The 576716-nt window shown below is 44.7% G+C and overlaps 9 protein-coding genes, 4 non-coding genes and 1 pseudogene across 17 annotated transcripts; 7 read left to right on the top strand and 7 right to left on the bottom strand.

Moving 5' to 3' along the window:
• The first annotated feature begins 17266 nt into the window (after positions 1 to 17266).
• On the top strand, positions 17267 to 48938 carry ATG16L1 (autophagy related 16 like 1). Of its 2 annotated transcripts, XM_049769308.1 has the most exons (19): positions 17267 to 17521; positions 23035 to 23128; positions 29214 to 29319; positions 31130 to 31203; positions 31409 to 31660; positions 33526 to 33591; positions 37650 to 37736; positions 38366 to 38422; positions 38650 to 38700; positions 39276 to 39378; positions 42006 to 42111; positions 43248 to 43318; positions 43879 to 43950; positions 45871 to 45991; positions 46208 to 46313; positions 47313 to 47462; positions 47676 to 47723; positions 48143 to 48244; positions 48450 to 48938. In XM_049769308.1, exons 1-19 carry the CDS (start codon positions 17407 to 17409, stop codon positions 48541 to 48543), a joined length of 1875 nt encoding a protein of 624 aa, XP_049625265.1. In that variant the 5' UTR covers positions 17267 to 17406; the 3' UTR covers positions 48544 to 48938. The 2 variants fall into 2 exon arrangements, with proteins under 2 accessions (XP_049625265.1, XP_049625266.1); XM_049769309.1 differs by lacking the exon at positions 38650 to 38700.
• LOC126002753 (small Cajal body-specific RNA 6) lies at positions 40012 to 40270 on the top strand. The gene has a single exon (XR_007493396.1). It is a non-coding gene; the product is annotated as a small Cajal body-specific RNA 6 (non-coding RNA).
• Positions 48939 to 53996: 5058 nt separating the features above from the next.
• Positions 53997 to 77360, top strand: SAG (S-antigen visual arrestin). Its single transcript, XM_049769325.1, has 15 exons — positions 53997 to 54071; positions 55396 to 55456; positions 58243 to 58287; positions 58911 to 59104; positions 60213 to 60272; positions 60809 to 60885; positions 62244 to 62379; positions 63461 to 63545; positions 66448 to 66520; positions 69597 to 69734; positions 71375 to 71452; positions 72916 to 72939; positions 74915 to 74970; positions 75993 to 76002; positions 77255 to 77360. Exons 1-15 carry the CDS (start codon positions 53997 to 53999, stop codon positions 77358 to 77360), a joined length of 1218 nt encoding a protein of 405 aa, XP_049625282.1.
• Positions 77361 to 93991: 16631 nt separating this feature from the next.
• Positions 93992 to 163965, top strand: DGKD (diacylglycerol kinase delta). Its single transcript, XM_049769352.1, has 30 exons — positions 93992 to 94161; positions 121334 to 121444; positions 123296 to 123376; positions 146053 to 146157; positions 146370 to 146502; positions 146973 to 147079; positions 147335 to 147460; positions 147724 to 147826; positions 148177 to 148339; positions 149664 to 149772; positions 151130 to 151269; positions 151379 to 151463; positions 152186 to 152280; positions 152379 to 152478; positions 152555 to 152828; positions 153446 to 153589; positions 154086 to 154214; positions 155112 to 155208; positions 155863 to 155973; positions 156205 to 156301; positions 156388 to 156495; positions 156716 to 156829; positions 157256 to 157390; positions 157829 to 157980; positions 158821 to 158932; positions 159312 to 159404; positions 159830 to 159949; positions 161661 to 161778; positions 162428 to 162558; positions 162873 to 163965. Exons 1-30 carry the CDS (start codon positions 94006 to 94008, stop codon positions 162960 to 162962), a joined length of 3639 nt encoding a protein of 1212 aa, XP_049625309.1. The 5' UTR covers positions 93992 to 94005; the 3' UTR covers positions 162963 to 163965.
• A 3471-nt stretch (positions 163966 to 167436) lies between these two features.
• USP40 (ubiquitin specific peptidase 40) lies at positions 167437 to 240103 on the bottom strand. The gene is made up of 32 exons (XM_049769354.1): positions 240037 to 240103; positions 238573 to 238820; positions 234338 to 234405; positions 233157 to 233270; positions 230520 to 230684; positions 227257 to 227403; positions 226181 to 226324; positions 223251 to 223379; positions 220713 to 220796; positions 218994 to 219101; positions 216426 to 216726; positions 213846 to 213927; positions 211960 to 212131; positions 211074 to 211158; positions 209868 to 209938; positions 209039 to 209337; positions 207348 to 207471; positions 205880 to 205937; positions 200776 to 200829; positions 200144 to 200232; positions 195404 to 195490; positions 190872 to 190908; positions 188752 to 188816; positions 186390 to 186464; positions 180776 to 180899; positions 177518 to 177615; positions 176045 to 176160; positions 171058 to 171123; positions 169878 to 170085; positions 169562 to 169657; positions 168831 to 168919; positions 167437 to 167693 (listed from the first exon to the last, which is right to left on the bottom strand). Exons 2-32 carry the CDS (start codon positions 238799 to 238801, stop codon positions 167591 to 167593), a joined length of 3687 nt encoding a protein of 1228 aa, XP_049625311.1. The 5' UTR covers positions 238802 to 238820; positions 240037 to 240103; the 3' UTR covers positions 167437 to 167590.
• On the bottom strand, positions 178221 to 178339 carry LOC126002738 (uncharacterized; annotated as a pseudogene).
• Positions 240104 to 245015: 4912 nt separating the features above from the next.
• Positions 245016 to 329436, top strand: LOC126002074 (UDP-glucuronosyltransferase 1A1-like). 4 transcript variants are annotated; one of them, XM_049769314.1, is made up of 6 exons: positions 286011 to 286804; positions 320208 to 320274; positions 323387 to 323518; positions 324497 to 324584; positions 325257 to 325476; positions 328476 to 329436. In XM_049769314.1, the coding sequence occupies exons 1-6, from the start codon at positions 286011 to 286013 to the stop codon at positions 328771 to 328773; spliced, it is 1599 nt and encodes a 532-aa protein (XP_049625271.1). In that variant the 3' UTR covers positions 328774 to 329436. The 4 variants fall into 4 exon arrangements, with proteins under 4 accessions (XP_049625269.1, XP_049625270.1, XP_049625271.1 ...); XM_049769312.1 differs by lacking the exons at positions 286011 to 286804; positions 320208 to 320274 and adding an exon at positions 245016 to 245991; XM_049769313.1 differs by lacking the exons at positions 286011 to 286804; positions 320208 to 320274 and adding an exon at positions 254463 to 255329.
• On the bottom strand, positions 290017 to 290123 carry LOC126002143 (U6 spliceosomal RNA). The gene has a single exon (XR_007492918.1). It is a non-coding gene; the product is annotated as a U6 spliceosomal RNA (small nuclear RNA).
• LOC126002090 (dnaJ homolog subfamily B member 6-like) lies at positions 311478 to 312226 on the bottom strand. The gene is given in 2 exon segments (XM_049769331.1): positions 311478 to 311753; positions 311755 to 312226. Coding segments are annotated over 2 exon segments (747 nt in total). The 5' UTR covers position 312226.
• Positions 329437 to 335905: 6469 nt separating the features above from the next.
• Positions 335906 to 383475, top strand: MROH2A (maestro heat like repeat family member 2A). The gene is given in 45 exon segments (XM_049768906.1): positions 335906 to 335990; positions 336179 to 336360; positions 339860 to 339991; positions 340156 to 340318; positions 341676 to 341774; positions 342283 to 342434; positions 343054 to 343197; positions 344762 to 344854; positions 345008 to 345086; positions 345199 to 345243; positions 345246 to 345311; positions 347383 to 347472; positions 347971 to 348023; positions 348025 to 348090; positions 348410 to 348519; positions 350116 to 350185; positions 350188 to 350290; positions 351120 to 351160; positions 351602 to 351743; positions 351824 to 351876; positions 352211 to 352318; positions 356866 to 356985; positions 357368 to 357490; positions 358951 to 359103; positions 360118 to 360240; positions 363674 to 363753; positions 365356 to 365464; positions 366830 to 366925; positions 369193 to 369297; positions 371334 to 371457; positions 371895 to 372013; positions 372397 to 372549; positions 372851 to 373005; positions 374547 to 374706; positions 374797 to 374934; positions 374936 to 374994; positions 375786 to 375932; positions 376146 to 376260; positions 377317 to 377463; positions 377754 to 377936; positions 379454 to 379609; positions 380850 to 380981; positions 382587 to 382689; positions 382872 to 382937; positions 383354 to 383475. Coding segments are annotated over 45 exon segments (5064 nt in total).
• A 4296-nt stretch (positions 383476 to 387771) lies between these two features.
• On the bottom strand, positions 387772 to 395865 carry HJURP (Holliday junction recognition protein). Its single transcript, XM_049768905.1, has 8 exons — positions 395773 to 395865; positions 395583 to 395649; positions 394272 to 394327; positions 393606 to 393684; positions 392908 to 392957; positions 391654 to 391773; positions 390494 to 390572; positions 387772 to 389087 (listed from the first exon to the last, which is right to left on the bottom strand). Exons 1-8 carry the CDS (start codon positions 395863 to 395865, stop codon positions 387772 to 387774), a joined length of 1860 nt encoding a protein of 619 aa, XP_049624862.1.
• Positions 395866 to 407230: 11365 nt separating this feature from the next.
• Positions 407231 to 407337, bottom strand: LOC126002128 (U6 spliceosomal RNA). Its single transcript, XR_007492903.1, has one exon. It is a non-coding gene; the product is annotated as a U6 spliceosomal RNA (small nuclear RNA).
• A 32839-nt stretch (positions 407338 to 440176) lies between these two features.
• Positions 440177 to 509527, top strand: TRPM8 (transient receptor potential cation channel subfamily M member 8). Its single transcript, XM_049769300.1, has 25 exons — positions 440177 to 440293; positions 443946 to 444019; positions 446825 to 446981; positions 447614 to 447791; positions 449065 to 449237; positions 452241 to 452415; positions 453723 to 453790; positions 456604 to 456801; positions 462961 to 463063; positions 464088 to 464206; positions 468591 to 468881; positions 471831 to 471926; positions 472769 to 472898; positions 474586 to 474731; positions 475135 to 475247; positions 476410 to 476626; positions 482404 to 482495; positions 483552 to 483693; positions 484964 to 485135; positions 490785 to 490962; positions 494087 to 494277; positions 498515 to 498614; positions 499478 to 499511; positions 503805 to 503894; positions 509400 to 509527. Exons 1-24 carry the CDS (start codon positions 440177 to 440179, stop codon positions 503853 to 503855), a joined length of 3315 nt encoding a protein of 1104 aa, XP_049625257.1. The 3' UTR covers positions 503856 to 503894; positions 509400 to 509527.
• Positions 509528 to 540417: 30890 nt separating this feature from the next.
• LOC126002165 (U6 spliceosomal RNA) lies at positions 540418 to 540524 on the bottom strand. Its single transcript, XR_007492938.1, has one exon. It is a non-coding gene; the product is annotated as a U6 spliceosomal RNA (small nuclear RNA).
• Between the last annotated feature and the right edge of the window lie 36192 nt (positions 540525 to 576716).

Genomic DNA, 576716 nt, shown 5'->3' with positions numbered 1-576716 from the left:
GACCAGTTCACATCTGGGAAGGGTCTATGGTGGGTAACAAAAGAGTTGCCTCAGGGGAGAGCAGAACAGAGACTCAGAAACAGAAGCAACAGGAAGAAGATGCAGCAGGGAGAGAGATCAGAGACAGCATGGATGCAGAAGCTATTTAGCTTAGAAACCACACAAGGTGGTTAGGGCCTTATAATAAAGCTTCATGTCTCCTGAAACCTGACTGCTGTGGATCATTTCTTCGCCATCACCCTGATACCCTCAGACCCGCTTGCCGAAAGGAGCTGCAGGCGCCAACTCTATGCACCACCAAGGACTTCATAATTAATATTTAATACAATAGTGGTTCAAAAGAACTGGAGGGATGTGTGATAGAAAAACAGCCTATTGATGCCACAAAGGTTTAAAAATCTAGCACTCTGACAGACAGATGTTGGAGGCAAAACACCACCTATTCTCTTTAGGCTATATCCTGCAAAGTTTGTTCTGCAAGGCCCAAGTGTGGGGCCAATGTTTTAAAGCAATCACAGAAACTTCAGTGCCAGAGTAAAAAATTCCTTCAAATTTTCTGCCCTGAATCCAAGGGTTAACATTGAATTTTCTTCTTTAAGCTTAGCAGTAAAAGCTATTAAAGGATTTGCAGAAGCATCAGAGTTTGTATTTCTGAAAACCCCTTCTCTTATGTATTCTGATTTGCCAGGCATAACATAAGTAATACAATTTGAGCCATATTTTTTTTACCCTTTTTTTTTTTTTTTTTTGGTTTTTGGTTTTTGGGCCACACCCGGCGGTGCTCAGGGGTTACTCCTGGCTGTCTGCTCAGAAGTAGCTCCTGGCAGGCACGGGGGACCATATGTGCAATTGCCTCTACTCCTGCCCTTTACTGGGAGAGAATTCCGGCCAGCAGCTTTCTCTCAAACAGGACAGAAGGCAGAAGGCAACTACAAATAATTCGCGAGTGTTAAGCTCTTTTGTGAACACCTAAAAAATTAAGCTGTAGAAGTTAGTAAAACGCTCAGGGTGACGTGTGCCAGTCGAGAGACTTTATTGAGGGGAGAGCAGGGTTTTTATTCCCTGCTCCAGTGGGAGGAGTAGTAACATAGGATTGAAACATAAACCAATCAGATTTGTACAAGTACAACAATTTTAACCAATGGGAGCACATTTTGATGGCGGGAAGGATAAGGAGGAACCTGGCAGGATGGGGGGAGGGGAAGCAAATTCTTAAACAAATAGCTAATTGATATTTATGCAAATACAATTTTTTGTTTAGCCTAAATTCCATTTAGATCTTTCTTTTGTGCAAGCAATAAGGATCACAATTTAAACTTTACAAAAACATATCTATAACTACATGCTTGAGAGCAGGCACAAAAACAGATTCCATGGAAAGGTTAAGGAATCTGGTTAAGCCAGATTCTGTGTGCTGAGCTAAATTTATTTGCAGAGTTTCCTGTTGGCTCGGGGCTATGCAAACTTCGTGGCTATCAGGCAGGCGGTGGAAAATTCATCCAGAGTTCTTTTGTGGGGTGCACGGTCACCCACACATATGGGACACCGGGATTCAAACCAACCACCTTTGGTCCTAGATCGGCTGCTTGCAAGGCAAACACCGCTGTGCTATCTCTCCAGGCCCATTTTTTACCATTTTTAAAAGTCTAAACTGTGCAGGGCTGGAGAGATAGCACAGTGGCAGGGCATTTGCCTTGCACGCAACTGATCCAGGACTGATGGTGGTTCAAATCCCGGCATCCCAGATGGTCCTCCAAGACTGCCAGGAGGAATTTCTGAGTGTAGAGCCAGGAGTAAATCCTGAACGCTGACGACTGTGACCCAACAAAACAAAACAAAACAAAACAAAACAAAACAAAAGTCTAAACTGTGGGCACAGAAATAAGAACTATTATTTCTCCAATGTGGTCAAAATCTTATAATTCCCAGATGAACAGAAATATCTTTTATGAGTCAGACTGCTTCTCTCCATAATCAAGCCCACATTTTCTAAAGGAAATCCCAGATTTTTTTTATTTATTTATTTTTTTTGGTTTTTGGGTCACACCTGGCAGCACTCAGGTGTTACTCCTGGTTCTTCGCTAAGAAATTGCTCCTGGCAGGTTCGGGGATATGAGATGCCAGGATTTGAACCATCGTCCTTCTTCATGCAAGGCAAATGCCCTACCTCCATGCTATCTCTCCGGCCCCAATCCCAGATCTTTTTATGCCAGATCTTATTTCAGAAGGGAACTGAACTGGTATTGTGGTTAATTCTTTAGGGCAGTGAAATCAAGAGCACAGCTTCCTGAAGTTGGCAGACTTTAATGAATTTATTCTGTGGAGTTCTCTTGGGCCAGGTTGGGAAGCTAAATTATTGATGAAAAAGTTCCCTGATTTGGGGGCTGGAATGATAGTGCAGTGATAGGGCATTTTCTTTGTACGTGGCTGACCCAGGATGGACCTTGATTTGATTCCCGGCATCCCATATGGTCCCCCAAGCCAGCAGTGATTTCTGAGCACAGAGCCAGGAGTAACCCCTGAGTGTCACTGGGTGTGGCCCCAAAACAAAACAAGGAAAAGTTCCCTGATTTTGTGGGGCCTAGTATTGGCCCCTGGCCCAGTTTCCTGAAACTGTATAATTAAGTCTTGGCCTGGAGGGGATTGGTCTGGGGCCACAGCAGAAAACAGTGTTATTCTACAGTTTCCACATAAATGTCCCATTTTTGTCACAGTTAAAGCATCTGACCTGAACTCATGGGGCTGGGTTAGGACTCCTTCCCCAGTTGCTCAAGTCACAATAATAAGAGAAACAATCTCTAGCCCAATGGAATCCTTAGCAAAACCTAGGGCAAAGTCCAGGTGGTCTCCTTGGATGGAGTCCACCATGTCCCTAACAGGATAATTGTAACTATTCTGTTTCCCCAGAGTTTACCTCTAGATAGCATAGATTTATAAAGGGATGGTAGAAATTCATGCCTCAATATTCCTACAAGCATGTAAAAATCCCATGACATTTTATGTCTCCCTAATGAGATGTAATATAGCCTGATAATTTTCATTGGCATTTTCTTTTTTTTTTTTTTTTTTTTTTTTTTTTTGGTTTTGGACCACACCCAGTAACACTCACGGGTTACTCCTGGCTATGTGCTCAGAAGTCGCTCCTGGCTTGGGGGACCATATGGGACGCTGGGGGATCGAACCTCAGTCCATCCTAGGCTAGTGCTACCTCTAGCGCCACTGCACCGGCCTCATTGGCATTTTCAAAGGCTAACATTTTCATCTTTACCTGTTATGCTCTTGTGTATTTAATCTGCCTCCGGGTAGCCTCTCTCAGTTTCCCCAGAAATTCTGCATATGGCTCGGAAACTCCCTGAAAAATCTTTGTATAGATACCCTTAAATTTGGCATCAGCCTCAATTTTTTCCCACGCCTTCAACATGAGCTCTCTGATGAGTTCCCAAATAGCACAAAGTAATTTTTTCTGCTTGCTTGTTTCTGAGAACCCCCTTCCCCTATTAATAGTTCATAAGACAACAGAACTCCTGCAACTATCTTTCTAGAATGATACAGGCTTTTAAAGATACTGATTAAGCATAGTTTTAGCTCCTTCATCAAACTACATTTTCCACTGTAAATGTTGGGAAGCATTCAGGCAGGTCTTATCCACAATAGTAAAGATCCGATGGGTCCAATACACACTGTCACTCCAGGTAGCAAGGAATTCAAATAGAAAAAGAGAAATTGGACCATATTCTGAGCATGCTTTTTTATTTATTTTTTGGGGGTCACACCCGGCATCGCTCAGGGGTTACTCCTGACTCTATGCTCAGAAATCGCTCCCGGCAGGCTCAGGGTACAATATGGGATGCAGGGATTTGAACAACCGACCTTCTGCATGCAAGGCAAACACCTTCTCTCCATGCTATCTCTCTGGCCCCGAGCAGGCTTTTTTTTGTTTTTGTTTTTGTTTTTGTTTGTTTGGTTTTTTTTTTTTTGGTTTTTGGGCCACACCCGTTTGACGCTCAGGGGTTACTCCTGGCTATGTGCTCAGAAATTGCCCCTGGCTTGGGGGGACCATATGGGACACCGGGGGATCGAACTGCGGTCCTTCCTTGGCTAGCGCTTGCAAGGCAGACACCTTACCTCCAGCGCCACCTACCCGGCCCCACCGAGCAGGCTTTTTTAAATCAACTGAGATATACCATATTTATCCCATAGGTTGAGGTTTGATTGTTTTCCTGATGGGAGGGAATTGGTTATGGGTCTGTACTAGTACCATACTCTCTGATAATATGTGGTGGGGCTGGGGTGGTATTTGTTCCACACTCTCTATATAGCGGGGGACAGGGTGAGTGAAAGCCTTACAAATCCACTTTCTGACTCTGCATTTTATCTTGACTCTTGTGATAAAGTAAAAAATAAAACCTAGCAATATATGTGAGGAGAGGTCAGGGTCCCTCGACCCAAAGCCAAGCCACTGTCATAACCTTGAACCAAATAGGAGCTTAATTAAAAATCCACAGCAGAAAAATCTGTTTGAGCAACCATTAGACTACCCCAGGGAATATCTCACCAGTCAGAGACAGGGTCCCTGTTTTGGGCACCAGGTAAAACAGAAGCCTCATGCTGGGCCCAATCCAAGGGACTGGGGAGTTGCGAATCTGGAAGCAAAGGCTGACACAGGAAAGAATTCATGCATGGTTAAGAAAATAAAGCAGGTTCAGGAACTTCCACAGCAAGCCTTCTGCTGCTAGCAAGCAGATAGCTCAGTCGTGAAAAAGTTAAAACTGCAAGCAGTTTCTCTCTGAGACCCATGGAATTTATTGGGGACCCAAATACCACACCCTGGGTGGAGAACAGGTGGTCTAAGGCACCTATCCAAAAGATGCTTCAACCTAGAAGAAATGAATATCAAAAGAAACAATCCCATTTACATTAGTACCACACAAACTCAAATATCTTGGAGTAAACTTAACTACAGATGTGAATGACTTATACAAAGAAAACTACAAAACCCTGCTTCAAGAAATAAAAGAAGATACGTGGAAATGGAAGCATATACCCTGCTCATGGATTGGAAGGATTAACATTATCAAAATGGCAATACTCCCCAAGGCATTGTACAGATTTAATGCAATCCCTCTAAGGATACTAAGGATACCCATAGCATTCTTCAAAGAAGTGGATCAAACTCTCCTTAAATTCATCTGGAACGATAAACACCCAAGAAAAGCTATAGCAACACTTGGGAAAAGGAATATGGGAGGCATCACTTTAAATTGTATTACAAAGCAATAGTCATTAAAACAGCATGGTATTAGAATAAAGACGGACCCTCAAATTAGTGGGATAAAATAGAATAATATCGAATATTATGCAGCCGTTAGGAGAGATGAAGTCATGAAATTTTCCTATACATGGATGTACATGGAATCTTGAGTGAAATTAGTCAGAGGGAGAGAGAGAGTCACACAGAATAGACTTACTCATCTATGGGTTTTAAGAAAAATTAAAGACATTGAAATAATTCCCAGAGATGAGAGCTAGAAGGACCAGCTCAAGATATGAAGCTCACCACAAAGAGTGATGAGTGCAGTTAGAGAAAAAACTATGCCGAGAACTGTCATAACAATGTCAGTGAGTGAGGGATGTAGAAAGCCTGTCTTGAATACAGGCTGGGAGGTGAGGGAGAAAAGAGATGAAGGCATCCCTGAGAGGAAGGTTGCATGGGTGAGGGGGGGGGGTTTCTTGTTATGACCGAAACCCAACTACAATTATGTTTGTAATCATGATGTTTAAATAAAGAGATTATTTAATTAAAAAAATAGATGCTTCAATCCAAAAGTGTTTTCATCCAGTAAATAACTAGCATCACCAAAGAAAAAATATTCTGAATAGAATGGAAACTGGTTAATGCAACATCAAGCTGCCAAGACACTGAATCATTCTAACTTCATAACTCCTGGAGCACATGGCCACCACATTTCTCAGTACTATCAACCCAGTATGATCTCAGCAAATCTGATGGAAAAGTTGCATAGATCACCAAAATCAATGAATGAAAACAATAACACAGTAAACTCAGCTAGTCCCGATAATGACCAGTAAACAGTTCAGAAATGTAACAGTAACCACAAATGGACTTTTTATTGATCTAGAGTTTGATAATTCCATTTGCCTTTGTGTTGTTAATGAATATATCAAGTAAAATTTTTGTGCCTACTAATGGGGTAAGCAGGGATGGTGGGCAAATAACTTGGGACAATGCAGGGTCATAGAACTAGTGTTAGAATACTGAATTCCTGAAATAACTGTATTATAAACAGTTTGGTAAGTCACAGTGTTATAAAAAAAATTTTAATGCATCTGGTAGGAATCCAAGACCAGTGAAAAACCGTGATTAGTATACAGAACCTCTCAGGATAATATTGGGGTGAGCTCTCAAATGAGAAGCATGCACTCTACCACCAAGTTATCTACCTTTCCTGGCTGGAAACTACTTACGTGAGTGAGTCTCCATCAAGGGGCTGGTTCTCTAAAGAGCTTCCTTAGTAGCCCAGGAAGATGGATGGTCTGGTGGCTAGGTCTGAGGCCCAGCTCCTGATCCTCAGCCCCTCTGGGTACCAAGCCCAGATCCTTTGCTTCCTGATGCTGTGTTTGAAACTTACTCCTTCCTTTTTTTCACTCAGGAAACGATCAAGCAACTCGCAACATATGAACAACAAGTTTTTCTGCCCATCCTCTCTTGCCGTTGGCATATGAGCCAACAATATGGTGTTAACAAAAAATATTCAAACTAGCTGCCTGGCATTTTTTTGGATTCTGGTTCATAAAGTAGCATCATGAGCAGGAAAATCTTCCCACAGTCCCAGGGGTGTAGAACCATTTAGAAAGGATTCTAAATATAGACTCCCCAATGAAGAGGCCTTGTTTGATGTCATGCTGTAATTTCTTGCTCACAGTGTGTTTTGGTGCTGGAATAAAAATGCTTAATGAAGTCAGAATGCCAAACATAAGGAAACCTTTGCTCTCCGCTCAGGGACAACACCTTCTTGCTATTCCATTGGTTGGGCATCTCAGCAGCAGAGTCCAAACAGCAAAACAAAAATCTTATCTCATAAGGCAAACCCTCAACTCTGCTCACATTCCAGCCACTGCTCTTGCTCTATTCTCTTTTTTTATTTAATTGATTTTCCCTGAATATGTCAAGAGAGGTTTCCTACTGTTCCCCTGAAATCTCTCTAATTGGACATAGGAATACGTGAAAATATGTGCCTGGAGAAATATTTTGCATAATGTGATTACTAATCCTGGATGACATATTATAAGGTTCCAATTTTTCTTGTCAATAAATACCACCAAATCTGCTTATTATGGGGAATAAATTTGAACTGCAAGCTGTTCCATGTCATTCTCTCAAAACATTTGCTTCTAACTTAAGTATCAAATCTTAGTAACCCATTAGTGACTATAAAATTGGACCTGGTACCATGAAATCTATGCATTTCAAATCTCAGTGCACACAAAAATCTCCCAAGAAAGCCATTTAGAAATATAAGTCCTGGAGTCATGCACAGAAAATTTGATTCAGTAACTCTTGGAGGCTGAGGGGGAGGTGGCAAACTCCAGAAATGTGTCTACTGTACAATTCCCTGGAACTTCTGGTGGTGTATATTGGTGGTCGTGTGTTCCTTTTCCCTTTTCTCTGACTTGTGCTTGCCCCTTCCAGGCCATGACCAAAACCCACTTCTTAGCCCTATTATCTGCAGAGACCTGGTGTCTGGAATAGTGGGATGTGTGTTTACTTCTTGAACAGCTCTGAACCTCCCCACATAACAACTGAGTAACACGTAAAATGAAATCACTGAACCCAGCAGGGAAGCACATAGTTTCTAATACCAGATACCTTTGTGCCAAATACAAATGCACTTATTTTAGCTGGAAATTCACTTATCCTGGCTGCTGCATCTCCATTAAGTGGGGCCTTTGTATATATAGAGGAAGAAACTGAAAGTTATTAGTATGGAAGAACACAATTTCAAAATGGAGGTGAAAGTGCTAATCCACTGAAACTTACCCCTCATCTAACTGCAACTCACCTCCCCACTACTAGCTAATCAGGATAGAAATGGCAGTTCATCTCTTACTCTTTCTTATTCTGCAAAGAAGAAGAGATAATCATCCACAAAACTCTTCTCTTCACCACAGGGAACTTAGTGAAGCTTAAAATGATTCCCTCTTCCCTCCTCTTGCCCCTTCCTGCCTAATAAACACCAATACATGGCACTTTTTACTGCTTCTCAGAGCACCTTTCTACATGCCAGATTTTCTACATGTCAGATGGACTGCTGGCTGTTTCATGAATCATTCAATAAAAGTCAGTTCAATCTTTACAGTCAGCTCAGCTGGGTTTTTGTTATTTGACAGGTTCAGGGAGGTGGGAGCCCTTGGCAAAGATGACACAGAGAGATGGAGAGTGATGAGTCCAAGTTGAGCCTCCAATTTTCTAAATCATTTCTCTCCCATCCTTTGTCAAGAGTTCCATTAGGTTGCCAGGATATGTGGAGGTGGGCTAAGTATTTTACATTAAAAATAAATAAATAAATAAACAAATTACCTCTTGGAATTTATTTTTCATACATAAAGAGATTACTCTGTATTCACAGAACAGTAGCTATACAGGAAATGAGTAAGAGTCTAAGAAAAGTCGGCCTCAGGTCTGCCTTCAGACCTGGAACAATGCTTCCATCTTATGGTTAGGTAGAAAAATGAAAATGCAAGTAGAGTCTGCAACTATTCAAACTTGATGTTATTGGCCCAAAGACTCCCACTAACACGGCCTCCTGTATTTAGGACCCAGCTTGGGAGTATCAGAAAAGTGATGCCCTCCTGTCTAACTATAGAAATCTACAAACTGGGGGTCGGAGAGATAGCGTGGAGGTAAGGCGCTTGCCTTGCATGCAGCAGGACGGCGGTTCAAATCCCAACAACGGCGGTTCGAATCCCAACATCCCATATAGTTCTCTGAGCCTGCCAGGAGCAATTTCTGAGTATAGAGCCAGGAGTAACCCCTGAGCGCTGCCCAGTGTAATCACAAAAAAAAAAAAAAAAAAAAAAGAAAGAAATCTACAAACTGGGGGGTTGGAGAGATAGCATAAAGGTAGGCTCTTGCCTTGCATGCGGAAGGACGGTGGTTCGAATCCTGGCATTCCATATTCCCCGAGCCTGCCAGGAGCGATTTCTGAGCATAGAGCCAGGAATAACCCCTGAGCGCTGCCCAGTGTGACCCAAAAAACAAACAAACAAACAAACAAAATAACAAAAAAGAAATCTACAAACTGACTTTCACACCTTTTCATGGTGTGTTACTCTGCTTAATTTGTGGTAAAAGTACCAAGGTGTGGGTGGGTAGCTTGAACCATAGGCATTTTTTTTTCTGGAAGGTGGAAGTTCAAGATCAAGTCAGAGTTGACTCCATTTATTTATGTATGTATTTATTTATTTTTAGAGTTGACTTCATTCTGGGAATGCCCACTTCCTGTTTGCAGACAGCCATGTTTCTCTGAGTCATCATAGAGATAGTTGTTGGAGGGAGAGATCCCTTACTTCCTCTGCTGAGAAAAGCAACAATCCTATGAAATTAGAGCCCTACCCTCATGTCTTAGTTCCTCTTCATCTCCTAAAAGACCTATCTTTAAATACCATATTGTGAAAGAGATTCAAGATATGAATTTGAGAGTGGTGCAGAAGATGGAAACCCAGTTGAGTCCATGGCAGATGGAGTCAGGAAAGCGTTTTTCTAGGAAAGAAGCTCTTGAAAAGGGCCGTAGAGATAGCACAGTGGTAGGGCGTTTGCCTTGCAAGCAGCCAACCCAGGACCAAAGGTGGTTCGAATCCCAGCATTCCATATGATCCCCCATGCCTGTCAGGAGCGATTTCTGAGAAGATAGCCAGGAGTAACCCCTGAGTACTGCTGGGTGTGGCCCAAAAACAAAAACAAAAACAAAACTTAACAAACAAACAAAAAAACTAAACAAAAAAGCAAAAACAAAAACAAAAAAACCTGAAGCTCTTAAAAGATGCAGATAGGCTAGTTCTCCTAACTGAAAGCTGAATATCCTATCTGAGAAGGTCCCCTTCTTGTCCTTAGGTGGGAAACCAAATGGTGTATCAGGAAGTCAACCTGAGGAGCCCTAAGCTGTCCCCTGGTAACACAGAGATGGTCCTGTTTGTATTCAAACACAAAGGATACACACACACACACACACACACACACACACACACACACACACACACACTATTGCTTACTGACTGACTGCCTCCCCAGCATCACTGGGAGAGGAGGCAGCTCCTTCCCAAGGCCAGTACTGCTGTGAACCTTCTGCAGCCAATTCCACTCCAACCAGATCTGAGTGCTACAGTGGTGCTGAAGGGAACATGTGCCCTTGCTCCAGAGTCCACAGGAGCTGACCCCTACTACCTGGAAGGTTTACCCCCAGATAGATAGCATCTTACTTAGCTTGCTCTCTTCAGGTCTTTGTTAAAACCTTAGCTTCCGGTGCTGGAGCGATAGCACAATGGGTAGGGCATTTGCCTTGCATGCAGCAGACTCAGGTTTGATCCCCAGAATCCCATATGGCCCCCTGAACCTGCCAGGAGCAATTTCTGAGTGCAGAGCCAGAAATAACTCCTGGGCACTGCTTGGTTTTCCCCCTGCAAACAAACAAACAAACAAACAAACAAAAAACCCACCATACCTTTCCCATGAGGTCCATCTTGACTGGCCTGTGCATGCACCAGACCATTTCAACCCACTGAACTTCACCATCCCTGTTATTTACTTTTGCCCAGAGCACTCTTCACACAACCTTGACCCACTTCAGAAATAAGTTCCGTCTTGTAAGTCCTGTCTCACCTAGTGAGAAGGAAAACTCTCTAAGGACAGGTAAGCCAGACTAACTTTGGCGACAAGATCAGTGTTCAGTCTATTTCTGGCACTTAGTAAAGGTAGGCTGAATTCATTAGATCAAAGGGGCTCTCACAGTGTATTAGGATCGTTTGCCCCAGAACTATAAACCTAAGAAACAGCTGGGTTGTGTGGTATGGTCCAAAAGAGGGCAGCATTTTCTTAGGCAGATAGGATTGGCCAGTTCCCACCTAAGTCGGCTTTATGCAAATAAGATTCCAGCCCTGCAGTTCTAACTGGTAGAAACAAGATTGACAAGTGGGGATTGGTGGAAACAACATTGACAAGTGGTGATTGGTTCAGTCCAGGTCTTAATCAGGAGGGTGTCTGGGTGCCTGTGTCTGGACTTGATCCGCAGCATATTCTGGAAGACAAAGTTTCCATATATTTTTTTATTTTTAATATGATTCCTTCTCACTTCCTAATCTCCACCTCTGTTTATTTGCCATTGTGTCAGACCTCTTGGCCCCGCAGGCAAGAACTGTGCGCTTCCTTTGCTCTGCCTTGGTCATCACTGTCCACTCCAGCAGGATAGCAGGGCTGTCCGGGGAGGAGCCTTGCATCAATTCTCTGTTACAAAATTCAGGGAGTAAAAATAAATTTAAAAAAATTCAGGGAGTTCTGAAAGAATTTCAGTGAAATTCTTTTTTTTTTTTTGGGGGGGGGGGGGCACACCCGGCGGTGCTCAGGGGTTACTCCTGGCTGTCTGCTCAGAAATAGCTCCTGGCAGGCACGGGGGACCATATGGGACACCAGGATTCAAACCAACCACCTTAGGTCCTGATTGGCTGCTTGCAAGGCAAACACCGCTGTGCTATCTCTCCAGCCCCTCTGTGAAATTCTTAATTAGGGATGCTGAAGAGATTGAGATTCAGTACATGCTGGACAAAGCATTTTTCCACTGGAAAAAAGTAGGTTCAGGCCAACATGTTGGAATGCCCAAGAACTCAAGGCCACAGAGAGAAGCCAGCCCTGGTCAGACTCTTAAGATGCCGTGTCCAGGCTGGTATTTTCCTTGAGGTATTAATCTCCTGAAGCAGAGGACCTGAACATTTGCATTTGCAGAGTAAGTCCAATGAATTGCTCCTTCGATTTCAGGTTTTTTCCAAGACAAAAACCATCAAGTTGACACCTCAGCAAAGAAGTGGTTTGCAAGCTACATCCAATGTTTCTTTCATCACAATCCCTTACCACGTCTGTGTGCTTTCTTTGTGGTTCAGCTACAAGAGAATGTAGAATTGGTTAAATTTTGTATAGTGCTATTAATATCTCATGAGTCATTTCAGCAGTACTTTTTGAAATGGTGCCCCTTCGCCTTCCATTTAGAAGAGAAGAAAATAGTTCTAACATATGGCAACAGTGTTTACCAATATCCCCAGTCCAGTTTTATATTTTTGATGGTCACTTTGGATCTATTATAATTAGATGTTGGGATTTTTTGTCTTGCCAGTAGGTACTATTATTTAGAATAGAGATGGTTTTGGGGCCGGGTAGGTGGCGCTGGAGGTAAGGTGTCTGCCTTGCAAGCGCTAGCCAAGGAAGGACCGCGGTTCGATCCCCCGGCGTCCCATATGGTCCACCCAAGCCAGGGTCGATTTCTGAGCACATAGCCAGGAGTAACCCCTGAGCGTCAAACGGGTGTGGCCCAAAAACCAAAAAAAAAAAAAAAGAATAGAGATGGTTTTACCCTAAAGCTCAGAAGATAGGTGTAGATATCCTCTCCAAGAAGTTTTTAAGAACAGATTTCTGGTTAATCCCCAAAATTGCACAGTGAGGAAGGCAGAGAGCTGTCTTTTCTCCATATGTCAAGATTTTAATGAGAAAATTCTGGTTCCATGACCATGTTTGTGTGTGTATGTGTGTTGTTGTTTGTTATTTGTGTGTGTGTGTGTGTGTGTATTTGAAAGGTACTACCATTGGTGGGGGGTTGGCGCTGATGACATCTAGTGATGTTCAGGAATAATTCCTAGCCCTGAGCTTAGGGACAACTCCTGGTAGGACAGGAAACTCTTTGTAATGAGAGTTGGCCACATGCATGACAAACATCTTAACTCCTGTATCATCTTGATGGCCCCTAGATTGACCTTTTAATGAGACAGAGAATGGTCTGTGGATCTCCATGAATATCCTGTGTCAGGGTGCAAAAGAAATTATTCCCATATTCCCTTGGGTTCTTCAGAGGCTGGATACATAAATAAGCATTAGACAGACTGATGAGAGAAAATGTAAGAAAGAATAGTTCCTATTTATTTGGGTGAAGACCCAGAAAAATGATGGTCACTCACCCTTTTGACTCTAAAGGCCAGATTTAGGTAAAGGCAGCTAGAACAGAGAAATGCCTAGAAGAAGGGGAGGGTCTCTCAGAGAGGTTATGGAAGAAGGGTGTGCAGATCTCAGATCCTCAAAGGGAGAGACTTATATGGCAATAACTCTCCCAAAGGTAATCTACCTTCATGAGACATTTTGGGTGGCATCTCAAATTTCCTAACTGAAAAAGAAAAGAACCTCTCTCTTCTAGATGCAATTGAGCCAATCCTGTGCAGGACCTTGTGCAGAATCCTGTGCAGGGCAATGACTGGGACCAATTTGTTGCATGAAGGAGGCAGGAAAATTTGTAAATATAAATGGGTGAGTGTGTGTATAACATGTTAATGAAAGAATGACTGGAGGTGTTTGTGTAGGATCAGAGTGCTCCATAAACCACTTCTTCTGAGAACTGTCTATCCCTTTCTCCTGGAGTGGACCATTCTAGAAGATTGACCCAGCCCTTTGCATCCTTATTAGATCAAGGTGCATGTTTTTCCATCAGAACCTCTACCAGGAATTGATCTACCAAAGCGTTGGTCTGAGGCTTGCTTGTTCTCAGGAGCTGTGGAAAGTGCCAACTCTCCACCATCAGGATGGGGTGTGGGGAACAAAAAAGCTGGGCCATGAGGTAAGAGGAAAATACAGCAGTATTTCCAGAAGAAGCAGATGCAAAGGAATGAGTGTTCAGTAAATCTCAGCTGTTGTTCCCAGGCGGAAGTGCCTAGGAAATACTTAATGGTTTCTTTAAAGAGCAAAGAAGCCAGTGAAACAGTGAAACCCACACACTTTCTCTAGGCAGAACTCTTTTTTTTTTAATTTTTATTTTTAATTATGAGAACAAGGGTGCAAAGTAAGAGGACAAGGTAAAGTTACAGTGGAAGGACAATCACCCATAACATAATTCTCAGAAGTCCCCTTGCTGATATATTAACTTTGAAATTTCAGCCAAAGAACATTAAGATAAATAAGACAGAATCCATGTACAATTACTTTGTCCCTCAAGTCCCCAGATTGTAACACATTATAATATTTCTTAACAGTACACAAGGCAATCTAAAGCCATAAAACTTATGTAACTCCTTAAACATTACAGGCATAGTATTTTCTTACATTTCCATATACATGCATATTAGCTTAAGTTAACCTCAAATTTTAAGTGAGTTCTTTTTAAGGATTAGAGTCAAAGGAGCACAGTAAGAATGGTGTTAGAGTGGCTAGGCAGAATTCTTAACTCCTGGCAACTTAGAAGAGGCACTGAACTCTCTAGCCACCATACTTGACTACCAGTATATTAAAAAAAAAAAAAAAAAAAAACCTCAAAAGAAAACAGTTTACTAAAATGCCTATATTGAGATATCAGAATAATACTCCAGATCTATACTTTTTTATCTTTATTTAAACACCGTGATTACAAATATGATAGCAGTTGTATGATTTCAGTCATGTAAAGAACACCCCCCTTCACCAGTGCAACATTCCCACCACCAATGTCCCAAATATCCCTCACACCACCCCACCTCACCCACACTTGCACTCAAGACAGGCTTTCTAATTCCCTAATTCATTCACATTGTTAGGATAGTTCTCGATGTATTTGATGCTATCCTTTTTAAAGTATGAAATATGAGTGTATATATATGTAGGTGGAGAGAATGACTTGGATGTGGTTTAGTATGGTGCACAGAGCTTGTTTATAATAAGAGGTTTCTTTCAGACCTGTTGCCTTTCTCTCAGAAAAGAATTTCGGGAGATGAGGCCGGAGTAGTGGCGCAGAGGTAGGGTGCTTGCCTTGCATGCAGCTGATTTAGGATGAACCGCAGTTTGATCCTCTGCTGTCCCATATGGTCCCCCAAGCCAGGAGCGACTTCTGAGCGCATAGCCAGGAGTAATCCCTGAGTGTCATCAGGTGTGGCCCAATCCCCCCCTCCCCCCCCCCAAAAAAAAAAAAAAAGAATGTCAGGAGGAAATTAGTAGTGAAGTAAAAGGTTTTATTTAGAAATTCTGAGTAAGGATGGAGAAAGAGAATATAGGTTTCTTCAAAGGCAGAGAGCCCCAATATACATCCCAATTTTTAAAATATGAAAGTCCACATCTCAAGAGAGGGAAACGTGGGTGACAGGTGCTCAGGCTCCATGTACATGGGCTGGCAACACATTCTAGTGTTTCCTTTATCCCATGTTGACTTCTCTCAGCCTGTCCCACGTGGGTCCATTGCTAGGGTGGTTGCCAAGGGGAAGAGGCCTTAATTCCTGCAGGAATTTCTCTCAGTAGGGGGTCCAACCTTCTCTGGACCCATAGTGGTACCAGGTAAGGGTCTTATCAGACCTTAGCTACTATGTCCACAGGTGCATCCTGATAGTATTGCCTTTAGCACCTTAAGGCAAAAAGGGTAGTTTCCTCAAATCCCATATCTTGGTTTTATTATATCCCAAAACTCCATTGCTATGGAAGGGGTGGCCCTTCCCAACCTGCCTGCCACTTCACAGGTACATGCAAAACTGCAACTGTGATCACTGCTCACAGGGAAAGGTGACCCAAAACAGGGACATTAGATAAGAGTTGCAAAGGGTTGTTATATGAAGGTTGTGAGAAAGTTTCTACCCAATAGAGAATGGACACCAAGAATCCAGGTGATGGAGATGGAGTGATAGCACAGTGGGTAGGGCATTTGTCTTGCATGAAGCTGACCTGGGTTCAATCCCTCACATCCCATATGATCCCCTGAACACTGCCAGGAATGACCCCTGAGTACAGAGCCAGACGTATACCCTGGGCACCACTGGGTGTGCCCCCCCCCCCAAAAAAAAAAAACCAACAAAAAAGAATCCAGGAGATATCCTATACTAGAGTGATGACCAGGCCCTGTGGATTGAGGGGAGGATGAGTGGCCCAGATGGCTGCAGTATATGGCAGATGCAGCTAAGGGAGGTTGACCCAGCAGTGAGTGACTCCTCAGTCTAGAAATGAAATTCTTGAACTTTCACTAGCAGTTACCAAGGAAAATGCAGGAGATATCATTTTTACACACAGATGAACACTGTCTACTAACTTATGGTGATCTTTTGGGGCAGTATATACAATGAGTTATCACTGTTTTTATTATTTGGTTTGGGGGCTACACTAGATGGTTCTCTTGGTTTGCTCAGACAGACACCATATGGGGTGCAGAGATAGCTGAGCCAGCTGTGTGAAAAGCAAATAAATGCCTTAGGCACTGTATTATCTCCCCAGCCCAATTTCATCTCTCATCGCTGGGCACAGATATGGTGACAAAGATTTGTGTGCATGGACATCTGCCCAAATACTTTTTGGTAGAAGTCCCTGTAGGTGAAGTGGTGATTGTGTCAATCTCATCACTATCCCTTCTGTGTAAGTTAACCTTCAGGTGCCAAGACCTCCCTGATCCTTTTGAGTCTGTCCAAGGATGTCAGATCTAGAGGCACTCTTCTTGGTGACATTCAGAGCCCACTTCATTGCTTTTCAGGGCGAGGAAGGTATTATCTCCTTTTTTGATCCCGGGAAATCCTCTTCACAGGTTCTGATCCCTCAGCACCTAACGCCCTGAGGGGGTCTCCCATTTCCCTTCCGGAAACCAGGCCACGCTCAGGAATCCCTCCACACTGCAGAGAAGCTCTTTCTTGAATCCATTTCCATCCATCATGCTGCAAAACCCAAAAAGATCTTTTCAGTCCCCGCTAGACAGATGAGTAAGAGGTCAACTCCCTGCACAAAGCAGACCCCCACTCATGGGCTCGTAAACGAAAGCCAGGACGCGGAAAGAGCGAAAAACTGAGTAGGCCCCGCGCTATCCTTCCAGCGTCTCCTAGCGGAAGCTCTATCTCAAGCACACTTCCTGATTCCGGGCTACCGTCTGCGCCTAGCGGAGCCTTCTGCGTCTGCGCGCGCCGAGACGTCGGGCGCGGAGGCGGGTCTTCCGGGCTCGTTGCGCCATTTCCGGTCGGAGCCGGAAGCGCGCCCCGGATGGGCTCGGGGACGGCCTGAGAACGCGGAGCTGCGGGACTCGCCCGCTCTTTCCCGCGCGCCCGCCGGGGCTCATGTGGCTGCGGCTGCGGCTGCGGCTGCTGCTGCGGGGCGCGCTCGCCGGCCCGCGCTCGGATCGGCGGCGGCGTTGAGGCGCAGCGGGCAGCGACATGTCGTCGGGCCTCCGCGCCGCCGATTTCCCTCGGTGGAAGCTGCACATCGCGGAGGAGTTGCGGCGGCGGGACCGGCTGCAGCGCCAGGCGTTCGAGGAGATCATCCTGCAGTGTGAGCGGCGGGCGGGCGCCCCGGGGGAGAGCCCAGATCGCAGAGGCTCGCCCCGTCGCTTTGGCCCCAAAGGCCCCGGCTCACTCGGGGCTCCGCACTGCAGGGAGCACTCCCGACGGTGCTCGGGGAGCCATATGGGGGTGCAGTGTTCTAGCCGCACCAGGCTTTGCTGGAGCTTGCTTTTGCTTTCTCTCCTTTCCTTCCTTTTTTTCATGCATTTCCCCCTTCTTTCCTTCCTTTCCTTCCTTCCATGCATTTTCCCCTTCCTTTCCTTCCATGCATTTTCCCTTCCTTTCCTTCCTTCCATGCATTTTCTCCTTCCTTTCCTTCCATGCATTTTCTCCTTTCCTTTCCTCCATGCATTATCCCCTTCTTTCCTTCCTTCCTCCCATGTATTTTACCCCTTTCCTTCCTTTTCTCCATGCATTTTTCCCTTCTTTCCTTCCTTCCCTCCATGCATTTCCCCTTACTTTCCTTCCTTCCATGCATTTCCCCTTCCTTTCCTTCCATGCATTTTCCTTTCTTTTCTTCCTTTCCTCCATGCATTTTCCTTTCTTTTCTTCCTTTCCTCCATGCATTTCCCCCTTCTTTCCTTCCCTCCTTCCATGCATTTTCCCCTTCCTTTCCTTCCATGCATTTTCCCTTTTCTTCCTTTCCTCCATGCATTTCCCCCTTCTTTCCTTCCTTCCTTCCTTCCATGCATTTTCCCCTTCCTTTCCTCCAGGCAATTTCCCCTTCTTTCCTTCCCTCCTTCCATGCATTTTCCACTTCCTTTCCTTCCTCCCATGCATTTTACCCCTTTCCTTCCTTCCCTCCATGCATTTCCCCTTCTTTCCTTCCCTCCATGCATTTTCCCTTTACTTTCCTTCCTTCCATGCATTTCCCCTTACTTTCCTTCCTTCCATGCATTTTCCCTTTTCTTCCTTTCCTCCATGCATTTTCCACTTCCTTTCCTTCCTCCCATGCATTTTACCCTTCTTTCTTTCCTTCCTTCCCTCCATGCATTTTACCTTTCCTTTCCTTCCTCCCTTCCATGCATTTTACCCTTCCTTTCCTTCCTTTCTTTCATGCATTTCCCCTTCCTTCCTCCCTCCCTTCCTTCCTTCCTTCCTTCCTTCCTTCCTTCCTTCCTTCCTTCCTTCCTTCCTTCCCCCCCTCCCTCCCAGGGCTTCTTATTCAAACCCAAGTTAGTCGCGTGCACAGCAAAAAGCCCCTTCACCTTTGTACTCTTTATCTCCCCCTGTGTCCTTTTACTATCATTTTATATGGAAATGATATTTTAAAATGGAAATGCCCTCTTCCCTCCATTGCAGGTTTAGGATAAAAGATGGCCCCTGAGATGCATCTAAACGAGCAGTTCTCCCCCTTGCTTCTCTCTCTCTCTCTCTCTCTCTCTCTCTCTCTCTCTCTCTCTCTCTCTCTCCCTCTCCCTCTCTCCCTCTCTCCCTCCTTCCCTTCCTCCCTCCCTCCTCTCCCTCCCTCCTCTCCCCCCCTCCTCTTCCCCCCTCCACCCACCCATATCACCATTTCTAAGGGAAAGGTTGTCCTCTGGCATCCTTCCTGATGAGATTTGCAGTCTGGCAGGTCTCACCAGTTACTCTAATAAGAGGCTGAGGACTGATCCAGCTCTTTATTCGAGTGCAGTGCCGACTGCTCGAAGGTGGTTGGTTCCCAGACTTATAAATAAATTAAAAAAACACACACACTTCTGTTAGTGCCATCTGGGGAGCTTAAAAATGATAAATAAATCAAAACTGAAAGCACATAACAGTGGGAGAAGGCCTGAGAACCTAAGGTTCTCCATGTTGGCCTCACAGTTAATCACCTTAAAAGAGACAAAGGAACAGTCCTACCCCAGGAGATGTGGTAGATGGCATTGTTAGGACTGTGGTCTGACTCCTAGCCACGTCTTTAAGAAGAGTAAAGGGACATTATAGATCTTTAGAGCTCTCTACCAGGGGTCCCATAAGTAACAGCAAGGGAGCTGTGAGGTGTAGCTGTTAAGTGGTTTTCTTTTTTTTCCTGTTCCCCCAAAAGTGCCAGCATGATTCAGGATTGAATGTTCTGGAAACTACTGGGTGGGTATGTGTGATTTATTCCTTTTTTTCCCAGAAGTTCTTTGTTGTCCTTTTTCCACACTGGGACCTGTAGTTTGAGTGAAGTTGCATTCTGGGTGGCAGCAGGTGACTGGCTCAGCCTGCATGCCAAGCCCAATGTTTCTTCTGCATGGTATTGTTACTGGGGTCCCCAAGATTCTATGCCTTTGCTCTCAGAGCTCATTCTCTTAGAGAAGCCATGGGGCACAGTACACCCTCTCTACCCTCTCTTTGGGAAAGGAATCCCTCAGAGGCATCGGGTATTTATTGGAAGCTCATTCTTTCAGAGTAATCTGTATGAAGTCTCCTGTGGCCTGATGCCATGCTTTACCAGCTTTTTCTCTGTCTTCCCAAGTCTGGTTTGCTGCATCTATAAAATGGGGTGATGCTTGTTCTGCCTGCTTCATAATAGCAAGGATGTGTGCATCATGTCTCTAAAAGCCCTCAGTGTAATTACTTGTAAATAGAAGATGCTGTCTTGGAGTGTTTTTCTGCACTTTGAAAATTGCTATATTGAGGGGCTGGAGGATGGAAAGTCAGAAAGGAATCAGGCAGAGACTGAAACAATGGTGTTCTACCCATGAATGGAGAGATGTAGACAGAGGGTGAAGGGGACCACCTCTGGCTGAGAATTGGCACTTGGAAAGATCATTATATGTGGACAATCCAACACCCACTCCTCCTTCCTGTCATCTCAGACATTGACTTCTGACCCTCCACAAGCACAGAGAGGCCTAATAGTTCCTGCCTGCAGCCAGGAGAGGAAAGAAAAGGCTCCAGGGACAGGGTGCTTGGCCACCCTTCAGTGATGGGAGCCATTAGGGTACCTTGGACCCTTGAGACCTCATTCTTCCCCTGGGCCCCTGCTCTGGGATCACTATTTGAAGCCTGTTGTTAGGATCCTTGTTGCATGCCAAGTGCTGGTGCCTGGTCTCTTGAGAATAAATTGACTGGATGACACAGGTGTTTCTGTGTGCAGCTCCAAGTTCCTACTTTAAGAATTGGGGAGTAGTAGTGTGAAATCATCCCATGCACCATATCTCCCAATTCCTGGTGAACGGGTCTGAAGCAGGTAGCTCCAAAGAATTAATAAACCTAGCCAGTCAAGGAGAGAATCATGGAGTTGGTTTGCTTCTAGCCTTGTGGTTCCTTGCACGCCAAGCCAAAAATGGAAACCTACTTTTATTCTACTAGTACAAATTCAACCACATGAAGTTTTAGGTGGACTTCTACAAGTCAAAGGAGTTGGTGAAAAGAAAAAGGAAGTTCGGGAATGCCTTTGTTTTAGGTAAAAGCAGGATGTGACATAACATAGCAGGTCTCCAGGAGGAAAGATGATCCTTCAGAAGTTTGTTCTGGGGCCAGAGCAATAGTATAGCCGGGTAAGGCTGTTGCCTTGTAAGCCGCTAACCCAGGTTGCATCCCTGGAACTCTGTATTGTCTCCTGAGTGCAGAGCCAGGAGTATCCCTGAGTACTGCTGGGTGTGGCATAAAACCATGAATTAAAAAGAAAATGTTGGGGCCGGAGAGGTGGAGTTAGAGGTAAGGTGTCTGCCTTGCAAGCGCTAGCCAAGGATGGATTGCGGTTTGATCCCCCGGTGTCCCATATGGTCCCCCCCCCCCCAAGCCAGGGGCAATTTCTGAGCACTTAGCCTGGAGTAACCCCTGGGCATCAACGGGTGTGGCCCAAAAACCAAAAAAAAAAAAATGTTCTAGAACAGCTCCAGGATTCATTATGCCCCATCGCCCATAGAGACCCAGGTTTCCACAGTTCATTTCTTAGTTGCACGCCACTTACTGATCCCTGGATGCCTACTTTTTGTTTGTTTGTTTTGAGTGTGGAGATGCAGTTCAGGCCAGGTAGCTTCTCCTGTGCGTTCTGTCCTCTCTGGCCTGTATCTGTCTTTGTGTGTGGTTTTTGGGTCACATCCGGCAGTTATTCCTGGCTCCACGCTCAGAAATTGCTCCTGGCAGGCACGGGGGACCATATGGGACACCGGGATTTGAACCAATGACCTGCATGAAAGGCAAACGCCTTACCTCCATGCTCTCTCTCCGGCCCCTGTATCTATCATTTTTAACTGACTTTGAATCTTGTGTTGTCCCGAATTCTATTCATTTCAGAAGGTTCTTGCTTTCTTCAACTCTGCTCCAGCAACTCTGCTGTTTCCTTTTGCCTAAGCAAGGGATCTCAGGGTGATCTCTGATCTAATAGATGCTTGTATTGGGGCCTGATTTTACTTACTTTTTGTTTGTTTTTGGTTTGGTGGTCATACTCATGTTGCTCAGAGATTCCCCTGGCAGTGCTCAGGTGACCATATGCAGTGCCTGGTATCTACTACGTGTATGACAAACTTTTTACCCCTGTGCATCTCTCTGGCCCCAAAAATCTGCTTTTAAAAATCTGTTCCCCCGGGGCAGGAGAGATAGCACGGAGGTAAGGCGTTTGCCTTGCATGCAGAAGGTCGGTAGTTCGAATCCCATATGGTCCCCAAGCCTGCCAGGAGCGATTTCTGAGCATAGAGCCAGGAGTAACTCCTGAGCGCCGCCGGGTGTGACCCAAAAACCAAAAACCAAAAAAAAAAAAAAAAAAAAAAAATCTGTTCTCCCATCATAAACAGATGGTGAGGTATGTTGTGTCCCATGGCTGGTGAGGGAAGGTCTACCTTCGTGCTCGCCTGTACTGGCACTATCTTTCATTTCTAGCTGCTTCCTGGCAGCTCTGCTTGCATTTCCTTCCCAGCCCTCTACCTGTGAAAGTGTCTTGAGTCCTTCTCTTTCCTACTCAGACCCCCTTCCCCTGATACCCTAGAGGGGAAAATGAGGTTTTCTCACTTTTATTTTGTTTGGATTCTGGCCACATCTGGCAGTGGTAGGGGATTACTATGGGCCCTGCACTCAGGGATCACTTCTGGAAGGTTCAAAGGACTATATGGGGTGTTGGAAACTGAACCAGGGGAAGCTGTGTGCAAGGCAAACACCCTCCAGGCTGAACTATTGCTTCAGCTCCAAGTTTTCCCCCATTTAGTAACAAGGTTATTAAAGTTCTCTGGTATTAGAGATGCACAGCTTTTCACTTTTTCAGTGTGCTTCTGTATTCCTTTTTTCTTTTTCTTTTACTCCAACAGCAATAGGGAGTTGCAAAGTAGACAGTTGCAAGAGCCTGAGGTGGGAGGGGTGGGGGGAAGCACATCCTCACCGATCTCTGCCCAGACTGGCTCAGGGTGTATGTCTGAGTGTGTGACTAGGGTCCTACTATAAGTGATAGAGCATGGCCCCTAGAACTGGATATCAGATAAAAGGGACACTGCCCAAATGTTTTGGTTTTTTTCTTCTTATCCAAGTAACATACAAGGTACCAAATAATAATGAAGTACACCCAGCTCTAGTGATTTCCTCCCTTTGTTTTGTTGACAGATAACAAGTTGTTGGAAAAGTCCGATCTTCATTCAGTGTTGGCCCATAAGCTACAAGCTGACAAGCATGACCTACCAAATAGACATGATACAAGGTATTCTGAAACCTTCCTGTTTTTGTTCCTCAGTTGAAATTTTTTCAGGGGTTGAGGGGAGCTTGGGGATGCTGTTGGGTGGAATCCCCCCAGTTCTAAACCCAGCAGTGCTTGGTGGACTATGTGGTGCCAGGAATTAAGTATCTTGCAAGGGGCTGGAGCGATAGTATAGCAGGTTGGGCCTTTGCCTTTCATTTGGCTGTGTTTCGATCCCTGGTATCCCATATGGTTCCCTGAGCCTGCCAGTAGTGCTCCCTGAGTACAGTGCCAGGAATAGGCCCTGAGAATTGCTGAGTGTGGCCCAAAAATAAACAAACAAAAACCCTGGGCCTTGGAGCTGTCTCCATCTCATTACCCTTTCTCATTTAGAAGCAGATGGTATTGTGCTCTCAGTTTTGTTTTTGTTTTTAGCTGGGGAGGGCATCTTTTAAGTCAGAATTCGGAAAGCTGGGCCTGAGAGATATCAGCGGTAGGGTGTTTGACTTGTACTCGGCCAACCCAGGACAAATGGTGTTTCGATTCCTGGCATCCCATATGGTTCCTTGAGCCTGCCAGTAGCGGCTTCTGAGCAAAGAGCTAGGAGTAACCCCTGAGCGCTGCTGGTTGTGACCCAAAAACCAAAAAAAAAAAAAAAAAAGCCAAGATAGCTAATGGGTGTAAAGGTGCTGCCAATTGCAAGGTGAAGGAACTGCTTATGGTTCCATTACAAACTGTTCCTCTCCAGTTGACAAGGGTCTGCTTTTTCTTTTTTTTTTGTGGGGGGGGGCATACCCGTTTCATGCTCAGAGGTTACTCCTGGCTAAGCACTCAGAAATTGCCCCTGGCTTGGGGGGACCTTATGGGACGCCAGGGGATCTAACCGCGGTCCTTCCTTGGCTAGCGCTTGCAAGGCAGACATCTTACCTCTAGCGCCACCTCACCGGCCCCAATTTTTCTTTTCTTTTTTTGGGGAGGTGGGGGCACACCTGACCTCGCTCAGTGTTTACTCCTGATTCTGCACTCAGAAATCACTCTTAGGGGCCCGGAGAGATAGCACAGCAGTGTTTGCCTTGCAAGCAGCCGATCCAGGACCAAAGGTGGTTGGTTCAAATCCCGGTGTCCCATATGGTCCCCCGTGCCTGCCAGGAGCTATTTCTGAGCAGACAGCCAGGAGTAACCCCTGAGCACCGCTGGGTGTGGCCCAAAAACCAAAAAAAAAAAAAAAATCTTAGCTGACTGACTCAGGGGAACAAATGGGATGCTGGGAATTAAACCCAGGTCTGTCCTGGGTAGGGCAAACCCAGGCAAACCCCCTACCACTGTGTTATTTCTCCAGGCCCAAGGGTCTGCTTTTTCTGAGCCTTGGGACAAGAAAGCATTCTTGGGCCCGGAGAGATAGCACAGCGGTGTTTGCCTTGCAAGCAGCCGATCCAGGACCAAAGGTGGTTGGTTCAAATCCCGGTGTCCCATATGGTCCCCCGTGCCTGCCAGGAGCTATTTCTGAGCAGACAGCCAGGAGTAACCCTGAGCACCGCTGGGTGTGGCCCAAAAACCAAAAAAAAAAAAAAAAAAAATCTTAGCTGACTGACTCAGGGGAACAAATGGGATGCTGGGAATTAAACCCAGGTCTGTCCTGGGTAGGGCAAACCCAGGCAAACCCCCTACCACTGTGTTATTTCTCCAGGCCCAAGGGTCTGCTTTTTCTGAGCCTTGGGACAAGAAAGCATTCTTGGGCCCGGAGAGATAGCACAGCGGTGTTTGCCTTGCAAGCAGCCGATCCAGGACCAAAGGTGGTTGGTTCGAATCCCGGTGTCCCATATGGTCCCCCGTGCCTGCCAGGAGCTATTTCTGAGCAGACAGCCAGGAGGAACCCCTGAGCACCGCCGGGTGTGGCCCAAAAACCAAAAAAAAAAAAAAAAAAAAAAAGCATTCTTGAGCAGCTTTGCACAGATCTTAATAAGCTTCACTTTTCATCTAATAAGGGGTCTGTTTTTCCCTTTTCAGTGGACTCTTTGTTTTAAGGATATTTTAGTAGATGATAAACTAGCTGGTTGCAGCAAGGTGTTTTGTTTTGTTTTGTTTTGTTTTGTTTCCTCTTTGAGGAACGATCATTGAAAAAGGGCTGGGAGTAGAGCTGACTGGTAGAACATACACTCTGTATATACCAGGTCCACGAGTTCAACCTTAGTTCATTTTGCAGCACCACAAAGAAGTTCAGAGGGAAACTTGCATTTATTTGATAAGGTTTGAGTATCGACGATGCTTGTATCAATGAGGCTGAGTTGGTGTATTTACTTAGGTCATTTATATAAATGATATTTCTCTATTTGAGAGTCAAGGTTCAAAAAAATAATGTAAACCGATTTGAATGGAATTATCCTAGATTCTTAGCCCTCTTTCCATCCTCTTCTCATGTTTACATATTTAAATAGCCTCTGTTGTTGCTCTGAAATCTATACAGTCTTTTGCACATTGCATTTTACAGGTTCTAAAAATAATACGGCTGATAGAAGTAATAGGATTTGTAGCTATTTAAAAGAACATCCAGGGGCCGGAGAGATAGCATGGAGATAAGGCGTTTGCCTTTCATGCAGAAAGTCATTGGTTCAAATCCCCACATCCCATATGGTCCCCCAAGCTTGTCAGGAGCGATTTCTGAGCATGGAGCCAGGAGTAACCCCTGAGCGCTGCCGGGTGTGTGGACACCCCCACCCCTCCAAAAAAAAAAGAACATCCAAATCTAGATGTAGCTTAATTTCCTTCTACAACTGAGTAGCTGGCAGCCATGTAAATTTCCTTGATTGGGTGGGGGGGTTCCTCAGCTAGTTGGGGAAGGTGGGACACAGGCCTGAGCCAGCTCCCACCCTGTTTTAATGCCAGTTGAAGAGTGCCTGTCTTCCTGGCTGGCAGTGCTGGAACTCTCATCTGGGATTCGTGACTCTGGCACTTTATCTCGCCAGATGAAGGTGTCCAAGATGAAGGATTTGATACCACAGAGGTGACCAACTCTGGGGGAGATGGATCTAGCAGGATGAGGGGTCTCACAATGCTAGGCATCTTCCTATGCCTTCCTAATCTTAGCCCACATTTTTGGGGAATGGGAACTTGAATGGCACAAGATCATTTACTGTGATGTTTTTGTGATAATCTGGTGGTGCTCAGGGCCTGGGCTACATTGCCAGCATTGATCAAAGGACCATGTGGATTGAACCCAGATCTGCTTCTTGCATGCACTCTAGCCCTTTGAGCTGTATTCTGGCTCGTAGCATGCTTTTTAAACATTTTAGCTGCAGAAGTTGTCTGATCTCTCTCTTTTTTTTTTGGTTTGGTTTTTGGGTCACACCTGGCAGCGCTCAGGGTTTACTCCTGGCTCCATGCTCAGAAATCCGCCCCCGGCAGGCTCTGGGGACCATATGGGATGCCAGGATTCGAACCACCTCCTTTTCAATGCAAAGCAAACGCCTTACCCTGTGCTATCTCTCCAGCCCATCTGATCTCTTTTTTAATCCTTTGTCTTTTTTAGTTGTTGACAAGACTGCTGGCAGTTCTTGGGGTGTCCTGCAGGGCTAATAATTGATTTCAGGGCCTGCTTTTCCAAATTGAAAGCCACAGCCCTGACCCTAATCTGTCCCCTCTTAAGTAGTTGTATTATTTTTTGGGCTTTGATCACTTCTGGTAAGGTTCTAGGGATCATGTGGGGTACTAGGAATTGAACCTAGGGTGGCCATGTGCATGTCCTCTTTCCAGCCCCTTTCAAGTATTTTGATCCCCTTGCAGTGGTCCTCAAACTACGGCCCACGGGCCACATATTGTATTTATTTCCATTTTGTTTCTTCACTTCTAAATAAGATATATGCAGTGTGTATAGAAATTTGTTCATAATTTTTGTTTTTACTATAATCTGGCCCTCCAACAGTCTGAAGGACAGTGAACTGGCCCCCTGTTTAAAAAGTTTGAGGACCCCTGGTTTAATGGTTAAGGACCCTGGATTTGATCTCTAATACTCCTCAGTACCACCCGGAATGACCCCTCTGACACCAAGGAAAACTTCAGCAGAAAATAGTTGATTCCACTTCTTTGTGCTTCCTGGCCTGACGCACCTGGGAAAATACTAGAAATGCATTATTTTGGTCAACCCAGAATCAGAACGGGTGGGGCCCAGGAAACTGGTGACTCCTTTAGGGGCTTGGAGATATGGTATAGCAGTTAAGTTTGGGCATAGAGCCAGGAGTAAGCAGAGTACCTCCAGGTATGCTCTCTTCTCAGATTCAAGAAACACTTTGGGGGCCGGGCGGTGGCGCTGGAGGTAAGGTGCCTGCCTTACCTGCGCTAGCCTAGGAGACGGACCGCGGTTCGATCCCCCGGCGTCCCATATGGTCCCCCAAGCCAGGAGCGACTTCTGAGCGCATAGCCAGGAGTAACCCCTGAGCGTCACCGGGTGTGGCCCAAAAACCAAAAAAAAAAAAAAAAGAAAAAAAAAAGAAACACTTTGGGTCACTGTTTACTTCCCAGCCCTAACCAACTACAAACACTCCCACTCAACTCTGTGGGCCTGACCGTAGCTGTTCTGGCTCTGTTGAGCCCCTTGTCTGCCTTGTCAGGGAGTTCGATTCCAGAAAAAAAGTGAGAAGTGAGAAGTGGGTGGAAGCTGTGGGCAGTGGAGGAAGCACCTTCCCTGAGATCTTCAGGCTTCTTCAGCAGGGCAGTTCCTTAGAAGAGGAGGCCAGTTCCTCTTTCTGTATACTCCACGTAGCTCTGCATTAGATCTGACTTCCAGTCCTCCGGACTAGTAAAGTTGCTTCTTTATACATCTCAACTTCTCCTTTGTGACCTAAGATTGGGATAACAACAGGTTTCCTGGGATGGTGAGGTGTTGGTCTGCACTTTGAACACATATTCACAATGATTCATGACTGGAACAGATCTGTCTTCTTGCTTATAATTACAAAGGGCTGGGGTGGGGAGGGTTTACATCCCTTCCTTCAAATACTGGTATCTTAATTCTCTTCTCCCCCAACCTCAGCCTTCCCCCCCCCCCCCAAGTTGGGACTAAACCCTGCAGAGTTTGGAGTCAGGAGTTTTACTTGGCCACCCATGGGCCTGGCCTGTTGTTGTCTGCCTGCCCTGAGCTCTGTGCTCTCCATGGGGAAGTGGTTTCAGCCACTTACTCTTATTCTTATTGTTGACATCTGAGGGGATTCTCCTGAACCTTAAACTCGAAGTTGTCTCTACCCCATATCATGGTGGAAATAGCCTGCCAGTACCTGGTCCATGAGGTGGCATGGCCAGGACACTGTTTACAAACATAGACTTGTGCAGGAGTCCCCAGGGCTGCCTCTCATTCCTTGCTCTGAGTAGTATCTCCAGGAGCATAGGAAAGTGTCACAGAGCTCAACCCAGTGGTCTCCCTGTTCACAGTAGTGCCCACTGCACCATGTTGATTGATCCTGTTTTCTCTGCTCCAAACCTTCCAGCAACTTCCAGTCATGTCTTGGAAGAACCTTGAGCTTCAGAGCCACCACACGGTTTCCCACCTTCTCCAGCCATCTCCTTAACCCACTGCACCCCAAAACTCCAGGCCTTTTTCTCCCCCTCACCTTGCCAGCACCTGGAGGTCCCTCTTCTGAGAAGGGTCTGAGGCTGTGCCCTGCCCCTTTCCCTCCATGAGGTTCCATGTGGCTCTCGGTGAAGGGTCTGGATGTTCCATAGAGCCAGACTCTGAGCACTCAGCTCCTAACCTCAGATAACTAATGCTGCCTGCAGCAGCTGCCTAAGCTAAACCTGGAGTCCTTTGTTTCTTCTGTCCCCAGATAGTGCTAGCACAGAGTTGGTGCTTTTCTGCCAAATGAGCAGACCTGGTGGACTTGGGGCCCCTGAGCAGCACTCTGGAGCCCTTTCCATTCCTTAATGTGTCTTGGGGGCCTGCTCTTTACATTGAGTTAGTAGTGGCCACTTAAACTCCATTGGCCTAGAGAAACCAAGCTTACCTACCAGGTTCCTTATGTCCACGTTTGAAATTCTGAAGTTCCTGCCCCATTCTCTAACCCAAAGATCTTGGGGTCTTATCCTCTGTTCCCTCTTTTCACTCGCCTGATCTGGGGGCCAGTCCTGGACATGATGGAGCACGGAGTGAGAGTCAACTGCAAGAAATGGCCCAGCTGAGGATCAAGCACCAGGAGGAGCTGACGGAGCTGCACAAGAAACGTGGGGAGGTAAGATGCAGATGATTCCTCTGTAGACCTCACTTGGTCATGACCAAAGGCAGAGTCAGCCTCCTGGGGGAAGAACCAGCCACAAACACCTCAAAAGGAGGGTGAGTCAGTGGATAGAGCCTGCTCTACACTGCCTGGTGTGGCAAGGCACATGTGTGTGTCTGGAGAAAACACTACCAGCATACACATGCTCTCATGGAGAACTCACTGTCAAGTTGCTAGAAAACCACCCACTCCTTCCTGGATCTCCAGAGCGGCACATTCCAGGAAACCCAGACCTGGCTGTATTTGTTTACCCCAGTATGCCAGTTGCATTGTACGTTGCTGCCACTTGAGCTAGTTTGGTTGTTTTGCAAAGGAAGGAACCAGACTCCACTAGACCATCGTTTCTTAGCAGGTCTCCAGGATATTCAGAGGAGACTAAGAGAAAATCACGCAAATGGGAGAGGAGGGGCGCACAGAAGGAAGGGAGATGTGACCGAGGAAAGAAAACAGGAGGATGGCTTGAATGACACTGCCCTAGATACCCTTTGCCCCACGGGTGCATGAGGCACACTCATGCCAGCCCTCAGGTGCCCACAGCTCCTTTCTGTCACCCAATGAGGCACAACCCCAAAGGGCCCTTTTTTGTTTGTTTAGAGAATTATTAATTAGATAATTATCTTGGAACATACCTTTTTTAAAATGTCCAGGTTGTTTATTTTCTGGCGTATAAGATGACTCCCTAATTTTACAGTTAAAACATAGGTTTAGGGGCCCGGAGAGATAGCACAGCGGCGTTTGCGTTGCAAGCAGCTGATCCAGGACCAAAGGTGGTTGGTTCGAATCCCTGTGTCCCATATGGTTCCCCGTGCCTGCCAGGAGCTATTTCTGCTCATGAGCAGACAGCCAGGAGTAACCCCTGAGCACTGCCAGGTGTGACCCCAAAAAAAACAAAACATAGGTTTAGGCCTATATTTGCTGTATAAGACTGAATGTTCCTGTGCTGCAACTGTATCTTCCACAGTGAGCCAATCACAACAAGCAAAGGTCCAAAGGTTATACTGTAATAGACGTCCTCTCTGACTCTGGCCAATCTGAGCAGGCTTTTTACAGGAGGGGGAAGGTTGGATAATCCCGGTGGGCTTTTACATATCAAAAGAGATCTAAGGAGAAGAGGAAGATGGGGAATGCCTTTGTTTTAATAGCTGGTGCCATCTTACAGTAGTCCATTGTGTAGATATACCATGGTTTTTTCAGCCACTCATTTGTCATCAGGCATCTTGGTTGTTTCCAGATTCTGGCTTTTGTAAATAGTGCTACAATGGACATAGGAACGAGTAGGGCTTTGTTGCGCAAGAAATTGGGTTCCTAGGCTAAGAAGAACCCCGTCTTTCTTTTTTTTTAATTGCTTTATTTAAGCACTGTGGTCACAAAATCATCCATTGTTGGGTTTCAGTCGCACAGTGTACATGTGCCATCCTTCGCCAGTGTGCCCTTCCTGCCACTGATTTCTCCCGTTTCCTTCTCACCCCACCTGTCTCTAGGGTATGCATTTGCTTCTCTATCTTTTTTCCCCTCTCTTCTCTCTGTCTCTCTTCTCCATCCTTTCCTTTAGACACTGTGTTCTGCACTATTGTCAATGGAGAGGTGCCTTGCATGTTACCCTTTAGCACCCAGTTCTTGTCCAGAGCAATCAGTTTCAACTACTACTGTCCTAATAGACCCTTCTCTACTCTGAATGCACTCACTAGTCTTTGTGGCAAGCTTTCTACCCTGGGCTGGACCTCCTGGCCCTTTCCCTTGATAACTGGATCTCCCTTACCGGCAGCTGGCCCAGTTGGTGATCGACCTGAACAACCAGATGCAACAGAAGGACCGAGAGATGCAGGCAAATGAGGCCAAGTGAGAAGTTTGCTGGTACCTTTGCTGGGCATGGCTCTTCATTGGAGATTGCTGGGGTCCTGGGGAGATGAGTTAATAATGGTGATGTCTCCGCCTGGCACCTTGTGTGATGTGCTGGCTGAGGTTCCTTGTGCTGGAATGCCCAGTGGTCCTTTGCCTCTGGTACACTCTCCTGGGTACCATATCCCATCCCGTGTTCTCTCAGAATCGCAGAGTGTTTGCAAAACATCTCCGACCTGGAGAGTGAGTGTCTGGAGCTGCGAAGTAAGCTACAGGACCTGGAGCGAGCCAACCAGACCCTGAAGGATGAGTATGATGCCCTGCAAATCACCTTCACTGCTCTGGAGGAGAAATTGAGGAAGACTTCTGAAGAGAACCAGGAACTGGTTACTCGGTGGATGGCTGAGAAAGCCCAGGAGGCCAATCGCCTAAATGCTGAGAATGAGAAGGATTCCAGGTGAGAGCGCTGGGCAAAGTGGGTGTTGACTTGCCTTGCTCATGCCCAGGAAGTTAGATATCAGACGAGGAAGATACGAGGCTGCCAGCTAAGAACTATGGTTATGGCAGAGGGGCTAGAACCATAAGCAGAGTTTGAAATAGTGCTAGAATGAAAGCTGTATCTGGAAAGAAAGAGGGTGGTAGACTACACATCTTCCTCAAATTTTATAAAGTTCATAATTTTATATGTCTGTTGAGGAGACAGGCTAGCCTCAGTGAATTCATCAAGTGGGTTCTTTTTGGGTCAATAAAAATGTAGTGTTGGTCCCAGAGTGAACATTTTGAGCACTTGAATGAACTATGTCACATTAGCTGGTAAGAAACTATATGATCACTTCTGGGCCTGAATGATGGCACAAGGGGTAAAGTGTCTGCCTTGCCCATGCTAGCCTAGGACAGACTGGTTCGATCCCCCGGTGTCCCATATAGCCCCCCAAGCCAGGAGCGATTTCTGAGCACATAGCCAAGAGAGTAACCCCTAAGTGTCACCAGGTGTGGCCCAGAAACCAAAAAAAGAAAAAGTAACTATATGACCACTTCAGTATATCCCCAAAAGGCTATTTATTCATGTAGTTTCTGATCCTGATTAAACTCCATAAAGCTGGGAGTAGCTGGCTGTGCTTCATAGAGGACTCCCCCACCCACTTATACACCCTGACCCCCTTATATGCCCCGAGTCTGTGTCCAGATTGGGAAGGATTGTGCATTGTGGAAGGGCCCAGTAGTGCCCCCCCCCCCCATGTCACCATGAGCTGGAGCAAGAGGAGAAAGGGCCCTAGCTTTGTCACTTCTGGGGGATACAGTGCAGCACCTGGAAGGTAAGGGGGTCAGGGGTCCCAGGATTCTTCAACTCAGAACTGGCAGAGATTCTGGTGTAGTTCATCCAAAAGAATGGATCGATCAGAATTGGGGGATCTTACAGAATTAGTTCCTCCAGGAATCAACTCTATGCTCAGAGTTGGTGTCTATTAGTGTTAGGCTCATAGCAGTAAGGGAAAGAGTCAGCAAAGGCAGAAGGAGCAATTCAGCAGAGGGCAGTGGCGGTAGTCTCCTTCGGCCCTCCCCCCCCCCAGCACTTCAGCCCAGGACACGTACGCATGCAAGCACATAAGCCTAAATGCCATCCAGTATGTTAAGGACCTTTGAAGGAAAAAAAATATGGATGCAGAGGTGACTGAAATGGGTTCCAGGGTCCAGGAGGGTGCGTGCCTTGAGCATGGCCAATTCAGTTTTGATCCCAACCATCCTCTGGTCCCTTAACAATGCCCCCAACCCCGCAGGAGTGATTCCTTCGTGCAGAAGCAGGAGTAAGTCCTGAATACCACCAGTGTAGCCCCTAAACAAAAATGACTAGTACTGCTTTGGGGATAGTGAAGTTATGGGGGGTTGTTTACTTTTTTGGTACTTTGCTATGTTCTGAATTGTTCTTTGTTATCTTGTTTAATCTCAGAACTGTCCTCATCATGTTTCCTTCTATTTCTCTTTGCTGGCAATGCTGGGCTTATGTAGGCAGGGCACCTACATAAGCACAGAGGCCACCTGGTGACCAGCAGTCTTGGTGACGCCACTGGTTGAGGGGCTCTCAGGAGTATGTGGTTAGCCTGGGTTAGAGGGGCCAGAAGAACCCCAGGAAGCCAGATGGAGGACCAACCCCAGCCTTGCCCTTCATTTCCATGCTCCGCAGTCTTGGCTTCAAAGTCCTTTATGCCAGCTGGGTTCTTCCTGGTGTTGCAGGCTTGGGCAGGGCCTGTGGGCTGTTTGTGCCCAGGGTGGTCTTTTATCTCTGTGCACCGAGTTTCCTGCCACTACATGCTGCTTTTTCAGGAGGCGGCAAGCCCGGCTGCAGAAGGAGCTTGCAGAAGCAGCAAAGGAGCCGCTGCCAGTTGAACAGTAAGTCTGGCAAGTCCAAGCAACTATATTCTGGAGTATTGGGCTTTTGAAAATAGGTTTCTGGGTGGGTTGGTTTTGAGTGAGAGATGGAGGGTTTGGCACCATACTTGAGTATGCTCTGGGCTTACTCCTGTTATTGTTTAGGGGGACTATATGTGGTGCCAGAGGTCAAACTGCAAGGCAAAGAAATTTCCCTTAAGTTTTGAGGCCATACCAGTAGTTCTCAGGGGTAATTCTTGGGGATCCTGCAGTTCCTGGGATTGAACTTCAAGTGACAATGTGTAAGGCAAGTGCTTTCTTTACCTCCTGTACTGTTCCCCCCTCCCCCTTTTTTTGAGATGGAGATAATTAGGTGACACCCAGTGGTGTGCAGGAGGGACTATATGATGACAGGGATCAAAGCTGGGGCTTCTGTATAGACAAAATTTGAACTCCAGTCTTGAACAATCTTCTTCACCTTTAAAATAATTACAGGTTTTGGTATTTTATTGATTTTTACAAAATATATTTTGGTGTTTGGGTCATACCTAGTGGTGCTCAGGGCTTCTAACTGCACTCAGGGATCCCTGGGGTGCTCGGGGAACCAGGTGGGACGCCAGGGATTGAACCTGGGTTGGCTATATGCAAGGCAAATGCCCTATCCACTAGACTCTCCAGCCCCAAGTTTTTATTTTCCTAATGGCAGTATTTGAATTGTGAAGAGAAAGGTAAAAGAAATTTTTTTTTTGGTTTAGATTCACATCTGAGGTGCTCAGGGACTACTCAAGGCTGAATGTTGCGCCCAGGGCTTAGGGAATCAAGTGGTGTCAATGATCCAGCTCGGGTTCTTGTGCATGCCCAGTATCCACCCATTTGCTCTGAGTAGGTCTTCAATGTTCTCGCTTAACTGGTGGTGGTTGCATTGCTGGCCATGAGCTGCTGCATTCTGCTCTGAATGGAGCTCCTGCTGTTGGGCAAACTTTGGGATCAGAGGTGAACCCTGGAATTGCTTGGTTCTAACAGAATTGATTTCTTTTGTAGCTTTCTTAATTTGGCAGTGACTTCGAGGAGCTTTGTTAAGATTGGGAGCGCTAACTTGAGAGTGATGGCTGGGGGATTGGGTACGTTCAAAGGTGCTCAGGCATCAATTTCTGAGGTATTCAGGGAATCCCTGTGGTTCCAGGGATCGACCTGGGTTGCCTTATGCAGTTCAGAGATTTCTATTAAGGTCTTCTCAGCTTTTCTCTGCCTTTGAGGAGGTCTCGATCCTGATTTCAGGGTGCCCATGAGGACTGTCACTTTGAAATTCTCAGAGGTTCTTCCTGGGCTGTTGAGTGTGGATGAGTTTCTCCCATCTCCCCGTTATGCTGGTTGTGCCCTAGGAGGAGGCAGAGGCCAGTGTTTGGAAAGACCTGAGCAGAAACCATGGGTTCAAAATAGTGTTTGGTGGCACCTGTTCATCAAATTCAAGAAACTGTAGCCAGAGGGTTTGGATCCCCAAGTGACCACTGTCATACAGAGTCGGGTCTTGGGAGGGCCATGTTTGTCAGGGTGGGTTTAGTTGGCATCCAGCTGGTCTGGTCCGCCACAGGTGCCTTCTCTTTGCAAGGTTTCAACTGCTTGTGGTGGCGAATGTGCCAGGACACTTACAGTAGCCCTGCTGTTTGCTTGGAGATTTTGGCAGTGCTGCTGGGTGGCATATCCATCCACTGCTATCTGTAGGCCTGTGAGGGGCCTTGGGTACCCACCTGTGCCTGGCTCCACGTGTACATAATTTCTCAGCTCCTCTACCATTAGAGTGTAGGATTGGGTATTAGGTGTGGCCCCAGCACCTCCTTTTCCTCTGCTGCTCATTTCCCCCATGGAGCTTCTTTCTCGGACTCCAGCCTGCCTGATGCATTTCTGTTCTTTGATGTCACTTTGTCCTGTTTCATCATCAGTTTCTGCACATATTGCCCTGTCACACACGCTTCAAGATCCCTTCTGGGCCTTCCCTCTTTTGTACTTTCTTTTTTTTGGAGCACACCCGGCAGCACTTAGGGTTACTCCTGGCTCTAAACTTAGAAATCGCCCCTGGCAGGCATGGGGGACCATATGGGATGCCGGGATTCGAACCACCGTCCTTCTGCATGGGAGGTAAACGCCTTATCTCCATGCTATCTCGCTGGCCCCTCTTGTACTTTCTCTCAAGGCTCCCCTGAGAGGAAGTTCTGGAGTGAACAAACACCTCAACCGTGATAAGTTGCCAGACCTAGGATTTTCCCAGATCTGGTTGGGCCTTGGCAATTGCCCAAGTTACACAGTGACCAGAAAATTCTCTCAGCATTTACTCAGGCTTTGGTGTACTATTATTGCCCCTGCTTGAATGTAGATGGCTCCAAACTAGTACCAAGGAAAAGCCCAGCCTTGTTCTTCTCCTCAGGCCTACCATTTGCTGCCAAGACAGAACCCTTAAACTATGCCCAAAGAAATCTTTGTAACATATTGTTACATAATCTAGGTCATTCATCATGGAAGACTTAGACTTTCCAAGTTATTTTAAGTCTGAACATTGATTACATCTTCCATTTTTACTTCTTGGTGAGGAGAGGTGGGTGTTGGGCGTTATCTGGTGTGTTAAACACATGCCTCTATGCTCAGAAATGAGACTTGGTAGGTGCTGCTGGGGATCATGGGTGCTGGGAGTGAACCAGTCAGCTGTAATCCAACGTAAACTTCTTAATGCTGTACTATTGCTCCAGCCCCATCTTGAGTATTTCATTTCAGTGACTTGTTATCAAAGTCATTAAGACCAAAATAATTCTCTGCTTAAGGAAGAGATCAGGAGGCTTTGCACCTGATAAACACCTGGAAAGGAACCCTATGCCATGAAATCTGTTCATGCCCTGGGTATCACACACCAAGTGTGTGAACATCAGCATGAGAGACCCAGAGTTAGAAATTTCTTGTATCTCGACGTTCTTCCCTGACTGTCAGTAGTGAAGAAGTATTTAAAGCTGGGCTACTAGGGGCCAGAATGATGTACAGTGGGTAGGACACTGCCTTTCACAAGGCCAACCCAAGTTTGATGCCCAACATTCCATCTGGTCCCCCTGAGGACTGCCAGGAGTGATCCCTGAACATTGCTAGGTATGGCCCAAAAGCTAAACAACAAAAAATCGGGCTGTTAGTGCAGTTGCAGTCTCTCTGTCCCCATGTAGTCCCTCATTGCCTGACTGCCCCTGCACGGCTGTCTCCTACATTATGTAGCAGCTATACCTTGTCCTAGGGGAGTGGAGATGCTGTTTCCTAGAGAGACCCTGTTGCAGTCTAGCAGGTGTGACTATCCCCATGTGGCCAGCCTCGCTGGTGTTGCACAGAGCTATGCTGGTACTGGGTTTTGTGGACATGGAGAAACTAGCTTTTCCCTTCATGTGGCATGGTTGCTGCATTTCTCTTGGAAAAGATCAGAAGTGAGTAGAGAGCCAGGGAGAGGCTAATGGTCTGGAGCTCAGACCTTGTGTGCTCTGATCCTAGCATCACATAGTCCTCTGGTAGGTCGTGGTGCCCCACACCCCCACCCCAGAAAGCGAACAGAGGATGAAAACTTTAAACTGAATGAGTTCACTCCTTCGTGTCACTGTAGCAGCCGCTGTGGACATGCACTACGTCAAGCTCGCCACCATAAGTCTAGCTTCTGGACTTCCAAAGAGTCCCTTTTTGTTTGCTCCTTTGTGGTTTTTAGTTTGGTTTGGTTTTGGGACCATATCCAACAGTGCTCGGGGTTGACTCCTGGTGGTGCTTAAGGGACCATATGGGATGCCAGGGATTGAACCCAGTCAGCCTCATGCAAGGCAAATGCCCTACCCTCTGTGCTATTGCTCTGGCCCCTGGTTTTGTTTTGAGGTCATCACCTCTGCTCAGGGATCACTCCTGGCGGTGCAGGGGAACCCTGTATGGTGGCAGCAGGCAGGAAGGCTTGCTTTTGATGTTTTATGGTGGATCTTAGTGTTTGGGGATAACTGGGAGAAGGGGAGCACAGGCCTCTCTCCGCTCCTCGGACTGGAATCAAAGGCTTGGCTTCTTGCACTTTTTCCCAGGGATGATGACATTGAGGTTATTGTCGACGAGACCTCAGACCACGCCGAGGACACGTCGCCCGTGCGTGCGGTCTGCAGAACGGCCACGTGAGTGAGCGGGCTGGGCCGGAGAGGGAGTGCCCAGGGCTCCTGGTGTCCCACTTTCTCAGCTCCCTTAGGGGCAAGCTGTCCCTTATGGCTTCTCAGGAGGCAGTAATTAGCTTGCTAGTGCAGGACTGGGGAGATTGGGGCCGGCTGGTCCTAGCTGTTGGCAGCAGCTCCTTCCATTATCTGAGGCTTCTTAAACTGAGGGGTTGAGACCCAATATAGGATGGTTGAACTTAATTAGGGGGTGATCCTAAAATTTTGGTTAAGAAATCATGGATTTTTAAGTGGTTTATTATAAGTAAATGATCAAATTGCCTATCTCATATTAGATATATCCGTCTACCCAAGCAAGGTGGTATAAATTTTTCTCTGGCAAGTGGGGAAAGTTTAAGAAGCCTCCCTGGCCTAAAGCAGCATTTCCAGGAAACCACTTTTTTTCGAGGGCCGATGGGTCCTCCCCATGCCTTCCCCCTGTTTTCTGTACTGTAGTCTATAGTGATGGGTTTCTTGGCAGAGGTTTGAGACCTCTGGGAAAGTTGCACCCCATGATATCTTTGTGGTCTGTTGTATTGAATGACTGTTTGGGCCAAATGTTCTTAAGGCTTAAACCTATCCTCCCTCCTCTTTAGTAAGCGACTCTCGCAGCCTGCTGGAGGCCTTCTGGATTCTATCACTAATATCTTTGGGTAGGTTAGAAACCTTTCACCTTTCCTTGTTAATAATGTGTGTAAATGAATTTGACAGTATATATTGATCATGATTTTTTAATCACTTAAATGTTCCCTGGCATCTCACTGGTGCAGAGTATACCAATGCCTTGATTTCAGCTTTTCATTTATTTAGCTTCTCCTTTTTCCCCTCACTGTCCTGTCTCTTACTCCTGCCGTCTGCTGGTTCTGGCCTCCCCCTTTAGTCTGTCTGAGTCTCCCCTTTCTGGACATCATCATTCTTCCGATGCTGCCAGGTGAAATTCTATTCTCTCCACCCAGCATGCTAAATGGGGTCCTTGGTAATCCTGCTGATCGCCGCTTCTCCTCCAATGGGCAGCCGTATCCCAGCTAACCAGGATGCTTTGCATGTTCCTAGGAATGAGTTCGCCCAGCACCTGGGCTTGCAGGTGGAGCTCTGTGCGCGCAATCACACCCTCTTTGTTCACTCTTGACATTTGTGCCACTTTGCCTGGACTGCAAGCCTTTGCTGAGGATGATTAAAACAGAGCCCAGAAATCGCCTGAAACTAATTAACCAAAAGTGCCAGCGCACTCCCTGCCAGCTCGCAGCGAGCCTTCTTGAGACCATTTCCTAGAAGCTTACTGCCCTGGGATGACAATTGTCATGTTGAGTTCTTGGAAGTTCAGGAGTGCGTGTTATGTCGGGGAGGCTGATCTTGGGTCCTCCCCACAGCTGCCATTTCAGGGCATTGCTTCTGACTGATGCAGTGATCTGGTTGAAAGGGTCTAGAAGAGGCTCCTGACCACAGTGGTCTCTGATTTTCCTAGGCGTCCTATAAGCACTAACGTGGTCTCTCGTTACTTCTCAGGAGGCGCTCTGTCTCTTCCTTCCCCACCCCCCAGGACAACATGGAACCTCATCCTGGTTCCAGTAAAGAAGTGAGGGTCCCAACCACTGCAGTCACTGTCTTTGTAAGTACAGCTGACCCCAGCCTCCTTCAGCTTGGTGGGGGACCTTCATAGGCAGGGCGCCTTTCCTAGCCATGTCTGTGCTGCTCTGTATAAGCATGATATGGCACCTCAGGGCTCCCTGGGGATGAAGCTGGTACAGATCTAAAGAAGTAGATGAGAAGGGTATGAGCTGTAGGAGCAGAGTCCGAAGGACGGTGGGGCAGCCTTTGATCTGTTCAACTCCCATCTGCTGCTGAGAATGCAGGAATGTGTGGATTAGAGTTTGGCACTGGATCCTCCTGTCACAGGGAAACCTGTGTGTGTGGAGGGAGTGGGAATTGAGTCAAGGAGCTGTGAGCACTTGGCTCCTGGAAATCAGGTAGGGAAAAGGATATGTAGTACCAGATAGGTGGATATGCACAAAGGGCAGATGAAATTCTCTTCCTCTCTTGCCCCTTTAACTGATAGGTGAACTAGCCAAGAGACCAGTGTACCAATGGGTATAGAACCAGGGAGAAGCTTCAGCAGTTCCTTAAGTGAGGACTGGAGGTGCACTTGATGGCCTCTGGAAGAGATGTTGGAGGAGGGCAGAGGTCCCTTGTATTCATGCCTCCCTTCCCACCTGTGACTCTCAAGGCCTGGGCAACTGGTGGAGGTCAATGATGATTGGTAAAAGGTCTGATTGCACCTAAATCACGATCCCTGCCCTCGGCTCCCAGCCACCCCTGCACTCCCCATGCATCCGAGCTGTGCTTGAGGGGCAGTGGAGTGGCTGACAGTGTGGGACTGTGTCGGTGAGTTCTCCTGCGAGTGCCCGGGGCCCGGCCGGCAATGTCCAACAGAGCCCATACAAGGAGTCTGACGAGTGCAGTCGGCGTGATGGTGCCTGATCTCAAGTTTTCAATCTGAGCCTCCATGGCCCACGGCTTGGGAAGAGGGGGCAGCCGGTAGCTGGAAACAAAGAGCTGGCTGCCCGGCAGATAGCTACTCTAAGTGGCGTTGGGGTGGGTGCCAGGGTTGCCAGGTGGTGTTGCTTGTCCATGTGCCGGTATGGCTTCACCTGGGCAGGGATAAATGCAGTGACTGGCCTGATGGTGCAACTCTGCTCATGTGTCGTCCCCCCCCCCCACTCTTTTGTTATCTAAATTTTGCACAAGCAGAGAGCAAAGTGCCCAATTCGATTGCTCAAGCAGGCTGCTTCTGTTGGACTACATCTGCCCTTTTGTCCTCCACCCCCACCAAAAAAAACACTATAGTTGGAGTAGTTGAAAACAAATTCTAGGGCCAGAGTGATAGCATAGCAGTAAGGCATTTGCCTTTCAAGTACCCAACACAGGACGGACCCCGATTGGAATCCTGGCATTCTATATGGTCCGCCAAGCCTGCCAGGAGCAACTTCTGAGCACAGAGCCAGGAGTAACCCCTTAGTGCCTCTGGGTGTGGCTCAAAAAACAAAAAGAAAAGAAATTCTTTTTTTTTGGGGGGGGCCCACACCCGGCAGTGTTCAGGAGTTACTCCTGGCTGTCTGCTCAGAAATAACTCCTGGCAGGCACGGGGGACCATATGGGACACCGGGATTCGAACCAACCACCTTTGGTCCTGGATCGGCTGCTTGCAAGGCAAACGCTGCTATGCTATCTCTCCGGGCCCAGAAGAGAAATTCTAAACCTGAGAGATGGGTGGGTATTAGCAGACTTGGCAGGGGGCGAGATACGTGATATATTCCCATTTCTGACCTTGGAGGAGATGATGCTTATCTCATTTCCTTTCTCCTGGCTTCCAGTGGTGTTCTCTCAGATCTTTGTTCCTACGTGGTTGCCAAACTCAGGAATGTCCTTGTGAAGGACTCCTCTGATGGCACTTGTCACTCAAACAGGCACAGTCCTAGGGTACATGCTCACAGAAGGGCTAAGGATACCCTCACCTGTAAGAAACACACTCTGCCATTGACATGCTCCTGGAAGTCTTTTTTCATAGACTAGCAAGCTAGGAAATTAGGACATTTGGCAGAGAGCAATTGAAATGTACCTTTCGTGTTAGGCTGTGTGCAGCAGGAAGACCAGTAAACGCTCTTTAATGGGAAAAATCTTGCTGTGTCACTAGATTCGCCTTAACATGCCACTGGGACCCAGAGAGTTTGTTTGTTGTGCTTTTAAGCAATTCAAGAGTTGAAACGGGCAAGAGAGATAATATAGCGGTAGGGTGTTTGCCTTGCATGTGCCCAACCCAGGACAGAAAAAGAGTAGGAGGAACATAGTTGAGGTTGTAATTTCAGTAGAAGAAATTAAGGCAAAGAGTTTGAATATTTTAGAGAAGATTTCAGGGACCAGAGAGGGATAAAGCACTTGCTTTGTATGCAGCACCAGTTTGGTGTGATCTCAGTACCCAATATAATTCCCCCATTCCTCACCAAGAGTGATCCCTGAGCACAGAACTAGGAGCAAGCCCTGAATATTGTCAGATGATATCCAAAAACAACAAATAAAAAGACATGTTGGACAGTCGACTTTCAAGACTGAGTTCAGAGCCAGGCCAGCTCAGGCACCGACCCCTGTCTACAAGGACTGGATCAAAACCACAATTGGGGCTCATTTTCAGCAGATGTCTGGTGGGAACCCTGGAGCTCATAGCAAATGCTTGTCTTGCAGGATGCTCACGATGGGGAGGTCAACGCCGTGCAGTTCAGCCCAGGGTCCCGGCTCCTGGCCACTGGAGGCATGGACCGCAGGGTGAAGCTGTGGGAGGTGATTGGAGGTGAGAAGTGCTGATGACTTACGGGTGAGCTTGTTCCTAGGCCCCTTCCCTTTCACATTGTTCATCTGCTCTGAGAAATGCACTGTGTCCAGGCTTCTTGTACCTCTGCAGAGGTGTAGAGAATGCCTTGCTGTATTATCGAGGTGTTTGCATTTTTTTTTTCAAATATACTCCAAACAAAAATCTTCCTGTTGCGAGGCTCTAGGAAACTACTCATGGGCCATCATTGAAGCATTTGACAATGTTGTGGTCTATGAGAGGTGTGAATGTAGGGATGCCCAAATTTGAGAACCTATGAGAAAGTGGGTGCCTGTCAGGCAGGGTGCTCAGATACCTGGGAATGGCTCAAAGGATTGGAGTTCATGTGGGGACTGCAGGTATGATTCCCAGCATTGTGTGGTCCTCAGAGGAAAAAACAAGAATTGATTTTTCTTTTTGTGTGTGTGTTTGGGCCATACCTGACAGTGCTCAGGGGTTTCTCCTGGCTCTGCACTCAGAAATCACTACTGGCAGGCTCAGGGGATCATGTGGGATGCCAGGGTTTAAACCCGGGTTGGCCAACAACATGCAAGGTAAACACCCTCCCTGCTCTTTTATTACTCTGGCCCCAAGACTTGAATTTTCTTGTCTTGTTTCAAAAATAACCTCAGGTAGTCAAAAAGAAGAGGAAATTTAAGGGTTAAGGTTTGCTTTGCCTGAGGCAACTCTGCATCCATGAGTTCCCTTCCTCCTTTACTTAGCTTTTCTTTTTATTGTTTTTGAGCCACACCCAGCAGTGCTCAGGGGTTACTCTCTTGGCTCTGTGCTCAGAAATTGCTCCTGGCTGGCTTGGGGTCCATATGGGATGCCAGGAATCGTCAGTCCCAGGTGGGCCGCGTGCAGGACAAACATCCTACCCCTGTGCTATCTCTCCGGTCCCCTTTTTTAATTTTTATTCAATCTCTGGTACTAGGAAATGCCTGGGGCTTTTGTTCTTGCCTGTGTATATGTGGAACAGATGCTACTGTCAGCACATCACAGACTAGACCCTCTGCCCTTTCTTCCCCACAGAGGTAGTTCAGAGGATGTAGTCTGCTCCTGTGGTCAGTGAGGGGCACCACTTGAACCTCCTGTTCTCCCTTTCTCTCTTTATCCAGAGAAGTGCGAGTTGAAAGGATCTCTCTCCGGCAGTAACGCAGGAATCACCAGCATTGAATTTGATAGTGCTGTGAGTATTCATCTCCAGAAATAGGTGGGTAGGGGGCTTTCAGAAGCCTCTATAGACAGCTTTCCCTGGAAATTGGCCAGTTGATTCCATCGCTTCTGCGGGGCACTGTTTAAAGTGTGATCCAGATTCAGGGAGATTATGGGGTCTTGGACTTTCTGGTTTGTCTTTGGGAAACCTGAGGGCTGGGTGGATGTACAAGGCTTGTGAGGTGGCTGCTGGTTTTCATTGAATAGCTAAGTTTAGACCATCTATGCACACACATGTATGTGTGTGTATATATATGTTCCAGTCCTCAGGGACATTCATTTGAAATGGTAACTTGGAAGCCTGTACTGTCAATCCTTATTTATCTGTTTTGGCTTGGTTTGGGGCCACAATCCAACAGTACTCAGGGCTTACTGCTGGCTCTGCACTCAGGGATCACTCCTGTCAGGGAGCAAGGACCAGGGATTGAATCTAAATCGGCTGAGTGCATGGCAAGGACCCTACCCATTGTGCTATTGCTCTTGTGTTTCCGGTCCCTTCTGGACTAAATTATCTTTCCTCCTTTCCTCCCACAGGGATCTTACCTCCTAGCAGCTTCCAATGACTTTGCCAGCCGGATCTGGACCGTGGATGACTATCGGTTACGGGTAAGACCCGGGGAATTCCCGTAATGCCTGCCCTTCACTTCCTCCTTCCTATCATATTTCTGCTATGTTCACAGTTGTTCTCTAACTTGCAGCACCAATCCTCACATTTCTGTATAATGCCAGTGGACCTGATTTTTTTCTTTCTTTTTCTTTTTTTTTTTTTTTTTTGGTTTTTGGTTTTTGGGCCACACCCGGCGTTGCTCAGGGGTTACTCCTGGCTGTCTGCTTAGAAATAGCTCCTGGCAGGCACGGGGGACCATATGGGACACCGGGATTCAAACCAACCACCTTTGGTTCTGCATCGGCTGCTTGCAAGGCAAACGCCGCTGTGCTATCTCTCCGGGCCCCTGATTTTTTTTTCTATTGTTTGTTTTGTTTTGTTGTTTTTTTGGGATCACTCCTGGTGGGCTCTGGTGACTATATGGATTGAACTTGGGTTGGTCACATGCAAGGTAAATGTCCTGTCCATTGTGCTATTGCTCTGGTCCCCATATATAGGGTCCAAGGATGTGTTGCTTTAAGAGCCTTGTAGTTCGTAGTACCACTAGACCACCCAAGCTGCGCTCAGAGACCTCTAGGGCCAAACCCAAGATGCTGGGGACTGTGGTGCCTGGAATCTAACGGGATTTACCGTTTTCAGGACACATACCCTTATCATTATACAGTCTCTCCACTCCCCTATGAGTTGTTAAACTAAGGCCACAGTGGAGGGAGTAGTGTATAAATGTGGCTGTGGCCAGCCTCATGCACCCGAGAGGCTGGCTCGGCCTAGGGAAACAACCAGATAAGTTAACTATCTATATTCTTTTGTTGTTGTTTTAAATAAATTTTTTAATTGAATCACTCTGAGATACACAGTTACAAAGTTGTTGTGTCATACAATGTTCAACACCTTTCATCTGTACACATTTTCTGTCAGTGTTCGTGTTTCCCTCCTGTCCTCCCTCCCTTTCTTCCTTCTCCCCCTTGACTCCTCTCCCTCTCTCACAAGATAACTATTTCCTTTCAGTACCCAGTTCTTGTCCAGAGTAATCATTTTTTATATGATGAGTACATATTATGAGATGATGAGTACAATCATTCTGTGTCTATTTCTCTCCCTCTGATTCATTTTACCTAACATAATATGTTCCATATACATCCATGTACAGGCATATTTTATGGCTCATTTTTTTCCTAACAGCTGCATAGCATTCCATTGTGTAGTTGTACCACAGTTTCTTTATTCACTCATATTCTCAAACACTTGAGTTTTTTCCAGATTCTGGCTATTGTAAATAGTTCTGCATTGAATATATGAAGCACAGATGTCTTTTGTGCATTGTATTTTTGGGCCCCTAAACTATATTCCCAAGAATAGTAATGTTGGGTCATATGGAAGCTTAATTTCTAGGGTTTTTGTGTTTATGGGAATCATACCCACCAGCACTAGGGTTACTCTTGGCAGGCTTGGGATCATAAGAGATGCCAGGGATTGAACCTGGGTTGGCTGCATGCAAGGCAAATGAATGTGCTATCACACTGTGCTATCACTTGTTCTTTTTGCTGTGTACCAGTCTCTGTGGTGTGAGATACCTCGTTGTTTTGATCTACATCTCCCTGATAATTAATGATATGGAACATTTTTTTAAGTGCCTTTTGGCCATTTGCATTTCTTCTTTGAGGAAGTTTCTGTCCATATCTTCTCCCTACTTTATGATGAGGCTAGATAAAGTTTTCTTGTTAAGCTCTACCAGTGCCTCATAATGTCTTAGACATTAACCCCTTAACAGATGGGTGTTTTGTGAATAGTTTCTCCCAATCTGTGGTTGCCAGATGTCTAGGCTATGCCTGCTGTGTGTGTGAGGAGGCTGGAGCTGCATGGCAGTTCCTCTTCCCTCCCCCCCCCCCACTACATGCTCACCCCAAGTTCTTTCCCAGCATACACTCACGGGCCACAGCGGCAAAGTGCTCTCTGCCAAGTTCCTGCTGGACAACGCACGGATCGTATCCGGAAGCCACGATCGCACCCTCAAACTCTGGGACCTCCGCAGCAAAGTCTGTGAGGAGATTCAGTGTCTCAGCCCATATGACATGGCCCAGGAGGGGTGAGGGTGGGGTTTGTAACCTTGGCGGGTATTGGTTTGGGCCTGCTGCAGCAGAAATGGTCACCTCTGATCAGCAGTGGAGTTCATTTTCTGTATTGGGGAATGTTGGCACCCACAGGCAGCTGTGAGGGACCCTTCTCAGTTCCTGATTTGAGGCTTCTTTCCTTCAGGCATAAAGACGGTGTTTGCTGGTTCCAGCTGCAACGACATTGTGTGCACAGAACAGTGTGTCATGAGCGGACATTTTGACAAGAAGATACGGTTCTGGGACATCCGGTGTGTATGAAACCTGAGATCTCAGTGGGAGGCCAGCACTGATCATTTGTTCCCAGTGGGCTGGTATTCTCGACTGTGAAGTGACATCGGAGTCCAGCAGCCATTTGGGAGCATGTGTTGGAACCGTCTGAGGCATACAAGATGTCTGAGGCATACAAGATGCTGATGGCTAGAGTGACCGCCCTGCTGACTCGGGGGGGAGTGATAGTGTTTGCACATGGGTTGCTCTAGGGGTAAAGAAAGGAGAAGGGCTGTTGCTAGGTGCAGACCAGGGGGTTGTGGAGTGGCCTTGATGTCTAATTTGGGTGTGGAGGGTGAGGGCAGAGATGGACAGTAGTTTGGGACTCTAATATAGACGCCTGGAATATAGCAGGGGTTTGTTGCTTTTGTTTTGGGGCCATACCTGGCAGTGTGCAGGACTTACTTCTGGCTCTAGCTCAGAAATATTCCTGACCATAGGGAACCATATGGGATGTTGGGGGTCAAATTCAGGTCAGCCACTTGCAAGGCAAAAGTCTACTTGCTGTGCTATTTCGCATAGCAGGTTTTTTTTAAGTTGAGCCATTCTCTGCAGTGCATGGGGATGAGAGCTATTCCCAGTTCAGTTCTCTGGCTTCACTCTTAGAGCAGTTCTGGAAATTGAACCTAAAGCTCCCACATGCAACCCAGCACCCTGGTACCAGTGCCTGGCACTTCGGTAGAGCATGTGAGACCAGGCTTCAGTGAGGCCTCAGGCTGTTTTTCTCCATGTTGTGGAACTGTAGGAATGTCCTAGGAGGGGCCAGAAGCTGGGGTGGGTGGTAGAGGAAAGGAGGGAGAAGGCCCCTAGTTGGGAGATGGGTGGTGATCCGGGAGACGGTAGGGGTGCAGAAAGCTAGGGGTGGAACTTCCATGGGTACCCCAGGAAGCTTGAGCACCCACACAAGTTTCATTCATGGGGAGTTCATGTCCAGCTTGGGAGGGGAGTGTACCGGTCAGATGGTATCATGGTCCCTCCAGGTCAGAGAGTATTGTCCGGGAGATGGAGCTGCAGGGGAGGGTCACAGCCCTAGACCTGAACCCAGAACGGACGGAGCTTCTAACCTGCTCCCGGGATGACCTGTTGAAGATCATCGACCTGCGCGTCAATGCCGTGCGTCAGACGTTCAGGTGACCATGCTCCCCAGAACCCCCACTGTGTTCACTAGCACCCCTACTGTTCTTGCTTTCTACCCTGCTCCTGTATTCCCCTGCACCTTCCATCATACTCCCTGCTTCACACCTAATGTGCTCCCTGATACTCCCTGCACTGTGCTTCATGCTCCCCATTGGGCAGAGCCATGCTTATTTGTCCCAGAATGATGGGGTCCTTGCCTATTGCAGTGCTCCAGGGTTCAAGTGCGGCTCAGATTGGACTCGAGTGGTGTTCAGGTGAGTCCTCATGCCCCCCCCCCCACTTTCCGGGGTGTGCAGCCTGACATCTGGGCACTGTGCCTCCCTTTCCCACTTCCCTTGGGGATGACATGAAGGAGAACATGTCCCTCCAAACAGTGCTTGGCTGATTGGTCATCCTGGGAGAATAGCCTGTGCACTGGCCTCCAATGGGATACTCTGGGAAAGGCACAGAGCTGTGTGTACCCTGCCTGTGCCCCATATCCTTGCAGTGTGGCTCTTCAGCTGTCCCCCCAGGTGACCTCCCCCACCTGTGCTGTGACTGGTAGAGAGTTAGAGAAAGGAGCCAATCACTGAGGGTCATGCTGGCAGAGATAGCACTGGGGCCGGGATATGGGGAGATATGGGGCCGGGAGGGAGGGGTAAGCTGATGTGTCTCCCCTGCATTGCACCCTCAGCCCTGATGGCAGATACGTGGTAGCGGGCTCGGCTGAGGGCGCCCTGTATGTATGGAATGTGGCCTCGGGGAAGGTGGAGAAGGTTCTCTGCAAGCACCACAGGTAACGAGTCCTGGCCCTGCTCTTTTGGGAGCCCTAATAGGGATAGAGCTGGGGCTCTGTATAGTGGAGTGCACAGTGGTTAGGTAAATCACCTTCTGTGACTCTCCAGGGGGTTGGGTTCCTTCTCCCCAAGTGGCTCTCCTTGATCTGGTAGGGTTTGCCCCTCTCCCCTGAGCACCGCTACCCTCTGCCTGCTCCTTTGCAGCTCGTCCATCAATGCTGTGGCCTGGGCCCCCTCCGGATCCCACGTGATCAGTGTGGACAAAGGCAGCAAGGCTGTGCTGTGGTCGGACTACTGACATCTGGCAAGGGGCTCCCTGAGGTGATGCTGCCACAGCCTGTCGGAGTAGGCCCTGGGCCCAGCAGAGGTGGCCCCACAGAGGCCCTGGCCCCCACGCAGATGGACACACTACTGGCTCTGGCCTTCCTTACCTCAGCCAGGGGCGCCAGGCTCCACTGGTTCCTCCCAGGATGCCAGTGCCAAAAGCTCCCCTGTCTGGATGTCGCTTCACTGTGTTCTCTCCATGTCTGGTCCCTGCCTGGTGTTCCTTGTTCCTCCCAGCCCCACCTCTTTGCCTCACACATGCTCCAGTCTGCATTGAGTTTGGTCGTTCCGAGTTAGAGGCTGTATGTGTCCCATTGCCAGAGATGAGGGGTGCTGTCCCATGTCTCCTCTCAGCCCACGATTGGGGCTATGCCATGCTGTCCCTTGCTGTGACAGTTGCCACTGGTAAGCTCTTGCCCCGAATGTATTGCTTGGGGAGCCGTTCGGACTATCCCCCCCTCGGTGCTGGGCCAGGAGCCGTCGGGGACACAAAGCTGTACCTGCCATTTACCCCCATTTCCATTTCATATCTCTGGGCAGCAGGAGTTCCAGTACTTGTGTTTCTCTTCTTTTTTTTTGTTTTTTGTTTTGTTTGGTTTTTGGGTCACACCCGGCAGTGCTCAGGGGTTACTCCTGGCTGTCTGCTCAGAAATAGCTCCTGGCAGGCACAGGGGACCATATGGGACACCGGGATTCGAACCAACCACCTTAGGTCCTAGATCGGCTGCTTGCAAGGCAAACGCCGCTGTGCTATCTCTCCGGGCCCGTGTTTCTCTTCTTGATTTGCACTTTATTTGTTTTTCTTCCCATCTTGTTCTCTGGATTCATGGGGCTGTAAGTGCTAGCATGGGGGAAGAAGGCAGAAGCTGTGTCTTTCCTTAGACAAGGGGTGTCCCCTGCCTGCCCACCTCTCCCCCCTGGTTTGCCATCCAGAGAACTTGAGTTAAGGGGAGTTGAACTTCACAGGCCGGGGCGCATCTCTTATTTATTTAATTATGTTGCCCAACTGAACTTGATTGTAAATAAAACAGATCTGTTATATACTTTTCAAATGCCTGCCTTGTGCTGGTAGCTTTCTTCTCAAGGGGAAATGGTGTTTTGATTTGTTTTTCTTTTTTTCTGATATCCAATTCACTGTTAAAGAACAGCTATGGGGCGCATAGAGATAGCATAGTAGTAAGACTTTGTCTTGCACACAGCTGATCCAGGACAGATGGTGGTTCGAATCCTGGTATCCCATATGGTTCTCCGTGCCTGCCAGGAGCGATTTCTGAGTTCAGAGCCAGGAGTAGCTCCTGAGTCAAAAAACCAAGGGGAAAAAATTAGCTAAGGGGTCAGAGAGATGCTACAGGCAGCAGGGCTCAGGAGTGGAGAAGTTTAGGCCAACCTGATTTCCAGACTGAGCAGGCAGTCTCGGAGAGAATAGAGTGAATCTGTGTGGTGAGAATGAGTTCTGATCTGGAAACCTGCCTGACCTCAGCACAGTGCCAGGCTCTGACCTTGGGTAGCTCTGGCTGGCCACAGCTGCTGGTTTCTACCAATGCCTATGTCCTGCCTGGTTCTTCCTTTCGAGACTCCAGCCTCCAAATGCTTGCTCCTGTTATTACCAATGAACATTCATGTCCCGAGAGTTAGAACTATGGCAGCCCAGTGCTGAGTCATGCCCAGGTTACCATGTCCTGTCAAGGAGGAAAGAAGATAACAGCTGAGGGTGCCTCCTAGGGGACTTGTTTATCTAGCAATCTCCTTTCCAGCCTGGGCCATCCCCAGGTAGCCAGTTAGATGGTGAAATGGCTGCGGAATGAAGGAAAAAGGAAGCAATTCTGACCCCACGCACACTCGCAACCTTTACCCATGTGTGAGCGGCCATGGCTAGAGGAACTAAGAGAAACCAGTGGAGAGCCTCTGGGTCATGGCCCCATAGTTCCAGAACTTGCCACAAGACCTGCGGTAGAAGGAACCACGAGGATAGGATCCACACATCGCTGAGACAGAACATTGTGTCAGTCCAGAACTACCTCCTTGAGGCTATTCAGTGAACTTGTCCACTTCCTTCATGGGTCTCAAGTTCTGGGCACAGAGTTTCTGCCTCACAAGGACCCACTGAGGCATAAGACCATTTGTGTGCAAACATTCTCTTGCTTTCAGCCATGTCTCATAGGATGTTTTTCTGAACCAGGATCTGGTTAGCTTCACTCCAGCTTACACCACCCAGAAATTCTTTTTTTTTTTTTTTTTTTTTGGTTTTGGTTTTGGTTTTTGGGTCATACCCGGTGGTGCTCAGGGGCTACTCCTGGCTGTCTGCTCAGAAATAGCTCCTGGCAGGCACGGGGGACCATATGGGACACCGGGATTCGAACCAACCACCTTTGGTCCTGGATCGGTTGCTTGCAAGGCAAACGCCGTTGTGCTATCTCTCTGGGCCCACCACCCAGAAATTTTGGTTATTCTGAGCACTGGACTGAGCCTTCCAGTGCTGGGCTGGATAGAAGAGGGGACCTGATCCACAGCCATCGGGTGATGATGTGCATTTGATTAGCCAGCAGCCATCTTCAGCCTATAAACATCGTGGTGACATTTTCAGGGCAAGGGCAGAGGCAGTGACAACCCCCCCCCCCCAAGGTGGGGTCACAGATGCATTCTTGGTGAGACCTGCATTTTCCATAATGCTTTTCTCAGTTATAGGGGCTTTAATCCTGGTTTGCCTGCCCTTGTCCTGTTGGTCCAGTGAAATTCATGAGCGCCTGGGACACTTGTGAGCTAGGCCAGAAGGAAGATGGACCGGGCCATGAGCTCTGGCTGGGTTTTACCCTATAACACACTGACAAGACCGGAGGGGTCTTGACTGTGTGTTCTGTTATCTCTTGTGAGGCCAGCAGGGGGCACTGAAAAGCAAGCCGATCATGGTGCATAGCAGCAGTGATCAGGCATAATGAAATGTGAGGGTCCTGGAGGGAGGCAGCTGAGGAAGGAGCATTTCCTGGGTGTCAGGGTGCACCTGTGTCTTCCAGCCAGAGAAGTTCTCAGGGCCACGGCACTGCTGGGAGACAGAAGCAGCAAGGCCCAGTGATCCTAGAGAATTGCAGCCATTATTTATCCACATCTCGTTCCTTCTGAGCAGATGAGGGCAATAGAATAGAAAGTGCTTGCCAGATTCTATCCCTGGCATTCCATATGGTCCCCTGAGCACTACCCAGAGTGATTCCTGAGCATGGAACCAGGAGCAACCCCAATTCCTGGACACCACCAGTTGTGGGGCCACTTAAATAAAGACATGGGGGAAAAAAAGAAAAGGGCTGGTGCGGTGTTGCAAGCAACAGGGCGTTTGCCTTGTATGTGCTAACCTAGGATGGACCGCACTTCGATCCCCGGCATCCCATACGGTCACCCAACAGGAGTAATTTCTGAGTCCATAGCTAGGAGTAACCCCTGAGCATCACTGGGTCCGTGACCCAAAAGCAAAAAAATAAATAATAATAAATAAAAACATGGATCTGGGCTGCAGAATTAGGACATTTGCCTAACGTGGCCAACCCTTCATTCAATATGGTCCCCAGCCACCACCAAGAGTAATTCCTGAGTGTTATCCCAGTGTGACACCACCACCACCAACCACCCACAAAGTACAAAGGAGTGAAAAGGGGAACGGGAAGGCAGGGACAGTTCAGATCCTGAGAGCTGGAATAGAGTCTCCGTGCTCTGATGGAGGGTGGGAAATCCTGAGGGTCTAGAAGAGTTCCTGTTGCTGACTTCAAAAGAGCCCCAAAGAGTGGGAGGCACCTGTTCTTGGGTCATAGGTGGAGAGAACCCAGCTTTCCTTGATTTGGGGGGAAATAGGTCACACCTGGGCTTGCTCTTTGCTCTACCTTCAGGAATTACTCTGAGTAGTACTCTGGAGACCATATGAGATGCCGGGTTGAACCCAGATCAGCATGTGCAAGGCAAAAAAGCCCTCCCAGCTGTACTCTCAATCTAGCCCCTCTTTGTTCCATTATAACCTCACCCCAAGGTCACACCGTGACCTCTGATTCACGATTGAGCCCTGAGAAATCTCCTGTGAGCTAATCCTTCTATTTCCAGAGCCTAAAGCGGGTTAGGGTGGAGAAGGAGCTAGAGTTTAGCTCAGTCCTTCCACACATCCCTCCCAGCTCCAGCCTCCTCTTCCCTCTGGGAGGAGTTGATGCCCTTGCTTAATGCTCAGAATTGCTGAACCCACCACTCACCCCCACCACACCCACACTCACTAATCCAATTTCCACTTTGCTCCTTAAATGACACTGGGCTTCGGGGCACCTCCACACCCAGATTGCCCACAGTTTCCCTGCCACAATCTCACTGGGTCATTGGAGAGACAGTGTCCAGCGGCTCAGAGCAAAGCAGACCACTCACATTGGCTGGTGGCCCAAGGTATGTCTGTGAGCTGCCAGCGCAAGCTCAGAACCAGGGGAGAGGGGGCCAGAGGGATAGCACAGCAGTAGGGCATTTGCCTTGGATGCAGCCGACCTAGGACAGACTCGGGTTTGATTTCTGGCATCCCATATAGTCCCTTACACCTGCCAGGAGCACTTTCAGAGCGCAGAGCCAGGAGTAACCCCTGCGCACCGCTGGGTGTGGCCCCAAATTAAAAGGGAACAAGGAGAGAGCAGGCTCCAACACTGCTAATAGCCATGCAACCCAGGTCTGTCCTTTCCATGCAGTTTACATGAGGCTCCCTATCACAGGATGCTCCTCAGTGGTCCATGCAGGGTGACAGGGGTGCTTCTTGGTACGAACCACGCTACGGATGGAACTTTTCAGGATTTGCTTTCTATGAAGTATGAGATGGCCACAGTGCAGTGTCCTGGCACTTTTTGGTTGATTGCTATGACTTCGTGAGAATTTGACTTTCACTTACAGTGACAGGGACACCACACCTAAGCTTATCCAGGAATTAAAGCTTCTAACTGGGGTCTGACTGGATACCTGGTGGTAGGTAAAAATGTTGGACGCTTATAAGGAAGACCCATACTACAGCTCTGAAGGCTGCTAGAGTAGCAATAGCTTTACCTATAGGAGACTCAGGTTCTAGCTGGGCTCTATGTAGGTAGGTCCCTGAAGATGTCTAGGCATGACCCCCCCTTGCCATGCACAGAGCCAGGAGTAGCCCCTTAAACATTGTTGGATATGGCCTCAACCTTTCCTCCCCACCCACCCCCCAAAAAAGAAAAGAAAAAGGAAACCCACCAAAAAAAAATCAGACCACAATCAAGTCCCCAATAGACTAAGGCCATATTTGATCAAATAGACATTGAAGAAAGTTATTGAAGGAAAGATGAGGCAGATGAAGAGCATCTTGTGAATGGATTTTACATCCAGAATGTTCTTGACTTAGTAGGATCTGTTTATCAGCACATCACAGGGCACGAGACATTGCCAGGGTCAGGGGCCATGGCAGCGAGCATGAAGCCCACTAAGATGGTGTCCGATTATGTCATCTACAAGAAGGTCTCCCGGGACAAGTCGGTAAGTGGCACTGGGGCTTGCAGACACCATTGTTTAGATATGAATCTAGGGGTGGAGCAATAATACAGCAAGGAGGGTGTTTGCCTTGCACATGGCTAACCCAGGCTCCATCCCTGGCTTCCCAGATGGTTCCCCGAACCCTCCAGGAGCACTGACAGATTTTCTCACCTCTGCTAAAAAATAATAGACATGAATCTGGGACTGAAGAAATAGAACAGGGGCCGGGCGGTGGCGCTGGAGGTAAGGTGCCTGCCTTGCCTGCGCTAGCCTAGGACGGACCGCGGTTCGATCCCCCGGCGTCCCATATGGTCCCCCAAGAAGCCAGGAGCAACTTCTGAGCGCATAGCCAGGAGTAACCCCTGAGCGTCAAAGGGTGTGGCCCAAAAACCAAAAAAAAAAAAAAAAAAAGAGAACAGCGGGTAAGGCACTTGCCTTGCACAGTCAACCCGGGTCCTATCCCTAGCACTACATAAGGTCCCCCAAGATCTGCCAGGAGTGATCATTAAGTACAGAGTAATAGTACAATTGGTAGAGCACTTGCTTTGTATGCAGATGGCCTGGGTTCAATCTCTGGCATCCCATATAGTCCACCAAACACTGCCAGGAGTGATTCCTGAGGGCAGAGCCAGTTGACTAAGCAACTCTGAACTGACCTCCAGCCAGCTTTGTGCAACAGGGGCGAATTGGGTTCCATAACTTGCCTGAAGGGGGCAGCGAAGAGCTTTCCCTACTGGGAAATGGCTAGAGGACTCTAGCAGAGACTGCCCAGCCTGCCCTCTGCTTCTGAGAGTGAGTGTAGAAGCTCAAGGGAAACCATAGGGATACCCCCCCAAAGTTCTGCCTCTTTGTCCAGGCTGGAAACGATGTCAGCCATGGGCAGAAGGAGAAGGAGAAGGGAGAAGGAGGGTGAAGAAGCCTCACTTAGTGGGAGTCCCTGGTGTGTTCTTTTTTTTTTGTTTTGTTTTGTTTTTGGGCCACACCCGTTTGCCGCTCAGGGGTTACTCCTGGCTATGTGCTCAGAAATCGCCCTTGGCTTGGGGGGACCATATGGGACGCCGGGGGATCGAACCTCGGTCTGTCCTACGCTAGCGCTTGCAAGGCAGACACCTTACCTCTAGCGCCACCTTCCCGGCTTTTGCATTCAGCAGGTGAACAGCAGACTGGCCAGCACCAGAAAGGGCTGGCAGAGGCGGGAGGAAACCGGCCTTCCACAGTGGCAACAGGAGTTGGGGTCTGAGTGGAAGGGGGAGAAAAACACCCCCAAATGTATCTAGAGCAAGTCTCGGGTTTTGTGTCCTGAACCAACCACCCCATTCTCCCATAGGTGACCATTTACCTAGGAAAGAGGGATTATATTGACCATGTGGACAAGGTTGAACCCGTAGGTAAGTGGAGTCTGGAGAGAGATATTTTTTCTTTTTCCGTTTAAAACTTTTAACACTGGGGCCGGAGAGATGGCACAGCGGTAAGGCCTGGGTTCAATTTCTGGCACCCAGATGGTCCCCCAAGCCTGCCAGAAGCGATTTCTGAGCACAGAGTCGTAACTCCCAAAACAAACAAAAACTGTTTAAACACCATCATTTACAGAGTTACTATAATACAGTCACTTCAGATCTTCAGTGGTCTAACACTCACTCCACCAACGAATGTCTCAAGCAAGCTTAGCAAGCATAGAATAATTTACTTTCTACTGCTTGTTAAAACATAGGTTTCAGGGGCCGGAGAGACAGCATGGAGGTAGGGTGTTTGCTTTTCGTGCAGAAGGACGGTGGTTCAAATCCCGGCATCCCATATGGTCCCCCAAGCCTGCCGGGGGCGATTTCTGAGTGTAGAGACAGGAGTAGCACCTGAGCGCTGCTGGGTGTGACCCAAAACCAAAAACAACAACAACAACATAGGTTTCATACTGGTGTTACTGAAGCTATTGTTCGAGGACTTGCTGAGCTGTTAGATGCAAGTTGAGCCTTCTGTGCTACTGTTTTCTCTCATTGTACTTAGTAGGCTTCTGTTTTGAGGCCCTTCTTTCCCATCTAGTTTTCTGTGTTTCTTTTGAGCTTTCAGTCCTGTAAACTTTGACAATGCCATGTGGCTGCCTATGAGGCCACACACTCCCACTGCTGTATCACTAGTCTTGTATTTCGGGTCTTGGATCTACCAGGTCTAAGCAGCTGCAGGCTTCTCTCCACAATCAGTCCTGGGGCTGCTTAAATGTGAGCAGAAGCATGTGTGGTTGGTGGAGCTCTGGCTCCTCCATCAGATCTGTGACTGTGCCTACTCTATCCCAGGAAGGTCCCAGTGGTCTAGACCTGGAGACCTGACCTATGAGGTTTGGCATGGCTGTGGCTTCTATGGGGAACTTATTTTTCTCTGTACTCATCCTCACATAAGTGATCAGACTTCTGCTAGATTTGTGTTTATTTTTATTTGGGGAGACCCTCATTCAGCAGGACACAGGGTCTGTGCTGTGTCAAGAATTGAACCATGGGGGCCAGAGAGATAGCACAGTGGTAGGGCATTTGCCTTGCATGTAGCGTCCCATATGGTCCCCCAAGCCAGGAGCGACTTCTGAGCGCATAGCCAGGAGTAACCCCTGAGCGTTACCGGGTGTGGCCCAAAAACCAAAAACTAAAATAATAATAATAATAATAATAATACCTTTGCTGGCACTGGAAAGATGGGCCAGCAGTTAGTACTTATGTGTGACCAGCCCAGTGGGGTGCCAGGGATTGAGCACAGTTTGGCCATTAGAAAGGCCAGAGCCTCCATTCTGTACTGTCTCTCTGGCCCAGAAAATTTTAACTGAATTAGAAAATAAGCCACGGTCTGCAAATAGGTCACAACAGGTTAAGTGCTTGCTTTGCATGCTGGAGTCACAGGTTCAATCCCTAGCACTTTATCACTTTTTCTCCAGCACTTCCAGGTGTGACCCTTCCCCCCCCCCCCCACACACACACAAAAAACTAACAAACAGGATGAGAGATAGCTCAGCAGGGAACCTTGCATGTGGCCGAACCAGATTTCATCCCAAGCATCCCATATGATCCCCGGAGCAACACCAGGAATGATTCCTGAGCACAGAGCCAAGAGTAACCCCCCTGAACACTGCCAGGTGTGGTCCCAAAATAAACAAACAGAAACATGTGCAGCACAAGCATACACAAACACAAAACAAGAACAAAACAAGCTAACAATCCGGATGAGAGCTAGTACCACTAGTGGGTAGGGTGTTTGTCTTGCATGCAGCCTAAGCAGATTCAATCTCCAGCATTTCTTAAATTAACTCAGTGCCAACGTTCTACAGAAGTAGGGAAGAAAGAATTACATTTCTAGCCAGCTCAGCTAGACCATAAAGAGGAATGTGGAAATTGCCTCAATGCCCAGGAGCTGGGAGTTCAAGAATTAATAAATTAGACCCAGAGAGATACATAGAGTGCAGGGGTTAAAGCATTTACCTTGTATGAGACTGACCTGGGTTCCATTCCTGACACTTTATAGGGTTCCCTGAGCCCCATGGGAGTAATTCCTGAGCACAGAGCCAGGAGAAAGCCCTGAGGTGTAGCCCAAACCCTCCTAATCCCCATGAAAAATGCTTCAGTGATCCGCATGTGCCTTGTTTCTTTGTTTATTAGATTTAGTCACAGCTGGCAGTGCTCAGAGTTTACTCCTGACTCCACTCAAGGATCATCCCTGTTGGACTTGGGGGACATTATAGGGTGCTGGGGATTGAACCTAGTTGACCACATGCAAGGCAAGCACCCTACCTGCTGTGTTTTGGTACAGACTCTAGGATCTATTTTTTGTTTTTGTTTTTAGATTTTGGGCCACACCGGCCCACACGGTGCTCAGGGGTTACTCCTGGCTGTCTGCTCTGAAATAGCTCCTGGCAGGCACGGGGGACCATATGGGACACCAGGATTCGAACCCACCACCTTTGGTCCTGGATCGGCTGCTTGCAAGGCAAATGCCGCTGTGCTATCTCTCCGGGCCCCGACTCTAGGATCTTAACAGTGGGCATGTTTATTTGGGTGGTGGGAATGTGGGTGACTCTGTTTTCCCTATCTATCTCCTTCTCCTTCCCCCGTAACTGTGGATTCTCATGTGTGCTGACATCTCTGCTTTAGTGAGACTCTGGGCTCCTTCACCTCTTCTCCTCTTGCTCTTTCTGATACAGATGGTGTTGTACTGGTGGACCCTGAACTTGTGAAGGGAAAGAAAGGTAAGGCAAGTACCCTGTCCTCAGTACAGCGGCAGGAAGGAGTATGTGAGTGTGAGTAAATGTGTAAGAAAGTTTGTGAGTGCATGTGAGAAAGTGAAGTATTTGAGAAAAAAGGGCCCAGAGTGATAGCACAGTGGTAGGGTGTTTGCTTTGCATGTGACCAACTCAGGACAGACCCGGGTTTGATCCCCAGCATCCCATATGGTCCCCCAAACCTGCCAGAAGTGATTGCTGAGCAGAGAGCCAGGAGTAACCCCTGAGCATCCCTGGGTATGCCCCCCCAAAAAAGGAAAAGTAGAGAGAGAAAGAGAGGAACAGCCCTTCCCACTCCTTCATGACCATAGGGTTCCTGGAAGCTGCTCCATAAGGAGTTCATGGTCCCTGTTCTCAGGGGATCCAGGATGTCAAGATCCAGGGTTTCAGGAGAAATGTGATCTGAGGGGACCCAGAGATCTGAAGTCTCAGGGGATTTGGGGTCTCAGGACCGAGTGTCCAGGGCTTTGCCTTACCACAGTCTGACATATTGCTTGGTGTGACCCCTCTAGTGCCCCATGACATGGCCAGAGTTGAGGCTGCCTCCACTCTGACCACATTCCCCTTACCCACACCTCCTTCACCCACAGTGTACGTCTCCCTGACCTGTGCCTTCCGCTATGGCCAGGAGGACATCGATGTGATTGGTTTGACCTTTCGTCGTGACCTCTACTTCTCCCGGGTGCAGGTGTTTCCACCGGTGGGGGCCACCAGCGCACCCAGCAAACTGCAGGAGAGCCTGCTGAAGAAGCTGGGGGACCACACGTACCCCTTCGTGCTCACAGTGGGTGACCCTTGATACCTAGCATCTGAGACTTGGCAAAGGGCAGAGGGGATGGGCCCTGAGAAGCCATTTGTGGGCCCCGGAGGGAGATTGCAGGCAGTGAAGGCAGGCTGGTCTGTTGTGAAGCCCCAGAAAGGGTTGCTGAGCCTTTGAAGGGCCAGCTTAATCTTGGGGTTTAGGTTAGCAAATTCCCTTCATCCAGCCACCTAATTACACACATACTTTGATTCCAATAGTCCAACATCAATAAAAAAAAAAAAAAAGAATCTGGGGGCTGGCGAGGTGGCGCTAGAGGTAGGATGTTTGCCTTGGAAGCGCTAGCCAAGGAAAGAACCGTGGTTCAATCCCCCCTGCGTCCCATATGGTCCCCCTAAGCCAGGGGCAATTTCTGAGTGCTTAGCCAGGAGTAACCCCTGAGCATCAAACGGGTGTGGCCCGAAAAAAAAAAAAAAAAGAATCTGGCAGGGGCTGGAGCAATAGCATAGCAAGGAGGGCACTTGCCTTGCACATGGCTGACCCAAGTTCAATCTCCGGCATCCCATATGGTCCCCTGAGCCCTCCAGAAGTGATTTCTGAGTGAAGAGTCAGAAGTAACCCCTGGGGCTAGTCAGAGTGATAGCACAGCAGCTAGGACATTTGCCATGCAATGAACCCGACCAGCATTTAATTCCCTTCATCCCGTATGGTCTCCCAAGTCTGTCAGGAGCGATTTCTGATTGCAGAGCCAGGAGTAACCCCTGATCCCACTGAGTGTAGCACAAAAACAAAACAAAACAAAACAAAAACTCAAAGCAGGAAAGGGTGCCCAGTGGGACAGGGCTGGGGATGGGGAACAGGGAGAGTCTTTATTTCTCCACTTGGGGCAGTGTCTGTATCCTGGGGTTGGGGCAGGGAGGGGCTCTGAAGACCACCCCCAGAGGTGGAAGGAAGCAGAGCCTGGAGATGTCCAGAGACAGTGACTAACTGACTACATGGCTTCTGTCTAGCTTTTCTAAATTTTGCAAGCTCCATCAGGCCATAGTGGGAATATGGGGAAGCCTTGGGGGAGTCTCATATGTGTTTTTCTCACCTGCCATGAATCCATTTGTCCTGTTTGTCCTTCCTGCAGTTTCCAGACTATTTGCCCTGTTCGGTGATGCTACAGCCAGCACCCCAGGATTCGGGGAAGGTGTGTGTGCCCTGCGGTGGCCCAGCATTTCCACAGACAGCAAAAGGCCCAGCACAGCCCAACACATTAGGAGTGCTTGGCCACTCTCATGCAGCTAGGCAGGGTTGGAGGGGCTGGCGGAAGACTTTCTCAGGAGTCTCATAGGCTAACAAAGACATAAAAACAAGGGGAGGGGCTGCCCAGATATGACTTGGGGAAACTCCCCAACCCCAAAATTTTGATTTTCAACTCTTTTTGTTTTTCAAAAGTTGCGGTTACTGTAAACATTCATCCACAGTGCAACCCAGCCTTGTGTGGTTGCTGGGATGAGCCCTTGGGTTCCTTGGTTCAAGCATGAAGGAGTACCTTGCCGCTCTAGGAGAAGGAACTTAGAAGTGGGCACAGCCACTATGAAGTCCTCATTCTTGTGCTGATACCATCACATCCTTGTTGGTGGAGCTTTAGGTGGTGCCCCAGTGTTCAGAGTTCAGAGGAAGAGGGTGTCCTATGAGTCAACCCCATGCTGGGAGGTGACACTCATGTGTTCTGCTCCACAGTGCTGTGGGGTTGACTTTGAGGTCAAGGCATACGTCTCAGAAGGTACCGGTGATGAGGAAGACAAAGTCCCCAAGAAGTGAGTGATGGTGGGAATGGGGTTCCAGGGAGCCATGGGGGTGAGGAGAGCTCACTGCTCACTTCAGTTCTGAGCAACACCATTTCCTGAGGGCCCCAGCCCTGGCACGGAGGACAGAGGCTCTTGTGAATAAAGGCAGTGACTGATGGTGGAGTGGGAAGAAGGAATGAGTGAAGGGGAGTCAGTACCTCAGGGTTCCCACTTTTTCTCCTTTTAGAATTTATATGGGGCAGGAGCCATAGTATAGTGGGGAGGGTGGTTGCCTTGTATGCAGCTGACACGGGTTCAATCCCAGCATCATATAGGGTCCCCTGTGCCCTGCCAGGAGTGCTTCCTGAGCACAGCTGGGTGTGAATCCCATCAATTTAGGATTTCTTTCTGGGGACTGGAGAGAGAGTGCAGGAATTAAGTACCTGTTTTGCATCCCACCAAACCTGGTGTGAATGAATCCTCAGCACCATATATGGTCCCCCAACACTGCTGCGATCACTCCTGAGCACAGAGCCAGGAACACCCCTGAGCACTGCTGGGTATGACCCACCCCAGCCTTTTAAATTTGTATTGAATAAGATAAATAATGTAAGAATTTCCATTTTACTTATTTTTAATAGTCCCAGGGGTCATATTGGGGAGGCCTGGATCACTGGAAGTCCCAGGGCCCTGCTGTTCTGCAGGTGGAGCCAGGCAATGCCAAGCACACACTCCAGCTCCCGAGTGTCTCCCCGGCTCATGTCCGCAGCTTTGCCTACTGCTGAGGGCACACAAGGGGCATCATGCTGTAGGTGGAGATGAGTCGCACACCCAGCTTATCTTACTGCCCTATACTCTTCCCAGGGTTCAGTTTCCTCTTTGGGGGGGGGGGGTTGGTAACACCCGATGGTGCTTAGGGGTTACTCCTGACTCTGCATTCAGAAATTGCTTCTGGCAGGCTCAGAACCATATGGGATGCTGGGAATCGAACCAGGGTCAGTCCTGAGTCGGCCTGTGCAAGGCAAAAAATGCCCTACTGCTGGGCTATCACTCTAGTCCCAGTTTCCTCTTGATTCTGACATCATCAAGGCTTCCCTTGCCTCCGTGTCCACACCCATGGACACTTCCAGGAGAAACCAGCCCCCGAAGTGATGGGGAGTCATAGTCATGGGAAGTCTGGCACCCCCATCTTCAGCCCCTCCAGCACACAGTTCCTCCTGACACTCATTGTCAGGAGCACTCGATGTCTTGTTCCATGGCAGCAACCAGGTCCCTGGGGCCTTCCCTAGACTAACCTCCTGCTGCCGGATATATGGGTGTGGGGGGGGGGGGCTTCCTGAGCACGTGTAGTGAGTCTGAAGATCCCCATGCACTGTGTGACACGACAGGAGCTCAGTGCGTCTGCTGATCCGAAAAGTGCAACATGCGCCGCTGGAGATGGGCCCCCAGCCCCGTGCAGAGGCCGCCTGGCAGTTCTTCATGTGCGACAAGCCCCTGCAGCTCTCCGTCTCCCTCAGCAAGGAGGTAACCCCAAGTACTCCGCACTCTGAATTCCCACATCCTGAATCTGCATCCTGAATCTCTGCACCCCAAATCTTTACACCCCGAATCTCTGTATCCTAAATTCCCCGCACCCCAATAGCCCTATGTCCCAACATTCCCTGAACCCTCAGGAACCACGAACATCCCCTTGCTTGCCCTGATCCCCCTGAGGCCTGAGCTCCTAGGACCTTGAATACCCCCCACCATACCCAGACGCCCCCTCCCCCCAGGGCCTCGTTTCTGGGCTCTATAGTAGAGTCTTTGATGGGCAGCTCTTACTCTCCTCCCACTCACCCTCAGGAGAAACTCCTGTCTGGAGATAGTTGTTGGCTTGAGTGATGGGGGGCAGAGTGGGCTCACCCCATCCTGCCTCATGGCTTTTCATGAGGTGTGGCACCAGTGAGGTGACTTCACATTTTATGGAATTGATGGGGTGGAGCCTGTGACTTGCAGGTGTCACTGTTGGAACTTCCCTGATGGCTTTCTTGGGATCCCCAAAGTCCCTGAAAAGTACGTACAATTGTAGATGGTGCCTGTAACCTGTGTGTATATACACATATAAGCAGAAGTCTATTGCTTGTGTGTATATGTGTAAGTGGTTCTTGAGGCCTGTGAGTGTATACATGTGGGAAGAAGCCCCTAGCCTACATGTGTATAGGCATGTAGGTGGTCCCTAAAGCCTGTGTGTGTGTGTGTGTGTGTGTGTGTGTGTGTGTGTGTGTGTGTGTGTGTATGTGTGTGCATGTGGGGGGCCCTGCTACCAGGGCTCAGGCATCTGGAAAATCAGTGCAGAAGTGGTGAACATCTGAGAGATTTCCATCCACTTCCTGCCTACCCAGTATCTGTGATTCTCCAGAGATACCCCCAATAGAATCCGTGAGGCCTCAGGACACAGGAGCTGGCCCAGGAGCTCTGTACACACCGTCCTTGCTATCCTAGTGTTCCTCAGACAGAATGTTCCAAACCTTTCCCCTGAGGCCCCAGGCTGCTTTTTTATCTTCCTCTGCATGTGGCCATGGCCCTGCACTGTCCCATTGGCTAATATGTCTGCCGACCCTTTCAGATCTATTTCCATGGGGAGCCCATTCCTGTGACAGTGACAGTGACGAACAACACTGAGAAGACAGTGAAGAAGATTAAAGCATTCGGTAGGAAACCCCTCAACTTGGGGGCTACCAACTGTGGGGCTTAAGACTCCCTCAGAATTGTGGGTGGAAGACCCCTCAGAGCTGGAGACAAGGGACCCCTTTGCATCGGGGGCATGAGACTCACCAGTTCTGAGGCAGGGTACCCCCTCAGCTCTGGGGTAAGAGACTCCCTCTTAACTGAAGGCAGAACCAGGGACACAGTTGAGAGTCCAGGAGGCTCAGAGGTTCAAAGGATTGGCTCAGACCCAGGATCTCAGGCTTTGCATGTGGGAGCATAAATTTTGGTGTGCCCCCCCAATGGTCCTCTGGAGCTCACCAGAAGTGACCCCTGAACCTTGGTAGGTGTGGCATGTTACAGGAACTTACCCAAACTGGAGAATCTTAGGACAGTCTCAGTCTGGCCATATTCCAGCTCCCTCTCCTGGGGGTCCACCCCTCTGTGGTTGTGTCAGGGACAATAGGACCTTGGATAAGGGAAGGTTTCAGCAACCCAGGGTCATGCTCAAGCCATCTTTGGGGCTAGCACCCCAATAGGAAGGGGTCACGGCATCCACAGTAGGCCCTTGCAAGAAGTTCAGAGCCAGACCTCAGGAGTGACTGGACATCTTCCTTTTTCAACTTCGGTGTCATTTCTGTTGGCCTAGGGCAGGACTGTGGGTTTTCTGGGGGGCCCAGTATCATGTGAACCCTCTCAATCCTCATTGGCCTCCACTGTTAGCTCTAGGCCTGCCTTCCTGAGTGTGTGGCCCCTAGGGTGGGTCTGTCAGTGAGGGTAATACCAACCCCAGGATGGGACATTCGGCTGTGTCCAAGCTGGCAGGAAGATATCATCCTGACATTGGTCAAAGAGAAGGTGGCGCTTAAGTCAACACCAACTCGGATGTTCATGACAGGCCCTTAGGCTGACACAGAGTTCCTTGGTGTGACCACTGCCTATTCACCTTCCCAGGCACAGACAAACCAGTTCCAGAAAAAGAAAACAGAAAAAAATCATGTCCATCCACCCTCAGGCTCTCCTAGATAAGGTGCCTGAACTTGCATGTGTTACACTGAGGAACCACTATTTGCTCCATGGCTGTATCCTGTTGGCTCGGCTTTGTACCTTCAGGGCCTGGCAACAGTAGAAATGGCCAACATGGAGTTCCAGACTGGCAAGGCTCCTAAGGGAATGTCAGATACTTAATTTCTAGTTCCTTCTCAAGGGTTTTGAAGGCTGCTGAATTTCCTGAAGATGCTAATACCACCCTCCTTGCTGGGCACAGCTAAGCACATCCCACAAAGGGATTTTTTTTTGTGTGTGTGAGTTTGTTTGCCTTTTGGACCACATCCAAGCAGTCTTCAGGCCTTACTCCCTAGCTCAGCACTCAGGGATTATTCTTTTTGTTTGTTTTGTGTTGTTTGTTTTTTGGGGGCCACACCCCAAGGTAGTACTCGGGGCTCACTCCTGGCTCTGTGTTCAGAAATCGCCCCTGGCAGGGTTGGGGGGAACCATATGGAATGCAGGGAACAAACCCAGGTCCTTCCCGGGTCGGCAATGTGCAAGGCAAATGTCCTACCACTGTGCTATCATTCTGGCCTCCACAGGGATTCTTCTTGATAGGGTTCAGGGAACCCTATGTGTTGGGAGGCTGATCTATCCCAACTTTGGGGGCTTTGTAATTCCCAGGTAAAAGGGTTTGAGAATGGGAGAGTGAAACCCAGAGCAGGAGAGGGTAGGGGGAACAAATGGGATGCCGGGAATCAAACCCAGTCTGTCTTGGGTCAGCTGTGTGCAAGGCAAACACCTTACGGTTGTGCTCTGTCTGGTCCAGGGCAGGCTCTTTTTAGGACTTTTCCCCAGCCTTATATAGCTCCATCCAACTGCCCTGAGGTGGCAGTTCACAGGGCAAGCCTGTTAACTGACAGACTTTAGTTAAAGCAGGAAGAGAGGCTTATGGTAAAGGGTCATTGGGCTGAATTCCTACAATATAGGATTCCAGGGATTGAACCTGTCGTATTAGACTGCATGAAAGGCAAATGCCCTACCCACTACACTATCACTCCATCCTGATTTTTACTTTTTTATGCTCAAATTTGCTTTCAACCAAGATTAAAAAATTATCTCTCTGGGGCCGGAGTGAGCACAGCAGTAGGGGATTTGCCTTGCACGAGCCTGACACAGGATGGACCCGGGTTTGATTCCCGGCATTCCATAGGGTCCCCTAAGTCTCTAGGAGCGATTTCGGAGCAAAAAACCAGGAGTAACCATCTCTCACATCATCACCATATTCATGTGAACATAAGGCAGTTATTGTCTCTATTAGTTGATAGTGAGATGGGGGGTAGGTCAGAGGAGCTGAACGGCCTCACCACATGGCAGCAGCCTAAGTGAGGCCCCAGCTCCTAACTCTGGCTCCAGAGCCACTGCCCTGTGGTGATGGGCCAACATTGCCCCCATTTCCCTGAGCTCCCCATCCATAGAGAAGACAGAGAGAGGAGACTGGAGGGAGTTGGGAACAGAGAACAAGTGGGGGTCCTGGCACCCCAGAAGAGCATGGACCTTGACAGAGACTGGGGTGCTATGGGCTCAGGAATAAGCTTGTGCCACAAGCTATAGTTGTTTTGTTTGTTTTGGTTTGGGGGCCACACCTGGCAGTACTCAGGGCTTACTCCTGGCTCTGCACTCAGGAATCACTCCTGGTGGTGCTCAGGGGGACCAAATGGGATTCCAACCTGGGTTGGCCACATGTTGGCTCCACCAGCAGCAGTTTTAAGGGGCAACCTGGGTGAGCAGTTGACACCGTGCTGGGATAGAACAGATGTCATCTTAGATCTGGAGACTACTAGAGACCTTCCCTGACAGAGCAGAGTCCTGGGAGGTGGGGGGAAGGGTGCCCAACTGAGTGTCTCCTCCCTCCCACAGTGGAACAGGTGGCCAACGTGGTTCTCTACTCCAGTGACTATTACGTCAAGCCTGTGGCTGCAGAGGAGACACAGTGAGTATCTGCTAGACTTTTTTTTTTTTTTTTTTGGTTTTTGGGCCACACCCATTAGATGCTCAGGGGTTACTCCTGGCTATGTGCTCAGAAATCGCCCCTGGCTTGGGGAGACCATATGGGACGCCGGGGGATCGAACCGCGGTCCGTTCCTTGGCTAGCGCTTGTAAGGCAGACACCTTACCTCTAGCGCCACCTTCCCGGCCCAGACTTTTTTTTTTTATATCTTTTGTTTTGTTTTGTTTTGTTTTGGGGCCACACGCAGGTTGCTCAGGGGTTACTCCTGGCACTGCACTCAGAAATCACTCTAGGCAGGCTTGGAGGACCATATGGAATGTTGGGACTCAAACCCAGGTCCATCCATGGTCAGCCACACGCAAGGCAAACGCCCTACCACTGTGCTATCTCTCCAGCAATCTGCTGGACTTTTGCTCTCAGGGCAAATTCACCTCCTGCTCCTCTCCAAGAAGTAGGACATGGTCCAGGTGAGCTCTTAGGAACTTTGCACCCACCTTTGTTTGCTCCTGGTATCAGTTGGCTGCTAGAGGAGGGTTCTGGTCCAGCTCTTGCTCACCAGGATGTGAAAATGCACCCAACAAGGGGGTCTATAGAGAAGCAAAGGTAAGACTGGCCCAGTGACCCAGGTTCCATTGGCACACAAACAATACTGACATTTTATTCTAGAACTTTCTGTGGTTCAGGGTCCTCCTGTGTCTGCCCCAGGAGCAGAAGAGAATTAAATGACCTTTCAAAGTAGGCCACCAGGACTCAATCTTTTGCTCTGTAGTTAGTACCATAAGCAGAGTCAGAAGAAGCTGGGTTCTTGCTTCTTCCTTCTAGGGAGAGGGACTGGCCAGTATCCCAAGGGCAGAGCTCAGCTTCCTTCCCTGACCTCCCAGGAGAGGCTTTCCTCTAGCCTCTACTCTACCTTCTGCAAATACTATTTTGGGGATTAAAAGAAGGGGGACAAACTGATTCAACAAGATAAGATTACCTCAGGGTGACTATTACTCAAAATAGAACGAGGTTTAGGAATGAATAGAAATCTGGAGCCCCAGGGCCGGAGAGATAGCTTTGAGGTAAGGCGTTTGCATGCTGAAGGACCGTGGTTCGAATCCCTGCATCCCATATGGTCCCCTGAGCCTGCCAGGAGCGATTTCTGAGCATAGAGCCAGGAGTAACCTCTGAGTGCTGCTGGTTATGACACCAAAACTAACTAACTAACTAACTAAATATATAAATAAATAAATAAATAAATAAATAAATAAATAAATAAATAAATAAATAAATAAATAAAAATCTGGAGCCCCACAGGTAGCCCCTCTGCAGCTAGACTCAGACTCTGCTGTCCTTCTAGGGGACATTTCTATGCTCTGGCAGGGTGGGAGGTTCCTAACTCAATTTTGGTATATGCTTAATTGTGGTTAAAAAATGTTTCCGGGGGCTAGTGATTTAGTGCAGCACACATCTGCCCTAGGTTCAATCTTGTCATCCCCTGAGCACTGTCATTTTAGTACTGTCCTTAGTACAGAGTCAGGAGTAACCACTGAGTGCTGCCAAGTGTGGCACAAAAAACAAACAAAAGAAGTTTGTGTTAGTTTTTGCCTCCCCAGCTCTGCCCATTGCCTTTAGTTCTCCAGGCTATGGACACTTTTTAGGCACTTTTTAGAGCTTGTTAAGTCACTTGAAGCCATTCTCGAGCCTCTCTGAGGTGACAGGGTGGCATGCTAGTTTCAGCATGTAGGTGTAAGACTAGAAGCCCCTTGGAAGGTGGCAGAGCACAGACTGTGGTCCCCACACTTATAGTACCCAGACTGCTGGGGAACTTATCAGATCAGTTCAGGTGTAGTTCCCACCTTCCCAGACAGGCAGACCAGGCAGGCACAGACCAAGGTGCCCCATGGCCTTGGCACTGACCTTGGCAGGCTCTGCCACAGATCATCTGCCTCCCACCATCTCTTCAGCACCCAATTTCTGTCTCACTAAGATTCCTCCCTTGGATGTGACCTCCTCAGGGCCATGGCAGAACTCTGGTTACATGTACTGCAATGGTCAAGGTGGACGGCTCCCTAGAAGTAGGGCCAGGGGTCATGAGAGAGAACAGTGTATGCATGTCAAAGTCTGGCTTGTCCCAGAATCTGGATTCAGGGTCCTGCCCTCACCCTGCTTGCTGTTGGCCAAATTGATAATGGGGTTTGCTAGACCTTAGGAACATAGTTTGAAGGCCCGCCAGAGCTCTGCAGGGAGAGAAGACATGCAAGAGTGCCACCAAGACATACCTTTCCAGCTGCAGAGTTGGGGGTTCTGAGAACACCTAACTGGGACTGGGCTGTGAGTAAACAGCACAGTCAACTTTCCAGACTCAGGTGCTGTGGGGTAAGTTGAGAAAGTGCCCAGGCTAAACCTAGACCAGAGCCCAGAGTCACTGAGGATACAGCTAGGATCCTGTACCCAATACGGGGAAAGCCAAGTGAGCTGGGGTAGGGGAACGGGGGTCCTGTGAGTATGGCCCTGAGTTCAATCTATCCTATAGTTTGATTCAAAGATGAAACACCTCTACCCTGTGTCCCCATGGATCCCCCAAGATAGCCCTCTACTTGCCCCTTCCTAGCTGGGACTGGAAACTGGGGATGGTGTCTGACCGTCGGGCCAGTGGGTCACAGGTTAACCCTACAGAAAATTCTAGAAGTCCCACAGAATATCCTAGAAGCAGTCCAGAGTGATAGCACAGTGGTAGGACATTAGTCTTGCACTCTGCTGACCCAGGATGGACCTGGATTCAATCCCCGGCTTTCCATATGATCCCTAGAGCCAACCAGGAGTGATTTCTGAGTACAAAGCCAGGAGTGACCCATGAATGTCGCTGAATGAGGCCCAACAGTCCCCCCAATAAAAAAAATAAGAATACTCTGGAAGCTCAGAGATTTGGCACAGGCTAAAAGACTGGAGGATAGTTCCTGAGGTTGTTTCCAGCCTCTGGAGGTTCTGTGAGCACTGGGTGCTCATGGTCCCAAGATCCTAGAAGGTGGGGAGAGGGATTGAGGCAGCTTACACAGTGCTATGTCTCTTCTTGCAGAGAGAAAGTGCCACCCAACAGCTCACTCACTACCACCCTGATACTGGTGCCCTTGCTAGCCAACAACAGGGAGAGAAGGGGCATCGCCCTGGATGGGAAGATCAAGCATGAAGACACAAACCTGGCCTCTAGCACCATGTGAGTCCTTGTGTGCCTTGGGTTGGGGGCCATACTCTGTTGCCCCTTGGCACCTTTCTTCATGCTCCTAGGGCCATTGGGCTGGTGTCTGGGCATGAGCAGGACCCCAAGACACACTGGTGGGTAGTGGCCATGGACAGCATGGAACCACCCCCTTTTAAGTTGCTCCAGCCATGAGGGAGCCTCATTGGGTCTCTTCCATGCAGCAAGGTGAAAGGCCCTGCTCAGAGATGTCAGGGCCATGTGGGACCCTAAAGACAGGCAATGTGACCAGGGTCACGTAAAACCCAGGGACAGACAATGTTACTCAAGGCCACATGGGACCCTGGGGATGGGCGTATGACTATGGGCAATGTGATTCATTTCCTATTGGGTGGTGGGTGCTGAACAGAGCAGGAAAGGCCAGCTCCAAGGCTGCCTGCTGGCTATGTTGATGTTTTCTCTAGAGTTTTCTAGAAGGTTCATTTCTAGTTCATCTAGAGTTCTCCAGAAGGTTCTCTCTAGTTCATCAGGTCTCAGGGAAGGAACCTGGTGTATGTGGGGTGGGGGTGGGTCCAGGCAAGATAAGCCCAAATGTTGGGGTCAGAATGATAGCACAGCAGTAGATAAGGCATTTAGTTGTGTTGCATGCAGCCAACCTCATTCAATCCCTGGCACCCCATATGGTCCCCTTAGTGCAGAATGAGTGCAAAGCCAGTGTGGCCCCCAAACAAACAAACAAAAAAGCGCAAGTGTTGCTTTGGGAATCTACCAGAGCTTGGGGTGATTGGTGGCTGGTGAGACCCAAGGAAGAGTCGAGGAACCAATTTCTGCCAGAGAAACAGACAAGAGGCAAAGCAGGAAGGGAACCTCCTATCTCAAGCATGAAAAGCTTCCATCTTTGGCAACTTGGCTAAGCACCCCACTTCCTCTGGTAGCTGCTCTCTTATAATTTCTTTTTCTTTTTCTTTCTTTCTTTCTTTCTTTCTTTCTTTCTTTCTTTCTTTCTTTCTTTCTTTCTTTCTTTCTTTCTTTCTTTCTTTCTTTCTTTCTTTCTTTCTTTCTTTCTTTCTTTCTTCTTCCCTCCCTCCCTCCCTCCTTCTCTCTCTTTCTCTCTTTCTTTCTTTCTTCTCTCTTTCTTTCTTTCTCTCTTTCTTTCTTTTCTTTCTTTCTTTTTTTCTTTCTTTCTTTCTTTCTTTCTTTCTTTCTTTCTTCTTTCTTTCTCTCTTTCTCTCTTTCTCTCTTTCTCTCTTTCTCTCTTTCTCTCTTTCTCTCTTTCTTTCTTTCTTTCTTTCTTTCTTTCTTTCTTTCTTTCTTTCTTTCTTTCTTTCTTTCTTTCTTTCTTTCTTTCTTTCTTTCTTTCTTTCTTTCTTTCTTTCTTTCTTTCTTTCTTTCTTTCTTTCTTTGTTTTTGGGCTACATCCAGCAGTGGCACTCAGGTGTTACTCCTGGCTCTGCGCTCAGAAATTGTTCCTGGCAAGCATGGGGAACCATATGGGATGCCTAGATCCATCCCAGGTCAGTTGCATGCAAGCCAAATGTCCTACTGCTATGCTATCACTTGGTCCCTGTTGGGGAGCTTCTGAGGGCCACACTGCCTTGCTGGGGGACTCTGACTCCTGCTCTAAGCCACACTCACCCCTTTTCTTTCTGCTGGCACAGCCTGAAGGAGGGCATTGATCGTACCGTCCTGGGAATCCTGGTGTCATACCAGATCAAGGTGAAGCTCACAGTGTCTGGGTGAGTGTCCTGGCCATGGTGCCAATGCTTTGTGATGGCGGGTCACAAAGCAAGAGGTTCCCAGTTCTCCTGAGCCACATGGAATATGGAGGAGGCCTCGGGTGGCCTCTGGGCTAGTTAGCACCTCCTGGGGCCAGAGGGAAGGTGGACACCAAATGTGCTGTCAGTGGGGCAGATGTGCAGAAAAGGAGTAGAGAGAGTGTAGGTCAGGGCAGGCCCTATGTTCATTGGCCCCAATTCCATCCCTGCCACCACTGGGTTCATTCAGCATTGCTCATGAAATCTTGGGGGATCCCTACCACTGTCAGGATGGCCCTCATGACCCCCAGCACCACCTGCCTGAGGAGCAGCCTTCATGCATGGCAGTGAACCAACTGGTTAAGCTTAGGAGCCTCCCAGTCCCCATAAAGAAGAAGAGAAGTGAACTCAGGATACCCCCCTCAGGAACTCACTCTTCCCAGAGCTCAGCCAGTTCCCAATTCCCTGTTCAGAATGGGGTGCTTTTCCTGTCCCTTAATCACACCAGGGGAAAGCTTCAGTTTTCTTTGCCTTTGCAGATCCCACTGCCCTCCCATCCCTTTGTCCTGCCCATGGTTGCATGGGACACAAGTATTCCTCTTAGCAAACAGAGGCCCTGTGGTTGAGGGTACAGCTGCGACTTTACCCCCAATTGTGCTGCTTGCGATTTCCCATGGTGCATCTTTTGTCTTCTTGAAGTGGGGATTTCACAAGAACTTTGGGAAAACTTTGGGTTTTGGTTTTGGCTTTTGGTTTTACTCAGGGCTTAGTTCTTCCTGATTCTTTGATCAAGAATCATTCCTGGCAGGGCTTTGGACCATCTCAGGTACCAAACAACATCTGAGGGATCAAACAACCCATTGTGCTATATCTCTGGGTCATTTCTGGTCACAAGCATTCTTTTTTTTTTTATTTTATTTTTTTTGGGCCACATCCGGTGACCCTCAGGGCTCCTCCTAGCTATGTGCTCAGAAATTGCTCCTGGCTTGGGGGACCATATGGGATGCTGGGGAATCGAACTGCAGTCAATCCTAGGTCAGCGCGTACAAGGCAAACACCCTATCACCTGTGCCACCACTCTGGCCCTTACAGTCATTCTTATTTTGAGGGGCTGCCACACCTGGCAATGCACAGGGGTTTTTCCTGGTAGGGCTTAAGGGACCATATGGGGGGCTGGGGATCAAATCCAGGTCGGCCGTGTGCAAGGCAAGCATCCTCAGCACTACACTCTCTCCTGCCTCAAGTACAGTTCTGAACATTGAGGCAGTGGACAAGTGTTGGTTCTTTAACAAGTTCGGAGGAAGGAGAAAATCCTGGGAGGGGGTTGTTGAGGGGTGTGGAAGCAACAAAATGCCTGATTGCACTGTGGGCTGCAAACTCTGAAGCAGGAGTTTGGGGGTGTCCGTGCTGGGATAGTCACCCCGCTCTCTGCTTCTATTTCCTAGCTTCCTGGGAGAGCTCACCTCCAGGTAAGCCTTGCCACCTGTCTTTGCTGCTGCTAAGTGGCTAATCCTGAGGGTTCTGAAGCAGAGCCAGGAGAAAGTTCCTGGCAGAACTTGGAGGTCTTCGAGAGCCTTTTGGATGCATCATGCAGACTTTACTGATGTTGTGAAACCAGGGATGTCATTTTGAAACCTACCTGGACTGAAGCCTACACACATATATACTCATGCATGAATACACATACACATACACACACACACACACACACACACACATGCACACATTTAGGAAACTTCCATGTCCCATGGCACTGTCTCTGGTCCTGTGTGGAGTGAATGTGTGATTCCCTTACTTCTTTTTGTTTTTGGTTTTTGGGTCACATCCAGCAGTGCTCAGGGGTTACTCCTGGCTCTGCACTCAGAAATCGCCCCTGGCAGGCTCAGGAGACCATGGGGATGCCAGGGATTGATCCTTGGTCCATCTCAGATCAGCGCATGCATGGCAAATGCCCTATCACTGTGTTATTGCTCCGGCCCCTTTTTATTTTTTGGGGGGTGCACACCTGGTGATATTCAGAGATTACTCCTGACTCTATACTTAAGAATCACTCCTGGGCTGGAGAGATAGCACAGTGGTAGGGAGTTTGCCTTTCACGCAGACAATCCAGGACAGAGGAATCCCGGCATCCCATATGGTCCCTGTGCCTGCCAGGACTGACATCTGAGTGCAGAGCCATGAGTAACCCCTGAGCACCACCGGGTGTATCCCAAAAACAAAACAAAACAAAAAATGAATCCCTCCTGGCAGTGCTCAGGGGACCATCTGGGATGCTGACAATAAAGCCCAGTTTGGCTGCGTTGAAGCAAGTGCCCTCCATGCTGTCTTATCTCTCTGGCCTGCAGATGACATCATTTCTAGGGCAACATTTTTCATCCAACACTTAAAATGCTTGCTGACCTCAAAATAGTTGGCTCCATGACTGATATATTTGTTTCAAGTGCCCATTGGACTTTATTGATAGTTTCTGTGACCCTGTTCTGCTCTTACTCAAGCAAGCAGGTCAGAGGTGCTCCTTTACTCTGGTCTTGCCGACCCTTTGTGTTTTACATCCCATTCATCTCTGCCTATCCTGCTAGGAGGGCCAGCCTCTAGTCTTTTGTTTTATGAGCACAAGCGTGTCTGGTTGGTTGAGACATTTCCAGAGGAGGTGACCAGAATGCCCGAGCACTGCTTGAGGATTCGGAATCAAAGCATGCAGGCCACAAAGGAGACAATTACTTAGCACTGGTCTTGCATGTCTAAGATTCTAGCTTCTCTCTCTCTCTCTCTCTCTCTCTCTCTCTCTCTCTCTCTCTCTCTCTCTCTCTCTCTCTTACACACATACACACATATCTTTGCAAAAATTCTTTTACAAAATGATCATCTGTACAGGAGCTCACTTCTCCCCCTATAATATCATGTCACTACAGAGAATAATGGGGTGGGCGTGGTAACAGGGAACAGAAATGTCCCAGCCATCTGAGCCAGACCTAAGGGAAGTTTCTGGACTACCATGTCCAAAGAATAGGTAAAATTCCAGTATGAAGGACTGGAGCCATAGTACACTGTGGAGGGCACTTGCCTCCACAGTGTAGATTCGACCTCTGGCTTCCCATCCAGTTCCCTGAGCAATGCCAGGAAGGATTCCTGAGTGCAGAGCCAGTAGTAAGCCCTGATAATTGTCAGGTGGAGCCCCAAACCTGTCCCCACCCCCAAAATGTCCACCTCAGAGGCTAGGGAGGTGGTGCAAAGGGTGGGAGTACATGCACATTTGATCCCCACACTACATGGTCCCCTGAGCATCACTGGTTCAGCCAAAGCAAACATAAAATTTCCACCTGCCCATTTCCTCTGTTCATCTCGCTGCGGCTCCTCACAGCTCAGGCCCAGGAACTCTGTAACTTTGGAACTCTGTAACTGTGAATGTCTTCTCAGGGTCTGAACCTGCTTTTTTCTTTCTAGTGAGGTGGCAACGGAGGTGCCCTTCCGCCTCATGCACCCTCAGCCTGAGGCCTCAGGTTAGTCACCCCCATTTTGGTTTTCCCTTGTTGATGGCACTTGCAGTTGTTTGAAGCTGGTGGTTTTGGTCCATCTGATTCTCCCCAGGGTCCTTACCCACAACTACTAGGCAAATTATGGAGGAAGTGAATCCATGCTTGGGGATCAGGGATATTTTGCCCCTTTAGATTCTTTCCAACTTATTTTAAGGAGGCCGGAGTGATAGCGCAGCATTAGGGTGTTTGCCTTGCAACGTATGGCCAACCCAGGACAGACCTGTGTTCAATCCCTGGCATCCCATATGGTCCCTCGAGCCTGCCAGAAGTGACTTCTGAGCACAGATCCAGGAGTAACCCTAGAGTGCCGCCAGGATTGACCCCACCCCCCCAAAATTCAAATCCAAATTATTTTAGGGCATCTCTGTCATAGGCAAAGATGGGTTTCAATGTAACAAAGTCATCATATAGAGGAGGCCTCTGCTTTTTATTTGGATGGAGGTGACTGGGATGAGAATGCAGAAAGTGCTAGGAAGGTCAGCAAGCTAGGATCCTCACCTCTGCTGTCCATCACGTATGGGTCTGGCACTGATATAAAAACAGATGAAAAGATGGTTCTGTTGGGCTGAAAGGATAGATAGTGCAGCAGGTCAGACATTTATATAAGGCTAACCCAGGTTCAATCTATGGGGTAACGGCTTCCCAGTAAGAATGGGGAGTTGGGGCCCGGAGAGATAGCACAGCGGCGTTTGCCTTGCAAGCAGTCGATCCAGGACCAAAGATGGTTGGTTCGAATTCCAGTGTCCCATATGGTCTCCCGTGCCTGCCAGGAGCTATTTCTGAGCAGATAGCCAGGAGTAACCCCTGAGCAACACCGGGTGTGGCCCAAAAACAAAAACAAAAAAAAAGAATGGGGAATTGGATGTGCTCAGCTTAGCCTTGTCACACTCCCCTGCTGCAAAGTCATCTGGACCAGGAACTGTTCTCCTGACGTTTTTGCTAACAGTGCCTCTCTGTTCCCTGCCTTCCTGCTTCATGACTAACAGGGAAGGAAAGGTGAGTGTCGCCCACCCAGGGCTTCCTATGCTCAACAACTCCCTCTTCACAAACAAACCACCAGATTGTTTCATTGTACCTACTGCATGCTGCCAGCACGGATTCAGACCCTGCTTTTCCTGGCGCACACTAACGCACACTCGGCATAGTACACACTTCTGTACACGCACACATTCACATCTGCTCTGCAACACATCTCACGAGGGCACATTTGTGTACACAATGAGCCCGTGTCTACTCACATGCACACTGCAATGCACGATGCACCACAATGTACCACAAATACCTACAGGCACGCCATAATGCAGCAGGCACACTCGTGCACACATGTACATCACAGTGGAACACACGCATCACAAACACATGTACAGTCACTCCTACGCACACCACGATGCGCCACGCACACTCATATATACATCCCAGAGTGCAGCACTCACATTGAGGCGACCGTAGTGTGACATTCACACACATACATGCTCCTGCATGTATGCATACCACAAGCACATGCACACTTTTACATGCATGGGCACCCCATATTCAATGTGCACGTAGGTAAGTGTAGATTTAAATAATTAACGATGAAACTGGATGGAAACGGATGGATAGAGGGATTCTTCTCTGCCATCCCAGGCCACGTGGCTCTGCAACCCCCATCCAGCTGGCGGGTCCCAAGTTTAGGTGAATGGCGGAATCAGACTCATCCAGAGACAAGCATCAGGAAGCATCAACTTTATTCATGCCCTATTCACCACATGTGTGGTCTATATCATAACCTATTAAGCATTTGCTATTCTAAGCTAGCCCTGCATCTTCACTCCTTTCAGCCATCTTCCCTTTGACCTCCATGCTGGCCAAAGACCAAAAGGCAGAGGGCCCAGCCCCTGGGTCAAAGGCCTTATATAACCTTTCAAGACCACTCCCCGGAATGGGAGGGTCTCAGGTAGGTACACCTAAATCCAGGGTGGAGTTACAGATAAGGACACCCCCACAGGCACATGAGCATACTGCGCACATTGTTCTCCTGGATATGTGTGTCTGCTTTGGTTTCTTTCCCTCTCCTTTCCTCGTGGTTGTTTGTGGAAAAGGCTCCCAGAAACTCTCCCAGAAAAAGTAGTGTGACCCTAGTCTCCCTCCTAGCATAAAATCCTGATGGTTTCTTTGGTGTGAAGGGAAGACAAGGACTTGTCTCCTGAAACCATTTCATCTCAAGCTTCAAAGACTCAGCTAAGAGCAAAATGTTCTTTGTTCTTAGATTTAAGGAGGAAAATCTGGTGTTTGAAGAGTTTGGCCGCCAGAACCTCAAAGACCCCCTGGAGCCTGAGGACGGGAAGAAAGACCAAGAGGCTGTGGATGAGTGAGGTGGCCACAGATGGGGTGGGGGTTGCAGCCAGAGGGGACCCCTGAAAACTCTTAGTCATGCTACACACCCACTGTGGGCTTTCACAGCAATAAAACTCATCCTTTCTGCACTGCTGCCATGATTCTGGAGCATTGGAGAGGCTAGGTGATATCGTTGACACAGAGGTAGCAACTATGAAGGTCTCATTTGGGTGGGGTGGGGGAAGCTTATTTCCAGAAAGGTGATGAGCATCCAAGTCAGGATGCTTATTTTGGGAGGTGAGAAGGACCCCCAAATCAGGATGCTCACCTGGGAAAGCTGAGAAGTTGCCCCAAATTAGGATGATCACGTGGGGGAGGCGAGAAGGTCCCCCAAATCAGGGTGCTCAGTTGGGAAGACTTGGTGTGTCCAGAGCTTTCTTTAGTCACAGGACTGTTGTGTCAAATAAATAACGATGGGGCTGGATGGCGATGGATGGCGATGGATTTCTCTCTGCCATCCCAGGCCACGTGGCTCCGCAACTCCATCCAACCGGCGAGTCCCAGGCCCAGTTGAAAGACGGAAATCAGACTCATACAGAGACAGGCATCAGGAAGCATTAACTTTATTCATTTATTCATTATTTATTCACCACATGTGTGTGGCCTATCTCATAACCTTTTAAGCATTCAGCCATTCTAGGCTAGCCCTACCTCTTAACCCTTTCAGCCATCTTCCCTTTGGGCTCCATGCTGGTCCAAGACCAGAACACAGAGACCCCAAAGCCAGCAAGCTCAGCAGGGCCGAAAGGGCCGAATTCCCTCGGTTCAAGGCTTATCTAACTTTTCTAAGACCCCTCCCAGGAATGGGCCGGGTCTTGCAGGTAAGGTCACACCTAATATCCGGTTCCCAAGACCCTTCCCAGAAATGGGTGGGTCTTAGGTATCTACACCAAATCCAGGGTACACCAACACAGGACAAGCTCTGTCCTTGAACATGTATGAGGGGATGTTTCTCATGAACTAACCCTCTGTACCCCTTCCCCTCACCACCACCACCCCAGCTGTCAACAAGGCAGAGAACTTTTTTTTTTTTTGGGTGGTGAGAGGGTCACATCTACCTGTGCTCAGGACTTAATCCTGGCACTAAACTCAGGGGTCATTCCTGGTAGGGCTTGGGGAAACCTATGGGGTACCAGGGATTAAATCTAGTTCAGTTGTGTGGAAGGCAGGTGCTTTGCCAACTATACTATCTCTCCAACCCCGTGAAAACATTTTTAACTCACTCAACTCTGGGACCCAAATCCCTGTTTGAACTCTGAGCTGTTGTTTATTCTACTGTATGCAATGGTGAGAATAGAAGTGACTGCTGAAAGGGGAGAAGGAATATTTTGCAAGAAACTTCTTTGGCTCAGAGGACCAAATAACAAAGTCTCTGAGCTACCTCTTCTGGACCAAAGTTTGAATGTACCTGGGGTCCCTGCTGCAAGGGCTCAGTTCTGGGATTTCAGGCCTGGGCTCCCTCCAGCTGGCAGCAGCTGGATCTGTACCCCACAATCTTAATTAGGGTTTGGCCTGCCCTTGAAATGCAGGATGTTCTAGATGGGGACCCACAGGCCTTCTTGGCTAGGAATTTATTGAGGGCAGGTGTAGAGGTTGGGGGAGAAGTGGGAATGTCAGAAGAGGCTCCTGATGGTGGTGCCAGCACCCTAACCCTCATGATTTCCCTTCCTGACTGCTAGGAGGCTGCTGGGGTGTGAGCAGGATTTGAACCCCTCTTGTAGGCAGCAAGAATAAAGGAAGCCATCACAGGAAGGAGCTGTTTGGTACAACATGGAGGATTGAGAGCTAGGGAGAGGTGTGGTTTCCACACACACAAACCCCCAGCAGCTGGGTCTCAGGCTGGCTGAGAGCCATTGGGAAAACCAGAGCTGGTGACACAAAAGCACAGAGCTGATGGGGGTGCCATGGGGGGCTAGGAGTTCTAATGATTTACAGGGATTGGATATTGGGGTGATGGTGTCACAACAGCACCCCACAAGCCGGCAGGCCCCAGAGGGCAGAGCACATGTGATATTGCCCTCATTTTCTCTGTCCTTAGAAAACCACTTTTAGCAGGGCCCAAGGGGAAAGGGACAGTTGATCTGTAATCCCTCACCTGCCCTCAGGGCACCACTGTGGGTTTTCAGCTGGTTTCTGAATGGCCCAGGCTGGGGTCCACCTGTGATACTGCTGCTGATTGTCCCTATACCTTGGACCCTGGACATGTGAGGTGAGGGTTGGGGCCTTTGGGTCGGGGCCTTTGTGAGTTTGGGAGAAACTGAGGAGCTAGAGGCTCATTTCTAGACACAAAGACAGACTTTGGGGGGGGGGGTCTGCATAGGGACATAGGCATAGGCACAATGTGGAGCTGAGTCTTTACCCCAGTGGGCCTGTTTGTCACCCATGCTGGAGGGCAGGAGACCAGGATAGGTCACTCAGAACTTCAGAGCAGTCTGCATGGTCCCTGGAAGCCTGAGGTTTGGGAGCTCCACTCTGGGGCATCTGCAGACCTTGATCTGCCCCTGTCATCCATCGTGAGGAGATGCCAGCCTAGAGAGCTCATTGCCCTTATAGGAAATCACACAGCACAGAGTCAGAAGGAAACTCAGGGGCTGGAGTGATAGCACAGCGGTAAGGCATTTGCTTGCATGCTGCCAACAAAGGACAGACCCTGGTTCGAATCCAGACATCCCATATGGTCTCGCGAGCATGCCAGGAGTGACTTCTGAGTGCAGAGCCAGGAGTAACCTTTGAGTGCTGCTGGGTGTGACCCAAAAACAAAACAAAAACAAAAAAAAAAAAAAGAAGGAAACTCAGGCTTCATAGCTTTCATTGCTGTTCATGCATTTTGAGTTCACACATGACCACTCTTAGTTCTTGGTTGTTTTTTGATTTTTGTTTTTTTTCCTGGAGGGGGAATCTCCAGCAGAGCTGTGGAGAACACAGGGTGGGATTCACAGGACCACTTCTGGTGATGTAGCAGGCGTAGACCTGGCTCTGAGGTTCTTTGTTTGTTTGTTTGTTTTTCGTTTTTAGGTCACACCCGGTGACACTCAGCGGTTACTCCTGGCTATGTGCTCAGAAGTCACTCCTGGCTTGGGGGATCATTGGGATGCCGGGGGATCAAACCGCGGTCCATCCAAGGCTAGCGCAGGCAAGGCAGGCACCTTACCTCTAGCCTGGCTCTGAAGTTCTTTTTGGGGCACACACTAGCAGAGCTGCAAGGACCATGTGAGACAGGGCTGAAACCCAGGGTCCTCAGGTACAGAGGATAACACCACTCTTCTGCCCTTAAGTTCTAATTTTTCTTGTGATTTTCTTTGCTTGCTTGTTTTTAGTTTTTGGGCCACACTTGGCTGCACTCAGAGGTTATTTCTGGCTTTGTGCTCAGAAATTACTCCTGACAGGAGACCATATGGGAGACCAGGGAATCAAAGGTGGGCTGGCTGCATGCAAGGCAAATGCCTTATCCACTGTGCTATTGCGCTGGCCCTGGGCTTTTGTATTTTAAGGGAAATCAGGGTTTTGTTTTAGAATTCTGAGGAAGAGTGGGGATTCTGAGAGAGCACAAAAGCAAGTGAGTGAGAGCATAAGAGAGAGAGAGAGAGAATGAAAGAGTGTATGGGTTTATCCAAAGGCAGGATTAAAATATGAAAGTATAGGGACTGGGAGAGATAGCATGGAGGTAAGGTATTTGCCTTTCATGCAGAAGGTCATTGGTTCAAATCCCGGCAACCCATATGGTCCCCCCTGACTACCAGGAGCGATTTCTGAGCGTGGAGTCAGGAGTAACCCCTGAGCACTGCCGGTGTGACCCAAAACAAAACAAAAAAAAAATGAAAGTAGGGCCGGGTAGGTGGCGCTGGAGGTAAGGTGTCTGCCTTGCAAGCGCTAGCCAAGGAAGGACCGCGGTTCGATCCCCCGGCGTCCCATATGGTCCCCCCAAGCCAGGGGCGATTTCTGAGCACATAGCCAGGAGTAACCCCTGAGCGTCAAATGGGTGTGGCCCAAAAACCAAAAAAAAAAAAAAAAAAAAAATGAAAGTATAATCTGAAAAGGGAAGATGCAGGAAGCATGTGCCTGCAAACACCATACATATGGGCTGGCAGCACACCTGTGTACAGAACCGACACATGGCCCCAGGGAGCATGTGTGCCTTAGTTTTGTTTTTTGAGCCACATGGGGTGGAGCTGGTGGTGCTGAGGATTGTGCAGTGCCAGGGATGGAGTCCAGGCCTCTCAGCATGGAATCCTGATGAGACTTTGCTTGTGCTCAGCCAGAGGCCCCTACCTTTGGCCCCTTAATTGTTTCTTTGAGTTATGACATTTTAATTCAATTGGGGGGGGGTCGGTGGGTGGGAACTCACTGATGCTCAGAGCTAACTTATGCCAGTGCTTGGGGATCATTCCTGACTGTACTCAGAGGATCATAGACAGTGCCAGGGATCAAATCAGGATTGGCCACAGTCAAGGAAGCAGCTTATTTCCCTGCTGTCTCTCTAGCCCTTAAAAAAAAAATTTTTTTTTTGGTTTTTGGGCCACACCCAGCGGTGCTCAGGGGTGACTCCTGGCTGTCTGCTCAGAAATAGCTTCTGGCAGGCACAGGGGACCATATGGGACACCGGGATTCGAACCAACCACCTTTGGTCCTGGATCAGCTGCTTGCAAGGCAAACACCGCTATGCTATGCTATCTATGCTATCTATCTATGCTATGCTATCTCTCCAGGCCCGCCCTTAAATTTTTTGTTTGTTTGCTTTTGGGCCAGGAGTTCAGGAGTTACTTATTCTTGGCTCTGCACTCAGTAATCACTTCTATCACTTCTGGTGGGTTCAGGAGACCATATGGAATGCCAGAGATTGAACCCAGTTGGCTGCATGCAAGCAAGCACAGGTGCTTTGGCCTCAATTGGGTCTTTTTGGGAAAGGATTGTAGATTTACTTGTCCTTTGAGAAGCAATACAGGCAGACTCTATTTCTTTCTCCAATATGTCTCTCCAAGTGCACATCCCAGAAACTTACATACAGTAGGGACACTAATTGGTTTGAGTAGGATTTACAGCTTCTTCACAGAGTTGCTGGTATGTGTGTGTCTATGTGTATACACATACATACATGCATGTGCATGCATACTTGTTTCCTTTCTCTTTAATTTTTTTTGTTTTGTTTTGTTTTTTTTGGGCCACACCCGGCGATGCTCAGGGGTTACTCCTGGCTGTCTGCTCAGAAATAGCTCCTGGCAGGCACGGGGGACCATATGGGACACCGGGATTTGAACCAACCACCTTTGGTCCTGGATCGGCTGCTTGCAAGGCAAACGCCGCTGTGCTATCTCTCCGGGCCCTCTCTTTAATTTTTGATTTTCATTTTTTTTGGGGGGAGAGTGGGTTACACTGGCGGCACTAAGGGGTTACACCTGGCAGGCTCGGGGGACCATATGGGATGCTGGGAATTGAACCGGGATCCATCCAGTGCTGGCCTTATACAGGCAAATGCCCTACTACTGTGCAATTGCTCTGACCCCTCTTCTTTAGTTTTTGAGCCACAGTCGGCAGTATTGAATAAAGTCCTCAGGTTCGAACACCAGAACACTGGAGAGACAGACATGGGTCTGATTTAATCTGAGGGAAAATAGCCACACCTGGAGGGGTGGGACCAGGTAGTCTCAATACCAATCTAAGGTGCTACACTCAAAGATGTTTCCAGCTGGGGCCTGCGAGATAGCATGGAGGTAAGGCGTTTGCCTTCCATGCAGAAGAACAGTGGTTCGAATCCCAGTATCCCATATGGTCTCCCGTGCCTGCCAGAGGCTATTTCTGAGCATAGAGCCATGAGTAACCCTGAGCACTACCGGGTGTAACCCAACCCCCCCCCCAAAAAAAAAATAGATGTTTCCAGCTAATGAGTAACAAGATGAGTAACAAGCACTGAGTGAGGTAGAAACAGATCAATCCTGGAGGCCTGAGCGACAGCACAGTGGTAGGGCGGTTGCTTTGCACATAACCAATTCAGTACAGACCTGGGTTCAATTCCCATCATCCCATATGATCCCCTGAGCCTGCCAGGAGCGATTTCTGAGCATAGAGCCAGGAGTAACCCCTGAGTGCCACCGGGTGTGCTCCCACCCCCCCAAAAAAACAAAAACAAAAACAAATCAATCCTAGTAATCTCACACGGAAGTACTCAGCAATCACTCCTGGCTCTGCACTCAGAAATTTTTCCTGGTGGTGCTTGGGGGGCCATATGGGATGCTGGGGATGGGAACCCAGGTCAGGTGTGTGCAAGGCAAATGCCCTGCCCACTCTACTATCTCTCTAGCCCTGGTTCCCTATACTTATTTCATGTATTGTGAGTTGACTCTTTTATCGTTTTCCATGGTTCTGCTTTCTGGTCCCTACTCAAAAGTTTACAATCCTTGAAGCATGGAGGAGGTGGAAGGGGGTGTTTGTAAATGATTGGGGGGGAGTTCCTGGGAGTGGTCCCAATGGCGGGGGACCCAATGGACAGCTGTGTATCCTGAGCAAAGATGAAATGATAGATGCAGCCCTTGTGGAGGGAACCCTCAAACCACTTTGTGTTCTGTTGACATCTTGTCCTGCAGCTGTTCTTTTGCTTCTCTCTTGGGGCCAAGAAGGATTAGGTTGGTGTGTGATTGCCACCTTGATTGCCCTGGAGCTGAAGGGACTGGGAGCAGCATGTGTGGGAGTTGATTCAGGCTGACTCATCTGCCCAGATGCCTGCAGGGAATGTGTGCACCCAGCAAAGTCATGGGGTGTTCATCAATGTTCTGCGCTGCCCTCCCCTTCCCGACAGAAAGGCCCAGAGCTCTTGCCAGCTAAGCTTCCTGTGCTTGAGAATCGACCACCGTTCCCATTGAGCCTCTTTATTCCATTATGATTTTCTAGTTTTATTTGGGAAATGACGAGGGAGAAAAAAGAGGGTGGAAGAAGGAAGAAGGGGGGAAGAGAGAGGGAGGGAGAGATATAGGTGAGAGAGGAGAGAGGGGAGAGAGAAAAGAGAGTGGAGAGAGAGAAGAGAGAGGGAGAGAAGAGAGGAGAGAGGGAAAGAAGAGAGGGGAGAGAGAAGAAAGAGGAGAGAGAAGGGAGAGAATAGAGGGGGGAGAGTGGAGTGAGAGTGGAGAGAGAGAGAGAGAGAGAAAGAGAGAGAGAGAAGAGAGAGAAGAGAGAAAGAGAGAGATGCAGATATGCAGACAATGAAGTCACTGGTGAGGTTAGATCCCAGCAAGTAGAACACTCACTAAGAAGCAACCACCAATTACTTTGAGAAAATAACTCACCTTATTTTTGGTGGGAAAGGAATATTTATATTAGGGGAGAGTAGGGTGTGAACTCTGTGTCAGCCGATCAGGTAGGATATGAGATGGTGTGTGCTTCTGTGTTTAGAGGAGACAGGGCATAGGGGATTAGGGAAAGCAGGGTGTGTGCTTGAGGTGTTAAAACAGGGTATGTGCTTAATGTGATTAGCAATAGTAGTGCTTTTTATTTCCCACATATTTTAGGATTTTAGAAAGTTGCAGAGTATGGAGAGCACCTCACTTTATTCCCCCCTTTTATTTTTGAGGGACACATCCAGCAGTGCTCAGGCTTATTCCTCAGTACTCAGGAATCACTCCTGCAGTGCTTGAGGGAGCAAATGGGATGCCAGGGATTGAACCTGGAACAGCTGCATGCAAGGCAAATGTACCATCACTCCAGCTCTTTATTTTCCTTTTTTTTGGGGGGGGCACACCCGTTTGATGCTCAGGGGTTACTCCTGTCTAAGTGCTCAGAAATTGCCCCTGGCTTGGGAGGACCATATGGGACGCCGGTGGATCAAACCTCAAACCTCGGTTCTTCCTTGGCTAGCACTTGCAAAGCAGACACCTTACCTCTAGCGCTACTTCACCAGCCCCTATTTTCCTTTTAAAACATCTTATATTATGGGGCCAGAGAGATAGCATGGAGGTAGGGCATTTGCCTTGCATCCAGAAGGATGGTGGTTCGAATCCTGGCATCCATATGGTTCTCCATGCCTGCCACGGGCGATTCTTGAGTGTAGAGCCAGGAGTGACCCCTGAGTGCTGCCAGGTGTGACCCAAAAACCAAAAAAAAAAAAAAATCTTACATTAGAAGTTAAAAAATGGAGGGAACCCCCCCCCCCCGCAAACAAACCAAACCAAACAAAAAGAAGTTAAAAAATATAGGGGCCAGAGAAATAGTACAGCAGCAGGGCATTTGCCTTGGATACAGCCAACCCAGGACAGACCCCTGGTTCAATTCCTGGCATCCCATATGGTCCCCCTGAGCCTCCCAGGAGCGATTTCTGAGTGAAGAGCAGGAGTAACCCAGATGAGTGCTGCTGGACTCAAGAATTAAAATAAAATAAAATAAAATAAAATAAAAGTTAAAAAATGTGGAGTAACTGGAGGGAGACTCAATGGGCTGAGCATATGGACCTTGGCCATGGGAGGCCTGGTTTGGTTCGGGGTACTGCATGGTCCCCCAAACACTGTGGGAGCAACTCCTGAGCACTTGGGCAGGTAGCAGTTCCTGAGCAGCACTAGATGTGACCCACTTTCCTCCACCCCCACCCACAGGTCTTGCACTGGGGGGTGGGTCACTGTCTACACTAAGAAGTCAACACTGATGTGTTCTGACTAGACAGAGGCTTTAGTCACATGCCTCAGTTACCTGCTGTCTTTACTTTGGTTCAGGATTCATGTGACACTTATTTGTCCTGTCCTAATTGGTGCCTCTTAGCTGTGATCATTTTATTCAGAACAGCAAAGCAATGACTCTTTAATATCTCTGCCTGTTAACAGCCTCTTTCTGTACACACACACACACACACACACACACACATACACACATGTGTGTGTATGTGTGTGTGTGTGTGTGAGAGAGAGAGAGAGAGAGAGAGAGAGAGAGAGAGAGAGAGAGAGAGAGAGAGAGAGAGAGAGAGAGAGAGAGAGAGAGAATTGGAGCCTGGGATCACACCCAGGAACTTGCAAGCCTAGTACTCTGCCACTTGGGCCTCATCCTGGCCCCAATGTCTGTGGCCTTTTGCTCTGACTGTGGTGGATTATGGAACCCAGATGTACCCTGAGCATACCCAGGTATGATCTCCAGTTTGGTTTATTCAAAACTGGGTTCATATCTTCATCTCCTCCCAGCTTGCTCCTGCTTGCTTTCCTGGGCAGAGGATGGGAAAGTATGGGAAAGTCACAAATAGTATTTCTGGTGGGAGTTGACACTCAGCACTTGCCTTGCATATCTGAGGCCTTGGCTTCCATCCCTGCACTACAATAAAAGTAAAATAAAACAGTGGGAAGGTATTTCAGGAAGCTAGTTCAAAGGTCTGGACTATGTGCTTTGGTTCAATCCCCAACACTGCCTGGTTCCCTGAGCACCATCAAGAATGACCCCAAAGTAATACACTAAAGTATCCCATGTACACTGTAAGGTGTAAGTAACTTCAACACAAGACATTTTTGCATTGGGCCCAGAGTGAGCTAAGGGTAAGGCTTGTATGCCTAGCTATGCATAGACATCTGAGTTCAGCACCCAGCCCTTGTGGCCCCCAGCACCACTGGGTCCGAGCAGCATCACCAAGTCCAAGTGTTATTTTAATATAAATAAATGAGTCCTACTGTTGGTAGGGGAATGGTGTGGCCTTTCTTGGCTTGGCTGGCTCCTGCAGCCCCTATGGCCTGTCGGGTCTGAAGGTTGCAGGGTGACACAGAGAAATTCCCAAAGAAGTTAGATGAAGTTCCAGGAGTCAGCCAACTTTATTTCATGGCCCTAACTGCCATATGCATTTCCTCACATGGCTTCAATGCTAAGCCTTTTCCAAGTAGCCACTTCTCTGCTCCTTCTCTGGCTCTCTCTGCCTTTGTCTTCCTTTCAGGTGCTCTCCAGGCTTCCTTGCTGACTGACCCCCTTAGCTTATTCTTATTTTTTTTTGGGGGGGGCACACCCAGCGATGCTCAGGGGTTACTCCTGACTGTCTGCTCAGAAATAGCTCCTGGCAGGCACGGGGGACCATATGGGACACCGGGATTCGAACCAACCACCTTTAGTCCTGGATCAGCTGCTTGCAAGGCAAACGCCGCTGTGCTATCTCTCTGGGGCCCCCCTTAGCTTATTCTAACTCTCCTTTTGTTGGGAAAAGGTCATACCCGATAGCACCAGGAGTAACCCCTGAGTGCCACCAGGTGTGACCCATAAACCAAAAAAAAAAAAGAAAAAGTAAAATGCTTGGTACCCAGGGCCGGCGAGGTGGCGCTAGAGGTAAGGTGTCTGCCTTGCAAGTGCTAGCCAAGGAAGGACCACGGTTCGATTCCCCCGGCATCCCATATGGTCCCCCCAAGCCAGGGGCAATTTCTGAGCACTTAGCCAGGAGTAACCCCTGAGCATCAAACGGGTGTGGCCCAAAAAACAAAAAACAAAATAAAAACAAAAAAAAAAGTGCTTGGTACCCCTTCATGAATAATGAGAGGCTGGAGTGATAGCATAGCAGTGTATGATGACACCCAGCTATTAAATCAACACAAAGGTGCTTCCCCATCTTCCTCATTCCCTTTATGTATAAAAGCCCACCTGGATAGGTACTTTTGTCTTTCTTTTGACCTTTGCCCTCCTGGTGAATTGGTATTGGTTTAATAAAAGTCAGGTTTTGGGGCCCGGAGAGATAGCACATCGGCGTTTGCCTTGCGAGCAGCCGATCCAGGATCAAAGGTGATTGGTTCGAATCCCGGTGTCCCATATGGGACAGTGCTCAGGGGTTATTTCTGGCTCCAGGCTCAGAAATTGCTCCTGGCAGGCACTGGGGACCATATGAGACATAGGGATTCGAACCGATGACCTCTTGCATGAAAGGCAAACGCCTTACCTCCATGTTATCTCTCCGGCCCCCCTCTCTATTTTTTTTAATATTGGGTCACACCTGGTTGTGCTCAGGGGTTACTCCTGGCTCTGTAATCACTCCTGATGGGCTCAAGGACCATATGGAATACCAGAAGTCAAAATCCAGGTCAGCCATATGCAAGGCAAACACCTTACCCACTGTGCACCCTCCTTGTAGATTCTGTAGTTTACTTTTTTTTTTTTGTAGGACATAGAAGTTTGGCTTTCTTTTTTTATTATTAAATATAATTTTTTTTTGCCAAGCACCTTTTTTATTAATAGGTATAATAAATAAATAAATAAGTACATAAACAGAAGCCTGGGCTCTTCCTCCTTCTTCCGACCACCAGGCACTGGTCACAACCTATTTACAGCTCCAGGGCTGAGGAATATGGCCCTAATACTGTCATTCATCCTCCTGCCACCTTGTCGCCTTGCCAAGGGGACCTTGAAAACAGGCCTTTACGTCCCCTACCTTTGTCAGGAGGCGCTTGTTTGCACCACTAGAAGTGCTGGCCCCCGATTGGGGAATCCTGACCACCCTAAATATAATTTTTATTTTAATAATAGTGGCTTACATATCATTGACAATAATATTTTAGGTACATATTAACAAAATCAGGGGAATTCCCATCACCAAATTGTCCTCCCTCCACCTCTGTTCCCCCTTCTTCCCATATCCTCTTTCCTTACCCCTGGGGCTGCTAAAATAAGTGGTCCCCTCTGTGCCTAGCTTACTACTTAGTGGTCTTACACCTATTTGGTCTGGTACCTCCCTTATTCCCCCCCCCCAATTGGGAGGCGGGACTAGATAGTCCAAGTTATGCGGTTTTGTTTGAAGAAGAGAAAAGTAATAACCTGGAGAAAAAAAAGAAAAAAAGAATCAGATACTCCGGAAATGGGCGGAGTCCTTCTAGAGGCTTTCATCCTTGGTTTGAGAGAAGGGGAAAAAGAAGGTGAAACACCACAACAGTACATAAAGAATTGTAAAATAAAATATCCAGTGTGCATTCCAAAAAAACAAACAAAACAAAACAAATGAAAAGGGTAAGCACCATATAAAAGCCATAGTATTGAGATAAAAAAAATGTGGCAGAGCACATAAGAAAAGAAGAAAATAAATAAATATAAATGGAGACATCCACTTCAATAGCCAAACCACAACAATGAAATCAACAAAAAAATAGAAAAGTAAATAATAATAATAAAATTGTTTTGTGCTTTTTTTTTTTCCCTCCTGCAGATGCACAGTAAATATTGGGGTCATTCGAAAAGGAATTTCCTTTGCCTAAGAGAATCAGGGTTTCTCCACCCTTGAAGTATATTGTCATGGGATTAACTATAGACTTCTTTCAGGTTCATTTACTCTCCCCTTGGTGCTTTTGTGGTGTATGGAAGACTGCTGCTCCGTCCTGGGTGTTAACATCAGACCTCTGTATCTAGAGGTCTCAGTATCTGCACAAGTCAAGGAGTTGAACTTATGATTATGTCTTTCTTTGTGGATCTAGAAGTGCTGTTCCCTCAGTGTCATTTTAATCCGTCTTCTTTGGTTGATGGTCCTGGTCTTTGCGCTGATCCTAGAAAGGGGCCTGGGATAGCGTCTTCCGTTATGTTTCCAGAGGTCCCCTTTCATTGCAATAGTCTCAGACAGACCTCTGGAACTAGGGATCATAGTTGTTATGCAGGTTGTAGCTCACACCCTAGACTAGGGATTTTTTTATTGGTCCCAGGATACATACAGTCTGGCCATAGTTCTGTCAGCCAATCATCTGTAAATCGAGATCTTGGCATTTGGACATACCAAGGGGTGACAAGTCTTCTGATTTTGTCTTATCCTTAGCTGGTGAGGTAGGATAACTTGCTCTTAGGTCAAGTTGTTCCCATTTTTCTCATTGTCAGGGTATCATATTAGGGCTGGCACTTGTTGGTGCCGAGCACTATTAAGGATGTCCCAGTTGGAATTTGTTTCCTGTGGCTGTTGTGAAGAAGTGTGTCGTTTCTATGTCTGTGGTCCAGGGTACAAGGCTGGACGGTTGGTGTCTAATCACCTGGGGTCTAAGTTGGGTCCACGTGACATATTTTCAAGGTGGGAGATACTCCTGTATTGTAAACAAGTATGAGTTCTTACCCCTAATAAATAAGAGCTCTTTTTTTGTTTTGTTTTGTTTTGTTTTGTTTTTTTAGGTTTATGGGCCACACCTGGAGGTGCTCTACAATCACTCCTAACAGGCTTAAGGACCTTACAGAATGCCGGTGATTGAATCTGGAACCCAAAAACCACCAAAAAAAAAAAATAGAGAGGAGGTATCTCTGCCATAGAGGTGGGCAAGAGGGAGGTTGGGAAGAAAATTAATGACATTGATGGCAAGAAATGTGCACTGTTGATGGATGTTGTACATTGTATGACTAAATCATGAACAACTTTGTAACTATCCCAGTTATTCCATTAAAAAGCCTATTTAAAAAAAAAAACCTCAGAGCTCAAGATCAAAGATAGCGTTGCGGTAGGGCATTTACCTTGCACACAGCTGACCCAGGATGGACGGTGGTTTGAATCCCAGCATCCCATATGGTCCCCAGTGCCTGCCAGGAGCGAATTCTGAATGCAGAGCCAGGAGTAACCCCTGAGTGCCTCAGGGTCTGACCCCCAAATCTAAAAAAAAACCCCCAAAAATCAAAAAACAAAACTCCTCAGAGCTCGGGGATACCCCAGCTGTTGCTGAAGTCCAGAGGCTGGCCCTGAGATAGCTCAGTAGCCTCCCCCACCCCCCATCCCCCACCTTGGCTCCTTCTCTCTTGTACTCTGCCTTTGATATGGTGTTGAGAGCAAACTATGAAATAAAGCTGGCTGACTCCTGGAATTTCATCTGATTGCTTTGTGAATCTTTCCACCCTCATTCTGCAACCTTCAGACCAGCCAGACCGACCGTAGGGGCTGTGGGAGCCGGGTTGAGCCCACTCTGCCCACACCAACACTAGGACTAATTAATTTATATTAAGACAACAAGGGAACATATAAAATTCATGGATTGAACTTGAGTTAGCCACCAACAAGGCAAGCACCCTCCCTTCTGTACTCTCTCACTGGCCCCCTCTCTTTCTTTGAGACCTCAGCTTCCTGTGAGTCTGAGGTATCAATGATTGGGGATCATAGCCTTAGTTCTGATTCTGCCTCTCTTGAACCTCCAACAAGAACCAGGCCTTCTCCAAAACCTCCTCTCCAGAGATAGGCCATCATGCTCACACTATGGGTGCAGATGTGAGATCTGGAACCCCAGGTCAAGGATTGGCATGTACCCAGGACTCAGGGCACAGGAATAGTTCTACCCCGTACCCTGCATGTCTGCAATGATGGAAATCTCAATATTTCTGGGGTTTTTTGGGTTTCTGGTGGTGTTCAGGCATGAGTCCTGGCTCTGTGCTCAGGTATCCTCCCTCGAGGGGCTTGGGCAGGAGTACATATGTAGCACAGAGGATCAAATTTAGTGTTGACTGCATGTAAGTTTAGTGTTTTATGTTCGGTTTCATCTCTGGTTCCCAAAATTTATATTTTGTCATCCAGTATGGTAGCTACAAAGCCACTTGTCATGTGTCTGTGGGAGGAAATGGAGGTTCAGTTCTGATGGGCTGCAACTGAAGTCAGCCCATGTGGCTCATGGGGGATGGCCTTGGGCAGGGCAAAGAGACCTTGGCTCTCTGGGCCAGTGTCTCTGTGCTGGACCATAAATCCATTGTTAGTCCATGTCTCCATTCTGTGGCCACCTGGGGCTCTCGAGAAAGCAGTGACAGGAGCCCATGCCAAGTGTACTCCGATCACACCAGGAGGGCTCTCTACAGCAGCACACAGAGAGGGGAAGGAAACCAAAGTGCTGCTCAAACTCAACTGATGTTACTGATCTCATTTTCAGAGGCCACCAGTGGGTTTCTTCCATGTTCATATCTATGTCTCCTTGTCCCTCCCAAAAGCTCAGGGCAGACACCAGCTCTGTGACCAGCCCAGACCATAGCCTTCCTATCTTGCAGAGTCAGCTGCAAGGGTCTCTCCTGTCAGACTCACCAAATCATTCTTTTTTTTTTTTTTTTGGTTTTTGGGCCATCCCCGGCGGTGCTCAGGGATTACTCCTGGCTGTCTGCTCAGAAATAGCTCCTGGCAGGCACGGGGGACCATATGGGACACCGGGATTCGAACCAACCACCTTTGGTCCTGAATCGGCTGCTTGCAAGGCAAACACCGCTGTGCTATCTCTCCGGGCCCACCAAATCATTCTTTATGGGCCTGCTGCACCAGGTGCTTCTCCTCTTGTTACCTTCCTGCCTTCAGGCTTCCTGTTTCCTTTTCTGGACACTTGTTCTTTCTTACCACCAACCTCTGTTCGCATCAGCTTGTCTCTATGACTACAATTCGCTTTAGGGACATTCCTGCTCATCTTTCCTCCCTGTGCATGCTTCCTCTAGGATGGCCTCCTTGCTGAGTCCCTCCACATACTTTATGTTGTTGTTTTTCCCCCTCCCTTCCTTCATGCCTATCTTCATGATACATTCTCCACAGTGTTTTTGTTTGTTGATTTTAATTTTTGTGTAGCACCTGTCATGCTCAGCTTATTCCTAGCTCTGCACGTAGGGAAGGAACACTCCTGGCCGTGTTCAGAGGAACCGCATGGGATGCTGAGGATGGAACCCGGGTCTACCTCATGCAAGGCAAGAACCCTACCCCTTGTACTGTCTCACTAACCTTCTTCAAAGTTTTGACGGGCAACTAACTTCTAAAGACTGCTTATTAGATGCTTTAAATGTTGACGACAGAAGTGGGGCAAGAGACATACGTTCCAGGCTTCCAGGAGCTCTGTTATAGGTGAAATATTTAAAAATGAACAGAAAAATCAGGGCCGAAGTGGTGGTGCCTTGTATGTGGCTGACCCAGGATGGACCTTGTTGGATTCCCGGTGTCTCAGGGTCCCCTAAGCCAGGGGTGATTTCTGAGCGCATAGCCACGAGTAATCTCTGAGCATCACCGGGTGTGGTCGAAAAACCAAAATAAATAAATAAAAACAGAAAAGACACAAGTTGTTTCTCAGGGAGAAAACAAAACAACAGGGGATGGAGGAAGGACAACCCTGGTGGGGTGGGAATGGCCCTGATGCATTGTCACTATGTACCTTAACTATTACTGTGAAAGATTTGTTATCCACTTTTGGCCACAATAAAAATTATTATTTTTATATTTTGTTTTTTGGCTCACACCCGGCAGCGCTCAGGGGTCACTTCTGGCTCTACATTCAAGAAATTGCTCCTGGCAGGCTTGTGGGACCATATGAGATGCCGGGATTCAAACCACCTCTGCATTCAAGGCAAAGGCCTTGCCTCTATGCTATCTCTCCGGCTTCCAAATAAAAATCATTAAAAAAAAAAAAAAAGGGCAAAAGGTATGAGGTTGGAAAAAAAAAAAGGAAAAGAAAACAAAAACAGGAGCTGAGAAAGGAGGGGGCGGAAAGGAGGCTGCGCTCGGCCAGCAGGGGGCGCGGAGGGGCGGGGCCGGGGGAACTGGGTGTCTTTCTCCCTCCGGGTCGGTCGGTGAGCGGTCCACGACCCGGCCCCGCCCACCCGAGAAGACCACGCCCCGCGCCCGCTCCCTCCCAACCAGACCCCGCCTCTCCAAAAACCACGCCCACAGGAGACCACGCCCACCAACAAACCACGCCCGGGCCACGCCCCCTGCCGCTGCGCGCGCGCTGGCCCGGCAGCATGGCGGCGGCGGCGGGTCCCCCTCCGCCGGGGCCGCCTGAGCCTTCGCCGCCGCCGCCGCCCGAGGAGTCGTCGGACAGCGAGCCGGAGGCGGAGCCCGGGGCCCCGCAGAAGCTCATCCGCAAGGTGTCCACGTCGGGCCAGATCCGCCAGAAGGTGAGCCCGGCTCGGCGCCCCTCGGCCCGGGGAGGCCCGCGGCCCGCTCCGGCTGTCCAGGCCCGGCCCGACCCGGCCCGACTCGGCCAGACCCGGCCCGGCCCGGCCCGATCTGGAGGGCTCCGGCGAACGGCGCGCCGGACTGGGTAACGGGCCGGGCCGAGCCGAGCCGGGCAGGGCTTTGGGGCTCACTCAGGTGGGCGCTGGCTCCTTCTGGGGGGGCCCCGAGGAAGCCCCCCCCAACACCTCTCTGGTGGGCTGGGGTTCGAGCAGCGCCGAAAAGGGGGCGTCCAGGCGCGCCCCAGATTCGTGCATTCCTCTCCTGAGCCCCTCACATTTTGGGGGGCCGTCGGGGTGGGTTTATCCAACCCCCCTTTACTTCATCACACATCCCCCCCCTAAAGCGAAGCGCTGCCGCAAGAGGAGAGGAGGGGGCTGTGTCCGCCCTGCGCCTTTTGTCCAACCAGGGTGGACCTGCGGATTGGGGCGCTCCCTTGGGGTGCTCCCGGCCGGCCTCCCCTTCTTGCACGGCTACATATGCATCTGTCCAGGTGGCTGTGGCAGGTCAGGGCAGGTGTCTGTGTGTGTCTCTGTCTGTCCGTCCAGGCAGCTGGGACAGCAGGCCGTGCCCTGTCCATGCCAGCTGGCACGGCCGTTGCATGCTGCGGCACTGTGCTGCCCCCGCAGACACGGACACGGACACACCGTGGTCCAGCTTGGCCCTTCCCCCGCTGAGAACCTTGTGGCTGGATCTGCGTCCAGCCTTGAAGCCCTTGCAAAGGGGGCGATTTGGGGTGACCAGCGTGTCTCCGGCAGGCATGCAGGGTCGTTGTCCAGTGAACCCCCCATGAGCATCTGAGCTCTTCTTCCCTCCTTTGTTCCACTGTGACAGCAGGAGAAACCGCTATGAGATGCAATGAATCGTTCCAGGCAGCCCAGGGCCAGGCACTTTAGGGAGTGGGGAGGAAGGAGGCACCTGATATAACTGTTGGGCAGGAGGAGAGGGGCTCTGGGATCACCCCTGGGATTGAGTGTTAAGGTGCTCTCCATTTTAGGGAGTTGGGCTCGTAGAGGTGAAGAGGTTGGCAGGCTGTCACAGGTTGGAAATAGGGGCCCCCTTCCCGGATTGGTGAATGGATGGGTCCCCAGGTTGGCCACACTTTCCCCACGCAGAAGATGAACCTAAAGTAGGGGCTGTGAGTACTCGGCATAGTCCCTGCACCCCAAGAGGCTAGAGTGAGGGGGGTCCCTTTTAGGGCAGGATGGAAGGAAGGTTTCCATATGGTGGGTTGTGTTGTGAACAGGTGTGAGTTTACCTAGGCAGGGCTGGAAAGGTGACTGGCATGGGCCAGAGCTTGGCATGGGCCTGCAGAGGGCTCATCTCTGCTATTTCTCAGCCTGACCCAGGGCTGGCCTGCATTGGGGGTGTGTGAGGAGATTGAGTGATCTACAGGTGCTTGAGACTTGCTCTCTGGGTGCCTCCCCTCCATAACAACAATAGTCGCTCTACCAGCTGTTCTAGTTGTTGGGGAGGATGTTAAAAATACACCCGGAGGCCCCAAGTTTCTGCAGAGCCTCAACATCTGCTGTGCAGCTCTCTTGGGGCGGTTTTCCTGGTGCGGGAAATGGGAGGCTCACCCCGAGTGGCGCAGCAGTTCCCCCTGCTCCCCCCCTTCTTTCTTTAGCAGATAAGCCATTCAGGAAATCCCAGTAGTCCATGTGATCATAATAGAAACACAGAATGGCATGGGCTGTCATTCTGGGACAAAAGTGAAAACACCGAACTGTGTGAAGGATTCATCAGGTAGTGGCCAGAGGCTAGCTTCATGACCTGAGTGCGTGCACGCAAAGCCAGTTCAGTCCCCATGTACCACATGCCCCAATACAGCCCTGCCAGGTGTGACCCCCAAACACCAAACAAAACCATGGGGATTTAAGCACGGGAGTGAGTGGTTGCACAGGTAATGGGGAAGTGAGACTGGGGACAGAGGGTAGTGAAACTATCAGAGATGAGGCAACAGCCGGAAACAACTGCCACCCTAAGTGGGGGACAGGGGCAGTTGTGGCTCAGACTCCAGGAAACACCAGGACAGCTGGTGGGGACAGAGCCCTGTGCCCCCACCCAACGCCTCTTAAACTTCCCAGGCTGCAGGGATGGAGCCGAAGACATGCAGAGTTTGAAATTCTTGTTCTGGGGAACTGCCTAAAAGTATGGAGAGGAAGTAAATCTCTATATGGCCTTGTCAGATGCATACTTCCTTCCCGGGAGCTTGCAGACACTTCCCCAGGAGCTTGTAGAATTGCAGACTCTGCCTGGCTCCCTCCCTGGCTCAGCATTTCTCTTCTGCTCCAGTGAGCAGACTCTGGAAAGGTGTAAGACTTGATGAAGGTTTAAGGAGAAGCCAGTCCAACTAAAACTTTATTTCCTGAGCTGCTTTTCATTCTGGATGGTTTTTTTGGTAGTGCTGGGTGTGGAGTCCAGGGCCTTGCATGTGCCAGGCAAGTGCTTTGGCCCCAGCCACGGCTATCTCCTTAACCTTTGCTGTGTGGAAGCCTGGAATGATCATTTATTAGGTCCCAGCACAAGTGCCTTCGTCCATACCTGCCTGCTCTTTCACTGTCCCCCAACTTGGTGAAGCTATATGGGAATCCAGAGCTTGAGTGAGATAGGAGAAAATGGGCAGAGTTGAGTTCAGCTACTTGGGAACTGGTGTCCTGGTGCTATAGAAGGTGCAGGGATCTGGGTAAAGAGCAGTTTAGCTCTCAGAGGCTTTTTCATTAAAATGAAGCTGAAGTTAAAACTTTTTTTTCAGTGACCCAAGCAATAACACAGCGTTAGGGCGTTTGCCTTGCACGCGCTGACCCAGGTTCAATCCCTGGTGTCCCATATGGTCCCCCTAGCCAGGAGCGATTTCTGAGTGCATAGCCAGGAGTAATCTCTGTGTGTCACCATGTGTGTCCCCAAAACCAAAAAAACTCTTCCCCCCCAAAAAATATGGACATTTTGGCTTTGTGCAGCAAAATAGTATCTTCCAGATTCAAGTGTAAACTGAGTGTTTTCCCCATCATGCTTTCTCTCTTTATACTTGGAGCTCTGATGCCAACAGTTTGAATGGACTCACTTTACCTTCTCCCAGGGTGATGGACTTGGGGGTTTTTCTATGCCCCAGCTCTGATAATTAGGACTGTGCGTGATGGGTGCGTCTGCGATATGTGTGGGCATGTTTAATTTCTTCTGGAATTAGTCCTGGAAAGAGGCACGTGGTGGCACTAAGTTGTTTATTTTATTTTATTTTTTAATTTTTAAATTTTGTTGGAGTGGCTACACCTAGCTATGCTCAGGGCTGACTTCTGCTTCAGTGCTCAGGGCTTGCTCCTGGTGGGGACCCTGTTCTGGGTCCTACATGTAAAGCAGAAACTCTGGCCCAGTGGTTGATTCGTTCAGGAACTGCCAGGCTCAGCAGTAGGAAAGGCCTCAGTGTCCTAAACCCTGGATACTGTGCCTATGGCTGTGGAGGGGTTGGTCTTGGTGTCAAGGCTCCATTCGGGTGTGGGGCCTTGTGGGGAATTGAGTTCAGGGCCTTGCACTTGCCTTGTGCTTGGCTTGCAAGATTGGCCCCTCTGTCCTCCTCTGGAGAAGACACACTGCCTTGGACTTGTTCCTCTCCCATTCCAGACCTATTTGCTTTCCTATGAGACAGGGAGGAGCTCTTGGGCCTGAATCTTCTGAGTCTTGGTGTCTGTATCTGTGGAGTAGCTTTGGTGGCCAGTGGAGACACAGGAATAATGAGAATGTACAGAATTCAGAGGGAAATGAAGGCACAACTCTTTGCCAGGTAACTGGAATGCCACACGGATTCAGCAAATGGTTGCTTTTAGGATTAGTTCTGCCTTTATGGTGAGCTGAGTTCTGTTCCTTATGTGTTAGTGACTTCATGCAACTCAAGCTGAGGGGCCTTTTTTTATCTTTATCTCCAGAAAACAAAGAGGTGCAAACTTGGTTCCAGGTGGGATTCTGGGGCCCATTTAGGGTGCTGAGGTTGACCATGGGCAAGGCAAGCACCCCATCTACTTGTTGTATCACCATTCTGACTCAGTAATGAACAATATTATTTTTTTTTTTTTTTTTGGGTCATACCCAATGGTGCTCAGGGGCAATTTCCTGTCTCTGCACTCAGGAATCACTCTAGGCAGGCGAGGGGGAATCGTATGGAATGTTGGGGATCAAACCTGAATTGACCGCATGCAAAGCAAATGCCCTATCTACTGTGCTATCGTTCCATCTGCAGTAATGAACATTTTTCTGTTGTTTTGGGGCCACACCTGGTGAACTTCTGGCAGTGCTTGGGAGGACCATTTGAGGTGCTGGGGATTGAACCTGGGTCAGCTTCATGCAAGGCAAGGGCCTTCCTTGCTTTAATTGTTGCTCTGGTCCTTGTCATGAACATTTGTGCCTGCTGAGTAATCCTGTACTGTAGTAGACTAATGTTGCCCCAGGAAAGAAGATGGTTAAATCAGTACATGCTCAGGGGAATGGCACCAGCCAAGCTTTATTTTCATATTTCGCTCATTTAGTAGAACTCAGCAAATTTTGGAGATGGAAATGGAAATATTATTGTGATTTGCTAGCCACTGGGAAGCTCCCCTCGTGGCTAGTAACCTGCACCCAGGCCTCCATGGAGCTGTTATCGTGCTCTCCGTGCAGTGATGTGTCTGTCTTGCTTGTGCTGCTCTGCATTGGATCACTGAGCCTTGGAGTAAGGCTCCGTTGAAGGACTGGGGCTCCAAGCCACAGGCAATGTCTGGTGGTCTCTGCTGGTACCAGTTAAGAGTGGGGATGATTAGAGGCCACCTCTGGAGGTGAGCATGACATTTGGGGTTGCTTTTGAGAATACTCTCAGCTAAATATAACGTCGTCTTCTAATCTGTGTTGTGGCCCCTTTGCTGCTGCACTGATCTGCTGTGGTGCTTCTTCACACTGGAGCTCTATGAGGCTGGTGCTCATTCACATGTTGCTCACTTTCCTGCTGCCTGACAGCTCCTCTGACCTAGAGCTCACTTGCCTATGCCTCATGCCTGGAATGCCTCAATCCTTGGTAGTAGCACAAACAGTTTGCTGGGGTCTGCAGCACTCTTGTGTGTGTTCCCCCTGGCTGCTGTGTGCTGACTGGGGTGGCAGATGGCAGAGATGCCCGAGACTCATTCAGTGCATGTGGGAATTGGGGATTATATTTTTGTTTTTGTTTGTTTATTTATTTATTTATTTGGTTTTTGGATCACACCCGCCAGCGCTCAGGGTTACTCCTGGCTGTAAGCTCAGAAATCACTCCTGGCAGGCGCAGGGAACCATATGGGATGCCGGGATTTGAACCACTGTCCTTCTGCATGCGAGGCAATGGGGATTATATATATATAAATAAATGCTCAGGTGTCACTCCTGGCTCCACACTCAGAAATCCCTCTTGGCAGACTCGGGCGACCATATGGGATGCCGGAATTCGAACCACCGACCTTCTATATGCAAGGCAAATGCCTTACCTACATGCTATCTCTCCGGCCCTGGGGATTATATTTTAAAATTATTTTTGAGATGCTTTGCGGGGGAAGGGTTCTTGGAGAAATGTGATGTTACTCCTGTCCATAACTCCCCTTGGTGCTGCTCTGAGCCTTGCTGAGCTGGAACAACCCTAGAAGTTTGAATTCCATTCCACCTGCTTTCCAAGACCCTGTGCTCTGGACTTGTGGGCCTGTTTCCCGTTGGGGTCAGCAGTTGTGATATCCATGAGGCACATCCATCCTGTGCCTCCTCATGTGACTTTCCTTGGAAGTGGTGTGTGCAGATGAGGATTGTCGGGGATCTTGAGCTGCACTTGCCCCAAGCACTCACGTGAACCCCAAATCTCACGTCTGAGGTAGGGCTGAAGCTTGGTCAGACACCGGAAAAAGCTTGGTCAGACACTGGAAGAAGCAGACCAGTTGACCAGAGACTGGGTTCCTGCATTCTTTTTTTTTTGGTCACACTGGCAGTGCTCAGGGGTTACTCCTGGCTCTACACTCAGAAATCACTCCTGGCATGCTCGGGGGACCATATGGGATGCCGGGATTCGAACCGCCGTCCTTCTGCATGCAAGGCAAATGCCCTACCTCCATGCTGTCTCTCCAGCCCCTGGGTTCCTGCATTCTTTTCCCTAAGGGGGATGAAGGACAGGGGTGGTGGCTGCCACCCCCCTCTGTACCTGTGGGAGCGAGGCTTGGGTGTCTCATTCACCCCTGTGTGCATGGCTGTGGCTGCAAGCGGAAGTTCACACAGGGCTGCTCTGAAGGGAAACGAGCGGGCGGGGATCCTTTGATGGGCTGGTATTTCTGTTTTCTTTTTTTTTGGGGGGGAGGGGTCACACCTGGCTGCACTCAGAGGTTATTCCTGGCTCTGTGCTCAGAAATCACTCCTGGCAGGCTCAGGGGATCATATGGGATGCCGGGGATCAAACTTGGGTTTTTCCCAGGTCTGGTGCAAGGCAAATGCTCTACTGCTGTGCTATCGCTCTGGCCCCAGGCTGGTATTTTATTTTATTTTATTTTATTTTATTTTATTTTATTTTATTTTATTTTATTTTATTTTGGTTTTTTGGGCCACACCCAAAAAGGGGGGTAACCCAGGGGTTACTCCTGGCTAAGCCCTCAGAAATTGTCCCTGACTTGGGGGGGACTCTATGGGACACCGGGGGATCGAACCGCGGTCCTTCCTTGGCTAGCGCTTGCAAGGCAGACACCTTACCTCTAGTGCCACCTCGCTGGCCCCCCAGGCTGGTATTTTTGACATCTTCCCCCATCTGGAGTCATAACCCTGGAGAACTAGGGTCTGCCTACCTCCTGATTGAAGAGCTTTTGGGCCTGCTCTGTAAGTCTAACAAGCCAGTGGAACACAGACCAGGAGCCTGGCTTAGCCCTGAGGCCACCCATCACTGGATAGGCGCCCCTTCTAGCCCCAAAACACCAATGAGGCTGAGGCAAAACCCAGAAAAGTCACAGAACTGACTACAGTTCTCAGATGCAGACATCCAGTTAGCTCTGTGTACTGTTATTATCACTTTGGGCTGTACCTGGAAGTGCTCAGGATGTACTTCTTACTTTGTCCTCAGGGAACACTCCTGGCAGGGCTTGGAGGACCCTTTGGGGTGCTGGGGATCAAACCCAGATCAGCTGTGTGCAAGTCAAGTACCTGACCTTAAGGCTCCTATTAATCTCTCCAGCCTGTGCCTATCATTATTTAAGGAAAAAAGGATCAGGTAGAGAAGTTTGCCCTCCAGGGAACTGTTGTCAGGAGAACTAATGAAAATATCCAAATGGAAAGAAGTTGAATAAAGTTCTGTATGCCAAGAACGGTAGGTTTGACTCAGCTGAAGAAAAAATAATAGTGGCGGGAAAGAATGCTCAGATGGAAGCCCGAGATGTTTAGGAAAAAAAAAAAGATAAATTCAGAGAAACCTGTTGGTTTAGGAGTTGGAGATTGTAGTAAGAAAGAAGGCCTCACTTATATTTCTAGTGCCACTCCAGGGAAGGAGAGCAGAGGAAATCATGTAGAAGCTGTGCTGGAAAAGGTATGGCCTGATGGGGTTGGAGAGATAGTACAGTTGGGTGGCTGCTTGCCTTCCATAGGGCTGATCTGGGTTTAATCTAGACATCCCATATGGTCCCTCAAGAACCACCAGGAATAGTTCCTGAGGGCAGAGCCAGGAGTAAGCCCTGAGCATCTCTGGGTGTGGCCCAAAAGCCAAAAATGAAAAGATAAGGTGAGTGTCCCAGAATTGCTGCCAGGCACGAGGTCCTGGAGCCCTGAGCAGTAAAAATGAGCCACGTGGGCCTTCGAGAGGAGCAAGCACTGGCTGCCAGTCATCCCCAGGGTGTGGCTCTCACCATTGCTTCCTCCCCTGCTTGGATAAAGGGACCAGTGGACACTCGGGTGCTGAGGTCTTTCTGCCCAGCAGCTCAAGTGGAAAGAAAGTTGTCTTCAGAGCACTGAACATAAATGCCATGTGGGAGACCTGTCCTCAGAAAGAACAGGTACTGTTTTTGGTTTGCTTTGGGGGTGAAGGAAAACCTGGGGTGCTGGTGGTGAGGAGTGCAGGAAGGGAGTGTGCATAGAGCAGGCCCCACTTGCGGCCTGGGCCCAGTCTGCCTTTGGGCCTTGTGTCCCTGATACTCTGACTTTACGCTAGCAGAGGCTGGCGAAGGGGTTGGTGTGTGTCCTCGTATTTTTGGGTGGGAGAAACAGTGCTGGACAAGGACAAGGGACCCTTATAATCTGTGTGGTAGCCCTCCAGTTGTGAAGGACCGTAAGAAAGCTCAAAGGCAGGAAAAATGAGAGAGATGTTCATTTGAATGGAGACCAGGAATCGGGGAGAAGAGGAGACGGGAGGCTGACAGGGCCCTGGTACAGACACTCAAGCTACTCCGAGCAATCACTTGGGTCTAGATCAGCATTTCTCATCCTTCTCCCACTGTCGCCCCCTCTGATTATTTCCTTTCTATGAGCTCTTGTCTTACTGGCTGGTCCCTCTACTTTCTTCCTTTTTTTTTTGTTTTGGGGTCACTCCCGGCAGCGCTCAGGGGTTACTCCTGGCTCTGCACTCAGAAATCGCTCCTGGAGCTGGAGAGATAGCACAGTGGTGTTTGCCTTGCAAGCAGCCGACCCAGGACCTAAGGTGTCCCATCTGGTCCCCCGTGCCTGTCAGGAGCTATTTCTGAACAGAGAGCCAGGAGTAACCCCTGAGCACCTGTGGCCCAAAACCAAAACCAAAACCAAAACCAAAACAAAAAAAAAAAAGAAATCTTGGGGTACCATATATGGGATGTCAGGAACTGAACCGGGGTTGACTGCATGCAAAGCAAACATCCTATCACTGTGCTATCACTCCAGCTCTCTTCCTTGTTTTTGGATTTTGATTTCTACCTGGAAGTACTTAGTATGAGACCAACTCCTGACTCTGCTCAGGGATCACTTCTGGCAGGAATTGGGGGATCCTTTGTGGTACCAAATGTGGATGGGCCAAGTGCAAAGCTTTGCTTTCTTACTTTTTCTCCAACCTCCTCACACTTTCACCTGGGAAATCTTAGGGACCTGTAGTCTCCAGTTGAGAAATTCTGGTCTAGATGATTTAAGGAAACCTCACAACAACAGAAACACTGGGCCAAGTATAATGTGTAGGGATCAACTGGTCGACCTAGTTTGATCCCTGGAACCACATATGTTCCCTTGAGTCCCTCTAGGATCGATCTCTGAGTACAGAGCCAGGAGCAAGCCCAGAGCACAGCTGGGTGTGGACCAGCCCTTTCCCCCCAATAAAACAACAGAATAACTCCCCTGCCAGCACTATAAGAGCCCTTTGCCCTCCATGGGGGCATGAGCCAGATTCTCATTATTGCCTGAAACTGGGCATAGTCTGAATCCTGTATAGATTATTTTTCCTGTATTGCATAACTTGTGATCAGTTATAAATGTGCAAGAGACCAACAACAATTATGCCAACAATGGGACTTCTTAATTGGTGGTGGTGGTGGTGGTGGTGTGGAGGTCTTCCAGGCAGGGCCAGAGAACCAGGGGCCTCTCATAGTGATTGTTGGCCAATTGGGCCAGATGGTCAGTCCTTGGGCCTAGTGCTGTGGTACTATGGTGCTGTTTGGGCCCTGCAATTTTGGGGGGGGGGTCCAGATAATTTCACGTTACACTGTGATGAATGTTGTTGAGCAGGTCTCGGAATATCTTATCACGTTATGCCTTTAGATCTTGCGCCACCAGGGACAGCAGGAGGGGGTGTGTGCGAGGTAGAGTGGCAGGTGTCTGTGCTGTGTTCCATCCACTGCCAGACAAAGCAGGCTTCAAGGCAAGATGGAGAGAGAACTGCACACACGAGGCTCGCCGTAGGAATGACTGTTTAAAATCAATATCTAGCTAATAATAGCTCTTCAAAGTCTGTGAAAGAAAAACGATACAACTGCCGTGGCAATAAAAAACCACCGCTGAGCAGGACATTTTAACACATCTGTTTCGTGCTGTTATACAATAAGCGCATCGGAAATATGTGCAGAAGTGTGTAGAGTGATGGCCCTGCGCAAGCACCTGTAGAGCGAGCAGACCCCAGAGCACCCAGCTCTCCGCACTGAGCAGACGTGGCCCAGATGCGTCGGTTCAGTCCTGCTGGCGGTCTCCAGCTGGCCCAGCGCTCAGATGGCATGGGCTGTGTTCTCTGACAGCAGTAAAAATCTCTGTGTGTACCTGGAAATTGGGTCTATTCCCAATTAACTGAGGTGGCAAAGAAAGCCAGGAAATTTTGGGGTTGAATCATAGCAAACCCAGGCCATCTGTAACGAGTGAGACACCACAGAAAGTTTATAGCTTGAAATATGGTTTTCTCGGAAGGAGAACAGACAGCCTGGAAATCTGTGCATGGTAAGGGATGGAGGGTTGCAGGGGAGAGAGAGGGAGGGAGGGTTTTTTTTTTCTGAAAGATATGCCAAATGCAGAAAGTCATTCTGTAAATTATGTAACCAAAATGAGGAACCCCAGAAGAACAAGATAACAGATAGCCAAGATAACAAATTGAGGAGGCAAACCATTACTGTTTCATTAGGAATGAAAAAGAGTATCATTGAGGATTCAACAGACATTTAAAGAGAAGTCAGTATGAGCAGCTTTCACCAATATATCTGGATTAAAAGAATTTTTTTTTGTTTTCATCTGGATCTTTATATGAAGAATTCCTGGAAAAAACATTTTAACATGGATCCAAACAGCAAGTACCAGTTCGCAGCAATAACTAATTTAATGAGGGGCTGGAGTGGTGGCGCAGGTGGTAGGGCATTTGCCTTACACACGTTGATCTAGGACGGACTATGGTTTGATCCCTCAGCATCCCTTATGGTCCCCCAAGCCAGGAGCAGTTTCTGAGCGCATAGCCACCTGAACGTTATACCCTGAGTGTCACCAGGTGTGACCCAAAAACCAAAACAAAAACCAAAAAAACCCCCAAAAACAAACAAATAAAAAACCCCCCCAAAAACCAAAAAACAAAAACCAAAAACAAATCCACCTAATTGAATGAAATTTACTTATTGATGGAGGAGAGGGGTCAGGCCAAACTCAGTGGTACTAGAGCTTATTCCTGGCTTTGTGCCCAGGAATCTGTCATGGTGGTTTCAGCAACCATACAGGATGCCTGGGTTCAGCCGAGGTTAACTACTTGTAAGACAACTATCTTTATCTCTGTACCGTCTCTACATCCTCTATCTAAAATGATTTAAATGAATTAAAAAAAATAATAAGGAAACTGCCAGGCTCAGATGACTTCGCCAGGGAATTCTACTAATTATGTAAAGCAAAACAATACCAAATTTCCACCAACTTTTCCTGGGAAAAGAAAAAAAAAAAAACAACCTTAAGTGACAGCAGGTAAAGCACTTGCTTCTCATGTGACTGGCTCTGTTTTGATCCCAGCACCATGTTTCCCCAAGCATAGGAGAACTGACCCCTGAGCATAGAGCCAGGGGTAGCCCTGAATATAGTTGGACATCACCCCAAACTCAAAAATAAATAAATAGATCCCTTTTATGAGACCAGCAAAACTTAAGAATCTAGAACCTGATTGGGTTCCGATTGGGAAAGGAAGCATCTGACCCAGGAACACTGAAGAACCCAGATGGAAAGTTCCGAAGGCAGCCATAGAGTCATCCCCGTTGGCGTAGAGCCCACTGTGGGAGGCCATCCAGTGTCCACTTCTGTTCAGGCTGGAATAGAGCAAGGGTCAGCGGATTTCCTGTGATGGACTGAAGAGCGAATACGTTTCTGGCTTTGTGGGCCACATTCAGTTTCTGTGGTGACTCCTGCCCTGTGGCACCAGCAGTCTAGAGCCTGAGCTGGCTGCCCTGGCTTAGCCTGTACTCCGGCACCCTGATGTACTCTCCCGGTGTCTGCACAAACCCAGTGGGCCTTGCGTCAGTGGCCTTTCTCTGGCTCTCCCCTGCAGATGGGGACCAGACACGTGCGTAGGCATCATCAATGCTTTCAGCCTGTTTGGAGATGTGCAAGAGAAGGGACACGGATGGGGAGGGTAGGGAAGGTCAGTTTTTGCAGATGGCAGGATTTTTTTTCTTTGGCTAAATTATAGAAAGCCAGTGAGGGAGGGAAGCACAGCACATGGTTGGCACACACACCTGTTGTATGATGTGGGAGAAAACATTCTGCCTTTTGTCTCTGCTTCCTGTCCAGAGATGCTGAGCGATGGAGTGTCATTTGGTCCCTAATGAACCCCTTTACACTAGGACGCTGTGTAGATGGAGCCTTCTGAGCTGAGGGTGAGCTCGAGCGGGTGATCAGAGATGGGAACTTTCTGGCCCTTTCTCCATTCCCCTGGGAGATGGAGTTACTCAAACTGTCCTTAGGAAATTTGGGGAGGGTTGGCATGCTGGGAGAGCTGGGGACTCCTGCCCACATGCTCTGTATGTGTCTTCCAGGAATCAGGGTGTGATGGAAAAGGGTAGGGCACCATCACTGTTGAGGCTTCCGGGGTCCATCACTGCTTAAGTTACCATGGTCCCAAGCTACATGGTCTACTGGGGGCTTCCAGGGTTCATCACTGCTGGGGGTCCCGGGGGTTACTCATTGCTGGGGGGTTCCAGGGATAAGTCACTGCTGGGGCATCCAGGTCAGTCCATGAGAGGGTGCCCAGGACATGGGTGAGAAGGAGTCTAGATTTTTGTTGGCTTAGGAAGGAGCTGCCATAGGCTTGTGCTGGATGTTGCAGCTGAGTCAATGCTGGTGAGGGTCACGGTGGTGGTTGAAAGAGCTGGGGGAACAGGGGAGCCGACCTCTGGGTGTGGTGTTCTGCTCTGTATCTTCACAGGCCCAGACTCCAGATGCCCCCCTTCAGGCTGCATTCAGTGAGGAGGAGGTTCCTCAGAGCGAGCATTTCCAGGCAAGGCCCTCAGAGCTGGGTAGAGGACATGTGGGGAGCACAGCCAGGTGGGCTGTGCTGATGGCATGATCAATCACCATTGGCATCGTCATCCATCATCATGGCCTCCTGGTTATTTTGTATTTCCTTTCCCAAGAGTTTCTCAAAAGGCTGTTTCATCTTGTTAGAGTGGAAAGAATGCTCAAGTGTTTGTTTGAATGTTACAAGGATTTCGGTGCAGTTTGTTCTTGAGTAATAGTGATTTATTAAAATTTAAAGTCCTGAGCTGAGTTTTAGGCCCTGACATTGCATATTAGAAATAATTACTTTTATGATCTCCTCTTGGAGTTCTAAGAATGCAGTGTTTCTCTCTCTCTCTCTCTCTCTCTCTCTCTCTCTCTCTCTCTCTCTCTCTCTCTCTCTCTCTCTCTCTCTCTCTCTCCTCTCTCTCTCCTCTCTCTCTCTCTTGCCACACCCAGCGGTGTGTGAGCAGAAGTTATTCCTGACAGGCATGGTTTATCATACGGGGATCATATGGTTCAATTCAGAGATCGAGTCTGGGTCGGCTGCGTGCAAGGCAAGCGCCCTACCCGCTGTGCTGTTGCTCCACCCCGTGTCTCTTTTCTTTTTGCAGTGTAGTTAGCATGGTTACAGTAATGTTAAGGCTTATAGGTTGCTTTTTGAATTACTATTGTTCTGATCACATGTTTACAGTATTGCTAACATTATTTGAATGTTCAGTCACTTTGCCCAAGATTCCCCCTTTCCCACAACGTCCAGTCTACTCTTTCTTCCCCTTAACCCACCTTCCTTTGCTTAGTAACCTCAGTTTTGTAATTCAGCATCAGGAGTTTGTTTATATTCAGATGAATGACAACTTCACTCCCTCTGATTTCACTCCTGTTCTGATGATGTTCTGTTCCATTCACATTGCACTGAACCGTGTGATCTCATTTCTTACCACTGCATGGTTTCCCCCATCTGTGGATTACAGAGTCTCTCCACTCACCTGTAGTTGGACATTGGAGCTATTTCCATATTCTGGCCTTTAGACTTAGTGCTGCAGTGAAACATAGTGCAGACATATTTTTAAAAAATTGTATAGGTAGGGGCCGGAGTGATAGCATGGAGGTAAGGCGTTTGCCTTTCATGCAGGAGGTCATCGGTTCGAATCCCGGCGTCCCATATGGTCCCCTGTGCCTGCCAGGAGCAATTTCTGAGCCTGGAGCCAGGAATAACCCCTGAGCACTGTCGGGTGTGACCCAAAAAAACCAAAAAAAAAAAAATTTTTATAGGTAGATGCCAAGAAGTGGGGTCACTGTCCTTTTTTGGAGGGGAAGTCCTCCATTTATTTTTTATGATCTAAAATAGAATACTGTGATTTACAAAATTGGTTCAGGCTTTTAGTGTTCAGACACCAATCCCACCACCAGAGCGACTTCCCTTCCACCAGTTTCCCAGTTTCCCACCCATCCCCAACCTTACAATGGTCTTACTAAAATCATTTCTTGAGGATTTACTGGGCTGGTTGATGCTAGCTGAACTTTCTGTGTTACTGTTTTTGCTCACTGAGCTTGGTGGGCTTCTACATGACTTTCCCATCAAATTGGAGTGCTGCTGGATTATCAGATGTATAACATTTGGAGGCGTTGTCATCCGTATTTTTTATTTATATATTTTTTTGAGAATTCTTCATACTGTTCCAGAGAGGTTGAACTGCCAACGTTCCCCAGCATTTGCTATGTTCTTCCCCTTTGCTTCTTGCCAGGCAAACAGTTCCACTCTGTTTTCTACAAAGAAAGGTCTTTTCTAACATGAAAATTTCAAGAGGAAATGATAGCATGCTGCATATCCTTACTGTTGAAGCGCAACAATCAGCATATTGCCAGATAGGCTTTCTGCACTGACTATAAATAAATAAGGACTAATAAGGCCTTTGAAAGTAGACTTAAAGGTCCTAATTGCCTCAGCTTTCATCTCCTAAAAATAAGGCCAATCTTTGGAGCCAGAGCCATAGTACACTGGGGAGGACACTTGCCTTGCTTGTGGCCTATCTGGATTCAATCTTTGGCATCCCATGTGATTGCTTGAGCACTTCCAGTAGTTTTTCCTGAGTACAGAAAACCTCTGAGCTTAGCCTGGTATAGCCCCCAATCAAAACAAATTAAGGCCATTTCCCCACAGAATAGTGCCACAATTACACCTAAGACAGTAATTCCAGTTTCCTAATATCTAATTTGTGCCACTTTCAGATTTTTTTTTCTAAATTCATAAGTAACTTTATAGATCCTCCCTTTTGAGAATTGGTGCCTCGTACCTGGTGGTTGTATGTATTATGGCGACTGGGGACAGAATCTAGGTCTGCTGTAGGCTAATGTGTTTTATGGGGCGGGAGGCAGCTCGAATTCTCATGGGGGAATAGCGCTCTAGTGGCTGCTGATCACTGCAGGGCTGGGCAGTGTCTTGTAAAACCCCCACACCTGCTCTTTCCCTTCTGCGGAGATGGAAGTGAGGATTTGCTACAAGTGAGGACTTGTAGGTTGGTGGTAGTGACCTTTTCTCTTAGAAAATAAATTTTTTTTTTGGGCCACACCCGGTGGTGCTAGGATTACTCCTAGCTCTGTGGTCAGAAGTCACTCCTGGCAGAATGGGGTGGGGGGAGGGGGAAGGACACACCATATGGGATGCAGCGAATCGAACCTGGGCCTGTTGGGGTTGGCTGTGTGCTCTTGCTCCAGCCCAGGAAAGAAATCTTTTTTTTTTGTTTTGTTTTTTTGGGTCACACCCGGCAGTGCTCAGGGGTTACTCCTGGCTGTCTGCTCAGAAATAGCTCCTGGCAGGCACGGGGGACCATATGGGACACCGGGATTCGAACCAACCGCCTTAGGTCCTGGATTGGCTGCTTGCAAGGCAAACACCGCTGTGCTGTCTCTCCGGCCCCGGAAAGAAATATTTATGTGATTCTGGTATATAGTATTGAAAGGAAAGAGGTAGAACAACTAAAGCATTACTAATAATAAGCCATACATGTGTTTTATTTTATTTATTTATTTTTTTGTTTTTTGGGCCACACCCAACAATGCTCAGGGATTACTCCTGGCTCTGTGTTCAGAAACCATTCCTGGCAGGCTCAGGGGGCCATATGGGATGCCGGAGATGGAACCTGGGTCTGTCCTGGGTCAGCCATGTACAAGGTAAATGTCTTACCACTGTGCTATGATGCTCAGGGGTTACTCCTGGCTATGTGGTCTGAAATCGCTCTTGGCTTGGGGGACTATATGGGACTCTGGGAATCAATCGAACACGGGAATCAAATCGAACACGGTCTGTCCCTGTGAAAGGCAAACGCCCTACCGCTGCGTTATGGCTCCGCCCCCTCTTACATATCTTAAAACAAATATGTAGGATTTTTCCTGAACCTCTCACCCCACCCACATTCCGCCCAGCTACCTAGCTTTCCCTCTGCTGTGTTCCCATTGCTTTTGGTGTGATCTTGCCATCAGAAGTGGGGAACCCCTGTGGGGTTCTCTGTGATGTGATCCTCATACAGACTGCAGGACCAGTGTTCCAAGGAGAGAACACCTCCTGTTTCTCATTGTTTGTCTCACAGTCACCTCAGGGTTGGTGGGTCTTCAGGGGATAGGGCACTTGCGGAGGGGCGGTTTTCAGCCTCCGTTTTGGGCAGAGGGTTTTCTCTGAGCCCCCATCCCACCCCTGCATTTCTGGCTGCTTTCTGATCAACTGCATTCTTTCCCAGATTGCCCCCACCCTTTCCCAGAGAACAACCCCTTTGGGCAGCTTCTGAGATCTATGAGGAGGGTGCCCGAGGGTGGGGTGTGTATGGGGAGATGAAGGTACCTGGGGCTGGGGTGTGGAGTGGGGATGAGGAAGGGGACTGCCTTATCTTTCCCTGGGGGGTCTGGGTGTGCTGCTTGGCCCTGCTGGTTGTGTTCCCCTTGCCCCTTCCTGTGGCTGGCGATACTATACTGTCCAAGTCTCATCCTGCTCTCTGTGGGCACCCTTCTGTGCTCTGAACTCCCATCCAGGGGTCCTCAAACTTTTTAAACGGGGCCAGTTCACTGTCCCTCAGACCATTGGAGGGTCTGACTATAGTAAAAACAAAACTTATGAACGAATTCTTTTTTTTTTTTTTTTTTTGGTTTTTGGGCCACACCCTGTGACGCTCAGGGGTTACTCCTGGCTATGCGCTCAGAAGTTGCTCCTGGCTTCTTGGGGGACCATATGGGATGCCGGGGGATCGAACCGCGGTCCGTCCTAGGCTAGCGCAGGCAAGGCAGGCACCTTACCTCCAGCGCCACCGCCCGGCCCTATGAACGAATTCTTATGCACACTGCATATATCTTATTTTGCAATGAAGAAACAAAACAGATACAAATATAATATGTGGCCCGCGGGCCATAGTTTGAGGACCACTGCGAGTGATTACACTTTCTTATTGGCAGGAAATCTCTCTGTAATGTAACTGTGAGGCAACTTTTCTTGGGTTGTTGTTTGTTTTTGGGTCACACCGCTACTCCTGGCTCTGCGTTCAGAAACCACTCCTGGCAGGCTCAGAGGACCCTATGGGATGCCGAGGATTGAACCTGGGCCTTGTGCAAGGTAGATACCTGACCCACTCTGCTATTGCTCTGGCCCCTGAGGCAACTTTCCAACAGTCTCTGTTGCTGTGAGGTTCCTGTACTGTCTTTCATGTCCGTCATGATCTGTAACGAACTTCCCACAACTCCTTTTCTGTTTAATTTTATTTTGTTTTTTCGGGCCACACCCATTTGATGCTCAGGGGTTACTCCTGGCTAAGTGCTCAGAAATTGCCCCTGGCTTGTGGGGACCATATGGGATGCGGGGGGGATTGAACTGCGGTCCTTCCTTGGCTGGCACTTGCAAGGCAGACACCTTACCTCTAGTGCCACCTCGCCGGCCCCTCCTTTTCTGTTTAAATTATTATTATTTTGGGGACCACACTTAACATTGCTGGGACTACTCCTGTCTGTGTACTATGGGCTGCTCCCAAAGGTACTCAGGGGCCCTGCAGTGCAGGGAAGGAACCTGGTCCTCCTGCACTCAGAACCCTGTGCTCTAATACTTAGCACTTGTGCCCTGATCCGTTCGTGTTATTCTGGAGTTCCCAGTTCTATGGTCTTGAGTCCAGTGCTCAAATTGTGTAGATGGCAGCACTGCCAGTTCACAAACCTTACATGCATGGACGCTGCACTTGCTGCCTGCCTCCTGATTGCCACAGTGTGCCCTTTGTGTCTGAGAAGCCTGATTTTGAGGTAAATGGAGGGTGCAGCAACATCAGCTCTAGAAAAGCCTCCCAGTATGTGGGCAAACCCCAGCTTCTCTTTCTTGTGTCTCTGATGGACATTTGTGTATCTTCTGTGTGGTTGCTGTGGCGAGTCTGGGCTGGACCCGTGTCCAAGCCTGTGCTTGCCTGAGTCTCCTGGTATACTACCGCCAGACTGCTCCTACCATGACAGGACTTGTCATAGGAAACATTCGAAGTGTGGGGAGGCTCCCTCGTCTGTTTATTCTCTGGTTTGGGGACCTAGGGGATGGGTAAGGTGGAGCTCCTTGTGGTACTGATTTGATTTCCTTAATGACTGACGCACCTTTTCCACTTGCTTATTGATTATTTGTCTTAGTAGAAATGATTTCAGGGATTGGAGAGATGGTGCAGTGGGTTGGTTGCCTGCCCTGCATGTAGCCACTCAGGGCCACCTGGTCATCTTGACCGTTTGGGATTAGTCACTGTTGTCATACACTTCAACTTTTCCCTTTCACCTTTTTTTTTTTTTTTGAGATTATTAGCACAAGTACCCTTAATTACATCAACCCTGACCCTCAGATGATTTTTGTTAAACTCTGGCTAATAAAAGTGGCAGGGAAGCAGCCAAAAAGAAGTCTGGCTGTCTCAGTAAGATCCAAGAAGCTGCTCAACACACCGGGCTGAAAAATGCACTCTTGACTCTATCTGGTTTCTTGTGTGAAACTGCCTGCCGAGACCCCCACAGAATTACCCTACCCCCACAGAGTCACAGAACTCACACAGTGGTTTCTCAAAGTTAGTCCTTTTCAAGAACGGGTGAGAGACATTTTGATGCTTAAAGGACTTAGGGAGATAGGGGATGGAGAGGCTGCCGGATTTCACTGCTGTGCTCATTCTCCTCCGATTCCTTCTGAGGTGGGAAGTGAGTGTGTGGTGGATGGTTGTAACCACAGTTGGGCAGCACTGGGGCTCAAGCAGAGCTGGGCTGGGCTAGTGTGTTCTGGCTGTCTCCTCCACTCCTGCCCCAGGTCTCTCTGCATCGCACTGAGGGATAAGCCTAATAGTCCGAGTATATTTTTACCATCCATTACTCATGATTGTCTAAGTGTATTTTTATGTCTGAAGCCCATGTAAGAGCTGGAATTTTTGCTGTTTATAGAAATTCCAGAGCAGCCACGCCCTCAAGCAGCGCATATGGTTTAACCATTTGGGAAAAGTTGGTGAGGTGTATGGACATTTTTTCAGAAAGCACTCTTTTTCTTTAGTTTGCTTTGTTTTGGGGTCACACCCGGCTGTTCCCAGGACTTACTCTTGGCTCTGCTCAGGAGTCATTCCTGGTGGGATCAGGGTACCATTTGAGGTGCTGGGGATCAAATCCGGGTTGGTTGCATGCAAGGCAAGTGTCCTACCTGCCATATACGATCTCTCTGGCTCCCTAGGTATGTGGTTTTGACTCCCCAAATCCACCTGCTGAGAATATATTTAATGGTGGATAAAGCACAGTCACCCCAATTTTTTAACTGTATTTATTGTAAAGTTGCAGACGTCTAACACTTTAACTCTATGATGGATAAGGGCTGTGGTGGAGATGGATCCAGTGCCCTCCTTCACCCTGCCAGGCACCCTCCTACGCCACCTGGGGCGCAGCTGAGCAGGCAGGTGCCCGAGCCTGGGCATCTTGGGAGAGGCAGAGACAGAGTCACAGAATACCACTCTGGTATGTGCAAGGCCCACTGCGTGCACCCACTGGAGTAAAGGTGAAGAAAGCTTCTTTTCTTTCTTCTTTTTTTCCTCCTTCTGTTTTTGGGCCACACCCAGTGGCACTCAGGGGTTACTCCTGGCTCAGAAATCCCTCCTGGCAGGCTCAGGGGACCATATGGGGTGCCAGGAATTGAACCCGGGTCCGTCCCAGGTCAGCTGTGTGCCAGGCACTGTGCTCTCTCTCTCTCTCTGGCCCCAGAAGGAAGCTTCTGGAATATATCAGGGATTAGGTGATATGTTGCGTTCTGTTTATTTTCAGTTTGTGCTCCTGCAATTTCTGAAAGTGAGCTTCGTTGGTTTGTAGGAAGGACCACAAAGGCAAAGTTGCCCTCTTGTGTTGCCCTCTTGCCCTTGGTGACATAGGGGCTATATTCTGGTGAGGCCTCTGTGCTCACTTCTGGAATGTCTCAACACCATCAGTACTGGACTCTTACCCTCAAAACGGATGAAATATGTGCAGCCACATGTACAAAAGGCCTGGCTGGCAAAGTAGGATTGATGTTTTAGAGGGCCCTGGTAGATGCATCCGTCATTCGGAACATTTAAGCATTCTCGCCTTCTTATGCTTTTTACTCTGTGGAGAAGAAATCTACAGTCTAATCTCTGCTCAAGGTCTCCATTGACATAAGATCTGTTTCAGCCTGACTTGTAAGCGATTGAAGTCTGGCCCCGGTCTGCTTCTCAGCTGCCCTTGTCATTGTGTTTGGGAATGACATGGAGACAGGTCCCGGGGAAGCGACAGGCAGAGTACGCGTGGACATGCCACAGCCCATTGTTGTTATTAATAATTTGTTTATTCCATAACCTCATCTTCCTGTTTATCTGCACCCTGAGCGTGCAGCGGAAGGATGTTAACTCAGAATGTTTGAGGCAGGTGCTAGCTGGATTCTGAGTGCTCGCAAGTGGGAAAACGGCCCAGATCAGGGCTGTACCATTGGTATTTGTTTGCTCCAAGTGTCTGTAACAGGCAGACAGTGGGCCCAGACCAGAATAATGGTGATCATGGCATTGATGGACAAGTGGAACTGCCAGGAAAGGCTCTTTGCTTTGGGACCCCCACGTTCAGCCAACACTCTGGTTTCTGGTATGCTCCTTCATTCTTGTCTGTGCTTCTTCTGTCATGGAAACTTACAAACTTTTTTTTTCTTCTTTTGGGTCACACCCGGCGGTGCTCAGGGGTTACTCCTGGCTCTATCTACACTCAGAAATCGCTCCTGGCAGGCTATGGGATGCTGGGATTAGAACCACTGTCTTTTTGCATGCAAGGCAAACGCCTTACCTCCATGCTATCTCTCCGGCCCCAGAAATTTCCAAACTTAGGCCACAGTTGTACACAGACGCACCGAGAGGCAGTGAATCCATTATCCTCTCACAACAGGCATTGGCGTGGCATCTCTCCCTTTCCGTCCCTCTGTTCTACCTTCCGTTCTTGCTTCTCAGAGAGAGAGCCTTGAAAGCAGATTCCTCTGTGAAAGGGTACCTTCACCAGTGTATGATTCTGTGCAAGTCAAGGGTCCTGTGTCATTCACCATTGTATTCCCAGCAGGGTTTGTGCTGGGAGTGCTCTATAAATAGTTGCTGAAGCCAAGAGCACATTTCATTCCATGGTCCCAGAGGGTGATGAGTTTGACTCCAGGTTCACTGGAACTGGACATGTCTCTGGGGTCTTAATTGAGTCTTCCTGTTGCTGTATCAAGCTTATTGCAGAGGGTAGTGGAGATGGGCTGGTGACCTTGTTGCATGCACCTACACCCCCAAATAGTGTGTGTGTGTGTATGTGTGTGTGTGTGTGTGTGTGTGTGTGTGTGTGTGTGTGTGTGTGAGAGAGAGAGAGAGAGAGAGAGAGTGAGTTATGAGAGATGAGAGAGAGTTATGATGCAGTCTTATTATTTTTTTTAAAAACTATTTTTTAGTTTTGGGTCAAACCCGGTGATGCTCAGGAGTTTTTCCTGTCTCTGTGCTCAGGAATTATTCCTGGTAGTTTGGGGAGACCCTGCAGGATGCTGGTGATCAGACCCGGTTCAGATATGTCCATGAAAGGCAAGATCCCTCCCCACTATGACATTTACAAGTGGAAAAAATAATACAGTATCTGAAGTTTTAAAATTTCAAAACAGAACGGAGACAAGGAGAGAATTAGTCAACTTGACAGGACTCTATCTTACTGCTTCCAACAGCAGCTTTTCCTTCTGTATCAATCCCTTACGTATGTCTTACATGGTTGGTTCAGTGACTCAAACACCTTGAACTTAGCAGCCCTCTTCACTTCCCTGGATCCAAGCCAGCTGAGCACACCGTGTTCCTTTGTGCCACTCCACCCTTGGAGAGGAGAGATCCACAGGCAGTCTTATGGGGGTCTCTACTGTGTGACTTGTTGCTGTTTGCGGTCTCTGTCTTCAGTTTTTGCCATTTTAATTAGAATGCTCTCGGTATGTGCCTGTTTGGGTGTATTTTGTTTAGAGCTTTAGAAGGTGCTTGGATCTTTTCACTCTAGGAAGTTTATGGTCCTTCTTTGTTGAAGTGAGAATTCTGCAGCCTGGGGCCGGAGAGATAGCAGGAGAGATAGCACAGCCTTAGAGCATTTGCCTTGCACACAGCTGATTCGAATAGATGGTGGTTAAATTCCAGCATCCCATATGGTCCCCTGTGCCTGCCAGGACCGACTTCAGAGCACAGAGTCAGGAGTAACCTCTGAGCGCTGCAGGATGTGACCCCTCCCCCAAAAAAGAATTCTGCAGCCTGTTCTGAACCCCCTATGATGCCAGTGTTGTTCTCTTGGTGCTTTTCCTCTGCTGGCATGCTCACCTGTGACTTCCTTCTTGCTGGATCTTCTGGGTAGTGTCCACACCGCTTTCCTTCCCTGTGCCTGGGCTGACTTCTTCCATGGCTGAGCCTGTCTGGTGAGTTTTGATGTTCACCTACTGTCCTGTCCAGCCCTTTGGCTGTGGACTTTATCAGACTTTTCCTTTGCCTCGTCCTCTGTCTTTGGTGAGACTTCACTTCTGAGTTGCTTTAGGGTTGGTGCTGTGGAAGCTCTAGGTGGCTGGCTAGCTCTGTGTGTTAGCCTTGTCTCAGTCCTTGAAGCCTTGGTTTGACCTGTGGAATGTCTGTTTGCCTGTCTGTCTCCAGTCCATTGGCTAGCTCAGCCTCTGTGTCTTATTTGTGGAAGCTCTGTTCATCAGGGTTTAGTCTTCAACTTTGGGTTATATTGTGATGGGACAGAGGTCGCCCTAGTGAGTGGGGTGCTTTCTGGCAGCGCATCTGGTACCCAGCTCTATCCCTTTCGAGATTTCTCTGGTCTCCACCCCCCGCCCCCTGAAACTTCCTGCCCTCTGAAAATAGTTAGGCAAAGAGAAAGGGGTTTAGGGCCTGACTTGAAGGAGCAGGCAGGGATGGGTGGGGACTGGCAGAGGGGTCAGTGAGCTTGGGAGAAGCTGTGGGGGTGCTGTGACCTTTTGGAAGATTTGGAAAGTTGGGAAGGGTGGGTTTTCTTGCTTCCTCTGGGAACTGCTGTCTGGCTGTGGGTAGGCTCTGGTAAGGCTGTCTGGACCCTCAGAGAGACCCTAGCTATGCTAGGCTGTGCTCTGCAGGTCTTCCCCGATCATTTTCTGGCCAACCCATATGCTGGGGTTTTTAGGCTTCAGTATATCCCTCATCCTGGCTCTAGTGTTGGGATCAGTGCATGATATCAGGATCTAGAGTTAGGATCAGTGCATGATATCTGCCTCTTCGGACAGGTTGATAGGCCAAGAGAGCAGGCACACTTGGGAGCATCAGGGAAATGGGGAAGGGCACGGGCCGTAGAGGTGCCTTAGAGAGTGGGAGTGGAGCTGCCTACGAGAGTTCTGGGTGTTAAGTCTTGTAGGGCTGGGACTCTGGGCACTAGCATTCAGAGAAGTAGCACTGAGAGTGACTGAGCAAGAAGCAACGAGCTCATCCAGGCCACCTTGGTAGACAGGGATGCATTTGGGGGACCCAAAAGTGTCAGCAGGACCTTGGGAGTTTTTGCCCATTGCCTTACCTGCTTAAACCTGTTGGCCTCAACCTGGCTGCCACAGCACCAGGGATCGAGTGCACAGTTGGAGGGAGTGAGGATTGCAGTTGCTCGACCCTACACAGCGGTAAAGGAAGGACACCTTTCTTTGACCAAGACTGAATCACAGGGCCTGGAAGAGGAATCTGGGCTGTGAAGCTGAGCCCCATGTGTAAGTAGCAAAGTGGGCAGGAAGCCAGGGCCTCCCCAACATTTCTAGTACCCCCACCTGTGTGGAAAGTTGAGGTGCACCAAAGAGAGGGTTCACTGGGGCAGTTCCATGAGAGCTGGGGCCTTTCTGGGTGGTCCTTTCTTGGGTCTCTCTTAGGGGCAGTGCTGGGAGGAGTCAGGGGGAAGTGAGAATCTCTGGGTCAGTGGTCAGGATGTTGGCCTTTTCTCACTTCCTTTCTGCCACCTGCAAAGGCAATAGGTTGTGTGTGGCCCCCACTTCCATTCTGGGGGTGTCGCTCTCAGGCCCCATCTACTGGCTCCTTTGTTCAGGTCTTGCCTGGTTCTCAGGGTATTCTAGATGCTGGTCCCACTGCTGAAAGCTCCCCAACCCTGAGGCTACAGAGTGGTTTCTCCAGCATGCATCTGCCACCTGCTAGAGCTTGCATTGCCTATGTTGTGTGTGGGGACTGGAGGTATTTCTGGGGTGACCTGGAGTCTGCTCCCCCCATCACCCCGTGCTTTGATATATGCAAGTGTCTATTTTTGGGCACCTGTTGGTAGTGGCTCTGGGGAGCAGCTAGGCATATTCCGCAGACCCAGATTCTCCGTTATTGATTGGTGTGGTGGGAGCAACCTGGGGTCACTGACACTTTGAGAGGGGTGCCCTGGTCCCTTGCAGATGAGGCCCCTGATGTTCTTGCCTCCGCGCTCAGGTTTTGAGCCCTTTGCAAGGGCCCAGGGCTGTGCCTCCTCCACAGCTGGCACTTGGGGTGGGCCGGAGGCACCCCACAGACTCCATCCCTGCTTCCTGAATCTCTGCACCCATGTATCCTCCCAGTCCTCACAGCTACCCATCTTCTGGGCCTGTCCTGAGCTGGCCTGTGGTGCGGGGAGGGGCCTGGCCAGCAAAGCCTGTTTCCTGTGGGTTCATTACCCGGCTGCCAGATGCCCGACGGCATAAGATCCCAGCCGCTCCCTTTTTGCCACTTTTTCCTTCTTTGCTTTTGGCTGGGAAAGCGTCTGCTTCAGGCAACCCCGTAGTCCCCCGGCAAGCATGTCCTGGCAGGAGAGGCCATTTCTGAGAAAGTCTCACGGAAGCGCCGGTCCCTCTCCTTTCCCCAGCCTTTTCCGCCGAAACCCACCAGAGGCTTTTTCTGTGCACTCTTGCTTCTATAAATAGAACGGCAGCTTGCGGTGGGGGCCTGAGATCACAGCGCTGGGCCAGCTGAGAGATTTCTGCATGTGCGGTGGCGTGGATCGTGCTGTCATTTTGCTTTTCTTTCATGTGTGAAGTGTGCAGTGGGCTATGCAAGAGAAAACAGTCTAGCAATTTACTTTCTAAAAAAAATGAGCTGACTTTTCTGGGTCCGGGCCTGGTTGGTTTTGCTGTCTTTTTCCCCCACTTCATAATTTGCATGCGGGACAAGATGGAAATGGGCTCTTCCCCTATTGAGGTAAGGCAGGAGAGTGAGGGTGAGGCCAGACACGCTGGATTCCTGCATCTGTGAGCAGACCTGGGAGGGCTGGGCAGAGGCACCCCATATGCCACCTATCATGGGCCTGGGGATCAATTCTGTGAGCATCCTGTGTCTCTGGGGCCTGGGCTTTCAGTTGACCCTGCCCTGGGGTCTCAGCCTGCATTTGTGGGGTAGGGTGGGGTTTCAGACAGTCTGTCATCATCGGTGCTGCCCCTTTCTGCCTCACCCCTGCTGCTCTAATGCATGTGGCTTCCTTTGAAAGGCCATTTCTCCTTGAGGTAGTGCTGTTGGCCTGCCCAGCCGGGGCCACATCCTGGGGGAGGGTTAAGAGGAGGAGGGGAGCCACCCTGCAGGTGGGTGGGCCAGGGCTTTTTTGGGTATCCTCTGTAGGACAGCCTGCCCCTTTCTGCCCCCATTGGGATGGGCTGACAGGATCAGGCACTCTGCTCCTGACTTGCTTCCTGATGTCGTTTTCTGGTTGGTGATTCCTGCTCCTCTGTGCCCAGGGCGCTCAAGTGTGCAAGCATCACTGCTGCAAGGTGTGGGTGCCCGTCAATCATGGCGGGCAGCATGGTGCTCACTTGCTTCTGCACCCAGGGTGCTCGTCCGTGCAGCCAGGAGGGACCATATGGAAGGTGGGCTCGGATCCGTCATGCATTGCCCTTGTCTGCGTGTCTGACTGAGGGTTCCACGTGCAGACTTCTGAGCTCTTGGTCCCACATGGCCTATAAGCGCCTTGTTGCCATGTAGTGTCCGTCATGGGGAAGGAGCTGTGTTCACTGTTCTCGGCCTTCCCAGCCCTGGAGTGCCCTACAAACTTCTCCTGTTCCTTCCCTCCCTTGTTGTGGAAATGGGGCCCACACAAGGAATTGCAATGCTCCCTGGGCGCATACGCGTGTTTGGTGGTGATGGTGCGGGCACCCAATGCCAGTCTCCAGGTGGCTTGGGCAGGTGAGGCAGTGTCATACTACACTGGCAGCCATGGGCCAGGGCCTGTCATCCAACTCTTGGTTCTCTGAAGAGGGCCCTGTGAGTGGAGGTCAGTTGGATGGAGGGGGGCACGGGAGGGGCTTTGAGGCTGGGCTGAGGGGCTCGGCATGGGGGTGGGGGATCGGGTGGGCACAGGCCTGGAATGTCACCGAACCTCCACAACGAAGTTCGTTCATTGATAGTTTTGGCAACAGGAACCTGAGAAATGGTCAGAGTCCAGAAAACACGCAGCCAGGTCAAGAACAGCTGAAAAATACCAGATGTTGCAGTCGGAGGATGTGCTGCCCCTCACGGCTCACCCAAGTCCTGTGAGCCTTGGGGACTCCTTTGCACCCCGCCTACCTCCAGGGTATCTCTAGGGCACACCTGGGCCACGTGACTACCCTGTCCCCACATTCCGCCCAGCCTACCTATTGCAGGGCAAGGTCCAGGAGCTTGTGGGACACTTGTTGCTGGCTGCCCTCTGATCAGCGGCCCACTCATGGGCACCTCTCTCTGCTTTCAGACCGTCCTCAAAGAGGGCATGCTGACCAAACAGAACAGCTCGTTCCAGCGCTCCAAAAGAAGGTACTTCAAGCTGCGAGGGCGAACCCTGTACTATGCCAAGACTGCCAAGGTGAGCTCAGGGCGAGGCAGGGCCAGGCTGCCCTGGGGCCAGGCTTTCTGGGTCTCTGGCGACAGACACACAGCTTCCTGTGAAACTTCCCCTTTTCCTTTCTCTGATGTCTGAAGTAGCCTGGGGTGGGGTTGGGGGGGCCAGGAAAATGTCAGAGATGGGAGATCTGAGAACCCCATTCTAAGCAGGGACTTTGTGGAGGGCTCTTGGGGAATGTGATAACTACTCCATGCACACAACTAGGTTTGCTAGAAACATTTAACCTCAAGTCCTGTGGAAGGAACTGATATGTGAAATGCTTTTAATCTCCAAGCTCTCCTGCTGTTAACCTTTGTCCTCCCTCCCTCCTTCCCTCTCTCTCTTTCTCCCTCCTTCTCATTGAGGGCTCAAACCCTAGGCATGTATGTATGTGCTAGAATGAAAGAGGGTCAGTGAAAGGCATCTACTCCTGTTTTTTCTCTTTTGTTTATTTATTTATTTTGGTTTTTGGGTCATACCCAGCAGCTCCTGGCAGGCTTCGGGAACCATATGGGATGCTGGAAATCAAACCACCTTTTCCTGGGTTGGCTGTGTGCAAGGCAGACACCCTCTTGCTGTGCTATCTCTCTGGCCCCCAGGCTCCTGTTTTTTAAGGCAGTGGCCAAGAGGATGGAGCACTGGTGTATTGGTAGAGCCAATTTTGGTATTTGGGTCCACAGTATTTCTGTACCAGTGCCGGTGCAGACACTGATATTGTATGCCCTGTCATTTGTGTTTTAAGAAGTATCCTGAGAGAGTTCATTGAAATGTGAAACTGAGCAGTGCAGCTTGAGAAAGGTTCTGAACATGTTTCTCAGTGGTAGGGGGGAGGAAGGAGAGAATGTAGTGTGTGTGAGATAGAGAAAGAAAGAATAAATGAATGAGAATGTGTGTGTGTGTGTGTGTGTGTGTGTGTGTTTGTGTGTCTGGGCCAGGCTGAGCCTCCCTGCTTCCCATGGAGTCCTCCAAGTAGGACAGCAGCAGTGAAGGGGCTCTGGGATTCGAGAGGCCTAATTCTCAACCTCCCTATAGTAGACAGGATTGGATTCCATCTGCTCTGCTCCCTTGTTTTCTTTTCCAGCTACAGCAGCTCTTGTCTTTGGGTCTCCTCCCCTACAGTCTCTCTAGCTGGGACCTTCCCCTTAAGGGCTCATTAGAGAGGCCCATAACAGGGTGTCGGTACTTAGAGTGTGCACTGTTCTCTCAGGTGGTCCCACTGTGAGGACAGAGGAATTCACTGAGAACCACTGGTATTACAGAAAGCACACACAAACACATACACACCCCGACATTGCAGAAATCATACACACATACACACACGAGATAGTAGCATGGGTAGCTTTGGGTTCTTTATCCCCATTGCAGAAATCACACACACACACACACACACACACACACACACACACACACACACACACAGAAATCACACACACACACACACAGAAATCACACACACAGAAATATCTCACACACACAGAAATATCACACACACACAGAAATCACACACACAGAAATATCTCACACACACAGAAATACACACACACACACACACACACACACACACACACACACACACACACACACACACACACACGAGATAGCAGTGTAGCTAGCTTTGGGTTCTTGGTTCCCTGAATGCAGTCACTGATGAGCTCCCAGAATAAACATCCTCTGTGCTCTTGGTTGGAGGCAGATGGTATCTTGGTTAAGTCAAGTGCTGCCTTTCTGGACTGGGGGTACAGAAGAGGGTGGGGGAAGGGCCAGGGCAGCGCTCTAGAAGGTGGCCCTCTCTAGGAACTTTGCCACCACTGATCAGTCCCTGTCTCTCTCTAGTCGATCATCTTTGACGAGATGGACCTGACAGATGCCAGTGTGGCCGAGTCTAGCACCAAGAATGTTAACAACAGCTTCACGGTAAGACTGTGACACTGCCTCTGGACTTGGTCCCTCCCTCCTTTCATGCCCAGAAAGTTTGGGGGACTGGAATATGTGCTTCTGGCCCATTGAGACTCTGATGCTGAACACCAAAGAAAGGGGATTTGGCCTATGAGCACAAGAACATGAGGAACCAAAAGCACTTTTTTGAAGGGATGGGGGAGGTTTGGGCCATATCCAGTGATGCACAGGATTTATTCCTGGTGGGGAACCTAAGTAGTGCCAGGGATTGAACCTGGGTTAGTCACATGTAAGGCAAATGCCTTACTCTCTGAACTATAACTTTAGATAACCTTTTTTGTTTTAAACATGTTGTAGTTTATATTTCTCTGTTTTTCATAATAATCATAGAAAATTAGAAAAATACTGAAAAGAATGTTGACAGCAATTAAAAAGCAAATATGAAGGGACCAAGGGACCAAAGGGATGGCACAAAAGGGGGGTGTTTACCTTGCACATAGATGCTCAAGCTTGATCCCCACCACACCATATGGCCCCCTGAGCCCCACCAAGAGTGATCCTGAGTGCAGAGCTAGGAGTAAGACCTGAGCACTGCTGGGTGTGGCCCAAACATCCACCCCAATCATTTGAATACTTAGAACAAAGTATTTATATTTTGACTACTTTTTTCCATTCGCACTTTTAAGGCCCTCTCCCTCCCCCATTCATGAGGTCACTGGTGTTTCCTGCAGAGTTGAGTTCAGAATACAGAGAGCCATGGTTTTACTGCTCACTTTCCTGGCTGCCTCTCTGATAGGTCTCACTCACACCTGTTCTCTACTTTCTTTTTCTTTTTTCTTTTTTGGCTTTTGGGCATACCTGGCAGTGCTCAGGGGTTACTCCTGGCTCTTTGCTCAGAAATTGCTCCTGACAGGCACGGGGGACCATATGAGATGTGGGGCTTCGAACCACCATCCGTCCTGGTTTGGTTACGTGCAAGGCAAACATCCTATCTGTGCTATCTCTCTGGCCCCCATCTCTACTTTTTTTTTTTTTTTTTTTTTTAAGCCAGGCAAATTGAGCAGTGAGGGGGTTATATACCAACTTTTGTGATACTAACATTACTAAGTTCTGATAAACCACTGCCATCGGACCAGCCACCATCTCTATTTATACTGAGTTTTTTTTTTCCCCTCTTTACTTGCAGTGGGCATTTTCCCTGTGTTAATTCACCCGAGTGTCTGTTATGTCCCTCACCCCTCACACCTCTTTTCAGGGTTCACACACACACACACACACACACACACACACACACACACACACACACACACACACACACACACACACACGGTCTCTGCTCCTGAACACTTGTTTTTGCATGCTCACTTGGCTGCGGTGCTCCTGGGGTGCGTGTGCAGTGTTCAGTGTTCAGTGGGAACTCACACCAGTTGTAGTGCTTGCACACATGATTGCAGTGTGCAGGAGACCACACACTTTGTTGTGGCAGGACCTCAGTTGGTTGGCATGTGGGGTGGTGCCTGAGATCGAACTCCTGGCCTTGTGTCTACCACTGAACCACCCCACCACCGTATTCCACATCTTGACTTTCTTTTTTATTTTTATTTTGTTTTTGGGCCACATCTGGAGGAGGTCAGGGGTTACTCCTCACTCTGTACTCAGAAATTAATCCTGGCAGGTTAGGGGAATCATATGGGGGAAGCTGGGGATAGAATCTGGGTCAGCCCTGTGCAAGGCAAATGCCCTACCTTCTGTGCTGTTGCTCCAGTCCCCTGACTTAACTATTTATCTGTCCATTCATTCACTTACCTGTTCCTTTATTTGCTGAGGTGCCAGGGGTGGAACCCAGGCCTCGAGTTGGAGTTGCTTTCTTTATTTGCTGAGTCATACTCTTGGCACCTTCTTTTTCTTGCATGACTGCAGAGCTCTCTGACTTTTGGGTAACTCTTGAACAAGGGTCACTCCTGGCTCTTGCACTCAGAAATTTCTCCTGGCAGGGTATTATCGGGAGGCCACATGGGATTTAAGGGATCAAACGCCCTACCTTCTGTGCTATTGCTCTGGCGTTGAATTCCATTAAAGCATTTGGACAGTCATTTAAATGATTTTGGTAATGTTACTTTTTGCAACCTGATTTTGGTGTTAGAATGTTCCCATCCTTGGGGCCAGAGAGATAGCATAGCGGTAGGGCGTTTGCCTTGCATGCAGGACCAACGGTGGTTCAAATCCCGGCATCCCATATGGTCCCCTGTGCCTGCCGGGAGCAATTTCTGAGCACAGAGCCAGGAGTAACCCCTCCTCTGTGTGTGTGTGTGTGTGTGTGTGTGTGTGTGTGTGTGTGTGTGTGTTTCATAACATTTTATGTATGCTGGGATCCTTTGTCAATACTTCACATTTTTTTTTTTTTTTTTTTTTTTTTTTTTTTTTTTTTTGGTTTTTGGGCCACACCCGTTTGATGCTCAGGGGTTACTCCTGGCTATGTGCTCAGAAATCGCCCCTGGCTTGGGGGGACCATATGGGACGCCGGGGGATCGAACCTCGGTCCTTCCTTGGCTAGCGCTTGCAAGGCAGACACCTTACCTCCAGCGCCACCTACCCAGCCCCTCGCATTTTTTTTTAAATGTTACTTAAACATTATCATTTGCAAAATGGTTCATAGTACAGTTGTTTTGGTCACCAAATGTTCCAATACTAACTCATCACCAGCATGATCTTCTTTCCACCCACTTACCTCCCAAGCCTTTCCCCCTTATCAGGTAGAAAATAATTTATTTTATATTGCATGTAGCAGTGAAATAAGTGGAATTATTTTTAAAAAGTTCAATAAAAGAAAATTTGTGAAAATTGTTGCATCTCACTATGATGTTATTAAAATCATTGAGGATTTGTTGCTAATTGACAGGAGTGTCCTATTGGTTTTTGTATGGTTTAGGGTTTGAGCCAACAATGGTTCTTGGCTCTGCTCTCAGAAATCACTCCTGGCAGGATTGGGGGACCATATGGGATGCCCGGGATTGAACCCAGGTCAGCTGCAAGCAAGGCAAACGCTCTACCTGTTGTGCTGTTGCTCTGGTTCCTGTTTTATTGTTTTTAAAAAATTTATTTAGGGGCCGGGAAGGTGGTGCTAGAAGTAAGGTATCTGCCTTGCGAGCGCTAGCCAAGGAAGGACCTCGGTTCGGTTCGATTCCTCAGCGTCCCATATAGTCCCCCCAAGCCAGGAGCGATTTCTGAGCGCATAGCCAGGAGTAACCTGAGCGTCAAATGGGTGTGGCCCAAAAACAAAAAAACAAACAAAAAAAATTTATTTAAACACTATGGTTTACAGTGTTGTTCATAATAGTTTTTTTTTAGTTACAAAGTTATTCATGATTAAGTTTCAGTTATATATTTTACTTATTCCAATATTATATAAATTATATATTTACTTATTCAAATAAAACTTAAAGACATAGGGACCAGAGAGATAGCACAGCAGTGAAGTGTTTGCCTTGTACGCAGCTGATCCAGGACAGACAGTGGTTCGAATCCTGGCATTCTATGTGGTCCCCCTGTGCCTGCCAGGAGCGATTTTAAAAACAAACCTTAAAGACATACATAGAGGGGCCGGTGAGGTGGCGCTAGAGGTAAGGTGTCTGCCTTGCAAGCGCTAGCCAAGGAAAGACCGTGGTTCGATTCCCCGGTGTCCCACATGGTCCCCCCAAGCTAGGGGCAATTTCTGAGCGCTTAGCCAGGAGTAACCCCTGAGCATCAAAGGGGTGTGGCCTGAAAAACCAAAAAAAAAAAAAAAAAAAAGACATACATAGAATGAAAAAGAAAATTAAAAAAAGTCACTTTGTGATACTTAATTGCTATGTTTTTAATCTTTCTTAGTCTAGTAGAGGACACTTGTGGACCATGAGAGATCTCCATACTCACTGCCACATGTTGGGGAGTTAGTCTTGCCCTTTAGGGAAGCTTTTTTGTTTGTTTGTTTTTGGCAGCGCTGGCAGCGCTCAGGGGTTACTCCTGGCTCTACACTCAGAAATCACTCTGGCAGGCTTGGAACCATATGAGATGCCAGGATTTGAACCACTGACCTTCTGCATGTAAGGCAAACTCTTTACCTCCATGCTATCTTTCTGGCCCCTAGGGAAGCTTTTTTAATGCTTCTTGCAAAACTAGTTTCAAGGCTGTGAATTTCATCAGAAGCTATTGCCAAATCTGAATGATAATCTAGCTGGATAGAGTATTCTTGGTGAGGTGTTCATTTCATTGAGTTTTTTATTATATCATTCTATATATTCTTCTGGCTCTAGAGTCTTATTTTGTAACCTGCTGTCTATGGACTTTTTTGTATGATTTCCTTTTTTGATCATTGCTGCTTTCAGTATTCTGTCTCTATCTTTAGGTTTTGTTATTTTTAGTATAGTGTGTCTTGGAATTTTCGTCATTGAGTTTATTTTCTCTGGGACCTTTTGGGTATCCTGGATCTCGGTGCCTGTAATCTTCAAATTCTTAATTTAATTTTTTTTTTTTTTTTTTTTTTTTTTTTGGTTTTTGGGCCACACCCAGCAGTGCTCAGGGGTTACTCCTGGCTGTCTGCTCAGAAATAGCTCCTGGCAGGCACGGGGGACCATATGGGACACCGGGATTTGAACCAACCACCTTTGGTCCTGGATCGGCTGCTTGCAAGGCAAACACCGCTGTGCTATCTCTCCGGGCCCTTAATTTAATTTTTAATGGTAAATTCTTAGCAGTGGTTTAGCTGTTGTTTCTTCATCACATTTGCCTTCTTGTTTATCAGGGATACCAATAATAATAATAATTATTATTTTTTTTCGGGCTACACCCATTTGATGCTCAGGAGTTACTCCTGGCTAAGCGCTCAGAAATTGCCCCTGGCTTGGGGGGACCATATGGGACGCCGGGGGATCGAACCGCGGTCCTTCCTTGGCTAGCGCTTGCAAGGCAGACACCTTACCTCTAGCGCCATCTCACCGGCCTCGATACCAATTATTTTTATATTGTTCCTCTTGAGCTCATCTCTTAGTTCTCTGGCTTGCTGTTCATTTTTTTTTTTCAGACTATTTCTCAACTTTTGCTGTTTTCTTCTCATCTTGGAGCTCCTTGATTTTTTGCTCACTAGCTGTTACCTTGTTATTCAGAGCTTTTTTTTTTTTTTTTGGGCCACACCTGGTGACGCTCAGAGGTTACTCCTGGCTATGTGCTCGAAATCGCTCCTGGATTGGGGGGGGGGGCACATGGGACGCCAGGGTTCAAACCAATGTTCGTCTTTGGTCAGCCTCATGCAAGCAAATGCCCTACCACTGCGCTGTCACTCCACCCCATTATTCAGAACTTCTATTGAGTTTTATTGATTGCTTTGTATTTTGTTTTTTGGGACCATACCTGACTGTGCTCAGGGGTTACTCTTGGCTCTGCATTCAGGAATCACTCTTGGCAGGCTTAGGGGACCATATGGGAGGCTGGTTATCAAACCCCATTTGAATGTGTGCAAGACAAACGCCCTCCTTGCTGTACTATCTCTTTGCTCTCCATTGAGTTTTATAAATATCACCTACCATGCTCATCATTTTTGCCATACCTTATTGTAGTTTTTTTCACTTACACTTATACTTTCTGTGCTCTGTGGACTACCGGTGCTATTGTTTCTTTGAGTCAATTGACCATCTCATGGTGTTACTAAAGACACTGTCTCAGGATTGACCGAGCTGGTTGGTGTCTGTGTCTTTGGTGACTGTGTTTTCACTCATGGAACTTGGCTGACTTCTCTGTGTTTTCCCCATTAGTTTACTGGTGTTCTTGCTTTTCTGGGGATGTGGGGTGAGTCTTTGTAGTTAGACCCCCTGTAAGATTCTGAGGAGTTAGAGTGGAGATTACTTTCTTATCCTTCATTAATGGCCTTGGCCCTTAATATGATGCAGAGAGACAGCTGGGACCCATCTGGCAAGTCCTCCCTTGCCAAAATAGATCCAGTGATAGCAGTCAGAGGAGACCTCACCTGGGATGGTAGAGCAGTGAGAAGGTTGGGTAGGAGTTGTGTTCTGGACCCTTAACATGGCGCAACCTGGTGTTGTAGGTGGTTCTTGGGAGCTTTTGTATCTGAACATGGGCTAGCCTGCTGCACCATGTCTCTGGAGAAAGTGCAGGGGAACCTCTGAGCTCTGTTCCTGGGCCTTCTGGCTGCCTGTGGGAGCCTGGGCTGTCTCATGAGTTCTTTTCCACCTGATAATATGAGAAAGGATAGAAAGATGGATACTCAGGCCCCCAAAACTGGGGATTCATTGTGGATCCAGGAGGTATTTCTGCTGACTTTGGAGCATGGGACAGTCTCTCTGGCCATATTTGGCTTCAGGACTGCAGGCATGGCCTCACACAGTGGGCGCTTTCATGCTTACTCTTAACATGCATGGATTGTTCCTGATCCATGTTTGTTACTGGCCATCTGGTAAACTGCAGGGATCTGCCACCTGCAGAGTCAATGAAGAGGCAAGAATGGGCCATATGAAGTTACTGCCCTTCCTGAGCACCTACTCATGCTGGTGGTGGCTGAGGTGGTCTAGGATTGCTTCCTGCAGCCAGCCTCCACGAGGCTTGGAGCTGGAGAAGCAGAAATGAATTAGCCTCGTGTTAGAAAAGACCCCGGTTTCATCCCAGCCCTAACTGGCCAAAGTACCACCCCTGGAGAAGGTTCCAGAGTCACACACATACAGGAGGTGGAAGAGGGTGTCATCCACCTGCTCCTCTTACTGGTCATGAGGGACGAGCCTCTTTGGAGTGCTTGCTGGATACTGCCTTGGCATCCCGACAGCTCTGAGGCATGAGGTGCTCACAGAGATGGGCAGTGCCCTCTGCTTCTCACTCTGAGCAAGTGTCTCTTCAGCCCCCCTACCCCAAGGCCAGGAAACTGCTGCATGGAGAGAAAACAGGGCCAAGGCAGCTGCTTGTCCGAGCTACTGCAGATCTCGAAGGTGTGTGTATTTTTGATGTCGAAGCACCTTGGAAACCAGAAGACTTTTGGTGTGTAATTGTACAGTTGCCCTTAGAGTTTACATCAGTGGGGCATTACGACAGGGATATTTTCCCTCTTCTCTGACAAACACTATTATTTTAGAGACTTTAGAATGACTTTTACTCTTTATTACTGTGAAAATGCCTGTTTGTCTGAGTTTGTTTCTTTGGTGATCACAGGTCAATTGTACTTACAGTTCTGGCAAAAGTTTCTTCACAAACTGGCCTTTCATGTATTATATTGTTAGGATTCAGAATCATCCCCCCTTTCCTTTTTTATTTATTTTTTTTGACTATCTAAACTTGCCCTCATTTGGATAGGTTTGCTTTTATTTATTTATTTTTTTGGTTTACGAGCACACCCAGCGGTGCTCAGAGGTTAATCCTGGCTCTGCGTTCAGAAATCATGCCTGGCAGGTTTGTAGGGGCCATATGAGATGCTGGGATTTGAACCAGGTCCATCCAGGATCGGCTCCATGCAAGGCTAATTCCCTACCTGCTCTGCTATTGCTCATGCTCATTTTATTTTCTTCTTTGGCTTATTTCATTAATACTATTTTAAGGAATATTTTTTTTTTTTTTTTTTGGTTTTTGGGCCACACCCGTTTGACGCTCAGGGGTTACTCCTGGCTATGTGCTCAGAAATCACCCCTGGCATGGGGGGACCATATGGGACGCCGGGGGATTGAACCGCGGTCCTTCCTTGGCTAGCGCTTGCAAGGCAGACACCTTACCTCCAGCGCCACCTACCCGGCCCCTATTTTAAGGAATATTTTATGGATTACAAAAGAAATGTGGGAGTTTTAAAATTCTAACTTAGAGGGGCCAGAGAGATAGCACAGTGGTAGGGCATTGGCCTTGCAAGCGGCCGACCCAGAACCAATGGTGGTTCGAATCCCAGCATCCCATATGGTCCCCCGAGCCTGGCAGGAGCGATTTCTGAGCAGAGAACCAGGAATAACCCGAATGCCTCTGGGTGTGGCCCCAAACCAAATAAATACATAAATATATATTTATTATGTTTATTACTATATCATATCATATATTATATATGATTAATATATTAAATATATTTATATATAAATAAAATATATTTTATATATAAATGTATATATATAAAACTTAAATTATGTTTTTTTTTTTTTTTTTTTTTTTTTTTTGGTTTTTGGGCCACACCCGGCGATGCTCAGGGGTTACTCCTGGCTGTCTGCTCAGAAATAGCTCCTGGCAGGCACCGGGGACCATATGGGACACCGGGATTCGAACCAACCACCTTAGGTCCTGGATCGGCTGCTTGCAGGGCAAACACCGCTGTGCTATCTCTCCGGGCCCTAAATTTTGAATTTCTTTTCATTAAGTTATAGAGTAATTGCCCATACCTGATCCCCTCTTTTTCACTGTGTGCCTTGCCATACTCCAGGCCCTGTCAGGTAAAAAGCATACAGCTCTTCCTTTCTTGGTCCTGGAGTCAGGAGCAATCCCTGAGCCTCTTTCCTTCTTCTTTCTGACTTTACCCATCTCCTGCTATTAACTATGGATCCTGAAAGTGGTGCATTTTTGGACTCTGTTTCCATCTGGGGCACTCTGGACCCTTCCCTCTGTGGGCCTGTGCTGGCCTGACTCTGGTGTTTGTGGCCGATGATGTGCTCTTTGGTGTGGCACCTGTGAATACCTTCGTACTCAGTGTTGCTTGAGATGGGTAATGCCCATCTCTCAGGCTGTTTTCTTCGCTCCCTAGGGCCACCTTGCCAGCAGAGCTGTGCTGGCTTTGCAATTCTTACGTCCCTAGCCGCACAGTCTTTTGTGCAGAAAGGACTTAAAGCTGCTTGGCGTGTTCTGGTTCCCACAGAGCAGGCCTGGTGCGGGGAGTGTGCAGGTGGTTAGGATATGGCCAGTGATAGAAGCTCTCATGCTGTTCACGGAGAGGTACTAGCTGCCTCCTTCTTGGGCATGAACTTGCTGTTCGTGACTGGTCTTGGTCTTGGTTCTCCTGCTCCTTGGAAAGTGTTTCTCTCTCCCTTGGTGATTCTGGCGTCTGTGCTGCATTTGTTCTTTGGTACAATGTATGTTTGCTTGCATTGATTACGTACATCTGTGGGCACCCAGGGGTACCCAAGAAGGGAAAGGCTCCATGCCATGCTTTCATTCTCCAGAGACCCCCATACAGGGAAGGGTCATGCTCCTGGAAAGGAGCCTCAAGGTTTGAGGGCAGGGGTGAGGTGGAGTGAGGATAGCGGCTCCTGGTGCACAGTGTCTGGGTGCCCCTGAGTGCACATGGGTGGCCACAGAGGGCAGTGGAAGCTGACCAGTGTGGGGTGGTTTCTCTGCTGGGCTCTAGAGGGTTGGCAGTGTGGGCTCCCTGGTGGGGGACCAGAGCCTGCTCAAGAGTGTGGGGCAAGTGTGGGTGGTCAGCATTGTACTCTGCGTGCCAGTTGTTCCCCTCTAAGCACCTGTGTGTCCTTGCGGGGGCTCCAGCCCCTTACTCCCCCCTCTGTTGTGAGGGGTCTCCTGCTGCCCACCAGTGGAACACTATGCAATGGGCTGTGGGCGCAGGCTTTTGTTGACATCTTTCAAGGCCGGTTTTCATCACTCTTAACTTTTGTCCTATTTTGTAAGGCCTTGATACTATTTCGTCAGCTTTAAATGTTATTTGAGGTTTCAAAATGCAGCAGAGAGCCAGCGAGATGGCTTAAAGGAAACAAGCACATACTTTCGCCCCAGCCCCTGGGGACCTCACTACACTGCCTGGTATGGCCGCTTAATAAAACAAACAAAAGACTCATAAAGTGAACAAACTGGGGGGGCCGGAGAGAAAGCATGGAGGTAAGACGTTTGCCTCTCATGCAGAAAGTCAGTTGTTTGAATCCCGGTGTCCCATATGGTCCCCTGAGCCTGCCAGGAGCGATTTCTGAGCGTAGAGCCAGAAGTAACCCCTGAGCACTGCCGGGTGTGACCCAAAACCAAAAACCAAAACAAAACAAAATGAACAAACTGGGACTGGAAAGATGGGACAGGCACTAAAGACCTTGCATGTGGGGCTGGAGAGATAGCATGGAGGTAGGGCATTTACCTTGCATGCAGAAGGACTGTGGTTTGAATCCCTGCATCCCATATGGTCCCCCAAGCCTGCCAGGAGCGATTTCTGAGCGTAGAGCCAGGAGGAACCCCTGAGAGCTGCTGGGTGTGACCCAAAAACCAAAAAAAAAAAGAAAAAGAAAGACCTTGTATTGGCCAAGGTCATTGTTTGATTTCAGGTATATCTTTTTTGTTTTGTTTTGTTTTGTTTTGTTTTGGGCCACATCGTTTGACGCTCTGGGGTTATTCCTGGCTATGCACTCAGAAATCTCTCCCGGCTTGGGGGACCATATGGGACGTCGGGGGATCGAACTGTGGTCTGTCCTAAGCTAGCACTTGCAAGGCAGATGCCTTACCTCTAGCGTCACCTCTTCAGCTTCATTTTATGGCCTCCTGGCACCTCTGGGAGTGATCCATGAATGCAGAGTCAGGATGAAGCCATGAGCATGGCTCTCCGGATGTGGCCCAAAAACAAAACCCAAAATCCCAGATAAAGCAGAAGCTCTGAGACCCCATACAGTGCCCTTCACTGCCCCCTGGCCTGTTGCTGGTGTGTCCCTGCTGCCTCTTGCCCGGGTGTCATGAGTTGTTGCTGTGACGTGGTCCTAGGCCTGGAGGGTCAGTTGGTGTTGGCAACAGCAGTTCCTGGGTGGGTGCTTGAGGGCAGCACTTGTTGCAGGCTGCAGGGGAGCGGTGACTGCTGTGGGCCAGTAGCTGGCATTGCTGAGGGGGGATGTGAAGCTTCTCAGTGACTGGGCCAGATACCCTCAAACCCTTCTCCTCTCTGCCAGCTCCTCCCAGCCACCCCACCTGCGGAGAGTCACTCTGCCTGACTGTTCCTTCATGGAGGCAGGTGGTGCCCTCAGCTGAGTGGCCTTGTTCCAGGAGAGGATGAGGTGGGCTTGTGAGCTGGAGGAGGGCTCCTGGGGGAACTAGGATCAGGTACTGTGGCCACAGAAGGTGATCTGCCACCCCAGGCCCTCTCTTCACAAGAGGGACACACCTAGGTTACAACAGTTGCCTAGGGTGGATCTCAGCAGGTGGTGGAGGGACCATTCCCTCAAGAGGCCTCAGACTTCAGGGTTTGTTGCAAGCCAGAGTGGTCACTGTTGCCCCCAGTACTGGGCATACTGGGTACAGGGAATGATTCGTGTAGAGCCTTGGGGCTGTGCAGTTGGCCTGGACCCTGACCTGTTCTCTGCACATCATGGGATAGCCCCTTCATCCTGTTGGGCAGCAGCATCTAGGCTGTGTGGAACTGTGGACAGGCCCCTTGAGCACACAGCAAGTGGGAGTGTCTGGATGCTGGTAAGTAGCTGGGAATGTGCTTCAGCAGCTCTGGCAATTGCAAAAATCTCGTGTTCCTAAAGCAAACTGGAATGAGGCAGCAAGTATGGTTCCCCCGTCCCTCTCTAGAGTGCTACAGAGAGAAGCACCCGGGGCTGAAGGATGTGTGAAACAGGAGCAGGAGTGCCCCCCTGTGGCCGGTCTGGTGTCACAGTGTTACCTTGTCCCCACCATTCTGAATTTCTCAGGCGGCTTATGTGCTTGTGCTGTCCATGTCTCCTGCCGACTGTCACAACCTCAGGACTCGAATGTCCCCTTCTCCCCTGTGAGATGAGCATAGTGTCCACTTCTTCAGGCCTGGAAAACACTGGCTCTGGTTCATTCCCTGGAAAAGTGTGCTTCTACCTCTACTGTCCCGGTGCCCCTTTTGTTCTGTCTGCGAGTTTCTCATTTTCTTCCTGGACCCTGTTAGGAATTCAGATGCAAGCGGAGGAGTGCATTTGTAGAGGAGAATCCTGGTTATCCATGGGGCCAGCAAGTGTCTGGATCACAGGTGGCCTGCCCGCCCTGGTTCCCTCCTGCTGCCCTCAGTGCTTAGAAGCTAGATCTCTCAGGCTGTGTCTCTGCTCTGCTGCTGCTTCAGCTCCAGCTGGAGGCCTGAGCCTTTCTTTCCCTGCCATACCTCCATGGAGCCCATTGAGTGCCCCAGTGGTCCTACCATCCAGAACCCTTGTAGGAGGTGGAATCACAGACCCTGAACTTGGCAGGTTGATGGAAAGGACCGGATATTGTGGGTTTTGATGAGTGTCATTTCATGGGCTGGTGGGATGGTGTTCATGCAGTGGCAGGGAATGGAGGAGCCCTCCTGAAGCTTCACGCCAGACCCAGGGGGGCTATTAGAATGGCCCATCCGCTCCATCTTCTGGGATTCTGTGACCTGGCTTGGGTAGGAGGGAGGGAGCCTCAGTTGGCTGATAAAGACTGTGTTGGCTGCCCTGGCTAGTGACTGTGCCACTCAGCCTGCTTCTTCTGCCATGTTTTTCAAGAGGGACACTTGCCCCAGTGCTTAGGGCCTGCCTAGGTATTTTGGAGATTTCATCTCGAGGCCTTGACTGTCCCAGGAACTCTGCTCACAGGTGCTGGGGCCACTCTCTGCGGGTGTGTCCTGATGCTTCCACCTGCCTGAGGATGAAAAGATCTTCTGGCCTGTGAAGTGTTTACAGGTGGGCAGTCAGCTTACAGGGGCATCATCCAGAGAGGAGGGAGAGAGAAGGAGGTGTTCTCTGCTGCAAGGCTCTGGCTGTGCTTTGCTAACGTCTCAAAACCCAGGTGTCTTCTCTGGGCTCTGAAAGTTAGGGCATGTATGCTTCTAGACCTGCTTCTCCAGACCTTGTGCTATGATCCTGCAGTCCTGCTCTGCTGGCATGGGTGAGACCTAGGCTTTCTCTCTGGATCACAGCAAGAATTGAGAAGTGGGGGTCATATGTTGGGCCCAGGAAAGAATGGATTGCTGAACGGGGCCATCACATTCAAGAGGCTAGCTTCTGTCTCTGCTACTGCATGGCTCTCGAGCATTGCTGGGTGTAACCCCTGAGCATCAAACCTGGATCACCCCTGAAAACCACTGATGTAGAACACTCTGCTTCTCCCAAAGCTATTGAGATATTATTCCCCCCCCACACCCCCCCCCCCCCGATCCACACCATTTTTGCTGCAGTCCTTTTGCTTCCAACCCTCCCCTTCCCTGCCTCCCTGGCTGTGGAAAAGGTCTCCAGGCTTCACTTCTGGCACTCTCTCCTGAGAGGGGTGCAGCTTCCAGACTGGGCTCTGTGACTTCCCTGGAGCACTGTGTGGCGTCTTTGCAGTACCCATAAATTTCATGGGGTTCCATGTTTTTGTTGTTGTTGGCTGTGTTGGGGAGGGGGGCAGGGAGAGCCACAGCCCTTCAGGCTTGGTTGCTTGTCTCTGAACCAGGTGGCACTTATGACCATCTTGGCTTTGGCTTAGCAAGAAACCAGTTTCCTAGCCTGTGCTTTTGTCCCTATGTTGCTGATTTTGTTTCGTGTGCCGTCAACACAGAGGAGGCCAGTTCTGCAGCTGCAGCTGCAGAAATGATGTCAGAAAAGAATGAATGTTATCAGAGTTAACAGTTAATAACTTAAAAACAAGCTCATGGGATTAAATTCATTGGTTTTATGATTTGCTACCTGAGGCACATTTGGCTTTCCCAGGCATTTTGTTTTCTTGTCTTAGCAGGGACTGTCTGGCATCAGCATGCAGGGTAAAGGGCCTTCTCGGTTGTTTCATCTTGTCTTCTCATCAGACTGGTGTTGGGCTGCACAGAAGGACCTCACTGGGCCCTGGCTGGCAGGGACCCTCCTGGAGGGCAACAACCTTCGTATGGGGTGTCCCAGGTCACTTTCCTTCGGTGTGTGAGTGTGGATTGTGTGGTTGTGTGTCTGTGCTTGCCTGTGAGATTGTGTGTGCATGATTGTGCACGTGTCTGTGTGATTTCTGTGTGCATGAAATGTGTTGACTGTGTGGTTGTGCCTGTGTGACTGAGATTGCGTGCTTGTGTATGTGATTGTAAGATTGAGTGTTTGTGTTGCAGTGTGCAATTGAGTGATTGTGTATGCATTTATGATTGAGCGTGCATATTTATGCATGCATATGCTGATTGTGTTGGATGCGTGCGTGCGTGTGTGTGTGTGTGTGTGCACGCATGTATGCGCTGCAGATATTTCCTGTGTTAGGCCACTGCAGGCCCTTTGGTGGGAAGAGCGAGCGGAAGCTCTCTATATATAACTACACGTTTCCTCACACAGATGCTTGCTTCCTCGTTTCTGGGGCTACTGGCCTGGCTCTTGGAAACAAGCCTCGTCCTCCTGGATGGGGCTCTCCTGCAAGCCCAGTAGGAAGCACTGTGGGATGCCCATAGCTCCTGCCTCTTGGCCTCTTGCCCGCCTTCTGTTCAGATACAGGTGTTCCCCAACAAGGTAGCCTCAGTGAAGAGACTGGAGCAGCCTTTGGATCCTGCTGGCAATGACTTTGGGGCTGCTCTAGTCTCATCTCATTCCCAGGAAACTAGAAGAAGCCGGCTTAGCCATATGGGTGGCTGTTCACTGAGTGTGGGGTCTGCTTGAGGATCTCAGGCTCCTCAGGCTTTTGAGGCCTCAAAGGTGGTATGCCAGGAGACTCGAATCAGTTCTCATGGGCGGTGCTGCGAGTAACACACTGGCCACGGATCATCTCTGTGTTGCGGGAGTATGTGGGTGTGGAGGCCTTGGGTGGTGCTATCCTGGGACAAGGGCTGTGGGGTTAAACTGTCACCCTTGTGTGTTGCTTGTCAACACTCGTCTCACACTAGTCGCACTCGTCACTGTCTGGTAGCTGGGACAGCAGTGGTTTTCGTAGCTCTTTGAGGAGAGACAGTTCTTTAGGAAAAGACATGCTTGAGAAGTGTGTGTGTGTGTGATTTGATCCAACTTGGCCACAGAGGCCAAGGAAATTGGGTCAGTTCTTTGCTATCAGATTCTTTGTAAATGTGCCAGGGATGTAGTTGATGTGTGACCAGACTAAGTTTGGTCTGGTTTTCCCCCTGGAAGTTAGGAAACAGAATCATTGTGTAAGACATGTGGGCTTTTTCCTGGTGAAGCCCTGCTCTGTGGTCCCAGAATGAGCTGGTTTTTCAGAGTGGCACAGTGGTTGGGGGGTTGTTTCCTAGATCCCTTGGATAGTGTGGGTGGAAATGAGGGACATGCCTGAGGTCCTGGGGCACCACCCCTACCCCCAGGAAACACATGCCTACTTCCTGTTCTGAGTGGAAATAGATTCAGAAGATCAGGGCAAAGATTGTCCTCTTTGCTGTCCTTCAGTGCTTGGGGGCTCACTTCCTGTGATTTTTGTGTCGGGGTGGGACCTGGGGTTCCTGTATGCAGAGCCTCTTCCCAGTTCTAGGATGGGTAAATTTTTCCTGGACGTGGTGCAGGGGTGGGGCGGGGTGGGGTGGGGGTGGAGGAGTCAGACTTGGGCCATTGAAGATGCAGACTGCACTCTGACCCTTGAGAGATCTTCCCTCATCACTAGGTGCTGAATGTTCTTTTTCTGAAGTGGGAGGGAACATATCCAGTGATGCTCTCTTAGGGCTTATTCTTCACTGTTGAGGGACCCATAGCCCTCGTCCTGATGGGATTGGGGGAACTATACACAGCACCACGGATTGAACGGGACTGTGTGCAAGGCAAGTTTGTTATGCCCTGTACTGACTTTGCCACTCCCAGATGCTGGTTTTGTAGGATGAAAAGGTTTTGATTTTTTTTTTTTGTATGGTGCCTTGCATTGTCGATGCTTTGGAAAATGCTGAAAACCAGAGGAAGAACGAAGTCCCTCAGATCCACGATGGCTTGCCTTGCTGCTGAATCTGATTCATGGATGTCCACACACCTTCGCAGTGACCTGCTTTTTTCTTCGATGTGGGTTTTCTCTGACTGCATAGCTGCTACCTGATGGCTAGCCCTGAGTTTACTACTCCTGTAGACAGCCTGGACATGGGTCATCAGTCGGGGTCTGAGGGCAGAGCCTGGAGCGACCCCTGTCAGACATTGCTGCTCTCAGCCCTGTACTCTGCTTCATGCCCAGGCTCTTCAGTGACCCCATGAGCTGTATCTTGGGCTGTAGAGGATCTTTCTCTGTGTCCTGCCCCATCCCCTGACTTGCTGGCTGCCATGGGGCTCAGGGACATTGGTACCTGTGGGTTTGTCCTTAGGAATGTCAAGAGGACACAGTGTCCTCTTTGGTTCTCCCACCCTAGCCCTGTAAGTTAGCCTGCGGGGCCTTTTTCAGGAATAATGCTCAGGGTTCAAGCTCTTTTTTTTTTTTTTTTTTTAATAACCGAGTCTGTAACTATTATTCCTTTTTTATATAAACCCTATTCCCCCAGCAGACTGGTTTCTGTTTTACGGTACATTTGCTCTCTTAAGTCCAGACATGAGTTTGAGGGTTCAAGCTCTTGATTCCCTTTGTCTAGAGCTCAGGCTCCAGAGCTGCCTCTGCCTCTGCCTGTGCATCTCTCGCACCCTCTGGGGAACTGGCTCTGCTGCTAGTGCACTTTCAGGTACCTTGTCCCTTTGGGGCCCCTCTTCTTCATAAGGCCTAGTGTGTATTCCTGCATGCTGTCACTTATATGTGTTTGGGACTAGGGTGGGTTCATTTGCACTCTAGTCCTGGCAGCACCTGTCCTGTGCCTTCTTGGGATGCTGAGGGTCCTGGTCTGTGCACATTCCCCTCAGCTCAGGTGCCACCACTGTGTCTCACCCATGCCTTGATGGTCGGATGATTTGCCATGGTACAACAGCAGTTGAGAAACCCAGAGAAGGACACATCGTCTTGGCCTTTTCCTCTGAATGTCAGTAAAGTTACTTCAGTTTTACAGAACTAGGGATCAGTTGCATAAACTAATCTGTAATTTCCTTCTACAAAGTATTCTGCTATGAACATTAGTTTCCATAAATGCATCTTCTTATCACACTCCTAAGGTCTGGCTGTCCACACCACAGCTTCTTTATTCATTTTTTAAATAATTTTTATTGTGACCGAAGTGAATAACAAATCTTTCACAGTAATATTTAAGGTACATAGTGACAATGGGGGCGTGTGTCTAAGCTCTGTGCTTAGAAATTGCTCCTGGGGCCCGGAGAGATAGCACAGCGGTGTTTGCCTTGCAATCAGCCGATCCAGGCCTAAGGTGGTTGGTTCGAATCCCGGTGTCCCATATGGTCCCCTGTGCCTGCCAGGAGCTATTTCTAAGCAGACAGCCAGGAGTAACCCCTGAGCACCGCTGGGTGTGGCCCCAAAACAAAAAAAACAAAACAAACAAACAAAAAAATTGCTCCTGGCAGGCACAGGGGACCATATGGGATGCTGGGATTTGAAACACCATTGGTCCTGGGTCGGCTGCGTGCATGGCCAAACCCTTACCGCTGTGCTATCTCTTCAGCCCCCTTCATAGCTTCTTCTTCTTCTTTTTTTTGGAGGGGTCACACCCGGCAGTGCTCAGGGGTTATTTCTGGCTCTACACTCAGAAATCACTCCTGGCAGGCTTGGGGGACCATATGGCATGCTGGGATTGAACCACCATCCTGCATGCAGGGCAACTGCCCTACCTCCATGCTCTCTCTCCTGCCTCCCCCCCACCCATAGCTGCTGCTTCTTTTTCTTTTTTTCTTTTTTTGGTTTTTTGAGCCACACCCATTTTGATGCTCAGGGGTTACTCCTGGCTAAGCGCTCAGAAATTGCCCCTGGCTTGGGGGGACCATATGGGACGCCGGGGGTTCGAACCGAGGTCCTTCCTTGGCTAGCGCTTGCAAGGCAGACACCTTACCTCTAGTGCCACCTCACCGGCCCCCTTCATAGCTTCTTAATCCATTTTTTTTTTTACCCTTACTTGTTACCCTTTTTGGGGTGGAGACATCCTGTTTTGCTGTAGTCTAGTAATGTGGTTATGATGGCACCAACACTTTTGGTTTTGGTGTGTGACTCAGTTCTTTACCTCCAAAGTGTCTTTAATATGGTCCCTGAAGCCCCCACACCCTCTACAGGTTGGTGACCTGAGTTTCATTATTCAAGGTTGAGGATGTGTGAAGGTACCCACTGGAAAGCAGGCGAGCATTTACTGGTAATGGGCCTTTGGGGCACTGGTTTGCCTTTTTACCCATTGTCTGCTGGGAAGTGACCTTCGGGTGTATGTACCCGGCACCTGAGGCTCCTTCTTGGTCCTGGGTGGGTCCCTTCTGCTTCCTTCTCTGAGCCCTGCCCCACAGAGTGTCTCCTGTGCGCTTCCTTGGGCATCTCCAGTCTATCCATGGTTGCCATGTGCTGTGCACACTTCCAGGCTTAAGGAAGATGCTGGACACATGGAGATGCTGAACAGAGAGAAAGATCCAGAGATTTGTCGGGTTGCGGTTTAGGGTTTCTGTTCCACCTCTGACAGCGCCTCCTGAGCCCCAGCCTGTGCAGTGGTTGGGTGGTACGTGGCTGGCTCTTGGGCCGCTGTCTGGAGGAGAATGTCTGTTGGGCGGGTGGGCTGGGCTATTTCTGTGTCTCATCTGCACAGTCAGTCAGGAAATTGCCGCTGCTCAGATCCCAGCCGTGGCGCAGGCTCTTGGGGGGCTTCCAGGTGGGCTGTGAGCAACAGCAGGCAGCTTTGGGTACGCATCAGAACAGCAGGACGTGAGTCAGAGGAAGTGCATCCAGATTGCGCTCGGCGCTCGTCCCGGGCCACCTCTCACAGTCAGCAGTGGAGCTATATTTAGCAGGAGCTCTGGCTCGGCCTCCTCTACCCTGCTCCCCTCTCAGTCTATGCCAGCCCATGGCCGCTCCCCTGTCCCCTGCTTTCATAGGCCAGCTTGGCTGGTTCCTGGTCCCAAGAGCAGCCGGTCAATTCTCTGAAGGGCAGTGGGGAGCAGGTAAGAGTCTAGTAGAGCGACTGAGTCCAGCGGGGCTCAGTAAGTGGGCAGATGGAGGTGAGGGGTGCGGGAGAGAAGGGGGGCTCCGCCGGCCAAGAGGACTCCGCAGCCAGAGGGCTTCCTGAGTCTGGCTGTGTGAACTGTGTTACCCCAGGACCTCAGAGAAGTCCTGAACCTGGGTCTGGCAGCCAGATGGGATTCATTCCTTGGGCCTGTATCTGTCAGTGTCTTCGGACTGTAGCACATACCCCTCACTTGCTCTTCCTCCCTGGTCCCATAGACCTAGGACATCATGGCTCCTGCTCCCCGCCCTCCCTCAGGTCCTCAGACCTTTCTGTGACTTCCCACTGGACATGGGTGACTGGGTCCCTGGTCTGTCCTTTCTAGGGCCAAATACCCTGCAGGAGGCTCTGTTATGTTCCAAGTCCCAGCAGTAGGAAGATACAACATGCTGTGTCTGTCTCTGAGTTGCTGGGACTTCCCCATGACTTTCCCCTCTGGGGCCACTCCACTCTGCACTGGTGGTCCGGGGGTATGTCCTGCCCTGTTTCTGGTGGGCACAGGCAGAGCAAGGCCATTCTCCTATTCTGCGTGGTGCAACCTGACCCCCACACCTCACCTTTTTTTCCCTTCCCTCAGCTACAGCTGTTGGGGTGTTAGGATATACACCCCTGGCTGTGGTGTTTGTGGCTTTCACACTCTGGTGGGATTCAGGATAGGGTAGCACTCACACCCTCGTGGTGACGCCTTCTCAGGCCCCTCACCCTTTTCTTAACTTTTCTTTCTGGCCTTGCGGAGTGTTGCTAGTGCCACCCTCTGTTGCCAGCAATGGTCATCTCTGCCCACCAGAATGGCTGTACAGCCCAAGGCAGATGTCGGTGGGGCTGCATGGTAGCTGCCTGGTAGAAGAAAAAGCAAAGCAGCTGGATAGACACAGCTGTTCCTCCCAGCCAGCCTGGCCTCTTGCAATTTGCCCTCCCTACTTCCCACCAGGGTGACTATGTGGTTGCCCCCTTTTCTCCAGCCCAGAAGCTGGAGGGTTAGAATGCCAGGTAGGTTCTGAGTTCTGGGGCCAGGGTGGTGGTGACCCTCAGAACCTGTCCACCCCGAGGACCATGCCTGGTGTACCTGGGTATACCCTGGCTGGTATAGCCCCACCCTTTAGCATTGGTTTCCCTTGTTCTGTGAGCCATTGGCACTTGGATCCAGGTCCTTGAGTGATCCCCTCTGTGGCTGTACTAGACCGTGTCACTGCCACTCCCACCTCTTTCCAGGGAGCCGGGTTTCCTGTTGCTGGTTGGATATGGGGGACACCCTGAGGGTGCTGGGGATCAAATCTGGGGCCCCTGCATTTCTTTGGGCCCTTTGCATTGTTGCTGGCTGCTGTGCCTCCCGCTCTTCTTTGTCTGGTGTCGCCAGGCTGATGAGAGGTAAAAGTCTGACAGGTGAACTAAGGTGCAGGATCCCCCATAGGAGCCCCTCATCTCCTCCGTAGACCCTGTCACAGGACCCTCTTCAGAACCCTTCATAGGCTACCCCCATCTGTCCTAGCAAGAATGCGATCGAGTCCTTTAAACGTGCTGTTCCTGGCTGGGGTCTCCCTTGTGTGTTTAAAACTGAGAGATGGGCACAAACCCAAAGTGAGTCACTCATTTGTTTTGGCGAATCCCAGGCAGAAGCAGCATGGTCGGTGCAAATTGGCACCAGCTCCCCTGAGGTGACTTGGCAGTGACTATCATGATGTCTGTGCTTACCTGCTGCCAGAGCAGAGCTGGTGTAGTAATCGCCAGTGAGAAGTGCGCTAAGCTTATCCCTGTGGCACCTCTTGAAACGGCAGACTTCAGTAATGAAAGTTCTAGGAGAGCCTGGAACTTCTGTACTGTAGTAGGTCTGTGCTTCTGTAGGAGGGCCGGGACAGTGTGTGTGTGTGTGTGTGTGTGTGTGTGTGTGTGTGTGTGTGTTGAGCTGCTTAGGAGTGCTGTGACACATAGCATGTGTGTATGTGTGTGTGCTGTGCTGCTGCAGCAGATCTCGGACACGCATGCAGTGGAAAGGAAGCTGACTGCAGACATCTGTTGGCTGAAAGTGGTCGGGTGAAGCCCATGCCCTTATTTTGGAGGTCTCCCGAGGACACAGGAAAGCAGGCAAAAGCATAGACTTCCTGTTCTTGTTCACACAGTGGATGTTTGGCCCACGAAGCCACTTTATATGATCTAATAAAAGGCCTTATAAAACAGTGTGCAGAAAGGGTTGTCGCTCGGAACTCTCACCACTGTGATGGGCTCTGCTCCTCTTCACTTGGCAGTCTTGCTGTGATGATAGGTGCATGCCCCTCCTTCGTGTCCCCGTCACTACCCAGATGGATATATGGTCACTCTGTGTTTAGTTTGTTTTGTGTTTCTTCTGGATGGGCAAGTTTCTTTCCCTTCCCACCTATTAACTTTCTGGTTAAATGATGCAAAATTCATGTGGGGGATGTGGTTTTCACTGGCTGATTATTGTGGGGTTTCTGATCTCACTGAGCAGAGGGACCACCATGCTGTACTGCTGAGGTTCCTGAGTTTTTACAGGGACATTGAGCTCTCCCAGTTGCTCACAGTGGCCGTCTGGATGCTGTTCGTGGCAGTAGCAACTGGGTCATCTTTTTCCTTTTTAAACTTTCCTGGGGCTTATTCCTGGCTTCAAGTAAGTAGTCAGTATGATGCTGTATTTTGATAACTGTATTAACTTACATTGAACATCCTTTTTATTTAAAAACTGCACTTTTGATAACTTATGTTCTGTTCAGCTGAGTACTTGAAAGTAGCAGTTATTTTTTTCTTACGTTGTAGTTCGAAGCACCTTGACTTACAGTACTTATGTATTCAGTGTTCCAGCACTGTGTCCTCCACCAGAGGATGTATTCTTCACCATTTTCTTCCTCTATCATCTTGGGGTTCCCTCCAAATTCTGGCACTGACCCCTGTGGCAGGTTATTTGACATTTATTACTCCCTTACAGAGTTTCTTTGATGCAACCTAGGAGAGAACATTCTGAATCTGCCCCCTCCTGGCTGATTTCCTCAGCAGACACGCTCCTGTTGTGTTCCGTAGCAGCAGTTTGCTTTGCTTCGTTCTGTCTTTTTTCAGAGCTGGCTTATAGTTTGTTGTGTCTCTAGATCACACTTCCTGTGGCAGCCTCTGTTCAGGGACACATTTTCCAATCTTGATTGTGTCCAACTCTTAGTGTTGCACTAAGCATAGAAGTGCAATTGGCTTTTTGAAATGGTGTTTTGGGGCCTTTGGATATTGCTAAGGAGTGAAGTTGCTAGTTTGCTAGCTTGTATTATTTAAAAAAATGGTGGGCCACAGCCCATGCTCAGGGGTTACCTCTGACTCTACACTCTAGAATCACTTCTGGCAGTGCTGGGAGATCATATGGAGTACTAAGGATAGAATCTGGGTTGGCTGCATGCAAGGCAAGCAAGCGCTTTACCCACTTTTCTGTCAATCTGGCCCAACTAGTTTGTGTTTTTAACAGAGAGAAAGAGTATGTGTAGGAGTGATAGAACAGAGGTAGGGCTTCCTTGCATGTGGCTGACCTGGGACGGACCTGGGTTTGATCCCTGGCATCCCATAGGGTCCCCAGAGCCTGCCAGGAGCAGCTATTTCTGAGAGCAGAGCCAAGAATAAACCCTGAGCTTTTTTTTTTACCCCAAAAAAGAGTATGTGTGAGAGTATACTTACTTATGTGGGGAGGGGGGGCAGCGAGCACTTACCCTGTGAGTGTGAGGCCTTGGCACTACCTCTAGCCTTGTAAGCAGTGAATATGAGTTGCTGCAAGGTTGTTATGTTCATGGTGCCCTTCTGTGCCCATCCTCAGGTCATCACCCCTTGTAGGAGGCTCATCCTGTGTGCGGACAACAGGAAAGAGATGGAGGATTGGATCGCAGCGCTCAAGACTGGCCAGAGCAGGGAGCACTTTGAGGTTCAGAAGGGGGAAACTCCCTTTACTTGCCCTGCTCCGAGTCCCCTGCCCATGTGTCCCCCATGCCTGTCCACCCCTTCACATCCACCTGCCAGTGCATGTTTTTAGCTTGTTCCTTATTAGGCTCTCTCTCTATCCTGGGCCTCCCCTCTCTCCTGTCAGATGTGGGGCCACTGACCTTTGCCCTTTGCGCTCTCTCCCCTCACCCCTAGCCTACCCAGTATACCATGGACCACTTCTCGGGCACGCACAACTGGTATGCCTGCTCCCACGCCAGGCCCACCCACTGCAACGTGTGCCGTGAGGCCCTGTCGGGGGTCACATCTCATGGGCTGTCTTGTGAAGGTAAGGGCGTGACTCTGGGGGCTTGGAGGGCCTGTTGGGTGAAGGGAAGTGGCAGTGAGGTACAGGAGGAGGACCTGGAAGATGGGGATGTGTCCTCTTGGGGTACTGTCTCTGGGGAACTAGGTCCCCAGCTCAGTCTAGCCAACCGTAGAGGCCCTTCTACCTGTGCACTGCATGAGCCTGCCAGGTCCTGCTCTCTCAGATTGTGAGAAGGGAAGTTTCTGTAGCTGGGCCCTGCCTGCCTCCTGAAGTAGATTGTCTCAGGCTTCTGTGCCGAGGCCTTGGCTGAGCTACCTGGCCCAGTGCAGCAGGTCTGGCTGCTCTCTAGCTCTTTCCAGAAAGCTGCTAGGTATTTCCAGCTTTATGTCAGTCCCGGGCTGGGTCTCTGCGGCCCTCCCAGACCAGAGGGTTGCCTCCTTTCCCTGAGCAGTGGGCCAGCTGCTCACACCAGCTGTCTCTTGTGTCTGCAGTGTGTAAGTTCAAGGCCCACAAGCGCTGTGCAGTGCGGGCCAGCAACGACTGCAAGTGGACCACACTGGCATCCATCGGGAAAGACATCATTGAGGACGAGGATGGGGTGCGCACATGATCCCTCCCCACCCCTCATTCCTAATCCTCTTCTGGGACATGGGCCCTGTGACCAGTCTCCTTGTCTGGTGAATGGCAGGACCACGCACCTGCCTGGGGGGTGGATAGGTCTGAGTGCTGGCCCCATATGGGGTGGGGCAGTGGGCTCAGGGAGACAGCCAAAGTCCTGGCTCTGGCTTGAGGTGGATTGGGGTCTGGGACCCCATGGGCCAGGGTTACCTTGAGCACTACCCGCCACCTGCAGATCTGCATGCCTCACCAGTGGCTGGAGGGAAACCTGCCTGTGAGCGCCAAGTGTGCGGTGTGCGAGAAGACGTGCGGCAGTGTGCTGCGCCTGCAGGACTGGCGCTGCCTCTGGTGCAAGGCCATGGTGAGTGGCTGCTTGCCTCTCCCCTCTCCCCTCCCACCTCAGCCACCTTCCTTGCCCTGCCCCTCTCACCCATCCTTTGCTGTTTGCCCTACCCCTACAGCCACCGGCTCCACTCTGTAGCCACCTGCCCCTCAGGTTGCATCACCACCCCTCCACCCCCCCAGCTGCCTGCTTTACCCCTTCCCCGTCCTTCTGGGCTGGCTATGGTCCATGGGTTCCAGGCTGTGGAGAGCTGAGCCCTCAGTATCTGGCTTCTCTTGCAGGTACACACAGCCTGTAAAGATGCCTTAGCCACCAAGTGCCCCCTGGGTCTCTGCAAAGTGTCCGTCATCCCTCCCACGGCACTCAACAGCATCGACTCAGATGGTGGGTGTGATCCCTTCTGCCTGAATCCTCAGTGTGCCCTCACCTGGCGAGGTGATGGCGGCACAGGCACATGTGGGCATGAGGAGGGGCTTCATACCTGGGGCCCTAGACCAGCTGGCTCCTGGCCGAGTGTCTGCCTCTACCTGGTCTTGAGCTGTGCTCGCCTGTCCAGGTGGCAGTGGGCAAAGCGGAGGGTGGGTACAGAGTGAGGGTACCGGCAGTGCCTTGGTGCTTGGTTCTCTGGGATTAGAGTTCTTGGGACTGGGAGTTGTCCCCTTCTCAGGCTCTTGCCTCACCCCCCCCCCCAACATTAATTTCACCTTCCTCTCTCTTTGTCCCCTACTGTCCAGGCTTTTGGAAGGCCTCGTGTCCTCCATCCTGCACGAGTCCCTTGTTGGTCTTTGTCAATTCCAAGAGTGGGGACAACCAAGGGGTGAAGTTCCTCCGGAGATTCAAGCAGCTACTGAACCCTGCCCAGGTCTTTGACCTCATGAATGGAGGCCCACACCTCGGGTAGGGAGTCCATGGGTCCCTGGTACTCTGTGGGTCCCCCTTCAGTTCCCCCAGCATCATCACAGGCCTTGAGGCTTACACTGTCAGCTCCTAGAGAAACAAAAATTGGATGGGTTTGAAAACATCCTATAGTAAAGGAGAGTTGCATTTTCTAACCACCATTGCCTGCACGTCTCCACCTCAGCTCTGTGTGACTTGGGCCCACACTCATTAAGGTAGTGACCCTCAGGATGAAAGGAGGGGTGTCTACATGCGGCACTTGTAGGCACGAAACTCAGGGTGCAGCCTGGCCTATAGGGCGGCCTCCTCATCTGCCAGCTGTGTGAGCATGTGTGTGGCCTCGCCACTTCTGGGCTTTTTTGAGTTTAGGCAGCATGTTTGCTTCCAGAGGGTTGCCCTCTGCCTGGCTCCTCCCTGGTGGTCCCCTCTAGAGGGAGAGGGGCTATAGAGACAGTTCACTGTCTGCAGGCAGATGAGTCTTCCCAGAGAGGCCCATGTGTGGGGTCCCCACATGTGGTAGGGCGCCACCGAGAGGAATCACAGACACCAGCTGTCTAGGCGGATTTCCTTGACTAGAACAGCAGTGCAGGTTCTGCACGCCTCAGCCCGCTCAGAGGGAGCTGTGTGGAGTGATGGCAGTGGTGCTGGGCTCCTGCCTGGACTCTGGGCAGGACTGTGGGCATCTGGATCTGCCATGGGGGACCTGGCAGACAGGCTTGCCTGGGGGCTGGGGAGAAACTAACTCTGATTCATCCCCCCATAGTGAATAGTGGTGGCAAAGGATGAGGGGGTGTAGGAAATCTGGGGGGGGCAAATTAATAATTCTTGCGTCTACAAGCAGTTCCCCACCCTGAGCCACCTCAGGGCCACCTTTTTCCTCTTTTCTGATATGGCTCTGACCTTCTCTTCCAGAGAACACAAGGAAGAGAGGGCAGCCTGCCCCTCCTCCCCCAGTGTCCCTGTTCCTGTCTGGGGTTCAGCTCAGCCCCCTGCTTGTGATCTTTTTAAGGGTCTCCCAGGCTGGAGACAAGGCCTTTGCTGTGCGTCCTCCCTTGGGGCCACATGGCAGGACACAGAACCTGAGAAGGGCCTTGTCAGATAGACTGAGGTATCAGTGTTTTCCCAAACCAGACTAAGAAGAGGGTGCGTGGGACTTCCAGGCAAAAGTAGGAGCAAGGCTGCAGGGGAAGCCTCCCTGCAGTGGGTTCCAACATTCACAGAGCTGAGAGATACCAGATGTGGGGAGTAGGGGGTCCCAATGATGGTCAGCACAGGAATATGGTTGGGCCCAGCCCTTATTCACAGCTCTGGCTCTTCTCTGTAGCTTGCGCCTGTTCCAGAAGTTTGACACCTTCCGGATTCTGGTATGCGGCGGGGACGGCAGCGTTGGCTGGGTCCTCTCTGAGATTGACAACCTCAACCTTCACAAACAGGTATTTAGTTCCCGGGGCCACCATGTCCCTAGTAGTGCCTCTCCCCAGACTGGGATGAGAATAGCCGGAAGCTGACCCCGGGGCCCAGGGAACCCTTGCACTAATGGGCACCTCCTGCATGTGCGAAGATGGAAATGAAGCTGTGAGGCTGAGTTCGGGTTAAATGAGCATCAAGGTTACTGGTATCTTGAAACAAGTACATAGACCAGGGCGAGGCCTGTGGCACTGCTAGAGTTCAGCTCTCACCACACTGGAAGGTTCTGGACACAGGACAAAGCCCAGGGCACAGCAGTCGACACTTAATCCTGCCTCAGGGGAGACTTGCATGTGTCTACATAGTGTCTTTCTGGGACCTTAGCAGCTGGGGGTTGATCCCTCTGGGACTGCATAGCTGGGGCTGGATGGTCCCACAGACTGGTCTGGGAGCCCCACACAGCACTTCCGGGTTCTGTGAGAAGGCCCCTGCTTTTGGTAGTGAGGAGGTAGTCTCGTTCCAAGTGACCATCTCCCTCTATGTGCTGCTCCTGTCTCCACCTTTTGTCCCGTGTCAAAGTTAGGAGTCTAGGGTGTCATGTTTCAGCCTGGGCTCCTTATCCTGTCCACGGCCTGCATGTCATTGAGCTGAGTGTGGATATTTTGTTTTAGCTTTTGGGTCACAGTTGGCTGTGCTTAGGGGTTACTTCTGGCTCTTCACTCAGGAGTCATTTATGGCAGCCTTGGGGAACCATACAGGATGCTGGGGACTGAACCCATGTTAGCTGTATGTAAGGGAAGCACTCTCCCGGTATAATCTCACTCTGGCCCCAGATTATTGCATTTGGCAGAGGAACCACCCCAAGAAGTTCTCCTGGCTCTGTACCCAGGCCCAGGGATGCTGGAGGTGCCACCAGGACCAGGTGGTACTGGGATGGTGAGCATGTGGTGCTCGGGATGGAACTTGGGCCTTGCACATGGCAGACACATGCTCGTCTACGTCAAGTGTGTCACAGCCATTAGATCCGAGTCTTTCTAGTATTTATTGGGGTGTTTAATCTTAAACCTCTGTTGCTAAGGGTTTTGGTTCAGATCTGCAGTGAATGGTCACATACTGACACTTTCCTAGCTTGACACTTTCCCTAGCTTGTGGCTAGGGAAGATCTTTGTGGGGGGGTGGTCGATTTGTGCTCTTAGTGTGAAGGGATCTGAGGTTGGACAGTGAGGCCTAGACTGGCCCAAATGATGTCAGAGCAGGCAGGATCTGTCTGTGTCTGGGCTATTTATAGGCTCACCTGCTCTCTCAGCTCCTCTGCCCACAGGTGACATGTTGCTTCACATGGGGTGACACTGTACCTCACACTGGGTCTGTTTTCTCTGGCAGTGTCAGCTTGGTGTGCTGCCACTAGGCACGGGGAATGACCTGGCCCGTGTGCTGGGCTGGGGCTCAGCCTGTGATGATGACACCCAGCTCCCCCAGATCTTGGAGAAGCTGGAACGAGCCAGCACCAAGATGCTGGACAGGTGAGTGGCCACAACTGGGCCCTGGGAGATGTGGGTGAAGGTGTGGGCGGTCATGGTGCTGTTCTTGCTATTCCTGAGCCCGGAACTACTGCCTTTACCTCTGCCTCAGGTGGAGTGTCATGGCCTATGAGACGAAGCTCTCGAGGCCGGCCACCGCCTCCACCTCTGCCACCGACTGGAACGAAGGCTCTGAGGTATGGTCCCGCCTGCAGGGATGCAACCCCTAAAATGTCCTGCTCCTTCCAGACAGGCTAGATGGGAAGCCCAGGGGCCTGGGGCTCTCTTGGGGCAACCCCAGGACTTTGGGGCAAAATTTTCTAAGGGCTCCACCCCCCAGCTGCAGGCCTGACCTCAGGAACTCTCCACACTTAGCTTGAGAACTTTTCTCTCTTCCTTGTGGGACTTCCTATTCACACTGTTGCCTACAAAGCCAGATTATGCCTTCCCATGCCACATCCAGGCTGGTGATGCTGACATAGCTAAGTCCCACCTGTAGCAGGCACTGAAGTTGCTGAGCTGGAAGCCAGCATATCTGGGGCAAAGTCAGGGAGCCAGGGCATGGCAGGCTACAGCCACCGAGCAAGATGCCAGGCTCTGGTGTGGAGAGCAGTTGTCCTGTTGGAGGATGGAGGCTGTTCTGGCACATGTGGCTTGTGGCCAGGCCTGGGGAGAAGGTGGGTAGGCGTGTCAGTGGCTGGGAAAGGGTGGCCCTGAGCTGGCTTCAGGACAGATGGAGTTGGTAACCTGGGTGTGCATGGTTCTGCATAAGCCACAGATCCGGGCTCGAAGTGAGGGGCCTGGGTTCTAGATGCACGGAGTAGTGACTGCAAGGGTGCTCATGCATAGTGAGTGGCGCCCGCTGAATGGCGGGTGCTGTGCCTGGCACCCTGACTTACCCTGGCTGGCCTGGTCACAGGTGCAGCAAATCCTTTTCTACGAGGACTCTGTCGCTGCTCACCTTTCCAAGATCCTCACATCTGATCAGCATTCAGTGGTCATCTCTTCGGCCAAGTGAGTTTTGTGACTGGGATCTCGGTGATCGTGCCATGGCTGGGTGCCTATCCCCGGCCAGAAGGGCCCCTGAGAACCTCCGGTGCCTATTCCCTTAGGGTGCTCTGTGAGACGGTCAAGGACTTCGTGGCACGAGTGGGCAAGGCTTATGAGAGGGCGACAGAGAGCTCAGAGGAGTCAGAGGACATGGCCAAGAAGGTGGGTCTCAGGGACTCCTGGGCAGGGCTGTGGGCAGAGTTGCATGCGAACCTCTGTCTCTTTGTCTTCTCTCCAGTGCTCTGTTCTGAAGGAGAAGCTGGATTCTCTGCTCAAGACCCTGGACGACGAGTCCCAGGCCACATCTTCTCTGCCCACACCACCCCCGACCATTGCAGAGGAGGTGGAGGACGGCGAAGGCACAGGTGGCAGCTGCAGCTCCGCTGGGGACCGGCCCCTCGGCTCGGCGTGCTCTGCCCGTCCGCAGATCTTCCGGCCCCGCGAACAGCTCATGTTGAGAGCCAACAGCCTGAAGAAGGCCATCCGCCAGATCATAGAGCACACAGAGCGAGGTACTGCTGCAAGTGTGCCACACTCATGGCCTGGCATCACACTTGCACCCTCATATACCCGGGCATGCACAGCCCAGCAGGTACACACACACACACACACACACACAGCTAGACAATGAAACATGCACCTAGGAATGCATAAAAATTACTTATATGTCCAGGCATGCACATGTACGTAGCCAGGCACATGGACACACACACAAATCATGCATACCTACATACACGCACACTTAGGCCATCCTTCCTGAGGCACGTGGGAGTCAGGGCCTCCATTGGATCCCTTTTATCACGTGTGTGTAGGCCTATCTCCCAGTACACCAGTTTCATGTCTGAAGGAAAACCCTGGGATCCTGGGTGGACATCAGAACTGGGAAGGCCTACCCTGGGGGAAAGGTGCCTCCCAAGAAAGGCAGAGCATGTGAGGGAAATGGTCCTGATGGGACCCTCCCCTTTGGGTCTATCTCAGAGGGCTCCCCTCCCCTGTCTTCTCCCCTGGTCCTGCACACATTGTACCTCCCACCTCCTCTTGGCCTCACTTGTGTGCTGGGTGGGAGTCGGGGGGCTGAGCCCCTTGAGGGGCCACTTGGGCCAGCTGCTGCAGCTCTCCTTCCCTGCAGCTGTGGATGAACAGAACGCGCAGACGCAGGAACAGGAGAGCTTTCTCCTGGGGCTATCGGACAAGAAGGACCTATTGCCCTCCGACAGGCTGGGCCCTGGCCAGGGTGAGAGTGGCAGTGCCAAGGCCCGAAGCCTTCGTAAAGGTATAACCACTTGCTGGCTGAAAGGACAGGCAGCGTAGATGGGTGGGGTCTGGGAAACTCTCCGCACACCCCCTCAGAGCTGTGGTCCCCTGACTGCAGCTGCCAGACCCCACTGAATGCCTCCTACTTCTCCAACTCTCTGTGAGAATATCTTGTCCCCATGCCTGTCACCACAGATGTCCTATGAGGGACAGGTGCCCCCCCCCCCCCATTGTCTGGTACCTCTAGGTCTCCATGAAGTCCTCTCACCACACCTATCTCAGACTGCACGCACATATGACATAGGTGCTGATAGCTTCCTGTTGGCCACCCCTGCCTGGGACTCCTGCTTGATCTGTGCCCACTGTGCTCCTGCCTCATCCAGCCCATCAGTCCCTCCTCTGGACACCTCTACCTCACTCTCGACAGGACTGTTTCTATGGCCTGCCTGTCCTCACGCCTTCCTCCCAGTGCTGATGAATCCCCGTGGGTCAGCCCAGCCTGTCCTCTCTTGCAGTGTCCAGGTCCCCCTGTGAGAAGCTGATGAGCAAAGGAAGCTTATCCCTGGGCAGCTCTGCATCCCTTCCACCCCAGACAGGAAGCCGGGACAGCCTGCCGGCACTCAACACCAAGATCCTTTTTCCCAGTGAGTATGCCTGGCACTGGGGGTGGGGAGGAAAGTGGAGGGGAAACAGGCAGGGCCATTGCTGGGGCAGTCAGAGCTCTGTCCAGGAGAGGTCTTTTCCAGTCTCCACAGACCCAGGGGATGTTTTGGGAAGGGACTGCAGGTTAGAAGGAGTATTCTTGTGTAAAATGGGAGGAGGGGGACGACACTGCTGTGTAAGAGAGAGGAACATTGCCTGCCAGGAGCTCGTTCTCCCAGGGTAAAGTGGAAACCACTTTCCTTGTGGGGTTCTTGTTTGTGGGGAGCTTCCTCAGGACTTTCCTAAGGAGCAAAGGCTGGTTCATGGGGTGGGCCTGGGAACTGATGGTGGACTCTTCACCAGCCCTGTCTGCCTAGTGGGAACGTATAGGTTTGGAAGTGGCTCGTAGCTTCCGGGGGTTGGAAGGACTCAGCCTGGGAAATGGGCGAATGGGTAGTTCCTGGAGAGCATTTGCTGCCTTTGCAGAGTCCAGGTGGGCCCTAGTTCACATGTCCTGGCCCAGCTGTATCTATCCCCATAACTCACTGTTTGCAGCATCAGCAGGCACTTCTCATGGCCTGGTCTACACTAGACTCAGATCAGGAGGGTTTCACCTGAGGCCCCAGGAGACATTGGGGTGAGGGTCACACACTGCCTCAGTGGTACTGACTGAGATTGGGATGCTCTGATGGCTCAAAGACTCTGGCTCCTGTCCTCTGCCCTGCAGCCGTGTGGCCTAGGAAGTCTGAATCATTGTCAGCTCCTCTCCTCTGTCCCCTGCCTCCACAGCTGTGTGGCCAGGATGTCTAGCTTATTCCTGGGATGTCTGACTCATTGCTGGGATGTTTGGGCACAGCCCCTCTCTTCTCCCCACCTTATCCCGTCTCCTTTTTCTACAGCTGTGCGTCCAGGGATGTCTGGGTCATTGCCGGGAGGCTCTGTCATCAGTCGTCTGCTGATTAACGCAGACCCCTTCAGCACGGAGCCCGAGAACCTGTGAGTAGCAGCCCCTGAAGAGGGCTCACTGCCTGGCCTTTCTTCAGCTGCGATCCCTGCTGAGTGTTGAAGTGGGTCTTCCACTGTATCTGGAGTAGGTTGGGCCATGAGAAACCTCTTCCCAGCAGTTTTTTCTGCTGTTTGTGAGGGTCATGCAGTCTGTCTGAGGCTTATAGAAGGTGGTACAGGAGGCTGGATGGAGGAGGGACTCCCTCCCACCGTCTCACACACTTTCCTGTGCAGCCCATGGGTCCTTGGGCATTACCAAAGCAGCTCACAAGGGTTTTTTCTCTGTACCATGAGACTGTCGGGAAAGGGGCCTCATGCTCAGGTGTCCGCTCTAACCCCATGGACCCCACGAGCAATTGAGTTATTGGGACCTGTGGCTGGCCCCTCTGTGCCCAGCCATGTCCTCAGGCTGCTTCTCTTGGAACTCTGAGGGTTTTGCCTGTGCTGATCTGGAGGCCTTTTCTCCCCTCCTACTTAGAACCACTGGTCTCCCTGCTCCAGCTCCACTCACATCTGGAGCTCAGAGGGGTCGTAGGGGGCATGTGAGCTGGATCTCGGCAGAGCTGGAAACTGGCTCTGTGGGCCCACAGGGACACGTGCCGGGCAGCAAGGGCCATAGGCTGACATGGCTTTATGCTCCCACAGCGACTGTTACACTGAAAAGTGCGTCATGAACAACTACTTTGGCATCGGGCTGGATGCGAAGATCTCACTGGACTTCAACAACAAGAGAGATGAGCACCCCGAGAAGTGCAGGCAAGTCCTGGGACTGTGGGTGACTGAGGGGAACAGAGAGTGGATTCTGGGGCACAGCCCAGGATCTATCCCCAGGGTGAGGCAGGTTGGGGCTCTTTGCTCAACCCCAGGACATCAGCTGTCCTGGAAGTGACTTCTTAGGAGGACCTCGTGTAGTCCCTGATGGGCCATGGCTGCCCAGAGCCTCCACAGCGGGACACATGCTCACTCATGCCACTGTGCTGTGCTTAGGAGCCGCACCAAGAACATGATGTGGTATGGGGTGCTGGGCACTAAGGAGCTGCTGCATAGAACCTACCGGAACCTGGAGCAGAAGGTGCTGCTGGAGGTGAGGTGGCCCCTCCCTGTCCTGGTTTCCCCCTACTCTCTCTCTCTCCTTTGGGTGCTGCTGACCCTGGCCCTTCTCTCTCTCAGTGCGATGGGCGACCCATCCCCCTGCCCAGCCTCCAGGGCATCGCAGTCCTCAACATTCCCAGCTACGCCGGAGGGACCAACTTCTGGGGTGGTACCAAGGAAGATGATGTACGTGGGGGCTCAGGGCGGTGGGGGTGGGGGACCTTGTAGATGCGGTGGGTGGTGGTAGACACTGATCATGGCAGATTTTCTGACCTTGCCCAACTGAGCAGTCTGGGAAGGCTTTGAGGAGGCGGTCTTGTTGTTTGGGGTTGCCAAGATGAGTGGGGGTGCATCTCACTGTGTGTGGAGCTGTGAGGATGCCCCTAGCTCAGGCTCGGCTTGTTAGACTTTTGCAGCCCCATCCTTCGACGACAAGATCCTGGAGGTGGTTGCCGTGTTCGGCAGCATGCAGATGGCAGTCTCCCGGGTCATCCGGCTGCAGCACCACCGCATTGCCCAGGTGAAGCCCCAGCTCACTGTTGAACCTGACCCTACGTCCTTTTACTGGCTAGAATTGTAGAATCGGGTCCCATTGGCTTCCTGCCCGCATACCCTGCACTCTTTGAGGTGCTGCCTGTGTCTACCCCACTGGGACCCTGCATGAGAAGGGCTGGGTCCTTAGGCAGGGATGTCATGGATGTGGCCCCCCCACTAGGCGGGCAGGTTCCCCTTTCCCTCTGGTGAGGGACAGAGACCCCCAGACCCATGGTGCCTCCTTCCACAGGAGCCAGGAGTCCTGTAGAGCACTGATTAGTTCTTGCCCAGAAAGTGGTTGGGGGTCTCTGATGGGGATTTTCTGGGTGTTGCTGGGCCCAAACTGTCCCTGGACAATGGTGGGCTATGGGTGTGGTGCCACCCCTGTGATTGGCTGTGTTGTTTGCCCTAGTGTCGAACTGTGAAGATCTCCATCCTGGGAGACGAGGGTGTCCCTGTGCAGGTGGACGGCGAGGCCTGGATCCAGCCCCCGGGGTATATCCGCATCGTCCACAAGAACCGGGCACAGACGCTTACCAGGGACAGGGTGAGAAGCGCTGCCACACAGTCCCAGGGCTCACCTGGGCACATGGCACACACCTGTTCATCTCACAGAGCACAACTGTGCATAGACCTGGGCACACCTGTGTGTACACCTGTTCATACAACTGTGGGTACACCTATACATTTGGAGATACCTGTTTACACTTGAGAGCACATCAGTTAGAAACCTGTACACTTTCTAAAAAAAGAGTCAGGTGTTTTTTTTTTTCCCCTCCCAAGAATAGTTTTGTCTTTTTGATGTAACGTTTATGTGAAGGTAGCAGAAGTTTCTAGATCAACCCTATCCCCCCTCCGGCCCCATAATGCCCCCTTGCTGGCTGTTGCCTGACCATGTCTAGCGGTCCATGCACTGTTAGCCACATAGAATCCTCTCAGGGGTTGGTGGTGAGGGAGCAGGCATGACTCTGCTTCTTGTGCCCAGGCATTTGAGAGCACCCTGAAATCCTGGGAAGACAAGCAGAAGTGTGAGCTGCCGCGTCCCCCCTCCTTCTCTCTGCACCCTGAAATCCTTTCCGAGGAAGAGGCAACCCAGATGGACCAGTTTGGGCAGGCGGCGGGAGCCCTCATCCACAGGTTGGTGGTGGAGGCCTCACCCAGCTCCTGGTCCCACAGGGTCTCGAGCAAGGGCTAAGCCTGTGTCTATGGAAGCTGCCTCCTGCCTCCCACCAGCACCTTCAACCAGCACCAGTTCAGGGGCCTCCTGCTTCGGCTCCCCCAGCTCTGTTTGTCTCACAGTCCCTCTCTTCCTCCTCCATCCAGCACCTTCAATGCTGCTGCATCCAATGCCCCTCCCAGTCACTTCTCTCTCCTCCTCCTCCTCCTTCTACTCCCTCTCATCTACCTCCCCTATTCTTTCTCTTGTCTCCCTCTCCTTCCCCCACCCCCAGTAATCACCTTCTCTCCCATCTGCCCTTTCCTGATAGTGGCTCAGTCTCTGCTTCTAAGCAAGAGGGAATTCCTACAGCTGTCCCCTTAGCACTGGGCACCCACAGTCACTGCTCCTGTGTCCCAGTGCTCTCTCTGCTTCTCTGCATGGGGCACCCCATGACTATCCCCATCCCCAGCCAGATTTCTGTTGTTAACCTTGACCTGTTAGACCCAGGGTGTCCCCTAGACATACATATGTCCCCTGGTCATACACCCAGCCAGGGTGTGGGTGGGTCTGCGTGTACCCCTCAGAGGGTGGGGTGCTGGCAGCTCCCTGTTTAAAGGGGCAAGACCTTCCCTAGGACAGATCTGGGTCTGTGTGTTCCCTGTAGTCGAGCCATGTTCCCTGGGGCATACCAGGCCCGTGTGCTCACTGTGGGGGGGGGGGGGGTCCATGCTCCCTAGGACGTACTTGGGCCCATGTGTCTGCTGGGTGGAGTCATGCTGGTTCTGAATCTAGCCTGACGTCAGTATCATGTCCTGTAGCATCCGGGAGGTCGCGCTGTCGCACCGGGACATGGAACAGGAGCTGGCTCATGCCGTCAACGCCAGCTCCAAGGCCATGGAGCGGGTGTACGGAAGACCCCGGAGCTCAGAGGTACCTGCACGTCCCACCTGTTCCTCCCACCCTCTAGATCATGATGGCAAACTCATGACATGCGAAGGCCTTGCAGCTGGCATGTGGGAAGGTCCGCAATTAAGATATGCAGCGCGTGCCCATAGTTTTTAGATACTAAAATCTTGTTACTAAGATTTAATTGACGTGCTGGCACTTTTGAGGAAATTCTTTGGTTTTGTGCAGCAGTTTGGACACGCAGGCTCAAAAAGGTTAGCCATCACTGCTCTAGACAGTCCCCCCGCCACTTGCACTTTGCCTCATTGTGTTCCTCTACCCTCCCAACAGTGGCCCCATTAGAGTCCTTTCAGTGTCCTCCTCTATGGTGTTCCCTTACCCCACATCATCTCTGTCTCCCCAGGGCCTCCCGTGCAGCAGCGTCCTGGAGATGGTGAGCAATGTGAAGGCACTGCGCAGCGAAACGGAACTGCTGCTGGCCGGGAAGATGGCCCTGGTGAGTGGGTGCTGCGGGCACTGGCCCCCCAGGTTGTCATCTTTGAGCTGGGGGGATGCTTAGACCATGGCAGTAGCGCCAGCTTACCATAGCCTATGCTGGGAGCACCTGCTCCTCCCCTGTTCTGCAAAACTGAACAGCAGTTCAGATGGACTGGGAGAACCCGAGGGCTGACCTGGCTGTGAGCATGTGCCAGGATGGGGATAGTGTCCACCCTGTGATGCCCCTTGTGCAGGCTCACGCACACACTCACCCATTTATGCACCCACCCACCCACACAGTTGCTCACACCCAACCCTCCTTAGTCATTCACTCGTTTGGGAATTTCTGAGCCCGGCTCTGCAGCTTATCTGGTGTGAGTACAAAGTCCTCGCTGCCCTGCCTGGCTCCTGATGGCCATCCTTGTCTCTCCTCTGCCCAAGCAGCAGCTAGACCCTCCCCAGAAGGAGCGTCTGGGAGCTGCGCTCACGGAGATGGACCAGCAGCTCAGGAAGCTGATGGACACGCCCTGGCTGTGCCAGTCCCAGGAGCCAGGAGACGACGAGGTGCGTAGTCAGGGTCTGGCCGCTGCCCCTTTCCTTCCGAGGGACTTCTGGGCTCGTTTGTCACAGCCTTCATGGCATTGGAATGAGACCAGCCCTCGGTGCAGGGTGCATTGCCCGTGGACATAGCCGTGGTCTCTTGCTTGCTCAATCCCTCAAATGTGCAGGGGCTGCAGCTTGTCTTAGCAGTGTCGCTGTTTGGGCTGTGTGTTTGGAGGTGTTGCTGCCTGCAGATGGCTGGGCGCCTTTGTGCTCCCAGCAGAGCTCGTTGGCCCCCAGATGACCGAGAGATTAGGCAGATCCTGCACTTCCCCTTGGTTTGTTTTGATGTTTGATCTTCCATCTGCTGTTCCATCTGATTTGTGTTCTCTATCTGGGTCTTTTCCATGTGGTGTTCTCCTAACAGGATTCCTGTAAATGGCATGTCCACACTAGAAGTTCCAGCACCCTGGTGCTTACTAGATCCAGACAGGAGCTCCATGTCCCTTTAGTCAGGGTTGGGCACACAGTGGGGGAGTGGCCAGTAGGTTATTGGGAACTTCATGGTCATACATAGGGTCATGGTTGGTTTAGCCTTAAAACCATTTTGGAAACAGAGGCAACCACTGCACAGCCTGCTTGTGTCTGTACTGCGTACTCCCATTCCTATACCCTCTCCCTACTCCCAGGAGGATGGGTAAAGTAGAGGCCAGACAGCTGGTGGGGTGGACAGGGCCGGGGCCACTCTGCAAGCTGAGGCCTTTTCCTCAGTGAGTCATTCAAGAATCAGAAAAAGGTGATGGCTCCATGATCTGATTCTTGAAAATAAAATGACCTGGCAAGTATAATCCAGCAAAAACATGGATAGGATGAAGCCATTCGGGCCCCGCCAGCTGGTTTTCAGGGGATTTGGGTCCTTCAGACTGCAGTTCAGAGACTTGAGAAGCTCACCCAGAAAAAATGTGAACAGAGCATTGAAATGTTAGTTCAGGGTCAGGAGCCACGTACAGGCATGGGCCCCCCTTTGTCCTTGCCCCCAAAGTGGGTGAACCTAGTGTGAGATCTGACTGTGAGCCATGACAGCAGAGCTGTGTGCTGCTGGGACGGTTCCTTTGGTTCCAGGTGGTTGCTTTCTAGAAACGAATAAATTCACCCCCAACAGGAGTGTCACAGGTGCATGCATCCTGAGAGCTTTGGGGAGCTCTGCACCATGTGGGGTCAGGTTTGTGGCCCTGGAGTAGACTCAGTGAGTCTTTTAAGTCACAAGGAGATGGGTCCCCTCAAACACTCAGTCCTTCGGCCCTTCATGCCCTTGCTTCTGAAAGGAGAAATCAAGGGAGACAGGCTGGCAGGAAGAGGAGCAGGTAATCTCCAGGGGACCTCAGACCTCCCTGGCTGCCCATGGGTAGATCCAGCCACGTACAGGCACCATTGGTGGAGGCTCCCCACCCACATCCTGGGCTACCCCTGCACTCCTCATGCCAGGTGTGCAGAGCCCATGGGAGCTTTGGTCACACGAGACACATGGCCCTGATAAGTTTGACACTGGCGTGGTGGGGCCAGTGGCAAAGGCGACCACCCAGCAGACTTAGAATCGGGGTACAGAGACAGCTGGAGAAGAAGGGGGTGTGAAGGCGGGCCACGAAGAGGCCCAGAGAGCCCAGAGTGGGTGAATTGGGAGCCCCGGCGCATGGGCTCTGGGAGCAGGCCTCACCCCGTTTCTCCTTTCCCCTAGAACGCCATCCTGGATCTCTCCAAGCGCAGCCGCAGTGCCAAGTTCCGCCTCGTGCCCAAGTTCAAGAAGGAGAAGAACAACAAGAACAAGGAAGCACTCAGCAGCCTGGGCGCCCCGGGTACCTGTCCCCTGCAGGCTGTACCTCTGCTCCCCCGGCTCTGCAGCAGGGCCAGGCCAGCGGCACCTGTGGGCAGGCTTAGCCTCTGGGGCACGGGGTGCTGACCTGGGACTAACCCAGAGTCTCCTGCCTGCCTGCCTGCCAGAGGGTGTGTGTGTGGGTGAAGCACAGCAGAGGTGACGGACAACACAGAGACCAAAAGCCATACTCAGACCACAAACTATGTCTGCTTCTGGGGATACTGCTTGGGGTCCTGGGAGTGGGACTATGATTGGGGCAGTGAACTCAGCAGAATAAACCCGGGTTCCACGTGGTGTCATGTCATCCTCAGCATGGCCGTCCTCTGCTGCCTCTGGGTGGGGATGGTTCCCCATAGTGGCCAGAGTCGGTGAATTTCTGCCCTCTGCTTGCTGCAATAGTGTCCTTGTTCCTTGTCTGGGACCCTGATCTCTGGCCTGCTGCTGGCCCTGAGCAGGGGAGGGCACTGCACTGAGGGAAGGGGGTGTCCACTCGGTATGTGTGTGTGTGTGGGGGGGGGGCACCAGCCTAGTGGGAGGGCGCCTGCTGCTGGGTGTTGGGTTAGGTTGTCGGGCGCTGCCGCCTCTTGTGGGTGTCAGGCATTCAGCGTTGTGGTTTCCACCCTTCGCAGCACACCTATGGGGGCCGGAGGAGGTGGCGGCCTGGCTGGAGCGCTTGAGCCTCTGTGAATACAAGGACACCTTTATGCGTCATGACATCCGGGGCTCTGAACTCCTGCACCTGGAGCGAAGGGACCTCAAGGTAACTGCCCAGTGCCCCCAGAACCCAGTGGGTCCTCTCTGTGGCCTGCGTCCCCTAGTCTGTTATCCCCTTGGGATACGCGTGTGTCTGCATGACTCCTGGGGTCAGCAGAACCTTCGCACGGTCCCTGGCTTAGCAGAGGGGCCTGGGCTGAGCAGAACTGTGCTGTCTTCACGTGATGCCTCTGCCACATCTCAGGGACTCTGAATTCTGCAGGGCTAATGGGTGCCCCTCATAGGGTGGAGTGAAGTAGGGACTGGGACCAGGGGTGCCTGTGAGCCCCCCACATCACAGCGGCTGCCATCTCATTGCAGGACCTGGGCGTGACGAAGGTGGGCCATATGAAGCGGATCCTATGCGGCGTGAAGGCGCTGAGGCGCGGTGGGCCTGCAGCCGAGGCCTAGTGGCAGCCCTGGTGGCCTGTGGCCCAGACGCAGCCCACGGAAGGCTGGTGCTCATGGTGCTAGAATCCCACCGCCTGGATAGGACCCGCCATGCCCGAGCGGATCCACCAACGCAGCTACCTTGGCCGAGGGGCCCCTGTTCCTGGATCCCCACGACCCGGCTCCAGTGGTGTGGGACCTGCCAGCAAGTTGTGGGCCCCGCAAAGTGCCCCCTTTCCTGCTGGCAGGTGGTGGCATGTGCTTCAAGGCCTGCTTGCCTGGTTTTGGAGTGTCACCAGAGCCGGTGGCTGTCCCACTCAGCAGGGTCCCAGGGCTGGGCTGCTGCCTCCTCTGACCAGGGACCAAATCCATCCTGATCACTTCCAGGATGCTATGGGTGATGGACTTGGTGGGGAGGCTCTGAAAACGCCTCTCACCTCTGGGGCCAGGTTGGGGCAGGGTAAGGGACATCCCAGGTCACACTGCTGGGACCCTGCTTCCTACTGCGGACTCAGTGTGTGCTTCCAGAGGAATGAGGTTCTCAGAGGGGTTCAGGACCCACAGGGCCCTGTGCTGCAGATTCGTGGGCTCCCGTCTCTGGCTTGGGGCCGCTCCCACTCTTCCTTTGCCCAGGCTCCCAAGCCAGGCAGGAGATGCCTCGGGTTCTCCCGTCTTCCCATGCAGTGCTTGCCTCCACAGGACAGCCGCTGGGGAAGAGGGAGGAGGGAGGAGGGAGGAGGGAAAGGGCCAAGCTGGGCCTGGGAGCAGCAGTTTCTGGGCTGCAACTCGTCTCAGCACTCGGCAATGGTGACAGTGACAGTGTCAGCACAGCAAGGCGGGGGCTTGTGGGCTGTCCTGCCAGAGGGACCCCCGTACCCCGGAGCAAAGGCGTGAGTCCTCTCCTATTTATGACCCTAATTTATACAGTACCCCCGAGGAGCCCAGGCCTTTGTAATGCTGTGTACAGACCTACTTCCAGTGTGAGCCCCATTCCATGTAAAATAAAACGCCTGTTTTCATCTTCCTTGGCCATATAGTGTCCTGGTCCTTTCTACTTTGAAGAAACTGGTGGCCAGAGGCTCTTCTAGACCTATTCAGAAGTGAGGAAGTTGGAGACGCAGTAACTGGGGAGCAGGATATACACTCCCCACCTCGTTTCATGTTTGTGGGCTCTGTATCAGGTGAGGTCAGAGTTCACCAAGGAGGTGGGTGCAGTCTCTCACTCCTGCCCACACCCTGTGCAACTACTACTTCTCAACTTCACACCTTCACAAGGTGTCCTGGTAAGGGCAGGGACCAGCCTGGGGAATTGGCAGGGAACAAAGGATGGTGAGGGCCCTGGAAGCTGCATTCCTCCTATGCTCACCAGAGCCCAGTTTTGTGCTGCTATGATTGTCTGCTGGCCAGCCAGGATCAGGCCTTTGTAACAGTGGCTGCCAACATCCCAGCCATCACATCCAACATAGCATGTCTTATCAGTGTGAGTGAGCAGGTGACTGGCCTTGTTCTATCTCAAGAGCAGCAGCTTTTCCAAGCCCCGGCTTCCCTGTCCTACAGACTTGCATCCCCCCAACCAGAGGAAGTGAGGTGGGTGGCACTGCCCACATGTAGCTTCTGCCTGATACCCTCCTGTGGTTTCCCAGGAGAAAATAGGTGCAGCATATGGCAGGGCAAGGCAAATGGCCATCAGACTCAGGGAAGCATCCCTGCTGAACTGGGTGCCAGCCTGATACCCAGCTCAGCCTGCCTGGTGCTTGAGGACATGGTCCAGCCCAAGCAGCATCCTGGTACTGAGCTCATTCAGAGAGCAGGTGGTACAGGATGGCTGCCACCTTTCCCCTAAACTTCTCTGTTAGTGTAGGGTTGAGGGCTGGAGTGATAGCACAGCTAGGTAGAGCATTTGCCTTGCATGTAGCCTATCTGGGTTTGGTCCCTGGCATCCCATGTGGTCCCCAAGAACTGCCAGGAATGACCCTTCTGAGCACAGAGCCAGGAGTAACCGCACCACTTGGTGTGCCCCTCCAATAAAGTCAGGGTTCAGGCTTTGCATGTAGCAGCCCCATTTTGATCTCTAAATCTCAAACACCACAAGGGCCACCAGGTGTGGTCCAATCCTCCTTTTCCCCAACCAAAAAAAGTACAGTACAGCACAGCAGATAGGGCATATTTGCCTTGCATCTGAATCGGGGCTGAACCTATTCTTGGCATCTCATGGTCTCCTGAGCACTTCCAGGAGTAATCATTGTCAGTGTGACCCCCAAAATAAAGCACTGTCCAGTGTAAACGACCCAGCCAGAGGATGGATTCGAGTCCCAGGACAAGGAGACGTTGGATGCCATTGTCTTGGGGGCACCTTCTTCCTGTTGGGGATGTGAAATGAGGGCACTGCCCCGGGTTTCCCCCAGCCCGTGCCCAGGGCAGTACGTCAGGTCTCCCTCTGCTTGCCCTCCTTTGGGTGCTTCCAGTATGTACAAGAGGCACTGGGCTTGAGCAGAAAACCTCTCTGGAGATGGGACCCCAGGCTGGAGTGGACCCGCAGTGACCTTGGGCCTCTTAGTGGTCCTCGTTCCTCATTTGGGGGTGGCAGAATGGGTGGCTCCCCTGGGTTTCCTCTTATTCCAGCCTTGCTATGGTGGCTGCTGTTCTGCATAGGGCCCTAGAAGGGGCACAGCTGCATGTAGCATCTGTCACAGGCTGTAAACAAAGGGCATGGTGCCTCAGACGTTTTGCTGCTGCTTTGTGGACTGATGTTTAATTCCAAAAACAAGGGGTTGGAAAATCATAGGAACTTGATCTTGGGGGTACTTTGAAGTTTGGTAACTGAATGTTGGACATTCTTGCCTTGTCTTGGCCTTTGATGAAGCTGCTGATGGACTTAGGAATGTTTTCCCCCCTCCCACAATGTGGGCGTGCTCTGTCACCTATGCAGTATGACAAGTGTGTGCCAAAGGCCAGGCTTAGGATTTTAGAAAATTTCCTTAAATGTACCTTTTTCTTCTACTACTGACTTGGAGGGTGGATATGATGGCTGGACCACCAGCTGCCCAACTGGCCATGGACGGAGGTAGCAAGTGGAAGGAGTGTGCAGGGGAAGAGAACAGGTCCTCAGTCTTCTGCCCCGTTCCCCCCCCCCCCCCCCGCGCCCCCCAATCCCAGGTTTTGCTTTCTGGAGTTGACTTTCCTGACAGCCCGGACTCTTCCAAAGGCAGAAGCCTTATGTGGAAATGAAGTGCCCTGCTGTCCGGTGGCTTGGGCATGGAAAAGCAGGTACCCCTGTTGCCAGAGTTGAGGGAACCGACTGGAGCTACCAATGGTGGAGCACCAGGGGATCGGGAGCAGGGACAGGCTAGGTCGAACTTGGGGCCACTTGATGCTATGACACTGCACCAAGTCCCTGTTTCTGGAAGGTCAAGTCAGCCAAGCCCATGTGGGTACATAGGAATGGTGGCAGCCCAGCCTTGTGCCATTCCCTGAAGAAAAATTCCAGGGGCCAGAGGGGGCTTCCTGGGCCTTTGAGCCTGTCAAATCCCTGGATCACATCGATTACATCCCTGGAAGCATGCCATCCGGGGGGGCCCCCCTGCTTGGCCCCAATTCAAAAAGGAGCCAGGATGCCTTGTCTTGTGGGGGCCTGTTCTGAAGAGAAACAGGTTTCAAGAGCCAGGCTGTGGACCTGGGGAGGATGAGTGCACAGACCCCCTCCCTGTTCAGCCAAGTCTGACATTTGCCACACCTGTTCCGGTTACCCTCAAGCCTGACTTTACAAACACGACTGTTCCACTAAGCAGCAGATGAGACCTTTGCATGTAGAAACGTTTATTCAGCATCGGAAATTAAGGCCATGTGCAGTGAGTGGGCCACACAGGGCATTCTTGCCAGCGAGACACGGTTGAGAGTCTAGAAGAGAGAAGGTCCTGACAAGGACGACTCAGGTGCTGCTTTCCTTCACAAGCCCTGATGGCTCCTGTGGGACAGGCAGCAGTGGCCCAGAGACGAGCTATTCGAGGCTCCAGGGGAGGTCCCTATGTATGGTTAGTGCCCAGAGTGTTGGAGGCATCCGTCACCTCACACCTCATAGGTTTGGAGGAAGGTGGGGCACAAGCAATGCCAGGTGCTTCCCAGAGTGCATGGGGCTGGTCCCCCTCAGTACCACCACCTGGGACTCCTCTCAGTGCTGTGAGCTGAGTCCTCTAGAGCATACAGTCTTGAGATGGAAGAGGCACCGCAGTCTCACAGAAGTGGCCCATCTCTGGCCCACATGGGGGCAGCATCCCTGAAGCTGCCAAAAAGTGAACTTCTGGTTGCAGACAGTGCAGGCTGCCCTGGACAGTGATGGGAGACAAGAGGGCGTGGTCCTCTGGGTCCAGGCCCATTTCTACCTCCCCTACAGTCAAGAGCCTCCCCCAAGCCCCCCCCCCCATCTTGTCCTGGCTCTGCCAGGACCGAGCCTAGCAGGCAGGACTCACAGCTGAGGACAAGAGGGAGGCACAGTGCTCTCGAGTTCACAAGGTGCGGAGAGCCTGTGCGCCGCAGGGTCTGTGGGGCCGGGCCTGTGCTGCAGGGCCAGTGCCTTGTCCCACTGACACCAGTGGCCCCGTACTAGGGGTGCAGCATCTGCAGGATCCTGAGACAGGGCTGTGGCGGTAGCTCTATCTGAAGGTCCCAACATGGATGGATAGAGAAGCTTCTGGCCCATGAGGCCACTTAGCTTCTTCGGAGATGTCATTGCTGGGCACACGAAGGGCTGCTTGGCTGTGGGAGACATGGGCTGTCACAGGCTACCATGCTCAGGCCCAGGCCAACTGGGGATACCCCAGACAGACCAGTGTCTGCACACTTCCCAAGCTAGAGGCCACCTTGGCAGCCAACATTCATAACTGATGGGTCTATCTAGACTGCTGCTGGGCACATGCTTGGGACAAAAGTGTCGGCTCTGCGGGGAGGGCGACTGCTGGGTGCCAAAGGGAGCCTTGTTGAGTGGGCATATGGAAGTGTCTTGAGTCATGTCACCATGCAGCATGGCCCTCCCTCAGGAAAGGCCACGGCAGTGTCTCTGGGGGGTTTCCTTGGCAGAGGGTCTGTTTGACTCCTGCCTCTGCTCCAGGGATAAGCCTCTCAGATCTGTGCTAGGATAGTGGGGCCCCACACTTTTGGGTATGGATACTGGTCTGTGAGATCATGCTGGAAATCTTCCTGCCCAAAGAGCTCCCATACTAGAACTCTCCATCCCCCTCCCCAGTCAGTTAACCTTGACCTTCTCTTGCTCACCTCCCAGCAGCATGGTCATGCCATGTATCCCCCCAGAGCTGGGGCCCTGCTCAAGGCTGACACTGGCCTGAGTGGTATATGTGGGGGGCATGGGAGATGGCAAACAGGAGGCAGGGGTGTCCTGAACAAAGGAACAGACAAGAACAAAACAAAAAACCATAGGCAGGGTACAGGGATAAGGAGGGGGCAGTGTTGTCTTGGCAGCAGGGAGAGAAGGGCTCAGACACAGGGCTCAGAGGCTTCAGGGTGTGAAGGTGTGGAAGGAGTGTGAGAGACTGTGTGTGTGTGTGTGTGTGTGTGTGTGTGTGTGTGTGTGTGTGTGTGTGTGTGTGTATATGAGTTTGGGAGGAGGGTGTGTGAAGGTGTGTGGGTGTGAGAACATGAGTGAGGAAGTAAGAGAGGAGGAGAGATGGGAAGAGATGGAGAGATGGAGCCCGGATGGGCTAAGAGGTAAGCTTCTATTGGGGTCTCTGGTTGAGTCTGAAGACTCAGGACATTCCCAAACGTGCACTCCAGGGCCAACAATCCCTGAACAAGCAAGCAGAGCGGAGCCTCGTCTAATACTAGGAAGTCGCCCCCTGGCGTCCTGAATGGGATAATCAAGAACCAGGCGGGCCTCACCTCTTGTGTCCAGGAGACAGTTTCTGTTTCTCTTTCTCAGCATTGTCTTTGTGGGTGCTGAAATCATCTTCCACCATCTTCTGGAGGTTCTGCAATTACAAGAGTGGCTGAGCCATGTTCGCAGCTTACAGGAGCAAAAAGGATGTAAAGATGTTAAAGGGCAAAGCAAATACTCTGGCCCCAGTATTTTACTTTTATTGAAGTAAAAAGTACTGAAAAAAAAATCAAAATATTATACCAAGAGCTGTAAAATGAAATCTTCATGTATCATATTCAGTATCATGGGCCGGAGAAATAGCACAGAGGGTATTTGCTTTGCACAGAGCTGACCTGGGTTTGATTCCCGGCATTACATATGCCCCTGTGCACTTCCAGAAATGGCCCCTGAGTACAGAGAGCTCTAGGAACCACTGAGCACCACTGAGTATAACTCAAAAAAAAAAAAAAAGTTAACTGTCATACATAAAGATTCAGAGCAGATGTGTAATTAGTATAGAAAAGACTCAAAACCTAGAGTAACACACTTGGGGAAGGACTTGGAAAGTATTTTCATTAACCAGAGTCCATATTCAAGATTTGATCTACTAGAAGAGTTGTCCAGCTTTTTATTCTCCTGGTTCTCTGAATTTATATGCCTTAAGGCTGGATTAAAAAAAAAAAAAGAACAGTCTTATGAAACCATGAGATCCTGGTGTTTGATTGAAATAGCAAGTTTACTATAGACAATTTACCATGACTCGAATTGTATCTCCATCTTTCAGATAATAAGGTGCCAACTGCAAACTTTTTTGCTTTTTCTTCTTTTTCCTCTTGGTACTTTGTTGATGCTACAAAGAAACAAAATTTCTATCCTGAGCAAAGTTAACCGCAAATTCTGACAAAATTCCTAGACCAGGCATGAAGCTCGGGGCATCACCCAACATCAACATACTAACCTACATTACTTCTCTCAAAATGCCTGCTAAGAACAGAGCCCCTAAAACTGCTGCAATTCTCCATCTGTGAAAACGTGGGACTGCCAGCCCAGCCTATATGTGCCCCACTCACCCGGGAGGACAACGGCATCCACAGCCTGTGCGGGAAGTATTTGGCAATTTCTGTCTTCTCCACTGGGAGCTTGTAGATATTGGCGACATGCTGCTGGAGGGAACTGGCTGTGCAGCCCTGGGTCGTGTCCCATACCAGGTCCTCAAAAAGCCAGTTGTCCTGTCCCCCGGGCAGGAGCTGCCACATCCTCAGCACCATGTCATGGGGGCTGCCCGGGACAGGGTGAGACTCAGAACAGTGAGAAATGGAAGTGGGGGAATACCCATGAGGCTCAGCTCATGTCCTCAGTGTCCCCTGAAGGTAGCCCCAAATAGGACAGAGACAGGTAGGCCAGTGGACCAGCTACTTGGAAAGGGGGTGGGAATGACCTACAATGGAGGAGGCACTGGGAAGGCCTAGGAAGAAGGGCTAAGGTGACGGAAGAGGGAAAGCATCTTGTGTAAAGGAGGAAAAAAGGAGACAGACACGCTGGGACCAGACGTTGCCTCATGGTGAGGCAAGAGCGACACTTTGAGGGGTCTTGGAGCTGCCAGAGGCCCAGAGTGCTCGGTCACAGGGACCCTTAGCTGTGAGACTGGCCAGGCCTTGCATAAACCCAGGGCCCTTCATGGGGAGTCCTGGTCCCAATATATTAGAAACAGGATGCAGCTGGCCATTGTGGGGCTGTTGATTCACTGCAGTGAATATATCCCCTAGAGAAAGGAGTGACCAAAGAGACACAATAAAGTCCTAGTCACCTTATCCAGAGGTTCCTGTAAAGTGTTTCCTCCATTAGGTGACAGTGACTAAAAATGTTCTTATTCAAGATTATCAAGTGAGAAAGACCCGGGAGTTTGACTGGGAAATATTTAGGGTGTCCTTAGCCAACAATAATCATTGAAAATGATCAAATGGGTACTGTTAGGGCTCTGGGGAGACAGCTGTGATCACAGACAGCCTGGGCTCTGGTACAGCTTCGATTCTAGTATGGCTGACACACATAGCCAGAGACAGTGAGTGTTTGGGAGAGTGATAAGAGGAGGGTCAGGGCCAGTGTGCTGCTGTCACCGGGCAGACGCCCAGGGCTCTCCACATTACACAGCCCTCAGTGTACTGTACGGACTTCTCCGAAGTGCTGGGAAGTCCTGTGAGTCCATGTTGGAACAAAATGTCTGCCAAGTCTTTGGGGGACACATCTTACCCCAAGTTTTCTTCTTTCTCAAGGGGCTCTAGGCAGATCTCATTTTTCCTTCCCAGCTTATAATCCCTGATAATAAAAGAAAAAAACACACTACTGAGTGACATCACTCATTTTTTAAAACATGGTCAATTTTAAGTTTTCTTTCCTTATTTTATTTATTTTTGTTTGTTGGGCCACACCTGGTGGTGCTCAGATGTTATTCCTGGTTCTGTGCTCAGAAACCACTCCTGGCAGGCTCAGGGGATCACATCAGATGCTGGGAAGATCTAATCAGGTTTGTTTCAGGACGGCTACGTGCCAAGGCAAACACCTTACCCACTGTGCTATCTCTCAGGCCCCCAATTTTAAAGCTTTCTTAAGCTAAAGATTATGACATCTATTAAACTGCTTAAAACACTCAAAAATTGAGACTAGAAGTGAATAATTACTCGGGAAACCGAGGCCAGCATGGAAAATTCCTAGAGAAACAAAATCTAGCAAGACAAGCTTGTGAACAAACAAGCAAAGTTGATAAAGCAACAGGAAGCAAACGGATATTGAGTCAATGATAGAAAAGCCTCCATCAAAAGTCCAGGACCAACGGTTTCAGGGGCAAACTCTACCCAGTCTTGAAAGAATATCAAATATTTTTCAAACTTCCAAATTCTCTTTATGAGACCAGCATTGACTGCATCACAATACCCAAGAGAAGACCTTAAACATCGGGGCCCAGAGAGATAGCACAGTGGTGTTTGCCTTGCAAGCAGCCGATCCAGGACCTAAGGTGGTTGGTTCAAATCCTGGTGTCCCATATGGTTCCCCGTGACTGCCAGGAGCTATTTCTGAGCAGACAGCCAGGAGTAACCCCTGAGCACCACCGGGTGTGGCCCAAAAACCAAAAAAAAAAAAAAAAAAAAAGAAAAAAGAAAAGAAAAGAAAAAAGAAAAGAAAAGAACATCAGGTGCCACAGCTATAATACAGCAGGAAGGGTGTATCCCTTGCATGAGACTGCCTGGATTTGATCTCCAGCATCCCATATGTACCATAAGCCTGCCAGGAGTAAACCCTAAGCACTGCCAGATGTGGTCCCTAAACAAACAAACAAACAAACAAACAAACAAACAAACAAACAAACAAAAGACCATCACAGTCATCTCTGTTGTAAAAAAAGCAAAAACCCTACTACACACAATCAATGCAATCATAATCCATATTCCAGTGCCACAAGTGACTCACATAAACACTTGTGTGGAACCTAAAACTCCTGTGCAGCCAAAGCAATCCTGAGGGAAAGAAGAGAGAGGCTCATGGCATCTCAGTTCACACGAGAAGATAACAGAAACCACAGTGGTGTAAGAATGAAAGCAGAAACTCAGATTGATGGGAGAGAATAGAGACTCAAAATAAACCCCATTATTTATACACACAGACAACTGATAATGGAACCATGAGCATAGAGAAAGGAGAATTAAATTTTTTTTCTTATTATTTTGTTTTTGAGCCAGCGATCACATCCAGTGATGCTTGGAACTTACTCCTGGCTCTGTGCTCAGGAATTAGTCCTGGCAGAACATGGGGGATCATATGAGATGAGAGGGACCAAACCTAGGTCAGTCCATATCCATATACAAGACAAGTGCTCTCTCCGATATACTATCTCTCAAGCTCCATAAAGAAAATTCTTGCTGGGGACCGTGGAGAGCCATATGCCAAAGAAAGGAACTGAAGGATTATCTGATGCCATGTATAAAAGTTAACTTAAAATGAATTATAGACTTAGATGTTACATTAATCCATACAACACATTAAAAAAAAAACAAGCAAAATCCTATAATATTGGTCTCTGTTGTCTTTTCAGATTCAGCTCCACTGGTAAGGAAAACACAACAAAAATAAAATGGAATTGAATCAATTTAAAATAAAAATCAAGGCTGGAGAGATAGCATGGAGGTAAGGCATTTACCTTGCATGCAGAAGGTCGGTGGTTCGAATCCCGGCATCCCATATGGTCCCCCAAGCATGCCAGGAGTGATTTCTGAGCATAGAGCCAGGAGTAACCCCTGAGAACTGCCAGGTGTGACCCCCCCAAAATAAAAATAAATGAAAATAAAAATTGGGACAGAGAGATAGCATGAAGGTAGGGTATTTGCCTTGCATGCAGAAAGATGGTGGTTTGAATCCCAGCATCCCATATGGTTCCCCGAGCCTGCCAGGAGTCCGGGTGTGACCCCCACCCCCCAAAAAAAACCTTAAAAAATAAAAAAATCATTGCATGGGGCTGGAGTGATAGCACAGTGGTAGGACATTTGCCTTGCACATGGCAGAGCTGGACGGACCTGGGTTTGATCCCCAGCAACACAGATGGTCCTCTGAGTCTGCAAGGAGTAATTTCTGAGCACAAAGCCAGGAATAACTCCTGAGCGCCACTGGGTGTGGCCCCAAAACTAAAAACAAAACAAAACAAAACAGTCATTGCAGGGGCCGGAGAGAAGCGGTAAGATTGTTCAGACTCTGGAAAACAGTATGAGGATTTCTAAAAAAAAAAAAGATACAATACATTATATGATCCAGCAACTCCATACCCAGATATCTCTTCCAAGGATGCAAACACCTCCAACTTGTAAAGATATATGCAATGTAACTTCACATACATAATGAATTGTGAATAGCAAACGTCACCATGGTGCTAGTCACAGTAGCCAAGATCTAGAAACAACTGGAATGTGCAAAGATAGGTGAATGGGTAAAGTAGTGCCCCCCACCCCCCACCGTCAGAGGAATTTGGAGCTGTAAAGAAAGGTTAAGTCCTGCCTCAGTATTTGCTAAAGGAAATGGAGATGTCAGGGTAAGCACAATGAGTCAAAAGGAGAAAGATAAGAAGGGAGAGGAAGAAACAAGGCAAGGGGATACACACTGCCAAGTGCAAACAAGTGCCTGGACTTGGACCACACAGTCAAGGTCACAACAGGGGAGGGAAAGAGGGGCTGAAAATTTAGGGCCTGTGGGCCATGGTTTGTTTGTTTTGTTTTTTGGGCCACACCTGGTGGTGCTCAGGGGTTACTCCTGGCTATGCACTCAGAAGTTGCTCCTGGCTTGGGGGACCATATGGGACGCCAGGGGATCGAACCTCGGTTTGTCCTAGGCTAGCGCACTGGCAAGGCAGACACCTTACCTCTAGCGCCACCGTGCCGGCCCCCTGTGGGCCATGGTAACAAGCATACCCTTAAAGAAATATTGACACTCCTATTCAAAAGAAATAAATCTTAAAAAACTACTAATAAACTGACTTTAATAAGGGGGTCAAACAACATGAGAATTTATTCCTCATGGGAATAATTTAGAATTATTCAGGGATAATAGCATTTATTCAGGGGTGCAAAGATTCATAAGTCACCATGCTTCTCTACATTATAAAAATGGATAAAAATCATGAGTGGCATAGCACATATTTAGGAAATCCAACATCGGTGGCAAGAAAAGCCATCATCAAACAACATAGGAATAAGGCTGGCTACAGAAGTGTATTGAGCATCACACTGAATCTGAAAACTTCTGACACTGGACCATAATAAGGACAGTGAGACATGCTCTTAGGATACTGAGAATCCTAGCCAGAAAAGATGGTCAAGAAAAAGGCTTCATATCAGAAGAGAAGAAGAAAATTTACTGTCACTTACACAAATTACATATCTCTGAAACTCTTCATCAAAATAAACAAATTTAGTAAGGCTGGTGGGTACAAAACTGATCTGTAAAAATCAGTTGTGAGCCAGATCGAGTGATAGCACAGTGGTCAGAAAGTTTGCCTTGCACACAACTGACCTGGATTGGATCCTGGCATCCTATATGGTTCCCCAAGCCTGCCAGGAGCGATTTCTGAATATGGAGACAGGAGTAACCCCTGAGCACTGCTGGGTGTGACCCAAAAACAAAACAAAACAAAACAAAACAAAAAGGAGCCAAGCTAGAACTGTGAGGAAAAACAGTGCCCTTCAATAAGAGGCACCAAGAAAAAAAGTGAATCTAAGACCCGGGACAGGAAGTCATGAACAGTATGGTCTTTGAGGACAGTTTGAGCAGTGGTATATTTGACACCAATAGCACCAATGGGAGGCGTTATCAAATGATAAAACATCTGGGAGCAAAAAAAAATCTCCACAAAATGAAAAGGGAATGGAAGGAAACATGCCAGCAGACACAGGCCAAGGACTGGGAACCAAAACCTGTGAAGAACTGAGGTGATTTGGCACACAAGAAAGCAACAGAACAAACACCCAGACATCGAGCAGTGCATGGCGAGGGGCCCGGTGTTACCCAACCAGAACAGTTGTGCAGAGATGCAGGGGCTGTGTGGAGAAAGGGGGGACATAAAGTGGTCCACTGCTATGGAAATCAGACTACAGGTTTTTCCCCTGTACAGGTTTCTCTATGTGTGCTAGTCACAGAGCTATCAAATGATCCAGCAATAGCCCCAGCAGAAACAGTGCCCAAGTGCTACCTTTGGGCCTCAGATTCAGCAACACTCACAGTCACTATGATGCAGTGAGGCGTGTTACCTATCAGAAATAAGAAACAGAAAACAAATACTGCAAGTTGAGGTTACTTCTAAATGGGGACCCTCTCCCCCAAATCCAAATCCATAAAGAGCCAAGACTGTGGCTCCAGGGGACCAAACTTCAGGCCTGCAAGGAGCACAGTGGGGAGTAAGTAAGCAGCCCGTGATGAAATCAGCAATGCCACAGCACCGGCTTGAAAGCTGCTTGAATAGGGACAAATCTTAACCAGTGGCCCACCCAGGAGAAATAAGTACAAGGCAGGAGGAAGCAGGGCCTGCATGTCCAGTCTGGCAGCCGCCTTCACCTTAAGCCATGTGTGGCTTTATGTCAGTTGAGGCTAGGCCAAGTCAGGCAAACCCCTGTCCATGCAGATATAGACTCTTGATTCTCCTCAAACCTCGGTATAGGGTGAAAGGTCCCGTGCTGCTTCCACCTGGGCATCGGGTTCCTACCTGAGCGGTTGCTGGTTGAGACGTAAGAGCTGATTGGGGCGACTGTTCTCCACTGTCCAGGCTCTGAGGCAAATGGGGGATGGGATGACGAACACCCAGGAGGGCAAGGTCATTGCCTAGAAGAAAGTAAGGAGCCTGAAGGAGTCGCACCTTCACATGAAGTGACTCCTTGACCCTTCTCTTGCTCCAAGGAACTCCAGGGCTGAGACAAAGTTCGACTTCTTTGCAATAAAGTTTTCTTCTGGTTTTGGGGGTCACACTTGTCTGTGCTTGGGGGGGGCCACTCTATGTAGTGTCTATGGGACCTGTAGTGTCAGGAAGCAGACCCAAGTGCCCGGGGCCTGAATGCCAGCCTGTGAGAATTTCTCCAGCCCGAAGATTCTACTTTGGACTTGGAAACAAAAGCTCCACAGTGATGTTACTAAAACCCAAGTGTCGGTTTCTATGAGTAACCCCCAAAGAGTGAGGGTCCTGGCTAGCAAAGGGCCTCTCCTTCAGCTTCATCAGTGTGAGAAGAATTATCCACAGCTTTGCATAAGGACATGCCTCCAGTTCTTGGCTCCAATGCCAGGCCTAAACTGCCACACTCACTCCCTGGGCAGAAGCCTGCAGGGTTCGGTCCCATCAAATGTCTCCAGCTGAGCCCCGGTTTCTCCTCCAAGAGAAAGAAGCTTATGTCTGTTGCTCTATTCGCTCTAGTCTTTCCATCTAGGCAAACCTTTCTCTGATTGTATACGAAAATAATACAATATCAAAGTTAACATCCTGACATAAAAGCTGACGGTCTGACCAAAGGAACCAATAACAGTTTTTTTGAGGGTTTTTTTTTTTTTTTTTTTTTCATTTTTTAGGTGAATGTGGGAATGAAGGGTATAGTCCACACTTAGTGGTAATCAAGAGACTACTCCCAATTTTGTGCTGGGCAGTACTGGGGATGGAACAAGGTCAGTCACATGCAAGGGAAGACCTTAACCCCTGCACCACTGCTCCAGTCCCAACAACATATCTTTTTTTGTTTGTTTTAGGACCACACCTGGTAGTGCTCAGGGCTTACTCTTGGCTCTACACTCAGGAATCACTTAGGATTGAACCTAGGTGGGCTGTGCGAAAGGCAGGCTCCCAAATCACTTTACTATCTCTCTTCCTCCTCCTGCAATAATGTATCTTTCAATGACTGACACTTGGCATGAGTCACAGTGATGCATACACAACATAAAGAAGTGACTGTTTTACAAACCAAACAGGAGCATACCCTGTCAGCTGCGGAGGTTTCCATCAAATGAAAGCAGAGTGGAGAGAAGCAAAGTACAAGGGCAATCACTGGAAAATCCAGGCCAGGGCTCTGGGCTGGATGGCGGTACCTGGCGGGTACTTACTGTCCCTGGCGTACAATTAACATCCTAAAGGAAGAAACTGGAGTCCAGGGAAGAGGAACTAGAGGAAAAGTTAATGCCTGATCAGGAGAAGGCTCACCTGAGACTTGAGATCCTCCAGCGTGGCATTCTCGGAGATCCTCAAATCGCCCAGGTACTGGAGGGGAGGTTCTTGGGATGTCATAACAGGAAATGAAACTGCAGGACAGGGCGACATGAGGCCTTGGTATGTTTTTATACTTCATAACTATGCGGCATGTTTCAGCCCACAAGCAAGTCAAATCCAGTCCATGCTGCTCAGGATCTGCATCCCTGCCCACTTGCTCTTTCCACTGGTATGGGCTGGAGGGGTCATACACATGTGCTCTCTGCCCCAAATGTTCCTGATCCCTCCCCTCTCCTTTCTCAGAGAAGACCTGGCTGGCAGGACACACTTATTTTTCATATCATCTTCCTATTTCCTGGCTACTCTAGTGTGAGTTTGACTGACCACAATTTCCCCCCCCCCATCCTAACACTCCCACAATGTGATTCTTTTTTTTTTTTTTTTTTTTTTTGGTTTTTCGGGCCACATCCGTTTGATGCTCAGGGGTTACTCTTTGGCTAAGCGCTCAGAAATCACCCCTGGCTTGGGGGGACCATATGGGACGCCGGGGGATTGAACCGCTGTTCTTCCTTGGCTAGCGCTTGCAAGGCAGACACCTTACCTCCAGCGCCACCTCGCCGGCCCCACAGTGTGATTCTTATTTCCTGGTCTCTCCTTGTCTGTTATGCCAAGACAAAGTCATTCCTATCTTTTTTTTTTTTGCCCCCCCCCCTTACAATACAGACAAGGAAAAGGGCCTGGTTTGAGGTGTATATGGGGAGCATTTACTGTACCTCCTCTTTCTATACAGTGTAAAGAACACAGCATTGGGAAGCCTTGTCTTTTCTTATCTTTTTTCTTTTTGATTTTTATATGTATATACATATACATATATTTTTATACATTCTTTTCTTTTTTCTTTTTGATTTTTATATGTATATATGTATGTGTGTGTGTATATATATATATATATATTTTTTTTTTTTTTATAAACCTTCACCAGTGCAACATTTCCATCACCAATATCCCAAGTGTCCTTCCTCCCCACCCCACACTGGCCTGTACTCTACACAGGCTTTCTACTTCCCTCATTCAGTCACATTTTGTTATGATAGTTCTCAGGGTAATTATTTCTCTGACTGCACTAAATAATCCCTGTGGTGAGCTCATGTCGGAAGCTGGACCCTCCAGTCCTCCTCTATTTTGTCTGAGAATCATTACACAAATATTTTTCATTTTTCTCAAAATCCATAGATGAGTGAGACAATTCTGTGTTTATCTCTCTTCCTCTGACTTATTTCATTCAGCATAATAGATTCCATATACATCCAAATATAGGAAAATTTCATGACTTCATCTCTTCTGATGGCTGCGTAATATTCCACTATGTACCATAGTTTCTTTATTCATTCATCTATTGAGGGGCATCTAGGCTGTTTCCAGAGTCTGGCATTTGTAAACAGTGCTGCAATGAATATAGGTGTGAGAAAAAAAAGAAATACAAATGGCTAAAAGGCACATGAAAAAATGCACTAATCATCAGGGGGATGCAAATCAAAACAACTATGAGATACCACCTTACACCATAGAGATTGGCACACATCAGAAAGGAGAACAAGCAGTGCTGGTGGGGATGTGGAGAGAAAGGAACTCTTATCCACTGTTGGTGGGAATGCCTTCTAATCCAACCTTTGTGGAAAGTGATAATGGAGATTCCTCCAAAAACTGGAAATCGAGCTCCCATACGATCTAGCTATACCACTCCTAGGGATATATTCTAGGAACACAAAAATACAATACAAAAATCCCTTTCTCACACACACACACACACACACACACACACACACACACACACACACACACACACACATATTTTTTTTTAAAGGAAGGCAGAGGGCCACATACAGCGCCTCATTTGGATGCGTCTGGAGTCTTGGAAGCTTAACTACCTTACGTTCTCCTACAAATGGACCTTGAGAGCTTGTTTGGAGCTTCTAGCAGGGGAAACAGTCTTTTTCTATTCGGGGAAGGCCGTCCTCTTCGACCAAGCGCACAGCTTCGGGAGGGATGCAGTGAGCGGTGAGGGAGGAAGGGGACACCTGTCTAGCCAGCTAGATCAGCCGAATCAACCCTGGCGATCAATGGGGTGACAGATATTGAAGCCAGATCACTCTCACATCCATCATTCCTACCTTGTTCAAACAGAGGGACACAGTATACAAACCATTCAATGCTTTCGATGTGAAAGTCGGTATCTGAAATTCCATTACTGTTCTGCTTTACTGAAATGTAAGCACTGTGGATTCACAGTGAGCTTCTTTCCAGACATAGATGAAGGCCTGTCTCTCTGGGCCTCAGTAGCCCATCCAGCTCCATGCTGGTCAATTTTTCATCACCAGAGCATTTTTAGAACTAGCTAAATCGCTTAGATTGCTAAGAGGCAACTTCATAGTTCCTTCACACAGCTTTTTCATGGTTCCTTATGTTCAACTGGGTTTCAGAGCAGGGTTGGGGGCTGCTCAGAGCCAGAACTGCTGGGGCGCTGTCCTGTAGCTTCCTCCAGAGTAGAAAGGAGGTGAAGATGAGACTCAGCTACATTCCTAACTACTAAGATTTAAAATATGAAATGACATGGAGGTAGGGCATTTGCCTTATATGCAGAAGGTCGGTGGTTTGAATCCCAGCATCCTATATGGTCCCCCGAGCCTGCCAGGAGCGATTTCTGAGCGTGGAGCCAGGAGTAACCCCTGAGCGCTGCTGGGTGTGACCCCCAAAACAACAACAAAAAATGAAATGATAAATGATAAGATATGTCTCAAGGCAGTAGAAAACTTAAGCAAGGTTCTCATCAAAAGAAAAAAATGATGGTTAGGCTCATGACAATCATGTAAGCCAAGTCACTGGGATGGGGGGGATTCTACTTGGTGCCTGAGCAGCACTTGGTGTGGGCAGAGTAACCAAGAGGAGGCCATCGGACAGCTCTGAGTATCCTCAGGAGGTCTGTGAGAAGGTAGGAACCCAGAAATCATGCCAAGGGCTAACTTCTAGCCCTGCACTCAGGGCTCACTCCTGGCTCTGTGCTCAGGACTTACTCCTGGCTCTGTGCTCAGGGTCACTTGCAGCTCCACACTCAAGGCTCACTCGGCAATGCTCACTGGATCATATCAGACGCTGGGAATAAAACCCAGGTAGAGGGGATGCAAGGCAAATGCCTCACCCAGACTATGGCTTTTGTCCTTCCCACACCATCCTGTGGCCCTGCTCTGCTCTTACCTTGTTCAGCTAAATCCCAGATCTTGATGTGAGAAGGCGTGTAGCTCGTCAGGTTCTGATGCTTTGACCAATGATTATAGGGATTCCGAGGCTCATACCACCACACAGGCACCTTCAGGAAGCACTGAGGAATGGAGCGTGTCTGAGTGCCATCATGCGGGGAGAGTGGCTCAATGACATGACACAGCCCTGAACTGACCCTGTTCCCCTGAGAGGACTCATTGTGTCAGCTCACGCAGGGCTGAGGGTTGAGGCTGCAGTGAACATGACAGAGCAGTAAGGAGAATCCCTCAGGGCTGAGTCCTGACACAAGATCCTGACTGAGGGTGACTACCATCAATTCAGTTCCTGTCTGGACACAGCAGCTGTGCCCGCCCATTGGGACTGATTCCTCTCACAAATAGTCCAAAACTCCCTATGAAAACTCTTTATCAGGGGCCGGAGTGGTGGCACAAGCGGTAAGGTGTCTGTCTTGCTAGCCTAGTATGGATCTTGATTCAATCCCCTGCTGCCCCATATGGTCCGCCAAACCAGGAGTGATTTCTGAGCGCATAGCCGGGAGTAAACCCTGAGCCTTACCGAGTGTGGCCAAAAAAACAAAACAAAACTAAAGGAAAAGAAAAAAGACAAAGAAAACTCTTCATTACTTAATAAAAGGAGTATGAGGGGACAGACCCAGTTAAATGACTTATTTGTTTTTGGGTTGTTTGTTCTTTTTGTTGTTTTCAGGCCATACCCTTCAGTACTTAGAGGTTATTTCTGGCTCTATGCTCAGAAATTAACTCTTGGTGGTGCTTGAGGGACCAAATGGGATGCTGAGGATCAAACCTGGGTTGGCTGCATTCAAGGCAAATGCCCTCCCCACTGTACTATGGCTCTGGCCCTGGTTAATCGACTTATTAAGAAACAGGCTTTAACTTTCAGTAATATGATAAGAATGAGGCCAAAGAAGACCTCAAAATATTGTACATATGCAGCCTATTAAAAAAAATAGGTTCTTGGGCCAGAGAGATAGCATGAAGGTAAGGCATTTTCCTTTCATGCAGAAGGACGGTGGTTCGAATCCCGGCATCCCAAATGGTCCCCCGAGCCTGCCAGGAGCGATTTCTGAGCGTAGAGCCAGGAGTAACTCCTGAGCGCTGCTGGGTGTGACCCCAAAAAACCAAAACAAACAAAAGAAAGGTTCTCTTTTGCCTCCCATCTGCCGCCATCAGGGTCACATACACGCTCCTGGGAAGGGTCTGTCCTGGTAGATACACACACAGGGGAGCAGATCTACAAACTGGCTAAGAAGGACCTGACACTATCCTAGATCCGTGTCATCCTGAGAGACTCCCATGGTGTTGCACAAGTGTGATTTGTGATGGGTAATAAAACTCTAAGAATCCTTAAGTCTAATGGACTTGCTCCTGATCGTCCTGAGGATCTCTATAACTTAATTAAGAAAGCTGTTTGGAAGCATCCTGAGAAGAACAGAAAGGATAAGGATGCTAAATTCCATCTGATTCTAACAGAGTTGTATTCATAGTTTGGCCCGCTATTATCAGACCAAATGAGTTCTCCCACCCAATTGGAAATACGAATCATCAATAGCCTCTGCCTTGGTTGCATATATTTGGGTATTCAAGCAATAAAATAATTGTTTAACTAGAAAAATAAACACCTTAAAATGAAAGTGTCTTTGTAATTGAGAGCTTGGTGCAGTTGGATCCCCAACCTCCGCTCTGTGAGATGAAACCAGGAGACAGGCCCCTTCGGCACCATTTTCTCAAAGGCTGTCCCCACCCTAACAGCTGTCACAGCAAAGTTTGCAATCTCTTTCATGTGGTGCCAAATGTTCATGAGCCCCTGAACGAAAGCAGGGACCCTCTGATGAACACCTCAACATCTACAACTACACAGCTCTTAAGAAAGGCAGGAGCAGCTACAGGGAGGTCACAGTGCAGCCTCAGTCACTCAACCAACTATGATGACAATGTCAAAGGGAAGCAGGTGATTTAAGAGAGATCTGACACTGTCAGAGCTGAGATATGCCAGGCACATGGGGGAGACACAGTTATTCACAGAGGAAAGGCCATTCACCACGATTTGCTTATGGGGGCCAGACCAGGAACTAGCCTCCTAACTGGAAAGATGCTCAGTATTCCATGGCTGGTCCATTGTGGGATTCCCAGACAAGGCCTCCGTGTAGATGCAGAATGGACTGAGATAGTATCAGTGACACAGCACAGGGCAATGGGGATGCAGGAACAAAGAACATCCTGGTAAACAAGAGGAACAGCCGTGACTCCCTTGACATGGATGTCTGCATGCCCACTGTGACCTTCAGAGAAGCCTGGCACTCTGGACTGGCGAATGGGGAGGGCAGGATGGATGGATAGGCTGGGGGTCAGGCGGGTATGACTCAATTCATCAGAACAGCTTCCTAGATAGATGGTTGTTGACTGGCACATCACTAACTGAAAACTTCACCTTTCAGTTCATGGACCACACCTGATGCTGTTCAGGGCTGATTCCTAAGTCTGCTTAGATAATATTCCTGGCAGGCTTGGGGGGACCATATAAGGTGCCAGGGATTAAACTCAAGTCAGCCGTGTGTCAGGCAAACACCCTGCTGTGCTATGGCTTTGGTCACTAAACATTTAACTTTAAAGAGCATAATGAAGAGGAGTCTCTGAAGAGGATGAGATTAGCAGAACTCCACACACAACACACAACACAGATCCAAGAACAGACCTCTTGACAGTGCTAGATAGAACACAGCACCAACAGGCCCGTTGAAAAGGAGGAGGTGCACAAACTTATGTCAGTACACAAGCAGGACCGTTTTTTTTTTGTTTTGTTTTTTTTTTTTTGTTTTTGTTTTTTTTTTTGTGGAAGAATGGATACAAGAAGACCAAGTCAGCTGTGGCTCTTTCTGGTAGAAATATAGGAGCACCTTTAGTTCTTATTTTATGTACTTGAATCTTCTGATCATAAGCAAATGGTGATCTGAGGGCTGGACTTTTGGGTAATTTTTTGTTTCCATCTTCACCTGTGACCATGCTTCCAAAGCCTATCAATGGTTTTTAAAAGTCCTATGCAGAATTTGAAATGAAATCACTAGAAAGGGCCATGAATAAATGCTGTTCAACTTTGGGAAAACAATTAAGCAGGAATCAATCAAATCTTTTGAAAGGAAAAGAAAATTCACACCTTTGACTTCCTAATCCCTACTTAAAACTACCTTAAAAATTTAAGTATGGGGCCAGAGAGATAGCATGGAGGTAAGGCGTTTGCCTTTCATGCAGAAGGACAGCGGTTCGAATCCCGGCATCCTATATGGTTCCCTGTGCCTGCCAGGGGTGATTTCTGAGCATAGAGCCAGGAGTAACCCCTGAGCGCTGCCGGGTGTAACCCAAAAACCAAAATCCAAAAAAAAAAAAAAAAAAAAAAAAAAGGAATTTAAGTATGATTAATGAGAACAAAAACGTATTAGATTTAAATTATTATTATTTTTTGTTTTGTTTTTGGAGTCACGCCCAGCAGTGCTTTGTTTGTTTGTTTGTTTGTTTTTTTTTGGGGCCACACCCGGTGGTACTCAGGGGTTACTCCTGGATATCTGCTCAGAAATAGCTCCTGGCAGGCACGGGGGACTATATGGGACGCTGGGATTCAAACCAACCACCTTAGGTCCTGGATCAGCTGCTTGCAAGGCAAACACCGCTGTGCTATCTCTCTGGCCCTATCCAGCGGTGCTTTGGGGTTACTTCTGGCTCTGTGCTCAGAAATTGCTCCTGGGGAAAAAAAAAAAAAAAGAATTGCTCCTGGCAGGCTCGGGGGGATCATATAGGATACTGGGGATCGAACCCAGGTCCATCATTGATTGGCCATGTGCAAGGAAAATACCCTATCACTGTGCTATCTCTCCAACCCCTAAAATATTGTTTAATGCTGTTTAGCTCTATGTAACAGCTTGTCTCACAGAAAAAAGAACATTTGAAAGGTTAAATTTTCTTGTTATACAGTGCAAATTGTCAGAAAGTTTTGATCATTTGTTATACAGTGTTGTTTGTAAGAAAACATTTTTTTAAAGTTTATTTATTTATTGATGGTTGGTTTCTGAGTCACAGCTAGCAGTGCTCAGGGGTTACTCCAGGCTCTGTACTCAGAAATCGCCCCTGGCAGGCTGGGGGACCATATGGGATGCCGGGAATCGAACTGGATCCCTCCCAGGTCAGCTGCATGCATCACTGTGCTATCTCTCCACCCCCAGAAAACAAAATTTTTTTTTTGTTTTTTTGGGCCACACCCATTTGACGCTCAGGGGTTACTCCTGGCTAAGCGCTCAGAAATTGCCCCTGGCTTGAGGGGACCATATGGGACGCTGGGATGCCTTGGCTAGTGCTTGCAAGGCAGACACCTTACCTCTAGCGCTACCTCTCTGGCCCCAGAAAACAAAAATTTAAGTTAAATCTCCAACAATGGAAAATAGATGAATTAAATTAATAGATTCCGTGTTGAATTTAATGTTACTGTCAACTCAAAACAAATATAAAATGTGGGAAATAGGGGTTGGAGGCATAGCATTGTGGGAAGAGCACTTGCCTTGCTTGTGGTTGGCCGGAGTTCAATTCCCATCATCCCATAAGGTCCCTCAAGCCTGCTAGGAGTGATTCCTGAGTGCAGAGCCAGGAGTAGCCCCTGAGCATCACTGGGTGTGGTCCCAAAACAAAATAACAAAATGTGGGAAATAAAACAGTTGTATTCAATTGATTTTAATTTTTCTAAAATTAAGTTTTGAGGGTTCAGGGTAGAGTGACAATACTGAAGGTAGGAAGCTTGTCTTGCACATGGCCAAATCAGGTTTGATCCCCAGGACCACATATAGACCCTTACGTCCTGCCAGGAGTGATCCCTGAGTGTAGAGCCAGGATTAAGTCCGAAAACCACTAATAAAAATAAAAATTATGCTTTGGTTTTTGGGCCCTCTCTCGCAGAACTTAGATATTATTCCTGGCTTGGAGCTCAGGAGTTGCTCTTGGTGGTACATTGAGATCCATGTGATCTTGAGGCTAGAACCCAGGATTTCTGCATGTAAAGCACATGCTCCAGCCCAATCGAGCATCTCTCTGGCCCTGATTTTCATTCTGTTAAAACTTTATAAAAAGGAAATAGATTAAAAATGTAGAACGTGGCCAGAGTGATAGCACGGTGGTAGGACATTTGCCTTGCACGCAGCTGACCCAGGACAGACTAAGGTTTGATCCCCAGCATCCCATATGGTCCCCCAAACCTGCCAGGGGCTATTTCTAAGCACAGAGTCAGAAGTAACCTGAACACCGCTGGGTGTGGCCCCAAAACAAACAAAATAATAATAATAATAATAATAATAATAATGATAATGATAATAAAGTGGATTTAGGGTAAGTTTTCTCTTCTTCTTCTAACCTGGGCTCACAGCCAGGGCTTCCCCCACAGAAGGTTGTAAGCTAGCACTGAGCTCCGCCCTGGCCTCAATTCTCCTTAAAATTGCCCAAGTCTCTCCATTTTCACACCATGAGAACGTATCATCTTTGTAATTAGAAAACAGTCATGCTATTTCCAAAATGGCAATTCAGAAGCCAAGCCTTACCGGAGGAGGGAGATTCCCATGGATTAAAAGCAAAGTGTCTCCGGAACTTATCATCAGGTCTTTCAGCAGCGCATCCTAGAAACACAAACATGCTGGTTTATTCATTTTTGGTCACTTTCACACTTGGGAAGGAATGGACCACTGACTGGTCATTGTTTTTATTTTTAGCCCTGTGCCTGTCATCCTGTCAAGAAACAGGAATGGTAAAGCAGATACTAGAGCTGGAAAATACAATAAGTTTTTAAGTGATGGGGTATAAATTGAATGGAAATGGTCTGAGAAAAGGATGGAAAAGGTGAGAAAAAAGAAACAAGTCTTATAGGAGAGGGAATTTGGGTGACATCTATCAGGATTGAGAAAGAGGAGTTTCATGTTCAAAGGGGGTGATGTGGGGCCGGCGAGGTGGCGCTAGAGGTAAGGTGTCTGCCTTACAAGTGCTAGCCAAGGATCAGGACCGAGGTTCGATCCCCGGCGTCCCATATGGTCCCCCCAAGCCAGGGGCAATTTCTGAGCACTTAGCCAGGACTAACCCCTGAGCATCAAATGGGTGTGGCCCGAAAAAAACCAAAGGGGGTGATGTGGGATCAGCAGCAACTGTGTCTTGAAGTTGGGATGAGCCAATATAGGAACAGGAGGATTAACTGGACCCAAAGGGCAAGAGCATGAAGCAAGGTTTGCACTGCTCTGAGGAAGAAAACTTAAGAGTTCTGTGAAGTTTGTTTTCCCCCAAAGATCCATCTTGGTCCTCTGTGAGAACAGACGATGTGAAGTGGCGAGCTTTGGTCTGGGGGATGCTGGGGCATCACTGAGGCTATGTGCAGGTAGGGAAAGACTGGGAGGGGTAGATTAGAGAAGGGGGCAGTGCAGGAAGCCCTGATTCTTCCTACAACACCAGGTGGAAAGTGAAGGGCTAGAGAGGAGGAGGGAGGCAGGATGCAAAGCCCCATCACCAGTTGAGGTGCCACTCAAGATGAAGTGTGCAGAGCCCATCTGGGTAATCAATGCAGGAGAATATGGCAGCCATCAGCTAAGTACCCCAGATACACTCTTCTGACCCCCAACTAGGTGTTGAGAGGAGTCTCTGAGGCCTCTGTTGCCTTTAGGCAGTTGGTTTATTTTCCAACAAACAAGAGAGCATCTGGTGATGTGTGGCCTAAAACCAAGCTAGACACTGCAAGCAGTGTCTAGCGAGGGCCAGTGAGTGACCCCATATAAAGCCACTTGCTGGGGGTGCTCAGGGCCACTGTATGTGACAGTGTGGAAAGAGAAGAGGAAACACTGGTACCATACTCATGTCTCCTTACAAAGCTCCAACTTGGGTCTGGTCAGAATGTTTTTTTATTTTGTTTTGGGCCATACCTGGTGCTGCTCAGGGACGACTCCTGGCTGAGTTTTGGGGGACTACAAGTGGTGCATGGAATCAAATGTGGGCCGGCTGTGTCCATTATTCTCACTGTCCCATCTCTGACCCCTGGGCTAGATAGTTTAATGTTTTCTTAGCCCAGATACCAAGTATCCTGAGAAAAAGCTGTTCCAAAAGAGACTGAAGACATTACAGAGATAGAGAGACTTTGCTAGGATTAGATCCCAAAATCCTGGTTGGTGACATAGATTCTGCCTTCATTAAGATCTAGCGTAGGGGCCGGCGAGATAGCATGGAGGTAAGGCGTTTGCCTTCCATGCAGAAGGACAGTGGTTCGAATCCCAGTATCCCATATGGTCCCCCATGCCTACCAGGGGCGATGATTTCTGAGCATAGAGCCAGGAGTAACCCCTGAGCATGCCGGTGTGACCCAAAAACCAAAAACCAAAAAAAAAAAAAAAAAAAAAAAGATCTAGCGTAGCTGGAGATGAAAGCATTCAGATCTCAAAATCAGAATCTTAAGACCTTTTCCTCAGTCCAAATGATTTTTGTTCTGAGTTTCTGTCTCTCAATGAAGAATTTCTAATTCCAAGAACAGACTGTTTTATCAAAAGATCATTAAACAAACAAACAAGGGATTGGAGTTGTGGCGCAGTGGTAGGGTGTTTGTCTTGCACACGGCTGACCCATGATAGACCTCGGTTTGATCCCCTGGAGTCCCATATGGTCCCCCAACCCAGGAGCCAGTTCAGAGTGCGTAGCCAGGAGTAATCCCTGAGCATCACTGGGTGTGGCCCAAAACAAACAAACAAAAAAAGCAAAAACAAAGAAATGAACAAACACTACAGCAAAAAATGTTAAAGATTAGTGCCTAGACCTATCATATCCTAAAACAATGAATGTTCTTAAAGCAATTTATCTACAGGAGTTGGGTAGGTATCTGGTATGAAAATGCAAAATAATAATTTTTAGGAATTAAATACACAAATATAATCTTACTTCATCAGACAAAGGCTCTCCGGCTTCATTGCACCAATCCAATTCTCGTAAATGCCAATTGTCTCCTATGGAAAAATGCAAAGTAGATTTAAAAGAGAATTCAGAAGAACGTGGTTTGACAGTTTGTCACATAGACCTATCTAGACAAATGCTGTAAAATGAAATTTGACCCTCTAACAACTATTAAATATTTTCAAAGTAGTTATTCTTTCACAGGATGGAAAATATTAAGTTGTTCGGGCCGGAGAGATAGCATGGAGGTAAGGTGTTTGCCTTTCATGCAGGAGGTCATCGGTTCGAATCCCGGCGCCCCATATGGTCCCCTGTGCCTGCCAGGAGCAATTTCTGAACCTGGAGCCAGGAATAACCCCTGAGCACTGCCAGGTGTGACCCAAAAACCAAAAAAAAAAAAAAACAAAAAACAAAATATTAAGTTGTTCACCAATTTGGTTCATATGTGCTCCAATATACCAAGAACTGTATACAAGCATTTAAAGCAAACCCTTCTTACTAATTGTTACATTTATTCATATATCCAAAAAGAAAAATATTAAGTGTATATATAACCAGATCATTCCTTGTAAAACTGCTGTAGAGCTGAGTTTTATTTACCTGAGTATATGCTGATAATACCGCTTGGCAACTGATAATGTATAATAAAACTATTCTGCTCTAATTAGCAGCTAGACTAACAAATAACAGTTACTAATAGTTGAGAAACAAATCGCTAAAATACTCCATCACTGAGGCTCAAAGAGCAGCTAGTTGGGCAAGAGGGGCAGTATGTGGGCAGGGCTGGCCCTGCACATGCCAACCCAGTTCGATCTCTGGCACCACAGTCTGAGCCCCACCAGGAGTCATCCCTGAGTACAGAGCCAGGATTAAACCCTGAGTGAGCACTGCCTGTGGCCTCCAACTGCTCTAGCAAACAGAACAAAACAAAACAAAAGCACCCTCCCCACCAAATGCAGACAGTGAAAGGAGGCCAGGCCACTCTTGAGAGCAGAAGTAAACATGCACTCAAGATCCTGGCCCTTCCTCAGGGATCTATAATCCAGTAGTAGCCTGAGCTGAGGTGTGATTAGCTTCTTTTAGCAAACAAACACCAGGAGAATCCATTCACTCTGCCCAGGGAGGAAAGTACAACCCCAGCAAAAAATTTTCTTTCTTTCTTTCTTTCTTTCCTTTTCTTTTCTTTTCTTTTCTTTTCTTTTCTTTTCTTTTCTTTTCTTTCTTTCTTTCTTTCTTTCTTTCTTTCTTTCTTTCTTTCTTTCTTTCTTTCTTTCTTTCTTTCTTTCTGTCTTTCTATCTATCTTTCTTTCTTTCTTTCTTTCTTTCTTTCTTTATTTCTTTCTTTCTCTCTCTCTCTCTCTCTCTCTCTCTCTCTCTCTCTCTCTCTCCCTCCCTCCCTCCCTCCCTCCCTCCCTCCCTCCCTCCCTCCCTCCCTCCCTCCCTCCCTCCCTTCCTTCCTTCCTTCCTTCCTTCCTTCCTTCCTTCCTTCCCTCCTTCCCTCCTTCCCTCCCTCCCTCCCTCCCTCCCTCCCTCCCTCCCTCCCTCCCTCCCTCCCTCCCTCCCTCCCTCTCTTTCTTTCTTTCTTTCTTTCTTTCTTTCTTTCTTTCTTTCTTTCTTTCTTTCTTTCTTTCTTTCTTTTTTTTTTTTGGTTTTTGGATCATATGTTTTGGCAATGCTTCAGGGGCTACTCCTGAGTCTATGAGCAAGAATCACTCCTGGCAATGCTAGGAAGACCATATGGGATTCCAGGCATCGAATCTGGGTCAGCAGCGTGCAAGGCAAGTGCCATATGTACTGTACTATCGCTCCAGCCTCATGGAAGTGTTTTCATTGGCTCCTAAATAATTTACAAGCAAAAAGGTTTAGATAAGATTATATTATCGGGCCTCGAGAGATAGCACAGCAGTGTTTGCCTTGCAAGCAGCCGATCCAGGACCAAAGGTGGTTGGTTCGAATCCCAGTGTCCCATATGGTCCCCGTGCCTGCCAGAAGCTATTTCTGAGCAGACAGCCAGGAGTAACCCCTGAGCACCACCAGGTGTGGCCCAAAAACAAAAACAAAAAAAAAAATATATATATATATATATATTATCAACATTTGTGACTTACCTCGTAGGCCAGATATCTTCAGCATCATCTTTATACACTATTAATGAAAAAAAAAAAAGCTCATTAGTTTTCTATTCCTGAGTTATAGGATTGTGAGATACAATGCTGTAACGCTTTATGGACTCTGAGGTGAATGAAGTTTAATTACAGTTAATAAATCACTAATTCTCAAGAAGATAAAGACAATCTGGCAATAAAGTGAGAGATGTGGGCAGACCAGCACCCACTGTTTGCCACTGCCACCAGGACAAAGTTCAAAGTCCCATTTCCAGATCTAAATATGATAGTCTTATGGGGAAAAAAGGTACATTTAATATTTGGGGCTTTACACAGGGTGACCACTTATCTGTGGTATATAAAATAATTGAATAAGGAAATATAGTAAAAGGGGATGCTTAGATCATCCTTGACCCCAGAACTTATGGAGAAGGACAGAGGAAAAAAAGAAATTAAGGTGGGAAGGAAGATGAGAAAGGGAAGTAATGGGGGGGGGGCAAGGGCTGGAGTTCCTATATACTTAGGAAATGGGAGAATGGTATAGCTACAGACCCAAAGCACTGACTCAGAAACACTGATAATATGAGATCTAAGCAGCAATCTAACCAGCAACTGAACTTTGTAATGTATCCATCGAGGTGCCAGATGGAGTGGATGGAATATGGCAGCACTGGTGATGGGAGCTGTCACTGGTGGTATTGGTGACTGGTGTTGAAATATTTGTATGTCTAAAACTCAACTATCAATAACTTTCGAATTCCTTAACTAAATAAAAAATTGGTGGAGGGAGGACAACATTGGTGGTGGGAATGCCCCTGATTCAATGTCACTATGCACCTGAAATACTACTGTGAATGATTTGTAATACACTTTGGTCAAAATGAAAATTATTAATATGTAAAAAATTGTAAAAGACTCTTGGAGTTTGGGGCCACACTCAATGGTACTCAGGTAGTACTGACTCTGTGCCCAGGGATCATGTGGGTGGGCTCAGGAGAGTCTATGTGGTGTTTAGGTCCTGCAGATTGAAACAAGTCGGCTGCATGCAAGGAAAATGCCTCCCTCCCTGTACTGTCTTCTAGTCCCTAAATATGCAGGCTGATTTATTGGTCCACATTAAACTCTAAATCCTGTAGAAAGGTATTAGGCTTTAATTAGCACCCACAAAACACCATTGGATGTTTCTAAAAGCTTAAGGAAAGAACTATACCAACTGTGACTTGGCAGAGTACAAGACATGCTTAACAAGTTTAGACACAAAGAAATAATGAAAAAACTTCTTCAGGGGGAAAAATAGTCTTAAATTATTGGGCAAAGAGTAAATAAATGTGCATTACAGAAGGACTTGAGAAGCAGCAGGATCATACCTGTGTACTGTGAAACAGTGAAGAGTGGAATGAGCTTATTAGCAGCTATGTTTAAGAACTGTATTTTCTGGCGTATAAGACAACCCCCTAATTTTGCAGTTAAAACATGGGTTTAGGCCTATATTCGCTGTATCAGACAGAACATTCCTGTGCTGTATGTGCTGCATGTGTTCCTGTGCTCATGTACCACAGTGAACCAATCACAACAAGCAAAGGTTAAAAGGTTATATGGTAATAGACGTCCTCTCTGACTCTGGCCAATCTGAGCAGGCTTTTGACAGTGTAGATTCGGGTCCAGAACATTGTCTAATTTGCATGCATAAAAAGCCTGCTAGGATTGGCTGAGTCAGAGAGGCGGTTTCAGCAGCCTTGCAGTGATTGGTGCAGGATCGAGTTGGAAAATTCATTTTGTGGTAATATTCGGACAATTTTCATTTAGCGGCATACTGAAACATTTTTCGGAATATACTCGGCATATAAGACGATCCCCAATTTTCGGTTGATTTTTTTTTGTTTCAAAAGTTGTCTTACACGCCGGAAAATGTGGTAAACAATGGAATGGCCTAATACAATAAGGGCAAAAGGAATCTGTCTTCAAAGGTCTTTAAAATATCCGAGGGCTGTCCAGGCAACCTTTCACAGTAGGTCCCCAATCCTCACCAGCACCGAATCTTCTCTCAACTGAGGATGGTGAAGCCTCTATGGGGGAAGCTAGGCGACAGACCCCAGAACTAAGCCCCCAACACGCCATAGGTAGGCTCCCCACTTCAGCCCAGCTTAGGCAGACTGATGAGTCCGGGGGTGGAGGAAGGGACCACTAGCCAGTCTTTCCTCCCACCAGGCGGGAGCTGAGCTGTCCAGGCGACCTTTCACAGCAAGCCCCCAATCCTCAGAGCCAGCACCAAATCTTTTCTCAAATGAGGATGGCGAAGCCTCTATGGGGGGAGCTAGGCAACAGATCCCCAGAACTAAGTCCTCCAACAGGACCATAGGCAGTCTCCCCACTTCAGCCCAGCTTAGGCAGACTGTCCTTAACTCTCCACGAAGCAGAACATTCTCCCCACTCCAGCCAGATGCCAACTAGCTCCCAAAGTGAAAAGATAGATTCTCAACATGAAAAGAAACCGACATTCAGCTGCTACTGATTTGCTCTTGCAGCCCCTCTTCCTTCACCTCCCTTCACCGTGAACTTTTGCTTGCTATGAGATTTGGGAGCTGAGAAGTCCCCCACTTGAGGATACTTCATATATGTTACTGCTGGGAGTCATCTTCCCTAGACTCCACAAAACCAAATCGCAGGCTGAATCTGCACTCCTTACTCCTTCTCCACCTATTTCAGATGACTTAAAGAGGACACACAAATCTCCTTTGACTATCTCTTTAGATACATTCCTTTAATAGGCATAACTGTTATTAAATTATCTTCTTATGTAGCTGCAATTTCTCCCATCCTCAGGATCTATTTAGTATGGAATTCTAGTAGACATGTCTTTGTTTAGAGGTCATGTAAGAAAAAGATTATGGGGACTGTTGGTCTTGATACCTTGACCCCCACATGCACCAGTAATACATTGTGGCATTGTTTCTTTTTGAATAGGCAAAGTAAAATGGGAAAAACACTTACAAAAAAGTTCTTATCTAATAGAGATAGGAATACAACATTTTATAATACTGCAGTGAGATCTTATATCCTGAACACTTGGCATAGTGGCTTGGCTTAGACTTCTGTTTATCGGACATTGACCAGTCACCCCTGAACCATGGAGACCATCTACAGAAACAAACAGGGTCTCCTACACCATCACCAGGAATAACAATTCTACTAAGGAATACCACTGCCATGGTACTGACTTACTCCAAAGACAGTACTTAGGACACTCTGACGACCTAGGAACAGCAATAGCTTGCTTTCAGGGCAGAATTCTTTCCAATGATACCTAATGGTGAGATGAAATTAGATAACACTAACACCACCCAGATTTTTTGACATAAGACCTATAGTACAGAACCAGAATCAATAACAACAGAAGCCTGACAGCAACAACTGTGATGGTGAAGAGCTGTTTCTGGGACCACAGAGAATGCCTAAAGGGGTTTGAGAACATAGTATGCCTGGAGCCTGGAGTAGGTCTTATGCCAAAATACTTCAGGGGTAAGGTCTCCCTGTTTTTAGGCCAAAGTTTTTTCCTTCCAATTTCTTCCATATTTTGCTGTGCCTATGCAAACAATAACTGACACAAACACATATAATTTTTTTTAGTTTATCTCTGTTATGCCCTCCTCCAACTTCCTGCCTATCTCACCTGGAAAGGGAGACCCTCCCACAGCTTAAAGGGGCCTGTTGTTGGTAATTTAAGGGGTTGCCTGGGGTGGGGGAAGGGAGAAAGACGCAGCAGAGAGAGACCGCAAGGGAACAAAGGTAGAGGCAGCAAGATGGATGGAGGGCAGTTGAAGAAGGCTACTTAGAAAAGTTTAGCTTAGAAGCCATGTACTGTAAATATGCACATGGTGGTTAGAGCCCTGTAATAAAACTGATGTCTCCTGAAACTTCATCTGACTACTGTGGGTCATTTCCTCGCTGTTACTCTGATACCTACAGACCCACTAGGCCGTAGGGACTGCAGGCGCAGGGCTGGGCGAGAATGGCCTCACCAAATTAACTACTTTATTGGTGATACAAAAATTTTCACGAATATAACTGCTAATGAACTCTCCTCTTCTTTTTCCATTTTTTTAGATTCTCTAATTTATTTTTATTTTTAATAACTTTGCTTTCTAACATCCTGAAACAAATGTATTATGATCAGTTATGTCAACTATGTGATACATTTTCTTTAAATAAATATATTTATTATAAGATAAATTAAAAAAAACAATTCAAATTAAAAAGTAAAATAAAAACTGAAATTAAAAAAATATCTGAAGTGAGGGGGCCAGAGTGATAGCACAGTGGGTAGGGTGTTTGCCTTGCACAAGGCCAGCAGGGGTTAAATCCCCGGCATCCCTTATGGCCCCTTGAATCTCCCAGGAGTAATTCCTGAGAGCCCGAGCATTAAATGGGTGTGCCCCCCCAAAAAAAACAAAAAACCCCACAAATTTTGGGTAGGTCAGCAGTTCCCCAACTCCTCAAAGTCCAATTGGGTCCCCAATGCACTGTGGGTTACTCACCGTCCTCACAGACACAGTCTCCTCCACGATGATCTCCTTCTCCATATTAGGGAGCACATCACACACAACAATGAAAAACAGGAAAAGCTGGAGGACAACATAGAGAAGTGAACAAGCTGATTCAAAGAATCTGCTACCTACTCCCCCCTCCCCCCCCAAAAAAAAACCCCAAAATCTCAAAATCTCAAATGCTTCTTAGGACTCTGTGAGGTCATTCATGATCACCATCTTAAAAACCTTGGCTGGGTTGGGAGTCAATACATGAGAATGACCCAGGTTTACTCCCCAGCACCACAGTTGTTGAGCATGACTGGGTGTGGCTCTAATGATCCAAGCCATCTGACATACAGGGTCCATTCAGCTTCGTGTCCTCAGGCCCCTATTTTGAATTGTCAGCCCAAATGGCACCGCAGAACTGGTGGGGACCGATCTCCTGAGCACTACAGGGGAGCACCCCATCCCCTATTATACAAAAACCATTTCGGTCATGCAGAGCCACGAAAGCTCCAGCACCTTGGTTTCCCTCGGTGTACCTCCCTGCAGAGGACACCGATTCTGTGATGGCTTCCTCTCTCTCTATCATTCCTTAGAGGAATTTGTGATGACCAGTTGTTCTGGTTTTCTTGAGGCACTAAGCTCGAGCTCATTTTCCTATTCTTTAAAAAAAGTAGGGGGGTTTGTTTTGGGCCATTTGGTAGTGCTCACTTTTGTGTTCAGGGGTTACCTCATGGTGTTAGGCATCAAACCTGAGCCACCTCTCTGCAAGGCAAACACCTTAACCACTGTCATATCTCATGAGTCAGGGACTTATTTCTGTCTGAGGAGTCTGTCCTATGTCCTAAGACCTTAGAGATCAGTGAAAACCTCATCTCTTGACAACTGCTCCTTTCAGCAATTGTAACTTGGGCCAACTCAGCAGTGTTAGAGAAGGTGTTGGGGTCTATCCCTGGAGCAGGAAGAAGAAGGTGTACCCTGCTAGGCAGGGACCTCCACAGGGAGCCTATTCTCTGCCCCCTCATGACCTGTCCCGCACTTATTTGCTAATCTGGGAGTGGGGAATGCGGGTAAAGGAAGGGAACTGGGAGCAGTAGAAACTGGGCCTGTGATATGAACTAAGTCTCTGGGAAAGATCAGAGAGGCTAGCAGGACTGTTCAATCCAATAAAAACTTATTAGGTAGGGTCCGAAGAGATAGCACAGCGGCATTTGCCTTGCAAGCAGTCGATCAAGGACCAAAGGTGGTTGGTTCAAATCCCGGTGTCCCATATGGTCCCCCGTGCCTGCCAGGAGCTATTTCTGAGCAGACAGCCAGGAGTAACTCCTGAGCAATGCCGGGTGTGGCCCAAACCCCCCCCCCCCAAAAAAAAAACTTATTAGGTAGATGGGGCTTCTGAAAAAGGGCAAGAGTAAATGCAATCTGATAATAGTAAAGGCAATAAGTATCACATCACCAAAGTCCAAATGCAACACTTTGTTAACCCTGAAATGCCATGGTCACCTTTCAGTATTTCAGGGTCCCAAGAGAGAAGCCAACAGCGGCAATTCTGCCTGCCCCGTACCCCCCAGGTTGTACACTAATCTGACTTTCGAGGCCCAAGTGAGGTCAGAAAGGTGCATTTTAGGGTTCAGGAACTATAGTAGCTGAGATGAAATGCACTCAAAGGTACAAAGCCCCCTTAATCAGATCCTCTTTCACAGAGTTTTTTTTTTTTTTTTTTTCCTTTGTGGTTTTGGGTCACACCCAGCAGTGCTCAGGGGTTATTCCTGGCTCCAGGCTCAGAAATTGTTCCTGGCAGGCACGGGGGACCATATGGAGTGCCGGGATTCGAACTGATGACCTCCTGCATGAAAGGCAAATGCCTTACCTCCATGCTCTCTCTCCGGCCCCAGAAAAAGTCTTATGAAGAATCTAGACCTTACTTTTCCACTTGAACATGACAGACAGCAGTGCTGCAGCCTGAGTGGATTAAACTACACTGACATGTGAACTACCATTGCTGGCATCAGGGTGTTAAATGGAGTCCTATATGGGTGTATTCCTCAAACAAAACACATCATTTAAGACAGGGGTCTCAAACTCAATTTACCTGGGGGCCACAGGAGACAAAGTCGGGGTGAGGCAGGGCCGCATAAGGGATTTCACAAAAAAGAAGTCCTCAAATGTCATTATTAACAGTTTTAATTATTTCGTCTGGACATGAATAGAACATTGAGTGAAGATCATGAACAGTTCTTCTGAACATGGCATCTTTTGCCTATTCCTTGCTGCCAGAGACTTGATAGCGCTTCTCACAAATCTGAACCACTGAGGCCGGAGAGATATCATGGAGGTAAGGTGTTTGCCTTTCATGCAGAAGGTTGGTGGTTCGAATCCTGGCATCCCTTATAGTCCCCCGAGCCTGCCAGGAGCGATTTCTGAGCACAGAGCCAGGAATAACCCCTGAGCACTGCTGGGTGTGACCCAAAAACCAAAAAACAAAAATAAAAACAAAAAACAAAAACAAAAACAAATCTGAACCACATTTGGCTTCAGAGAGGAAGCAGTTGAGACCCTCAGTATGGCTTGAAGATGATCATCATTAAGTCTAGACCTGTACTTGGACTTATTGAAGTTAAATGTGGAGAATAACTTTTCACACAAATATGTGCTCCCAAAAAGGCACATGGTGCACTTGAACATTCGGGAAAGCTCAGGGAAGCTGGGGGGCAATTCTCTCAAAAATTGCCCATGCATGTCTGCTTTTCCACTAATCTCCCTGAACTTGGCTTTGAGATCAGAGTTGCATTGCAGGTCAATGAGCTCCATTTGAAGCACAGGAGGGGCATCTTGCACATCAAAGGAAAAGGGGTCCACAAAAATTTGGAAAGTGGCTCTGTGCTTTTTGAAGTCTGCAAATCTGTGATCAAATTCCTTCTCTAGCTTAAAAAATAGCATCAACATATTTCTCACCACTAAATGGTATGCCTGCATCCACAAGTTCCTTGCATGCTGGGAAATGGCAAAGGTTTGTCTGAGAGAGCTGGGATTTCCATAACACAAGTTTTGTGGAGAATGCTCTCACGTTGTCATAGGCAGCACTGATAAGCTGCCCCAGGCCTTGTAACATCTTGTTTAGTACATTCAGCTTATGTGTGATGTCAACAAGAAAAGCTAAGTCTATGAGCCATTTGTGATCACTCAACTCAGAAACAGCATTCCCATCCTTCTCCATGAAGGCTTTCACTTCTTCTCTCAACTCAAAAAATCTTTTCAGGACATTTCCCCTGCTGAGCCAACGTACCTCGGTGAAATAGAGCACATCTCCATATTCTGACTCCATTTCCTCTAAAAAAGCATGGAACCTCCTGTGCTTTAAGCCCCTGGATCTGATTTGGTTGATGCATTTCACAACAACAGACATCACATTGTCACATGGCAGGCATTTACTGCAAAGGGCCTGCTGATAGATAATATAGTGAAGAGCAATGGCCTTCTCTACACCCTCCTCTTCAAGTTTTTTTTGAACAAGTGCCACCAGTCCATTTTTCCTCCCTGTCATTGATGGTGCTCCATTGGTTATTATTCCAACAAACCTCTTCTATGGCAAACCTGAATTCTCAATGGCATTACACAGATGCCGAAATATCTTATTTAGCGGTGGTCTGGCCATGCATTGGAATTATTGTGAGCAGCTCCTCCTACAACTCAAAATTGCAATCAACACCACAGAATAAATTGTGAGCTGCGCAGTGTCTGTTTTATCTGTGCCCTGAGCAACTGAGAATGCATCAAAACATTTGGCTTTCTCACACAGTTGATGATAAATGTCACTTGACATGTCAGAAATGCGCTCTGCCACAGTGTTGGCAGAAAGGCTGATTTTGCTAAACTGACCTTTCTTTTTCCGAACAGATAATACTTGCAGCCTGTAACATGCATTTTTAACAAACCCTTCTTCTGTGAATGGTTTCCCTGCCTTAGCAATCATCTCACTAACCATGTAACTAGTTTTGACCGATGCAACATTCTCTTTGGTTGCTTTCTTGAAGAAATCTTGTTGCTTCATTACACATGCTTTAAGACTGGCAACCTGCTTGGCTCTCTCATTTCCTTGATATTTTGTACATTCTTCAGTATGTTTAGTTGAATAGTGGTGTTTCAAGTTGTATTCCTTGTGGACTGCAACTTTCTCTGAGCAAATAAGACATGTGGGGATGCCCCTGTGCTCAACAAAGAAATACTGCATCTCCCACTTTACCTGAAATTGTCTGTGCTCGTCATCAATCTTTCTCTTTACTGTAGGCTTTGATGAAGTCATGATGAAGGTATGACAAAATCTAATTCTGTAATAAACTTCTCTCCCTTAGGCCTCCAATAATGCAAGGGACAGGGGGCAGGAGCAGTGGAAAAGACGTCTGCGCTAGGCGCAAAGTATTCGCGATCATTCGCAATAAAAAATCGCATTAGTAAGAAAAAAATTGCAAAAAATCGCATTAAACATTTGCATACCCCGAACGGAACTGCTCGGGGTATGCGAATGTTTACTGCGATTTTTTTCTTACTAATGCGATTTTTATTGCGATTATTCGGTAAGTGAATAATCACGAATACTGCGATAGCGGGCCACAGACTGTTGCATGGAGACGGCCCTTGGGCCGCGAGTTTGAGACCCCTGATTTAAGAGAAAGAAAAACCCCACTTCAGAACACAACATTACTGTACAGTAATTCTCATGTCAGTGTCATTCGTGCTGGCACTCACCTGCGAGGGGGTCGGTGCAGACCCGGGACACAGCCCCAGTGTACTCCCCAGCCTCAGCTTTGCTTCCCAGACTGTACATTGTTCGGGCACTGAAATGAGTTTGTGAGAACACAGTGAGTGCAGGGACCCTGCTCTGAGGAGAAAACTCCACAGCAGGCCTCTGAAAATCAGGAATGATGAGAAAGGCATCAAACACTGTGCCCTCATCACCCCAACACTAGTGAAAGAGGTTTGTTCGAGTTCCTGTCTCTGCCTCTACAAGGGGTTCCCCAACCTTCTCCTTAGCTCTTTTTCTTACTATGCCTAAACCCAGCCCCTAGTCTTGTGCTGGGGACCCTGTTTCTGTGACTCAGAATAGCCACAATAAAGTAAGAGTTTCCTAACAGCTGCTGTGACTATCTTAGACTCAAATAGTCACAGGTTAAAGCTCAGAACTTGCTTGTGAGGACAATGAGGAAGATACAAAGCAACTGCCATGGACAGAACAATTAGTAAGCACTGGGCTTTCTTCCTCTCATGTGCCACATGGCTGTCACCCACACTCCAAGCCCTCTACAGTATAAAAGGCAATGCCAAGGCAAAGCAAGGAAATTCAGAGGGTGGGTCAGCTTTTGGAGGATACAATGAGTTACCTGGACAGAGTAGTTTCCCATCTTTAGTATAAGGCCTCAAACAGCTGTTGTCGGCTGGGAACAAAGAAAGAGTTAGTACATCACAAAAAAGGAGTTCTGCTAAGGCTAGTTCAGTAAAGAGCTCCCATACACTATGAGCTCAGCAAAGCCAAAACCCCCTCAACGAACCCCCAACCCAAACCAGGGTCAGGTAAGCAGCATGGCACTGCAAACTGCCACGGTGAAGATGAGGAAACCAGCTGAATTGTGAACTCCCCACAGTCTTCAGAACTCCAAGTCTCTTTGTATGGAGGTGAAGCAAACCTGGAGGCAACCCCTAGCCCTGCACAGCTGCCCATACTGAAACCCTCAGCTGCCAGGTCTGTGTTTGTTCCTGCATTTTGTGGTTTGTCCTTTCAATACCTGAGACTCTACTAAGGGTGCCTTTAATGTGAAGTGTCTTTCTGCCATTTTGAGGATCCCAACTGGCAGTGCCTGGGCATAGCACCCATAGATCCTGCAAGAAGAGCTTGTGTTCCAGCCCATGGAATTCTCTCTCTGCCATGAACATGGAGCTTTCAGTTAGGGCTCCTGCGTGTGTGTGTGTGTGTGTGTGTGTGTGTGTGTGTGTAGTGTGTATATATATGTGTGTGTATGTGTGGTGTGTAGGGGCTTCTTCACCACCACTTCCTTCATCACTGTGCCTCCATCCACAATTGTGGGTTTATAAATAACAGTGACTGTTTTCTTCTCTGGCTGTGAGGCTGTGGTAACTGAAACACAAAAATCCATGCATGCTAAGGCCGTGCAGAGCCCAACCGTTAGGTGTGGGAGTTTGGAGCAGGATTTTTAAGCCTTGCATAGATAAAGCTCTGGATTTGTTCCCTGACATTCAAAATGGGTCCTTTTTGTACATAAAGGGAGATGAGTTCTTGCTTTGTAGGCAGGAGCATGGTAGAGTTTTATCTAGTACGGAGGATTCTGTCCCAGTCAGTCAAAAGCTGAGAGTGGTTGGAAGCCTTCTGAGAGGGCGAGCTTGGGCTAAGCCTGAGAGGCTGTGACTGTATCAGACATTTTGGCAGGATCTAAGACTCAAGCTCCACCTCTAGCACTAAGACAATTAGGGCAGGAGCTGATCACTGCAAGATTTCTTAGCAACTTGTAAAAAGAATGAAGCAACAGAAGTTATAATGTTCAAATACTGCTTCCACTTTCTCTCCACAGACAGGGAACACCAAATCCCCAGGTACATAGTGAGATGGCATCCATACTGGAGAAAAAAAAATCTGAGTTGGATATGTGTGACCAGGGAGAACAGAAAAAGCAACATTTCCCTGAGATCTAAGGACTGACAGAAAGCAGATAAACAGAGAGGTTTGTGTACCCAAAGAGAAGATGCCACTCTTCCACCAATCTCAGGGGTGGCAGATGGCTCCAGGCACTCAAGCTCCGCACAGGTCTCCAGGACACGTATATTGAGAGTGGGACATGGAGCCCCTGGGGAGACTGAAAGAAGGCTAGTGGAAGACCCCTGGAGTTACAGGGTAGCACTTGCAACTCTAGCATAGGTCTTGTCAGGAATTTCCTGAACAAAACCTTTGAGAATGTGCTGTACTGGGTCCCACCTTCAGTTGCTGCCAGAGCCGCCATCTGAGAAGCAAGGCTAGTGCTTCTGCTCATGGTCAGCAGCCCTCAGAGTGGACACCCCACTCACCCATTCCTTAATGTGAGGGCCATTTCCTAATGTGCCCTGGGACATGAACATTTACATGTGATCTATACATTTGTTTTTACAGAAAAAAGTCTTAGGCTTTCTTTCTTTTTGGTTTTGGGGTTCATCCAGCTGTGCTCAGAGCTCACTCCTGAAGGGCTTGGGGAATCCTATGGAATGTCAGATCATACCTGGGTAAACTGTCCACAAAGGAAGCATCCTACTTGCTGCACTATCTCTTTGGCCTTGTTTTAGGTTTTCATCTAAGAATCAGTAACCTATTGGCACTGCTCATCTGCAATCCAAGTGTTTCAGTAAACGCCACATCTACACTGGCACACAGTTAGTGGCTGTAGCCATGTGGCAGTTTGATCTCTACTGTCACCCACAAGTGGCACCCACAGCACAAAGTATGGCCTATACCCAAAGGCAAGCATGGCCCCCAAAATGCTACCACAAGCATGCATGTGAGCACCATGGCAAGCCCTGGCAAACACTGCCACTAGCATTCAGATGTGCTGTCCCCTGGGAGCACCACAGGCAGATGGTGACCCAATAACTATGTGTGTGCATCTCAGGCACAGTGAAGACAGCAACAGAGGGAAAGGGAAGAGGATAGAGGCCTATTCCCACAAGTCCATGCGGGTGCTGTGATGGATGGTGACTGAGACAAGTGTCCTCTATGCTAATCAATGGCTTCCTGGCAGGTCTTTCCTGGAAATGTCCTTCTATCCAGACTAGATGACCTTTGGTCAATGTTACAGGCACTTTATGCTTCCTGGGTGCACAGCTATTGCCAAATATAGGCTTAGTGTATATTTTCCTTCCTGTCTGTAGCTTGTCCTTTCAACTACCTTTTGAAGAATCTGAGTTCCAAAATTTTAACATTATCTAATTTGTTATATTTTTCTCTTCACAGTTTTTGAGTCCATCTACCTAAAACAATCTTTTTTTCTTGATGGTCAAAGCAACCAAGAGTTTCTCATGTGTCTTGTAGATATTTTATAGCTTTAGAGTTTAGTATTTAAGACTTTAACGATTTAAGGCTTTACCTTACACAATGTAAGGTAAAGTTGGAGGTTTGTTCTGGGATCTGGATCTCCAGTCATCTAACACCATCTGTGGCAAATGTCCTTACTCCCACCAAGGATGAGACTTCTGCTTTTGGTGAATGGCAACTGTGTGTGTACAAGCATCTAGAGTTCTACAGAGCCCTGTCAAACTTTTAGGCTCTGAAAAATAAAACCTAAAGCCTTTCTGTATAGTCCTCTTCTTGAAAGAACCTTTAAAAATGTAAAATATTTAAAAATGTTAAATTCACTGGCTCTATAAAAATTGAATGCAGGCTAGAGCTTGTCGAACTCTGTCCTCTCTCAGGTCCACTCAGCATCTTTCTGATTGGGCCCTCCCAATCAGGTTTCCTTTCTAACATCTGCCAGATTGGCCATGTAGACCCCATCTCCATGTGACCCTTTGGGTTAGACTGGGAATATGGCCTAGCTGAGAACAGCTGCTATACATGCCAACTTTTATGCCAATACAACTGCCTTAACTATTGTAACTTAGAACACTGAGCCTGCAAATCAGATGGTATAACTCCTCCAACTATGTGAACCCCCACCAAAAAAATTATAAATACTTTAGATTATTCCACATACATTTAAGGATCAGCCTGTAAATTTCAAACAGGAAAATGTCCTGATTCTCAGGGAGACTTCATTGAATCTTTGATATATTCTGGGAGTACTGGCCTCTGTCAGCAAGTATCCTCTGGTACAAAACTGTTGCATATTATTCAATTTACTTTCTGAATTAGATTTTCATAACCATGATTTCTAATAATCAGTATATAAACATTTTGCACATTATTTTGTACATTTATCACCATGGATTTTGTGTTACATTGTACTGCTATGATTTCTAAATTTCATTTTTCATTGTGAGTAAATAATTTTTCCCTGTTGATTTGAGTTTTTGTTCAATTTACTTAATTCCTAAAGCTCAATAGTAGAATCCTTAAGGACATCAAAACTGACTAGTAACACACAAAATAGCCTCATCACCAGTGCACTGGGAAAATACAATTAAATGAGTTAATCTAATATGGTCCTAAAAAAACCACAATTAACAATTGTGGCCAAAAATTATAATGGTACACCACTGTGGAGAAATTATAACCCTCATACACTGCTATAAGATGAAAATGATTCAGATAATTTGGAAAATTTAGTACTTTTTTTTTTTTTCGTGGGGTAAAGGGGCCCATAGCCAGCAGTAATGCTCAGGGAACCATGTACCAGGGATCAAAACTAGGGCTCTGTTGTTGGTACTTCCGCTATTGAGTCATTCCCAAGGTCAGTGGGTGACTGCTTGCAGTGGTCCTCAAACTATGGCCCTCAGGCCACATATTGTATTTGTATCTGCTTTGTTTCTTCATTGCAAAATAAGATATATGCAGTGTACATAAGAATTTGTTCATAAGTTTTGTTTTTACTATAGTCAGACCCTCCAATGGTCTGAGGCACAGTGAACTGGCCCCCTGTTTAAAAAGTTTGCGGACCCCTGGATTAGAGAGTTAAATATAAACCTGTCATCTGACACAATCTGGTCATGGACAGGAACTAGAGAATGAGAAATACAGATCCATAGAAATTTTACGTGCATATTTTCATAGCAGCATAATTCATAAAAGGAAAAGCATAATAGGGCCCAAATGTCTGGTAACTCATGAATGAATAATGAAAACAGGATTCTTGACATGCAAGAGAATGATAGCAGACAGGACATGGAGGCACTGAGCTGTATGGGAGGTCACTTCGAGTTACTCTGTGGAAAAAACCACACAAAGATCACTTATGGAATGGCCACAATGACTTGAAGAGGCCAGAAAAGCATGGAGAGTGAGCGAGTAGGATTGAGGACTATTAGGGGATCTGAGTGTAAATGGGCACAATGGGCCTGGCTCTATGCCTCTGTCCATTTACTAATGAACACAGATGCACTCAAGAAGATGGATGTGAGATAGGACATGAATGGCACCTGGATTGAATGACTAATGCAAACCCAATGCTGAGTTTGCAGATTGCATTCATTGTGACACAACCTCTGGACATGGGGACTGTGGTCCAGAGCGACACATGGAGAATGACATGCAGAACAGTGCTAATGAACAGACTATAGACAGCACGATCAGAGATGAATGTCTATGGAAGAGCAAATGCAGAGAATTAATCTGTAATGTCTCAAATGAAAACACATGATAAGAATGATAACATTTGTCCATTTTGGGTGGTAGGTGTGATTTTTTTCCCTCTAATGATTAGCTGTATTTCCCCATATTCTTTTCAGTTAAAAAAATTTTTTAAAGCTAAATTAAACCAAAAAAATAAAACCAAAGCAAACATAAATGATTACCTAGTTCCTTCATAAATTTTAATTCCTCTATGGCTTTAATTCGAATATCAAACACCACCTAAAATAGAGAAATAAACTAATGAATGAGTATAAGTTGAAAAGTGAACAGAGAGGGTTGCGGGGCACTGCTGTCAGCACATTCACACACAGATCACAGGTCACCAGCCTTACCACCAGAACCTTTCTGCCTCCTGGAAAACCATTTCCCCATCTCTGAATATCATATTCTCTTGCCTACATGGTTACAAACAACAGCTGAGATCTTAACAGTTATGTTTTCACCAAATGAGTGTTAATCAGAATAGGAAAAGCCACAATGAGAAAACTAGCCAGAAAGACAACAGTTAACAAACAAGTAACTTTTCTGCTCAGAAAAAAAAAAGAAAACCAGAAATCACATTCCTTTCTGTTAATAATGAATTAAAGCCCAATTAAAAAAACAATATAAAAATGTACAACATTAGCTCTATTCAAAATTTAGACAATTTATTTTTTCCTTTTTTTTTTAATTTTTCTTTAGACTAAATCTCTTCTAGGGCACAACATTTTAGAAGCTGAGGGTAAGCCAGTGTGAGCACCCCTTCTGTCAGTGTCTACAGTCTCTGCGGACAGTTCCAGATGTTGTGGAAGGCAGTGGTCTCCGGGGATTCTGGATTTCAGAGCCCTAGTCTAAGAGCTTTCACTATTTCTCCACAAGAACACGTGCTCTGAAATGATCATTTTTATATCAAAACAAAACAAAACAAAACAAACATCCCAGTAAGTTTCTTTAATGTTATAAAAAGAAACTTAACTGATGGTTCACAAGTATAGAAAGACATCTTCGGAAATGTTTAAAGGAACTGGTCAGTAGAAGGATCCCTTTTAATAAAAGAACAGTTGACTTTCTACAAAACACAGAATTGAGTGCAAAGCAACAGAAGATAAACCAAAAAATGGGCCAGCTTTGGGGATTATTGGTGAAGAGCCTGGCCTTATGTGTGGGGCCCTGGCTTCTGGCCTCTGCTTTGCCAAAAATCAAAAATAAAACCACTGAAAAATAGTGCAACAAAAAAGCAAACTATGTGCCTCTGGTTTTAAAAATATAGAAAATGAATTTATTAATGTTAGTATCACAGAAGTTGGAATATAACCCACCCCTACTGCTCAATTTGACTGGCTTAAAAATAAATAAAAAAAAATAGAAAATACCCTTAAAAAGAGCACCTTATCAATCTAAGCCAGAGGTTTCCATGACTACTAAAAAAGGTATTTCTCACAGTTTGATCCTAAGCTTTGGAGGAGGAAAAGGGGGCATGTGTTTTCTGGAGCTATGCCAAGAGCCAGTACAGGTAAATAAGCAATGATCAAATATTAAACATGAAAAGCTGTTTCTTAAGACATCTACTACAGATACCACTGTTTGAAAAGATTCTTTAGTAGAGTTCTAATAGGCAAAGTATGAACAAACTAGTCATAATTTACTCACGCTGCTAGAAGACACCCATAGTTCTACTTGCTGCTTTTCAGAGTGTAATGGGCACATATTTTTTATTAGCAGCCCGTTGTGTCCATCCATTGGAGGGCTCCACCCTCCTCGTTCAGAAAACAATCTGGAGGTGAAAAGATGTTTCAGGAGCTGGAGTGACAGCACAGGGAGGAGGGCACTTGCCTTGCACTTGGGTTTGACCTAGGTATCCATATGTTCCTCCAAGCCCTACTAAGAGTGGTTCCTGAGTGCAGAGTCAAGAGGAAGGTCTGAGCAATGCTGGATGTGGCCCCCCCGAAAACAAACAGTTTCAGGAATGGGTCTTTGCACAGCACCAGCCAGGCTTGAAGGTTCTCTCTAGAGCATGGAGCATGGTAGAGCACTGCCTGTCCTCAGAAGTGGGCACAACCTAGTTCCTGCAACTGCCTTCAAGAAAGCCTTCTGTGTGCAGGGTGAGCCAGGCCAGCAGTGCTTGGACCCAGGCCTTCATGGACTTGGACTAATAACTGGTGGCTGCAGCTTTCCAGAACTGCTCTAAGGACAAAATTAGGTAACTCCCGCCTATACTGAACCCTCGGGAGCTGCGTGAGGGCCTGACCAGGGGCTAAGATCTGGACAGTGACTGACACAGCCACATCTCCACATAAGCGGCCAATGTGTATCTATGAGAATTTTACTACATAATAGCACCTGGACTAGAACAAATGATTCAAACCAAGTGATTCCTCTAAATAGTAGGCCAAGGTTGGGGGAGGAGGAGTTATTTCTATGTCCTGAATGGCAAGAGAGGGTGGGTAGAAGTAACCCCAAAGAGAGTGCGGTACTCTGGCTACAAAACACCGTTTCTGTAGCACCGATGCCTGGGAGTCCACCAGGTCAGCAGTCCTTCACATACAGCGCAGAAAATCAAAATGCTTCCAGAAGAAACCTTAGTCCTGAAGACCAGGGCCTGGGGTGATGGTCACGGGACTGTTCTGGCCCAGTGTCTCTCCCTCGCTCCCTCTGTGAGACATCTGACAGCTCATGTTCCTTCTGATCACTCTAGCCCTTGGCAGCCTGACTAATGACCATCCCTTTGACAGGAGAAGAAATGGAACAGTAAAAAACCCTCACACCAAAACCCTATTACTACTTTGTTGTTGTTTGGGGGCCATATCCAGGTATGCTTGGAAGTTGTTCCTGATTCTGCAGACTTGGGGGACCATGTGGGATGCTGGGGAAAGGGATTGGGAGCTGCCACACCCAGCTCTGTGCTCAGGGCTCATTACTGACTCTGTGACTGGGGATTATTCCTGACTCTCTACTCAGGGCTCATTCTTGACTCTATGCTTGGGCATCACCCCTGGCGGGGTTTGGGGTTTGGGGAACCATGTGGTAGGATAAGCTGCATGTAAGACAAACACCTGAACTCCAATACTATCTCACTGGTCTCAGGAGTGTGCTTTCTAAAAAGTTAATCTAGTCCTCATTTAGTTTATATCTGTATAAATTACCACAGCCCTGCTCCAACATCCTCCCCTCAATCATATCACAAATCATTTGTTCTCCAAAATGTTCCACCTAGAACATTCCTATTTACCCTATGTAGCACATGTTGGAGGTAGGGGGTGGCAGTAGCGGTGTGGGGATGGTCGGGGGGAAAACCAGTGCTCAAGGCCTGCATAAGCTTTAAGTCCTTTCTGAGTATTCACCTGTAATCACCCCGAACAGCGTCCTGAAACAGGATTGAACTTCCATTTCTTAGCCCGAGGTCTAGGAGAGTCTTGCGCATGTCCCTCTTGGAAATGAGGGTCCAGTTTTTCTGGCCCATAGGCTTTGTCTTGATGAACACGATGCCCAGTGGGATGTCTCTGGCTGCAGACACAGCACCCAGATCAGCGTTGCCGGCGATAATGAGCACAGATTCCCATTGACAGTCTTCACATCGCCGCACGATGTTCAGAAGCAGTGGCTCACAGTCATAACCAATAGGGAGGGGGACTCCGCCAACCTGCAGCAGCACCAAGATGACCGTCAGACCAGCTAGTATTTGCCCAGACCCAGCCATAGGCTCCCAGACCACAAACAATGGTCAGTAACTAAGTCTCCACAAACTTTGAGGCATCAGAAGAACCTCAGGCTTTTCTCTGTAACTTTCCTTCCACTCTGGGGCAGGTAGACTGATATGGAGCCTTAGTGGTGGGGGTGAGATGGGCTGAAGACTGTGCACCTAATGGGCACGACCTTTTGGCCCCTTCCTGACAGCAAGAGCTGACTTAGCTCCTCCACGTCCTATCTACCTCCTGACCCAGTACAGATTTCCACTATCTTCACAATTTGGGAGGCATATACTTGCAGCTTCCCTTCATAGCACCTCAAGACAAACATGCTCTTCTGCATGTAACACCCTAAATGCAGCTAAGACTCTTTAGCCCACCAGGCTCTGCTGTTCTATTGCCCTTGGGTGTGCTGGACAGAATTTCATTCCAATGGCAACTAGGCATGCAAATGGTCACCTGTCTGTCACCAACACATTCTCACCTCCACACCATTCCAGACGAAGATGTTCGCACGATCAGTAATTCCTACATCACTCAGAGTCAGGTCATCTCCTAGAAGACAAGACTGAGGGTGAGACCTTTGCTATGGGCATAGCTGAGATACAAGCGTCTGTCTGTCTCATCAATCTCACTGAGTAGACACAAAGAAAAGGTAGTATGATGTTGGTCCTTCTAGGCTTCTCCTCCTTGCGAACATTTCCCCATGTCACTGGACAATCTTTGTGGGCACCACAGCAGAAATGGAGTTCCCAGGAAAGTTAGCTGGATGGGGCATTGTGACAGCAGAAAAGCTCAAACAGCTGCATGCACTCTTTGTGTATTTGCTAATGTTCAGTTTTTCTAGTTGTGAATAGGAGAAATCTGTGAGAAGTCAATGAGCCGCATCACATCAAACAGCACAGTATTAGGTACATAAAAACCACAAAACCGAAAATGTTACTAGAACTATTTTCTTGTCAAGTGAACAAAAAGCATTCAATCTTCTACTTCGTTTTGTTGAGTCACACCCAGCAATGCTTGGGGGATTGTGCCTATTGTATGCCAGCAAAGCATGCATTAACCAGCTGAGCCAAATCCTAGTCCTCTCAAGGAATGTGAAAGTACTTGAGAACTTAAGCTCTCAAGGAACAAATAATAGAGAACTGGACTTCTGTTTCCAAATTTGTCTCTGAGAATTGGGAAAAAACAGACAAGTCAGATTCAAGTGGTTTCAAAATCATCTTCCTGAAAAGTTTAATATACCCAAATACTCCAAAATTCAAATCTTTTTTTGTTTTTGTTTTTGTGTCACACCCGGTAGCTCAGGCGTTACACCTGGCTCTACACTCAAAAATCGCTCCTGGCAGGCCCGGGGGACCATTTGGGATGCCGGAATTCAAACCACCGTCCTTCTGCATGCAAGGCAAATGCTTTACCATCATTCTATTTATCCGGCCCCAATTCAAAACATTTTTAATTTAAAAAAAAGGTCATTTTAAATTAAGAAAATGTAGAAATTTCCATGTTAGGGATTATTTTTCTAGTACCTAAACTGGATACATCATAAATTAGAACATTTATTTGCTTCTAAACTGCCAATGTGATGCTAGTCTTCTTAGTTAATAAAGCAGGAGGGAGACAAGAGCAAGAGCAGAAAGTTTCAGAAGAGCATTACCAAAGTGTAAATGTGCAGTGCCTTATTAATTACCATGGAGATTCCGGCAGACATGGAGTCCCACTGGAGTGGACTTGGCGACACTCAGAACCATATCTCCTTCCCAAAACTCAAACAGCTAGAGGGTGTCAATGAGAGAAAAGAACAATTTTAAGTCCCACATCCAGCCTATTTCCAGGTGCAAAAAGATGTGTGCTGGGCTGACTCATCTACAGCTGAGGTGTGAAGCAAACCCAGATCCTCATATTCCCATTGGAAACATATTACCAGGGCTGACACAGGGGACAGTGCCACCAGGGAGTAAGTCACTACATGGGAATTGTCATGTCACAGGCCAGAACATGGCCTGAGCACACAAAGCTGGCCTAAAGCAACCACCTTAGAACCTAACCAGTGCAGACATGTGGCCTGTTAGTTTTTAGATCTGGGACTCTAGGGACTGAAAGGAACATGCTAAAAGAAATATCAACACCTTGAGTCAGTCCTAGCTAGCCCATCTCCACAGTTCCAGAAAGTACTCTCTGATCAACTGTGGTCCCCCTGCCTTTGTCAGGGCTCTCTTCTGAGAAAACAGCGACAGGACTGAACACCAAACCCCTACGAAGCAGAATAAGACCTTTTCCATTAGGACTTCATCTGAGAAGGGGTGATCCCAAGTCCATTGGCATAAACATGGCCAGATTTCTGTGTGTGTGTGTGTGCGTGTGTGTGTGTGTGTGTGTGTGTGTGTGTGTCCCCGTGTGTCCCAAGTCCATTGGCATAAACATGGCCAGATTTCTGTGTGTGTGTGTGTGTGTGTGTGTGTGTGTGTGTGTCCGCCCCAGTGGCCAGTATCATGACTCAATCCAGAGAGGGTTGTGGAAGCAGAAGCCAGCCTGATGGCCCCTCCCAAGTAAGGAGAGACGGCAGATGGAATTACCTTTAAAACGGACTGCCGAAGGTCTCCTAAAGTTTTCCTTTGGTCAAAAGTCAGGTTCCGTACGCTTTTAGATGATGTCTGGCACAGAGCGCACTCGTAGTAACTATAAATATAGTGTGTGCCCAGGTGGAGACATAATTGCAAACTGTTGCTAGTAGAATCAGACTCTGCCCTTTAAAGAGGACGAACAGGATAACAGATAAAACACGGTTTCATTCTACACCCAAATAGCTGATTTTCCATCCGAGACAGTGTTCCATCTCAGACCGCAATCACAATCAACCTCCTTTTCTTCCATGCTCCAGCCACATCATTTGAGTTTCTCAGTAAAAAGCACAAGTTAAGCCTTGATATGGTGAATCCCAAGGAAACTGTTTTAATGTGTGCAGTGCCAGGTGCCTCTGAACAGATACTGAACCTCTGCATCATCCAGTCCTGAAAACATTATGGGTGTAAGCAAGTATATGCCAGAGGCCTGTTCCTGTGATTGTATTAGGACCAGACTGACCAACTTTAGTTTCAGCCTTATTATTTTCTTTATTTTTTTTGGGGGGGGGGCATATCTAGTGGCTCTCAGAGGTTACTCTGTTTTTTGTTTGTTTGTTTGTTTTTGGGTCACAACCGGCAGCGCTCAGGGGCTACTCCTGGCTCTACACTCAGAAATTGCCCCCAGCAGGCTCAGGAGAACATATGGGATGCTGGGATTCGAAACACTGTCCTTTTGTATGTAAGGCAAAGGCATTGCCTTGTGCTATCTCTCCGGCCCCTCAGGGGTTACTCTGACTCTGCATTCAAAAATTGCTCCTGCAGGCTTGGGGGATCACATGGGATGCTGGGTATCAAACCTGAGTCTCTCCTGGGTCAGCTGCGTCCAAGGCAAATGCCCTACCACTGTGCTCTCTCTGGCCCCCTTTTCTTCTTTTTTTGAGGGGGTTCAGAGAGTGGGCCACACTTGACAGTGCTCAGGGGTCACTCCTGGCTCTGTGCTGAGAAGTGAATCCTTACAGTGCTCAGGGGACTGTGTCAGGGTCAGCCACATCCAAGGTGAGCACCTTACTGCAGCATTGTCTCTCCAGCTCTACTTCAGCTCTACAAAATAAATGCCTCCATCTTGCCATCTAACCACTCCAGCCCTCCTCTTAGCCATCTGGTCTATCTCGGTTCAATATCCTCAGCCTCATTCAAATTTGTCAGCAGATCACTTCAGATGCTTCAAGTATTTGGTCTGAGAATGGAGATTCAGCTGAGTTTGAGGAGTGATCCCATAACTGGACAAAGGCGGCATTAGCATCCAGATGACCACAGTCCCCACAGACCACAGACCAACAGCTAACCAAGTAGGTCAGCACTCACAACCAATGTATTTGACATGTACTGACTTGAGGGCTGGAACAATAGTACAGCAGGTAAGACACTTGCCAGGTTCAATCCCTGACATCCAATATGGTGCTCTGAGCACAGCAAAGAGTGATCCCTGAGCACAGTCAAGAATAAGTCCTTGGGGCCGGGTAGGTGGCGCTGGAGGTAAGGTGTCTGCCTTGCAAGCGCTAGCCAAGGAAGGACCGCGGTTCGATCCCCCGGCGTCCCATATGGTCCCCCCAAGCCAGGGGCGATTTCTGAGCACATAGCCAGGAGTAACCCCTGAGCATCAAACGGGTGTGGCCCAAAAAACAAAAAAAAAAAAAAAAAAAAAAAGAATAAGTCCTGAACACTACCAGATATGGCCCCCTAAAAAAAAACAGTTTTGATTTTCATTAACATCTTTGATGTTGGCCTCTCACTCACTCTATTGCCATACTTTCCCTCTAGTTCAAATCGACGGTAAACATGTCACCCAATCCCAGGAAACCCAGCAAACCCCAAACCCTGAAGAAGTCTGAAGTTACCTTTTGGTCTGCAGCTCCATGTTGGCTGTGTCCATCTCTCTGAGCAAGTGACAAGGGACCCCGAACCGGGGATTGGCATAGGCTGTGAAGAAACCCTCTTATTAATGGACTGCCCCTACAGAACCTGGCTGCCAAAGATGGGGAGGGTGAAAGAGTAAATACCATCAGGTCGTGCTTTCACACATGTGCTGTACATGTGCCAGCATTACAGTCCACAGAACAGTCAACGTGCTTTTCCAGTTCATATTATTTAGAAGAACTGTTTCTCAGAGCCTTACCTGTTTAGTGTAATTGAGTCTATAAACAGTCTGTAATTGAACAAATTCCTTATTTTGTTACAACTTTATTTTATTATTTTTTTTTTTTTTTTGTGGTTTTTGGGTCACACCCGGCAGTGCTCAGGGATTATTCCTGGCTCCAGGCTCAGAAATTGTTCCTGGCAGGCACGGGGGACCATATGGGACGCCGGGATTCGAACCGATGACCTCCTGCATGAAAGGCAAATGCCTTACCTCCATGCTATCTCTCCGGCCCCTTGTTACAACTTTAGGTGATTTCTAATTAGTGATTGCTGTAAACAAAAGAGAATAAATATATTTTGACCAGTTATTTATATACTGGTGTATTAGACTTAGGTGATTTATGGAAGCAGGATCACTGGTTTAAGTTTGCTTGTTTGGGTTTTTCATCTGGACGGAACCTAGGGCCTCCCTAGGTTCATGCTTTGCACATACCCCTACCTAGAGCCACACCCAGATATATTTCTGGCTTGGTACTGAATTATAGTGCTGAGTCTGTCTGCCTCTCTGCCTTCACAATACACTGCCTGAACTATTAGAATTTTTTTTAAATTATTTTTGTTTTTTAAGCCACAGCCAGCAGTGCTTATGGGGTTACTCCTGGTGGTGCTCAGTTGACCAAACCCAGGTCAACTGTGTACAAGGCAAACACCCTCCTGAGGTACTATCTCTCCAGCCCCTACTCTAGCCTTTTGATCAGAAAAACTACTATGAAACGTCTCTCTCCTCTGAAAAATGCAAAGCCCTTTCTGCTTAACAGAATGGTCAAAGGACTGGTTCAGATCCAGAAAGTTAATTTTCTTCAATTTTAATTATTAATAGTTCATTTCTTATTCTTTATAAAAATGATATTAATTCTCATTGTCTAAGAGAATTCTTCTATCTCATCATAGGTATGTCTCAACCTAAAGAGACTCCCTGCTTTAATTTTTTTTTACTGTTGCTATTTCTTAAGATATTTTATTTTGAATTGGGAAGTGATAAATAAAAGTCTTACAACTTATGGATTCATGGTGACTTCAATTCTAACAAGCACAGAGGCCATCAAAGTTTGAGCTTTCTCAGAAGGCTCAACAAAGATGTTTAATAATATTTCAATTACCCAGAAGACAAATAACCTTGAGGGAAATAAGGGGAACATGTGAAAATATGACAAAGGCCACTTCTAAGTCAAAGGTCAAATGAAAAACCATGCAGTCACAGGTAAGTGATCCACAAACAGAAAATCCCTGATTCAAGGATGTGCAATTCTGAAAATCTAACGATAGGGTTAGGAGCAAGGTGTGCTTGCATGAGGATGAACCCTGAGCACTGCCAGGGGTCATTACTGAGCACCCTACTCTTTCTCACCCACCCTCCAAGAAAATATAACTATGGTCTCATATTGTTCTGGAGTAAATTGGAATTTTTTTTTTTTGCCACTACTGGCAGCACTTAGTGGTTACTCCTGGTTCTTTGCTCAGAAATTACTCCTAGCATACTTAGGGGACCATATGAGATGCCAGGGATGGAATCCATGTCAGCCGTATACATGGCATATGCTCTACCGGTTGTGCTATTTTTGGTTTTTGTGTCACACCCGGTGGTGGTCAGGGTTACTCCTGGCTCTGCACTCAGAAATCACTCCTGGCAGGCATGGAGGATCATATGGGAAGTTGGGATTTGAACCACCATCCATCCTGGATAGGCTGCTTGCAAGGCAAACGCCCTACCACTGTGCTATATTTCCGGCCCCTGAAATATCTATTCTATGTAGGAAAACAAGTTGTCAGCATCATTGTTGCTAGAGTGGTGGCGCAAGCAGTAGGGCGTTTGCCTTTAATGCACTGACCTAGGACGAACTGCAATTTTATCCCCCGGCATCCCATCCAAGCCAGGAGTGATTTCTGAGTGTATAGCCAGAAGTAACCTCTGAGCACCACTGGGTGTGGCCCAAAAACCAAAAAAAAGTTGTCAGCATCCATTTGGTAAACCGAACTTCTTAAAGTTAACTGTAAAATATTTAATATGAAGCCAGGCCAGAAAACATGCAAAGCATTGATTGCAAGTGGGAGGCCCTGATTTCTGTGATTTCTGGTACACAGTAGTGCCCTAAGAACTACCAGAAGTGACCCCTGAGCAGAGTCAGAAGTTGCTCTTGAAAATACTGGGTATGCTCCCTACACAAACTAAAAGAAGCTTCAAGTGTAAACCTTCCTTGAGAAGGCTAACAGCAAAGAGAATTCAAATCTACTTGACATGTTCAACTAAAATCGGTGCATTTTCCCTGTGTAATACACACCTTCAGAAGGCCGCTGCAATTGGGATTTCCGATAAAACAACATGTAGGCACTTTCTTTTCCTTGAAACTGCTGTTCAATGTCCTTTTCCTCAATGGGATGAACTTTAGAGTCATTTATATCAAACCAGTGTGGGCAGGAGCCTGGATCTTTCACTCCCAGGGACTCTGAAGGAAGTGTCTTGCAACCTTGAGGATCAGGCTTCTGTGGTGTTGACTCAGGCTGGGACTCCTGGTTCTTCAGTAGACTGACAGTATTTGTATCTGAACTAAGCAGAAATGTCTGTGAATGCAGCTGTAAGAACTGCACAGAAACAAAAAGCAGAGTATAGGTTAATTAGAAATGGTTGGCTGAACATAATTTAAAGAAACCTTGAATTTCCTTGCTGTAATTAGAGCTTTATTTCTTCTTTCCTTTCTTTTTTTAGTACCACGGAATCATACTCAGGGCTGCACATGTGCCTGGCAGGCAAATGGTTGCAAAGGTACAAGCCTAGCCCAGCCTGCCCAGTCTTCCTCTCTCTACTTTGTTTTTAATTGTGGTTGGTGGTTGGTGAACCAGGAGGAAGAACACCCTTCTGGGTGGCAGCTCTATGAAAGGATAAAGGTACTGTGTCTCATGTTAAATTATATCTTCATAATTCTGTCTGTAAAAAGCATGAAACAGGCTGGGTAGAATAAATAATAAAACATTCCAGGGGGAGGGTATTGTTGCAGGGGTTGAACTCAGGACCTCACATGAACACTTCGGAAACATTTAAAAGTTACCTATGCAAAGCATAAACTATAGTTTTCTAGCAATTTCTCTTAATAATAATAAAAATAAGAGTCAGGTCAGAGCAACAGTACAGTGGGAAGGACCTTGTATTGCAGCCAACCCAGTTTTGATCATTGTCACCATATATGGTCAGCACTGCCAGGAGAGATCTTTGAGTGTAGAGCCAGGAGTAAGCCCTGAATACTGCCAGATGTACCCACCCCCCCCAAAACCAGGAATCATTTAAAGAGTGTGAACTACTCTGAGGGTCTGTTAGGCTCAAGCCCAGGCATTGCCCCACATGCCAAGTATGATGCTGGATGCAATGATGGTGCCACAACTAGGCATATGATTCTGGGAGAGGACGGCTACCTGGGAGGGGGCAGTATCAAGGTCATGGTAGCTGTAATAATTACAACCACAACAAAGACTGAGGGAAGGGAAAAAAAATAGATCGCTTTCTACACACTGGTCGGTCTGAAATCTACTTGAAGAGAAAGGAGTGGGCCTAGAGAATAAGAAGGGAGCGAGTCCTTGCCTAGGACTCAGCAAAATTGAGAGAGTCACTGCCTAAAGGACAAAAGGAAGTCTGGGGGTTATGGTGGTACAAAATTCTGCAGAGAGGGGCCAGCCTGATAGCATAGGCAGGGCATTTGCCTTGTACACAGATGACCCAGGACAGACCTGAGTTTGATCCCCGGCATCCCATTTGGTCTTCCAAGCCAGGAGCAATTTCTGAGAGCATAGCCAGCAGTAACAGCTGAGTATCACTGAGTGTGGCCCTCCCCTGAAAAAAAAATTCTGCAGGGAATTTCAGAATCCATAAGAACATGATACAAAGCCTGAGAAGAGTAACAAGCCTGCCACTCTCAGGTTCAGTAGACATGGAGAAAGTAGATGCTACACAAAGAACAGACCAACATGCTTCATTATCAAGAGCTGAAATAACAACTACATGAAACTGGATTCCTAGAAGAGAAGCAATAGGGTAGAAAAAGCAGCCAGGGCCCAGATGATACCCAACAGGTTAGGATGCATGCTTTGCATTGAGGGTCCATGGGTTCCATCCCAGCATCACTTGGTTCCTGAGCACCACTAGGAGTGACCCCTAGCATCACTGAATGTGGTCCAACCACCCTTCTCAACAAACCTGTGAAATCGAAGGGCAACAACTAAGGGTTTGAATGATATAAAAGTTGCAATCACCATGAAAATAAACACTAAGAACATCAGAGACACATTATCATTAAATTGCTAAGTAAAGATAAAAAAAGAAAAAAATCTTTGAAGCAGAGAAGACACTTGTAGGATAATACATACTTTGGGGAATGTGAAACTGTATCCCTAAACACATACACAGTTGTATAAATTAATGCTTTCTCAAACAAAGAGACTAGTTCTCATCTACAAATAATGGTGAGAGAGAGAGAGAGAGAAAGAGAGAGAAAGAGAGAAAGAGAGAGAGAGAGAGAAAGAGAGAGAGAGAGAGAGAAAGAACGAGAACGAGAGTGAACCAGCTCCATCACCAGCATAGCATAACAGCCCCCTGAAGAACCACTAGGTGTCATGCCTGAGCACAGAGCCAGGAACAGCCCCTAAGTACTGCTCCCCAATAATAACATTTTAATAGAAAACAAAGGATATAATTCAGAAGACCCTCCCCTCTCTTATTTTGATGACTTCTTGATTCCATGATAAACTACTTAACTAAATTCTGATCATTAAAGAAAAATTCAAATTTCAACATCCTTCTGGAACAGAACTTGCGTACTGGGATCACAGGACTTTCTGGCAGCTCAGCATACATTCATTACCTTCCGCAAAGGTCCAACCTGCTTCCTGAACTTCTGGTTCCAAGATACGCCTATTTTTTTCAAGATCTTGTGGCCCAGTTGATAAACAGGAATTTGATTATTCTCCTCCTTAGGAAGAAAGCAAAGTCTTCTAGAAAAATTGATGACAAATAACCCCCAGCACTCTAAGTTCAAAGGAAGTGTCAGAATCATTCTTAATTCAACAGGCAAATATGCAATTAAGTATGAACATATCTAACTGAAATGATGCTTAGTAAGCAGGAGACTGAGGGTGTTTCTCAGTGCTAGATCACTTGTCTTGCGTGTTTGAGGTCATGGGTTCAATCCCAGCACAACCACTCCTTCCAAAAGAGGGGGAACTTAAATTTCTTTGGGGTTAAAAGATGAATCAACAAGCTCAGTGTTTGCTTTTTCACACTCGAGGCTTGGGTTCAATCCCTGGTGACATACACACCCCAGAAGCAACTCCCCAAATCAGAGTTGGGAGTTGTAATCCAAACATAATTAGGTATGAAATTCTTCAAAAATGAGTGTGTGTGTGTGTGTGTGTGTGTGTGTGTGTGTGTAGTTTATGTAGAGAGAGATATGCATTCAAAAAAGAACATAGGGGCCGGGCGGTGGCGCTAAAGGTAAGGTGCCTGCCTTGCCTGCGCTAGCCTTGGACGGACCGCGGTTCGATCCCCCGGTGTCCCATATGGTCCCCCAAGCCAGGAGCAACTTCTGAGCACATAGCCAGGAGTAACCCCTGAGCATTACCGGGTGTGGCCCAAAAACCAAAAAAAAAAAAAAAAAAAAAAAAGAACATAAACTTGAAAAAAGTTCAGAGGTGAAATGTTTCATGAGTAAGGTCCAGAGGTTTGCTAAATTCCTAGTAGATAATTGAAAAAATACTTAAGTGTAAAATAGGGTTATCTTTGTCCTTCCTAAACAGTCTGAAGAATATGAGTAAGTTTAACAAGAAGATAAGATTGATTATTATGGACTGAAATGTATTTTCCAGGCCTGAAGATATCATACAGTGGCTAAGGCACTTGTCTTACATGTGGCCAACCTGGGACCCTGGAACCATACAGAATCCCCAGAATATTGCCAAGAGTGATCCTGATCATAGCCAGATGTGTCCCCGCATCCTCCCTCCCAATTAAATGTATCTAAAATCCATGGATTGAGTATGGAGTCCTGAAAACTTCAACCTTGTATTTAAAAATACATCTTGAAAAGTGGTGATTAAATTAAATCAAGCCATTAAGATGGAATCTAGTCCAACTGAATAAATGTTCTTTTAAATGTATCTTAGTGTTACTTAGCAATGGCTAGGGATTTGGTTTATTTATGTATTTTTCATTTGTGGACTGTATTCAGAGCTATTTTTTCTCCCATTTTTCTCCCATTATTATTATTATTTTGGTTTTTGGGTCATATCTGGCAGTGCTCAGGGGTTACTCCTGGCATTATGCTCAGAAATCGCTCCTGGCCAGCTCAGGAGACCATACGGATGCTGGGATTTGAACCACCATCCTTCTGTATGCAAGGCAAATGCCCAACCTCCATGCTATCTCTCCGGCCCCAAATATGTATTGCTTTTATAATCAGAATCTATAACGTTTTTAACAGACATGGAGAAGGTCCTAAAGGAAAAAGACTATAAACAGTAATAAGATTTAGCAAGTAAATTTCACTCACACACATATGCATAAACATAAACACTTTTATATATACCTCTAGTAATATTGCCTTTAAAATCATCAATGGATCATCAATCTCTTCTTCATTCAAATTCATATCTGGCTTACTTTTTTCTTCCTAAGAAGGAAAACAATAAAACATCAATATCACTAATCATTAAAAAGGCAATTAGCGACTTCTCATTGCCTGTGGAGCTCTTAACCAGAGATCTTGCATCATGAAGGTCTTTGAAACGTTGCTGCTTTCACTTGTGTCCTTGAACTGGATGAGTTCTGGGCAAGAACTAGTGTCAGTGAAATGCACTTGTTTTTATTTTACTGTTACAGTTAAAAGAACACTATTTCATATTAACGACTTGGTACCTACAATTAATGTGCATACAGATGAACTTGAATTTAGTTATCCTGTCAATCACTGTGGGATTGTAACTCAGAGTTTCCTCAACAGAATTGTCTTTCTATCCTGGCTTACCTATAGATCAAAGAATCTCCCCGTTTCTGTATCTCCACACACATTTGGAATGTGTGGTTCCCAGTGACACAACCATCCAAATATCCCCTCCTGCCCGGTTCTGGTACATGAAGGACAAAAACACTGTGTGAAATGTGGCTGGCTCTTATTCACAAATCCCTGGTCAATATCTTTATATAGAATGTACAATACCTCAACAGAAATTCAATCCATCCTTTCACCTATACATTTTTTGCCCTGCCCCTCACCTATAAATTTTAATGTCTTGTGCCCTTACAACATTCAGCAGAACAGAATAAACCCACTTTGATGATGTCTTCAGTATTCTAGTTTTCTGTATTTATATGCTTTTAATCTATTGTATTTCCCTCCATGCTTTTAAATAAAGGTTATAGTTTTTAATTGGTCAAATCTATAAATAAATGACGTTTTATTAAAAAATAACAAAAGGCAATTAGCAAAATAGGAATATCTGTACCATGGAAATATTAAGATATCACCTGAAAATTAGGATAATGAGGTAAGTACACCTACAACCACTGAATTCCAATATTTTCCCGTAAGTTCTTGTTTGATTTTGGGCAAGTCTAGTTGTGTTCGTGATCTACTCCTGGTTCCTAGCTCGTTTCCTAGCTTAGGGGTCACTCCTAATGCTGTTTAGTGGACTATATTAAATGTTGGGGATCAGGTCACCCATATGTAAAGCAAATGTTTTAAGCCCTGCCCACTTCCTCTCCAAACTACAAATTCTGATCAGGTATTTTCATTATTAAACTGTGCTGGCTGATATCCTCTGCATTGCTGACCTAAAGAAATCCATCTTTCTGGTTTGGTTTGAACATACCTTTTCATTTTCTCATCATCTAAAGTTTTACTTCTGTGAAGTTATTTAGTAATATGCCAAAATTCCACAGAGAGTATGTCTATTATATTCTTCCCATACAATTATTCAAAGAGCCTTAAGAAATATTTTAAACTTTTATTTATTAATTTATTATTTTGGTTTTGGGGCCATACTCAGGGACATTCAGAGGTTACTTCTTCTGGCTCTATGCTCAGAAATCATTACTCTTGGCAGCCTCAGGAAACCATATGGGATGCTGGGGATCGAACCCAGGTTGGCCACATGCAAGGAAAATACCCTCCATGCTATTCTATCGCACTAGACCCTAAACTTTTTTCTTTTTAATTTATTCTTTATTTTAGCACCATAATTACAAAATTGTTTATACTTTAGTTTCAGTCATAGAATGTACATCACACTTCAGTTTTCTCGCCGCCAGTATCTGTGATTCCCCTCCTATTTACCCCCTCTTTCTGTCTCTGTCCAGCCCCTAAACTTTTTTTTGTTTTTGGGTCACACCCAGAGGCACTCAGGGGTTACTCATGGATCTGCACTCAGAAATCCTGGTCTGCTCCTGGTAGGCACAGGGGACCATATAGGGTGCCAGGATTTGAGGCACTGTCCATCCTGGATCGGCTGCGTGCAAGCAAGGCAAATGCCCTACCACTGTGCTATCTCTCCAGCCCAGCCACTAAACTTTTAATGAACAATCAAAGAAGCTCTAAAAAAAGACAAGATAATGATGGACCCCCCCATGCATATTTAGTTCAGTTGCATGGTGTGTACATTTACCCATTTCTGTTAACAACTGGAGATAATCAAGGTGGTCTCAAGAGAGTATGTTCATGTAGTGTGAAATTATATAGAAATTAACATTTTAAACTACCTGTATCAACATTCAGTGTCTATAAAATTTTTCTCAAGTGAATATACAGCAGCAAAAGCTAATCTCATCAAAATGATAGGACTAGAAAAGAAAATTGCATGGGGCCGGCGAGGTGACACTAGAGGTAAGGTGTCGTCTGTCTTGCAAGTGCTAGCCAAGGAAGGACTGTGGTTCGATCCCCCAGCGTCCCATATGGTCCCCCCCAAGCCAGGGGCAATTTCTGAGCGCTTAGACAGGAGTAACTCCTGAGCATCAAACAAGAGTGGCCCAAAAACCAAAAAAAAAAAAAAAAAAAAAGAAAAGAAAAGAAAAGGAAATTGCAGAGATATTACAAGGAAATTGCAGAGATATTACCAATTTCTGTACTTACTTGAAATTGCCAATTTCCCAAATGATCAACATCTTTAATATACACATGATAATGTCCTTCATAGCAATCACCTTTGTGTATAATAACTGAGAAGAGATCATACATGTAATCTACATCATCCAGTTCACTCTGCAAGAACATACATATTGATATAATTAGATAATAGAAAGATAATTAGAGAAAAAAATGAATCTCATCTACTGAATTTATGAGGAAACATTACTGTTTATTCTTATTTAACATTGAATCAACTTTAAATTTTAAGTCTTAATATTAGAACAGACTTAATAAAATGTCACTTATCATTTATCAACACACCACATCAAGCAAGTTGTCTTTCAAACATGAAAATATATACTCCACATGATTCTAAATTTTTTGTCCTTTTTTTTTGGTTTTTGGGTCACACCCGGTGGCGCTCAGGGGTTACTTCAGGCTCGGCACTCAGAAATCACTCCTGGCAGGCTCGGGTGATCATATGGGATGCCAGGAATCAAACCAGGGTCCGTCCTGTGTTGACTGCTTGCAAAGCAAATGCCCTACCGCTGTGCTATTGTTCCAGCCTGATTCTAGTTTTATACTTTGGCAAAAATTATGTAAGTCAGTATGATAATGATATGTCTATTTTTGGTATATAACAACCACGTATCTATTTCTGAGTCCTATTACTGAGTTTACTAGAATCTTTTTTAGTAAGAAAAAGCATCTCTGTATTACACTCCTGCATAAAAGTGCTCTGAATGGGGCCGAAGAGATAGCACACCGGTGTTTGCCTTGCAAGCAGCTGACCCAGGAACTAAGGTGGTTGGTTTGAATCCCGGCGTCCCATATGGTCCCCCATGCCTGCCAGGAGCTATTTCTGAGCAGATACCTAGGAGTAACCCCTGAGCACCGCTAGGTGTGGCCTAAAAACAAAAACAAACAAACAAAAAAAGTGCTCTGTAGTTGCTGAGTTTTGTCCAACTAATATGTGAATGAACCTCAAAGAGCCATATCTAGCATACATCAATCCTCCTGACACTTTATTCTTTTGCATGCAATGGGAATTCAGGAATTATAAATACTGTTTTGTTAAGACAGGTGAGATTAAAAAATTATTTTTTGGAGGTTAAGATTAGGGTATACACTCACCCAGCAGTGCTGCCAAGGATTGAGTCCAGGCCTCTGGCAAACAAAGTTACCACTAGCCTTTTCATCTGATATCTGAAAAGTTCTTTATTGGTTATTAATCCTTTAATAACCCATTCTGCAGTGATCATGGCTCTATGATTATGATTAACCCAACAGAAACTCACACTGATTTTTGGGAAAGAATCTACTTTAGACTGCTTATTTGAAGTAGCACCAAGTATTGGAGGCTAATATGTTCTAAAAGGACAAACTTCATGCATCTGTTTTGTAACATGGGTTACATCACGTGGTAACTGGGACCAAAGCTGACCTGAAGGATCAATGGTTTGGAGACACCATGGCTAGGCTCTTTGGTACTGGAAGTAAAGGTCATAGATGCCAGGGGTCAAACTCAAGGCTTGCATATGCTATGCTCATGCTCTACAATTTGAACTACCCCTTCTGTCCCAAGAAGTGCCTTTTTTTGGGAAGGGGGTTGGGTCACACCCAGCAGTGCTCAGGAGTTATTCCTGGCTGTACACTCAGAAATCGCTTCTGGCAGGCTCAGGGGACCATGAGGGATGCCAGGATTTGAACCACCATCCTACTGCATGCAAGCAAATGCCCTACCTTTATGCTATCTCTCCGCCCCTCCACCAAGAAGCACTTTTATATGTCTGATTGATTTTTTTGTATTCAAAAAATACAAAAGATGTATACAGAGGCAAATTGAATAATGTGTGTGGAGGGGAGGGCTATTTTCAAACCAATGTGAATTCCTAAAGAAGAAACATTTGATAGTTCCTTATTTCAGCATAGGAAAATCACAGGACAAACGATTGTTAATAAAAGGGCCAGAATTTTCAGGAAGCCCGTAGGGGAAGGGTGAGTAAATTAATTTTACACCAGAAATCTTCTTATTTTACACAAAATAATAACACAGGGCAATGCTCGAGTCTCCCCAGGTAATTCGTATAATCATCATCATCATCATCAACATTAAGCTCAGTAATGAGAGTTGCTCTAGAGGAAAGGTCATCTGAGCTTAAGAACATTTATAAAATGATTATGCATACACAGAAAAATGCAACACCAGCTAATAAATGTTCTGGTTTTAACAAAAGCAACGACTTAAAGGCCAGAGCAATAGCACAGGGGGTAGGGTGTTTGCCTTGCATGTGGCCAACCTGGGTTCGATCTCTGTCATCCCATATAGTCACCAAAGTTTGCCAGGAGTAATTTCTGAGTGCACAGCCAGGATGAACTCGAGTGAAACTGGATTTGATCCCCTCAATTTTTTTTTTAAAGATTTATAATAAGAACTACAAAAATTTGCTGCTGAATGCGCTATGTATATAGGCTTATACAGTAGATGGAGTACAGAATTATTTTTCCTAATCGTTTTTTCCTTTGTCTTCAAGCAAAACAAATTCTAAAGTTTCAATGGACAATTCATGTTCCAAATTCATGTACACATCTAAAATGAACTAAAGACCCATAGCCAGGAAATGAGTTCAAGATAATTTTTCTAACATAAGATTATTTTCTAATTTTGTTCTTACGCTTTCACTTCATAGGTGAATTTTGACCCATTCCTTTTGCCCCCAGGCCACGTGTTCTTTGGGCACGTTTCTGTGTGTCACCATCAGGGAGGAGGTATAGGGATGCTTCTGCGGTTTAGCGTCTGAAGGCTGGCAGGGCACAACAAAGACCAGCAAGCAACACCTGGAGAGCCTACAACCAGCCACCCACAAGTCAGGTCAGAGAAGGTTGTGGCTGCCAACAGAAAAGAATTTCAAAAGAACACAAACAGTCCAAACCTGTTCACAAAAGGGCTTGAGATTGATCTGCAGAGGGAAGGTATAACGGCTAGTTTCCTTGTATCGCTTACACTTCACAAAATCAAAGTTGAATCTTAACAATGAAACAGTCAGAAAAGGAGGGAGCTTCCGTAATTTGGCCGACTGTCAAAAGAAAAAAAATATGAGTTTTTGAAAAGTGAAGTAAGATTAAAATACAGATTTTTACCATGAAAAGCAACTGGAGACAGTTCTTAGAGACTCTAATTTTAATTTAAAATTGAATTTCCATGGGCTCCATGCCATACTTGGTGCTATCAATCACTTCTGCTCACAACTGACAACTATAACCCAACTATTTCCTTATAGAAGCCTCCCCCTCTACTCAAGAGGGCTCAGGGGCTACTTTTGGCTGCCCATTGTCTGCTGGGCCCAGCACATATGGGACCACCAGAACTACATGAGGCCGTGCTAGGTGGCTGTGCTCTAAGACATATGGCTCCCAAATGCAAGGTTCCCAAGTCCAGTTTTAGGTTAAGAAATACCACATACAAATAAATTCATACTTGGGGAGAAAGTAAGTGAAAGGACTGTTGCGCTGGAATCTTGGGAGTTTTTAGTATAAGGGGCCAGAGATACAGGATAGGGGTTAAGGCACTAGCATTGCATCCTGCTACCTCCAATTCAAATCACTATACCACATCATATATGTTCTCCAGAATTGTTCTTGATCAGAGCTAGTAGCAGCCCTGAGCATTGCTGCGTGTCGTCGCCCTTTCTCTGAAGCCTGTATTATAAATATCTGATTAAGTTATATAATTGTAAATATGTTTCAACTCAGATTTATTTATTTATTGGTTTTGGGGCCACATTGGCAGTGCTCAAGGCTTATTCCTTACTCTATGCTCAGAAATCATCTTTGGAGGGCTTGGGGAACAAAACAAGGTACAGGGATCAAACCCATGCAGCTGTGTGCAAATGCAAATACTGCCCCATTATACTATTGCTCAACGAGAGGTCCCAGATCTTCCCGTTCATGCTAAATTCACACAACTGACTTTTCTGCCACAAAGCATGTGTGAACACTTCTGTCCTACCTTTGCTGCAGTAACCAGCCTCTCACAGGCACCACACTGGTACAAATTGTCATGCTCAAAGACTTCCTCTTCCACATACATGTTCCAAAGTGCATCTTCCAGACTGGAAATGTTTTTGACTGCTACAGTTAGATCTAAGAAATCTTCCTGAAATATAGCGGTAAATACAGGATCAAAGAGTAGTTTCACAGGGACTTGTAAACACACCATCAATTTGTCCCTGTACTAGAAATAATCAGACCCACATTTCCTAAAGCACAGTAATTAGGAAGGTATAAATCTTGGACTCAGATACTGAAATTCTCAACATTAAACAATCCTCTCCAAACCTACTAATTATTTCTCTTAAAATCAGTATATAAGGAACAAGTTTCTAAGTGTAACTATAACTAAATAACTGAATCCTATTTGCGCCAGGAAACACTTCTGAATAAAGGAGTGATATGAACACGTTTAGACTAAAACAAAAAGGGCAGGGCTGAACTTTCTAATCACATGCCACATCTACTACTATCTAATACATCTACTATTTTCAGGGCAATAAAATGCATACTGATGCTACTAAAAATTTTATTAGCTATGATGAAAGGAATTTTCTTTTCTTTTTTTTTTTTAGTTTGCTTTTTGGGCCCTACCTGGTGATGCTCAGGGGTTACTCCTGGCTCTGCACTCAGAGAAATTGCTCCTGGCAGGCTTGGGGGACCATATAGGATGCCAGGGATTGACCTGGGTCTGTCCTGAGTTGGCGACATGCAAGACAAATGTTCTACTGCTGTGCTATCGCTCTGACCCCATAAAAAGGCTTTTTTTTTTTTAATGGAAACTAAGAAGTATTTGCAAAATGGGGGGCTTTAGATCTATTATAACTCTATGTGGATCATTTAGTTCTTGTAATAAATACTATTCAATAAATCATATTAATAGCCTTTTCTTTGTGTACAATAGCATTACTTTAAGGGATTGAAGGGTATACAAAACATCAGAACTATAATTAAATTTAGGGTGGAAATCTCACATATAAAAGTAACATTTATATAGCACATAATATGTATCTGAAAGTTAACGTCTGATTTTGTTTGTTTTGGGTCACATCTGGCAGTGCTCAGGGGTTACTTCTGGCTCTACGCTCAGAAGTCGCTCCTGGCAGGTTCAGGGGATCATATAGGATGCCAGGATTTGAACCACCGACCTTCTGCATGCAAGGCAAATGCCTTACCTCCATGCTATCTCTCCGGGCCCTAATGTCTGATTTATAATATGCTTTCATATACAATGCTTTAAAATCACTTGAACCTGAAATGACCTCTCTCATATGCCAGTTACAAAGAAATAGAGCAGGGAAATACAAGTGCCCAAAGGACACAGAAACAAAGAACAGGAGAACCAATTTATTTTCAGAAGGAAGCGTGGCCCTGAGGACATGGGAGGACAGGACAGGGGAAGGGACCACACACCAATGGAGGAAAAAGTGCTCAACAGAGAAGAAGAGGAGGGCCTATAAACCAGTGTCAAAGTTATAAAAAAGCAACCCTCACAGAGGCAATGAAGTGGGGTGGGCACATTGGTGGAAGGAAGGGATTAGTGACACTGGTGAAGGGATCAGTGTTGAAACGTTGTATGCCTGGAACCCAATCACAAATAAGTTGGAAATTCACAGTGACTTAATAAAAAAATTTTAATGAAGAAGATTAAGATAAAAATGTTAATCCTCTTGCACCTCTAAGAAAATAAACAATATATTTCCAAACTATATTCTTCAAGCCCACCAGGAGTGAGAGCTAAGCAGAGAGCCAGAAGTTACTAGTTCTGAGCACCTGAGTGTGGTGGCAAAACCAGGAAGAAATAAGAAAATAATGTGTCTGTGTGGATAAATTTAAAAAAGGAATTATAAAATAATTTAGAAAATGACATTTAATGTTTTCGTCAAACAACAAATACCAAGAAGAAGTGTAACTCTTGCCAAAATAAATATTTTATGAAAGGACAAATACTTAACAATAAAATCATCTGTTTTATTAGATCTGTAGAGCAAACAGAGGTTATTATATGTACATGAACAAATTACCAATTTCTAATTTCTACCTCAATTAAGTGGGTAAACTGCATCATGAGAAATTAAAGATAGCACTAAACAGGATTTTAGTAGTTTTACATATATAATTTTTATTTTAAAAAATTCTTTTGCCACTTTGATCAGTGGAGTATGTTTTGCTTAAAGAAATCAGATGTAATATTTAAATCTAAGCATACATTTACAAATGAACTTTCAAATGGACATTAATAAATCAATCCAGTCCTTACTTATATGTTTGTTCATTTAAATATTCTTTTTTGTTGTTCTTGTTTTGTTTTGTGTTTTAGATAACACCCGGCAGTGCTCAGGGATTTCTCCTGGCTCTACACTCAGAAATCGCTCCTGGCAGGCTCAGGGGACCATATGGGATGCCGGGATTCGAACCACCATCCTTCTGCATGCAAGGCAAATGCCCTACTGCCATGCTATCTCTCCAGCCCCTCATGTAAATATTCTTGAGCAATCCCTTTTCCTAATTTGTTTTATACTATTCCTATCACTAATCTCATTATGAAAATTTAAGAGCAGTGATGTGATAGGAATATCATTATTCCTTTCTTGACTTCCAACACAGGCAATAAAACATCCCTCTAATCTAGTTTCTAAAAGAGTATAAAGGGGGCCGGAGAGATAGCATGGAGGTGGGGCGTTTGCCTTTCATGCAGAAGAACGGTGGTTCGAATTCCAGCATCCAATATGGTCCCCTGTGCCTACCAGGGGTAATTTTTGAGCATAGATAGAGCCAGGAGGAACCCCTGAGCACTGCCGGGTGTGACCCGAAAACCAAAATAAATGATAAATAAATAAATAAAAATAAAAGAATATAAGGTTGCAATGTGTGTGATATTTGGTGCTACACTCAGTGGTGTTTAGGGGTTTCCTGGCAGTGTTGAGGAAACCATATGGAGTGCTGTTGATTAAAGTGGGGTGGCCAAGTGCAAGACACGCATCTTAATCCTTGTTCCATCTCTGTTCCCTAAAGTTACATTTTAAGAGACTTGCATCTCTGATTACCAAAGAGAAACATAAATTATAAATTAATGCCTGAAGTACAGCCAACATAAAGTGAGAACTGTGATAATGGTATTGATAAGAATCCTCATGAGTTAGTGCAAATCAAAGATTTAATGGTACAGACTGGGATTGTAGCTGACATATGAATATTGCAAAATCAAGCTGGCATATTCACCTGCTTTTCACTGACGTTCTGACATTCTTTACAAACAATCTGGTTAACAATGGTGCCATGATACAGACGATTAATGAGGTCGTGGCCAGAGGTCCCAACTAAAGATGTCTCCAAAGCACTGAAGAGAATTCGATTCAGCTCCTGCACATCGTGTTGCCTCATTTCCTATAAAACAATTGGCCTGTACATGAAACTGGGTCTTCAAACTTTTTAAAACAGAACATGAAGCAGGCAGGCAGGAAGTTAGGGGTGTCTCAGAAACTCTGACTGACCTTTCTACAGGCCTACAACTGATCTCTGGAATACAAAGAAAAAGGTTTGCATCACTTTGTGAAAAATAAAATCAGCATCTTAGTGGAAGCTTAGAACCCAAATCAAAAGGGATCCATCAACCAAAGGCAGGACTGAGAGGTTGAAGCAATAGCACAGCAACAAGGTGTTCTCCTTGCACGTGGCAGATCTGGGTTCAATTTCTGACATCCTGTATGGCCCCTGAGCCTGCCAGGAGCAATTTCTGAGCGCAGAGCCAGGAATAACCCCTGAGCACCATCGGGGGTGACCCTTCCCCCCCCCAAAAAAGAAAGAACTAAAAGCCAATGCATCTGATCCATTAGGAGTATTGTCTGACTAAAAATAATATGCTGGGATGTGTATAATAAATCTTGAAAACTCTATAAATAGGAGTTTTGGGAGTGCCTAGGGACTGTTCCTACAGCACTCAGGGCCCAGGGGTCACTCATAGTGATACCTTCAGCCAAGCCAACCAGTGATTCAATGACAGGCCTGAGGATATGGGGTTGCTTGGGCCCGTGAGCAATAAGCAACAGGACTATGGCAGCACTCAGGGGCCTCCGGGTCTATACTTGGGGCTGGAGCCTGAATTGGATAGTGCATAAAGACTACATGCCCCTCAGCCCTGCACTACCTCCCTGTCCCCCAAACATTCTTCTCTGTGAAAGAAGCTGGTTACAACTGACACAATTGTGTGATTCTATTCATGTGAAATGGCCAGAAAAGGCAAGAAAATGGCCAGAAAGCAGATCTGTGGGAAGGAGCAGGAAGAGAGCAGGAAGAGACAGAGAAAGTCCTTGCACTGACTGTGGGGACAGGACAATGAGGGAGAAGGGGGGGGGCATATTACTAGAAAGCCTTGAATTGACTCCTGCCCTTGGGAAACCTCGTGGGATGGGAGTCAAAGGTTTTGGGCCATACCCAGTGGCGCTCACGGGTTACTCCTGGCTTTGCGCTTAGAAATTGCTCCTGGCAGGCTTGGGGGACCATAGGGATTCTGGGAATCAAACCTGGGTCCTTCTTGGGTTGGCCGTGTGCAAGGCAAATACTCTACTGCTGTGGTAGCACTCTGTCCCCATTCCTTTTTTTTTTTTTTTTTTTTTTACTGTTTGGGTTTTTGAGCCATACCTGGCAGTGCTGAGTACTTACTCCTGGCTCCACTCTCTGGGGTTACTTCTGACAGGGGCTTGGGTACCAGGGATGGTAACTTGGTTTGGCCACATGCAAGGCAAAGACCCTTCCCTGCTGTAATATTGCTCTTTCACTTAAGTTCTAACACAATATATAAAGAACATACCAATTTCCCGCTTTCCACCAGAAACTCAGCTTTCACTGCTAAAAAGGCACTGCATGGTTCTGTGGCTAAGTCCTGCCCTCCATCAGGAGAGCACTGAAGAACACAAGTTCTTAGGGTTCACTGTTGAAGGCTACAGATCAGCCCTCAGAGTCTCCCATATCTGCCTAAGAATAGATCTGCTCCTTGGGGCCAGATAGTACTACGTCAGAGAGGGTACTTTCTTGCAAGTGGCTGAATCAGTTCCATCACCAGTACCCTATGTAGTTTCCCAAGCCTGTCCGGAGTAATTATCAAGTGCAAAGCCAGAATTGACAGATGTGCACCCCTCCAAAAAACAAAACAAAACAAAACAAAAAACCTCTAACAATTTAAAACTAAATAGGAGTATATCTGTTCCATAAAAATATGCAGACTTGTTTTCCTTTGATTCTGAACCTGTTTGTCTATGGCATCAAGTGTCTTCACAAGTTGCTGACAATAGTTCCTTGTTTGCACAAAGCAACACAACCACTAGGAGCTCATAGAAAAAAATAGGAAGAGGAGGGCCAAGGAAGACACAGAAAAAAATTAAGAGAGTTGGAAGAAAGACAGAATAGGCAATGTGAAAATCTTGGCTAAGAAGGGCCTGCATTTCCATCCAAATCCAATCTTCTAATCAGCCCCATTTCAAACACAAAAGCAAACCTCAAAGGCAGAGAGAAGAAGGAATCTGGGCAACTTCAGTAGCTCTTAAATGCTCGCTTTATCAATGGTAGTTTCAATGGGAGACTCAATGGTAGCTTTATCAGTGGGAGTAAAACAGGCATCTGATCTCTACTAGACTAATGAAGATGCTCAGGGGGAGACAGTGCAAAAATCAGCTTACACTCCTATCTGCATTTGCAACCCTCTCCCCACACCCAAATCTCAGAATTTTACACAATTTCATGTCAAGTCACTATCTACACATATGTTTTTGGCTTACAATGATTTAATGTGGGAAGCAAACATTGAACCCAGTACCCTGAGTCCCTAAAAGCACAGATCTCAGGGGCAGCTGCCCTCCGTACCTCATTGCATGTCCACCCAAAGCTGTTGGTGAGATCCTCGGTGGATGCAGCTTCCTGGTCTAAGAGCAGCAACTGAGCAAACAACCGCTGTAACTGTAAAGGGATGATTCGGACCTGCATGAGAAAGCAGACACTTTTCTAAATGAGATCTGGGCAATGCTGGCTGCAGTGTTTCAAGAGAACTGGATACTAGCTTGCTCACACTTCTTAGTTCACTCGGTACCTTCAGGAGAAAGGTAATAATGATAACTATTTGATTTAAAACAAAACACAACCCAGAAAGCCATAAAAATTCAAAACCAAACCCAAATTCAATCCGAAGTTTTAATTATCTGAACTTCTGTACCCTGCCATGGTCCATATCATTAAGACAACTCTAAATGGCCCTAACAAACCATTTGCAGATGTAGACTGATGCTGAGCTGGGTCTTTAGCAGGTTACTATCTAGAAAGACCCTGGGACACAACAGTGAGGTGAGAAACTTTCTGGTAACAAGTCTCTGGCTCTGGAATTCTGGCACCTCCTCCTGCTAGCTCGGGGCCCTAGGGCCTCAGTGGGACTGGGATACTACAGTCAGGATATTGCTTGCAGACTGGACTTAAATTGCTAAAGGGAAAACAAACCATTGGGATTTTTTTTATGGCAATTAGACCATTGACTGGATTTTATTCTATCATTGAGATATTTTTGTTCAGAGTAGTTTAAACCATTTTCAAATATCTTCTTTATCAGAAGAGAGAAAATCACCGGAGAATGGGGTGGGTTAATAAATCAGGTGCATTGTATCTGGAAAGGTGTTCTTTATTTTAGGGGGATGGGGCAGTACTACTTGCAGCACTAAAGGCTTTCCCCTGGTTTTAGCTCTGGTCCTCTGACTGGGCTCGGGAACCACATTGGGGTTCTGGGGATAGGCCCTGGGTCAGCTGCATACAAGGCAAGTCCCCACCCCACTGTCCTATTGCTCCAGTCACAGTGAAAGGGATTCTTTCTTGGGAGATTTCACTACCAGTAAGATTGCTAGTCAAGTCACTTCTTCAAAATAACATTGGTCATACTTGTTAAATTAATTAAATTGCTGCTTTCTGTTAAAAATTTAATGCCTGCTCTAAAAATCATTTCCTTAGTTCTCAAAATGCAAAACAAACTAAACAGTCCCAAGCCCTAGTAGAGTAAGGAATACCTTTGTGTCAGGATTCTCCTTATCTTCTAAAGAACCAAGCTCCTCCGGACCAAGAGAAAATAAGGCTTCTAAATAAAAAAGCATAATCAGAGATGGCAATTAGATTATTTCGTTTCAGGAAACAATTTTACAAAGTCAACACTATCAGGCTACAGATTTAGAAAAAAACAACTGTGACAATCTTTAAACCCTTACATTGGATACATCTTACTTTCTGGTGACATTTGAAAATACCAAGTAATATCCACCATCTATGCTAAGGACATTTTGTCCAGAAAATAGGAAATAGCAAACTCAGATATCTTTGCTGGCATTCCAAATCCTAGGAGGAAAGTCAGAAAATAGAAGGTGTGGCCTGTTTTCATGCCACATGAGAAGTTTACAACCACTCTTTGGTGAGATGGTCCAAACCCTTCATGTTTTTGGTATGAAAATGTCTCTTTTGTGTCAGGAGTATCAATAGTTAATAGAATTCTTATTTTGTTTTGTTTTGGGGTCAAATCTAGTGTTATTCAGATGTTACTCTTGGTAGTGTCTGGGAGCCAGAAGAGATGCTGGGAATTGAATCCCTTATCCACTATGCTATCACTCCAGCCCAACTGGTAGAATTCTTGCCTGGAAAGAAAAGTTGACAGCCAGTGCCAATTGCCAGCATTCCTAAATAAGGCAGCATCTACTTTCTTGTCCACACAGGGCATCCTTCAATCTTTTGAAAAAGTCTGTGTTTACACTTTTAGGGAATTTTTTTTTCCCTTTGAGCCACACCCTGTGATGCTCAAGGGTTATTCTTGGTTATGCACTCAGACATTTCTCCTGGCTCAGGGGACCATAAGGGATGCCAGGTACCAAGCCAAGGTCCATCCTGGATCAGCTGTGTGCAAGGCAAACACCCTACCACTTGTGTTATAGCTCTGTCCCCATTTTTAGGGAATTTTTTTTTTCTGGTTTTTGGTTTTTGGGCCACACCCGGTGGTGCTCAGAGGTTACTCCTGGCTGTCTGCTCAGAAATAGCTCCTGGCAGGCACGGGGGACCATATGGGACACCGGGTTTCGAACCAACCACTTTTGGTCCTGGATCGGCTGCTTGCAAGGCAAACGCCGCTGTGCTATCTCTCCGGACCCCCATTTTTAAGGAATTTCTAAAGGGAGAATCCTATACTCCAAAGAGAGAGGGAGAGGTGGCACCTCCCACCAAAACCTGCTTCAGCGATCAGTGAGAAATGTTCCATTCATCCTGCACTTTGGGCAGGTAATGGGAAATAGAGCCATTTTCACACAAGGCCTTTAACAATCAATCTGCTATACCCCTTGCCCATAGTTGCCTGGAAATTCCATGGAAAATGAGAAAGTGGGGGGGGGGGGAGAAAGAGAGAGAGGAGGGAGTGAAAGAAGAGAGTGAGAGAAAGAGGAGGGAGAAGAGAGAGAGGAGAGATATTATGCTTATAGACAATGATTCTGCCTATTAGACAAAGATAAACCAGGAATAGTTCAAAACTGGTTCAGAGGGGCCAGAGAGAGAGCACAGTGGTAGGACATTTGCCTTGTATGCAGCCAAACTGGGAGGAATCCAGTTTGATTCCCAGCATCCCATATGGTCCCCTAGTCTGCCAGGGGCGATTTCTGAGTGCAGAGCCAAAAGTAACTTCTGAGTGCCACCAGGTGTGGCCCAGAAACCAATCGATCAATTAATAAAGCTAAAAACAACAACAACAACAACAAACAACAACAAAACTGGTTCAGAAATTTGAAAAAATTCACATCATGGCTGCATCCCACTATTTTTGTCCCCCCCTCCAAAAGGGGGGTATAACTCTGTAGTGTGGCAAAATATGATATTCTTGCTCACATAAACACAACATGACCCTGCTGCCCACCTACTTTTCTTCCATTTTTTTTTTTTTTTTTTTTTAGTTTTGTTCCACATGTGGAGGTGCGGGGAATCAAACTAGAGTTGGCTATGTACAAGGCAAATGTCTTCCTCACTGCATTACTACTTTGGCTCCTTTATGTCTTCTTTTAAGGCTACTTTTTACTTCAAGTTGCCTTTAATTTCTTTTTTTTTTTTTTTTTTTTTTGGTTTTTGGGTCACACCTGGCAGTGCTCAGGGGTTATTCCTGGCTCCAGGCTCAGAAATTGCTCCTGGCAGGCACAGGGGACCATATGGGGTGCCGGGATTCGAACCGATGACCTCCTGCATGAAAGGCAAACGCCTTACCTCCATGCTATCTCTCCGGCCCCCTAGTTGCCTTTAATTTCATTTGTATTAAAAGCTGGTAAATTTATAAACCCTATGGTATATTCATTTTAATGATGATTTCTATAGAGGAATTAATCAGGCTTTATCAGGAAGATTTGGGGGGATTTGTGTGTGTGTGTGTGTGTGTGTGTGTGTGTGTGTGTGTGTGTGTGTTATGCTGTGCTGAGGGAACAGAATATGAGTCAGCCATGTGTGCACCTTACCCACTGTATTGTTTGTGTGTGTGTGTGTGTGTGTGTGTGTGTTATGCTGTGCTGAGGGAACAGAATATGAGTAGGCCATGTGTGCACCTTACCCACTGTATTATCTCTCTGGTCCCCAAGGAGATACCTTCGTGATTATCTCTATGAAGGAATAGAATGAGGGACAAGAGTAATTACATTTAAAATGGGTGGGAATAATAGCCTTAACCTCTGGAGAGAGGAAGTTTTTCTGAGCAAGAGAAAAAATAAAAAAGATTTACTAAACTAGAGGTTTTGAGGGAAATTGGAGTAAAATCTTGGATTTAGGAAATCTATTTACAGCCTGGGGAGATATGGTGGAGAACTGAACTACAAAGCCAGAGAGCTCTATTTTTGTTTGTTTGTTTGTTTGTTTTGTTTTTGGGTCACACTGGCGGTTTTCAGGGATCACTCCTGGCAATGCACTCAGAAATCGCTCCTGGCAGGCTTGGGGGACCATATGGGATGCTGGGAATCGAATCAGGGTCCGTCCAATGTTGGCCGTGTGCAAGGCAAACGCCCTACCACTTTGCTATCTCCCTGGCCCCAAGGGATGTCAGGAATTAAACCCGATTTGTCCCAGGTCAGCCCCAGGTCAGCCTTGTGCGAGGCAATGCTATTGCTCCAGCCCAGAACCAGAGAGCTTTATATCTGGGAGCCCTGGTCAAGGCCAAGTGAAGGCCAAGTCATTTTTGCTGAACTCTAAGACAGGAACAAAGACCCTTGTCCGTTAATGTATCTTTAAGGAGTGATGATGCTTCCCTGTAACGGCCAATGAACATGCCCCACTATAAAGGTCAACTGACCATATATAAAAGAAGCCTGACAGTTGGGGAGAGGGTGGCCCAGGAAGATACCCAAGGAGAGCCTGTGGGCCGGGGGCCTCTAGGGCCAAGGACCCCTGGCTGGGCCTGACCTAATATACAGCATAAGCAGCATCAGCCTCGCTGCTGATATCTCCTTTCTCTTCTGCCTCTCTCCCCTCTCCTCCCATTTCCTCCCTTCCTCTCTCCTCTTCTCTCCCCTCCCCTCCCCTCCTTGTGCTATGTTTTGCGTTTCTGCACTTGTCTTCAGTGACAGAGCTGGGAACAGGACAAACAGTACGGAGCAAGAGGGCACAGAATCCAAGCCCACTAGTTTAGGCGAGCTCCCTGAAAATTCTACATTGGGTAGTGAACCCTTCAAAATGGAGCTCATTTAAGTGGGCGTCTGTTCTTTGCAACATAACCCTTTACCTAAGAACTTGGGCCTTTGGAATTCAGGTGGTCAGTTTTCTAGACCTCATAACAGCAGATAAATAATTCTGAGCTATGTATAATGTGACATTCCTCCACACTTGAAGGTGAGGATGTAATTGCTTTGGGTAACTCTGGCTTGGTTTATTTTTGTTTGTTTTGGGGTCACACTGGCAGTGTTCAGGGGTTTCTCCTGGCTCTACGCTCAGAAATAGCTCCTGGCAGGCTCGGGGGACCATATGGGATGCCAGGATTTGAACCACCATCCTTCTGCATGCAAGGCAAACGCCTTACCTCCATGCTATCTATCTGGCCCCACACAGAATATATTAAAGGTAACTGATATTTCATATTTCTCTGCACAGAGAATTAACAACTTGTTTTATATTATCAACAACACACACTCATGGGGAATACAGCTGAATCACTTCGGCTATTTGTGCTTTTGCATAATTAAATTACATGGAGAGATGAATTATTATATGAGTGTATTATTAATCAAATGCATGGAACATAGCATACCTCTGAATTCAGGTGTGAAATGAAGAGTCTGAAGAAGGGAATTGAGGTAACAAGTTCCACCCTGATTTCTGATTCCACTTAATTTGGTGAATTCTCTAGGAGCAGGTGGCTCCAAAGCTTTGATCTGTGACTTCTTTCCTTTACCATACTGGAAATATCCTCTTTCCACACTGGAATACTGAATTTTTGGTACACTGGAATCATCCTCTTCGAATAGGTTCCCAAACATTGTGACACTAAGTACTACCCTTAAAAGAATGACATGTTATGTTTTTTTTTTTTTTTGTTTTGTTTTTTTTTAGAATAAATCATCCTTATATCTTCCTCTTTTTATACCTGGAAGCATCCATTTTCAGTTCTTGCTACGGACAGAGGTCACTTGGGCTGAGAAGCTCCAAGACCTGAATGTTTTCATTGCTCCCAGTTACTTACCTCTGTTCTCAAGTGTAACACTAGATGCCTTTACAGAGGGACATTTGATCAACCGGAATGCCTTTTTTAATTGTTTTTGGATCACACCACGTAGTGATCAAGACTTGCTCATGGCCCTGTTCGGGGATCACTTCTGGTGGGATTCGAGGGACCATCTGGGATGCTGGAGATTAATTCTAGGTTATCGGTGTGCAAGGCAAGTACCCAACCCACTGTACTATCCTTTGGGTCCCAAATGCCTTTTAACTTTTTTCAGGCATTTCTGCAGTGCAGTTTATTTACAGTAAATTGCAGCAGTCTTTTAAAAGGCAGGCTGGCATCCCAAGGGGGAAATAAACCCCACTCCTATTCCTGGACCCTCGAATGGCAGGAGAGAAGGGTGGCAGAGCCAAACCCAGGCATCGAGAGTGGATAAAGTGGGGGTTGGTGGAGGGCAGAGTCCAATCACTGATTAAATCTCAGCTTTCACACTGCCTGCGCCAGATGATGCACTTCAACGACTCAAAAGACAAGTGTGATCTCTGCAACAGTCTTAAGTAAAAGTGGGGAGAGACAGAAACGGGTTCATTGGGGCAAGCGAAGGAAAGAGGCTGCTATTAAAATTAAGGAACAAGGCCTCCCCATACATCTTTGGTTGAATCCAGTAAGCACTTTGGGGATCCAGGGGATGGATGGGCTTCGCGCTTCACTTGGAATGCAACATGGTGGAGCGTGTGAAGTGGAGCAATCAATGCACAGCAATCCCCCCCCACTCCAGTGCCTCACCTCCTCAGCCTCAACTCATGCTCAAAAAAGCAAAAGATTTCCCCTAGCCCATTCCTCAGGAGAAAAACACCCCAAAATGCCTCCAAAGCTTGCCCTTAAGTTCGTGATCCTGATTGCTTTTGCCGTGCACCCCAATGCTCTCGATGAGGCCCAGGCCCTTCCACAGCGAGCAGCAGGGGTGCCCCTCCCACCTCAAACCGTGCCCCCAAAGTGGTTACGACACAACCCACGACCCTCCCGGAGGACCCAGACGCCGACCCCACTTACAGCCTAAAGTCCCGAACCCTGCCTCGGCCCAAACTCGAAGCAATTAGCGCGCCCTAATTGGGCGCCGCCATGTTGGCAAGGGTGGGTCTCCGGCTGTGGCGTGGGAGCCAGTCGTGGAACAAAAAGACTACATCTCCCATGATGCTCCGCGGGGAGCGACAGCCTCGTGATGCCTTATGGGATACGTAGTTTTTTTGGAACGTCTGGCTACACTCTTGGCCTGCTATGGCTGGCTACCTACTCTCAGCTAGGGATGGTCCTTTTTCTCTATCCTCCCCGTTCCCTAGTACCGCAGAGAGAATCCTCGAGCTTGAGGGCGGGGATAGAGAGAGGGGAGTCTCAGAGGAAGGAAGATCCATCCACATACTATTGAACCTTGATTTTGATCAACCTTCAATGTTGATTTTGTTTCTAATAACTTTCACTAGTCCACCGCTAGAATACATTAAAAATACCGATAAATTGTCCTCTAAATTTAGCTCACGTGAACACTAACTTAACAGGACAATTTCTTTCTTCGGAAGGAGTTGGGATGGTGCTCAAGGCTTACTTACTCCTGGCTCTGTGCTCAAGGATATCACCTGGCAATGCTTAGGGACTGTTTGTAGTGCTAGGGATCTGATGCCAGACTCATATTGCACCAGGGATGGCAACATGTGCAATTTCTCCAACCCCATGATTAGTCACTTAAACCTGAGTGTGGCCTCTCCCCTGTTCCTTTCAGCTTCCACTCAAAAGGAAATCCCAAACTTCCCCTGAAGATTTTTTTTAAGACCAATAACAGTGGAAGATGAAAGTGCAAGGCAAGAGTTGAAGAGAATGCTAGCCTGAGATATGAGCACTGAGGTTGTCAAGGGGCTGGAGCAATAGCACAGAGGTAGGGCATTTGCCTTGCATGTGGCTGAACCAGGACGAACTCAAGTTTGATTACCTGCATCTCAGATAAATCCCAGGGCTTTCCAGGAGCAATTTCTGAGCACAGAGCCAGGAGTAACCCCTGAGCACTGCCTTGTGTGACCCCCAAACAAACAAACAAACAAACAAAAACTATATTCAATATACATCCTAGAGCTACATTCTGCTTTTATGTCTGAAATCTTGTGCTGATTATCCCAGTGTGTGTTTACATACAGATGTAAACACATAATACATATGTTTAATCAATGTTTACGTATTATATAAACATTGAAATTAAACATTGAATGCAATTTCCTGTGCCTATTTGCCCTTACTAATTAGTACCTAAATTCATTTGTTACCATTGTAATTAATGTGACTACGTGATTTTATTTTTTGTTTGTTTTTATGTTTTTGGGTCACAACCGGCAGCCTTCAGGGGTTACTCCTGGCTCTATGCTCAGAAATCGCTCCTGGCAGGCTCAGGGGACCATATGGGATGCTGGGATTCGAACCACCGTCCTTCTACATCTAAACCTTAGGCAAACGCCTTACCACTGTGCTATCTCTCTGGCCCCACATGATTATTTTATTTTTAAAATGGGGACTCAGAATCTAATGCTGGTGAAGCAGAGGTCTCATTCCCAATCATAAGGGATTGTGAAATAATCCACACTCAGTTAAGGTGATAAAATAGGTTCAGGAACTTCCATTGTAAGCCTCCCATTCCTAGCTCTAAGACCAGCAAGCAGATATTTCAGTCGTGGAAAACCTATACTAAAAGCAGTTTCTCCCTGAGATCCCAGGGCTTTATTGGGAACTCAAAGACCCTGGGGTGGAGAACAGGTAGGATAAAGCACCAATCCAAAAGGTGCTTCAATCCTAAGGTGCTTCCATCCTATGAGTTACAAGCACCCGCAAAGAAGAAATATCCTGAATTGAATGGAAACCGGTTAATCCAACACTAGATCTATGCTCAAGGGACATTTGTGGTGGCGCTCAGAGGACCACATGGTGGTCAGATTGACACTGGGCCTTCTGCATGCAAAGCATGCATTTTAGACTATTGATCTATCTCTCTAGTTTCCATAGTTTTTTTTTTTTTAAATTGGGAAGTGGCTCACACCCAGCAGTGCTCAGGGCCTATGCTCTGTGAGCAGGTGTTGACTTTCCAAGCAGTGCTCAGGAGATCAATATGTGGTGCTGGGGAAATAACCCATATTAGCTGCATGCAAGGCAAGTGCCTTATTCGCTATAACTATCTCTCAGGCCCCAGTTTTATTTGTTTATTTGTTTCCTCATTTAAGTTTTGTTACTTAATCTGCTGGGTATTTTCTGCCCTTGTTATACATTCTGTGTCCATCCCATGCTTATTAGGAACAGTAGTGAATCATGAAGTCTATTTCATGAATCAGAAGAGAAAAAAAAAATGAGCAAGAAAGAGAGAGTATCGGTGGCGCAAGGTGTAAGGCATCTGCCTTGCGCACGCTAACCTAGGACAGACCACTGTTTGATCCCTGGCGTTCCATATAGTCCCCCAAGCCAGGAGCAATTTCTGAGCGCATAACCAGAAGTAACCCCTGAGCTCACCGGGTATGGCCGAAAAGCAAGAGGGGGGGGAAGAGAGAGAGAGAGAGAGAGAGAGAGAGAGAGAGAGAGAGAGAGAGAGAGAGACAGAGAGACAGAGAGACAGAGAGAGAGAGACAGAGAGAGAGACAGAGAGAGAGACAGAGAGAGACAGAGAGAGACAGAGAGAGAGAGTGTCAGGGAGAGGGAGAGGGAGAGGAAAAGAAGTAGAATAGAACTTTTAGTAAATAGTGTTATATTTTTAGTAAATAGTGTTATATAAGAAACACAAGAGTTCTCTGAAATGTGCTTTGGATTCCTAGATCAACATTTGTGTGGCTTCCTTTTTATTATAGTTTTTGTGTTTTAAGATCCCATATTGCATACGACCTTGCCTCAGATGGTCTGAGAGCTAGCAGCTCTCTTCAAATACATGTTGGCTTTGGTTTTGTACTGCCCATGTTGAAATCTTTACACAACATGAGCCACCAGGCGACCAAGTGGAAGACCAGCACTTTATTGGGAATACTAGAATGATAAAATAGATTATCAGTGAGTCTTTAGGGCCTTGCTGCCATGGAACCACTTGATCTTGGTTTGTAGCACACACATAGTTGGAAGGTGTTGAGTTCTAACAGAGGAGAGGTCCAGAGACGACATCATAGAGGAGGAATATAGTCACTCCCATATTTGTTTCCTAGAAATGCCATACAGCAGAGCATGGGAAATTACTTTTTGAATGCAGAGCCTAAAATAGGAGCAGTATCTTGGAAAATCCTGTTAGAGACAGAACAGATGTATAGGTTCCCTAACACAAACAGCCCTGAAGAGAAAATTCTGCTGAAAGAAGCAGAGCATGCCCAGAGGCTCAAGGCCATTGTTTATTTACCCACCTATACCCATGAACACTTACAGTCCCTTTGTGGGGATATTTTGTTTGTTAGTTTTTTTTTTTTTATTTCTTCATTAACTAGTGTGTATGTGGCTAAAAGGAGAAGGAATATGGAGGTCAGAATCTAATAAAAAGCCAAGAACCCCTTGGTTTGGGACTGCTTATTACTTGGAAAAGCCACTGTGTCTATCTCATTCTTTGCAAATAACCCTGCTGAGCAGAGGTCAGAGGTCAAAGCTGTCAATCTAATTGGCTTGATAGTGAGTGTCAACTTGAAAACCACCAACCTCACAGCTGAAAGTGGCAGAAATTATTTTTCCTAGGTTGGAAGCTAAGAGTGTGGGATCAAGGAGGTGGCGAGGCCACACCCTCTCATGTGTTCCCCCACAACCCCATAATAGTAATAGGATCAGATGCCTGGTTATATGAAGGGTGGATTCCACTGGCTTGCTAGTCCTGGTCCAATCCATCTCAGATCAGAGCCATTCTCTCAGATGAGTGAGTTAAATGCTAGTTTTGATTGACATACCTTAAGGAAGAAGGAAAAACCATTTTTGTTGTTGTTGTTGTTGTTACACTAAGTCACACTTGGTGGTTCTTAGGTTTCTTCCTGACTCTGTGCTCAGGGATCATGCCTGGCAGAGTTGGGGTAGGGGACCGATGCTGGAGATTAAACTAAGGTCAGCTGCATAGAAGGCAAACACCTTAACCCCTGTACTATCTCTCTGGCACCTGTTTTATTTTTTAAAAAATTTTGTTTTGTTTATTTAAAATAGATTTCAAGATCTGTTGAAATAGCTCAAAGTGCATATGTTTGCATGCTCAAGGACTGGATATGTATGACTCCTACAAGCCCTGCTGGTAGCAATGAGATCGGAGCAGCAGGGGATAAAGGGATAAAGGCCCCCGATTTCTTCAAGATTACAAAAATATGGCTTCCCAAAGTCCAAGAAACACTGCATAAGACATAATCCCTGACTCAATGAGCTCCTGTTAGAGTGTAGAGATGGAAACAAAATTCCTGAAGGACAGGCACATCAGACCATTTGGAAAGAGTCTATGAAGAGGCTAAAAGGGGGAATGTGGGAGTGAGAAAAATTAAAAGGAGCTACAAATAGGCTGCTTCCAGCAAGCACTGGGTTTGTAAGTTGTGGATAGAAATGACTTCAAGAAGATGGTCAGAATAGGTCCTGACATTGATTATTACTGATGTTTTTGCCTCTCAGAAATTCACAGAGGTGGAATGATTTCGGAGAGGTGGTCAGACTGACATTGCAAGTTCCTGTGATGAGCAATTTTTCTCACTCAGAATGTCAGTGCTAAAGGGCTTCAGACTTTAGTTGTAACATGGATCCCTTCTAGATCTGGGCAATCTTTGGTCATAAGAGGATAAATCCAAAGTTTGCCTTGGGTGTTTAAAAATCTACCAGGTTAATTGAAGCCAACCTTTGTTTTTAAATGTCTATTAGTTAATTATGAGGGTCTAAAGGCATTGCTTAATGATTCAGTTCTAAGGGGGCGTGACAGTCTAGAAATGACCCCTGACCTATCAAAGAACAAAAAACAGTCTTATCTGGTACACACAAACAGGTCGCTAAACACATTGATCTTTAAATATGTCATCATCTCACCAGTGAGTGCCTGAGAACACAAGTTCTTCTGGTCAGGACTTGTGTTGGATCTTCTACCAACCGCGAGACAAGCTCAGAATCCCGGGAGCTCCCTGTTCTGGACTGTGGGACCTAATGACTTCTAAGATGTTAGCTGGCCTCCTTCCTCTGTGTATCTGTCTGCTGCTCACATCTGGGCAGGCCAAGGCAGGCAGGCTGCTGGTGGTGCCCATGGATGGGAGCCACTGGTTCGCCATGAAACCAGTGATGGAACAGCTGGCTCATAGAGGGCATGACTTAGTCGTAGTCATGCCTGAGGTGAGTTGGCATCTGGAAAAATCATCCAATTTTACTTTCAAGACCTACTCACTCTCTTATTCTCTAGAAGATTTGAATCGTGAATTCAAGACATTCGCTGATTTTCAATGGAAAACTCGAGAACGAAACTTACTTTCATTATGGCTGGGTTCATCCAGCAAAATTTTTGATTACTTTTTCTCACACTGTAAGGGTGTTTTCAATGACAAAAAGCTGATAAAATACTTAAAAGAGACTCCTTTTGATGCAATGTTTATAGATCCTTTTGATATGTGTGGTTTGATTTTAGCCAAGTATCTGTCCCTCCCATCTGTGGTCTTCACCAGGGGAGCATTTTGTCATTACCAGGATGAAGGGACACAATGCCCAAGTCCCCTGTCTTATGTTCCTAGAAATCTCTTAGGTTTCTCGGATACCATGTTTTTCTGGGAGAGAGTGCAGAACCTCTTCTTCTACGTGCAGGAACATTTATTTTGCCCCTATTTTATGAAAGTGGTTTCAGATATTGCCTCTGAGATTTTCCAGACTACTGTCACCCCCTATGACCTCTACAGCCAACCATCAATCTGGCTTTTACGGACTGATTTTGTGTTGGACTTTCCCAGACCTGTGATGCCCAATATGGTTTTCATCGGAGGGATCAACTGCCATCAGGGAAAGGCTTTGACAAAGGTAAGTCCTGCTCCTTAGCAGAGGAAGGCATATCTGGCTGTAGATTCTGAGTCCCTGTAGTTAATTTGGGTCTTGTAGTTACTTTGTCACCCTTACCATTTCTCTCTGGGAAAAGAAAAAAAGAAATTTTCTGTGATCACTCCATTGTACTAGCTGTTATAATCATATGGATATACCATTGGGTTGGTTTATCTGTTACAAAGTTCCAAAATCTTTTTGAAGTACAATGTTTGGTAAAGTACTAAAAACCGCTGTCAGTAGCGAAAATTTCCTTATTGCTTATCCTTTGACTTTTTTTTTTATAGAATGTATTCTCAGAGGACTTTGTGATTCATGTTGCATAAAAAATTGTAGAGTGGGTGGGGGAAAATTGTATTCTTTGTCTTGAGTGTACCGGAATTTTTTCTGTTTTTCTACTTTTTGGTATTTTTCAATATAAAATAAATGTCTTCAAGGCCATATAGTAGAAAGAGTGTATGTGCTAAACATGAAATATCTTTTCTGAAGTGATTATGTCAAGAATTATCTTAAACTGGTCACTTTTTTTTTTTTTTTTGGGTCATACTCGGCCACGCTCAGGGGTTACTCCTGGCTCTATGCTCAGAAATCGCTCCTGGCAGGCTCAGGGGACCATATGGGATGCTGGGATTCAAACCACCGACCTTCTGCATGCAAGGCAAATGCCTTACCTCCATGCTATCTTTCGGCCCCAAACTGGTCACTTTTGATAAGCAATATGCACTGATATTCAGAATGTTAGCAAACACTCATATATTACACTGGTTACCAAAATAACCCTGATTACTGTCTCATAATTGGGAGGTAAAGAGTTCTTTAGTAAAGTGATTTTTGTCAGGCCGTAGAGATAGCATGGAGGTAAAGTGTTTGCCTTGCATGCAGAAGGACAGTGGTTCGAATCCCGGCATCCCATAAAAACCAAAAAAAGAAAAAAAAAAAGAATGCCAGAAGACTGAACCAACATTGGAATTGTGCAAGGCAAACATCTACCCCTATTGCTCTGGGCCCCTTGAGTAAAATGATTTTTGTCAAAGAGCAAGAATAAAAATTTTAATATTCCCTATCAAATCTAAAAGGATAGAAGGAAAGAAAAATAAAATTTCTGTAGAAAAAAATAACATTTCCTTAACAGGTAGGAGAATGTGGGTTGTAAATTCTTTTATTGGGGGGAGGGCACACCAGGCAGCACTCAGATTTTACTCCTGGATCTGGGCTCAGAAATTGCTCCTGGCAGGCTCGGGGAACCATGTGGGATATTGGGAATTGAACCCAGGCCTGTCCTGGGTTGGCCGTATGCAAGACAAATGCCCTACCACTGTGTTAGTCTCCTGCCCCAGGGTTGTGAATTTTTTTTTTAAATTTTGGGCTACACCCAGTGACACTCAGGGGTTACTCCTGGCTATGTGCTCAAAAATTGCTTCTGGCTTGGTGGACCATAAAAGACACCGGGGTTTGAACCGTGGTCTGTCCTAGGTCAGCTGTGTGCAAGGCAAATGCCCTACCACTGCACCATCGCTCTGGTCCCATATTCTTGAGGAATGAATTTTGGACCCAAAGTTAAACCTAAGGGAGCTATTGATTTTGGGTCTAGAAATCAAGCAGTTAACTAAATGACAATTTGTCACATGGTACAGTGGGATGGCAAATGATTTATGGTCGGGGTCTCAAACTCAATTTACCTGGGGGCTGCAGGAGGCAAAGTTGGGGTGATCCTTGAGTGCAAAGTCAGTAGTAAGCCTTGAACATTGGGGGGTGTGACCCAAACAACTAAAACAAAACAAAACAAAAAAAGATTTCTCTAGGGCAGGGCCACAAAATGTTGTACGGAGGGCCGTTTGCGGCCCATGGACCGTGAGTTTGAGATCCCTGCTTATGGGACTCTACTATTCTTTCTTACCTTTTTTAAGTGTATTCCACCAGAGGTTATACTTGGCTTTGCAATCAGGGATTACTGGTGCTGTTTGAGTGATCATAGGGTATGCTAGACATTGAATATGTGATGACAGCATGCATGATGACATACCTGCTATACTATCTCTCTAGTCCCTATCATTACTTTAAAAATGTTTATATAATAATCTTTTAATTTAAGTCATACCCTACTCCATTCTTTGGTTTCTCTTTGCTCCAGTGATTCAGTCATTGGTTGCAAAACTTATAGCTGGTGAAAGAGTGCTGTGGGTTACACTCATGACCATGTTCCTACTGGCATTGTTGGACATCACACTCAAGGATAAGGTAGTGTGTGATCCAGATCAACACCATGTGTTGCAGGCTCACCACTAGGCCTCAGTTCTGCATCCTTAACATTTCTCCTCTATAGTCAGGACTGTATAAAGCACAAGTAAAGAGTGTCTTTATATTCATATATTTCCATATATTGTTGTGTCATGTCCGCTATATTGCTGCTGACCCAATGAGGAGAATAGGAGTCAGAACATTGCTTGGGGTGTCCCTCAGTAAAACATGTGCAAATGTGCAGTGGAGCAAGGCATTCTGGGAATTTGATGTTACTGGTGACTAGGTCTACAGGAATTCCTATTTCCTCTTACCCAAATCTGTTACATAACCAGCAGGGCTCGGGTCCTGACTTAAATGACTTTTCTTGAGGTCAGGGATAGTTTACTGTTTCTTGGCCAACAATTTAGCTTGGTGGTAAAATGTTCCTGTGGAGTCATTGAGATCAATAGAGTCGACTCTAGACTCAACACATGAGATAGAAAGAGAGAGGGCAATAGGACTCTTAGGGAGGGACCTGCTTTCTCTCCCCTCCATTCTGTCTATGCCCCTTCTGGCCCTTTTCCTTCTAGGGAACTTTCTCTCTTTGGTCTTTAGCCTCCTTGTGCTCCTGCTTGCTATAAACCAATGCTCATAGTTGGCATACTTTTGGGTGAGGGACCCTCAGAGCACCCCTATTTTCCCTTCCCCTCACTCTTCCTGTGCAGGAGATCTCTGAGTGGAAGTGGGTCCAGGACATTTCAATGGTCAGAAGCTGGTATGTGGATTTCTTCTGCTGTTTTCCCAGTATTTGTCTTTTTCAGTCCTCCCTAAAACATGTTATGAACATGACAAACCAGCTCAGAGGATTTACAGGGTTGCCTCAAGGGAGTTGTGGGGTGAGTTATGGGTTGTTCTCTATCATCTACTGTTGAGCTACACTCTCAGCTCCTTTATGTAAAAAGATGAGGGTCTACTAGAATGGCAAGGACCCCTAATTCAGTGTCCTGTTGTTCTGAGATGATAGTCATGCAAAAAAGCAATAAAAATTATGCAATGTTACTATGATAATATATTTATATTCACCAATGACATTATAAAGATATATTTATTACAAATGTCCAATAAGTCTTTACTTGTAGATTTTAGTGTTCCTTACACCTATGCAAAAGGGAAAAAGGTAGAAATAGTTTATGACTCAATAAGGTAAATATACTAATCACTATGTACAATGATAATTTTTATAGCTCAATATTTATAACAGTACCATACATGGTATAAATTTACCAGGTACATAGCAGCAATTACCTTTCTTTGCTCGCTAGTAGAAAACTAACATGGACTTGTCCCTATCAGTGGACTGACAGTTGACAACCTTTGGTCTCTGCTTTACTCTAGTTTCCTTATTTTGGCCTAATACACATTTTCTTTCTATAATTCCACATAGGACCCCATATTCCTCCTCATCCTTCTTCCTTCGACTCTTCTAGACATTAAATTGTGATTTTTCCTCAATTTGCATAGCCCACACAATTCTGAGAAATTTCTATTATATGTTTTGTGGAATTTGACTTGATGTGATCTTGTCTTTTAGAAAAGATTATAGTTTAGGAAGTTTCTATAGTGTTGCTATACAAATTACTGCAGCTACTCTGGTATTTTGTTGTTATTCTTGAGCCACATCCAGTGACACTCAGGGGCTACTTCTGGCTCTGTGTTCAGATATTGCTTCTGGCAGGCTCGGGGAACCATATGGGATGCCAGGGATCAAACCCAGGTTCAGTTGGCTGAATGCAAGGCAAATGCCCTACCACTTGTGCTATCACTCCACCCCCTAGCTAATCTGTTTTTGACTGTTTAGAAAAAAGCTATTGATTTCAGGAGAAGAAACAGTGATTCTTTTCTTGCTTCCTTCTTATGACTGTTTAGTTGTAGGAAAGATTCTCTCCTTTCCTTCAGTGAATAACTTTTGCTCCTTTGTGAGAAGTTACTTGTTTGTATAGCTCTGGACCTATTTTGTGCTTTCTAGCCTGCTCCCCAACTTGTTACAAAATCCATGAGTTCTATAGGTTTGCAATAAATAATTCTGGAAAATAGAGAATGTTAGTCTCCTAACAGTTTCTTAGTTCATAACACCAGAGTTGGTCATCTTTAAACCTCAGAAAGTGACATCTCATGTCTGGAGGTTCCAAGTCTAAGAGTAGATCATCTAGTTGGCCATGTTAGAGATTATCTTCCAGATGCCAGATAGAAACTAGTGTTTTTCTTTGTTTTGTTTTGTTTAGTTTTGTTTGTTTTGTTTTGCTTTGCCACACCAAGTCATGTTCAACATGTACTCCTGACTCTGGGCTCAGGAATTCTTTCTGGTAGTACCAGGGATTGAACCCTGGTTGGATCCATGCAAGGTAGATGCCCTAACCACTGCCTGATCCCCAGTTAGCCACTTCCGCATCCTCAGCTGCTGAGAATGAATGAGTAAAAACCCTCTAGAAACTTCTCTCAAGGCACTAATCTCATTTTTTGGGGCCCTACCTCTATGACTTTCTCCATCTTAATTATCCCCCATGTCTCCATAGCCAATACGGGCAGCCTATTCAGTGACTATCCTTCGTTGATTTCTCTCTCACTCACTAACAATACTCTACAATTTTTTGGGGGGTACAGTTTCAAACCCTCTGTGAGTATAAGACTAACTGTAGCCTCCACTTGACAATCCTAGCACAAAGGCATTCTCTATCCCTTTCTACCAATCAACCCACATGCCTTTATTCTATAGCTTTATCCAGCCTACTCCATAATTTTGTTACTTTCTATGACGATTTCTCTATTTTATGTTTTTTTATTGTTTTTATGTTTATTTTTATTTGGGTTACTCCTGGCTCTTTGCTCAGAAATTGCTCCTGGTAGGCTTGGGGTACCATATGGGATGCTGGGGATTGAACCTGGGTTGACAACTTGCAAGGCAAACACCCTACTACTATGCTATCACTCCAGCCGTATTTTATCTGTGTTTTATGTAGGAGCAAAATCATGCAGTGATTATCTTTCACTTTCTGATTTTACTTCATAGCATGATGTATCTCTTATGTTAACGCCAAGAGCATTATTTCCTCTTTGCAGTGTTCCAATGAGTAAAAACAACAAAATCTCCTTTTATAAATACAGGCTTTTTTTGTGGTTGAGTTAACATGACTTAGAAGAATAAATCATAGTACAGCCTCTTTATCTATCACCTATCAAAGAACATTTACATGGAGTCTGTGTTTTGTTTACTGCAACTAGTGCAGCTATGATCATCAGTATGTAGATGACCGTTTGAAGTAGTGTTTTCCATATCCGTCACATAAATATCTACCAATGGAATTCTGAAAACATACAATACTTTATTTATCTATTGTTTTGGGGCCACACTCTGCCATACCTGGAGACTATTTCTGGCTCAATATTGCTTCCAGCAGTGATCAGTGGATAATATATGCTGGGAATAAACTCAAGGCTCCTCAGAGCAAAGGCTCTTGAGAGTTATGTCCAGTTCCTTTAAGTTTTAGTTCATCATTGATAAAGAAATCTCATGCAATTTCCCACAGAGTATGTACATATTTACTTGTTTTGAATGCTCAAATTTAGAATTTACAGTGTCCTTATTTTTAGAGGTCTGAGGTGATATTTTATTGCACTTTTGCTGTGTGTTATTCTAATAAAAGGATTTGAGTATTTTTTGTGTGTCTGCATACCTTTTAGGAGATGTGACTTTTGGAATGTTCTGCTCATTTACTTATTTTTTATTAGTAGCTTTTGGTTCCGTGTCAGTTTTTCTTGCAAGTTTAGATATGAATCCTCTTTCAACTTAATGAGTGCCAGAATCTCCTTGTGAGTATTAGTGTATTCTTTGGTTTTGGGTGGTAGTTTTCTGGTTGTGTGAAATCTTTGAAATTTGTTGCATTTACATTTCATTAGTGCAAATTATCCTATTCTTTTATATTTTAGCACATGCTGATTGTCATTTCAATATTGCAGTTTGTGTTAGTGCTTTGAAAAATAGTTCTAAGTCAGAAAGCATATACCTTTATTTTGCTCTGACCTCAGAATTGCTTTTGCTATTGGGGGTCTTTTGCTTTAGGTTTACATTAAAATGCTACTATTATTTATTAATTTCCATTTTTTGGTTTTAGGGTCACACCTGGTGATGCTCAGTGGTTATCTTGGCTCTGCACTCAGAAATCGCTTCTGGCAGACTCAGGGGACCATTTGGGATGCCAGGAATCGAACCACCATTGGTCCTGAGTCGGCTGTGTGCAAGGCAAATGCCCTATGATGTGCTATTTCTCTGGCCCCAATTTCCTTTTTTTTTTTTTTTTTTCGTTTTTGTTTTGGGGCCACACCTGGCAGTGATCAAGTGTTACTTCTGGCTCTGCACTCAGAAATCACTCTTAGCAGGTTCAGGAACCAGATGAGATGCCGGGAAGGGGTGGGGAGAGGTTGAGCCCAGGTCAGCCGCATGCAAGGCAACACTCTACCCGTTATGTTATCTGTCCAGCCCTAAATTCCCGCCGCATTCACCTCAGAACCTCTGGCTGAACAGGGTAACAGAAGCGTGGTCCGAGCTGGAAGAGAAAGGCCTCATCATCCCTCCATCAGTCAACCTCATCAGGGGCTGACGTGCAACAAGAAGGGATAGAATTTGTTGAATATGTAGATTACTGAAGCTAAAATGACCATTTTAATGTTGTTTATTCTTCCAAGTCAGAAACAAAGGATTCTTTTGTTTGTTTGTTTGTTTTGGCCACACCCTGTGATGCTCAGGGGTTACTCCTGGCTATGTGCTCAGAAATCACTCCTGGCTTGGGGGGCCATATGGGACACCGGGGAATCGAACCTCGGTCTGTCCTAGGCTAGTGCACGCAAGGCAGATAGATGCCTTATTCTCTTGCACCACTGCTCTAGCCCCATATGATTCTTTCAATTTATGTGTCTTCACTCCCTTTTGCTCCACAAGTGTTGTCATAGTTTTCAGTGCACATGTCTTTAATTTTCTCTATTCAGTTTTCTCAGGTTTTAATTGGTCTCTTTTGGGTAGAATTGTAATGGTATTATGTTATTGTGCTAATTGTTTTTATTTCCTCCAGCTGTTGTTCATGGGTGGAGATGCAACTGATTTTCTTTACTGATTTAGTATGCTACCGTTTTACTGACTTCCGTAATTATTGAGTAGTTGGTTTTTTTTTTTTTTTACCATGGGCTTAAGGTACTATATTTACATAATCATGCCTGCTTTCAATAGTCAAACTTTTCTTTTTTCCTAACTTGAATTCTTTTGTTCTAGATAATATTTCTGAATAGAGTTTCAAAAAATATAGATAAAAGTACTGCAAGGTGTGTGTGTGTGTGTGTGTGTGTGTGTGTGTGTGTGTGTGTGTGTGTGTGTAGAATAGAAGGAAATGAATTCAGGTAGATGAATCATATATCATGTGGTCAGTGTGGCCTCTGGGCATAGGTTGCTAATTCTGGTGTAGCCTCTCAGAGACTCGGAGAGTTTGGAATAGAATTAGAAGGCAGTAATGCTACAATGCTTATAAGTGAGGGAAGTAGAAAGCCTGTCTCAAATACAGGCAGTGGGTGGGAGAGGAGGGAGATGGGGCATTGTTGGTGGGAATGTTGCCCTGATGAAGGGAGGTATTCTTGTTATGACTGAAACCCAACTACAAACATCTTTGTAATCATGCTTAAATAAAGATATAATAAAAGTCAAAAAATAAAAGAAGGCAGTAATGCTGACATTGCCAATCCCCTGTGAAGGGCAGTTTTTCTCACTCATGATGTCAGTGCCAAAGGGCTTCAAGACTTTTATAGGTACATGCATCCCTTCTAGATCCACACAATCTTTGGTCATGTAAAAATAAATCCAAAGTTTGCCTTATGTGATTAAAAAACTAGCAGGTTAATTGAAGTTTCTGTATTTTAATGCCTCTAAATTCTGGGAGTCCAGGACCATTGTTTAATAATTCACTTTATAAGAGGGCATGGCAATCGAGAACATGATTTCTAACCAATCAAAGAGCAAATCCTCATATTATCTGGTGCATACAAAGAGGTATCTAAGTACACTAATCCTTTGATGTTTCAGACTCTTTTCACTGAGCCTATGAGAATTTCACACTCTCTTCTGGGCAGGACCGTGCCTGCACTTTTTGTGAACACGCTGACAGGAGCACAGAATCGAGGGAACTCCCTGCTCTGGGCTGTGTGACCTGATGGCTCCCTTGGTGTTTGCTAGTCTCCTTCCTCTGTGTGTTTGTCTCCTGCTCACATCTGGCCCCATCGAAGCTGGCAGGCTGCTGGTGGTGCCCATGGATGGGAGCCACTGGTTCACCATGAAACCAGTGGTAGAACAGCTGGTTCATAGAGGGCATGAGATAGTTTTAGTCATGCCTGAGGTGAGTTGGCATCTGGAAAAATCCAATTTTACCATCAAAACCTACTCACTCGCTTACACTCTGGAGGATTTGAATCGTGAATTCAAGAATTTTGCTGACTTTCAATGGAAAAATCGAGAACAAAGTTTACCTTTATTTTTGACAAGTTCACCTACCAAGATCTTTGATTACTTTTTCTCACACTGTAAGGGTGTGTTCAACGACAGAAAGCTAGTAAGATACTTAGAAGAGACTCATTTTGATGCAGTATTTGCAGATCCTTTTGATATGTGTGGTTTGATTTTAGCCAAGTATCTGTCCCTCCCATCTGTGGTCTTCACCAGGGGAACATTTTGCCAATACCAGGATATAGGGACCCAGTGTCCAAGTCCCCTGTCTTATGTCCCTAGAGGTCTTTTAGGCTTCCCAGATACTATGACTTTCTGGGAGAGAGTAAGGAATCACTTATTCCACATGGAAGAGCATTTATTTTGCCATTATTTTATAAAAACTGCCTTAGATATTGCCTCTGAGATTTTCCAGACCACTATCACCCCCTATGACCTCTACAGCCAACCATCAATTTGGCTTTTACGGACTGATTTTGTGTTGGACTTTCCCAGACCTGTGATGCCCAACATGGTATTCATCGGAGGCATCAACTGCCATCAGGGAAAGGCCCTGACAAAGGTAAGTCCTGTTTCTTGAACAGAGGAAGGAGAATCTGGCTGTGGATTCTGTGGCCCTTACTGAGCTGGGTACTGTAGTTAATTGGTCTCCTTTGCCATTTCTTTCTGAGTGAAGGAATTCTTTATGATCATTTCGTTGTGTACTGGAAATTGCACAATGTTGCTCTATTTATATGATAGTACTGCAGTTGGTTTGTATATCAGTTCCAATATTCTTTTTATTTAACTAGTTTGCTATTTAAAATCACTTTAAATAATGACACTGCCTTCATTTCTAATCCTATGGTACCCCCTTTGGTATTGTAGTCTTAGAGCTCTTTGCATATTTCTTGATTTGTATTGCAGAGTATTCTTTCTGGATGTACCCACAGAATTTTTGATAACCAATATTGCTAAGTTTTTATGCAGTTTTATTTATATCATAATGCCAAGCAAAATTATTTCAGTATGTGTCACAAGAAGAGAATACATTAATAGAAGTAATATACTCAATATTAATATATTAATATAATTAAAATGTACTTGGGGGCCAGAGTGGGAATTTTCCTTGCATATGGCCAACCCGGGTTTGATCCTTGGCATCCCACATGGTCCCTCGAACCTGCCAGGAGTAACCTCTGAATGCAGAGCCAGGAGTAATCCCTGAGCATCACCAGGTATGCCCAAAAAACCCCAAAACACTCAAAATGAAACAAGAATATAAACTCAGAAATTCATGAATTTTAGAGAACCCTCAGGTGTTAACATTGGCACAAAAATAACCACAGCTATTATCTCAGCTCACCAACCAACATTGTCAGGCAATGACATCTAAGATGAATATGATTATAGCTAAGAGGCATGAACATGTTTTATTGTCATCTCTATAAAATACAGTGAATTAGAATGGATGATCATCAAATTATATATAATAACATTTGTCTGATATGTAGGAGTAGGTGAATAGTGTATTCTTGGTGAATATGCTTCAGACCTTAGTGTGTAGGGTAAGAAAATTATTGATTTGAGGTCATAAAAATTAAGAAGTTCTAGGACTGTAATAATAACACAGTAGAAAGGGCATTTGCCTTGCACATGATCAATCTGGGTTCAATCCCCAGCATCTCAAGTGGAACTGCAAGTACACCAGGAGTAATTCTGAGCGTAGATCTAGGAGTAACCCCTGAGTGCCACACGGTATGGCTCCAAAACAAACAGAAAACTGTAAAAATTTTACCTGTGTCTGGAGGTAGCAAGTCAAAGGTCAGGTCTTCTATTTGGCCATATTAGGGACTTCTTTCAGGTTCCAGATAGAAACGGTTTTTCCTTTTGGGGTCACACCTCTTCATACTCAATGACCTGTTTTAGACAGATCTGTTTCAGGAATCATTACTGGAAGTGCTCAGGGGAACATCATGGGGGTTAAGACCCTGTTGGCAATATATAAGGAAAATGCCCTACCTGCTATATTATCTGTACCTGAGGCTGTACTATAATTTACTCCTGTAAGCCAAGTTAACTCAACAACTCAATAATGCATTTATAAAAAGAATTTGTATTCTTTTTTTTTCACTCAGTAGTACTCAACACTATCATTGAAAAAGTGGAAAAATTGCTCTTGGGGTCAACACAAAGGTAATATAAGGTGATCATGCTAAATGAATCCTCCCTACTGTACTTTCTGTTTGGCTCCCAAGGAGGAAATGCTTGTATCCTCAGTATGTGAGAGCAGATGGGTACAAGCCTTCTAATGACTCCCTTCAGGGCACTAAGCCTATTTCTTGGGGCCCCACCCTCATGACCTTCTCTATCTAAATTATCTCTCATGTCACATAACCTAATGATAGCCAAAGGGGCAGGCTATACAGTGACCCTCCTTTGTTAATATCTCATTGGCTAACAATCCTCAAGACTTTTTGGGATATAGTCTTACATACTCTCTAAGTAGAAGACCCACTATAACCTCTACTTGGTACTCTCTGACACCCTTCTTGCCATTTAATTTCACATGCATTGAGTATGTAGTTTTCACCCAGCATAGTTAATAGTTTTCTTCTTTTCTATTCAAATTTATATATTATTATTATTATTATTTTTTTTTTTTTTGGTAGTTTTTGGTCACCTAGAAGTGCTCAGGGCCAACGTTTTTTACTTTATTTAAAGAAAATGCATAATGGGGCCGGGAAGGTGGCGCTAGACATAAGGTGTCTGCCTTGCAAGCGCTAGCATAGGAAGGACCACGGTTCGATCCCCCATCCCATATGGTTCCTCCAAGCCAGGGGCGATTTCTGAGCACATAGCCAGGAGTAACCCCTGAGCGTCAAATGGGTGTGGCCCCAAAACCAAAACAAAACAAAAAAAAGAAAATGCATAATAATTGACATAGTTGATCATAATACATTTGTTTCCAGTTAAGTGAGAACAAAGTTATAAAAAAGGAATAGAAGGAAAAATAATAAAGGAAGAGAAGAAAGTTTACAAAAAGAAATAAAGAAAAGAAAAAGTACAGTAGCAAGCACATTGTATCTCCAATTATTGTATCTCCAAAGAAGTCATTAATAGGTTTAGTAAAAGGTTTAGTAAGAAGGTTTAGCAGAAGGTTTAGTAAACTCTTATTAGCTGTCCATTCTGTTAAACTGGTGTGACCCTTTAGAGAGGATGACATCAACCAAATGAAAATTTACAACAACTCAAAGCACTATTACTGGTACTGTGACTTTTAGGGGGCATGTTCTCAACTCCTTGGCTTCCCAGAAGAAGAAAAATATGGGGGATGAGGGTTGCCCACATTTGCTCCAAGAAAACCTGGTGATATCAGCGCAAACATCAGCATGCCTGAAATTTGTCAGATTGGTTTTTTTTTAGAAGGAAATCGTAGAGGGATGATGAGGCAGGGCCATCGAGAAAATGGAGATTTAGGGTGATGGAGCAGCAAGCCTAGCTTCTGCAGGGTGAGGGCTTGATTCACTTTTACCTCCTGAGATGGCATGCTTTCTGCTGCATGACCAGTGTACCTAATGATCTTTTATGGCATCTCATTTGAGAAAAGAGTGAATTTATAGAGCTGGCCCAGTTTGAACATAGCTAATTTCTCTATTTTGTATGCTTTCTATGTAGACACAAAATCTTGCAGTCACTGTCTTTTCCTTTCTTTTTTCTTTTTTCTTTTTGGTTTTTGGGCCACACCCGGCAGTGCTCAGGGGTTACTCCTGGCTGTCTGCTCAGAAATAGCTCCTGGCAGGCACGGGGGGACCATATGGGACACCGGGATTCGAATCAACCACCTTTGGTCCTGGATTGGCTGCTTGCAAGGCAAACACCGCTGTGCTATCTCTCCGGGCCCTGTCTTTTCCTTTCTTATTCATTTCATTCTTAGCATGGTCACCTTATACATCCTTTGTGTTGACCTCAAGCACATTTGTCCCACTTTTCCAGTGGTAGTGTTGTGTTTTACTGAGTAAAAAACTACACTACACAATTTCTTTTTATAAATGCATTATTGAGTTGTTGGCTTAACTTGGCCTAAGGAGTAATTTACCTGTCATCTATCAAAATAGGTTTATATAAAATCTATTTTTTGTCTGCTATGAATAATGAGGCTATGATTATCAGTATGCAAATACTCTTTTGAAATAGTATTTTTCCTAAATTCCATATAAATTTCTACCAATGGAATTCTGAGAACATATAAATATTTTAGTATTTTGTTGTTTTTGGAAAACACTCCATGGTACCTGATGTCTATTGGTAATTCAGTGTTGCTACCAGGAGTGCTCAGTGTAGATAATGGTAGCTGGGAAGGAACCAGAGCTTCCACATGCAAAGCCTATTAAACTATGTTCTGTTCTCTTTATATTCATTGATAAGGGAACCTCCATGCATTTTCCCAGAGATATTTTACGTAGGTACTAGTTTCGATGTGCTAGTTTAGAATTTATAGTATCCTTATTTTTAGAAGTCTGATGTGATATCTTATTGTATTTTTGCTGTGTGTTTAATCTAATAAAGGGTCTAAGCATTTTTTGGCAAGTCAGCATGTGTATTTGAAGATTTGCCTTTTGGGATGTTCTGCTCATTGACTGTTTATGTATTAGCTGCTTTTGACTATGTGTCAGTTCTTCCTGTAGTTTAGATATGAATCCCCATGCAACTCTCAGAATTCCAGCATCTTCTCATGAGTGTTAGTTAGTACACTCTTTGTGTTGGTGACAGTTTCACTGGTTGTGTAAAATTTTCTAAATTGGATTCAGTCCCATTTCTTCAGCATACTTTTTCCTATTCTCTTATTTATTTATTTATTTATTTTTTTATTTTTTTAGTGTATGCTTTCTTTCATTCCAATATCACACTCTATGTATTTTTGTTTGTTTGTTTTTGGGCCACACCCTGTGATGCTCAAGGGTTACTCCTGGCTATGCGCTCAGAAATCACTCCTGGCTTGGGGGAATTATATGGGGTCCAGGGGGGATTGAACCACAATCCATCCTAGGTCAGCCATGTGCAAGGCAAATGCCTTACCACACCTCTCTAGCTATGTATTCTTAATGCTTTGTAAAGGAGTTCAAAATCAGAAAGCATCTGCATTTCCCCACTTCTATCTCAGAATTGTTTTTTTTTTTCCCTTTGGGGTCTTTTGTGGTTGCATAAAAATGTGACAACAGTTCATTCATTTCCTTTTAAATCATCATAGGTACTCACAAAAGGTGTCTACTGAAACTGCACATGCTTGTAGCTAAAATAGCTATTCTAACCATGCTTATGTTCCCAAATCATGAATGCCAGATGCTTTCTATTTATTTGTGTTGTCTTTCTCTGACTTGTCTCTCAAGTGATGTCATAATATTTAATGCATAGATGTTTCATCTCTTTTTTTTGGTTTACATTAAGGTTTTACTTCATGCCTTTTGGGAGTCATTGCAAATAGTATTGTGTTATTGTTTGTTATTTTTATTTCCTCTCACTTACTGTTCATGTGTGGGTAGATAACTAATATTTTTATTGATTTAGTATCTTTCCATTTTACTGAATTCAGTAATTATTCTTGTAGTTTATTGACATGGGCTTAGAATGTTCAATTTACATTGTCCTATATTCTTCTGATATCTATAGTTTTCTTTTTTTCTAGTTTGAATTTCTTTTATTTGATTTTATTGCATAATGGTTCTGAGTAAAGCTTTTCAAACTATAGATAAAAGTACTATAGGGTTCTTCTGACCAGCGCTGATATGTGAGTAAGTGATTGTGTGTGTGTGTGTGTGTATCTGTGAAAGACATATATATATATATATATATATATATATATATATATATATATATATATAAAGAGAGAGAGATGCATGAAAGGAAATGAGTTCCAGTAAATGAGTTAGTCATCACCTGGTCAGTATGGCTTATGAACATGGGTTATTGATCCTATTTTAGCCTTTCAGAGACTTGGAGAGTTTGTAATGGAATCACAGTGACATTAGTGTGCTATTTCCAAGTCCCTATTAATGTCAATTATTCCCACTCAGATGTCAGTGCTAAAGGGTTTCAAGACTTCTGTAGGCACAAAAGTCTAGATATAGGAAATCTTTGGATATGTTAGGATAAATTTAATGTTTGCCATGAGTGGTTAAAAAATTACCAGGTTAATTGAAGTGGGCATTTAAAAAAATGTCCCTGAGGTCGAAGGATCTAAAAGGTTTAATAATTTATTTTATAAGAGGGCTTGAGAGTTCAGAACATAATCTTTGACCAATGTAAGAGCAAATTCTCTCTGGTGCATCCAAAGAGGTATCTTAGTACATTGTCCTTTAGATTATGTTTTAATCTTTATTGAGTGTATGATACACACCCTTCTCTGGGCATGACTGCACCTGCACTATTTGTGAATATTCTGAGCGTTGCCTAATGATTCAGTTCATAAGAGGGCATGAGAGTTCAGAACATATTATCTAACCAATCAGAACTGAGTTCTGAAGTTACTTGGTTGATTTGCCATTTCTATCTGAGTAAAGAATTTTCTGTGGCCCGGAGAGATAGCACAGAGGTGTTTGCCTTGCAAGCAGCCGATCCAGGACCAAAGGTGGTTGGTTCAAATCCCGTGTCCCATATGGTCCCCCGTGCCTGCCAGGAGCTATTTCTGAGCAGACAGCCAGGAGTAACCCCTGAGCACCGCCAGGTGTGACCCAAAAACCAAAAATTAAAAAAAAAAAAGAGTTTTCTGTGATCTTTTCATTGTGCATTAGAAATTACATAAGGCTGCTTCATCTATAACTGTACTACAGTAGTTTTGTATATTAGTTACAATAAAATTTTTATTTACCAAAAGTGATCACTCTAAGAGTGACATTGCCTTCCTTGCTAATCCTGTGGCATCCCTTATGGGATTATATTCTTAGAGTTCTTTGCATATTTCTTGATTTGTGTTGTGCTGTAAAATTGCAGAGTATTTTCTTCTTTGAATGTATCCACAATTTTTGATGACCAATATTGCAAGGTACTTTATGCTATTTTTTCTATCTTCTTAATATTGAAGCCCAATTATATCAAGGTGTGTCACTAGAAGAGGATATATATTAAACTTGAGACATGGGATAGCATCAATAATTATCATTATTAATTCTTCATTTTGTGAATAATATACTCTGAAGTTCAATCATTTTTGTAAACCCTAAGTATTAGCACTGGTACCCCCCAAATGCCCCACAATTAATATCTAAATTCACCAACAATCATTGTCATGCAAGGTACTCCATAAGATGGATATGATTATTACTAAGTGGCATGAGCATATTGTACGATTATCTCTATAAAAAGTAAATTTAAAAGAATGAACATCAAGCTTATGTAAAATAATATTTGTCTGATAGGTAGGAGTAGATGAATAGTCTGTTCTTTGTGAATCTGTTTTAGGCCTTAGAGTGAAGGGTAAGCGAACTATTATTGGCTTGATGTCAGAGAAATTAAGAAGTTCTAGGACTCTAATATCATAGTGGGAAGGGCATTTACCTTGCATTTGGTCAACCTGGATTCAACGCCTGATATCCCACATGGTCCCTTGAGTTTACCTGGACTAATTTTGAGTGCAGAACCAGGAATAACCTCTGAGCACTATGGGTGGCCCCCAAACCAAACCAATAAACAAGCCCAAACCAATAAAAAGAAATCAAGAACGTTAAGTGATCTCCAGCTTGTCATTATGTTGGGTTAAAATATGGGATGGCTCTCGTGGTACTGTCCTAGTCTTCAATTTTTTTCTACTTCTATGTAATGAACCTTTTACTTAAGTTACTCCTTCTTTAGCTTCTTTGTTGCAATGACTCTGTCATTAGTTACAGGACTCACACTTGGTTGTGATGTACAATGAGGTGTACTGTGTTTCCACTGATAGTGTTGAACATGATTCTCAAGGATGTAGGAGTTTGTACCAGAGAAAAATCCTGGTCCCCCGATGAGGTGGCTCAAGTCACATCCCCATGTCCTACATTTCTCTTTTATAGTCAATATTGTACTAAACACAGTCAAACAGTTTCTTGATATTTATATAGTTTTATATTCTTGGTCTGGTATCAGAAGGCCAGAATTTGAGAAACAATGTGGCTAGGTAAAAATCAAGCCCCTCTATCATTTTGATAAGATTGATGATCATTGCTTTGACAATACTGAACAGGCAAGAGAGACAGCTCAGTGGGTTGATGCACATACTTTGCAATCAGGAGGCTGGGTTTGATCCCTAGGACACTGGAACATGAACTTGAGAGTAGTTCCTGAGCACTCCTGGTACAGTCCCCTAATAAAAAAGAGTTGGTATTTTTTGTTTGTTTTGTTTCTGTTTTGGGGCCACTCTTGGTGATGCTCAGGGGTTACTCCTGGCTATGTGTTCAGAAATCGCTCCTGGCTTGGGGGACCATATGAAACGCTGGGGGATCGAACTGCAGTCAGTCCTAGGTCAGCCAAGGCAAGTCTAAGCTCCAAGGTCAGTGCAAGACAAACGCCCTACTGCTGTGCCACTGCTCCAGCCCCATGCCTCTTTTTTTTTTTTTTAAGGCTGGAGCAATAGCACAGTTGGTAGGATATTTGCCTTCCATGCAGCCAACCTGAGTTTGATCCCTAGCATCCCATATTGTGTCCCCTCAGGCCTGTGCCACTGGATATGGCCCCAAACCCAAACCAAACAAACAAAAAATAATTCACCTGACAATATCGAACAATTCAAGAAAATGATTTTCCCACAATTCCTGCTCCCTATGAATTTTCTGGTTTAGTTACTTTGGATTGGGTTTGTCTTTCGTAGCAGACAAGGTCTGGAGAATAGAATGGAAAAATTTTAGGTGGAGCCCCAGTGTATAAATCCAGAGGAAAGAGAAGGTGGATTATCCCGTTGAATCACTTATTAAGGATTGACAATCACTTTTTAACCATGGAAAAGCCTGCTTCAGAGTTTCAGTGCATTTAGAAAGTAAGAGTTGACTTCTCACCTAGAAATCTGTATTTTCCTTTGTACCCAGGAGTTGGTGCAGGGCATGGTATCCTATTTATCTAACTAGACACACCTGTGGCCTCAGGAGACTTGGGTGAAAGTTTTTCAAAGACTTTCCCAGGTCAAAAACCACGTTACACACTTGTCTTTATCCTATTGGTTTAATTAATGTGCCTCTTGTTTTCTGGAGCTAGAAATCATGAATACTGAAAGCTTTTCTATTGTGAATGCTATGCCCTGGGAGAATGCTTTAGTTCTAGGGCAGAGAATGTCGGTCAATGCAATGTGGCCAAGAGATGGGATTCCTGGAAGACCTGTGTTCTTCCCACCTCTGCCTTCTGCTTGGATGCCAGGAGTTGTTTCTTGTACGAATAGGAAATAAAGACATTTCCTTTTTGAAATCCTGATGCAGAGAAGAGGGCCCAGGGTTTAGTGTCCTAAACATGAGCTGTCCCTGGATTTCCTGAATCTGGGGTTGATGGGAGGTTTTGCTGTCATTTGGCATTTCCCTATGCTCAGTTGGGCTCAGATGGTCCTGGATCCGCTGCATGCAAGGCAAATGCCCTAATACTGTGCTATCTCTCTGGTCCCTGTTTTCTTTCTTTCTTTCTTTCTTTCTTTCTTTCTTTCTTTCTTTCTTTCTTTCTTTCTTTCTTTCTTTCTTTCTTCTTTCTTTCTCTTTCTTTCTTTCTTTCTTTCTTTCTTTCTTTCTTCTTTCTTTCTTTCTTTCTTTCTTTCTTTCTTTCTTTCTTTCTTTCTTTCTTTCTTTCTTTCTTTCTTTCTTTCTTTCTTTCTTTCTTTCTTTCTTTCTTTCTTTCTTTCTTTCTTTCTTTCTTTCTTTCTTTTCTTTCTTTCCTTTTCTTTCTTTTTCTTTTTCTTAAGAAAGGCCTACTATGACTATTTATTGCTGACTCTCCAGTGAGGTGGTCACAACCATAAGTTGGGGATATAGTCATCCCCTTGGAGTGATGATCAAATGTGCAGTGGAGTGAGGCTTTCAGTGTGACCTGGGGTGGCTAGTGACCAGGCCTGCAGGAATCTAGTTTTCCTCTTACCCAAATCTGTTACATAACCAGCAGGGCTTGGCTCCAATCATTCCTCTGGAAAGTGTACTGACTTATATAATTTTTCTTGGAAGACTGGAATAGTTTATGGTGTTTCTTGACCAAGAATTCAGCTTGATGTTGAAATATTCAGACAAAATCATGGAGTCTGGGCATTTTAACAACTGAGGTGGACAGAGAGGGCAACAGGATATTTTATTCTCCCCTCTGCTTTGAGTCTTCTGGCCTTCTTCTTTCCAGGGAACTTTCTCTCTTTGTTCTTCAGCCTCCTTGTGCTCCTGTTTGCCCATAAACCAGTGCTCATAGTTGGGCATGCTTTTGGTGGGGATTCCTCAAAGCATCCCTATCCCCCTACTCTTACTATGTAGGAGATCCCTGGGGATGGAGGTGGAGTCTCCCTCCATCACTTTTTCCATTCTTTGTTCCTTTTCTATGGGTTCATGAAATCCAGAGGGTCAGAGGTTGGCGTGTGGATTCTTTATGCTTCTCTTCCCAACACCTCTCTCATTTAATCCTCTATAAAACTTGTTATGAGCATGACTAACCAGCTCCAGGGCAAGGCAGAAGATTTGCAGGTTAGGCTCAAGGGAAGTTGTGGGGTGTGTTATGGGTTGTGCTCCATCTTCCACTACTGAACTACATCCCATGCTCCTTGACTTAAAAAGATGAGGGGCCGGAGAGATAGCATGGAGGTAAAGGCGTTTGCCTTTCATGCTGAAGGATGGTGGTTCGAATCCCGGCATCCCATATGATCCCTGTGCCTGCCAGGGGTGATTTCTGAGCATAGAGCTAGGAGTAATCCCTGAGTGCTGCCGGGTGTGACCCCAAAACAAAAAACAAAACAAAACAAAAAAGATGAAGCCCCAATTGGAGTGGTGAGGACCTTAATTCAGTGTCTTGTTGTTTTGAGAAGATAGTCATACCAAGTTTAAGGTAGAAGTTATACAATGTCATGATAATGATATATTTGTCACAACTAATTCCATTATGATGGTATATTTAGAGTATAGTTTCCAGAAAAGTCTTTTCCTGTGAATTTCAGCTCCTTATACCTAGACACCAGGGGAAAAGGAGACATATTTCATACACCTTATGTATAATATAATTTTATAGGTTAATATTTATAGCAGTATCACTACATGATTCAACTGTATTTTTGTGGTTCTATAAAAATGTTAAGATTGATTGGGCCTGGAGAGATAGCACAGCAGTGTTTGCCTTGCAAGCAGCCGATCCAGGACCCAAGGTGATTGGTTCGAATCCCGGTGTCCCATATGGTCCCCCATGACTGCCAGGAGCTATTTCTGAGCAGACAGCCAGGAGTAACCCCTGAGCACTGCCGGGTGTGGCCCAAAAACAAAAACAAAAAAATAAGTTAAGATTGTTCATTTTATTTCCTTGAAAACATCACTGGTACTTATAAAGTGGTCCATTGAATCTGTAGCTGGTTATAGTTAAAATGGCCTTTTCCATAATGTTTATTCTTCCAAATCATGAACACCTGGTGTTTTCGATTTATTTATATTTTTTCTCCTCTATCAAAAGTGATGTAATAGTTTTCATCTCTTTTTCAAGGTTTACTCTCAGGGTTTATTTGATCTCTTTTCAGTGTAATTGTATAAGGTTTTGTGTTATTGTGTTCATTATTTTTTCTTTCCTTTAACTCATGGTTTGTGTGGTTTTTATATAGTTATTTATTATATATTTATATATTTATTTATTATTTTTCCATTTTAGTGAATTCAATAATTATCCTTTAAGTTTTTTCATGGACTTAGGATTTTCTGTATACCTAGTCATGTTGTCTTCCAAAAGTATTGGTATGTGGCAATACAGATCTTGGTTCAATTTCATAGTTTCATGGAATGAATCAGAAATTCACTATAACCACTGTGAATATAGTTATAATGTTTGTTCAGAGCATCTAGGATTCAAAAGTTGTGTTTCGGGCCCGGAGAGATAGCATAGCGGCGTTTGCATTGCAAGCACCTGATCCAGGACCAAGGGTGGTTGGTTCGAATCCCGGTGTCCCACATGGTCCCCCGTGCCTGCCAGGAGCTATTTCTGAGCAGACAGCCAGGAGTAACCTCTGAGCAATGCAGGGTGTGGCCCAAAAACCAAAAAAAAAAAAAAAATCAAAAGTTGTGTTTCTAGATAGAGTATCTAGAAAATGCACAATTATGTAGTAAAATACCAATGACACCTGCTGAATTGATGTTTTCTTTGTGGAACTGTTTGAATTCCAAATAGAATATAATTTATAGTACATGGGTCAATTTTTTTCAGGTATTCATTCTTGATTTAACTCTTTTAGTTTACATAATTTGAATAAAATAGTTTATTTCAACTAAATAAAAATACACTGGCTAAAATTGATCACTTAAAAATTCCTATTATAGGGCCCGGAGAGATAGCACAGCGGCTTTTGCCTTGCAAGCAGCCGATCCAGGACCCAAGGTGGTTGGTTTGAATCCCGGTGTCCCATATGGTCCTCTGTGCCTGCCAGGAGCTATTTCTGAGCAGACAGCCAGGAGTAACCCCTGAGCAATGCCGGCTGTGGTCCAAAAACCAAAAAAAAAATCCTATTTATAGATAGAATATTAAATATCATTAAATATTATTATTTAATATTAAATATTAAGTATTTAATATTAAATATTAATATTATTAAATATTAAATATAATCAGAATTATATTAATATTAAGTATTAAAGTGATATGCATGACACCCTTTCAGTAACAGTATTGCAAATTACAGTGCCTAAAAGGAAAAGAGAGGGAGGGAGAGAGAGAGAAAAAGAGAGAGATTGAGAAGAAAAAAATGTCTGCCATACAGAAGCAGATTGTGGGGGGTGAGATGGGGGGAAACTGTGGGCGTTGTTAGGAGTGGATTTTTGTTAATGCTTATTGGAAAAAATGAGAACAAAGATACTTTCATTATTTAATAATTTACCTTCCAAGATTTTTGATTACTTTTTCTCACATTGTAAGAGCGTGTTCAATGACAATAGTTAATAAAATACTTAGAAGAGACTCCTTTTTTTTTCCCCGCCCTCCCCGAGACTTCTTTTGATGCAATGTTTATAGATCTTTTTGATATGTGTGGTTTGCTTTTAGGCAAATATCTGTCCCTTCCTTCTGAGATCTTACCAGAGTAGCATTTTGCCATTACCAGGCTGAAGGAACACAGTGCCTGAGTCCCCTGACTTATATCCCTAGAAGTCTCTTAGGTTTCTTATATACCATGTTTTTTTGGGAGAGAGTATAGAATCTTATCTTTCACATGCAGGAACATTTCTTTTACCCCTATTTTATGAAAGTTGTTTTAAATGTTGCCTCTGAGATTTTCCAGACCATGGTTATTCCTTATGACCTGTACAGCCAACCATCAATCTGGCTTTTATGAACTGATTTTGTGTTGGACTTTCTCAGACCCGTGATGCCCAACATTGGAGACATCAACTGCCATCAGGGAAAAGTCATGACAAAGTTAAGTCCTGTTTATTGAGTAGAGGGAGGAGAATCTGGCTATGGATTCTGTGGCCCTTTCTGAGCTGGGCCCTGAGTTACTTGGTTGTCTTTGCCATTTTTCTATGAGTGAAGGAATTCTCTGTAATCTTTTCATTGCATATTGAAAAATTATGTCAAACCACTCTATTCAAATGGGTGTACTAGAGTTGGCTTGTATGCTAATTTCAAGAATTTTTGGAAAAGTTTGGTAAAGCTCAAAACATCAGTGAAACAGCATGTGTTGCTAATCCAATGCCACTCCTTAGGGAAATATGTTTGTTATTAGAGGTCTCTGCATTGTTGGGTTACTGACTTTACCCTAATCAATAATTGTACTCCACCCTAGGGTGTGACCTGGTGATAGTATATTGGGCTATTCCTTACTTGATATTCTGTTCCCACCCTAGGGTGGTACCTGATTCTTGTCAATAAAAGCAGGGGTCTGAGGAAGGCTGGGGCTCGTTCTTCAGTCTTCTTCCAGTGAGCTGCATTCCATCTTAGGAGCAGAAAGCTTTTGTGGTTTGAATTCCTTGCTTGAGCACTGGATTTCCTGAACCCATTCTTGTATCTTTTCATTGTTTGAATTATTTTCTTCAGATCTCTACAACTGGAACTGTTCCCCCGGGCCTAATCGAACAGGGGAATGGGAACTGCCTTTCCTGTCTGGGAGCTCAAACCTTAACCAGTCTCTTAGAGAACATGACACTTCATGCATCTTTTCTGCTTTGCACTGCATAGAAAAACTGCAGAGCATTTTTTTGCTTTATATGTATAAACATTTATGTTTTTTATGTATTTTTTAATGTTTTTATGTATTTTGACCAATATTTGTATTTGACCAATACTGCTATGTATTCATGGTTTTTTGCTCTTTCCAATTCATTCAGTCTTGCTGTAAATTCTTTTTCAGTAAGAATACTAGTAGGAAGAGAGAATCTATGGTAAACGAAAGATATTTTTTCTCAAGTGATTGCATCAAGAATCATCATTTTGAATGGGTCAGTTTTGAGAGAAAATATACTCTGAGATTCAGGATTTTTACTATAAACTCACGTATTATCGTGAGCGACAAAAATAGCCCCAATTAATTTCTTAGCTCAGCAATCACCATTGTGAGGTAGAGTACTTAGATTAATGTGATAATTCCCAAAGGGCATGAGCATATTTTAGAGCAAAATAATGTAAACTACAAAGAAAGGCAAAGTTTGTGTGTAATAACATTTGGACTGGCAGGTAAGAGTAGGTGGTCAATATTTGGTTAATCCATTTTAGGACCAAGAGTGCTAATGATAAGGGATATCTTGATTTTTGGTCATAGAAAATGATAAATTTTGGGAACTAGAGAGATAGTATAGTAGGTAGGGCACTTGGCTTGCATGTTTTATCCCTGGCATCTCATGTGGACCCCCAAATAGGGCCAGAGTGATGGTGCGAAGTGGTAAGGTGTCTGTCTGCCTTGCTGGGCATTAGCCTAGGATGAACCAAGGTTTCAATTCCCCTGGTATCCCATATGATCCTCCAAGCCAGGAGCGATTTCTGAGTGCATATCCAGGAGTAACCCTGAGCATCACTGGATGTGGCCCAGGAAAAGAAAAAGTACTGCCAGGAGTAATTCCTGAGTGCATAGTGAGAAGTATCAGGAGTATAATCCCTGAGCATCACTGTGTAAACCCTATCACCTATATACATACATATATATATATACATATATATATAATTGAGAAGTTCAATAAATACCAGTTTATCACAATGGTGCATTGGGATACTGGATTTTACTCATAGTACACTATCATTATTTTTTTTATTGTCATTTTCTTTTAAGATACCATCTACCCCTTTCTTTGGCTGTTCTTTGCAGTGACTCCGTCACTCACTTCATTGCAGGGCTCACATGGATGGACATGGAGACTATTATGCTAAATGAAATGAGTCAGAGGGAAAGAGAGAGACACAGAATAGTCTCAATAATCCTTGGGACATAAGAAAAATAAGGAACAGGATGACAGAGACAATAGCGATGAGGGCGGGAAGACCAGCCCATGATATTGAAGCTTACTCCAAAGAGTTGGTGAGTGCAATTAGCACGCTAACTGCACTGACAACTACCCTGACAATGATTGTGAGAGAGTGGAATGGCCTGTTCAGAAGACAGGCAGGGTGTGGAACTGAGGAAATGAGGAACATTGGTGGTGGGAAGGTTGCATTGATAAAGGGCAGTGTACATTCAATGATTGAAACCCAACTATGACCGTTTCTGTTACCATGGTGCTTAAATAAAGAAATAATTTTTAAAAAAGATTATACTAAACTCTGTGAAAGAGCTTCTTAATAATTCATATACTTCATATTCTTTTTTTTTAAAACATTTATGACTGAAACTCAACTACAAACATGTCTGTAATCTCAGTGCTTTATTATATTTTCCATATTCTTGGTCCTGCATCAGAAGGTCCGAACCTGAGATACAAATGTTGCCAGGTAAAAGCAATACACTCAAAAAAGGCCGCCTATTACATTTTGATAAAGTTGACAAATTGCTTTGAAAATACTGAACAATCCAAGAATACAGCTTTCCCAGTGTTCCTAATTCTGACAAATCATCTGGTCTACCACTCTGGATTGAGTGTTTGTCTTTTGTAACTGACCAGTTCCTGGATAAATATAGCAGTAAGATTGACATATGAGGTCAATAGCCAATGCGTAAATCCAGAAGAAATAATGGGTGGCTTTTTAGGTCATAATAACTTTCTTTTTTTTTATAATTTTTTTATTATGAATTATGAGAACAAAAAATGCAAAGAAAGAGGATAAGGTAAAGTTACAGTGGAAGGGACACCCATAACATAATTATCAGAAGAAGTCCCCATTGCTGATATCTTAACTATGAACTTTCACCAAAGAAAGTTAAGATAAAAAAAACAGAATCCATGTGCAATTACTTTGTCCCTCAAGTCCCCAGATTGAGCACAATTATAATATTTCTTAACAGCACACAAGGCAATCTAAAGCCATCAAACTTACGTAACTCCTTAAACATTAGAGGCATAGTATTTTTTACATTTCCATGACATGCATATTAGCTTAAGTTAACCCTCAATTTTAGAGTGGGTGTGTTTTAGGATAGAGTCAAAGGAGCAACAGTAAAAACGGTGTTAGAGTGGCAATTGTTGTTTGCATAAGGCCCACCAAAATATGAGAGGCATGGAAAGGAATAATAACTTTCTACTAGTTGATGTGCCTGCTTCAGCATTTGGTGCATTTGCTAATGTTAAAGCAAACAGCTAACATGGCTAGCTTCTGGCTTCTGGGCTCTTGGGTATAGCAAATAAGAATAGTATGCCAACCACAGAATATCTTCAATGTTTTATCTCTTGCACTCCAGCTTAAAAAGAGGTCAATATAGGGACCGAGAGATAGCACAGCGGTGTTTACCTTGCAAGCAGCCTATCCAGGACCTAAGGTGGTTGGTTCGAATCCCGGCGTCCCATATGGTCCCCCGTGCCTGCCAGGAGCTATTTCTGAGCAGATAGTTGGGAGTAACCCCTGAGCACTGCTGGGTGTGGCCCAAAAACAAACAAACAAACAAACAAAAAAGAGGTCAACATTGGGGCTGGAGAGATAGCACGGAGGTAGAGCATTTACCTTGCATGCAGAAGGATGGTGGTTCGAATCCCAGCATCTCATGTGGTCCCCCGAGCCTGCCAGAAGCGATTTCTGAGCGTAGAGCCAGGAGTAACCCCTGAGCGCTGCCGGGTGTGACCCAAAGACCAAGAAGAGAGAAAAAAATTTAAAAAGAAAAAAAGGAGGTCAACATCAATCTCTTTTCAAATGGATACCCTAGAAATTTTCTTCCAGCAGCAGCAGCAGCAGCTCCTTCAGATTATCCTCTCTGGAGCATTTTTAAAAAAGCTTTCCTCAATAGTAGCTTCTTTCTCTTCCAGCACAGCAACCCCTGCAATGCATAACCTGTGCTCACATACTTTACTATCCCATCCCCATGGTCTGATTAGTTATGTCTGATATTAATGAGGCTTTAAAAACGGATTAATCTAATCGGTTATACAAAATGTCCAATGAACCCTTCTAGATATAATGACCAATCAAATCAGCTCCATATCAACCAGATTGTCTAGATAACAATCAATTAGATGTATCTATAGTCTCCTCACAGATGGTATATAAAGTGGTGTTTATCTCCCTCCTTCCACTGTACCATTCCTCCTTTAAGAGTGGGTATCCTAATATTAGGGATAAAAATGTATCATCTGAAACCGCTTTCTGTAGATAAGTGGCTCTGATGTTTGGAGACAAGAATACTCTAGTTGAGAAGTGTCCTGGTTCAGGCAATCAAGTAGCAAGGTTTAGAGTCTTCCATGGCTTCCAAGCTAGGTCATAATTCTCTAAAAGAAGGACACAAAATTTGAAAAGGTAGCTGAGAGTCCTCCTAAGGCTACTCTGCTTCTAGTAGTGATATAGTCTATTGAGGAGGTGTATGTTGCTAAGGCTCCTCCCAAGCTCTATTTATAGGCCTTCTGGGTCAATAGAACTGTAGCAGTGACTACTCTTGAAACAATGGACCATCCTGTCACACTAAATCTAGTCTTTTTCTCAAGTGCCCTTGGGTTAAGACTCCACATCTTGGGCCAGTGTCATAATACAGCAAGGGGGCATTTGTTTTGCATGTAGTTGATCAAGTTCAAACTAGGGCATCCCATATGGTTCTCTAAGCCCTACCAGGAGTGATCACTGAGTGAAGATTCAGGAGTAAACCCTGTGTATCTCCATGTGTGAGCCAAAACCAAAATACAAACAACACCCCCCCCCCCCCCGCAAAGCTACAGCTGATGTCTCAAAGACACACAGATAAAAGGACTGTCCAGGCTGTAGCAAAGCTAAAGTTAGGACCTGTGCTAAAGCTCCTGTTAGAAAAGTAGTTTTCTATTCTGGATCCCTAAAGAGTAGAATGTTCTCCACATCTTTAGATTCTCTCATACAATACAGGGAATTCACTATTTCCCCATATTTTCAAATGCATAATTTAGAATATCTAGTTAGGTTCAAGACAGATTAGAGCTCTCTGTTGATTGTAGGTGTGGGAATGTCAAGGAGAGTCCAGATTCTGGTACCTGGAGTCTCTTACAGATAAGTAACCTGCTGTGGATTGACTTTATTTCTTGCCACTTTATATACTTGACACTAGAAAATTTAGTCTCAAAGATGTTTTCCTGTGACTTCTGTTTTTGAGGGCAGCATATTGGATGAGCTTTCCCCTGTCAACTGTAAATTCTCTAAGCTATTATTGAATGCTGGCCTAAATAGTAGGGACCTGTCCTTAAGTCCCAGAAGGATAACAGTCCTAGTTTGATGTATGGATTGCTCCTTATGTCCCACTCAAAGATATCATGACACTTCTGCTACCAGAATGGCAGATCCTTTGCCTCTAACTCTGGAAACTAGTGGGCAGAGGCAATGTATCCTTAGAGACCTGACAGGTTTAACTATGGGAGAGATAAGAATAGCAGGTGCGGGGCCAGAGAGATAGCATGGAGATAAGGCATTTGCTTTGCATGCAGAAAGTAGGTGGTTCAAATCCCGACATCCCATATGGTCCCCTGAGCCTGCCAAGAGTGATTTCTGAGCATAGAGCCAGGAGTAACCCCTGAATGCTGCCGGGTGTGACCCCCCCACCCAAGAAAAGGAATAACAGGTGTATTAATTTACCTTAACTGTTATACCATCTTCCTTTCCACAATAGGTTTCCTTACTGCCATGAATGGGATTTACAAGTTCTTAAAAAATATCATGAGATTATTGACTGTAAGTCTACTTTGCTTGGCATCTGTTTGGGAAGTAGTTGAGGTCCTTGAACTAAACACACATTAGTTTTGCCTTGATGACTCTCCCAGGGTGTCCCTCTTAGGCTGAAATGTACACATCCTCCATCCTTCAACCTGAGTTTGAACAAAAAGAATAGTTATATGAGTGCCCAAGAGAGACGAAGGCTTTTAATTGCCCAAGGATCTCTTCTCCCAACAGATTATACAGGTAGTCACCAAGTCACCACATATCAAAAAAGTGAAAAAAATGACACAGACAGCAGAGAGGGAAGGTATTGTTCTGTGACACAATAACTTTACTAGTTTGGAAGAATAAAACTGAGCAGGCTGCTTTCATTTTCAGAAAGAAAGTCATAAAACACACCCTCCCCCATTTTTAATACTGTGGCTTATTGGTTATAAAATTTAACACTTTAACAATTTATAACACTGTGGTTTATCAGGTTGTTCATAAAACAGTTATTTCAGGCATTAAATGCTCAAACACCAATCCCATCACCAGTGTGACTGTCCTCTTAGAAGTGTTTTCAATTTCCCATTCACCATTCTGTGCAGCGCAAACAAATTTACTTCATATTGCTTATTACAACATAAAGGCAAATCGGATTATAAAAGCTAAAATTGACAAAGGTCAATATGATATGGTTGTTTTATCTTTCCATGGTGTTTGCAAAGTCATTGTCTAAGGATTGACTGGACTGTGGTTGAAGCTAGTTGAAGCTAGTTGATGCTAACTTCTGTGTTACTGTTTAGGCTCACTAAGCTTGGTAGATTATTACTATGAAACTTTTCCATTAGGCTTCTGTGATACTACTGGGCTGACTGAGACATTATGTGGCTACATGGCCTAGGATTTATAGATCTCAAGCAAATTTGGTGGCTTGGAAATTTATAAGGTTAAATCATGAAGCTGGGCCTTTTCTGTTGAAGGGTGTAGGGAGTGGTGCTGGGCTGCTGTAATTCATGCAAAAAGGGGGAAATCTGCCCCCAACCCTTTGTTTTCATTTTGGTTTGGGTCACACCCAGCAATGCAGAGGAGTTTACTCCTGGCTTTGCACTCAGAAATTACTCTGGCAGATTTGGGGGAACCATCTGGGATGCCAGGGATAGAACTCAGGTCAGCTGTGTGCAAGGCAAATGCCCTAACCACTGTGGTCCTTCCCCACCCTCTTTCTGAGATACCACAGTTGTATCAGCCCAGATTGAGCTACCTGGGAAATATCTGCAGCCATTGTGTTCTTAGGAAGTTGATTGAGGAACTGGGCTGATTGTTCATTTTGGATGCTCAGATTTTATTCCTGGCTCTACATTCAGGGAGCTTCCTGGCAGGACTCAGGACCCCTTATGAGATGTTAGGAATCAAACTCAGGGGAGCTATGTGCAAGGCAAACTCTATTTGCTGTACTATTGCTTAAACTGTATTTTTAGACTTTCACCCGAAAGTTTCCCAAGTTCTTTTTGGAGAGGAAAAAAAATCTAGGATTCATTCTGGGGTAATAAGCAAATGCTCAGTTCTGTTTAGTGTCCAGGAAGATTTATCTTGGCCTCTAATACATGATGGCTCAGATTAGTGGTAGAATCTTTCACTAAAGGGATTTAGGGTCTCCCCAGGGATGGCTGAACTCACCTATGAAGGGAACTGGACATTATTCACTACCCCTGTTTGTATCTTTTCTCTGGATGAGGCATAGCTAGAGACATTGTGAACCAGACTAGAAGCATGAAGAACTAGTTTCCAACCTCAAACACTGCCTGTAGAGCATAAGCAGACACAGAATTTCTGAGGGAGGCATCAGGATAATTGGGGTGAGCCCACAAAGAGGTTTATACAGAGAAGTGTGGGAGCAGAGAGGAGAGAGAGGGGTGTTTTAGGGCAGATGAGCAGTATGTGAGGCATGAAAGAAACAATGTCAAGCAGATGAATTAGTTCATCACCTGGCAGAGTAGCTCATGGAAGTGGATTGTGGATTGGTTTCAGGCTTTTGGAGTCTCAGAGGATTTGGAAATGAAATAAGTGCTGCAGCAATGCTGGTATTGTAGTGCTCTGTGAAGGACACTTTTTCCTTCAGCAGAAAAGCACTGCAAAGGTGCTTCATGTTTTCTGTTGAAATCTGGATGCTACTTAGTAATTTTTGTCACTCTGAAATAAAACTTTAAATTTTGGAACTGGGGTTTTAGCTCAGTCTTTAAAGAAAGTTTTTTTTTTTTTAAATGTGTAACACTGTGATTTACCAAGTTGTCCTTAATGTAGTTGTTTCACGCATTAAATGTTTCAGGACCCCACCATCAATGTGACCTTTCCACTACCATTGTCCCAAATTTTTCACCCACCACCTGTTTGCCCTCTTATCAGGCACAAATAAATGTACTCCATTTTGTTTCAGTCTTGAGACTCTGGATTCAATCTCTGGTTTCTACACCCCTTCTGCAACACATTAAAATTTTGCTTTGGTAAAGATTTTTAAAATACCAGTTTGGGGACCGGAGAGATAGCATGGAGGTAGAGCATTTGCCTTGCATGTTGAAGGATGGTGGTTCGAATCCCGGCATCCCATGTGGTCCCCTGAGCTCCCAGGATCGATTTCTGAGTGTAGAGTCAGGAGTAATCCCTAAGCGCAGCCAGATGTGACCCAAAACCCCCCCAAAAATAAAAATAAGTAAGTAAATAAATAAATAAATAAATAAACCAGCTTTATTTTTAAAATTAAATTTATTTATTTTAGACACTATACTTTATAGTTATTCATAATACAACTATGTCTGACATTCAATATCCCACCTCTAATGTAACATTCTCTCCACCCTGGTCATCCATGTCTCAACCTTCCCAAAGCTTGCCCCTTGGCAGGTAGGAATACTTTATTTAATATTTTGTGTATTCCTATTGGGAAATCAGAATTAAAATTATGAGAGTGTCATGTGGCTCCATAAGTGACAGTGTGGTCCACAAATTTGAGAATCAGAAGCACTGGACTAATGAGTTCATATGTGACAGCAGTGGTTTATAGGGGCCCTCAGAAAGGCCCCAGTGGGATCAGATGCAAGGCTGTTATGTCTAGTTGGGCTTCTCTTTAGAAAATTACATGAATCTCTGGTGTTGGCTGCTTGCAGACATGGCGGAAGGCTCTGGTTCGTGGGTGTGGCTGCCAGGGTTTCTGGAAGTAGAGAGGCATGTAGGGGAGGTTGCCCGGCCTGGCTCTGGAGCTCCTTGGAGATGTCAGCCACAAAACTGGCATACCTGAAGTGTTTGGTGGCTAGGAGTCTCTACAGAGATGAATGGAGATGCAGTGAAGCTGAGTCATTGGTGTAGTAACAGTTGTAGGGCAGATCTGTGTGTGTCAATGTCTGCTTTATTGAATTGTACTTTCCCATTTGTTGTTCTTGTTGTTTTGGGGCCACACCCAGCGGTGCTCAGGGGTTACTCCTGGCTCTGCACTCAGAAATTGTTCCTGGAAGGCTCAGGGGATTGATCCCAGCTGCATGCAAGACAAATGTTCTACCCGCTGTGCTATTGCTCTGGGCCCTGAACTTTCCTATTTATCTCTCTAAGTCATCAGGGTCTAAAATGCTTAATACTTCTGTTTATTAGTGGGCATAATAGTTCAGTATGTGACATCTTACCAAATCATTTAATAAAGAACTTTTATCTGGTTTACATGTAAACAGGTTTATCTAAAATTGCTTTTATAGCTTATCTAAAAATGGCTTTTTGGGAGATTTTGTGACTAGAATCTTTTGACTTACAGGTTAGTTCAAGTCTCTCTGGACCACACAATGAAAGCCTTACATTTGAGCAATTGTGTTTTCTGGAATATTCCCTTCTTTGAGTTTTTTTTTTTAAAGAGTGCTATCTCAGTGCTTGATCTATCAGTGAACCTTTGATTTCTTCCCTTGGTGGGGTGGTTCCACAGTTGTTGGCCATTCAGATGCTCTCTAGTCATCCTGTGCTCCTGCTGCCCTCAGATACAAGTCTAGATATCCTCTGCTCTTCCCATCCTTTAGATCTTTCTCAGTTTAGCATACTATAGGAAGGAGGAGGCTCAAGCAAGCCTGGGGTCCCAGGTTCTGGCTAAGGGGAGGGCTCATCTTTGTTCCCTGAAAGGCCCCCAAGAATCTCCATCTGTTGTGTTGATGCTGTCAGAGAACTAATGAAGCTGTAACTCATCTCATCCCGGAACAGGCTTCTCAGTGAAAACATGCCTCTTTAGGATTGCAGAGATGCAGGGGGATGAGTGCTGGGATCCCCTCTCCCTCTCAAAGGGCTTTGGGTTCCATTTGTCATATGCTCCAGTTCACCAGCTATACCAACTTTCTGGAAGGTTCCAGATAAGGTGTCCTTTAGGCTTGCTCCTTTCCTGCCCCATACTTCTGATGCTAATTCCTCACTTCTATGGTGATTCCTTTTCATGAAATGATCAATGTATATAACCCCTAATGATGAAATAAAGAAAAATAAAGATAACTTTGAAATACAAAGAAAAAGGAAGGAAGAAAGAAAGAAAGAAGGAAGGAAGAAAACAAAGAGAGAGAAAAGGAAGAAGAAAAGGAAGGAAGAAGAGGGGCAAAGTAATAATACAGTGGGTACGGTGGCCAACATGTGCCAAACATCCCATATGGTTCCCTGAGCCTGCCAGCATGGTTACCTGAGTGCAGAACCAAGCTCTGGGCAGCAGAGGATGCGGTCCCTAAAAAAAAAAAAGAAGGTAGAAGAGAGGAAAGGAAGGAAGGAGAGATGGAAGGAAGGAAGAAGGAAAGGAAGGAGCAAAGGAGGGAGATAACAGGAAGGAGGAAGGGGCAAGGGATAAAGGAAGGAAGGAGGAAAGAGAAAAAAGGGAGAAAAGGAAGAGTAAGAGAGGAAGGAAGAATGAAGAGAGGGACAAAGGGGGAAGGAAGAGAGGGAAGGAGGAAGATGAAAAGGAAAAGGGGGGAAGAGGACAGGGGAAAGATGAAAAGGAAAAGGGGGGAAGAGGACAGGGGAAAGAGGAAAAGAAGGTGGAAGGCCTTGATTAGCTTCAGCCTGCTCTGGAGGAGGTTACAGTCTGTTCCACCATGACCTTTTGAGAATCTGTCACTCTCCAGGTGGACCCCATTCAGGAGACTGACTCTGTGGACTTTTCTCCTTGCAGGAGGAGGTCAAACTGGCACCGTTCTGTGTGCTCCCATGCATCTGCTTTGGCGTGAACCCAGGATGCCCCTTCCTGACTCATTTTTCAGGCTGCTTCTCCTCTCCCAGGCCCCTTGGGGCCTCCTGAGCCAGGAGATGCAGGCCAGGACAGGAACTTGCGTGCCAGTGTCGGTGTGTATGTGACAAAACCTGGTGCCAGGGGTTTCCATGGTGTGAAATGAGCTTCCTGTCTCCCTGGGGTGTGGTGGGGAAATTTGAAAACCAGGATTTGGCTAATGTCCCTGTGATGGGTACAAGGCTAGAACCAGTTCCTGTTTCTTTACCTGCTCCTTGTTCTGGATGGATGCACTTTGAATCCCAGCTTCCCATGGCAAGGAATAAATGAGAGATTAAAGGCAGGGTATGGTCTCAGGGTGGTGGATTGGGGGGTGTGATAACAGAGTCATCTCTGAGATGACTACCCACAGAACCTGTAAGAGAGAAACTTGGAAGTTTTTTTAAAAAATATTTTCATAATTTATTTACTTATTTATTCTTTATTATTCTCCATGGTTATTAACCAGTTCATAGTTAGGTTTTAGTCATAACATGTGCACCCCCCTTATACCAGTACAACTTTCCCACCACCAATGTTCCCCATTTCTCTCCTCCCCCACCTCCTGCCTATCTTCAGGACAGGCACTCTATTTCTCTCTTTCATTATCATTGTCATGGTATTTGTTAGTGTAGTTATTTCTCTAACTGCACTCACCATTCTTTGTATTAGGCTGTTTAACTTACAGGTATTAAAGTTTTTCTTCTGTGTCCCTTTGTAGTTCACATATAATTTCAGGGCCTTGTGGTCAGCGAAGGTAGCCTGAAAAATTTCTATCCTCTTGATATTATGGAGGTATGTTTTATGTGCTAGCATGTAGTCTATCCTGGGGAATGTCCCATATACATTAGAGAAGAATGTGTATCCAGGATTCTGGGGGTGGAGTATCCTGTATATATCTACTAGGCCTCTTTCTTCCATTTCTCTTTTCAGGTCTAGTATATTCTTGTTGGGTTTCAGTCTGGTTGACCTGTCAAGTGTTGACAATGCCGTGTTGAGGTCCCCCACGATTATTGTGTTGTTATTGATATTATTTTTTAGATTTGTCAACAATTTTATTAAATATTTTGCTGGCCCCTCATTCGGTGCATATATGTTTAGGAGAGTGATTTCTTCCTGCTGTACGTATCCCTTGATTAATACAAAATGTCCATCTTTAGTCCCTTACCACTTTCCTAAGTATAAAGTTTGCATCATCTGATATTAGTATGGCCACTCCAGCTTTTTTATGGGTGTTTTTGCTTGGATGATTTTCCTCCAGCCTTTTATTTTGAGTCTATGTTTGTTCTGACTATTCAGGTACGTTTCTTGTAGGCAGCAGAAGGTTGGACTAAGTTTTTTGATCCATTTAGCCACTCTGTGTCTCTTAACTGGTGCATTTAGTCCATTGACATCGAGAGAAAGAATTGTCCTGGGAGTTGGTGCCACCTTTATATTGGAGCTTGGTGTGTCTGTTGGTCAGTCTTGTCTTAAAGTAGGCCATTCAGTTTTTCTTTTAAGAATGGTTTTGAGTCTGTAAAGTTTCTGAGCTGTTGTTTGTCTGTGAAACCATGTATTGTTCCTTCAAACCTGAAAGTGAGTTTTGCTGGGTGCAGTATTCTAGGTGAAGCATTTATTTCATTGAGTTTTGTCACTATGTCCCACCACTGCCTTCTGGCCTTGAGTGTTTCCGGTGACAGGTCTGCAGTAAATCTCAAGGATGTTCCCTTGAATGTAATTTCTCTTTTCGATCTTGCTGCTTTCAGAATTCTATCTGTGGGATTCGTCATTGTGACTAGGATGTGTCTTAGGGTGTTTTTTTTTTTTTTTTGGGGTCTCTTTTAGTTGGTACTCTTTGGGCAAGCAGGATTTGATCGCATGCATTCATTATTTCTGGTAGTTTCTCTTTAATGATGTTCTTGACTGTTGATTCTTCCTGGAGATTTTCTTCTGGATCTCTGGGACTCCAATGATTCTTAAGTTTTTTCTGTTGAGCTTATCATAGACTTCTATTTTCATCTGTTCCCATTCTTTGAGTAATTTTTCCATTGTTTGATCATTTGCTTTAAGGCTTTTTCCCAATTTCTTCTGCTGTATGGAATTGTTATTCATCTCATCTTTCAATGTACTAATTCTATCCTCAGCTGCTGTTAACTCGTGGGAAAGCTCAACCATGTTTTTCTTCAATTCATCTACTGAATTTTTCAGACCTGTTATTTGACCTGAAATTTAAGTTTGGAGTTTTCTGATTTCTATCTTCATATTCTCTTGATTCTTATTAGTGTTCTCTTCTATACTTTCTTTGAGTTCTTTGAACATCTTCCATATTGCGACTCTAAACTCCTTATCTGAGAGACTGACTAATTGTTTGGTCATGTTCAAGTCATCAGAGTTGCCATCGCCATTCTCTATGTCTGGCACTGGCCTGCATTGTTTCCTCATTGTCACACTTATATTGTGGGTTTTTCTATGTATTTTGGTTGTATTCATTGGCTAAATGATGTGCACGGACGGGAAGCAAAGTGGAGCAGCCGTGCTCCTCTGGCTCCACCCTTTCTGGGCTTGTAAACTCACCTCCAGGGAAGGCTCCAGGGGAAGGCGAGCCGTCCTCAGATGAGCCACACACAGGATGAAATCAGGCTGAAAATGGAGCACAGCACAGAAGACAGGCAGATAGGGGTGCTGGCATCTGAGTTCCAGCAGAGTTTAGTGGTTCCCCCTTTCTGGGCATGTAAGCTCAGCTCCAGGGAAAGCTCGGGGAAGGCTCCAGGGAAGGCGAGCTGTCTGCAGATGAGCCACACACAGGATGAAATCAGGCCAATAATGGAGCACAGCACAGAAGACAGGCAGATAGGGGTGCTGGCATCTGAGTTCCAGCAGAGTTCAGCCTCCAGCACAGTTCTTAGTGTGATTTTTTCTTCTTGTTTCAATGGCATTGTTTCCTTAGAAAGAGCACACGGCTGTGTAGTGAATCGGAGCAGCCATGCTCTGCCGGAGCCTCTTTTGGACCCACTCCCAAGAGGTTCAAGCGACAGGACAGGAGACAGACACACACAGGCAGCACTCACAATTTCTCACGGTCAGGCCCCACTGGGCAGGTGTAGTTTCCTTTATTTTTCTTTAATCCCAGAGATGAGTGAGGTTATTCTGTGTTCATCTCTCTCCCTCTGACTCATTTCACTCAGCAAAACAGTTTCCAGGTCTATCTATGTATAGGCAAATTTCATGACTTCATTTTTCCTAAGAGATATGTAGTATTCCATTGTGTAGATGTACCACTGTTTTTTAGGTACTCATTTGTTGTCAGGTTCATCTGTTGTTTCCAGATTCTGGCTATTGTAAATAGAGCTGCAATGAACATAGGAGTGCAGAGGGCATTTTTGTATTGTGTTTTTGTATTTCTAGGATATGTCCCTAGAAGTATTGCTGGATCATATGGAAGCTCAATTTCCAGTTTGTTTGTTTGTTTGTTTTTTTAGGAATCTTCATATTGTTTTCCATAAAGGCTAGACTAGATGGCATTTCCACCAGCAGTGAATGAGACTTCCTTTCTCATACATCTATGCCAGCCTGGGTTGTTCTTGTTCTTTGTGATGTGTCTCTCTGATGTGAGATGATACCTCTTGTTGTTTTGATTTGCATCTTCCAGATGATTAGTGATGTGGAGCATTTTCTCAGGAGCATTCTGGCTATTTGTATTTCTTCTTTGAGGAAATGTCTGTTTATTTCTTCTCCCTATTTTTAATAGGGTTAGATTAATTTTTATTAAGTTCTGTCAGGACCTTGTATATCTTAGATGTTAGTCCTTATTTGATGGATATATGGTGAATAGTTTCTCCCATTCTGTGGGTTGCCTTTGTATCCTTGTCACTGTTTTCTTTGAGGTGAAGAAGCTTCTGAGTTAAATGTAATCCCATTTGTTTATCTCTGCTTCCATTATTTGGACATTGGTGCTTCCTCCCTGAAGACACCTTTAGTCTCAACAACATGGAGCATTTTGTCTGTTTTTTTCTATATACCTTATGGTTCTGGGTCTATTGATTTTATCTTTGTGCATGATGTTAGATAGGAGACTGAGTTCACTTTTTTGCATGTGGCTGACCAGATGTCCCAACACCACTTGTTGAAGAGGCTTTCCTTGCTCCACATTGTGTTTCTTGCCACTTTATCAAAGATTAATTGATTGTATGTCTGAGGAACATATTCTGAATACTCAAGTCTATTCCATTGATCTGAGGATCTGTCTTTATTCCAACACCATGTTGTTTTAAAGACTTTTGGTTTGTAATACAATTTAAAGTTGGGGAAAGCGATGTCTCCCATCTTCTTTTTCCTAAGGGTTGCTTTAGCTGTTTATGGGCATTTATTGTTCCAAATGATTTTTAGAAGTCATTGGTCCACTTCTTTGAAGAATGTCATGGATATCCTTAGAAGGAATGCATTAAATTTGTATAATGCTTTGAGGAATATTGCCATTTTGATTATCTTTATCCTCTCAATCCATGAGCAGGGTATATGCCTCAATTTCCTTGTGTTTTTTTTTTTTTTATTTCTTGAGGCAGTGTTTTGTAGTTTTCTTTGTATAGTTCCTTCACCTCTTTAGTTAAGTTGACTCCAAGGTATTTGAATTTCTGTGATATTATTGTAAATGGGACTGTAATTTTTTTCTTTTTGGTTTTTGGGTCACATCAAGTAGTGCTCAGGGGTTACTCCTGGCTCTGTGTTCAGAAATCGATTCCGGCAGGCTCAGGGGTCCATATGAGATATTGGGATTCAAACCATTGTCTGTCTGTGTGCAAGGCAAATGCCCTTCTGCTGTGCTATCTCTTCGGCCCTGGGACTATTATTTTTAATGTCTATTTTTTCTCTATCATTATTTGTATATAAGAAGGCTATTAATTTTTGCATGTTAATTTTGTAGCCTGATACTTTGCTATATGGATCTATTGTTTATAGTAAATTTTTAATAGAGTAGTTAGGGTTTTCTTAATATATTATTATGTCATGTATAGTGATACCTTTTTTCTGATGCCCTTGATATATTTTTTGCCTACTTGCTATGGAAAGTATTTCCAGTACTATGATGAATGAGACTGGCAGTGAGATTTTCATTTAATCTATCAAATTTTTCAGCTATTATTTCAGTTTGGAGTTTCTACTTTCATATCCTCTTAATTCTTATTTGTGGTTTGTTCACTTTGTCCCTATTTTATTTTAGTTCTATGAGCATCCTCTGTATTTCTTCTGTAAAGTTCTTATCTGAGAGTCTAAATAGGTGGTTTTTGGGTATTTTTTGGATTATCACAGTTGATATCTTTATTCTCTAAACATGGTGGAAGCCTGCATTGTTTCCCCATGGTCATAGTTGTGGTGTGGTGTTTTCTACATGCCAGGCTGGGGTTCATTGACTAGGAAAAGTGTTTGGCTGTGGAGTGGAGTGAAGTGGAATGACTATGCTTCTTTGGCTTTGCCCTTGATAGCAGGGGTTGCTTAGTTGGCAATTTTAGGATATCACCAAACAGACTTCCCTTTCTGCCTCAGTCCTTCAGGAAGTTGTTTTTATAAGCAGTTTTGGTACCAATTGTGGGTGGACAGAGAGAGACAAGACCCTAGATCACTGCCAACCTCTCTTCTTTTCCTTTTTCTAATCATTGGGTTGTGCTTTTACATTTTTTGGGGGGTTTTGGGCCACACCTGGCATTGCTCAGGGGTTACTCCTGGCTGTCTGCTCAGAAATAGCTCCTGGCAGGCACGGAGGACCATATGGGACACTGGGATTCAAACCAACCACCTTTGGTCCTGGATCGGCTGCTTGCAAGGCAAACGCCGCTGTGCTATCTCTCTGGGCCTACTTTTACATTTTTTTAAACCTTCCCTTTGTTATGATCATCATTGTGGTTGGGTATCCAACTTGTTACCCATGTGCTGGAGTTTGCTCACTTACTCCAACCATGCCAGAGATTGACCTTGAAGCCTCTTACCTGTAAGGTAGAGGCTCTGCCACTGAGTCATCTCTGACCCTGGAGTCTGTGCTCTCATTCATGGGAGAGAAAAGCTAATTTGGTAGTGGTGTCTGCAAAAGAAGGATAGTGGGAGAATACAACAGACCCCTCTTAGCTCCTGGTGTGCCCCTTTAATCCAGTGTTTTCGGGAGAGACAGAATTGGAACAGATTATGCACTCAGAAGCCCGAGTCTGATACAGATAGCTCCTCTTTACTTGTGATTGGAGCTGTGCTCAGCAGGACCCAGATAACTCTGAGAGAGAGAGAGAGAGAGAGAGAGAGAGAGAGAGAGAGAGAGAGAGAGAGAGAGAGAGAGAGAGAGAGAGAGAGAGAGAGAGAGAGATGCTGAACTCCTTGGTGTCTCTAAAATCACAAATTATGTTCCATTTGTGATCAATTCTCTGGCAAGGGAGAGGCAGGCTTCTGGGGCAAATTAAATCATAACCCCAAAGTTTGGGCAAAAGCTGACAAAGGACAGGATAGGTTCCAGGTGGCAATGAACCAAAGACAATTAAATATTAATTTAGGTTCCATCCTAGACGTGGCTCTTTCTGTGCCCAGGAAGGAAGGGTAAGACACTCTGAGTATTCCCCTGGCCACTTTCCTGCTGGCCAGCACTGTCCAGGAATGGCTTGCCCATTGCACATCCTGCGCTGGGTCCTTGCAGGGATCTTCCTCTGTGCACTTTGGGACGTGGGAGCCGGGGACAAGCTGCTGGTGGTGCCACAGGAAGGCAGTCACTGGCTGAGCATGAAGCACGTCATTGAGGTGCTCGGCAAGAGGGGCCACAGTGTAGTGGTTCTGGTTCCCGAAGTTAATATCCTGCTAAAGGAATCACCTCACTACACCTCTAGAGTCTACCCCGTACCCTACGACCAGGAGGAGCTGCATCATCGCTTCCAAGCCTTCAGCAAAACTCAGTTTGCACAGAGGTGGAGGTTTTACTCATACTGGTGGGATTTCAAGACCATAACACCCATCTTGGATCTGTATTTCATTAACTGCCAAACCCTTCTGCGAGATACTGCCACCCTGCAATCGCTCAAGGCAAACAACTTTGATGCTGTGTTCACGGACCCTGCCTTGCCATGTGGTGTTATCCTGGCGGAATACCTGGGTCTGCCTTTAGTCTACATCTTCCGAGGCCTTCCCCTTTCCCCGGAGCACATGCTAAACAAGAGCCCCAGTCCCTCATCCTACGTCCCCAGGAGCTACATGCAGCTGTCGCACCACATGAGCTTGCTGCAGCGACTGGGCAACTTCCTGATCAGTATTCTGGAGCCTCTTTTCTTTAACCTGACTTTTTTGAACTATGATGCCCTGGCAAAGGAGGTCCTGCAGAGGCCCGTGCACCTCTCCACGTTGTACGCCAAGGGTGCCCTCTGGCTGCTGAGATACGACTTCGTGCTGGAGTACCCGCGGCCTCTCATGGCCAACATGGTCTCTTCATTGGGGGCATCAACTGCAAGTACAAGCAGGGGGTTGTCCTGCCTCAGGTGGGTGGTTCCCCCAGCTCAGCAGTATCCACTCCTGGACTCCTCTACACTGGGGCTCTATCTGGTGGTATTCACTGGACAGTGAAATGTCAGGTTTGAACCGGGGCATCTGCACACAAAACCCTGGGAGCCTTCCCTCCTGGTCTTGTTTCTTTCTGGCTTGATCTCAACTGACACTAAGAGGGGCCCAACCACCTCTCTTAGCTCTCACTATACTCATTGGAAACGAAGGGCAGAAAGAAGGGAGTGGTGGATCTATGGCTGCCTCAAAATAGGTGTGCGTAGATCTGAGGGGGTTGAGTAGGGGGTCAGTTGATCTGAGGGGTGGAGTGAGTAGACTGGAGGGAAAGTATCGCTCAGAGTAGAGATGCATTGACCAGAGGGGAGGTGCAGTCCAGATTAGGGGTGTGAAGACCTGAGAGGAGGGTGAGTAGGCATGTATAGACCCGAAGGGAGGAAGGGTTGTAGGGGTGTATAGAACCAAGGATCTATGAGTAAGAGTACATAGACCCGAGGGGAGGTACAGGTCAGAGTAAGGTGCATAGACCTGAGTGGATGATCAGTAGGGCTGCATACTTTCTCAGTAGGGGAGGATCAGCAGGGGTGCAGGTCTTGCTTAGTAGACCCGAGGAAGGTGCAGTTCAAATAGGATTGCATAGACCTGAGGGAGGTTTTAGGTGATGCAGAGGTTCTGGCAGCCCTCAGAATCTCTACTGGATAACCTGGGAACCGTCACAGAATCTTGGAAGGAGCTTTGGCAGCATTTGGTTCTTTGGTTCTTGTTGGGGAGACCTACAGATTTCATCTCCAGAATGCAGAGCTGAGGGCACATTCAGGCAGGGACAGACTCCTGCCTCAGACCTAGAGCTGATTAGTGGCCTCAAAGGAAACCTCTCCATTGTTAGAATCTAGCCATTGGCACAAAATGTGTGTCGATTTGTGACTCTGATCAAGTGTTTTTACATACTGTCTTGACGTGTGTGTGTGTGTGTGTGTGTGTGTGTGTGTGTGTGTGTGTGGTGGGGTGGCCCCCAACTACTTTGCATATCCCTTCCTTTCAGAATTAATGTCATCAGGATGATGCAGGTGTGTATACATGTCTGGCTGTTGTGTTTTCTGGGAGGTGTGTGTGTGTGTGTGTGTGGTGTGTGTGTGTGTGTGGTGTGTGTGTGTGTGGTGTGTGTGTGTGTGGTGTGTGTGTGTGGTGTGTGTGTGTGGTGTGTGTGTGTGTGGTGTGTGTGTGTGTTACCAAAGGAAGTGTTGCTTGTTCACATGGCCTCAAGGCTCATTGAGATTGCAATAACATTTTTTTTGTTTTGTTTTGGAGCCACATATGGTAGTGCTTAGGGATATGGGGGTATGTCTGTGATACTGGGGTTCAAACTGGGGTGATCTCTGTGTTAGGCAAGTAAGTGCCTTGCACCCATCCTGTATATCCAGCCCCTTGCATGCCTTCCACCGAGCATCACTCTTTAATTCTCTCACTTTCTGGCTGTAGCGTTCTCTGGCCATGCATTCACACACCTTTTCCAGATGTGCCATTTGCCAGGGGTTGCCTCCCTCTGTCCTAGTGCTCAGTTATACCTGGCTAAGGCTTGAGTCAAGGTGGTCTGTGTTGCTGTGAGTCACAAACAGCAGAGGAGCCAGGGCCAAACACACTTTAGAAGGTGACACCGGGACTTATCTGGATCCACATCACTCACTTAGAGGCTGTTCTTATTGAAACCTACATAGCTGCTTTGGAAAGAAGAATATCTGAATTCTGTGTGTTTCTGCTTTAATATTTATGCTATTGATAGATTTGGGATTCTTGTATCTTGCTACATCAAGTTCCCTTTTCTTTTTTTATTCTAATATCTTAGATAAAACTTTTATTGTTTTATTTTTATAATTGCTTTATTTAAACATCGTGGTTACAGAAATGTTCATAATTGGTTTTCAGTCATAGAATATACACTATCCTTCACCAATGAGACTTTCCCAACACCAATGTCCCCCTTTTCCCTTCCATTCCACTGTACTCCACATCACTGCCTGTCTCTAGGGCAGATATTTTGCTTCTCTCTCTCTCTCTCTCTCTCTCTCTCTGCTTTCTGACACTGTGGTTTGCACTATTGATAATGAGGTGGTTCCATACATGTCACTTTATCCCTTTTCAGAACCCAGTTCTTGTACAGAGTGATCATTTCCATCTTCATTGTCATTGTCTTTTCTACTCTAACTTCACTCATTAATCTTTGTGGCAAGCTTCCTACCATGAACTGGTCCTCCTGCTCCTCATCTCTATTGTTTCTGGATGTTATTACCATGCTGTCTTTAATTTTTCTTCAATACCACAGGTGAGTGAGATTACTCTATTTCTATCCCTCTCCCTCTGACTCATTTCACTCAGCACAATAATCTCCATGCCCATTCATTTATAAACAAACTTCATGGATTTATTTTTCCTAATGGCTGCATAATATTCCATTGTGTATATGTACCACAGTTTCTTTAGTCATGAATCTGTTGTTGGGCATCTGGGTTGTTTCCTTATTCTGGCCATTATAAATAGCACTGCAATGAATATAGGCATGTAGAGGGCATTTTTGCATTGTGTTTTTGTGTTCTTAGGAGTGTTCTTAGTGTGTTCTTATATCCATAGGAGTGGTATTTATGGATCATATGGCAGCTCAATTTCCAGTTTTTTAAACTTTATTTAAGCACCATAGTTATGAAATTACATTGTTGGGCTTCATTCATACAATTTACACCATCCTTTACCAATATACCCTTCCCATCACCAATTACCAATGTCTCCTGTTTCCCTACCATTCCCCACCCTGGCCTTATTTTTGTTCAGGCAAATTGCTTCTCTCTCTCTCTCTCTCTCTCTCTCTCTCTCTCTCTCTCTCTCTCTCTCTCTCTCTCTCTCTCTCTCTCTCTCTCTCTCTCCCTCTCTCTCTCTCTCCTTCGACACTGTGGTTTGCACTATTGTTAATGGAGGGAGTGCCTTGCCTGTTAGTTTCTCCACTTTCAGCACTGAATTCTGGTCCAGAGCAATAAGTTTCATTATGTTTTTGTGTTCCTGGGGTACTGAGGTATATACCTAGGAGTGGTATTGCTGGGTCATATGGAAGCTCAATGGCCAGTTTTTTTTAAACATGGAACGCTTCACGAATTTGCATGCCATTCTTGCACAGGGGCCATGCTAATCTTCTCTGTATCGTTCCAATTTTAGTATATGTGCTGCCAAAGCGAGCATTCAATGGCTAGTTTTTTAAGGAATATCCATTTTGTTTTCCAAAAAGCCTGGACTAGAAGGCACTCCCACCAGTAATGAATAAGAGTTTCTTTCTCTCCATGTTCATGCCAGCACTGGTTGTTCTTGTCTTTGTGGTGTGTGCCAGCCTTGTGGCATGAGATGACATCTCATCATTGTTTTGATTTGCATCTCTCTGATGATTAGTGATGTGGAGCATTTTTTATGTGCCTTTTGGCCATCTGTATTTCTTCTTTGAGAAAATGTCCATTTCTTTTTCCATTTTTTAAAATATTTTTGGCCACACCCGGTGATACTCAGGGGTTATTCCTGGCTATGCACTCAGAAATTGTTCCTGGGTTGAGGAACCATATAGAATGCAAGGGAATTGAACTTCGGCCCGTCCTGGGTCAGCTGCGTGAAAGGCAAACTCCCTACCACTGCGCCATAACTCCGCCCCCATATATTTTTTGATAAGGTTGATCTTTTTTTCTTATTAAATTCTGTCAGTACCTTGTATATCTTAGATATTAGTTCCTTATCTGAAAGGTGTTGTGCTAATATTCTCTCACATTCTGTGAGTGACCTTTTTACCCTAGTCACTGTTTCCCTCAAATTGCAGAGGCTTCTCAGTTTAATGTAATCCCATTTGTTAATCTCTACTTCCACTTGTTTGGACAGTGGTGTTTCCTCTTTAGTTTCAATGTCATGGAGTGTTTAGCCTATATTTTCTTCTATATATCTTATAGTTTAAGGTATATCAAGGTCTTTAATCCATTTGTATTTGACCTTTGTGTATGATGTTAGAGATCCAATTTGCCTTTTTTGCATGTGGCTGACCAGTTGTCCCAATACCACTTGTTGAAGAGGCTTTTCTTGCTCCATTTTGAGTTTTTTAGCCCCTTTATCAAAGATTAATTAATTGTAAGTCTGAGGATCATTCTCTAAATATTCAAGTCTATTCTATTGGTTTGAGGGTCTGTCTTTATTCCAGTGCCACAGTGTTTTAATGATTATTGCTTTGTAATACAATTTAAAGTTGAGGAAAATGATGCCTCCCATCTTCTTTTTCCTAAGGTTTGCTTTAGCTATTCTTGGCCATTCATTGTTCCAGATAAATTTCAGGAGTGTTTGATTAACTTCATTGAAGAATGGCATGGGTATCCATGAGTGTAGAGCCAGGAGTAACCCTTGAGCGCCACCTGGTGTGACCCAAAAACAAAATAAAATCCAACCAAACAAAAAAAAAAATTACTATTTGGGTACATAGGTACTGACCACTCTTGATTTGAAAGGTCTGCTTCCTTCCCCAATAGTTTCTGCCATTGTTATGATGGTGGGGATATGGGTGGGTTGCACACTTTAGCTGTGGTGCTGGGGACTACAAATAGCAGTGTTGCTGTTATCACGGGTGTATATTGGGCAGTTCCAGAATAAAATTCTTGGTCTTGTGCTTGAATGCACCTTCATTTTCTACCCCGGGCCCTGGTCACTTTTAATGGCTATAGTGACATCCCCTTGCATCTCCATAGTTCTCCTAATTTGTTGTCAGAGAACCTAACTATATTTATACCTCTATGTCCTGTACTTGTGAAACAAGGAATGACTTATATCAAGATGCTTTGGTTAAGTGATCAAAACATTTCAATGATAGAAAATTTTAAAAAAGCACTTTGGGCGATGAAACTTTTTTTTAAAGCCATTTTGTTTATTTATTCTGTGTGTTTGTTTTGGGGCCACATTATGCTAAGCATTGGGGGGGGGCGTTTATTCCTGCCTCTTTAGTCAAGAATTACTGAAATGCTAAATACCACAGAAATACCCACTCTATATTTTTTTGGCTTTTGGGTTATACTTGGTGGCATGTGGGAATGGAGGTTTCACTTTTGGAAGTGTTTGGGAGAAAACTTGTGGTACTGGGAATCGAACTTGGGCCTCTGACATGCACAGTGAGCACGGAGCCCATTATGCTCTCTCTGGACCCTGAATTTCTCTTTTTCTTTCTTTCTTTCTTTCTTTCTTTCTTTCTTTCTTTCTTTCTTTCTTTCTTTCTTTCCTTCTTTCTTTCTTTCTTTCTTTCTTTCTTTCTTTCTTTCTTTCTTTCTTTCTTTCTTTCTTTCTTTCTTTCTTTCTTTCTTTCTTTCTTTCTTTCTTTCTTTCTTTCTTTTCTTTCTTTCTTTCTTTCTTTCTTTCTTTCTTTCTTTCTTTCTTTCTTTCTTTCTTTCTTTCTTTCTTTCTTTCTTTCTTTCTTTCTTTCTTTCTTTCTTTCTTTCTTTCTCTCTTTCTCTCTTTCTTCTTTCTCTCTTTCTCTCTCTCTTTCTTTCTTTCTTTCTTTCTTTCTTTCTTTCTTTCTTTCTTTCTTTCTTTCTTTCTTTCTTTCTTTCTTTCTTTCTTTCTTTCTTTCTTTCTTTCTTTCTTTCTTTCTTCTTTCTTTCTTCTTTCTTTCTTCTTTCTTTCTTTCGTTTTTTTTGGGCCAATACTTGGTGGCGCTCAGGGGTTACTCCTAGGTCTGTGCTCAGAAATTGCTCCTGGCAGGCTTGGGTGATCATATGGGATGCCAGGAATCAAACCCAAGTTTGTTCTGGGTTGGTTGCATGCACGGCAAACACTCTACCACTGTGCTATCTCTCCGGCCCCTGAATTACTCATTTTGTTTGTTTGTTTTTGGACCACATCTGGCATTGCTCAGGGTTTACTCCTGACTCTGCACTCAGAAGTCACTCCTGGTAGGCTCGGGGAACCATACGGGATGCCGGGATTCAAACCAGGGTTCGTCCTGTGTTGGCCGTTTGCAAGGCAAATGCCTTACCACCATGCTATCACTCTGGCCCCTGAATTACTCATTTTTAAATGATTAATTTTATACTATATGACTTCCTCTTCCTGCCTTTTCTCCCTTTTCATTTTTCTTCTTTCTCTTCTTTCTCTTCTTTCTCTTCTTTCTTTCTCTTCTTTCTCTTCTTTCTTTCTTTCTTTCTTTCTTTCTTTCTTTCTTTCTTTCTTTCTTTCTTTCTTTCTTTCTTTCTTTCTTTCTTTCTTTCTTTCTTTCTTTCTTTCTTTCTTTCTTTCTTTCTTTCTTTCTTTCTTTCTTTCTTTCTTTCTTTCTTTCTTTCTTTCTTTCTTTCTTTCTTTCAAAAAGAAGCTATCCCACTGATCAGAAATGTCAAGTCATTCTTAATAGACACTTTTAAAATATAACAGGCCAATGTCTATATTACCTTTCACAGTCCATATCTCTTTCAAAAGTCCCTGTTTATCTTTCCTTTTTCTTGTTTATCTTTATAACTGGTTATTTGGAGATTAGCAGGCACGCAAGATATTTCAACAGCAGAATTTAGTAACCAGTAACTGGAGTGGCTAAACGTTAGACTGAGTTAGGTTTTAAATAAAAAGAAAGACCCAAGGGTTGGGAAATAGTAGTTTGATCCCCTGCACCAGAAGATCCCTTGAGCATTTCCCAGTACAGTCTGGACGCCCCCAATACAACAGGGTACCCCAGGGATCTCTAGCCCTGAGGAGGGCAAAGCAGTACTTCAGCCTTGAATCTTTCTATTGCTGATAACTGGCTGGCCTAAAAATCACTGTCTCTTCTCATCCCAAAGGACTCAATAGCTATATCTGAAAATTTAGAATTTTGGTTGATCAGGAATTGAAATCATTTTAGGAGAATGAGACTGTAGGTTAAAATGAGATTAAATCAACTTGATTGAAATACTTCATGGGCTGCACACTTCATTCATTGCAGATCTCAGAAGGCTCTGCTGCTGTCACCTCAATGTTTGATTAGGTCCCCATAACTTCCCAAAAATCATCCCCAGGCCTGGTGCTGAAATGATAGTGTAGTAAGTCTGGCACTTGGCTTGACCCTCAAATAAAAACCAACACAGAATACCCCATCATGTGGCATGTGGGCGAGGACCCAACTCTTGGTCTCCTGCATGCAAAGTGAGTGCTCCTCTTTCATTGTCATGCACCAATCATAGAGATGAGTTTAAAAGCTCCAATTTTGGTTTGGTGTCATGTTAAATATACTAAACAGAGTAACAACAGCTGAGGACTGAATCACAGTGAGCTAGCAGATGAGATGCATAACAACTCTATACAACAGAAGAGATTGGAAAAGAGTCTTAAAGCAAATTATCAGACAATAGAAATGAATGTGAACAGACAAAAAATGGAAGTCTTCTGTAAACACAATAGAAACAATATAAGAATCACTGGAGTCCTTAGGAAGAAAATCCCCATGAAAAATCAACACTCAAGGACATCATTGCAGAGAAACTCCCGGAGCTAAAGAATGCATGCAACCAAATCCTTCATGCCCAAAGAGTGTCAGCTAATAGAGAATCAAACAAAAGCATCCCATAGATAGGGATAGCATACTAAAAGCAGAAAGATCAAAAAGGGAAATGACATTCAAAGGAGCATCCTTAAGAATTACAGCAGATCTGTCCTAAAAGACCCTCAAGATTTGAAGGCAGTGGTGGGATATAATGACAAAACTCAAAATGTATGCTTTGCCTAGAATACTTCACCCAGTCATACTCATGTTCAGGTTTAAAAGAAGCATACATAACTTCACGGATAAACAACGGCTCAGAAACTTTACAGACTTGAAAGAAAAAATGAAATGTTTACTTTAATACAAGACAGACCAACAGGCACACCCAACTCCTATACAAAGATGATACTAAATCTCATGAAAATGATCTCTCTCAACAACAATGAAATAAATGAACCAGTTAAGAGACACACAGTGGCAAAATGGATCAAAAAGTGAAATCCAGCCTAGTAGCAGGTAGCATTCTCTCTCTCCCTCTCTCTCTCCCTCTCCCTTTACTTCTTCTCCCTCTCTCCCTCCCTCCCTCCCTCCTTCCCTCTGACTCCCTCTTTCTCTCTCCCTTCCTCTCTCCCTCAATCTCCCACTGCCTCTTTTCCTATTTTCTCTTTCTTTTCTCTCCTCTCTCTCTCAAAAAAAAGAAAGAAAAAAAAAGTGTAATCCAACATTTTGCTGCCTACAAGAAACACATCTGAATAGTCAGATCAAACATACACTCAAAATCAAAGGTTGTAGGACAAGCATCTAAAACAACTCCCTTAAAATAGCTGGAATGACCATATTTATATCAGATGACACAAACTTTAGGCTTAAAAAAGTTATAGGGACAAAGATGGACATTTTGTAAGAATCAGGTCTAGGTACAACACGAAGAGGTCACACTCCCAAACATATACACACCCAAGGAGGAGCTGGCAAAATATTTAAAACAACTGTTGTCAAATCTGAAAGAAGACATCAATAGCAATACAATAACAGTGGAAGACCTCAGCACTGCTCTGTCACCCCTTGATAGGTTAACCAGGATGAAAACTAACAAGAATATGCTAGCTTTGAAAGGCAAAATGAAAGAAAGTGACCTAGCATATATATATATATATATATATATGGCTTTCCACCCCGGAAAAATGGATATACACTCTTCTCCAGGATAGATCACAAGCTGCCCATAAAACATACCTCCACAAAATCAAGAGGATAAGAGAATAGAAATTGTATAAACTACTTTATCAGATCATGATGCACTGAAATTAGAACTATATTTCAAATAGACACAGAGGAAAAACTTTAATTCCTGGAAATTGAACAACTCACTACTGAACAATCTCTGACTACTGCTTAGAAATAAAATCAAAGAGGAAATCATAAGATTTCTGGAAGTAAATGAGAACGAAGACACAAATCATCAAATTTGTGGGACACAGCAAAAGCGGTACTTAGGAAAATTTATAGCTTTACGAGCACACATCAGGAAGGAAGAAGGGGCTACATAAATAAATTGATGACAAAACTTATAAAATTAGAAAATAATCAACAACATTAATCAAAAAAAGGTTGGAAGAAGGAAATAACAAAGCTTAGAGCAGAAATTAATGAAGTGGAAAACCAAGTAACAATTCAAAAGATCAAAGAAAGCAAAAGTTGGTTTTTAAAAAATTAACCAAGATTGATAAACCCACTAGCAAACTCACACACAAAAAAAAAAGAAAAAAGAAAAAGAGAAACTTAATAAACTAAATTTGAAATGAAAAAGGAAGAGATCAGGGGCTGGAGCGGTACTGCAAGCGGTAAGGTGTCTGCCTTGCCCATGCTAGCTTAGGACAGACCGCGGTTCGATCCCCCAGCATCCCATATGGTCACTCAAGCCAGGAGTGATTTCTGAGCATATAGCCAGGAAATGGAGACACATATCCTGATCATGGATTGGGAGGATTAACATTATTAAAATGGCAATACTTCCCAAAGTATTGTACAGATTTAATGAAATCCCTCTAAGGATACCCATGACATTCTTCAAAGAAGTAGATCAATCACTCCTAAAATTTATTTGAAACAATAAATGCCCACGAATTGCTAAAACAATCTTTAGGAAAAAGGAGGGGGCAGGTATCACTTTCCCCATCTTTAAATTGTACTACAGAGCAACAGTCATTAAAACAGCATGGTACTGGAATAAAGACAGACTGTTATTGGAATAACAGACAGTTCAATGGAATATGAGTATTCAGAGACTGTTCCCCAGACATAAAATCAAGTAGTCTTTGATAATGGGGCAAGGAACACAAAATGGAGCAAGTAAAGCCTCTTCAACAAGTGGTGTTAGGACAACTGGTTAGCCATATGCAAAAAGTGTACTCGGACCTCCATCTAACACCATGCACAAAGGTCAAATCCAAATGGATTAAAAGCCTTGATATCAAACCAGAATCATGAAATATATAGAGGAACACAGGTAAAAAAAAACTCCATGACATTGAGATTAAAGGCATCTTCAAGGAGGAAACACCACTTTCCAAACAAGTGAAAGCAGAGATAAATAAATGGGACTCTACTAAATTGAGACACTTCTGAACCTCAATGAAAATAGAGACTAAGTACATAATGACCACCTACAAAATGGGAGAAACTACCCAATACCAATTAGCTAAGGGGCTAATATCTAAAATATACAAGATACAGACAGAACTTAAAAAAAAAGCTAACTCCATCAAAAATGGGGAGAAAAATGAACAAAAATTTCCTCAAAGAAGAAATAGATATGGCCAAAATACACATGATAAAATGCTCCACATTATTAATCATCAGGGAGATGCAAATCAAAACAATAATGGGATACCATCTCACGCCACAGAGACCTGCACACATCACTAAAAATATAAACAATCAATGCTGGCAGGGATGTGGGAACTCTCATTCACTGCTGGTGGGAATGCCTTCTAGTCCAGCCTTTACATAAAACAATATGGAGATTTCTCAAAAAACTGGAAGTTGAGCTTCCATATGACCCAACTATACTACTCCTAGGGATATACCCTAAGACCACAAAAACACAATACAAAAATGCTTTTTACATGCCTATATTTATTTCAGTGATATTAACAATAGCCAGAACCTGAAAATAACCCAGATGCCCAACAACAGATGAGTGGCTAAAGAAACTGTACATATATACAATGGAATACTGTGCAGTTGTCAGGAAAAATAAAGTCATGAAATTCTCCTATACATGGATGGACATGGAAACTATTATGCTGAGTGAAATAAGTCAGAAGGAGAGATTGACACAGAATAGTCTAACTCATCTGTGGGATTTAATACAAATAAAAGACATTATTGTAATAATACCCAGAGATTAATAGAGATGAGGACTGGAAGGATTCTGGCCCATGGTAGTTTGCACGCTTCACATAAAGAGTGGTGAGTGGCAGTTAGACCAGAAATAACCTATACTAACTAACTAACTAACTAACTAACTCTTCTCTCTCTCTATATTTATCTATAACTATATATAATAACTATCATGCAATGGTAGTGAGTGAGAGAAATAGAATGCTTGTCTCGACATACAGACAGGGGGGGTGGAGAGGGAGGAAAAAATGGGGGGCATTGGTGGTGGTGGGAAGGTTGCACTGGCGAAGGGGGGTGTTCTTTTTATGAATGAACCCAACTACAAACATGTTTGTAATCATGGTGCTTTAAATAAAAATAGTATTCAAAAAACAAAACAAAAAAACACCACAGAAAGTGGGCTGTTTGAAAGGCCAGTTGCCCTATTAGCACCCCCTCAGACCCTGCTATGAGGCCTGGGTTCCATTCCTAAGTGAGAGACAACATTCATCCTATCCACACTGACCTCTTCTTGGGTCTCAGGCTCCAAGGCTGTACCCTGCTTTAGTGTGGATTGGGTGACCATCTGGGACATACTAACTCCTCCCTTACACCCCTTCCACCTCTCCTGGGAGGCAGGGAGGATCCTGTCACCTGGAGAGAGGATGCTGTCGTATACTGGTCTGTGATGCCTATCAAGGAGACACAGGTAAACCCTGCAGCAGAGTGGGCATGGTCCTACAATTTTCTTTGTTCGTGGATGCACCCCATCCAGTGCTGAACCATATATGAATTCTGTTCCTCATGGCAGGTGCAATGAAACTATTTGTTCACTCCTGTGGGGTTGGCGGTCTCATTCTCCCAGACTTGGAAACTGGGGTGCTCCAATAGTTTTAATTCAGCCAATGGTAAAGAAGATACTCTGGGGTGAGAAAGAGACATGAAGGCATTACTTCCTTGTCTCTGGAGGACAGGCTGCTATCTCAGTCCCATACCTCTCCTTATTATCAGGGACCAGCGGAGTCATGGAGAGGGCAGAAGTGAGGCCCAGGAAGTTGGAACCTCCCCCTTATTATCTACTCCTCTGGTATTCTGTACTTGCACCTGCTTTTGTTGATTTTCCAGTCTTGTGGCAGCTTGATAAGAAAAAAACATACCACAGAAACTCCAGGAATAAGTGCAAGTCTGTGTTGTCATTATATGCTGGAGTGATGTGATAAGATGCTAGGTGGTACAAAAATTTAGTAGCTCTTTTGTTTGTTTATTTATCTGGTTTTGTGACCAAAGATGGTGGTGCTCAGGGCTTACTTCTGGCTCCATACTCAGCAATCACTCATAGAGCTTTCAATAGACTGTATGTGGTGCCAAGGTTTGAATCTCTTAGTTGGGTACAAGGCAAACACTTTACCCACTGTTTATCTTTTCAGATGTTAGATATTTTTTAATGTTAAAATTCCAGGAAGGGATGAAGGCACAGCTCACAGAGATGGAGCATATGCCCAAGCACAGCACATGGCCCCCCGCACCACTTGGTGGGGCCAGAGTATATAGATATATATAGAATCTCAGTAAAGTTTTGCCCTGATCACATCTGCAGCTTCATCCGGGACAAAATGAGAAGCATGAGGCCCATCCAGCTTCCCAGACAAGACATATGTCTTTAGTCTTTGCCACTTTCACCTTCTGTGTCTCCTTTGGGCTCTCACCTCTGTTGCTATGGGTGGGAAGCACAGATTGCCTGGAGCAAGCTAGAGTGACATGCTGGGTACTCTGTGGCAGGTGGACAGCCCAGGAACAGCTTTGCCATGGAAAGGAAAGACCTATTTATCCACAGAACTAAGAAAGACTGCATTGGTCACTGTTATAAAAATTTTTTGAGAGCTTGAGAGCCAATGCAAAATCAAACATGCCTTAATGAATATTGAGAGGACTAATGCTCATTATACCACCAGCAGACCAGGATGAGTTTGCATTCTAAAGGTTAGGCCCCAAGAAAGATGAGAAGCTCCTTTCTATATAATAACTAGTGGGAGAAAATGAACATTTGCAGGTAGCTGCAGCAAACACAGAAGCATAAATCCTCAGCACATCAATCCAAGAACAAGAGCAAGACCACTCAAGGTCCAGAAGCACATCTGGAGCAGTTTACCATGGTTATAATGCGGGACTAAGTAGGCCATTTCAGAACTTCCAAGCCCCTCATTGGTCCATCATGGAGCCCAGAGTGAGCTGTACCTAGGCAGCCTCTATTTCCTTTCCACGAGGATCCAATGAAACAAGAAACTAAAATGGTGTCTGCTCTTAGCAAATGACATTAGCACCTTGAAACTTTGAAGATTCACCTCCCCAAGTCATTCGCTTCCTTCTCTCTCCAATGTATTAGATATGCTGCAAGGACATGGTGGCCCTGTTGCACCCAAGTTTGTTGCAACCCATGAAGCCATCAAAACCCCAATAGCAGGGATGGACGAGACACTTTAGTTTATCCTAACTATACAGTGTGTTGGGAATTGAAAACCTTCACCAGGAACTCAAAGTTGTGATCTCATTTATGCTCTAAAATTCATTGTATAGTGTTGTATAGTAAAACAAAGCAATGATGAAAATATATTAGATTCATTGCAATCTGTAGTTATGCAAAGCATTGCTCATATTCTGTGGGAACAAGATATGGTGACAGCCATAGGATCGCAAAGGAAGAAATGATTACTTTTACTCTGCACATGGCAAACTTATTTTAGTTGCTTGTTTTGTTTGAGGGTATGCCCAGAAATGCTCAGGGATTACCTAACTTTGCACTCAGGAATCTCTCCTGGTGGTGCTCAGGGGACCATATTGGGGGGTATTTCAGGGATTGAAGCCAGGTTGACCCCATGCGAGATAAAAACTCCAACCTGCTGTGCTATTGCTCTGACCTCTGAGTAAAGATTTGATCAGGGAAATAGTCTAAGTGGTTGCTAACAAAGTCCAGGCAAAGAGATGTATGCTTCAACTGTATGCTTCAACTGGACACAGATGGGCATCAGCCAAATTGCAAGGACAAACTTTTAACCCTTATTTGGCCCAACAGTATACAGTATATGACTGAAGTTTTCTTTACCAATTCAGTATTATTACAGTCTCCACAAAGTGGGCTATAGTAGTATCATGGCATGGCTGAAGTGACAGTTCAATAGATAGGGTAGTTGCGTTGCATGTGGCCAACCTAGACTCAATTCCTTGGTACCCCATATAGACTCTTGAGAGCTCCACCAAGAGTGAACCCTGAGAGCAGAGTAATCCCTGAGCACCACCAAGTGTGGTCCCCGAATAAACAAACAAACAAACAAAAAAAAACCCAGTCCCATGGCAGGATTCTGTGTGGCTGATTGTGGGGTCAGAGAGCAGAGGTTTTAACCAGTGAGTAAAATATTCAAGAATGAACTCCAGGGATGAAACATGGTCACCAGGAAAAGAGAAATCCAAAGGGTAGGACTCCAGCTCTGGTGCAAGAAAAAGGATTTTGCTACACTCCTGGGCTGTGCCAATGGGTGTCATGTGTCTCTACCCTGGGGAGGAGTTCATATTTCCTGTGGGTCTCAGGAGCTGGGAGAATCAGGGCCTCAATGTTCACCCTGCCATGGGACAGGATATTACTGGCACATTAAGAGAGCATGTTGTCTCTCAGCAACCCTCTCATAGTCTCCCAATGGCCACCATGAGAAGAGGTGACCTCATGTTTACTTCATTGAGTTTTGCACTATAGGTCCTTCCAAAGAATTAGTTGGCCAATTTGCTCAGGTCTTTGGATTGGGGTCTGGACAGTACAAAGAAAATATGAGTATAGATATTCACATGTACTAAGTCCTGACTTTGTTCTTAGAAGTGATTTTTAGAGGTGCTCAGTAGCATCGTGAATTGAATCAGTGGTAGCTATGCGCAAGGCAAGTACCTAAACCCATGTGTTGTGTATGTAAATATTTTGGGGGATTACTATGTTACTCACCCTAAACTGATTGGTGATTGTGTCCTACCCTAGGGTGTGACCTGGCATTCTGCCCCCACCCTAGGGTAGGACCTGATTCTGCTTTCACCATTGGTTGGTATCTGATCCCACCATTGGGTGGTACCTGACTCTGGAGTATAAAAACAGAGGTCTGTGGAAGGCCAGGGATTTTGGCTGGCTGGAACTGAATCTGAGTCTTTGGACTTCTGTTTTGTCCATCCGAATAAAGCAAATATTTCCACGAGCCTGACTGTCTGCGAGCTGTTTACCCGCCGTTTCACCTCAGAACCGCCGTTTCACCTCAGAACCGTGGGCTAGACAGGGTGGCAGACGCGTGCTCCGAGCTGGAAGAAAAAGGCCTCATTCTCCATCCCACCATCAGTCAACCTCTTCAGGGGCTGACTAGCTACACTCATGTATCATCTCTCTAACCTTCCTGCCACACACAATGGGCTTAATAGAGAACTAGAGTCTCATAAGACACCTCCCCCCAGCAGCCAGACTTTGGGAATTGAATAAAAGACATGAGAATAATCTAAGATGCTCCTGAAAAACATTGTAGTGAGGGGTGATTCTTCCCATCTACATATGGATGGGGTTACTCAGAATGGGAGTGAAGAGGGAGGTGCTAACTAATCTTGTAATGATTAATAGAGGAGGTCCTTCTGCTTTCCAATGACAGCTTTCCAATGACAGATGTTATGTTCAAGGCGACCTTTACAGAAGCCTCTGCTCATTGAACAGCTACAGGTTAGGTCCTCACCGAGATGCCTGAAAGATTCCGGGGATTCCTGATGTGGCTCTGGGGACTCATGGCCCTCCTGAGCATTGGGCTGTTGGTGGAGGGTGGGAAGGTGCTGGTGATCCCCATGGAAGGCAGTCCCTGGATCGGTATGCGTAAGACGGTCCAAGAGCTCCACAACAGAGGCCATGAAATAGTAGTTCTGGTTCCGGAGGCAAACTTGTTCTTCAAGACTGAAGATTTTTTCACCCTGAAATCCTATGCTGTTCCCTTTACTCGGGAAGAATTAAAGCACTACCTCGTAGATCAAAGACACACTTTTATTGAAGAAAAATCTTTTTTAGTGGTATCTTGGAAACTTCTAGAGCTTTCAAAAAAAGTATGTCAGATGTTTGTGAGCTCTTGCAAGGAGCTACTGAATAAAAAGGACTTGCTGGCATCCCTGAAGACCAGTTCCTTTGATGTGATCTTGGCAGATCCTATTTATCCATGTAGTGCCATTGTGGCTAAGTACCTTTCTATTCCTACTGTATTTTTCATGCGGGACTTCGCTTGTGACTTATCTTTCAAGGGGACCCAGTGCCCAAACACTTTATCCTACATTCCGAAGATACTCTCAGAGAGTTCAGACCATATGACATTCCTGCAGAGAGTCCAGAACATTTTCTACTCATGGACCTTTAGTTTCTACTGCAGCATGTGCTATCAGCCTTATGCAACCATGGCCTCTGAACTTCTGCAAAAGGAGATGTCGCTGGAGGAAATTCTTAGTGGGGGATCTGTGTGGCTGTTGAAAGAAGATTTTGTGGTAGACTATCCCAGGCCCATCATGCCCAACATGTTCTTCATTGGGGGTATCAACTGTGCTGATCAGAAGCCCTTATCTCAGGTCTGTATTGGCGCCTCAATCCAATAAATGTCATCTTTTTAAATGTTTATTCACTTTTGAGGCCAGAGACATAGCACAGCAGTAGGGCTTTTGACTTGTAAGTCATCTACCTAGGACTGACGGAGGTTCAAATCCTGGCATCCCATATGGTTAGCTGTGAATATCATGAGTGATTTCTAAGTAGAGAGCCACCGGGTGTGCACCCCCCCAAAAAAAAAACAACTTGGTTCACTTCTAAGTTATTGCTGAGCTATCAAACTCCCTAAACATTACTATCTTCCATTCTCCCTCTCATAGTCTCTATTGAGAGCTGTAGTTCATGAGTTTCTAGTGACATGGTTTGATACTAGTCATGGAGAGGAGTTCCGGCCAAGTGTGGAGTAAGACAGCCAAATGAAGATGTCACGTACTTTTCATGGTGATGCACTTTTCTTCCCCGTGAAGAGCACAGAAATGGACCTGTGAGCTGATCCTGATTGTCAGCAGGGTGTTTGCTTGTGTGGTGCCATAAATGGAAGGGAGCTAGCAAATAGCCTCAGACCTGCTAAATTTCTCATGTTAAGGAATTTTGGTCTTGGGTCTAACAACTTAAAGGAAATTTATTGGTGGTGGTGGTGGTAGTGGGGAGTGGTATGGAGGGAGAATCTAGTTATTTATGAGAAGGTAGAGAAGACAAGGGTGAAGAAAATCTTGTCTCCCATTAATCAAAGGGAGGGAGAGACTCTTCAGAGACTCAGTCTTCTCCCAGTTTTCTTTTTCCTTTAAAAAAACATTTTCTCTTTTAATTTGTATAGCATTTGTATTCTATGATGGTTCTGCTCCACTGTTGTTGTGTATGTAAATATTTTAGGGGATTGTTATGTTACTGACCCTACCCTGATCGGTGATTGTGCCCTACCCTAGGGTGTGACCTGGCATTCTGCCCCCACCCTAGGCTGGTACCTGATTCTGCTTCCACCATTGGGTGGTACCTGATTCTGGGGGATAAAAACAAGGGTCTGTGGAAGGCGAGAAGCTTTTGGCTGGAACTTATGCTGAGTCTTTGGACTTCAGTCTTGTCCACCGAATAAAGCTAATATTTCCACAAGCCTAACTGTTTGCGAGCTGTTTACCTGCCGTTTCACCTCAGAACTGTCGGCTAGACAGGGTGGCAGACACGTGCTTCAAGCTAAAGGGGAAAGACCTCATTTTCAATCTCTCCATTAGTCAACCTCTTCAGGGGCTGACTTGCAACACACTGTAATTGAATAATATTTTGTTCTCACTAACAATGCATAGGATTATAATTTCTGTTCAGTTTTCTGGTAGTTTTTTCTTTTTTTTTTTGTTAAATATATGGCAGACTCGAAGGGCTCAGTGCTTCTAGTACTCTGGTCCCTGGGCTTTAGGGACAGTGCTCAGTGAATCTGGTACTGGGGATGTAATATGGCTCTCACCCATGCTAGGCATGTCTCTACTATGTGAATTTTTCTTTTCAGTCCTCTTTTCTTGGTTAGGGGGGAATCTAGCTGGCCCTCTAAAGGATTTGAGGGGATATCTTGTAGCTTTTATTTGTATTTCTCCAAAGATATCTGTTATAGAATATCTTTGCTTGTGCTTCTCACTCCCTTTGGAGAAATATTTATTCTGAATCCTTTGTTCATTTATTGTTGGCAAGAATGGGCAACTTTGTCTTGTGCCAAATCTTAGAGGAAAGTCTTTAGTTTTTCCCCATTCAGTATGATGTTTGCTACAGGCTTGTGATAAACGGCGTTGACTATATTGAGGAAGGTTCCTTCAATTCCCATCTTGTTGAGAGTTTTTTTTTTTTAAATGCTTTTTGGGTCATATCTGGTGGTGCTCAGGGGTGCTCCTGGTTGTGCGCTCAGAAATTGCCCCTGGCAGACACGGCGGACCGTATGGGATGCTGGGATTCGAACCACGGTTGGTCCTAGGTCAGCCACTTGCAAGGCAAATGCCTGAACCGCTGCACTATCCCTTCCAGCTCGTTAAGAGTTTTTACCATGAATGGGTGCTGAACCTTGTCAAATGCTTTTTCACATCTATTTCTATGATCATGTGGTCTTTATTTTTTCTTTTATTGATATAGTGTGAGAATCAATCCTCAGAACCTGGGACTGGATTGTTTTGTGACTAGAAGTAAACATTGACATTGTAAATAATCTACACAGTGAAAGGGGGTAAAAATGGGTTCAGGAATTTCAACACAAAAGCCTTCTGCTCCTAAGAAACAGGAAGTTTAGAACGTTAATGAAGGAAGACCAGAGAATGAATGCACTGTCTTCCGAAGACCCAGGCTTTTCATTAGCAAGAACCAGACCACACCCTAGGACGGAGAATGAATATTAAGAAGGGAGAGATGCAGTAATCTGACACCAGATCACTCCCTGGTGTGGAGAATGAATACTGAGTAGTGTAGGAATCAGCAATTCAACAATAGTGTATTATACTGATTGATGTTTGTATGTTAATCCATCCTTTCATCTCTGGAATGAATTCTACTTGGCCATGTTATATGACCTTGATGAACTGTTGAATTTTATTTGCTAGTATTTTGTGAATGATCTTTGCATCTGTGTTCATTAAGAATATTGGCCTATAATTATTTTTATTAGTGGTGTCTATTTCTACTTTTGGTATGTATCAGAGTGATGTTAGCTTCATAGAAACTGAGAGTCTTTTCTGGAAGAGCCTGAAAAGGATTGGCAGTAGGTTCTCTTTAAAGTTTTTTTTTTTTTTTTGCTTGTTTTTTGGGCCATATCTGGTGGCGCTCAGGGGTTACTCCTGGCTCTTCACTCAGAATCACTCTGGAAGGCTGGGAGGACCATATGGGATGCCAGGAATCCAACCTAGGTCTGTCCTGGGTTGGTCGCATGCAAGGCAAACACCCTACTGCTGTGCTATCTCTCTGGCCCCCTCTTTAAAGGTTTGAAATAATTCACTAGTGAATCTATCTGGACCTGGCCTTTTATTTTGGGGGAAGCCTTTTGATTACTATTCCAATTGCCTGAATAGAGATAGGTCTATTGAGGTATTCCAGATTATCTTGTTTCAAACTTGGGAGGTTATAGGAGACCAAAAATGTATCCATTTCTTCCAGGTTCTCTTGTTTCAAAGCACATAGCTTCTCAAAATAATCTTTACCTTTTGAATTTCTATATTCCAATATTTGAATTTCTATAGTATCTGTAGTGATATACCCCTTTCATTCCTGATTTGGTTATTAAGGTTCTCTCTTTTTATTTGTGAGTCTTGCTTATTTATCTATCTTGTTTATCAATCTTGTTTACTTTTTTTCAAAGAACCAACTCTTGCTTTCATTGATCTTTTAGATTGTTTCTTGGGTATATGGTTCATTAATTTCTGGTCTGTTTTTTATCATTTCTTTCCTCCTACCTGCTTTTTTCTCATTTTGTTGGCCATTTTCCAATTTTTTAACTATACCATTAAGTTATTTATGTAGACCCTTCCTTCCTTCCTGATGAATGATTGCAAAGCTATAAACTTTTCTCTTAATACCACCTTTGTTGTATCCCATAAACTGATAATTCATGTCTTCATTCTCATTTGTTTCCAGGAAATTTTTTTTTTTTTTTTTGGTTTTTGGGCCACTGTTCAATCTCAGGGGCTACTCCTGGCTACGTGCTCAGAAATTGCTCCTGGCTTGGAGGCCATATGAGACACCGGGGGATAGAACCTAGGTCTGTTCTAGGCAAGCGCAGGCAAGACAGATGCCTTACTGCTTGCGCCACCACTCCGGTCCCTTTAGATTTACTCTTAGATCCACAGGTTGTTCAGTAGTGAGCTATTTAAGATCCAGGTGTTAACATTATTTCTCCATTTCTTTTAAATAATATCTTTATTTAAGCACCATGATTACAAACATGTTTGTAGTTGGGTTTCACTTATAAAAAAGAATATCCCCCTTCACCAGTGCAACCTTCCCACCACCAATGTCCCTCATTTTCTTCCTCCCCCACCCCCTTCCTGTTTTCAAGGTAGGCATTCTATGCCTCTATCATTGTCATGATAGTTTAATTATTTCTCGAACTGAAATAGAGTATAGAGGTGAGTTTTTTGAACTCACCATTCTTTGTGGTAAGCTTTTTAATTCTTTTCTATTGGGGGATAAACACACACACCTTCTCTTCCATTTCACACACACACACTTCTCTTTCTAAACACACACACACCTTCTTTTCCATTTCACATAGACACACACACACAACTTCTTTTCCATTTCTTCGTTCAAAGCCAGTATTTCCTTGTTGACTTTTAGCCAGAGTTGTGTTGAAGTCTCCAACTACTATTGTGTTATTATTGCTGTTTTTCTTTAGATCTATTAGCAGTTGTTTCAAATATTTTGCTGTCCCTTCATTGGGTACATATATGTTTAGGAGTGTGATCTCTTTCTGATGTGCATATACCTTATTAAGAAATGACCCTCTATGTCTCTTATAACCTTTTTAAGCCTAAAGTCTATGTCGTCTGATATTAGTATGGCCACCCCAGACTTTTTAAAGTTTTTTTTTTTTTAAGGATTTGTCTTCCAACTTTGACTTTGAGCCTGTATTTGCTCTGTCTATTCCAGTGTGTTTCTTGCAAGCAGAAAAATGTCAATTTTCTGATTTATCTTGTCACTCTGTCTCTTGATTGGTGTGCTAGTCCATTGACATTGAGAGATTATTATCATGGGATTTTGTTATATTTTTGTAGAATTTTGGCGTGTTTGTGGGGTTTGTCTCACCCTACAGTAGTCCCTTGAGTTTCGTTTTGAGTCAGTAAAGTTTCTGAGCTGTTGTTTATCTGAAGCTGTGTATTCTTTCTTCAAACATGAATGAAAGTGTGGCTGGGTTAAATATTGTCAGGGAGGCATTCATTTCATTGACTATTTTCACTATATCCCACCACTGCCTTTGGACTTGGAAGGTTGTTTGTGATAAGTCTTCTGTAAATCTTAAGGGTGATTCCTTATGTTATTTCCTATTGCTCTTGTTGCTTTCAGTAGTCTATCTCTATCTATGGTTTTCATCATTATGATTAGGATATGCCTTGGGGATATTAGGATATGCTTTTGTTTGATTCTCCTTTTGCTGGTACTCTTCAGGCATCCAGAATGTGGGTGTATGCACTCTTTGGCTCTGGGAACTTCTCAGCAATGATGTCAACTGTTGATTCTTCATGGGGAGGTATTTTTCTCTGGTGAGATGGGACCCCCCCCAATGATTCTAATGTTATTTCTGTTAAATTTATCCCAGAGTTCCAGTGTTGTCTGTTCCCTTATTTTAAATATTTTTCCATCTTCTGTTTGCTTTAAGGCTCTTTTCAAACTTATTCTGTTGCTTGAAGGTGCTATGCAGCTCACTGATTCTGTCCTCAGCAGTTGTTACCTTACTGGTGAGGCCTTCCAGTGAGATTTTCATTTTGCCTCCAAATTTTTCATTTGTCATTTCCGTTTAAAGTTTTCTCATTTCAACTTTCATATCCTCTGAATCTTATTGGTTGTCCTTTCCATGGTTTGTATGAATTCCTTGAACATCATTACCATATCCTCTGTTAAGTCTTATCAGAAAGGCTATACAGATGACTGATACTAGTTATATTTTCAGAACTACCCCCCTTTGTTCACTAAATAGGTAGTGTCCTGTGTAGCTTTCCCATTGTGACCTTGGGGCCAGAGAGATAGCACGGAGGTAAGGCGTTTGCCTTGCATGCTTAAGGATGGTGGTTCAAATGCTGGCATCCCAAATGGTCCCCCAAGCCTGCCAGGATCAATTTATGAGCATAGAGCCAGGGGGAACTCATAAGCGCTGCTGGGTGTGACCCCAAAATCAAATCAAACCAAACCAAAAATCTTTGACTTTGGTAATGTTTTTAATGCAATGTGCTGGGGCTTACTGACTAGAAAAAACAGGCAGCCACAGAACAAAGTGGAGCACTCTAATCATGGGGCCACTGGCCTGGTGCAAGTTGCCTTCCTGATGAAAGCTAATCAGGCTGCTGGATTTCGTGCTCGCGACAAGCCTGCTTTTTCCCACTGCCCTTTTCACACCCTTCTATCTGCAGGTTTAAATAACGGCTCTCTCCTTCCTGCCATTTAAAAACTCCTAGCATCTCTTTTTCACTTCTCATTTCCCCAACTACTAAAATATTTTATTGGTGTGAGTTCCCTTTCTAGGCAAAGAAATATACTTTTGTGGTGGTTTATTACATTTCTGCCACATCTGGTAGTACTAAGGAATCAATCCTGGTGGGGTTCTGGGGGATCATATGAGGTGCCAAAGACAACTAGGTCTACCACATACAAGGCTGTCCTACCTGCTCTACTACCACTCTGTACTTTATTCTGACATGGGCTCATATAGTGTTACCACAAGTAGGTCCAAGGAACCATGTGCCATGGCTCTTGTGCCCTGTATGGAAGAATCATTTTTGCTGTGAGAGATGCATACCATTCCACAGGATTGGATTTACAGGACCCAAGGGGACCCTGTGCATGCGCAGGCCATACACCCCTTCTGTGAAGAATCAAGATCAGGGTACCTTTACAGTTTGGCCTTTTCCATTTTTTCATTCCAGGTATAACCCTGAAGGCCCCTGTATCTCTTGGGTGTGGGCTGGTCTCCAGTACCTCCAGGGTTTCACACCTATACAAACCTTTTCCTTGATGACTACGGGGGCTAGCAACTTATGCAACGGAATCCTCATCTTAGGCAATCAGGCCCTATGAGAGTCTCTCTGGCCATATTATCTACTTTGGCATGTGTACCTAATAAACCTTCTAAGTAAATCCTGACCTTTATCCTTACTTTATAAAGAACAACTGTATGGAGTAAGGGGATATTTCTACATTTCCTTCCATCAAGAATTATAGAACCAAAACGGCTCCAGTAATCCAAGTTGCACCTTTCAATCATTCCTCTCTTCCTTACCCCTTACTATTACTGGATCCAGTCTTAAAGCTACTACCTACCATGATAATTATAAGAAACTCAGACTTTTTGCCTAGTTATTGGTGACACTATCCCAACCACAAATTTCAGTTTGATGACTCTTCCATTTTGGATTCATTTCTGGATCTTTAAAAAGCCTATGTGTGCCTTGTTCTGCAAGCCACCAAGTTTGTGTTGATTACTGCAAGCAATCAAATGAACACATACTTGCCAAGCTGCCCTGCCTCTAAAAAGCCTAAGTTGGGCCAGAGAGATAGCACAGTGGTTGAGTGTTTGCCTTGCAAACAGTGGACCCAGTACCGACGTTGGTTCAAATCCTGGCATCCCATATGGTCACCCATACCTGCCAGGAGCGATTTCTGAGCACAGGGCCAGAAATAACCCGAGTGCCACCGGGTGTGGCCACAAAACAAAACAAACAAAGTCAATAAAAATAAAAAGCCTAAGCTAACATTCAGCAATCACCATTTAGGGGGCAGTGGAAAAAAGATCTTTATCTTGTTTTTTTTCCTTAATATATTTTATTTTGAATACTAGCAATTTGTTTAAATGAATGAAAACTTAATGATGGGGGTTATGGCTCAAGAAGGCTTGGCACCTTGAACCCTTTGGTTATTAGTCTTACCTTTGAATAAGACAGCAAAAAAAAAATTAACAAAAAGAAAAGAAACCCCAACTTTGGAACAAATAACCCTGGCTCACATTTCAAAAAGGAAGGCAAAGCCCAACCAATACCTAGGTGCCTTGGGGGGGGGGGCTTTTTCACATCCCTACAGCAGGCGGAATTAAATCACGACAGCCTGCCTCAGTCAGGATCATGTTTAATAAAAAGCAACGTGCATGACAGACAATTACAACAGTTGCAACCACGGAGGGAAGCGCTTCTGGGCCATGGATCCCACAGTGACCGTGGGTGGGTATGGGTGGGTGGGTGGGATTTGGCATGAACTGTTTATAAATTTCTCTGAAAGTAGAGTTCACTTGCAAATCTTCTGATACAGAGATAGAGAAAGAGAAAAAGAAAAACAATAAAAGAAAACAAGAAACCCTCCTGCCAATTCTTCATCCATCACCAACAGAGCAGGGTGGTGCCCGGGGTGGGTGGGTTGGTTGGTTGGTTGGTTATCTGGCGTCGATGCGCAGCAGTTGCTCTTTGCCGTTGATGAGCAGCGACTTCAACCGGCCGTCTTCTTCCACTTCCACCTTCTCCTGCCCGTTCTCCACGGTTCTCCGGGTGGTGATCTTCTTGCCGTTGATCATCTCGGTGGACGTGGACACGGACTTGAAGTGGTTCAGGCCGCTGCCTCCTCCGCTGCTGGACATGGAGAAAGCCGAGAGGCCCCCGCTGCCCGGGGCCCCGAAGGAGGAGAAGCCCGAGAAGGGGCCCCCCCAAATTGGGGATGTCGCCGAAGGTGGAGAAGAGCGAGGTGGGCCTGCGGCTCCTGCGGTGGCCGAGGCTCTCGAAAGGGTCTCCGAAGAAGTCCAAGAGAAACGGGTCGTGGTCCCCGAAGAACTCCCTGAAGACCTCGACGGGGTCTCGGAAGGTGAAGACGTGCTGGAAGGGGTCCTGAAAATGGCCGCTGCCACCGGCACTTCCGCCGCCGGCACTTCCGGTGCCGCCTTGGCCATGGCCCGAGCCACCGCCGCCCCCAAGGCCCGCATCACCGTAGCGGTTGTACACATCCCGCTTCTTGACATCCGACAGCACCTCGTAGGCCTGCGCCACCTGCTTGAATCGCCTCTCGGCCTCCTCTTTGTTCTCCGGGTTCTTGTCCGGGTGCCACCTGAGCGCCAACTTCCGGTAGGCCTTCTTGATGGCCTCCGACGAGGCCTGGCGCGGCACGCCCAGCACTTGGTAGTAGTCCACCATGTCCGAAGGCCCGGCACAGCCCGTAGGCCTCGCCTCGCTACGGGCCTGGCAAGGGTGCGGCTGCGGTGTGCGGCTGCGGTGTGGCGGACCCTGGGGCGCGGCTGTGGCGGGCTCAAGTGCCCACGCTGGATCAAACTGCCCTTGTGACGCAGCTGGCCTCTCATTGGTCCAGGCTGCCATGTGACACAAGCTCGCCCACTCATTGGTTCGGAGCGCCCATGTGACACAAGCTTGCTCACTCATTGGTCTGGGCTGCTCTCGCAATACAGTGTGCTCATTGGTCCCTGCTACACATGTGATGCTGCTGTTCGTCCCTCAGTGGGCGGGACTGTTCTTAGGATCTAGCTCGCTCATTGGTCTGTTCTGTTCTTGCGCCTCAGCTCGCCCTCTTATTGGTCCTGTTTAGGTGTAGGCCCTCATTGGCCGAGCCCAGCCCCAGAGCAGTGTGGGAGAGTGGGATGAATTTACTCTGTTGGCTGGCAGGCGAGGCCCAGCTTGACTGCTCTGGGCCCTCACTCTTCAGCTCCTCCCACTGCCTATATTTTTTTGTCTCTTGGGTAGAAGAGGAGAGTGTAGGGACTGAATCCAGAGGCCTTAGCCAATTATTTCACTTATTCATTCATGAGTTTGTTTATCTATGTATTTTTATTTTTATTTTGTACTTTATTGTTGGTGTGATAATGTGGCTCTTGCACACTTGGGACCTCACTCATGGTGGTGGTGTTCACATTGTTAGTTCCATAATTGGTTCCATTGTGCCCAGCACTTGGTAGTAGTCCATGTCCGAAGGCCCGGCACAGCCTGTAGGCCTCGCCTCCCTACGGGCCTGGCAAGGATGCGGCTGTGGTGTGGTGGACCCTGGGGAGCGGCTGTGGCAGGCTCCAGTGCCCACGCTGGATCAAACGGCCCTTGTGACGCAGCTCGCCTCTCATTGGTCCAGGCTGCCCATGTGACACAAGCTCGCCCACTCATTGGTTCGGAGCACCCATGTGACATAAGCTTGCTCACTCATTGGACTGGGCTGCTCTCGCGATGCAGTGTGCTCATTGGTCCCTGCTACCCATGTGATGCTGCTGTTCGTCCCTCAGTGGGCGGGACTGTTCTTAGGATCTAGCTCGCTCATTGGTCTGTTCTGTTCTTGCGCCTCAGCTCGCCCTCTTATTGGTCCTGTTTGGGTGTAGGCCCTCATTGGCCGAGCCCAGCCCCAGAGCAGTGTGGGAGAGTGGGATGAATTTGCTCTGTTGGCTGGCAGGCGAGGCCCAGCTTGACTGCTCTGGGCCCTCACTCTTCAGCTCCTCCCACTGCCTATATTTTTTTGTCTCTTGGGTAGAAGAGTAGAGTGTAGGGACTGAATCCAGAGGCCTTAGCCAATTGTTACACTTATTCATGCATGAGTTTGTTTATCTATGTATTTTTATTTTGTACTTTATTGTTGGTGTGATAATGTGCCTCTTGCATACTTGGGACCTCACTCGTGGTGGTGGTGTTCACATGGTTAGATCCACAGTTGGCTCCATTGTGCTAGAGATGGCACAAAGGAGCACGAAGCAATGGTGCGTCCAGATGAGCATGAGTGATGATCCCAGGGATCAGACCAGCCTGACATCACACCTATAGGCTGGGCTATATCACACCACTGGGCTGCATCTGGTTCTGAGGAAGATTTTTAAATCCTGTGTGTGGATGTGACTTTAGTCTGGGCCTGATTGGAAGGAAGCAGAACTTTGGTCTAGGTCAGCAGTTCTGGTCTTTGGTTTAGTTTTTCTTTAGGTGGGTTCTATCTATCTACTTATTCCACTAAAATGAAAATATTTAAAAATAAATGCTGGGGCTGGAAAGATAGGTCAGGTGCTGCTTGCCTTGCACGAAGGTAAGTCAACTTTGATTTACTGCATCCCATAGGGTCCCCTGAGAACTGACAGGAGTAATTCCTGAGTGTAGAGCCAGGAGTATCCTGAGCAGTGCTAGATGTGTGGCCCCCAAACCACACCCTTCCAAAAAAAAAAAAAAAAAAGCAACGAAAAGAATCCCAGTTCTTTTGAAAACACACAAATCATGTCGTGAAAAATATATTTTAAAAATAAGAACTGAAGAGATAATAAAGCATTTACCTTGCATGCAGCAGACTTGGGTTTTGGTTTGCAGCACCACCTAATAAACTCCCAAGTACTTCTAGGAGTAATCCCTAAGAGCGCAGAGCTTGGAGTAATCTCTGAAGACTAGTGTAGCCCTAAAACAAAACAAGCAACACCAGAAACAACCAAGCCACCCCCAAATGTAGTGGAGAGACATCATTTAATCCGCTCCAAATTTCAGGCCTAATAGAAGAAAAATGGATTTTCATATCTCTGTTTAAATTGTTACTCTGTCAAGAAACTCCATGCTGTCCCATTAGGAGAGAACAGCAGTGGAAAAGTTGACAACCCTCTACTATAGACTAGATCTGAGAGCAAAATTATCTGACAAAGTTCTTGGGGTTCCCAGGGTTCTCTGGTCCATAGCTTGATAAGTCCCTATTCTAATATATAGAAACTGGTGAAAGTTGATGGCCATGTTTAAGCGCTGTGGCTAAACGAAGTGCAGTGATTATTTCCCTCAAACTGCTGTCATGATACTTTAAAAGAGATATATAGATATATCTACATATCTATCTATCATCTATTTCAGGGTCACTCCTGGTGGGCTTGGTTGACCATATGTGGTGCCTGGGATTGAACTCAGGTTGGCCCTGTGCAAGGCAAGGGCCCTAACATTTGGTTCCTTTGTACTATTGCTTTGGTCCTTCAGAATATTTTTTGTATAGTTTAGGCCATAAGGTTACAATAGCTTTCAAGTTTCCAGTATTTATGTGCAAAGTTACTGATCATCACCACCATCCAAAGTACCCCTGCCCCCATCATCCTGATATCAACTCAGATCGAATGTTCCTTCCCTTATCCCCAATAATTCCCTATTATTTGTTTACTGACAGTTATGGTTTAGTGTAGGCTGTTCCCTCTCGTAGCACCACCCATGTGCTAGGAGTACTCTTCACTGATGTTCTGTAGTTTTAACCAACTGCCTATTGGTTCCCTTCACTTCCTCCCTGCAAACCTGGCACTCTCGGGTCCTGGCCATGATTCTTAAACATCTCTACACTTTGTTGTTATCACAACCGATATTACCTTATTTTAAGAGGAAAATAATCAGTGAATGATCACATTTCATCATAAAGGACAGGACATCTGAAAGGCCAGTTCTTTCCAAACCAAGCTTTGTGACTACAGAGAAACTTGATCTTGGCACCTAGGAAGGACACAATAAAAGTTGTAGGGTGTGCTAACTAGGAGTAGAGTTCAATGTGAATAAACAACATGGAAATTCAAAACATGTTTGGGGAACATCAGGCGATCCAGTACGGCAATAGAGAAAAGGGCAGGAGAGTGAGAGGTGAAAGTCTGGGTGAGGTTAGGCAAGGCTGAGGACTCAAAATTTTATTCTTGGCCTTCAGAAGCTGTTGACCAAAAAATATCTCATAGAATAGGTAGGAACTTCCAAAGGCCAATGGGGAGCACAGTGGTAGGGAGAGGAGTAAAAAAGTGCCAGAAGCAGAGGTTCCCTGTGAACTTAGCTCACAGGACATATAGCTTTAAAATGCCTCGGACTGAAACTGAGTGAACTGCATGCTTTAAAGTGAGCCATGTCTGGGCTACAGCAATAGTACAATACACTTCATATGGACCTCCGATCCCTGAGCACAGAGCCAGGAGTAATCCCTGACTGTAGCCCCCCAAAACACACACACACACACACACACACACACACACACACACACACACACAGAGTCACCAACCAAAGTAAGTCTTTTCTTTATGCCCATCCTATGGGACCATGTATGTTCGAGGAGGGTCCAGTCTTGTATGTGATGAAAATCACATACAAATGAAAATCAGAAAAAGTTCTGATTTCATCCTGGGATTGAATAGGACAGCAGTGGAATACCTACAAAGGAAAAAATGAGCTATACAGGTTCATGAACATTTGGGTTTTCTTATCTTCAAAGGACCATTTCTATTCAACAACTCCTAAAGCTAAATTTGGGCTCACTTCTCAGTGCCTTAACACTGTTACCAGTGCAGGAAGGAAAAGTCATTATTGCAGTGTAGAGAGAGCAATGAGGCAGGAACTCCCTGGGTCTTTCTTTTCTTAAGGAAATATTATACAGGGAAAAGGAAGCTTTTGTCTCCTTGAAAAACAAAAACAAATAGAAGATGGGTTTTGAGACTAAGAGGAAGAGGGCTTAGGGGAAAACAAAAAGTCTCAGAATAAACAAGATAATTTTGTTCACGTCCTCCTAAAAATGGAGCATGAAGGGACTAGATTTTTCTGGATGTTTGAAAGTAGGAACCATACAAAGGGAGATGGAAATGTGTGAGTTTCTGCTTGTTCTTTCTTGTAAAACAATGGAAACCTTTTTACTGGTTCTATAACACAGTTCCAATTGGAATGCCAACATTTTTATATTTTGCTCAGAAATAGCTCCTGGCAGGCACAGGGGACCATATGGGACACTGGGATTCGAACCAACCACCTTAGGTTCTGGATCGGCTGCTTGCAAGGCAAACACCGCTGTGCTATCTCTCCAGGCCCAAATGTAGATTTTTCTAAGCTCTAACAAGCCATCCTAAGTCTCAGTTCAGCTATGTAGTAAATATAGGACCCCGATGTTCGGATGTTGGAAACCCTGTATCTGCCTTTACAGGACGGTTCTAGAACAACCTTCTTGTCTTTTTACAACTACAGACGAGAGGAAAAGAATTGTTTTGCAGACCAGCTGACATGCTCACCCCTTAACTTTGCTGCACTTGAATCATGGAGCATGGAAATGCTTCTCTCAAATTCTGCAAGAATTTGGGGTTTAAATAAAACAAGTGAGAGACCATGATCTTTTTTTTTTTTTTTTCCCACATCTGCTCAACTGTTTGCAAACTTGTATTGTTAGGGTCTGGGAAAAATCCCTATCCTCAGGGCGCCCCGAGAGTTCCAAGGATTGACTTAAAGACCATAAAAGAGCACAGGTAAGATTTTATTCTGGATCCAGGGTCAGTGCCCTGGGACAGATCCCAAAGCAAAGACCTCAAGCTTTGTTTGAGAAAGGTTTATATAGATAATTTCTTAAAGGAACAGTGTCATCATTTCTTACAGGCGCAGGCGCAGTTTGTGCATTTTTACATCATAACTTAGTAAGAAGAAAGAAAACACATTCAATGAACAAAGAGATGATCATTAAAACTTATCAACCCCAGTGTTACATATTGCAGGTGTCAGCTTATCACAGTGGGCCAGGATGGGAACAACCTGGCATTGTTAGTTACAGAGAAGAAAGGGGATCACTAAAACCCAAGGTTCAAATGTAGCTAGTTGTTAGATTCCTTGGCACAGACTGGCACATACGTCAGCCTCAGAAACATGGGAGTTGGGCTTTCTGGCACCGAGAGCCCCCTCTGGTTGGTACTGCTGAAATTACTCTAGGCTTATAATTATTAGCAATAATACAAGACTTAACGGCTAACTTAACTTATTGATATACATATATATCCTATAAAACTTAAAACTTACTTAAAGTGGCAGCTATAACATAATAGTAAGTATAAACGGGCTTTGATCCCACATGCCCAAGTCTTCATCTCCCAGGCTTGCTGTCCTTGGGAGCTGTGAGACCAGAACTTGCTTATCTTAACTTGAGACAACTGTCTGAAGCCTTTTTCTAACTGTCTGAGGCCTCTTTGTTTCTGAGGCTCTCTGCACTTCTGGCAGGGGTTTTTGTTTGCAAGCTAGAATTCTAAAATGGGGGCAGTCTTTAAAAAAGGGAAGTTTATAATATATATATAAGACCTAAAAACATTTAAGAAATTTTTCCTCATCAGTATCTTAGTCTAACAGACCATTTCTCTGGAAGGAATTTGACCTGGAGAAGGAAGATATACCTCATTGTGTGTGTGTGTGTGTGTGTGTGTGTGTGTGTGTGTGTGTGTGTGTGTGTATGTGTGTCATGTTGTAGATGCTCTAGCCTAGCACTGTTCTGAGATCCAGAAATAGTTGATAGATGAATGAATGGAAAAAATGATGCGCAATGGTCAGCCGAATTTTGAGTGATATGCATACCAGAACATTTTTGAAAGGTTTCTGTGAGTCAGAGAGTGAGGTCAGGCTTTGTTCTTTTCTTTCTGAAAGGTGCATTTTCAACTTTTTATGTCTTTTTAAGATTTTGGGCCACATATGGTGGTGCTGGGGGGCTGGAGGTCTGTTCCTGTCTCTGCATTCATGATTGTTCCCTGGTGTAGTTGGTATATGCAGTGCCAGGCATTGAACTGAGCTTGGCAAGCATGTATTATCTGTGGTATCTATTTTCTAACTCTAATTGGACAGGACTTGATCTTTCCCTTCTCAGGTTATCTTTTGGTTCTTGGAGAGATTAAACTAAAGTATTCATAAGGACTAAAGGTCTGCTGTTTTCACTCAAGAAAATGGCAGGTAGATGATAGATGATACAGATAGATGATGATATAAATAGATGATACAAATATTATATAAATAAATATATAAATATATGTTATTAATATAATATAATATTTAACTATATAAATATTATATGAATATTTATTATATAAATAGATGATATATATGATTGATACAGAATCTCAAGCAGTTTAATAGTGTTTTACTTCTAAGAAGTAGAGTAAGGAGGCTGGTCAGAGAGAACTATCAGGAAGATAGTTTAAAGGGCTGAGCACAGGCTTTCCATGAGGGATGCCAGAGTTCCATCACGGACCAATTTGGCCCCAGACCAAAAAATGAATAAATAAATAAAGAAAGAAGAAATCATCAAATTTTGTCCTTTTCATCTCTAAAAGGAAACTTTCTGGGACTTTAGCAATAGTATGGGTAGGAGAATTGCTTTGTACAAGGTCGATCAAGGTTCATTTCCCAACACCCCATATAGTCACATGAGTCCCATCAGGAGTGATCCCTGTGAGCCAAGAGCATCGTTGACTATGGCAAAAAAAAAAAAAAAATAGTACACTCCCTGCTATCTTTATCTGCCCAGCCCACAGAACACATCAAACATTAACTTGTTTTAGATGGGATCTAATTGCATAAGGAAGAGAAGCAGACACAGGCCTTCAGAGCAAAGGCAGGACCAGAATGGCTGAAGGGTCTCAACTTCCTCGTCCCATCCTCCTGGGCCTGTTGTTGTGTGTGCTGAGCCCCATGGCCACCCAGGGTGGGAAGCTGCTTATGATTCCAGTGGATGGTAGCCACTGGCTGACCATGCTTGGGGTCATCCAACAACTACAGCAGAGAGGACATGAAATAGTGGTCGTAGCACCTGACTCCTTCCTGCATATTAAAGAATCACCCTTTTATACATGGAAGAAGTACCCAGTACAGATGGGAAGAGAGAACATGAAAAAGATTTTAAACAGACTTGGACAAAGAGTGTTCGAAAACAAGCCTTTGCTGCAGCGAGTGGTGGAAGGATACAAGGATGTCAAAGAGAACTCTGCCGTTTTTCTGTCTTTCTGCTCCAATTTATTGTACAACAAGGAGCTCATGAGGTCCCTGGTGGCCAGCAATTTTGACCTCATGATCGCAGACCCTTTCCTTCCCTGTGGCCCCATTGTGGCTCAGTACCTGGTGCTCCCCACCGTGTTCTTCTCAAATGATATGCCCTGCAGCCTGGATTTTCAAGGTACTCAGTGCCCCAAGACCCCTTCCTATGTGCCCAGGTCTTTTTCTATGAACTCAGATCACATGACCTTCCTGGAGCGGGTGAAAAACATGCTCATTGCCGGCTCAGAGAGTTTTCTGTGCGATGTGGTTTATTCCCCTTATGCCCAACTGGCCTCTGAATTTTTGCAGAGAACAATCACTGTCCAGGACCTCATGAGCAATGCCTCTGTCTGGATTCTTAGAAGTGATTTTGTCAACTCTTACCCCAGGCCCATCATGCCCAACATGGTCTTTGTAGGTGGGATCAACTGTGCTAACCAAAAACCACTTTCTCAGGTGTGTATACGTGTGTGTTGTGGGAGGTGCTTTTCTTGCCTTGTTTCTGAAGCACTGCGCACAGATGGGTATCAGTCTTGAGAGTGCTGGAGTGCCCCTCTCAAATTTATTCCTGTCTTCTTAGGCTTCCGAGTCTGAGCTGTGATTTACAAGGGTCTTTGGTATCATCTCTGGAGACTCCACATTGTCAACAGACACTTGAGATTCCAATCTGAAATTTAAAATCCCCCACTCTCAGCCAAAGCTCTGAAGAACAGGTTTGACTTCATGCGGTGAGAGGCAGGGCATGCAGTGGTGTAATTAAATGGTTATTTTTACTGGCACCTGCTTCACTCATTGGCCAATCCAGGGTCTATGAAGTTGGACTGAAGGATATTTTGCCAAACAAGGGGAGGACCTATATTGATCTAAGTTTTGATCATTCCCTTTCCCTTTGTGTTGTAACAAACATGAAGTAAATTTGTTTGGGCCTGTATGAAGGCAGGCTATGGTGATATGTGGGAGATTGGAGAGAGTCACACTGGTGGTGGGATTGGTGTTGGAACATTTAATGCCTGAAACAATTGTATTATGAACCACTTGGTAAATCATCGTGTTATAAAAAAATGATAGAGAAAAAGGAGATCATCCTATCCTTATCTTAGACTGGTAGGATAAAATGTGGATGCATCACTTAGTAATATAGAGCTTGATTTCTCTTGACCCAGTTCATCCTGGTCTCTGAGGCCTTCACTCAGGGTGAGCTCCCTGTTACTTCAGTCTTGTCTGGAAAGCACCAGTCTAAATCCTCCCCACCATGTCCTCCAAGAACAGTTCAGCAGCCAGGATAATACAAATACAATACAATTTAAAAAAAATGAAATTATCAAAACTAAGATCCATAAAGGTCAATCTGATATGGTTGTTCTCTCTCCATGGTGTTACTAAAATCAGTGTTTAAGGATTTGGTTGGTGCTAATCGAGCACTGTTCAGACTCACTGAGGCTGGCAGATTGCTATATAACTTTCCCATAAGCTGTGAAGTTCAGTATTTATATATCTAAGACCAATTTGATGTCTTGGAATTTTGATAACATTAATTCATAGAACTGGGTCGCTTCCTTTAGAGGATATAGGAGGTGGCATTAGGCTGTTCAGAATTCATGTAGAAAAAGGAATAAGCCCCACCTCTGCTTTCTGAAAAGGCCACAGCGGGATCAGCCTGGACTTGTCTACCTGGGAAGTATTGGTGGTCATTATTTTTCTTTTGAAGCTTGGTGGAGAAGCCAGGCTGTTTTTATGCTGGGAAGATGGTGACTGTAGATGGAGCTTCTGGGTTTTCTGGTGGCAGGCTAAGTGTGGGACCAAACCCCTTTTAACAGAAAAGACACAGAGTTTTCAGACCTGTACTTAGATCATACCTGTTAGGATTTAGCTGCTCATATTATTTGATTTCAGTCACAAGTTGAACTGTTTATGTCAGAGGATATATAGGATGTGACATTGGGCTTCAGCAGTTCATGCATAAAGGGAGTCTTCCTATGGCTGATCTCTTACACACAAATCTCTGACTTAGGTTTCAGATAAGGTGGCCTTTGCTCTTGGCACCAGCCTAGGAGGAAATACATTATTCACTCTGGCACCCACTGGCCTGCTATCAACCCTTTTCTGCAACCAACCCTATTCCCTGCAAATCCCATTTCTGTGACCATGCTAATAAGGTGGCATTTGGAGGACATGCCTTCTTCCTGCACGTTTCTTGTGAATACATTTCTTTTTTCTGCCTCTCTTCTTGTCTCCTGATGGCCTATCTGAGCAGGTGTATGTGTGCAGGCATAAATATTGGTATTTATTTAGGTGTGTTTGGCCACATGGGCATATATGTGTGTGCAGGTGAGTTTGAAGTTATATGTGCGTGTGCTCTCAAAATCATGAGCGCTTTGATTTCTTGAAGACCAGATTCTATGCACGTGGCTTGGAACTGGATCTTGGCCATTCCAAGGAAACAATATAAAGAGTGCTTTGGAAAATATCAGTGTGCATGCATCCTAGGAAGGAATCTTGTTGGGGAGACCCAGGTTGGGTGTTCTGCCAATGCCAGCACTGGTAGGGCAGGGAGGGAAGGGGAGAGTGAGGACTCAGAGTGTTTTGGGACTGTGGGAAGGTCGAAATGTGGGGCTTGGCCCTTGGAAGGTGGTGATACTTCCTAGTCATGCTCCAATTCAGGAGCTTGGTAGAAGTATCTGCAAATTATGTAAGCAGTGCTCTGGCTAGAATCACATAGGTCCCATTTTTAGAGAGCAAAGTTCTGGTTAGTCCAGCACAGTTCAGAATGTGCCAGGGAATATCTTTTGATTCTGTGCAATTCTCATTATTTCACACAGCATAGTTGGGCATTGTTTGGAATCACTTGGTCTCCTTGATGTTAACTAGATACTGGTCATTTACAATCAAGGGCAGAGTGTCTAACTTATGCCTTGTTCTATTTCTTCCAGATAAAATTGCTAATGTGTGTGTATGTGTGGGCATGTGTGTGAGGTCTGTGTGCGCACAGGCAGATGTGTGTTTAGATATATATGTGTGCTGGTACGTATGCACAGGTATATATATATATATATATATATATATATATATACTCAGATGTACGCATACATGAATGTGTCTATCTAAGCAGGTGTATGTGTGCTGGAATAAATATAGGTATGTTAATATAGGTATGTATGTTTGTCCACATGGGTACATATGTATGTTCAGGTAAGTGTAAAGTTATATGTGTGTGTGTGTGTGTGTGTGTTCAAAATCATGGGTGCATTGCTTGGAAGGTTGAGGTCAGATCAGGCTAAACTAAGATTATTGCCTTGGGGTAAGTTACCTTCCTGGGGATCCAGTTCCCCTCTTTCCAAAGCTCACATTACTGTTCTGTAATTGTTTCTGTTGCATTTTTACATGAAGATAAATGAGAGAGGAAATATGATGCCAATATTTTGCATCTCTAATAAACAAAAAGTACTAATCTGTGTGTACCTCCCCAAGGTTTAATCATATTCTTAGAGAGATCTTTCTTGTAGTGTAAGATATGTGGTCCCCAAAGAATACAAGAAAAAAATTACTGAGAATTTCTCTTTTTGTCTAGGAATTTGAGGGCTACGTCAATGCTTCTGGGGAGCATGGGGTTGTGGTCTTCTCCATGGGCTCCATGGTCTCTGAGATTCCAGAGAAGAAAGCCAGGGAAATTGCTGAGGCCTTGGGCACGATACCTCAAACGGTAAGAAAACCTTAGATGGGGCCAGGTAGGTGGCGCTGGAGGTAAGGTGTCTGCCTTGCAAGCGCTAGCCAAGGAAGGACCGAGGTTCGATCCCCCGGCATCCCATATGGTCCCCCCAAGCCAGGGGCGATTTCTGAGCACATAGCCAGGAGTAACCCCTGAGCATCAAACGGGTGTGGCCCAAAAACCAAAAAAAAAAAAAAAAAAAAAGAAAACCTTAGATGCTTCCTACTATCTGTATGAAGGTTCTAACCCCAGCATGGGGGTCAGAATGACTTCCATGATTGGATTTTAAGCAAAACTCTTTCCCCCTGCCACAGCACTTGTCCCCAAGTTCTCTGAATAATTTCACTAAGGCTATTCAGTGGTACCCCATTTCACCTCACAGAGAGATCTCATTTACTCTAAAAGACATAGACGTTTAGTAAGGAATATAATGTTCATAAATAAAGCCAATCAAATCGCTTTTGTCCTTCAGCAGGAAGATGGTGGATTTATTTTTCAAATAACTTGTTTTAAAGTTGTGTAGCCATCTTATTAAATTAACGCTGTCTGGGCCTGCAGAAAAGCATTGATACCCTTCATGTACAGCTTCATAAGCTTTCACACATTCACAGCATCCCACCAGCCCCCAGAAGCCTTCCCCATCACCTCAGCACCAGCCTCTGACAAGGCTCTGCTCATTCAGAAGAGAAGATGTTCTGGCTGCTGTAACAGTATTTTACAAAGTCACGGGCCCGGAAAGATAGCACAGCGGCGTTTGCCTTGCAAGCAGCCGATCCAGGACCTAAGGTGGTTGGTTCAAATCCCGGTGTCCCATATGGTCCCCCGTGCCTGCCAGGAGCTATTTCTGAGCAGACAGCCAGGAGTAACCCCTGAGCACTGCCGGGTGTGGCCCAAAAACAAACAAACAAAACCAAAACAAAACAAAAACAAAGTCACATTATGGTCTTTCTTTGTGCTTTTTGTCTCTGCAAGGTTCTGTGGAGGTACACTGGAACTCCACCCTCAAATCTTGCCAAGAACACAAAACTTGTCAAGTGGCTGCCTCAGAATGATCTGCTTGGTACGTGGGGAGGGTTTGATGTGCAACTCAAGCCAAGATTAAATCCAAAAAGTGGCTTCTGCCCAGATGTTCTGAAGGATCATATAACTGGGAAATATAATGACCAGCGGACCTGGCCTTGCTCCTTACCTAGTGAGGTGTCTTCACTCATTTTCTTCCGCAAAAGCATAATGGACAGACATATGGAGTCCTTTTGGGTGGTGGTGGTGGATATTGGGTTAATTCTTAGGGCTATCCTTGGTTCTGCGCTCAAGTGTGACCCTAACTGTGCTAGGGGGCCATATGCAGTGCTGAGGATTCATCCGGGGCCAGGTGTGTGCAAGGCATGTGCCTTCCCCCTATTCTATTCCAGTCCCAGTATGGAGTCTTTAAAAAGTGAAAACTTTGGGGCTGGAGTGGTGGCACAAGTAGTAGGGCATTTGCCTTGCACGTGGCTAACTTAGGACAGACCGACCACGGGCTGAATCCCAGCATCCCATATGGTCCCCCAAACCAGGGGTGATTTCTGAGCTTATATCCAGGAGTAACCCCTGAGTGTCACAGAACATTTGGGTGTGTCCCAAAAAACAAATACAATAAAATAATAAAATAAAATAGAAGTGAAAACTTTGATGAGGTCAGATTGTGGGTCTCAGTGACCTGACTCCAAATACTTCCCTTTGTGCTTCCCAGGTCACCCCAAGACGCGTGCCTTCATTACACATTCTGGCTCCCATGGAATATATGAAGGAATATGCAATGGCGTGCCCATGGTAATGCTGCCTCTCTTCGGAGACCAGATGGACAATGCAAAACGCATGGAGTCCAGGGGAGCTGGTGTGACTCTGAATGTCCTGGAAATGACTTCCGAAGATTTATCTAAGGCCCTGAAAGCTGTCATCTATGATAAAAGGTACAAGGGAAGTCACACAGAAACATGGTCTTACTTTTGGGGAGTCATCACATGCCCATAAGATACTAAAATGTGAAAATAGGGGACCTGAGAGATAGTACATCAGAGAGGGCATTTACTTTGCTTGCAGCCAACTTGAGCTCAATCCCCGGCATCCCATCTGGTCCCCTGAGTACCACCAGGAGTGATTCCTGAGTGCAGAGCCAGAAGTAAGTCCTGTGCACCACCAGATGTGGCCCCTGATAAACAACATCAAAAACAGAAAAACCAGCACTGAAACTAGAGATAAAAACGAGTCCAGAGTTTTGTGGAACTTGGGTGGGATCATGTGATAGCATGCAGGCAAAATTCCAAGGCCCCTGTGCTCAAAATCTGGCTGTTAAAATGATTCAAAAGAAGAAAGCATCTGATCAAATGGTCTCTGACATTTATTTCATTGCTGCCAACCTCACTTAGAGTGAGCTGATTGGAATCTGTGGACAGACCAGAAGGCCACTCAGTGGTGGGGCACACATCTGGCACCACACCACACAAAATTTTATGAGAGAATTGACAATCTACAGTGATTTTATACCCAACAATAATGTGCACAGTCATAAGTGAGAATGTACATATGTAGACTTACATGCTGGTAGAGGAACACATATGTGAATGTGTATGTATGTGCCTGCACACACTTGAATAAAGTACATCAACTCACAGGTGTGCATACACATGTGTACATATATGTATGTGTGTGGGTACATAAGCATTTCAGTTTACTCACATGAAGCAACTCAAGTTGTTTCATTTTGAAGAAAGGTCTCAGGGGTTCAAGGTGTGTAAAAGCAGGAGAGTATTCAGATGGAAGGTGACATTACGTGAGGGTTCTCATTAACCTGGAAAGGAGAGAAGGGGATGACATGAGGATTTATTGCAAGCTTCTGCATACTTTCAGATGGGGTGCCAAGGGAGAGAAGTACCCAGCCTATAGGACTGTGCTTGCAGTCAGCCTTCCCAGAGAAGGGGGTGTGATTCTCATTCCTTCATTCCAGCAATATTTCTGGAAGCCCACGTGCCAGGCCAGGCCATTCTGTGCACAAACCCCAACAATGAAAACTCTCTCTTCATGCTGACAAAACTCATTCCTGAGCTTTATGTTAGTAGCAGACATGGATCTGTTTCAGACACAGCCCACTTCTTTTTATTTTTTTAAATAACTGTTTAAATTAATAACTGTGGAATACACATTACAAAGTTGTTCATGATTGAGTTTCAGTCACACAATGTTCTACACCCTTCACCAGTGAACATTTCCTATGACCAATGTCCCCATTTTTCCTCCCCTGCCCTCTTCTCCTGCCTGTCTCTGTGGCAGACTCTCTCTCTCTCTCTCTCTCTCTCTCTCTCTCTCTCTCTCTCTCTCTCTCTTTCTCTCTCTCTCTCTCTCTCTCTCTCTCTCTCTCTCTCTCTCTCTCATCTCCATCCCCTCCCCTTTGTCTTGTTTTGTTTCCACACCACCTCTTGTAACTTCAGAAAAACTTGGTTCAGGTCCTTTGTATATTATTTCTTTTGAAAAAACATAGATTGCTCAGTTCACTAATAAGCCAGCTCTTCATTGGAGCCTGCTTTAACTGACTGTACATCTCTATGTACACAGTGCCCTAGTTTGACTCCCTTCCTATGTAAAATAAAGAGAAATGGACAATGAAAAAGGGAAGATTATGCACCAAAAACACAGAAATTCTGAAATTGATTTTTCAATTCTGAAATTGATTTTTCAACTCTCAAAGCTTAATTTTTATTAATAATTACATAAAAGAAGTATAACTGATTTATGATCCAATATCAATATTACTTCTAAGAGTGTATATAAATCAGATGAACATGTTTAAAGGCATCAAAAATAATAATTACCCCTGAATAAGTATCTTATTTTCTCTTTCCCCTATTCATCCCTCCTTCACCCAATCATCAATCTTTCTCCCTCCCTCCCCTTCTTCCCTTTCATATCCCCTTTTCTTCCTTTCTTCCTTATTTTATTTTTTGGGCCACACCCATTTGATGCTCAGGGGTTACTCCTGGCTAAGCGCTTAGAAATTGTCCCTGGCTTGCGGGGACCATATGGGACGCCGGGGGATTGAATTGCGGTCCTTCCTTGGCTAGCGCTTGCAAGGCAGACACCTTACCTCTAGCGCCACCTCACCGGCCCCCTTTCTTCCTTTTTATTTCCTTTCACTTTTGCTTCCTTCATTTTATTTCTTTCCTTCCTTCCTTCTTCTGTCCCACCCTTCTGCCCTTTTAGTTTCATTCTTTCCTTTTATTTCCTTCCTTTCATCCATCTATCCTTCTTTCCTTTGTATTCATTCCCTGCCTTCCTTGTCTTTAACTACCTTTCCCTTCCTTCCTTCCTTCCTTCCTTCCTTCCTTCCTTCCTTCCTTCCTTCCTTCCTTCCTTCCTTCCTTCCTTCCTTCCTTCCTCCCTCCCTCCCTCCCTCCCTTCTTCCCTCCCTCCCTCCCTCCCTTCTTCCCTCCCTCCCTCCCTCCCTCCCTCCCTCCCTCCCAATCCCTCCCTTTTCCCCTTCATCCCTCTTTCCCCCTCCCTCCCTCTCCTCTCTCCCTCTCTCGTTCCTTCCCTTCCTCTTATTTTCCCTCCCTTCCCTCCCTCTCATTTTCCCTCCTTCCCTTTCTCCCTCCCTCTCTCCCTCCCTCCATCCCTCCCAATCCCTCACTTTCCCCCTCCCTTCCTTCCTCCTTCCCTCCCTCCCTCCCTCCCAACCTCCCTCCCTTCCTCCCACCCAACCTCCCTTTCCTCTCTCCCTTCCAATCTGGCCTCGGTTTGCTAATATTTTTTAGAAGATGATGAATGTATGTATGCTTTGTGAGCATGTGAAAAAACTTTCTTGCTTGCTTATAACAAAAACAGTACTTCTATGGGACAGCATTCCCCCACTCATAACTAGCACAAAGCCTAGCCCCAAACTTTTCAGGCTCTCACGCATCTTTGTCTCTGTGTTTAGCTACAAGGAAAACATCATGCGTCTCTCCAGCTTGCACAAGGATCGCCCCATAGAGCCCTTGGATCTGGCTGTGTTCTGGGTCGAGTTTGTCATGAGGCACAAGGGCGCACCACACTTGCGCCCTGCTGCCCACGACCTCACCTGGTACCAGTACCACTCTCTGGACGTGATTGCCTTCCTCCTGTCCATCGTACTGGGTGTTCTTTTCATCACCTACAAATGCTGCGCCTTTGGCTGCCGGAAGTGCTTCGGGAAGAAAGTGCGTGGGAAGAAAGCCCACAAGTCCAAGACAAATTGAGAAGGGCTGCAAGGTGATAGGCAGACCCCATCACTGTCCACTCCTCAAAAAAGACCTGTGTCATGAATTTTGTCACCCCGGGGTAGTTCAATGGAAATAAGCCAGAAAATCTTGAGCCATAAATTACTAGTGGCCATTTGGACACATTTTCTGCGCCTCCAGTTACTCCAACCTGTATCACACTTGGAAATTTTTACTTGACCTCTGAGAGGTCTGGGAAGGTCTCCAAGCACGTTCTGACCCAGAAATGGGATCAGTTGGGGGTTGTGGCTGTTTCCACCTTGGATGAAAGTCCTGATATCATCTCCTGGCTTTAGAGAGGCCTGAGATGGAGCCAATAATGACAGGTGGCATCAAGCTTCCTAGACGTTGGTTGCTACTAGAAAAATAAAATAAAATAAAATGAAATGAAAAGCTACTCCCTCCTCTAGAGTAAGTTGTTAGTAAATGATGAGGGGTGTGGTGTGAGATTTCTGGCTATAGGGGAGTGAAAATACGTGTGGTGTGTCGTTGAAGAGGGCAGTGCCTGTGATGGTGATCTTTGTGGGTTTGTACCCAATAGATCAATTGTGTGATGAGTCAGAAAGGATGGTGTCTGATATGGATTGTTCAACTCACAGAGTTCCCACAATAAGAACATATTAATAAATTCTTGAAATTCTCTTTCCTGGGTGTTTTTCCTCTGTATTGGTGTTGCATTTATTGACTCAACAGTACATATTCTAATCACAAAAGTGATGCCTGAATATGACAGAAAACGGGAAAAATATGGAGGTGCACAGACAGAGACCACAGAAAATATAAATTGGCAGCAGTTATGTTTCCCAGGAATAACTGGATACAATTTTGTGTGTGTGCCACTTCCAATATATTCAGGGGTTACTCCAGTAAGGGAGGGTTTCAGGGGTTCTTCTGTTATTCCTGGCATTATTCACAGAACCATATGGGATGCTGGGAATTGAACAGGTTTAGGCACATGCAAGGTAAGTGCTCTCCCCACTAGCACTTCAGCCCCAATTAGATACAATTCTGGCAAATACTTGACCTTGTAAAATATTGCCACTATGGCAAGAGAGCTAGAAGCAAAAAAAAAAAAAAAAGCATTATTCCTTCATGTCAGTCTATTAAGGATATTCTCCCCATGTCTTTGAAGAGCATGCCATTTGCTTTGAGTGGCCCACAACTATTATATGACATTGATTTTCTAGGAAATACTTAATCACTTCTTCTGGGTGGTATTTCTGGGTTTCATTTTTATTTCTGATCCTCAAAAGGGCCTCTAGGATGGACTGGGATAGGGCTCAAGTGGTAGAGTTCCTATCTGGCATATATGAGGTCCTGACTTCTATCCTGTGCACTTCCTGCATGACACTTGAGCACCACTGGGTGTAGATTTGAGCATCAGAAAGACATTGAACGAATGCTCTTATAGCTGGCCTTTGTTATCTCCCTGAGAAACTGCTTTGTAGCAAGTCAATAGTTCTGTTTGGGTTTCCTTAAGGCATGGATTCAAGATGCACCCAGCTGATAATCAAAAGTCTGATGTGACCAAGCACTCTGCCTGCTCTCATGGTTGGTCCAGGGCCAGGTATCGGGGACTGGGAAAGCAGAGAGGGTCATGGGAGAGAGGTGCAATGCAATTTTGCAGAGGAAAAACACAGGGGATCGAAGATGGCCATAACCTGTCATCACTGCTCAAGCAACTGCTTTGAGAACTACCCAAGCTGCATCCAGTGACAATGTTTGAGAGCCAACCTATGCCCTCTGGTCTAAAAGAACATCCTGAACTCACCAAGGCATTTGTTTATTGGAAAGATAACAAGCGAACTCTTTTTTTTTTTTTTTTTTTAGAGCCACGTCTTACAATCAATGCTCAAGGCATATACCTGGCTCTATGTTCAGGGATCTTTCTTGGCAGGGCTCAGAGGACCATATGAGATACTGGGAATTGAACCCGGGTTGACAGTGTGCAAGGAAAATATCCTACTTTCTCTTCTGTGCTCTGGCCCCAACAAGAGGATTCTTATTTTACATTATCTTTGTGGCTATTAAAGCTTAAGCCTTGCCTGTTTAAATGCCCACATTTCCTGTCCCCCCAACACTATCAGCATCCCCAGCTTTTCTGAATACCCAAGTGCCTTTGAACTTTTGTGTTTCCACCCTCTCCACCATTTTAAGCTTATGGGACATTTAACTTCTCTTTGGGAGAATATCCTTTGCCTGTTTGCCTATGGAATGTTTTACCTATGGAATAACATTTCTACATTCACCTGCCAGTTCTGCCTAATATTTTATTTCCTTTATGTGTTCTTGAACTAAGTCCCCTCTCATTTTTGTTTGTTTTTGCTTGCTCTATGAGACCAGTAGACATTTGAATTGTATAGTCTTGGAGTGAGGGAGGGTTTCAGGCTCCTCCGTCCGGTTCCCCCAGGATCCCTCACCAACCTCACTGTCCTACTCTCTGATGCCCCAGGGCTTTCAGAGACCCCAGCTTTTCTGACCACCTACCACCCCAGGTGCCTTTGTTCCTCTTGTTCCAAGAAAGGGAATCCAATTCAGGATAGTCAGCAAAAGTGGGCTCTTTTGGAATAACAGAAATAACTTTAAGAGTCTGTGTGTGGGAGCTGGAGCGGTAGGGCAATTGCTTTGCACAGGGCAAACCTGGGACGGACCCAGATCCGATTTCAGGCACCCCATATGGTCCTCCGAGCCTGCCATGAGTGATTTCTGGGCACAGAGCCAAAAATAATCCCTGAGCGTTGCTGGGTGTGGCCCCCAAACAAAACAAAACAAAAAAGAGTCTGTGTGTTTGTGTGTGTGTGTGTGTGTGTGTGTGTGTGTGTGTGTGTGTGTGATGTCAGGGATTGAATTCAAGGCCTCACATGTGCAAAACAAATGTGCTGTTACAAAGTTACATCCCTGGCCTTAAAGAATTGTGTATTTGGGAATGAAGCAGGCTTCCTGAAGAAGTGAGGCTCCATGGGGCTCCTCCTGTGTCTTTTTTTTGTTTGTTTGTTTGGTTTTTGGGTCACACCTGGCAGCGCTCAGGGATTACTCCTGGCTTTACACTCAGAAATCTATGCTCCTGGCAGGCTTGGGGGACCATATGGGATCCCGGGATTCGAACCACTGTACTTCTGCGTCTAAGGCTAATGCCCTGCAGCTGTGCTATCTCTTCAGTCTTCTCCTGTGTCTTTATATTTCTTGTCTTCTTGGCCTTCTCTGCTCCACAGTCCAGAGATTTGCTTTCCTTTCTTATAAAGGATATCCTAAATTCTTATTCTTGGGAGAACAAGTCTGCCTGGTCTACTGAATCAAGCGTCCACTTCTTGTCCAATCAGGATCGATGAGAAGAAAAACAAGGCCTCCCCCTTCCATCTGTGAAGATGGGGGTGTTAAGAGCTGTGGAGTGATGGCCACACCTTGAAGGTTGCCTGTGGATCAACTTCTGCACATCATTTCCACTTATTTTCCTTAGCCTTTTCAGGCAGTGACACACCAGGGTTTCTTCAGAGAGTATTTTTTGTTGTCAGGATAGTTCTGTTGTAGAGATGAAAACTCTTAGCATGGGGCCGGAGAGATAGCATTGAGGTAAAGCGTTTGCCTTGAATGCAGAAGGTTGGTGCTTCGAATCCCGGCATCAGATATGGTCACCGAGAGGGCCAGGAGCGATTTCTGAGCATAGAGCCAGGAGTAATCCCTGAGCACTGCCAGGTGTGACCCAAAAACCAAGGGAAAAAAGAAAAGAAAAGAAAACTCTAGCATGGCAATACCCAAGAATGCCAATTTCAAAGATGCATTGTGACTCAAAGATGATAGCCAAAATTGGGAAAATAAATCAAAGGGGATTTTGCTTTGGAGAAATAAGCAGAACCCACTTCTTTCTCTTCAATGTAGAGTTTTCTCCAGACGTGGGAGCTTCTTCTATTTGCTTTGGTTTCTACCCTCACCAGATGACTGACAGCAAGATGGTTCCTTTCTCCATCTCTATGTGTCCTTCCACAGTGTGACTCTGCAGCTCCAAAATTCAAAAGGAGACAACCCCACTTCCACATACTTGATCTTGAGCTCCAGTTTACCCATGTTCTATCTTGACCATGGGATATGGCAGAGGTGATAGGTGCTAATTCATGTTTTACCTCAGCAGACCATCATGTTCTGCTTACTCTCCTGGAATCTGCTCAACTTCTAGTTGAGCATGGTACACTGCCATGTTCCTTTCACTTTTGTTCCTTTAACCAATTACCACCCACTGCTGAGACACATGTGTGAGGTTAGCATGCCCCCACCCAATTCACTAACTTCTCATAGACATCTAGATGACTCTAGTTGTACTTGCTTGGATGAGGCCCACATCAACAGAGCCACACACTCATACAGAATAAGGAGCAATTATTTTCATTCATTCCCTTTGGAGGTTTGTCATGAAGTGATAGCTGGTACCTTCACTCCTGACTTTGAATCATCCATCTTCCACAGGTTGGGTCTTTAGATCCTCAGAACACAAGAACATGTCTTCCTTCCCACTGGAGGTAGATGGCTGCCTCTAGATTTTGTTGGCTCACCAAAGGCACAAAGTTGCTAGGGTTTAGGAATGGAGGTTGCAACCTTCTTTCTTTAAAAAGAAAACAAGGCCTGGGGCCAGAGTGGTGGCACAAGGCGTAAGGTGTCTGCCTTGCGTGCACTAGCCTAGGACGGATCGCAGTTTAATACCCTGGCATCCCATATGGTCCCCCAAGCCAGGAGCGATTTCTGAGCTCATAGCAAGGAGTAATTCCTGAGCATCACCAGGTGTGGCCCCAAAACCAAAACCAAAACAAAACAAAAAAACAAAAGAAAGGAAAGTAAACAAGGCCTGAGTGAGAGAGAGAAAAGGTAGGGCAGAGAGAACTGCGAAAGTCAGCATGTTTGATGACCGTCTTCTTGGGTATTTTCCAAACCCTAGTATTTGGTGTGATCAAGCAGAGGTTGAGACATTGTGGATGCGAATTGCAACTCAGAACCTATGTGGTGTTGAATCCTGTTCTCTGGCCAAGAGATCTATAGAAAAGTTTCTATAGGCTGATAACTCACCAGCTAGTCAGTGATCTAGACCATCTCCCACAGCCAAGGTGATTAGGATTCCTTTGTGACTCTCTGAGAAACAGAGTCCCTATTCTCTGAGGTTCTTTATCTTCTAAATATTCTTCCAGTGGGAATCCTCTTCTCCATCTAGCCTGTCAGATGGGAAGGAGGTATGGCCTCCGTAGGTGCCCTCTGTCACCCCCACACTCCACACTCCACTCACCCACTATTCAGGCCACATCCCTATAATTGAAGGTCCTGTGATTGGGAATCACCCCCACACCCACTATTTCCCTTTCCCCAACAGGCTACCATACTGTACCACATATGGGTGACAAAAAGTTGAAGGGCAGAATGAGGTAGAGTATGTCATCTTAGGACATGATCTCTGCTTAACCCAAAGCTCCTGTTGGATGGGGACTCAGAGAGGCAGTTGATCTCAGAGTTCCACAGGTCTGGAAGCCAACTGTGCAATTCTGATGAAGCCCTCCCAGCATGGCAGGAGCCTCCTTCATCATCCTCATTCAACAGAGGGGCCCAACTGTTATCTCACTCATGCTGCTGTGTCTATATTACTATTGATGTGAATTCAGCCAATAATAGACTTTTCTTCTGGCCTTCTTGTGTTCCATTCTGGAGGGGACTCTGGGAACAGGTCAGTATTCAGGGTAGACCAACCCTTTAAGGCCATCCCTAAATACAGTATACCCTTCTAGGAAAGAAGCTGAGGTGCAGCCTCCTGAGAAAAGGATAACAAATGATATGGGGGACGCTCAGTCTTCCATCTTATGTCTGCATTTGTGTCTGCTGCCCCCACCCCAAGGAGCTTCTGTCATAGACGACCCTCTGAGTGGGGGAAGAGGGACTGAATGAGTTGGAGACTTGTAGATCTAAATGAGTTGTCTATGGTCACTTCGGTTCAATTCTATTTTGTGAGAAGGCACACCTGAAAGTGCTTGGGTTACTCCTGGCTCTGCAGTATGAAATCACTCCTGTCCGGCTTGGGGGATCATATGGGATGCTGAGGAGTGAACCTGGGTGGGTTGTGTGCAAGGCAAACACCCTACCTGCTGAGCTATTTGTTCCTGCCCCTGGCCCAATTCTTTTGGTAACTGTTGACAATTCTGCTCATACTCCAGAGCAGGGGACCACACTGAGTGTGTGAGACTTATTGAGGGTTCTGTTAGGACATGTTATCATAAGAAGCATTTTAGGGACTGGAGTAATGACACAGTGAGTGGGACATTCGTCTTGCATGTGGTCAAACCCAGGTTCGATCTTCGGCATTCCATGATTTGCGAACTTGCCAGGACTAATTTCTCAGTGCAGAGCTAGAAGTAACCCTTGACCACTGTCAGGTGTAGACTCCATAATAAAAATTAAAACAAGAACCATTTTATTCCAATTTTTATTACAACACTATGATTTACTAATTGCTCATAATACAGTTATTTCGAACATTAAGTAGTCAAACACCAGTTCCACCACTCAGTAGGACCTTCCCTTCACTAGTGTCCCCAAACTCTCACCCACCGCCCCAGCCTGCATCCATGCAAGCATAACCAAATTTTATTTCTATTGTTTGTTACAACACAAAGGAAAACACAGTTCAATTTGAAATGATTGTTCTATCTTGGCATGATATACTCAAGGAGCATTTTAGGCTAGAGAGATAGTACAGGGGTTAAGGTTGCCATGTCTTGGCCAAGTCCTAATATTGAATATGGTCTTTACTCTTTTTTGGGGGGGGCACACCTGGTGACACTCAGGGGTTACTCCTGACTAAGTGCTCAGAAATTGACCCTGGCTTGGGGGACCATATGGGACCCAGGGGATTGAACCCAGGTCCATCCTGGGTCAGCCACATGCAAGGCAAACTCCCTACCACTGTGCTATTGCTCTGGCCCATGGTCTTTACTATTTTTTTTTGGTCTTTATTTTTAATACTGCCAAGAGTCACTTCTGAGCACTGCCATGTGTAGTTGAAACTCCCCCTCTCCAAACTCCTGCCAAAAAATAAAGTATGAATTTTGCTTTTCTCAAAAGGGTTTGAGGGTGTGAGGAGAAGATGACAGAAGCAGCTGCAGAGCCCTCCAATGAGGACCCTCCAGAGGAAGCAGAGATTCTGGGTCCTCTGAACCCCAATGACAATGGTAAGGAATATCCCTGGGCTGTGTGATTGTGCCCTTCAGTTGCCAGGTCTCCCCATGGCAGCCCCTCTTCCAGCTCTGTGGTCTCAGCTGCTTTCTATGGAGAGAGCATAAGACAAAGAGAGGGGAGGGGCAGGGAGTAGGTTTTGAGTAGCAGCCCCATTCTGTCCCTGAAATTCCTTTTGTCTCAGCTACTTTCCAGCAAGTCACAAACCTCCTGGACATCATGGAGGGTGAATTAGCCAAGACGGAAAATGCTGGGGTGGGGCTGGACATGCGGAAGATGTTGGCTTCGGTCATCATCACGGACAAGGCCTCCAGAGAGCCAGAGGTTGTGTTGAATGCACTCATTCGCTGCTTACAGATGCCCAAGGTTAGTCTGACTCCCCAGGCTCGCCTTACTGGAGCCCTGCTACCCCATCAATCCTGGAGGGCCTTATGTCTTTCAGGGGCTTCATAGCACTGAGGTTGGGCAGTGCCAGTCTTTTGCCAAGAGGTTGAGTCAGAGAGGTGGAGGGAAAGGAATCTGGTGGACAGGAGGTTTCTCAGTCAGTGGGGTGATTTATCCACAGTTATTTCAAACATTAAGTAGTCAAACACCAGTTTCACCACCCAGTAGGACCTTCCCTTCACTAGTGTCCCCAACCTCTCACCCACCACCTCAGCCTGCATCCATGCAAGCAAAACCAAATTTTCTTTCTATTGTTTGTTATAACACAAAGGAAAACAGAATGATCAAAACTTAGACCAACACAGTTCAATTTGAAATGATTGTTCTATCTATTACTCTCTATTGTTCTATCGATTACTGTATGTAATCTCAGGGAGGGTGAAGGGTGCTGGGTAGAGAGGTGAATAGGTGAATGAAAGGAAAAGTAATGGAAGGAGGATGGCTTTGTTCCTGAGTCAGTTTATGAAAGGTAGGAGTGAGTGCTCTCTGTGTAGTCCATGTTTCATGCTCTGAGGAAGTAGCGTGTATACACATGTAGAGAGAAGCATGCTCCCACACAGATTTATGCCTTATGGAGGTATAGAAACAGGGTCCAAAAGTATGGGGAAGAAAAGTATGATGTTTCAGAGAAGAATGGGACTCTGGGTGCTGATTTCCCAGAGTTGAAGTGTCTCCCGATTCTTGTCCATAGTTGGTCATTTTTTTGGGGGGTTACCTTGGCAATTGGGAACTGCAAATACAGCTGTGCTTATAGCTGAGAAAATGGATTGTAATGATCATATAATAAAGAGGGCTATTGCCCATCTTTGTGGAGTGGTAGAGCCTATCTTAGACCATAGTCATCCATGCTCAGGGCTAACTCCTGACTGTGCTGTAGGATCATGCCTAGGGGTACTTGGGAAAGATTGTAATGCAGTGCTGGGGGATCCAACCAAGGTGAGTTGCATGCAAGGCAAGCACTTTACCTACTGTACCATTTCTCTGTCTCTTGGCTCTCCACCTTGGATATTCTTGGCTCAAAGCAATCTTGGGATCTTGGCCCTCCCTGCTCTGCCCATCTGAGGCATCTGACATCGTAATTCCTGGGGTGAATGCATAGGAAGTTTCCAGCACTAAATAGGGCTATTTATTTATAGGAGGAGACTTGCATAATTCTAGATGGGGCTTTGCTGGGTTACATCTCATTTTTACCCAAAACAAAGATCATCCCTGGTTTCTTTGTATGTTTGTTTATAACTTGAATTTACCCCCAAACAGAGATTGTCTTACTTGTAAACTTTGATGGGTTTACTACCCCACACAGGGGTGATCTCTGAGCTCAATAAAAACAGTAGTTCTGGAAGGTAGCAGGAGCTCCATACTAGGGAGAAGACTGCCAGACTACACGTGTTTCACCTTCTGTCTGGTTTGGATTATTTCTTGTGTGATCCTGATTCAGACTTGTTCACCTGGGCTTGGAAATAAAGCACATGGGGGTGATTTTACAGGGCTTGACCAAAGGTGGGGTATGTGTGTGATGATGATATGTTGGAGGAAAGGGGGTAATCGCTCTCATTCTGCCTAAACCTCAGACATTTGATTTATCGAAGACTAGAATGTGGTGAATACTAAGCTTTGCAATGTCTCTGCATAAGAGAGTATAGTTTCCATGAGAAGTGAAACTGTGATTCCTGCCACATCCAGGTCAGCTGTGAACACGCTGCCAAGGGCATTTCTCCAGTCTCAGTATCAGCTTCACAGGGAAGAGGACTGATGAGGGAAGAATGTTGATGGAGGAGAAACTGGTCTGGAGAGCTGCAATTCTCAAGAGCTCACACAGGGGCCAATATGATAGCACTATGGAAAGGACACTTGCCTTTCATGTGGCCAACCCAGTTCAATCTCCAGATTCCCATATGGTTCTGTGAGCTCACCAGGAGTGATCTGAGTGCAGATCCAGGAGTAAGCCCTTAGCACCACTGGGGGTGGCCCCCAAACAAACAAAAAGCAAAACAAAAAAAATTTCAAGAGTCAGATGATTTTTCTGTCCAGAAATTCACAGGAGGAGCCTCTAAGAGTGTTTTCCAAGTCTCTCTAAGTTGTCAACTAAGACTAGGAGAACAAGGTCAAATGTTTTGCCTGGACTTTGTTAGCAGAACACACTAATTGGGGAATATCTTCCTTCTTGGGAGTCTTTCTTTGCTAAGGTCTCTGCTATTGGGATGTAGCATCTTTCTACCTCCCAGGAGAAGGTGTTTCCCCAGAGAACTTTGTCTATTCAGCTGCCTTCATTTAGGATTAATCACTCTCCATATGACAGTCCAGGTGTTGTTGGGTTACACCAGGGCTTCTCAATTATTTTCTGTCAAGCCCCCCAGGAAGAAAAAACATTTTTCGTGCCTCCCATGCGACTGTAAATAGTATCTTCATTAAAAAAAACTTTAGGGGCCGGAGAGATAGCATGGAAGTAAGGCCTTCTGCCTTTCATGCAGAAGGTCATCTGTTTGAATCCCGGTACCCCGGGCCTGCCAGGAGCAATTTCTGAGCATAGAGCCAGGAGTAAGCCCTGAGCAATGCCGGGTGTGACCCAAAACCCAAAAAAACAAAAACAAAAAACAAACAAACAAAAAAACAAACAAAAAACCAAACCCTTTAACCTGCAAAACAAAATATATAAAATAATTTGAGCTGATTTTTTAATCAGAGGTGACGTCTGGATTAATGGCTACAGTGAGCCCGTATTGCAATGCATAGCTTTTCGTAGCGGAGTTTGAAGCAGGATGCAGCAACTCTCAGCTCCAGAGACATACAGAGACATAAACACGGGGCTTAGTTTGTTATGGCAGTGTTTGCCGAGGTCAAATGCGACCCCCTTTACGGAGCCTCGCGCCCCCCCTGGGGGTGCGCCCCACTATTTGAGAATCACTGGGTTACACTGTTGATTGGCTGAATCCAATTCTAACCCAACCATCGGCCATGGCACTGGGAGTTATGTCAGCATCAATACAGAGCAAGAGGACCCTGGCAAGTCTTAATGGGGCAAAGGGAAGAGAAAACCACCATTTTATTTAGGGGTGAAGGTTGGGGCCACACCTGACAGAGCTTAGGACTGACTCATGGCTCTGTGCTTTGGGAACCCATACGTAGTGCCAGGGAGCAAGCCAGGGTGCACTGGGTGCAAGGCAAATGCCCTTCCTTCTTTACTATCTTTATGACCCCAACAAAACCACCTTCTTGGCTCCGATAAGGGGAAAACTCCAAACTGAAGAGCACCAGCTGTGCCGACAGTAAATCAAGGATGTGAGCACAGAGAGGGATGAGCCAGACGGGGAGGAAGAATGGGTGGAGATGAAGGATCTAGGTTTGCAGCTGTGGTGGATGGAGGATGGAAGGTAGAGGAGAGTGAGGGCCAGGGTGTCTCTGCCATGCTGCTCTTTTACAGATTTCTACACTGCGCAAAGTCAACATTTACAATATCCTCCAGGACATCATTCAGCAGGAGGGCGAGCTGGAGGAGCACTGTGTGCAGAGGCTGGTCTCCATTGCCTCCAAGGAGATGAGGGACAGCTTGGAGGTAAAGCGGTATTGGGTGATCCCAAAGCCCACAGGCTAGCATGGCCATCTGTGTCAGGATCCTGCTCCATCCAGCTCTGTGGTCCCCAGTAGGCTTGGAGTAGGCATGAGAAGGCTTCCTGCTTCTCTCTCCAACAGGCTTCACCCCTTTCTTCTGCCCTTTAGGTAGATGGCTACTTGAAGGCAGAGGTGGCCAGTGACACGCTGGTGGCCCTGTCCCAAAACCACTTCAGCCTGGTCATGTATGAGCTGCAGCACCACCTCAAGCCCCTCAGCCTGTCCGAAGAGTTTGTCATCATCACCCTGGCCAAGCTGGCCAATGGCAATGGTGGGGACTGCCCTGGGTCCTGCCCTGCCCTCCCTGACCTCTCCCTGGGTTCTGGGTCTGGACCCTGATATGGGGTATTTTGTGTATGAAGGGGCTGAATTAAGGACTTCATACAGGCCAGGCCTCCAATCCTCAAACACCCCCAGTTCCTGGAGGCAGTTCTGTTTGCAGGGGTGCTCAGAGATCACTCCTAATGAAGCTCCGGGGACCATATGGGGTGCTGGGTGTCCAACCCTGGTCTGCTGTGTGCAGGACAAAACCTTTAACTCTGGCCCTTAGAGGCATTTCTTCCCGTTAGTCCTATCTCTTCCCACTGCTTCATTTCTGTCTCTAGTCCTCCCCTTCCCTCTTCCAAAATACATTTTTCTGTCTCCATCGCTCTCTGCCTCCTCCTTCTTTCTCTCTCTCTCTCTCTCTTGCTCACTCTCTCTCCCTCTTCTGTGTCCTTTCTTCTCAGCGCTTTCTCCAGTTCTCTTTCCCCCTTTCCCCATTTCTTGAGGAAATATGTGCCAGATGCCCACATATCAGTCTAGATGATCTCTGGCCCCCACTTCCTGCCCCTCTCTCCCTCCCTCATTCCTCTTAGATCCCTCACTCCTCTCTTCATCATCCCAGTTCCTTTGTGGCTGCAGAGAATTCCTTGATTGCAGCCCTCCAATGCTCCCCCACATCCACACAGCTGCACACACATACCTGCACATTCAAAACACCCACATATCTGTGCATCCACACCCGTATCCACACACCTGCATACCCCCACACACTTACACAGCATGCACTCACACATTGACACACCTGCAAGTCATACATCCACACACACAGTCACAGCCGCATACTCATAACCCCTTACCTGCACACCTGCAGAGCCACACACACAAACACACTTGTATATCTGCACACTCACACACCTCCACACAACAGCCACGCCTATATTCTCACACACCCACTCATGCCCACACTCACTTGCACACTTACTCACATTCACACACAATTTCAGTCTCACACACTTAAATACATGCTGACATTGACCCATTTAATGGCGGTCCTAGTGCACCAGCAATGCAGGTTGCAATGCACCATATTACACCCTTTGTGGCAGAGCTGAGAATCCTCGTGGAACATCAGCAAGAGGAGATATGGAGCTATGACTGGACATGTGGCCTTGTGTCTGTCAAATAGTGACTCCCTAGTCAACCCTCTGGGCCATCCTGACTCATTCTTTCTACCTCCCCCTGACTTCCCACACACTTTAGGGGCCCTCATTGTATCTGTGTGGAGGCTGGAAAATGTGGGCAAGTGGGATCACCATCTCTGCTCCCTCCTTGAGCCTACTGTCCTTGTGCCCCTGCCCTGGCAGTGTTTGAGTTCATGCCGTATATGGGCATCACCCTGGTCACCATATTCACCATGCTGAGACTCGCCAACGAAGCCAAGATGCGCCAGGTGATCTGTGGTGGTACGTGTCCTGCTGGGTTTGTAGGTCTGGTTGGATCCAGAGACTGAAAGGAGAAAAAAGACTGACTAGATAGAGAGGAGTTCATTTAGCCCCAATCTGTGGCTCAGTCTCCCACTCTGAGTGGCCTCTGAAGAGATCTTAGGGAATAGGAGTCTAGTCCCTTGAGTGCTCTCAGGAGCTTCTGGCTCAGAGGAAAGTACATTCTCTGGCCTGGATTAGTCAGGAGACTGGGGGCAGTGGGTCATATATCTAAGGACAACCTCTCTCATGAGGGCCCTGATGGGGGCTCTTCATGTTACTGATTCTCATGGTCTTTCCCCATCCAACGTGGACCTTGGCACTTGTAGAAAAACAGCAAAATGTGCTTGCTGAGCTCTGCACTTGGCCTCACCTCCAGGAAAGCACCCCTTTCTTAATTCCAGTTCTAACCTCAGGATTTGCCTGGGGTCGAACCTCAGTCATTACATAGGAGGTCCTGCAGGGTTCCTGACTCCTTGCTCTGCCACAGCCATGGAGACCTTCTGTGAGGCGGTGCAGTTTTACCTAAGGCACCTGGAGAACAGCGTGTACCCCGTGATGACAGAGGACCAGTTTGCAGTGAAGGTCTTCCCCATGTACCGTTATTTCATCACGGTGTGGCTCCGCAACAACAACCCTGAGGTGAGGGGATGTTTCCTGGTGGTTCCCTCGTGTAACTTCAGGTGAGGTGTCCAGAGAGGGACACCACCTGGTGGTTCCCTTGTCTAACTCCAGGCCAGGTACCCTGATAAAGGGAGGCTGCCCCTGGTGGTTCCTTTTTGTAACTCCAGGTGAAATGCCTTGGGTAAGATGCCCCCCCCCCCCCCCCCCCCCCCCCGTGGATCCCTCACATCACATCTCCCAGACCCCACCAGCATAGAGTCTGAACTAGTCCTGCTTCCCTCCTGGAACCCCAAGGAGCAGAACCTCATCTGTGACCCCCCCCCTTGTCTGTGCTATGAAGTCGTGTGGGCTCTGGTATCAGCCTGACCCCAGACTAGCGCTGACATACAGGTCCAACACCACTGGCGTGTAGGCACCTCTCCTTGGGAGCAAGTTCCATACCATTCCTCCACAGTAATAAGGATGTTTTACAAAAGGGGAAACTGAGGCAAAGTCCTTGCTCAGGGTCTCCTTGGGGGACACCTTGAGCAGGCTGATGACACTGTCAGCCTGGGCCTATGCCCTCTGCTCGGTGTGCTGTGGAAAGGGTGGAGGCAGGGATAGTTGGCTAAGGGTCTGAGCCCCTGTTTCATGGCAGGTGAAACTGGGGGTCATCAAGTCCCTTCGACCCATGTTGAAACTGCTGCTGCCCAATGATGACCTTCGGGAGCAGGTGTACGACTACATCCCGCTGCTTCTGGCTGAGTACCAGAGCAGCCTGGAGGCGCTCTTCATCACCCAGGTGCCAGATGTCCCAAAAATAGTGCTCCCCAGTATCTGGAAGGGGCCACTTTGCAGACAGTTCACACCTGTGCAGTGCCTAGTGGGAAAGACCCAGGCCAAGGCTCCTTGTGGGCTCCTCTCCCCAAACCCAGGGTGACCTTGAGCTCTGTAACTACCTGTAACCCATCCCAAAAATCTTAACTTTCCCCCTGGGTCAGCTGTTGTGGGTAAGGAAAGAACCTGCCACCAGCTTTTCAGCCATGGGAGAAGGAGTTAGGATGGGTTGTGAACTCTAAAGCTGTGAGCATCCAGAGCAGAAAGCAAGGGAATGGCATGGTGAAGCCACCTGGAGAACATTCTGGTTTACAGACAAGCAGGGGAGATGATGCCAAGGACCAGAGCACTGGTTTCATCTCCCCAACACTGCATACTCCCTGAGTATCAAGCTGACAGCAACTGCTGAACAACTGCCGGATGTGACCCCCTGCAAATCATCAGGATGGGGTTCCAAACCAGCAGAAGAGATGGGGTGGTGGAGAGAGGGCATATGTGTACTGTGTTGGCTATGCTTTATCCAACATGGGAATGGGGGAGGTGAGAGGGGTGCTGCCTAGAGTGCAGAACAAGATACAGCAGGTCTGAGTAGAGCTCCACATGCTGGGGAGAGGGGGGGTGACACTGATGCAAGTGATGTGAGGCCAATCTCTGTGTCTATCCAAGTTTCCCAGAATCATCAATATTTTCAAAGAAGAAACTATTTAGTAATAAATATACAAGGCTCAGAGTTAGGAAATAGAAGAGTTTATTGAAAAGCAAAGGACAGGGCCCGGAGAGATAGCACAGCGGTGTTTGCCTTGCAAGCAGCCGATCCAGGACCTAAGATGGTTGATTCGAATCCCTGTGTCCCATATGGTCCCCCGTGCCTGCCAGGAGCTATTTCTGAGCAGACAGCCAGGAGTAACCCCTGAGCACTGCCCGGTATGGCCCAAAAACAAAAACAAAAACAAACAAACAAAAAAAGCAAAGGGCAAAGAAAGTCCCTGCCTGGGGAGGAACTTAATACAAGACTAGGTCAAGTATGTTTGATTTTATGGGTCTTTATAGGAAAAACTAGTTCTCGGTTTCTTAGCAGAGTCTCAGAAGATCCCTAGCTGTTTCCCAGAGATGTCTGACTAACTTACAGCCTGTGTATGCAGCTAAAATCAGATAAAATCTTTAATTTGCACTCAGGTTGGTGGGTGGGACTATCTACTTATGTGAGACCTTTTTTGGTCATCTATTACACCATATTCCCAGGGATTGCCCCTTAGTCTCCGAGTCTCCTTTGAGCTTGAGGCATGGGCCAGGATTTATAGGAAAATGTAATCTTTCAGTTCTTAGGGAGAATCCAGGAATTTACAGGAATATCTAAGATATAGACAGGGGACAGCTCAAAGGGATCTGCTGGCTGCAGCTAGAGAGGGGAAACTGAGGCTTCCTCTTACAGCATGCAAGTCCTCTGCCTACCCTAGAGCCCCTGAATTGGAGATGGTGATGGTGGTGAGTCACCTGCGGCCCTCTCCCTGTCTTCCTGTGCCCCACAGGTGCTGAGACAAATCCTGGAGGTATCGGTACTCACCAGCACTCCCATACCAGCCATGCAGCTACACAATATTTTCTCAGAGCTGCATGTTCAGGCAAGGCTGAGACCTCGGTTGGGGATGTTTGGGGAATGGGGGTGGGTTAGTAGGATGCCAAGGCACAGGGACATTGAGCTTCATCGTTGCTTCTGTGCCTGTGGGTTGGGCATGGTACCCCCTAATCACAGCCCACCTCCCACACACCCCCAGGTATGCTCCAAAGCTCCTGCACACCAGCAATACAGCAGCCAGAACCTGGCAGAGATAGTCCACTGTTTCATTGCCCTGGGTGAGAGTCCAGGATCGCCTCTCTAAGTGGGAGGGGGACTCCCACCCCCCACTGGCTGCCCAAGCTCTGTGCCTTGACTCCAGCATACCTTACCCTCTTCACCCCCCTGCAGCTCGCTCTTACCCCAAGGAACTGATGAAGTTTTTCCTCAGCCAGATGGGACCAGCAAAGAGTCCTTCTTGTGGGGACCCCTGACACTCATGAAAGCAGTGGTGAGCGCGGAGGGTGAGTGCAGTCTCGAGTGCTGGCTGGCTTGGGTACTCTCTCAGCTCGGTCAAGGTCATTTCCCCTTTTAGGGGTGTCCTAGCCCCTTTTTCCTCTCCCATCTCCTTGAGCCCACAATCCAGCTCTCACTTGAATCCTACTGCTGAATCCCAAAGTTAACTCAAAGGTCAGAGTCAATAAAGGGCTATTGAATCATGGAGTGTAGTCTTAAAACCCCATGGCTTCAATGCCCAATCTCAGCCCCTCGGTCTGAATCTCTGATCCCCACATTCTAAACTTGACCTTGATATTTAGGCTAAAATCCTGGGGCAAGGCCTTTGCAATTCATGTAGCATGGCGCTCTCTGTTGGTAGCAGGAAGCCCTGCAGACCTCGGACCTCCTGGGGAGCTTTAGAGCTTCAAGACCCCTCTGAAGATATGGGGCCCCTACCTCAAGGAAGACCAATTTAAGACACAACGGGGCACTTTTGACCTACTTTGTGGACAGAGATGCTAAAAACAAACAAACAAACAAACAAACAAAAAACCCCTGACATATGTTGGCCCAGCCATCTTTCTGGAAAAAGGCCAGTTAGTAAAAATATTTTCAGCCTTGCCCCTCTGGGCATCTGTGACAGTAACTCAGCCCAGCATTGTGGAGCCCAAACAGGGCAGTATCAAGTGCTCTGACACAGTGTCGTGGGCAAGAGCAGGCTCTGGGCTGGGTTTTCCAGGCTCCACTGTGCAATTCCTCCACTCAAATCTCAAGAAATCAACCTCTTATCTTCACTGCTGCCCGTTGATAGTTCGTCCTGGCTGTTTGGTACAAAAGGGGCTCTCCTGTTTGAGCTCAACAACCCAACTTCTGATAAACTATCGGGGAGAAATAGTTGCTCTGAGGTCCTAAGTCAAAGAAGAATGTTTCAGATCTAAAAATGAATCCTTAAGAAATGAGTAGAATCCTTGCCAGGAGGAAGTATCTGGGAGTGGGTGCTATCTCCTCTTTCTCTCTCCTGGGGTGGCCAGTCTGCTAGTGCCCAGAAAAACTCTTGTGTGTTGTTAAATCCCAGCCAGGGGGTGGGGCTAGGGGCCGGGGTGTGGATAGTGATTGGTGTGCACTTGGATCCGAAAGGACATACCCAGTCTTCCTTTTGTGGAGGTTGTCACTTGATGATGCTCAGTCATTACTCCTGGCTCTGAATCCAGGGATCACTCCTGGCGGACTTGAGGGAGCCTATGGGGTGTTGGGGATTAAATCCAAGTCAACCATGTGCAAGGCAAATTCCCAATTATCTCTCTGGTCCCATACTCAGGACTCTGTGGGCTGGAGAGATAATATAGAACTAAGGTGCTGGCCTAGCATGCTCTGAGTGCCAGCTTGTTCCCCAGTTCTAATATAGTGCCCTGTAGCACTTACCAATACAAGTCTGGCCATATTATTATCACAGTGAGCTGAAACTTGCTGGAAAGGGCACTCCCATACATACTAAGGAAGAGTGGTGATGATTTTTTTTTCCAAACTTTATAGATGATATTTTATATTCCCCAAAGAAGTTTCTGTTTTGGATGTTAATGCTGTCGCCAATTCCATCCTCCTGGCATTCCTGGTCTTGCTGCTGTTTTTGCTCTTTTCTCACTTTTTCCTTCCCTGAGGTGATTGTAACTCTCATCCTGTCCGTACTGGGCACAGAACCTCCACCTGGCCTTTTCTCACACCTCCTGCTCAGCTGCTTCCATGAGGTATATGGCTTGGCTACAAAAACACCTATAAGTGGAGTCTGCTGGACCTTCAGGGAGAGGCAGGGACTCACCTGAGAGATGCTGGTACTGGCCTCCAGGCTCTCTCTTTCTATGCTGGCAGCTCCACTGGGATCCCCAACATGCTCAGAGTGCATCCACAGAGCAGTGGTGGAAGGGTGGAGAGAGACATCTGCTCCACACTTATGGTACCCCACAGGCTCAGAGGCCAAGGGATAAAGACAAGAACAGAGGTGCATGGGAGGGAACCTGAAGGCTTCTGAGAGGTGTTCTGAGCTGGATGGTGTCAGTCCCTCTGTGGGATGTCCCACTCCAGGTTGCTTTCCCTTTGCAGATCCCAAAATGAGTGTGCGCACCATCTATCTGGCCATCCGTGTGGTGAGGAACAGTCTTTCCGACTCCCGCTCCAAGGTGTCAGCTGCTGGTGTACCAGGGATTACTGGGTACTAGGGTCCCAGGAACATGGGGGAGACCCCTCTCCCACCTGTCCTGTGACAGAGTTCTGGGATTTCAGCTGGAGAACATGTCCAGTGAGGCTGAGATGTATGCTACCAGTCCTAGAATCTTGGGGTTGAGGGAGTCAGTCTCCATCCTGGGGATGGGGAAATTGAGAGACAGCAGTAGAGGGTGCACCCCACTTGGAGAGAGAGGCCATGCATCTAGCCCACATCCAGTCGAGGTCTAGGCATCACAGTCCCCACTTTATGTGGAGTGCAGCTGGGGCCTGTAGCCACCAGCCCTAGAAGGGCAGGCAGAGAAAGTGGGAGGATTGGGGATAGGGGTAGAGAAGGTGGAAAGATGATGGGTGTCACTGTGGCTGAGGAGGTAAGACCTCAGTGACTCCAAGGCATTCATCCAGTTCAGATGCTTTGGTGTTCAGCCTCGTGCCCAACTGCCCTGTCTGAGCCACCCTCCCCCACAGGTTCGGATGCCATCCTGCGCTTCATCGGCCAGCTCGCTCTGTCCGGCTTCCAAAGACAGGATCAAAGGCTGGGGCCTGAAGTACGTGTCTGTGCAGCTCACACTGTCCACCTACAAGCTGGTGAGTGATCCTTACAGCAGGCCTGGCAGCTGGGCTCTAGAATGAACCAAAGCTTGGAAGATACCCCAAGGGTCCTATGAGTGTTTCCGCCAGCATCCCCTGCACCCCCAGGGTCCTGTATATTCTGGCCCCAGAGTTGGCATGCGCAGATGTCAGAAGATACTCATAGCTATATGCTTGATCCCAGGGCAGTGGCTGATGCACACAAGTGTCCATACCACGCCCACCATTTTGTTTTGAACTCAGGCCATGGACAGTAACCTGAGCACAGTCAGCTCTGAAAGCCACCAAGCCAGGAGCCTTTGCTTATGTCTTGCAGACTAATCGCCGGGAAAACTTCTACCAGAGGGACTTGGAGGAGAAGATGGTCCACAAAGTGACTATGGACACTGTGAGGATCATCACATCATCTGTCAGTGGGCATGACCAGTGTGAGTGATCCCCTGGCATGGGCCAGTCCCCTTGTGTTGGGGACTCTGCTCGTGCTGATCAGGCATGTGGGCATGGCTGAAACTTTGCACTCATCTTCCCTCTACCTGGGAATCTATAAAAAACTACTGACCCACTGTGTCTAGATGGGAATCACCCCAGATTCCCACAGTGGGGAATCTTCTGCCTCATTGTTGGAAACTTCAAAGCCCCTGCAGCCAGAAGCACATGTGTGTGTGTGTGTGTGCACATGCATATGTGTGCATGTATGGAATTGTCTGCAGTGATTTAATTATGTCAGTTCTGGTGAGTTCTATTGTTTGAGACACACAGTGGGATGACTCAGTTTAAGCTGCTCAGAGGTTTAGAGAAATCAAATGGAACTCCTTCCCATTGCCCAAGTAGACCATACCTTAGCTTCGAGTTCAGCCAAAATTCACTGCCTGCCTCAATTGGAAAAACTCAATCCACCAAGAGAACTACAGGTTAGGTGATAGCCCTAGTCCAGTGGCAGCTCATTTAACCACAAAAACATCCCAGAAGAACAGCAACATTGAGTAGGTCTGTGGAGCAAGTTCTTATTGGCAACACAGTCCGTGTTGTTATCACCCTGTCAACCTTGAAGCAGGCTCTCTCAATTATGATTCTGTCCTGTTGGAAGTCAGGCTCAGAGGGACCCATTTCCCCAGGCCTGGAAGGCTGAGTGGAGTTAGTCTCAGTGGTTCTTCCTATATGCCCCACTTGTGGAAGCCAGAGCTGGGACATCTAACTCCAGAGCCAGGAACACATTTGCTAGTTGGTTGCATTAAAGCCTTGCTCCACCCTCTCAGGCTGTGGTGGAACCAAGATGCACCAGGATTATCTGGGTAGGTGAGAGGGTGCTTAGTGCCAAGTTGGAGAGCTGGAGACACAAATTTAAGATAATCCTCATGTTCCTGTACTGCATATCATCGCCCTGATCACAGAACTGCAGGATGTACTTGTGTCAGAGAGTTTGGCCTATCGGCTGGGCAGGTGGGCAAGTGGTCTGAAATCCGCAGGGCTACTCACTCAGGCCTGGGTCTGGGCATGCTGCTATATTCTCTGGTGGAATGCTGACAGAGTTTCAGCCTTCCCAGTGGACGGGAGCAAGCCCACCCCCAAAGAGTATGAGGCATTATCCTGTATAGGCAGCAATGAGTTGCTAGTCTTCTCTGCAAAGCTTCATGGTGCCCTGGAGATTTGAGAGTTTGAAGAAGTATCAGACATGCTGATGGGGGAATGGTGGGATGAAGTCTTCCAATGGTGGAGACTGTCTGTGGGAGCATGCATGGTGTGGAGTTGGTCCTGGGATTGTCCTAGAGCGGTTTGGTTGCCCAAGACCTGCTGACTACTCTGGCCTGGGCAGAGTGGGGACCATGATGCAAACCAGGGTTGACACAGAGCTCCAGCAAGGCAATTGCAGTGGGGGTAGGCTAGATCCTTAGCACTGGAGCAGCTGGGGTGAAGGGACTGTGTGTACTGTGCCACACATGTAAATGTTGCATCTATGTATGTATACAACTATGTTTGTGTGGGAGGCTGAGTCATCTCCTCTCATGGCCATGGGGTGTCCAGCTCATAATGGTCCCTTGCCCAGGATTTCTGGGTGCGGCTCCTGTGTTACATCATGGACACGGACTTATACGGAGTGCCCTGGGCCCCCCCATCTGCGTCAGCCTGACCAACCTGGTTGAGCGACAGCAACTCAGCAGGGATGCGGTCGACAGTGCTGAGAGCAGAAGCAAGCACGGTGGGCTTCAGTCCTATGCCGGCTGTGGGGTCTGGGCAGGTGGGCAGCTCCCCTCCCTCTACCAGACTCTCGTCCTCTCCTCTACCTGTACCCCAAGGTTCCACTTCTACTTCCTCTATCCAGATGCCACCTTTGGGGTGCTGGTGAGCAGCTGAGGGAGCAGCTGCTGTGGGGACCCCACGGCCTGACACTCTCATGGAACACACCCTGTATCAGGAGCTCAGAAAAGCTACTTTGTTGGCTTGTATGGTGGTGGGCTGTCCTGAGGGGTGTGTGGAGACAAGGCAGGAACTCCTGAGATCAAGAGATGCCTTCAAAGGGCTGATGTTCTCTGTGTCTGATCTGAGTGACCAGAGAGTGGCTAATCTGTTGGGCCTCTTCCTCCAGCACCTGTTATTTCTCAAAACCTTGGACCCCCACGGGCCATTATGTAGAACTTCAAGATGGGGATGGAGAGATAGCATAGCTGTAGGGCGTTTGCCTTGCGCTCGACCAACCCAGGATGAACCCTGATTTGATTCCCAGCATCCTCTATAGTCCCCCGAGCCTGCCAGGAGCAATTTCTGAGTGCAGAGCCAGGAGTAACCCCTGAGCACTGCCAGGTGTGACCAAAAAAAAAAAAAAAAAGGAACTTTAAGATGTTGTCTGGGGATCATTATGCTTCCCCCGACACCCGGGAGAGGAGGCTTATGACCCCAGTATTATAACTCGAGACAGACCCAGACCTTCCCCACCCCTATATTGGGTTAGTCAGTCCAAGACTATTCTTCATGGGGACTTCCTGGGACAGGCAGCTCTAATGAATATCACCACCCTCTCCCTTCCACAGTGGACCTGCCTGCCCCACAGAAGCTGCTGGCCCGTCTCCTGGTGAGTGTCCCCAGGTGCTACCTGGTCTGGCCACATGCTGGAGTTGTTGGGAGCCCTGGGATACCCCTCAAGACGAGATGGCATAACCAGGGTGTTCAGATATTAGGCATCTGCAGGGTTCACCCACATCTTTCCACTCAGCCCCTGGCAACCCCTCAGGACCCAGGTGCAGACCAACTTGTCCCAGGGAGCCCCACAGACATCTGTTCCCTCACCCGACCCCAGTCTCTTCAACCTCAATTTTGATCCTTATAAGCCAGGACAAAGCCTGATGCATTGGTGGGGACAGGCATGATTCTCCTCACCCGACCCCCAGTCTCTTCAAACCTCACATTTTGATCCTTATAAGCCAGGACAAAGCCCTGATGCATCTGGTGGGGACAAGGCATGTGGGGTTCCTAGTCCAAAACTAGAGTCCATCGGTGCCCGGGGTCACCACAGGTGCTGATGTCATCCCCATATAAAGGGGAGGGCCGTGGAGTGGCCATGCTGAACCTCCTGAGGACACTGAGCCACAGCATCGCACCTGCCATGGCTGACACATGGGAGGAGGAGATCCCGGGGCTAGTCAAATATCTAGAAGGTGAGGTGTTGGGGAGCATTGAAGGTGGTCCCCTTCAGCTATGCCATAGGGAGCAGTGGATGTGACCCTTGTTTCGGCAGAGCATACCGAGTTCACCTGGAATCAGAATCTGTGGGAGGAAAAGCTGATCCAGGTAAGGAGGTGGCTGGGATTGGGGCAAAGTGGGGGCACGCAGGAAGGTTAAGAGTTCCTGATTTCATCAGAGAGGAAATGGGGAATTCCAACGCTGGTATGGATATTGGGCAACAGGGGGCCACAGGCTGGAGAGTGGGGTGGAGGATCCCTCCAAATAGCCCCAAGTCACAGCTCCCACATAACAGTGCTGAACTGTTATGTTAAGGTGGTGAACCATAAGGGCCTTGGGGATGGCTCTCTCAGGATCCCACAGCACCCTGGGACACCATCCCCATGACCAGACAGGGGCTCTTGGCACTCCCACTCACACCTTCTCCTTCCCCTGCCCCCAGTTTCTGAGAAATTCCCTCAGGAGGACTCGGGGCTCCAGCTGGAGCTTGCGTCTGAGTAAGGAGCTGAATAACCAGATTGAAAGTTTCGACAGCCCATCTCTGGAGAAGGTAGGTCCCCCCTCAAGTCATGTAGACAGATCCCTGATACCAAGGGCTCCTCCTTGGGCATTGACAGCTGCATATTTCTGGATGTCCTCAAGGACCCCCATTCTCGCTTGGTGTTTTCTCCTTGAGAACCTACGTGGTGGAGGCAGGAAGCCCCTCTCTCTCCCTGCTCCCAGCTTCCCCTGCTCACCTCGTCTGCTCTCTCACAAAGTCATGTAGAAAACCCAGCAGGAAGGATGGAAACTGCACTGGGTTTGGGACAACCATGAGAAGTGTTGAGGCTGACATGGGGCTGCAGGGGCTTGCTGGGCCCCACATGAGCAATGAAGAAGATAAAGCTGAGTGGGGGAGAAGTAAAAAGAAGCAAAGCTGGGGCTCAGAAATGGACTCCCCATGGTCCTCACTCCCAACAGAGTTTACTGGGCAGAGTAACCCATGCTGATTCCTTCAGAATGTGACTCATGATACCAGGAGGCTATTTCCTGGTGGGCTCATGATGCAGTGGAAACATGCATGACTTACACGCATGAGACCTGGCTTTAATCCTGGGCACCACAGACAACAGGTGTAAATATTGTTGAAGTAAATCAGAGATCTCAGTCAACAGACACCCTCCTATGTCTCTTGAGGACATTGCAGTCAACATAGCGACACTTCTGGAAATGTAGTACAATGGGTAGGGCACTCCCTTTGCACATGGCTGACCCAGGTTCAATAGCCAGCTCTAGGTTTAATCCCCAGTACTGCATATGGTTCTTCCAGACTCTCCAGGAGTGATCCCTAACATAGAGCCAGGAATAAGCCCTGAACACTATGGGTGTGACCTAAATGTCAAAAAACAAAGATGGTGGGGCTGGTGTGATAGCACATCTGTAGGGAATTTGTCTTGAATGTGACCAACCCAGGACAAACTTGGATTCGATTCCCAGCATTCCATATGGTTCCCGAGCTATTTCTGAGCGCAGAGTCAGAAGTAATCCCTGAGTGTTGCTGGGTGTGGCCCCAAACCAAAAACAAACAAACAAATAAAAGATGGTGACATTTCCCAGTTGTATCTACAAATTCACTGCAGAGACATTAGGATCATTCCAGCACTCATGATCTTGGCTGCATTTTACGGGATTGTTTTTTGGCAGGGATATAATAAATCGATCCCAAAATTCATACAGAAATGCACTGGGGCTCCAATGAACCAATTTATTCATGAATAAAGAAGAAAATTGAGCTATATGAACTTCCCGGATTCATGCTGTGTTGGTTAATTACAGCAAAGAGGAAGGGATGGCACAGCCCCAGGAGAAGCTGCTAGAATAGTGGGCTAGAGCAGGATGCCCAACTGTGAAGCTCATGCCCAGTGTCAGGCTATTTTTAACAAGGCAGCTGGAATACTGCAGAGAGGGAAGAAGAGACTTTTTGATATATGGCACAGAGGTAATACCATGCCTGGCTGCAACAGAAAGAAGTTGGACTCCTTCAGACCTCTCACAACCATCAATTCAAAATAGAACATAGTGCACAAGCAAAACCTACAGAACTCCTAGAAGATTTCTCCAGGCATACATTTCTGTGGTCTTGGCTTGGGAAACCTCCTCAGATATCTCTTTATGGTACCAGAAAAGATGATCCTTGAATATGCAATAAGTGAAAGGAACTAGGTGCATAAAAAAGCACATATTCTGGTTCTGTGTATTTAAATATCAAGAATGGAAACAATTCAGAGACAGAAAGTAGATCCTTTTTTTTTTTTTTTTTTTGGTTTTCTTGGGCCACACTCAGTGATGTTCAGGAGTTACTCCTGGCTATGCACTCAGAAATTGTTTCTGGCTTGGGGGACCATATGGGACTCCAGGGGATTGAACTGTGGTCTGTCCGTTAGCATGTGCAAGGCAGACACCCTACTGCTTGAACCACTGCTCTGGCCCCAGATGTTTTTTTCCAAGTGCAAAGAAAGGAGGATTCTGGGGTGACTGCTTGTATGTGAGACTTTTTTCATGCAGAGAAAATGATAATAACTAAATTTTAAATTGTAAAATGGTCTCATAACTTTAAATGTACACTAAAGTTGTAATCCCTAAATGGTATGTGAATTATATCGCAATAATATGAGAATTGTGTCTCAATAAATTCATTTTAAAATATTTTATAGGTTACAATAATAAATTATTATTTATTCAAATAGATATCCTTTCATCGTTTCTTGGCCTTTTGGCTAAGATCTAGTGTGATATCAAATATACCATGCACAGGCAAGAATTTAAAACAGTAAATAGCAAAGCATATCTCACAAAGAGCTACTATAGCCAAATCCATAGATTTAAATGGCTAAGATATTCTCAAATGTAGTTTATGATCAGGTATTCATCTATAAGAAAGTTGTGTATGACATTTATTTATTTATTTATTTATTTATTTATTTATTTATTTATTTATTTTTGGTTTTTGGTCCACACCCGGCGGTGCTCAGGGGTTACTCCTGGCTATCTGCTCAGAAATTGCTCCTGGCAGGCACGGGGGACCATATGGGATGCCGAGATTTGAACCACCTTTAGTCCTGGGTCGGCTGCTTGCAAGGCAAAAGCCCTACCACTGTGCTATCTCTCTGGCCCCAATGTATGGCATTTAATAAGCAAAAGTATACAGCTCAGCCTTATACCAATAACTCATTTTGCATAGGGAAGATAAATAAGGTAAAGGAGTCTTGTTGATTTAGATAACATCAAATGGCCAAAATGATCTGTAGCAGCTGATGGAACTTCCTCAGAAATCTCCTTCTGTCCTCCCCCAGCCCCTTCTCTCTGTGGCTGGTTGGATGCCTCCAGGTGAGGCTACAGAGAGAGACGTTCAGACTTTCATCAAAATCATGAGTGAAAGCTATTAGCTTTATAGCAAAAAAAATCAACTGTTGTAGAGTGAAAAGAAGCTCCTACTAAAAATGATAACCTATTCAAAATAGTAACCCAATGACTACCATCAAATAGGAGCATGAATGAAGGAGAACTAGACCAAAGCAATCAATTAAATGGGATGGTTATAGGACCTCCCAGAACAACCTCTTTTCTTGAGATAGTAGGGCCCAAAAATGAGCACTGTAAAATGAGGGTTCCATTATCTCAAATTTCTTTCTTTGCAAGACACAGTGGTTCCATTTTTCAGTTTCCAAAAGAAGAGGTGTGTGTGTGTGTGTGTGTGTGTGTGTTTGTGTGTGTGTGTGTGTGTGTGAATGTGACTCTTATGTGGGATTTAGCAAGATTACTTTCAAGTTGATCTGAATGAGGAAAGAGAGAAGGGAAAAGGTCAGTTTGAATGATAAGAATTCTTACGGGAGGACTTGTTCTTTCAGGAGAAAACACTAAATGTTTCAATGGACAAAGTGAAGCCTTGGAAAAATAAATCAAAGAACATATCGATTGCTTTGTAATTTTGTGTTGTCCTTTATACACATGAAAAGGAATCAGGAACCTGGGCAGTTGTACAAAGGACAGGGAATTTACCTTAAACACAGTAGACTTAGTTTGGATCCTCTGCACCACATATGGTTCCCTGAACCCAGCAGCAGTGAATGTGAGCAGCACCAGGTATGGACCCAAAACAAATTAAATGAAAAAGAATCAATACAAAGCAATTTTTGAAAACAGAACTATTTTCTGGCACCCAAACAAAACGATAAGTCAAATCCAAAGGGAAGAGAGACATAGGGATGCCTTGAGAGTGAGCTACTCTTGCAGCTATTAATATGTGCTGGTTTAAGAGATGCCTCAGGAAGTGCTTCATTTAAATTCTGCTTCTCTAGTCATGCTTGTGCCCTCACCTTTAAATGAAACCATTGAATTTAGTTCTTAAAGTGGAAGGCTTGAACCCTCCTGTCTGCAAAGTGTGTGCTCAGCGATTGAGAGTATCCCTGGCCAGATAAGCCAGTTCTTGCTGCCTTTCTTTTTTGTTTTTGTTTATTGTTTGTGTTGGTGCCACACGAAGTGGTACTCAGGGATTACTCATTACTCTGTGCTCAGAAATTGCTCCTGTCAGGCTCAGGGGGACCATAAAGGATGCCAGGGATCAAACCCAGGTTTTCTACATTTGCAAGGCAAATGTCCTACTCACTGTGCTATCACTTTGGCCCTCTTACTGCCTTTCTGCATGTACAGAGTTCTTACTGCAGTTTTCTCTGCTGGGTGATAGTCCCTCAGTACTCAAAATAGTCCCAAGCACTCAAAATAACCTGCATATTTATCTTACGGAAGAACGGAATGCTTAGAAAGCTGAGTATTTTTTTTTCTTTGTGAATTTTATTTTGTTGTTGTTATTTTGGTTTTTGGGCCACACCTGGTAACTCTCGAGAATTACTCTTGGCTATGCACTCAGAAATCGTTCCTGGCTTGAACCGAGGTTCGTCCTGGGTCAGCCATTTGCAAGGCAAACACCTTTCTGTTATGCTATTGCTCCAGCCCCTCTTTGTGAATTTGGAGGGTTCTTTAATGAGCAAGCTCAGAGTAGCACCACCTGGAGGGCAGAAGCGAGAGACCTGAGCTCCCTTTGTCCTTTTGACTCTCCAGGGCTTCTTGTACCGGGCCTTGGGCTTCACACTGGCCACGGGTCTGGAGGCTGACAAGGTGGAGTTGCTGCTCCTAGAACTGCTGTACAAGACAGACTACAGCAACGACTTTGATCGCGAGGTGAGTCCACTTTCCTCAGGACCTTCATGGGTTGGGGGGGTATGAGCACATGAGTTGTGTGTATGCATGCATGAGCATGCTTGAGCATATGAGTGCCTATGTGCAGTATAAATGTGCTTGTTCAGTGCATATATGCAATGTGGGTACCGTTGCCTCATGGGTGCACATGCAAGTGTACATGTGTGATGTGTCATGTGCATGCCTATGTGTCATGTGCTCAGAAATTGTAAATTTATGTGTCTACAGTGCATGTATTATGCATTATGCATTATTGTATGTGTTGCAATGTCTAAGCAGATGTGTGTATGGTAGGAGTGTACCTCTGTGTCTTTGAGGGGCAATATCATCCACCGCTCTCACCCCACTAGCGGGTTCTTCCCAGGGTGTGATTCTGTGCTTTGGCCTGTGTGCCCGGGGCCAAGTGAAGACGGTGCTCAAAGTGCTTCATGAGTTTGAGGAGCGGATTCAGGAGTCGGAGCAGAGCTGGCAGATCAGTGCATGGCGGGTGAGGCATGTGGGGGCGGCTCTCTGGGGTCCTTGGGGACATTGGGGCTGTGAGCAGAATCACCAAGTGCTTATAAATATCTCTGTATCTACTGTCACCAAATAATCCAGCTCAAGTCTCTCCCACAAAGCTGCTTTTTGGGGGAATCCTCTCCAGGCCCCAGATAGCAGGGGAGTCTCACCTTGCTCTCCCCATAAGCTCCTCAAACCCCAACATGGGGTGTCCAGGGCTGTATGGGAATGTAGAATCTCGGGCCTTGCATTCAAGGAAGTAGTGCTGGTATGAGAGCGGGACCTTCATTAGTATGTTAGCAAGTAGAGATAGAGAAGGACACAGGGTTGTGGCCCCCTGGCCCAGAGCTGACAGTGGTGAGTGGGAGTTAAACTCTTTTTTTTTTTTCTTTTGGTTTTTGGGTCATACCTGACAGAGCTCAAGGTTACTCCTGGCTCAGAAATTGCTCCTGGCAGGCCCGTGGGACCCTATAGGATGCTAGGATTTGAACCACCATTAATCTGGGGTTGGCTGCATGCAAGGCAAATGCCCTACCGCTGTTCTATCTTTCCAGCCCCAGGAGTTGAACTCTTGAGGCTGCCCTCCTAATACCTGGTCCAGATGCCTGCCAGATGATCCAATGCCATGGCCAGCTGAGCCCCGTAGGCCACCACATGCAATCTGGCTCCTGGGCTCATGTAGGCTGCTTACCTGGGGGGAAAACTCCTACTCCTGCCTCCAGTGCTCCCCTAACCCCAGGCAGGCCCTTAGATCTCTTCTACTAACCCACTCTGAGTGGATTCCATGCCTCCTGTGACATCTCTCAGGAGTAGCAGCTGAGATAGTCTATTCCCAGGAATTCCTCAACACCCCAAGACCAGCTGGGTCAGAGCAGACCCCTGGCAGACACACGAGACCCTTGTACACAACCATATGAAATCTCTGAGCTCAACTAATGGTTGGTCTTGGTATTGGTGCCTTTGTACCATCATCATTGCCAAGGCCTAACTGGCTCATCTCTATATCCAGTATTACAGCATATAAAGACATTGATTTTGAGCAGTTCTGGGAGTCAAACCCAAGTTATATGTGTGTGAGTTGGCATTTTGCCACTGAGCCATATTCCTGGCTCAGTCAGATGAGGGCCTAAGAGAAAGCTCAATAAGCTGTGCACCCACCTGCCTTTGATCCTCAGGTTTGATCCCTGCATTGCATGGCCTCCTGGATCCTAGATTCCAGCACTGAGATGGAAATAGTTCCTGAGACCTGCTGGGTGTAGCCCCAAACCCCCCAAAACAAAACAAAACAAAATAAAAGACCCACATGAATGAATAAAAGAACAAATAAGCACCTTCAGTACAAAACCAGTTGAAGCCTCTTCCGATGACTCAAAAGCTCCCATGGTCATGTGAGCAGACATGTTCTCATGCAGCACCCCCCCAACGCTGTTCCCCCTCTTGGTCCCCTAGAAGGATAATCCCTGGCAGCGAGAAACAGTGAAGAGTGCCCTCATGGTCATGTATAGCTGTGTGGCCTCCCACTGCCACCCACAGCTGCTTCTCACCCACGTGGACAGCCCCATCATGGCCAAGATCATCCACCACTTCTCCAGCAGCTGTCAGGTATCTTCTGGGGTCTGCACACCCCCATTCAGCACTCAGTTTTCCAGGCAAGCCAAGTGCCATTGCCTAGGGACAAATCCTGACCTCAAAGTCCCACCTGAGTTTCTTGGGGGTTGGGCACTTGAGGCTGGGCAGGGGGAATCTTCTGGGTTACCAGAGGATTGTGTTGAAGGCAGAGCTACACACCCATACCCACTCTTCCTCCCCATCTTCCTGTCCCCCCCTGATCCAGATGCACCAAAAGACATCAGAAGGGGTTGTCTTTTGTACTGAGATAAGACCATGGCAAGGGTGTTTCAGCTATAGTGGAGGCCAGAGACAGTATGGGAGTAAGACACTTACCTTGCATGTAGCTGAATCCTGGGCACTATGTCTGGTCCTTCAAACATTGCCAAGAGTTTCTCTCTGAGCACAGAGCTGGGGTAAGCCCCATGAGTACCTTGGGTATGGCTATCTCACAACCAAATCAAACCAAACAAAAAGGGCCAGAGAGACAGTGCAGAGGTTTCATCTTTTGCTTTTAATGTATCTGACCCTTGTTCTATCTCTGGCACTGCATAAAGTTCCTGAAACCTCACCAGGAGTGATACCTGAACACAGAACCAACAGTCAGCTCAGAGAGCTGCTAGGCATAGCCCTCAAGTCCCTCTTCCCTCTAATTAAAAAACAAAAAGAAAACTATCTAAATTAAAAAAATAAAAAGAAAAGCAAACTGTGAAAACACATGTGCCTCCCCTTGCACACATGACCTCATCTGTGCTCCCTACTCGTGCTGTCTTGCAGCGGGCAGTCCTCAGCCTCCTGTCAGCTTGTGCTGGTCTTATCCATCCAGGCAGTTCCTCAATGTCACTGTCTACTTCTGAGGTGGCTTGAGGGCCTGGGGGTTCCTGAAGGTTGAGTTGGGACATAGACTGTCCTCCAGAGCTCAGGGTGGAGCAGGGACAGGACACAAGGACCGGGTCCTGGTTGTACTAACGGTGTGCCTTTCCCTTCCCTGGCTGAACCTGGGCACAGGACACCTGCCTGAAAATGGCCTTTATGAAGAGCGTCATGCAGGTCACCAAAGCTCTCAAGAACATCCAGGGCCTCAGCAACTTCCACTTCTCCCAGAAATACACCGTGACCATTCTGATCATGGTAAGCAGAGCCAGAGGGCTCCATCCTGGGTACTGTGGAGTCTAGCTCTGCTGACTCCCTTGGCTGCTTCAGTCTGTATTTTTGTGGGCATCAGGAGGACTGGGGAACAGCAGGGCTTTGGAAGGGCCTCCATGCCTCACTTCCTCTTTGATCCATGGTGATATTCCTCCCCAATTTTTATTATAATACCATGATTTACCAAACTCTTCAGAATACAGTCATTTCAGGCATAAATATTTCATCACCAATCCCACCACTGATGTGACCTTCCCTTTGCCAGTGTCCTCAATCTCCCACCCACTGCCCTACACTTCCCACTTGCAGGTATAAACAAATTTACTTCATATCACTTATTACAACACAAAGCAACTGGAATAATCCAATCTTAGATTAACACAAGTCTTATTGGAATGATTGTTTTATCTCCCTATGGTGTTAGTAAAGTTAGTGTCTGTGGATTTACTAGGTTGTGATTGGTGCTACTGGTTAGGTTCTTTGTGCTTGGGTAGATTACTATGCAACTTTCTCATTAGATTTCCTGTGATACTCCTGGTCTAACACTACAATAAGATATTGAGGTCTAGGACTTATAAATCTAAAACAAATACAATGGCTTGGAAGTTTGATAAGGTTAAGTCATGGAGCTGGGCCTTATCTGTTGGAGGGTGTAGGGCAGGGGTCTCAAACTCGCGGCCCGCGGGCTGCAAACGGCCTCCGTACAACAGTTTGTGGCCACACCCTTTTGATTCTCAGGGGTTACTCCTGGCTAAGTGCTCAGAAATTGCCCCTGGCTTGGGGGGACCATATGGGACACCGGGGGATCGAACCGCGGTCCTTCCTTGGCTAGCGCTTGCAAGGCAGACACCTTACCTCTAGCGCCACCTCACCGGCCCCGAATCTTTTTTTGTTTTGTTTTGTTTTGTTTTAGTTGTTTGGGTCACACTCCCCAATGTTCAAGGCTTACTACTGACTTTGCACTCAAGGATCACCCCGACTTTGCCTCCTGAGGCCCCCAGGTAAATTGAGTTTGAGACCCCTGGAGTGTAGGGGGTGACGTTGCGCTGCTGTAGTTCATACAGAAAGGGGAATCTTCCCAACCCCCCTTTAGTTTTTTTAATTACTTTATTTAAACATTGTGGTTTATAAAGTTGTTTGTAATACTGTAGGATTATTTTTGACAGTTACAAATTTCTTCATGATGGAGTTTCAGTCACACAATGTACAATACCCTTGTACCAGTGCATATTTCCAACAAAAAATAATCCCCTCTTTCCTCTCACCCTCTCTTTTCCCCTTTCCCCCTCCTTTCTCTGTGGCAGACATTTTTCTTCTCCCTTTGCCTCTCTCTTTCTCTCTCTTCCTTTTTTTCATTTAGATACTGTGGTTTGGAATATTGCAATGGAAGGGTATCATGCATATCTCTTTATCTTTTAGCACCCAGTTCTTGTCCAGTGTGATCATTTCCAACTATCATTGTTGTAGTGGTCCCTTCCCTGCCCTAACTGCACTCTTTTTATATTTTTGAAAAGCTTTCTACCATGGACTGGTCCTCCTGGAATTCATTTCTATTGTTTCTTTTCTTTTCTTTTTTGGTTTTTGGGCCACACCCGGTGACACTCAGGGGTTACTCCTGGCTATGCGCTCAGAAGTCGCTCCTGGCTTGGGGGACCATATGAGACGCCGGGGGGGATCGAACCAAGGTCCGTCCTAGGCTAGCGCAGGTAAGGCAGGCACCTTACCTCTAGAGCCACCGCCCGCCCCATTTCTATTGTTTCTGGCTATTATTACCATACTACTTTTTTTTCTTTTTGGGCCACACCCGGTGCCACTCAGGGATTACTCCTGGCTATGCACTCAGAAATCGCTTCTGGCTTGAGGGATCATATGGGACACCAGGGATGGAACCACAGTTGTCCTAGGTTAGCTGCATGCAAGGCAAACACCTTACCGTTTGTGCCACCACTTCGGCCCTCCCCCTTTTTACTTTTTTTTTATACCCACAAATGAGTGCAATCCTTCTGTGTGTATCCCTCTTCCTCCGACTTATTTTGCACAGCATTATAATCTCCATATCTACCCCTGTATAAGCAATTTTCATTTTTTATTTTTCCTAACAGCTGCATAGGGTATCATTGTGTAGATGTACCAGAGTTTCTTTATCCACTCATCTGCTCTCAGGCACTTGATTATTCCAGTTTCTGGCTATTGTGAAGAGTGCTGCAATGAACATAAAAATGCAGAGGCATTTGTGCATTGTTTTATGGTTCCTAGAATATAATCCCAGTGGGTTTACTGGGTCATATGGAAGCTCAATATCTAGTTTTTATTCTAGTATTTTTGAGGAATATCCAAATTGTTTTTCAAAAAGGCTGGACTAGCTGACAACATCCACTAGCAGTGAATAAGAGTCCCTTTCTCCCTGCATTTAAGCCAGCTCTAGTTGTTCTTGTTCTTTTTATGTGTGCCAATCTCTGCTCATTCCCCTTTCTGAGGATACCACAGAGGTAGCCCATACAGGACTACCTAAGAAATATCAGCAGCTCTCCCCTTCTTCCTCCCCTCCCCTCCCCTCCCCTCCTCTCCTCTCCTCTCTTCTCCTTTCCTCCTCTCCCTCCTTACCTCCCCTTCTCCTACTCCTCCCCTCCCTCCTCTTTCCTTTCCTTCCTCCCTCTTCCCGCCTCTCCCCATAAAAGAAAAAAAAAACGAAAAAAAAAAAAAAGAGATATCAGCAGAAAGAAAAAAATATCAGCAAACATTATTTTCTTTTGGAGCTTGATAGAGGAACATTTTTCTGCTGGGAAGACATTGGTGGTGGGTAAGGGTTGCTGGATTTTCCCCAAGTGGGGTGGGTCTGTTGTGGGATTCTGAGGACACTCTTGTAACTGGGTCTTATGGCCCTGTAAATGGCTCATAAATGGGAATCCAGGATAGTTATCTAGTGTCCACAGCTACTCACCATGGAATCAGACCACTGGTTCATCGAGATATCTCCATAGAAGGGACTTAAGGGGCAGGATCCTCTGCAGGCTGGACTTGAAGCTGATTTCAGACAGAACTGAGGTCTCATTTTGAGAAAAGTCAACTGTTAGTGTTTGCTGCTATCTTCCCTTTCCACTGTGATCCTTGATGCACTGGAGGTGTCCTTGGGGGTGTGGGTGAAACCCTCAAGAAGGGATAGAACTATTCTGTCAGGTCTATTTTTGGGTCTGGAGCATGACCACTCACCAGCCTAGCTTAGTCTGGGGTAAGGTCTCCCAAAATGTCACAAGAAAGTGATTGAGACGAGAAGTAGAGGATCATCTGAAGACATGACTCTAGGACTTCTTAACTCTGACACTGTAGAGTTCATTCACATCCGGGTCACCATTGGCCCATACTCTCCCCCTTACTTCTTCTGAGGATTCCTGTCCAGCCTATTCCTTGTGCTGGGCAGGAGATCATCAAGGCAGAGCCAAGAGAAAGCCTTTCTTCCCCTGTGAGAGCGATGGCCATGGACACCTTGACCCAATTGAGGTGAGTAGGGGACCCCCCACTGAAGTGGAGCTTGTGGGGCTTCATGTCCTTCATTCTCTTTGTGTCTAAATTGGGGTCTGAGGGGATGGCAGCTATGGGTCATTATCTCTGAAGGTAGGAACTGCACTGCCAGTTCTTTTCTAAAATTCTCTATTTTCTAATTTCAAAATTTCAGGGCCAGAGAGATAGTGCAGCAGTAGGGCGTTTGCCTTGAAAGTGGCCAACCCAAGACCAATGGTGGTTCGAATCTCGACATTCCATATGGTCCCCTGAGCCTGCCAGGAGTGATTTCTGAGCAAAGAGCCAGGAATAACCCCTGAGTACTTCTGGGTGTAACCCTAAACCCCCCCCCCAAATAAAACCAAAAAAAAAAAAACCAAAAAAACAAAAACAAAACAAAATGTCTAGAATTCTCTGCCATAGTGGAATGCCATAGTGGGAGTGTGTGTGTGAAGAGTATAGCCTCTTCTTGCCAGTAGGACCATGAAGGGATGATTTGCACATGAGATCACAGTGAAGCAGGCAGGAACTCACTAGGAGAGGGTCTCACCCAGTGGCATAAATGGCACTTGGACACCAAATTCCTTTCCTGCATGGGGTCAGATATCAGCATTAGTGGTAGCATTGGCATTACTGCGGTGTCAACTGGCTGTCTGGAGCTACGCACTCAGGGGAAAAGGAAGAGGATGGGGGGTTTCACCATGAGGGAGGAAGTGGATGGATCTTTCTCTCTCTGGGCGTGGGGCACAGAGCAGCCTTGAGCATTCTAGTAGAACAGCTGATGGCTTTCAGGAGGAGCACACAGTAGGGGGTAAATTAATCTCCCCAATCTTGGGGCTTGGAGGGAAGATGAACATGGTTAAGGGAATTCTAGGGCAGAACCAGGTGTATGAGGGTGAACCCCAAAGAAGGACACTGAAGATCAGGATGGGGCAGGCTTCTCAGTGTGCCATGTGGAAGCTGCAATGCAGGGCCATGGGAAAGGTTTTGACGGCACAAAGTAGTCCTTTAGGAAGTAGACATTTGATGATAAGGTAGAATGGTGGCTCTAAGTTCTGGAAACACCTAAAAAGGCTGGTTCTACCTCAGACCTATAAGAAGCTCAGCCAGCCTGTTGAGGGCTGATAAAGCTCCCCAAATCATTCTAATCTGCAGCCAGGCTTGAGAACCACAGATAAAGGAAGCACCAGAGAGAATGAGGGTGGGTTGCTTGACTCACACAAGTAACTGTGACCCCAGAGGGAGTGTGAAAGCACCCCAGTCTCCAGAGGGTTGCCCACCCCTTTCTGAGCTTTGGGCTCAGCAGGTCTGAGCTGCTGCTGCTACTACTGGGTCAAACAGTCCTAGAGTCACCCTGGGCTAGGAGCAGCCTGAAGGCAGAGGCCATGTCTGGCCAGGGAGTGGACAATGGTATATGTCCACCAGATGAGAAGCAGATGTTGCCACATACTCAGATACAGCAGCATCTCTGGGTAGGGTTGCATCTCTAGACTTCAAGCAGAAAAGTCAGCCAGTCCTTCCCTCTGTCCAGGCCCCTTGCCCTGGCTGGGGAGTTCCACATCCCACTGATCCCTTGTCCCTTGTCACTGCTTCTTCTCCCAGTCAATTAAAGCCTTTCTACTCCATGGAGGAGAGTAGCGACCTGATGGAAATCAGCATCCAGTCTGTGATCTCGCTCCAACCTCCCACCGAGGGCCATGAGTCCATTAAGGTAGGTCTTTGTGGCCAGTTGGTTGGAGCATCTAGTTGTTGGTGAGGTTGACCTTTCTGAGCCATGTAAGGCTGAGGCAGTGCTAGCTGCTGTGACAGCAAAGTCCTGAACTCTCTATAGGATGATGCTTATTTCTCTCTGGAATGATGTTCGGTTGGCTATGGGGTGTACACACACAGACACATAAACAAACACACAGCACACAACACACATAGACAAACAGACACAGACACAGAGACATAGACATACAGTCTCTCTCTCTTTCTCTCTCTCTCTCTCTTCCCTGCCCATCTCCCCCCAGGAGTCCATGAAAGTCTGGAGGATTTGAGTCCCTTTGCTTTCTTTTCATTTGTTAGAGCTGGGTTACATGACACATCCACCAAGACGCAAGCCTGATGGGAAATATAGTTTGACTAGGTGGTTATCATCTAACAACTGTAGAAAGATGGATGGACCATTGGCCTATAGGTCTCTTGCCTCAGGTACTTGTCTTGGATGAGAACCCAGATGAGGAGTTTAGCTTCTTCCTTTGTGAAGTTCAATTTCATCTTCTCAGGTGAAACCAAACTCTGTCTACATATATGCACATGAGTGCAGTGAGCACAGATGTGCACTTCCTTTGTTCTAAATTGATTTTCATAGGGTTTTCCCAACCTACCCCATGTGGAGCTTACACCTACATAAGTGTCCCATTATTAGGATGTTCACCAGGGAGTAACTGATGGTCTTCATTGGAATTTCTTTCCTGGCCTTTATTTCTGCTGAAGCTTCTCTCAGTAAGAGTTCAATCTTCTCTGGGCCTATAGTAGTGCCAGAGAAGACTCATGAATGATGAAATAACTCCTCCAAAATCTGTCACTTGGCTTTATGGGGGTACCTTCCCTATCAATCTGCCAACTTCAAAAGTCCACTTGGAACAAAGCATGGACATACATACCCATCCACATGGTGTCTGCACATGCGTATCACTTTTTTTTTGAGATGTGAACTTTCCTACTTTCATGCTGAGATGTGTGCTGAGGCTCTCTCTACCTTTGGAGAAGCCCATGTTCTCTCTTGAGCATCTTACTCTGAATATGTGTATGTGTCTGTCTGTCTTTGGATCTGTGTGTTTTTGACAATGTATCAGTGTCTGCGTCTATTTTCCTCTCGTCTCTCTCCCCAGTGCCCCTTCCTCATACTTTCTAAATAATACCTATTTTTACTAAAAACAAACAAACAAACAAAAAAAACTAAAAACAAAGAAAAAGAACTCTAACTCAATGAAGGGGAGTAATCAGACCTTTTTTCTAGCCCGTTGGAATCCCAGTGGGTGGCTGTGTGGGCCCCTTCATTGTGTGTAGCCCTCCCTTCTCATGGCTACAGACCCTCTACACGAATGCCTTGAGTGCCCTGGAGCAGCTGATGGAAGGTCTCATGAAGAGGCAGCTGGGCCCCAGAGGTCTACAGGAGATGGTGCATGTGAGTAGTTTGGTGGAGGGACTGCCTGCCACCTGCAAGACTGGGGGGACAGAGGGGGTGGCATATGGCAAAGTTGTAGCAAAGATACAAAATCATTGCATCTTCTCAACACCCAGCTAGATCCTTTTTCTTAAAGCTTTGTTCTCTCTATATGTTTTTTTCTGTCTTTGACTTTCATCAGTTATAGGCTCACTTTTGAAGGCTGCACACTTTAGTTGTGGGTACAGCATGTCAGAGATCACACATTTTGTTGTTGTTTTGCCAGGGACCGCCAGCAGCTAAACTTTTGGGATTTGACTCAGAGTGTGGGCAGAGTGTTGGGAAGGTGTCAAACTCTTAGCTTCATGATTATGGAGTTGGCACTCTGTGGCTGAGTGTCTCTGAACTTGGCATTCTCTGTCTTATATCCTGATAGTGTCATGACTAAAAGTAGGAAGTTTTTCACTGAACCAGTGCTGTATAATAATCTATAGACTACATTCAATTTTCACTTGACCTTATGATCACCTTTGTCTTGGATCATGCATGCATGTAGCTGCTGTGTTTCTTCAGTCTTTGCCTTTCATAATCTTGGTAGTTTTTAGGAATACTCACTAATGTCATTGCTGGTTTTATTTCTTTAAAAAGGGTGGAAAGTTGGGTTTTTGGACTACACCCATCAGTGTTTGGAGGCTGTTCCTTAATCTGTGCTCAGAGGTAACTTCTGATGGTGCTTGGGAGGCCAACAATCTAATAGGGGTTGGCCACATGCAAGCAAAACACCCTAAACCCAGTGATATCTCTCTGGCCCAACTTGCTGACTTTTCAAATTGTATGATTTAAATACTTAGGACTATGTTTTAGAGGTTTTCTAAATTCTGAGAATCAGTCTGTAATCAGAGGTGTAATGTGCAAACACGTCTCCCAGTCTGTGATTTGTTGTCACATTCTCAGTGTCCTTTAAAGAGCAGATGTTTTCAATTTTGATGACCTGTTACTAGTCCTTTCTTTTCTTTCATGAGTCTTACTTTTTGTTCCACTTCTGACAAGCTTTTGTCAGACACAAGATCATGAAGATTTCCTTCTCAGAGTCTGGAGTTTCAGATCTTATCATCAAACCCACAATATATTTTGAGGTAAGTTTAGTATATGGTTATAAAGTAAGGATCAATATTTATTTCATTTTGTTTTCCTGCTTTGCTAGAACCAGTTGGTGAAAGATAGTCTTTTCTTCCTTGCATTACTTTGTCAAAATCAACGGTTAATGTACACTGCTGTATTGGTAGATTTCTTTTCTTATTCTGTCAGTCTTTTACTCTCTCTCACATCCTGTGTCGTGAACACTGTCTTGCAAAAAGAGTTAGAAAGGATGAGTCCTGATTTTGTTCTTAGCCACCACACCCCTATAATATCAGTGAGATATGTTCTTGCTTTATTTCTCCTCGAAAGGTGCTTTATTTTTATTTTTAATATTTATTTATTTATTTATTTATTTATTCTTTTTGGGCCACACCCAATGACACACAGGGGTTACTCTTGGCGCTCAGTAATTGCTTTGGCAGGCTCAGGAGACCATATGGGATGCCGGGAATCAAACCAGAATCCATCTTGAGTTGGCTACATGCAAGGCAAATGCCCTGTGCTATCTATTACTCCAGCCCCTTGAAAGGTGCTTTAATCTTTTTTGACCCAGGGTTATTTAGAAATGCCTACCGACTGCAACATTGCCTGGAGACCCTGGATTTCTAATTTTCCTCTATGGTATCTTGATCAGAACTCAGTATGATAAGAACCGTATGAAATTAGTTGAGTCTTAGCTGTGTCCAGTCTGTGTTGGTGAGTTGGTAGGCTCCAAGAGTGCTTTGAAAGTACAAGTACTACATAGACCACTTGTTGGGTAGTCAGTCTGATTTCCTTGTCCATCTGTCTTCTTGCTCACTCAATTACTGGGATGAGGTCCTAAAGTCTCTGACCATCATGGTGGATTGATTTCTCCCTATCCCTTTTTGATCTCTGCAGGTTCCTAAGATCAGAGCTTTGTGTGCATGTCTGGCCTGCAGACAGACATATGAGCCAATGCCATTTCTGCTTTCCTCCCTTCCAGGGAGGAATACTTGTGTCTTCTCTGCCCACAGCCTCCTCATAGTATTGGTGGGGTCTGGGGAAAATGCCAGAAGTCTCTATAATTATCGTAGCACTGAATGTTAGACTTAGTGGGATGATGAGATAGACCAGGCCTAGACCCTAAGATTTTAATGCTCCTGCTCTGTGTTGCCGGTTTCCCTCAGCTCCTAGAAAAGTGGATCTTATCGGAGAAGGATTGGGAACGAGAAAAGGCTATGAACCTCCACCTCCAGCTTGTGCACATCTATGAGCAGAGTGTTGGCGTCTGCGTAAGTGCATGAGAAGTCAAGCCCTGACTGCTGCTCAACTGACCGCTCTGGCTGCAGGCTACTGCTCTGCAGATCAGGGGGACCTCTGTGAAACAAAATATGTACCCTAAGTCCCAGGGAAGATGTTTCCAGGCTGTGAGGACCTAGGGTGCCTGGTGGCACCAGTCTTGGTTTTGTGGTGCCTCTGTGAATGGAGGTAACACACTCACAGGTGTCTTATGGTTTAGGTATGTAATTCACTATGGGGGAAACCAGTCCCTGCGGAGTATCTAGTTTGCAAAGCCTGAAGGTTCTGCATACATCACAGGGCCCAGAGAGAAGGAGGTATCTTATTGGTTCACCATGGGACACTTTTGCCTGAGGCTTCTCTCTCTCTCTCTCTCTCTCTCTCTCTCTCTCTCTCTCTCTCTCTCTCTCTATCTCTCTCTCTCTCTCTGAGTCATACCTAGTGGTGCTCAGGGGTTACTCAAGGCTCTGCTTTCAGAAGTTGCCCTTGGCAGGCACGGGGAAACCATATGGAATGCCAGAATTTGAACCACCATCCTTCCTTAGTTGGCTGCATGCAAGGCAAACCCCCTACCACTGTACTCTCTCTCCGGCCCCCAAGGCTTCTCTTTTATAGTTATATTATAGTGATTGTATTGTGACTGAATACAATGGTGTCCAAGTGAGGGGACAGGCCTCAGGTCTCAGAGAATAATGATATCTTGGTGAGGGCACAAGTCTCAGGTCCCAAAGAAAAATGGTGTCCTGCTAAGGGGACAGGCCTCATGCCTCACAAAATGATGGTACCCTAGTGAGGGAATAGGTCTTATGTCTCAGAGAATGATAGTGTCCTGGTGAGAGGATAGGCCTCAGGTCTCAGAGGATAATGATGTCCTGGTCAGAGAACAGGCTTCAGGTCTCAGAGGATGATAGTATTTTGGTGAGGGTGCAAGCTTCATGCTTCAGAGAATGATGGTGACCTGGTTAGGGATCAGGTCTCAGGTCTCAGAGGACAATGGGTTCCTGGTGAGGGGTTAGGCTGCATGCATCAGAAAATTATTTCCTAGTGAGGACACAGGCCTCCTGCCTCAAAAGATGATGTTATCTTGGTGAGGGGACAGACTTCATGTCTCAGAGAATGGAAGTATCCTGGGTTGGGATGAGAGGACAGGTCTCAGGTCTCCGAACAATAGTGCCCTGGTGAGGGGACAGGTCTCATGTCTCAGGGGATGATAGTATCTTGGTGACAGGATAGGTTTCACATCTCAGAGGATGATGGTATTCTGGGGCTAGGTGAGAGGAGAGGTTTCATGTCTTAGAGGATGATGGTGTACTGGTCTAGGTGAGAGAATAGGCTTAGATCTCAGAGGACAGTGGTGTCTTGGTAGGGGAAAGGCTTCATACCTCAGAGAATGATGGTATCTTGGTGGAGGACAAGCTTCATGTCTTGTGTGTCAATGTGTTGAAGGACAATGGTATCCTTGTGAAGAGGCAGGCTTCAGGCCTCAGGGAATGATGGTGTGTTCTGGTGAGGGGACAGCCCAAGATTTCAGAAGAAAATGGTGAAAGATGGGTCTCAGAGGATGATGTTGTCCTGGGTTCAGGTGAGGGAGCAGGCCTCAGGCCTCAGAGGACGGTGGTGTCCCATGTTCCTGGTGCCAGGACACTCTCCCTATTGGGGTTGGTTCGAGCTGAGAACCAGAAAACTGGACACAGCGTTTCAGTGGACTCAATCACATGAGTTGATACTGAACAAGTGTCTGTCCCATTTCTGACACAATTTCTAATACATTCCTGAGAGAGGAGATGCCTCAACTTTTATGAGAGGAGTGGGGCCTTAGTATCAGTATGAAAAGGGCCCCTCATCATACTCTTCACTTTGTTCTCTGGAACCCTGAAATCTTGGTGCAGGAGTCCCTTGGGGGCAGAAAGATGGTGGAACCCTTCCCAAATGGAAGTGTCTTCAGAGCAGGGCTCCCCTCTGGGGCCCTGTCCACTCCTCTGCCTGTGTGTGAGCAGCAGAGGGTGAACAAGATGTCTCCCACCTGCAGATCCCCCTGAAGCTGGGCCAGTTTGGCTTGCTGGTTGGCCTTGTTGCCCCATGCACCTGTGACTCCCACAGAAGGACCCGCATGATCTCCACTGATGTCCTGTCTAGCCTGCTGGACCTCCACGGTAGGGAATGGCAGGGTGGAAGAACCTGTTTCCTACTATAAAGAGGGCTGACCTCTCAGTTGGAGATTGGAGCACTCCTCACAGAAGACCATGGAAGCTTCTAGAAGTAGTAGCTCATTGATCCATGAGAGCATGAGAACATGAGCATTTGGGGGTCTCCATGAGGCTATGGTCAGCTGACAGACACCACAGACAAGGCAGAAGTGGCCAGAGATGAGCTCTGGTGATAGTGTGAGGACAGAGAGGGGGACAGTCAGTGTCTGGCTCAGTGTTTCCAGACTCCTGAGAGCAGGCACCTGAGTCATGATGGAGCTAATATGAGGAAAGGGCCCCCCGAGGAAGAAAATTAGAGCCTGAGGTTGAGCTGTTTCCCCACCTCTGAGGACAGGATCTACCCTTTGTCCTTTCTGACACTCTGGGAATTGGGTTCCCAACAGCCAGCCAGACCTGCTCCCCATGGGACGCTTCCAAGGTGCAGGAGCTGGAGAAATGTAAGGAGACCCTCCAGAGCTCAAACATGGAAGTGATTCTCGGGGCCTCCTCCCAAATCGCCAAGGTGCCTGGTGGGGCAGGGTAGGGGGTTGAGTTCCTCTTGGGTGTCCTTGCTGCCGAGTCTACCAAGCCCCATCCTGGTCTGCAGTTAGAGCTTCCCGGTCCCTATGTTTCTAAGCAAGGGGGCACAGTGAGGATTGAGGGCACTGCTACCTGGGGCAGCAGGAGGAGGTGGGAGAGTGTCAGGGTGATACCCCTGGGGAACTGCAAGAGTACAAAGAGCTAGAGTGCTTAGGGAGCAGGGGAACAAGCTGAGACTGGGATGTGGCTTGAGAGGCTGGGCAGGGACTGGGAAGGCAGGAGACCCTGGCACAACTGACTCCATAGTGAGGTGGGGTACAGTCTGGGACAGAGTACATGGCCACAGCAGCCATGGCTCCCTTGCAGGTGACATGCCCGGAGTTCAACTGCGATGAGGTGGTGTCGCTGGTGCAAAAGCTGTGTGAAAACATCGGGGCCATGGACCTGCAGCATGACAGGGCCTCAGTCACCTGGATCTGTACCTTCCTACAGATGCGGGCCAAGGATCTAGAGGACAAGGTGGAGATGGGGAGTAGGAAGAGAAAAAAGATGAGGATGGGGAGGAGGATGGGGAGGTGGGGGAAGAAAAGGAAAAAGAGGAGCAGGATAGGAGAAGGGGAGAAGAAAAGGAAGGGAAAGGGAGGAGGAGAGGAGTAGGAGGCGAATCTAGATGTTCTAGAAGGAACCAAATTCTTTTGGTCTGGTCAGCAGGAGACCAGGGAGGTGTGTGTGTGTGTGGGGGGGGATGCTTGCTGTGTAAATTGGGAGGAGGGTATATGTGGTTGGCTGCAGGTCACCACGGTGACACCCACCCTCCCAGGTGGCTGAGATCCTGGGTGCCATCCTAGTGCACCTGCCTGTGGTGGACCAGCTAGAGGTGCGGCGCCTCCTGGTGGAGGGTATCCTCCTGCTGGCACACTACCACCGGGAGACCGTGCTCACAGCACTGCTCAGACAGCCGCTACCCATGGAAAGGTGGGTGCTCTGCCTCATCCGGCCTTTGTGGTCCAGACCAAGCTCGATTCAGCAACCCCAGGTGGCTTTGGAGATATGCAGGGCTCGGCCTTATCTCCCTGCCCACCCTTCCCCACCCAATTCCCCTGGGAACCTGAGTCTGGAGCTGACACCCTAACCCTATTCCTTCTCACATGTCTGGGGTCACTTCTGCTGTCTTGCTGTGGACTAGAGCAGCAGGGGCCCCTCCATATTGGGTTTCTTCAGGATGTGACCCCCAGGGCCCTGGAAAAAAGGCCCCCTCTATCCCTCCTTTTTGCCAACTATACCCAAGAGGAGACTGGAAGGGCCCAGTGTTGCAGTGATCAAACCACAAACCCTTCAAGATCTCCCTGGAAAGCTGTGTCCTCTCCTTCATGTCATGCATTTGCACCCAGAGCTGGGGTCCTGTACTTGGTTGATGTGACGTCGAGCATCTGCCCAGGTTGCCAACCCAGTCTTGGGGAGAGTATCTGGTTGACCCTCATACATCTGGGGAGGTACCTCAGAGAGGAGGTGGCATTGCAGAACATTGCAGTCACTTTGAAAGCTGCTACTTTACAAAGTTCAAGCAGAAAGGAGCCAACTCAGTCTGGGGCTGCCTGCTTAAAGCGTAGGCATGGGGCTTGGGGAGGGCAGTGCAGACCAATGACTTGAAAAAGATTTTGGTTTCTGGGAACAGGGGGGCTCGGTGGGCAGGGCCATCACCAAGTGGTGCCCTCCATTAGCTACGTCACAAGCTGGAGCCACACTCTTCATTATCTCGGTGTTCTTCCTGCACAGTCCCCATTTATGGGGCCCACAGATTGCACCGAGCTCTGCTGGGCAGAACTTCCCAGCCCAGCAGCTTGTCCTTCCCATTCACCTCAGGTACAACTGACTCTGCTTTCTGGCTTCCAAGAACCCTGTGATTTTGGCCACCAAGCTGTGGCTCTGTTACTACCATGCTCACCCCTTCCATTCCTGTCCCAGACCCCTGCCGCTCCCCACAGCCCCAGACCCCAAACTCAACCTTTCACATATGTGTGTTGGATGTGGATATCAGGATCTACTTGAGGTTGTAGACTAATGGAGTTAGAACCCCCTCCTCAGAGTCCTGCACTTCAACCTTTCTCAGCTGGGCCTGGAGATCAGGAGGGCAGGTCAAGGCCTGTGCCAGGCTCTGAGTCCCAAGGGCCTTTTGGCATTCTCTGTGGAACAGGCAGGTGGCAGCTTCCTCCTAAGGTGTGCTATAGAAACAAGACATGTAATGTCCACAGGCAGTCTTGGACTGGTCTCCTCCAACCCTGCATCCTGACCCCCTCAGACTGCACCTGGGATGTCTCTGAGACCAGTTCTATGAGCTTGGTCTTCCCAGGTTCATGGGCAGAGACATTGGGTTTCAGTGGAAGCAGAGATCCTGGCTTCGAGGTCCACCAACTATGGAGGTTGGGGCCAGGAGCTTCAGCTCTTGCCAAAACCCTTCTCGGGATTTCCAGTGCAGATGACAGGCAGCCTACAGTGCTGGCCTCTGTCTCTGGTAGCCACCTGAAGGAGGTGTGGCTGGCGGTGGCAGAGAATACACCCTTTGCCCACATCATGCTCCGAGGGCTGATGGGACGCCTGCAGGTGCGCTTCTCCCCCAAAGAGACCCCCAAGTCCAAGTCCGACATCTGGCGCCTGGCCACGGTGGACCCGCTGATGGTGAGCAGTGGGGGAGACAGGACCTAGGGCTCGCTCTGGCACCTGGGTGTCTGCATGGGCACTCAGTGCCTCCTGTCTTTCTCTTAGCAGACCCTCTGTACCATCCACCTGCTCATAGAGAAGATGGACAAGAACGAAAGGCTGCTGGACCTCTTCCCAAACATGCTCTACACCCTCCTGGTGCAGCTCAGCAGTATCCATTGGTACGAGGTCCAATCGCCTGTTCTGAAAGACCTGGAGGATAGTGCACTCAGAGACCGCTGCCGGAGCGGATGTCATTCTGCAGAGGTGCTCTGGGAGGCATGGACGGGGCTAGGCTTGCTCTGTGACTGGGATAGTCTCAAACTGGGCACAGCCTTACTGGGTTTGGCCTTAGGTTACTAGGGGGTGGCTCCTGGATTGGGTTATGATCTCTGATTGGGCATAGTCAGGACTGGCAGGGTCTCTGGTGGATGTGATCATGAAGAGGATGCTGATTTGTGGCAGGAGTGGAGCTATGTGGGGTGTGACTTTGGGATTGGGTATGCTTTGCCCAGGGGTTGGGTGTGATCTTGATGTGAAGAGCCCTTAAACCGAGCAGTGGCCTCTTGGTGCCTCTATGGATCCAGGTTTTTCAAGAGGTTCTCATTACTCAGAGACTGCCTCTTCCTCTTTCTTGGGAACAATTTTGGAAGCTGATTTAATTTTGTGTGTGTGTGTGTGTGTGTGTGTGTGTGTGTGTGTGTGTGTGTGTGAAGAGGGTTGCATCCAGCGGTGCTCAGAGGTTACTTTAGATTTTATACTCAGGAATCCCTCCTGGTGGTGCTCAGAGGACCACATGGGATGCCAGAGCTAGAACTTGGGTCTATTGTGTACAACGCAAATGCCCTTCCCACTGTACTTACTTCCTCTCCAGCTCTGGAAACTGATTTAATATCCAGTGAAGAAAAGCTCAGAATTTGCAGACATCCTCTCAGGGCTGTTCCTGAGGCCACTACAATTCTCTGGTGTTGAGGCCCACTGCAGAGACTTTGCTCAGGGCCAGCCCTCAAAGGCATGTTGAGGGGAGCCCCTGCCTGACTGGGCTCATCTTCTTGCAGGGTCACCATCAAGTCTATGCAGCTTTTAATTAGGAGAGTCAACAATGAGCAGCTCTTGCAGAGCATGGAGGACCAGGGTGTGTGGACCCTGCTGGAGAGCAGTGCCACCTTCCTGCAAGGAGTGGGCCTGCTGGCCAGGGGGCACTGGTTGGTCTAGGAGCGGGGGAATGAAAGGTCCCCGGGTTCCCGACCCCCTCTAAAGGGAAGTTAATGAGAAGGTTTCAAAGACACACTGATCTAAACTCCCCCAAAGTGAGCGATGACATATACTGGTCCTGGTCACTCTTAGCCCATGCCAAAAGCACCAGGCAGGGACTGAGCTGCCCATCCCGCCTGGTGCTGGGGTGCTGTCCCCTGCAGGCTGTGCTTGCGCAATGCAGAGGGTTTCTGCCAGCGGCTGTCGGAGCTGATGCTCAGAGGCTTGGATTCCGAGGTGCTGAGCTGTCGCATCAGCAGCACCGCCTTTTGCGTGGAAGTGAGACTGGGCCCGGGTCTCGGGAGGTATATGTGCATTGGGGGCGGGCGGAGAGGGGACAGGGTCTCCTACCACGCCTCATCACTTGAGGAATTCTGGTAGGGTCTGGGGAGAAAGAACAGACACAGCCTGAGTGGCACCTAGGGGGTGTAGGACATGGTGAGAACCAGCCACAGTCTGGGGCACCCTGGCTTTTCCCAGGGTCCTGGTGTTGCTGAAGTTGCCAAGGTGAAGGAGAACTCCCTTTGTCAGGTGGAGGGCACTGGGGCTCTTTTCCACGTACTTGGGCATCAATGGGGGTCCTCAGGATAAGGGCTGCTTGATACCCACAATGTTGTAGGAGCTGAACAAGAGCAGAGTGCAGATTCGCACAGGGATGAAGAGTAGATGATTGAGTTTAGAATCACCAATTGGGTGATTGCATTTTCTTTCTTTGTTTCTTTCTTTTCTTCCTCCCTCCCCCTCCCTCCCTCCATCCCTCCTTCCCTCCCTCCCTCCTTCCCTCCCTCCCTCCCTCCTTCCCTCCCTTCCTCCCTCCCTCCCTCCCCAGGCATCCCATACAGACCCTTGAGCACTGCCATGAGTGATCCCTGAGTGCAGTCAGGAGTAAGCCCTGAAAACTGCCAGGTGTAGCTCCCCACCTCTCACCCCCAATAATTAAGGCATACGTGTGCATGCACATTCACACACACTGGGATATTGAGCTAGGTCTCAGGTGAACCCCAAGTAAGTGAGATGACATTTATACTTCTCATCCACTTCTGCCTGGATACAGAGTTGGCACCTGGTCAACCTGGTCAAACCCATCATGCACTTTTTTGAGTCTTGAGTGACAAGCACACATCACATCCACCTTTTCTAAATCGAATTCCCATTGCCCTCATTTTTTCCGAGAAGGAAACTGAGGCTTGGAGGAGTGAAGGGTTTGTAGTAGATGGGGTTATAGGCTCAGAACCCCTGTCCACTCCCAGGGAGACCCCTCTGGGCACTGAAGAGAGCCACAGGCAAGGAAGGGCCTGGCTTGAGGGGGTAGTTGGTATACATTCTTCTTTGCAGTTCATGAGTGACCCAGTTTTATGCCAGGAGAAGCTGCTCAGGCCCATGGTACAAGCTCTGGAGAAGGGCGTGGAGCAGGAAGACAGTGCCCTGAAGGTGCTGTCTCTGCGTGCTCTCGGCAACATGGCCTTGGGTGCCCCTAAGAAGGTGCTGGGCCTCAGCTTGGGGGGGTGGAATGGAGTGGGAAGGGTAGCACTAGAGCAGGGACAGTGAGGGCAAGGGGTACTAACAGTCGGTGGGTGCTGATGGCTGGTGCTGGCAGTGGTTGGTGCATGGATGGGTACTGGCAGATGTGGCGGGTGGAGAGGCCATGCAGGCTGTGCAGAGGAGATTTATGGTGGGTGCTGTGAGGGGTGGGTTTAGGGGGCAGGTGCTGGTAGTTGTGAGAGTGGAGGGGGCTGTGTGAACAGGGAGCACTGACCACTGGTTGCTGGCAGGTACGGCAGTACAGGAAGCTTCTGCTGGAGAAGTGTCTGGGCGCCCTGAGGGAGCCAGACAATGCCAGCATTACCTCGGAGGGCATGGATGCCCTGGCCAAGATCCTGGGCCAGCTCCATGAGGGGGACCTGGGTGCCTTCTTCAGAACCATCTCGGAGCACTGCAGGATCTTCTTCAACAATGTGAGGCCCACAGGTCCCCGCTCAGAGCATCAGCCTCTTGGTCGTCCCCCAAATGCTACTCAAGAGAGCTACTGCATCTGACCCTCACAAAGAAAAGATGGGGAGGCAGATGGAGCACAAGCCTGTATACTTATCAGTAGGCTCTTTATCAAAAGGCTCTTGTCAAAAGAGGTTCTCATCCTCAAGAATGAACTTTCCTTTTGTTGTTGTTATTACTAATTTTTCACTTATTTTAATTAATGTAATTAATTAATTTTATATTTTTGGTTTTTTGGGTCACACCCGGCACGCGCTCAGGGGTTACTCCTGGCTCTACACTCAGAAATCGCTCCTAGCAGGCTTGGGATTGGGATCCCATATGGATGACGAGATTCGAATCACCACTCTTCTTCCATGCAAGGCAAATGCCTTACCTTCCATGCTATCTCTCCGGCCCCACTTATTTATTTTTTTTAGGGTTTTTTGTAAATTAGATTTTTTTTATTTTTTGCTTATTTATTTATTTAGCTTTTATCTTTGTTTCTGGGCCACATTCAGTGATACTTAGGCCTTACTCCTGGTCTCTGTGCTCAGGGATCACTCCTAATGGTGGTCAGAGGATTGTATGGGTGCTAAAAATCAACATAGGTCAGCAACATGCAAAGCAAGCACCTTGCCATCCTGGGACTGGTTTATTTTTTCCTTTTTAAATTTGGGCCATACCCGGCTGCACTCAGAAACTAACTCCTGATTTTGTTCATAGGGCCAACTCCTTCCTATGTGCAGGGGTCACTCCTGGTGGGCTCAGAGGACCTATGCCTGGGACTGCACCTGGGTGCTTATACTATACTGCTACCCTGCTAAACTGTCATTCAGTTGCTCTCTGTGGTTTTTTTGTTTTGTTTTGTTTTGGGGCCACACCCATTTGACGCTCAGGGGTTACTCCTGGCTATGCGCTCAGAAATCGCCCCTGGCTTGGGGGACCATATGGGACAACGGGGGATCGAACCGTGGTCCGTCCTACGCTACTGCTTGCAAGGCAGACACCTTACCTCTAGCGCCACCTTCCCGGCCTCTCTCTGTCTTTTTTTTAAAACAAAAATATTAATACCCATCACCAAGGCCCTTTGAATTCCCCTTTACTTTTTTTTTTATTTGTTTGTTTCCGGCTTTTGGATCACACCCAGCAGTGCTGGTGACTGCTCTTGATTCAGTGCTCAGAGGTTGCTCCCAGTAGTGCTTGGACCACATGGGGGTCTGTGGATCAAGTCTGAGCTTCCTGCATGGAATGCCTGTGTTCAGCTCATGAAACCATCTCTTCAGCACTGACATCACATAAGCCATTGCAATTAGGAGTGCTTTGGGGTTCCTGTGATGTTATGGGTAGACAGTGGGTGTGAGTGTGGGGCTTATGACCTACCTGAATCATGTCCAGTCCCACAAATCCTGATGGAATGATTCAGAAGGCTTGGTGCGGTTGGGGATGGGTAGACAGGTGGGCTGGCCCAACTCCGAGTTGATCTGTGTGCCTGGATCAGGAGAACAAGCTGCTGCGGGAGAAATCCTTTATCGTCTTTGGGAAGTTGTCCCAGGTGGTGAGGCTGTCCAAGAAACGCCTCTTCAAAGAGGAGATGAAGAAGGCCTGGATTCCCCTCATGCTGCACTGCCAGGATTCTTGCTCTGAGGCAGCACAGGTGAGACACCAGAGGTGCAACCTTTAGTCCCCAAAAGGCAAACAGATGCCTTCGTGACACATAGCACATAATGGCTCAGTTGGCCACAGCCTTCCTTCCCCTTCTCCCTCTGCTTGACCATAATCCACCAAATTCTGAATCCTCTGTTCAGGCTGAGGCAAAGGGCCTTCCTGGTTAATCTCAGAGCAACATAAGAAATCACAGAAGCTGGTCAGCCTCTCCCTCTGCCATGTTCTATGAACCTCCATCACCTTGAGGACTCCCCTGAAGGGACTGAGGCGATAGGTCTTGGGAACAAGCATGGATCTGCTGTGTGGGGGCTGGCTTTGATACTTGCTATTTCATGACCCCCCCAATCCTAGCTGAGTGATGTTTGGATGAGCCCCGAGACCCACTGCCCACCATTACATCTCCTGGCTGAGCATTGAAGAACTTTTTCCACTCCAAAACATAAGGGAAAACCCTCATTCTAGGGGAAAGGGCTCAAAGGAGCACAGAGTCCTTAAATTCCATCCCCGGCACCACAAGGACCCAGGTTCCATCCTAAGCACTGCTAGGTGTGTCCTCATCTTTCTCCAAATAGCATTGGCCTTAGTTCTGTCCCCCCAGCCCCAAATCAGGTAGATCCCAAAATGGGACAACTTTATTTCCTCTGGCTAAATCTTGGCAGTGAGCACAAGATCTCCATACTGGGAAAGCTGTGACTTCTCAGGAAGATCAGGGGTAGTTGAAATGGCATCTACCAGCCAGTGACAGGGATTCTCATGTGTCTTGCCTATAAGCTTGGGCCCGCCTTCCCACCCAGCTATCTCCTAATGCTTCCAATACTACACTGTGGATATCCCCTTTCATCACTGACCTTCACCCCTCTCATGGACTGAGTTTAAGGGGTGTTCTCACCAACAAGGGAATCCCGGTTTCAGAGAGGGTTTTGGGGGTACAGATGGAGACACTATTCTCTGACCCTCCAGCTCTATCAGAGTGTCTCCAATGTGACCCAGTCCCTCTGCAGGTTGGAGGCAGAGCCTGAGGTGCTGCTGTGAGAAGGTGCATGTAAACTGTCACCTGCATTCTACATGGATAAGTTCTCTGCAGTCTTAATACAGGCCAACATGGTGCTGGTCCTTGGACACTTTCAGAGCACTACCTGTCTGCCTATGGGATTCCTGAGACTCCTTGGGCATTTTGGGGGAACCCAAACCTGCTCTTCATGCCTGTCCCTCTTGTCTCATATCCCCAGGCTTGCAGGGCCACCATGTTCCAGTGTGTGCATTTCTGGGGATGGAAGGTGCTGGAACATTTTCCAGGCTCAAGCTCTACCACTGTGTATGATCAGATTATGGCCTTCCAGAACACTCTGTGCTCTGTGATGGTAAGTACATGGATGGGGGCTACCTGAGGGATTCCCATACCACCCTCAATGCAGGGACCCTTTGGAGGCCTTTCAGGAATAGCCACGCTGCATTGTCCCAGGAAGCGTGAGGTGAGCCCAATCCCCAGCTACATTTCTATAGCCACATTAATAAAAGAAGGAGAAACCAGATTCCAGGTTCAGAAATAGATCTGTGGGTGTGTGTGTGTGTGTGTGTGTGTAGTGTGTGTGTGTGTGTGTGTGTGTGTGTGTGTGTGTGTTTGGGATATGTTCGTAAGTCCTGCAGGGTCTGGGGCTATTCTGGACTCATGTAGTGCTGAGGCAAAAGTAGATGAGAGAGAGAGAGAGAGAGAGAGAGAGAGAGAGAGAGAGAGAGAGAGAGAGAGAGAGAGAGAGAGAGAGAGAGAGAAAGTGTGTCAGAGAGAGAGAGAGAGGTAGAGAGAGAGAACAGGGGTTAAAGCATTTGCCTTGCATGGTGCTGACTCCAGTTCTTTCTCTGTCACCTCATAAAATTCCCTAAACACCACCAGGGATTATTTGTGAGCACAGAGTTAAAGCAGAGCTTGTTGTGGATCTTTCTTTCTTTCTTTTCTTTCTTTCTTTCTTTCTTTCTTTCTTTCTTTCTTTCTTTCTTTCTTTCTTTCTTTCTTTCTTTCTTTCTTTCTTTCTTTCTTTCTTTCTTTCTTTCTTTCTTTCTTTCTTTCTTTCTTTCTTTCTTTCTTTCTTTCTCTCTCTCTCTCTCTCTCTCTCTCTCTCTCTCTCTCTCCCTCCCTCCCTCCCTCCCTCCCTCCCCTCCCTCCCTCCCTCCCTCCCTCCCTCCCTCCCTCCCTCCCTCCCTCCTTCCTTCCTTCCTTTTTTTTTTTTTTGTTTTTGGGCCACACCCGGCAGTGCTCAGGGGTTACTCCTGGCTGTCTGCTCAGAAATCGCTCCTGGCAGGCACGGGGGACCATATGGGACACCGGGATTCGAACCAACCACCTTTGGTCCTGGATCGGCTGCTTGCAAGGCAAACGCTGCTGTGCTATCTCTCTAGGCCCAAGATTGTTATTTCAATGTGTAATCAAATTACTTATGTGGTAGTTTGCATTGGGGGGGGGAGTGTTCTAATTTTCCAAAAACTAAAGGAGCAGGTGCCAGCGAGGTCGTGTAGAGGTGAAGGTGCTTGCCTCATACATGGCCAACTTCAGTTTGATTCCCCAGTAACACATATGTTCCTCAAGCACTGCCAGAAGTAACTGAGCACTACCTGGTGTGGTGCAAAACAAATGAAAAAGAAGCTAAATCCAAGTGCTGGTCACATTTATTGGGACCTGCCACATTCTAACTGCCAAATGGCTACTTGTGGATACTGCAGAGGCAAGAGACTAATTCACAGGCACATATGATCTGTCCTCTGGGTCAGGCCTGAGGCTGTGGGGCTAGAGATGTGATAGGCTCTGCTGCTTATTGCTGGTGGTTCAGGACAGTTCTGCTTTGCTCTGCTCTGTTTTGTCCCTCTATACAGTGACTCTACTCAGCAGACAGGTGGGAAACAACTCTGTAAGCACCCAGGAACTCACCCTATCTCCTCTGAGAAGACCCTGTGCACTGTTTTGTGTCTCACAGATGCAGAAAAAGCCCGAGGTTCTCTACAACTTCCTGCTGGAGACCATGACCTATGTGCAAAGCAGCCAGGCCAGGATCAGAATTGCTGCATGCAATCTGGCAGGTGATGGGAGGCTTCTCCGGATGCTGGAGCCTTCATGACAGGGGACTGGTGATGGATGGAGCATGGACAAGGGCTCAGGTGGCCCTCCCTATTCATGGGGCTGCAAGCTTCCAGGCTGAAGCGTGTCTTTCACAGGGATGGGTGTGGGATGTTGTGGCACTGAGTCTCACCTGTCACTGTAGGAATCATTATGAAGCAGATGTCCGCGCATTATCTGAAACGGCTGGACTTCTCAGCTCTGCGCAATTGTGAGTCCAGCTGTCCTGAAGGAAAAATGGTTCCCTGCCCAAGGGAAGAGCCAGCTGACCTGAGAGTGTATTGGGGGTTGGGATGGAAGTGGGGCACCAAGGAGTACACAGTGTGAGTCTGTCCAGGAGGGTAACTCTGACAGGGGGACTCCACAGGGTTCCCTTCACAAATCTCTCCACCCTGGTTCTGTCAGCTACTCCATACAGCAGAGGTCTGGGGATGTCTTTCCATCCATGGTGGAGCAGCCAGAACCCCAGAATATGTGGACACATAGCTTTACATTCAGTTTCTATGGGAGATGGGAATTATAGTTCTTCAACCAGAGCCTGCCCTGGGCCCTTTGCTTACCTTCCTGAGGCTCTACTGTGCCAGGGTGAGAATGTGGGTGGTCCCCCCTCTTGTCCTTTCCACCCAGCTCTCCAGGAGCTGCAGTTGGACTCAGATACTGGGGTGCACAGGGCAGCACTGGAGACTCTCAAAATCCTGGACTCCTGTAGTCAACATTGCTTTCTGGCTACCCGTGGACGCAGTACTTAGGGGGTCCCAGTTAGCACCCCAGCCTGGATATACCTCTGCTGTCTCTCTTTGGAGTAATCTGTGGACCGTTTGTGATGGTTTTGTAAGAAAAGCATTGTTCAAGGTCATGGTGTCCTTCCCTTTCCTTTTGCGCCACTCACTTCCTTATTGGAAGTGGTGGGAAAAGACATCCAGGTTCTTCTGGGGGAGGAAGAGAAAGGTTAGAGGGTGCCCCCACATGGGGCTACTATGTGATTCCAACTATTCTAAGGATTGTGGATATCTGGCCTTGCTAAAGGCCTGACTCTCCACTTGCATTACAGTATTCTCCAAGCAGCAAAATAGTAGGGCCTCCTACTACTGCCAAACCTAGCCTCTCCTCTTAGGTACACCACTGTTTTAAGCTATCTAAGTTAATCACATAAAGATAAGAAATGCACATAATAATTTGGATCAACTATGAAATGTTCTGGGCCAACCATATTAACTTACTTTAGCCTATCCTGAAAGAAAGCAGTGTAGCCAAGTCTAGAAATTTAGGAAGCAAAGGTAGAGAATGTGTGTCTCACTGAGATACATCATCTAAGGCAGGGCCTCCTAGGCACAGTTGATTATCTTAGCAAGAAGAGTCTCAGCTGCCAGGCCTTTTAAATGGGGTCTTTTCAGGTGGCTTTGCTAGACCACTTGAATCTCCAAACCTCTCCATGCTCAGTGACACATTTGCAGGCAGGCCCCCGGGGCTCTGAGTTTTGGGAGGGGTTTGGAGAGATTGTGAAATGCAGCGACTCTGTGGTAAGCCCAAACTCTAAACTTGCATCCCCCTTTGGACATTATTCCTGCATACCAGTGTGCAGTTACTATTCCCCAAGGAAGAAATTTCAGGAGTGCCCCAATGTGAAGCCAAGAAATCTTACTTAGAGGGTACTTGATTTGCATGTGGTTGACCTGGGTTCAATCCCCAGCAACCCATATGGTTCACTGAGCTCATCAGGAGTGATCCCTGAGTGCAGCCAGAATTAATCCCTGAGCACCACTGGGTGTGGCCCTAAAACAAAAGAAGAAAAAAGAAAAAAGAATGCAAGGAACAGAAACATGTGCTTCCCCAGACCGAGAATGGAGCCCTATGAAAAAAAGATGGACGTACCGAAGTTGGGCTGCAGGTGACCCCAGAAGTGGAGCAAGACCTTGCTGGGCCTGGGCCTCACTTTGCAGCTGAGAGTGGCTGTGGGGAATTGACTTGAACTCTTGAGGAGGGTTTCTTTCTTCTTAATGGGGCCTTTTTCTTCTGATGAGGTTTCTCCTCCTGGGTGGGGTGGTGGTGGTGGTAGTGATGTTGGTTCAGCCTTCTCCCTCTGGGTTGTCTTATCTAAACTCAGTGTAGATAATAATCTACTATGTAGGGGCTAACCCCCTAGTCATTTCCAAAGGGGGTGGTTTGGGTTTTACACAACCTCTCCTCTTTATTATTAATTTCCCCAAAGTCAGGGCCAAGGAGACTTGGCCAGTCCCACCTGCCGCTCTACTACCTGCTAGTTTCCATTGCACAGGAATAGGTGGGTTCAGAGAGTTGGACATCCAGGATAGAACTGGTTAATAATAAAGCAGCTCTCAAGCTTTAGTTTGTATATTGTTTTTCTTTTGTGATGGCTGAAGTCGGTGCCTTTATTTAAGCAGACCAACAGACTTTACCATGTTCCTTGTTCTGCCTCGTATGAATGTGGGAGTTGGACTCGCCCCATGAATATTGTAAGATAGTGCGGCCAGGAGGGCTCTTGCCTATCATGTAGCCTACCTGTGCTCAATCTTCAGCACCCTATAAGGTCCCCCAAGCACTGCCAGGAATAAAACCTGAATGCAGAGCCAGGAGTTACCTCTGAGTATCGGTGAGTGTGGCCCCAAATCTAGCAGCCCCCCCCCCCCCAAAAAAAAAACAAAAACAAACAAAAGCTCCAGGTATTTGTAATGTTCTTATGAACAGCCCAAGAAGGAAGTTCTGGGCCTCCAAGTCCACGGTCCTCCATTAGTCTGTCCTTCAATGAGTTTGTACCCCAGTATCCCACGATGCCGTCACTACCAAGCACTTTGAGGCCCCTGCTCTGTGGTCTGATCGACTCTTGCTATCCAGTGTTCTTGGTTCCTGTTCTCCAGCTGTGTGGGTGAGAAATGCTGCTTTCCCATTGCCTGCAGCATCATAGGTGAGGGGTGAGGGACAGCTGTCATTAAAGGGCAGAGCCCAGAGGATGCTGGACCACGCATCTTTCTCTTCGTCCCTTTGGTTTCTGGGCCACACACAGCTCTATGCTCAGGAATCACTCCTGGCAGGCTTTGGAAGTTACCTGCCCTGTGCCCCACTTTTCACTGCTTGTTCTCTCTGATCCCAGCCATTCCCATAATCAACCCATTAGACATTTAAACTGACCTGTAGTATGGATGAGATCACCGAGGGTCCTGCCCCGTCATACCTAATGTACCACCCAGAGGCAGCGATGGGCCAAGGGAAGCACAGTGTAAGTTGTCTAGCCCTATGGGAGGGTATCTGGGTACACAAAGGCTCTGGGTTCAGCACACAGATGGAGTGGTCCTTGACTAAAGAGGCAGCAGTGAGTTCAGTGTCAGGCCCAATCCCTCCTTCGTCTCCATCCTTCCCAAGATAAAAGTCAAAACTCATCTCCCACTCTTTCTGGAGCCTAGCAGGCCAGGCCTCAGTGCAGGTCTGCCCTATTTTGCTTGGGGATGCAGTAAATTTGGGGATGGGGTAGACAGTATTTCTGAGGGTGCAGAGATGAGTGTACTCTTCTTGAGTTGCTGCACAAGGGGAAGGTCTTGAAGGATATGGGGTGCTGCCAACTGGTGCTGAAGGAAAGCTAATCTGCACAGTAAGAGGCATGTTTTGTTTCCTTCATGCTCTCCACTATGGTCTATGGCAGGAAGAGATGATCTGCATAGGGTAAAGGTCCCAGCATAAAGCTGGAGTCCAGTGGCTCTGGGAAGGAGTGTTGAATAGGAGGTGGAAAGCAGCATTGGGCTTTTTTGCTTCAATCTTCCATTTGAAAAGGTGCCCAGGACACTTGCAGTATGGGAAAGCCAACAAGAAGCTAGGAATGGCTTTAAGTCACAATGGGTAGGGCACAGGACTTATAATTGGGTGTTTTTAGGGAATTGGTGTCAGGGGACTGAACCCAGGGTGGCTGTCTCTGTACGCTCCCGGGCCCCCTAAGAATTACTTTTTATGGGGTGAATTATGTGACTAATTACAACTTCTAGAAGAGAACAAGCACCACAGGTCTAGATTTATAAAAACTAAAAAAAGTCCCTTCTTTAAAGGTACTTAGACCCAGAGCTTGACATTCTGGTTCCATAGCAAATGTAAGTATGAGAGATTCTCTACCTATATCTTTATTTTGAAAAGGAACCACAAGTCATATGAAGAATAGTAAAAATTTCAATAGAAAAATTTTATTTAAATAAAATATGCCGAGAAATTAAGAGACAAAATAATGGAACCAGTTTAATTGTCATTTTCCTGGAATGGCATGTTACTAAAGCCAAGTTTGTAAATATACTCGGGAATTAAAAAACAAAATATGTAAGCAAAGAGCAGGGAGAAAGGGGTTAAAAGCTGCCAAGCATCTTGGATGTCAGATTCTTCGACATTTTTTTCCAACACAGAATCTCTCTTCCATCTTAAAATGTGTCACTTTTTACTCTAGAAGAAAAAAATAATTATTTTAGTAAAATTCCACTGGAAGGCCCAAGGCTAGCTGCCTTTAAGCCCAGATGCACAGGGAGACACCAAAGGTTGCCTCAGGGGTGACCTGAACCTGCCGATGGGGGGGCCCAAGCGTGGTAATATCAAGACTGTGGTTCTGTCACTTGCCTGGTCCCAGAAGGCCAAGTGCACCCTTTGCCTTGGCAAAGAGATCAGTGTTCTCTGGCTAAGAGCCAGTGAGAGGCAGTGCTCTTCAAACCAGCAGGTGGGGCACTGGATGCTCTACAAGCCTCTGCTGAGCCTTGAGGGAACCATAGATCTAAAACTTTGCTGGAACTGTTCGCTCCCATCACCCCTGCACTACAGAGGTAACCCATTCATGAGCCATTCTGGGGGGGTTTTAGAACCTGTTCCCAGGAATACCACCTCTAAGAGGTGATAAACAAGGAGAGAGGGAAAATGGGAGGTCCCTAAGAAGTGGTTATGGGACAGGCAGAAAAAAGTGAGGACAAGAACTGCTATAACCTCACTTCCATAACCCACAGGATACAACTGAGGCCAGTGGGGCTGAGTCACAGCCTGAGTGCAGTGGAAATACGAGCCTTGCCCTAGCCGGGCTCACTTCCCAATCTTGCCCCAATATAAAGACGCACCTTCTGCTGGTCATCTTCTATAAGCTGTGGAGTGGCTGGACTTAGAGCCCTGCAGGAGTCCCCAGGTCCACACAGGGGTGGTGCTGACAACCGGCGCCTCTTTATGGTGAACTCAGAGTCCCTCCTGGCAACTTGCAGGCACCAAGCAGGCAACCGGGACCCTGCTGTGGCTGCTTGGGGTAAGCAGGGCGAGGACAACTTTGAGGGGCTTTGGAAGCTTGAGTGCAGGTCCCCTGGGAGGGTCCTGCTGTAGAACTGCTGATAGAATTTGTCGAAGCTTTTACTGATTTCCCGGTAGCGAACTGTGCACATGGGTGAGCGCACTGGGCTGGGCGATGTGACCATCTGAGAGGCTCTGGGGCTGAGTACCAGGGGCAACTGGGAGGCCTGCAGCAGGGGGCCAGGGTTCTGTGGGGCAGCATCATGGCTGGGAGAGGAAGAAGAGGGGAGCGCCGGGAGCAGGCAACTGGTGGCTCCCACAGAGCTTCTAAGGGCATCCCTGAACCTCTTGGCCTGGGCATCCTGGAAATGGGTGTCTAAGGCCCAGGAGGTACCCCGGCTAGGCTGTGTCCAGGCCTGTGAGCAGTATTCCTGGTGCAATTTCGTGAACCTGTTTCCAATTTCCCGGCAGTGGGTGCTCCGAGGCTCAGTCAGCTCCTGTATCTTGGTGACCATTTTTAGTGGTGAAACCAAACACTCTGACTCCAGCAACCTGTTTTCCTGCTCTTCGCCATACCAGATGCTAAAGTCAGTGGAAGCACGTTTGTGGGGTGTGCCTCTGAGGCCCTTCCAGTCTGTATCTCTTCCCTGGTGTTTGGGGCTCATGGAGAGGACCCCTTTCTCCGGGCTTAATCCCACTCGAAGCCTGGGCGTCTGCTGCAAAAACCTCTGCCTGGATCCTGAGGAGTGCTGACATGTGTCCTGGGGACTCTGATCCAAGGCCCGGGTAGCTGTGTAGTAGGTGCGGTTCATCCTGGCCCTGCGTCGCGGCTTCCAGTTCTGCAGGATGGACGTCTTGGTGGAGATGATGCAGGACGGTCGGGAGCTGAGCAGCTGGCTCATGGTATGCAGCATGCCCGCATAGAGGTCACTGATGGTCACCTCACTCAGGTCAGTGTCCTCCAGAGACGGGCTGCTCAGGATGCTTGCCCCCTCGGCTGCCTGCATGGAGGTGGAGTTGGTGGGGCATGGAGGAGGAGACAGGCACTCTTTGGTGGTGGGTAGTGGGACCAGGGCACTGGAATGGCCTTCAGAGATGCTGCCACAGTGAGCTACAGAGACACAGACACACACAGAAGTACAGATGTTACCACCCAGAACTGGCCACAGGCCAGGGTTGTGGGACTCCAGACCCAGTCACAACAGTCTTGTGGAGCTTGGGTGACATCTGGTGGTGCTTAGGTGCTACTCCTGGCTTTGAGCTTAGAGATGGCTCATGGTGGTAGGTACACTGGAGTGGGCCACATACAAGGTCAATATCTTAAAACTCTGTGGTGTCTATCTGGCCCCCCAAAATGAGTTCTTATGAGTAGTGCCAAAAACAAAATTAAGGGGCCGGAGAGATAGCATGGAGGTAGGGCGTTTGCCTTTCATGCAGAAGGACGGTGGTTCGAATCCCATTATCCCATATGGTCCCCTGTGCCTGTCAGGGGCGATTTCTCAGCGTAGAGCCAGGAGGAACCCCTGAGCGCTGCCAGGTGTGACCCAAAAACCAAAAAAAAAAAAAAAAAAAAAATCAAAAAACAAAATTAAAACCTGGCAAACATCTGAGGCAAGGCTCTTCTCTGAGTTCCCTCAAGCCTCTGAACTCTGCAGCGGCCAGTTTTTCTCCTCATCCAGCATGATTGAGAGATTCAATAAATTAGACCCAAGAACCAGAGAGAAAGCACAAGGCTAACCTAAGTTAAATGTGAACATGCTAACCTGGGTTCCGTTCCTGTAATACCAGGCAGGAGGGATGCCTGCACACAGAGCCAGGAGTAAGTCCTGAGTACTACCAGGTGGGGCCATAAAACAATAAAACCCAAACAAATGACATGGTTGGTTCAAGGCGGAACTGCCTGCAGCACCTCACTCCTCTTTTTATAGGATCATCTCTTCCCACTCTTATTTAATGAAACTTTTTTTTTTTTGTTCTTTTGTTTTTTTTGGCCACACCCGGTAACGCTCAGGGGTTACTCCTGGAGAAGCGCTCATAAATCGATCCTGGCTTGGGGGACCATATGGGATGCCGAGGGATTGAACTGCGGTCTGTCCTAGGCTAGCGCTAGCAAGGCAGACACCTTACCGCTCCATGCCATCGCTCTGGCCCCATAATAAAACTCTTTTTTTGTCCAATAATACATTAATAAATAACACACATACACAAGCCCACAAGGAAAGAGAAGACTAACAGTGATGCCAAACAGAATGATCTGGGCTTCAGTCACAGCCAAGAAAAGAGATGTTGAGAACAAGGTTAGGGTTCAGGGGCCTCCCCCAATTTGGGCGAGGAGATAGCTCTCCAGCACTAAAGGGAATCCAGCAAGGGCATAACAGGCAGATCACAGAGCTGAAAGTATTTACTGAGAATGAGAAATGAAGATACAGGAGCTGCCTGTGGGGAGAACAAAGACACGCTGGGCAATGTGAGGTGAAGGTGGGGGCTGCTCACAGGGCCCCAAACGCTGCCACTCACCCTGAGGAGGCCTGAAGAAAGAGATCAGTACAGGGTCACATGTCCCCCACGTGTCTGCATCCTCGCTGTGATCAGTGCTCTGAAATCAAAGCGATGAGGAGTGACAGAGGAGCGCTAGAGGCGGTTCCAAGCGAACCAGGTTGGTTCTCCTTCCAACTGGGCCCTGGAGGGCGTGGCTCCTCCACTCCCACCATGTGCCTGGGTGCAGCAGTGCTGGCCATAGGGTGTGGGCCTGTGCTAGTGGTGGAATCTTTACTGATCCCAATAGTCACACAGCTTTCCAAGGATGAAACTGTTCCAGCAAAGCCCAAGGAATAATTCCGAGATTCCAGAGCAAGTCCAAACCATCCTGCTAAGGGGCCCATTCCTGTGGTGCAGGACTCTGCACTCTTAAGAGTTGCACTCTTAAATACTTGACAATCGCACCAAACAGGCATGAAAGACTTTGTCTAAGCAACTGCAGACATGGTGGGGGGGAGCAGTACAAACCCATGTCCAGACATGTGCCAAAGGCTGGAACCCATCTCTACAGGATGTACAGGGTCCAGGAGAGGCTTCAGCCCAGCAGCATACAGGTCTGATGTGCATCCCATATGGGTCCACCTCTAGCCTTGCCCAAAGGGTGAAGGAGGCACTTCAAAGTTTCCTGAGCACAAGTGACTGGTCACCTTCTCAAAGATGTCTCTCCCTAACCCTTACCCACCCGACCATAGTCAATGGGTCCTCAGTTTGCACTGACTCCAAGTCATCAGCCTGAGTAGTGCCAGGTCCTGTCCTGAGCTCTCCCTGCTGCCTAGCAGAGGGGTCAGTAAAACTCTAGGGCTCAGCTCATGAAATTAACCATGAAGGATCTGGTGGGTCAAGGTCCCCTCCATGAGACCTCTCCACCTCTGCCAACCCACAAAGGCCCAGAGGAGGGACACTGCTGCCTAGGTAATGCCAAGGGCATCCCCTCTTATTGGGCACCAAAGGGTGGAACCTCCATTCAGAGCTCCCCACCTTCTTTGGAAGACTGGCCAGATGCAACCACACCTCATCTGCAGGTCTTGGCTATCACACTGTCCCTGCAATCCATCGCCTTCCTAAGCAGCAGCTGGACACCCTCCACACCCCCCTTCCCACGCTGATCTGGGGTCCAAACAGAAAGTACAGGCAATTACCTGGATGTGCTTCTTCTGGTCTTCCAGCAGTACCTCCACCTGTGCCAAGTACTTCCTTCTAAGCTCATTCTTCAGAGGGCTCCCGGGCACTACCAGCTGCAAGGGAGAAGGTTCCAGAGCCTGAGTGTGTGGTACTCCCAAGCCCAGAGTACCTCAGTCACTCAGTCAGCAAACACCAAGTGGAATCCCAGGTGGAGAGTGCCACGCAGACTAGATTGCTGGGCAGCTCACTGCTGCCTCAAATCTGACGTTTATGATGTTCTCCCAGTACTAACAATCCACAAGAACAGAAAGACAGAACAGAGCCCCAGAAACAACGCAGAAGGGATGGCCCCTGGGCCCTCCCAGCAGGCTCCTGTCTTCTGTGTATCTGACCAAAGCCTCTGGCTGTGTGAGTTACAGGACCTGGCAGGTGGACCAGGGCGGTAACCTCTGCTCTTCAACCAGGGGCCAAGTCAGGGCCAGAGAGGTTCAGTGGTCAGGAGGACCCATAGACAAGCCTCACTGTAGTGCTTTACTCTCAGGGAACCCTGTCCTGAGCAGAGCCTCAACTCCTGCTGTGTGCAACAGAAAAAGCTCTGCAGAACGTACCAGGGAAACTCAGGCTAGCTCACTCTCTACTTGGCAGGAAGACCCTACACAAGGACAATGCTTTCTGGGAGCTGGACAAGTTCAGAAGCTCTACCAGATAGGGGCCGAGCCATAGCACAGTGGTAGGGCATTTGCCTTGCACGTGGTGGCTGACCTAGAACAGATACAGGTTCGATCCCCGGCATCCCATATGGTCCCGAGCCTGCCAGGAGTAATTTCTGAGCACAGAGCCAGAAGTAACCCAAGTGCCACTGCGTATGGCTCCAAATACCCCTCCCCACAAAGAAAAAACTCTACTAGATTATAAGACTGTGTAATTTCAGAGCCTACAAGAGCTGATCCGAAAGTACTTCTGGCACAGCTCTTCCCACACATACTAGTAATCTCTGCAGAAAAGAGCAGAGCAACTGAGTACCCAAATTAATTCAAGCAGAAAGGGGTGATGAAATAGTTACACTGGCTCCAGATGCAGTCACCCCACATTCACAGCAGTCCAGCAAATCTGATTTGAAGGAAGGTGGTGGGTGGAGGGGGCTGGGTTATTTCCTGCCTTGGGAGTTAGTTGTGGGAGCGAAGACTGGTTGCATGTAATAAGGAGCGAGTCTTGAGGAGGACTCCCAGAGTGGCACAAGAGGGGTGCTGCTTAGGAAAGGCAGGACTTACCGTCAGACTTTTCTGAAGGTGTGTGGCCTCAGCATCTCTGCTCTCCGCCTCTGAAAGCAGAGGAAGGTACTGTGTATTGAACCCTTGTGCTTCCAGCCCTACCCCCATGGAAACCTTGGGAGGAAGGAGACTCTTTCCTGACTTCTGACCCTTGCTGAGCACCCAACTCAGAGAACCTTCTTTGAAGTTCCCTGAGACAAAAATGTCAACTCCAGACACATGTGGCTATTGAACTCTGGAATACATCCAGGGATGCTGAAATGGAACATTTTCTTAAATCCTATTTCTGTTTATTTTATTATTATATTTTGATTTTTTTTTGTAGTCAGACCCAGCAATGCTTAGGGTTTATTCCTGGCCTGTGCTCAGGGATCACTCTTGGTGAGGTTCAGGGGACCCTATGAGGAACATGATGCCAGCCAGCCTCATGCAAAGAAAGCATCTCATTTCTATACTATCTCTCTCATCCTACACCCCATTTTTTACTGAGAAATTAATTGTTGGGCGTAAGGGCTGCCCCACTGTAACTGCTATTTTCCATTATCCCAAATGACCAGAAAACCCTCAGGTTTGTGCTGATGAAGTTCAATGTGGACAAATGGTGGCAAACAAACAGGTCATGTAATGGCAACTCTATGGAGACCCCCCGCCCCCCATGGTCCACCTGACTCAAGGAGTCTGCACTGAGGGGCACTCACCAACTCCTGCATGGCTGCCTTCTGCAGCTCCCTGTTCTTCAATCTGCTCGCTCAATCCCTTCGCCTTCTGGGGTGAGTCCTTTAAGTGCAGAAATACAGGTTCGGTTCGATAATGACTACCCATGTCCACACTCGTATCTGGTCAAGCCAGGGACTGCTATTCAAACCCACTCCCGGGATCAGTGCGACAGGACAGCCATTTGCCTTGCAGGCGGCCGACCCAGGTTTGATCCTGGGCATCTCATAAGGTCCCGAGCCTGCCAGAAGTAACTCCTGAGTGTTTCTGGGTATGGCCCCAAAACAAATCAAGCTCACTCCCAATGTCCAAGGAGAGACTGAGTAGAGCATGTAGGATCTCCATATGGGACATGGAACAGCGCCCCAAATCAAAATGCCTGGGAACAAGCCTGTCAGGACACCAGGCAGAAGCTGAGTAGGAAGAGGAGGCCAGGGGAATGTTTGGGATCTAGGTCCCAAACATTATTTACATTCTTACTGTTATTGACTTGTTTATTTTTTAGGTATCTAGGGCTATACCCTAGATAAGTGTAGCCAAAATAAGGGGGAGACCAGGACAAAGGACTGCTGAGGCTTCCAGAAGTACAACTCTCTCTGTGCCAACACCCCAAACCAGAGATACTTGAGCAGTAATCATCCATCACTTACCTGGAGCTGTCTTCTGTTCTTGTCCTTTACCAGTTTCCCACCCCAAACTTTCAAACCTTCAGGAGGGAGGGAAGAAGGGAAGAGAAAAAGGGAGGGAGAGAGAGCACCAAGTAAGTGAGCTAAACACTGACCCAAATGACTATAATCAGAATGACATAGTTCTGATCACAATTTTCCTTTTGTGTGGCAGAAAAAAATATTTTTTAAAGCAAGATGAGATAATGAATTCAGAACCTGCCATCAACAACAAAATCTTTCCCAAGTATGGATGCCAAATCTGTCCTCACAAACGCTGAGGTGTGTCTGCAGAATCTATGGGGAAAACCCACAAACTGGAATAGGCTTTCTGAGCAGCCTCCACCTTCTCCACACAGAAGGTGAGCCTAGGAGATTGGCTTCCTTTAAGGAGAAAATTTCAGGAACTATGCTGGCCCTGCTTGTCAGGGTTGCCCAGCAGATAGAATCTGAGGCTTTTTGCCTTTTTCTTTTCTTGGTTTTTGGGCCACACCCAGACAGGCTCAGTAACCAATTGGCCCAATCATATAGGCTGCCAAAGATACAACTCAGGTTGGCTGTGTGCAAGGCAAATGTCCTGCTCGCTGTCCCAGAGCACAGCAGATAGGGCATTTACCTTGCACGCAGCCAGCCCGGGTTCAATCCTTGGCATCCCATATGATTCCCTGAGCCTGCCAGGAGTAATTTTTGAGTGCAGAACCAGGAGTAAACCCTGATCGTTGTCAGGTGTGACCCCCAAACTAAACCAAAACAAAAAGGATTTAACAGGTTCCAGCCACCTGACCCTTTCTTTTCCTGCAGCCACAACAGAACTGGCACCTCTGCCCTCTCCCTACTGGGTCAGCTTCCAAGTCCTGGGTGGGGTATGCAAGGACTGTCAGCACCCCAAATCCAGTACATGCAGCGAGAGCGGGTACTTAATGCTCGGTGGTGGTGCTACGCTGCACCCTGATCCCCGGGAATCATACACGGGTTATGGCGGGGGGTTTGGGGGGAAGAGAAAGAACTGTCACTGTTTGACTGCACCCAAAATCCCAGAAAAGGTAGACCAAGGTGACAAGCCTATGAGGTTGGGGTGCAGCTGGGGAGCTCTCCAAGTCCACTCCTGGGGTGCATTTTTAACCAGGATGCAGCAAGGCCAGGCGACTAGGCACTCCCTTTTCACTGAAGTAACTGGGTTGGGATTTGGGGTCCAAAGGGACCTGGGAGACTTGGGGGTCCAATTTCAGCAGAGTCAGGACCAGCTTTGGGGAACATTGCATTCTAGGACGGGGGGCGGTGAGGCGAGCTCCGTACCCTGCGGCGTCTCGTAGGTCAGCGTGGACATCTGCACCAGCGGGGAGTCCTCGAAGGCCTGGTCGTACTGCGGGGGAGAAGCAAAAGTGGGGGGGGGGGTCCCTTTTAGATCCCGGGGTCTTCTCTCCCTTCTCTTCCCCACAACCCAGCCTCCGGGACCACCACAACCCCCCGGACTCGCGGGTTGCACCTTCGCAATCAAATGCTGCATGCGCTTCTGGAAACGGCAGCAGCTGGCGCGGAGACGGCGCTTCAAGGCCAGACGAGCTCTCGCCTCCGCCATGGCGAGTCCCCGGAATGCCCACTTCCGGTCCCGCGCCCGGCTGCCGACGGTGCTGAGCCTCCGTTAGGCCCGCCCACCCTCCCGCGCCGGCTTCTCCCATTGGATAGCGCGGAGAGGCCGGCCGCTGATTGGGCTTTTTAAACACAAAGGCTCCGCCCCTCCCGCTGGCGGGTCTGGCTGCGTGTGACGCAGCCTGGAGAGAGAAAGGCTCTTGGAAGCTGAGTCCCGGGGAGGGGGCGGAGTAGTGGCGCTAGAGGTAAGGTGTCTGTTTCGCAATTTGCAAACGCGTTCGATTCCCCGGCTCCCATATGGTCTCCACGCCAGGAGGAACACCCTGAGCATCACTGGGTGTGGCCCCCAAACCAAAATAACAAATAAATAAATAAAAATTGGGCAGTCTTATCTTCACCAGGAGAAGGGGCTATCGTGATGGATAACTACACCAGATAAGAGTTGGAAGCTCACCCACAAGGAGTGATGAGTGCAGTTAGAGAAATAACTACTATCCTAATAAATAACTACTAATAAATAATAACTACTATCCTAACAATGTGAATGAATGAGGGAAGTATAAAGCCTGGGGTGGGTGGGGAGGAGGGAGATTTGGGACATTGGTGATGGGAATTGTTGCACTGGTGAAGGGGGATGTTCTTTACATGACTGAAACCCAACTACAATCGTATTTGTAATCAAGGTGTTTGGATAAAAATATTAATTAAACAAAAGAGTTGGAACCGGAATGATGGACCACAGTGAGACCCCAATTGTGACCTTCTTGCAGGATCAACGGGGGAATGAATTTACATCCTAACCAATTCACCCAGCACATATCTTTTCCATCCCCTGTACTATTTCCCACTAGGTGCAGCTATATATTTATTTATTATTTTTAAATTTTATTTTATTTATTTTATTATTTATTTTATTTAAAATTTATTTTATTTCTTTAGTTATTTTTTGGCCTTTGAGTCACACCCAGCATCACTCAGGGGTTACTCCTGGCTCTATGTTCAGAAATCGCTCCTGGCAGGCTCGGGGGGGCCATATGGGATGGTGGGATTCGAACCACCGTCCTTCTGCATGCAAGGCAAATGCCTTACCTCCATGCTATCTCTTAGGCCCCTATTTTATTTTTTTAATAAATATTTATTTAGGCTCCATAATTACAAGCATGTTTGTAGTTGGGTTTCAGTCATAAACAGAATACCCCCCCCTTCACCAGTGCAACATTCCCACCACCAATACCCCCTTCCTCCCCACCCCTTCCTGTATTCACGACAGGCATGCTACCTCTCTCATTCTTTAACATTCTCATGCTAGTTGTTAGTGTAGTTATTTCTCTAACAGCGTTCACCACTCTTTGTGCTGAGCTTCAAATTGTGAGCCAGTCTTAATCCCACTGCAGGCTGCAGGCGGGTATGACGCTGGCAGTCCATGTGGAGACTGTCAGGCCTCCCCTGAGAGCGCACCCCAATAAATACCCCATTTGGTCAAAGCTCTCTCTACCTCTGCCTCTTCTATCCTGCCACCTTTCAGTGTGCACAGGAAATGTCCTGGGTACTTGCGAACCACACCTGGAGATCAGGAGCCACTCTTCCCTGAGCCACTTGCCTAATCTGAACTCCTGGGCCCTTGCAGTTATTTACTAGAAGATAGAAAGACAAGCCCAAACTACTAAATACAGAAGGAGGCAGCAAAATGGATATATCTCCAGGAAGGAGAAGTAGCATGAATGCATAGAATTTGGGAGAATAAGTTTTGGGAGGTCTCTCAACTTGTGTTCAAGAGGTCCAGGTGTGTTTGTGTGGGTGGGGAGGGGATGTGCCTTCCTGGTTGCTCTGGTGCCACTGGTTCTTGTTAAGGTTTGAGCTTGCTTGTTAATCCCTTGCTTTGCTTCTGGTTTATCTGAACCCTGCAGTTTATCTGAATCCTTCAGAGCTGCACTATGGGGTCCTGGGTTCTGAACAAGGAGCGACGCCATTTTGTAAGGAACACATGTTGTATGCCACGTTAGGCTTTCTCAAGCCTGTTTTCATTAACAATGCCCCCAAGCTACCTGGCTATACCAGGTAACCTATCTAGAAAGTGCAAGAAGGAGCAGTAGGAAGGTACCCTAAACAACAGCCAATCATTTTAAAGATCATCAGAAGCTAGAACCTCCCTATGTCCCTGCCCTAGATAATCTGATTTGTGACTTTGGGTGTAGTCAACTTCTCTGGGAAACGGCCCTGATCAGTCAGTATGGGGCTTGTGGCTGATGGAATAAAGTTTTGTTTAGCTTTATTCCAATTGTGGGATCTCATCCTTTGACTCCAGACCTTAACAGCACCTCCTAGTGGTGCTAAGAGGGCCTATATGGTTCCAGATGGAGCCAGGGTGGGCCACTAAGGCATACCTTAATTAAGGCATACCTTAATCTTTGTACTATTTCTCTGGTTCCTAGGAAAATATTATTTTTAGAAAGACTTCTTAATATTCCTCTTGCTCATATTTAGTGATTGCTTACTGGGTCTCTTTATTGATAATAAATTCCTAACATTTTCTCAGGGACAATGGGAAGATCATTTAAGTTTTCTCTGATTTACTGAAGAAACTGATTTTATGATTAATGGTTCAGAGAAGTTAGTGTGTGTTTTGGAGGCAGGGCACCTAACCAGTGCTTAGAGACTCAGAGGCCACTCCAGAGATACACTGTCTATGGTGCCAGGTTGTTCAATACAAGGTCCATGCAGTGCTGCAGAGCACCAGGCTGCACCTAAGGTGCCAAGGAGCCCATATGACAGTGCCATGTGGTACTGAGGTCCAAATATAGTTTGGGGCGTCTGGGGCATGCAAAGTAGGAGGTCCTGATTGCTAAACAATCTTTCCAGCAGCTTGAGAAGTTTTACTCATCTTTATAACTTGGCCATGGGTATGTGTTGGTAATTGACAGTATCACCATAGTTTGTGATTAAAAGTATCAGAGCAGGGGCTAGAGCGATAGTGCAGTGGTAGAACATTTGCCTTGCATGTGGCTGATACAGGATGGACCTTGGTTGGATCCCTGGCATCCCATATGGAGAGATTTCTGAGCGCATAGCCAGGAGTAATCCCTGAGCATCACCAGGTGTGGCTCCCCCACCCAAAAAAAATCAGAGCGTTTTCTAGTCTTTTAGATGGAGCTTTATCCCTTTCTCAGCCTGTAGCCCATTAAAATCAGACCATGAGCAGAAATGTTGGGCCAAGGGGAGGATGAGAATGCAAGGATTCATTTAGTGTCAGTGTTCAGGGAAAGTGGGTGGGAATTGTGGATTCCCAGGAAGGCATATTTAAAGTGGAGAGGAGAGAGGATAGGATGGAGAGGAGCTTTTACTGCTTCCCTCTATCAGAGTGACTGGTGAGTCATTCCCAGGGCAATGGATAATTTTCTAAAAACTAGATCTCAGATCCTGGTGCTAGATGTAGCAGGTGTGGAAGGCCTGCAATTGAAGAGGAGAGGAAACCTATTTAAATGTGTTTGTTGGGGCTAAAGCAATAGTACTGTGAAGTCTGCAAGAATTAACAGGACAGTCCTCTTTCTCTGAATTGAGCCTTTATAGACAATTCTTGGCTGGAAGCCAAAATTAGAGCTACCTGAAGTCAGGGTGAATGTGAACCAGAGATGGATGTATGTATGTTACAAGTCTATGAAGATATCCTAACTGCCATAAATTGTTTATTTTGGCAATTTTACCTCAAAAGGGGCACTCCCCAGATGGGCTGTTAATAAGAGATAAGAAAAACACACTAAGTGCAATTATCTTGGGAATAGGCTTTCCCACAAGACCAACATGCCCTCACAAGCATAAGAAAACCTCATGAATTAGATGTGTCAAAAGCTCACTAGGGAGTCTAGAATACCCTTATCTTTGTAACCTTATTATGTTAATAAGTTAGGAACAAGGCTTTGTATTTAGTTGCCTCTGTGTAGGAACCCTATAAATATGGACTAAGGAGGCTGGATAGGGTCTGGGTCTGGGTGTCTCTTTGGCCTGGGGTCCTCAGTACTGAGCTCTAATAAACTTTCTATTTTCTAACTACCTATCAATGGTGTCTCCCAGTCTCTGTGGTTCTGGCCTAACAGTACAGTGGGTGGGGCATTAGCCTTGCATGAGACTGACCTTGGTTCAACTCCTGGCATCCTATATGTGTTAGCTCCAAACTCAAGAGCCAACCCACAAAGAATGTGAGGAGATGGGTCAGTAATGCAAAAGCACAGAAGTTTATTGGAGATACCAGCATGCTGGGACCACACCACTTCCAGGTGGTGACCCCAAGGAGAGTTAATAAGCCATTTTTATAGGGCTGCTGGAGCTTCAAGCTAGGGGTAAAACTATAGGATTTTAGAATATGTTGTATCAGCCAGATTTATACTGGTTGGCTGGAGTAGTGGAGGAGTAGCTCTGATGTGCATTAACCTTTGGGCACTAGCTAGATTCCATTTGGGTGCCTTGTCAGGCCAAGCCTGTCACGGTAGTCTTTTTTTTTTTTTTTTTTGAAGGGGGGGGGTCACACCTGGAGGTGCTCAGGGGTTATTTCTGGCTCTGTGCTCAGAAATCGCTCCTGGAAGGCTTGAGTGACCACATGGGATGCAGGGAACCGAACCCAGGTTCATCCTGGATTGACCATGTGCAAGGCAAACTCTCCAGACCCTCATGGCAGTCTTTGTGTCTAAAGCAAAGCACGGTTACAGAGGTGAAACAGCAGTTAATTCTAAACTTACCATTCTAATATTCCCTTTTAACATATCAAGTAGAGGCAGGAATAACCACTTAGTGTTTTTTTTTTTTTTTTAGGGTTTTGAGTACAAAAACCTAAAAAAAAACAAAACCAAAAACAACACCACTTTTTTTGGGGGGGGGTTGGGTCACACCCGGCAGCACTCAGGGGTTACTCCTGGCTATATGCTCAGAAATTGCTCCTGGCAGGCTTGGGGACCATATGAGATGCCGGGATTCGAACCACTGTTCTTCTGCATGCAAGGCAAATGCCCTACCTCTACACTATCTCTCCAACCCCAACGCTTTTTTTTGTTTGTTTGTTTTATTTTCAGGCCACACCTGTTTGGTGCTCAGGGGTTATTCCTGGCTAAGCGCTCAGAAATTGCCCCTGGCTTGGGGGGACCATATGGGACACCAGGGGATCGAACCGTGGTCCTGATCCTTGGCTAGCGCTTGCAAGGCAGACACCTTACCTCTAGCGCCACCTCGCCAGCCCCCCAACACTTTTTTTTTAATGGTACTCAACAGAAGGCACGAGATGTTCAGTTGGTCTTTCCTCTCACCTCTGGCTGCATCTTCACAGCACACACTTGATGGTTTGGCCAGGATTTTTAATCCTTCAAATACCCTTTAAAATCTGGTGCACAGGCAAAAGGACCACATCCGAATGAGTTTTACATTTGTGCTCCTGAAAATGTGTCAGACTCCCATTACAAGTAGAATGGATGTGTATTGAATGTGAAGAGTTGAAATGTAATTTATCTTGGAAAGAGGTTCACACAGAACTGCTGTGTGGCAGTGGACACGTGAATTTCCGATTATAAGCACCAACCCCATCCCTTGATTGCACTCTGCACTGACGAAAATGCAGTCTGGGAAATTTTTGTGACTTCCCAAAAGGGGTCAGTCATCACCAAATATTTTTTCTCTGATACAAGGAGTCAGTCTTCTAAAATCCATTCTAAATAAGTCCTACAGGACTCTGGTAAAAATCTTTTGTGCAGTTATCTTATTTATGTATTTATTTATTTATTTATTTTTGTTTTTTGTTTTTTGTTTTTGGGCCACACCCGGCGGTGCTCAGGGATTACTCCTGGCTGTCTGCTCAGAAATAGCTCTTGGCAGGCACGGGGGACCATATGGGACACTGGGATTCGAACCAACCACCTTTGGTCCTGGATCGGCTGCTTGCAAGGCAAACGCCACTGTGCTATCTCTCCGGGTCTCTTATTTATTTATTTATTTATTTATTTATTTATTTATTTATTTATTTATTTATTTATTTATTTTTAAAAATATTCATCTCTTCCTTCTCCTCCACCTCCTCCTCATCCTCTTCCTCCTCATTGTTTATTTCAAACTTTATTTAAACACTATGATTTACAAAGTTGTTCATAAGACAGTTATTTCAGGTATTTAATGTTCCAGCACCAATTCTTCAATCAGTGTGTCCTTTCCTCTATCATTGTCCTCAATTTATCAACTCCACAAGCATGCCCTCTTTTTTCCCCAAGACCATCCCTTTACCAGTGTTCATTTCCCATCACAATTTCCCCAGTTTTTTCTTTTCTTTCTTTCTTTCTTTCTTTCTTTCTTTCTTTCTTTCTTTCTTTCTTTCTTTCTTTCTTTCTTTCTTTCTTTCTTTCTTTCTTTCTTTCTTTCTTTCTTTCTTTCTTTCTTTCTTTCTTTCTTTCTTTCTTTCTTTCTTTTTCTTTTTCACATCTCTGTGGGTTTGGGGATTCTAAGTGATATCTGGGTTTTAACACAGGTCAGTCAGTAAGGCAAGTGCCTTACCTGCTGAACTATCTATCTCTCCCTGGCTTTTACTCTTCTTGAAGTATGTTTTATAGTACCTGAACTTAACATTATTGTAAGTTTCGTTATGAATAAATTTACTCTATTTTTGAATTATAATTAAGATATTTTACTAACTTTAGGGGGCTTATATCTTTATATTATTTTTACTCTGTGACATAATAAAGGTTTTTCTAGACTTCATGATCATTTTAGTATTAAAAAGGTAGTAGAGGGTCTGGAGAGATAGCACAGCAGTGTTTGCCTTGCAAGCAGCTGATCCAGGACCTAAGGTGGTTGGTTCGAATCCCGGTGTCCCATATGGTCCCCCGTGCCTGGCAGGAGCTATTTCTGAGCAGACAGCCAGGAGTAACCCCTGAGCACCGCTGGGTGTGGCCCAAAAAACCAAAAAGAAAAAAAAATAGGTAGTAGGGGGGCCAGAGCAATAGCACAGAAGGAAGGGCATTTGCCTTGCATGTGGCCAAACTGGGTTTGATCCCCGGCTTCCCATATAGTCCCCCGAGCCTACCAGAAGTAATTTTTGATCACGAGAGCTAAGAATAATCCCTGAGTGCCACCAAGTGTGGCCCAAAAGGAAAACAAGTGAAAATAAGGTATTAGAAAAAGCCAATATATATGTCTATATACAGGCATAAAATTTTGAAAAAAACAGAATAGTTCTTTATGACATAGAAAAGTTTATGACAAATTACCTAAATTAAATTTATTAGGCAAATGACAAAGCATCATTACATATTAAAAGTGCTAATTATGTTAACATAGAAATAACTGCATTAACATCTCAAAGGTACAGGTGCAAACAAAATTCTTAAGTTGGTAATCCACAAAAGATGGAATAAAAATGACCCACAGATATATAAGGTTCTTCCTCAAAATAAAAACCTGTGACTCATCATTTATTTATATATTTTTTGTTTAGTTTTTGGTCAGATCCAGTGTTGCTCATGGGTACTTTCCTCTCAGGAATCATTCTGGTTGTACTTGGGTGACTATAGAGCATGCTGGCGATCAAACCTAGGGGTATATGCTAGGCCAGTGACTTACCTATTGTAGTATCTCTGTGGTCCCTTTGTGACTCACCATTTAAATGATCAGATGAGGAAAGAAATCAGCTATGATTGGTTTGAATGAGAGGATTCTTTAAGAGAATTGTTTTTTGTTGTTGTTGTCATTTTTTTCTTTTTTCTTTTTTTTAAATTTTTTAAATTTTTTAATTTAAACAACTTTATTACATACATGATTGTGTTTGGGTTTCAGTCATGTAAAGAACACCACCCATCACCAGGGCAACATTCCCATCACCAATGTCCCAAATATCCCTCCTCCCCACCCAACCCCTGCCTGTACGCTAGACAGGCTTTCTATTTCTCTCATACATTCTCATTATTAGGATAGTTCAAAACATATTTATTTCTCTAACTAAACTCATCCCTGTTTGCGGTGAGCTTCATGAGGTGAGCTGGAACTTCCAGCTCTTTTCTCTTTCGTGTCTGAAAGTTATTAGTGCAAGAATGTCTTTCATTTTTCTTAAAACCCATAGATGAATGAGACCATTCTGTGTCTTTCTCTCTCTCTCTCTGACTTATTTCACTCAGCATAATAGATTCCATGTACATTCATGTATAGGAACATTTCATGACTTCATTTCTCCTGACAGCTGCATAATATTCCACTGTGTATATGTACCACAGTTTATTTAGCCATTCATCTGTTGAAGGGTATCTTGGCTGTTTCCGGAGTCTTGCTTTGGTAAATAGTGCTGCAATGAACATAGGTGTAAGGAAGGGATTTTTGTATTGTATTTTTGTGTTCCTAGGGTATATTCCTAGAAGTGGTATAGCTGGGTCGTATGGGAGCTCGATTTCCTCAAAAGAAATAGCGCCCAGGATACAAGAGCCCCCTACTGAGTGGGAGAAACTATTCACCCAATACCCATCAGACAAAGGGCTAATCTCCAAGTATACAAGGCACTGACAGAACTTTACAAGAAAAAAACATCTAATCCCATCAAAAAATGGGGAGAAGAAATGGACAGACACTTTGACAAAGAAGAAATACAAATGGCCAAAAGATACATGAAAAAATGCTCCACATCACTAATCATCAGGGAGATGCAAATCAAAACAACTATGAGGTACTGCCTCACACCCCAGAGATTGGCACACATCACAAAGAATGAGAACAAGCAGTGTTGGCACGGATGTGGAGAGAAAGGAACTCTTATCTACTGCTGGTGGGAATGCCGTCTAGTTCAACCTTTTTTTTTATTTAAATAATTTATTTATTTAAGCACAAAGTTACAAACATGTTTGTAACTGGGTTTCAGCTGTTCACCAGTTGAACTTTCCCAACACTCATAGCCCCCCCATTTTCTACCTTCCTCCACCTCCTCCCTGTCTTCAAGAGAGGCATTATATTTCTCTTTCTATCATTGTCATGGTAGCCATTAGTGTAGTTATTTCTCTAACATTTATCACTTTTTGTGATAAGCTTGTTATCATGGGTTGGTCCTTCCAGCCCTTATCTTTATTGTTTCTGGATTTTATTATTATACTGTCTTTTATTTTTCTTAAACCTCACATATGAGGTGAGACTATTTGTGCTTATACTCTCCCTCTGTCTTATTTCACTCAACATAATAGTCTCCAAATCTATCCATGTATAAGCAAATTTCATGAGTTCATTTCTTCGAACAGCTGCATAATATTTCATTGTACAGATGTACCAGTTTCTTTAGCCACTCATCTGTTGTTGGGCATCTGGATTGTTTGCAAGCATCCATAAAGAGACTATTAATTTGTATAATGTGTCTGGAGATAAATTTGTGGTCTAGATAAAAAGGCCCTCAGATGCATTAATCCATTGATTTAATGTTTACTCTTTAAAAATATAACCTGAGTAATTTTGGGTGTTGGCAAAGAATGAACTGTAGAACTTTCAATGAAGCATAATTTATAAAGTCTGATATTAGAAGTCAGACTGAATAAATCATCAGGGACAAATTTCCATGTTCTAGTAACAACTTTGAAGAACTAACTTTATGGCATTTAAAGTGAATATGATTATAGAGTTTGTACTACACTGGGCAGTGCACAGGGCTTACTCTGACATTGCTCAGGGAATCACTCCTGGAAGAGATCAGTAAACTGTAAGTGATTCTGGGGGTTGAACTCCCATCATCAACATGAAAGGTAAGCACTTAATCTACTATATTTCAGTCTTGGGGTCAGTTGAGCATTTGAGATGGATGCACCTATCTAAGTGTTTCTAAAGTGCTTTCTGGGTGCTGGGACTGTGATTCTCGCTAATATTAGTTTCCTTTAGCTGCTTTTTCTGCATGAAGATGTGTTCTGCAATTAGGAGCAAGCATTACTCATGTAATAAAAATCAACAGAATCATGTGGGTTTTTTCCCCCTTGTCTCTACAAAGTTAGAGAATACTTATTCAAATAAGACACCCATAGCCCAAACAAGCTAAAAGTATTGTCTAACAGGTGGATAACATTTTATCTTAATGATAGCTCACCTCCCAGCTTTTACCCAGAAATGATTTTTTTCCCTGGGAAAAGTAGGGCTCTGTCTTTGCCTGATGGTGTTCCCACGGCTTTTTTGAGTGGTGGGAAATTGCTTTTTATTCTTCACCTTAGGCTTTTTTGCGATGCAAATGCACTTTTAGGGTCATGATTAATGTGTTTTAATGGGATATCCATTTTAAAAATCAATGAAAATAATTTACATTAAAAATAGAAGGCAATTAGATTGATTTGGATGACCTATTTTTAATCATGCCCATTATTTATGGGTCTGAATATTCTCAAGGCTTCTTTCTCTGGAGCATCAAGGGCCATCTCTTCTGTTATTAAGTGTAAATGATTTTAAAGCAGGAGGTGCTGGCTAACTTGATATTTGCAAGCTCCATTAAAAAAAAATCTACCTTTGAAATACCTTTCTTCTTTCCTCTGCCTATTGTTTTCTTCTTTCTCGTGGTTTCCTGGAGCAAGTTTGAAAGGTACAGAATACACTCGGCTCTGCTTTTTGAAAATTTGTGTATCTAGTTATTACTTAAAACTGACCTGTACTTTTTACATTATGAAAGCTCCCCTTGACTATCTTTTTACATTTAATCACTGTCACTATCATTTCTAATCTCATTTCTTGCAAGAAATAATATTTCTGCCTGTCATTTATATCAGTTATTTCTTAGCATTATTATAAGGCACAGAATTGAATTGGAAAAGGAATTCATACTCACTTTCTCACCTTCTGCATTTGAAATATTTTGGTTTTATCTCAGTTTATTATTATTATTATTATATTTTTTACTGAGCAAGACGTGTATTTTGAAGAGCTTTGTAAAGTTTTATTTTGTTTTGGGGCTAACTCCTCTCTCTGCTCAGTGGGCTTGGGGGATCATATGGGGTGCCAGATATAGAACCTGAATCACTCATATTCAAGGCAAACATACTACCTGCTGTACTGTAATTCTGGTCTCTAAAATTTTAATTCTAGTTTTGAAGGTTTTGGAGATAAAAATAAAGGCAATTCTCAGGGCCGGGCGGTGGCGCTAGAGGTAAGGTGCCTGCCTTGCCTGCACTAGCCTTGGACGGACCGCGGTTCGATCCCCCCGGCGTCCCATATGGTCCCCCAAGCCAGGAGCAACTTCTGAGCAAATAGCCAGGAGTAACCCCTGAGCGTTACCGGGTGTGGCCCAAAAACCAAAAAAAAAAAATAAAAAATAAATAAATAAATAAAGGCAATTCTCAATTGGCAATTACTCTTTTCTGTGGCCTATGAGTAATATTCATTTTTTAAAAAATATGGAATTCTTTACGAATTGGTGTGTCATCCTTGCACAGGGGCCATGCTAATCTTCTCTTTATCCTTTCAATTTTAGTATATGTACTGCTGAAGTGAGCGCGAGTAGCATTAATTTCTACATCAAATATTGAATTAATTATGAAAATGTCATGTACTGCATCTATCCTATGTAATTTGCTAGAATTAAACGAAGGAGAAACTACACAAACCAAAGTGGCTCTCATGAGGTCGAGAGGCTTCACTGTTTATTCTTGGGCTTCCAAGCTGGCAAATCATGCAAAGGCCGGAAGATGTGATGCTTGTAAGGCCATGCAGAACCATGCAGATTACCAGAGATTACCAAAGGAGGAAGGGACAGAGGGGGGGGGGGAGAGAGAGAGAGAGAGAGAGAGAGAGAGAGAGAGAGAGAGAGAGAGAGAGAGAGAGAGAGAGAGAGAGAGAGAGAGAGAGAGAAACAGACAGATAGACACTCCTTCAGTGCTGGGGGCCTCCAGGGCCATACTTGATGATACTTAGGGTCTTCGAGGATTGTTCTTGTGATGCTCAAGGGAAATTTGGGATGTAAGGAATTGAATCTATGCTGGGCATAGGCATTCCTCCTACCTGCTATACTCTTTCCAACTCCATATTTATTTTTAAAAAGCTTGATATGTTGCATCAGAATCCTTCCTTAAAAGTCACAGTATGGGGGCCGGGAAGGTGGCGCTAGAGATAAGGTGTCTGCCTTGTAAGCGCTACCAAGGAACGGACCGCGGTTCGATCCCCCGGCGTCCCATATGGTCCCCCCAAGCCAGGGGCGATTTCTGAGCACATAGCCAGGAGTAACCCCTGAGCATCAAACGGGTGTGGCCCAAAAACCAAAAAAAAAAAAAAAAAAAAAAAAAAAAGTCACAGTATGAAGTATTAAGTTTTAAGCTTTTTTGTTTGTTTGTTTGTTTGGGGCCACACCCATTTGGTGCTCAGGGGTTACTCCTGGCTAAGCGCTCAGAAATTGCCCCTGGCTTGGGGGGACCATATGGGATGCTGGGGGATCAAACCGAGGTCCTTTCTTGGCTAGCCCTTGTAAGGCAGACACCTTACCTCTAGTGCTACCTCTTCGGCCCCTGAAGTATTAAGCTTTATTGAATAGCATAAAATACAACTGTTTAGCAGTGATGTCATGGCAGTTTCAAACTATGGTGGGACCAGTTACAATTTGCATAGTCAAGTTCTAGTTTTTCAAGCCTATTTAAAGGACAGCATGCAGACATATTTATATGCATACAATTCATTACACATGTATGTTCAGTTTGTTTCGTTTTTCTGCAGACCCTAGCAGTGGTACTATGTACATTAATTTTTAAAATTTGATTTTATGCACCATAATATATTGTTCATGGTAGGGTTTCTTGCATGAAGTATTCCAGCATTACACCCTCCCAGTGTTCTGTGTCTGTCTGTCCATTCTTGAACATGATATCTACCATTTGCAGGGTGCATGCACATGTCTATATTGTGTCTGAGATTTCTACTTCTTCGGGTTTTCTGGGTGCTTCTACTGAAGATAATTGCACCATATCCTCTCTCAATAATGCTTCAAAAAGGAAAGGAGAGAGGGGTAGAAGAAAGGGAGAGAGATAGACAGACATACAGACAAAGAGAGACAAAAAGAGACAGAAACTAGGGAAATTGGTGGCAGGAAGTGTACACTGGTGAAAGGATGGCTATAGGAGTATTGTATAACTGAAGCTCAGCCATCAATAACTTTGTAAATGTATATCTCATGGTATTTCAATAAAAAAAAGTTAAAAACAAGCAGAATAATGTAATTGAAGTCCCAGATGACCCAGAAATTCCATTTTTTGGTATCTTTCACATGAACTCCACAATTATTCAGAAAAGGCAGTTATACACCTATGTTCATTGCAGTAATATTCACAATAACCAAAATCTAGAAACAATACAAGTGTCCCAGATGCGTGGATATAGAAACTATGACTCATCTAAACAATGGAATACACCTTGGCTAAGAAAAAATGGAAATCATGGAATTAATTTTCTGTTCCATGAATGGGTCTGGAGAATATTGTACTGAGTAAAGCTACTCAGAAGAAGAGGATCAGACAGAATTATCTCTCTCTAATATGTGTGATATAAAGAAACATAGAAGGAAATATATGCCTCAAAGAAGTAAAAACTGAGAACTGGTCTTTGGTAGGAAGCTTATCACAGAGGAGGAGGGTAAGGGGAGGATACTTGGACAATGACAGAGGAAAGCAGACATTCTGATGGAGAGTCTAACACTGGAATGATTTATGCAAGAAATTCTTCATAAATAGTATTGTGCACATGATGTCTAAAATAAAAATAAATAAAATGTATCTCTGAAGGAAATGTCCTGAGTAATTTTTAAACCTAATCATAGCTTTATTTCCTTCCCAGGATCCCATCCAACATCTCACATGACATTTTTTCTTGTGTCTTCTTGATGCCTGGTGGTGATGTGGCAGTGACTATTGACAGACTTTCAGTGTTCATTCTAAGATGTCCAATGCAGATAATGTACAAATCAACTCTCAAGGGTGAGTGGGGCACTGGCTGCTGTTGGATTCCTGAATTTGACTGAGGTTCTGGGCTGGGGGAGGAAGTTCAGAGAGACCCATGTGGATCCAGCCATCTTCATGGGAAAGTTTCATACTGCCAACCTGAGCAATCATGGCTGTTGTTGAACTTGAGATTGAGCTGGTGGGGAACTTACTCTTCCCTCCTTCCCCCTCACCCTGACTCTACTTGTTGGAAATAAGTCACTTTGTGAAGAAGCTCTGTGCATGAAAGGGATGAGGAAAAACCCTTTCAACTCCTTTCATAAACTACTTGAGTTTTCTTCATGATATTCTTCTGCAAAGGAAATGTTTGTTCTGCCTCACCTGTTCATTTAACTATTTATAGCTATTGATATGGACACAAAGACACCTAGTTTATATCTTGTTTTGGTGCTACACGTTGGTGTTACATTTTTTTTAGAAGTAAGTTTTGGACTTCTGGCTTTATACCTGAAAGGGTTCAGGGATTGGCCACATTGAAGGCAAGTACCCCACCCATTGTAGTGTCTCTCTGGTCCCCAATTTTATACTTTGGGATTACCATAGTCCACTGTGGCTTTATTCTCCTGCTAACATTGCTGTGACTTGAATCACTGAGAACCTTTGCTGGTCCCTCATTGCTTTGTCACATTCCCACCAACATGTCTGTTCTTGAGCTCTTCTTAACTTTTTGGCATTAGGAGATACATTGCTGCCTGTGAGGTACCCTTCTCCCAATGCCCTATGTTAATCTCACCTGGATGGTCAGACCACCCACACCCGGGGGGGGGGGGGGGAATCTGCTGTTTGGAATAAAATAATAAAAGGTGCTGGCTGGGGAAAGGAGAAGGGAAAGCAAGGAAGCATGGAGAGCAGTTTAAAGGAAGACAGAGAGCTCCTGAGAGAAAGAGGCAGAGAGCCAGAAGAGAAGCAGCTTAGAAACACCTGATTGGAAAAGGCTGAGCATCGAAGCCATGGGAGAAAATTGCACATAGTGGACAGGACCATAGAATAAACTGAGCTGTCTCCGCTGAAGCTTTAACTTTTTATTAATAAAAAAGCTTTTTATTTCCACGCTACTACCCTTCTCCAGACCTACTGGCCAAAGGACCTAGAGGCGCCATGCTGGGGAAGGCCTCATCCCAGACATGTGGGCATTAGACTTATACTTTATATTAAAACAACAGCTAACCTTGCTTTAATTTTGCTGCCTCTTCCCAAAGTTTAAGTTTTTCATAAAAGACATACAATTTTTTGTTTATTTGGGGGGGCTAGTCCCTTGTGGGGCTACTTCTAGCTCTGGAACCACATGGTGAAGGGGTTCAGACCCAGGCCTTCCACATGCAAGACATTCATTTCAGCTATCTCTTCTATTCTTAAAAGATGTCACTCTTTTTTTTTGGGGGGGTCACACCCGGCAGTGCTCAGGGGTTACTCCTGGCTTTATGTTCAGAAATCGCCCCTGGCAGGCACGGGGGACCATATGGGATGCCGGGATTCTAACCACTGTCCCTCTGCATGAAAGGCAAATGCCTTACCTGCATGCTATCTCTTCGGCCCCTGAAGGTGTCATTCTTAATAACTTCTTGACATCCTGCTGCCTCTCTATACCCAGAGAAAGTGAACCATTAGGATCTTTAGCTCAAGGCTATTTTGACAGTTAAATGTGGTATAAAATGTATGTGAATTTATTCATAAAATGTATCTGAATTTCAGGTAATTTGTGGGCTATATTCCTAGGAGAGTTGACAAAATATGTGAACATTTGAAAGCTTTTAATAAGTAACGCAAAATTTTCATGCAGAATGCTTGATCTACATTTCCATTACTGAACTATGAACTGCCCAGATCTCTTGTCCCTGTTTATATCAAGACTGACCATGATCACTAAAAATAATTTACTAAATGCATTTTTTTTTGTAATGGGGATTTTTATTTTCTGGAAACTAGTTGGACAGAGCACTTTCCTTATTAGCTTTTGATATCTATTGCAGCTTTAGATTTTAGTTATACAAATATATGTATGTGTATATATATATATATATATATATATATATATATATATATATATATATGTAGCAAGTCAGCCCCTGAAGAGGTTGACTGATGGAGGGATGGAGGATGAGTCCTTTCTCTTCCAGCTCGGAGCACGCGTCTGCCACCCTGTCTAGCCGACGGTTCTGAGGTGAAACGGCGGGTAAACAGCTTGCAGACAGTCAGGCTCGTGGAAATATTCGCTTTATTAGGTGGACAAGACTGAAGTCCATTGACTCAGCTTCAGTTCCAGCCAAAAAGCCCTGGCCTTCCACAGACCCTTGTTTTTATCCACCAGAATCAGGTACCATCCAATGTTGGGATCAGATACCAACCAATGGTGGAAGCAGAATCAGGTACTACCCTAGGGTGGGGGCAGAATGCCAGGTCACACCCTAGGGTAGGGCACAATCACCAATCAGTTTAGGGTGAGTAACATAGTAATCCCCTAAAATATTTACATACACAACATATATATATAAAGATCAAATAGTTATAGTTTCCTCCTCTCAGTTTTCTATCTCTTTTAAATTGCTGATGATTTTTTTTAATCTTTTAAAATGAGAAAATGACTTAAAGTATACAGAAAGCCTGCCAATCTTTCAATTTGGAATTTTTTCACTATTGATAGTTGGAGTTTTGGCATCATACCTCTTCAGGGGCTAGGTTCTAGGTCTTAGGGACCATGTGGTGTTGGGGAAAGAACATAGTCCTTGTTCATGAAAATCTTCATGGTTTTGGGGGCTAGAGCAGTGGTGCAAGCAGTAGGGCATTTGCTGTGCACACACTAACCTAGGACAGACCTCGGTTCATCCCCGACATCCCATATGGTCCCCCAAGCCAGGAGCGATTTCTGAGCATATAGCCAGAAGTAACCCTTGAGCATCACCGGATGTGGCTCCAAAACAAACAAATAAACAAACAAAACCTTCATGGTTTTAAGTAGCAAACCTTTTTTTTTTACATGTTTCTCAAGATGTATCTACTTAGATGTCTTCAAAAATAGTTTGTTTCTTGACTTACTTTGGTTCATCTTTAATATAACCATGTATTGTGTGCAAAGATTTAGAACTGAGTTCCTTTTTCATTGCCCTCAACACTTATCAGTTATGCTAGCAACAGGCAGAAGTAGTTTTACTGAGAAAAGGCATAGGTTAACTCCAAAAACCATCCTGGACAAAGGATTCATGTAGTTTGGTGATTTTACTTTCATTTTTGGAAAGTAATGTCAAAAATAACAACAGTAAGTTACTCAGTTGTAATTCCCCTTCTACAGGAGGACTTTGAATAAGCCAAAGCCAGTATTTGGGATTCAAGGATTACAATTTCCATGGAGCGAGTGTGTGATTTATGATGACTGTTATATCTAAGTCAGTTGCTAGATCTAAGTCATTTATTTGCCAATCTGGTCTGGAGTGTCTTCTAAGAATGCTCCCTCTGCTCTGATTCACATTTAGAGATAACACAAAGTTGAAGACCCATAATTGACATCCAGTACCAAAGCATGTGGGCAGTAGGAAATGACATAGTTTGAAGTCATCCCTGGATATTTCCTCCTGGACATAAAAGGAAATTCAATTACTAATCCATTTCTTGGCATCTATTCCAAGAGCCCAAAAACTCTAGTCAGAAAGACATTTGCACTTCTATGTTTCTTGAAACACTGTTTACAATAGCCCAAATATGAAGCAACCCAGGTGTTCAAGAACAGATGACTAGATAAAGAAATCTTGCTACATATACGCAATGGAATAAACTGGGCTATAAGAAAAGATAAAATTATGCAATCTGCTGTTACATGATCTTTCTTAAGTGCGAAATATACAGAAACACAACTTAGTCCTAAACTAAATTTCTTTCTTTCTTTCTTTCTTTTTTTCTTTTTTTCTTTCTTTCTTTCTTTCTTTCTTTCTTTCTTTCTTTCTTTCTTTCTTTCTTTCTTTCTTTCTTTCTTTCTTTCTTTCTTTCTTTCTTTCTTTCTTTCTTTCTTTCTTTCTTTCTTTCTTTCTTTCTTTCTTTCTTTCTTTCTTTCTTTCTTTCTTTCTTTCTTTCTTTCTTTCTTTCTTTCTTTCTTTCTTTCTTTCTTTCCTTCCTTCCTTCCTTCCTTCCTTCCTTCCTTCCTTCCTTCCTTCCTTCCTTCCTTCCTTCCTTCCTTCCTTCCTTCCTTCCTTCCTTCCTTCCTTCCTTCCTTCCTTCCTTCCTTCCTTCCTTCCTTCCTTCCTTCCTTCCTTCCTTCCTTCCTTCCTTTCTTCCTTCCTTGCTGCGAGCGTGTTGCGTCCCTAAGCAAAACCTTTGTAAAGTTCGAGAACCTTTACGGGGAGAAAGCCGGAGCACAAAGTGGATGAATATGAAAATATGAAATAGATGAAACCACACAAAATGCATTGTATAGGGACCCACATCCATGGGATGAGAGACAAATTTTACTGTTCATCTGATGACATTTTAAGCACAAGCTCAGGTATGCAAGGTGTTGTCAGGGAAAACAAAGAGTAGGAGATCTTCCGGAGGAACAGTACAATGGGACCAGGCCTAGAATCTACATATCAAATAACTACCCTGTAGATGAGAAAGAGCCCTGCTAGAGGGCTGGGCGAAAAAGTGAGGTGGAGGTGTTTTTGGGTAAGCAGAAAACAGGTTTTACAAGAAATCAGGGGGAGAGAGACAGAAATATTTATGATGTTTATGTAGTTGCAGGAAAATAGATTTTTTGGGGGGACGGAAATAATAGTTTACTATCATAGAGCTAGACTCAGAAAAAACAAGCTGCTGGTGCCAGGTTATACTATAAGTAAGAGTAAATAAACTAGCCAGCAGGGAACTTTTGGTGGGCTTTCTTGGTACTGAAATTCCTTTAATGACTGCAGGATAGCTTAAGCTAAATTTCTGTAGTATAGCAGAAATGAATTAAAGGGAAAAATGTTGAGTCACTACCATGTAGCTTCCTACATGACAGAAATATTGCCAATGATTCATGCAAAGGGTCAATGATAGACTTCTTTTAAACGGGCCTTCTGGCAGATAATTCTTGGGAGGAAAATTAGGCACTGCACCAGGAAAGCCAAAAGCCACGTCTGGTGTGTGCTTCCTTTTTTTTTTTTTTTTTTTGGCTATTGCATTAATGACTTTATTGGTGATACAATAATTTTCACAAATATAACTGCTAATTAATTCTCTCCCCTTTTTTCATTTTTAAATTACCTATTCTCTTTATATTTCTTTTTTTTTATTTAACCAACTTTATTACATACATGATTGTGTTTGGGTTTCAGTCATGTAAAGAACACCACCTATCACCAGTGCAACATTCCCATCACCAATGTGCGTGCTTCCTTTTGCGGGTAGTGACACTTCCTTCCTTCCTTCCTTCCTTCCTTCCTTCCTTCCTTCCTTCCTTCCTTCCTTCCTTCCTTCCTTCCTTCCTTCCTTCCTTCCTTCCTTCCTTCCTTCCTTCCTTCCTTCCTTCCTTCCTTCTTTTTTATTTCATTGAAATCATTGTGATTTACATAGTTGAATTTCAGGCATTAAATTCCTTTCTGTCTGGGAAGTTTTTCTTCCTTTCTATTATACTTTCTAATAAAACACTTTCCAAAATAAAAGAAATAAAGAAAAAAATATGGGCATAACAAATGCCCAAAGGCTGCAGAAACTAAGAACTTTCTTCAGTAAGAAGCTTGCTGCGAACAGGGCTCTCTGCGTTGCCCTTTAATGGTGAGGTGAAACAAGAGGACGCTCCACATCCTGACTTCAATGTAGGATATGCAGATTCCAGGATATTTAATACAGAAACATGATACCAACAACAGAGACTGTGTGAAAAATAAAAGTGTGTTGGCACTACAGACAATGTCTTGGATTGGACAATCTAGCTTGCCTAGAGCCTAGAGTTGGTCTTATGCCAGGAAACTTCAGGGGTCAGGTCTCTTTGTATTTAGGCCAAGGTTATTCCTTTCCATTCCCCTCATATTTTGGTGGGCTTATGCAAACAACAATTGCCACTCTAACACCGTTTTTACTGTGCTCCTTTGACTCTAATCCTTAAAAAAAACCCACTTAAAATTTGAGGTTAACTTAAGCTAATATGCATGTACATGGAAATGTAAAAAATACTATGCCTCTAATGTTTAAGGAGTTATGTAACTTTTATGGCTTTAGATTGCCTTGTGTGCTGTTAAGAAATATTATAATGTGGTACAATCTGGGGACTTGAGGGACAAAGTAATTGTACATGGATTCTGTTTTATTTATCTTAATGTTCTTTGGCTGAAAGTTCAAAGTTAAGATATCAGCAAGGGGACTTCTTCTGAGAATTATGTTATTGGTGATTGTCCTTCCACTGTAACTTTACCTTGTCCTCTTTCTTTGCATCTTTGTTCTCATAATTAAAAATAAAAAAAATTAAAAAAAAAAGAAGCTTGCTGTGGGAGGGCATTGGGAAAATATTGGGCAATGGTGGAGGGAAGTGGATATTCTTGGGGAGAGTGTGGTACTTCATTTTGTTATTGATAAGTTCCTACCATTAGTAATACTGTAAACAACTGTGCCTAAAATAAAAAGATGAACATTGTAAGACATTTCCACTCATGTCTACTTACAGTGGGAGTGTCATTTTAGGAATATGCTTAGTGGGACAGGAGAGATAGACAGCAGGAAAGACACTTGCTTTGCATGCACCCAAGTCCGGTTCAATCCCCAATACCATATAAGGTCCCTTGAGCATTGCCAGGAGTGATCCCTAAGTGTAGAGCTAGGAGTAATCACTATACAAAGCCAAGTGTGGCCCCAAAACCAACATTAAAAAACAAAAAAATACTTCCCAAATACAGATAAATAGCAAAGAATGTACTTGATGATAACACTAGAAATATATTCCATTATCAACACTATCTGCTTTATCTTTTTCCTTTATCAAAAATTAACCATTTTTGGGCTGGAGTGGTAGCACAGTGGTAGGGCATTTTAAGTGGCTGTCCCAGGATGGACACAGGCTCAATCCTTGGCATCCCATATGGTCCCCTGAGCCTGCCAGGAGCGATTTCTGAGCCCAGAGCCAGGAGTAACCCCTGAGTGCTGCTGGGTGTAACCCCAAAACAAAAACAAACAAAACCCCCCAAAACAACAAATTAATCTTTTAGGAAGACTTGGGGGTTTGTGTTGGGTGAGTGCTTGAGCCACACCCTGATATTATTAGGGTTTATCCTGACTCTGTGCTCAGGAGTTCTCCCTAATGGTGCCTGGGGATATGTAGTGCTGGAGATTTGAACATGAATCAGTTGCATATAAACAAGAGCCTTAACCCCTGTACTATCTCTGACCTGTGCTAAATTTCCCATATCGACAAATAGCGATTTTCATGATGCATCTATATATATGATATTTTCCTAATATAAAAATAGGCCCGGGGCCGGAGAGATAGCATGGAGGTAAGGCATTTGCTCTTCATGCAGGAGGTCATCGGTTTGAATCCCGGTGCCCCATATGGTCCCCCGTGCCTGCCAGGAGCAGTTCCTGAGCCTGGAGCCAGGAATAACCCCTGAGCACTGCCGGGTGTGACCCAAAAACCACACACACACACAAAAATAGGCTCTTTTTATGGCTCCATTGTAGAGGGTTTTTCTTTTCTTTTCCTTTCTTCCTTCTTTCCTTCTTTCCTTCCTTCCTTCCTTCCTTTCTTCCTTCTTTCCTTCTTTCCTTCCTTCCTTCCTTCCTTCCTTCCTTCCTTCCTTCCTTCCTTCCTTCCTTCCTTCCTTCTTCCTACCTTCTTCCTTCCTTCCTTTTTTTTTTTTTTTTTTTTGGTTTTTGGGACACACTTGGTGACTCTCAGTGGTTACTCATGGCTATGTACTCAGAAATCGCTCCTGGCTTGTGGGACCACATGGAACGCCAGGGGATCGATCCGAGGTCCAAACTAGGTCATCTGCATGCAATGCAAATGCCCTACCACTACGTCACTGCTCCAGCCCCAGCATTGTAGAGTTTTGTAATACAGTTCTGTGAGTACTTCCATAGTTTTATAGAAACAAAGAACCACAATGCATGTCAAAGATGGTCAGACATTATATAATAGATAAATAATGGCTTTATTACTTATACATATGGCAAAGAGTAAGATAGAGATGAATAGAAGAATAGAGACAGAGAGACATTAGATATAGAACAAGTACAATAGAACATTGTCTTTAAAGGTAAATTATATTAAAAATCGCATTTTTCAATGATGATGCAACCAAAGCAAAGCCAAGTCAAGCCAAGCTCAGGCTGGGACTCATCCTAGAGCAGTCTGAGTGGTGAGTAAGTTACAGAAACCTGGAAGGAGAGAACAGTTCCAGAGTCCAGCATTCTGGTACTTATCGCTATGCTCCTCACTGTTGACTATAGGGAGGGATCTCCCTAGGGTGGGAGGATGTTGTGAAGGTAATGGGGTGTGTAGTGTTATTGAGGAATGTTTTCAGTGGAAAGATTCCAGTAGCAGCTGAGGAGGCAAACTGTACTTATTTATTTTCCCTATCATCAGGAAGCCTAGAGGCCAGGGAACAGTGTAGTGGATTTATTGGCAGAGTTGTCCTGGAGAAAGTGGAACTTAAGGGTGTTTGATGGCTGTATCTGCTTTAAGAGCAGTGGGAATAGTGACAGCTCTGTGTTGTTGTGTTTTAGCTTTTGTGCTGTTCTCATCAATTTTTCTTGCTTTAATGATCTAGCAATTAATTAATATTTCTTCTAGTGTTTGCAAAGGACGAACTGTGCAACTGTGCGGTGGCACCCGGCATAAGGCGTCTGCCTTGGGCACACTAGCCTAAGACAGACTTCAGCAGTAACACCTGAGCATCACCAGGTGTGACCCAAAAAGCAAAGCAAAGCAAAGCAAAACAAAGCAAAGCAAAGCAAAGCAAAGCAAACAAACAAAAAACAAAACAAAACAGCAAGAGCTGGCTGTGACACCTGTCATAGATCCTGGGGTGACTGAAATAACAGAAATGCATTCTTTTTACATCTGAAGGCTAAAAACTGTGAGCAACAGACCAATTTCTTGTGTGGCCTCTCTCCTTGCCCTGCAGAAACTCCTGTGTGCTGTGTCCTGTGTCCACACATGTTCACCTTGTGTTTATCATCAGTCTAATCCATTCTTAAATACAACAAGTTATAACCCAATTTGTCAGCCTGAGAAAAATGTACTTTCAAATTAAAAAAATGCATAAGTGTAAAATATATTAGTGTAGGGCTAGAGAGATGGTACAGTAGGTGTACTTTCACATGGCAACCTAGGTTTGATCCCTGGTGTCTGTTATTCCCTTGAGCCCTACTAGGTGTAATCCGTGAGTACAGATCTAGGAGTAAAACCTAAACACATTGGGTGTTTGTATCTCACACAAAAATTCGAAACAAAATATATTAATAAAAATTATAGGTGATGCAGATTAGTGACTCTGGGAAGTGATGGATGGGGATTGATGGTGCCTTCTGAGGAGAATTCTAGAAATTGTAAGGGAAAGAGTTAGACTTTTCAATGAAAGGAGAAGTTAGAACAAGAGGATAGCAAAGTCTGGTTTAGGGAGCAAGCTACACTAGCATAGAATGTGGGAGGAAGGGAGCACTGGACTCTCAGTGTTTATAGCCCTTCTGGAGCTGGTTGGTCAAAGGTCTCTGTGAGAAGAGGCATATTAGGCCTCATAGCTACATCCAGAATGGTTGAAGGAGACATGTAAGGGGTGCTAAAATAACCACTAGGTGGTCCCCTTCATTGGCACATCCATGCAATGGAAATTGATGTGATCTTCTTGAATATTGTCATCCACACCATTTCCTCTGATTCTACTTCCATGCATTTGCTTTCACAGGGCAGTCACCTTTGGATCTTTAATGATCTTAGAACAGAGAATGACACACAGGTGGAAAGGAACAGAGTAAAACACCTTTGTTGTAAGTCTCATCAGCTAGCTCAAGTGTTGAGTTTATGCTTCCTGGGAAGTAGATTTAAGGTCACAAGAAATGAGGAGATATCTAATGTTAGAAGTTAGAGTATGCCAGAATCCCACATAAAAGGTGACCAGGAGCATATTTGAGCTAATTCTTTCAATGCCTGTCCATCCTTTGGAACTACCAAAAACAGTCTTAAAAAGGGCATTACCTGTAGAATCAAACCAATGTCTAACAAAGTTGTGAAAATTCTCACTGTAACATTAGAGAACTTACTTTTATTATAAGAACCTGGTGGGTTGATCTTTGTAGTTGCAGGGAAGAACAGTTCCTTCAAGTGGCAACTATAAGCTGCCTCTAAAATCTACATGAAAGCTCCCAGTCCTGAGTGATTTGAAGCGCACAGAAACACAGGACTGGATAAATAATTGATATAAATTAAGGGCCAATGAAAGAAACAGATCCACACTGATCTATAATTACTGGAAGCAACCTCATGCATTTTTCAGAAAATTGTCGTTTCACAGAAATTTTTTGCCTCTAAAATTCAGTGGATTTAAAATGTAAATGGCTTTCAATAATTGCTTTCAACTGCTTTCAGCAATGAAGCTTCTTTGTTGATATGGCATCAGCAAAGTTCGAGATTTGGGGGTTCCTTTTGTATCTTCTTATCCTTTGTGACTTGGAGAGGAGAACCACAGAAGGAAAAGGGGGTGACCAAGAAGACCCACAGATATGTGACAGTGTCCGTGATCTCCTCATGGTGTTAATGTGATGGTCTCCAATGTTTCCAGGAGGAAAGCTCCAGGTTTGACAATTTATAACTCAACTGACTCTATTTCTATTGGTGTCAGTGTAGATATATGCTTCTACAGTGGATCTTTTTGGCAGCAATTTAGATTTCTGTTCATGTACGAAACGAATGCTTCCCAAATAACCATTCAGACAAAAATGACAACAAAAATCTGATCTTCAACTGGACACTGGCTTTTGTTGGTAAATGTGAGAGTTCTGGAATCAGAATCACTGACATTTAGTTTCTTCACAGTTTTTTTTTTTTTTGTTTTGGTTTTTGGGTCACACCCAGCAGTGCTCAGGAGTCACTCCTGGCTGTCTGCTCAGAAATAGCTCCTGGCAGGCATGGGGGACCATATGGGACACCGGGATTCGAACCAACCACCTTTGGTCCTGGATCGGCTGCTTGTAAGGCAAACGCCACTGTGCTATCTCTCCGGGCCCCTTCTTCACAGTTTTGAGCTTTGATTTCTTTCCCTATTAAAGGGATCATCATAGCTCCTCCTTCTGGGTCGAGAGCAGGGCATGAATGGAAATATCTAAAATAGGAAGAAGGGACTCTTTCCAAAAATCTTGACCACTTGAGACACAGGAAAAAGACTATGATTATCTGAATATTCAGAAACCAAGAAGGAACTAGTTCACACTATCAAAAGCAAGCAAATTACAATTTACAAAATCTATAGGTACTGTTGCAATGAAGCCATTAAATCATTGTCAGGTTTGCTAAGGTATTCATTGAAAGTTGATTTTCCGTTATTTGTTTTGTTTCTGTATAGGTGTCTTTGAATCCATGTTTATGCCTCAATTGGTGTGTTTATATTGGGATAGCAGTATTGAAAATAATTTGGAGTTGTCACCTCCATCTACGTGATTATGTGGCTCATGAATTTCAAGCTCTGTAGCTAATATTACTGTTTTTGAGGGACGTGGTTTTGACTGCCAGACGTTCAGAAGTATAAGCAGGTGGAGTAGAGGAAGGGTGTCTCTGCATTTACTTCAAAGAACAGTCCTGGAGATCGCAGTCCAAATACCAGCATGCCTGGAATGCTGGTTCATTTTGTGCCTCTGCAAAGATCTGTCATTGAGTGGTGAAGCTGGCCCATTGTCAAAGCTGCAGTTGTGAGTGGTGGGTACAGCTGGTGTGGCTTTGGTAGGCCAGGGTCTTGACTCACCCTCTCCTCCTGAAAGTGTACTTTGAAGTCACTTTTTTCTTTCACCCTCAGAGGTGCCCGTCTTTGACAAAGATGATCAAGTGTACCATTTCCACAAATGGAAGAAGGACTTCACCTGGAGCTCAAATGCCTGCTAAATATTCAAACACGACTTGGGCATGAGAAAGAGAAAATAAATTTCTGGGGTTTTCTTGCACCCATTAATTTTTAGACATGGGACTTGCTATCATTGCAATCAGCTAGACCCTACACCTCCAGGTTCTTTTTTGGGGGGGGTACTCAGGGTTTACTCCTGGCTGTCTGCTCAGAAATAGCTCCTGGCAGGCACGGGGGACCATATGGGACACCGGGATTCGAACCAACTGGATCAGCTGCTTGCAAGGCAAACGCCGCTGTGCTATCTCTTTGGGCCCTCTTTTTTTTTTTTTAGAAAAATTTTTTTTCGACTCTTGGCATTGCCCACTGATAAGGAAAACCTTATTTGTTTATATTTATTTATTAATTGATTGGTTTTGGGCCACACCTAGCAATGCTCATGGGGTTACTCATGGCTCTGGGCTTAGAAATTGCTCCTGGCAAGCTCGAGGACCATATGGGATGCCAGGAATTGAATCGGGGCCATCCCGGGTCGGCTGCATGCAAGGCATATGCCTTACTGCTATGCTATCTCTCCAAATCCACCTTCAGATTCTTTGCTCCCTTTTCAATCATCCTTGCTGTAGCCTTTGAGGCTCAGAGACTTGTTCAAGGCACACAGTTGAGGGTGGATTTGACTTCAACCAATCCCCAAGTCCTTCTGACTTTGGTGGGAAGGTATTGACACTAGCTGATGGAGATTACTCTGGAGAGACTTTTGTTCATCTGTGTGAGGCACTAAGAACTTGGGGCATAGAGGATCTGACACTTACTTAGTTCAGCTCCAGAATCTCCTGAATGCCACTGAGGGTCATGTCCAAAGCCAACTGATTGGACCAGCTAAAGTTGAATGAACAAACTGACTTTGAGGTTGAAAGGGGAGGCTCAGGCCAATGTGTCCTGATAGTTTTTGAAAGGGAAGTGGGGGGGGGGGGCCGGGCGGTGGCGCTAAAGGTAAGGTGCCTGCCTTGCCTGCGCTAGCCTTGGACGGACCGCGGTTCAATCCCCCGGTGTCCCATATGGTCCCCCAAGCCAGGAGCAACTTCTGAGCACATAGCCAGGAGTAACCCCTGAGCGTTACTGGGTGTGGCCCAAAAACAAAACAAAAAAAAACAAAAAAAAAAACCCAAACAAATAAAAAGAAAGGGAAGTGGGGTAGCAGGTGAGCAAACTACTAAAAGGGTTGATTGTTCATTATGATGGGAGCTGGAGTCTGGGAACGAGCCAAAGGTTATTGACAAAGTTGTTCATATGTTCACTTGAAGCCTATCTGGTGTTGAACAAATAGATCACTATGCTGGCCTAACAGAAAATGGGTTTGGGATGTATTCAGTCTCTTGATTTTCAGATCACTACTCTACAGCAGTCTCAAGGCTGGGCTTGTGGAATGAACTCAAGCCAGTTGTTGTGTTGCTGAGAATAGGGATTGTTGAATATTGGTACCCAAGGGCTCAAGTGATCCTAGAATGAGATTTTACTGGAAAAGCAGAGGCCACAGATCACCACAGATCTAAAGCCCTGAGCTGCCTTTTCCCAGGTCTTTTATTGTGCCCTCAACAAAGGTTTGTGTGCATGCTAATTCTTAGCATTTTTCCCAGGAATTTTATTTAAGGCAAAGAAGATAGCATACATTTGTTATTAAGTAAGAATATTAAGTAAGTTATTAAAGTAAGAAAAGTGCTCATGGGATTTTTTTTTTGGGAGTGTCAGGAGCAGGATATTGTAGGTGTGGTTATGGTGGGATACCACCAGCCTTGTCCATCCAGAGTCTTTCTGTATGCAAAGGTTTTGGCACATGTCAGCTTGATGTCCATCCATGTTGGATGGACATGTGACTCAGCTAGGCCCATCAGAAGCCTAAGGATTCCATTCTGAGGTAGTCTGTGGGGTCTGGAAGGGGGCTATGTTACTATTTTCCCTGCACCTAAGATAGCGTTAGACCTTATTGCTGTGTTCATGTTGTAGCTATAAGAGAAACCATTGAGACTAGAGGGTGGAGCCAGGAGGTCCATACACAATGCCCAGCCCCTAGGGAAGAAACCCAGTCCTGAGTGGGTGACTGTAAGATTGCTCTTTAGTGCTCAAGATCCGGACTGACAAGCACTGTTCTGTTTGCTCCTGCTTACTTGTGCTGAGTGTGTCTTTGGCTCATAACTGAAAGCCAAACAGATCTATTGCTCTCTTTAAGAAAGTACATCTGGGACTCCAGGTTACTCTATCTTTCACATAAAAGGTAGATCCACTCCTACAAAATTCTTCCTAAGTTTGAGTTTCAGTGGCCAGGTTCTGCAGTTATTCTGACTACACTAACAGCTATCATGACAATCTTAATGAGTGAGAGAAGTAGAATGCCTGTCTCGAATACAGGCGGGGCTTGGGAAGGAGAGAGGGAGGACATTGGTGGTGGGGATGTTGCACTGTTTTCTGTTTGCTTGGTTGCTTTTTGGTTTTTGGGACACACTCAGTGATGCTCAGGAGTTACTCCTGGTTATGCACTCAGAAATCACTCCCAGCTTGGGGGACCATATGGGGGATCAAACCGCAGTTCATCCTAGGTTAGCGCATGCAAGGCAAATGCCCTACCACTTGCGCCACCGCTCCTGCTCCTGTGGTGATCTGTTTATGACTGAAACCCAACTACAACCATGTTTGTATCATGGTGCTTACATAAAGATTTGTATTCAAACAATAAAAAGAATTCTAACATGTGTGAACAAGAAGGTATGAAATGAGAGGGGGTGGTGGAGAGAGAGGAAGCAAGTGATGTCTGAGAAGTAGGGGGGGGAGAATGGAGAGAGGGGAAAAGGTGGAGAAAGATTGAAGAGAGGTGATGAAAAGTCCTCTCAATACTCCCACTCCATCCTGTAGTATGAACAGTCATAAAAGGAAGTAAGAAGGAAATTCCAGGTCCAGAAGATGCACACATGCCTTGAGTCCATCTCTGATTCTTTGAATCACATCAGAGCATCAGCACTGTTCTTGGAAGTGGCTCTAGAGGTAAGGGTGGTAACATATTAATGAATGAATGAATGAATCAGTGTTAATCTGGGACACCATGTCCTCTCTCCCCTGAGGTTGTTTACAATCTAAAGGAATATGTCTCACAGAACTGACTTTTCTATTTGCTGTGGTTTATGGGAAACTCATTTTTTTGTGGTTTATGGGAAATTGGGCAGGTAACTGAGACTAGGCCCTTCCAGGATAGGAAAGATGCTCTCAGTGGCCTTCAAAACCCAGAAAGAATGCTGGGGCACCTGGGCTTTTCAAAGCTGTACAAGAGGTGGCTTTGTCCCAGGTACCTGCACAGATGTTTTCTGTGCAAACACAGAACAGACAATTGCAGCTCATCCTTCATCTGCAGCCTGTAATTGATTTACCGTGATGTAGCCACAAGGGAATTCAAATCCTCTAGCATGCTCTGTAGCTCCAGCTGCCTCCATCCCATTCAGCTGGAGGCTTGACACAGGGGGCGGGACTCTGGGTTCCCCCAAATCACCAAAGGGGGGGGTCTCCTGCTGCTTAGCTCAGCTGGACTGAGCATATCATCCTACACAAGTTTTCTTTCTTTCTTTCTTTCTTGTCTGTAGGTTTCTGTGGATCAGTGTGGTCTATGTAAGTGTGTGGATGACGACATGTATGTTTCTGTAGCAGGTTAGCAGGGTGATGTAGCCAAAGAATCCTTGAGAACTTAGTTCTATGCTAAGTTCCTCCCTACATGGGGAGTTCCTTCTTTGTTAGATGACATCCAACTATTACCCAAAACAAAGGTGTTTCCCCAACTTCCTTTTTTCTTTTTCACCTATTCCTTTGATAGTCAAAGTCCACCTGGATCTCTCACTTGACCCTTCCCCCTGCTGGTTGAATTTGTACTGGCAGAATAAACAGGTTTTAGTCTAGCTTAGAGCACAGAGAGACCATGTGGTGAGAAGCCAACTGGATTCCATGATTCTCTCCTGATGGTCTTGGTTTATTAATTCTTTGAGGTTACCCTGCTTCAGAACCATGCACCCAGGGTTGGAAATATGGTGCCTGTGGTGATTTTACCCTTCTTTTTTTCTCTACCTTTCAATAGACTATTCTACCTTCTAAAAAATAAACTAAATAAACTAAAGGACCCCTGAACTATTTTATATTTCAAGCCTGGTTCCTCCACATGCTAGTTATAGCATCTCAGCAAGTTCATGCCTCTGTGTGTTACTTATAAAATGGGGTGACTTTACCCCTCTTTGCCTAATGCCTGTGAAGTGTGTTGTCAGTGCCTCAGTTGGTTTTCTGAGAGGTGCCACTGGCCCCTCCTAGCTCCAGCTCATGGGTGTGAGTGAGCCCACATAGGGCAGAGAGTTATGTTCCTGTTACAGCACCTGACACACGGGCACCCTTGTCACAGGAGTTTCTTCAGTGATCTGGCAGAAATGTGCAAGTTTATTTGGCAGTTGGTGGGTGCTCTCCAACCAGATACAGACACAGATGAAGATACAGGAAGGGAGAGAAAGGTTAAGCTGGGCAACCCTCCAATCCTTGACCTATGGATGAAGCACTTCCTCATGCCCCCAAAGAACTGAAGCCCACAACTACATAATCCAAAACTTTCCCCCACCTGATAAGATTTTCATTGGACTGAATTCTGGGGTGCAGGTGCCCTTGGCACATTTTGAGCTGCAGTCCCCGGTCCCAGCATCCGGCCAGTACTGGCTTAACTAGTGGGGCCAGCAAACCACAGTTCCCTTGGAAAAATGTCTTTCCCGTCAGGTTGCTTCTGGGGCAAATAATCCACTTACCATCGGGGTCGTGTGGCTATTCTCGTCTCTGACATTTGCCCCCATTTGCTCTCAGGGACTACTCTGTGGATGGTAATACCTCTAATAATCCTAATTGCCCGCTATGGCCATCTCTTCCATTACCCTTCCCAGCCGCAGCAATGTGCTTTTAGCAGCCTTGCACCTTTCTCTCGTGGTCCCGTAGGAGACGTTCTTCGAATCCAACCAAGGCCCTGGCCTCTGTCCTTACCACATCAAAGTGCTCAGAAATCACTCAGAACTTCTTTGGGGCTCTTCTAGCTAAATCTGCTCCATTTGGAGAAATGGGAAGTTGGATTCTCGAGAGCTGGGGCTCTCATCTGGGAGAAAATGAGATTAGATGGGCCAAAATGGATTGCTCTAGGCTTCCAGTCCTTAGAGGAGCCTGGCTTATCTCCCTTCTGGATCCAAGGAGGGTCAGAGTCAGGGTCTCTGATTCCCTAGCTCACTCATCACCTGCTCTTCCTTTCTTTCCCTTAGTAATTTATTTTATTTTATTTATTTTAATATGGATATTTTTTCTTTTCTGAAGTTATTTTTTAATACTTTTTATTGAGACCAACGTGAATTACAAGTCTTTCACAGTTATATTTCGGGTACATAGTGACAGTGCATTACGCCAATTCCTACCACCAGTGTTGCCCTCCCTCTACCACTGTTCCCAACATGCATTCTATACCTCTATCCTTTGCCTTCTGGACTGCTAGTGTAACTGATCCCTTTTGTGTATAGCTTGTTGTAGTTGAGTCTCTTGATTCTATTGTCATTGACTTTGGGTTGGGTATCTACCATAAATAAACCTTGGGGTTCAACAATGGACATGTCCGGAGACTGTAGTTGATCCCATGACAGTATTATTCAAGGGTAGAGAAACCTTGTATCTCTTAGGCCAAGGGAATTTCCTTTCTAATATCCCCAGTACTTACTGTGACTATGCAAAAAACAAAAACAAAACAAACCGTGCCACACTAGTCCCCTTTCTTAGTAATTTTATAATCGAATCACCATGAGATACAATTACAAAGTTGTTCATCCTTGAGTTTCAGTCATAGAATGTCCAACATCCATCCCTTCACCAGTACACATTTCCTGCCCTCAATGTCCCCAGTTTCCCTCCTACCTTCCCCACTGCCTGCCTATATAAAAGACATTTTTCTTCTCTCTTTTCACCAGCCTGGGCCATGTCTAAACACACTTTATTTCTAGGCCTCCTCACAGGCTCTGCTCTTCTTAATTCCTTGTTCTTTGTGGCGGAATCTCTGTGTGTGTGTAACATGAGAGAGCACTGGAGGTGGGGGACCTCCTTAAAGTCCCTTCTCCCAATCTTTCCTTTGCATGGCTTATTGGAGCTGAGAGGCTAGCAGGTGTGGTCATTGGGGGAGGGTGTGAAGATGCTCCACTCAGGAGCTGTCAGCAGCCCATGCTTGTCCTAAATTCTGGATTTGAATCTAGATTTGCCTATACCCCAGTAGAGGGGTACTACCTGTGTCTGGAGACTTTTATTCATGCATCAGATAAGAAAGTGTTGGGCCAACTGCTATGCATGGTGATGAATAATATCAAATGCTTGCTTGCTGTGTCAGCATTCCACATCAGTGTCTCTATCATTGTGTGTGTGCTTTGTCTCTCTGTCTCTCTCTTCTGTCTGTTCATTCCACCCCAATGTCACTATCTCCACCCTTATCTGTCATCATCTCTGTCTCTGTCTCCTTCCATCTCTATCTTTTGAATATGTCTCCATCTTTGTTTCTTTCCCTCCCTGCCTCTCATCCCTAACTCCCCATTATATCTATCTGCCTCTGGCTTCATTTTTAGGTCTGTCTGTTCCTCTATACCACCTCCACCTCATTCCCATCACCTTCTTATCTTTGTCTCCATTTCAGTCTCATTCTTCCATCCTATCTCCACCCCATTCCTATCACCATTTCCACCCTATCCTCATTCCATCAACTCCATCTCTATCTCCATGCCTACCTCATCTGAACCTCTCCCTCCATCTCATTATCTCCATGCCATTCCCACTCACCCCAGAATCTCCCTCTCTGTCATTTCCAGGTCTCTGTCCATATCAAAGGACACTAATTCTTTTTCAGTGAGCTGTCATAGATAAAGAGAATTGAAATCTAAATCCAGAAAAATAATTACAAAGTGCCAGGGCATGCCTAAGCTTTTAGGAGGGCTCAGCCCACCAGATGTATCCTCAGATTTTCCTGGTGGGTAGAACTAATTTAACCCCCATGGGGTTCCTCAAAAGACCCGCTGTGGACGCCTTTTTCCCCTGCGTGGATGGTTGAGGAATTTCCAAAGAGACACCTGACATTACGTTTTCAGCCAGTGTTTGACTATCTCTCCTTTGTATATATCAGGCAAAATAATAGCCTCTATCAAATAATTTGGCTCAGAAATTCCAGCACCAAAATTTATTTGAGAACCCCTTTTTCTGAATATAGTCAGCCCTAAAAGCAAAGACAATTTTTCTCTCCTTTTCAAATATGTCCTTTGCAGCTGCAGTTTCTGATAATCAAGGGTGTAACCAGAATACAGATTTTGACATTTGACCCTTCTTTAGAAATAGGGAAGCTCATTCCTGGAGTCCAGCCTAGAAAGACCAAGTTTTTTAGATATTTCCTACTTCCTCCTAATCCTGATTTTTGCATTTAAAGTAAGCTTGCAAGGAGTTACCTTGAGTTGTGTGACCTTCTCTCTTGTAACTTAGAATTTTTAGTCACACTCATTGCTTAGGTATTGTCATTATTGTACTGGGTTTTGTGATTACAATTATTCTTCACCTGTGGCTAATTTTACCCCTATAAATTCCCCTGCTCAAAAAATTAAACTTGTCGCACTCCTGCCAGAAACGTGTTGACCCCACATACTGCGTGTGGTATCATTATTTCATATTTCATATTCGTCCGCTCGTGTTACCCGTTTTCCTCCCGTGAAAGGACTATGACCCACGAGAATTGCTGAGACGCAAGACGTCTACAACAACAAAGCTTTGTTTCTCCATGTCTGGCACAGCAGACTCTCCATGGACCTGAAATTGTTTCAGGCTCCTACTTCCGTTGAACCCCACAGTGATTTGGGAAGGGAAGACCATTTGGTAAGGATCCCAAGGCTTAGATGACCAATGCTTAGGCCTTTAAACTTTTGCCTAGAGCAGGCAATTTTTTTTCTTGGTCTTAATTAAAAGCTTTCTGTCTATTAATATTTATTAATTATTTCCCCTAATGAGCATTTCCCATTTTATTTGTGGTTTTTAAAATGTGTTATAAATTGAAAAAATTTGAGTGTGAGTTCCTATTGTGATCTAATTAGTGAGCCCAAAGTGGGATTTTTCTTATCTGATTCTTTTTAAATATAAATCTTTATTTATGCACCATGATTATAAACAGAACACCTCTCTTCACCAGTGCAATTCTTATCTGATTTTAAAAGCATTTAAATACCACCTTTTTTTCTTTTGTAGTGGAAGCGATTGAACCCAGGTCCTCACACATGCAAAGCAAAAGGTCTACTTCATAGTCATATGCAAAACAAGAGGTCTACCACTGAGTCATATCCTAGCCCACAAAGACCAGGTTCTCTGAAGATCTGCTCCCTCAGTTCAGCTGCTCAATTGCTGCTGAATGCTGTGACTTTAAGAATCTTCAGTATCTTAAGTTGGATTTTTCCTCATCTCAACAGGAACTGCTAGGAGAAGAGGAAAGAGAAAGGGGCGGAGAAATGCTCTTATAAAAGCCTCTTTCCTTTTGCACACACTGGACCAGCAGAGACTTTGGATAGGAAGCAGTTCGCTCCTGTTAAATCTCTACTGGTAAGTAATTCCCTTTGGTTTTTTTCTTTCTCTATAAATGCTACAATTGCATAAGAAATAAAATCAGGGAGAGTTCAATGTTTTTGGGAAAAGCAGCACTGAGTTGTCTTAGAAGACATGAATCAAAAAAGATTCAACTTCTTCAAGATTCATGTAGATAAGTAAAATACTAGTTTGCAGATGTAGTCTGTACCCACTAGAATTTATTTAGAAATGTAAAAAATCTGTGCTAAATTTTTGAGTGATTCTGAATAGAATGACAGCATCCTGGTTCCTGAGTGACAGAGTCACAAATTTCTTCAAATGAGGTTTATTAAAAGATTCCCTAGTATTTTCGTTCTGTGACTACTTATTCTAGTCCATCCTATGATGTCGGACATAGTGAAACATAATATAACAGGTTTTCCTTAATTCAGGGCTGTGGGGAAACCTGTTAACTTCAAGGAAGAAAGCTCTCAAGTAGTCTTTTTGGTTCATAAGAAAGGCATATTTCTATGGCGCAGAGGTAGAGTATTTGCCTTGCACGCAGCTGATCTAGGAGGGACCATGGTTGGATTCCCTCGGCATTCCACATGGTCCCCCAAGCCAGGAGTGATTTCTGAGCACATAGCCAGGAGTAACCCCCGAGCATCGTCAGGTGTGGCCCCCCCCCAACAAAAAAGAAAGGCATATTTCAAATTTTAAAAAATGTCAAAGTTTACAAACCTCCTTTGATGGAGTTTCCAGCTTTGAGAAACATGCTCATTGCTTGTATTATTTAGAACTTAGAGAGGAGGGCTGAGGGCTTGGATGAATAATTAAAGGTTTTATTTCTACTTAACTCTGAGTCCATTATTGCCCATGCTGACTTTTATTTTTAAATCAGGAACGTTCTTGGGCTGAAAGTGAAGAGATATTTATCTCTTACATCACTACTCTGGTACTAAGAAACATAGCAGGTGCTAAGAAACATAGCAGGATGAGAACTGAACTTGAACTCATCCTTATATTGAGTGTATAAAGAACTTTCTTGGAAGACTGTGACCTTGGACCATAATTTCCAGTGTTCAATATTGTGTGTGTGTGTGTTTGTGTTGCTTAAAAATTAATCTTGTTCTTGACATCTGGGAAAATAATAGGGTTCCTGGATTCCCTATGGCTCCTCTGTCTTTCCCCTTGTTCTAGGGTGGCTTTCAACAAACAGGCCTTTGGGCACCTTCTCTTGGAGTGCTATTTTTCATCTCTCATCCCTCTCCTTTCTGCGGTGGGATGTACATGAATCAATGGCACCAATAACCTCTATCAGTTTCCTCCAAAGTACTCAGTTTTCCTCTATTTATGAAGATTTAGCAACCAGTGAGTGAGTGAGTGACTAGAGTCAAACAAATTTTCAGTCTTCTCCAGGGTGTGGCAGAGTAGCAGAGAGCGAGGGGCCATCGTCTATATAGCGTTGGCCATTCTTGCCCATATTATGCTATTTTTGTGTATTTGGAAACTTCTGTGCATGTTCTGGTCCTCATTACAACCACTAATCAGATGGTGATGGCTGGGTTACTAGAACCCTTTCAAACATTCTCTTCAGAGTCTCAGAGGTTTAGCTCCTCTTCTCTCTCACTTATGATTATAGAAGGAGAGTCTGTTACTCCTGCTTGAAAATAAAATTTTAGGACAAGCGTCACCACAGTACAAGGCAAAAAACTAGCTGAATATTATTCTTTTGGGTGTGGGAGTTGAACCACACCTGGCGGTGCTCTTTATAACTCCTGTTAGTGCTCAGGGAGGTCAGGGATGGAACTGAGGTCCTAAATCTCTATATTATCTATTTATTTACCTCTTACCATTTTTTATTTCTTTTAAGATAGTTTTTAGGGAGTTAATGTTGGCTTACCAGACTGTATGCATTTTAAGAGTTCAATTGACCCCTGTTCAAATATCTGTTTGTACCCCATGCTCTCCCAAATCCTTCTGCTACCATCCAATCAACCACTGCACCCCTTCTTCCCACCCTACTTTTCTCCCTTGGGTAATTCATCTTTCAGTTCCTAAATATAAAAGCTAATTCTGCTCTGCATGTTCATTTACTTGCTTCTTTATATTCAACTTCCTAAAAGAATCTTTTCTGTAGACAGCAACTTCTCAGGTCCAGATTAGCTTTTATTTTCACACTGGGGTCACTGGATGCAAGAAATGTTTGTCTTGGAGTAACCACTATTGTCCTGCGGGGTTACTGTGAGGATGACTGCCATCTCTTGTAAAGTACTTCGAGCACTGGTCAGGTTCAAGACAAATGAGCACACGAGCCCATGTGGGGCATGCAGTCAGGTGGTTTCAATTTTGATTCTGTCTTCCTTCCTAAAATCCATGTTTCCTCAGCATTTCTGCTAAAGCAGACACCTATGAATCCTGCTTTAATTTTCATGTTAGGAAATAAAGGCTTTAAGTGACCTTGTCTTTGCACACTTGGCTCCACAGAAGCTACTCTGGTCCTCAGAGTCAGCGCTGAGCCCCACCAGTGAGCCATGAGCATAGGATCCGCCCTCCCAAGTCTGGTCTGAGGGTGCACCCTATCTGTGCTGGCACCTGAGTGTATTCTGGGAGTGCTCCTGTATGCTTCAGGGCAGTCAGAGCACAGCTTCTTCAGCCTATGGAGATGGGAAACCTAAGCATTAAGTACTTGGTGGGAGATGAATTATATGGCAAGGATAGGTTAGACAAATAGTAGACTCAGAAAAGCACCCAGAAGTTTTCGTCTAGCCTTTCTCCTCAGTCCTGCTCACAGGAGCACTGTTCTCAGAGTCCCATCTTTGTCCCCTGCATCTCCCTCCTTCCCTCTCACCACTGCCCTCTCACTGAGACTTCTCTCCATCTTCTGCATCTTCTCCTGCCTTCCTGGCCCTTTTGGATGTCATTCTATTTCCCTTTTACCTATTCTCACCCCAGGGCTGATCTGGTAAGAAACAAGTTTTCCTGGAAAGAGGGTGGAGAGGAAGTAGTGCTGGAAGGGCTTGAGAATCTCTGTCTGCTCCCTTCCTCTCTCTCCAATCTTGCTTTTCCAGGAAGTCCTGACAGGAGTTCCAGTGGCACTGCACCTACCATAAAGCACACCACACCCTAAGAAGTTCCCTCTTGAGTCTAACAGATAATCTGGGTAGTAGTATTTTTAGTGACCAACAAATGGAGGGCCATGGCACTAAAATAATTACAAGGCCAGGGAAGAGTCCAGTCTCATTTATGTCTATTAAGTTTATTCCAACCCAAACAAGGTTGTTTTATTTTTTCAGACTCTTGGTTCTTTGGTACTCAGGGTATCTGTCGGTGATTGGGTCTGGCAATATGGTGCTGCTTGGACCTAATGGTGCTGGCTACCTCCATGTGGCAGTTCTGGGGGGAGGAGCTTGTGGTGCCAGGGATTGAACCCGGGTTCTTGTACTGGCCAGGCATGTGCCCCTGACCCCTGCTTCACCTCCTGGGTTCTTGTTTTGTTTCTTGGTTGTTTTAGACTTTATTTCCCACAGTTTCATTGCAAGAATAGATTGGGTCAGAGGGTGAAAGAACAGGAGGTAAAGCTTTTTTTTTTTTTTTTTTTTTTTTTTGGTTTTTGGGCCACACCCGGCGATGCTCAGGGGTAACTCCTGGCTGTCTGCTCAGAAATAGCTCCTGGCAGGCACGGGGGACCATATGGGACACCGGGATTCGAACCAACCACCTTTGGTCCTGGATCGGCTGCTTGCAAGGCAAACGCCGCTGTGCTATCTCTCCGGGCCCGAGGTAAAGCTTTTTGTTAAGCATCAGATTAACTGGTTTATTTTTTATTTGTTTTTCGGCCACACCCATTTGATGCTCAGAGGTTATCCCTGGTTATGCGCTCAGATATCGCCCATGGCTTGGGAGGGACCATATGGGATGCCGGGGAATCTAATTGTGGTCCGTCCAAGGCAGACGCCTTACCTCTAGTGCCACCTCTCTGGTCCCTAGATTAACTAATTTGATCCCCAGTACTGATGAGAGTTCCCTAACCACTGCTAGGAGTGATCTCTGAGCACAGAGACAGAAGCCCAGAGAACCTCTGAGTCAACACCCATTTTCCCCCCCCCCCCCAAACACACACACACACAGAATGGGTTTTTCATCTGTTTGGGGGCCATTCTCAGTGGGGCTTAGGTGCTACTCCTGGTTTCAATACATGAGGGTTGCTCCCATTGACTCTTGGGGTTATGTGGCCCAAAAGATTCAACTCAAGCCTCCTACATGCAAGTCATATACCCCAACCTAACTAGCTAGAAGTATCCCAGAAGTGGTCTTTTTTTGTTGTTTTTTTGTTTTTTGGAGGTTTACACAAATTTCTCTTCCTTTCCTCTCCTTAAAAACAATTTTTTTTAAATTTTGGGGGGCCAGAGAGGTAGCATGGAGGTAGCGTGTTTGCCTTGCATGCAGAAGGACGGTGGTTTGAATCCTGACATTCTGTATGCCCCCCCCCCCCCAAGCCTGCCAGGATTGATTTCTGAGCATAGAGCTAGGAGGAATCCCTGAGCGCTATTGGGTGTGACCCAAAAACTAAAAAAAAATTTTTTTTGGATCATGCCAGGCAGAGCTCAGAACTTACTCTGGCTCTGCACTCAGATTCACTCAGGTAGGACTTGGGATTCTATATGTGGTGCCAGAAATTGAACCTTGGCTGGCCACATGCAAGGCAAGCAAGCACCTTATTCACTGTAATCACTCTGAGCTAAATTTTTTTTTTTTTTTGGTTTTTGGGCCACACACGGCAGTGCTCAGGGGTCACTCCTGGCTGTCTGCTCAGAAATAGCTCCTGGCAGGCACGGGGGACCATATGGGACACCGGGATTCGAACCAACCACCTTTGGTCCTGGATCGGCTGCTTGCAAGGCAAACGCCGCTGTGCTATCTCTCCGGGCCCAAATTTTTTTGTTTGTTTGTTTCTTTGGGCTTACCAGGTAACACTCAGAGGTTACTCCTGGCTATGTGCTCAGAAATCGCTCCTGGCTTGGGGGACCAGATGGGAAGCTGGGAGTTGAACCCAGGTTCGTCCTGCGTCAGCCTGGTGCAAGGCAAACGCCCTACTGCTGCGCTATCGCTATGGCCCCTCTGGGCTATAATTTTAATTTCCTTTGACATTATAGGTGTTCATGAGCAGGGAAAGGACTTATTTTATTTTTATTCTAATTGTTGATTTTTGGGCCTGTGATGTGAAACAAGAGCTTTCCAGAGGCATTGCCACAACTCAGGAGTTTTCACTAGTAGATAACTGCTAGAATTGAATTCCATGGGGTACATGGAATCATTCTCATTCAAGACCACCTTAAACATGATGAGCGAGTGTTCCCGAAAGGCCCTGAACCCAAGCATCCTGCTCAGAATGGCCTCCTGACAGTCTGACTTGTGTAAATTTGGAACATTTTCTCCACTTCCCTTCTCCATGGCTTCTCTTGAGTTCTGTTCATTTAAGGAAATGCACTCAGGACTAAGCACAAGACAACAAACATCTATGGGAGAGATTTTATCTTTTGGGGACACACTCAGTGGTGTTTTGAGCTTGATGTTTGTACTCATTCTCAGAAGTGATTGGAAGAACTGATAGTGCTGAGGATTGTACCCAACGTTGCCCCATGCACCATACTCAGGCCCTTAACTATTTTTCCAGCTTGAAACACAAATCAGAATTCAAACCTTTACATTTGCCTTGGAAATGGCTGCACTGTCAATGCCTTTTTAATGTGAATGTCACACACAGGGCCTGTGGAAAGAAATAAGATAGAGAGGCAAGTGGGGTGGCTGCCAGCTTGGAACATTCCAGATTTTGGTCATGTTAAGGTAAATTCAAGTACTGCACAATGGCAGCCATTTTTTCCTAGTTTGTGTGTATGTAAAATCCATCTCTTTCTGGTTAGGGAACGAGTCCCAGGCCTTTTCCTTTGAGAACTCAGTCAGTCTTCCAGAAAGTTTCTAGACTACTAGTTTTCTCCTCTCTTTCGAGAGACATGGCCCAGCAATCTATGCTAAGAGAGATGCAGATCACAGATGTCAGAGCTCCCTAAAAGATATTTCCAGCTTCTTGGTGAACCTTTTTTTCAGGGCCACCTCCTAGGACCTGTGGCATTAAACCTGATGCAGGCAGCACCTCTTGCCACTGTGGAAAGAGGATGCTGAGATTCTTCCAACCAGGAGAATCCCCCCTTTACATTCATGCTTCTATGACTTGGCTGTTGAAGGATGCCCTGAAACCTCCAGGAAGCATCTCATCAGCCTCTGCTCTGGGCCAATGAAGTCATTGATCTCTGGAAGCTGTGCCAGACTGTCGAGACACAATCAGGGTGGTGAATTGGAGTATTGATTTCCTGTCTGGGCAGGGGCTCATTCAAGGGGCTGCAAGAATGAACAATGAAGAGCCCTTTCCATCATAATTTGTTGTCCTGTTGATGACTCTTTTCCCCCTTTAGTTTCTCATTTCAACACTGAGAGCTTTACTGTTTTGTGCCTGCTTCATAGCTTCATAGGCCCTGACATTCTAGTGATTGCATTTGCTGTTGTTCTAATGATTATGTTTCCCCCAGCAATTACCTCACCCTCCCTCCTAATTTCTTTCCTAGAGTCGTGGTCCTAGGGCTAGAAAACAAACAACTCGTTCTCTGTTTTCCTGTGGAGGGAAACAAAATGTGAGCTTCATTCTGCCCAACCTCTAGGAATTTTTTCTATGCATTAGATATAATTTTTCAGGTGACATGAGTGATGGAGGCATTTGATTTTGGTGGATATAAAAATAAAGGCATGGAGAAGGGGGTGGAGTAAAAAAAATATGAAGGTATTGAAGGCCTGGTTCAGACCTTCTACCTTAATGGGTAACCCCTGGGTTGCTTTTTCCATGTGGTTCATGCATATAGTTTGGTATGTGTGGCCTCTACATAGTCACAGCTGCTGTTCCTGGAGGTGTCATAGGGTCCTGCTGAGAGTCCTAGATGAGTAGAGAGGGTGAAGGACTTCAAGGGCACAGAGTTCTTACCTTCTTCCTTCTACTCCCAGTAAATCATAATGATTTTTGCATATCTTTAAAATTTATCACCTACTATCTTCCTACTCCCTCATTAGGTAAAAATGCATTCCTTTGTCTTTTTCCTATAAAATGACTATTCCAGTCTCCAGACTGATCACTTTTAAATACCATGCTACTTGTGGTCCAATTGCTTTGCAAGCAGTGCATGATTTCTTTGTCATCCAATCATATGACAGAATACACCCCACTTATCCAATTGTAAGAGAGTTTGTCTCAATCGCCCAATCATATGAAAGCATCCATTTGCATCAAACTCCCTATCGAAAGCATGGGTCCCACATCACTGCTAGGCTGTGATGTGTTTTGGTACAGAGAGAGCTTAGTATCTTCTGAGAGTTGTCACCCCATTTAGCAGGCTGAGATTTTAGCTCTTCACTCATTTTTCTGTTGCTTTGATGTGATTTTATTTTATTACTTATTTATTTGGATCATCCTGGTTGTACTTGGGATCACCAAGTACAGTGCTGGGTGGGAGTGAAGTTCTGGGTATCAAATTGGGGCTTCACAATGTACGACAGGCACTTCTTTTGAGTCTTCTTCTTTTGATTTGTTTTTCCTTTTTCTTAACATGTTATGAGTCCCTGAATTTATTCTTCACTTCTTGCCTTCCTGGTTGTTACCCCATCTTTCTCTTGGTTCTTTCCAAGAAGGGGATACCCCTGAACCTTCTTTTCTCTCACTAGACTAGTGTGGGGTTCTTCTCACTTTCAACCGTGGTGCAACATTCCTTCCCCTAATAACTACATATCTTCCTAGGCTAACGTAGAAAGTAGTTTCTAGCTGTCCTCTGGGAGGGTACTTGGGATGTCAGAATAGTGCCTGACCCCCTCACTCTTAGCATCCCCTATTCTTGATGGACCGAAAGCAGAAAACAATACTTTTTTCACTGCAACTTAGGAAGCAGTTTTTCATCATCAGGCAATGGTTTGCTGGCTGTTGGTGCCCTACTTAGAAGCACTTTGCTGTATGGGGATCATAGTACAACAGTCCTGATTGATCTGCGGTCTCTCAGTAATGTATGTAAAGCACCAAATTAATACACAGAGCCTCTCCTGGAAGCACTTGGGGAAACAAGTTAAAAAAAAGATGAAGTAGCCTGTGGCTTTAACCAGCCTGGACCAGCTCTTCTCTTCAGACCAGCTTAAAAGAAGTATCTAGTTTCTGTGGTACAGGGAGGACATTTCTCAGGTTGGTTAGGACAGGATGGCAGAACAGAGAGCTCAGTCTGTGGGTTGGGGCAAAGAGAAAGAGTGGCTAAGCAAGATGGGGTGTAAGATGGGGCTATTAGACTTTTATGAAGATTGGAAGATTGCCAACTGGAGGGGAATTTGGAGGATGAGAGGTGATATTTATCCACAACAACATGATGCTGTTTTTTTAGTAGGTACTCCACTAGCTGCTTCTGGTGAAGTTTTTGGGGCTATATCAGGTTATTTAGCAGTGCTAGAGGCCATGCAGTACCAAATCCAGGTCTAGAATCTTCTAGGCACAGAATTTGTGAACCATCTCGGTGGCTCTTGTTAATTTAATAGACATTTTCAGAGATCTCTCTGTGTATCTAGCCATGGTACATGGAACCTTAACTAACCAAGATGGCAGCAGTGTGGCAGTCAGAGGGGGCACTGTGGCAAGGGTCACAGATCACCTGCCCTAGTACGCACATCCCCTATGCCTCCCTGAAGCATGTCTGAATCTTCTCTCTGGAGACTGGGCACAGAATGCAGGCAGATGACCAGGATTGGGGGATAAAGGTTCTGGACCAAGGGTAGAACTCTGGATGAGAAGGATGTTGGAAGCAGGAGATAGAGGCAAAGAGGAATGAGCACTGGCAGGTTGGGAAACCAGTAGGATGCTGGGGGCAAATAGGCAGCAGTGGAGAGGTGGGAGGGGTTGAGGATTGGGGATCCCCTTGGGTGTGGTGGGAAAGGGCCAGGAGGGAGCAGGGCAGTGGAGAAGTTAAGTGCTGTTGGAGGAGGCTCAGGGAGGAAAGCAGTGTTTGTTCTAGAATCTTATTTTCTTGTGTCTCCACATCCAGGTTGCAGAGTAGCTTTGGGGGCTTTTATTTGCATTTTGAGACTTGGATTTGGGTTGATTTGGGTGAGAGAGAGAGGGGGGGAACACTAACTAGGTGAGAAGAAGGATATTTGGACAGAACAGGAGGCATCTGCCTGGCAGGGGTGCGTGTTCTGGTGTGTGGGAGGGAGATGCCAGCATCCTCCTATATAATTCTGAGTCTTAGGTAACCTTAAGGTCACTAGTCATGATCCAGGCAATGTCTTTCCTCTTAGGTTGATCCCTTGTCCTCTCTCATCCATCCACACTGCCAATCACAAATTGTGATTCTCTTTTCCTGCCAACTCTTCAACCTAGAAGTGGACATTTTACGGTGAGAGGCACTGAGATGCACCCAGGGGTTTCCTGGAGGCATCAAAGGTCTAAGAATACAGATGGAGACCCCCAAAAGTTTCAAGAAATGAGTGCAGTAGAGGAGGGCAGGGACAACACAAACACCCAATTGGTGGTGGGGACAAAGCCAGGGACACTTGTATACGGTCATTTGGACAGGGTGGGAGGCATGGCTATGGCCAATGCCCAATCACTCTAATTCATGGAGCCAATGCCCAATCACTTTAATTCATCCTCCCTGATTCTCTGCAGGACACCATGTCGTTTGAGGGCGCCCGCCTGAGCATGCGGAACCGCAGGAATGGGACCATGGACAGCACCCGTACCCTCTACTCCAGCACTTCTCGCAGCACGGAGGTGTCCTACAGTGACAGCGTGAGTGTCCCCTATATAAGCAGAGTGCATCAGGATGGCTACCCACATCTACTTCCCTTCTTCTATTGACTCTGAGCCTCTTGGGAACCCTGCCACCTGCCTTTGGGAACTGCTGTTTGGTCTTCAGTGTTTGCCCAGCCACTACCCTGAAGAGTTCCACTTGGAGCATTTCTGTCCAGTCCACAGGGACAGGACAGTGTCGAAGGTTCTGGTCTATATACAGTGGTCCAGGTTTGATCCCTGGCACCACATAGGAGTGACTGAAGGAATACTGGCTGAGCAAAGAGCCAGGAGTGAGTCCTGAAAACAGAGTTGGGAATGATCCCTGAGCACAGAGCAAGGAGTGATACCTGAGCATGGCCCCAAAACTAACACCTAAAAAGTAATAAGTGAATAAAGAGAAGCAGGATCCTCCCTATGCGGTTCTCACATTCTTCTATTAGAGATGAACCTTGTGAGTGGGGGCACACAGCTGTCACTTCTCATTCATGCCTGTGTCACAGTTCAGAGCATAGCACTCTTGGTTCTGGTCCTGCCAGAAATGATTCCTTTTTTTTAAACTTTATTTATTTATTTATTGGTTGGTTCTTGGGCCACACTCAGCGGTGCTCAGGGGTTACTCCTAGCTCTTCACTAAGAAATCACCCTTTGTAGGCTGGGGACCATATGGGAATCATACTGGGTCCCTCCTGGGTTGGCTGCATGCAAGGCAAATACCCTAACGCTGTGCTGTCTCTCGGCCCCCAGAAATAATTCCTTAAACACAATTGGATTGAAAGTATGTCAGCTTCTATCATGATTGAGACACCTTATTCATCCCCTATATAAGCAGAGTGCATCAGGATGGCTACCCACGTCTACTTTCCTTCTTCTATTGACTCTGAGCCTCTTGGGAACCCTGCCATCTGCCTTTGGGAACTGCTGTTTGGTTTTCAGATTCTAAGCATCTCTTTTTTTTGCTTGGTTTATTCATGAATTTTATGTTCCATGTGCATATTTTGAACCATAGAGAAATGTTGTTTTTCTTAGCTCTGTAGCTGGAATCGTGGTCTGGAGTTTAGTTTGTTCTTGTCAGAGCTCAGGTTTTATTTTGGGGATGTGTGGAGGATTTGGGCCAGATCTGGCTGAGCTCAAGGTTTATTCCTGAATCTGTGCTTAGGGATCACTTCTGGTGGGGCTCAGGAAACCCTAGGAAGTTCTAGGGATTGAGTCCGACCATATGAGACACTGGGAATTAAACCTGGGTTGAGAGTGTGCAAGGCAAGTACCTTCTACTCTGTCTTGTTTTTTGTTTGTTTGTTTGTTTTTGGTTTTTTTTTGGTTTTTTTTTTTGGGCCACACCTTGATGCTCAGGGATTACTCCTGGCTATGCGCTCAGAAATTGCTCCTGACTTGGGGGGGGACCATATGGGATGCCGGGGGATCCAACCGCGGTCCGTCCTAGGCTAGCGCTTGCCAGGCAGACGCCTTACCTCTAGTGCCACGGCTCCGGCCCCCCTTCTACTTTGTCTTATGTCTCCAGCCTAGGCACCTATTTCTTCTTCTTCCAGGCTGGGTCCTGAGCTTCAGGTCCAGTCATAGGTGTGGCAGCTTGTTCTGGGCCTTGGATGGGGTACAAAGGAGTCAGGGTTGGCTGGGGGCTGCCTTCTGCCTTGAAGGTCAAATTGCAGAAATTGTCTGACCAGGATGCTTCTGATCCACTCCTCCACAGAACACACCCAGGATGCTGAATGCCCACTACCCAGGTGACATAGGACCATTCTGCTTCTCTCCCTTGAGAGCTTTTTGTAGGACTATACTTTCATGACTGTGCTGTACTTTTTCTATGACTGCCAGACTATGTATGTTTGGTCATACTGAACAAAGGCTTTGGCCTGCTCCATCATCTACAATTATATCAATGACTTTCTATTAAAACATTTTATTTGACATGACAGTCGAAATCAAAGCATTAATGAATAGGAACACAAATCAAAATATCATCTAATTAAGAGGTAGTCATGATGGGATGCCCTGCTGGCTTTAAATGAGAAAAGAGGATTGTTATTTACAGGACTTTGGACGTTCTTAGCTTAGAACTGTATAGTTTAATCAAATGACAGATATGTTTTTTTTTTTGTTTTTTTTTGTTTTTTTGGTTTTTGGGCCACACCCAGCGGTGCTCAGGGGTTACTCCTGGCTGTCTGCTCAGAAATAGCTCCTGGCAGGCACGGGGGACCATATGGGACACCGGGATTTGAACCAACCACCTTTGGTCCTAGATCGGCTGCTTGCAAGGCAAACGCCGCTGTGCTATCTCTCCGGGCCCCCAAATGACAGATATGTAAGAGCAGATTTTAAAAAATCTAAAATAAAACAAAACCAATTTTTAAAGGAACATAAAATGTGCTGCAATAGGAGACTTGTTAAAATAAGTTGATACTTGAATGCCCCCCCCAAAAATATTTTTAAAATAAGAATACCTAGGGACCATTTTTTTTGAAAGACTATCAATCATGGGGGAAAATAGATCTATGTATTTTTAATGATTATCTTAATAAAGTGATAATTTATAAAAAATTTTTATTTATGTATTTATTTATGTACATATTTATTTATTTATTTGGCCACATCCAGCTGTGCTCAGGGCTTACTTCTGGCTCTGTGCTTAGGGATCCCTCCTGAAAGTACTCTGGGTACTCCCTATGCAGTGCAAGGGATTGAACCTGGGCTGATGACATGTAAAGCAATTGCCCAATCCCTGGACTATCTTTCTGGCCCTCAGCTTCACATTAAATTTTTGCAGTCTGTTGGGTAGACAGTGAGGCTCTGGTGACAGGTGGCATTTGCCCCACATGTTTGCTGGTTACCTCTTTGTCATCTTCTGTTTAGGCCATCTCATGTTTCTTCTATGTTAGGCTTAACTTAGTCTCCATGTTCGTTTCTGTTTTTTTCTTCTTTATTCAGTGATGGGGAGACAACCAGGGCCCCACATGTGCAAGGCAAGCACTTTGTCTTGAGCCCCATCCCTAATGAAATTTTTAAGGATTTTCACTTCTTTTCACAGATACTGTTTACATGTTCATGTGTATTGTAAAAATCTCCTACCTTGAGGAGTCTAGGTATTATCAAGTGTTTTCTGGCTATTTAAAAGTGGTTTGCATCTGCCAATTTAAAGGGAAGTTTTGACTGCTTGTCAGAATTCAGCTCCACATACACCTTACTTACCACATTGCCCCAGGGAGGACTAAAAATGCTCCAGAGGGAATCTTTGGAATCTCTCTCTCCTTTTGAAAAGCTAATGCAAGAGCAATGAGAATTTGCATGAATATATTATTGATGCTAAGTTATCGGCAAGTGCTTAGATTCTCCTGTTGCCTTAGGGAGAAAGCAGGATGGATATGTGCATAATGACACTTATTACAGTATGATGCCAACTAACTTTTAGAACATCATTGCCTCTAGTTTTAGAACTTGTAATGGAAGACTCCTCAAAATAATAATCATAAGAATACTGTGTTCCCTGAAAGCATAGAAGATGCTGTATGCTATGAGAATGGGGTCCAATGTTAAGAACCTTTGTCACAGCTTTGGATTTAATATCCTAAGTAACAGCAGGAGGAGAGGAAGAGGATGATTCAGGAAGATATTGTCTGATACTCTTTCTCCACAGGACTTGGTGAATTTTATTCAAGCAAATTTCAAGAAACGTGAATGTGTCTTCTTTACCAAAGATTCCAAGGCCATGTAAGTGATATTTTTGTTTCTTCCCTTTAATATCTCCATGTTAGGAGACAATGGTGTTGAGCAGTAAATAAATGCTCACAAGTTACTCATGAGTTGATTTATCATCTTTCTCAGGCCTGTATGTGAGCAGAAGCATTTATAAGCAGCTTGTATGACTGTTCCCTGTTCTTGGAAGCCCACATGGAGCTGTGAATATTGCTGTTAAGATCAGGTGGCAGGTTACACCTGGTAGCCAGGCTCTTTTTCACTTAGGTTCAGATTGTTCTATCTAATTGCATGATCGATCATTTTCTCTGTGTGGGAACAGCAAATTTGTCCCCCAAAGCCAGGAGAAGTCACCCCCTCTCAGCTCAGATGACAGAGGGCCCCCTAGGTTCAAGGCAATGAGCAAGTGAAAACAGGAACCGGGCTTGCACTTGGATTGAATAAAATTATTTTAATTCCCCCTTCCCTCCTCCTTGCCCATTGGCCTCCTGGCCATTGTCACTGGATATTTGTTGCTGTCACTTATAATTAAAACTAATTGACAGGCTGTTGGACAGAAGCAGTAACCTGAGAAAAGATTAAGAACAAGCCCAAGCAGATTTCTTAGAATTGACATGGGCCCAGCCTTAGCTTGAATCTACCTACACAGAAAAGTCTATTATTTTAAAATTCTCATAGCTTGTGCTAAAGATTCATTGGGAGAACTTATATTTCTACCCTATGGCCTGAACTCAGTTCTCAATGCACAGGTTTCCTTGCTTTGTGCAAAATAGAATATGAATATGGGAAAAAAGAAAAGATAGCTATCCTTTTGTTGATATGAATTTATTTATTTAGTTAGTTAGTTTTTGGGCCAAATCTGGTGGTGCTCAGTGATTACTACTGACTTTGTGCTCAGAAATCACTTCTGACTGGCTCAGGGAATATATAGAATGCTGGGGATAGAACCTGGGTGGACCACTTGCAAAGCAAATGCCCTATTCACTGTGCTATCACTCGGGCCCCCAGGTTGCTAATGTGAATTCATTATTCCTGAAATCAGATAGACAGAGCAGTAAATCTGCCAATTGGTTTTTATTCCCCAACATATGGCTTAAAGGTTGTGTTATTGATTTATCTATGGGGCAATCAGAAAATACAATTGGATTATGTGTATTCATTCAGCATTTATTCATTAGATGTTATTATTGCATCTGTGAATTCAACATCTATTCTTTGAATGTTAACACATCATTGAATGCTAACTTATATCATTCTTTTTTGTTGTTGTTGGCTTTTGGAGCACATCCAGTAGTGATCAGGTGTTTCTCCTGGCTCTACACTGAGGTGTCATTCTTGGAGGTGCTTGGGGGACCATATGGGATGCCAGGGATCAACCAAGGTTGATCACATGCAAGGCAAACACCTTTCTTACCATCCTATTTCCTGCCTATAAAGACATCTTTTAAAATATAATTCACAGACAAGGTTCTGTAGGTCACCCAGGGTCACATGGCTGTGTGCAGGCATGTAGGAGATTGTTGTCAGGCCTTCTTAGTTCTGGGTTATTTTCTTTCTCTACTTTCTGTCTTTCTCAGGACACCGTTACATTGAAAATGTTGTACTGGCTTCCAGTTATGTGGGCTTCAGTAGAAAGATGTAGTGATAAGTTTTGGGCCTGAAAATACAGCCTGTGCCAATGTCTGAGCCACCAAGACCCACCTCTTTTTCCTTGTCACTAAGTGGGGGTCCAGCATACTCTTACTTGCTTTATTTTTGGGGCAAGAAAGGACTTACATGTACTATCATTGTCCTCTTCATTTTTCTTCTTCATGTGTAGGGCACCTAGTATATGACTTAATGTGGTTCCATAACATTCTTGTTATTTTTTTTGGTGGGGGGGTAGAGAGACTCCCAAGTGGTACTAAGGAATCTTTGGGGTCTCTCTAGGTATTAGCCAACTGGGCCAGCAGGTTAATGCAAAGACCTGAAAATGAGGTGCTGGTAGAACCTTGTACTGTTGGGGGTAAATGGGACCACCCCAGTGATGCTCAGGACTCCCCAGGACTATACCTAGTAGTCCTTGAAAGACCACATGGTGCCAGAGATAGAACCATGGTTGGCCACATGCAAGGCATTTGCCCAAACACCTGTCTTCTCTTTATATCTCTGATCCTTCACTTCACTTTTATTTAGCTATCTATTTTATTGGTATTATTATGACTGGTATGCTGATAATTAAACCCAGGGCCTTCCATATACCAGGTAAGTGCTTTAAAGCTGCTATATCTTCTCATGGCACTTTTAAGGGAAAACAATAATTTTTTTTTATTGTATAATATGTCCTGCCCATATTCTAGATTCCTCCAAGCAGTACAGAAAGGATGGTCTTTTTAATCTCTGAAAATCTTTAGGTACTACCCAGAGACACCTTTCACCTGTGAGAAATTTCTTTCACCCTGGGAGAAAGCTTTAGTACTTTCTGAGGTAGTATTATGGATAGACAAATTGGCCTCAAGGTCCTTCATATTGGGACTCCTGCAGGAAGCTGCAGAACTCACCTCCAGGTGTCCAAAACTCAACCCTATAAAAAATAGACACTCTCAAGTAGGGGCATCCAGCTTTCCACACAGGACCATTTTATTGGTGGAGGGATAAGAAACAGATGGAAATGCCAAGAAATGCCAGGTTATCCTCTCCAGGTAAGACTCATTAGGAGAACTCACCTTCTGTGTTTATTTCAGCAAGGAATACATGGTTGGTTCTGAGAAACAGGCAGACTAATGTCAACTCACTTTAATAAAATCTCTCCCTTTCCTGCTCCATGCCTGGCACACTCAGGGAAAACGTGTGCAAATGTGGCTACTCCCAGAGCCAGCACATTGAAGGCACCCAGATCAACCACAGCGACAAGTGGAATTACAAGAAACACACCAAGGAGTTTCCTACCGACGCCTTTGGGGACATCCAGTTTGAGAGTCTGGGGAAGAAAGGAAAGGTAGGCAGAGGGTACACTTTCACTGCTGAGTCCGAATGCCACTCTGTTTCTAAGTCTGGTGAAGATCCTGGAACTTGTGTGTAGAGGTAGGATGGGCTGTTTGGAATGGATGTAGTCCATGTTGTACTGAGAGAACCATCTTGTCAGGGCTACAGTAGTGTTCAGCTGGTATGTGTCTTGTCACCCAGAGACTTTTTGTGTCTGCTACAGGGGTGGGCAGGACACCCATGTTCCCCTTCCCCTCACCTACACTGCCTTGTGGATTTTCTAGCATAGATGGATAATAAGCATATAATACGAATACAAATGCTCCCCAAATCAGGAAACTTCTCTCCATGCTTCTTCATCCATAATTACACCCCTTCTTTCTTCTGAGAGAGCTTAAGGGGCTAAACCCTCCCTGGGCAGGAAGAATCTGGCTCCGGCCCCTCTTCCTAGGGTCTCTGCCTGGGGTGGATGGGTTCACTTTATACTTGCCCCCTCATTGCTTCCCTCCTATGCCTTGTCCCTCATTCTGTGGGTTGCAGCTTCTAGAAGCTCTCTGGGCTGTTGGAACAAGAACTGATATGACCGTGGGGCTGTGGGCACAGTTAGCAAGAGCTGTGCCAGCTGACACATGTATTTGCCCACAGTATATCCGTCTGTCTTGTGACACGGATGCGGAAACCCTCTATGAGCTGCTAACCCAGCATTGGCACCTGAAAACACCTAATCTGGTCATCTCGGTCACGGGGGGTGCCAAAAACTTCTCTCTGAAGCCTCGGATGCGCAAGATCTTCAGTCGCCTCATCTACATCGCTCAGTCCAAAGGTACAGGGTGCCTGGCCCCCATGCTAACCTCATTGTAAGCCCTCATAATAGTGTGCTTGAATCACACTTGCTTCCAGGGAAAAAGCAAACCCCTTCCAGAAAGCCCTGGACCTTATGAAGGGTATCACTGGTGAATCTTAAGCCAGTAGCATCCAAAGCTGTGACCCTAGAAGCACCACATGGCAGGCACTGGGCTGACCCAGGGGTCACTGTGATCTATGAAGTTCAAAGCTGGTATGCAGGGTTGGGATGCTCCTTGACAACTCTAACTATTATTGTTCTTTTTTTGTTTGTTTTTGGGTTATACTCAGCAGAGCTCAGGGGTTATTCATGGCTCTGAGCTCAGAAGTCACTCCAGGCAGGCTTGGGGGATCATATGGGATGCCAGGATTCGAACTAGGGTCTGTCCTGTGTTGGCCACATGCAAAACAAACACCTTACTGCTGTGCTATAACTCCAGCCCCAACTCTATCTAATTTCTTAAGAGCATAGATGAGGCATTTGTTATATTTTAGACCATAGTTTTTCGCCACAAGACTCTTTAGAGCAGCAGAACTCCAGGTTGCCATTCTGATTCTGATGATGGAGATTAAGGGGCCCCTCAGAATCTGTGCATTTTTATATAAATTTTTAGGTTGAATCACCATGAGATCCACAGTAATAAGTTTTCATGATTCAGTTTCAGTCATACAATGTATACCTTCACCAGTAAGCATTCCCTGCCATCAATGCCCCCAGTTTCTCTTCTGCCCTTTTTTCTTCCCCTCCTCTATGGCAGGCATTGCATTCTCTCTCTCATTCTCTCACTCTTTCTCTCACACACACATACTCTCTCTCTACTCATTTTTACATTGTAGACACTGTGGTTTGCAGTACTGTTACTGTAGAAGTATATAATTTATCTCTTTTCAGCACCCAGTTCTTGTCCAGAGTGATCATTTCCAACTCCCATTGTCAAGTGGTCCCTTCTCTGCCCTCACTGCACTCCCCCGTTCTTTGCGGCAAGCTTCCTATCATGGATTACTTCTCATGACCCTCATCTCTATTATTTTTAAATATAATTCCCATACTATCTTTTTAAATATATTCCACAAAGGAATGTAATCATTCTAGTGTATTTTTTTTAATGAGTATTAGTTGGACACACTGCCAAGACCCTCATGTCTGTACTTAACATGTGGTTTCCTAGCTCTAGACTCCTGCTGGGATATGGTGGATTTCCTGAGGGATCTGTGAGCACAGCTTCATGTCTGCTCTTCACCCTGGCCTCCAGGTGCATGGATTCTCACTGGGGGGACCCACTATGGACTGATGAAGAACATTGGAGAGGTGGTGAGGGACAACACGATCAGCAGGAGCTCTGAGGAGAACATTGTGGCCATCGGCATAGCAGCATGGGGCATGGTCTCCAACAGGGAGAGTCTGATTCGAACCTGTGATGATGAGGTAACTGGAAAGGGGTGGGTAGACCTCCCCCAGGGCACATGGATAGAAGGGTGAAAGGGCATGGCCTTGGGGCCTGGATTTGAATACAAGGCTCTGCATAGAACTGGTTTCTAGGTATGCAGTCTTGCAAGGGATACGCCTAGAACCTCATGAATTAAAACCAAGGATGCCATCTCATCCAAGAACTCTTGGGAGGAGTTCCAAATGGATGTGCTTTGTGTATTAATGTTTGTCTATAATATGTGGGATTAAGCATAGAGAGGGAGCAAAAAAGGCCAGTGGCAGCAGAATCTGAGGACTGGTCAGGGAGGTGGGTAGTGAATTGAGTGGGGGTGATCAACACTGTAGTGGAGGGTGCAGTGTTGGAACCTCATCTTCATGAAACTCTATCTTTCAGAATGTTATACATTGTGGTGCTGAAAATAAAAAATAAATAAAGTCACACACACGGTTTTGTTCCTAGCAACACTGTGTTAGAGCCAGGCTTTATATCCTTTGTATCTGTGACCTGATTGCATGGGAAGAAGGCTCAAGGCCTGGTTTTCATTCCTTCCTTTGTTGCTCACCAAGGTAATAGTAATTGAAATTAAGGCTTCCTCTATGATTCAGTTGGCTGTGGAGGTCTGGGAGGCAGCTGGATAGATAGTATTGTAGTTAAGAATCCTAGCCAGATCCTCAAGCACATTCAGGAGTGATCCCTGAGCAGAAAGCCAGGGGTAAGCCTAGAGCACCACTGGGTATGGGCCCCAAATAAATACAAAGTTCCATGTGAGCACAGTTAAAGAGTAACCCCCCATTCCATTTTATGACTATGTATAAGGTAGACATGGAATTTTCTATCAAGAATAGATTTATAAATAACTTTTTGGATTATATTCATTGAGGGACATTTGTTTTCCACCTAGAAATTCTGGACCAGAAGCTTAGACAACCAATTTAATTCACCCTTTCCTCTACCTGGGACAGCCTAGAATTTAGATGGTACATGTTAAGGATTTGGTGGTTGTGTCTTGTGGTTCATTTCATTTTTCTAGAGATAGTTTCAGTTTTGCGCCATTTACTACTTTGGAGGCTCATATAGGGCAGAGGAGCATGGGGGGGCATTTTCTGACATTGCAGAATAGGTTGGTGGAATGAGAGGAAGGCAGGTTTGGGGAGTGGAGAAGGCCTGTGTGAACAGTCACACTTTTTCTAGCTGCACTGTCCCTCTCTGAGCTGTGATAATGCCCTGACTTCACAATGCACTGGATTGAGTGCAGTGAATTAATTGAGTGAAACACCATTGTTAATGTGTTTCTAGAAGCTGAGCTCGGCTGATTGGTTTCATGGTTGAGTTCTAACTCTAGGGATAGGATGCTGGTGGGGAAGATCATCCCATTCTATTAGCAGCTTTAGCTGTGGCCACTGTGCTGTAGCATTGTAACACGGTGAGCACAGAACATATTAATTTATGGCATCCCAGTAGCCTTGTAGAGTTTGCATTATCCCCCCTGAATTTGAGCAACAGCAACACTACTTCTTTGGAGGTTAAAGAACCCCATCAAGGATGAAATCTTGAAATGCAGTTTTGATGGGAAGTTCTGGTCACTTGTACACTAAGGAACTAGCAAACCACCTTCTTGTTAAATTACTGCTGTATCAATAAAAGTATAGTTGCTAATCACTTAGAAAATAATGAAAATAAAGAAACATTAAAACTAGTGATGTCTGGCCAAAGCTTCCTGCAGAATGAAAAGAATAGCATGTAACATTGAATAGCACAAGGAAAAGAATATAACAGTTTAATGTCTGTGTTAAATATTATTTATTTAACAGAACTGCCTATGTATCAGGTTTTATGTAAATTAACCAACTTAGTCTTCATAAATTTGAGTACTACTATCACCCTTCCCTTTACACCAGGGGTCTCAAACTCAATTTACCTGGGGGCCGTAGGAGGCAAAGTTGGGGTGAGGCAGGGCCGCATAAGGGATTTCACTTACCGAATATTCGCAATAAAAAATCGCATTAGTAAGAAACAAAATCGCAAAAAATTGCATTAAACATTTGCATACCCCGAATGGAACTGCTGGGGTATGTGAATGTTTAATGCGATTTTTTTCTTACTAATGCAATTTTTATTGCAATTATTTGGTAAGCGAATAATCGCGAATACTGCGATATTTGAAGGCCAGCTGTGGGCCACAAAATGTTGTACAGAGGGCCGCAAATGGCCCGAGGGCCGTGAGTTTGAGACCCCTGCTTTACACATAAGAAAACAGAGGTGTTGAGAGAATAGGAAACCTGAACTCTAATAAGCAAGTTAGAAGTCGGTCCATGTTCATAGTCTTTTTAACACTAGAAGAATCATTAATGGACTTGAAAAATGTCACCCACAAGATCAAGAAAATAAGGAGAAGGGTAAAAAAAAAACACAACATTCAGTCAGAAATCAACTAAAGAGGAATAAAAAAATACAAGCATTATTTTTTTCTCTAAAATGCCTATTACTATTTAATCAAAGAAATAGATAGAATTTACTTGGGAATCTGACCCATATACTATCACTGGTCTTTTATTGACATTAATCAAGTGACTCAACCATTTTGAGCCTGCATTTTTCTACTTTTAGAATGTATAGTATATAGTATGGAATATGTAATATATAGTGTAAACTAGTATTGTGGTAGTAATATAATATAATAAGTGCCTATATTATAGTTGTTTTGGTGCAACACCTGGTAGTGTTTGGGGTTTGCTCCTAGTAATACATATTACCAGGACTGCCAGGGACCAGAGTCCAGTATTGAACCCAGGTTTCCCACCTGTAAGGCTTATATATTTGCCTGTGACCCATGTCTCTAACTCCCTATCAGATCTTTTGTAAAGCTTCAGAACCAAAGAGTATTGGAGGAGGCATTAGTCTAATTGAACCCAAGGGATATCTTCATCTGAACATGTATGACTCTTTTCATGCCCTTGGGCCAATGAAATCTCACTGATTCATGTTTCTATGTTTTTTAGGGTTATTTTTCAGCTCAGTACATCGTGGATGAATTTAAGCGAGACCCTCTATACATTCTGGACAACAATCACACCCACCTACTGCTGGTGGACAACGGCTGCCATGGACACCCCACTGTGGAGGCCAAACTCAGGAACCAGCTTGAGAAGTACATCTCAGAGCGCACAATTCAAGGCCAGTGTGTAGGGAATGGGGGCATTAGGCATGTGTGAGAACAGAGGTGGCAACACCCTCACCTGTAGCTATTCCCAGTGATTGCATCATGATCTAACTTTGAGTCCTACTCTGAAGAGGGAGTTTCTTCTCTCTCTCTCTCCTCTCTCCTCTCTTTTCTCTCTCTCTCTCTCTCTCTCTCTCTCTCTCTCTCTCTCTCTCTCTCTCTCTCTCTCTCTCTCTCTCTCTCTCTCTCATCTTAAAAGATTTCTGCCCAGGATTCTGCAAATAGGATCCCTGCAATGTGTTGGAGAGATAGAAGATGATGACTCTGCCCTACTCTGGTTGGTAGAAGGCCTGCTGGCTTTTTTGCCAGACATCACTAAAGAACAAATAAAATCACTATGCAGATAGGCATTACCTGAGCAATACCATAAGCTAGGGGAGGAAGTGATGAAAATTCCCTTCAAGTTAAATAGTTGATAGCATCCTTCCTTATATATAATATACAATATATTTATATATAAAATATATATAATACAAAATATATTAATAATATATTATATTATACAATGTATATTAATATATTTATATATTAAATTATATAAATATAATTTATATATAATATAACCACCAAAAGTACAAATTTCCAGGGGAGAAGGCTTCATTTGTTATTTTTTGGGGGGGAGGGCAAAATTTACTGTGCTCAAGGTTTACTTCTGGCTCTGTGCAGAGTTCATTGGTGGAGCTCGTGGGACTCTTTGTAGTGCCAGAAGTTGACCTTACTTCAGCCACATACAAGGCCAGAACCTTACCTGGCACAGCTTTTTCTTTGAGGCGTTGAGATATGTCCGATGGTAGGAACCAGATTATCTCATGATGTAGATCAAGGCTTCATAGCGGAAATTGTTGCAGATGGTCTCAATCCTTTTCTTGCCATGGTATATGCAAGAAAGATTTATCGTCATTGCTTTCCTGGAGACAGCACAAACTTGTGTCAGTCTCTCATCTACCCAAGAAAGCATGAGATTGTAAAGATAAGAGAGGATATTATTATCATAAAAATAAACTTAAGTCTGGTTTAAACCAGATTATTAGGGAAATTAAAACCCTTTGCAGACTATAGCATTTGCAGTGCCAGTCACAGGCACAAGCCCTTCTTATACTGGCCAGGGTGCATTTACTGGTGCCCAGTGAGCAGATGGTCAAGTCTGTGAGTCTGCAGATAAGACTGAACCTGCCTTCTGGGCTTGTAGGACTGACACTCCTTTTCCAGTTCTTCTGATATAGGTAAGTCCACAATAAGTCCAACTCTGTGTGTTTTACAGAATCCAACTATGGAGGCAAGATCCCTATTGTGTGCTTTGCCCAAGGAGGTGGAAAAGAGACTTTGAAAGTGAGTGTTGGTGTGGATTTCTAGAAGAGCAGATAACAAGCCTACTCTGAAGATGTGTGTATACAGGACACTGGGGCTTACCCAGTCTGACCTGAATCATTTATTTTTCTTTGGCATGAAGATTGCATTTTCCCATTACCCCATCTTCTAATGAGACAATCTAGGCTGAGAAGATTTAGAAAAAAGAATTTGAAGGGACATAAACAGCTTTTATACTTGCTGTTAGTTTTTATTTTCTACCTTCCCAGTCGGAGGGTTTTCCTTAACGCTGGCAACTTGAGGATCATCTCTAGTATATATATTAGAAATCTGTGCCCTTACCTCTAGTTTTGTGGAAATGATTACCCCATATTAAGGTTTTCAGGCCACTGAAACCATTATGTTATTCCTGGGCATGCAGGACTCCAGCCTTGATGTCAAGTCCTGAGTGATTTTGAAATCATAGAAAGCATTTTGGGGGCCCAGAGAGATAGAGGTGTTTGCCTTGCAAGCAGCCGATCCAGGACCAAAGGTGGTTGGTTCGAATCCCAGTGTCCCATATGGTCCCCTGTGCCTGCCAGGAGCTATTTCTGAGCAGACAGCCAGGAGTTACCCCTGAGCACCGCCAGGTGTGACCCAAAAACCAAAAAAAAAAAAAACCTTCCTCCTGTCCTATTAGTGCAAATTTGTTGAGTTCATTCTTCTAATATCAGTTTTTGTTTGACAAAACAACAACAACAACAACAACAACACCTCAGTGTGAGCACTTTATGGTCATTGTTTTAATGCTGGCACTGTTTTCCTTGGAGGAGGACATTACAGGGAAGTGATTTTTAATTCTTCCCTTTAACTTCCATGTTGATTTTTACCTCCCTCCATTTCTCCTACTTGGTTTTAGCTTTACGTCAAAGGTTGAGTTATTAATATTTATTCCCTGTCTTTTCTTTTCTCAATTTTTTGTGGGGTTTTGGGCCACACTAGGCAGTGTTCGTGGCTATTCCTGGCTTTGTGCTCAAAAGTGACTGTTGGTGGTGTTTGGGGGACTGTAGTGCCAGGGACTGAACCCAAGATTAGCCACATGCACCTTACCTTCTGTATTATTTCTCCAGCTTCATCCTGTCCCTTCTCTTGGACAGGTACATCTTACTTCTGGCAAAGTAAATTGGAGTAATAATTTACTACTGTATTCATTTTTAGAATGAGGCTCTTTCTCAATCATTCATCATTTATTGATTCCTCCATCACTCATTAACACACATGCAATGTTTGTTGAGTACCTGCAGAAAAATATTTTCATGAGATGACAGGTAAATGAAAGCCTTTCAAGTAAATAAGTTTAAGAGAGAAAATAAGAGTGTAAATATCATATGGGAAGGCATTTGTGTTCAAGAGGAAGAGATAGAACAACTGAGATGGTTGCCTAATTTATGTTCTCGCTCTCAAGTGTTAGGTTTAGAATTAAGAATCCCAGAGACCCTTGTGAGCTTATGCACATGTTTACATGCACACATACACACAAAGACCCATGTGCACTCACATACAGAATCATTGGATAACATGTTTTCATGGTGTTTTCTACAAATATCTGCTCAGCAGATTTACAGCCAGTAATGAGGGGAAGAGGAGGAAAGGAGAAACATTCCATGAGGGCGTCCCCAATTCTCTTTTTTCTCAGGCCCCACCCACTCCCAGTGGCCTGACACTTACCTTAGTGGTGAGGTCTGCATGGGAGTATGAAGGGATATGCTCTTTACAATGATGCTACCAAGTACAGGATGAGTCTGGCTTTCAGAAAAGACCATATTCCTTGATAAGGAAAGGGCTTCTTGGGAGAGGACTCAACGACCTGGAGAGAATACATGGCATATGCAGAGCTCTTGATTCAACCACTACCACCTGAATCTACCATTTCCCAATCTCCTGTGGCACCATTGGGGAGGCCCCAGCACTACAGTTCTGCATTGCTGGGCTGAGACATTGAAATTTCAGGTCTTCATTGTCATGCTAGAAGTGGCACTAGAAGTGCCCCCTATGCTCCTGAACACTGCTGGGCAGGTCCAAAAACATAAAATGAGAAGGAAAGGGAGGTGATATTTATACATATTGGTACTGATAGACCTTGTGGTCTTGTTGTCAAATGATTCTTAAAGCCTGACTCCCCTCAGCTGGTGTCTGGATTTTTATAAGGAAAGTAAAGTGTGGGGTAAGTGTTTCTCTGGGAAGCAAATACAGTTTTGCTCTATTCTAATAAAATATGCATGGGACATTATATGACAAGGGAAATATAAAAATTGAATTAATAAAAAGATGTGTCTTCTGCCTTTTTTATATTTTTATAACTTTTTTATAACTATTTTTATAACTTTCAGGTGTCTATTCATACATCATTCACCAGCTATTATTTAGTATTGGAGGATGTCAGGATCTTTCTCAATGTGAAAAATCAGTATGTGAACATTTTAAACTGTCATTAGAGAAGTTTTCCATAATAATATTGAACACTAGGTGAAACATTGGAATGCTACTCTATGCCAGTATTTGGACTTTTGGTGTTATCTCAACAGCTAGCTCTAGCCCTCTTAAACGAAACATTTTATACTTCCTTACCATGGAATTGGGTGCTATCATAGGATAGAATATAATTGGCTCTGTGTCTCATTCGTAAAGCAAATAAAAACCTTTGGCTTACTCTTGAGAAAAAATAATTCACACAAAAGAAGAATGGGAAAGTGTCTATGTGGACTGTTAAGTGTTGGATTCTGAACCATGGTCCTGAGCTGGACTGTGTGGGTTCCCAGTCCCTTCTATTGGGCTTCCTCTCTGCCTCTTCTCAGGCCATTCACACCTCTGTCAAGAGTAAAATTCCCTGCGTGGTGGTAGAAGGCTCTGGCCAGGTTGCAGATGTGATTGCCAGCCTGGTGGAGATGGAGGACATCCTGACATCGTCCATCGTCAAGGAGAAGTTGGTGCGCTTTCTGCCCCGCACGGTGTCCCGGCAGCCTGAGGAAGAGACAGAGAACTGGATCAGATGGGTAAGTTGGGAAAACCTTGGAGGGCTGAGTAGTTTAGGCAAGCGGGCAAAGCAGCCTCTGTCTCTGACATTGGAACAGCTTCTGGCCCACATTAGACTTCTTGCTGGAAATGGAAGTTCACCTAAGTTCAATATCTCACCATGTCTCCCTACCTGATGAAGGTCAACATGTAGGTTTAAACTTGGAACCGTGCATTTGCAAAGCTCTTTTTTCTCAATTCACAGACGTGGAACTTCTATGTTTTGTGTGATGAGGGTGGAAGAAAGCAGAAATCCATGAAGTGCAATCTTCACTAAGTCTGTTTTTAGTAGAGACATGGGACTGAGGGTAATTTCTTAGGAAGTTCCCTGACACATGACTCACATAGAATCGTTAGCTCAGTAGGTGTCTCTCAGAATACCCATTAGGTTCTTAGCTCAGCTTCTGGGAGTAAGCCAAAGAGTGCTGGGCTAGCTCATTCTCTCCTGTGACTCATATAGTCTTGAACTCAGTTGCTTACAAGCTCATATGCCCCAACAGAGAATTTCCTATCAGCTTACTCAGGAATGGGGTACTTACTCAGATTGGGGTACTTTAAGGAGCATGTGCTTCCCTGGGATACCAGGCTATCTATGGATAACAGGAGTCATATAAATCCTAGATCCCATTTTATCAATAGAATCTTAGGGTAGAATTAACAGGGAGAATAGAAATATTCCAACCAGATTGCCTTTTGGGCAATATTCCACTGTGTTTGCAAATGAAGTTGAGAGGGAGACTGAAAATGTCGGAGTCATTTTTGTGCTCCTGCTAGCCTGTGACATCATTTTATTGACATTAAATTCCTTTATTTCAGTAATTTTATATCAATAGCATAAAATCACCAGTAAATAGAATTTTAGGATAGATCAGAAAGCGTGAATTAAAACTTCTGCAACTTACCAGAGACTCACTTGAATTATTTTGAAACTATACAGACTCCAAGTAAAAGGCTGGAAAACAATATAATAGGAAACATTAGCCTAAGAAAGGCTGGGACAATCTTATAGTTATATCAAACAAACTTCCATGTAAAAATTAATAAAATACAGAGAGACTTTAAAAAATTTGTTTATTTTGGGGCCATATCAGGTGGGTGCTCAGGGGTGCTCAGTGCTCCTGGCTCTGCACTCAGGGGACCATATGGTATGCCAAGGATTGAACCTAGGTCATCTGTGTAAAGTCAAGTGCCTTGCTCCATATAGGGACATTTTATCATGATCAAGAAGGCAGCAATCATAGATACCACATGACAGAATATCAAAATTGCCTTCAGCATATCTGATAGCAATACAATAGTACTTGTAGATTTTATTTCAGATCACCATTTGACATATCAATCAGAGAATTAAACAAGAAAATAGGGGCTGGAGATATAACACAGCAATAGGGCATTGGCCTTGCATGCCACTGACCTGGGAGAGACCCGAATCCCATGGTCCTCCAGCCTGCCAGGGGTGATTTCTGAGTGCAGAAACCAGGAGTGACCCCTGAGTTCCACAACCAACCAACCAACCAATCAATCAATAAAATTAAAAAAAAAAACAAACAAGAAAATAACAGCCTTAAAGAAAGGAGATGGACTTATATTGGTCTGAATAGAAATGGGCTTTTTATTTTTATTACTTTAATTATAGAAAATGCATCACATACTTGACATAGTTGACCATAATCATTTGTGTTAAGATAAGTGAGAGAAAAAAACATTAGAAAAATAGAAAGAAAAAAATAAAAAAGAAATAGAAGAAAGAAAATAAAAAAATAGAAAGAAAATTTAGTGGTAAGCAAATTTGTGAATATTATTGTATCTTCAATGAAGTCATTAAGACAATGGCAGAAGATTTAGTAAGCTCTTGTTAGCTATTAAGTGACCTCAGTTACACATTGACATCTAAATTGTTGTGCTCCTATGGGGATGACAGCATCAAACAAATGAAGTTGTCCAGGAATTCAAATACTATTACTGATACTAGATTTTGTAGGGTGTATTCTCAGCTGCTAGACTTTCTGGAAGAAGGAAGATGTGTAGGGAGGTGCCCGCACTAGCTCAAACAACAAAAACAGCAACAACAACAAAACCCCTGGTGATATCAGCCCATATACTGGCATACCTAAAGTTTGGTTAGAGTGATATCTCCACAGAGAATCATAAATGAGTGGTGAGGGAGGGCCATAGGCAAAGTGCTGAATATGAGTGATAGATGCAGCAGGTGTGGCTTTGGCAGGGCAAGGGCTTGGTCTTCCATCTGCTCCCAAGATTGACAGCTTTTAGCTGCATCAGTGTACTCATGATTTTTAATATCTTGGTTTATATATCTTTCAAGAAAGAGTTAGTCTATGGAGCCAGCCCAGTGAGAACATGGCGACTGCATTCATAGGTGTGGTAAAAGATGCTAGGTCTCCTGAAAGAAGAAAGATGTGGTGTGATGTGATGTGAGTGTGTGTATGTGTGTGTGTGTGTGTGTGTGTGTGTGTGTGGTGCCTTCCTACACTTGATTCTAAAAAAAGTCCTAGAGATATTAGCCCAACTACTGGCATATCTAAAGTTTTTGTCAGTTTTGTGTTTCTGCAGAGAATCATAGAGTAGTGGTGAGAAAGGGCCATAGGCAAATGGTCTGTGTCATTTTTTAAAACCAAATTTGGTCCAACGAGATCCTGGGACATAAGAGGAGCAATTAGCTCAGCTTTGCTAGCTCCTAGATATTGTAAAGGAAGCCAGAGCTTGGGGGACCCATAGTTAGTGAAATACTGGTGCCAACAAGGCTCTGACACCAAAGGCCTCCATGTACTTTCCTCCAAAATTACAGCGATTTGCAGACTTAAGACCTAAAATAAATAATGTTTGTGGTTTAATGTGCAGGTTTGTGCTTGTCTGGCATCTTTGTCAGCACTTTGAGTGGCTGACATAAGAGTCAGGGAAGTGGGTTCAAACATTAGTGTATTGGAGGCAAAGTTGGAAGGTGGAGATTAGGGGTACAGCAAGTACTGAGATCCTCCTAATGCAGAGCCTACAAATGATACAGGTGTACCTCCAGACAGGATGCATTTTTTACTGCTCACCTTTTGGACAGTACCATTAAGACTGGGAGTCTGAAGCAAGGGTAAGGAGCAGGCTTCAAAGGAGACAAGCAGGAATGGACTGGTAGGACTCTCTCAATCAAAGATAGTCTTCATATCTCACACTCCAACAATAAGTAAAAGGGTGGAAATATTGGGGCCCCAAATATTCTGGGGGATCCTTCTGCATGGAAGTATCTGGGTAAGGAAAGGAAATCTTCCTAAAATTGGAGTCATGTTTGTAGTTCTTTACATTTTCAGTTGATTCCAAACATATTGTAATCCTCCATCCAAATAAACATCATTGTCAGACCATGTGTGTTGAGCATTATTTCAGGGTTGTCATTGTTTATGATGGATGGAATAAATTCTATTATTCTGTCAATGCTCTCATAGCAGTCGACCTATTAAAGATGGCATTCGGCTGTTTTGTGACTTTCCTCTTACTCTTATGCAAGTTAGCTGATCCTCAGGGTCATGCCTTTATGTGTGTCTCCCTACTGTTTAGGAAGGACTTTGAGTTATTCTTCATAAAAATGGTTACAGGAACTCAAATGAGATTGCTGAAAATCAAATTTGTTTCCCTTTCAGTGATTACATTCTCCTTTCTGGAGCTTGCATCTAAACCATAATCATATCTAATATGCTAATGAAATATTACAATTTTCATTATGTTCATCAGGAGATATACTTCAATACTACAACTCAGTCATGAATTTTAATCATGAGATTATGGGGAGTTTTTCAATTTTTTTTCGGTTTTGAGTCACACCAAGTGGTACTCAGGATTATTCCTGGCTCTACACTCAGAAATTACTCCTGGCAGGCTCAGGGACCATATGGGATGCTTGGGATCAAACCTAGGTTAGCCATGTGCAAGGCAAATGCCCCACCCACTGTGCTATCACTCTGGTTCCTATGAATAGTTTTTCAATTGGCATAGTTTCTCCAAAGATCAAACTCCAGGATAGAATTATTAGTAAATAAAAGATACAGTTGACATGCATTTGAACAGCCTCCTAATGTCAGTGTGGTTGGCCTCATCCATCATTCGAATATCCAACCTCATACTTAAACTCCCTAGAGATCCACAGTCATACCTTGATCTTCTGCTTGCTTCTTGCTTCTTCTGACTCCATTTCTCATTAATTTGTGACTTCCTAATGCTCCCCCAAAATCTGAGAAACTTGTTATCCATTCTCTTCAAACTCTTCCATTTATTCAGTGAGTGTGTTCTTTGGCCTATCCCCCGAAGAAATCAGCTCTAAGCACACAGTAACTGAAAAGGTAGCAGAAAAATCATTAGTATGGAGTGAGTATGTGATATAACAGGATTTCAAGATAGAATGGGTATTTGGAAGAAGGTGAATGGATAGAGAAGAGCCTTTGGCCTGGCATGGAAAAATAATCTGAGGATGAGGCAATTTGAGGGGTGAGGTTTGGGATTGTAGAAGTAAGAGAATGTGCAAAAGCTTTTTGGTAGGAGGTAAGTATGAACCAGGGTGGCAATGAGGCATGATGGTTTGAGTGGAAGCTGGAGTTGGAGGGCTGAAAGTTCGAGATGCTTTGCTTCTTCCCTCTTTAAATGAAATGGAAATTAGAATGCTTAAAGTAGGGCAAGAATGTGGTCAGGCCTGGGTGCAGAAAAGCTTAGATAGGTTGTGCAAAGGGAAACAGGATCAGAGGGGACAGAGCACAAAGAAGTGGGACACTAGTTAGGACTCTCAGCATTTCTGGGTCCCATCAGTTTTCTCCAGATCCACTCATTTAGCTTGTGATCCAAGTTCCCCCTTTGGTATGTAACTGACCAGTTTCCTCAGCGCTGTATATAAAAAGGGCTTTCCATACTCTTTGTATGCTCTTTGCTCCTTTGTCATAAATTGTCCATTAATGGGAGATTTATCTGTGAGCCCTCAGTTCTATTTCATTGATGAGTGTTTGTCTCTAGTCCAATATCACACTCTTGATGACCATAGTTTTAGAGTAGGTTTTCTATGCTTTTTCTCAGGAATGCTTTGACTATTCTAGGAGGTATTTTGTTCCACACAAATTTTAATTGTGTGCATATTTTTGACTTGAAAAATGCTGTTGGAATGTTAGGAGGGATTACGTCAAATCTGCTTTGAGTAGGATGGTTAAACTTTCTTTCCTCTGTCTGTGCAAATGCTTCAGATACAAGGTGGTTTTGGGGGGATAACTCTTCACGCTATCCCTTTCACCATCCTGATCAAACACTCCAGTTTGTGTTTATTGTATGGTTTGTATTTATTTTACCCCCAATCCTTGATGCTGTGTAAAGGCCTTAGGTCCCTCCTGTCCAGAGAATGGCACCTCTGATCTCTTGGGTTCCTGAATATTTCCATTGGTTAGCATCAGTTTCTTCCTAGCTTGACTAGAGCCTGCCCATCCCCAGACAGACTCTCATTCCAATCCTCACTTCCAAATTTGCCAGGAAACCCCATGCCCCACCCCACCACAGACCATACCCAGTCTAAGGAAACCAGAGTCCCTTCTGGACAAGACCTCAAATTACTAGACTCCCACTCAGCTCACTGTTAACCACTAACCCTTGGAATTGGAGGCTCTGCTCACTCTCTGTCGCTAAGATTAAAAAATTGCAATTAAACATTGCAGAAAATCACACAATAATGCCACAGTAAATCCCTTCTTTATCTAATCTCTGCTCACATTGATCGTCTGCCTGGAATTTAAGCCCTGATGATCAGATGGGTCAATTTCTATGGTTTTCTGTGACCCATTTCTCATTTGTTCTCTTTGGAATAATCCTTAGCAATCCTTTTTTTAATAAAAAAAATTAAAGGCTGGGGTAATAGTACAGTGGGTAGGGCACTTGCCTTGCACATGGCCAACTAAGGTTCAATCTCTGGCATCTCATATGGTCCCTCATGCACCAGGAGTAATTCCTGAGTACAGAACCAGGAGTAAGCCCTGAGCATTGCTGGGTGCAGTTCAAAAACAAAACAAGAACCAAATCTTGTAAGTTTGCTTCCTAACAGTGAGCCATTTATACTCCACATGCCTAAGGTCAATCCACTGAGCCTTTTGTTCTCTAAATGTCTCCAGCTTAAAGAGATTCTCGAGAGTGCTCACCTATTAACAGTCATTAAAATGGAAGAAGCTGGGGATGAAATTGTGAGCAACGCCATTTCCTATGCCCTATACAAAGGTGAGTACCAAGAGCTACTCTTGCAGCTCTGTACAGCTTCCTGTGGCTCTTCTTGGCTGGCTTTTATTTTGAAAAGCGATTTTATTAAAATACAATAATGCACTTCATTATAATGGTCAGAGACCAATTAGCTTAGCATATCTGTTTTGCCAACTTAAATGGTCTTGGCTATGTTTTTTTTTTTTTTTTCTAGACCACATATTTTTAGGTCTTAAGAGACTGGTTAAATGCATTCACAGTTCTTTTTCTAACCATGCTTTGTGATCTTTCCCTGAGTCTCAGACTCCTTTGTATACGTGATGAAAGTTTACATCTGTATTCTGGAGTTCCTTATATATGTTCATACACACATACTCCATACATGGCATGCCATTTTGCATTCAATTTTAGGGGGTTCCGGGTGTTTTGGGATGAATGAGCTCAGGTTGCAAATTCTAGACTATGACCTTTGTCTCTTAGAATTCCATCCAGGTGGGTTGGGAGATGAATAGATTCTTGGCAAAGGCTGATTTACTTGAATTGAGATGCCTGATTAACCTATCTACAGTGTCAGAGGCTTCTAGAATTGCAGCGTCAGCTTTAGCTTCTTATTAAGTTCGTTCTAAGTGTGCTTGCAAGGCAGTTGTTTATAGTGATGTTAAAATAAAATGTATTATCTTTGAAAAAGACAAGTGGGACATGATTATAATACAGCCCATTATTTCAAGTGGTAGCCATAGTTTAAGTCAGATATGGTCTTTGCAGTAGAACATAAAATGGAATCTGAATTGCAAAGCCATGAATCTATGGCACCTAATATTATGAACTGGAAAGGCAGAATGATCACCTACATGACCCTCATTCTCTACTTTGGGACACATAAAGCATGAACAGAGGGGAGATGAAAACAATGGCTTGGAGAGTCTTAGTCTAATGAGAGCTCACAAATCTTAATCAAAGGCTTTGATAATTAGCTAGAGCTAATGGTCCACTTCTTGTCTTTCTGGACCTTTGGTGAGTTTGTTGTTTTCCTGCCCTTCTTCAGCCTTTAGTACCAATGAGCAGGACAAGGATAACTGGGATGGACAGCTGAAGCTTCTGTTGGAGTGGAACCAGCTAGACCTGGCCAATGATGAGATCTTCACCAATGAACGTCGCTGGGAGGTAACTCAGAAAGTCTCTGGGTGGTGGCTAATATACTTCTGACAAGTCTTTGGTATGAGACCTTGGCAAGGACAGAACTACCCTGTACATCCATGCTGCCAGCTATTTTTTTCGTCTTTAAGACTAATGAAAATATTGACCAAGCAGGTTGCTTGGGAAGAGAGAATATAATAAATGCAATAGGTCAGTAGGTTATCAACCCACCAGCACCATGCAAAACTTGGAGCCCAAGCTTTGGGAGGTGCTTCTCTCTGATGTAGAGGCCCAGCTTTCCTATTGTGATTGGTTAGGTGAAAATATGGGGAAAATATGTGAATGATACCTAGAGAGGTTTATCGAGAGTTTTACTAGAATGGTTCATGTTACCTTATCTACTAGAGAAGTTTTGATAAGAAAAACAGCAGCATTGGGGCCGGAGAGACAGCATGGAGGTAAGGCATTTGCCTTGCATGCGGAAGGACGGTTCTAATCCCAGCATCCTATATGGTCCCCCGAGCCTGCCAGGAGCGATTTCTGAGCATAGAGCCAGGAGTAACCCCTGAGCACTGCCGGGTGTGACCCCCCAAAAACAACAACAACAAAAACAAACAAACAAAAAAAACACAAGAAAATCAGCAGCAGCATAATGCAGAAGGTAAAAAGTCCCATTTTTGCCCTCTTGAGTACTGCTGAGGTGCCATCAGCCACAAGAGCACTCACTGATGCCAAGAGCAATGGAGACAGGTAGGCATGAGGGCTTTGCAAGGACTTGTGCTCTTTTGAACCTGTGTCAGAGTTGAGAACAGAAAGTGACTTTGTTTAAGGATTTAGTTAAAGGTCTTCGAGAACACAACTCAGCATGGAGGTGTTGATTTGTATTTTTCATCCCTGGAAGTCAGATTCAGCAACACCTGTGGGTCTCTTACTGTCTCATCCAAGGATGGAGATTTGATTTATATGAATGTGATCAATTTACTAACAGAATGCAAAGAAAGTAATGGCTTGTGGAATTATAAATTATTTATTCCTTCAGCACTCTTGTGTTTGCAGTCCAAGGTCTCTATTACGTACTCCCAGGGCTTAGTTGAGGGAAAGTAGAATAACAAGTAGATAACTGAATGGGTCCCTTTCTGTGAAACCTTCTGTGGGAGTCATGTGAGATGGTCTGAATAAATTTAGGCATGTCAATTAAATAGCCCATTGTATTAATTTGGTCAAGTGAAGGTCAAGGTCAAAGTGAAGGCCTTTAGGCATGAGAGATAAGAGATTAGAGTTAAGAGCTTGCCCATTTGGATGATATAACCTCAGTATATTAAGTCAATTTGGGTTTATTTTAATTATATTTATTTGTTTGATTTTTGGGCTACATCCATCTAGCAGTGCTCAGGATTTTCTCTTGGCTATGCCACACAGGGATAACTCCTGTGCTCAGGAGAGTATATGCTGTATATGGATTGAACTAGGGTTGATTTACCTATTATATTATCTCTCCAGCCCTAAATACAGTCATTTAAGAAAATTAAATTTAAATTTAAATTAAGAGTAAATCAAACAAATTAACAACAGATGTAATCATCAAAAGTCATTACTTTCTTTTGTTTACCACATTTAGAAACCATGGTTACAAGGTTGTTCATGATTCAGTTGTCTTTATTCATAATTGCAAAGTTGTTCATGATTGAGTTTCAATCATGCAATGTACAACACCCTTCACCAGTGCACATTTCCCTCTACCAATGTCCCTAATTTCCCTCCCTTCCCCTCACCTGCCTCTGAGGAAGACATCTTTCTTTTTTCTTTCTTTCTTTCTTTCTTTCTTTCTTTCTTTCTTTCTTTCTTTCTTTCTTTCTTTCTTTCTTTCTTTCTTTCTTTCTTTCTTTCTTTCTTTCTTTCTTTCTTTCTTTCTTTCTTTCTTTCTTTCTTTCTTTCTTTCTTTCTTTCTTTCTTTCTTTCTTTCTTTCTTTCTTTCTTTCTTTCTTTCTTTCTTTCTTTCTTTCTTTCTTTCTTTCTTTCTTTCCTTTCTTTCTTTCTTTCTTTCTTTCTTTCTTTCTTTCTTTCTTTCTTTCTTTCTTTCTTTCTTTCTTTCTTTCTTTCTTTCTTTCTTTCTTTCTTTCTTTCTTTCTTTCTTTCTTTCTTTCTTTCTTTCTCTCTCTTTCTTTCTCTCTTTCTCTCTCTTTCTTCCTCCCTCCCTACCTTCCTTCCTTCCTTCCTTCCTTCCTTCCTTCCTTCCTTCCTTCCTTCCTTCCTTCCTTCCTTCCTTCCTTCCTTCCTTCCTTCCTTCCTTCCTTCCTTCCTTCCTTCCTTCCTTCCTTCCTCTCTCTCTTTCTTTCCACTTTTTGCAGATTTTTATTTTTTTTTAAATAATAGCTTTATTTAAGCACTATGTTTACAAATATGTTTGTAGTTGGGTTTCAGTAATAAAAAGAACATCCCCTTTCACCCGTGCAACTTTACAACCACCAATATTCCCCATATCCCTCCTCCATACCCCCCATTTGTATTCGAGACAGGCCTTCTACTTCTCTCACTCATTACCATTGTCATGATAGTAGTTAGTGTAGTTATTTATTTAACTTCATTCACCACTCTTTGTGGTGAGCTTCATATAATGAGCTCTTTCTTCTAGCCCTCACCTCTATTGTCTCTGGGAATTATTAAAATAATGTCTTTTATTTTTCTTAAAACTCATAGGTGAGTGAGACTATTCTGTATCTCTCTCTCTCTGACTTATTTCACTCAGCATAATAGTCTCCATGTCCATCTATGTTTAGAACAATTTCATGACTTCATCTCTCCTGAAAGCTGCATAATATTCCATTGTGTATATGCACCTTAGTTTCTTTTTTTCTTTTAGATTTTGGGCCATACCCAGTGCTTCTCAGGGGTTACTCCTGGCTATGCGCTCAGAAATTGCTCTTTGCTTGGGAACCATATGGGATGCAGGAGTGGGGATCAAACTGTGGTCCACAGTTTCTTTAGCCATTCATCTGTTGAAGGGCATTTTGGTTGTTTCCAGATTCTAGCTATTGTAGATAGTGCTGCAATGAATATAGGTGCAAGGAGGCCATTTTTGTATTGTATTTTTGTGTTCCTAGGGTATATCCCTAGGAGTGGTGGTATAGCTGGATCATGTGGGAGATCAATTTCCAGTTTTTTGAGGAATCTTCCTATTGTTTTCCATAAAGGCTGGACTAGACGACCTTCCCACCAGCAGTGAATGAGTTCCTTTCTTCCTACCTTACTGCCAGCACTGATTGTTCTTGTTCTTTGTGATGTGTTCCAGTCTCTAAGGCATGAGATGTTACCTAATTGTTGCTTGGATTTGCATCTCCCTGATTATTAGTGATACAGAGCATTTTTTTTTCCATGTGCCTTTTGACCATCTGTATTTCTTCTTTGAGGAAGTGTCTGTTCATTTCTTCTCCCCATTTTTGATGAGGTTAGAAGTGTTTTCTTGTTAAATTCTGAAGTATCTTGTATATCTTAGATATTAGCCTCTTATTTGATGGGTTTTGGGTGAATAGTTTCTCCTGTTCCATGTCATTACCCAGTTCTTGTCAAGAGTGATAATTTCCAATTATCATTGTCATAGTGGTCCCTTCTTCACTCTGACTACACTCCCCTACTATTTGTGACAAACTTTCTGCCATGACTGGTCCTCCTGGCCTTTGTCTCTATTATCTTTGGGTATTCACACAATACTATCTTTTTTTAATATATCCCACAAATAAATGTGATCATTCTTTGTCTATCCCTCTTCCTCTTACTCATTTTATCTTCCTCTCTCTGAATTATTTATTTATTTATTTTGGTTTTTGGGCCACACCTGGTGATGCTCAGTGGTTACTCCTGGCTGTCTGCTCAGAAATAGCTCCTAGGCACTAGGGACCATATGGGACACCGGGATTCGAACCAACCACCTTACGTTCTGGATCGGCTGCTTGCAAGGCAAGCACCGCTGTGCTATCTCTCCGGGCCCATCTCTGAATTATTTTGATCAGAAAATTACTCTTCACATCATTCAAATATAAACAATTTTCATGATTTTATTTCTTCTAACAGCTGCAGAGTATAAAAATTTTGCACAAATTTCATGGGTAGGTGTACAGTTTCTTTATCTACTCATTTGTTCTCAGGTACTAGGGTTATTTCTAGATTTTGGCTATTGTGAATAGTGCTGTGATGAACCTATGAATGAAGAGGGCTTTTCTCTATTGTGTTTTGGGGCCTCCAGGGAGTATTCTTAGTAGTAGTATGTGTATTGATTCTTGAACTGATTCTTGAAGAAGAATGACAGAGGAATTGGTAGATGGTGATGGCTTTGTAGTCAGATGGGGATCTGGTTGAGAAGTGACATTCTCTTTGTTAAATTGAGTGAATAACTCCCTCCCTATTTCTCCTCTAGTCGGCGGACCTGCAGGAAGTCATGTTCATGGCGCTCATCAAAGACAGGCCCAAGTTTGTCCGCCTCTTCCTGGAGAACGGCTTGAACCTGCGCAAGTTTCTCACCAATGACGTCCTCACTGAGCTCTTCTCCAACCACTTCAGCACTCTGGTGTATCGGAACCTGCAGATTGCCAAGAATTCCTACAATGATGCCCTTCTCACTTTCGTCTGGAAGCTGGTGGCCAACTTCCGAAGAGGCTTCCGGAAGGAAGACAGAAGTAGTCGGGAGGATCTCGACATCGAATTTCATGTAGGTGCTGGCAGAACTGCTAGCTTCAATTCTTATTTTTTGGGGCCTTCCAAGCTCTTCCACTCTTTCCCACTCCCCACCTCATAAGGAAGCTCTCAGGTTAACTTCACTAGATCTTTCTAGCACTTGTACTTAAGGACAAGAATTCTTGGTGAGTTTTCCCAGGTTTTGCTTTATGCTCTGAGCTCTTGTTATCTGTCTTAATTGCAATGCTTAGTTTGGCACATTTTCTGAAGGCATCTAATCAGGACCAGGAGCAAAGATATGACTGTGTATTCATGTTTTAGTTTTACTTACTGAAATTCTCTTCTGCCCATGTAAACAATTAGAGTTGCCATGTTTTCTTTAGTGCACAAATGGTATGGGAATAGTCTCAGGAGCATTCAGCCTCCACTGGGTGTTGTAGAGAAAGCTCCCATGCGTACTCAGGCCATCTTTGGTTAAGCAAAGGTAGAACTGTTTCTAGGTGCCTCCAAGCACCTCCAATACTTAGAAGATTTACTTGGGCTGGGACCCACTACCAGCAGAACTTGGTGAAGGCAGATGCTCTGCACTGACTCCCATAGTTACCTGATGGGTTTAGTTTCCAGCTCACACTATGGCAGCTTGCTGATGATGCCTCCTCTTCCTTGGGCACTGTTGATGTATGGCAGTTGGACTTGGCACTTCTTCCCTCTTCTCTTATCCTAACTTTCCTATTGGTCTCTCTCTCTCTCTCTCTCTCTCTCTCTCTCTCTCTCTCTCTCACACCCAGCAGCACTCAGGGGTTACTCCTGACTCTAGGCTCAGAAATTGCTACTGGCAGGCTCTGAGGACCATATGGGATGCCAGGATTTGAACCACTGCATGCAAGGCAAATACCTTACCTCCATGCTATCTCTCTGGCCCGATTGTTGGTTTGTCTCTTAAATGAACAACCTGCTTCAAATTCTCAAGAAACTTGAGACTGCTGCAACTAAGGACATTCTCGTTGGGAATTTAGAGTTTTAAGTACCATTGATGTATGTACATATATTTATCTGCGTATATGCACATGTGTATGTGTATTTGTATATTTGTATGGCAAAAAACAAAGGAACCAAGTGCCAAGGGAGTTTTAAGGGCTTAGAAAGCCTCTCCTAGACATACTTGATGTTCCAGTCATTAAAAGTATCCAGAAGGGATGAGAATAGTATGAACATTGCTAAAATTCATCAGGAAGTTTAAAAGGAATATAGGCATTGAGTTTCTTTTTTTCCTATCTGAAAAGTTTCTATTAGAATAGTATTTTTTTTTCGTTTTTGGGTCACACCTGGCAGAGCTCAGGGGTTACCTCTTGGTCTACGCTCAGAAATCGCTCCTGGCAGGCTCAGGGGAGCCATATGGGATGCCAGGTTTTAAATCACCATCCTTCTGCATGCAAGGCAAATGCCCTACCTCCATGTGATCTCTCCAGCCCTAGAATAGTATTTTGGAAAAAATAAAAAAAATAGTATTTTGGACAGTGGGTGGTTATCACCCTTTCACTTCATGAAAGCTGCAAAGTTCAGGGCTGGGGAACAATAATAACCTCAGAACCACTGGGGAACTCTATTTGTTTACCAGAAGAATGTAGATTTTTATGAGAGCAATGAATGATTCACTTTTTTTCTGAAAAGGAAGCACTCAACTGGATAAGTTTGGGAGCTTCTGCACAGGATGGAAGGGAATGTTGAATGGGACTTGGGGTTCTAAATAACATATCAGGGAGAGAAACTTTGACTAATATGCCAAAGAAATAAGACAAGTTTTAATTGGTGATAAAGCAAAACCCAGGAAAAGTAAGAATGTAGCAGGAACAATTTTTTTCTAGATGAGATAGATCTTAGGACAAAAAGGATAGGCTTTCTTCATTGTCATTCAGCTTCACATCTTTTCTCAGCTTTCCTACAGCTTTGGCTGGTAGAAACTGTTTTTCTGACAGATATAAGATTTTATGTCATCACATTACCTTGCATGTAGCAGAGACATGTATCCATGGTGTTGAAAAAAAAAACTTGTGTGGGGCTGGGCAGACCTCAGGGGGCCAACCGAAGTTTCTGCATATCAGGGGCAGTGTGTGTGTGTGTGTGTGTGTGTGTGTGTGTGTGTGTGTGTGTGTGTGTCTGGTACTATCCACAGTTCCACTAAGAGAAAGTCCTCAGCATTGATAAGCAAGCAGCCTCTCAATGCTGCCAGGTGTGGTCCTAAAGTTGGTCCCTAAAGTTGGACACTAACTTGAGGGAATGCAGTGATTTAAGTGGGGACTGCTCAGAACACTCTTGGCCCTAAAGTATAGTGAGAAGGAAAGAAACAGACTGGAGAGGGAGAAAGACAGATGTGAAAGAATGGTGGGCAAGGGTCAAGGAGATTCAGTTATATTGGTGGTGTTAAGGAAGAATAGAACTAAATAGCCAAACCATGAACTTAGTAACACTGAAATCAAAAGTCTGGAACTTCCACATCCAAACTTAAAAAGTGTCTATTATGATGGCAGGTTAGGGGGAATGAAAGATATAGAGTCTGGGAACATTGGTGGTGGGAGGTTGACACTGGCAGTGGGGTTGGTGTTGAAATATTGTATGTCTAAAATTCAACTAGGAAAAACTTTGTAAATCACAATGATTTAATGAAAAAGAAGGAAAAAGGACTCCAATTTACAGAACCTTCCAAACTTGAATTTCTCACCCAAACTTCATTTTTACTTTTAAAATGGCACCCCTCAGGGGCCGTAGAGATAGCATGGAGGTAAAGCATTTGCCTTACATGCAGAAGGACAGTGGTTCGAATCCCAGCATCCCATATGGCCCCCTGAGCCTGCCAGGAGCGATTTCTGAGCATAGAGCCAAAAATAACCCCTAAGCGCTGCCGGGTGTGATCCAAAAACCAAAACAAAAAAAATGGCACCCCTCCAGTGATGGTGCCCTAACCCCATGCTCTCCCTATTGCCAGGACGTGTCACCCATAACTCGTCACCCGCTGCAAGCACTTTTCATCTGGGCCATCCTGCAGAATAAGAAGGAGCTGTCCAAGGTTATCTGGGAGCAGGTAAGACAGGCAGGCCCAGCAGGGGTACTTAGACCTCACAGTCCTGTACCACACTGTAAAACAAAAATGCCAGTGCCAGAGGAACATGGCAATGCCTCAGTTTCCCTGCTGGGGGTGGTGGGTATGGAGAGGGTGTTACCTACTTTTCTGGAGGTGGATGGGATTGATCTCTAAGTATGTGAGAGCTTCATGTCTAATTTAGAAAAGTGACTTCTAGTATAATGGCAGAGGGGGCAGGAATGAGTCTAGACAGCCCAGCTCTGGGAAACTGTAAGTGTGAGTACTTGGAAGGCTCATAGAAGCTTGAGAGATGGTGGAGGGTGAAACACTATAATTAATGCGGGCACACAATCTGGCTCTGCACCAACCTACCCCCATGCCTACCCAAGTTCCCCTCTTAGAACTGCTTCTGTGTGCTTGTCTTACTACAACTTTCTCCTGGCACCAGTATGAATGGTTTTTGCTGCCATTTCCATGGCCAAGCCTGCAGCTCTGTTTGGGCTCCTATGGGCTATATAATGTTGGGAAATGATATGAGCTCTTCTTAGGTGGTGCTTGGGAGCTACTTCTTGTTGGGTTCTGGGGGAATGTTCCTGGCATTGTTCCTGGCATTGAGTCCCTGTGGGGCTAGGGATGGAGCCCAGGAGCACCCACATTCTCAGCCCATGCTCACTGCTTTGAGATGTCGCCCTGGCTGTGTCCTGAGAATCTTATTGGCAATCATGATGAGCTCTGCTTGTGTCACCATTTCCTGTTCTCACTGGTCCTGGTCTGACCTTGAAGTTGAAGTGGTCACTTCTTGGGTATGGTGTTCACCTTCCATTTTCCCCATTCTGCAACAGACCAAAGGTTGCACTCTGGCAGCCTTGGGTGCCAGTAAGCTTTTGAAGACTCTGGCCAAGGTCAAGAATGACATCAACGCTGCTGGAGAGTCAGAGGAGCTGGCAAATGAGTATGAGACCCGAGCTGTGGGTGAGTCTCTGAGGAAAAGAAACATAAGAGGGCACAGTCATGCTGGGAGGTAGTGAGGGTGCACATGCATCCTAGGTCCCCTTGGGTTAGGTGGTGGAGGCTAGTGGTCAGCCATGGGGTGAATGTACATCTGTGGATAAAACCAGTGGCCCCAGGACTGAGCAGTTAGTTTCTTGGCCTCCAGGATTGTAAGATAAAACACTTGTGTTGCTTCATCCATACCCCAGAGTCCCCTAGCTTAGGGCAGAGGACTTACTACCCAGGGAGTTTCGGATGTTTTATTTGGAGGTATGAGAAATGGTGTTAAGGAGCTGGCGAGATAGTGTGTGGGCCAGAGCTCATGCCCTGGATGTGAGAGGCCTTGAGAAACTGTATGTAGCCCCTCTAAAAAAGTCTTGAAGGTCAGAAGGTCTATGCATGTTTTAAATGTTCCTGCTGTTTCACAGACTCAAGCAGGGGGCTCCAAACTGGAATGGCAAAGGCAGAAGCCAGGCAGCCTTGAGTATGTTCCCCAAATCCCTGTACCTCTGGAGTGATGGGAATAGGGTATTTTCTGCTCTTCAGCTCCTAAAAATGAGGACTGAGAATATCTGTCTTGAGCACGGAGTGTCTGTTAAACCCCATTGACCACCCTTTCAGGGCCATGAGTGGCCCGCTGGCCCACATGTTGTCAATGTGACTTATCAGCCATCCATATAGCTTGTGTGTCCTCAGAAGATCCCCTTCCCAGTCTTCTGAGAAATTCAGATCTACTGTGCCCCCTAATAAGACGGTTTAGATCTGAATAGAGGGTTCCTTGAGCCCCTGTAAATCTCAAGTATTATGCAGGGCACATTGCAAAATGCAAGACAGGTTACCTGGCATCTGAGCAAAGGGAAAAATAGTTCCCATGTTTGGCATCTCTGCTGGCTCTTATTACTTGTTATTACCTGTTAAAATCAGGATATTATAATCATCTGTGTTCACAGCTTCTTAGAACTTTTCCACTTGTCACTTCCTTCACCTGAGACACGCAGCTCAGGCAAAACCACCCAGATTCAGGGCAGGGCTGAATTTGAATTCATTGTTGGTCTTTGCGTATTCAGAAATCTTGTTCAGTTGCCTAATTTCTGGTGCCATCTCTTCAGCTTTGTGGCCTCTACGGCATTGTGACTCCTAATTTAAGAAGTGAGGGCCTAACAGTAATTCCCATTATTCAGCCTTGAAAATTTTTCTTCTGGATGGTCTAAACTCCAACCTCTGTCATGGAGTCTTGAGCTATAAGCACCCCTTTAATGTAATTGATACAATTTTGCACATGTTTAAAAAAATTTGGGCCACACTTAGTAGTGTTCTGGGGTTACTCCTTGCACTGTGCTCAAGGAGCACTCCTTGTAGGTTCAAGGGAACCATATGGATTACAGGGGATCAAACCTGGATTAGTTACAAGCACCCTCCCCATTGTACTAGCTCTCCAGGCTTCTACACCATTTTTAATTTTATTTTTGAGCCAAATTCTTAAAGTAACCTCATCCAGAAATTAAAGGAAGTCAGCAACATGGGGGCTGCTCTGGCTAAGTGGGAGGCAGAAAGTCTGTCTAGGTGCCATTTCCAGGGTTTGCTCCCTACTAAAAAATCTGCTCCTGGTGATAACACATGTGTGCGAGTACAGGGAAACTGTGCATCTGACAGTCCTGTTCCCTTGTAGAGTTGTTCACTGAGTGTTACAGCAACGACGAGGACTTGGCTGAGCAACTTCTGATATATTCCTGTGAAGCTTGGGGTGGGAGCAACTGTCTGGAGCTGGCAGTGGAGGCAACCGACCAGCACTTCATTGCCCAGCCTGGGGTCCAGGTAAAGCACCAGTAAATGGCATATCCTTCCTTCATAGTGAGGCTTGGGTGGCATTAAACACACATCATTCGTTGAGAAGAAAATGTCCTTCATACACAAGCCATCACCAGGAAGGTAGGGGGCATTCCAGGAGGTGAAGACATGCCAGTAGTGGTAGAGATGCTTCCTGAAAAGGGGAGCAGGAGAAAGCACTTTGAGCTTACAGAATGCAGCAGGACTGTTTCATTCTGGACTGAACCCCTGGATCTCATGACCTGAACTTTAAACCTCTAGCTCTCTAACAACCTAAGGGTGATGGGTCAAGCTCTATAGACTCTTCCCTCTCTGCATGCTGGGGGTGCAGGGCTCTCTCTGCATATCATGGCATCAGCAAGGACCGTGTCCTCTGTCTTGTTCCCTGCAGAATTTCCTTTCCAAACAATGGTATGGAGAGATTTCCCGAGACACCAAGAACTGGAAGATCATCCTGTGCCTGTTCATCATACCTTTGGTTGGCTGTGGCTTCGTGTCATTTAGGTATGAAGCCATAGTATATCTCATCTCCTTGTATGAGGACATATCTGCATCCCTGATCCCATGTGCATCTATGTAGCACACATACCTGCAAATTCACACATAGGTACATGTGTCCCAGAATACACATGGTTTCCTGTGTGCATGAATCTTTTAGTATGCAATGTACCCCTGTGTGAGCTTGTGCCCATGTGTCCATGCGTACATGCATGTATATATGCATTATGGTGTGAGTGTATGTGTTTACTCATATGTGAACATGCACCTTGCATGTACACAGAAGACACCTGCACATTTGTGTAATGTACCCATGTGTGTGTATATATCTCTCTGCATACATACCACCATATGTACATGCATGATGGATACATCACATGTATTTATATATGTAATATATCCACAAACATGTGCCTCTGTGCATCCACATCACATGTGTGTAATGTATCCATGTATGTGCACACTTCACCAATACATATAATCATGTATGTGTATCTGTACATATGTGTGTGACTGTGAGAATACATGGTCTCTTGGATAAATACCGGGCAACATGGTACATGAGATGCGGGCTCTGGTGCTTACCCCATAGGGTCAGGGTCTCACTGAATCCCTGGATTCAAAGCCAAGCAAAAGGCGGTAGAACTGTGCCCAAGTCAAGAGTAGAATTTGGGGATGTCTATCACATAGTGCATAGGTTTGAGAGGGGCTGGGTGTGGTGGGTTGTTGCCCTATTTGTGGGGTTCCATTTACTCCTTTGTTGGGTATTTGTGTATCTGCAAAGAGCTCCCAGAATGAGAAATTGATTCCCATCCCCTTATCCCCTTTTGGGGGAGATCTTGGTAATAATTATCTGCAGCAAATAATCCACACAGACAGGAGGGTTAAGGGGTAAAAGGTTGGGCAAAGAGAGTCCTTTGCCAGCCTGCTGCTAGCTCCAAAACACACCTAGAGCCAGCCAGCCAACTCTGGCAAAAGACCCCCAAAAACCTCGCTCCCAAACTATTTATTCAGCTCTCAACAGTGCCCCTACCTGGAAGGCCAAGGTGGGACAACAGGCAAAGAATAATCTTATGAAATATTTTCATATACCACAGTGGGTGGGCTCTGGAGGGTGGTGCCCATGACAGTATGTCTGAGCCTGGTACTGGCGTGTGCCATGTTCCAGGAAGAAGCCCATTGACAAGCACAAGAAGCTGCTGTGGTACTACGTGGCCTTCTTCACTTCGCCCTTTGTGGTCTTCTCGTGGAACGTGGTCTTCTACATCGCCTTCCTCCTGCTCTTCGCCTACGTGTTGCTCATGGACTTCCACTCTGTGCCACACCCACCCGAGCTCGTCCTCTATGTGCTGGTTTTTGTCCTGTTCTGTGATGAAGTGAGGCAGGTTGGTAACCCCCATCTTCTCCCAAAGCCAAGGCAGAGACAAAATTGCTCCCCATAGTCAATAATCTCCCACACATGTTCTCCTTGAGGCACATTTTCAGGCTCTTGACATCAGGCCATTCTTTGTTTGCTGATGCTGGAATTCATGGTGCTGAGTCACTTGGACTGAGGCTGTGTTCCAAGGGTAGCATGCCCTTGCATTGGGAGTCCCCATCCCCATAATCTGACTCCTTTGGCCTGCCATGGTCTCTGGGGGTTGGTGGGGCCCTGCCAACTGACCGAATCTTTGTGTCCAGCCCGCTGAGGAACTGTGTCTGCAGTCATGGCTGTAGGGAGTTGGTGAATGATTTATGGTGCCTCTCTACAGCTTCTTTGTATCTGTATTTTCTCCCATGGCCTCCTTGACCCCCATGGAATCCAGAGCATTGGCCTCAGCTTGGCCTGTGCCCAGCTTTCATCTTATAGGGATGTCACTGGGGTGGGGTGGCAAGCTTCTGAGCTATTGGGACCATCAGGGAGAATGTGATTCCTTTGTCTCTTGCTGTTTTCGAATCCAGACTCAAAAGCAGAGCTGGTCAATGGGATTGGGCAGGTGTGGAGGAGAGATAGGTTAGGTGGGGAAGAGTGATTATTGAGGTGCTCCAAGGGTATGATGCTGGACAGTTCCTTCCCAGAGGAGAAGGTCTGGATGGTACTCTGTCTTTGTTTGTTTATTTTTGGGCCACACCCGGCAGCACTCAGGGGTTACTCCTGACTCTATACCCAGAAATCATTCCTGCCAGGCTTGGGGATCATATGGAAAGCCAGGAATCAAACCTGGGTCTGTCCAGGGTTGGTAGCTTGCAAGGCAAATGCCCTGTAGCTGTGCTATCTCTTTGCTCCCTGGACAGTACTCTGGGAGGGACTGGTTGTGCTCCAGAGTCTCAGCAGAGTGAACCCTGAATTCCTCTCATTATCTCTTCCTCTGCTCTCACGTTCTTAGACCAGGAACCCTCTGTTCTTTCGGACTCTCCTTCTATTGTGGATTCATGGCTGTGGCTCCTTGACCCAGGGCCTAGAAAGGCCCAGACTAGTGTGTGTCCAAGGCAGGAGGGGCAGGAGGGACCTCTACACTCTTGGATCTGTGTCCCCCTCATCACACAGGTGGGAGCTACAGATGGATAGATGAGTAAAGAGAGACACAGTGCTGAAGCCTTTGATACCCATGGCACGACTCACCCATAAGCTTGGCACATCCTGCCCAGCCCAGCACCCTCTCATTACACATGCCCTGATCACTTGGCATTGCGGGGGGGAATGGAGGATGTGGTGGGTTCCCAGGTGCTCTGGGACAAGCGTATGCATGTGTATGCAGAATGAGCCCATGATGCTGAATTAGTCTCATGAGCTCCCACCCCCAGCTCTCTGGTCCCGCAAATGCATGGGAGCTGAGGTGGGGTGATGGGGAGACCTGGAGGGAAAGGACTGGAGGACATGCTGGTGATTTCTCAGTTTGGCCAGAGAGGAAAGAAACTTCTTTTTGCTCTGTATCCTCTTCTCCCCCTAGTAGTCACAGGGCGTGCCCTGTCTTCCCTCACTCTTGTACGCTGCAGCTGAGGTCAAACCCGGCTGGCATTGGGTGCCTGCTCCACCAGAAAGGCCTGGAGGGACATGCAGGGCATCTATGCATGCCATGGATGAAGCAGAAAAGAAACTTGAGAACCCCCTCTGGTGGGTTCAACAGAGTCCTTGGGAGCGCCTCCTGGTGACCAGTAGTTGCTTTGCAGAAGCTCCTTTTCCTGAAGAAGGAGCCTGGATTTGACACTAGGTGGCGCCATTTCTCTTCTCATCTGCAGATTCCAGCCCTGGGAACAATCCTAAGAGCTCTATTGCCAGCCTTGGGAGCTCAGGTCACACTTGTTAGAGAAAAGCAAGACCAAGGGGTGTCTGTCCCCTGTGGCACTTGTGCCAGAGTGTCTGAAAATGCCCTTTAGCTCTTCCTAGGACCCCTGGCCTGGAGTCAGGATAGATGCACTAAACTGGATTTAAAAACAAAATAGTAAAACAAGGCAGTTAATATTGTAAGATTGCCATAGAAAAAACAGGTTCATTAAATAGATTGGAGGTGTTCATTTAGAAGGAAAAGGGGGTACCATGTACCTATGAGGCGAACTCTTTTCATGGTAAAGTCCGTTGAGCTCTAGTCCTCTCAGACAGGTTGAAGTGTGCATGCCTATATCCTGTTGTGTCTATAACAGACTAGGTGGCTCATACTAAGAGCATCACTGTATCTCTACTATGCTTCTTTTTACCAGAGTAAGAGATCCTATTGTGTTAGTACTCATTTCCCTGTGCTCAGGGCTCACTTCTAGTGGTGCTCAGAGGCCCTTGGGAATCAGGGTTAGCTGCGTGCAAAGGCAAGCACCTCACCTCCTTACTATTTCCTCAATCCTTTTTAAATTTTTTTAAAGCAAGCACAATTATTTACAAGACTATTCTTGTAGGGCATGTAGCATAAATCATTCCAGCAGTATACTCTTCACCAGAGGGTGTACTTCCCCTATCATTGTCCCTGTGTTGCCCCATTCAACACCTATTCCCCCATGGCAAGCTTCCTATCGGAGACCAGTTCTTGGTTTTTGAACATTCTTCATGTTTCTTTATATCCTACTAAATGTATCCCTATATCCCTACTAAGTGCATCCTGCCATGCTTATTTATAACACATTAGGGGAATCCTACTATGTGCATCTCAGCCATGTTTCTTTTGTTTGTTTTTTTGTTTTTATGGCCACACCCATTTGATGCTCAGGGGTTACTCCTGGCTACACGCTCAGAAATTGCCCCTGGCTTGGGGGGACCATATGGGACGCCAGGGGATCGAACCATGGTTCTTCCTTGGCTAGCGCTTGCAAGGCAGACACCTTACATCTAGCACCACCTCGCCGGCCCCTCAGCCATGTTTCTTTATAATGGAGTAGGAGAGTCCTACTAAGTCCTTTCCTGTATCCACTTTTATTTTATTTTATTTCTTTTTGGTTTCTTATTTTTTTTTGGGGGGGTCACACCTGGCAGTACTCAGGCAACTACTCCTGGCTCTGTGCTCAGAAATCGCTCCTGGCAGTCATGGGGGGGGCAGTATGGGATGCCGGGATTTGAATCACTGTTCATACTCTGTCGACTGCATGCAAAGCAAATGCCCTACCACCGTGCTATCACTCTGGCCCCGTGTATCTACTTTTTATTTTTTTATTTTTATTTTTTTTTGTGGTTTTTGGGTCATACCCGGCAGTGCTCAGGGGTTATTTCTGGCTCCAGGCTCAGAAATTGCTCCTGGCAGGCACAGGGGACCATATGGGGCGCCGGGATTCGAAACGATGACCTCCTGCATGAAAGGCAAACGTCTTACCTCCATGCTATCTCTCCGGCCCCTACTTTTTATTTTTTTTATTTTTTTGGTATTTTGGGCCACACCTGTTTGATGCTCAGGGGTAACTCCTGGCTACGCGCTCAGAAATTGCCCCTGGCTTGGGGGGACCATATGGGACGCCAGGGGGTCGAATCACGGTCCTTCCTTGGCTAGCGCTTGCAAGGCAGACAGCTTACCTCTAGCACCACCTCGCTGGCCCCTATGTATCCACTTTTAAAACTGTTTCCTCTCTGCTGGGTCTCCTGAGTCACAGATCTAATCTCTGCAGAACCTTCTCACACAATCAGGCTGTGCATGAGGTGGCAGACTTGGGGAGCCTCCCAAACAGAACCTCACAAGGGTGCAGATGGTAGGAAAGATCTGCCCCTAGGGCCCTCATCTGGCACCTGGTGTCTTGACTCTGATGATCATCAGTGGCCCTGGGATCATCCTTGTGACAGTCAAGAATCCTGACCTTATTTTGGAGTTCCCAGATTTAGCACCCTCAAGGAACGTGGTCATGCCAAACTGTCACTCAATACTTGAAACCACAACCTAGTGGCTGTCTGTACTTCTCAATGAGGGAAAGAAATTAGTTATGTTTGTTGACCAAGACTGGATGGTGTGTATGGGGTCCAGGAAACCAGTGATGTGCTGGGGAGGACATGGAAAAACCAACTCTTAAAACTCTTAGGCAAGTGTCTAGACTTTCCTGAGGCTTTATGCACTGAATAGGAATTGTAGCATCTGCTGTTGGGCCAGGCTGGCATGGAAGTGCCAGCTTTGCCAGCAAGATGTCTCTTGCTGTTGATGTTTTCATACTTTTCCTTTGCCCACTGCTTGCTTGGCCTCAGCTTCTCTCATTTCCACCCTCACCAAACTTCACCATGTTTGAAAATGTTCATTGCAATGTTTCCTTCTTCTCTGGGTTGTTGCTGCAATGACTGAAGGTCTCACACACTGGCTCTGTCCCTCCTGGACCACATCTGAGTGTGGTGCTTGCTCTCTCTGCCCAGTAGAGGGAGGTAGGTCTCCACAAGCCTACTGTGTGGCTACAAACAATATGTGGCCCTGTGACTACAGGCTGCAGAACTTCCAGCTTCATACCACAGAGCCAACAACTACTCTTGGCATATGTGATGGCATCGGGGGTGGGACTCACAGCTTCTTGCTGAGAAGATGCACCAACCACTGGGCTATCCCAAGCTCCTCAGGTTCTATGCCCTAATGTTTGGTATCTCTCTGCCATGGCCTGCTGGGTGCATCTGCACAGATTGGTATCTGGAGTTCTGTGGGCTCTTAGTGATTTGTTTCAAGTGGCTGGAAAGGTGAGGGGGTGTCAGGCAATGCTGGGGATACCAATATAAAGTCTGTACACAGACTAAGTGGTGATCCTCCCTTCTCTTTATGTCAGTGATGGGTTCATATAAACCGCCACCAAGGGTCATACTCACACTCTGCTGATCATTTCTGCAGCTATAGCTGTCCTCAGAGGCACACTCATACACATTTTAAAAAATGGACTTTCTTGAGGTATTTTCTTGCCACATGCCAGCCTGGTTTTCATGAGATGGCTGAGTGTCTGCTGCTCCTTGGAGTTGTGTTTGCACACTTTATGCTGCTGAATACGGTAGCTCATGGTTGCACTTTGTGGGTTTATCTTAGTTTTTTTAATACTTATTTTTAGAGGAGTCTCCTAAGTGGTGTTTAGAAATTCTGGGGACCTTTCTGATAATTCTCAGCCAAGTTGGCTAGGATTTGATGCAAAGGCCTGAAGATTCAGCCCTGCTCAGGCTCTAGAGTACCAGGAATGATCTTAGTTATGCCCAGAGTGCTGGACATCCCATGTTGCACCTGAAAATCTCAAAGGACTGTGTAATACCTGAGATCAATTTGGGGTTGTCTATCTGCAAAGCAAGTCCTAACTCCTGTACTCTTTCTCTCTGGCATCGTGGTTGTTTTAGTTTTAACTTTTATTTTGGTTTTTGGTTTTGGAATCACACACAGCAATGCTCAGGGATTACTCCTGGTTATACACACAGAAGTCACTCCTGGCAATTTTATGGACCAAGTAGGGTGTCCCATCGTTGGCCCTGTGCAAGATAAGTACCCTCCCCATAGTACTATCATCACTCTAGCTCCACTGGGCTGTGGATTTATATTTAAGGACCAGCAGAGCAGCCCGAGTCTTTTCATTCCCCAAATCCTCTGAGCATAGAAGAAAGCACCACGCTTCTTTCCAAGTTTCAGGGTACAACTTTGAGTATGGGGCAGTGCTCACTGGGTCTAATTATGGCTCAGAAAGAATCTGGAATGGGAAATGTAGGTCATCAAATACCTGGAAGTATTTACACAGCTCCAACTCACAGCTTCTCTCCTCCCTGTCTCAGTGGTACATGAACGGCGTGAATTACTTCACTGACCTGTGGAATGTTATGGACACACTGGGCCTCTTCTACTTCATTGCTGGTATTGTCTTCCGGTATGTGCCCCTTCCTGGGCCTATTTTGGGGCCTTGTGGATGGGTTTTCTTGGGTCAGAAGATGAAGGAAGATATAAAACACTTCAGATAAGTACCTCCCTACATTGGAGATTACTCCTAAAGACTGTGCCTGGCTCGGACACCTGGCATGGTTGGCATGGAGAGTCTTTCTTCCTCATCCTCTGAGATTCTGGGGAGTCCTGCTGGATTACCTGTGGTTCATAGGTTGGGGGGTTCATGAGGCCCCTGAGGATTGGGGATTGGAGCAGGGTTAGAGAACAGGGACTGCGAGATAACCAGAGCACTTGACTTAACAGCTGCTTCCCTGAGGAGTCCGCTTACTCCCTCAGACTTACTCTCACAAAACCTGTCTCCAGGAGCCAACCCTTGAGGCCTGCCCTGAGTCAGCATCAAAGTAAGGCTGGTGGCAGATCTGTAGGAAAGGTCACTTGGGGCCTTCTGCAGAGGGGCCCAGTGATTCCTATTTCCAGTCCCTGCAGAAGGTGTTTGTTTGTTTGTGTGTGTGTGTGTGTGTGTGTGTGTGTGTTTGTGTGTGTGTATATGTTCCCCAGTGAGCTATTAGGCCACAATTTAAAGGAAGTCAACTCAGTCCCTCCTCTAAATTTTCCTTGCTGTGTAGGTCAGAGGGCCAACATCGTGAGTCACTGATAATTAGGTTTCTAGAACATTCCAGTTAGAAAACACACATGGCTTCCAGCATGCACAGGTGCAGGGGCTTAGCCAGTCATATTATCCCGTGGCATTAGGTTAGTTCCACCAAGATCTCCAGATGCAATCCAGTGGCTGTGCTGGGGTGCATCTGGGGACCTTCATGGAAGACTTGTGAGGCTGGAAATGGGCAGGCTGGAAATGAGTGATCTCTGGGCAGTGTTTGGAACTAAGTCCTTGTGTCCCTGAGGACAGCTTGTCCCAGTGCAGTCATGTGAAGGTCCTTGGGCTGCCCAGACTGCTATTTCTCTCTGTCTCTGGCTTGTTTAGAACAGGGAAGTTGGATTATTTTATTGGCAGTTCTCCTATTTGGCTTCTCTCTCCTAGGCTCCACCCTTCTGACAAGACCTCTTTGTACTCGGGTCGTGTCATTTTCTGCCTGGATTACATCATATTCACTCTCCGCTTGATTCACATCTTCACCGTCAGCAGGAATTTAGGACCAAAAATTATCATGCTGCAGCGGATGGTAAGAAGACAAAGCTGGGTCTCTGCGTTGCTTCCTGCTTACTCCAGGTCCCTGCCCCAAATCCTTGCCCTAGTGTCCCAGGGAAAGCACCACAGCTCATGATCACTCAAGTTTGTCTATGCCCTGTTTGGTTCCACCAGAGACCCATCCTGGTCAAGGGAATTGAGAGATGTCACAAGAGTGAGTGGTATGATTGGGACCTTGCTGGATTAGTCTTCATGCTCCCCCAAGCACTTTGATGGAGATTTAATTCCCTTGGAGTAGAGGAAGGTGGGGACTTTTCCACATATTTTGTGGATATGAACAATCAAATCTAAGGTGTGTGTGTGTGTTTTGAGCCACACCCTGTGACACTCAAAAGTTACTCCTGACTCTGAGCTCAGAAATAGCTCCTTGATCGGGGGACTATATGGGACGCTGAGGATCAAACCCACATCCATCCTGGGTCAGCTGCATGTAAGGCAAACACACTTCCACTCTGCTACCACCACTCCAGCCACATGAGGTTCTAATGTTCATGCAGAGACATGCAGTGAGCTTGGAGAGGGGCGAAGGGTTGAACTTTCACTTTCCTGCAGTGTGAGGTTGAGGTGAGGGAACTCCCAGGTTTATTGGATCATAGAGCAGGAGGGGCACTCACAGATGATGCAGGAGAAGCACACACAGATGCTGATGTAGGAGGATCATGCACAGACAATGTTTGCTTAAGCTGATTGTCCACAAGCCCCTACACTCCAGTGTTCCTCTGGTTTTAATCAGGAAGTGCTGAGAATGTGTAATTTAAATTCAGAGCATATCTGAGGCCTTCAGTCATGCTCTATGCATTTACTTTCCAAGGGTGCCTTGGATCTCCTTAATTTATTTTGCATTATTTTTGTGTTTTCCTTCCTTTTCCCCTTTTCTTTTTTTTAATTTTTAATTTTTATTTATTTATTTTTATTTATTTCTTTATTTATTTTTATTGTTTTTGGTTTTTGGGTCACACCCAGCAGTGCTCAGGGGTTACTCCTGGCTGTCTGCTCAGAAATAGCTCCTGGCAGGCACGGGGGACCATATGGGACACCGGGATTCGAACCAACCACCTTTGGTCCTGGATCGGCTGCTTGCAAGGCAAACACCGCTGTGCTATCTCTCTGGGCCCAGTAATAACTCTTGATGGTGTTTAGGGATCACTACAGGCCTTACTCAGGGACTATATATGGTGCTAGTGATGAAATTTTTAAAGAACAAGCAAGTCTCAGGTCTAACCTTTATCCATTCTCCATGACAGCTGATTGACGTGTTCTTCTTCCTGTTCCTCTTCGCCGTGTGGATGGTGGCATTTGGTGTGGCCCGTCAAGGCATCTTACGGCAGAACGAGCAGCGCTGGCGCTGGATCTTCCGCTCTGTCATCTACGAGCCCTACCTGGCCATGTTCGGTCAGGTGCCCAGTGACGTGGACAGTGAGTGGCCCTGGGAGCTGGAACTGGGAGGAGATGGAAGCTTCCAGAACCCATTGGGGCCATTCTAGACAGCTGTCTTGGGGGAGGTCCACCCAACCGTTGACTAAGTGAAAAATCTGTTCTTTGTCAACCCACCTTCAAAGGTGAAGTGTTTCAGCCTGCTATTTTATTTCTTTTAATTTATTTAATTTATTTGGCAATGCTTACTCGGCAATGCTCAGAAATTACTTCTGGCTCTGCATTACAAGGAATTACTCTTGGCAGTGCCAGGGATTAAATCCGGATCACCCATGTGCATCCAATACAAGCACCCTCCCCACTGTGCAGCCTTATGGCCTGCAATTTTAAAATGCTTTAATTGAGGTAACGTTGGTTTAAAAGGGCATATAATTTTTAGGGGTACAACATCACCTCATCAAAGTAATACATACACCACATCCATCACCGAGGTACCAATAACTGCCAGTCTCCATCAGACCACGCTATGACTTTATCTTCTTTTCCTCTGGTACTCTCAGTTCTATTGACTGTGGCAAAGGTTGGCTTTTATTGTCTGACCCTGTGCTTTAGGTCCTCTGCCCCACACATGAGTGAGTCCATCTCGTACTATCGTTCTCCTTCTGATTTATAATGCTTAGCATGACCTTCTTCATGCTTGGCCTCATCTTTTTCCCTTTGAATGGATGTGCTCTGGGTAAGCAGCATTCCTCCATGTATGCACCCAGAACATATGTGTTTTATCCATGTATCTACATAGCACTGGTCACTAAGATTATTTTTTTGTTTTTTGCCTCTTGTTCATAGCACTGGAGTGAACATAAATGTCTACAGCTTTCCAAATTTGTGTTTTAGTGTTGAATAGATACCTAGAATTGGAATAGCTAGATCACATGGTAGATCATTTTTTTTGGGGGGCCACACCCGGCGGTGCTCAGGGGTTACTCCTGGCTGTCTGCTCAGAAATAGCTCCTGGCAGGCACGGGGGACCATTTGGGACACCAGGATTCGAACCAACCACCTTTGGTCCTGGATCGGCTGCTTGCAAGGCAAACGCCACTGTGCTATCTCTCTGGGCCTGGTAGATCATTTTTTAAGGTCTTGGTAAAAATTTTCTGCTATTCTCCATAGACCTGTCCACAATCTCTAACTGGATGGAAGTGTTGCTGCTATTCTCAATGGCAGCAAGCTGTAGTTAGCCACAAGAAGTACTGATATGAATTAGTGCAAGTTAGTGACCCCTGAGTGCAAAGCCAAGAGTAAGCCCAGATCACAGTCCAGTGTGGCTAAAAAATCCTTTTCCTCCTCTCCAAAATAGCATGCAATTTGTGTTGCCCTTTATAACAGAAAGATTGTAATAGAGTGTTTGTTTCTTTTTTTTTTTTTTGTTTTTGGGCCACACCCGTTTGATGCTCAGGGGTTACTCCTGGCTAAGTGCTCAGAAATTGCCCCTGGCTTGGGGGGACCATATGGGACGCCGGGGGAACGAACCGCGGTCCGTTCCTTGGCTAGCGTTTACAAGGCAGACACCTTATCTCTAGCGCCACCTTCCTGGCCCCTTGTTTCTTGTGAATAGAGCAATCCTGAAATTTAGGATGTAAAATTCCCATAAGCCCTTTGCTAAGGCTCCTATAGTCAGAATGGTGTTAGGTCACCTACAATGAGTTTACTAGGACATTGGTAGGACACATGCACCTCTGTGTGTTTGGAATGAATTGCTTACTGCATGTATATGAAACTTGCCAGGAACCAGGGCTTATGTTCTCTCCTGCTAGGATAAAACCACCCTGGGCTGGAGAGATAGCACAGTGGTAGGGTGTTTGCCTTACATGCAGCCAACCCAGGACAAATGATGGTTCGAATCCTGGCATCCCATATGGTCCCCCATGCCTGCTAGGAGCGATTTTTGAGTGTAGAGCCAGGAGGAACCCCTGAGTGCTCCTGACTGTGACTGCCCCATCGCCCTAAAACCACAAAAAACTGCCACCCTGAGGCTCTCTTTGCCCTGTTGGCCACATGTCACATGTCTCAGCCTCCTGGAGATTCCTGGGGCCTCTGGCCTTTGGATTCTGTGACCGTTTTCAGGGTCTCAGAAATGGCTCTGTACTATGTGGAATAAGAGGTCCTTGCAGTCTGCATGCAGGATGCCATGAACAGAAGTCAGCACAGCTCGACTGCATTACTAGCCTTCCTGCAGTGGCCTCTGTCCAACCAAGGCAGAGGCAGGGGAAAGTCAAACCCATATCAGCCAGGAGGGTGCTGAGCGCCCTGGGTGCTCGCAGTTGCACCTTCGCACCACTCAGTTCCATGATAGTGAAAAGTCTTTTCAGATGTTCATGGCACCTCCAGATTAAATTTCTGTGTTTTTTTTGGGGGGGGGGGCGTGGAGGGAGACAGGAGGAAGTGGACTCTTCAGTGGAGCTCAGGAGGTTCAGGGGCTTGGACTCAACCAACCTGGCTGGTGGCTCAATTTGAAGGCCTGAAAGTGATGTGGCCTCTGTTGTATGGGGTTACTTGGGTCACTCTAACGGTGCTCTGGGGCGTTCAGGACCCATGTGGTAATGAGGATCCATCCCATAGGGGCTGACCACATTGCAAGGCACGTGCCTTCACCCTTGTTTATCTTTCCAGCCCCCACATGAAAACTATATTTTGGGCCAGACTAGAGTGATAGCAGAGTGGTAGGACTTTTCCTTGAAACCTGGGATGAACCAGGGTTTGATCCCCTGCATCCCATATGATCCCCCGAGCCTGCCAGGAGTGATTTCCAAGTACAGAGTCAGGAGTAACCCCTGAGTGCTACCAGGTGTGACCCCAAAACAAACAAACAACTCCCCAAAAGCCCCCAAACCTCTATTTTTATTTTTAAAGGGTCAGCCTGTAATAATTTTTCTTTCTCTCAGTGTTGCATTAAAGCCCTTTGGATAGGCTTTGATGGTGGTGAATGGTGAATGGAGGGACCTTTCTCTGTTGTCCCAGGCCACATGGCACCAACCCCCTCCAGCCGGAGGGTATCTGAGTTCAGGAGAGCATGGGTAGAAAACTCACAGGCAGGCTTCAGGGTATATCATCTTTATTCCAGGCTCTGGCCAATGTATGTGGCCTATATCATAACCATTTACGCGTGCTATCCTCAGCTTACCCTGCGTCTTAGCTTCTTTCAGCCATCTCTCCTACCATTTCTCTCTTGCAGCCTTCTCCCAATTCCTCCTCAATCCAAAATCCCCTTTTAAAAGGCCAAAGCCTTTTGTTATTTACCAAAGACCTCTCCCAGAAATGGGAGGTCTATTAGCAGGTAAGGTTACAAGAAGAATGGAGGAGGTGGGGTAACAGTATGTTTTTTTGTTTGTTTTTGGGCCACGCCCAGTGATGCCCAGGCTATATGCTCAGAAATCGCCCCTGGCTTGGGGGACTATATGGAACGCTGGGGGATTGAACCTCGGTCTGTCCTAGGTTAGCCGTCCTAGGTTAGCGTGTGCAAGGCAGACGCCCTACTACATGCGCCACCACTCCAGCCCTCTCAATGGTATTGTTAAAGTCAGTGTCTAAATCAGTGTTTACTGGGCTGTGGCTGGTGCTAGTTGAGGCTTCTGTGTGGCTGTGTAAGCTCACTGAGCTTGGTGGCCTTCTATGCAACTTTCCCAACAGATTTTCTGTGATACTATTGGCCTGACACTACTATGAAATTTTGAGGTTTTATATGGCTACTTATGCAGCTGTGTAGTACAGGATCTATAGACTTGGAACACATTTGGTGGCTTGGCAGTTTGATAAGGTTAAATTGTGGGGCCCAAGCAATAATACAGCTATAGGGCATTTTGCCTTGCACATGGCCAACCCTGGATTGATCCGAGTTTGATTCCTGACATCCCATATGGTTCCCTGAGCCTACCAGTAGCGATTTCTGAGCATAGAGCCATGAATAACCTTTGTATGCCCCCGGGTGTGACCGAAAAACCAAAAAAAAATTATGGTCTTTTATTATAGGAGGGTGTTGAATTAAGCTTTGGACTGCTGTTTTATTCAGGCAAAAAGGGGAATTTTCCTGCCCCCATTTGAGAAGACCCCCAAATTTTTAGTGAGAATAATTGGTGACCATCATTTTCTTTTTTTCTGGTTGAAAATCACCCCACCTCTTTTTTTGTTTTTGGACCACACCCAGCAATGCTCAGGGCTTATTCCTGGCTCTGCATTCAGGAACTACTCATTGGCAATGATCAGGGGACCATGCTGGGATCGAACCCAGGTTCACATGCAAGGAAAATGCCCTACCTGCTGTACTATTGCTATGTACCCTAAATGAAAAATTTTAATTCTGGGAGCTGGAGCAATAATAGTACAGCATGTAGATGCCGGGAAGGTGCCGCTAGAGGTAAGGTGTCTGCCTTGCAAGCGCTAGCGTAGGACTGACCGCGGTTCGATCCCCCCGGCATCCCATATGGTTCCCCCAAGCCAGGGGCGATTTCTGAGTGCATAGCCAGGAGTAACCCCTGAGCGTCAAACAGGTGTGGCCCAAAAACCAAAAAAAAAAAAAATATAGTACAGCATGTAGGCTTTTGTCTTGCTTATGGCTGACCTGTGTTCAGTTCCCAGCATCCCATATGGTCCCCTGATCACTGCCAAGAAGTGCAGAGCCAGGAGTAACTCCTGAGTATTGCCAGGTGTAGCTCAAAAAACAAACAAATGAAAGACAAATCCCTCAAAGCTCTCAATTCTCCTTTCAGCCTCCTCACCACTCATGGGTTCATGACTACCATTCACATAACTATGCAAATCAGAGGGCTTCATGCAAATAAGATGTCTTTATGCAAATAAGAGGTCTTTATGCAACTCAAAGGTCTTTATGCAAATCAGAACTCTGACAGATTTGTTTTCACACTACCTGTGATTTCACCCTGAAAATCCTAGTCATGGCACCATCTTGTTTCAATACTTGCATATTCAAAATACCCCTGAAATCCCACATGCCCTTTTACTACTGCAGGCCACATTCACCGCCTGCCTACATGATTCTTAGCTGAAGCCTCATGTTTCATCTGGTTTCTGGTGCTCCCACTACTTATGTTAAAGTGACCTTCAGGGAAGGACACATGCTGGGCTGGACCTCAGTTTCCAGTGCTTTCCTGGGTACCTGCTACTTTTAGTAGAGACAGAGAGTCAGTTTTCTCTATGGGCCTACTCTTCTCTTTCCCATAGACATGCCTCAGTCACAGGGCCTTTGCATGTATCTTCCCCTCTGTGGATGCTCTTGCCCCTTTTTCTGCCCTCCCTCAGCTCAAAGTCCTTTTGGAGTTTTCTGGAATCTCCCTGGATGGATTTTGGTTTTCATTCTCAAAGCACTCTTTGCCTTTCTATCTTCACACAGCCAACAGGCTTAACCTTGTGTGGTGGCTTGTTCGCCCACCTAGAGAGGCTGAAAGCTCCATGGGGGTCAAGACTAGGTCTGCCCTGCCCCTGCTTTCATTTCTCATTCTGGTGAGGGGTTCAGCCTCTGCCTTCCAAGGAAGGTAAGATGGTTCTGAGTCTCAGTGTTTGGACACAGAGCTTTACAACAATGTCCAGTGCTCCACCATATTGTCAGCCTTTGTTCCTAGAGGCCAGAGCAGAGTCTCGAAAGGGGTCTCACTTTGCTGATGATCTCTCCTTCCACAGGTACCACATATGACTTTTCTCACTGTACCTTCACTGGGAATGAGTCCAAGCCTCTGTGTGTGGAGCTAGATGAACACAACCTGCCTAGATTCCCCGAGTGGATCACCATTCCCCTGGTCTGCATCTACATGCTGTCCACTAACATCCTGCTTGTCAACCTGCTGGTCGCCATGTTTGGGTAAGTGCTTTCCCTGCTGGTCAGTTTTGGTACTTGTCTCCCCCTGCTAGTCACATGTTTAGGTATATGCCCCCTCTGCTGGTTAGTTTGCACCTCTGATGCATCTAGATTTTGTTCAACCATTGATAGCATCTCCCTAACTGCTTTTTTGTGCATTTTGAAGACTCTGCTTCTCTCTGGGGCTCAGCAGTAGGGATTCTAAAGGAACTGACTACAGCTACTTGCTGTTTTTGAATTTTCAGTTTAGATATAAGCCAAAGGGTTGAGTGAGAATGACAGGCCTTGAGTTACCATCCAGGAGGACCCTTTGCCTTGAGTACACGGATGTGGTAGTAGATTGGGGGGGGGTCACACAAGATCAGGTAGCTTCCAGCTCTGATCCAGAATCACTGGAAACCATCCAAATCAGTGTGTAATCTTTGGGGTGGCAGGAAGTCATTCACAAGTCTCAAAATATAACCATGGGAGGCATCCAAAGGAGAGTCAGTTCTCCCCGTTGTCACATACTCCCTGTTGGGGGAACAGTGGTCTCAAAAGCTCCTTGCCCTAATTTTTAAACATAGTTTATTATTTTTTTTTTAAGAAAGGGAAGATTGGGGCAGGACACACTAGAAAATGGGACACAAGGGTGGAGGCTGGCAGATAGCATGGTAGTTAGGAGTCATGCCTGTGATGCACCTGATCTTTATTCAGCCTCTACACCACATGGTATCTGGGAATTGCTAGGTGCAGCCCCTGGGCACTGGCTGGCTGGCTTCCCAACCCCTGATACTAGAGGGTGTGAGCAACAACTAATCCTCCAGCCCTTGTATTGAACTATTAGTCTGGGTGGCTGAGAATTGCTGGTGGGGTTCTTCTGAGCACTGCTTGGCAATCCCCCACAAAGCCTCCAAAACAATAACAAAAAAAAAGCAGGATTAAATCAGCAGAAAGGGAGCCCTTGTAAACATCAGTGCTGGATGTCACTCTGCATTAAAATTATCCAGGACAGGCCAAGAGCTCCATCATGAGTTGTTAAGACCATCTCACTCTCTGTATTTGTCTGCAGAGCTCCCCGGACTGCCCACTCTGAGAGAATTGCTTAGAATGGAATAGTTCTTAAACTCAGAACTAGTTTTTGCTGATTCTGAGTGAAAAAGCAGCTTGTGGCATAGACGAATGTTTGGGAACTTTTCTGATAGACTAACGAGAGAAAATGGGCTGACTAGAGAGAGGAATAACAACAATAACAAAAATGTTAATGCTTATAGACACTTCCTTTGTGAAGTACCTCCTCAATTCTAGAAAGCCCATCCATCAACCAAGTCATTTCTGTGGAGCTGTGACTAAGCTTTTATTCCACTGATGAGCTGAGCATTGGAGGAGAGCTTAAGCCTGCAGTTAGGGGAGGAGATGGGCATGTAAAGATTGGTAGAATAATCAATTGTAATGCCTGGAGCACAGAGACTGTTGACAGTGAAATATAGGGCATGAGCTGAGATTCATTACAGTCTTGGGATTACAGGGTGGGTGTCAGTTATTCACTGAGGTAATCCTGGCTCAGAGAACCCTAGGTGACTGAGCTGGGAGTCTGATTGGAGGAAGAAAACAGGAGTGAGAAGGCAGGTCTGGGAGAAGCAGCCACAGCAGAGTATGGAAGGGTCCATACTAGGCAAGGACTCCAGAGAACACCTTCAGGGATATGATGGTCCCTGTGCCCGAGAGAGGCTGCCCTGAGTTTTGAGATTATAAGCAAGTTCCTGACCCACTGTGCTATCTTCCTGGCATATTTTTATAAATAATATTTTACTGCTGCTTTTCATTTATTCAAATATAACATCAATTCTCAGGGAAGCTCTGCTTCTATTTCTATGGTCTTGCAGATGTTTCTAGTCACATTTGTGCTTGTGAGTAAAGAATTTTTTTCTATGACACCTTTGCAGTTTATTTTTGACATGTAGGAAGAAAAATAAAAGCTTTACCTAGTTATTTTGGATTCTCTTTGGATTATCTTCTTCCCTTTTTATTATGGCATGGAAGGCTCAACAGGGTTTCTATTTGTTAAACTCTTTTCTTTATCTTCATCACATATGGGTGTGGAATGTTGGCATAGGTATCCCAACAATAACTGGTATGCTATTCCTTTTTCTCTACAATACATTGTTATTATTAGGTCACATCCAGTTGTGCTCAGGGAGCACTCCTAACTCGGTTCAGCAGTGACTTCTGGTGGTGCTCAGGGACCATTGGTGGTGCCTTGTATTTGAACTGGGGTCTTCAGGGTACAAGTCAAATGCTTAACCTCTGTACAATCTCTCAGGTTCTCAATCATGTATATAAAGATGATGCTTTAGCTTAATGCTAACACCACATGTTAGTTACCCACAATAGCTACTCTTACAGATACTCCTCGCTTAACGACCTACATGTTTAGCGACCGTTCGCACTTACAACCATCTCCTCACCATTATTTTATTTTATTTTAAATATCCTTTTTCCATCTTGTACACTCTACAGTACAATACTGTGGTTTTTGGTGCTTTAATGTACCTACTCTACTAACTTTATGTTCTGTAATACATTGCAGTACTGTGTGGAAATTACACAACCTATGCAAATGAAAACAAGTGGAAGTTTTCAGTTTGATCTTTCTCGTTATTTTACTTATTCAGAATACTGTATTGTCAAGTACTATGCATGCATTTACTGTGTTATTGTATACAGTACATGCAGTTCCTCACTTAACGACCAATTCGCTTAACAACCAAGTTGTTCAAACGGAACTTGGTCGTTATCTGTATTACATCCCATGATAGATGGAAATATACATTAGATAACCTCTTGTTATTTAAGAGACTCAAGGTAGAAGAGAAACCTTGAAAGGTCTTGAAGCCGACAGAATGTTAAAGGTCACTTTGGTGTGATTAGAAAATCAAATGGCTGAACCCAGAGTCAGACACAGTTGGGATTGGGGTGAACTGGACCATGACACTGAGAGCTCTGCCTTGTGTGTGTGTGTGTATGTGTGTGTGAAATGAACCCCTGAGGGTGGACTGGAGACTCATTGCATTGCCTAGGCATCTCCTCCAAACTGAAATGATGGGGACCCTGAAATGATGGGGACTCCTCTGTTTCCCCACTGCAGCTACACTGTGGGCATCGTGCAGGAAAACAACGACCAGGTGTGGAAATTCCAGCGTTACTTCCTGGTACAGGAGTATTGCAACCGCCTCAACATCCCCTTCCCCTTCGTGGTCTTCGCCTACTTCTACATGGTGGTGAAGAAATGCTTCGACTGCTGCTGCCAGAAGAATGACAACGAATCCTCAGCCTGCTGTGAGCTCCTGGGGACAGGGCCACATTCCTCTCCTAATTAAGGAAGCGTTGGTCCTCAGGCCAAGAACTGCTCAAGCAATGAGTAGATTAAAGGAGTCTTATGGTTCTGAGGATTCTGGTGGACAGTCTCCTTTAGGGTGGCCTCATAATAGTAAAACAAGTAGGACAGAACCTGATTTGGAAATGGGATGGGAGTGTCAGTATGTGGCTTGTGGGAAGTTCTCCTTTGGGGACTCCTAGTATGATCAAGATCCCCAGCATCCCTGCTCAGTTCCAGGAACCTTAAGATCACCTTGGGTCTATGGTAGATTTGTGTAGAGAGACCAGGGCATAACAATGGCTTAGTGTGCCACCAGCCCATTCCCATTCTTCTAATGTCCCAGTGAATGGGAACTGTTTTTCCTATGGCCTCTTACTGCTGGGGGAACTATCATGAGAAAGCTAGGCTGTTGATTTTTCCCTTGTTCTTTCTCTGCCTGTCCCTGATGCTGTTCTGTCTCTTTAGTGGGGATGGAGAAAAGAGCAGAATGTTCATTTTAGAAACAGGGATAGTGCAGACTGGTCAAGGGGGAATCCATGAACTAGTGGTGTGTGTGTGTGTGTGTGTGTGTGTGTGTGTGTGTATGTGAGGGGGGAGGGTGGATGTCACACATATGGCGATGCCTTGGTCAGGACTTATTTCTGAGGCCTGATGCACAAAAGCCAGGCATTCAGGATGAAATATCCCATAGGTCCTTACCTGACACTAGGGTGGGAACCGCCATCACCAATGAGCAGCATTATTTCAAGTCACAAAATGTCACTTTGGGTTGTCATTAGCTATCACATCTGTCATCACCTTTATAAGGAAGGTCTGTGTTTTGACAGCTTTGGGATAAGTTATTGTCTTTCTTGTTGTAGCTGGAAAGAAAAAGCCAATCAAATTTAAGGGGATCAGGATAAAAAGCGTTCAGAGAAACATGGGAATTGAGAGGCAAGAGCTGGAATTTGATGATGCTCTAAGAACATGCCACAGGGTCTAGGTGCTGAGTTTAAGATCTCTCTGGTGATTTTAAGGCCCAAGGGAAAGCTTAGGAGACCAGTCATGCCAAATGTACCATACATGAAGGAAATGTCAACCAGAGGCTCTTACACTAATTTTTCCCCTCTGGATTCCAGAAGGCAGATACAAGAAAGGAAGATTTTGACTTAGTGTAGACCCAAAATAATATTGCACTATGTGTTTTCTGGGAATAAATAGTTCTGAGAGACCTAAATCTCTTGTAAGTAGTAAGATTTCCACTGTTGGGGGAGACAGAGAAGGGGGCTAATGGTGGGGGGGACTTAACCCATTATATACACTTACTCAGGGCTACTTCCAGAACCAGGGCAACTCAGTGAGGACAAACCAGCCTACTGGTGTGATACGGGCAGGCCCATATGTATCATCCCCCACAGACTGTAGTGAGGGAACTAGCATAGTGTGGACACACACTAGAATGGGATCCCCAACATGACCAATACATGGTATAGAGTTTTTAGCTCAGAGAAATAAGGCCAGAAAGGAGGGATTTGGGACTCATCTCCCTATAGTCCCTGGGGCATGATGCAGAATTCTTACACCAAATGTCTCTTGGGATGGACTTGCGAGGCAATGGGTGAGACCTATAGAAGAGCAGGATCCTCTCCTGCAGGTGCACAAATACCCATTCAATACTGGAAGGTCTGGGCGTGCCCAGCATACCGCCCCTTCTATTTCCCCTTTTAGCTGGCTAAGTCTAGAATCCATTGGCCTCTAGAATCAACCAACTTTGGAGGTACATGAGGTTTCTCTCTTATTCTTACTTTGCAATTAATTCCAAGTGAGTTTGAACTTGCTCCTCTAGAGAAAAATGTAAGTTTTTTCCAGTAACATCTAAAAATGAAGAATTTTAAGTTTTCATTTTTTCCTGAGTGACATTTTTAGTAATAATTTAAAACAATGTAGAAATTGTATTTTTTTTTTTGCTTTTTTGGTTACACCTGGTGATACTCAAGAGTTACTCCTGGCTTTGTGCTCAGAAATTGCTCTTGGCTTGGGGGACCATATGGGACACCATTGGATGGAACTATGGTACTTTGTAGGTTAGCCACTTACAAGGCAAATGGCCTACTGCTCGCACTACTGCTCCAGTCCCAGAAATTATATTCTTTAAAATTTTGAGGTCATACCTGACTGTATTCAGGAATTTCCCCTGGTTCTCTGCTCAGGAATCACTCCTAGTGGGGCTTTAGAACCCTGTGGAGTTCCAGAGATAGAACTTAGATTGGCTGCATAAAAAATAAGTATCCTTTGCACTGTTACTTGCCCCTAGGACTTGCATTTTATAAAATAGATAGTTGATTTTTATGGGTTTGAAAAGTAATCCATTTAGGGGCCAGAGTGATGGCGCAGCAGTAGGGCATTTGCCTTGCTTGTATATCTTGTTTATAGTTTATGGTTGTCTTGAGATTCAATGTTCCAGCACCAATCCCAATATGACTGACCTTCCTTCCACCATTGTTCCCAGTCTTCCCACCCTCATATCTCCAAAGCCTGCCCCAATAAGTAAAACATCTTTCTCCCGTTGTGGTGCAGGAACAACTACATGCAGAAAGGGTTTTTCTGTGAAAGAATTTAATAGGACAAAACAGGTAGGAAGGAGGCCAGGGTCTTATAGCAAAGCTGTTTGAAAAATCCATCAACCACCATCAACAACCTTCAATATTAATTGCTACCACACCAACCAACCAACCAACCAACCAACCAACCAACCAACCAACCAACCAACCAACCAACCAACAAACCACCCAACCAACCACCCAACCAACCAACCAACCAACCAACCAACCAACCAACAGTATTCCAGCTTTGGGTTTTAAGCAACCAGAGCAATTGCTTCTCAATTTGAGACTGGAGTCTCAAATTGAGAGGATTCTTTGCTCTTAAAATGACAGACCCATTTTTGGGATTGATCTCCAAGATGTGCCCTTGGCAGGTACAAAATAATTTATTTTATATTTTTATTAAAACTAAGAGAATTATTAAAAAAAACTCCAGTAAAAGAAATAATGGTAGAATTGTCATCAATTTCAGTGGGGCATTAATAGGATCTACAACAATGATGAGCCCCCATATTGGAAAAGTTGGAAATACTCAGTTCTCTCCCATATTGAAAAAAAATAGAAAATCCTTGCAGACATGTAGACTGGGAGATGAGAAGGTATGGGGGACAGAGACTACCAAATGACTGAAGAATAAAGTCCATGCCCTTCCAAAGCCCAGGCAACCACAACCAAACCTCACAAATGCCACCAGGCCAACAACCCAACAACACCACTTCACAACTAATCTATACAGAGACACCATATAGACAAAAACTCCTGGCACACCAATTAGGGGGCTGAATACCCTGGGATCTTTATGGAGTGTGGGATGGGAAGCCTTCCTCCATTCCCCTCTGCTATAGTTTCAGAAGCTCCAACAGTCACATGCACTTACTATAGCTGCCAACATGCAAACTCATAGGTCCAGTTTTTGATATCTTGGGGTTCTTGTAGCATGCGGTCACATATATGGCCTCCAAACTCTTCAATACTGACACCCCAGTAAGAGCTCACCAAATCATATGGTAATATAACACAGAAGCCGACTAATTTTAAAGAAACAGGGCCAGGCAGACAGACCAGAAGTTTGGTCCTTTTTGACTCAGAAAAGCCAGGTCAGTGAGTCTCAAGTAGAAAACAGACAGTCTTCTTTGCTTCACAGCCACATATTTTCTAGTCAATGAGCTACACTATAACACATAAAAAGCACCACCGTATTTCAAAGATCATAATGAGAAAACAACACAGAATAACACTACATTAAGTGAAGACAGTAGTTTTAAATATCCAAATAGTATCAGATACCTATATAACCCCTTTGATATGTACTTTAGAGATGTGATGTTAAGGATGGCCAAGGAACTCAAAGAAGTCATGAAAAGAATAGCAAATAAGACTCAGGAGGATATGAGAATAGAAATAAGAAAACATCAAACAGAAATGACAGAACTGAAAAACATGTAGGTGAAATGACAAACTAGAAGGCCTCTTGGCAGCTGTCACTAATAATCAGAAGAACACATAAAGATCTCATTCTCCCCATTCCAGAGCATTACTTTACTCCTTGCATGGTTGGATTTAGGAAGCTGAGGGCCAATGGAATAATACTTATGTTTCTCTTTGATCATTCAAGGTTTCAGAAATGAAGACAAGGAGACTCTGGCATGGGAAGGCGTCATGAAGGAGAATTATCTTGTCAAGATTAACACAAAAGCCCATGACACATCAGAAGAGTATGTCACTCATTTATTTGATCTTTGTTAACCTACCCTATGCATATAAACCCAGAAAATGGAGGCAGCTGATGGAGCATTTTTAAGTAAATATTTTATGGCAGAGAGCCAATAAAAGCATCTAGAAGCATCTCCCCCAAGTGGGTGCCAGCCTTTTAACAAGGGAAAATCCATTGACTTTCCATCTTGCCAGTTACTCAAAGCCTGGTAAATAAAACTGAAATTTGGAAACCATAGGAAAGGACTGGAGAACCTGGGAATATGGAGTTCTAATAGCTGCAGAGATGAGGATAGCCCATAGATCAGAGGCCACATATTATGTCTTTGATGTAAGAGGGATTGATTATACAATGATCAACTTTTGGTAGATCTATTAGTCTGCTGCTGAATATCCCTGGAATTCACAGAATTATTAGAAAACACCCTCTAGAAATAGGTAAGTTTTGCTTACTGGGTGTGCCAATATTTATTCCATCAAAACAAGAGCAAATGTATGGGCAACAAATCCCTTTAAGTTCAGCACAGTTGTTAGAATGTCATTGAAAGCCCCATGCATGTTCATTGTCTTTGTCAAAAAACAGTTCTTTTAATCATCCTAATTTTTGATCCTGAGGTCTTGGGTAGAGAAGTAAGAGGGACAGACCCTCAAGCTTAGTTATGTAACAACTCTCTGCTGAACTTTTCATCTGGGTTTGGAACAAATTGTTTCATTTGGCTATTGTGAAGACAGAAATGCTGTGCTCCAACCAATGGTGCTTTAGTTGAAAATGATCATATTATTTTATTTAAAAGACTTTAAATGGACTCTAATACCTTTGCTCAATATCTTCCCTCCCCTCTCACTCTTTTCAACTCTCTTGAAGGATGAGGCATCGGTTCAGACAGCTGGATACCAAGGTATAGTCCTGATAATTATTTCGGGAATAAAAACTATTATTTTTAGTCAGCGGTATTTGGTATTTACTCTTGACTCTGTACTCTAGCAGGCTCTGGGAATTATCTGTAACACCAGGGATTAAACCTGGGTCAACCACATGCAAGGCAAGCATTTCCCACTGTACTATCTTTCTGGCCCCATGGGGATTAATTTTTTAAATCTCTTATTATTAAGTTTTCAACTAAAGGCCAATGGCTAAGGCCCCCACATAAAAGGAGTTGATTTTTATAAGAAAATGGGCCCAGTTCTGCTTCAGAGGCTGTTTTATATATTCCTGGTGCAGGGTCTAGGTCCTGGAACTGAATTATTTTTCAGATGTGCGCAACCCCTACAGGGACTAGTCCTGGTGTTCAATGTAACCTGAAGGTCAGTTGTTAACATTTTGTGCATGTCCATCTTCACAACCTTTTATAAACAATTTGGTTTTCTATTGGAGATGGCAGTTTCAGGGAGAATTGAAATAAATGCCAGGCAATGTTTTCCACTTAGGTTTTAGGTGATAATTTTCATTTTCTAATGCAGGTCTGCAAGCCTGCAGTCAGGTTAGAGAGGTAAAAACCATCTCTCTTAGTTCTAAGGGCACTGATTCAAGGAGACAGAAAATCAGTGGCAGCTGTTCTTTGGGACATGTTCCCTTGCAACAGTGCCTTTTTACAGCTTCTCATACTGATGCTGAGCCATTGCTTATTTTTAGTGAAGGAACTGGAAGAACGTTAGAGATTTGAATATTTGTACACAAATGATTAGGCTAGGATATGAAGCATGATTATAATAAGTGGCAAGGAGGAAAATGGAAAGAATGTTGAGATAATAAAGGAACAACAGGGAATAACATCTTAAGATGTTACTTGATACCAAAAAAAGATGTTACTTGATATATTATATCTAATGTATAGAATGCCTTATTTAGGATAGTTACTTTTCTTAGTTCACGTATTTATATTTAAAGATACTTTCTGCTGCTTCTGTAACTCTGTCACCTGGCACCTAATATTTACTGGCCACCTGCTCAGTGCAAGCAGTGGGCTAAGTATCATCCATGTGATTTGGCCCTTGAGTTTTGTAAATATGCCCTGTCAGATGGGTTGAGCATTGTCCAGCTGAATTGTGCAGGGTTAAATAGCAGCAGTGTTTGTCTACATCTCATCAGAGGTGTAAGCTGCATCTTGCTAGTGTCCTCAAACTTGTGAGTTGCATCCATAGCTGGAAATGTCCATAAGGTCAGAGAACTACAGGCTATTCTGGGTAGCTAGGGGGCTACATTAATTTGGGGAGCAAATGCACAGAGGGAAGAAGGTATTCTTCACTGTCCCATGTGGGTACTCACCGGTCTCTTTGGAGCTGGGTTTTGTTTCCACATAGGAAAGACCTCAGGAGTGTTTTGGCTCAAGTGGGACACTGATGACTGCTCTTCAAAAGATCCTTTGAGTGATCTGGGTTTCCACAGCAGTGCCAGGACCTCTGGGTACTGAACCTGTGCAGAAGTAGTACTGAGCTTATTTGACAGTGGTTTTAAGACAGTGGTTTTCTAAAACCTAACTGGTTTTAGGAGCTGATGAAAAGTTTCTAGTGCTGGCACAGAGGTTTCCCCTGAGCTCTGTTCATCTTGCTCTGGGGGCACGTAGGGGACAGAGAGAAAGGGAGGAGGAGTTGTGCCCCCAGAAACTTACCATATTAGAGTCATCAGAATCTGGGACTACAGGGTAGAATGGATCCCACAGCCATATGGTTGGTGGGCCGGGACCCCCTCTACCCCAGGCTCTGAAGATAGTGTTGGTTGTTGTGAGCAGGGCAAGGTTGTGGCAGGTGGAGGTGCAGAAATGGCAGGTCAGAGGTCATAATTGACGATTGCCCACTCACATGTACCTCCTGGAGGTCCTGGGAGCAGAGAAGTGCTTGTGGATTCAGTCCCCTTGCCACCATCTGATGTTGGAGTTAGTGCCTTGGCTAGTTCTACCAGACGCATACTATACACCAAGGTGTCTCCTGTCCATCTGCAGTTGGATTTCAGGGACACAGGAGCAAGTGCAGGGTGCTGTATGTTTCCCCAAATAGCTAATCACAGCCATCTAGGAGACACATCAGCACTAACCCTTCCAGCAAACAAAACATTTCTCCACGTATGGCTAGAAAACAAGGCTGCTTGCAATTGGTCTAAGTAAGTTTTCAAGATAGGATCTTCCTATATCTTTGTAATATCTTCCTATATAATTTCTTTTGGAGCAGCCATTAATTTTTATAACTACTTTAACTATGCTTATTTATTTTTTTTCAGTTTTTCTCTACTTTATAGGTTCGCAAAATTGAAAATATTTACTTTAGTTCAGCTTACATGAATGCCATGTTGACATGGAGCCAAATATTCCCATTCTATCACTATCTTTAATAATAATTATTTTTTTTACATTTTCAATGGAATGCATTGGGATTTATAAAGTTATAGTTGAGTTTTAGACATATAAGGCTTCAACACCAGTCCCACCATCATTATCAGTTGCCCTTCACTCATAATGTTCCCTGAGTCCACCCCATACTTCTCTCTCCAAGCCTGGCATCAAAATAGACACCTTTTAAAGTTTGCTTGTTAAAGTTTGGGTTGTCAGACTTCAGTCTTATTGATTCTGTGGTTTGGATATTTAGTTCTGGCTTTCTTCAACACTGCAATGTTCCTGAGTTCCCTTGATTCCTGTCCTCCTTTGTTTCACATCTGTCTTTCTTTCCCTCCATTCTATTTCTTTCCTTTTTGTCATTATACACTGCAGCCAAGAGTGTTCTAGGCAACCCCCATGGAAACCATTACATTCCTCCATGCTGATTTTTTTAAAAGTTGAACGAAGAGATTCTAATTGGAAACAAATTGGAGTTAAACACACATTTTTCCTTAAGTGAGCTGGGCAGCAACCAAACAGTAATTGCACTACTTGTGATAATTTATCAGTTGCATTATTGCATTATCCATTATGGAATATCATTTAAGATAAGCTACTTGTTTCTGGTGTAATAGACCCAGGACATATGCATAAAGAGTGTTTTTTTTTATGGCTTCTAGTATATTGTCTTACTACTTTGTTTTCCATTTTGTGAGAGATTTTGACACACTTTTTGCTTATTATTAGGCATGCCAACTATTTGTTTGACCACTACGTTTTTGTAAGATGAAAATACTTAATATGTGAAAATTTAAATTGGAGCTGTAAGAATAGTACAGTAGGTAGTTCTTGCCTTGCACTCAGACATCTGGGTATCTATCCCTGGCATCATCTATCATACCCTAATCACTGCCAAGAACGATCCACTAGTGCAAAGTCCAAAATGCAATTGATTTATGGCCCAGAAATAAAAGGCAAACAAACAAATAAAAACACCAATCCCTAAATATAGAAATACCCTAAAATTTAAATGATTAGTATTACATCAGGTTATTAGTATATTTTTGTCGTAACACTTGTTGGTATCATAATTTTTAGATTATCTAAAACATTACTTCTGCAGATTATTTCTCTGTGTTGTTAAAAGCTATTCTTTCTGGTGATTTCCAGTTGAGCTGAGTAATACGAGTTGGTGCTAAGACTAATCTTTAGTGAAATGTTTTTTTTTTTTAATAATTTCTTTAAGCATCATGATTATGGAAATGTTCATAGTTGGGTTTCAGTTATAGAATGTACATCACCCTTCAGCAGTGCAACTTTCTTACCACTAATCTCCCCCGTTTTTGACCCCCAACCCCCTTCCTGTCTCTGGGATAGTAATCTACTTCTATTTCTCACTATCATTGGCAAAGTAGTTGTCAATGCAATTAGTGCTCTAACTACACTCACCACTCTTTGTGGCAAGCTTCATATCATGGGTTGGTTCTCCTGGCCCTCATCTCTATTGTATCTGAATATTATTACCAAATTGTCTTTTATTTTTCTTATATCCCGCAGATGAGTGAGACTATTCTATATCTATCCCTCTCTGTATTACTTGGTGAAATGATGGCAGGCATTGGTGGTGGGAAAATTGCACTGGTGAAGAATGGTGTTCTTTTTATGACTGAAACCCAACTACAAACATGTTTGTAATTATGGTGCTTAAATAAAGATATTAAAAAAAAAAGCCAAAGGCTATTCTGAAACTTCTCCAATTCCCCTTTACTTCAGGCATATACTATATTTCCTAGCTAGTAATATGGAAAAGTCATAGAGTAATAATTCAAAATTCTAAGTTGGAAAATTTCTCTTAAAAGCACTTTTTCTCTCCTTTCTTGCAAGATTAATGACCTCAAGGGACTTCTGAAAGAGATTGCCAGTAAAATAAAATAAAACTGTGGACTTAGATAGAAGAAAATCTAATGATAGCAGGTAAGTGATCTTAACAGCTTATAGTTTTTTTTCTCCAAAACTTTAAGACTAATAAAAAATCATGATACATTTCTAAGTTTTTTTTTTTTATATATTTTGGGCTTGAAATAATATATTGTGCAAAATTCTTAAAAAATACATTATGGATTTTTGGGAGCAGCAAGGGGAAGGGCCCCTACCCCCTGCCCACACATTATATTCCATCATTGTACTCCCCCAGGTCAGAGATTAGCGTTAAGAGATGGGACTCTTGGGGCTGGAGAGATAGCATGGAGGTAAGGCATTTGCCTCTCATCAGTGGTTCAAATCCCGGCATCCCATATGGTCCCCTGAGCCTGCCGGGAGCAATTTCTGAACATAGAGCCAGGAGTAACTCCTAAGCACTGCCAGGTGTGACCCAAACCCCCCCCCCCCAAATGAGACTCTTTATTTTATTTATGTATTTTTTACAAGAGTCAAAACACTTTAATAAAGAGAACTTCAAAATATTTAAATCAGTTAGATCATTAGGTGCCTGCGTTTAGCAGTTCTTCCAAATTATAAATTACACAATTCTCATCAAAATCTAGTTACCAGTATCTTTTTTATATAAACATTAAGGTGATTCTCCAGTTTGTCTGGGAGATTAAGAAATGAAAATAGAATTATAAATGTTAAAATAAGAATCATGATCAGGAGAGATGAAGTCATGAAATTTTCCTATACATGGATGTACATGGAATCTATTATGCTGAGTGAAGTAAGTCAGAGGGAGAGAGAAAGACGCAGAATGGTTTCACTCATCTATGGGCTTTAAGAAAAATGAAAGACATTTTTAACAGTATCTCAGAGACAAGAGAGATGAGGGCTGGTAGGTGCAGCTCAAGACATGAAACTCATCACACAGAGTGATGAGTGCAGTTGGAGAGATGACTACACTGAAAACTATCATAACAATGTGAATGAATGAGGGAAGTAGAAAGCCTGTCTCGAGTACAGGTGTAGGGGGGTGGGAAGGAGGGAGATCTGAGAAATTGGTGGTGGGAATGTTGCACTGGTGAAGGGGGGTGTTCTTTACATGACTGTAATCATACAACTATAATCATGTTTGTAATCACGGTGTTTAAATAAAGATAATTAAAAAAAAAGAAAGGTTAAAAAAAAAAAGAATCATGGGGAATCAATCACCACCAGATGCCAAAGTACATTTATAAAGTCTATAGATAAGCTTTACATACATATAGATTTAACAATTTATATATACCAAACTTTTAATTTCAAATTAGGAAGCATAAAGTAGATTGTTTTATAAGTAAATCTTTAGACAAGCACTTGAGAAATACTAGGTAAATAATTGGGAAAAAGTAGATTGTGTAAGTAAATTTTTAGACATGCACTTGGGAAATAATAAAGTTAGGGTCCTTTACTTATGATTTATTCAAGAAGAAACACTTTACTTATAAAGATTTAAGTATATAAATATGAAATTATTAAAGAAGTAAAATTAGATTAAGGCCATATAATCTTGTGGCAGAAGGGAAAGAGCAAGCTGTATAAGAGACTAGCTAAGGCCAAGAATAATATATTAAATATATAAAAATCATAAACTTTTGTTATCATAAAGTATTAACAAAATAGCAATGGAAAGGTGAATTTATAAAATAAGTGATAAACAAAACATGGAGGATATTTTTTAAAAGAAAAGTTCTTATAGATATATGGGGCAGGGTAAAATAAAAATAACATTCCATGAGTTGGGTGAGACTGCCCCAGGCACCGTGTTTCTAAGCCCTTAGGTGGACAGGTCTGATGAAGCAGGGTAGTAGTGAGTTAAAGTTTTATTGGAGTATGTCTGCTTTTTCCTTTTGGCCTTCTGCCTTATGGCCTCTCTGCCATGTGCTTCCTATACTGAGCTCTATCTTCCAAGCCCAAAGCCAGTCTTCTTTCTTTATTCAAACCAATTACCCAAATAATGGGGAAAGCAGAGATCTAGTAATCCAGGTGGGCTTTTACATATCAAAAGAAGATGTTATCAGGAAGAAGTGTGGGGAATACTTTTGTTTGGGTTGATAGCTAGCTGTTACCTTACAGGAAAGATTTAAAGAACATACAAAATTTACATATATAAAATGTATGTAAATATAGGCATGTAGGGGATGGAGCAATAGCACAGCAGGTAGGGCATTGGCTTAGTATCCAGGTTCAATCTCTGGCATCCCATATGGTCCCCTGATCCTGCCAGGAGTAATTTCTGTGCACAGAGCCAGCAGTAATCCCTTACTGGGTATGGCCCCAAAACAAAAGAAACAAAAACAAAACAAAACAAAAACAATAAAGGGCAGCTTTAAATGAACAAGTCATAAAAGAAGTTTTACTTGTCTCTACAAGGAAAATATGCTAAAGAATGAAAAATGGAAACACAAGATATTATTTTCTTTTTTGGCATCACATCCACAGTAATTTGAAAATGATACTATCTTGGATTTGGGCTAAATCAGTGAAAAAGAATCTACCTTACAAATCAGACAAGTGAAGTTGCACTATGAGCCTCTAAAATGCCCCACATTTCTGAGTGATACTTGAGACTTCGTTCTTTTTCTTTTTCTTTTTATAACAGGTATATTCTCTGATAGTTTTTAAAAATAATGACAGAAATTGAGCTTAAATCACATGCTACCATTCCCCCCTCAGTAATCCAGTAGTTATGCAGTAGTTTTACTGGAGGTTCTGGATCTGGATCTTCAGTGAGTTATAGTCATATGTCATCGAAGACTATAGTTATTTAAAGCTCCATTGGGACTGGAATCAGCTTCAAGCTCATTCACTCAAATGATCAATGATGTGGGCACCAGCTCTTGGCAGGAGATTTTAGTTCCTCATAGTCCCTCTGCAGAGCTGTTTGAGTATGTTCAAGGTATGGCATCTATATAAAGCATCCAAGGGATCAAGATGGAAGGTGTATTGACTCTCATGACCCCTTCAGATGTCATCCAATTGTCACTGCTTCAATTTTCTCTTTTTTGGGGGGGTTTGAATCTTTTAAAAAGTTTATTTGAGGGGCTGGTGAGGTGGCGCTAGAGGTAAGGTGTCTGCCTTACAAGTGCTAGCCAAGGAAGGACCGCGGTTCGATCCCCTGGCGTCCCATGTGGTCCCCCCAAGCCAGGGGCAATTTCTGAGCACTTAGCCAGGAGTAACCCCTGAGCATCAAACGGGTGTGGCCCAGAAACCCCCCCCCAAAAAAAAAGTTTATTTGATTGAAACTCTTGTGATTTACAGAGTCCTTCATGATTGGGTTTCATACATACAATGAATCAGGGCCATTCCTGTCACCAGTGTTGTCCTCCCTCTGCAAATGTTCCTCAAGTGTATCCCATACATACCACCCTCTCTGTCCCCATAGCCTGCCAGTATAACAGGGCCTTTTTTAAATTTAGATTGTTGAAATTTGGGTTTTTTGATTCCATTGTTGTTGCTTTTGGCTTGAATATTTAGTTCTTTCTTGCTTTCTTCTATTTTTATTTTTTTAATACTACCAATGCGCCCGAGACTGTTTGGCCTTTGGCCCCCATCCTTTCATATTTGTGTGAGAAACGGGATTCTATAAAGTGAGAGGTTAGCACTAGGGCCTGGGAAACCTCCTTATCTAAAGAACTTGCAACTGTTCTGGTTTTAACTGAACAAATCACACTGTTCTAAGATTCAACATTTCCCCCTTAATTGCTTCTAACAAAGTTCCATTGTTTTTATCCTTTATGCTTTTTATCCTTTATGCTTATTGCTCTGGGATGGACAAATAGAAGTAGATTACCTTTGCATTTAAACTTATTTTATGGAGACATTTAAAATTGCTAGCAACTGATCACTTGAACAATCAAAAGATATTAGAATTAATTGGAAAACTGAGCTTAAAGTTTGATCCATGATCTTGCTTTCTATATTACCTGTCCAAATTCTGGAACCATATGCCAAAAATGCTGTTAGGAATCATGGAGATAGTCTGGGTATTCTGTCTGATTAGATTTTTTAGGAAGTAATTTGGCCTGGAGAGATAGCACTGCGGCGTTTGCCTTGCAAGCAGCCGATCCAGGACCAAAGGTGGTTGGCTCGAATCCTTATGTCCCATATGGTCCCCCATGCCTGCCAGGAGCTATTTCTGAGCAGAAAGCCAGGAGTATCCCCTGAGAACCACCGGGTGTGGCCCCCAAAAAACAAAAACAAAACAAAAAAAAAACCAAAAAAAAGAAAAGAAAAGCCACTTTCCTTGGAAAGTAAATGGAAACACAAAAGTACAGCCTTCCTCCCTTTCTTCCTCCTCTCATTTTATTTCTTTCCTTCCCCTTCTTTTTTCCCTTCATTCCTCTTTTCCATTTCTTTCCCCCTTCCTTCTTTCTTTTCTCCCTCCCTTCCACCTTTATTTTTCTTGCTATAGAGTTGCTTTTAATTTGTAATTGAGTTCTCAGAACTCTTTTTAATATTAATTGTCGTTGCCCACTTTTCTGACCATCATAGGCAAGATTGGTGCATATCTTGTACATTTGGAAGACACGCAGAACCTTCTGATGTGCCTGAGGAAATGACACGTCTCCTTAGTTGATGTATTTCAACTTTTTAGTTTTGTATAATGAAGACAGTATTAGACCTTACAATAAATTTTAATTCTAGCTTTGAAACATTTGTCATTTAGGGGTCAGAGTGATAGCACAGTGGCAGGGTGTTTTCCTTGCATATGGCTGACCTGGGATGAACCTGGGTTTGATTCTCGGCATCCCATATGGTCCCCTGACTCTGACAGGAGCAATTTCTGAGAACAGAGCCAGAAGTAATCCCTGAGTGCTGCCGGGTTGCAGCCCCCAAAAGAGAAACATTTGCCATTTGTTTAATTTATGAGCAGCAATTTAACAAAAAAGAACAAGGAAAAGATACTTTTAAATGCTTCTAAAGCCAAAACGATGTCATAATCAGAAGAGATTGAAAACATGAGGCATTTACCTCCTTTATCCAGTGCTAATCTCTTGTTGACTGTGAGTAAAATATGAGCAAATAAACTGACTTCTTACCAAACATTACTCATGCCTTAAGCTAATATGGGACGCCGAGATTTGAACTGGTGTTCATCCTGTATGGTTACCTCAGATTGCTGGAAGTCATCCCTGATCTCAGAACCAGTAGTAAGCCCTTGGCAAAGCCAGCTACTTAAAAGATGTAATTAGAACCAAAGCACAATATCAACAAAGAATCAAGTCTTTCATCATTTAGTCAGAGTGATTTAGATTTCAAGGGCAAACTGACTAGTCTATACCATATGTGCATCTTGAAGAGAGACCATGACTATTTTATGTAGTTGCTTTAATGCCAGATGCAAATATCTCATTTTTTCAAATATCTCATTTTTGGTAGCATACGTTTCCTAGTATCTACCTCATATCTTTGAGCTAATATGTTCCCAATGCAATTTGAACCCAGTGGTATCTTGTGAATAGAAATGCAAAGTGGATTCTTACCCCAATTCTATCTTTGCTTTTATAGGTATCATCAGCCCTGAGAAAGGACGGGATTTCCAGAATGCCCTGAGCCATGCGAAATGGGAATAGCTCCAGTCATGGGTACACCGACACTAATTTTGCACCAATGGACAATGATATAAGTGATGGAATTAGAACAGGCAGGCAGTTACATGGGGGAAACCATTCATGCACAGAGCTTCCCCCGGCCCAGGGCTTTCCATCTCAGTGACTAGCTCTTGCTACTGAGGTTTACTGTGTCTTTGCACCTCCTGTATCTTTGCATTTCTTGTGCTTTAACAACATCTCTCCTAAGAATAAGAATTCAGTCATGATTCCTCTCCTGTATTATAGTTTTGTTCATTTCTGATGTGCTGCTATTTTCTCTTTTTGTGTGATGAAACTAATGCATTGGGTAAAAGATTCTCCCATATTGAGGCATCTTCCATAATGTGGAGAGTAAGAATTCTGTTCCTTGCAGGAGAAACTTTCATGTCTCGTTCTGCTAATGAATGATCAGGGAAGGTGAAAATGCAGCTTTGATCCCAGGAATTCCAATGGGAGGGCGTTCTGTTTCTAAAACTGTGAACAATCACCCCAAACTGAAGCCTGGAGAGAGGCCACTGATTTTGTTTTTCACTGGGTGCTCATGTCTCTCTTCTTCATGATTATTTTCCCACAATGAGATAACTTTGGATAATATAGAAAATCTAGAAGATATAAAAAAGTAAGAATATAAATAGTTTCAGCATCTAAAAATAATCAACATTAACATTTTAGGACATATATATGTCCAATTCTCTCTTTTTCTATGCCTATTTTATTTCTCTGTAAGAATTTTACATAATGTCGTCTTGCCACATACATGTTTTGTATGAGTGGTTCCCACCTACAAATCTACCAGCTAGGTTTTCGTTATCTTCCTGGTCTTTGTAAACAGTGTATTATTGTAAACATGTCATTATATTTGACTTGGGATTGATTTCCATCCTTTTTGTCATCAAGGGCTATTCCTTCTCAGCAGAATGAACATCTTTGTATATGAATCTTTTTTTTTATTAAGAAAAATTCCCTGTGTATATTCCTGGGAAGATGTGTTAACTATCACCCATTCATAGGCATTTTCATACTTATTTAGCAAATAGAAATTGTTAACTTGAATGTAGTATAAGAGATATGTGAATCTAGAGCTCTTAACATAAGGTACCATATTTAATCCTTAGTTTAAGAAGATGCCAATATCTGTACTTAAATATAATAGATAGAGAAGGCAATGGGGTGGAATGGAGTGTTTACCTGGACATACTGAATTCCAGCATTCTCTGCACATGAAGAAATTATTTCTCCAAACCCAGGTGCTGGTAGCACAGAAACTTCTAGGATTCATTTTTTTTTTTTTTTTTAGCTTTGAAGAGACTTTAGTCAGGGCCAGAAGAAGGAAATCTTAAAAAGAAGCCATTCAAACAAGCTATGATTAGCAAAACTGAAAATCATTAACCAAACCAGTGTCTTCTTTCAGTTGGAGCAATAGTTAAAAGGACTGTCTCTGGGACTGGAGAGTTAGTACAATGGTTAGGACACTTGATTTAAATGTGGCTGACCCTAGTTTTATTCCCTGAGCACTTCCATGTGTCACTCCTTAACACAGAGCCAGGAATAACCCATGAGAAATTCTGGGTAGATCTTTCCACCCAATAAAGGTATTCCCCAGGGGCCGGAGAGATAGCGTGGAGGTAAGGCATTTGCCTTGCATGCAGAAGGCCGGTGGTTCAAATCCCGGTATCCTATATAGGTCCCCTGAGCCTGCCAGGAGCGATTTCTGAGTGTAGAGCCAGGAGTAACCCCTGAGCACTGCAGAGTGTGACCCAACCCCCGCCCCCCAAAAGATATTCCCCACATTCACACTGTTTGCAGAGAATGAATACAGATGTAAGGTGTCTTTTTACTTGAACCCCAATGATGACCAAAAATGAATCATAATAAACAGGTGAAGCAATTCAGGGTGTGAGATGTGGAAAGTGAGTGGGCTAAAATTATAAGAATGACCCATGGTTGGAATTTTCAGGGTACCTGAAAATATGATATGAAAATATGAAAAGTGACTGACCACCACAGCAAACGTAGTATCTTCTGAAAACACCCAAATGAGGCTGAAGTTGTCTCTACTTTGAGACCTACTCCTGTATGTGGAATTTGTCATAATAGTTACAACCCTCACCTCTTTCACTCCAGTAGGAAATTTGAAAGTCCACTAGAAATAAACTATGTAAATATCAGCAAATTAAATAGAAAACTTCCCAGAATGGACATTTTTCGGGTCTCTATACAGTGTCACAAAATGTAGCAGAATTGTTGGCTGAGAATCTGTCCAGAGACTTGTGTTTTCCTGGCTGGGTTTATAACTCATCACCAGGCTTAGTCAAGCAATAGGGAGCTTGACAAACCCCCTGGATCCTTCAAACTAGAACAGGAACTGTCAAGTAATTCTGACTCAGCATGGCTGGGACAAAGCACAACTTTTTTCCTCTGAAACATTTGCAAGTATGAGATGGTCCTGGTGAGTGCAGTTGATGAAAATGGCACCAGGTTGCGTGTCCCGCCACACAGAAATGCTGTCTGCATGCTGGGTACATTTGTCCTGTGTACCGTGTGTCTGGATGTCACACCCCAATCTCTGTGAGCCACTGTCAAGGGCTCATCAAGTCACCCCACTGAGAGTGAAAACAATAAATTGCTTTAGTCTGATTCATTTCTTTTTATTTATTTTATTAATAATATCTTTATTTAGGGGCCGGCATCTGCCTTGCTTGCGCTAGCCTAGGGCAGACCACGGTTCTATCCCTCTGCGCCCCATATGGTCCCCCAAGCCAGGAGTGATTTCTGAGCGCATAGCCGGAGTGTCACCGGTTTGCCCCCCCCCCAAAAAAAAAACAAAAAATATCTTTATTTAAACACTGTGATTACAAACATGATTGTAGTTGGATTTCAGTCATAAAAAGGACACCCCCCCTTTACCAGTGCAACATTCCCACCATGAATGTCCCCCATCTCCCTCATTTCTATAGGGTTTTGTTGCCCGGAATCTTATTGTCAAAAGAGGACTAGTGTGTTTGCATGTGAACAGAACAAGGGCCTACTAGGGCTCATCTTTGGGTGTCCCACCCAAGGCATCCTTCTTTAGCCCAAGGATTTTTAGCATCTCAGACCCAATCCACCTGTACTATCACTACCACACTATTTTCAAGACCCACTTAAAATATTTATTAAGCAACATGATTATAAACATGTTTGTAGTTGGGTTTCAGTCATAAAAGGAATACCCCCTTCATTAGTGCAACATTCCCACCATCAATGCCCCCTCCCCCATGTCCCTCCTTCCCCACACCACCCACGAAGTGATGAGTCAAGACCCACTTCTAAGGGTCTCTCAGGGGTGCATAAACCAGTGCTCAGGATCTATCAGGATGGGGGTAAGGCCGTTATTATTGACCTCATCTGACAGAACAGGGTCCTCCTGCTGCAAAGCCACAATGGTTGCAGGGCATCTGGGTCTCTCTCAGTCCCCACTTCCCTGTCCTCAAGGGAACACACTGCAGGTTGTCATGGAGATGTCCCCTGTAACATTAAGGTCTCTGCAGCTTGAGCTGGATTGAACTGAAAATCAGAGATCAACATCCTACTCTTCTCCTGAGTGCCTCTTATTCTGCTGAGTGCATGGATCATTCTCAGAAAAATGGAATCATTGGGAACTATGCCACTTGGAATGATACTCCTATTTGCCAACCAGGTCTTAGCAGACATTCTGAACCATAGTTAAAGATCAAACAGGGGCTCTGGGGGTGGTGGTGGTGGTTACAGGGACACATAGATGACAGTGATGTTTGTTTATTTTGAAGGCTTATCAACCACACCAGGCTATGTTCAGGGCTGACTCCTGATCATGCTTGGGGGTCCTGATCACGTGGGGGTCAAACCCTGTCTGATTGCATGCAAAGTCGGCTTGCTCCCCACTGTACTATCTCTTGCTCAGTAGCAATTTTTAAAGGCAGTTTGGGACAAAGTTTCTTTTTCGAAAGGGGACAAATGTCCCTTCCCGGCCTGGTTAAGTTTCTGCTGTGAGCACTTGTTGGAGACCAAGGATATTGCTGAGGTGCACGAGTTGAAGGTCTTCTCGCTTCTCTCTTCTACCTTAGGAGCCAGGCAAGCCATAGGAGCCAGGTAAGCCACAGGGCATGCATGGGAAATGGAGGGCCCAATGAGGGCTATTGGAGGCAGATGGAGAGGTTGAGTGTGTGGGCTGAGCATTGGAACAGTTACAGGGAACCAGCTCTTATGCTGTAGGACAGAAAGGCCAAAGGAGCTCGTAGAGGCAGAGTGCAGCAGGCCAGAGGTACAGAAGGTGGCTACATAGGAAGTTGCTGGGGAAGTAGGAAAAGGAATACTGGGGAAGGGGGAGCTTCAGTTGGCTGGCAGGCAGGCAAGCCAGGGTAGGTGGGGATAGTGCTGGGACTGGATCTCCCTGTTGGGGTGGTGTTGATCCTGGGGGGAAAAACAAACAGATGAAACAGGGAGCATTGACAGATGGAGCGGGGAGTACGAACTGATGGGGCAGAGAGCACTTACGGTGACAGGTACATGGGACCTTCCAGGCCCTGTGTTGCCCACAGCAGCGGTGCCTCTCTGCAGGTGTGAAAGGCTAAAGGTCAAGACTTTGAGCCACACCACAATCACACCACAGCCTCTCACCTGGGGCCAGCAGTTTTTTACAAGGTCAAATTCCACCTGGGCTCTCACCTTCCTTTTGCATCTGCACTCCTAGTCAGAGTATCGCTTCCTGGCACTCAGGGTGGTCCATGCCATCTGCTGCTCTTGGTTTTCAGTGGTTCTTGATGTATTTGATTCTATCTCTTTTGTCCTTTTCGAATAGGGTATTATGTATTGGAGACATTGCTTCACTCTCTACCTCTCTACACACCAGATTCATTGCACTGGACCCACCCCCAAAGTTTCAGTTCCTTTCCCCACTCCCCGACTTTCTCTCTATTCTTCCTGTCCCAAAGGGGCTCGTGCTAGTTCTTATGAGTCTTGGGATCCATTGGATGTTTTTCTGCCTCTTCATTTGTGTTGGTGATTCACTTCCCCACTGAGGAGTGAAGCAGTCTGTGATTTTCTTTGCCTCCATCACCTATTTCAGCTGCTGACCACCACGTTCCATTGCTTTAGCCTCAAGGATACAATTTCCTTTTCTGTAATAGCTGAATCTCATTCCATACTCTCCCAATTCTCCTTCCCGTACTCTTTTCTCAGACCTGCTAACACCCAGGGGTGGAGCTAAGAGTGGAAGCCTAGAATCCCTCCAACACAGAACCCCTTTCTTTGAGGTCTCTCAGCTACCTGCCCATGCTGTCCTGCAGGCCTGAAAAAGCTGCATGTCCCCAGCTCATTGCTCTGCAGTCCACATCCCTGGAAGAACATCCTATTGTATTGCCCAGTCCCTGACCCCTTTGCTTCTTGCTTTCAAATAGGAGATGGCATAGTCTGAGATGCAAATAACTAGGGTTGGGTCTGAGGATTTTGTGAGAGATTATATCAATTTGATAACTTTGGACAATTTTTGGGTTCTAAATTGTTCTCACCTTGTCAGATTTAAAAGATTTCAGGGGACATAGCAATAGCTATCTACTGATAGGGCATTTGCTTTGCATGTGGCCATTCAGGTTTGATCCCAGGCATCCTATATGGTTCCCAGAGCCTGTCAGAAGCGATTTGAGTGCAGAGCCAGAAGTATTGCTTGAATATTGCCTGGTGTGGCCCCAAACCCCCCCAAAAAAGTGGATTTTATGTCTTTAAAATAACATTCACCTTAATTCTTTCATTATGTCCCCAGAGACTCAATTTATTTTTTTTGAATTATTAGGCTAAATCTCATTTTACTGTCAAAACTATTGAAGATATCACTTCAAATCTAGCTTGTGGTTTATTGTCTCTTCTTGAGTTCATTATGTAATCAATTATGATTAGAAATAATTTGTGTCTATTCTGAAACTATGATTTGTTTCCTTATTGTTGAGAATATATTATCTATGTATCTGTCTATCATGTGATATGAAACTATAATACAATGATAAGTAATTATATTTTGGGACAAATTTGCAATATTTAGAGTTTTCAAAATCTTATCTGATGTTCATTAGAAATTTGTATGCCATCTTTGGATTAACATTTATAAGTCCTTTGCCTATTTAAAAATAAGATTATTTGATTTTTGTCACTTGAATTATAAGAATTTTGTATAATTAATCACCAAGTACATGATTTGTAAATAATTTCTTTTTTAGGCTGCCTGTTTACTTTATTGATTGCATTTGTTGATGTACAATTTTTTAAGTTTGATAATCCCATTTTTCTAATTTTGATTTTATTGTCAATTCTTCTAATGTCATTGCCAAGCTCAATACCACGACACTTTCTATGCTTTCTTCTAGAAATTTTTGAGTTTTGGACTTGTACTTTAGGGTTCATTTGAGTTGATTTTGATGTATAGTCTAAAATATGGTTCCAACTTGATTTTATTTAACATGTGCAAATCCAGCTTTGCCAACTTTATTAGTTGAAAACTTTTTCTACTGAGTGATTTTGAAATCTTGGTTGAAAAACTTTCAATTTATAGTCAAAATTCTTTTGTGACTCTATTCTATTACAATGGTGCCTTTATTTCTTTTTTATTCCACTGTTTTTATTTCTATAACTTTGAAATATACATTGAGACAGAATGTGTAAGTCTCCAACTTGATTGTCAGACTGGCTGGAGATTTTTCTGGCTGGAGATTTAGTAGCAAAAGCACTTGCCTTGCTAATGCAATATCTTGAATTCAATTTCTGGTAACAATAGTCTAGCTAGGTACCTGTGAGTAGCACAAGTAAAGACTATTGCTATGTTGTGCAAAAACTGTGCCTAAGAATGTGAACCCCAGTCAACAGATGTCTGAGCACCTTCACTGTCCCCCAACAATCACCACAATCAGAATGTGTATGAAGATAACTTCAGAAGAGTGTTATGTATACAAACATGGAAACTAAAGGAGTGAAGCCCATGGCAAACATTTTAGTCTTGTGTGCAGGCCTGATCCTCTAAGTGTGAAGTTACCCCAGACCCTCATGTTCCACAATTAAATGTGCAATCAACATGTGCCTAGACCTATATCACCAACAGAAAGAACATAAAGAGGAAAACAGTTTTGGTTATTTGGGCTCTGAGAGCTTATATAATTAAAACAAAATTCTAGAAAAATTGCTATTAGGCCTATATAATAGGGATTGTATTGAATTTATATATTGCTTTGGTAGTATGGTAGCTTAACAATAATTAAGACTTCTAATTGGTAACTAAGGAATTTATTTTTGCTTATTTGTGTTACCTTTAACTTCTTTCAACAATTCTAAAGATATATAGGGTTTTGTATGCAGGAATTTAACCTTTTTGGTTTGTTTCTTCCAAGAGTATATTCTCCTTGTTCTCCTTTTCCAACAGTTTATTCTCCTTTTTTTTAGGGCATCAGAATATTATCAGACTCTGCAGAATTCAAGTAAAAATGTTCATATCATCTAAGTCCTTAGGCTATTCATCTTAAGCCTTATCTTCCATTAATTTGCTTCTATTCCTAGCCATGGACTAGAGAATGAAAAAGCTCACACTAATTGCAGGACCTTATCTTGCAATCATGGTCTCAAATCTTGTTTTATGACTTTAATTCGATCAGAATGAAATATTTGGTGATGTGTCTATACAATCACAGTTTCAGTATAACTTGATTATAGAGGGTGTCAATGGGAAGTCGAGAAGGATCCCATCAATTCTGGTAAACTCAGACTACTTCAAAACTATAATTCAGGATATTTTTAGAGACAACTTCAGGATTTGCTTCTGAGCAATTTTTGATGTCTGAGAAGTGAGGATATTTCTTTGCAGCTTTAAGTAAGAGTAAAATTGATTATGAAAACTTCCTGACATGCTTCCTTGTCTAGCATGATACAATTCTAGCAGTTTTAATGGTATGATGGTGAGTAGGGTGTTTGGCTTGTTCTTGCCTGACCTGACTGATTACTGGCCTCATATGGGATACCTCAAAACCCATCAGGAGTGATCTCTGAACCAGTATTTGTCACTGACCACAAGTGGGTATGGTTCAAAAACTAAGAGAAAAAAATAAGAAAGATGAAATTCTATAAGGATTCTCCCTAAAGAAATCCTCATATGACCTCTGCACTGGAAGAGCAAAGATTGAAAACATGAAGACTCGGGGCCGGGCGGTGGTGCTAAAGGTAAGGTGCCTGCCTTGTCTGCGCTAGCCTTGGACGGACTGCGGTTCGATCCCCCGGTGTCCCATATGGTCCCCCAAGCTAGGAGCAACTTCTGAGCACATAGCCAGGAGTAACCCCTGAGCGTTACCGGGTGTGGCCCAAAAACAAAAAAAACAAACAAACAAAAAAAAAAGAAAACATGAAGACTCCCTCTTTTCCCATGTCCTAGGCTTTTATTTGGTATTCACAAGTTGAGAAAATAACTTAATGAGAAATACATAAGATAGGCTGTTATCAAGGGATGGAAGTCTCTAGTCAAGATCCCCAAGGAGGATAGAAAATAAGATTCCCAACAGGGCTGAAATGGTAGCACAGCAGTAGGCATATGCCTTGCACGTGACTGACCCAGGACAGATGCAGGTTCTATCCCGGCATCCCATATGATCCCCCAAGCCAGGAGTGATTTCTGAGCACAGAGCCAGAAGTAACCTCTGAGTGCAGTCAGGTGTTCCGCCCCCTCAAAAACAAAAACAAAAACAAAAAAGAAAAAAAAGGTTCCCAACAGGACAGATAACACCAATTTCTGAACAAAATGCAGGTAGCGATATTTTGACTTGGATTACTTGTACCATTACACAGATTCCCTCCTTTTACCACACATAATTAGCAGTTGATATTAGTTTCAGGATAGATGAATAAGTGTAACTTCATTGACCATTGTCAAGATGTGCACTATGTCCTTTGTGTAGATGTAAGGCTACGGTTTTGATTGGATGCTGATTGGATTTACAATCTGCATTAAAAAAATTCAATTATAATTTGGATTTACTTACATATTATTTATGAAATAATATATCACCAGGTATGTGAAATAAATGAAAAATTTCTAAAACATACTTCATTTTCTGTTGTTGAGAATAATTTATCAAACTATATCCACAGAATTGAATTGAGAAAAAAGGGAAATACATTTTTAACAGAAAATTGAGTTGAAAGCAAGATATATATAGACATCTTAGGTTATAAACATGATGAGTATTGGGAAGGAGGATTTAATTATTTTTAAATAAAGTAATTTTGAATACTGGTTTTATACATGTGATTCATTTCTCCTATCATTTCATCAAGCACAATTATTTACCCACTGAGAATGAAGCCACCAATCTTTATTTTTATTTATTTATTTTTGTTTTTTTGGGCGGGGGCATACTTGGCAGTGCTCAGAGGTTACTTCTGGCTCTCTGCTCAGAAATTACTCCTGGCAGGATCAGGGGACCATACGAGATGCCGGGGATTGAACCTAGGTTGTCCACGTGCAAGACACACACCCTACCTGCTGTACTATTACTCCAGCCCCCTTGATTCTCTTCATAAAAATATTGTTTAGATAAACTGGCAGTCAATTAGTAAAATATGAGTTATTTTCTCATGAGTTGTAGAAAGGGATTAATATTTCCTTGTTTATAATAAATCAGTTGTATCTCACTTATTTTGGATGATTTCACTACTCCTGGCAGTAACAACCAAATGAACATAGCATTTGAAGGATAGTTAGAAGATAAAACTACCAAGCTTGTGGGTTCTTTGCAAGTTTATTAGCCATCACAAAGGCACTGTTATACTGATTACCAGTTGATGATTTTGTTACATCTTTTATTTCTAAGCATTTGGAATATTTGGTGACTTCATATACACTTTGGCATCTAAATTGATGTTTCCCTATGGGTATGTTAGTATTAAGCAAAAATGAGTTGACACATGTCCATGAAGACAGCCATATAATCCAGGAATTACAAAACCATTGCTGATTCTGTGGGTTTTATGGGGTGTGGTTTCAGTTTTCAGAATTTTCAGAAACACGAGAAGGGGCGTGTGTGATGGGTGCCCACACTCATTCCCAAAAATAGCCTAGTAATGTCAGCCAAAATGCTAGCATATCTGGAGCTTTGGTTACATTGGTATCTCTGCAGAGTCATAAAGGAGTGTTGAAGCAAGGCCATTTATAAATATAGGCCTTTGTGGTTTTGGCTGCTAGGACTTCCAGAAGTATAGGAATGTGGGGGTATGCCCATACTCACCCCCCAAAATGTCTTGGTGATATTAGTCCAAATACCAGTATTATGCCTGGAATTTTGGTCAGATTGATTTCTGTGCAGATGTAACTATAATTAAAAATATTTTTATTCTGAGCAGTCCACTTAATGTGCTATTTAAAATTTTTCTGAGGAAAGCTCCTGAAAACACTCAAAAGTTAAGTCATTCACTTGTTTATGGTTCTTAGTATATCATTATTATATAATTATACAGCTATAAGTGTAAACTTAGAAAAAAGACATATAAATAAAAATAAATTAAGATAAACATATAAAATTCTTGTTGTGGAACTGAAATGTGCTCAGAACATGGTATAATGTAAGGGGAAAAAAGAGAATATTTTGTTTCTAAATGTATACAAAGCAATTAAAAAACCAGGGCGGGGCCGCTGTGGTGGCACAGCAATAGGGCATTTGCCTTGCATGCACTGACTTAGGACGAACTGTGGTTTAATTTCCCGGCATCCCAGATGGCCCTCCAAGCCAGGAGCAATTTCTGAGTGCATAGCTAGGAGTAACCCCTGAGTGTCACCGGGTGTGGCCCAAAAACAAAACAAACAAATAAAAAATTATGGAGTTGACTAAATGCAGGCATGGTAACTGCATTTGAGGGTATGGTTTTGGCTGTTCTTAAAGAGTCTTAAACCAAGTCATTAAAATTTATGGTTACATCTGCAGAGATACCAATCCCCAACTTTAGATTGTTTTATGAAGCAGTAGTCATTAAAACAGCATGGTATGGAATAAAGACAGACTCTCAGATCAATGTAATAGACTTGAGTATTTAGAGAATGTTTCTCAGACACACAGTCAATTAATCTTTGATAAATGGGCAAAAAATGCAAAATGAAGAAAGGAAAATATCTTCAAAGTCTCTTCAAGTGGTGTTGGGATAACTGGTCATCCACATGCAAAAAAAAGTGAACTCAGACTTCTATCCAAAAACACGAACAAAGATAAAATCAAAATAGATTAAAGACCTTGATATCAGACTCAGAAACATAAGGCATATAGAAGAAAACATAACAAAATACTCCATGACATTGAGATTTTAAGGAGGAAACACTACTGTTCAAACAAGTGGAAGCAGAGGTAAACAAATAGGACTACATTAAACTGAGAAGCTTCTGCACCTCGAAAGGACTAGGACACAAAGGCCACCTATGGAATGGGAGAAACTATTCACCCAATACCCAGCAGATAAGGGAATAATATCTAAGATATGCAAGGAACTGCCAGAACTTAACAAGAAAAAATTCTAATCCCATACAAAAATGGGGAAAAGAAATGAACAGATATTTTCTCAAAGAAGAAATATGTATGGCAAAAGGCACCTGGAAAAATATTCTACATCACTAATCATCAGGAAGATGCAAATTAAAACCAACAATGCGATATCATCTCACATCACAAAGACTGACACACATTACAAAAATATAAGAACAACCAGTTTTTGTGTGGATGCAAGGAAAAGGAAGTCTCATTCACTGCTGGTGGAAATGCTGACTAGTCCATTCTTTCTGGAAAACAATATGGATATTCTGCAAAAAGCTGAAAATTGAGCTCCCATATGATCCTGCATTATCACTCCTATGGATAAACGCTAGAAACACAATACAAAATCCCTCTTCATTCTTATGTTCATTGCATCTCTATTTACAATAGCCATAATCTGGAAACAACCCAGGTGCCCGACAACAAATGAGAGGCTAAGAAATTATGGTGCATCTACACAATGGAATACTATGCAGTCATTAGAAAAGATGAAGTCATGAAATTTAGTTATATATAGATGGACATTAAGATTAATATGCTGAGTGAAAAGAGTCAGAATGAGATGTATAGATAAATAATATTTTACTAGCTGTGGGATATAAGAAAAATTAAAGACAGTATGGTAATAATATCCAGAGAAATAGATAAGAGAGTCAGGAGGACAATTCAATGATAAGAAGTTTGCCACAAAGAGAAGTAGAGAAGGGTATACTATGGTTCTGGAAAAGAACTGGTACTAAAAGGGGATAATTTAACATGCACGGCACCCCCTACATTTACAGTAGTGCAAACCACAGTGTCAAAAAAGAGAGAAAGAGGATGAGAGAGAGGGAAGTAAAATGCCTGTCCCAGAGGCAGGCAATGGAAGATGGGTAGAAGGGAAACTGGGAACATTGGTGGTAGAAAATGTGCATTGTACTGCAAACCAAAGTGTCTAAAAGAAATGAAGGATGAGAGAGAAAGTGAGAGAGAGGAAGAGAAATAGAGAAGAAAAATGCATGTCCCAGAGACAGGAAGAGGTGAATGCATCAGGGAGAGTGAGAGGAAAACTGGGGACATTGGTGGCTGGAAATGTGCACTGGTGAATATTGTTGTACATTGTATGACTGTAATCAATCATGAACAAAATTATCTGTGAAGAAAAATCCTAACTATATTACAAATAACCTGCAACCCTGGTGTTTAAATTAAAAAATATAGAGGAAAACTTGCCGTTAGTGACAATATAAATTGCCATTTTATGAGGCATTAGATGAAGTAAAACATGTCGTACAAAGGCAAATGCTATCTGATCTCACTAACAGGTAAAATCTAAAACATTAAATTAATCTAAAGAAAGAGTTGAATTAAGTTTGTAGGAAAGCAGGGAGTGGGAAAGTCTGTTTAAAGGGCATGAGATTTCAGGGCTTAGTTTGATTTTGCTTTCTAATTTGGTATGAAGTCCCTGTATTAAAATAAAGTACAGAATTAATAAAATTTTGCTTCATTTCCACACTGCATTTAAGGAACTGACACTACTCATAAGAGAAGTTTCATTCAAATGATGTTCCAACACCACGCCCCTCATGACTGTCTCAGAGTATCCTCTCAACCCTTCCCCCTTAACCACTCTTATTTTTTTGTTTGTTTGTTTTTGGGTCACACCCAAATGAACTCAGGGGTTACTCCTGGCTCTTCACTCAGAAATCACTCCTGGCAGGGTTGGGGGACCATATGGGATGCTGGAAATCGAATCAGGGTCTGTCTTAGGTTGACTACATGCAAGGCAAACACCCTACCACTGTGCTATTGCTCCGGCCTCACCTCACCACTTTTGTTAGATTTTTCAGTTTTAAGATAAATATATTCCAGAGACAAATGTATAGCATGGTGATTACAGTAAGTAATACAGTATTGTCTTCTTGAAGCTGTCTATATGCTTAGGGCCATTATATTATTACCTTAGGACAATAGGAATGTGGTAATAATGTTAACTAACCTTACTCTTGTAGCCATTTTATAATAATATCTCAAATAATCATATACTTCATACCTATAGTCATAAGTGAATTCTATCTCAATACATCTGGAAAAATTTGTCAGACCACTAAACCTAGTTTGAATTCCAAGGATGACTTTGAAAATTAAGTGTGAAGAGGAGGGACATATCCTATAGATATGAAGACATATACCAAATTAATAGCAACTAAAATGAAAGTGAATGGAGCCAGAGCAACAGTACAGGAGGTAAATCATTTGCTTTGCTTGCTGCTAACCCACATTTTATACCTGGCATGTCATATGATCTCTTGAACATCTTCAAGAATATTATTTAAGCACAGAGCTAGGACTAACCACTTAGCATGCCAAGGTGTGCCCCCACTCCAAACAAAACAAAAAGAAAGAAGTGAAGGGGACATAACTAAACCAATGACAAAAAATTAAGATTATAGAATGAGTTACATATACACAACCTTTATATATTAAACAGAAAGTGTCACAAATCAGTGGGAAATGATGAATTTTCTTTTGTTCAAGGCTGAAAAATTGCTCCCTATAATGGAGAAAATAGTTGAATTTCTAGAAATAACTATAGTCACAGGTGAACTATAAGTGAATTAAATGTATAAAACTTTAGAACCATGATAAAAAAACCCTGATTATCATGTGGTACCTTGCTGCGATTCTATGATTGATTGCTTCTGGTCAGGACTTTTATTAATTTATTTTATTTTTAATTTAATTTATTTATTTAATTTATTTATTTTTGTTTCTTTTTTTTTGGGGGGGAGGCACACCTGTTGACACTCAGGGGTTACTTCTGGCTATGTGTTCAGAAATTGCTCTTGGCTTGGGGGACCGTATGGGACACCGGGGAATCGAGCCCAGGTCCGTCTTAGGCTAGTGCTTGCAAGGCAGATGCCTTACCTCTAGTGCAACCGCGGTGGCCCCTAATTTTTTTTTTATTTTTGCCTCTGATATGTTCCCTTCTTCCTTGCTATAAATGTCTAAAAGAAAATATAATCATATCTGCATTAAAGGAATGCCAATTCTTGTAAAGAAATACACTATATAACTCTAAAAATCTTGGGGCTGGAGAGGTGGTGCTAGAGGTAAGGTGTCTGCCTTGCAAGCGCTAGTCAAGGAAGGACCGCGGTTCTATCCCTCGGCATCCCATATGGTCCCCCCAAGCCACGGGCAATTTCTGAGTTCTTAGCCAGGAGTAATCCCTGAGCATCAAATGGGTGTGGCCCCCCAAAACAACCCCAAAAAGATAAGTCTAAAAATCTTGAAATTTTCAAATACTGGTGAATAGATAAGATTTACATGCAGGGCCACAGTAGTTTCTTAAATACATACTTTAAGAAGTTATACTATGAGAGATTCAGGGTATCTCTAGAAGGTTTATTCAGAAGTTCACAGATCTATAAATCTAAAAGATCTAAAATTTTGATTTTTTTTTAAAAATAGAACCAAGCCCTAGTTCTACCACACAGTTAAGTACAGATCAAGCCTTCTTATGTGAGTTGTGGAGAAATAGATTTCCTAATCCCCCACCTTCATCAGATGAAAAACAAAAATCTTTATCCATGTTTTTTCTAAGAATATGTAACAAATTGTCTTATACTAGGAAAAAAGACCCTGAGCTGACGATGCAAGAAAGCAAAGGCAATGGTAGGAATTATTGCCACAGATTCCCTGTATAAACCATGCAAGGGAGATAATAGGGAGAAGAGATCATATGCAGAGCCTTCATGGGATTTGCAGTCTCACTGTAGTGTAGAAGATGCCAAGCACACAGTAAATCTGTTGATTTGTGAATAATCAGATGAAGCCTAAAGTAACAAGACTCAGATAATAAGACTGGGAGTTTAGAGGAGCAAAGCTGATTAAAGTTAAATATTGAGGTCTTCATATAGTGAGTAATAAAACTAACTTTGACAGTCAGTGACATCTTGGGCACATTTTGGGCCCCCTCCACTGTAATGGGGACAGTCTCAAGAGAAGAGCTGGGAAGTACAGCGATTTGATTCTTTGTGACTATGATATTTAACCTGGCAAGGTGACATGTCTGAGAGGGATGTGAAGTCAGCTTAATGCTGGTTAACTGGGGAACAGAAGATTGAAACTGGGCCTTTATTTGTGAAAGATTCAGAGAGGCAGACTTGAAAGAGGACAGATTTCTAATCATGGAGGGAGAAGACTCATTTGGAGGGACTGTGTTCACAGATCAGATGGCACTTAAGTTAGATTCTAACTTTGTGCAAGGCCTCTAGTAGGGAAAACATGAGAAAGACAAAGAAGGAACAGAGAAATTATGGAAATGATAGGGAATGATTGAGGACAAAAATGAAGGAAGAGGTTCCGGAGCAATAGCACAGCGGTAGGGTGTTTGCCTTGCATATGGCTGACCTGGGGCATACCTGGGGTTTAGTTCCTGGAATTCCATATGGTCCCCGAGCCTGCCAGGAATGATTTCTAAGCGCAGAGCCAGGAGTAACCCTTGAGAGCTGCTGGAAGAGATCATATGCAGAAAACAAACAAACAAACAAACAACCCCCCCACAAAAAAAAAAAAGAAAAAAAGAAAGAAGAGTATATAATGGAGATGACAAGAGAGGGAAGAGCTTTGAGAAAGAATACATTCAAAAAGAGAACAGAAGAGTGTTACAGGGTTTGGGCAACCTTCTAGTATACATCAGATTTTTGGATGGACTTAAAGTGGTATATCTTATATCTGGGAAAGGGGTCCATTGTTCAGAGACATGAGAGATGATGTGTTCCTTTGACAAAATTTCCTTCAGTGTCAGATTGTGAGCTTCTGTTCAGTCTTTCCTTAACTTGTAATCATTGTTGCTCTTTGTATCTGAAAGGGAACAATTGCTGGTTTTAAATTGCCTGTTATTCAAAGAATAGCCCGCTTATCCAATGGAAAAGAGAATAAGTTGCAAGATTTACAATGAACTTGCCTTTTCACTGTCAACAGCAGCATTCTTAAGCAAACTGGAGGTCATATATATACATATATATTTATGACCTCCATTTGCTTAAGAATAACTTGCTTAATAATTTAAGAATAGCACTGACAGAAATTTACAAGAAAAAAAACATCTAATCCCATCAAAAAATGGGGAGAAGAAATGGACAGATACTTTGACAAAGAAGAAAATCAAATGGCCAAAAGACACATGAAAAAATGCTCCACATCATTAATCATCAGGGAGATGCAAATAAAAACAACTATGACGTACCACCACCTCACACCCCAGAGATTGGCACACATCACAAAGAATGAGAACAAGCAGTGTTGGCGGGGATGTGGAGAGAAAGGAACTCTTGTCCACTGCTGGTGGGAAAGCCGTCTAGTTCAACCTTTATGGAAAGCAATATAGAGATTCCTCCCAAAACTGGAAATCGAGCTCCCATATGACCCAGCTATACCACTCCTAGGAATATACCCTAGGAACACAAAAATACAATACAAAAATCCCTTCCTTACACCTATATTCATCGCAGCACTATTTACCATAGCAAGACTCTGGAAGCAGCCAAGATGCCCTTCAACAGATGAATGGCTAAAGAAACTGTGGTACATATACACAATGGAATATTATGCAGCTGTCAGGAGAGATGAAGTCATGAAATTATCCTACAAATGGATGTACATGGAATCTATTATGCTGAGTGAAATAAGTCAGAGAGAGAGAGAAAGACGCAGAATGGTCTCACTCATCTATGGGTTTTAAGAAAAATGACAGATATTCTTGCAATAATAATTTTTAGACACAAAAGGGAAAAGAGCTGGAAGTTCCAGCTCACCTCATGAAGCTCACCACAAACAGAGATGAGTTTAGTTAGAGAAATAACTAAGTTTCAAACTATCCTAATAATGAGAATGTACAAGGGAAATAGAAAGCCTGTCTAGAGTACAGGCGGGGGTTGAGTGGGGAGGAGGGAGATTTGGGACATTGGTGATGGGAATGTTGCCCTGGTGATGGGTGGTGTTCTTTACATGACTGAAACCCAAACACAATCATGTATGTAATAAATTTGTTTAAATAAAAAATTAAAAAATAAGAAAAAACATACATGTCTAAAAAAAGAAAAAGAGAATAATATGTATATATAAAATGCTATTTAAGTGACTAGCCATTTATTTTAAACAAAATTTTCTATTTAGCAGAAATTATGAAAAAGGCAAGGAACATTCTTAAACTCTTATTAATATTTGATTTGAAAAAGCAAGGTGCCTGGATTTCACTTTTCAGGGAATGGCTCTGGATATTTTATTCTTTAACTTAGAATAAAGTAGTCCTTGATAGTATCCTTTTGGATAAATATGAAATACAGAACATAAATAAATACTATTTTAGCATTAAAATTCTTTTAAGGAGAATGAAAATTACAAATTATCTTCAGGAAGGAGTCCTGTTTCATTGACAATAAACTTATTTTGAACAAATTAAAATTGTATTATATAGAAGCTTTTGAAGTTATATTTTTTCAATATATGGTCATTATTCTTTTTGATAAAATGGTTTATGATTAAAAATTAAGGTTCAGTTATAGTTCTTCCCTTAAGTAAAAAGAAATTGTTTTAATTTCTTATGTTTTAATTTTTTTGTGTTTAAGATAGAGAAACTTAAGGATCTTTCAGTTTTTCAAATGTGTTATAATTCTCATAATAAAAGGCTCTGAAATTGAGTCTAAGAGTTGAGAAAATATTTACTGATCTGAATGCATTGTGATTAGAGAAGGGGATATTTGGCAATAAAAAGAATAAATATTTGTTTGGATTATAGAGAAAAATAATAGTCTGGAAAATAATAATAGGATGAATAAGAGTGGTAGGATAGTGGTAGGGTGTTTGCCTTGTACACAAATGACTCAGTCTGGATGTGGGTTCAATCCCTCTGCACCCCATTTAACTGGTTCCTGAGCCAGAAGCGATTTCTGAGCACAGAGCCAGGAGTAACCCCTGAGTGCTGCCAGGTGTGGCTCCCCCTCCCCCCAAAAGAATGAATTAGATATTACTAAGCTTGAAAAATTAGATATGAGATAAAGCCAACAAATAGTAAGGAATAGCATGATGACAGCAAATGAGACAATAAATTGTAGCAAAAATGAGTATGCTTGATCATACACGTTTTTTTCTTTTTAAAAATAACTTGATTTAAAATTTGCTTTATAAGGTTGCTCAAAATAGTTATTTTTTTTTTACAGTTATAAGAGTGTTCATAATTTAATTTCAGTGAGTTTATAGAGCTAGCCCAGTATGAACATGGTGACTGCATTTGTGGGCATGGTTACAGCTCTTCTATTCTCATCTTGTTGATATTTCTTTTTTTTTAAATTTTAAATGGGTACTGGATCTTGTTAAATGCTTCTCTTCATTTTTGATTTAGTTATATAATTTTCGGTTTTTCTTTGATATGGTGCATTATTTTGATTGAATTGCAGATGTTAAACCATTTCTGCATCTACAGGATGACTCCTACTTGGTCATGGTGTTGTGATCTTTCCGACCAACAGTTGGATTCTATTTGCTAATATTTGTTTAAAATCTTTACATCTTTATTATTTAAGGATATCAATCTTTAATTACCTTATTTATGTGGTGCCTCTACTTTTGGTATTAGGGTGATGTTAATTTCATCAAAACTGTTTGGGATTGTTAATGTTTCTTCAATTTCTTGCAAGAGTCTGAAAAAGATTGGCAGTAGTTCCTTTTTAAGGCTTTGAAATAATTCACTAAAAATCCATCTAGTCTTGGACTTTTTCTGTGGGAAAAGACTTGATTAACCTTTCAATTTCCTTGATAGTTACAGATCTTTTCAGGTATGCCAGATCATCTTGTCCGCCTTGGGTGGTTATCGGAGTCCATGACTTTTTACATTTTTTATAGGTTCTTTCATCTCATGGTACAAAAATTCTCAAAATAGTCTTTGATTATCCTTTGAATTTCTGTCATGACATCCCACTTTCATTTATGATTTGATTTATTAGGGTTCTCTCCTCATTCTTTTGAATCTTGCTCACTGTTTATTGATCTTGCTTATTTTTTCTCTCTTTCTTTCATTGATCTTTGGGATTTTTTTTATTTCCAGTTCATAAATTTCTGCTCTAAATTTTGTTATTTGTATTTTCCTGACTGCTTTCAGCTTATTTTTTGGTAATTTTCCAAAGCTATGCCATTAAGTTATTTATGTAGGCCCCTCTTCCTTTCCAGATAAATGCTTACAAAGCTATACATTTTCCTCAGGACCAGAGGGATAGTACAGCAGTAGGGTGCTTCCTTTGCACGTTCCCTACCCAGGACATACCTAGGTTTGATCCCTGGCATCCCATTTGGTCACCAGAGCTTTCCAAAAGCAATTTCTGAGCACAGAGCCAGGGGTAACCCCTGAGCATCAGTAGATGCGACCCCAAAACAAAACAAAAAGTTTTCCTCTTAACACTGCTTTTGTTCTTTTCCACAAATTATGATAATTTGTGCCCTCATTCTCATTTATTTCAAGGAATCTTTTGATTTCCTCTGTGATCTTATTTTCTTGAACCACTGGTTGTTCAGTAGTAAGCTGTTTAATTTTCTGGTGTTAAAGTTTTTCTTTGTTTATGTTTGTAGCTAACTTATGTTTTTAGTGCATCATGGTCTGAGAGAATAGTTGATGCAATTTCTATCCTCTATATTTTATTCAATAAATATTTTATTTCTAGCATGTGTTTTATTTTAGAGAATGTTCCATGTGCTTGGGAAAAGAATGTGTATTCAGCATTAGGGGGATGTAAAGCCTTAATATGCCTACTAAATCCCTCTTTTCCATTTCCTCTTTTGTGGGGGGAGGTCAAACCCCTTGTTGATGGTCTCCAAGTCTAAGAATGACTCCCAGAATGATAAATTGAATCCCATTCTTCCATCCCGCCTTTTGGGGGAGACTTTGATAATAATATCTGGAGTAAATAATCAACACTCTTTCAAAGCCAATATATACTTTTTGAGTTTTAGCATGTACCACCTATCCAGGGGTGACAGAGTACTGTTGAAGTCTCCTACAAATATTGTCTTGCTATTGATATCTTTCTTCAAGTTTATTAGCAGTAGTTTTAATTATTTTGCTGGCCACTCTTTGGATACATATGTGTCTAAGAGTGTGATTTCTTCCAATATACATATCCTTTGATTATTAAAAATAATCATCTCTGGCTGAACTCTGCTGGAACTCAAATGCCAGCACCCCTATCTGCCTGTCTTCTGTGCTGTGCTCCATTATCAGCCTGATTTCATCCTGTGTGTGGCTCATCTGTGGACAGCTTGCCTTCCCTGGAGCCTTCCCTGGAGGTGAGCTTACACGTCCAGAAAGGAGAAGCTACTGAACTCTACTGGAACTCAAATGCCAGCACCGCTATCTGCCTGTCTTCTGTGCTGTGCTCCATTTTCAGCCTGATTTCATCCTGTGTGTGGTTCATCTGCAGATGGCTCTCCTTCCCTGGAGCCTTCCCTGGAAGTGAGTTTACACACCCAGAAAGGGTGGAGCCAGAGGAGCACAGCCACTATGCTTCACTTCGCGGCTGTGCACATTATTTAGCCAATGAATACAACCACAACACGTAGAAAAACCCACAATACAAGTGTGACAATGGGGAAACAATGCAGGCCAGCGCCAGACATAGAGAATGACGATGGCAACTCTGATGACTTGAACATGACCAACCAACTAGTCAGTCTCTCAGATAGGGAGTTTAGAGTCGCAATATGGAAGATGTTCAAAGAACTCAAACAAAGTATAGAAGAGAACACTAATAAGAACCAAGAGAATATGAAGATAGAAATCAGAAAACTCCAAACTGAAATTTCAGGTCAAATAACCGGTATGAAAAACTATGTAGATGAATTGAAGAAACACATCGTTGAGCTTTCCCACGGGTTAACAGCAGCTGAGGATAGAATTAGTATACTGGAAGATGAGATGAATAACAATTCCATATAGCAGAAGAAATTGGAATAAAGCCTTAAAGCAAATGATCAAACAATGGAAAAATTACTCAAAGAATGGGAACAGATGAAAATAGAAGTCTATGATAAGCTCAACAGAAACAACTTAAGAATCATTGGCGTCCCAGAGACCCAGGAAGAAAATCTCCAGGAAAAATCAATAGTCAAGAACATCATTAAAGAGAAACTACCAGAGCTAAAGAATACATGTGATCAAATTCTGCATGCTCGAAGAGTACCAACTAAAAGAGACCCCCCCCAAAAAAAAACACCCAAAGACACATCTTAGTCACAATGACGAATCCCACAGATAGAGACAGAATTCTGAAAGCAGAAAGATCGAAAAGAAAAATTACATTCAAGGGAACATCCTTGAGATTTACTGCAGACCTGTCACCAGAAACACTCAAGGCCAGAAGGCAGTGGTGGGACATAGTGACAAAACACAATGAAATAAATGCTTTGCCTGGAATACTGCACACAACAAAACTCACTTTCATGTTTGAAGGAACAATACATGGTTTCACAGACAAAGAACAGCTCAGAAACTTTACAGACTCAAAACCATTCTTTTTTTAATATAATTTTTATTTTGATCATAGTAGCTTACATATTGTTGACAATAATATTTTAGGTACATATTTACATAAAATCAGGGGGGATTTCCATCACCAATTTGTCCTCCCTACACCTCCGTTTTCGTCCTACCTCCCATATCCTCTTCCCTCACCCCTGGGGCTGCTACAATATGTGGTCCCCTCTGTACCTAGCCTACTACTTAGTAGTCTTGCACCTGTTTGGTCTTGGTGCCTCCTTTATTTGGTCTTAGTAGTCTTGCACCTGTTTGGTCTTGGTGCCTCCCTCTAACTGGGAGGCAGGACTAGCTAGTTCAAGTTACATGGTTTTGTTTGAAGAAGAGAAAAGTAATAAACTGGGGTAAAAGTCTAATATGCCAAAAATGGGCGGAATCCTTCTAGAGGCTCTTATCATTGGTTTGAGAGACGAAGGAGAAAAAGAAGGTGAAACACTCCACCAGTACAAAAAGAAGTATCAAATATCCAGTGAGGACCCCAACAATACCAATAAGCACCACAAAAAGAAGCCAAGCCATGGTCTTGAGATAAGAAACATGACAGAGCACATAAAGAAAGAAAAGAAAAGAAGAGAAAAAAAATAAGTATAAATGGGGGCAACAACTTCAATAACCACACCAAAACAAATAAATGGACCAAAAATAGATAGGTAAATAAAAATAATAATAATAAATGAAGATAAAAAATAATATATAAAAAAAACAATGTTTTGTGCTTTTTGCTTTTTTTTCCCTCCTGCCCTGGCACAGAAAATATTGGGGTCATTCGAAAAGGAATTCAGTTGGCCTAAGAGATATGGGTTTTCTCCACCCTTGGAGTATATTGTCATGGGATTAACTATAGACTCTGTTCAGGATCGTTTACTCTCCCGGTGGTGCTTTCGTGGTGTTTGGAAGACTTCTGCTTTGTCCTGGGTGATAAAATCAGACCTTTGTATCTAGAGATCTCAGTATTTTTCTTTGTGGTTCTAGAAGTTCTGTTCCCTCAGTGTCATTTTAATCCATCTTCTGTGATTGGTGGTCTTGGTCTTTGCACTGAACCTAGGATGGCACCTAGGATAGCATCTTTCTTTGTGTTTCCAGAAGCCCCATTTTATTGCAATTGTCTCTGCCAGACCTTTGGAACTGGGGAGCATGGTTATTGTGCAGGTCATAGTTCAAATCCTAGACTAGGGCTTTTTTATTGGTCCCAAGATATATACAGTCTGGTCATGGTTCTAGCAGCCAGTCATCTGTAAATCGCGATCTTGGCTTTTGGACCTACCAAAGGGTGACAAATCTTCTGATTTTGTCTTATCGTTAGCTGGTAAGGTAGGATAACCTGCTCTTAGGTCAAGTTGTTCCCATTTTCCTCGTTGTCAGGATATCATATTAGAGCTGGCACTTGTTGGTGACTCAGCAGTATTAAGGCTGTCCCAGATGGGATTTGTTTCCTGCAGCTGTTGTGAAGAACTGTGTCGTTTCTATGTCTGGGATCCAGGGTTCAAGGCTGGATGGATGATGTCTAATCACCTGAGGTCTAAGTTGAGTCCACGTGACATATTTTCAAGGTAGGAGATATCCCTGTATTGTAAACAACTATGAGTTCCTATCCCTAGTAGATAAGAGCTCTTTTTTATATGTAAGATTTCCCCTTTTTTTAGTGTGCCTTTGCAGGGAGAAATGGTGCTACATTATATTGTCGGTGTATTTGGGGGTGGACAGAGAGGAAAATAGAAACAGGTCATACACCCAAAAAAGATAAAAATAGGAATAAAAATGTATGTGCTCACATATGTATATGTAGAACAGACATTTCTAAAAAATGAATTAAAGTATTTAAAGGACCAAAGTGATGCAAAAGACTACCTTACATTTGGGGAAAAGTAGATAAAGAGGTGGTGTAAAACAGGTCTTATACTTATGTTGGAAGTACAGGTTTTCCCATTGTATTTTGGGTTTTTCTTGTGGTGTGTGGGTTCCCAGGCACCTTTCCATCACAGCCCCTGACCTTATTCAGATTGGCAAAAGATTTGTGGCAGGGAGATCTTGGAAGAGTTCTTGAATTGGGGATACTTCTGGAACTAAGTCCGGTTTCAACTAACAGTCCACATTATGGGGAGTTGGTAGGGAAGGCTGCGCAGCATGAGTCCTCAGGGGAGTTGGCTGCCTTTTCTTGCAGGGGACGAGGTGTGGGTTTGACTGGGTGTCCTTTCGCTTGTGTGCTGGGTACTGGTTCGTTGGGGTAGGGGATCAATCTTGATGCCTAATAGATTAAGGACTGAGGGTGAAGAGTTTTAATATAGTGGGAGGTCTGGATGGGATTGAGGGGTGAAGGGATAGTTGGATTTCAAAGGGGGGAAAGGGGAAGGTATATGGAAGGGGTAGGAAGGAAGAAAAGAGAAAATACATTAGAAAGCAAGGGAGAAGAGAAAAGGAAAAAAGAAAAGAAAAAAAAGAAAAGAAAATAAATAAAAAAGAAAGTAGTGAGAAGAGAGGAGAAAATAGCAAGGGAATGCTAGTTTGCTTGAATGTCTTCGATGAGTAGAGCCTGTAGTTTAAGTCTGTATGTTGCAGTTGCTGCTTCTGTGGTCTGACTGGTCACGTGCTTCAATTCCTTAAAGAAGGTATAACCTAGATATAAAGTGTATGTTAAAGAGTTTTCTCGGGACATTCTTGTAGTGCAAGCTGGGTATGGTATCTCGTGTGACTGAGCCCCAAGATGCCATCTTTGTCCACCCTTTGTATCCAAGAACGCCTGTGGATAGAAAAGCTGAAAGGTTATTTTAAATATAGTAAGATAAAGGCATTAAAACATAGTGTTATGGGATGTTTCCATTGGAGTCAGTGATTTCCCGTGGTATTCTTTACCTGTGATTCTGTATACGATCTCTAAGGGATTATTATGGGCCTTTGTTGTAGAAGGCTGATTACATACCTGTTCTCTCTATGTTGCTGTTTCTGGTGTTGCTGGTTTCTTTGTGGTATAATGTGTAGTCAAGAGTTGTGTTGTTCCTTTTTCATGTATTTTGGGCACTGCTCCCGAATATATGTTGACTATTACGTGTTTGGAGTTTCTACCCTGTTTAACTCTGTTATTTAATTGTTGAGTATTAGTTGTGTATTAGATGTATGTTCTAGGTGCTTCAGAATAGTGCTATCATTCTGGTATGATCATTTTTATTTCCACTCAAGATTCATGCAAATGTTTGCTCCTGGTACGATCCACTTTTTTTCCTCCCCTAAATTTTTGAGGCAGAGCAAGATGATTCAAGTTATGTGGTTTTGTTGAAAAAAGAAAAAAAAACAAGCTGGGAGGAGCCTTTGTAGAAACTATAAATATAGATTTAAAAGAAGAAAGAAAAAGAAAAAAATGGCTAACCAAAACAAGCAACTACAAAAACCACAACAACTAAAAAAAAATAAAATAAAGGAGGGACTGGTGTGGCAAGATTTTTTTTTTTTTTGCATAGGCACAGTAAATGTTGGGGGAAATTAGAAAGGGAATTCTCTTGGCCTAGGAGATACAGGGTTTCTCTACCCTTGAAGCATACTGTCATGGGAACAACTACAGGCTCCAAACATACTCATTGTTGAACCTCAAGGTCTCTTTAGGTGCCAGGAAATATTTTGTTATGTGTGACTGTCAGAATCAGGCTTTTTAATTAGAGATCCTGGTATTTGCACAGGTCATAGGAAGTCTAGGATAGAATCTTTATGGATCCAGAAGTTCTGCTCTGCCACAGTTGTTGTAGTATTCTGTAATTAGTAATCTTGGTTTTTGAACAGAACCTAGAATTTAACCTAGGATAGAGATTTTCCTTAAGGTTCCAGAAGTTCTGTTCCATCATGGTTATCAAAGTCAGACCTCTGGGATTAGAGATCTTGTTTTTTTTTTTTTTTTTTTTTTTTTTTTTTTTTTTTTTTTGAGATCTTGGTTTTTGCACAAATTAAAGGCCATAGCCTAGGTTAGGGTCTTTCTTTTTTGGTGCCAAGAAAAGTTCTGCATACAGAAGGATGATGTTTAGAATCCTGACATCCTATATGGTCCCCTGAGCCTGCCAGGAGTGATTTCTGAGCATAGAACTAGGAGTAACCCCTAAGGGCTGCCAGGTATGACTCACACACACCCCTAAAAATGACCTGGGGTTAAAATAGCTCTTCTGACTTACAAAGAGGATCCTGCTGCCTGTCTGTGTCAGTTTGTTCAATATTTTCTAATTTGCCATGTAAATGAAGTACTGAATTGTTTTTTTATCATATTTGTCTTCTAGGAGTTCCTGAGCCAATTTTAGCTTATAAACATTTTTGAAGAGTAAATAGAGTCATTAGGGCAAGTATTATTTTAGAAATTCTGATGTTAATTCCTATTATATCTATAATAGAGCATTCTATTAATTAATTAATTAATGAGATTATTTAATTAATTTTATTTAATTAGTTTATTAACATGGGACTAGGGCCTAATAAGGCTATGTAGTTCACCATATTAATTTCCTTATTGACTGACAAACAAAACAAACTGTACAATACAATACAAACAAACTGAGAAACTAATAATAATTTTATTTACTTATTTATTAATTTTTTTGGGAGGCCACACCCAGTGATGCTCAGGGGTTACACCTGGCTCTGTGCTCAGATATCTCTACTGGCTAGGGAAACCATATGGGATGCCGGGATCTAACCATCCTGGATCTGCTGCATGCAAGGCAAACGCCCTACTACTGTGCTGTCGCTCCAGCCCCACTAAACATAATTTTAAACTGAGATTTCATTTGTTTAATTCCATTTTAGATTTTAAGATGACTAGAGGTACTGTATATAATTTCTGCTAGAGTTGATATACAGATTTTTTTTGACCCTCAAAATTTGGAGAATATTTCATCTTATTTGAAATATCTCAGGAATCTAGAAATGCTCCTGATTTGTTTAAACAGGCTATAAGATAGTGTCATTTAGAAAGCAGACTATCGTTAATGATAGCTGTGTTTCAATGGATTCCGGATGCTGTCATTCATACTAGGAAAGAGTGCAAAGCCATGGCTAAAAATAGTACAGAGAGTGGATCAACTCTAAGACACAGTTTGTGCTGCAGTTTATATACAGGCTTACTTTTCTTCACTCAAACATGGAAAATCCTAAAACCAGGCATTGTTATATGCCTTCTCCACAATCTCCCTGCCCTCATACACAAATATATATAAATAAGCATATATTTATATATATTATACATATATAATATATTATATATTATTTTTATAATATATTATCTATTATATAATATATAGAATATAAAATATACATATATATAAATATAGCACATATTCATCTCCATCACCACACAATGCAATATGCATACACTCTATCATGCACACATACAGAGGAATGAGAAATGTGTGTCTAGTTGAACACCTGTATGTGGAAGAGAAAGCTGGTAAACATGTGTGGCCAATTAAACAAAGACAGTTGTCAGGGATCCATCGGCCTCCCTCTCTTACATCATTTTCTCCATCAATTCTGTATGTGTTTCTGTGCTCAAGGTCTTTGTTACTGCAGCGCTCAGTCAGTAATTTAATTCTCCTTAAGAATTAAAAGGTCTTTGTGCAATAAAGTCTCCTTCACATTCTGGAATGAATTAAGACATGAATTAAGACAAGGGGGAGAGATGTTCTGATGCCAGATGGATTGTCTCTTTCTCTGAACCTCCAAAGGTTACATCTGGCCACAGTAATGATACCCGACAATTTAGTTTTCCTTGAATAAAGGAAGCTGTTTCTTGTACTTTTACCAGCCAAATCCTTCTCTTGAGCTCAAGGGCAATGCTTTGTGGACCCGTGAATAGATGACTCTTTCCTTGAAATTTTAACTAAAATATTTATCAACTGCCCTGGTAGTTTAGTTTTGTGGGTTTGGGGTTAAGTATACAGGTAGTAAAGGAAGAAATTACATTAATATTTTTTACTTAAATAGGGAGAAATTACATCTGAGTGCAGCAAGAACTGCTGTGACTAAATCTTTACAACACCTGCCATAGTGTGTTGAATAGGACACATGATTAATACCCAGGATACTTAAACTGACTCTTAACAGTTGTGGAGGTCAGAACTCAAAAATCAAAGAGTATTAAAAAGTTAATAAATACTTTGAGAGCTCTAAAGGGTATTTTATCTTTTTTTATGGATATTCTGTCTTTTAACTTTATTTTAGTTTCTGGTAATCTTTGGAGTAATTTTGCCTTGTCAATACATCACTATAATCTCTCCCACTAATATCACATGGCCCTATATATTTATGTGGCCTATATATGGGCCATCCTTATATTTTTCTATCAACAATAACAATCTCAAGCTTGAGTGATAGTACAACAGATATTACACAAAGTAGTCATATGCTTGTCTGCATATGGCTCACCCGTTTGATTCCCAGCACCACATATTGTTTCCTGAGCTCTGACAGGCATAGTCTCTGAGTGCAGAGTCAGGATTAATCCCTGAGAACTATCAAATGAGATCCCGAGACAAAGCAAAACAAAACAAAATATCAGTAACAGAGGATGAGGGGAGTCTTAATTGGTATGACTTTATTTTAATTTGTTTATCTTAGAAAGACATATTCCAAATAAAGTCATAAGCAAAAGTACTAAATGTTAAGATTTCAGTGTCTTTGCTGAGGGGACATCATTCTATTCATGCCAGATGTGCTGGCAGGTGAGGGTGGCATCTATCTTAGAGCTTCTTTATGTCAAAACCTAGTTAGTAACAATTACATTTTCTTTGTATTAAGATTTGTCACACTTCTGGGATTTAAGAGTTCATAAATTTATCAAACATATACAGTATTTAGACTTTACTAGATTTTCTCCTCCCTAATCCTCTATTTTTCAGGGACTCCACTTAATGTATATTTGCATGCAAATCAATGACTAGAAGAATTTTACAGCTCTGATTGCTCATTGCCTTCTTTCAGGTTTTTTTTTTTTGCATGCCCTGTTGCTATATATTAAAATTCACTAATTTCCTCTTGCAATAGGTAAACTACTGTTGTTACCATTTCTCATTAGAAATTAACACTTTCCTTCCTAGAAATTATTTTTGTATCATTTATATATATATACTCCATGTCTTTGCTTATATATGTTTATCTTTCTTTCAGCATTTTAACTTAGTGTTATAATGCAATATCCTTGGTTTCTGACTTTGTTATTTGCATATCTTCTTTGTTCTGTATTATTGATTTTTCATTATAGATCCAATTTTTTTTCTTATTTACATTGCTAATTGTCTGTGATTGAAAACCAAACATAGTCATTTTAAATTATTGACTGCTTCATAATTTTTTGGATTTTAAATTTTTATTACATTTAAATTTTTATTACATTAATGCTGTTTAGAAACAGTATATTCCTTTCACTTTTTTATCTTAAGCTTTGTTTTGTAGATCCAGAACAGTAGTGTAGTGCAAGGTTTATCCATCTTGTCATGGTAACATTCTGAGTTGGATAATTCATTGCTGTAGAGGGATGTCCTGTGTATAATAAAATGCTTAAAAGAATCAGTCTCTATTTACTACTTGCCTGTAGTATCTCCCTAGTTTTAACAGTGAAAATGTCTAAACATTGCCAGTATCCACAGGAAGGCAAAACTAACGTTTTATAAATAAAATATTTGACTATTTTACTTTATCTTGTTTTCTTATTATTTATTTTGTCCTTTTTATTGATTGAGATTCTCTGGTTTACAATACTGTTATGATAGCTTCTCATGCACATAATTTTTTTTTTTACAAGTCTTCCACAGTTATATTTAAGGTACATAGTGACAGTGAATTAAGGCAATTCCTACCACCAGTGTTGACCTCCCTCTGCCCCTCTTCCCAGCATGCTTCCCTTGTCTCCACCCTTAGCCCCCTGGACTGCTAGCTTAACAAGTCTATTTTGTGTATAGCTTTTAGTAGTTTGGGTCTCTTGACTCTATTCTTGTTGACTTTGGGTTAGGTCATATACATAATTCTAACACCAGATCTATCACCAGTTTACCTATCTCCCTCCCTCAAGAACCCCAGTACTCCTTCTTGTCAACCCTAACCCCATCATCTCAATTGTTTGGATCAATTAGCAAAATTATCTTTGATTTAGAAATAATAATTTAGGCCTTATTTTTTTCCCTTTACTAATTTGTTCTGGCTTCTGAGTAATCTCTCTAATTCTGGGAATGATGAGATCTTGACTTTGGGTCATGGGAACTGAAACTATTTGTGGAGCTATGTGAGTATAAAATATTAATCACATGAGTATAGAGATTTCTGCCTATAGACTGTTTATTCTTCCTTCATGCCTCTCACTCTCTTGCTAGCTTACTTGGGAATCTGTACTCCTAGGAGTGGCCTCTGACATATGTTGATGTGTTGAGAACCCACTTGTTCAAGAAGATCAGATAGCTCTGCCTATGGGCTGCAGGCTCCTACTTTTGGTTTCCTGCTCACTCTGTTACTTGCTTGGGAATTTGTGCATGGCTTCTGACTGGTATGGGTGGGTCATGAGTTTGTTTGGTTGGGCCGATCAGAAAACTCCACCCAGGGACTTCTAGCTCTTCTCTCTGGCCTCCTACTCACTCTCTCACTTGCTTGGGGAAAATAAAATACACTAAATGATCAATAAATAGACCCATGGTCAATAAATAGACCCATAGTCAATAAATAAAATTTATGTTTTAGGTAAGAGCATTAATTTTCATGACTTACTTATAATCACTTTGTTTTTATTTGTAATGATAAATATTTTTGTAAGTATCTGAAATTATTTGATAGCCTATTAATATTTTCTTTTTTTTTTAAATGTAGAACGCTTCATGAATTTGTGTGTCATTCTTGCACAGGAGTCATGCTAATCTTCTCTGTATCCTTCCAATTTTAGTATATGTGCTGCTGAAGCGAGCACCTATTAATATTTTCATGGTAGAATGATGTCAACATATTCTACTCACTCAAGCATAGTAGAACATTTTTCAGCTCTGAAAACGGTGTCCAGTCTCTGCTTTCTCAAAGATTAAAATTTGTACTTCTGGCCAGAGAGATAGTACAGTGGCTACCCAAGGCACTTCCTTTGTGTGTGATTGGCCTGGCTTTGATAAGTTCTGCCAGGAAGAATCCCTGAACAAATGAACAGAGCTATAGGAGCTATACCTTAGGATAGCTGTGTGTTTCCCTACCCTCAAATCTCAATCATACTTTTGGGAATTACGAAGAATTCTAGAAAATAAGACCTTCAGGTAATATGAATAAGTAAGATGAGTTGACTGAAGCAAGAAAAAATAAGGTATTCTTGTGGAACATTTTAATTTGGAAAAATACAAAATGAAAGAAACAAAATGATCTATGACATTGAGTCAAAGAGTGATCAAAATTAATAATAGAGAGCTGAAAGTCATGTGACTTAAATAAATTTGCAGTTTTACTTTTCAACATTTAATTTTACGTGTCTCAGTTACAGAGCTGGTATGGCATTTTATGGCATTAGACCCTAATAGCTATATTCTGATTACAATACTAATAGCTATATTCTGATTATTTTATAATAATTAGATGCCTAATTCACTTTTGTCATTTATTTATTTATTTTTTCCTAGTTCACTTTTAACTCTCTATGCACATGTCAGGTAGAAACAAATGGTATTTACCTAGTTTGTGGCATACAATAGAAATAACTATAAACAGTTTCATCTTGTAACAGGATTGTGAGCACCAGCACTTCTAGTTTATAAAAGAGAAAATGGAATCCTAAATTCTCAAGGTAAAAACTGGCACTCTCAGAAGTGAGGGGTCCAATCCTTTGCCTACCAAAGCCAAGCCTGCTACACCCATCAACAATAATAGCCACTTCACCAGTGGCCCTGCTTTAGCACTCAACACCAATGTGACCAAAATACCAGGTATACAGATATTTAGGCTGACATCATCAGGACATTTTTGAAGTGAGTGTGGGTACCCTCCCCCAAACTTCTTGCACTTCTGGAAACCCTGACAGTTGAAAACATGCTCCATATAAAGCCATAGTATCAACAATAGTGTTGGAATTCCTAGACCATGGTTGCAATATTTTTAATGCTGGCATCCTTCTAGGAATACACCGATTTAGACACAAATGTGTTTCTGACATTTGTGTCACCTAATGTTCAGAAACTAAAAAAGTAACAATAATTAACTACCAACAAGAGCTCACTAAATCTCTGACAATGACTTAATGACCTGATTGTGAAATATAATAATTTTCACAAATATTCTTGTTGCTATACATTTTTTCTTTCTTCCTTTATATTTTTTAAATAATTTTACTCCTACTTACCTGGCAACAAATATATTATCATCAATGTTGTCAATTATGTGATGTATGGCATTTAAATAGAGTAATTTATATTAAAAAAGATGTGAAGTCCTTGTTTTTTTAAAATATTATTTCATGCAAGAATAAACTGTTTTAGCTTGTATGATCCTTTCCCTCAGTCTTTTTCATAATAAGATTGTCCCCTAAAGCAATATTAAATAGATGTCATCAAGGAATCCCCTTGATTTGAGTAAGTTCATGACTGAATTCATCTGAGCAACTGAACCTTCTTAGATGGAACCATTATGTAAGTTGAACACTCTGGGGTATTCTCAGAGTGGCAGGCCAAGTTACTTCAAATGCTACCTACTATAAAACTCAACACACCATTCATTCCTAGGGAGTAAAAATGCCCAGTTTCACAACTAAGCTTCAAAAGTAAATGATAGCTGCCAATTCTTCCTAGGTGGTCTGGTCTAGGCTGAAAACTCTGAGACTTTCTTAGAAATGGCAGATTTCCCTTTCTGCCTGGAACTACAGTAGCAGTCCACAGCTGTAACCAAAACCTTCTTTCAGAAACATTCCAGTTTTACAAATTAGCCACACCACAAACCTCAAAGCTTAGTAATAATATTAGCTAAGTAGGATCATAAGTATATCTGATGGGGACGTTATATAGACTACCAAGCTTAGCGAGCCTAAATAGTAACACAGAAGACAACTAGTATAAACTCCAACTCAGTACATCCTTTGGCAGTAACTTTAGTAACACAATTGAAAGAAATCACAATTTCAAACTGACCCTTATTGATCTAAATTTTGTGTTTGTCTTTATTTTATTTAACAAACAATATGAAGTACATTTGTGTTTGTAAGGGGCAGGCTAGGATGGTAGATGGGAAACTGGGGACTCTGAGGGAGGAGGAAGGTTACACTGGTGGTGAAATTGGTGTTTGAACTTTTAATGACCGAAACAACTGTATTATGAACAACTTGGTAAATCATGGTCTTATAATAAAACTTAGAAATTGAATAAAAAGAATATAAATCAATAAAGGATAGAAAAGATTTGCATAAGTGACATAAAGGTAGTGGTGGAGCATGATAAGCACTTTGATGATAGAGTGGTCTAATCACATTGTACATTCATACCATAATGTTTAAACTATGATAGCCATGTTACTAAACTATAATAAAAATATGAAAAGATATTCCTGGTAGTCTTCTCTTATGACTTCTAAAAGTAGGTATATGCACACAATTCCAGACTGGAATTAGTCTCTGGAGTCCAGTTCCTCAAAACTGCAGGTATTTGGGTGGGAATTTCACTACTCTGAGATTTAATACTTGAACAAAATGTCATACAGTTAAGCACATGCATTAAATTTGACAAAGCTGCCAGACTTATGAGATTGAGCAATCATTTTATATTTTACTTTTACCAGTCATGCATGAGCTATCTAATTAGATTTTTACATATTCTTTATTGTGATCTAAAATTTCATTTTTCTAAAGGCTAGTAATATGACGGCATTTTTAGTGAAACATCTTTGTCTTCTATCACTGATTTTTCCCAGCAGTTTTATTAAGAGTTGACATAACATCATAAATGTTTGAATCATATAAAATATTGGAAAATAAACATATTACAAAATTATTACCTCCATAGCATTAATTAGCACCTGGATTCCATCATGTCATTTCTATTTTAATTTTCATTTTTTGGAGATAAGATGGTAATATAATAAGATAGATCAACATAAAATATACCCTCTTGACAATTTTATTGAACCACATGATTACTTAACTTTAGGTGCAAAAATTCTAGAACTTACTTATTTTGTATAATTTAAGTTCCACACCAGTAACAGTACAGAACAATAACAACTTCCTTTCCCCGACCCTTATTTCTGGAAACCACTCTGCACACATATACATATTATTCTTGTATATTTGATTATTTCAGGTATGATATGTAATACTGTAATTAAGAATTATGTAATATTTGTATTTATGTCAAGTTAATTTTATTTGGGTATACCTGGAAGGCATCATACTATGTTATTATATATGCAAGATTTCCCATGATGCTGAATAATATTCAATGATGCTGTCTATATATAGACCCAGGATATATTTTCTTTATCCATTCATCTCTTGAACGTTAGAATTTATCCTCAGATATTTGGTATTAAGAATAATGCTAAACTAACAGTACTACAATAAATATTGGTATTCTTCCTATCTTTATTATATAAACATTCTTATAATGAATAAATGGGCCATAAAGATAGCACAGGTGTTAGGATGCTTGTCTTAAACATAGCTGACTCTGGTTCAATCCACAGTACCACATATAGCTCCCCAAGCATAACCAGGAGTGATCCCTGTGCAGAGAGCTAGGATTAAGCCCTGTATATAGCTGGATATGTTCCTTCCAATTTGTATACACACTATATATGTATATATACACACATATATATACATATATATAAATTGAACTCAGATTCAGGCATTCCAGGAAAGAAACTTTTCACTGAACCATATCCTCAACCCTATTTTTTTAAGTTAGTTATAAATTTATTTTATTTATTTTTTAATTTAATTTTTATTTTGATCATAGTAGTTTACATATTGTTGACAATAATATTTTAGGTACATATTTACATAAAATCAGGGGGGATTTCCATCACCAATTTGTCCTCCCTACACCTCCGTTTTTGTCCTGCCTCCCATATGCTCTTCCCTCACCCTTAGGGCTGCCAGAATATGTTGTTTCCTCTGTATCTAGGCTAATACTTAGTAGTCTTGCACCCGTTTGGTCCTGGTGCCTCCCTTATTTCCCCCTCTAACTGAGGGGCAGGAGTAGCTAGTTCAATTTACGTGGTTTTGTTTGAAGTAGGGAATAGTAGTAAACAGGGGTAAAGGTCTAATATGCAGAAAATAAGCGGAATTCTTCTAGAGGGTCTCCTCCTCAGAGAGACGAAGGAGAAAAAAGTGAAACACTCCACCAGTACAAAAAGAAGTGTCATATATCCAGTGAGGACTCCAACAATAACGCTAAGCACCACAAAAAAAGAAAGAAAAAAAAAACCGCCATGGTCTTGAGATAAGAAACATGGCCGAGCATATAATGAAAGAAAGGAAAAGAAAAGAAAAGAAAAGAAAAGAAAAGAAAAGAAAAAAGTGTAAATGAGGGCAATAGCTTCAATAACCACACCGGAGCAAAGAAGTCAACCAAAAATAGGTAGGTAAATATAATAATAATGATAATAAATAAAGATAAAAATAATATATATAAAGAGATAAATAATATTTTGTGTTTTGTTTCTTTCCCTCCTGCCTTGGCACAGTAAGTATTGAGGTCATTCCAAAAGGAATTCACTTGGCCTAAGAGATATGGGGTTTCTCCGCCCTTGGAGTATATTGTCACAGGATCAACTATAGCCTCTGTTCAGGATCCTTTACTCTCCCGGTGGTGTTTTTGTGTTGTTTGGAAGACTTCTGTTCCGTCCTAGGTGATACAATCAGACCTCTGTATCTATCGATCTCAGCATCTGCATAGTTCCAGGGATGGGACTTATGATGAAGTCAGTCTTTGTGGTTCTAGAAGTTTCATTCCCTCAATGTCATTTTAATCCATCTTCTGTGGTTGGTGGTCTTGGTCTTGGCACCTAGGATAATGCCTTTCCTTGTGTTTCCAGAAGCCCCATTCCATTACAGTCGTCTCTGCCAGACTTTTGGGACTGGGGATCATGGTTGTTGTGCAGGTCATAGTTCAAACCCTAGACTAGGGCTTTTTTATTGGTCCCAAGATATATACAGTCTGGTCATGGTTCTAGTAGCCAGTCATCTGTAAATCGCGATCTTGGTTTTTGGACCTACCAAATGGTGACAAGACTTCTGATTTTGACTTATGGATGGCTGGTAAGGTAGGATAACCTGTTCTTAGGTCATGTTGTTCCCATTTTCCTCGTTGTCAGGATATCATATTAGAACTGGCACTCGTTGGTGTTCCAGTAGTATTAAGGTTGTCCCGAATGGGGTTTGTTTCCTGCAGTTGTGAAGAACTGTGCCATTTCTGTGTCTGGGATCCAGCTCAACCCTATTTTTTTTTTTTTTTTTTTGGTTTTTGGGCCACACCCGGTGACGCTCAGGGGTTACTCCTGGCTATGCGCTCAGAAGTCGCTCCTGGCTTGGGGGACCATATGGGACGCCGGGGGATCGAACCGCGGTCCGTCTCCTAGGCTAGCGCAGGTAAGGCAGGCACCTTACCTCGAGCGCCACCGCCCGGCCCCTCAACCCTATTTTTTAAGCTTTAAGGACCATACATATTATCTTTCATAGTGTTTTAGCACAATATTATTTTCACCAATGGATATGAGGGGACCATCATTTGGAATTTAATAGATATTTACTCAACTAGTGATGCTGAATATTTATATATATATCTCTTGGGCATTTGTACACTACCTTGAAGATACTACATATCATTTTGGCCTGTGAGTTGATGAAAGCTGTTTTTTTTTAACAGCTTATAAGAACTGCTCTTGACTCACAGTCTTTTTTCCCCTTTACCTTGACTCATATTTTTAAATGTGCATGAACAAGGTCTTCCTTTTATTTTATGTAAAAAAAACCCCCAAAAATGAGTACATGGAAGTTAAAAATCAAAGATACCACAAGAAACATGCCGGAGGTAATATGATGTTAACCAATTTACAGAAGAATGTCATTATAGACTTGTGCTAGATTCTCTTTATTTTAAAGTCACTAAAATATTTAAATCTTATAAACCAATTTTAACTCAACAGAGAAAATAAATAAAAGTTTTCAATTTTAAAAAGGAAACATCAAAAGAGCAGAACAAGTGAAAAAATATTTTTGAATCAATCTGGGGAGTAATTATCCTTGAAGTCAGTACTATGCTTGGATAAGACATTCAGTTCTGAGTCAAATTGGCACTAAATGCAGTGTCATGCTTTCTGGTTTGTTGGCGGAAAGGAAATCCAAATATTTTAAATATTAAAAATTGAGTTAACATCAATATTTATGAGTATATTTTAGGATTATAATACTCACATTTTTATGTTTCCACACCCCAACTCCCACCAAATTATCAATCTCCCTTAATAGTTCATAGGACTCCTCAAAATATTAAACCTTAATATTCTAATCTACTAAAGTAAAAATTTTTCCTACCCACTATATATGTATGTATGTATGTATGTATATATATATATATATATATATATATGTATTAAAGAGCAATGTATAAGTATTGGTTAACACAACTACTAACCTCTTAGATAATTTGTACCAGGACTTTGGGAGAATCTTGGGTATGCTCTTGAATTTTATAAAAGCTAATTGCATAGTTTATATAAATCACGTATGCTGCGGACGTGTTGCGTCCCTAAGCAAAACCTTCGTAGGGTCCAAGAATCTTTATGGGGAGAAAGCGGGAGCACAAGGCGGATGAATATGAAGTATGAAATATGAAATAATGATACCACACGCAGTATGTGTGGGGTGAACACATTTCTGGCAAGAGTGCGACAAATTTAGTCTTCAGGCAAGGGAGTATATAAAGGGAAAAAGAGGCAGTCATAACATGAAAGGAATGCTATGTATGTTGTTTAGAACAAATACACATAGCTTTAGGTTTTTTGTAACCTTAGAATAGAATAGGTTTCAGTTAGGAGTTAGGATAAAAGGAAGACTAAATTCTTACATATCAAAGAAGTTCCTAGGTGTCATTACTGATGTAAATTAAGGGATAGCAGGAATCCTGGTTTACTCTTGATAACAGATATTCTGAACCTGAGGGAAATAGTATTCTAGCTAGGGGCTAAGACTCACTTCCTATGATCTGGTAATAGAAAGAGAATATCACTAAAGAAAGGGGTACATAAATATACCTAGTAAAATAGCCTAATTCTACACTGACCAAACCTGTTTGTGAGCAGGTATTCAAAGTGACAGGGAAAGTCCCTGAGACAGAAATCATTCTGCTGTTATGCTCAAAGGCAGGGAGAGAAGACCATTGTCTTGAAGATGCTATGTTTTGACTTGGCAGGCTGACAGAAAGAGAGGTAGCTGGCTGAACTTTGAGTTGCAAATATACTAAGCCAGCAGGGAACTTCTAGCAGTTTTTTTTTTTTGGTATTGAAATTCCTATAATGACTGCAGGATAGCTAAGGCCGAATTTCTGTAGTATAGCAGAAACGAATTAAAGGGAAAATGTTAAGTCACTACCATGTAAGAAGTATGACAGAAATATTGCCAGAGATCCACGCAAGGGGCAATGATTGAGTTCTCCAATGGGCCTTCTGGCAGATATTTGTTGGGAGGAAAATTAGGCACTGCACCAGGAAAGCCAAAAGCCACATCTGGCGCTTGCTTCCTTAATAAATGGAGACATAACTTTGCGGGTAGTGACACACGTATCTTTCTTCTACTTCACATTTGTCATATGTAAAATATGGATCTATGGTACATGCCTCTTTTCTAGGACTGCAATAACTAGAAATAGTTAAAAGGCAAGTTAAAATGTTTGTAAAATAAACAATAGAAATGACTGAATCACTGGTGGTATGTGAATATCTTTATGCTGTATCATTCTTCCTTATGGTCCTTCTTGCTTTGGAAGTCAGTATGGCTTCTGTTATCTCCAGATGATCCTTCATGATAAATATATGAATGCTGAAGAGAATAAACACACACACATACACATATATGGCCCAAACCCCACACCTGGTGATGCTCAGTGGTTACTCCTGGCTCTAAGCTCAGAAATAGCTCCTGGCTTGAGGGACCCTGGGGATCAAACCGAGATCCTTCCTAGGTCATCTGCTTGCAGGCAAACTCCCTGCTGTTGCACTATGGTTCAGACCGTAAACATGAATATTTTTTATTTTATCTTTTACCTTCCTACATATGAAGAGGATGTTAGTTTAACTTCTTTCCAACAATGGAGCAGAATGTAAGAAAGTAAGAAGAATCTAAGAAATATACATATGTTGATTCTAAAGAGTTTATCATAACCTTTGTTCAAATAGCATTGATAATGGCTATGATCTAGTTAGGCTGACATTGACATTCAATTAGCAATACAGTTGATAATCATGCTATTGGAACGATTTTTTGTGCAAGAAAAGGGAAAAGCTATGTGAACTGTTGATCTCAGCAGAAGTTAAAATATTCCTAGACTTAAGTACACAGACTATACTTCTTTTTCTTCTTCTTCTTCTTCTTCTTCTTCTTCTTCTTCTTCTTCTTCTTCTTCTTCTTCTTCTTCTTCTTCTTCTTCTTCTTCTTCTTCTTCTTCTTCTTCTTCTTCTTAATGGTTTTTGGGTCACACCTGGCAGTGCTCAGGGGTTATTTCTGGCTCCATGCTCAGAAATTGCTCCCAGCAGGCACGGGGGACCATATGGGATGCCGGGATTCGAACCGATGACCTTCTGCATGAAAGGCAAACGCCTTACCTCCATGCTATCTCTCTGGCCCCTACACTTCTTAATTCTCCCTATTAAATGCAGGCTGTGCACTTCTGCTCTACACTACAGGAATAACTCCTGGTGGGGATCACAGTACCATCTGTGGTGCCTGGGATTAAACATGGGATGACTATTTTCAAGGCAAGGGCTCTATTAATAAAGAGTTGACCCCTCTTGAGGCACTTTATTTATTATTATTTTTAATATATCTTTAAGCACCATGATTATAAATGTTATTAGTTGGGTTTCAGTCATAAAAAGTTCACCCCTTCACCAGTGCAACCTTCCTATTACCAATGCCCCCATCTCTCTTTTCCTCCAACCCCTGCCTATCTTCAAAACAGACATTCTATTTCTATCAGTCATGTCATGATAATTGTCATGATAGTTGTTGATGTAGTTATTTTTCTAACTGTACTCACTAATCTTTGGGGGTAAGCTTAGTCCATTAACATTGAGAGATCAGTGGAGTTTGATGAGTCTGTGGTCTGTCTTGTCTTAAAGTAGACCTTTCAGTTTATCTTTTAAAGCTGTTTCAGAGTCTGTTTCTGAGCTGTTTATCCATGAAGCTGTGTATACTTTCTTTAGGAAGGAAGCATTCATTTTATTGAGTTTATCACTGTATCCCATCACTGCCTTTAGGCTTTGAGGTTTTTTTTTTTTATAATAAATCTGCTGTAAATCTTAAGAATGCTCCTTTGAATGTACTTTCCCTTTTTGATCTTGCTGCTTTCAGTATTTTATTCCTATATGTGGGATTCGTCATTGTGACTAGGATGTATCTATCTTAGGGTACTTTTCCTTGGATTTCTTTTAACTGGTACTCTTTAGGCATGCAGAATTTGGTTGCATGTACTGTTTTGCTCTGGGAGTTTCTCTGCATTGTTGTCCCTGACTCTAGATTCTTCATGGGGATTTACTTTATGGGCCTCTGAGACTCCAATGATTCTTATGTTGATTTTCAAGGACTTCTATTTTCATCTGTTCACATTCTTGGGGATTTTTTTCCATTTTCTGATCATTTGTTTTCAGGTTCTTTTCCAATATCTTCTGTTGTATGGAATTGTTATGCACTTCATCTTCCAGCTCACTGATTCTGTTCTCAGCCATGGTTACTCTGTTGGAGAGACTTTTCAGTTTTCATTTCATCTACCAAGTTTTTCAGTCCTGTTATTTCATTTTGGAGTTTTCTCATTTCTATTTTCATAGCCTCTTGATTCTTATTTGTGATTTGTTCAGTTCATTCATGCTTTATTTGAGTTCTATGAGGATCCTCCATATCTCTTCTCTAAAGTCCTTATCTGAGAGGCTAAATAGGTGGTTGGCACTTTAGGACCATCAGAGCTGCCAGCTCCATTCTCTATGCATGGTGGAGGCTTGTGTTGTTTCCCCATTGTCATGTTTATTGTAATGTTTTCTATGTGTTGTTGCTGGGATCCATTGGTTAGGAGATGTGTTTGGCCACAGAGCAGAGTTACTGGCTTTGTACTTCATGAGTGGGTCTGAATGTCAGTGGCATAGAAAAGCACACATTGGAGATCAGTTTCTGCCCTTCCTGGGGTGGGATTAGCTCACCTCCCTGGATGTAGCTTCCCTTACACAGGCTCTTCTGGGCAGGGTTGGTCCCAGCACTGGCAGATGCTGGTCTGAATGTCAGCCACATGAAAAAGTACACCCACTTTTTATTTTTAATACACTCAATGGTATTGAATCTTGTTAAACCTACTGCCTTAATTGATTTGATCAGATACTTTTAATATTTTGATACTATATGTTATATTATGATTTGCATATATTAAACCATCCTGATTCCCTTGAATAAACCCCACTTGATTATGATGTATTATCCTTTTGAAACATTGTTGTATTTGATTCAGTAGAATATTTTATTAGAATAATAGTATTGTGTATGTAAATATTTTTAGGGGATTACTATGTTACTCACCCTAACCTGATTGGTGATTGTGCCCTACCCTAGGGTGTGACCTGGCATTCTGCCCCCACCCTAGGGTAGTACCTGATTCTGCTTCCACCATTGGTTGGTATCTGATCCCACCATTGGGTGGTACCTGATTCTGGGGGATAAAAACAAGGGTCTGTGGAAGGCGGGGGGGGGGGGGCTTTTTGCTGGAACTGAGGCTGAGTCTTTGGACTTCAGTCTTGTCTACCGAATAAAGCTAATATTTCCACAAGCCCGACGGTCTGCAAGCTGTTTACCCGCAGTTTCACCTCAGAACCATCGGCTAGACAGGGTGGCAGGTGCGTGATCCGAGCTGGAAGAGAAAGGCCTCATCCTCCATCCTTCCATCAGTCAACCTCTTCAGGGGCTGACTTGCAACAAATAGTGTAAATATTCTTAAGGGATCTTATTCTATCTTTTTAAAATAATATCAATTGGTATTGGGGTAATTTTGCTTCAATAGAAGATAGCAAGTGTTCCTGTTATTTTATATTTTATGAGAGCTTGAAGAATATTTGCAGTGTCTTTTGTTTTGTTATTTTTAAACTTTCTTTTCTTTTCTTTTCTTTTCTTTTTTTTTTTTTTTTGTTTTTGGTTTTTGGGTCACACCTGGTGGTGCTCAGGGGCTACTTCTGGCTCTATATTCAGAAATCGCTCCTGGCAGGCACAGGGGACCAGATGGGATTCGAACCATCATCCTTCTGCATGCAAGGCAAACACCCTACCTCCATGCTTTTCTCTGGCCCCATATTTTTTTAATAATGATTTTTATTTTGACCAAAGTGGATTACATATATTTCACAGTAATATTTTAGGTACATTTTGACATTGGATCCCACCAAGGTTGTCCTCCCTCCACCTTTTTCCTAGCATGCATCCCATATTTCTTTCCCTTACCCCCCGAGCTGCTAATATAAGTGGTCCCCTCTGTGTCTATCTTGTTGTAGATTGGGCATTGATTCTGTTTACATTTTTTATTTGATACAGCATGACTAACAGTGCTGTTTATGGTAGAACTTCATGCAAGTCATATTCCAACACCACACTCTTCACCAGAATGTCTTCTTTTTTTCCACAATTACAACAGTGTCATCTTTCCCCCCAACTTCACATTTATATTCCCCCTCGGTGATGAGCTCACATCTGTACACCAATTCTCATATTCTGTTACTTGATTTTGAGAGCACTAGTCTAGGTTCTTCCTTTTTTCCTTTCTTTTATCTTTAGTGAATGTTTGTACATTCTTTTTCTTGCCACTATTTGAAAAGAAGGTTCAAAGTTTATCTGCTGTGCTTCTTGTCTTTTATTATTTTAATAATGAAGATAGGTAGACCTGAACATGAACTACAGAAAGACAATTAAAATAAGGAAAAAACCTTAGATGGTAGGAACCAGTAAATCAATATTTTAGGAGCATATAATTTTTAATAATATCTTTATTTAAACACCTTGATTATATATGTGATGGTAGTTGGGTTTCTGTCATGTAAATAACACCCCCCTTCACCAGTGCATCATTCCCATCACCAATGTCCAGAATCTCCCTCCTCCCCACCTCGCCCCCGCCTGTACTCTAGACAGGCTTTCCATTTCCCTCATTCATTCACTTTGTTATGATAGTTCTCAATGTAGTTATTTCTCTAACTGCACTCATTACTCTTTGTGGTGAGCTTCATGTTGTGAGCAGGACCTTCCATCCCTCCTCTCTTTTGTCTCTGAGAATTATTGCCAAAATGCCTTTTTTTCCTTAAACCCATAGATGAGCGAGACTATTCTCTGTCTTCTCTCTCCCTCTGGCTTATTTCACCCAGCACAATAGATTTCATGTACATCCATGTATAGGAAAATTTCATGACTTCATTTCTCCTGACAGCTGCATAATATTCCACTGTGTATATGTACCACAGTCTCTTTAGCCATTCATCTGTTGAAGGGCATTTTGGTTGTTTCCAGAGTCTGCCTATAGTAAATAGCACTGCAATGCATCTAGGTGTGAGGAAGGGATTTTTGTATTGCATTTTTGTGTTCCTAGGCTATATCCCTAGGAGTGGTATAGCTTGATTGTATAGGAGCTCAATTTCCAGTTTTTGGAGGAATCTCCATATGGCTTTCCATAAAGGTTGGAATGGTCGGCAACCTGCGGCTTGCGAGCCACATGCAGCTCTTTACATTTTTTTACATTTTTTTTTTTTTTGGGTCACACCCGGCAGTGCTCAGGGGTTATTCCTGGCTCCAGGCTCAGAAATTGCTCCTGGCAGGCACGGGGGACCATATGGGACGCCGGGATTTGAACCGATGACCTCCTGCATGAAAGGCAAACGCCTTACCTCCATGCTATCTCTCCGGCCCCTGCTCTTTACATTTTTAATTTGGCTCTTCTGTGTGCCGGGAGGCCGTCCCAGGAATCAGGACTCTGCTCCTAGCCTCTGTTAGTGTGCGCCCTGTGTGGCTCTCAAAATAAATTTCAATCGTGGTTTTGGCAAGATTTGGCTCAGTTGAAAAAAAAGGTTGCCGACCACTGACGGCATTCCCAGCAGCAGTGAATGAGTTCCTTTCTCTCCACATCTCCGCCAACACTGCTTGTTCTCATTCTTTGTGATGTGTGCCAATCTCTGGGGTGTAAGGTGGTACCTCATAGTTGTTTTGATTTGCATTTGCCTGATGATTAGTGATGTGGAGCATTTTTTCATGTGTCTTTTGGCCATTTGTATTTCTTTTTTGTCAAAGTGTCTGTTTATTTCTTCTCCCCATTTTTTGATGGGATTAGGTATTTTTTCTTGTAAAGTTCTGTTAGTCCCTTGTATATTTTGGAGATTAGCCCCTTATCTGATGGGTATTGGGTAGATAGTTTCTTCCACTCAGTGGGTGGCTCTTATATTCTGGAGCACATATTTTTTTTTTTCCTTTGTGGTGCAGAAGCTTCTCAGCTTAATATATTTCCATCTGTTTATCTCTGCTTTCACTTGTTTGGAGAGTGCAGTTTCCTTTAGGAGCATATTTTGTTTTAGATTGAGTGAGAATCTTTGAGGACGTTATCATTAATAGAAGTGAGAATAGCCAACACATGTACTAAAGAATTTAAATACTTTTGCAGAATATCAAATCATCCTCTTACTAAATTGAAAATGTTAATTGTAAGAATTAGTTTTGTTTCTAATGATAAGATGTCTCTTGGGCTCTCTCTTATGTTTGCTTTACACTTGAATTTGAATATGTGGACTTGTGCTACAATCAATAACTTATTTATAAGTTATTTTCTGTCTATGTTTTTCTTTTAGAAAACTAAAACAAAGTCTTCAGTATCCCTTCACTGATGGGCAACTAGAAGTCTACTTAAAGAATTTAATGCCTTTATTTTAAAACTTTAGTTCATTGAAAACTGCAACTCTCAAAGGAGTTTAATATAATGCGAACTGCTTTTACTTCAGTGTGATTTATTTTATACTGATGGCTTAGACGATATTCAAGAGATTAGATGGAGCCATATATAATGTTTGAGGAAAGAGGAAGAAAAAGAAATCTAGAAAAAAAATCATGAGAAATGTAGCCAATTTTGCAGCTTTGCTAAGAGTTACTTTTGTTGCCAACAATGTAGATTCTGGCTCTGAGCCTCTAAAGCCTCATTATAAATTTATTATTTCATAAAATTATAAAGGTGTTTGGAACATAAAGGAAATGGGAATTGAGAGAAGAGAAGGAAATGTATAGAGCAGGGATGGAAATTTTTCATAGGGAGCAGTATTGACCTCTAAGTTTAGAGGTTTATAATGGAAGAAAATTAACTTATAAGAGCAAATAATAATGACTTAAGTTGTTATTACTATATATTTGATTATTTATGGATAGGATACTATACTAGGCACTGTTTCCTGATACAATACTGAAATTCAGTTGTTAAAAGAGTATTGCTCTGGTTTGGTTTGTTTATACCTCTATCTTATTGCTTTCCTCTGTAGAGTTTATTTCAAAATAATATATACTATAATTTTGCAAATGGCTTTAGTTTTTTGCCTAAGGACAAATAAATAAGCTATATATATAGCTTATATATGTATATGATTTATATATATGTATATATATGAAAGCTACAGTTTCTTGCATATGTTAGTTTCTAGTTTTTGCCACCATCTCTAACTAGAACTGTCTTTCATAGATACTCTAGTTGCAGAGACCAATCTTTTGAGGTTAGCCTGTAAGTCATAAATTCTTCACTTTTGTCCAAATGCAAACTGTCATTTGTATGAAGTAATAAATGTTATTTATTATGAATACTTGGTCTTTCAAATCTTTCTGATTCTGAAGTCCTATGACTCTCTGAATCTCTAGAACTGAAACTTTAAAAGTTTGATTTAGCACTAAAATAGTTCCAAAACAGGAACTATTAAAATAATTTTTATAAAAATCCTTACCCGGTATTCTATCTCTCTGGCCTCTAAAGAGGACAGCTGAAAGTCGGCATGAGTTGGCAAAACTCTTCTGGGGACAAAGTATTAGAGATATTGAATAAATTGTAACTACATAGAGAATATAATTGATTGAACATATCTATGGTGCTCACTCACACTAAATTTAGGTCCATTTAATGTCAAACAGATCCAAGTCACCTCAGAAATGGGCAATTTAAGATGGGTTCTCATTCTGAGTACGTGTACTGCAATGTGGTATTTTTAAATGCATCATTTCTCTTCATGGAGTAGTCATCAGAGGCTAGGTACATAGAATATTTGAAGAGTTATAAAACTGGTGAAAGAAAAGTTTATTATATGTTTTCCAATGAATATAATTTCTGTGCAAGTAGAAAGCATTATTATTTTGACCTGAGGTACTTGATAGGACATATGAAACTCACAAATGAAAACTAAAAATATTCCAGCATGTGGGATGGAACTTTGTAGGTGTCTGTGACAATAAATGTAGAAACCAGAAATAAAACTGGGGGTACAGGGTGTTGCTTAGCAATACAAATGAAAACAGGTTGAAAATAGAGTTCTTTAGCACAGAAAATTTTGTTTACTAGGAGTAAAGCACAGTGGGGGAAGAATTTTATTTTAACTTTATCTGCAGTGATATTTATGGGTTTCGCTCTTTGAAGTTATGTGTTGATAATTGGCCCTAGAAACTTCAGAAGAAACTCATCTTTAGTTTTTGATTTTTTCTCCCAGAAGTATGTGTATATGTGGAATTGATTATAGGATCCTCAGAGACTTTTCAATTTTGTTTCATTTCTTAATGGATAGCTGGGAAGAACATAATGAAAATGTATTTTGAATTCTTCAACTCTACATATTCTGAAGTTCACATTTTCAAGAAGTATATTATCCAGGGACATGAGTAAATTTATAAATATATTTCAAATTATTTTCAAATATATTTATAAATATATTTCAAAATGAAGGAAAATGAAAAAAGCACCTATATCCTGGGGGTATTTTAATTACATCATTTGAAAACACGTGACCTAACTATAAATAACTACATTCTGAAAAAAAAGTTTAAAAGATATATAAACTTTCAAGTTATACATATTATAAAAATAGTTAAAAATGGTTCAATGTAATTTGATCAGGTGTAATTTTAGAAGTATAAATAGGATCTAAAATTAGTTAAGATGTTGAAGAAGAGTTTTACACAGACTTGATGTTTGGAAGAGAGGCTTTGGTGACTAGCAATTGATGATTTTTTCTTCTTCTAAAGAAAATTGGAGATACTATTTCTAAGATTTAACTGACCAAGCTAAAAACACTACATTACAAGACAAATCCATTTTTCTTGTTATAAATTCAAGGAATTAAATGGGTTTCTGCCATGTTTCTCTGATGGATTTCTTTCCAATTTTATTTAATTATGTCCATCTGTTAAATAAATTTTTCTTAGTACAAAATGGAGAAATGCCTCATTGTGTTAGTTAGATGTCATATTAATACATATGCTATACAATAGGTTAAGATACCATTGAAACAGACACTAAATGGATCCTTAAATGGAACCACTGAATATTGACTTGAGGAGATTCTTTGTTTCTTTTCTTACCAGGTATTCTGAACTTCTGGGATTCTTGTGAAAATCCAAGATCTCATTAACAGAGAGCTGAAAACAGTCCAAGTAATATTTTACTGTTGTTCATTATTTCTTGGAGTTGACAGTAAAAGAGATTTAGAAAAATCCTTTTGAGTGAGATTTTGTACTCATAAATCTCAAAGAAAAGTTACTGAGCATTACCACCACCAAAATGTTTATGACCCATTCCTATGCTAATTATCTTTGGCTTAGTTCTACCTTTTTTCTCCTACTGCTCTTCTCCACTATATTCTGATTTATGCTTTTGCTACTACTGTTACTCCCCTTTTCCACACCCATACATTCTAGACCCACAATTTATGTTTCCATATTACTTCTAGGATCTCTAATTGACATCCCCCCAATTCCTTCCTCACAACCTGACACTCTTGGATCTGTAATCTAGTGTTTAAGGTTTATATTTATTAGAAAGAAATAAGCCTATAATAAATAACAGTCATCATTTGTTCAAACTGGAGTGAAACAAAAAAGGGTATGGAATAATATATACATAAGTATTGGGTTCCGAAGCATGCATTAGCAATGTAGCAAAACTTGGGTGATTCTAAACTGGCTATGAAACCAGGTGTCATATACCTTCTTCTGGCTCCAGGAAACAATTCTTTTAATCAACCATTCTTAGAATTTCTTTAGCTTTTAGATATTTTCCTCACACTATTCAGCCATTTTATCTATGTGCCTTTTCACATTATTCCCTTAGTGCATATCCTCTTCTTTTTCAGGGTGTTTTATCCTGCCATAGTCTATTAGGGCTTAACCTAATGACCTTATTTATGTTTTGTTAAGATGTTATTTCAAAATAAGTTTACATTCTGAATTATTGGTGATGAAATGTTGTAATAATATTTTAGGAAGACACAACTTAATGTATATTAGTAGGAAATTAGGATTTCAAGGTAAGGATTTACTAATGTCTATTCCACAGAACCTAAAGAGAAAATCCTTCATAAAGTAATGTAAATATTCTAATAATTTGTCAAGACCATATCTGTGAAGAGGAAGAGAGTTTTTTTTTTTTTTTTTTTTTTTGTTTTTTTGTTTTTTTTTTTTTGCTTTTGGGCCACACCCGATGACGCTCAGGGGTTACTCCTGGCTATGAGCTCAGAAGTCGCTCCTGGCTTGGGAGACCATATGGGACGCCGGGGGATCGAACCTAGGTCCTTCTTAGGCTAGCGCAGGCAAGGAAGGCACCTTACCTCTAGCGCCATCACGCCGGCCCCAAGGAAGAAAGTTTTATAAGGATACCTCTGTTTGATGGAAGGAGGCACTTTTTCTCTTTTATTTAAACACTATGATTACAAAGTTGTTCATGATTGAGTTTCAGTCTTACAATGTGCACCACCCTTCACCCATGGACATTTCCCACCACCTTTGTCCCCAGATTCCCTCCCCATCACCTGATTGCCTCTGGGGCAGGCATTTTACTCCTCTCTCACTTCTGTTTTTCTTTTATATACCGTGGCTTATACTATTGTTAATGAAGGGGTACTGTGCATGTCACCAAGTTATTGTACAGAGTAATCAGTTCCAACTATTATTGTCATAGAACTCGCTTCTCTACCCTGATTGCATTTTTCACTATTTGTCGCAAGCTTCCTACCAGGAACTTGTCCTCTTGGTTCTCAGATCTATTTTTCTGGATCTTATTACCATATCAACTTTTTCCCTCTTATATCCCACAAATGAGTGAGATTATTCTATGTCTATCCCTTTCCCTCTGACTCATTTCACTCAGCAAAATACTCAGAAGGAGGCATTTTTTTTTAGGCAAACAACCCCTGGTTATATTTGGAACATTGCAATCATCATTCAAATTTTCACCTGTTCAGAATGTGTTGGCTGATTAACCTGGATTGATTATTTATTTTGATTGATTACTTTTATAATAATATCTTTATTGAAGCACCATGATTACAAATATGTTTGTAGTTTAGAAGGAGACATTTGTGTGTGTGTGTGTGTGTGTGTGTGTGTGTGTGTGTGTGTGTTTGGGTCACACCCGGCAGTGCTCAGGGGTTACTCCTGGCTCCATGCTCAGAAATTGCTCCTGGCAGGCACGGGGGACCATATGTGATGCCGGGATTCGAACCGATGACCTTCTGCATGAAAGGCAAATGCCTTACCTCCATGTTATCTCTCCGGCCCCAGAAGGAGACATTTTTAAGTTGTATCAGAGTCATTTACTCTATTAGTTGTTATATTTCAAATCAGAATTAATATGTCATAGCTCATAATCCAAACTTCCCAGTATTCATTGAAGAATATATACAAAGGTCCAATTCTCACCTTAAATAAAATCATTTAACAGGATAATAAATGATTAGTATAAAAACACTGCCTACTATAGGAATTGTGTAGTTATTAATATTTATCTTGTAGAAAAAACTAGTTATTCCCCTGAATATACATTACATAAGTAGAATTATAAAGTGTTTATTATCTTTTAAATTGGTAGTTTGACTTAAAATGATACATTCTAGGTTCATTCATGTTTTTGAATGTGGTAGGATTTTCCTTTTATAAAAGATAACTAATATTCCATTATGTGAACATACTGCATTTTATTTATCTCTTGATGGATGTTAAAATAATTTTAACTTCAAGCTATGCAAACCAAATTTTCCAGCTGTTGAAGCTATTAGAATGGGACTAGAGGTATCTTTTAAAGATCCTGTCATCAATTTTTTTTGGTAATCTACTTAGCAGTGGTATTTCTATATTGTCTAGTATTTTGTTTTTATATTTTGAGGCTCTTCCTTACTGTTTGCTGTAGTGGCTGCACCATTTTAAAATATACCAGCAGTTTAAAAATACTCAATTTTTCTTTTTTTCTGCCAAAACATTTTCCCCTTTTGAGTAAGTAATCGCTATCTAAAGGATCATATCTTCTGTAGTTTTGATTTGTCTATACTGAATGACTAGTAAAATTGAATATTTTTTCATACACCTAAAATAGTTCACACAAAATTGCATTTGTGAGAAGCATGTATCTTCTATGGAGATTTTTTTTTAGCTGACAGTTTCTATTTTGTCTATAATTGCTATGAGATTTTTAGGTTAAAAAAATAAGTTGCTTGTCCTAACTAAAGTTACTGATTGAGACTCTAAAAACACATACCTTGCTGGCTTCTAATTGAAAGAACAACCAGTCACTGATTTCTTCTTATTAATAATAAGGAAATACCATAAATATTCTGTTCTCTTTGATCTATTAGTAAGATTCAGGAAGAGCATTCTGCTGATTGTTAAAAAGAGACCCATAGTTCCACTTTGATTACTTCTAAGTCACATAAAGTATCTGGAAAGTTAGAACACATTGACAAAATAGATACATAAAAAGATTCCTTTAGCTTATATAGGAGCAGGGAAAATATAATTAGTTTTCTAGAAGTTAACATAATTAAAACATTCTCAAAGTAGGTTTATTTCTTTCTCCCTTAGTTTAATATAAATATTTTAGGCAGATTGAAATCTTATAAAGACATTGATAGTCATGCAAGACCACAGATAAAAATCACATCTGTTTGAGTGGCATTAAGAAAAAAGTCACAACTATTGATGAGAACGTAGAAAAAAAAGCAAACCATTGAGTTTCCAGTAAATGAAAGGAAAAAAGAATCATCATGAAATACAATTTTATTACTGGGTATTTTTCTAAAAGAAATGAAATTAGGGGCCTGAGCGAGGGTGCAGCGGTAGGGTGTTTGCCTTGCATGCTGCTGACTTAGGATGAACTTCGGTTTGATCCCCCGGCATCTCATATGGTCTCCCAAGCTAGGAGCGATTTCTGAGCACATAACCAAGAGTAACCCCTGAGTATCACCGGGTGTGGTTCAAAAAACAAGCAAACAGAAAAACAAACAAAAACAAAAAATGAAAAAAAAAGAAATGAAATTACTATCTTTAGAAGTCATCTTTTCCCTTATTTCATTTCTCTATGCCTTATAATAGAAAAGACATAGAATTTTTTTTAATGAAGAAATGAATAAGGAAAATGCAGGCCATAGTGTCAAAGAGAGAGAGAGAGAGAGGAGAGAGAGAGGGAGGGAGAGGGAGAAAGACAGAGAGAGCAACAGAGAGAGAGAGAGAGAGAGAGAGAGAGAGAGAGAGAGAGGTAAAAGTAAAATTTCTTCCCCAGAGGCAGGCGAAGAAAGATGGGTGGGAGGTAAATTGGAGATATTGGTCAGTCAGAAATGAAAAAGGAACCCTGTCACTTGTTATATGGATGGAAGACCTTAAAGGCATTGGACTACATGAAGTAACAAATATTTGTTGATATCACTTAAAAAGTAGAATCTTAAAAGTCACACCCACAGATGTAGAAAATTTTTGTTGCTTGAATTTGTAGGTGAATAAAAAGTGAGTGGACTCAATAAGTATAGTTTTCAGTTTAAAAATATAAGTTCTTATGAACTCAGAATGCTGACTATATTTCATAGTACTGCTTCTAGATATAAAAATTTTAAGAAAAATCATGAAGTTTCCCAACAGGAAAACTATAACTGTGAGATGAGGAGTCTTAACTGAACTTTCAGTATTCATTCTGTAATACATAATTCAAAATGTTATATTTCTAAAATTGATATGTTACTTATATCTCAGCAATAATGGATGGAGAAAACCATAAAGTAGTGGTACAGTCAAATAGTCAAATGATTCCTAGCCTTGAAAATATTGCATGGTATTTGGTTTGAAATATAGCAACACATTGAGGGCTCCTTTTCTGGCAATGAAAGTTGTAAATTGGCACAGTAACTATTGGGGGATATTATAGAGGGAATTCCCTTGGCCTAGGAGATACAGGGTTTCTCCACTCCTGAAGTATACTGTCATGGGATTAACTATAGACTCCTTGCATGATCATTTATTCTCCTCTCTGTGCTTTTAGGCCAAGGAAATTCCCTCTATAATATCCCCAATAACTACTGTGCCTATGCAGGGGGAAAAAGAAAAAAAATTTAAAAAAGGGAGGAAAAAAAAGCACAAAATAAAATAATCACTTTTCTACACATATAATTATTGAACGATTGTTTTTTGATGTCTTTATTTTGGTATAGATATTGAAGTTGATGTTTCCTTTTTTATTTTATATTATTTTATCTTATCTTTCTCTTTCTTTTTGCACTCTGGCATGATTTGAATTCAGAACCGAGACTATTGTGTGGTGCTTCTCTTTATTGCTGTAGGGCTCACTGGATATTTAATTTGACATTTATTTTTGTATTGTTGTGGTGTTTCAATTACCTTTTTCATGTCCTCTCTCAAACTGAGGCTGATAGCCACTAGAAGGACTCCCCCCATTTTCAGCATATTTTTTTAAATTTATTTATTTTTAAAATTTTTTTGTTTAATCTTTACCCCATTCTATTGCCTTTCTTTCCCTTAAACAAGACCACATAACTCGATTTATCTAGGTTAGCCTCTCAAATAGAGGGAGAAACAAGGGAAGGCTCCAGGACCAAACAGATGTATGATCACTGATAGTAAGCTAGACAAAGAGGGGACCACCTACTCTAGCAGCCCGGGGGGGGGGGTGGTGGTGATGGTGGGGGATATGGGTTGCAGAAAGGGAACGGGGAAGGGGGGTGGACAAATTTGGTGATGGGTATTCCCCTGATTCAATGTTAATATGTACCTAAAACACTGTGAAAGATATGTAAGCCTCTATGATCAAAATACAAATTAAAAAAAAGAATGATCACAGATTAGTATAACAAAAAAGTTTTTTTTGTCATGTGATGGTCTAGGTTTCTTCCTAAATGCTGAGTTTTCTTATTTACTTCACTAATTTCTAGACTACACCATTTATTATGGAAATATAGTAGAATATAAGCAAGGAAGAAGAAAAGAATAAAAAATTTTAAAAACCCAAAGCTGGTCATTGCCACCATAAGCTAAAATTGGTATTCAATTATAAAAATTCAGATGAAAATAAACTATATTTTCTTTTTCAAATTAAATAAATTCTTTAATTGATAAAAAAGAAAAAGAAAGTTTTAAATTGAAAGCTTCCCTAAACCTTTTAATTGGTGAATTTTTTCTTCCACAGTGGATGGAGTGCTTTTGCTCATAAACTATACAAGAGTAATTCTCAACAGTTCATTTCTCTCTATTATACTCTGTTTTTTTAAAAATAATTTTTATTGTGATCAATGTGAATTGCAAATCTTTCACAGTTATGTTTAAGGTACATAGTGACAATGAATTAGGGCCATTTCCACGACCAGTGTTGTCCTCCTTACACTCATATTCCCAGTATGTATCCCATACCTCTCCTTTTTTGCCCCTGGACTGCTGCTTGTGTATAGTTTGTTGTAGATTAGGTATCTATTCTGTTGTCGTTTACTTTGGGTTTGGTGTTTAGGTCTGATTTTTTTTTTTATTTCCACTCAATGTTCATGCGACTGTTTGCTCCTGGTACCATGTACTTCCCTCTCCCGCCCCCTCCCCTCCAATTTGTGAGGCAGAACAAAATGATTCAAGTTCTGTGGTTCTGTTTGAAAAAAAAAAAAAAAAGAAAGACTTTTTTTTTTTATAATTTTTTTATTTTGAATTATGAGAACAAAAGATGCAAAGAAAGAGGATAAGGTAAAGTTACAGTGGAAGGACAATCACCCATAACATAATTATCAGAAGAAGTCCCCTTGCTGATATCTTAACTTTGAACTTTCACCAAAGAAAGTTAAGATAAATAAAACAGAATCCATGTGCAATTACTTTGTCCCTCAAGTCTCCAGATTGTAGCACATTATAATATTTCTTAACAGCACACAAGGCAATCTAAAGCCATCAAACTTACGTAACTCCTTAAACATTAGAGGCATAGTATTTTTTACATTTCCATGTACATGCATATTTTTTTTAAAAAAATGTTTCAAATTACAATAGAGTTGATAACTTAAACACTTTCTCTGGGTTTTTCTGGGTTCAGCCACTGGAGCTTGATGAAACTTCTAACTGTAGCTCTCCTACCTCTGGCAGTTTTTAGGCACCAATGTGTCTTCATCGTTTTGACGTTGCATAATAAATTCAGGCAATGACAGAACTTGGCGTAAGAGTTCTTTCTTCTGAATAGAAAGTATGCTTCCAACTCATGATTAATTTGTGAGTTGTTCCCAATTGTTAATTTATATTGGATGTCCTTTTTTTTTTCCCTTAAAATTACCACGTGTCTTGATGGTAGATGTACAAAAAGTGATTATTATTTTCTGTCACTAAAAATCAATCCTTAGACTGAATTGATTTGCAGTCAGGAAAACCAATGGAAAGGTGTCAGCCTTTAAAAATGAAAATTTAAAACCCTCCTCACTGGAAGTTCTGAAAAAGCATAAGGAAATATTTCTGGGAGTTTTAAAGAAAAGTGATTAAAATTGTTCTTTATTACTGTCATTGACTGATCCTGTGTTACTTTACTGTTTCTGGAACCACTGGCACATTTGGTAAACAGTATTCCAGCAATATTAGGCACTATTCTAATAGCTATATAGCCTATAACAACAGGGAGAATAAGAATAATAAGTATAACAATAGGAGGATAAGGATAAGAAGGTCAAGGACACGCCAGCCTGAAACTATTTCCTTCCATATATTTATTTTTTAAAAAAATTCATTCACCCAGTAACGGATCTAAAGTAAAATAACCAATGAGTCTAGGAGTGTTTTTTGTAGAATTGAAATTCTCCTAGTAATATTACTTTGAATCTTGCCAAAAGATTCCAATAATTTTATTTTCTTTCCAATGACAACACAAAAATGATTGAGTAAATCCAGATCTGAGCCATACACAGCCAACTAATCAATAAAGATAAATAATACCGTTAAAGTTCAAAATCTTTACTGATAGTACATTTAAGTCAAAAATGATGTTTTAATGTATAATCTATTGTTTAGGAGAACATTAGTGTATTATACAAAGTATCAGTGGCAATATGGACATCCAGGAGGCCTTGTGCATCACAAATGCTTATAGATACCACTCTGGAAAGCTGTCTGATAGTAGGCTCAAAGACAGCAGTAAAGTTGTGGTTTGTTGCAGATAAGAGCTATGGCAAAGACTTTGTATGGACTGATAGCAAATGGGCTGTGTACTCAGAAGTTTTCTAACTTCAGACAATTAAATCATACTAAATCGATGAATTCAAGAAGCTTTTTCCTCCAGCAAACAATTAACATAAAAAGTGAAATGAAGAGACACATAGAATCGACCAAATACAACAACAGAATTCCAATCAGAAAGTAGGATCCTCCTTATATGAACTGGCAAGGGAATGATCTCAGTTATAATGCCCTTTCCTACTAGTGTTTCTGTGCTAAGCCTCATGTCAATGAAAAAAATATTAATTATGAAGGTGCATTAATGGCTTCATTTTGGAAGAGGTATTTACAAAAGACAAAGAGAAAGATCAAATGGGAAAGTAAAAAGTGCTGAATCAGCAGGCACAAATTTCTTGGATTCTGCACACCAGATCTTTCTCTATCTGTGGTGGCTGTAGGCAGTATAAACAAAAAGTCTTTAAAAATTGAAATCACTTCTCCAGAAGGACTTTGTATCTGTTGTTGATTGCCTGATTGCCCATGGGAAGGAGCAAAATCCTCCCTTTTTTTCTTCCATTATTTAGATGTCTTTCAGTTTAGAATTCAAAACCAGGGTGCAAAAAGATTAAGTGGATTTTACAAATTCTCTATATCTAAGTATGAGTTTGATGATTCAATGATTATATATATATATAATGGCATGCTCATTATAAGAAAACTAATGAGTATTTCCAAATCCTGTCATTTGCATCTACATGAACATGGAGTATATTAAACTAGGTAAGTTAAGGTAGATGCAAAATGACAAATATAGTTTGACTTCACCTGGAGAATTCTAAAATAATCAAACAGGGAGAAACAAAGAATGTACTAATAGTGGCTGGGAGAGAGGGGAAAATAGGATGATGGTACTCAAGTGGTATAAATATCAGTTATATAGGTATAAAGTTAGAGACATAAAGGAAGGCTCCTTACTAGGAATCTGTCAAAATACTGCTAGAGCTAAGAATAAAACTCAAAATTTTCTCCATTCTGTAGAGCATGATAAGGAATTACAAAAACTGAGCTTAAATCTTGGCATTTGGGAATTCCCTTACAAAATATTTAGTATTTCCAAGCTCTGAGTAATATCTCTAGAAACTTTATGTTTTAGAAATTCATTATTTTTTTATGAGACTCCAAACTGAGAGCAAGTTTTTCCTTACTTGGAATTTAAATCTGCCTACATCTATCTTTTTTCCACTGTGTCTAGTTTTCACTTATTGCAAGAGGACAGTATGTGTAATTGATGTTCCTTCCAATCTTCTTTTTTTTTTAAAGAAAAAGAGTTTAGTTTCACTGATAGGATCTCTAGTTTTTGTATATTCTAGTCTTTGCAAATATACCAGCTGTTCAACTTTAAAGTTTTAAATACTAATTAAGATTTTTGTTTTGGTTGATTGTTTTATTAATAAATTAGGAATAATGAATTAATTAAAAGTAATTAATTGGTAGTAATTTATTAATCACTACTATTGATCATTTCTTATGAGCATAGTTCTAATACCAATACAATCTTATTTATATTCTCTCCAGTTTATTGCTGTTCTTTGAAATCTGAGGCACATGTGTGCACTTCTTGCCTTTTCTGCTCTGGTAGCTAAGTACCAGACTGGATCCCAGGACACACTCAGAGGAGACAATAAAGCAGATACTAGGCCTCTTTTGTCATCAAGGTGTGTCCAGGACCCTAATCCACACCTGCCCCACAGTTCCTATACCTATGTGCATTTTCTCCTTGGTTGCCTTACTTGGGAAGCCGCCCTTATACTGCCTGCCTCTAGAACCCCAAACCACATCAATGCTACTTCACCCCTTCCATCTCTATCTGTAGTGATTTTGTCTCAATTTCCTCTATAATAGCCTTATTCTGTATGAACACTGAGATAACACTGAAATAGTATGTTAGGACACTGATACTATTAGATGAACAACTTATAGAGAATAATGTGCTGAAATATAAACAGTTTAGATCTCAGATAATTGGGAATCTAAATTTCAAACCACAGAGCCCACACATCTTTAAAAATGGCAAAGAAACAAAGGAATTCACATGCTTTGGTAGGTGGGATCCCCAGCCTTACCAAATCATCAATTCAGACAAAGCCACAACCCCTATCCACAGGAACTTAAAGTAATGCTCCATGTAATGACCATGAAAATTAGGTCATCATTGGAAGAACAGTTCAATCAATTGAAAGATAAGCTTATGCAGGCTGTCAGAGTTCATAAAATGGAATTGAGAGTTAAAAATATAATATTCAAACATAACAATGAATTCAATATGGAGAAGACCATATCATGGATATTAAAGACAAAATACTGGCCATCACCAAGGATGAAGGGACAAAAGAAGAGATAAATGAATGGAAGGTAATAAAAGATTTTTGAGATATCAAGAAATTTGTGATAGATTATTTCCAAAGAAATAATTTTCAAATCATAGGAGGAGAGGAGAAAGAAAAAGAGGGAGAATAACTGGCAGAATAAATCACCAAGAACTTTCCTGATCTCTGGAGAGAGGCTCCTACACAGATTCAAGAGACCCAAAGAGTATCAAATAGAATAAACTCAAACAAACAAAAACCCCATAAAGACACACAGTAATAAAAATTCTAAGGTTAAAAGAAAAATACAGATTACTAAAAGCAGCAAGAAAGAAACAAGAGAACTCATATATAAGGGAAAATATCAGAATAGCAACATTTCTTCTGTATGATAACATATAATATAGAAAAGAGTGAAATGATGTATTCAAAGTAGTGAATGAAATAAGGCTTTTTTTATTTTACTCATATTTTGCTGGACCAATGTAAAAAATATCCTCTAAGTCAGGAGTGATTTCTGAGTCAAAGCCAGGAGTAACCCCTGAGCATTACCGGATGTGGCCCAATACCCCCCAAATTACAATATTTGTAATGTGAGATGTTGAATGATTAAAATTTTTAACTCTGAAAAACGTAAAAAAAGTTACTATCCTAAGTTACTATGCTTCCTAAGCTATTCTATAGATTTAATGCAATCCTTATTCAAATTCAGAAAACATTCTTCAAGGACCTAGAAAAGTCAATAATTAAATTTGCATGGAATCAGAAGAGAACATGAATAGTCAAATTCATGTTGAAAAATAAAAATTGTGGAAGTATTTCTTTTCCTGATTTGGAACTGTAATAGAAAGCTACAGTGATTAAAAGTGCCTGATACTGGAATAAAGATAGGGCCTTTGATCAATGAGTCAAAAACCTAATACTCAATGGCAAAAACCCTTATAGAGGGAAAATTAGTGTAATTTGTTTTTGTTTTTGGGCCACACCCAGTGACACTCAGGGGTTACTCTTGGCTATGTGCTCAGAAATAGCTTCTGGCTTGAGGGACCATAGGGGATGATGGGAGATTGAACCTAGGTAGGTCTGAAGTCAGCCGCGTTCAAGGCAAACACCCTAATCCTGCACTGCTGCTCTGGCCCCAAGAGGGACAATTAATTTTTGATAAAGAAGACTGAGAACTTGAAATGGAATAAAGATAGCCTTTTAAACAAATGGTTCTGGAAAATTGGATAGCTAAATGTGAGAAATTAAAACTCAAAACCCTATCTTACATATTTTAGAAAAGTCAATTAAAAGTGAATCAGAGACTGTGTGTGTGTAAAATGTGAATCAATGACCTAGAAACTGTAAGTACATTGAGGAAAATAGGCAGCACACTTCAAGATTTGGATTTTAAAGACATTGTCAGAGATTGGATACCACTGTGAAAGGCAACAAAATCAAGAATAAACAAATGGAGTTTTTATCAAATTAAAAATTTTCTGTATGGCAAAGGAACACTGCCTAAAATAAAGTACAGCTCACTTAATGTTAAAAAATATTCTCATTCAACTCTTCATATAAGGGCTTAATAAATTATTAACAAAGATCAACTAAAACAAATTTTAATATTTTATCAATTTACTAAGACAACTTGGGAGCTTCCAGCTTCCCAGCAGTTTGTCTTTGTTTTCATGTTCATGACAACCCTAGAATGTACAGGTCTGCAGTAGAGTATCAAACAAGACATAGTTCAGTGTACTTAAGTTACTTAAACCTCGGTGGGTCGTTAATCAAGCCTGGGTATAATTTTATAACTCAAAGGTTAAAATAGGAAAGAAAAGGCAGGAAGTGATATTAAAAATCAGATATAGGTGTCTACATCAATAAACAGGGATAGGAAATGAACAGGGGAAGACAAACAGATTGTCAGTAGGCACATGAGAAAGTGTTCAGCATCACTTATCATGGGAGAAATCTAAATAAAGACAATAATTAGATATCATCTCACAACAGTGAGAAATCACATACAAAAAATAAAGGAACAATCTGTGATGGCAGGGATGCTGTTAAAAAGGAAGTCTTTATCCACTGCTGCTGGGAATGTTGTCTGGTTCAGTCTCTGTGGAAAACAATATGGACAGAATCCAGTAAATTTAGAAAATTGAGCTGCCAAATGATTCAGATTTCTTATTTAAAAACATTCAAAAGGACAAATGCCACCATTATTTATTGATTCAATGAAAAAAATTGCTAAGATATGAAATTAATGTAGGTATCCAACAACAGATCAATGGATTATGAAGATGTGGCATATATACCTAATGGAATACCATGAAGCTAGAAGGAAAGATTAAACCATGCAATTTGCTGCAACCTGGTTGGAATTGGAATACATGGTACTAAGGGAAGTAAGAAGAAGAAAGACACACAGGATGATCTTAATTATCTCTGGCATATGAAATAATGTATTAGTAAATGTAATGTAGTAAAGAGGGGTATAGCTAGAACTCCCTTGACCCTAGAACTTAAAATGAAAAATTACAGAGAAGCAAAGAAATAAAGGTGGAAAGTAGGAAGATGAGGAAGGGAAGTGATGCTCATGGAGTCTGGGATTCCATTATATTGGGGATGTATGAAAGTGATATAGCTATACATACAAAGCACCAACTCAACATGAAAACAGGAATTCTAAGCTGAAATCACTAAACTTAAAATGCCTGTCAAGGTGACTGGCAGGGGGTAGTAGAATTTATTTAGGGTAAAGAGATGACAAAGAATGGGAAGACTGATACTAGGACTTGACACTGGTGGTGGGATTGGTGTTGAGGTATTATATGCCTAAAACTCAACTATCAATAACTTTAGAAAAGCCATTTCTCTTTAATGAAATAAAAATTAAAAATTAAAATAACTGAGGCACATAGAAGAGAACACAATATGTGTTATATTCAGCACAAAGCACATTAAAACGATGCTTTCACTTCATCAGAACAATACACGTTCATCTTATTTTTTACTTTATTTAGCATATTATTGTTGGACTGTCAAACCCAAAGTGCTATGAAAGCCTATAGCATCACGGAGAGAATCCAGGGCCTCAACCATGCTGGGCACAAGCTCTACCATTTGAGCCACATCTCTGTTCCTAGATATCAATTGTGTTATGAAATTTAGGCCACAGAAATTATTTACTGGATTAAATAAATTGTTATGTTATATAACTTTTCCATTGTCTTATCTTTCTCATTGTTTAAACACCATGGTTACAAGGTTGTTCATAATACAATTTATTTTCTACAGATAAAGTTGTTCATGATTGAGTTACATTCATGCAATGTACAACACCAATATTTCCAATTTACCTCCCACCCATCTTTCTTCGCCTGCCTCTGGGGAAGGAATTTTACTTTTACCTCTCTCTCTCTCTCTCTCTCTCTCTCTCTCTCTCTCTCTCTCTCTCTCTCTCTCACTATGGCCTGCATTATTGTTAATGAAGGGGTGCCATGAATGTCACCTCTTCCTTATTCAGCACTCTGTTCTTGTCCAGAGTGATCAGTTCTAACTAATTGTCAGCAGATTTCACTCTGCTCATTGTGGCAGGCTTCCTACCATGAACTTGTTCTCCTAATCCCCATCTCTATTGTCTCTGGGTATTATTTCTATAATGTCTTTTATTTTTCTTAAATTCCACAGATGAGTGAGACTATTCTGTGTTTATCTCTCTCCCACTGGCTAATTTCACTTAACATAGTAGTCTCCCTATCCATACATGGATAGGCAAATTTTGTGGCTTCTTTTTGAACAGCTGTGTAGTATTCCATTGTGTAGAGGTACCACAGGTTTTTTAGTCTCTCATTTGTTGTAGGGAACCTGGTTTGCTTCCAGATTCTGGCTATTGTAAATAGTGCTGCAATGGACATAGGTGTGTAGAGGGCATTTTTGTATTTTGTTTTTGTGCTGATGGGAATGCTGTCTAGTTTAACCTTTCTTGAAAACAATATGACTATCCCTCAGAAACCTGGAAATTAAATTTTCATATGATCCAGCAATGCCACTTTGAGGGATAAACCCTAAGAACACAAAAATGTATAACTTTTTCTGTAATACAAACTACAATGGCTAGTTTATATAAATTATTGGTTTACACAAGACATACTCAAAATTTAGATCTAATATGACATGAATAATAAGAGATTTTTTAGTTAAAATAAAACGATATAGCCTACTGCTAATTTTTTTCTACTATGTGTTTATTCTGCAGAATTTGAAAGCACGTTGGAAGCTGAACTTTGATTTTTCTTTTCAGACAGACTCTCCAGATTATATCTGAAAAGTTACTTTCTTTTTTTAATAATATAATTTTATTTTAATCATAATGGCTTACATATCGTTCACAGTAATTTTCCAGGTACATATTGACATTGAATCAGGGGAATTCCCACCACCGAATTGTCCTCCCCCCACCTCCGCTCCCATCCTGCCTCCCATATCCTCCCCTCTCACCCCAGGGGCTGCTAGAATGAGTAGTCCCCTCTGTGTCTAGTTTATTACTTAGTGGTCTTATAACTGTTTGGTCTTGGTACCTCCATTACTGCCCCCTCTAACTGGGAGGCGGGAATAGATAGTTCAAGTTATGTGGTTTTGTTTGAGGAAGAGAAAAGTAATAAAATGGGGTAAAAATCAATTACACTGATATGGGCAGAGTCCTTCTAGAGCTCTCCTCCTTGGTTGAAAAACTACTTTCTCTCGAGAAAAATCTTTTAGCAAGAAGGATTTATGGATGATAGAACTGTACTCTTGGATGTGAGTCAACTTACCTGCACTATTTGGAAGTTGTAATCATTATAACTGAATCATCTGCTAATTTACCAATATTTCCATATGAAAGAAATATAGTTCTACATTTGTACAGAAGAAATCTCTAAATGAGCTCTTTATGTGCTGAATCTAAGCACATCAAGGAACGCTTTCTTTAAAAAAATGGGTGCCAGAGTGATAGCACAGTGAGTAAGGTGTTTGCCTTGCATACAGCTGATCCTGTCTTGATCTCACATTCCATATGGTCCCTTGGGCCTGCCAGCAGTGATTCTAGTAGAGAGCCAGGTACCACTGTGTACCTCAGATTGTGACCCAAAACCAACCAACCAAAAGTCACAACAGATTTAAAAAAGGATTTAGAAATCTTAACCTTTAAAGTTCTGGAAAGAAAAAGAAAACTCAATGACTAGAACACTGTCTTGGTCCCTCAGGAGACTGTAAATTTAATCAGTGGAAGTTTGAAGGTCCTTAAAGATAAGTTTTTAAGCTGTTATTGTTAAGTTATTTAAGTTAGGTTTAACATTTTTCATTCATTATAATTTATAGACCATTAGATTTTAGTTATGATGAAGAATCATTTCTTTTCCTTGAGAGAATTGGTCCTTAGAGAGAGATTGTCTTGGCCATGAAAAAATAACTGACCAATGGCAGGAACTGTGCCAGAGCCCAAGAGTGTTATTTGTTTAAAATTCTCCTCACTGTGCAGTGTCATTCGATCTCTTCCTTTTAACTATTGACCTATGTTTGTAATGCACTTTAAGTCTTAGAAAAGTAAGACTTCTGTTAGTCAGAGAGTGGCATCCTGCAAAGATCGTGATAATCATCCTCACTTCATTCTTTTCAAGTCTCATTCCTGCTAACCTCCTGGGTCTGTACTTAACTCTTATCTAAAAGAATAAAAATTTTGTGTATCAGCTTTAAATTCTAAGGACTTCCACCGTATCCTTTTCTACCGTAGTCAAAAATAACTTTCTAGTAACTTAGCTTTTAAGAATGCAACTACTGGGTCCCTGGAAGATATCTTCTGTAAAAAACTTTTGCTCTTTAAGGGAATGGGACACAACTGAAATTTATGCTAGAATAAATATCAAACAGGTGGCTAGATAAAAGGGGGGCATCTTTATATTATCTATTGGATTAATTCATTGTGTAGCAAATTTCAAAACACAGATGTGCCTTCTATGTAAGCAGGGTTATTCTCCTTCTCAAATTAAGTGAAGCTATTTTTATACTCAAATACCCAAACACCAGCTATATTTTTGTCATGTGTTTCAGGATAAGCTCCATTCAACACTTAGATTCTAGAAATGATAGTGCTGCCAATGCGATATTTCATCCTATAGTAGAATTCTATTGTGTGTATGTATCATATATTCATTATGCACTCATCTATCTTTGGGCATTTGGGTTGTTTTTATATTTTGGTTATTGTGATAGTAATGAAAATAATATAATCATGTTTATAAATATAAATTAGTGCTTTACATTCTTTGGGTTAAATCTTCGGAGTGAAATTGTTGGTATGGTAAAAATCTATTTTCAGTATTTTGAGTTTTCTTTTTTTTTGGTTTTGGGGTCATGCCCGATGATACTCAGGGGTTATTCCTGGCTTTGCGCTCAGAAATTGCTCCTGACTCGTGTGTGTGTATGTGTGTGTGTGTGTGTGGGGGGGGGTACCATATGGGACACTGGGAGATTGAACTGAGGTCCATCCTGATTCAGCCACGTGCAAGGTAAACTCCTTATTGCTGTGCTATCTCTCCGGCCCCTACTTTGAGGATTTTCATAGTTTTCTCCATATAGACTACCATAGAACCTAATATTCTTCTTTACTCTTCAAATTATTCTACTGATCAGGGCCACAGTGGATGTATTTCACAATAATTTATTTTTAGTAGCTCCAGGGGGCGCCATATACATAAATAATACATAATATAATTTGTATAGTTATTATTGCAAAGTATCTTTGTAAGTGTGGCTCTTTTGCAATTAACACATACATACATTTTTGTCTTAGAATAGATAAGATTGATACATTCTTTACAATATGTTCTGTGACTATAATAAAGTGTTTTGTCCATATGTCTATTTTAAAACCTGTTAAGCCAATACAATAACCATAGTTTGTCAAACTATGTAGTGCGATATGTTCATTATGGAAATGTCGACTCTTCAGTGACTAAAATTCTGCCTATAAAATGTCCTAAACACAAAGGTCAAAGAATTATCTTTTCCTATTTACACTAGTTCAAAATCATATTGCAATTCAGTTTGAATATTTTTTTTTGTTTTTCAGACCACACCTGTTTGATGTTCAGGGGTTACTACTGGCTAAGCACTCAGAAATTGCCCCTGGCTTGGGGGACCATATGGGACTAGGGAGATCGAACCGCAGTCCTTCCTTGGCTAGTGCTTGCAAGGCAGACACCTTACCTCTAGCGCCATCTCGCTGGCTCCTCAATTTGAATCATTTTAACAGTGAGTTTTTTGCTTCTATTTTTCTTCCTTAACTGTTTAATTAAAGAAAATCTCTAATATGCAAGTCTTTGTGTAACAGTACCTATCTTAAAATATACTAACTATAATTACTTAATATAATTATAGAACACCTACTATATAATAATTATATAACATTATTATATATGATTTTTATATACTCTAAATTAATAAAAATGATACAATATAATGAAATAATATCTTTCTATATTAAACATTGTATTATGTAATATTATATAAAAGATATTATGTTTGTATGATGTAATAATATTTATAATTGATTAGTCACTTGAATTACCATGGAAGGCTTACAGATAGAAAAACTTAGGCATAGAATGACTAAGTGTCTTACACAGTCAAACAAATTGTAAATGGAAAAGTTAAGCATCTAGATTCAGTTCTTTAATTTCAGGGTTCTTGTATCTTACTTCTTCCTGCCTTTTCCTTAGCATATATTTTTGGAAGTGGCACTGAAGATTCTCAAAGAGAATATTCTCTTTTATTAAAGAAAATATCCCTGGTAATCAGTTATTAGGCACAGCTGCTGCAGAATGGCAGGAATGTTGTAGTGTGATAGTTTTAGTTTCATTATAAAAGTTTCAAAGAATGACTAAGATAGAGTTTGAAAAGATTCTGTATGCTCAACGACCAGCTGCATTAAGCAAGAACTCCTATGCATTGATATAATGTATATTATGTAGAAAATTATCTTCCCATGTAATAAAAGTTTATTTTTTTACCTCTTGTTTTTGGGGAATAGTATATTGTATTATTATACATTTATTTCTTAGAGGGAAAATAAAGAACAGAACACACAGTTGCATTATACTGGCAGTGGTATTTGTCACACCTTATCTGTGCCCAGGCTTATAGATGCCACCTTAACTAACAGTTCATAATATTATATTTTAAAATGTGTTAATGTATTTAGTAAAGTAGAACCCAATATAGGGGAAGTAGTATTGATATATATAACAACCAAAGCACTATCAAAAGACAACTATAGTAATATGGGTTCATTTTTATTTTTTATTTTTTTTTTTGGGGTCATACCTGGCAGTGCTCAGGGTTACTCCTGGCTTTGTGCTCAGAAATCTCTTCTGGCAGGCACCGGAGACCACATGGGATGCCAGGATTCAAACCAATTTGAACCATTGTCTGTCCTGATCGGCTGCTTGCAAGGCAAACGCCTTACTATCTCTTCAGCTCCAGTAATATAGTTTTTATATTGATTTTATATGGTCAAAGTATTTCTGAACAGCCAATCAAAAGGGAATAAAGGAGGTGTTGTATTGATATTATTTATTCATTAGTTTCTGCTGCTAGACTTCTATAGGTATAGAGATGAAACTTCTAGAATGATGCTACAATAAATATAGCTACTAAAAACATATTTTTCTTTATATATGTTTCAGGGTTTATCTCACAAAGAAAGATACAGATATAGTAAGTTAGCTATATAGTTTTAGATAGTTGTAACTATAAAATGACATCCTCAATATTAATTTTTCTTTTAGTGGACTCAACTTGTACAAATAGAGAACTGTTAACCATAAGCCTAATTCCTTGTGGAACC

This window comes from Suncus etruscus, chromosome 2 (assembly GCF_024139225.1).
Source record: "Suncus etruscus isolate mSunEtr1 chromosome 2, mSunEtr1.pri.cur, whole genome shotgun sequence".
NCBI lineage: Eukaryota > Metazoa > Chordata > Mammalia > Eulipotyphla > Soricidae > Suncus > Suncus etruscus.
This window is presented reverse-complemented; position numbering and strand designations above follow the sequence as displayed.

Excerpts from the sequence above, each read along its gene's own strand:
- ATG16L1 (XM_049769308.1), top strand. The coding sequence starts at position 17,407 with ATGTCGTCGGGCCTCCGCGCCGCCGATTTCCCTCGGTGGAAGCTGCAC. Across the intron at positions 23,129-29,213 it reads CCAAATAGACATGATACAAG|TCCTGGACATGATGGAGCAC; the intron begins GTATTCTGAAAC and ends TCTGGGGGCCAG. Across the intron at positions 33,592-37,649 it reads GAGCCGCTGCCAGTTGAACA|GGATGATGACATTGAGGTTA; the intron begins GTAAGTCTGGCA and ends ACTTTTTCCCAG.
- SAG (XM_049769325.1), top strand. The coding sequence starts at position 53,997 with ATGGCAGCGAGCATGAAGCCCACTAAGATGGTGTCCGATTATGTCATC. Across the intron at positions 59,105-60,212 it reads CGTACCCCTTCGTGCTCACA|TTTCCAGACTATTTGCCCTG; the intron begins GTGGGTGACCCT and ends TCCTTCCTGCAG. Across the intron at positions 60,886-62,243 it reads GAAGACAAAGTCCCCAAGAA|GAGCTCAGTGCGTCTGCTGA; the intron begins GTGAGTGATGGT and ends GTGACACGACAG.
- DGKD (XM_049769352.1), top strand. The coding sequence starts at position 94,006 with ATGGCGGCGGCGGCGGGTCCCCCTCCGCCGGGGCCGCCTGAGCCTTCG. Across the intron at positions 146,158-146,369 it reads AGAGCAGGGAGCACTTTGAG|CCTACCCAGTATACCATGGA; the intron begins GTTCAGAAGGGG and ends CCTCACCCCTAG. Across the intron at positions 151,270-151,378 it reads AGCACCAAGATGCTGGACAG|GTGGAGTGTCATGGCCTATG; the intron begins GTGAGTGGCCAC and ends CCTCTGCCTCAG.
- USP40 (XM_049769354.1), bottom strand. The coding sequence starts at position 238,801 with ATGTTTGGGAACCTATTCGAAGAGGATGATTCCAGTGTACCAAAAATT. Across the intron at positions 171,124-176,044 it reads CTCAACCAGCAACCGCTCAG|GGATTATAAGCTGGGAAGGA; the intron begins GTAGGAACCCGA and ends TTTTATTATCAG. Across the intron at positions 169,658-169,877 it reads GGATGCCGTTGTCCTCCCGG|CATCAACAAAGTACCAAGAG; the intron begins GTGAGTGGGGCA and ends GTTTCTTTGTAG.
- LOC126002074 (XM_049769311.1), top strand. The coding sequence starts at position 319,411 with ATGGCTGAAGGGTCTCAACTTCCTCGTCCCATCCTCCTGGGCCTGTTG. Across the intron at positions 320,275-323,386 it reads ACCAAAAACCACTTTCTCAG|GAATTTGAGGGCTACGTCAA; the intron begins GTGTGTATACGT and ends CTTTTTGTCTAG. Across the intron at positions 323,519-324,496 it reads TGGGCACGATACCTCAAACG|GTTCTGTGGAGGTACACTGG; the intron begins GTAAGAAAACCT and ends TGTCTCTGCAAG.
- HJURP (XM_049768905.1), bottom strand. The coding sequence starts at position 395,865 with ATGGCGGAGGCGAGAGCTCGTCTGGCCTTGAAGCGCCGTCTCCGCGCC. Across the intron at positions 395,650-395,772 it reads TGCAGCATTTGATTGCGAAG|TACGACCAGGCCTTCGAGGA; the intron begins GTGCAACCCGCG and ends TCTCCCCCGCAG. Across the intron at positions 392,958-393,605 it reads AGGCAGCCATGCAGGAGTTG|AGGCGGAGAGCAGAGATGCT; the intron begins GTGAGTGCCCCT and ends CTCTGCTTTCAG.
- TRPM8 (XM_049769300.1), top strand. The coding sequence starts at position 440,177 with ATGTCGTTTGAGGGCGCCCGCCTGAGCATGCGGAACCGCAGGAATGGG. Across the intron at positions 449,238-452,240 it reads TTCGAACCTGTGATGATGAG|GGTTATTTTTCAGCTCAGTA; the intron begins GTAACTGGAAAG and ends TATGTTTTTTAG. Across the intron at positions 453,791-456,603 it reads GTGGAAAAGAGACTTTGAAA|GCCATTCACACCTCTGTCAA; the intron begins GTGAGTGTTGGT and ends GCCTCTTCTCAG.